A 576,716-nucleotide genomic window follows, 5' to 3' on the forward strand; every position below is an offset into this window, starting at 1 on the left:
GAAAACATTTACCTGTAAAGATATATGTGCTCCGATGTGCATTGCAGCTTTATTTATGGTGGCCAAGACATGGAAACAACCAAAATGTCCTTCGATAGATGAATGGATAAAGAAGTTGTGGTATATATACACAATGGAATACTATTCTGCCATAAGAAAAGATGAAATTGTGCCATTTGTGACAACATGGATGGATCTTGAGATTATTATGCTAAGTGAAGTAAGTCAGACAGAAAAAGTCAAGAGCCATATGACTTCACTCATATGTGGGATATAAAACTGAAAGCAACAAAGGAACAAGACAAAGAAACAAAAACTCATAGACACAGACAAGAGTTTAGTGGTTACCAGAGGGCAAGGGGGAAGGGGAGGTGGTAGATGAGGGAAAAAGGGTCACATATATGTTGATGGATTATAGAAATGTACACTTAAACCTATATAATTTTATTAACCAGTGTCACCCCAATAAATTTAATAAAAAATTTTGAGTTTCAGATAAATAACAAATTTTGATACTTACACTAAAAAAATTCTCTGTTTATCTGAAATTCAAATCTAACTGGGTATCTTGTGTATTCATTTGCTAAATGTGGTGACTCTATTCCCACCAGCCCACAGATTACATGAAGAAAGAGGCAATTTGGCCAATCCACATATTCCCAGGGTCCAGCTCACAGTGGGTGCTCAGGAGTTATTTACTGAACACTCCTAACAAGAGTCTGTGTGGCGATTCCAACTGGGACTGACCAACACCACAGCCCATGCCCTTTATTCTGGATGGTGTGCAGGGCAGTGTCATCCCCCATCAGGCTATGGTGTCACCATCCACATACAGCATGTTAACATCCCCCCACCCCGACAGCAAGCCCAGTCTCCACTGTCAAGAGATTGGGGTCCAGAGCAGATCAGCAAAGGTTCAAGTAAACCATCTTTGAGATACTTAAAACTGGACAGAAAACAAGAGAATTGGTATGTGTGTGGGGGGTCAATCTTAGGAGATGAAACTAGACCATCAGTGTGTGTTGGTGATTTGGGGGAAGAGGAGCTGTGTGTTTGATGGGGGTGTGAGCAGGCAGGGAGGAGACAAGAGGCAGCGGGCATGACCTTGTAGAACAGTACATCCATTAGAGGTACTGTCACCATGGAGACCAGACAAATGGCGAGCCAACCCAGGGAGGCAGGAATGAGGGCTGTAGGGACAGATGTTCAAGGAGGGCCAGAATTAAATACACATAACATTGCTGAGTGAAGACTCAGGGGTTTCAGATAACTTCCCAGATACCCAAGGGAGATGTGCAGTGAGGGGAGGGCAGGAATTGCACCAGGAGACCCTCAGCTGTGATGTGGAAGGCAGAAGGACTGAAGAAAAGTTCGAGACCGTTGTCAGGTGGCCTCTGAGCTAGATGTTCAGGAGACGACATCTCCTGATACACAGAACAATCCGTAGGATAAGTAAGTGCCCTTCCTTGGTTTGGGGGCAGACACAGAGACTCCAGCAGTTACTGCTGGGAGTGGGAACAGCCCCCACACCACAGCCCTGTCAGCCCCTCCCATTTCGAGTTCCCCAGTCGGGGAGCCTGATGACAGAGCCGTGTTGGAAACACCAGCAAATCTGGGACCATCCCATACTGGGTCCGTCTGACCCTCGAATCCCTGTGAAGTAGAGACATGGGAGGGAGCAGGCGCCCCGTGCAGCTGAAGGAGCAGGGGCAGTGCAGTGAACCTCCCCCTGCCCCGTCTTAGCACCAGTCTTCTGATTATGCCACGCGTGGCAGCGCCCTGGGTGCCAACTTGCCAACTTCCTAGGGCCCAACCCCCACCAACCCTTCTTCCTTCTCCAGGCTGGTTGAGCCCACCCGGACAGCTGAGGCTGAAAGTGCTAGATACTCAGTGTCCCGGGCTCCTTGAAACCAGAGGTGGGCATGCACTGTGGGCCTGCCAGCGATGGAGGTCTGCTGGAGGCTTCTGGAAAGAAGGTCCTCCTGATGAAAAGACATGGCAGAGAACCCTCTCCCTCACCTTCTCCTTCTCTCTCTGGATGAAGTGAAGGCCAGAGCCTCGGGGGTGTGGAGTGAAAGGGTGGAGGGGCCTGGGTCGTGGAGGGGCCTGGGTCCTCCAGGACCTCAGCGAGTTGGAGAACCCGCCCTGGGCCAACTTCTGCAGAATGTACCGCCTGTGAGGAGAACAGGCCTGAGCACTGGAGGGGCCGGCAGTGCTCTGGGGGGCTGAATGCCCCAGCCTGCATGGTGCCCTCACCTCACTGCCCACCATGTGCCTGTGTCCAGTCAGGAAAACTGAATCCCCACTCATGGGAGTATTTCAGAGAGAAAGAATTTTGTGCAGACACCAGAGGGCTGAGAGAACAGAGGGGACCACGGCGGGTATCTAGAGCCCAGGAGCTTGGACTCCAGGGCAGGTTTGGGATGGGCCATGCTGCTGAGATACTGCCCTGAGGAACCAAACATAAGAAGAGAGTCCGGGCTCTCTTCCTCTATCCCAGTCCCCCACTCCCCCCTCTGTCCCCCACGCCCCATCCTGCCAAGGGGGCTGGCAACACTAATGGCTGCAAACTCACAGCAGGAGAAGCCTAGGTGGGCCATGTTGCAGGGGATCAAACCCTCGCCACGTGCGTGCCTGGGACGCTCCAGCCGTCGAGGGCAGAATGACAGGCCTTGCCTGAGGTTGTGGGGCACGCACTGCATGTGTAGAAACCTCTTCCTACAGTGTGTGCCTCCAGAGTGGGCCGGGAGCAGGGAGCAGCTACCAATGAAAAACCCCAAATCAGTAAACATGCCCAGAGCAGACCTCTGATACCTCTGCCCCAAGACCTTTCTTTCTCTGGACCCCATGGCTTGCCAAGGTAGGTCCAGGTCCTTAGGGGCCTGCTGCCCTTCCCACTGTGATGCCCTTGCCCTCTCCAGCCTCATCCTGGCCCACCGCCAGCTCTTACCTTAGGGTCCCGCCTGATGGGCTCCTCACACCTACTCCCGGGAGCTGCCTCCACCTTCGCCCAGAGAAGTCCTGCTTTGTCCTTGGACTCCTTCCCGAATGCCACATCCTTGAAGAGGCTCTCTTGGTCCTATGAACCATGAGCAGACTCCTCCATCTTACCCCACCTTCCTGGGTTACCCCTCACTAGGTTTTGGTCCCTCCAAAACCACAGGCTCTGCAAAGCTCCTTCTGACCCCCAGCCCCCACTTTCCCTCTGGCCTGACATCACCTCCTCCGAGAAGCCCTCCCTGATACACCAACCTGGGAACCTCTCGTTACCCTCAGTCCTTCCCCTTGACAATGTGTATTCCCATTTGTAATTGTTTTTTCATTTGTCTTCTTGATCACTGTCTGTCTCCTCCATGTCACTGAGGTGCCCTGAGGGCAGCATCCAAGTAGGTTTGTTCCCACTACATACACAGCTCCTGGTTCAGAGTAGACACCTATCACCCATGCACCTGCCTACCCATCATATTCTAGGTGCCAAGTATATAATATGTGATACATGTGATATGTACGCTACAAATGTATAAATAATAAATGATTGACTCGCTCCCTGGACTCCCAGATCACTTTGCTTGTTAGTCTCTCATTGTATTTTGTCATGATTATAATTATTTGACTAATTGTCCTAGTTCCTACTGAACACACGCCAGCTAGACCAGAAGCTGATCTTCTCTCCGTGTCCACTGTCCGGGGCGGCCCTGGCAGGTGCTGAGTCGCGCCCTGCTGACCTGACCTGGACACTGGGCCCCCTCGGGTTTTTCCCCTTCTGATTCACAGGCAACAGGGGAGGGAGACAAATTACTGAGCTCCTGCCATTCCGGGCACTGAGCAAAGAACCCCACAAACATTACCTCATTGACTCCCAGACTCAGACACATTGGAGCTCCCAGTCACAGATGAGAACACTGGTGGTGAAGGTTTAATTTGCTTGAGGTCTTTCTGACTCCAAAGCAGCCTCCCACCCCAATTTATGCACATGGAAAACTGGAAAACTGGGTTTTCTTAAATTTAAAGAATTATTAAATAGAGCTCTTTAGGAATCATGGCAAGAGTCTTAGGTGCTGACAATCCTGAAGATTCATAATAATGTGTGTTTGTAAAGTTACCTCTCACTCTGAAAGAATGCGCCCTCCACATCCTGTCTGGCCCTTTCCGGAGGCCCTGGCTCTCCTGCTCCCCGCACCCACAGCCTGCAGCTCTCTCAGAAGAACCTACTTCTTCCCATCCTCGGAAATCTGGGAGCTGCCTCTTGGCATCTAAAAGGTACACTTTGTTTGTTATGACTCTGAGCCTGACCTGAGACATCCGACTTCGGGTCCTGTATTCAGGAGGTTCGGCTCCGACCCAGAAGGCCAGGACTGGGACCTGGGCCTGAGGAGCAGCCTCCCGCGGTGAGGGCCTAGGTGCTCGCAGGCCCGCACTTGCGAGCCCTGATGCAGGCTCGCAATTACAAAGGCGCGCCATCTGCCATCTTCAGCTGAAAACAACAGAAAGCTAATGCATGTCAGCCGCTCACTTCTACAGCTCCGGGTAAGTAGGGAAAATGACAGCATTGCAGGAGTGTTTAGGTTTTTCTCTTTCACTAGCAGCCACCACCCCACACCTCCCCCACCGGCCTGCAGCCTTGATTTCACTTGTCACAACAAAACAGCTGTTCTCCTGTCCTCGGAAAACACTGGCCAGGGAGAACTAGCAGGAGACCCCCAGGCCTGAGGGCCATTGCCTTAGTCTGTCACTGGCGAGTGTGCACACGCACACACGTGTGCATGGGGGAGGGGTGAGTGTATTAGGCAGGTTAAATACGTTGCGTATGGATCACGAGAATCTTCACGAGGGATTTAAACCCTGCCGTACGCAACGTGTTAATGGTTCAATTCCTAGGCCATGTTTTTCTGCTGGCCCTGGCGTGTACTTTGAAAAAGCAGTGCAGTGAGTTCGGCTCCCAAGAGAACTCGTATTTTAGGAGATTTTGACCCCAGGCCCCGAGATCCACAAATGGCCAGTGGGAGAAAATTCTTCCTGAAGAAACCCCATTCCAAGAACGCAACCCGGCCTTTGCAGGCCAGCTGCCCAGTGCTGACAAGGCTTGACGTGACCCGGCAGGAGGTGTAATGAGGCTCCACCCAGAGGGGCTGGAAGCTAATGACACGCTGGCAAGTGGACGTAACGTCAGTGGGCAGCTGCCTCGGAGAAGTCCACACAGAGGCAATGTCTGAAAGGAAGAGAGAGCGAGAGCCGGGAGTGGTGTTGCACACGGAACGACAACTCACATTTGTTGTAGAAAAACACGAATTAAAAGAACCAAATAAAATTAGGTAACACCACCGTCTAGTGATGGAACTTGTTAATGTTTTGAAGGACATGCTCCCAGATTGCATAGTCTGTGTGGGTATGTATACCTGCGAGTGTGTCTGAAAGGGCTTTCTTTGTTCTGGAATCTGCTTCTCTTACTTAACAAATTCTTCCATGCCACATTTACATCTACATCCGAGTCCATTGTGTGCATTTGTCCTTATTTCCTCAGCTGATAAGTGGGGGAGATGGACCCCCATTATGCATTTCTGTGGCAGTTCGAACAGCCCACACCCAGGTAGGTACCTGGAGCAAGACCAGACACGTCAGTCCCCACCCTTTCCTGGGGAGGGACTGGCTCCCACTCACGCCTGAAGAGGAGCCTGACTTAATTATTCAAGTGTGAAACTCAACCCTGGCAGACATTTGAAGTTCAGGTTTTCCTGGACTTACGCTATGGTTTAGAGACCTGGGCAGGCTGCTGATGAGGGGAGGGTGACAAGAGGAAGATTTGAGTTCTTTGACCTGACCTTGGGGTCAAGAGGTCATTTAGTCCAAGTGATTCATTTTGCAGATGGACTGAGGTCAAATTCACAGGACTTAGAGAGGAAAAAAGTGACAGAATTTTTTTTATATGAATATAACTCACACAGATTCAATTTTTATTAAAAAAAAATCAATGTTCTGGTGGAAAAATCAACAAAGGACACAAATAGACATTTTCCAAAAGACAAAATGTAAATCTTGCTGACAAAGAAATGAAAATGAAACATCAAAGGGTTTTTTTTGTCAATCAAATTTTTTGGGGAAAGATACTCAGTGCCGGCTGGGTTCAAGGAGCTAGACCTTTCTGTCCACTTCTATTGGACATGATGTCCCCAGAGTAAACTGTGGCCATATGTCCAAATAGCTTTAAATATAGTCATCTCATTTGATACACTGTTTCTACAGGAATTTATCCCAGGAATTTATCTTAATGAATTAATTAAACATAGTCACAAAGATTTACCGTCTAGAATATTCATTGCAGCGTCTTTTTATGATGGTGAAAATTTGGAAAGACATAAATGTCCAACAATAGGGGATCGGTGAAATAAATGGAGCCCAAAGCAGCCACTAAGATTCAAATTTTAGAAAAATTAATGATGTGAAAAGGCTCATGATATAATTTTAAAATTTTCTTACAAAATTGAACACTTTATTAAAGTGGACATTTCTGGGTGCCAGAATTACAGGTAATTTTTATTTTAAATATTTAGCTCTATGTTCCCACACTTTTCAAAATTTCTACAGTGGACATACTTTTAATCTCTTATTTTAGGAAAAGGACACAGAAGGGAGGTTGGATTGTGGAGGGTGGATGCAGGGAGTGAAGGAAGTAAATATTTGCTAGATCCTTTGCTAACTGCCATTCCCCATTAGCTAGTAGCTTGGTCCACACTGTTCTCTGCAGCCCCCAAGCCCCGCAGTGCCAGGCACTGATTTGGTGGCCCTGGGCTCTGGACGCAGGAGTTCAGCCTGTTGGGGGATCCTGCAGGACAAGACAGTGGTGTTGAAGGCCAAGGGCAGCCTGCAGGCCCACTTGCAACTGTTTCAAGTAATAAGGAGACAACTACGTGGATTTTGGTTGGTTTTTGGCACCCAGTGCCTCTGCCACATTTCCACACTTCTCATTCCAGGGACATTCTGAAGCTTTATTCTCCCAGTGTCCTAACTCCCTATCCCCTATTCTGACCTGGGGGAGGTGAGTGGGAAGTACTTCCCACTTCTCTGCTTCCTCCTGACACCGCCCTCCCTTCCGGACAGGCCAGCTTTCAGGTCTTGGGGTCTTTCCACTAGCCTGTTCCCAAGAAGCAGGACACTGAGCCTGGAGCAGGGGGATGGGTGGGGCTCATCAGGCACAAGACAGGGACAGATGAAGAGAAGGTGGCAGCGACGACACAGAAGAGAGGACGGAAGCCCTGCAATGGAGTCCAACACTCCAGAGAGGTACCTAGCCCCACAGACACGTCCGCCAAAGCCCAGGTGACCAGGAGCCAACAACCCCTCTCCGAGTGGGGTGTGGTGACCACTGGGAAGGCTGCATATGGGACGATGGCACCAGTGAGTGGGAAGAGGCTGCAGAAAGGGTGCATCTGCAGTAAGGCGCAAGCAGGCAGCCTGGGCGTTGGCACGTCCACGTGTCCCCCTTTGATGCCACTGCTAGGAAGTGGATAGAGACCACACCGAAAAGAATTAGAGAGGAAATTCAGGAACCAAATTCTCCCGAAGTCTAAATTGCGTTACAAACAAGAGGAAATAAGCACATCTGCCCTATTAGAAGTATGTTCCTCGAAGGAAATCCTGCGGGATTCATTCAGCGGGGACAAAACTCAGGCATGTGGCCACGTTAACCGAAGCTGCTCTGTGCCAGGTCCCTTCCAGGCTCCGAAGGCCTGGCAGTGGGTGAAACACATCCAGTTCTTGCCCCCCATGTAGCTCTGGCGACGTAAATGCAAAATTGGACAGTGTGGTATAGAGTAAGGGTGAGTGTTGGAAAGGAATGTTGTCAGAGAGAGAGGACCTGGAAAGGGGGAGGAAATGTGCCTCTGGGAGGTGGGGAGCCGGTGGTCTGGTCGGCTGGGGGTGGGGAGCTGTCAGGCCACAGGCCAGCAAGCAGCCTGGCCCATCCCAGGGAGGGGAGCTGCCGCTTACCTGGCTTTTGCCTATTTCCAGTGGCGTCCATTTGAAGCCAACTACTGGTTCAGTTCTGGAGGAAGTTCCAGCAAAGGGCCCTTGATTGCCCTCTGGAAGGCTAATTAGTCCCAGAAACAGAGCGTCTGTGGGGCCTGCGGGACAGGGGAGCCGTCAGCCAGCACAAATGGGAGAGACAGCATGGGGCTGCCTTCTAATGGCTTTTTGAAGGTTGCTCGGCATTTGATTGACAAATGCCATATGTCCCAGTGCTCAGGGCTTTGCTTCTCCTCTGAGCGCTCTCTCCCTCACCTCTAAAACAAGTTCCTCTTTGCTTTGATTTCACATATACGACTTTATCAGTCATTGTTCAGTAAAAGCGGGAAATGCACTAGTCTTAACACCCCATCCCACGCAGGGTCACTACCTGCTCCTTCCCCTACGGACTGCTTCCCAGTCCCCCATCCCGGTGGAGGGCAGAGGGTGGTCAGGGAGGAGCCCTCGCCCCTGCAAGGCACTGCCCCCCTGCTGGAGGTGCTGTGAGTACAGGCCCCAGAAATCCCAAGGGCTCCCAGACTCAGGTGGCTGAAAGCCAGAGGATGGAACAGTTGCCTGGGCCTTGAATAGCCAGCGGCAGAGGGCGTGTGCTGGGCTCCAGGCTTAGGAGACCACCAGACCCTGGGCCCTGGGGGCGGCCCCACACCTTCAGCTCCACCATCTCCTGAGCAGGGGCCCCAGCTCCCAGGGAGCACGGAGGAAAGGGCTTTGCCATGCTTCACCCATGTCCTCGAGCTGGAATGGCTGCCCTTTCTTCCTCATCTCATCGTAGCTGACCACAGCCACGACAGCCCTCCGTCCTCATCCACAGTCCCGCTGACCTTTTCTCCGGGCAATTCTGGAAACGTCTAATTGCTTTTATCAGTCTCTCTCCGAGAGACACATTAGAAATCACAAGTCTCATTTCCTCACTTAGCGCTGTGGGCTGGAGAGGCTCTGCTGGGAGGATGGGGCCACTCCCGAAGGGTAACTGGGCGGGTGGCAGTGGGGCAGGAAAATTAGAAGCCGGCAAAGCTGCCAGGGAACACAAGTGACAGGCCATCACCGTGCTCTAATGACCACCTGAACGCTTGCTTCACTTTGTCAAAAACAACATCCTCATCCTGCACAACACTCCAACACCTGTTTGTCCCTATGCGTCCTTCAGATGACGTCTTGACACACTGTCACCGAGGCAGAGTCTATCTGTTCTTCCGGACCCCCATCCTGTGTCTTCCCTAAACAACTTGCTTTCCCCCCATATTAGGGAACCTCGTTTTGTCTGTTGTCATGCACTGTGCACCCCAAACCACCACCACTACCCATTCCACCTGCCCAGTGGAGTAGCAGCGCCCTCAGAAGGCTTATCACTCCGAGGAGCCGTGTGAAACATCAGCAGAGACGATGTTTCATCTGGCCATACCACACTGCGGCACAACGAGGCCCGTCACCATCTGCCATCTGCTGAACCTCTAGAGCCACATGGACAGCGACAGCCACAGGATTGCAGAGGACAGGGACATGGAGAAGCACACGACATTCAGTCTGCTCTGCCACATCAACAGGTGAGTCCACTGGCCAGTCCCTCGATGGCTGAGGCCTCAGCGAGATTCCAGCAGGAAGGCCTGCGTGGGGACTGGTCCTGGGCCATGGCCGGTGGGTTCTCAGCTGCCACCCGACCGTGGTCCCCATCCATTGTCTGAGTCTGGTGTTCTTTCTGCTCATTTTGTGAGGCACTTGATATCCTTCTAATGAACCCCATTTCTACTTGAATTAACCCATGCTGGTTTCTGTTGTTGGCAACCAAGGGCCCTGGCTGCGATGGCAGCTCCTCCCAGGGTGACTGAAAGCATCCATGGCGGCTGGGGGAGGACTTGGCGCCCTGGGAAGAGCATCTAAGTGTAGGCATCCTGCTGCTGCCCTCAGCCGGCTCCCTCCTGTGCTGTGCAGGCTTCCCAGCCCCGGATGCCCTATCGCGGTTTTCCTGCTAGCGGGTATTGTCACATTTACGGTCTTTTCAGGTTACTGACGACTCATGAGTCATGGCTACCGATGGGATCCTCTTTATTTTCTGCACAAAGGTTGCACCCATCACCTGCCCCCACATACCAGTGAGTGTCACTGACAGGGGCCTTCTGGGTCTGAGCAGGGGCCTGAGGCCCTCCCTGGTAACCCGTCTGTACGTCCACCTTCTCTGCGCGGGGACTGCCCATCATGGCCACCACACTAGGGCCCAGAGAACCGCCATCCCCAAACAGGTCCTGTTCACTTCCAGGGGCTGGAAGGAGGGTCCTTTTTTCTGGGGGAAGCTCATAGGGGGCCACACGATGCCACTGAGGAAAGAGGAAACACTGCTTTTTGCTCTTCAACAGTAGAATCACAAATGAACAAGAAGCTAATGATAAAACAAACTTGTAACTATGAAGTGGTGTTTTCCCAGTCTCTAACTGTACTTCTTTTGGTGACAATGTCCTTGGAGGACCTTCATGTTTCCATAGCGTTGTGCCTTTGATTCCCAGGGTCCCCGCAAACACTCCCTGCACAGCCCCGTGCAGAGGGACCCCAGCTCCTGCCCTCAGGACTCAGGTCAGGAAATGGGGTGCCGACGTGCAACCGTGCAGCTGTGGAAATGCTCAGAATCCCGTGTCTGACTCTCCTTCACTGAGGAAGAACAAGGTGTGGGGCCTGGAGCTGCGTGGCCATCCATGGAGCAGCATCCCGAGAAAGCAGAAGGCCCTGGACCCCACGAAGACCCTCCACCCCAATTCTGTGAGGGTGGCACTGGGGCCAGACTGGAAAAACAGTCCAAGTGACCTACTATCTCAATGAGGTTTTGAAGCCACAGGCAGGAGGGTACATCGTGACACACAAGAGATGCTGCAATAGACCACATGAGTTTCAGACATGAAGACACGTTTCTCACCCCCCCCCCCCCCCCCAAACCCTGTAGGAATGCCAAAGCACATATGATGGCGATAAGGTATATGGAAAATAAAGGAAGAATGCCACCACCGAGTTGGCAACGTGGTCTCATTGCCACAGTTGTGATGCAGCATGGCTGTGAGACAGGCTGCCACTCCACAGGGGCTGAGAGAGACCCTGCCTAAGGGTCCCCAACAGGATCTTGGGGACCCCCCGCTGGGAGCAGGGCTGGGCGCGAGGCAGGATGATTCCTGTGGGAAGGGCTTAGTTTTGCGGCAGAGTGAGCAGCTAGCATTTACACTGGCCACTAGATTCTTCCTGGAGGAGGTACTTGTCACCAGGAGCAGGGCCCTTGTCCCTGGGAGGGCCTGCTGGGTGACCCCTTCCAGTTGTGCAGAAATGAGGCAAGTAGGTGCCCTCGGTTCTAAGCCGCGGTGACCAACAGCCCACTTTGCCCAAGACGTGTGATTTTCAGGGCAAACATCAGGAAGTCCGGGCAAGCTGGGACTAGCTGGCCACCTTCTCTGGAGGGAGAAGTGTCCCAGGACTCGCCCTCCCCGGAACCTGACAGAATGGCTACTTTCCCATACCTCGGGCTGCTGGGGAGACTGGGCCACGAGCCTCCTGAGATGGGACCAGCACCCAGAGGCATCCCATTTAGATTTCCTGTTACTAAGACACATCTAATGGACTGAGGTCATTTGTGAGGAAGCACCTTGGGTGTCTCCTGAGACTGGTCACTTGGGAGGGAGGGAGAGAAGGGAGGAGGAAGGGAGGGAGAGGTGAGGACTGGTGCCCTGGGACAGCCGGGGCCTGGGGGCTGCAAGGTGTCCCGGCTCCAGACTCCATGGGGTGGAGTGGAGGTAAGGGCTGTAAACTCAGGGCCCGGGGGCCAGCATAAACAGTCATTATCTAGAAATACAGGAGGCCTCAAGCCTTGCGGGGTGGGGGGTGGGGGGCGAAGCAGTTGGAGGCCCAGCGCCTGCAGACTAACTAACAGAGAAGGACCTGGGAGGGAAAATAGATATTTTCACTACTTTGAACATTTAAAGGTATAGCATATACACATTGTACCAACGTCAGGTTCCTGGTTTTGATGTTGTATATGGTTATCTGAGATGTAACCATCTGGAAAACTGGTGAAGGGTACACAGGATCTCTCTGCACTATTTATGCAACTTCTGGTGGGTCTATAATTACTTCAAAATTCAAAAGCCTTCAAAAACGATAGGGGATAAAAATTTTTTAATAAAAAACTGGCCATGTCCTAAGTCACAAAGGTTAACTCCCACAAATTACAAAAGGGAAAAATAAGTTGGGATATCATTTTGTACCCCAGGCCATTGGAGCAGAACTGCAGGTTGCCCAGGGGCTGGGCTTGGGGGCAGAAGGGCTGTAGGGAATCCACTGCTGCTCCGCTGGCCTTGCAGGGCCCCATGTTGGCTCTCATCCCCAGGCATGATGTGAAAAGGACACTATGACCACCAGTAAAGTGGGGACATTTCCATGAGGGCCCCTCACAGAGGTGACTGTGCCCATTAGAGAAGAGCCATAGCGCTCCAGCCAACATACACATGGACACACACTGAGACACACAGACACACACAGACACACATACACACTCACACACACACAGATACGCATACAGACACACACTCAGACACACACACAGACACACACACACCCCATGCTGCTCAGCCACCTCACCTCCATGGAGCACACTCATTATTTATTGTGGAACCCCCCACTCCAGTGTAGGGGACCAGGGCAGGCCCGAAAGTTACCGACAAAAAGCAAATTTGCATAAATGGCATCAAGAAACACACCCAAAGTGCCACACACAGAATGGACCAGACTTTGTTACTTTGTCGCTTGCACCCTCACTTCCACCCTCACTTTCGTCCTCTGCTTCAGGGACCACGGAGCCTCCAGTGAAACAACATTAAAATACAGAAACTGTGAGTTTCCTCTTTCCTCCTTTCCTCCTTGCTTTAATACAATCTCCAACAAAATCCATCTCCAATCTAAAAGGTTATGGAGAAAAATAATTGGACATATAAAAGATTCAGAAACCTACAATAAGGCGGCTTATGTGAGCAAGTATTTTTCTGTGAAATTGATTTTCTCCAAGAAAAAGAAAACTTTATATTCGCAAAGAGACTAGGGAAGAAATCGCATCTATGAAAAGAGCACCATCTGAAATTTTTAAAGTATTGTTTTTAGAAGTAAAACCTTAATTCCTCCCTTTCTTAGCACCACTGAAGCACAAATAGCATATTGGATATTACAGAAAGTCAAACTAATACCTCCAGAAATGCTCTGAGCACTCAGAAGAAAATATAAAGAGGTGAAAATTATGAATCACAAGGAAGGTAAGAAAAAGGCAAGAACACAGTATGTGTTGACGAATCTACGCAACAGGGATTCCAGAAGGAAATAACGGAGCCGAGGAGAAGAAATAATAGAAGAGAAACGATCAAATACAGAAATCACATAAGCTACATTCCATGACAATAATGCAATAGAACGAAAGATTACCAGCAAAGGGAAACAGAGGGCAACAATGAAACCACTTTCAAGCTAAAAGAGAGTCGCCCAAATCACCCGTGGGGAGGAGAGCAGGGAATACCGCCATCGCAAGGTCGGAGCCACGGCCACGCAGCCGTCAGTGCCGAGGAGTGTTCTCATCAGGACATTGGCAACTTGTATGTGTTTTACAAAATTAAGGGGCAATGAAAATACATATTCCAATGAGGAAGTAGGAAAATAAAGAGCAAAACGACCTGGAGGTAAGAAGGAGGAAGGAGAAGCTCAGAGACTCATGAGTGAGGAAGGAGCAGAGTAAGAGATCCCGGCAGCTTGTCACCTAGCTGTGACAAGGCGGTGGAGGAGACAGAACCCACCGGATGTCCCCAGATAGGAGGCCAGACAGGAGCAAGGAGGTGGTGAGAAGCCTGTGGAAGGGCCCTGTGGGCCCGGGAATAGACCAGGACAAGGAAGGTGTGGCCCTGCGGGGCTCCTGTCTAATGGGAACGCACATCAGTCCCATCTTGGGGTCTTGGGGAACAGCTTCCGAAAGGAAGTCACTTTTGTCCATCTTCACGTGTACTCTTGTTGAGACAAACCCGACTCCTAGGCCACGAGCAAATGGCCATGGTGGGTGGTGGCCATGGTGTCCTTTCTTGGAGGGTACAGGCAGGCTTTTGGGGATACCAGGCCACAGCATGCCTGCCGTGGCCGGTTGGTGGGTTGTCCACAGGCCATCCCTGAGCCCCTCCCCCACTGTGGCTGTGTTACATATGGAGCATGTGAGGGGCATGTAAACCTAGGTGCTCACCTTGGAACACTCCTGTAGTGTGGACAGGTTGGTCTTGAGGCACTGGTGGCCACGAGAAGGGACCTGGAGAGAAATATAGGGCCAACAGGAAGGAAGCTGGCAGTCCAAAGGAGACATACACTAGCACCTGCCAGTGCTGCTTGAGATGAAACGTGTCTCCAGAATCCTAGGGCCTGAGTTTCTGGGCAACGCAGGATATAGGCACTGTGGATCTATCTAATGCGCCAATTTCTAGGTTTGCCCACTGACTTAAGACGTGTGGCCTTAAGACCTATGGTTTTAAGGTCTCGTTTCCATCTCCAGGTTAGTCGTCTTAACAGAGTTAAGCAGGGTGGAGCACAGACTCCCGTTCTTCTCCCAATAGTCAGCGCATCTTGGAGACCCTGTGTGGTCCTCACTGTCCCCCTCCAAGGCCCCGCCAGCTCCCCACACTTCTGGATTCATAGTAGCTAAGACTGCCCAGAATGCAGCTTCAAACATGGTGCCAGAGGACAACTTCCATGGTAAAAACACTGTGAATATTGATACATGTTGTTTCCTTGATCTAATGATTTTTGAAGAGCAAAGTAGGATAATTTTTGCCTGCAGCAGAAGAGGCAAGACTGCTGGTCCTACAGGACCGCCCTGGGCCACTGAGAAGCTATACGCTTTGGGCATCCCCAAGATGGAAATTTGGCTCTAACCTTGTTTTCTGAGGAGCATGTTAAAGGGACTGTTCTGGACATAGTCTTGGGGTTCTTTCACGGCAGGTCTGAAGGTGCTGAGGGACGTTCCCCTCCCCAAGTGAAACTGCCCTCTCCATGCTCTTGATCTCTTCCTCGCCAAAATGCGTGGACACAGTGCCGTGGTCTACCCCCGGGCAGGGCCCACAGCTGTGGACGCCGCCGATTTCTGTGCCCTTGAAGTGCCCTCTCCCTGCAGGGATGTCCCCCCACCTGGGGGTTCTCCCGTATTCTCTCCTCTTCCTCTCAGCCTTTCCTTCCAATGCTCGTGTTCTGAATTCTGAGCCTGGTCTCAGATCCCCTCAGGGGACCCACCCATGCTCACCCCCTCTATGCAGATGACAGCGAGGTCTGCACTTCAGCCTAAATTAGGTTTTGGATTGCAGACCCCTGTGTCCATCTGCCCACTCACTAGCTCCCCTAGGGCGCTCCATCAGTGCCACAGACTCAAAGCGCCCTCGGCAGCTGTAACAAAACAACACAAACATATCATGGTGCGTGTGCTGGAAATCAGAACAGGGCTCGTGTGGCTGAAACCCAGGTGTCACCAGGGCTGCGTTCCCCTTGAAGGCTCTAGGGGAGAGTGGTGCCTGGCCTTCTCCAGCTCCCAGATGCTGTCCACATTCCTTGGCTCAGGGCCCCTTCCTCCCTCTCCAGGGCATCTCTTGGGCCATCCCTCTGTGTCACACACAGACCCCTCGTCTGCTTTTGAGGGCCTTGTACTTACCTCAGGCCCACCTGGGTGATTCGGGGTCACCTCTCTGTCCTAAGGTCAGCTGGGAGCAGCCTTCCTCGCCCTCTGCCAGCAGCCTAACATGTCTGCAGGGCCTGGACATTTCCAGGGCCACTGTTCTGTCGACCAGACCACCTGCCCGAGGCTTGCAGCTGGGTCCCCAGATTTGCCTGCTCAATGACTGTCAACACCATTCTGAGGGACGCCGCCAGGGTCTGACTCTCCCCTGTCCTGTGTCCACCCCATCACTAGAATCTACCTTCCTGATAACCCTCGAATCTGTCCCATCTTTTAAAGGCTGCTAATCCTTCTTTAGCCGACGGCCACCGCTCTCACCCAGCCCTCGATGCTCCTTGTGTGAATACTGCCAACACCCTGATGGTTTTCAGCCTCCAGTTTCACTCCTCAGACCCCCATGTCTTTCCAACCTGGGGAGCTGATTACACTGCTCCCTTGTTTAAACCTTTCAGCAGCACCAAGGCCAACTTTCTTCAGAGGAACACAGGGCTTTTGCGGTCCTGTCCTCGCTTACGTCACCAGTCTCATCTGTGGCACCCTATGCTTCTCCCCCCTCAGATCACTTCCAAACCTGTAATCGAACAATTCTGGATTTCTTTAGATCCAGATGCCCAGGGATCTTCTGTAAGTCTCTCCCACATGAGCCCACTGCCTCGGAGAGAATGTCTTCTCCTTTCCTTAGCCCCATTCCAGTTCTGGCAGTTTCCTACAGGAAGCCCTCCCAGGTTGCGTCTTCCAAGCTGGGCTGGGCTCCTCTCCTGTATCCTCTGCGCACATGTCCGCCACACGCATTGAACTGAACAGTTCTTATCAGCGATGTGCGTGGCCTCCATTAGGCATGTGACGGCACTCGGTATTTGTTTTTGGAATGAGACGTGCTGTGGTTTAGTACATGACCATTTCATGCTAGATGGTGTGCTTAGGCTGTGCCCACTGTTATGACTCTGATGGGAATGACACAGAGGCGTAGTTGCAATGGGGTCTTGCTGTCTGTGGGAGAACACAAAGAACCCTGCTGGCCTGGACAGCTGGGTGGGGTCTGAGGCAGCACCCTGCAGGGCCTTGCCGCCCCCACCCCCCCCGTGGCCGGTACAGGGCTGGGTCATGCCCACCCCCATGCCCTTGCTGGGGTGGGATGGGCAGGAGCTCTCAGTCCTGGAGTGGATGTGGACCTTTCCCGAGGGTGATGGGAGCCTGTGAAATCCCCCCACAGGGCTCCACCAGAGTTTGATTTCATATGTGCTTTTGAGAAAATAGAAAACAACAGACTTCTCACTTCCACAAGGAACCGAGGCAGGAGGCTATGAGGACAGTGTTCTCCAAAACTGAGTTCCATTCCCTGGGCAGGCACAAGACCGTGAAAACCACTTACAGGCACTTACGAATCTCACCGTTTAACAACAGCCCTCAAAGACAGCTTCTGGGTGGGTGGAAAGAGATGCCAGTTCATAAGACTTGATTGCTCAGTACTCCAAGCCCCGGAACTAATATTGAATTTAATTTCTGAAAACAAGGCCCACCAAGATGAAATTCCGCTAATTAACAAAAGCTGATTCTTTTTTCCAGATGCATTCCAATCTATTTTGCACCAAAGCAGACATCAAACGGCAAATGTGGGGAGAGGGGATTGCACGTAAAAAGTTGGCTGAGAGAGAGACCTTCACTCTAAGTTCCCCTTTGGAATTGAAACTCATCTCGATAAATCACTATGGCTCCTGGTCACCAAGAGTCTTCTCCCTTCAGATCTTATGGCCAACAGAAGTAGTGGCCATATGCTCACACCATTTGGTGAAAAAGATACTGAACCCACCAAACAAGCACTGCACATGTGGGTAAACGTTGTTTTATCATGCTACAAGGATAGTCATCTTACTTGTGTAGAAGACACGTCATTTTTCTTCCCCATGAACAAACAATCTCTCGTATTAGACCAGCATTTTTAAAGCTAGGACCCAAACTTAAGCAACTGATGTCCTCCCCATATGTCCCTTGTCACTTGTCATTCCTCAGGTGTCTTGAGTCACAATGGGTGACTAAAACGTGAAACAATAAAGAAAATATTATGAAAGTGACACCTCAAATGTTGTCCGGCAGGAGCATCAAAGAGGTCAGTTATTCGGTAGAATATCCAAGAGCCCCCAAGCCAGCAAAGCTTCCCAGACACCCTAAGAAAGCTCAGGCCTGATCCCTATCGGACAGGCCCATTTCCTGGGTGACCATAATTTCAATTTTAAAACCTAGTTTGAGTTTGGTTAACTCCAATTTCTTGTCAAGTACAGGTGACCCTTGAACAACGCTGGGGTTAGAGGCGCTGCCCCTCCCCCACCCTCCACTCAATCAAAAATCTGCTTAACTTTTGACTGCCCCAAACCTTGAGTTGTCCCTCAGTATCTGTGGGGCATTGGTTCCAGGACGCCCTGTGAATACGAAGTCCGCAGATGTCCCAGTCCCCTGGATAAAGTGACACAAAGCAATGCATACAGTTGGCCCTCCACATCCAACCACAGATTGAAAACAGGACAGGGATTTACTGAAAAAATCCTCATAGAAGTGGACCTGCGCAGTTTAAACCTGTGTTGTTCAAGGGTCAACTGTATCATCTATGGAAGCCCATTACTTTTTAAAGAAATTTAAATTCCGGTACAAGTTTTGTGTATCTGAAGGTTCTGGAGGGCAGGAAATCTGCCTGACACGTCTTGGGAATCTCAGTCCTTAGCAGAGCATGTGTGTCTTGTGGGGACACAGTGATGAGGTGCTCACAGGAGTCACACAACCTTCGAGCGTGAGAATGAGAAGGGAGGTCCAAGGAAGGCTTGGATGACAGAGACGCATGCATGGCACGGCTGCTTACTCCAGGGAGTGGGTGATAATTCTGTCTGCACCTCAACACGAAACAAACATGCCCTTAGGGACGATGAAGATAAAGCGGTAAGGAGACGCTCAGAACTTAAACAAGGACAGAGCTTTCACAAACTTCCCTGATTTCGGTTTAAATTTGGACTATGTTCCTGGTAACAGAGGCACAGATGTAAACATATGACATTACGTTTCAGTGATGAGATTTCACAAAAGATGCCCCCCCCCCCCTTCTGTGGCCAATGTACATACACCATGGCCTCTGTTTTAAAAGCTTCTGTCTCCTCTGGATTTTGAGTCAAGTTGAAAACATTTCTTAGGCAAATACACATTCTTGGAAAGGGGACATCTCAGCTTGGTTGCAACTTCTTTGAGTGTCAGCTTATGCTTCTGTTTTTGGAGCCCGTATGTTATGTTCTAGACCAAGGCTTCTAAGAAGAACAACTAATGGCTGTGAAATTCTTTCAAGTGCAAAAACCATCCCACTGTAAAGCGATCCCACTTACCAGGAAGCAGTGTTGTAAATGCTGTCAGTTCTTGCCCGAAGGGCGGCTTTTGTTGGAACAAGGATATCTTCAGGGAACTGAATCCAAGTTTAGGTTCCTGAAGCCTTTGGGAAAACCTCCAGTTTATGGAACATACAGATCCTGGGCCAGCCCAATTCCCAGTTTATGCAGAAGATGAAAGCTGAGCTTATTTACCTGACCTGAAGCTCACCCGGAAATGAAGAACATTCTGAAGGCCACTTCTACAGCCCACAGAAATATGGCCCATCTCCAGCTAAGTGTGAAGACTGAAGTCCTCCTCTGGGGAAGCTCTGCTGTGTGCGTCAGATGAAAAGGAATAGCAAATAAGACACTGTGAGTGGCCACCTGCCATAGTTCACCCCTGAAAAATGTTGCTAGCCATTTTTTTTTTAAAGAAGTGCAGGACAGGATGTTTATTGCATGACTGTATTCCAGAGCTATGCTCCCCCGGCCTGAAAATGAAAGGGGAGGCTTCTACCACCTCTGGACGTCCAACATCCCCAAACTGACATTCAACAGAAAAATTATGCAGAATCACTCTTGGGGCTAAAGCAGGCACTCAATAGACTAAGACTTCATGGCTTTTACTAGAAAACCAAAAACGACAAAAAAGTCACACAAACTGTGTGACTGGTTATGAAAATGGGAAGCTATTCTCTTAGGCCAGATTGAAAAATTACACGAAATACTCTTTACAGCAGTGAGCAAAGTGTATGTGTATGTTTAGGATTACTGTACAGTAATCACTGAAGTTACAAGGTCTTTATAGAGTTATCCTATTTAATCCTCAGCAACCGAGGTAGGTGGTTCCCCCATATTACAGGTGAGGAAACAGGTTCAAGGAATTTAAGTACCTAGCTGAAGGCTTGGGGATAGCAAGAGAAGGTTCCAGGAGCTCTTCCTCAGTGAGGACATCTTAATTTCAGTTTACGGAATAAGAATACACTGTGGATAAGCAGGGAACACAGATGTTTAGAAGTCAGGCACGATCTTTGGCTCACGCAGGTATTTCCCAAAGGTCTGTAGCATGTTTACAGGATTAAAAAAAAAAAAAAAATTCCACACCTATTTAAGTCAGAAAATGCTTGGGATAAATGGGCTTCTTTTCTGCAGGATTTCTCAGAGTGATCTTTAATATAACATGGGTTACAGAAGGCTAAGGGAAGAATACGTAAGGCATTTTCTTTTTCAGCTCGCTTCTGTTTCTTAGAACATACTTTGGAATAAGCCAGGGTAAAACTTCAAGTCCCTGAAATCAAATCTAGGAAGAAAAATGAGTCTCCTAATTTTGGAACACATCAGTGGTCTTCCCCCCATGTCCCCTCCGGAAGTTTCATACATTTAAATCCCAAAGTGAATGAACTTCGTAAATGAACTTGGGCATCTGAGAAGCCTGCATGACTTGGATCATCATAAACGCAAGCAGGACTGGAAGTCATGAAGGATGAAACTCAGTGACAGGAACTGGGAATGGGCACGTGTGACACTTGGTGGGACTCAGGAACAAAAGGGCCTTGATAAGGTCTTCTCGTACACTTCAGCCAGTTCCTGAATTTCCCAGGGCTTATCATGTAACCCGGGATCACTGGGCACCCTTGGTTACTGTCATTGCCTTTCTCTCCACTTCAGAACACATGAGCAGCTCCTGAGACAATGAGCAGGGAAGGGACCCAAAGCTTTAGCATCACGTGTTAGAGTGGGGTGGAGCCTCAGAGACCACGTGTTAGAGCGGGGTGGGGCCTCAGAGACCGCGTGTTAGAATGGGGTGGAGCCTCAGAGACCACGTGTTAGAGTGGGGTGGGGCCTCAGAGACCACGTGTTAGAGTGGGGTGGGGCCTCAGAGACCACGTGTTAGAGTGGGGATGGAGCCTCAGAGACCACGTGTTAGAGTGGGGTGGGGCCTCAGAGACCACGTGTTAGAGTGGGGTGGGGCCTCAGAGACCACGTGTTAGAGTGGGGTGGGGCCTCAGAGACCACGTGTTAGAGTGGGGTGGAGCCTCAGAGACCACGTGTTAGAGTGGGGTGGGGCCTCAGAGACCACGTGTTAGAGTGGGGTGGGGCCTCAGAGACCACGTGTTAGAGTGGGGATGGAGCCTCAGAGACCACGTGTTAGAGTGGGGTGGGGCCTCAGAGACCACGTGTTAGAGTGGGGTGGGGCCTCAGAGACCACGTGTTAGAGTGGGGTGGGGCCTCAGAGACCACGTGTTAGAGTGGGGTGGAGCCTCAGAGACCACGTGTTAGAGTGGGGTGGGGCCTCAGAGACCACATGTTAGAGTGGGGTGGGGCCTCAGAGACCATTTGCCCAAGCACGGTTCACCGCGCACACAGACGAGCTTACCGGTCAGGCTGCGGCCCAGACTTGACTAAGTGTTCTTGATTTCAGTCCAGAGGGCTTCTCCCCGCACCTGGACTCACTTCAGCTAGAACCTCCCTTTGTTTTAGTCAACAAAATGTACTAGGGGTTCTCAATGCATAAACAGCTTATCGGGAAACTCGTTTATTTCTGTAATCGTCTGGCATGAAAGACTAGAATGTAATTGAAACAGGGTCTTTTTTCATTAAGGATTCTGGAGAACCGCAGAACCAGCTTGGCACACAGTATGTGCTCCATACGTCTCCACTGAATTCATGAGTAATGGGACTCGCTAGTAGGTTACATACTATCGCCAAAAATATTTATTGGTGTTTTTAAAAGCTTGTTTGTGAAGTTCTCTGGGGGTGCTGCAGGGGGCAGGGGGCGGCAGGGACTGTCAGGCAGCTGGGCCTCAGCTCTCCAGTTAAAGACGTGAAACAAAACTCAGCAAGAGAAAAACGGGTTGTTTGGCTCATTTATAATAGTTTCTCTGCTTCCTCGCAGGTGAACAGATATGGGAATTGGTACATGGGGTTTGATAGGAAATGAAAGATTTCCAACAGTTTTTAAATGGATGGATTTCAGGGCAAAGGCCATCTTCTTTTCATAAGAGGTAGTTAATAGCTTACATTGTATCATCAAGCCGCTCATAACCCCCTTTAAAAAACCATCCTCTATTATCACGTTTTAAAAAAAAACAGCTTAACTAGTTTTTGAATAGGTCACGCTCACCAATAAAAAACGGATTCTGTATCATTCTCAACCTCAAACAAAACATTTGAATAGTTTTTTCTGAGCACATGCCACCCAGTATCTCTTGTGACATTAAAAAAATTCACTCAAATACCAACAGATTCAACTTTATAGCACCATTCCAAAATACTAAACTTTCTTCGCACCTTTATTTTAATCTTTTTTTTGTACACATTTAAAGTATGGGCATCCTGTAAATTTCTGAAAAGCCTCATAGGAAAAAAAAAACAACTAATTTTTAGGACAAAGCAATAACTCAGTTTGTAGGCAAGATGATCTCAGGCGAGCTGTGAGTTCTTCATGGGCTTCTGTCGTCTTGATTCTGGGGTGAAAATGGAGAAAGGATGCTAACGTCTTCCTGGATTATTTTAGAGGTTACGTTGCATGTCAGTATGTAAAAACGTGTTGCTCAATGGTCAGACTCTAGGTATCGATTACAACTCAACCATGACAAGAACAGTCTTTTGTAATGCTTTTACTCTTGATTGACAAATGAACTGGGATATTAGATAACTTCAAAGTCTGTATACACCTTTTATTCATACTCTGTAAGAGAGAAATTCGAATAATATTGAATTCTCTCTTACAAATCTCCGTATTTGAAGCTTGGAGCACTAAAATCTGTTCTTAGCAAGCAGTTAAGAGTTCAAGTAGAAATATAATGGGTTTTTAATTCAACATATATTTGGCTGCATTGTTATGTAAGAAGACTGACTAATGTGGGAGTTGATAGATGATGAGGCTGCTTGCAGAAAAAAATGGTTTCCTCGTGACACTAGTAAGTCACGTTTCCCACTCTGATCATACGTGCGTGCTCTGGTCTAACTCTTCCGTGTGCACCTGGGTAACAGGTAGGCGAAAGGACTTGGAGTTTCTGAGTATGCTGTGATCGGTTGGGTGGTGTAAAGAGGTAGAGTCAGGAAGGTGTCCACTAACAGCTTCATTCTGCAGCAGTTTCAAAGAAAGTGATTGTTCCACAGTAACAGTCAATGACCCAGGAAGAAAGAGTTTAAATTAGAAATGCCTAGTATTAAAAAGCTACTGTGTACCAGGTAGGAAGGAATATGAGAATATTAATATGCCCTGAAATAGAAATAATCACTTTGCACTATGTACACCACATACAATATAACATATTCTTTTTAACATTGCACAATATAAATATTATACACGGTGGAGTAAACTAAATGCAAAATAACTTTGAGGCACACAGAAGAAACATGGACTAGATTGAACTCTGATTAAAATGAAGATGGGGTTAGTAAAAGGCAGAGTTTTACAATGTCAGGTCAGTGAGCTCTTGAGGTCTTACCTCGCGAGCTAGCAGCCACCTCCCATATATACTGAAAATTCTCACACCTCAGTGTCATTAGAGTTGATTGCTTCAATCAACTAATCAGCTAAATAATTTGAGAAAATCAAACTGTTGCTCCCCACTCTAAAGTAGGTGACCCTAAAAGTCCCTCCCGACCTCAGGATTTTGTAACGAGGGACTGTTAGTAGTTGGCTGTACTTCCCCCTATATCTTGTAAATAACTTGTTACTATGAAACCGCTTTAAGGAAACTAGAACAGTATTCAAGAACACCCATCACAGTGCTTAACAAGATTTAATGTACATTTATTCTTAACATGTGGAACATATAAAGATTTTATACTGAATAAATGATATTCATTAAGCCAGAGGAAAAGGAGGAATTTACATCAAGTTTTTTTCTTTTTTTTTAAACTACATTATCTTGAAATACAAATGTGGATTCTCGTCACTGAAAAATCTTTGAAGTTGTGTTTCTTCGAGTTGTATTTTTTCTTTTTTTTGACTGTACTGGTAACCTTTTTCTAAATCAATCCATATGCAGCCATTTCCACACCTGATTCATGAAGCAAATTGTGATCAGCTGCTCTCCCGAAATAGAGCATGACTTTATACATACAGAAACTTGTACATTACCCTCTTTTTTTTTTTTTTTTTTTTTTGTATTTTTTCTTTTTTTTTCTTTTTTGGAGATATGGCCCTAATGAAAAAATATATAAAATAAAAATAAAAAATTATTTAAAATCTACCATCACTTCGTAGTTACCACATCATGAAAAAGAAACTAAAAACTTTGTACTAAAAAAAAAAAAAAAAAAAAAAAGAAAAAAGAAAAGAAAAAATGAGGGTATGTTTAATGTACAACTTCTATATACATCACAGCCCATAGGCAGTAAAAAAAATATTTAAAAAATGATTAAAGGAATTGTGAAGAACTGTCATGTGGAAGGTCAAAAGACAGACAGCAGACATGACGGTAGTGGTGAGGAAGCAATTTCCGTTGATCGTTGTCAGGTATGTATTTTCAATCTTAACTTAATAACAAACAAAAAAAAAAAACAAACAAAAAAAAAACATTTTTGCTCCTAGCCTAATGTAACCATTTTCCTGTGGAGAAACCAGTATCATTTCAGTTTGACTACTGACTGACACACCTCCTTGAGCCCCTATACCTACATCTCTAGAAGTTTCTATTGCACAGAGCTTTGGGCGATGGGATACAGTTTTTATTTCATTATCTGAAGAATAACATGCCTAGGAAATTGATAATGTTTCACCTTTTTGCCTCAGTGTGGTGAACTTTTCCCATCTTAGCATGTTTTGCCACATCTTTTTTCTTTAAAGTCAATTCGCTTCCCAAAAAATGCAATACAACATGGAAAAGAACATTAAAAAGAAAATCTGTGAAAAACAAAAAGTGACCTTTGAATGCACTAGACAGCAACTTTGGTTAAAAACAAAACAAAACAAAACAAAAAACCTCAAATAGATGTACTTATACACACAGACAGCAAATATTAATTTCATAACTGTTCGAATTAATTATTTCTTTAATTCCCAATTGGTAAATAGTGAATGGGGCAGAGGAGCAAAGATTTTCTTTTCCTTCTTCCTACGCTGGATAAACAAGAACAGAAAACAGCCAGTTATACGGGAGCCTCTAGTCTTCACTCTCACATGCTGCCTTCTCACGGATGTCATAACTGCCCGATCTGAAACAGTACATCACAGATGACAGATGCGACCAGAGAGTTCAGGACGGCCGATATCGAGATGTCCAGCAACCGACCCTCGTGCAGCAGGAACTCCGAGCGGTTCTCGTCCACCCTGGCCATGGCCAGCAGGGCCTTGGCTGCCCTGCACATCATGTCCACGCTGGGCGGTTCCAGAGGCAGGGGCTGCATGTGCATGAGACTGTGCTGGCTCTGCTGGTACTGGGCCATCGTGACCCCGTCCTCTAGGAAGCTTATCAAGTTTCCAATGCTTCCTTTTTGCACAGCTATTGCCCTTGCTGCCAGCGTGTCCCCTTGGGCAAGGTTCGATAAAAGCGCCATGGACATTTCTCGACAGACTGGGTTTTTGCGATCCCCAACGTACCTAACTAACGTGGCATAGAATTTCTCCTGACGGCTAAACGGAGGCGTGGCCAAGATCAGGTCCACATTATTGTCCTGGATACTGAGTTTACAGAGGGTCTCCAGCACAAGTCTCTGAGGCGACAGGACAGAGTTGGGCCCCACAGTTGGGAAGGGGTCTTGTGCCTCTGCAGACGGGCACACCATCCAGTGCAGCAAGCCATCCAGGATGGGCAAGCAGATGCTTTCCGTGTACGCCGACAAGTCTAGCTGCCCGGAGATGTTGGCTAACGTGACCAACGTGTTATCCCGTAAGACCTCCAGGCAGTCCCACCACCACTCGTCTTTGCTGCAGGCCACCCCTTTGTCCTCGTCTTCCTCTTTCTCATAGGTTTGTGGTGCTCGTTTTCTCTCGGGATGCTCGTGGTGAAGAAGAATGAGCTTCCCCAGGATCAGCACCAAGCCTGGATGTTTGGACATCTCGGCGTCATTGCCAGGCACAAAAGACAAGCTACGCACAATGTTTGACACACAGATGCAGCGCTTTGCCAGGGAGTCTTGCCAGTGCGCGATGGTGCAGAGCGGGGTCTCGTCCCGGCTCCGCGGCTCGTCCTCCAGCAGCCGGATGTTCCGGTGGCTCTTGGCCTGGTGTATGCCGAAGGGAAACTTGCTGCTTTCAGCTTGGGCGCCCGGGTTCGCGTCTTCGGGCAGCGCCCCTGGTCGGGCGGACAGGACATCATCAATGGTTGCAATGATGCTCTTCTCTTGCTGTTCTTCTGAATCCCCTTTTCCTTCTTGCTCTTTCTTTCGGCCTGTGGAGCTTAAAGGGGGAGGAGGACGCCTGCGCGGAGGAATTTCCATCTTGCTCTCGAAGTGAGTCTGGATGTGCTCGGTGGTGTCGCCCCCACCCAGCTGCCAGTGCAGAAGTCCACTGCTGAACTCCTGAACACGCCCCAGCTTGTCAGATCGGTCGACAACAAACAGGTTGTTCTTTTTGACTATCTTGATTGGCAGCTTGTCGAACTTGCTGGCTTGCCTGGGCTTCTCCTTTGGATCTGCAGTGGCGTCAGGAGGGGTCAAGGCCGTGCTGCTCCTCTCCTCGGGATCTGCCTTTCCGCTGTCTTCCTCCTCGTCGTCCTCATCGTCCTCCTCCTCCTCAATACATTCAGCATCTTCGTCCTCTTTCCCAGAATCGTCGGCCAAGGACTGGCTGTCACCTCTCGCCATTGCATTGTGGTCAAGTGCTTTTTGGCTGGGGTCTCCCACTTCATATTCCATAAGAATTCCAAAAATGTCAATCAGGCATTTTCTAAAGTACTCTACTAAAAGTTCGAGAAATCCAGACAACTAGAGAGGAGAAGGAGAACAAAAACAGGTGCAATGTCATAACATCAGGAATGACTGAGAAGGGGAAAAATCCTGGGTGCTCGCAATACGTTTTTACGATGACTTTCACACATTTTCCTTCATTTCTGGCTAGGCCAAGGAAGAGAAACTACATATCAGTTAGAACTAGCTTCCTAAATTTCTCATTATTAACCAAACCAACATTTACCATGTTTCTTATTTGCTGCTTACTTTCCTACTCTATCAATATGAAACCTTACCTGTTATTTTCACATTTTTAAGATTATCACTGAGGGAGTGCTTTGCGGTTCTTCACCTTTTTTCCTGATTTAGATACAATGCATTCGTTATCAGGAGAGCAGGAACGTGGATTTATAGGCTCCTTCACCCAAAGTGAGTCTCTTTTCTCTCACTTATTTGAGACTTTGCCTACTTGGATTGTTACGGTTATTATTATTAAAACTTTATGGTTATTTTTGTCTCAGGTGTCATAGGTCCCTCTAATTTATGTTCTCCATATGTCCTTGGGAGAAGATAATTTCAGCAATGTAGTAGCTCATAAACACAGAAAACTAAAAACAGATAAATTTCGTCCCTGATAAATGGATTAGAATGTTTCATGGAATGCAGTTTTACATATCAGTTATTCACTGTTCTAGCCAAAAGACAAAAGCCCGGATGAGAACCAGTTTTGTTTCTTTTAAGCAAATGTTTGTATCAAGAAAACCAACATGCTCCTTGATTTGCAACTGCTCAGTTCCCTTCCCCACTGCCCTCGCCGGCCCGTCTAGGGAAAAGGATCTGTCCGCAAAAAAGGATTCTTTACTGATAATGTCACACAAATCGACCACACTTTCATACCCTGCTGTCAGGTTCCTGAGTTGGAAACAATTACTCAGTCAAGGGAAACCCAAGGGGCAACCAGAAGTCCTTGTGTTTGGTGCGCAGGGACGATTTTTCAAACGCAGGTTTGCAAACTTCACTTTTGCCTGAGGGCAAGGGACGAGGGACAGCTGCTGGAGCGATTCTGGGTATGACAACGTGTGACCGACAGCAGTTCACCTCACATAAGGATAATTATTCTAGCAAAGGTGGTATACATTTTCCTGATACTTGTTTTCTGTTAAAATAGACTTCATGCCACGTTTATGACCTTATTAACACACTTCCTTTCAACTATAAAACTACCTTTCTAGGATCCAATGAAGACTTAAATGAGAGAAGAAAGAGGATGGGGAGAATTCTGGTCCTATTTCTATAGAAGCAGGAATGACATGTTTGGGTTTGTTTTTTTTTCCACCCAAAGCAGAGAGTTGTTCATACACAGCAAGGAAAACATTTTCACATTTTGGTTCCTAAATATTTCTCTGAAAGTCTGCAGCCCATTTGACTCTCGGGCACTTTTCCTAATCCTCAGCGCCCCCCTCTCTTTTAGCTATTATGCTGGAAGCTACTCTACACCTAGCACTGAACAAAGGAAGGATTTAAGCTTTTTAAAAGTAGTGGGGTTTTAAACGAGGGCTTCAAAATAATCTGAGAGAGGCAGAGATGGGAGGGAATGTACCACGAAGTGAGTTTGGTCGTGAGTTCATGACTATTTCAGCTGAATGACAGGTACATGGAGATTCACTAAATGGTGTTCTCTACTCATATACACAGCTGACCTTTGAACAACACGGGTTTGAATTGTGTAGGCCTACTTATACATGGATTTTTCTCAGTAAATACTGTACTGGTTTGATCTGTGATGGGGAGTCTGTGGATGCGGAGGGCGAACTGTATGATTGAACTACGCCATTTTATGCAGGGGACTGGGCGTCCATGGATTTGGGTATGTCCCGGGGTCCTGGAACCAAGTCTCCACAGATACTGAGGGACAGCTTAAGTTTTTGGGGGACTCAAAAGGAAGTTTTCAACTGCGCGGGCCCCTGCGTTGTTCAAGGGTCAACTGTATATGTGTAGTATATATTTTTTATAACATAAAAAATTTTTTAATGTTAAATTTTTTAACTTTCACATTTTTTTTCAATTAAAAGAAAGATGTGAGGTCCCCTTGGCAAGAAGAGTTATGTTCCATTGCAGCCCACTGCATTTCCAACACTGACTACAGACATAACTTTACGTGACATTTGAATTAATTCCCAGTGGCCTGCTAATATTCATGCTAAGCAGCAATTTAATTTTACTACTATCATCTATTACACACACACACACACACACAACACGTGCACGCGCATAACTGTCTTCTTATGGGAAATATAGGTATGTGTATAATTATACTAAAGACTGAAATGAATTATTATTCTAGACTAAATTCTCGGACAACCATCCATTGATTGATGTTGGTTTATAACAACTACAATGATAAAAAGTGTCATATGTCGAGTGCTGGGCATTAGTTCCAGTATTATGCACTACTTAATTTTCTTACTCTAATTTGGTTCTCAGGGGGATGGGTGCTGGCTTACCTGGGAGAGATTGAACGTAGCGACCGTGCTGTCATCATATAGAAGAATATTAATAGTGTCCAAAGCCCAAGTACTTTCAGCCAAAAGACCTGACTTCAGGGACATCATCACACGCCAAGCCTCTGGAGTAACTGAAAATGGGGAAGGAACAAGGATATACTATGATCTCTATGCATGAAGGAATAGAAAGTAAAAGAACAAGAAAAAAGAAGTGGAGTGTTGAGTTAAATACCGATTTTAAATAAATATTCTGGGGGATAGTTAAACACCATCATTTCCCGATTTTAAGTAAGGTGATAGCTATATTAAGAAACTTTGCTTGTTTAACATCTTTTTGCATTGTTGTTTAAACATGAGCCAAAGTGGTTCCAGAGGTGGGAGTGGTTAAGCACAAAGGGTCCTTTCTTATCTCCAGTTTCTTTCTTTTACCCCCTAGTAGAGCCTGTAATGATGCATCAGAGTTTTGATAACTGAGTCAAACCAAAAAACAGTATTTGTCTTCTTCTGCCTGCTCCATTCACAAATGTCTCAACGTGGCATCTTCGGAAGACTGGCAAGTATGCAGAATATAAGCAAAAATTAATTCCCAAACAGCAGTTCTCAGACACAGAGTCTTGGCTTTCCCATGCCGTCCTCTTCTATTTCTGAGTTCCGCCCCTCAGCACTTGCTGTTGACAAATATTAGCAACTTTGATGGTTCAGATTTTTCAAGAGCATGGCATGAGCCAGGGGATGGGAAACAGAAGGGCTGTACTTTACTATTCCCCATTCCTGTTACTGAAGAAGACAGAGTGATTAGATAAACCATTTGCAAGATTTGCCATCAGATAGGGCTAGAAGACGCCCATGATGTGTTGAAAATTTCGATGGAAGCTGTCTCAGGAAACTGGTGGGAGCTCAGGCTGTGAGCAGACATGTGCAATCAGACCTCACCCCAGCACCAGCCAACACCAGATGCCAACAGTAATCTCGCGTTGGGAGGGGACCGTGGGTTACCACCTTTATTTTAATTTCATCTACTTTTTAAATTTCCTAGGATAGGCATATAATACTTTTATATTAGAAAAAGCAGACTTTCTTTTTAAAATAAGCAACATAAATTTTCCTAGGCTAAAGACAAATACTGGTATAGTGTACTAAAAAATTCTATAAAAATTTAAATATTTATTTAAACATATATGTACACACAAAGACGTATATGTTTTTACAATCTATTTCCATATATAAAATGGTACTCAGTGTCTGTATCTCTTTCTTACCACCAGCACCCCTCTTGAGATAAAACGCCTTACTTTTTTTCCCTCCCTCTCTCTCTCTATCTCCTTAATGTCCAATGATATAAAACATATTTTAATATCTTTAATTTTCTAATCACTGGAAATTATTTCATGTCAAATGATTTTGAGAATTTTGAAAATAATTTTTTATATGATCAAGATCTGTAATTCCATTGCTATATTAAAAGTCCTTCAAAAATAAGCAGAAAAATAATGCAGACAGTCCATATATCTAATCTGTATTCAGAACACCCCAAATAGGATGAACAAGCAACATCAGGATTCAGCTGAGAGAGTTCCTTGGCCCATATCTACCAGTGCTGTACGGGCTACATCAATTCTATAGATCATATCACATCAAATTCCACATATCATATCACACATCTATCTACCAATCATATTCAGGCTTCTCCCTTTTCCCAGGGAAACTCATTGTCCGTATGTACCATGTTTTTCTGAAAATAAGACCTAGCCAGAGAATCAGCTCTAATGTGTCTTTTGGAGCAAAAATTCATATAAGACCCGGTCTTATTTTACTATAAGATACATTATACTTATATCATATCATATCATATCATATCATATCATATCATATCATATCATATCATATTAATGACCTGATCTTATATTATAATGAAATAAGACCGGGTCTTATATTAATTTTTGCTCCAAAAGACGCATTAGAGCTGACTGTCTGGCTAGGTCTTCTTTTCGGGGAAACACGGTATGTTGCTACCAAAGTTACAGACTGGCTTGCCTTCAAATTTTCTCGGGCCACCTCAGCGTTTCCTGAGCCTCCCAGCGAGCGTTACTCATGCACTGCAAAAAGGAAGTGCTTGGTCAAGATCAGATCTTTAAGCCCCACACTAGCCCACAGTCGCTGATCCGCTGGTTTCTCACCTGGAGCTCTACTCTCTCACACTAATACCGCTCACGTGTAAAAACACCACTTAAATTCACGCTCTTCTCTGGCACTGTTTTTAAACTCAGATTAGTGGCTTCCAACTGCTGCTCCTTACAAAAACGTAAGTCATAAGAATTTCATACCTTTGAGATGAACAAGAACTATATCGAAACTAAAATTAAAACGCTAGGTCACAACTGGAATGCATGTCAGGAGCGGAGCCTCGGGAACGCTTACCGATATCTTTTGAGGTAATCTTCCGCCTTTGTTTCAAGACTGGCTGGGACGCTTCCACTGAGCCGGGAGGAAAGGTGATCTCCCTTCTGATGGGCGGCGGCTGGGGGGGCGGGCCCGCGACCTGGGACGTGGGGACGGTGGGCATGACCTTCTGCATCTTCATGGACGGCAGAAAGGGAGACTTGCTTGGCGACATGCGGCTCTCCAGCGAGCGCGGGAAGGAGGCGGGGCTGGGCGCCCGGGAGATGTGGTTCGGCAGGGACGGCGGCGTCTGGTAGGACGCCTGCGGCGGGCGCGTGATGGGCTGCATGGGGGCCGAGGAGGTCATGTAAGGCTGACGTTGGCTGACGTGGGAAGGCCACTGGCTCTCGTGGTTTATCCTTTGATCAGGTACCATCATGTCGTCCGTGCGGTTCAGGCCTGGATACGGGGGCGCCTGAGCAGGGCCGCCGGGGCCCTGCCGGTTCTGGTAGGGGTAAGGCATATCGTTGCGCGTCGCCCACATGCTCTGCTGCGGCCCTTCGCCGGAGGACGGCTGCATGGGGCCGCCCATCATGGGGGGCAGCCCGTGCGGCTGTATCTGCCCCGGGCCCTGCATGCGCTCTCTGTTGTAGGGGTAGGGGTACTGCCCCTGGATGGGCCTCCTGTCGGGCCCCGAGTAGGAGCCCCCGTACTGGTTGTACACCTCCTGCTGCTGGCTGCCGTACTGCACGTTGTACATGTCCCCCTCGTGGCGTTTGGCTGGAGGCCCATACATGCCGTCCATGTGGCGCCTGTAATTCTGAAATTCACGGAAAGACAGATCATACCGATGTGCTGTCACAGGTACAACCACACACGTAAATCATGCAAAATCGTCATCACCTGGAGGATGTTCACTTCAAAATGAGTGTGGGAAGTTCCTCTAACAACTAAGGACTAACAATTCATGAATTCTACTTCGGTATTGTACAATACCAGGCCACGTACCCCAAAGAGGGCTTCCCAGGCTTATTTTCACGTGCTTGAAAGTTTCTGTGGCAAAAAACAAAGCCTCCTCCCCTGGTACTTGCCAGGGCTGCCACACTGGGGGGTAATGGCTTTGGTGACCGCCACACGGGCAGTGGTAATGGGCTTGCAGCTGCACTAGGCTGACCTCAGGGAGTAGCAGGATAAACCTCGGTGGAATGACTGAGCATTCTGAGGGCCAGCCTGAAAGGTTCCTGGATGAAACAGAATTCTTAGGCCTAATTCACAGAAAAGCCCACAAAACATCTGGCTCCTCAGACTGGACCTGTGCTACCGTGACATCCACATCTGTGGCCCTCGCCCCAACTCCCAGCTTGTCCAGGTCAGACTCTCCCGGCCTCTGAGGACAGAGCTGGGCGCAGCCCCTGCCACCACGCTGTGCTCTTCTGGACACCAGGGGCCCAGGCCTGATCAGAAGGGAGTCGCCTGACATCAGTAAGGTACTGATGTGTGACTCAGTGTTCTCCCACTTTCCTTGAAAATTGTTCAAGATCAGTTGGTTTAACAATACGATTTAAAACCCCCTCTATTTTACAAGAGATCTTAGACATGGGAGTTATTTAGAAATAGCATTCCTGTGTCTGAAAAGCCACAGCGTGACGTGCAGTTCTCTGCATAAGTGGTGACTGTGAGGTAAGGTGCGAGCTCAGTATCTCTGAGCTGCCATGGCTGGGAGAACCAGCAAAAGCCTATGGAAACAGCCCAAATGTGCAGTCACTCATATCTGATCTCTGAGAAGCCAATCAGTGTTCACTACTAGTCTAAGACATTTTAAGTTGTTTTTCTACATATCCTCTTTAAAACATAGTGACAAATTTCTGTTCTAAAATGGAGTTTGGTATGATAGTACACACAACAGACATGCATTTAAAATATACTGAACTTGGGCTTGTTATTATTTACAAGGGTGAATGTCCTTAACTTCTCACATTATCTTTGTTTCCAAATCACCTATCAAGCTATTTTTAATTTGCTGACTTCCAAATCCTGTGAATATTTTCTAGCATAAAAAAACACACTGTGGTGGTCGAATAAATGCTAATCATTTTTGTTCTACTTCCTAAAACTCTTCAGAAGTAACACAGTACAAGTTGGGGTTTTAAACAGAAAGCACAGAGGCACGCCCGCTCGCCAACTCACCGGCTGCTGTGGATACAGGCCAGGCTGGTGTCCTGCATATGGCGGCTGTCCTGACGCAGGGCCTTGGCCTGGGTACTGCTGCCCGTAAGGTTCATGCCTAGAACGAGGCATTCAGAGAACACTTCATTGACAAAAGACCTCAGGCCAAGAGAGAAATGAACAGTCTATTTCCTGAAACTCTACACCCTCAACAGCCTTTTCTATTCTTCACCTTACACAACTTCCAGGAGGCACTCTGAGTGCAGTGACACTGTAACTTTGAGCTGAAGGGATGGGAACACCCACTTTGGGAACAGCGCCAATCTCCTGGTTAGTAGGTGTGAGAGGAGTCCCGGCCGGACTGACTGGAACCCTCTGCCTTTGGGGAGAGGCCCCACCCGTCCACGGAAGCGTGCCCAGCGAGTGTCATACAAGACTGTGATGTGACGTATTAATGAAGGCAAGGAACGATGAAAAGAGTCTAAGAATCAAAGCAGTATTTTTAGGAGTACCAAACATGGACAGGTAATAGTGGGAAATGTTCCTGCTGCTCACTTTCTCATTATGAATATAAAGTGTTCAGTTCCAAATTTACCCATGATACTGAGTTGGCTAATTGTATAGATGTAGTGCTCAAAATTTCAAGGTCCTGTGACCCTAAAAGGCTAGAGAAAAGAATAACAGTGATGATTTAAATGTACTCCTATTAGATCTTAAAATGGGAATGAACAATACATTTGCTTTTTCAACTGCACCGAGGAATAATAAATACCATAAAAAATAGCATGCTTAAAAAACAACAGATTTGAAATTTAAAAAAATAAACTGGTTTAGTTAGTATACTGATTTTACAGGAAAGAGAGTACTTGGACTGAATATATTCCTAAACTGGTCAGGAAATGAGAATAAGTAATAAAATAAATGAATTTTTTGAATATAACATGTAAAACAGACACAGGAGAAGTTTTTGCTAATGACACTGATATCTAGAAGGAAGCTGACAGGAGGCAAAAAATATAATTGTCATGCTTAAAATTTAAGCTGAACAAGTAATACTTTCCAGAAGGGAAAACTTAGCAATGAGGTAAACCCTTCTCTCTAATGTGGTAGAATCAAAATGACTTTTAAACCCAGGCCAAGTGATGTTCTAGAAAGCATTCTAGAGAAACAGAAAAGTGTATTTGCTTGGGTTCCTTTAAGAATGTGTGTTTTAGGATGACTGCTCTCCTTCTAATCTCATAAGCCAATACAAAGAAACAAACACACACAGTAGCTTTTCCTGGACCCTCAAAAACAACCCAAATCTAAGTAAAACCCTTGCTTCAGTACACTAAACCTTACACAGAGGTTAACTGGTTAATGGAGATATCACAAATAAATATTCACCACACTTCCTCAGGGTAAGAATTGGAAGTCTGGATTTCTAAATCATTATCAGAAAGTACCACACCCCGTGGGCATGTGATGGCTGTGTAATCCCAAGAACCAGGCTCCTAGAAAAATGCCAGAAACAAAATTTATTTGGCAAAACAGTGATTTTTCAAACTCTTCCCCCTTTGTATTAAACCAGGCACTACTTAACCTTTGCACTATTTAACTGCTTCCTGTGAGCCAGTCAGCGGGCTGATGCCAGGGTGCCATGCTGACCCAGGTGGTCTCTGGGGAGCACGTCCCACCGGAGGGTGAAGGAAATGACCGAAACCTTCCCTATCCTGAGGCATGTCAACGTGGCTACAGCTAGAAAAAGAGCCTTCGATTGCACCTCCATTTTTGTTTTCTTTACAAATAACCAATATTACACCAAAGCTTTGCTCCTGAGCACTTCTCTTTTTGGATGTAAAGAACATACTGGCCAGGAGAAGGGGCTTTGTAGCAAGTTCTGAACTGGGGCAGAGCTGTGGGGTCTTCTCCACGGGAAGAAACCTCCCCAAGCCACCATTTTGGGAAGCAGTTTTCTGTTACCTCTCAGAGACATTTCAGTGACTGTCCCTCTTTCTTATTAAAAATAAACCTGGGTCGGTACTGCAACATGACTTGATGTTTTATTGTCCAGATGTTGTCCTGTGAAGAAGCCCCAGTGAAGCCCATGCTCTGGCTGTTCTGGGAGGTGCTTATAAGGAGCAGAATGTTCTTGTTAAAATGTGCACAGGGAGGAGAGGAAATGTCTCAAGAAACACCTAGAAGAATTTCCACCAACTCATGACAACCCGAGTCCTGTGTGGCCACCACCACACAGACCTTTCCTTAAGGAAGAAGTGCAGGTGGCAGGAGCAGAGGTGGTGCTGGACACCCGAGAGTTCTTGGAAGACGCTAAGACGAGCCACACGTGGAAGCTGCAGGTGTGTCTCAGTGTGGTGACAGAGAGCCTCTGAGTGCTGGGAGGACCGCTGTTACGTGGGACAGTCCTGGCACTTGAGTTCTTAGGGAGAAGACTCGCCATGGCAGCCTGGCCCCAGCATATTTCTAATTGAAGCTTTTGGGTATTTACTTATTAAAAAAACACAGCTGCAGCTGGCTGCCTGGGGACAAGGTCCTTCTTCCCGGTCCTGTTACGGCCGCCCGCTGAAGGCAGCCACCTGACACTCACAGTCCTTATTGACTCCAGCAGGAAAGAAGATACTGTATGTCATCAACTACCAGGGCTCAGAAACATGTTGGGAGGAAAGCACAGTTTCTAGCAAATAGTTTCGTCTTCATCTTAGAAGAACTCACCTTCGATCATAACTGGTTCCATAGGGAAACTGCTGCCGCTGCCCCATGCCCAGACTGGACATGGCTCCGGAGGAACTTTGGTTGTACATGTCCTGCATGCTGCTACCGGCCATCTGTCCTTGCGTCATGAAGGGCTCACTACTCCCAGGCACTGCAACATTTTAAACAACAGACAAAAGGAAGCATTTTCAAAAGCCCAAGGGCCCAAACATCCCCTTCTAGTCATTTCTGTTACCCTTCACATGGCAGACGCATATGTATCGTATCCGTAATATGACTGACAATAACACGAATGAAAGAGTGTCAGGTCTGGAGTCAAGATGGACCCTGTGGGAGCAGAACTCTAAGATGGATCCCAAGAGCCCCGCACCCCACGTTCACGCCTGGTATAAGACCCTCCCTTGCATGTGGGTAGAAACCCTGAGTATGATGGGATATCGCTCCCATATTATGTTCCCTCACATGGCAATGGGATTTCACAGATGTTAACTAGTTACTCATCAGCTGACTGTGAGTGAACCAAAGGAGAGATTATCCAGGTTTGCCCTTTAAATTTGAATCTAAAGGTCAGAGATGGACCAAGTCAGAGATCCCCAACTGCTCGTCCTGAAGAAGCACCCGCCTTGCAGTGGAGAGGGCCATGTATTAGGAAGGGTGGTAGCCTCTCGTGGCTGCGAAGGCCCCCAGATGACAGTCAACAAGACAACAGGACCTCCTCCCACAACCGAAGGAGGCGAATACTGCCAAGAGCCTGAACAGGACCCCAAGCTTCCGAGGAGACGGCGTCCTGACTGACACCTTGATGTCTGCTGAGTGTGCCGGGAGCTCAGACCCACTGGAACTGTGAGATCATGAATTTATATTGTTTTAAGATGCTAAGTTTGTGGTAATTTGTTATGCAGTAAATTGAAGATGAACCCAGTCCTAGATCCCTGGGTAAGTTAGTACACTTCTGAGTTTATTTCCCTGTCTATACAATGAGGTTGGTTAACACCATCTCATGGAATGACGGGGAGGAAGAAATGAAATACACTTACAAAGTCCGTTCCCTTCCCTTACAGGAGAAAAAGTGAAAACCTTAACATAAACACTCATTCCCTGACTCACTCCAAAATCAGGATAAAGAAAATCACTAGGGAGTTAGCAACAGCTCGAGAATGGATGAGATTCAACTATTTCTAGCGGGTCGAGCAGCAGTTAGGTAGAATATGCAAGTGAGCATCAGCTCAGAGCCTGAAGGAAATTGGGTCAAGCCCAGAAACTAGCCTGTAAGCAAATTAAACATTTTAATGCAAATCTTAATTGACACAGTACTACCTCCTTCACCCTATGCAGGTCACTTTTACGTTACATGAGGCAAAGCAGATTACAATTTTGTGAGCTGATCAATGTGTTAGGCTGGGAGAGAGGTGCAAATAATGAAGCCCAGTAATGGGAGAAGGTGCTTTGCGTTGTGATGTGCTTTCACATACTTTATCATTTGATCTCCATCAACCTGCAGTAGAACCAGTTTTGATGTTACTTTTCCATTTTATAGATGTAAAAACAGAGACAGAAATTAAAGGGGGAAAAGTTAAATTGTGTAAGTCCCCAATATACAAAGAGTTCTTAAAAATCAATATGAAATTTGATTGACAACCAAATTAGAAAATGGGCAAACACATAAATGAATATTCACAGAGAAAAGAAAAAGAAATGGGTGATAAGTATAGGAAAAGATGTGTGACCTCACTAATAATTAAAGAAATCCAAGTTAAAGCAATTACAAGGCCTTTTTTTCCTCCCAGTCTGATTGGCAAACATTAAAATGACTGTTCTCAGCATGGGGAGAGCACCCACGCACTCTTAGAATGCTCGTGGTAAGAGTATTAAATGGGCATAAGCTTTGCCAGTACCCGAGCCAGCAGGCTGTGCTTTGGCGATGCCCTACAGAAGCACATCGGTGGGTATTCAGACTGTGATGGCTCCTCCCACATGAGACTGGGCTGTGACCAGCTGTGACCAATGGGGCACTGGCAAATGTGGGGCAGCCCAGGCTTGTAGGCGTGTGTCATCTTGGAGTGCCCCTCCTGGAGACCCATCCAGGGTCATGAGGGGCCCAAGAAGCTCCATAGAAAGGCTCCATGGAGGAGGCCTCCAGGCAACAGCTCCAGCTAAGCTTCCAGTAGGGCCTCCAGATGACATCAGCCATTCAGGTGACATCCCAGCTCCAGCAGAGCTCTGTTAGGCTTCCAGATGAGGGCAGCTGCCTCAGTTAGTGTCCCAGTGACAACACACGGAGTGAAGAACCAGCCTGCACACCGCAGAACCGTGCACAGAACAGCCCAGCAGAGCACACAGGCAGACAGCGGGGCCGAGGGTCCCGTGGCTCCGCAGTCTTAGGCTGGGCATTCAGTCACGGCCCCACTACACGGTGGGTCACAGCGATGGAGCAGCAGTGACAAGGACAAAGAGCAAGGTTTCCACTGATGTCGGTCATTAAATAGAAAGCCAGAGTACCACCAAGTTCCCTGACAAAATAAGATGAACTGAGGAATGGAAAGTTTTATTGTAACAGGGACAGGACTGCGAGAGAATCTGTCTCCTGTCGGTTTTCTGTTTATCTGCTTTAATTTGGTACTAAACATACCAGCATTGTAAGGTGGGTCAGCTGAAATATACGGGAAATGTGAGACGGAACTTCCTTCCGAGCCAGTGTGCCATTCACACGGTTGATGAAAACAAGTTATACAGCTGCCTAGTGCCTAGCAAGGTAATCCACAATCATCCCCCACCCCCCCAAATTTATCTTCGTAATAAGAAAAACTAGGCATAAGGAGACAAAAGACACACAACTCCCGCTATCTCACATAGCATGTAGGGAGAATCCTGGAACGGTTCACAATAACTTTTGAAGCCAGATTCCAAATACTGCTAATTATTTTTCCATGTTATTATTGTCATACTTTCAGAGTCTAAAAATGTGATACAACCACCAACAGCACTAACAAAATGTTCTTTCCAGCACTAAGAAAAATAGCTGCCTCCAACATTCACAAAGCTTTTGAATTTCTGCGTTTACGGATTTATTGCATGTTCTGCAAAATCTCTACTTGGAATAAGCAGCTCTGAAGCTTTTGAAAGGAAAAAGTATAGATTATCTTGCTTTATGTAACAAATAAATCTGAAATGTCACAGTATACGAAATACAGTTTGTGGTTAAATTTGCTTTCTGTTTGCTCCCCGCAAGGTCTGCTTTGCCACCATACTCCCCAGCACCACCCTGTGCCAGCCCGTGCTGTGTAGCTGAGGGCTCGCTTACTGTGCGAGTCACCCTTCCATGGGCTTCATGCACATTAACACAATCAATCCTCATGACAGCTTTTGGGCAGGTCCCATTAGTATCCCCATTTCTAGATAAGGAAACCGAGGCACAGAGATGCTAAGTACTTTCCCCAAGGCCAGAAATTTAACAGATCAGGGAGCTGGGACTCAAATATGTCTCCAACACACAAGTGAATCAGTGTGGGCAGGCAGAGAGAAGAACGCCCTCTGGACTAAGCCTGCGCACAGGTCCCTCTGCGTTTACCTTTTCTCATCCCACCAAAGGGGTCTTTGTTGGGCTCGTAGGGCATCCTGCCCATCACGTCTGGCATGCTGATGCCCTGCTGGTAGGGGGCGCTTGGAGTCATGGAGTTCCGTTTTGGGAACGACGCGTCACTCGCGTCTGAGAATGGGTCGTGCACACTGACTGTACTGCTTCTGAGGAGATGAGAAAAAGAAAGCCAAATGATACAGCAGGAGTTACCTCCAAACACTTATTCAAAAAATACGCCAATCCTGAAATGTGTAAATGTAAAAACTATACAGTGTAAATTACATGAATAAAACTAGTAGTAATCAACATTTAGAAACTTACGAGGGAATACCATTTCTTTATTCTATAAAGTTTGCTCCAGAAAATTAAGATAGACAAATCTGATTTTATATGGCTCACACATGTCTTTTAACATACCTTCCACCTTGCATTGGGGTCATCTGTCCATGAGGGGTGGAGGCTGGAGTAGGTGGCTTCAAGTCACCTGGAACCTCTGCCATTGAATTACTGCCCGTTGATTGGGGGGTCTGTGGACCTTGCAAGGATCCTGAATTAGCTGATAATTGTAAGTACCAAGAGAAAAATGGCGAAAAAACCAGAGGTTATCGAAGTAAGGTCAGCCTTGCTAGTTAGTAATACAAAAAAAGAAAAGACACCATCTAATTAGAAATAGCAACAATATCCATTGCTGGTAATGATGTAGTAAATTAGTTGCTCTTACATTTTTTTATAGAGGTATAATGGACATATAATATTATACTAATTTCGGGAGTACAATGCAATAATTTGGTATTTGTATATACTGTAAAATGATCACCATAAGTCCAGTTAACATTTGTCACCATACATAATTACATCCTTTTTCCTTGTGAGAACTACTCTTACAGTGTTTATAGTGAAAATCAGAAGTTTAGTAAACTATTTGGAAACATACTTCATTTGTGAGCTGTAAAACATATTTATACCTTTTGACTGGGTAATTGCTTTCCTGGGTATTTATCCCAAGAAAATAATCTAATGTAAAGAAAGTTTTAGGCAGAACAATGTTTATTTCAGTGTTGTTTATAATGTCGATAATCTAAATGTCTGAGAATAGGAAAAATAGGATGAAAATTTTGGTATATCAATTTGATGGACGACTGTGTTGTTTTAGAAAAAAATTAGAAAAATTAGTTCTGGTCTTAAGCAATGAGCAGTGTTTAAGTAGAAAAGCAGTGATACAAACTAATAATGAGCCTTATATCATATTTCAATGCTTTCTCAACATCTGGATGTGTTTATGCTCTGTCACTAGTAGTGACTTTTGCAGCTATGAAATCAGATTTGTTATTACAAATACAATATTCGTTTAGAGTTCTTTAATGTCATTATCAGAGTTCTAAGTCTTGGCTTTAATGATAACTACATTATAATAAAAGAGCTCAAATTGAAGCAGATCTTTTCAAAACAAGTGAGATTATTGAAGAAAAAAAAAAAAAAAATCAACCTCCCCTTATAGGAAAAATTAGTATTTTAAGGGTTTCTGCTCTATCACTGATCACAGTCCTTAGCATGTTAGGTGTAATAGATATTGGTTTCATTTATTGATTACTTATTGAATAAATAATGTGCTTACTATATTGTAGGTTCTTTTCTGTGCTGGATTCCACGCAGGAATCTGCCGTATTTATGCAGTTTACAATAAATACTTTCAGAACTGTATCAAATGGCAGAATTATGGGCTGCTTATAAATAATACTATTGTGTATGTTACTCTCTATAGTTCCTGTCCCATGCAGTCCCCAAGGCTCATGACAGTGACCACCATCCACACTGTACTTTAGAGGAACCTGATTTAAACTGATCACCAGAGATTAGAGAGTGTGCTATAAAGGAGTCAGAAATGGCAATGGGTCTATCCCTTCTACTCAGAAAGCCTCAGATAGCTGAACTTGGCCATCTCTCGTGAGATCAGGCCTGCCCAGGTCTGGCCTGGTCGGGAATGGGTGCCGATGACTGGCCAGTGGGACTGTATGACGCCTCCCCTGGTTGCCTAGGATGAACGTGACTCAGGCAAGTTATCAGAAACACCAGCAAGACTTACTTTTAATGTGGGTCTCTTTTCAGAGGTAGATATTAAAAAACAAAAACAAAAACCTTACTAACTCAGGCTTATAAAACCAAATTTTGGTGGAGGCCTAGAAATGCATATTAAAAAAGAAAATGTAATAAAAGAAAAAAGTAGAGCCTTTTATAAATATATAAGGACAATCCTATAGACATGACTGCCCCATAGAGCTGGCAGGGGAAATAACTGGCATTTATCTAGGGCATCTAAGCCAAGGGCCGGCCAGCACAGCGGCCTGCAAGGCTTCCCTGGAAACATGGCTCACAAGGCTGTGATTTCAGAATGACCCTTGTTTACAAGTATTCACATTTACAGCTCATAAAAAAAAAAAAAGAAAAAAAGAAGAAGAAAAACTTCTTCCCTGTTGCCAGAGTTTCTTCCTTTCAGGAAAAAAATGCGACCTCTTAAAGCTCCATTAATAGCGAAGGCTGGCACTCTCTCTAGGATATCCCTACCTTTTGCCAGAAGCTACAAATGTATACTCGAAAGTAAACAATGAAAAGGTTATTGAAGGTTAAGTACATTCACACACTTCAGACTGTACAGCCAGACTCCTAGCTGGGAAGATAATTTACACAGCACGAACCTGGTGCCCTAGTTCTGGCTGGGGTTGTGGGAAGTAGGGTGGGGAGAAGGAAGAATAGCTGATCTGTCCCAGGTCTACAGTGACTAGAGGTCACCCAGAGGGCACCTTTGTTTATAACCCAAGCCCCTTTCTCATTTATCTTCCACTGAGGATTCCCTAGTTGGATCCATGACAGGTTTTGTGACATCACCTGTCAGCTAATAATAGAAGCGCAGTCAGCCACCTGCCAGCAAAGATGGATGGGTTTTTGGTTACAGACTTACTAATTGAATGCGGAGCTTTCTTGCCCCTCCCCTCCCCCACTCTAGTTTACAGGCTGCCCAGGCCACCTGGGGAGGTGATTCCAGAGGCTGTTGATGAAAACTCCACAAACTAAAATTTTAGTTTTATTATAACGAGATCCCCACTGGCACCTGAAAGGTACACCTGTGCCCTGGGATTTGCTCAGGTTTCATTCGGGGGCCTTCTTCTGTTGACTGGAGTAATCTGGATCTCTGTGTGAGAAACCACACAGCCAGTCCACAGTGAAGACCCTGATCTACCTTAAAGGGCTGAGGGCTTACAGCTACCAGGGCCGATAGAATTGAACATCAGATCCATAGGAGACAAATCAAAAGTGGGGTACAGATGGATGACTTGGAATGCTCTTAGAATACAGCCAAACGATCTAAGGATTTAAGTTGGTTCAGAGTGACCATTAACAAAAACAATCTAGAATATTTCATAGGAATATTATAATTTAGTTTGCCTGAATGTGAGGGTAAGAAATAAACTACAATTATGTTCTTATGGGAAAAACTGACTTCAAAGAACACAAATTTTGGTGGAAAATTCGCTTTTAAAAATTTTGTCGTTATGTAACCCCTGAAATGGCAAATTGTTGCGAATAATTTTTTTCCTCTTCCTTGACAATAAAAACATTTCAGACAAAATTTCCTTAATGATAGCTCTGGAATCGGAGAGTACACTGGTTCACGGGCACTGGGCAAACCCTTGGATACGGACTGATGTGCCTCACTACCCCACTGACCCTCCTCGCGTCCATCTGTCTTGCTGAGCAGTATGTCTTGAGCAGTGCACAGAACACGGATGATGAGCAGACCAGCCCCTGTGCACGCTGGGAGATGCCTCCTGGGCCATGCGCTGACTGAACAGCTAAGCTCGGGAAGCTTTCCTCCACTGCCGCTTGCTTCCTAGGACTTCAGCTCCATTTGGGCCACGGAGAAAAATGGATTATCACAAGTGCACCTGCAATCCAAGCTCTTTTGTGCAGTTAAAACGATAATGCTGCCATAAAGACGGCAGTTTAAAAAGGAAAAAGCTGACTGTTAAGAGAACGGGCCTGTGCTTTCTGCGGGATCTGTACCTCAGCGGGATTTCCTGTCCTGAAGCTGACGCACACTGGGAGAGCTATTCTCCACACACAAGTGTAGGCCATTCAGTGACACGAGTTCTTTCCTGGCAAATAAAATACACCTTTAGATCTTTGCAGACGTTGCCACTTTGGTCCCAACACCCCACTGGGTTTTTATTTTGGAAAAATAGTTTCAGAGCTGTTCATAGGCAGCTTGTTTTACTCTGTGAATGTAATGTTGTGGGATTTTTAAAATTAGATTTCACAGTTTTTCAGGCCCACCATAACTGGCAAATGCTTCAGATATTTAAGGGTGGGGTTAGAGAGGAAGATTTCTACTTGTACTTAGAACTGACAGATGTCAATCTGGGTATATTCATGATGAGTGCATGTCGGGCCTAAAAAGTATTTATGTGCGACCCTTGATTAGCGACCTTAGGTGTCAGCATTGCCTTCCAGAGAGCAGCTAAATTAAAACGAGAAACAACTTCTTTCTTTGGCTTATAGATACCATCCTCTATGTGTACACATCTTACCTGTCATAGAGGTATTTCAAATACAGGCAGATGAGTATGTGGGTACAGGCTAACTCTGGAGCCGGAGAGCCTGGAGCAAGCCCAGCTCTTCCACTATCAGTGTGACTGTGGGCAGGTGACTTAGATTTTATGGGCCTTAGTTTTCTTATGGATTTTAAAAGTGTCTGCATCACAGGTCTGATGTGAAGATGAAATGACAAAGCACTTAGAAAAGTGCCTGGCACACTAAGTGCTCAGGAAATATTGGCGATTAGCTACATGATTTTATCCCTCAAGGGGCCCGTGCAATGGGAAGCGGTAGCCCCACCTTATGTGCGGGACAGGTGGGTAAGTGACGACCATCACAGGGCTTGGAAGTGGCCAGAAACAGACAAGAGAACAGCAAAAGTGAACTTGAGTGAGGTCACCACTCAGAACTAAGGATGATGCAAATTTATTCTCATCTCTAGTATTGTCTTTATCAGAATGTAATGACTTAGTAATTTCAAATTTGAAGCACTAACAGTAGAACAAAGACTAGCAGGAGAACTGAAAGAATGGCAGGGCCTCCAGCAGTTGAGTGGAGAGAGACAAGACAGAAGGCAGGATCAAACTTGGTTTTGCTTATGAGAGTTTAGTGACCCGCCCGCCATTATTCCTGAGACTCCTGGTCTCCAGGTCAAAGCTATGGACTCCCCTGTCTCAGAAACATGGCTGTACAGACTTTACCATGACAGCGTGCTGAATTCCCTGAGTGGGCAGGGCACATTAAAAACGAAGTCCCAATTCCATTTGACTAGCATACAAATTTGAGCGACCCCGACAGAGCTGAGCCAACTGCAGCGTGTTCCTTTCCAGGAGTGCAAAAGCACTAGCACAGCTTACTGGGGTACTTATTTTGACAGAGTTAGATGGAATATTTCAAAATACCTTGGAATAAAGGTAGATAGCTCAGAATTCCAAAGTCCATTTTGCCTAAAGAAAATAAAGCTAAAGAGTGGTGTCTTCAAAGTGCTGACCAGAAAGGGTAGCAGGCCCAATTTTATTTCCTCTTTCCCTAGGCACTGCCAACGAGGGGCGGTCCAAGTAAACAGACAACACAAAACACCCCGTCCCGCGTTCTGTGTGCTTGGCTGTGGAGAGGCGTCCACAGAACCCGGCCTGGCTGGTGTGGGTGCCCTGGCTGCAGTGCTCCCACTTACCAGGAGATGGCGGCTGCAGCTTGGGCTGCTTCTTGGTCTCCCCGGTGCTGAAGACTTCCGGCGGGGGCTCCTCCCCGCGCTCGATCTTGCACTCAAAGGCAAACAGGTACTGGATATACTGCTTTTTCAGGGAGCTCGCCGCACTGCTTGAAGTGCCAACGTTGAGGTTGGTTGCCAGTTCACGCCACTTCTTGTTTTTATTAACCTAGCAAAAAAAAAAAAAAAACAAAAAAATGGCAGGATCATTGCTTTGCAGCAAAGTGGCTTGTTTCAAGCCAGGAGACAAAAAAAGCGCTTAATGTCTTGGTTTACTTTTTTTTCATTTGCCTGTTTTAACTAATGCTCATTACTCCCACTCAGTCCTGCAAAGGCAGCATTTACAGTTATAAAACCATTAAGGAGCCTGCTGATAGCTACATAAAAGGCATTGCTCGTCTTGCGACTCTTCTGCCTGGTGCATCTTCTAACGCCTTGCACTCTTCCTGAGCCGGTGCTGCTTAGAGTGGGAGATTTATCTCAGGAAATGTTCACTCTGCCTCACACTCTCCCCATCCCACCTCTAATTAGAAAAAAGAAAAAAAAAAGGCATCTACAAATTAATTTAAAACACAGTAAGAGAACTATTTTTGCAATTGAAGTGTTTGAGTCTTCATATGAAAAGCAATGTTTCCTTCCGACTGCCACCAGCTCCCAGAATGAAGCCTGTAATTCCAGCCACGTCCGTCCTCTCACGTGAGGCTTGCTCGTGCCGTTGGGCAAAGACGACACTCGGCACAAAGGCTAATGAGGCCTCTGTCCAAATGACACGGACGTAAACGCCCAGCACAAGCCACCAGCTGGCCTACCCGGCAGGCCCCTGGGGCTTATGAAGTGGCAGGCGCACAAGGGACCATCCAGGGTTCCCACTTACACGTAGGCTGGAGAGAATACAATTGCAAAAAAGAGAAGAGAAAAACAAATCCTGAAATGTTACGTATGGATTTTAGGCATTATTTGAACCTTTGGATTCCCACTTGGGAACAGAGTTACGAAAGGTTAAACTACAGGAATGAAATGTGAAGACCTGCAAATACTAGGGAATATTTTGCCTTTAGATATGTCCTGTGTTCAAAAGCATGGTAAGGGTTAAGGAGACAAGTGGTTTTTAATGAAATGTTAACTTTTTGGATTCAAACTTTCTCACAAAGCTCTTTCTATCCATTTACTTAATACTAAATGGTGTAGGGTAAGCAAACTACAGAATGCTCACGAAAATGATTGATGCCACTTTGGCACTTAATGCCAGCCTGCAACAAGCACGCCTTGGATTGCTTCAGAAACTACACAGAGCGCTGCCTGGGAAAAATAAGGCTTGGAGTTCAATATGTGTGGTTGCAGCCCCTGCTCCAACCACATCTGATGGTCACCAGTTAGATGGGTATGAATGACGAACGCCAAGTGCCCACCACTGCGAATCGCAGCTACATTCAAGCATTGCTCATTAGCTAAGCTAGCAGAGACTCACTTGCAGACCCAGCGTGGTACTGCACACAGCTGAGAGTCAGAGTAAGGTATCCAAACAATCTTTACAATTCTGTCTGTGATGAGTGGCGCCCAATTGTTTAGTATCCTGGGGATTCTAAAAAAATCTATGTCAGGGTCTAGGTACAGAGGGAAGAGGTCAGGGTCCGGGTGCAGAGGGGAGGGATCAGGATTCCAGGTGCAGTGGGCAGAGGTTAGGGGTCCAGGTGCAGAGGGGAAAAGTCAAGGGTCTAGGTACAGAGGGGGAGAGGTCAGGTATCAGGTATAGAAGGGAAAGGTCAAGGGTCTAGGCAGAGGGGACAGGTCAGGGGCCCAGGTGCAGAGGGAAGTGGTTAGGGACTCAGGAGCAGAGGGGACAGGTTAGGGGTCAGTTGCAGAGGGGAGAGGTCAGGGGTCAGGTGCAGAAGGGAGAGGTTAGGGACCTAGGATCAGAGGGGAGAGATCAGGGGGCAGGTGCTGAGGAGACAGGTCAGGGGTCCAGGTGCAGAGGGGAGAGGTCAGAGGTTCAGGTGCAAAGGGGAGAGGTCAGGGGCCCAGGTGCAGAGGGGAGGCATGCATCTTGATCTCTCCCTTCGCTGACCACCGCTCACACTTGGTCTGCAGTGTTTGATTCATCATCAAATTACGCAAAGTCTTGAATCAGCTCCAATTGTTTCAGTTTAGGTCTCAGGTCCATGGTTGGACGGAGCACCTCAGGGAGGACAGAGCACACAGGCCTCTCCTGCACCCCCAGAGCTGCAGAGCACTGAGACCAGGATGGGCCCTGGGTAATACCTGGGATTAGATGACTTGCCCTTGGGTAGTTAGTGACCTGCACCACCAGGGTGGAATGCAGGGTGCCTCACTGTGTATTAGACCCCCTGGGACCCAGAGTGGCTCCCTTCATTGACCTGGGTGGGAGCCCAGGTGTGAACAGGTTTTCACAGCTTCCAAGTGACTCTAATGCACAGCTAGACCTGAGAACTGCTGGTGGGTGGGAAGAGCACAAGTTTTGGAAGCAGACCTGGCCCTGCCACCTCCCCCGAGAGTCCCTGGGCCACAATACCATTGTACTTCATTTTGTTAGTTTCCTCATCTTTTCTCTGGGGGCAGATGACTCCTGCATGCAGTGAACACCTGCCCTGGTACCCGTTCCCATCCCCATTGCAGCACACGCACACACCAACTGGACTCCATACTCAAGGCAGGGCTAGGACTAGGGTGAGGAAAGCGTGGCCTCGAGGCTACCACATTTAAGGGGCACTCGCTCTGAGAGTCAGGTACCTGCACAGCCCTGAAAACAAGCGCCTCCTGGAACTCTGCGCCCCAGGAGCCAGCTGCCCCACTGTAGTCCCACCCCTGCGAAAAATGAGCACTGACCGCCTTGTTGCACAAGAGGTCAGGGGTCCAGGTGCAGTTTTACAAGTATGACATAGCTTTCTTGATAAATTGCTTGGGACAGAGGTAAACTGTGGATTTGACTTGTATCTGATCCAGACTATTGATTTAGTCATGTGCAAAACACTTCTGGAGTATTCTACAGAATCCTGGCAGACTCCACAGAATTCTACAGCTGTCAGGGACCCTCAAGAAAAATCTAGCCCAAGTGTCTCACTTTACAGATGAGGTCTGAGGTCCATGTAAATGACCTATCAAGGTCATACTGTGAATTGGCTGCAAAGCCAGGATCCCCAGCCCCAGCACTCTGCCCCACCGACATGGACCCCGGTACAGGTGACTTTCTCACAGGCTTAGCTTTTTCTTCGTGAGAAAACAATGAGTCTACATATTCACGGAAACTTGCTGTGAGAGCTCCCTGGTAACACCTCCTTGTTCACGTGCTTATTCCGTCTCACCTGTGCCAAACCGCCAATCTCTTTGACGCAGACATAGAGCCGGAACAGATCCAGGGGTTTCTTGCCCACCGCAGGCAGACTTGTGACAGGGGAGCCTCTCTCTTCCATGAAGGTAAGGTAGCGGTCAACCCACAGCTTTCTCTCTGGCTCATTCCCCAACTCATACACCTTTGTGATCTTTTCTCCAGTGGTGGTGGATGAGCTGGACTTCTAAAGCCCAGAAGGGGCATTTGGAGATGGGGCAGGGGTGGGCAGAGGGAAAGGGAAGAAGGTGAGAAAAAAGTATTGAGCTACCAAGTACAAAAGGAGGAGAAATTTAAAAACTACTGCTATCACACAACAATTAGGAATGAAGGCTACTAGTTCAGGCACAAACTATACATTTCTTAATTAAGAATTTACTTTGACTTTAAATACAGGCCCAAACTCCGTCTTTTATATACTTAAAAAACAAAACCCCACATCTTTTTCACTTTATTGATATAATAAGCGTTGAATCCCAGAAGGCAAGGTTCCAATGACGACTCACGTCATGTTTAAAAATAAAAGGTGTTAGCTCATAAAATGATCACAGTGAACTTAAAATTTCACACGTGGTATTACAGAGCCCAAAAAACTATATGGACCCTACTTTTCCTTGTCAAAATAGTGGCTACTGTGTTTCCTCACTGAAACTCTAAATTGTATGGAGGAACAGCAAATGCACGGTACTTGCTGAAAAGTAAAAGGTAGGTCGTATATCACAGGAACTAGTGGTGTGGGCCCTATGATCATTTGAGAGCTTTATACATTCATGGGCAGCTAAAGCTGTGGCATTTACTCACGATGACCGGCTTTGCCTACTTAAGAGGTCTTGAACTTCTCTGTCATGGTAAGGGGCAATTAGATAATTATGTTAATAGCTTTCTTAGGCAGCCATGCTTTAATGATGACCACGTGCTATTTCATACGCCCGGCCTATCTATGGATAAATACATATGTTCACTTTTATGCACATGGGTTTATGGGCCCATGCGGTTTTTACTGATGCTCTAATTCTTGGTCTTTTATTTTTCTAACTCTATTTCATACTAAAATGTCAAAAGTTGCTGTTTCTGCACATCTGATGCCCACCATCTGGATTATGCGATCTGGGAAGGGAACACTTTTAGTCCTAAACAGCCCAACTGTATGTTTTCCCTTTCTTTTATGTCTCTGTATTTGTGGCAATATTTGTGTACTTGTAGTATTTGCAACTCTGGGGTTATTGTACAAAATCACTTCTGCAGTCCCCATAAAATGTCTTTGGAACAGTAATTTACTTCACTTACTCATGTTTACTTACTAGGTTGTCATCTGCAATGGCTAGCCATTATTTGAGATGGAGTTTTTCTTAACTCTTTTCCATTATATCTAGCTTAATGTAATTTTAAACATATTGCTGAAATTCTGGGGGTTAAACATGATTACCATTGAGGTTTGATGCTACCTTATCGAGCAAGATCTTGATCCCCAATAAAAGTAGGGCCTGAGAAAGGATGCCTGAAAACGAAACCAACGAAGCTGGTGAATGGCAGCGTTCCCTGAAATTAACATGTAATTCTCCCGAGCTGTTTTTGCTGAAATTTTAAGCCTTCAGCTTCAGAATTATTCAGGCATAGAGTCTTTACATCAAATCTATAAAAATGGATGATGCAGTTTATGTAAATTAAAAAAATGTAGAGTGGAAGGATAAAAAAATAGTGTGATCTTTTAGAATAAGTTTTTAACATTTATTTTCCTATTCTTATTATAACCAAGGAATATTTGACTAGGACAAGAAACGGTTCTAACACATTTTACACCATGTTCTCCTACTGATAATAGTTCAGGAGCTTTGTCATCATTAATAGGGTACTTATTACTAAGAAGTTTTGAAATGCTAGTACTGAAATCTTTTTCTTTTGGGGAGGTACTCTAAAAAAGTGGATCCAATGTTTTTTAAAAATGAAAATTTGAAATAAGAACACAAGCAAAAAAGCATTCTTACCTAAAAAAATAATTAAAAAAACCAACCCCCAGCTTACGTTTCATTTATGAAAAAGTTTCAGATTTGATTGAAGGATGAGAGAAATAAAAGCAATCATTCCAATTTAAAATTACTCTGAGTAGCTCTACCAACATCCTGAACCTAAGACTCGACTGCCGTGTCTGGCCCGGTCCTCTCCAAACCCAAACTGGGGAAGGAAGGGCTCTGGAAGACGATGCTCGTGACCAGAGCAGGGAGGGCCTCGAAGTTTGTTACAAAAGGAGTGGGTTCTCCTAACCTGAAACAGGCCTAAAATAATGGTTTACTTAGTTTGACTGTACATATTTTAACTTATCTTTCTCTGTTAAATGAACTTCAGTTTAACTTCTGCATATCTCACTTTGTTCTCTTAAAATGAGAAAAACTTAATGAAGATAATAGTTTTTAATAGAATCATTTTCTTTTTCACAGTTTTTGGAGCTTCAAAAAAGCATTTTTATGGAGCCGTATGCAGGAAAATGCATCTCAATGAAAAGAAAGTGGTCGGGCCTCAGTTTACGTGTTAGGTCCTAGAAAAGGCCCCCACAGTGCCTGCTCCCCTCCTCTAAGCCTCAGTGCAGGCTTTATCTGCCCTTGGGGGCACTTGGCTCCACAGTGGACAGAAGCCTGTGTTTTGCGTGGGGTTACAGCTTCCACAAGGCAGGGAAACACCAACAGTGGGTGTACGCCGAAGGTACTCAGGTACTCGGTAGGTAGATATTTGTTCTATGAACGAATACTTAAATGGACAAAAAAGGTCTGAGAAGTCTAGCACCATCCAAATAAGAATTAACAACTGATTAAAATATCATATAAAAAGGATTTCCATGAGCAAGGTGCTCAGTGGATGTGGACACTGTCTAATAAGACTGACAGCTGAGAGGGGATCGTGCCCACATCTGGCACTTAACATCTGCACTCCCGGTCTGCCTCCAGGTCGGCGTCCTAGCCAACCACCAGTTAGTATTTGGGTGTCTGAACACAGAAACAAGACATGAAGAGAAACAACAGCCTCAGGAAATAAAGAGTATGCACTCTATCACTGATCAGGCTCAATGCAGACCTTTTTTGTTCAGACATTAGCTATGATGTGACCTTTGGATAAAAGTCTTACACACTCTACCCACTGACAATGGGCAAACTAGCCCTGCAGAAAGATGGGGTAACTTTTCCAGGTCACTAGGGCCATCTCGTATTGTTTCCGTGTTGTGAAAATTGTATCCCACTGCAGGAAACTGTCGTGGAGGCAAGAAAAAGGAATGGAGATTGCTGAAAAATTATAGCAAGACATTATTATAGTGCCACAAATGTCTTCCTTGCATGAAATTTAATTAAGTCTATAAGTACGTTTTCCTCAAGTCTTTTAGGCAGATTTACATTTCAGCAGTCTTTACCATATGCCCAGTAATATGTGTGTGTGCAAATGTTGATTTTCAGTTGAGGATATTTTGTGACAACACAGTGCTGGTCCATAGCTGTCAAAGCAAAGAGCATCTTCATTATTTAGTTCCTCTCAGGCCTGCTGGTCGACAGCCTTTGTTAGGGGGACTTTTAAGAGCAATTTTAAGTACAAATTGACCTTCTAGCTCAGAAAGAGCAGTTAAATATTCCTAAATTGTATGTATCTGCAGTGATTTGATAGCAGAGATAATCTAAGGTCCTTCATTACAATCTCCTTTGGTTTCTTTCTTGAATTAGCCTCTCGTTCAAGAGAACGGCTATTTTCTCAATATAGAGCTATCATCTAACCTTTTCCACTACCTGGAACCACAGCTTCTCTTGTCTTTACCAGTGGAGCCAGAGTTTGCTTGTAAATTCTTAAAATGGTCACAGTACAGGAAGAGATAACATATGTAGAAGTATTTAGGAAAAAGAAAAATAACGTGCAATTTTTTAAAGTATAATTGTATAATAATCAGAAAATTAAGTTAACAATTCAGTTTACTTTTTCCTTATATTTAAGTGGAAAGTGGGGTTTATGTAACTACTAAGTTAAAATACAATAAAGATTCATTTTTTTATAATTCAGAAATTATCAAGGTGGAATTTTTAAACATAATATAGTCTACTAGTAGTTTTTGTTTTTAATAAATTATCAGTCTTAATTATTATCTTAAAATTTTAAAGATTTTCAACCTCTAATATTTTTCCCTCTGAGCTAACATACAAATATTTTTGAAGAGTTGTAATTTGAGTTCTACCTGTTAACTTGAGAGTATTACTGATTCAAAAATGCTTTTCTTACGATTAAAATAAAACCAAACCAAACCAGGGTACATTATGGAGAAAGCCCCACAATGCTGGCTGCCTTCTGAGACTCAAAGCAGACAATACAAAGGTATCAGAATTAAGGAGCTGCAGAAATTCTCCCTTCCCATTAGTTCTGCTTAACCCATGCTAGACGCATTTTTCACTTCATCTTGGTTTGTTTCAAAAGTGAAACATATGTCTACAGAGAAGGTACCAGTGAATGTCTGCCCTTTCTTCCTCTGAAAAGGAAAATGCTGGTTAGACTAGAGCTCCACATGAGTTTTACAAACATTTACTGGAACCAGCAACTCTGCAAACTATCTGCTTAAAGCGGTGAATGGATAATTAATAGCAGCCTCCTTTTGGGGTTTTGACTAGATTGCCAGACTCTGCACTTAGAGTCGTCTTCTCTCCAACTTCTTTTCCTGAGCCATGCTCTCCAACACATTGTCTTACAAAAATTAGCGTGTTAATTAAGTCTTCTTGGCAAGTAATTGCATGTTAAGGTTTTTTTTTTCTTTAAAAGATCTTTTGATTCCCTATATGAATGTAAAATAAAGGTTACTACAGTGCCGTTCTTTTTTTAATGGCACGGAATTAATTTCTTTAGTAGGAAAACAAAGGCTCTACAGGCAGAAGAACATAAAGGCTAAAATAATTATCTTATATATACATTATCATTTTTGTTTTTTATGTGTCATATGGAAAGCAACACTTCACTTCATCAAGATTATCAGCAGTCTTGTGCAGGATATAATTTTTCATCTCAACTGATTCTAATGTAGGCATACATTATTAACCTAAAAACAGCATTCCAAATAGTTATAAGCACTAACATTTCCAAACTTTTCTGTTAATTTCTGACAAGTGGATTGAAACAAAGCAGGGCTGATATTATGCTCAACCGTGCCCAGAGTGTAATATTTATATTTTCAGGTAGGCAGTTTTGAAATAAGATGTTTCAGATAAAACAGTCCATGAAAGATTTAGGCCAGAGGCCAAACTTGTCATTTACTCTGCGGCTGCTATTAGTTCCCATGTAAATGGAGAAGTAACTCGTTTTAAATTTCTTAAGTGCACAATGGATTAGACATTTAAACAAAGTCACTGTGTGAAGGAGTTTGGACCCAGTAACACAATCGCATGCTTGGTACAGAGGTGCTTCTTTATATAGCGGTTTCATTACCAGAAATCAACTTCTATGATGCACATAAACGTTACTCATTTTGTTACTAATATAATTATAAAGAAATCCCTTTCATGGATAAATTACTGAAGAAAAAGTCTTATAAAACAAATAAATAAGCAAGCATTAACGTAGAATTAATTATCAAAAAACCCCAAAAAACCAAAAAAAACAAAAAACCAGAGCCACTTACAGGGCTTGATGGAGTCTTTGGCCAGCCTGGGCTGCTAATGCTATCACTTTCATCTCCATGAAATGAGGAGATGCTAGCAGAGCTGGGGGACATTGGGGAGGGGACTGGCAGGTTGCCGGGGGTTGGGGGCTGAGAAATACCCTGAGAGCTGTAGCTATCCTGTGGTAGAGGAATAAAAAAAAAAAAAAATTGACAACGGTAGGGCAAACTTTATTTAAAATAACAAAAAGTACATCCAGTTTAACAGACTAACTTTTATATATATTAGATATATATATAAAGACATGTACAAACACACACACAAACAAACACACACACATATAAAGGTATTAAAACAACATTCTTAATTAGTATAATTTGGTAAGTTGCTGGATGCTGGATAAGGCCACTAAGCCACCATGCTTACTTCAAGCTTACATGGAATGCTAAGCATGGGTTACCCCTTATGAAAGAAAGAAAGAAAAAAAAAAGCTGTTCACCTTATTTATCAAATAAGGCAGGAAAGCAAAATATTAAGTATGTTGTTGTTGCTGAGGCGGCCAAAACAGGAAGCTATAAACTGAAGGCAGAGAAAATGGCTGCAAGTTTCAAAACCAGGCAAGATCCCTTACTTCTCCCCACCCCCAAAGCATTTCTCTTAGGTGGGTCTTGTCCCTCCACCCCTCTCCCACGACCGTGAGTTAATGCCATCAGAACTAGTAACTTTCAGATCCACACCATGAGGGGGGTGGGGAAAGAAAGAAAGACTACAAACATGTGGCACAAAATGAAGGCATGCAGAGAGAAGAAACCAAATGGGAAAAAAAAGTGTCGGCCAACACCAGTGACTAGAGAACAGCATGGCAGCTTTAGCCAGGCAGACCCCACGCTGCGTGCAGAGGAGAAAGGAAATACCTTCGCCTTGCTCTCAGGCTGTGGAGTCCCTTCTTCTTTACCGTCTGCTTTGAGAGGCAGGGGCAATTTGGATTCACCAGGAGACATCATATCTGCAAGACCCATAGATGCTAATCGAAAACAGGAGAAAGAGTTTAGGATTATACATGTGATTCGTCAGGCTGTGCTCCTGCTAACACAAGTTACTGGGTGATGCATGGGGCACTTGAATTTCCCTTGAAGAAAAGAAAAAAGAAATTGTAACTCAGCACACTAATTTCTGAAATCTAAATAGCATGACATTCTGGCACTCCTTCTTTATCTTAAAAAAAAAAGAAAAAGAAAAAAATAATCATTTACTCAAGACCCAAACCACTGAAAGTCAACTTAAAGCAGTTAAATATACAGCAAGCAGTTATAGTATAGTAAGTGACAAGTGGACATAAGCCCAATGTTTAAATTGCTCATCAGGTGTTGAAAGCAAATGCTGGATGTGTATCTTTTTTACCTGGTGACTAGAGGATTTAGTGCTTTCTTAATTTCCTAAATGCACATTACCTATAGTTGGCAAAAATCATTTGATATTTTATATTGTTTCATTTGAAAAATCTTATCTACTGCACGTGGCCTAGTCTATAATAACGAAAGACAATCGTACCACATGGCTTCAAAAACAATAATCAAAAGTAAGTTTTGAAGGAAAAGATTTCTAATTATTTTACAATGGGGCTGGTTTCCTTTCAGCCTGGTGCATTGCGTATGTTTATCAATTCTCAACCACAGCTCAAATGCCCAGGTCAGATACCCACACCAGCTCAAGGGTCAACCTGACAATCCCAGGCAAAACTCACGTTCTATCTCCAGGCTCAGAAACTCGATCAAGTTCATCTAAGCTTCGGAACGAAAACTTCACCAACGAACAACTGACCTATACACATTTACTGCAAATACTAGTAGATACTTTCAAGTTAAAAACATGGGTTTAGATTTCTTTTTAAAGGAAGAGCAAGGCTACAGTAGGGACTCAGTGTAGGTATCAGGGGAATAACAGCTGAATGTCTACGGGGCCCCACTGTGAAAACCACGTGCACAACACTGGGCTGTGAGCACGGCACAAGCAGATGTGCGAGGAGTCGGCGTGAGGAGAGATGGCAGTAGGAAAGGAAGTGGGGAGAGAATTACGAGCCTTAAAAATGAGTGGAGACCAGAAAACATGCCTACTTCCAAATCAAATAAACCTGAGGTTTTATGAATGGGACCCGGTTTACATTCTGCAAATGAAAGTGCTGGCCCAAATGAGGCGTCGGTACAAATGGGGCACAATGTGCTGGAGAAAAAGAGCAGCTTTAGAAAAGGCCCCACAGATTGCCCACTACAAAATGATTATTGCTCATATTCATGTATTACTATGTTTTAGAAAATGATTAGTTTTAATTACAGCAGTGAGAGAGTGAGCAGGGCTCTGGCGAATTTGCTGGCAAGCTTTGTGGTGCTAATTTGCTAATATCGTTAGCATCACTGCAGGTTGAGACCAGAGGTCCTGCCAAAAGAGCCACCCTGCCACGTGCCCATGAGTTTACAACGGCACACTCAATGGCGCGCTCTGAAACGCCTGCATTTTCCACGGCCACAGTGGCTTGTTTTCAAAGCCCATTTGCAGCCCAGTCAGCCCTTGAAGTCATTACCACACACACAAATCATAATTGGGATGTTTTTCTTTTTTTTTTTCCAAATTACTTTCAATACTTAGACTTTAAGAACTGGAACAAAAAGCTTTTTCAAGTGATGCAGCTGCACAGAAAAATCTATTGGGATCAGCTAAAAATGCTGTTATTTTTGTGAATGTGTGAAACCTCAGAAAAGCAGCTGAGAGAGATTACACGAAGAAGACCGCCTTGTTGCTTTCGTGCGGTTTTATCTCTGGGGTCTAGCGAGATATGAACTGGTAAAGCTGTATGTTAAGAAAGACCCTTTTTAGAAGAATAGAAGGGAAAAAAAGCAGGACGAGTGTGGAGAGGGGGGGCTTATTCATGAAAGTCCATACGTCCTCGCTGGTTATTCAGAGTAGGTTCAAAGGAATGACAGCCACACAATTCCAGAGAAAATGGCAAGGTCATGGACACGTGGCTTCCGTTAAGTCCTGCTTCTCCAAAGATTACAACAAATAGTTTTCTCAGCATGTATCATAAATCATGCTTAAATATATTTGAAAAAAAAATAGCAATATCCTTTTTCATGCATCTAATGTGTTAATGTGCACAGAAGTAATTTTTAAGCATAAAGAGCTAGGTCAATATGTGTTATGATAATTAATGATGATAATTTACACTGATTTAAAAATCAGACTTAGACGAATATAAGCAAATATGCTGGTCTGAATATAAGCAAATATGCTGGTCTGAATATAAGCAAATATGCTGGTCTGAAATCCCCCAAACTTCTTCGTTCTCTGTTACATATTTTAAAGAGGGCATTTGGGTTATGCAAATTCAAAAACTGTCAAAAGTTGCATTGCTTTATTATTTTGAGAGATAAATAAGACCAGGACTTAGAGTAATAGTTTTTCTTAGTACTCCTGCCTTACAATGCAAATTTTATTTTACAAAATGGATCATAAGGGCTTTCCTTCCTGTGGCTTTTACTATCCCTTTGGTTGAAATGCTTATTTTTGACTTCGTAGCAGAATTCTCCATGAACCACTGCAAAGAGCCGCATGCCTCCCGGGCAGTGACACTCCAGGGCCACTATTTTCTTCTCCTTTCCCAGAAGGGAAAGACCACCACTCTCTTAAGGACGTGTTAAACCGGGGCACTGATCTTTCTCCTACTGACACCAGAATCAGTGTGTACAGTTCAGGCCGAGAAGGGGCAGTACTGAGACTGACTGTGAGGGCGGGGGTTACTGTAAATACCCGCATGCACTAGCCTCTGGCTTCACCATCGAAATTTAAGAGCTAGAATGATTTCTTAAAGTAAGTGTGGGTCAAGGTCCTAAGGCAGCTATTTCACTGTGGATTTAATATATTCCAAAAGAACATAAAGAACATATGGTGCGAGTGAAACTGAGCTGAAACATTCATTCCTACTCTCCCAACTTCCTTCACTTAGTCTCCTTACAAGGCTGCAGAATCATTCCCAGAAGATGGTAAAACAAGACCAGAAAAGCACAAACAGTTCTTTTCTTTTCATGGTAGATAATATACCATACTCTGCAAAATATTTTATTCCTTGTTTTTGAAAACACAAAAGGGCCTATCTCTGGGTATACATCTGTAGATATTCATGGCTATTTTTATATGTGGCAAATATATAAAGAACACTGTTAACATAACACATACAAGGTAATGAGAAAAGCTCAGGAGAAACACTTCCCTCTGCTTAGAGCAGCAAGGCTTTGAAAGAATCCGGGAAAGTTCCCTATGCTGATGCACCTGGGGGGGGGGGGGGCAGTGCAAGTGAGAGGCACGACCCCATCATTCCATCACAGCCCCCTCCCCACTCAGCCGTCCCAAAGACACGCGCAACCTGAGGAAAACCAGCAAGTTCGCTGAGCATCACTGCTTCACGGAAAGCAACTACTCTCTCTTGTGAGCTGGGCTGACGCTCCCAAGAAACCCAGCTAACGATACCTGTGGTAAAAAACTCAGCGTACATTTTCCCCAGTTTAAGGGAGATGGTTTTCATAGTTTATCAAGTCTTTTGTATTTTTTTGGGGGGAAGGACAGCAATTCACCTAAAATCATTAACTTAATCAAACAAAAAAGCCAACGATGTTTATAAGCCACCTAGACAACCAGTAGCAATAGTGCTCAAGACCCCAAACTTCCTTTGTGAAGGATCCTAAAATCTCAAGACGGAAAACAGCTATCCATCTGGCAGTTTATATTCTAAGCACAGTTTTGCAAATCTTTTTTAAATTTCAAAACAGCAAATTATCTGGTAAATGGCTAATGCCACACAAAGCTGGCAGCACTTCTGCCAGGAGGCTGTTGAGCAAAATACCTCTAACCTGGTGGGTCTCAAGCTTTAGCCTGCACATAAGAATCACCTCAGGAGTCTGTCAGCAATGACGGTTCTTGGGGTACCTCCCTCACCACAGCTCCTGGGGGGCAGTCCCAGGAGTCTGTAGTTTTCATGAGCATTGCAGGCAACTGACAGCTGGCTCTTGATTTCTGAGAACCCTGAAGGAAGCTGTTGATACTGTGGCATTGACAGGACATTGCTGGGCGGGCAGAAAGACTCACAATGGAATCTGACAGTGCCCTGTGTGGAGGAGGCCTGGCCCGGCAGCCTGGGGCTGCTCATTTCCTCCTGTAGGTTATGCTGATGGAAATGCCCCCCACACTGTAGACTTCCGGTGAGGCAAACTTAGCCCTGCATGGTAGGTATGTTTTCTGACATCAGATGTCTTCATTAAGATGATGGTTTATGCTCGGACTGATGAATATTATAAAAGAAAACATAAATAAGTACTATGTAACTAACAATGCAAGTATCACATGGGGTGCATTTAATAAGGTTATACAGGGCTTATAATTTTGCCCATAGTAATACGTAATTCTAATCTTTTAATCCAAATAATTTTTTGAAAAAAGCTCTAAAGGAAAAAAATCCCCACAGCCTACCATCCTACTTCCCTAGCATTTTCAGTGAAGAAATAGTTGTCACATTCATACTCGCACTGACTCCATTTAAATAATTACTTGCTCACTGAAGCTTGTAGCGATTTGTCACTACACAGGAGGACGTTTTCTGGCCCTGTACACCGTCTACAGCACAACTGCTGGAACTCAGTGAAGAGGATGCTGGATGCCAGGGGCATCAGCTGCTAAGTGAGGCTCAGAAAATCCCACTGCCAGTCCGGCCGTCGTTTGTATTATCTTCACTTTTTCCAAAAGTGTCCTTGGATGGAGAAAATGCTTTGCTGTCATCAATGGAAATTGATCTCCATGGGTTCAAACCATGGAGACTGAAGTGATGACGCTCCCAGCCATTTCTGGCCCATCCCCAGAAAAGCTAAGTGGACACCGTCAGGCCCAATCTCTCACTGGGAGCTCACTGTCCCATTCTGGGTTCTTCTGTCATTCCCGTTTCCCTCAGAGACCAGGCCAGTTCTAGCAGAGGCACGTGCGCTCACCAGCAGATACACAGTGAATGCTAAGTCGTCAATATTCCTTGGATGTGCTGCATGATTACTTTCTATCAGGTAGCATTTGACTTAATAAAGCTGAAATAAAATCATATAAATGTGCAGAAAAAATTTTGATAAATGTTTAAATTATTAAAAAGTCAATGTTTCAAAATGCACAATGCAATAAAAAAAATACTACTAGTCTGTACAAAAGGCTGTGAGGATAAATGGCCTTTCATTGAAAAGATTTCCCCAGTATGAAATAACAAATAGCTGAATTATCTGAATAATAATAATAAAAAAAAACCCTCTCTGTGAATCTCCATTAAATTGGTTATCTCTTAGGGACACATAAATCTTCTTATGCAGGGCACGGTGCCATCTATTTGTTGTGGGTTATTTTTGTGGCTCTGGAGTCCAAAGGAAAAAGGGAAAAATGAGTATTGCTAATAGTAGGTGAAAATTTATTGTGTCGTTTCAATGCTCTGAAGTAATTTCATTTCAGCAAGCCAGACGAAACACATAATGTCATCACCCAAACACGCTATTACCTGGGACAGTGCTGGAAAGGGAAGGGGAAGCTTCTAGCTAATAGACTGGCCAAGAGCTTGGCACTTTGCATTGCAAATGTGAAAACACCCACCTCCCTGGATGAACGACCACCTGCTTAACATCAGGACGGACCCTGATTTATTTAAAAACTTTCATTTGCACTAGTAGTTTCTAGTTTTAACTCTTCTACAAACTTTTAAAGAGAAATAATCAGGGAAAGGCACTATGAAATGAGACGCTAGAAACCAGTACTCGGGAGCTCAGACAGGTTGCAAGCCCAGCCTCTAGCTGTCTCTCTTCTGCTGACAAACAATAGCTTTGAGGTGGATTTTCAAAGATGGAGAGGTTAGGAAGGCAGAGAAAAGCAGAGAGAACAAAAAAAAAGTAAGAAAGGGAACAAGCCTCTAACTCCACAATGTTTTTCTAACACATCAAAAAGCATCACAGGACACCCCCTGGCTACTCACAGCTCTGTATTAAGTCAAGGAGAGACGCCTACCCCAAAGTGGCATCTATCACTCCAACAGGGAGGAGAAAGCAACAGGTCGGTTGAATTACTGACCTTTATGTAAAAAACAATTTACATAAAATGTAAGGTAACCCTCAAGTCTTCAAACAGTTGGACTGAGCAAGTTTCCAAGAAACGGAAAAGCAGTCTTTTCCCCCTTTTCACCAAACACTCCAATTGCTTGACTTGCTCTTGTACATTCAGCGCTGCTCGCCTACGAGGAGAAGAGGGAGAGGCGGGGCTGCTCTCAGAAGCCCAGAGCCGCCAAGGTTACCTGCGGAGCTGTTCACCATGTTGGGCGTCATGCTGTAGGGCGGCGCCTGGGTGTTCATGAGCCCCGAGCTGTTGTTCATGGGCTGGCTGTAGGGAGAGCTGGAAGCCATGAGTCCACTCTGATTCATGCCCGGGAAACTGCCTTGCCTGCATGGAGAGAAAGCACACGCATACGGATACTGACCACGCACATTACAGGTTGGCTGGGAGTCATTTCTCACAATGCATTTAGGCAAGGGGTGGGGCCAGTAGTTCTCACATTTTCCTTAAAATAATTTATTTCCTGGAGAGAGAGGCTGAACTCTTATTGCTTGGTAATTACTTAAAATACTTGTACTATGTAAAAATTCCAGATAATGTAAATTCCACAAATAAATTACATGTTTTAAATCATGTCAAGTGTTCCAGGTTATGATTTATATAAAGGAATATAAGCGAGAAAGGTGGAACTTGAAATAAGAACAGGAATTACAAAAGCAAGCAAAATTAATTTCTAATGTTTAAAAAGATCTGACTCTATTAACTTTAGTATCCTCACATCAAAAAAACAGAAGTCAAGAAATGGAAAAAAAAAAAGCAGTGTGGGAATACTTAAAAAAAAAATTCGTTGACTTAAGTGTTCTGATATAATGAATATGGGAGAAAGCATTCCCAAACTCCCTTCAAGCCTATTATACAACCTTCTGAAATTAGGTGCTATGAAAAACATACCAGTTTCCCTATTTAAAATTACACAGTAAACATTAGGCTTCCACGTCTTTTTGTAGGATTTCTTCTGTGACAGGAAGGAAAGGGAACTAGACTGGCTGTAAGTGTCCCTAATAGGCTCCTGCCCTAACAGGCTCACCCCTTCCCCACCGCCGTACAGACTCAGGAACTTAACTTTTGGTGACTTCATATGGTTCGTTTTGTGTCAATACATAGAGACAAACCTCTTCACTCTTGCAAAGCGGCAAAGGGCACGCTTTGATTTGAAGGCGACAACTGTCACACAACGTCATTTCTCTAACGGCAGGTAATGGTGGAGGGGAGGGGAAGATTTAAACAGCAAGGTGGTTTCATTCTCCCAGGAAAATTACGGCAAAGAAAGATGATGGCAGTGTGGCAAAATCTTGAAAGTCGAGCTTGACTACCCCATTGCAGTCAAGCTTGGCTTATGTGCGCAGTACCTTTAAAAAACTTTTCAAAGTCTTGGCTGCTAATGTTTACTCTTAAGAGTAAAGCTAATGGGAAGGGTAAAAATCCAGACACTTTGCTTATCTGTCCAAATTAATTATGATTACAGCCCCCTCCACCGCCACTAAACTATCATTTGGTGGCTCTTAACGGATAATAGTAGAAAATTTTAAAGAGATTCTTTAAGGGATTAACATAAGTCATTAATAAAAATGTAGTATACTATTCTTTTTGTGTAGGCATTTTCTACAACGAATTTTTGCTTGTAGAAAAAGTTCAAACATGGTCTGTTTGAAAAGTCAAAGTATCAAAGGTTTGAGTGTTTTTCTTTTAAGTATTATACAAACCATTCAGGGAAATTCTGTACAAACGAACACTTGATGGCTTGGAAAGAACATTCTAGAAGGCTGAAAGACTAATGGTGTGAGTGTGGCTCTGGGAGAAAGGAGTGCTAGTTCACCCTTGAATGCTCCACTCACTGAGATTCCACTCTGAAAAACGCCAGACTGCTGAATCAGAGCTGTAATACCCACTGCAATTCATTAAGGATGGATCTGAGAGCATCCAATGGTTTCTGATTAACCTCAGATCGTACATCCTTATAAATACATTGCCCAGCAGCTGTACACACATTCCTGTACGGTCAGGGTCGTAACATGAGCCTGTGGATAGTTGGCATTACCTCAGACATTCAGGTTTGTTGAGATGTTTTCATTCAAATGAAAGACTATTTAGTAGCATTTATGGAACTGTTTGAAAAGAGAACAAGTGGCAGCTGTTGGAACCGTTCTCTCAGTTTCTCAGCAGATAAAGCACAGGAAGAGCACCCTTAACTTACGAACAGGCAGTGTTTTCTGGGGACTACTTCCCAGGCAGCCATTGCTTCCAAATCTCAGCCCACCTGACCTGTCCTGCAAGATCCAGACCAGGGGCCACCTCCTCCATGCAACCCATCCCCATGCTCCACCGGGGAGCTCTGCCTTCTGCAGGCTCTGTTTTCATAGCACTCTGCTTTCTTTGGTGTCCTGAAACAATTTAGGTGCATGTTTTGGCTCTTTCAGGTTGTGTGTGGGCGCCTCCTGAGAGGAGTGACTGAACACATGACAGAAACTACAAAATACGTTTTAACTGAATTGATAGAGGACATTTTTATCACTGTACATAGGAATTATGAAAGATGGCCACCTTTTAAAGCTTCTACCAAATTCAGTTTCACATGGAGTATAACTAACATGTGTATGAAATTAACAGTTCTTCAAGCACAGTTGTTTATATAACAAGGTAGAAACAAGAATCAGAATATAAAATCTACCAGGCAGATGGTCAGATGAAGTAACCTCAAAGACCACATCTAACCCTAATCTATGATTTCTCTCCCAAGTCTGCAGTGTCCATCTTCAATCACCATAAGATGACGAACGTACATCTTAAAGAGGTTTTTAAAAATACCCTTAAAATAACAAAAAATATAAAGGATGACAGATTTGTGTGTTGGATGTCCGTTGCTGGTTACAATGGTCCTCAATGAAACTGCATCTATAGTTTTCAAGAGTCTGGTTAAAAAGCGAGGGGTCTTAACTCTGTCACTAGCCCCATTTTCCACTGTCACTAGGATCTGGGAGCAAATCACGCTGGCTTTCTGGGCCTCAGTTTTTATATACAAACATGGAGGGACTGTTAATAATTTTAACATTACTACTTTATGAAGGATCTACAAATATGCCTGGCACGATTTCTAGGCACTTCACACATTTAATTTTTAAATTCCTGGAGGAGGGTAGGTGGAATTATGCTCATGTACAAAATAAATAAATAAATAAATAAATAAATAAAGATCAGAGATTAAATAATTTGCAGAAAGACACAGAGCCAACAAGTGGCAGAAACAGAACTCCCCAAGCCTGCTTTCAGTCCAGTGTCCTATACTGTTTTCTCTAAGGGCCTTCACACTGCTAACACTTGATGAGACAAAGTGTAATGACATACAGCAGTCTACTGTATACCTTTCTATTTGTCTACCAGACTCATCTTTGGGGGGAGAAAGCTGACAGATCAGAACGGCGGTTTCCTCTGAGCTTCCTGGAGGGCACCCTTTGGCGAGATGGACTCAGTGAGAGGTGGTGGAAGTAAATAAAATAGCACCCTGGGCAACTGCTTCTGGAAAGGAGTTCATCCTGTGTGCTGCAGGCCTCTGGGGTATCCAAGTGGGGAAATGAGTCCTCGCAGGAATGCAGGGCACGTGTGGCCATGAGCACAGCCCCTGGCCGCCTGGCTAAAATGGGAGAGAGCTCGTCTTTCATCACCGCAGAAGAAATCCTATTTATTATTACTTTGGAAATTACTGGCAAGACGACTGGTAATTTTGAACAAGCAAGATGGGCTTAATACTAAACAAGAGTTCTCAATGCGCTGTTGAATTTTAGAAATCGAGGCAATTCGTATTGTGGAAGGAGACGTGAGACGGCCGCCTCTGTGATTAAGCCGAGCACTGCCACTTACCCGGGTGCAGCTACCGTAAAAGCATTTCTGTGGCTCACAACAAACAGCTTATTTGGTTGGGCTGCCTACCCTTCCTGGGACCACAGCAACCTCGGAAGCCGGTGCCTTTCCAGAGGCAGCACTCACCAACTGCTAAACCCTTTCTGACCACAGTGACATTTGAAGGCTCCAAATGGAACTTGGAGAGCAAAGAAGTCAATCGCTAGACATTTTCTTTTTTCAAAAGGAAACAAGAGCAGGCAGAACAGAACAAAACACCACCAAGCGAAGATACAAACGGAAATGAGGGAAACATTTTCGATATAAATAAGACCCTACCAAAAGGGAAGTGGTAGCTGGAAGAGCAACGTGCCCTACCTTGACCTCTGGGTTTGTGACTCACTAGGGGTTTCTAGTCGGTCTATGGACTGAGGTCATTTTTGTTACAAATTACTGCTGTCCTGATGCCACACATTCCTAGCCTGCAATGGCTGTGGCAATGAATGCCCTATAACGTCCCGAGAGGGAATTCGATAGACACTTAAAGGGAACGTTTTGTTGCGGTTATGCTGCTAAGGCAGCTCCTGGGCTGCGCCCAGTGCAAATGACTGTGGCAGGCGGTGCCACAAATCACAGGGTGCTGACCTGCGCTTACGGGGGCCGGGGCCCACTGGGGAATGGCCAGGCACCATTCCCTCATGTCAAAGCATCACGTGGGGGGTTGTCATGTAGACACGTGGAGCTGCGGAATAACCAGAAGAACGGTATTTAAATCAGTCTTCGGTGGGGACTAGATGTAAGTGTTTAAGATCAGATCTGGCATTCAGTGACAAAACCCCCGTTATTATAACGAGAGTAATTCAGAAGTGGGGCTGCACATGCATTTCCCTCAAGCGATTCTGGTCCTGCGTTTCAATCCACACACACACACACACACACGCGCGCGCACACACACACACGCACACACGTCATTTTTATAGGTTCTCCTTTAGTCACTTTGGAAATTTCTTAAACATCACACATTCATCTGCCAACAAAGGGCTGGCTTGGGGGGAAAAAAAAAAAACAGAAACAAACACCAGTTTTAAAGTGATAATGTCCAGTGCTCCACTGTGAAGGCAGAAAGCGGAATACATCTTCCCAGTACACTCTGAATTTAGCAGTTTAAATAGCAGTACGAAATCCATTTCTAAATATCTTGTTTTTGAGTCAGCTGCAATAAAATTTAAAACAGTCTGTACATGACGGTGGTACTTTAAAAGAATACTTAGGCCACGTTTTTAGCACTGCCATCGTTTTGTTCTCAACAGTGACAGACAAGGAGTGTGAACTGCACATCTGGAAAATGGATGGGTTTCTGATACAGCTCTTTGGAGAAGAGGACGGACAGACATAAGAAATACTTTGGAAATAGACACCACGTGAGTGAAGCCTCTCTGTGCAAGTCTCAGGGCAGACACACAGAGAGAAGCCCCACCCTGAAGAGCCCCAGCACGTCCACTGAAAATATCATCCACACGTTCCAGATGAACATAAAAATGTGTGCTCTGTTAGAAAACCGTGTATGACTGCCACGTGGATCTTTCTCTACATGGACTGTCACTATAGATGTAGTTTGAGTTATGAAAGCAGAAGAGATTACTTACTCACTAGATATATTAGGCTACCCCTGAGATTTGGGGGCACTTTCCCACTTCAACCCAATAGTTATCAGAACCAGGAACCTTTGAAACGCCCCATTCTGGTAGAGTCGCTTCTTGGAGAACTCCAATCATCTATATAACATTACACAAAACGCCCTACTTTAAATGTTGTATAAACACAAAGTATTTTCACGTGTATGTGTCCAGCAACACTTAGACCTAAGTTACACAGCGACTCTTCGAAAGCAATACCAAGAAGGGCAAATGCAGCTGAGATTATTTTACATCTACTATCTGAAGAGGGAAAAACACTCCCTGTGTCTCCAAAACAACACAGTTAAAACAGAAAAGAAGGCTGCCCCAGCGCTGGCCCATTGTTGGAGTGGTGATTCCATCAGTCGGCCTGCCAACACAAATGCATCAGCAATTCTGGGGGCAAAATCATGTTATAGTTTCAACAAGCTAGTTGCTCTGGGTAGATGTCGATCCTGTGCAACGAAAGTGGCTTCATATCATTAAACCAAAGACAAAGAACATATACATAGCCAATGACTTAAAATTTACAGGTTTCTATAAAAATGCACAGCCACATGCTATTAAAACAAACCAACTACTGCACCCCTTTCAATCAGGGAGACATGTTAGAAATAACTAAAATGAATTAGAAATACCTTCCATTTGGTTGGTGGTTCCAACCATTTGTTCAAGGCAGGTGTTTTAAGGTAAGTGTGGGAGGAGAGGGGGAAGGAGGAGCACAGCAGTTGTCAAACACAAACAAACAAACAAAGTCAAACAACCAGAGCAGCGAGGGTCAAATGACGCCCAGGCTGTGGGTAAAGTGGAAGTGCCTGTGCTGGGGGCTTCTAACTCTGAGGAAGGGATGCCGGCCCCTCCGCCCATCACCGCAGATGAGACGTGAGGGACAGGAAGGGGAGCCGGTCAGGTAAGGAGCAAAGGAGGGGGCCTGTGGGCATCCAGGAGCAGAGGACGGCTGGTGGGAAGAGAGGCAGACTAGTAAGAAATGAGAGTGGGGTGGGGGAACTCCAGGTCTGTGAGGTTTTGTCTGTATCCTAAGAGGAAGAGGTTGAGACGAGATGTTCTTAGGAGAAATGGCATAGAGAGATTTGTGCATTGTTCTCTGACTGTACTGGAGGCTGAGGAATGAAGGTCGGGCGCACAGGTTGTGTGGCTATTCCGACAGTCCAGGTAAGAGACGACAGGGCCCTGGAACCAGGACTTGGTGATGATTGAGACTCTGTGGGGAAAGGAAAGGTGCACCAAGATGGCTCCTGGGTGTCTGTCCAGCTGCACAAGAGGATGGATGGTGGGCCGTCACTGAGAAAACACCGGACAGATATGAGTGTGACTCGGGGCGTGTTACCTGATGTGCCCCTCAGCTCCCAAAAGGCAACGTCACGGAGACAGCTGGAGAGGCCAGTCTAGAAAGCAGAGAGGAGTCCTTTAGCTCACCTTCCCTCCCCATGCAGGAAGGCCTTTACAACACTGAGTCTCTTCTCTAAGGTCTCCCCTCCTTGTGAACATGACTTCTTTCCAACGCAGCCCGGTCCCTTAAAGAAAGCTGATGTGTGTAGACTGCCAGCAACAACGCTACAGCAAAATTTGCCATTTTCTACCTAGAAATTAGTAACACTCCAAACCCTTTGGTAATCGACACATGTAAGTCTTATTTTTTCCCTTTAACAATGGGCAAAGGGGAATGTTATTTTTCAGCAGCGCTGTGACAAAGGCCCTTTCAATAGAGGGGTTGCAGTTCCCTCAGCATGGTCCCGAGAACAGTCTCTTCGTGGATACGTTTAGCGGATCACTCTCCAGAGAACTGCTCCCTGGCCTGTCTTCACCACTGGCCTCTGTAACGTGGTGCTGCTCACAGGGCTTCTCGGTGACTAGAGACATTTCTCCCGGTTGTCTCCACCGTTCTCCAAAAAGCTGTATTTTCACCCCTGCATCTTGGTGAAGCTATTTCCACCACGCACTGAGGAATACTGCATAGTCCATCCAGGGTTTCTTAAGAGCCTACAACACCAGAAACACGTTTTCCTTTCTGTTAACTACTTCTTGCACACTTCTCAGAGGGTCCCAACCTGTGATCAACTCTGCTCCTGGCCTTGTTGCTAAAATGGCACCTGGTGTGCAATTTCAAGATTTAGTACTTGCTTTGCACCTCGATGCAGGTATCCGGTTTGAGCTGTTCCTAAAGCGGCTGACTGCTCGTCACCTTCTCTCTCAAAGCAACCAGGAGAACAAATAGAGCTCAGGGTTTTGAAGTGAAAGATTTCCTTGTGGGGGTATGAAGAGACTGTAGAAAGTGTCTGGCTGCTTGAATTTCAGTAATTGACAATTAAGAATGTTCTCTTCATCTCGAAGGTGGTTTTGGTCTGTTAAGCCCATTGTTCTGTAATTATAAATGATTTACTGGCAATTATACAAAATAAATTCAAAGTTTCCCTTTTGAAGATGCTTCACTCAGAGATTTTGACGTCAGCACTTCCCAGGTGACGCCCAGCACTCCGGCCGCCTCAGGCCAGGGCGCCGACAAAAGCCACGGGGACAACAGTGGGTCCCCAAGCCTGTCTTTTCCCTGCAGGAGGTGACCCCAGAACTTTGTGGGTTCTGGTACACGGAGCTTCCCACTGGCCTCTGCCAAGATGCAAATGTTGCACTTCCTGGTCTGGTGAAAACGATACCCACTGTGCCGCACAGAAGAAAAATGAATAGTCACTGACATCCTTCACAGAAAGAAAAAAGTGTCCCCTTTTAATTGCCTTAAAGATCTTTACTTAAAAAAACATTTATCTTGAGATCATAATGCCATTAAAAAAAGAGCTCCAATAATTTACAAGGAGGGCCATTCCTTGTCAGTGATGGGAGCACCCACCGTTTCCACCAGGACATCCCCTTCCTGGGTACAAGGGACAAGGGAGAGAGTGACCTGACCAGGGAAATGGGTCTCCTTCGAGGTACAGGCACCTCAGACATGGTGAGCAGATCAGCTCAACAAATACTGAGCTAAGTAGCAGCAAATCTAAGTGAGGTTTTGGGAGTAAGATAATTAAGAATGCACAGATCTCTAGGCATTCATAGACGTCTTGTACTTTAACGGACCCGTCTCAGCTGAAAAACAACCCAGAAGAACAGATTTTGGGTCTTGAGATCTCCATCTCATATATTTCGCCACAGGAATATTTTGGAAAACCCTTTAACAAAGAATGTACTAGTCCAGGGTTATAGTGCCAGGAAATATATTAATGTAGTCATTTCTAACTTAAAAAAAAATCCTCCTAAAATTCTTATAGATTTCCTGAGCTAAATGTGGCCTTTGGCCACAGAGTTACTTAATTTAAGCAAAACACTGTTCAAAGTTAGGGTAAAAATGTTGCAGGAAAGTCCTGAAAACTGAGCAAAAACAGTTCTTTATGTCCTCAGTCACCGTGCCCTGAGAAGCAGGAGGGGCAGGATCTAGCAAGTTCTTACCTGGTGAGTATTTCACAATCAAAGGCAACCCAGTAACAGTTAACTTTCAAAGCAAGGAACAAAACTTTTATAGCTGTTTGGTTTGGTGTTTTAATCTATGTAATCGAAGTCGAGTTCAAAATAAGAATGAAGGTCAAGATTAACAGGAACCGTAGGGAGCTGCTGCCGGGTTCCCCGAAAATAAGACCTAGTTGGACCATCAGCTCCAATGCATCTTTTGGAGCAAAAATTAATATAAGACCTGGTATATTATATTATATTAATTATGTTCTATTATATTATATTAGACCCAGTCTTATATTATAGTAAAATAAGACTGGGTCTTATATTAATTTTTGCTCCAAAAGACGCATTAGAGCGGATGGTCCAGCTAGTTCTAATTTTTTGGGAAAACACGGTACCTGCTAAGAGGCCCATGAGCAGTCAGAGAAGCCAGCCCTCACCTGTGATCTTCACATGTGCACCCACGACACTCCCCAAACCCCCAGGCTGGGGGAAACGAAGACGCAGATCACAGCCTCTGCAGCACTAATAAACTGTTCCTGCCGCCTGTGGCCCTGCGCACTGCTGAGGTGACCAAATTTCAGACTGGGAACAGCTCAGCACATCCGGTATTGGCCTGAAAGCCTTGCAGGTTGGCGGTGAGGCCGATGCTACTTACTACCTGCGAGATACGTGATTTCCACAGTTCTGCCATTTAATGACTGGCTGGGCTGCGTTGCTGATATTTTTGTGGTGATGGGTGGCCTATACTGTTGAATCTAGATATGACAGCCCCAGTTTGTCTGGCGTGAGGGTGGGGGTACGTGGCGGCAGAGATATTGAGGGTCGTGAGTTAGACGTGAAGACAAGTGGCCTAGACAAGTCAATAGGGCACTCTCTCCACTGAGGGGAGACTCACCTGGTTAGTAAGAGCCCCAACCCAATCACAGGTATTGTGAGGTATCGTGATAGTAGGGCTCTGAGGCGCAGACCGGAACATGGACTGAAGACACTGTGAGTGAAGAAGGCAGGAGCAGGCATGGTTGGGAACCTGGAATATTTCAGTCTAAGGAGGACACTGACGTCTGAGAAGATGTGAACAGGCAGAAAGTGAGAGGGGCTTCTGGAGGAGAACTGCCATGAGTAAGAGAATGCCAGAGCTGAGCCCCTCCTAATTCTACCCACTGTCCACAGCGCTAGCCCAGCATTTTCCTCATTCAGTGTCCATCCGGAAAGGCACAGCCAACGGCGTCTGAGTTGGCACATTGCTGCCACTCCCTCTCTGCCTGTCTCTAGCACTCTTCAGAAGGAGGAACCCCAGTGCCAGTCCTCAGATGTGTCCTGTCCTTCACCAGAACCACCCAGGGCTTTATGAAAACCACGGGCCTGTGAGCCTCTGCCTCCCATGGTGGGCATGAGGCTGTGTGTATGTTTACAAAATCTCTAGGTAATAGTCAGTCATTTAGGGAACATCACAGACTCTGGCCCACCAAGAGCTGGCTGTACATTTTATACTTTGATCAGTGTTTTACTATTGTTTTCTTATTTGAAGACTAAAAAAATGTACTTTGTGGCTGCCCTAATAATTCTGTAATTCTGAAGACTTGATCAAAACCATAATCTTAAAATACCAACATAACATTAGTTTAAATTCTAAATTTGGAGGAGAAAAAGAGCTAAAAATTAAAGCACGGGATTTAGATGATAATGCAGAGGCTTACATTTAACTGTAGAAATAGGAACACTATTTAAGCCTTTGAAATCTTTCTCTCCACCTTTCAGTAACATGACTTTTCAAATCATAGCTATTATTTTAAAACCTAATTGTCCAAAATCCAAAGGGCTGAATTCTTTCTTAACACAAATCTCTCACATCCCTTCCGGCCCGTGGACCCCACTGTAACTCGACACAGACGTTCTCGTCCCTTCTCTCCAACATTTGAATGCAAGATCTCCATCAATGTATTTCCACCCCAGTGGCTCCTGGCCCATCGGCAGGACTGCGTGACACTGGCTTCAGAGGAAAATAATAGAGAAAAAGTGCTTTGTTGGCAAACAGCAACAGGGAGATGAATTATAAACACATCAGTAAAGAACAGTTGCTGGAGGTGTGTGTGGGGTGCACATGAGGCTATGTACCCAAAGGAAGACAGACCCACTGGGCTTTGTAAGTAGAGCCGGTTTGTTTCAAGCAGAGGAAGACCACCGCTGAAACTCTTACAAAACACCCAGCCACGTCGCGTCAACATCAATAGAGCCGGGTTGCTACTGAACCAGCTACCTAATGGCTAAGACTCCATGGAATGTAACTTGCCCTGTTAGAGTGGCTAAGATTCAAAAATAACGTCGATTAACATCCTCAATCTCCTGTTTTACTAAACACAGAAACATTTTAAAACTAATTTCAGTTATCCTAGTTTTTGGTATGACAGAAAGTATTAAAATCTAAGTGTCCAGACTTGGGGTTGTGATATTCTGCATAAAAATTCCCTTCGAGGCAAGCAAAGGAAGACTTTTCAAACAGACTCACTTTTTTCAAAACTAAGAAGTCAAAGAGTTTTCCTCCTTGTGACGTTCATTTAGTCTAGGGTGAGGTCTTTTGGGGACAGCAAGAGGACAACAGATAGCGCTTGTACGCGCACTGGGCAGGTGCCTGCATTCATCCGGGTACAAATGCCGACTTCTGTTTCTCTCTGCACGGCTCGGAATCCTTACTGTAACAGCTACACCCCAGTCACAAGAACGAATGCAAAATGCTCAAGCAGGCAACCGAAGGATGACAAGGACAGAAATTCAAACCCATCTGTGTGCCATCAATTAAACTGCTGCTTCATCTCAGGTGAGATACGGTTCCAGAAACAAACCACCCCCGCCGTGTGCCAAGTCTAAGTGGGAATGTGTGAAATTTCCTTTTGGGTGAAACAAAGGCTGAGCTGATGGAAAAAAAAAAAACCAGACCACAACCTAAGGAGTAGGATCTCCACTGAGACGCTGGTTAATACTTGGTTTCTAATAGTAGAATTGCCTTTAGACATGAGAGAGAACTAAAGTTAAGAGATATTTTTTGAAAGGGAATTACAGAGATAGCACCGAGCAGCAGGGAGAGCAGTGGGACCGGGAGGCAGGGCCGGGTCTGCTCTGTGACTAAGTGATCCTGAGTGGGCAATGTCACAGGTCGCGGCTTCCTACACCAGCACACCAAGGGGTAGGCACTGGCTGACATCCAAAACCCTCCCAGCTCTGGGACATGACACCAGAGTAGGTGACTTCATTACTGTTACACAGAAGTTTTTATTCCCTCTCAGGCATGAAGGAAAGAAGGCATGCTGAAATAAATTCTATTAATCTACAACTGAAACTACATCCTCTTGGAACCTATTCTTATGAAAATATTATCATCTTAAACATCTGCGCCAGAACATTGGCATGAGCCAGCTCAAGGCATCCAAGACTTGACTGAAGCGGATACAGAGGAGGTGCTGGGGGTGGCAGATCAAGGTATCAAACCTACTCTGGCCTGACAATCTAGGGCTTGCCAGGCCTCCTGTAAGTTCACTGAAGTCACGCATCAGACCTGGAGCTCATCTCCAGGGAAACAGTCTGGATAACTGAAATATTCAAATCCATACATCATGTATATTTAGCAAAGGTGTCAATTATTGACACTTCCAGGTGCCACCCGAAGCACACTACATGACGGAGAGAAATTTATGTCATGTGTGTATGTACACGTGTGTGTTTTAAGCATAAAGGTCACTGGTAATGGCTTTGGTCATGCAAAGCTATCACACACTGTATTTGTAGGCTGGGACTCATGCTGATGCTTCTTTAGGAAGCAGCAGCTAAAGACCTTCCTGAACTTCTGGCTGACTTTGGATCTCTATGCTCAGACGATGTGTCAGAACCCTTCCGACATGAGGCTGTACACCAGACTGAAGACGGAAGTCGTTAGCCATCCCTGAACTAGGCTTTTAGTAAGACCAACCAGTATTTCTAATGCTCTGTTTCTCATCACTTCAAAGGAATATTACAGTCACTAGAAATGCTTTACACACGGCAATGCATTTTCTGAGTAAAAAATCTATTACTGTGTCTGGGGCGGGGTCATGGACAGATATAAATTAATTTCAAATAACTGGATATTATTACTCAGCTAATCTACCTGATACATAAGATTTACTACATTCTATTGTAAACCCTCTTATAATCAAAATAAGGGATTCCTTTGTTGAAAAGGTGAAAAATACGAAACAATTCATCTCTATGTTCCTTAACTTATTCAGTGCAGCGGGTGGGTTTTATCGTTGAAGCGCCACTCTAAAAAAAGGATTTAGTAAAACTGCTTCCAACCAGTTACACCTGTGTGCTTTTTCTATGTATTATCTTAAATTCAACTGGCTGAGAAAGCCTGAACATACTGATCACAATCCTGCATTTTACAGCGAACTTTCTGTTTCTAATTGCACACACACTCTTTCTCACCCACTACTTTCGTCATTGATTTGTGTTTTTCAGATTCGTTCACAGGCTCTAGCCCCTTTGGGATTCTGACCTGAGAAAGAAGTCATTATAACAAATTGCAAACAGTGTTTCTGAAAGGCTTGAACCACTTCTTCCTTTCCAAAAGAGAAAGTGACACTTAGCAAACTGGCTTTGCAAATTGCCAACTTAACCTAAACCTGACAGAGCTATCAATGGGCAAAGAAAACAAAAACAAAAGCAAAAACAGGAGTTTGTTGCAATGAGCTGTTACGTCAAGCAAAAGCATGTTGAAAATCAAACTTCTTAACCCACAGCGTTAAAACATGTACTACACATGTTTTCTCACATTCAAGCTTCTGCTTAAAAAAAAAAAAAAAAAAAAAGGCACAACAGGTTATGTGTATTGCAAAGTGCAAAGGAAGGAAGATTCCAAATAGAAATAAAACTTTCTTTTCTTTCTTTTTTAGAAAGAGCACTGTAGACATGAAAGACAAAATTCAGAGCTCACAGCGTTAGGGCTGCAAAGATGAGCCGTTGCCAAGTGTGCTGTATAAGATTTACATAGAAACGCCAACATCTTTCTTTTTCTTATTTTTAATTAAGGAGGAGGTGTTGTGTTCTAAGGAAGCTATCTGGATGCTGCTGGCTGAAACGCAGATTTGATCTTCTCGTGCTGGTTAGCTAACATTGATTTTCTGCCCCAGTGGAAGAGATTTTACTCTGATGCATGCCATTTAAATTCATTTTACACAGCTGCTTAATGTGGCTTGGCAAGGCCCAGCCAAACCAGCTTTGTGGGTCTAAATAGGACTCCTGAGTTGGGAAAGGACAGATCCTATGGATTAGCAGCTGATGATAAATGCTTTTCTCCCCACCACTATCTTCCTACTGACTCACGAAGTGACCTTGAAGGCAGCACAAGAAAAGAAAAAAGAGGAAAAGCCCATTTTCTCCAAATAAGGATGTTCACCTAATTCTCTATTTGTTATTTCATTTTTAGGGTTATGTTTATAGAATTCTGTATTTGTTGGTCCACATTTAGAACCATGTTTACAGGATTTTAGAACTCTCAATTGCAAAATCATCATTTGCTCTGCTGTCTACACAAATGTACACTGAGTGTAAAACTATTAAAACGCTCTCCGCGTCGTGCGTCCATAACAAGCAGGGAAAGCAGCTCTATGAGCTTAGCCTTTAAACAAACCCAGCTGACTGCTCCCTATTTCACTCTGACCAAGAATGTGCTATGTTTCTGCTGAGACCAGCTACGCAACACGATTCAATCTACACAGGATAATCTGAGTGTCACTGTGTGCAAAACGGTATCACTCCTCATACTTTTGCTTAGTAAATCACGCAACAATCACATACTTTAAGCACATTCACTGACGTACACGGTGACAGCCGGATGTTCCATAGGCTTGTAGGAAAGACGAGAGACACTTTTTTGTTGCTGTATGTAATTCCTGTGCTGTAATTGATAGCAATATGGCAGGCAACACTGTGTTTGTAAAGAAAATTCTGTGTTGGATTATTTGGTTGTAGTTTCCTGGTGACTTCAACGTCCTAAACCTCCTCAGGTGGAGGAAATAATGGAAATCTTTGGCACAGACGTGTGTTCAGTGATGCCGTAATGGAACCCCCGACTCGTCCTGTTAATAACCCAAGTCACGGGTCCTGCAGCGAGCCCCTGCACTCTGACTGCAGGGGTGTGTAGGAACAGGTCACTGGAGTGGCAGGAGTGACAGTAAGTCATAACGGTGCTACACAATACAAGTTCCTGGACAACAAACACAACGACAACAACGGGGGAAAGGACACCATATAGGGGACTTGATTACTGTCACGCAGATAAAAGCTTTTATTCCCTCTCAGGCACGAAGGAAAGAAGGCATGCCGAAAGCCATGCAGAGACGATAGGTCTGGGGGTCAGCATGCAGGCTGCTACCGAACTACCACAGTACAGTACCATTAATAAGACTGAAAAGCAAAACAACAAAACAAACAGAAAACCCGAAACAAACAAAAATAAACAACAAGACAACCCCCTTGGAGATGGATTTCCTCTTAGGTCTTTCACTGTCTTGTTCTGGGTGTTACTTTTGCAGCCAGGTGGCACGTTCATTAACAGTTTAAAAAAACACCCAGGTCCCGCAGCGAGTCAGGGTATGTGGCTACCTACCCGTACTGGTCAGGCTGGTGCATCATGGGAGCCTGAGAGTTGCCATAGTTGGGGTGCTGGGAAGAAAACATGGGGCGTCCGCCAGCCCCAGACTGGCTGGGATAAGCAGGCGACCTAATGTATGGTGGCCTAAAGCAGAACAGAAGAACAACTTCTTTGGATTTGTTCTGTAGACAAGTCTGAATCCCCCTGTCCATTCTGCCGTTTCCACACGTAGGCGTGGAGGGCTACAGAATGTGTCATAATACTCCGTACCACGCAGCTGCCTGGGAGCGGGACTGGGTAACATTCCTTAAACAAAAAGTAATGCTGTGGAACAGGGCAAAGGAGAGAGCAGAGTAAGATTCTCAGATTGAATCTCAGTTCACGGTTCTGAAGAACAGCTCTGACTTTGGTAAAAGCCGAAAAATATACAGTCTCCATTTAAATTCCTGGAGAGCTCAAAAGGGCAGCATGTGAAAGTATGGCTTTGGAATGGTCTCCTGGTTACAAATAGACAATGCAAATGCATGGAGGTGTATTTATATGTTAATTTATATAAAATGATATATAAACTGATTCAGAAAGGGGGCATAGCGAGACTTTTTAATCAAAACCTCTATGGTTCTCCTCTTCCCAGATCACTATCCAAGGCTGCATGTCAAATTCAATCAAGTACTTTCTACTTAAAAAGAAAATAATTTGTGCTCTATGAGTTGCAACAATAGGCAATTCATTTAAACCTAAATTAGAACTTCAATTGGACCAGCCAAACCAGTCCTCACAGACAGGTTTATTAAAACATTCCCTAAAGTCCACTGACGTTCAGTTTAGAGGTATAGTGCTGGGGTTCAGAAGATTCTAAGTAATTGTATTGTGGAAGGGAGGGAGGGGAGGGAGAGAGAGGGAGAGAGTGAGAGGAAGGGAGAGAGGTGGCAGGGAGATGGAGGAAGAGAGGAAGAGAGGGAAAGAGGGAAAGGGGGAGAAGAGGAAGGAAAAGGAGGGGGGAGGGAGGGAGAGAGGGAGGGAGAGATAAGAGAGGGAGATAGAAAGAAGGACTGATTTTCATTTTGATTACTCAAGGGAAATGTTTTATTATTTGGAGAAGACTGAAGGGGTCCCTAAAATTCCCAAAATAGCAGCTTCAGAGGAAAAGTAACAAAGGGACACATTTAAACACACACACACACACACACACACACACACACACACAGAGTTTTTATTTCCCTTTGAAAAAATCAGAATCTTCTCTCTTTAAGATACCATATCTCCATACATATCTTTCAGTGTGCTTTGTTTTAAAACGTATTTTAACGTATGTTAAACATAAAACATACTAACATGTGCTTCTTTGAAAACATATCCACTTTGGTCTCATAAATTTTTAATTCAATATGTTATTTTTATGCAGGTCAAGTATTTACTTTAAGAATTAGTTTTAAAAAAATCAGGATTAAAAACAAGTAATTGAGGATAAAGCCTTCCTCTATCAACTTAAACTTTCTGAAATATTATCTTTGCTTTATTGACCACATTTTGGTTTGGACAGAGAGAGGTATGCCCAGAAAAATAAAACATAAGAATATGAAGTACATAAATCTCAAAATATACATTTAGACAAACACACACAATACACATATGTGCATATAAAAAGTTTCTGTTTTATAAAGATTTTTACGGTGGGATAGTAAAAGGGGAAGTTCTTTCTCAGTGTTTTAGGTTTTAACTAGTTTTTAGGCTACAGAATTTCCTGCCCAAACCTTGCTGTTTCAAATGGAACCACATGGACCCTCCCTATGCCACTGGCCTGGGTTGCTGGCGGCAATGACAACTCACAGCCACTTCAAATAACGTTCCACAACTGACTGGCCCATCACTCACATTCCTTCCTCGATGTCTCAGAGAACATGGTCTGTGATTTACTTTCCTGAACTTTATGGCCAAGCAAAATGACCCTCGACTGCTGTGCACCCACGTGACTCAGGGATGATGCAGCCCCGAGCGGCACATGTGCTCACATGTCCACACACAGACCGCCCGCCCCGACGGCATACCTGCTTTGTGCTGAGTTTGCAGCGGCCTGCATCACTGCGGCAGCTGCCTCCTGTGCCTTACGGTTCACGGTTGGCATCGGTGGCCCCATTCCTGGCCCGCCCTGCTGAGACATGCCAGGAGAACTGGGGGTCATGCTGCTCATATTTCCAGGAAACGGTCTGTTCTGCATCCCAGCCGATGGCATTCGTCCCAGGGGCACAGCACCACATGGCTGGCTTGGCCCTTGTCCATGCATCTGGTTGTTGGCATTGATGCCCATGCCAGGCCCCGGGCCGCTGTAGCTTGCACTGGGCACCCCAGTATACGTTGGGGGTCTGGAGTAGTTACCTAAATAAAAAGCAAACACAAGTTAAAGGCTTTTACTTAATATCTGGACTTGTGAAAACATTCACTGGAAATATGTTTTGTCCACCAATGTGATCAACACACAGTATTAGTCATTATCCTTCTTAACGCTCCCCTGGTGTTGCTGGTGGGGCTGGCAGTCTCCAGTACGCGCTCTGTGCGCTGCGAAGGCAAGAGCCGCCCAGGGCACTACACCTCGGAGGGGCAATCCAGGCTGGGGACGGACACGACTGCAGACAGGCCAGGGGCTGGCTGGCCCTGAGTGCTGCTTCAATACACCCAACACCTCACCCTCACAGTTAACCAAAGTAAGTATTTCAGTCCCCGGCCCTTAGCAAGCACCGCTCTGAGGATGTACCCCGACATCACTACCACTCAACAGTTATGACGATGGCTTCAGAAAGACAGTGTGTGAGACCCCATGCACTTATGGTCGGAATCGGCCTTCCCAGTCCCATAGGAGGCGTCACGCCAGAACTCCACATTAGTCCAGCACAGTCAGTTTTCCCCGGGTGTTGGGAACACGTTTTTTCTGCTCGAGCACCAGATCAAGTGGCTGGTTTGTGCGTGGTGCCATATCTTATGAAATACAGTTCATGCATTAGCATGACACTGAACACAGTGAGATGGTGGCACTTGTGAAGCAGGCATAGCCTGAGACTGAGACGGGAAACCACATCACACCTCCCATCCTGCTCGCACTGGGACACACACGTACGGGGTAGCATGGCCGCTATGATGGCCCAAACTGTTCAATAGTTTTTCTTTCTCATTCTATACCTTTTAATTTGCTTGAGTGTACATAAATTAAAGTAAAGGCATACATAATGCCATTCTAGTCATAATCGCTGCACCCTACTGTGAACAAGACACTGGGTGAAGTGCTTTGCATCAGCAATTTCCTTCCTTTCTCCAATAACCATATGAAATACAGATATGACCATGATTCCATTTACAAATGAAGAAAACCAACAGCTGGTAGGTTAGGATTCAAGCTCAAGCAAACTGACTCCGGAACTCATGTAGTTAACCAATAAAATATGCTGTCTTCTAAGAAATGTTGAAATAAAATAAATGTAGAAAGTCAAGTGTTTGTAGACTGTGGGTGTTTCTTAATCCGTCCTCACTACTTTCTGGAAGAATCTCCTCATCCATGTAACATAAGAGTTCTAGGCACAGGGCATATAGAGTTAAACGCCATCCAATTCCTGCACTCAAGCGCACCATCTGTGTGTGTATGTAGTGTGTGCTTGTGGTATGGAGTGGCAGGGGTAAGACAAGAAAAAATACAAAAGCAAAACAAAAGACGATGCACTGCAAAAAGCAAGAGGACTAAGAGCAAGTCTGCTCAGGGGGGGAAGCAGGGGGTCTCCTGTGCAGGGGCGTCAGTGAAGTTTCCTTGAATAAAGCCACCTTGGGCTGCAGCCTCAGGAGTCCGTGTGGGGCAGGCTCTGGGACCTGGGGGCCTGGAGCTGAGTGAAGCCTCGGCATTTACTGACTGTATGCCCTCAGGTAAGTTGTTTTAATCTTTGTTTCATTCTCTTCTTTGTAAAACAAAGACAATCCTCTCTAATATTGCCTACGTGTAGACTTGTTGGGGTTAAATGATACACGGGTAACATATGCAAAGTATCTCAAACATGGGTGTAAAAGCGGTAGGGGTCTTATTGTGGATGGTAAGGCAGAGGACGGGAGAGAGCTTGTATGGGAGAGGCCATGGTCAAGGGCAGAGGGCCAGAGGGCACAGAGACTCAAGATGAAGTCCCTGATGAGCTCTGTGTGGCTGTGCGGTGGGCACAGAGGGCAGGGGCTGATTCAGCAGGGACTTTCTATCAGGCGTCCAAGCTTGGGGTTCACTCTGGAGATGAGGAGCTTCTCCAGGTTCTCCAGCAGACACTGGATTTAAGTAGTAAGAACAATAAAAGCAGATACTTGCTACGCGCAATGTGCTGAGCTCAGTCCCAGGCTCTTTGTAGTAACTCATTTAACCCTGACACCGAGCCTAAGAGGTCCCTGTCATGAGCATCCCCATTTTAGAGATAAGGAACCTGACGCACAGGATGCTGAGTAGCTTGTCCCAAGGTCACGTGGCTAATAAGTGGAGGAGCCATGGTTAGCATCCGGCAGTCTGTGAGTCCAGTTCAGAGTCCAAGGACACAAGTACTGTGCGGCTTTCTCAAGTGCTTAAGGGAGAACTGCACACTTATAAAACAGTATCATCAGAATCAGAAAGCCAGGCTTTCACAGTCCACACATATAAAGCAGCATCACCTGCAAATCTGCAAGCATTCCACAGACTTTTCAACACTGACTGGGAGCTTACTTTGTTAGGTGCATTACGGGTACTTTCTTACTTGGTTGTCCGTGACCTTCATTATTCATTGCAAATGGTGCAAAAGTCACTATCCACATAGGCCATGGGCCAGCACACTGTCTGTAAAGGGCTGGGCAGTCTCTGTCACAGCTAAATGGCCACTGCGCCTGAACGTGGCCAGAGGCACTACAGACACAACGGGACTGCCCGTGTTCCGATAAAGCTTTATTTACAAACACAGGTGGTGGGCCAATGTGCATAATCTGCTGACCCCTGTGACAGACCAATCTTGGGACAAGCTCATAAAGTGCTCCACCAGCACAGAAAGTGACTAGTTAGAGCCAGCAGCTTCTTTGACCCTGAATACCCTCCGGAAGGCGAAAGAAAGGGAGAGAGGAAGAATACGAGTGAGGCTCTGGCAGTACAAGGAACTGGAAAGTGGAGGGAAAACAAAAGGGAACAGAAGGAAAGAACCAGACAGATATGACACAAACTCTCAGGTGCCACTGAGGCGCACGTGAGTCCCTTTTGCAGCCAGCTCCTCAAACGTAAACCGCTTTTCCACAGAGATACTCTACTTTGCAGAAATAATCAACCTTACATTGTTTCAAGTAAAAGGTAAACAATGCTCACTGTTTATCAATTTTAACATTCTTTATAAAAGTTAAGTTGCTTCTGAATCTCCCTTCCCACGGGACCACACGTAAGGTCCCCGGCTGTCTTCCCATAGCACCATCTTGGTGGAAAGGGCACCTTATGCTTCTCCGGGTTGGGAGGGACACGAGCGGTGGGCAGGTTGCTTGGCCCTGCCTCTGCCCCCGCGTCCTCAATGCCCCAGATGTTAGAGCACGTGTCTCTCTCTGTGAGCCGAATGGACTCCTCCCCTGCCTGACCCCACATGCCCTCAGGCCCAGATTATCTGATGACACCAATGAAACCTAGTGCTTCTTTTTGGCTCTTGCTTTTATTAAAAATAAATAAACTCACAGTTTGAATGCAAATGAAAAGAATCCACATATTCATACTATCTGCAGCTAGTTTCCACCCTCCCCCAACACTCATCTGGTGACTCATTTGGTAAGAAACTATATGCAGTGAAAACATATGTGCTCATTGCTTTCGAAGGAAATGAAATGTCACTTTAATCTTGTTTTAGAAAACAAGCACTTAGACATGGTTATTGCAGACTATGCCCACAATGCAGTTCCACTGGAGAAGAAGGTTCCTGATTTTGTTGAACTCTGTTCATAGCTGGAGGAGAACTGCTTACAGCTGGAACTGGGAAATACTGTCACTCTGGGTGCTTGCAATTTAGGTTTAACTGGCAGTCAGGGGTTGTATTTTAACGAACACAAAGGAAAGAAATGACCGAGGTGTTCAGTTACCCTGCATCCATCCTTCTCATTCGTATTATGTACTAAAAAGAGAAGGGCTGCATTTCAATAGCTTTGCTCAATTCAGCAGCTGATCTTCGTCTCCAGCACTCTGTAATGGGGTGGAGCATGCATTAGAGCACAGCCCCCCACCCCCACCCCACCCCACACACGCGCGTGCGTGCACACACACATGCCATCAGGCAGAAAGGCCCACTGAGTGCGGGGCTTCCAGTCTACCTTTCCTCCATCAGTCGGGCTGACCCAGGAATTGGCACTCAAAAGCACAAGTCAAGGGAATATGTTCTAATTACAGAGGCCTCTATTTGGTAGAAGAAATACAAAGTCCCCTTTCTTCTCCTGGAAACTTTAAAGACGTTCCTCATTAAACTCACATGCCCAGATAAAAATGATTTCTAAAGGCTTTAAATGGCTTAAGAGGCAGCAAAGAATAAAGCACGGGCTCTTGAATGTGGGTGTGAATATTGGTTCTGACACTTGCTAGCAGCATGGCCCTTTCTGAGCATCAGTTTTGCCACCTGTAAAGTAACGATAGTGGGAAATAGGCAGAAAGTGACCAGGACAGTGGCAAGCACAGTTACCTGATAAATGATATCTCCTGTCACCATCAACAATCACAATGTTATCAAAACCCATTGATATAATCTTTCCCCTATAATCTTTTAAAAATGTGTGGAAGGAGTGAAAAATGACTCATGCCCCCAAACCCCCAATTCTCTGCCTACTCGATAACATATCTTTCTCCCCCAAATAAACAAAAACCAAATATATAAGCCAAGCAAAACATGAGAAGAAAAGCCAGGGATGAGAAGTGCAATCTTATTTCCATGTTTCTCTAATAGATTAGTAATTTGTTGGCACTAGCTTTGACACAAAACAGATGGATCCAGCATTAAGCACAAAGGCAGCAGATGCTCGGCCAGCCTACCTCAGCTGGACGGGCCTTGCAGCCAAGTCCAAGAGCCCACAGTTTTCAAGTGGGTTCATCTTGGCACACCAGCTTTGGAAAATTGGTCACCAAATGAATTCAGATTTCAACCCACCAGGAGTTAGATTCAAGCACCAGAGAGAGAAAGCAGGAGCTAGACTCTGTTCAAGTCACCATCATTATTTTAAAAGGATGGCAAGTAATTCTACCCCCGATTCTACAATATTTAAATTTGCTAGTTACAACCAATATTCCAAGCTTACTGCTTTTATTGAACTATTAAATGTTTCCGCTCACATAGGAAATTTTGCTTCAGTCTCAATCATTCAACAATTACTTATGAACAGGAAACATTCTGTATTATTCCTCTATGCTGTGGAGGGTAAAAATGGTGTACAAATCATGGAATAGATACTTTAATCTGGGTGGGAAAAAAATAAATGGATAATTAGCTATATATCATGATAAATATATTTATGAATTAGAGCTAAATAGGCATTTATCTTGTTTAGCTAAAGATGTTCACCTCTTTTTATAGCCACCTACTATATAATATTATTTTAAGGCAGGTTTATTCAGTTAGAATTCATACACAAAAACAACCATATCCAGTCCTATAATCACCAGCACAGTCAAGACATGGGGCATTTCTATTATGACAAAAAGTTACCATTCTGTGGTCAATGTCACTCCCCCCCTGGTAGCCACCGATCTGATTTCTGTTCCTACAGTCCCGCCTTCTCCACAATGTCATATAAATAGAGTCGTACGGTTATAGTCTTTTGTGTCTGGCTCCTTTCACTTAGCATCATGCTTTTGAAATTCATCCACATTGTTGCACATCAGTAGTTTGTTCCCTTTTGTTGCTGAATAGTGTCCCATTCTGTGGACAGTTGGGTTGTTTCCAGTTTTTGACAATTATGAATAAAGCCGCTAACATTTGCACACAAGTCTTTGTGTGGACATATGTTTCATTTCTCTTGGAAAAACCCTAGGAATGAGAGTGCTGGATTGTATAGTAAATGCATGTTTAACTTTAGAAGAAACTCCACCAAAAAATGCATGAGTTCTAATTCCTCTGCACCCTTGACATTGCCAATTAAAAACATCTTAGCCATTTCAATAGGTATGCAGTAGTTATCACGGTGGCTTTAATTCTCATTTTCCTAATGACTAATGATTTTGAGCATTTCTCATGCTTATCTGCAGGTTACCAATTTAAGCAAGATCTTTTCTGTGTTAAAACAAAACTTATATTTCAAAAATCTTCCAACTCTACCTTCCCTACCCAGAGTGATCACACAATGCTGCTCCTTTGTGTGAGGTAAGCTGACTTACCTCAAGTAAAGGTATTAAGTCCTACTATTTGTGGAAATAGAGATCATTTGTTTTTGAGCTGATATATAAGGAACCATTATTTTTCATAGGTCAATATGCATTTCAAAAAGTCTTCAAAATGTAAAATAGTATTACACAAAGCTTGTAAAGGGGGGGGGGGGAGTTCCTATTACCTTACAGTATAACTTTAGCATTTCACTTTTGGTAGTTTTTTTCTACATATGTTACAAAAGTTAACTCCTTTAAAAAGTTAATTATATAGTAATGCAAGCTGAATGAAGAAAACATAAAGAGACAAGAATGATCCTTCGTTTCATTTCCCAAAGACAATTCTTAGCACAGTCGCCATCCAAAATCAAGGCCGGGTCAGGAAAGTGTACCAGTGTCTCTGGAAGACTTTGTCTTCATCATTCCAGGAATCGTTCTTAAGGGCTTCTTACATGCCAGCTATGTGCTAATGACTGGGGACCCTGCTTCCTTACATTCTGGTGACATCAGACAAGCAAATAAATAAATCTAGACAATGTCATGTGGTGCTAAGCACGATGAAGAAAAACACAGCAGGGAGAACTTATACAGAATAGTGAGCGAAGGTGTCCCTGAGGTGACTGAGGAGAGCCACTCTGGGAAGCGAGCTGCGTGCGTGTCAGCTGCCACTCTGGCAGCACAGGCGGATCCTTGGAGAAACAATCATCACCAAAACTGACATCACACACTGGCCCAGGGGACATATGTGCCCAGTCAGATGCCAGGATCTGACTTCAGGGCAGTGAGTGAGGAAGAGGGCACAGGCCCCCAAGGAGCAGGGGTGTAACTGTCTGCTGCATGTGTGACCTTCAGAAAGCCACTTGTCACTCCAAAGTCAGTTTCCTCATCTGCAAAAAGGGTGAAATACAGGATTATCTCAAGTGGTTGCTGTAGGGAAAAACTGATACTAACAGTCACTATTGCTGGACAGGGCTAATGAATTGATAGACTGTGTCAAGGAAGAGACACATAGTGTTCCAATATTAATGAGACAACTTTTTAGTCTGTGAAATTATCTTTTTACTATAAATTGTGTCATGTGCCAACTTTTACTTTCATGATTCAAATTTATTTCTCAAAGTACAAGAAAGCATCGACGTAATAAATGTAAAAAGATATTAACTCAATAGCCAAATTTAGTATAAAATAGTAGCGTCTCTACGGTAAGAAATGAAGGGGTCTCAGTCACCCTTGTCACACTGCGCGGGAGCACCTGTGTCCTCCCGCCCCCATCAGCGTCGCTGGGGGCTGCGCAGCCCCACAGAGACTGCAGGGGAACGGCGCCCCCTGGAGGGAGGCCTCTGATTTGCTTCATCTGATGGCCACCGCCTAACAGAAGTTGAAGGAACCCTTCTGTTAGGACACTACGTAAATTTTGTAAATTGTGATTCCATAGGTCATTTCTTTTCAAACAAACGTTTGAAAAAAGGGCAGAGCTATGAGACCCGGGAGAAGGCTCCCTACTAAGATGTACAGCGAAGCCGCATGTCCACAACCTGTGTGTCTGCACTGCTGGCCAGGCCTGTGTAGAGTTAAAAGTCCACCGGCTGCCGAAATGCAATGATGCGCCTGGTCTTCGGTGAGGGGAGTGAATGCTAGTACCCTTGTGTGCTGCTGACTTTAGTCAGCAATATCAATTAACTATTTAAAATAACTAGCTTCATGCTAGTCAAAATTAAAATTGCTTTATGTTTGTACTTTTTCCTTCCTTTTTAAAATTTTAAGTTGATATGTACTTTAAATTTTCTTTATTTCTTTCCTAATCCCCAGGTTTTGATAAAGTCAGGTTTATCAGTCTGTTAAAAATTCATGCTTAAATCTTATAACTTGAAGGCTAGATTTGAGCGTGAAAAGACTGCATTAACTACCTTTTGCTATAAAATGATCCACTTCAATTTGTTTTTTCTAATATTAGCAAGCTGGAGATTCAGCATATTTCTTTAACAACAAAGCGATACAGAATGTGGAATTAATAACGTTTGCCTAGCACTGTCAACTTAACCATAAAGTAAGGTTAAGGTAATAGGAAACTGTAAACATATCAAGTGTATTGCAACCTATTTTAAGAAAAAGATAAAATGCGTAAGCTGAGGAGGGAGTGAGCTGCAGCAGCCATTGGAAAGCCAAAGCCCAACAGCTTGTCAATCAGCGGCAGGGTGGGGGCTGGGGGGGTGAATCTATGTGGCAGACACACCACACTGGTGCAGAAGAGAGGCCGAATTTAGCTTAATTCAATAATAAGACTCAAGTCCTGGACTTACAAGAGCCGAGACTGAAATCCTGGGTCATGGTGACACTGAGGTTGTCACGGGCCTCTAAGGTACTTCTAGTAGCTAGTCAGTCGCCAATGAGTGACATTTATACATTGTTCCTCTTGAATTGAAACAGCTGTAAGATTATTAATGTGAAATTCACTATTTTAGAACTGCATTCATTTCAATGAGGTATCATTTAAAGTTTGCCTTTGCTGAATTTTTGAGAAACATTATTTTAATGACGGGAGAAGGAAGATTTCAGATGACACCTAATTTATTTTAGAGAGAAAAACCTCTAACTTGTCTGAAAAATACCTTTCACCATGTAATTTAGAAATAAAAGGCTTATCAGACTCACCTACTTAGAAGCTCCTTGTTTCCTAAGAGACGCATTGTACAAATTAAGGCATAAAACCAGGGCTGCGTCAGTGTACAAACTGTGCAGCTCTACGTGGTGCTCCATACACTATCACACAAGTGGTGACAACTGCGGGGAATCTAGGCTCAGATTTAGTGTGAGTTCCTGAAGGTAATACCACTTACTCATAAGCAAACTAAGGCTAGACCTTCATTTTTTACAATTAGTGACGAATATACAAACAATATTTGCAGACAGTATGGCAGACACTGCTCTAGAGTACACAGAAACAAGTAAGACAGGGCTTTTCCTTAAGAAATATAAAGGCTATCAAGATGAAATTGATTTCAGCTCTCATCTTCCCATACAAATTCATTTATTAATAATTAACATGTCAATTACATAATTTCTTTCTTTTATAAAAGCAAGTCCCCATGGCCCTCTCTACTTGCAAATGCTTTGTAAGGGTAGCTATTAAATGTGCTTGCTCGAAGGTAGAAAAGTGCTATTTCATAAAATGTATTGTAATTAAACATTTTTACACATTTAGATTGGCTTTATCCCATTTGTATATTTAATAATTCAGATTTTACAGTACTAATATACATTTCTAAAAATTTCTCTTTCTTAACTTCATAGGAGTTTCTTTTTCTTAATGTCTAGTATTGTTGATTTATTTCTAAAATGTTCCTTGTCCTTGAAGACAAGTAGTTTGTCTTGTTTCCCTAGTGGGTCATGGAATGAATGAACCAGGGAGAAGGGGAGTATCTAAGGCATGGGAAATGACACACCAATGACTATGTGAGTGGCCTCTGACACTCCCCTCAGTGTGAACCCTGGCTCTGCCACTTATTAGCTGTGGGACGGTGGGTAAATTACTTAACCTGCTCATTTGCAAAATGGACATGATGTCACGGGCTTCCCATTAACTAAGAAAATGAGCAAGTTTGCCTGAATTTGAGTGCTGGCACGACCACTGTGTATCCCGGCAAACTTGTTTACCTGTTGCATGCCTCAGTTTCCTCAACAGCACAGTGGAGCCATAACAGTACCTGTCATATAGCACGTTGTGAGGATTAAAGGAGTTACGTGTGAAAAACACTCAGAACAGGACCCAGGTCGCAGTAATATTTAAGTAATGTTCGATGTTATTTTGGAGAAGCTGTTCCTGACAATAAAATGGTTAGCAAAAAGAGATTGTGAAGTATTTTCCCCTGAGATGTCTTCAGAACAAAACTAACCCAGAAGAAAGGCATCTAGTCAGAAACAGAAACAGAAGATGAGACTGATGACGTCTGTGGGTCACTGAACAAGTGATTCTTTCTAGAGATGGTAAAACGTGTAACACAAAGACGCAAACTGAATATTTTACCTATAATTTGAGTAGTTAAAAGAAAGAAGGAAAAAAAATACTTAATTTGGGTCCCTGTTTAAAAGGATCAGCAAAGAGAGAAATGCGAAAGAAAGAACATTTATTGAACTGAACGATACACTTTTAAGCGTAATTTCCTGTCATTTGGTGTTTGTCAAGGAGAGGACAATACAAAGAGGGAAGGTGAACGATTTTGAACGCAGACAGCACCAGGACACTGATTTGAAGCACACAGCTCGTGGGGCCAGTGAAGGAACCCAGGAAGGTACACACCTCACAGTGGAATGTGCTGCAGATGTCACCTGGGAGAAGGAGGGACCTCAGAGCTCAGGTCCGCAAACATTTTCTTTCCAAGTTAGAAAGTGCCAAGTACGGAAATTATCATCCTTATTTTAAACTGTTTCTAATACCAACCTAAACTCAGTATTTATGCCTTAGAAAAACTTCAAAACAAAAATCCTTATCTCTACAACCAAAATGTTATGTGGCAGATCCAGCGGGCTGCACTTACGTCAGAAGCTCCAGAGTTGAAGGAAAATTTAGACTCATAGAACATTAGAATCAGAAGCAAATTCTGAGGTAACATAACCGAATCTTCTCCTCTTCTACAGGAAAAGTAATTCCCTGAGAGTAAGCAACTGTCTAGGGACACAGCAGTTTGGATGAGAACCCTCACGGGTTCAGAACTCTTAAATTAAGAATCTTAACCGTCAGCGATTCCGGAAAACTGAGGGTTTTATTCAAAAAAGAAACCCATTCTATAGAAATACCCTCCCTGTGATTAACTCCTGTAGCGTAAGCGCTTCCCTTGTTGTTTACAAAAGACACATCAGATAGTCAGAGGCTCTTCTCCCCTTGTTATGAGAACAGGGAAGTGTGAAGTTGCAAGGGTGAATTATTTCAGAGCAGAGACAGAGACCAACTTGGAAAATTCCAAGAAGCCCTGTGAGTTTTGATGGTTAAGTCCCAGACCTTCAGGAACCCCCAGTTCTGAGGACAAGCCTCTGACCTTGTCCCCAGTTACATTCTGAGCAAAAGCCCACATTTTTTGTGCCCATCACAACTTATAAACTGTTTTCCAGCTTTCTCTAAAGTTTTCTTCTCTTCATGACAGCCAAAGACCAGTTCTGCCACATGTCACAACTAGCTGGGGCTGACAGGGAACGGGGCAGACTGTTAGTGTCAAGTGGGATTCATTAGTCAATTCCTAGGGCTCACGGGGATTAACAACATGGAAAACCATTTATGACGCGGTATGAAGAGAATTAAGCAAAAGGCAATGTCTACATCCACTCTGACTCCACGCACGGACAGAGGCAGGAAGGGACCGCGTACAAAGTGTCATGTTTGGGTGTTCTAATACAGTTTTCCTAACAACAGAAATAGTAGGAATGTAACATAACAAAGCGGTGCAAGGCAAGGAAATGACACTACTGCTAGTACTGAAGGTGCTTACATTCCTTCAGAAAGAGATCTTTAAAACTAAACAAGGTAACTCAATTTTCAAACTGCAAACCATGATACTATAAAACAGAAGGAAAGCTTTCTTTCCAGGTAAAAAGCTGAGAAGGTGCCTGGGCCTCCTGGTAGAATCGTTTGGCCTTGTAGCTACTTACTCAATGGCTGGAGAGGCTTCAAGAGCTTCAAAAGAGATGGTTTGTGAAACAGATGCAAAGGCCTTTGAGAAATAATAAGGCTTTACCACAGCAGACCTGACTTTGCTGTGGAGACAGTGAACAGTTTACTACAGCTTCCTAGCGGGAATTCATTATTTTCACTTGGAATATTCCTGGTATTTTCAGAGTGAGGAAACTCTGGGAATTGTGCCAGATTATCTCATTCTCTCTAAATTATCCATTAATGTCTAATTTAAATAAACAAAATATAAAGAAGGTGCTAAATTCAAACGCATTATTGCCAAAAGTGACTTAGGAAAAAATATATATGAATACATACATATCAGGTTAAAAACCTTGATAAAAGAAGTCTACATGCATATGACAAAACACACATAGACTTCCAGGAAGGCAGAATGTAATCGGTGCCTTGTGGGCACGGTTCCATTTATTTTTCTACACTTGCCTTATTTTCCTGTTTAAACGACATGTCCATTTCAGGCTGCCCCATCTTCTAAGAGTACAACTCGTAATGACTGGGAAAATTAGAACTACTGTTTACCTGATATAGCATTTTGGAGACAGACTGGGAGGAGATTTGATGGGATGACATCTTTCTGAATAGTGAGCATGGTATTGCAAAGATAATTACAGAGAGGGAGGGGGCAAATTCAGAATTCAACATAATGAAACTCAAGTTTTAAATAAGAAACATTTTGAGGACAAGACTTGTATCTTTTTCTCAACAAGCATTTAGAACTGTATTATAGAAACAAGGATTTACTCCTTTATTAATGCACGTATGAAGAGCACTTACCACAGTGTCTGATGCATGAATGCTTAATGAAGAGTTGCTATAATTATTTTTCCCATCGTTGTGGGCAACTAAAGGACTGTGGGTTTGCATTAACCTCACAAAGCTGTCAGGTAGCAAATAACGGGATATTTAAAGATGTTTATAATACTAACATCTTGAAGGACTAACATTAAAATTTCTACGACCTACTGCAATACATTTTGGAATTTTTTTTTTTTTTACCTTGTGGTCCATACTGGCTCATCTGTGGACCATAAGTCCCACTGGAGTTACTCTGCTGAAAGCTACTGATTCCAGGATGCATCTGGCCTCCAGGAGAAGGATGAGGCGACATGGATGGTCCTGTCTGTTGAGGTCCATATTGAGACATCTGAGGGTTTCTTTGTGTGCCTGCCATAAAACCTACGTGGGAAATAAATGGAAATATATAAATGCAGGTGACAAAAATGGACATGGAACTGTGTGGAAGGCGGGTGGGGAGAAGGTTGATGCTGTGAGATTCCCCTAAAGAAACAGCTAAAGACATCTCAAACCCAGTGGGAGGACTTTGGACAGCCCCTTAAGGCTCCCCAAGTCCTGCCTCTGAACTCTCATTAGAGAGTTCCCGGGAATCCAATGGATCAAGGCCTTGAACTAGGGAAAGGAGAAGAGGAAGAAAAAGTAAGTAACCTTATAGACGAGGTCCCTACAGAAATCAATAGTGAGAGCTAGGCCCTCCTTTACCGCAAAGCCTCCCTTCTTGCCAGGATGGACATGGGGTACACGCCCCCTCAGAGCGTGCTTGCTCACTTCCTGATCTCTGGGACGCATGTTTCTGGTCACTCAAATATCCCACCGCTCTCTCAAGCCCAGGCCCACACCCAGCTTCTCCTGCTCACAACTGTTTGTCTCCCCTCTGATCTCCCGGAACAATGACTGTTCACCTTGACTCCTGAACAGTGCTGCAGACCTATGAGTCCCTGATTCAGACCCTCCCTTACAGGTAGGCTGTAAACAACAGGAGGGTTTGATGTGTATTCTGTTGTTGTGCCCATGGTCTTGCCATCTGTACCAATGACACCACCACTCACCCAAACGCTCACGTCAGAAACGCTGCCACCACGATTCTCTCCTCCCTGCCTTATTTCCTACGTGTGTGATCATAACAGATCACCTTGCAGAGCATCCTGTTGCCTCTAATTCTGAAACGTATCTTGAGCTGCTCCTCTCCTCCACTTTCATGTCTACAAACGCCTCGCCCCGGCCACTGCCTTCTTTTCCCACACACCGCTGTGGTCTAACTCATCTCTCTCTGCCTCACCCTCCATTTTGTTCCTTTTGGTTCACATTTCACAAACTTGCCAGAATTACCTTTCAGGAATAAAAAAAAAGAAATTAGAGCATATCTTTCCCTTGCACAAAACCCTTCCAGGCTTCCCACTGATCCTGGGAATAAAATGCGAACACCTGACCACGGCGTCTGAGGTTGTCTGTGGGGAGGCGCCGCTTCCATCACTGTAACCTCGTTTGCTATGTTTTTCCCTCCTCACTACACTGGTAAGTCCACTGGCATTCTGACAGCTCCTAGCGGATGTCTTCTTTCCTTCAGCAAATCCTTGTCCTCTCTGCTCTCCTCCTCAGATGCTCCTCCACTTCCCAGTTCCTTCTCATCCTCCAGGTCAGGTCTGCCTCCCCTGACCGGCCACCGACTGCCAGGAGCCGGCAGTGGCCCTGCCCCTTGTCATTTCTTACTCATTTTTCTTCACAGCACTTTTCATAACATGTCATCTGATTTTACTTTTGGTTCACTTATCATCTATCTTCCCCACTAAAACACAAGCCTCACGATGGCAAGGGCTCCATCTGTTGCATCCTCAGTGCCCAGCAGACGGTGTGGCACAGGTAGGTATCGAAAACTACTCTGAGATATCAAAATAGAAGTATGTAAAAGGAGCTATGAAATACTCATTTAGACAAATCAAGACACGCATCTAAGAAAAAGCTAACTTCGTTAAACCAGCATAGTAACAAAGGGCAGTTGGAAAACCAGCTCTGAGACCCCAGGAGTTTGGGTTGGTGAGAGGTCCCGTGTGTCAGGTGAAGGCCTCAGTGCACGGAGGGTGCCGAGAGGAGCCGGTTTCTGCCCACTCCAGAGGACAACCCGGAGCAGAAGCTTCCAGAGAGAGTCTACTGAGGCAGCGGGAGGGTAAAAAGACGCCTGGCTCCAAGGTCAGCTCAAATTTAGGGGTTACATGGGACAGGGCAATTACAAAGTGGTTTACATCTCAGTAAGAAAAAAAAAGATCTTTTAACATTGCTTCTGTCTAAAGAGATAGACATAAAAGTACGTAGAGCTGTTCCTTATTATCCTATTTCATTTATTCACAAAGATAAGCCTTAGGAAATTGGGCTCAATTGGCAGCTTCCAGATATAAATCAGCATAGAAAATGTTTGCTTTTTCAAATCTGAAAACAAACAGAAAGTCAGAGCACTAAAATTACTATAAATGAGTGCATCTTAAAATGCTACATGAAATATTTATCTAAGCTTCACTACACAATTCTCAAGAGCTCCATATAGAGTCCTGTTTAATAAAAAGCGTGGTTTCAATTCCATATAGATTATGTGGGTTTTTCTTTTTTTTTCGGAGAATGACTGCTTTCTTCTTCATTAGTTAAGGAAAATACAGGTCCTTTAATTAGCATGAAATTTCACTTCAACCATGAAAGGGCCCATGCCGAAGGATTTAGAACCTCTGATAACACAGTTTGTCCTTAAGTTACTGTTGCCTCTGGGACACTTACTATAGGCTTAAGGTTTGTTCAAACGAGTTCTAAGATTCTTACTTGGGCACGTTACTTCTGACTGTTCACTCAGTCCTTACAAACACACATGTCACGTTCCGCTTGAACCATCTCACTGATCACTGACATCATGCAGAAAGGCAAGTATGCGAAAAGACTCCAAAAGAGGTGGAATGTTAAAAGCTAATCCAAATGAAATGTGTCACAGCATCAAATTCCACATCTCAGGGACAAGGTTGTATGGGGTTTGGAATCTACCTCCGTCTATAGAAGTTAAAATCGGAAAGCTGATTTTTCACCTCATGGCTTTGCAATGGCACCAGTTCCATGAGCTTCCTGAAATCTTGGTTTGTATTTTCAGTCAGGTGCACGCCTTCCCAGATAGCCCCCAAGACAATGAAAGGAGAAGGTGACATAATTCCCCTCTTTTCTGAGCTACAATCATCTAATTGGGAGCAAAAGGCCTAAATTATATTCTTGTTTGTGTTACCAGCTCAGAACCTGACAGGGAAAACAGACATGTAAATAAATACAGTGCAGTGTGTACTGATCAAATTAGCTGTGTGACCTCAGGCAAATCAAAATGTATCTGAGCCTCAGTTTCCACATCTTAAAATGAAAAAAAAAAAAGAAGCTGTAAGTAAGATCAACTGAGATAAGCACAAAAGTTCTGTAACCTGTAAAGTGCTGTATAAGAGATAATGATGACAATTTCCTGGTTTATAAGCCACCATGAATATCTTTTAACTTCTGAATACCTCACACATTCAGATACAGTTTCCAGCTAGAATGAACAAGCTAGTTACTTCTACATTTGTCTTAAATTTAACTATGTAGAATCTTTGTTACCCCAGTGCTCAGGTAACTGTGTATGAATCCCGAAAGGGTAGAACAGTATATCCCCATCTCCTACCACTGAATTCCCCTCACCAAAGGCAAATTGTGTTTCAGTGTATCCGTTCAGAGATATTTTATAATTTGTGTTTGATTCTGTATTTCTCTTTTCACAAGTAAAGTTGAACATTTCATTTAATTGCTGGAGTTGTTTTTATTTCCTTTTCTAGAAAGGATATCATTTGCTGATTGTTCTGTTGGTGACTCTATGTGTTAACTGTGAAGTATTTCGTCTTGCAGATACAGCTCCTATTACCAGACCGTCGAAAGGTCTCTGAAGCTCTTGTATCTGCAGTCCTGTCTTCCAGCCTGATTTACTGGCATAGGCCATACACTGTGTTGGCAGGAAAGTGCTGGGATCTGACTTGCACTTTTGAAAGCTAATTCTACTGTAATATGCAGCATGAAGAAAGGACTGGAGGAGACTAAGGCTAAGTTTAGAAGACCAGTTGACAGGTAGATAAATTGATGCATAGTATATAATCACAATTAAATGCCCACAGTAATCCCACTAAAAAAGCACTTGTTATGAATATAACCATATATTTAAAAGGTTATTGACTATCATAATCTAAACAAACTGATGTAAAGTTAGAAGATAGAAGTTAGTTTAACAAGAAGTATTTCTACTTTTTACCCTAAAGATAAAAACTCTGCATGTCTATTATTGTTTCCTCATCTGTAAAATGAGGAAAGCTGTGTCTACTTCATACGGTCGTTGTGGGGATTAAATGAGGTAAGACATGCAAGAAAGTATAGCAGTGCCTGGCACACAGTAAGTTTTCGATAATTATTAGCTATTACTCTTATTACATATTCAAAAAAGGGAAGCAAATGAGGCAGGATGGCAGAACAGCAAGGGCATGAGGTTCAGCTGTGGCCTTGGCCTTCCGTGTCTGCTGTGCAGAATGCAGCACCTAACTTAACCTTTCTGGCCTCGGTTTCCTCAGCTGTTCAATGGGGAGAAGGAAGACATGCAGTATTTGTACGGGAACTTGTAGCTCTAATTTTCTGTGATTCTGGCATAAACATTTTTTTCTAGAAAAATCAAATTCAGATCTGTAATTTCTATGTATATTTATTTGGAGGTATTCCTTGTGTTGTTTTAACCTTTATTTTGAATGAAATAAATTGAAAATGTTTCCTGAAATGTTTCCAAAATAAAATTTCAATTAAAAAATTTCTATATTTGATTGTATTTCGCTTCTTTAAGAAAATTATTATAAAGTGTCAGCTTGTAACATAGTTTGTGAACAGAAAAACTGACAGCTGAGTGAGTCAAGCTGCTTTTTAAAAAAGGTGTAACATTTTTCTAGTTACAAGCCATCTGAGTTTTGAAAACCAAACTTTCTAGTAAGGGAAATTCAGAAAATATAAAATGAATTTCCTACATATTATAGAAGTATGTTGAACTTCTAGATGTATTATGGAATTATATGCCCCAAGTAAGTATCTAACATGGAAAATTCAAATTTTGGGAAAAAGTACTGATTTAAATGATTATTATTTACATTATATAAAGGACTTACCAAAAAATCCGTATGAAAATATGATTTATATATTTTATCCATAACATAAATCCATAGAAGGTTTATATAAATGGATACACTATTTTTGAGTCCTTCATTACATGTGTATACAGTCACAAACATTTGTACCAACACATTCCAAATGAATCACATTTCTGATATGAAAAATCAGAGCTTCCCTTTAAGAAAAAAAGAGAGCAAAAGCTCATTCTCAGAGAAACTAGGAAACACACACACACACACACAGGCATCTGTGGGAATAACAGGCCATGTGGATCCACGGGTTCTCTTGTACGAAACAGTACATACACTTCCTGTCCTGGCTTACAAGATCGTTCTGACAGTCAGATACGGAAAACATATGCAAAAGTGCTTTTCTAAGCTGGAAAACACCATGGAAATGCTATACAAAGCCATTACTATTGCCTTTTTAGTGATGCCACGAGTCTTTCATTCACGGTGTGAGTTCTGATCTAAGCTATCACACTGGTAACTCAATCCACAATAATGTTACCCAGTCTTCTGCCAGCATGTCCCAGTTTTACTCTGGCTCTACTGGAACTGTGGTAAGAGAGCATGGAAAAAAGGGAAAAGATGTGATCACTATCCTGGAAGAACTAAAATGTATTTGAATAGAAACTAAAACCTATCAACAGGGAACAATGATAAACTAAAACTACAAAGCATTGGACCAGGCACCAGGCACAGCGCTGAGATGGAAACAATGAGCCAATCAATGTCTGCCCTCGTGGAGCTAATATCCAACAAGTAACTACAAGGAGTGTGTGATGAGGACAAGGAAACTAAAGTACAGGTACTAGGAGGATATAAGAGGACCCAATTCAGCCTGCGGACAAGGAAGGTTTCCTTGAAAACGTCCTCCTTAAGCTGAGACCGCAACGATGTGTAGGGATGACCCAGACAACTCCTTTAACTAGACAGCTTCTGAGATCCGACTTAGACACAAGTACGTCTGACTAGCAAAGGAGACGTCACAACCTATACTCTTGGAAGCGAAAGCTCCTGCGTTCACCCAAATCCTGGCAGTCACTGGGGCACCCTTTTACTTGGTTAGCTCTTTTCAATGGTTAGTTTAACATTTTACCCCTTTCTCAAAGGCCTCTTCTAGCCCAGATGCTAAATGCCAACAAACAACAGGAAAATGCAGCATCACTTCTTACAACGTCCTGCATCTACAGCCATGCCCCATCCTTAAGGATTTTCCTCCTTTGAGAAGAGAAAAAAAAGAAAATCTTTTCCTTGTATCCAAGGCCAGCGCCTTCACTTTACGCTATGAATCCCCCGTCCTTTCTCATCTCTCAGGGATGTGTCAATAGTATTTGTTCAAGAACTACTCACTGACTCTCGATTGCTTAACAGAATGAAGTTCAAACTTACTACCCCAGCATAAAGTCTTTTCAAAATTTGGCCCCGCCTATTTCTTCAGCCTCATCATGGCGCACCCACGGCGCTCCCATCGCTCAGACACTCTTACCTCCTTGCAGGCACCAGGTCGCTTTAGACCTGCAAGTCTCCGTGCATTCATTCACTTAACAAAGATTTACTGACTACTTCTCACATTCCGGGCAATGTGCTAGTAGTCATTGATCTAATAACAGTTGACCTTTAATGAGCATATATTATGTGCCAATAGCTTTGTTCATTATTAGCTCATTTAAATTTCAAAACAACTATGAAGACATTGAGGCCCACAGAGGTTAATTTGCTGAGGCAACTTTCAAACATTTTGTTTACCACAATTCATAGTTAAGAACTATATTTTCTATGATGATTCAATGTGTATACGTGAGTATATGTTTATATATTCACATGTGGCATTCATACACGCACACTGCGTGTTTCACAAAACAATTGTGCAATGCACTTTGATATTTTATTTGTTTTGAATTAAAAAACCCACTAGTGGGAGGCACGGTCTGAAAACAGAATGTAAGACTGTCCTCTACTGAAAGTTCACTGCTCCTGTCTTTCCTGGCTCTGCCTCCTGTGACCCCCATGGCAGTCTCCAGCCTTCCGGAAAAGCAGACACCTTCATCTGCTTGGGAATCGCCATGTGTCAGCTGAGGTGCAGCAGGTAACACTGTCACTGCTCACTGGTGTCACGGTCTCTCCACACACCGCGCACAGAGGCTTTAAATATGCTCTCTCTGCACCTGTCTCCTTAGGACCAAGCCAAGTGTCTGGCACAGAATTGGAAACAAACACAGTTTTAATGAATAAGAAAACATCTTCATTCAGATCCCATTTACTTTTACTTTACGGAAACAGTTTAATAAATGTGATGGCCTGGTTCCTTATTTCATACTTTACTCGAGGAATAATTTCCGGGGAAAGGAAAGCAGCTATTTGAGGAAGGAACAACTGACAGCTGACAGCCCAACAGACCAGAAAATACAAGGCGTTGGTGGTATAGTGGTGAGCATAGCGGCCTTGCAACGGACCAGAAATACGGTTATTTCTATCACCCAAGTATCTGCCGCATGCATCTGCTCTGTCCATCTCCACTGGCACTGCAAATTCAAATTCTGGATTCACACTTATCGTCAGGTGACTTCAGCTAGTTAATAGTTAAGCCTAAGTTACCTTTTCTGAAAAATGTGGATGACAACTAAGCCTGCCTCATAAGATTAAATGAGAAAATGGCACGTGAAGCATACAGCTCAGCGCTGCACACAGAGGAGAGGCTCACTAAGTGATAACTGTTAGTATTCATATTATTTTTTCTTATAACCTAACATTTATTTCCTGTCTAAATGACTCCAAGTTTCCAAACTAGCCTGCCTTGCCAGGCTCCCCTATAAACCAGTTACCATGGTAAAGACAGAATGGGCTGCAACTGCCTGGACTGTGTGGTTAATTCCCCGAGGTGACGAAGCTGCAGCTGGGAGCCTCCTGGCAAATGGCACAGTGGCCCTGCCCAGGCGGCACGCAGCCCTGTGTCGCTGTGCTGGGCCTGCCTGCCCCACACCTCTGCCACCACAGCCACTGATAGCTGGTGGGGAGCTTGCCTCGCTCAGTTGACTATCCAGAAACCAGTGCCCTTTTCCAGATAGCTACTTCCAGAAATAACTGGCTGACCACGTTATTTGGCTCCGAAAAGCTAAGCTGGTCAGTTTCAGGCCACACACCCAGCGACTACAGTGCTGATTAGTTCTGAGTGGTGTGAGTCTCACTGTACATCCTTCCTGATCTGGCAGATTCCCTGGAGTTTGCCTATTAAGAAAGAGAGAGGAAGAGAGGGAGGCACAGAGGAAGAGAGGGAGGACGGGAGGGAGAAATCAGGATTCCTGTCAAGTGCATGAACAGACTCTGAATGTAAAAGCAAGCGTCTTGACTTTTGGTTACCACTGGATCACAAGCACCCACAACACCTAGCTTGATCAACATTTGTGCAATGGATGAATCAACCCATTAGGGTTCTTTGTAGGGTTTAAAGGGAGACCAGAGTCTGAAGTAAGATTATTCTCTCTCCAGCTATAAACGCTCAAGTTGCTGGCCCAGGAGAAAGGAGTCCTGCTCTTTGGCTGGGGCCTTGTCACGGAGCCCCGGAGCTCGTGTGGTAAGCCCGTCTTGGCCAGGCTTGTTTCGACCACCTAGTAAGAGGGTAATAACTTGCCTTAAAGTGTATTCCAAATTCACATAGTGTTAATTTAGATATTTAATTATAATTTGATACTTTTTTGAATGCTATTTTCTATGTATCCAATAGCTACAGGCAGGACTGGTGGGGTTGCCAGGACCTCACCTGGAGTCACTGAGTCTGCAGCTAAGGACTGTTTGCTTTAGGATCATTCGCCCATGGATATTTATATCAGTACCAATGGAAAATTCCTAGACAAACAATCTATTCTTACTACACAGCAGTATAAGTCATGTTAAGTCAAGTTAGGGAAAAGACTGCTTCAATCCCTGCTATAGAGACCTATGTTCAACACTAAGCCAATGGTTTTCTTTTCTCATTTTTTTAAAATCCTTTCTTTAAAAATGCAAAATTACTATCTTGGAAAACTGGTCTAAGAGAGAATTAGCATTTCTAAGATATTTATCTGTATTATTATTAAATAAGTGAGGTTTTAGGAACTTTCAAATATTTTCTTCAGCACTGTACTATTTGTAGTTTATTAAGTGGATATTTTTCCTGTTTAAAAAATGCTATATCACTGTCTTATTTATAAAAAAGAGAAAATTCTTATAGAAAAGAAAGATCCAGTGTTACTGTCTAAACCTCAGCAGATAAAAAAAAAAAACATTAAAAGCAGTTGACTTACGTAGTCATTATAAACAAATCACATTTTCTATATAGGAGATGAAATGAATACAGAATATTTTTATGCAGGCGGAGTGAAGAAAAATTGTTTACTGGACAAGACAGAGACAGAGTTTACCTTTATATTTAATTGAAAAGCAAACTTAGGCCTTAAGGGCAATTTGGGGATGATATACAGGAAAACAGAAAGGAAAGCTCCATGGATCCAAATGGGCGATGACAGGTTGTCACAGGTCCAAAACAGTCACTGATGGATTTAAGAACCAGCCAATGAAAACACATCCCTGAGTTGAAAGGTAGTAGAAAACTGATTTAGAAATCAAATAAAGAAGGAAACAAAAACAAGAAATTTCAGAAAATTAAAGTGGAAGGCATTTTAACATGGATCTTAGTCTCCAACTGTATATTGTTTCCCTCTTCACATGAGGCAACCAATTCTGCAACAGAAGCATTAGAAACTTTAACTCCTGTTGAAAAAATAGAGTTAAGCACGAAGCCCAAACCATAGCTCACCTACCCATGAAAGAGAAAACAGCAAAGAAAGAGCTCGAGTGCCCAGGCTAATGCAGGACAGCAAGAGAGCAGAGAAGCAATTACAGAAAAATGTGATTTCTCCATCAGAGGTGCGTCTGCAGCTGGCAGAGCTCCAGCATCGTCAGGACATCAACAAAACACCCAAGCTTCCAGCAGCCACCAAAAAAGCAAAGCACGTGTTTCCTTTGGCACACGGACAATTTATTTCCATGTTGGCATCTGTTAAAAATTCACGGAATAACTGCCTTGTTTCTTCAAGCCGGTTCAGTAAAAGCTGTTCCCCCACGTGTGAAATAATGGTCATGCACAGCACCACCTTAGCTGAGAGTCTCCGGCTGCGGACAGGCAGAGTGATTTCTCATCACAAATAGGTGTCAGGGTCCCATTTGGAGAGAAAAATTGATTTTAAAGAATATTCTGGTTACATTTTAATATCTCCAGTGTTTATTTGCCTGCCTGCTTCTCTTCATGATGTGAACTGCTCTGAGGAAGCAGAAACTAATGACCCGTGCGAGGCTGTAACCCAGGCCCCCCAGAGCTCTCACAGCTGTGCTATCAGGTCAGCTGGCAGAACAGCTCCGTCTCCCTTCCCTGCCACCATGGCTCCCGACATTTGGAGGCACAGACGATGCATCTAAGTTGTCCCCATCCACCCCCACAAAACCCTCTCAGCTACTGCCATCATCTATCATTGGGAAAATGAGAGTCAGGGGAGGGATCAGACTGATTACCCAGATGGTATGTGGGGGCAAAATATCTGGCCTTTCCTTGCACAAATCTTGTGAGTTTTAGCTGCAAAAGCCCGCATCAGTGCTGAGGGCAAAGACAGCCGCATGCCTGTCACCATGTGCTGGGAGAAGCAAGGAAACGCCTTTCTCAGACTTTCAACCCAGGCCGCCCGAGTCACTGGTGCCTGATGCTTATGATTAGTACTTGCCCAGTGCTTTGCAATTTGTAACTTCCGGACACATCTGATTCATGGGACAAATTCATGGGACGCTCTGATCCTCACTTTACATACGAGGAAGCAGAGATTTAATTAATTTAATTGTCCAAGGTCACAAAACTAGTTAGTGGTAAACCTAGATATTTTGGTTCCAAATTTCTTGAAGATTAAAAGGAGGAAAAGCCTGTACTATATGAGACAAGGGAATTTTGAGACCAAACAAGGCCACACGGACCTCGTCCTCACAGAGCTCTCGTTGGGGAAGGGGCTCAACTGTTCATCCCAGCAGTGGGTCCCGAGTACTACGAGATGGGGTGTGCGGGGTGCCCGGCCCATGGGGCCACACCGAGATCATTCATTCATTTATTCACTCAGCAAATACAGACTCAATAGGTGCCAGGCCATTGAGGAAATGAAGGATTAGTAAAGACAGGCAAGGGTCCCCCATGCTGCGGTAGAGATGTGGGTGGCAAAAGGGTTGGAAGAGGTTCAGTGTGACGGCAGACTATGTGAGACAGTGGTGTAGTGACAAGGGAGACCGGAAAGGGAGGCTGGGGTGAGATACGGAAAGGCCTCAGAACCAAGCAAATTAGGACAGCCTTTCTCCAAAGGCAAAGGGAGCTGTTGGAGGCTTTATGAAGGGCATGACATGGTCTTATCAGTCTTCTGGAAAGACCATCTGGATGCAGCATGGAAAACAGACTGTACGAGAACAAAGCTGAGGCAGGAAGAATAGCTGGGAGGTTGCTGAAGGTACGTAGGTGGCCTGGGCTAGGGTAGTGACAGTGGGTACCAAGACAGGGGACGTGTGGAAAACATCACATCAGAATGTGATGACTACTGGGGGCCAGATGGGGGAGAAGAATGCATCAAGCATGTCTCCAGCTTTCCGAATCAGGAAACGGGCAGACAGTGGTCTTTCCCTGAGATACAGATCCATAAGGCACAGGAGAAAACACGCAGGGGAGATCACTCAATGTACAACGTTGAATTTACCTAAGATCCAGACGTTCTCAAATACTTTCACTGAAGAATAATGAGCCAATTACAAATGAGTGTTAACTATTAAAAATACAGTTAAGTTGGCAATTCAAAAAAAAAAAAATACTGCATATAACAAAGCTAACAAAACTATGCTTCTTTTAAAATATTCTAAAATTTAGACCAATGATTCCTCAATGAATATAAATCGACTTTTATTGTATGTGATATTTGTTTTCCCAGCTTTTTGGTGACTAGATGTCTGGATAGTAGAGTTAATAGGAATTTAATGATAACTCTAATACAAGTCTTATACTGTTATTTCCTTCATTACTGACTAGCTTTGGCGTGGTCCACCACCCAGCCCAGAGTTCTGAGGCTGAAGAAATTAGAAACGGCTTCCCAGATATTCTCTCTTGTATATAACCTCCCATTTGAGTTCATTTTCATCTGTCACGGATTATAAAAAAAAGGGATCCTCAATTAAGAGCAGAGGCTAAATTAATTGCATCTGGGGGTGGGGGCAGACTCATTAATGCCTCAGCACATTGATCTACTATACATACACAGCAATACATGAGGAAAGTGATGCGTTTTCTCTTTTGACAATACCCTTATGCTGCAAAGCAGCATCATTTTATATTTAGTATGCTTACAATAGAAATAAAAACACCTTTGTATAAAAGGTAGACTAGGAGAACATTTTTTGACAACCAGTATACCCAATGAAATATTTCACCACCTGCAGATTTACTATCCTACTTAAAACTGAGAGAGCCCAATAGAAAGAGAAACGAAGTAATTTCTGTAGTTTGTGAAAACAGAAAAAAAGCTTACATCCTAATTCTAACTCCTTAACAATTATCTTGGTGGCCTCCTTCATTTTTGTACCACCAAGTTAATCTGTTCTTGACCATTAAGGAGTTAGATCAATTCAGATAGTCAAAATAATTTTTAAAATATCAAAACCAATTTTTCCTGTAAATATCACTATGAAACCGCTAGGAGCATTAAGACGTTTTCACAAATTTTACTTATTTTCATCTAAATATCCCTGGTCATAAAGAGCATGGTTGCGTGGGGCCTGGGGGTAGGCGGAGGTGGCCCCTGGACAATTCATTTAGGGCCAGGCTCCAGGTGTGAGGACTCCAGCTCAGACTGGCACAGTATCTGTCTGCTTGTAGACACACATCTGGGAGGCATGGAGGGCAGAAGGGGTACCGTCAATCTGGTACCAAATGCCAACAGAGTTTTAATAGAGAGAAAACACATTCGCACAGCAAATGACCTACATGGTAAAACCAAAAGAAGACTTAATACGGTAAGCCTTCCTAATGTAATAATAAGAAGTACCGTGTTTCCCTGAAAATAAGACCTAGCCGGACCATCAGCTCTAATGTGTCTTTTGGAGCAAAATTAATGTAAGACCTGGTATTATTTTATACTATATTGTATTAATTATATATTGTTATTGTATTATACTGGGTCTTATGTAAGACCGGTCTTACATTATATTAAAACAAGACCGGGTCTTATATTAATTTTTGCTCCAAAAGACGCATGAGAGCTGATGGTCCGGCTAGGTCTTATTTTCGGGGAAACATGGTATTTTCCTCTTTGGCTGTTCTGTGCTCTAAAACGATTTGAAACTTCTGAATGGGTGTAAAGCTGAATTATTTTGCATCGTCTAGCTTCATCTTTGTTGCGCGTCTATTGTACACGAGGCTGTTGGACACACAGGGACGCAGAGCACAAACGAGATTCGCTCCAGCCCCCACGAGCTCAGTCTAATGTGTAGTGAGACTCTGCACTGATTTTAAGAGGTCACTTTGCCCTTGGCATTAACAACTAAGAGAAAGATTTACCCTAAGCAAACAGAATGCCTAGAAATTTGACAAGGAGGTCTATTCAGACTTTGAAAAGAGGCTAAAAATACAACATTAAAGAGTGGGAATAAAATTACACCAAGGCAGTTAACATTTGGGATTAATAGAAGCAAAAATACGAGAACAATGAAGACATATTCTAGTAGATCGACCCACATTAACACATGGAAGTTTGAAATCTCGTACTTTTGAAGCACAGAAATTCTGATTTACCTTTTGTGTAGTGTGTGCACACGCACACACACACACACACACACACACACACATCTAAATACCTGACCCCACCCCATCTGCTACACACTTTTTCTGGATAATGTCACTATTTATATTTATAAAAACGGAGCTACTGATAAATATCACTGTGAAGCTCACATTCCAAACCTGAGAGCGCTGCCATTCTTCTGATACACAGCTGTCAAGCGCTAAGTTTGGTTTAAATACTTTAGGGGTATAAAACTGCAAAAGTTTGTAATTTTTCTCTGTGTTCTGCATCTACCGAGTAAATACATGACGCGTCTGGCTTGTCTGATTTTGGTCCCACAGTAAAAGCCGATTCGCAATCAGGTACAGTAAGCCTGTATGCTTCCACTACCACTTTGTTTAAACAGGAGAGAGAGAGAAAAGAAGGCTGTTAGGTAGGTGGACAAGAATGAAGGTTGGGGTGGGGTGCTCTTCAATAATTCCGGCACATTTCACCCAGGGTACCCTCTGTACAGACCTGACGGTCACAGAATGGTGCCACGGAAGCGCCTCCAGCTACAGAAGGCATTCCTGGCACACCACGCTCCTGCAGCAGCGTCAGTTCTGTTTGCAATCCGTGTCCAAAAGGGAAAGTTCTTAGTGGCTCTGCCTTCGTGTATCTCAAGGACTAATTAAATCCTCATTACTACCTTCTAATTATTCAAATACTATGGGATTACACTAAGGAAGTCCCTGCTGGCGCGCCAGATGAAAAGGGTTAAATAACCTATGTTGATTTTGAGAATCCAGATCTAGTTCAGACCTTCAGAAAACCACCGGCATTAACATGAATATTTAACTAGACACCACTGTGAAAATTAAAAGGGAATTCAATTAAAAGGTTTTCAAAAAATTAATTCTGACCTCTCTACATCTGCCCAAATAAATAAGCCCTCTTGAAACGTTTTCACCTAATTGTTAATCCAATAAACTAGAAGGGCATTTGTGAGGTTCATTAAGCTTAACATTTTACAGGGGTTAAAAATGGGATCATTTTGATGTTAATAATAATTATACAAATTTATCCACTCAGATGATTATTCCATATTCGCTCCAAGCCCTCTTGGAACAAAATCAACAACAACACATTCATAAGCCGTTTCCTATTGCTCTTTGCAAATTTTAAGATACATGTACCATGTTTCCCCAAAAATAAGACGTAGCCGGACTGTCAGCTCCTGATGGGTCTTTTGGAGCAAAAATTAACATAAGACCTGGTCTTACTTTACTATACGACCAGGTCTTATAATATAATACAATATAATACAATATAATATAATATAATATAATATAATATAATATAATATAATATAATATAATATAATACAATATAATATAATATAATAATATAATACAATATAATACTGGGTCTTAAATTAATTTTTGCTCCAAAAGACACATTAGAGCTAATGGTCCGGCTAGGTCTTATTTTCGGGGAAACACAGTATATTAAAGATTAAGAAATAAGGATGGGGTGGCCAGTTAGCTCAGTTGGTTAGAGTGCAGTGCTCATAACACCAACGTCACAGGTTCGATTCCCGTATGGGCCAGTGAGCTGCACCATCCACAACTGGATGAAACAACAGCTTGACTTGGAGCTGACAGGTCCTGGAAAAACACACTGTTCTCCAATATTTCTCAATAAAAATTTCAAAAAAAAGAAAAAAGAAAGAAAGAAACAAGAGGATAAAACTAATCTAAACTTGTTAGCTACAATTTTCTTGTAAAATTTACTTCAGTATTTTAGGATTTTCTGAACGAACACTTCCAATGCTTAGGTAGCACAATTTATACTACTTGATTTTTTTTTTTTTTTTTTTTTTGGTGAGGTGCTTTAATAGCAATTCTGTATGTCTTTATATGAGGTCTACAGAGAAGGTTTAGTTTAAAATAAAAACCAATGGCAAATGTGTTACAGAATACTAAGCTGAAGTTTTGTCCTTTTTTCTTTTAAAGGTATAAAGAATGAAGAAGTTAAGCCCAAAGAATTTGAACTAATTGTCTTTTTAAGTTAGTAAGAAGTACCAGCATTCATATAAAATGCAAACAGGAGAGTATTAAATCAAGAGTACTCAATCCTCCATATGGGAAAGTAGATGAAAAAATAGAGGAGCCAATACTACGTAAGAATAAAGAGGTCAGTAAATATCTAAAGTGTGTCCTTTCTTTTTGCAACCAAGACGGCTGTTACTTACTTGCACATATACGTTTATAGATGGAAAATATAAAACGACAGAAACTCAGTTATTTCTGACTATATATAATGTGCGGAAATAGATTTGTGACTGATTCCTTTGACAAACTCAATCTAGAACCTCCAGAGAAGGAGGATGTTAAACTGCAGATGGGGATGGGGGTGGGGAAACTGCAGGGCCACGAGCCATCTGGGCCATGCACTGACTCTGTACTCAACCTTGGGAAGAGGAGGTGCCTTTGCAGTTGCCAGTGTGATTCAGATGCTAGGACAGACTCAGGTCTGCAGAATTCTCCTAAACAGAGTGCACAATTTTTCAATAAATGAATTCTTCCTGATTGAGGATACAAGGACCAAGCAGGAAGGAACGATGGCAGAACCAAGTTCAGCTTCTTGGGCCTGGAGGGACCTAGGCTCTAGGTTTGTATGTCAGACCCCCCATGAGGACTCTGGGGAGTACCCAGAAAACTGCATCTCCAAACAGGAGTAGGCTGCATCTCTTGCTTTGTGTAGTTAGTTGTCTCTGGGCAAGTGTGTTTCTAGATTCTTTGACATTAAAGAAAATCTATCTCCTGTGGATACGTTAAAGAAAATGCGTGTATTTGTGGAATCTTTCTTAATCTTATTATTAAAAGAAAATAAATGTAAAAGGAACTAACTATTCAATTTGGTGATTCTAGCATTGAGTAGTACAGAAGCTATGTTCTTGTCTTTAATGGTTCATGGTTTCTGACAAAGAGTGTATATTTTTTAATAAGATGCTAACTCACCAATATATTTTTTTCTCTCTGCTTCTTTCATCACTTCCCTAAATAAGGGGGGAGATAAATCAATTGCAAAGGTATAAATGAAGTTAAATTAATTTCAAAACATGGGAGTCAACACTGGAGAATTTTCTAGCAAGTATTTTCTTAGATCTACTTTGCACTGTAGGCATTGTTGGTACACATCCAATGATGGTAAAAACAAACAAGAAAACCGTTTTTATTATTGTACCAAAGCATTGGAATGACTGTGTCATTTGCCATTAAAACATCTGATCAAATGTCATTAGGACCTAACATTCCTTCCTAGATTTTAACAAATAACAAAGCCATTTAAAAAAATTCTTGCTACCCAACTTTTAAGGAAAGTTGGCAAAGCATCATCTAAAACTCTTTCTGAAATATGAAGTTTTCCTTTTCGGGGGGTTGCCCAACCAACAAAAGGCACACAAAGGATGCATATAATGTCTCTAGCACAGTCTTCCAGAGAAAGTTTGGAAACATGTTAATAAATTCAGGTTTAGCAAATTATAAAATTTATATTTGCTATTTGAAGGGCCTGGTCATTATAACTACACAGATTGTTATGTATCCATTATGTGACCAAAACCACACTACATATAATAAAGATAATCAGAGGGAAAAAAGAACTCATCACCATCGTGGTCTCCACATAGCGACATCATAGGACTACCCTAGGTTTAGCCATGCAAATATCCATCTTCACTTAAGTTAAAAGTTTAATTTAACTATGATTCCTCATGCTTGACATTTGGTTTTCTACATTTTCAAATTTCTTAAACACGTTATCAATTGGAAGGGGATGGGGAAGATGTTGTTGGAAGATCTGGGAGGGGTTTCTCTTGTTAGTTCTTAGTGATAAAGGTTAGACTTGCAGTACTTTCAAATAAGGCACGTCTTATCCTTTAGTGCTTGCAAAAGAAGCAGAATTCTCCCAGTGGGATGAGGTTACAGGGTCATGGTGCGGTTTAAATGAAATAACACACATCTTCAGCTTAGCTCTGGGTCTGGCCTGAGCAGGCTTTCAGTGCAGGATAATTTCTTTAGTCCTTTTTTTCTCTACTCCCCTGACTCAGCAACACATGTAGGTGAAACCCATGGCCAGGAAAGGGAGCTTGGGGAGAATACCCCTTGCATGGCCTAGTGAGCTCTCCACGGACTTCTGTAATGTCTTCCAGACGACCAGCACTGCATGAGGAATTAACACAAAACAAGCAATCTATAATAAAGAGGATGTGAGGTACAAGACTGATTTATAGGAGGTCACAGTGAAAAGTTTAGAGAAACAAATGCACACATCGCACAATTAGTATCGTTAGAAAGCAGTGGTTCTCAAAGTATGGCCCTCAGATCAGCAGCAGCAGCAATACCTGCGAACTCGTCAGAAATGTAGATTTTCAGTGTCCCACCCCAGACCCACCGGCTCAGAAGTCTGGGGTGTGCCCTCGCAATCTCTCTGAACACGCTCTCCCAGCCATTCTTGCGCACCCTAAACTTTGAAAACCATCAGCCATTCCATTATTAAAACATACTGTGGTATCTTGGTATGGGAATGAAAGTATTAACTATACATTAAATTATAATAAAAAAGTTAAACATGTAAAAGTGTTAGGAAATGAAAATTTCATTTTATTTCTCGTAAACATTTCATTTCAACACAAATGATGTGTAGAGCAGGTTAATCGGTCTTTTCACTCGCATTACTTTCTAAATACTGTGGTTCTGAGTTTTTAACACGCAAAATAACTAAAACCTTCTACTTCCAATAGAAGCAAGTAATCATCTGTATAAATCATACAGAAATAATTATAAACATTAGGAGTCAGGAACCTTTAATACCAGCTACCAAGCTACCGACTTCTGTCTTCTGGGCGAGTGTGAGAGAAGGTGGGGAGTGAAGAAAGTGGCATGTTTCGTGGCTGGGATGGGCATTCCCTGACTCTCAGGCACTGAGGAGAGACTTGGCACCGCACTAGATGGTGCACTAGGCTTGTAAACTCTGGTCAACACTAACCTGGATTAAAATTGCTACACCACCACCAACAAACGTACCTTGACTACCAAAAGGGAGGAAGAAGACAGAGGTAAACAAACGAAGGCTGAAGGCAATAATATTTGGAGGTCAACATGCAGAGCGGAGCTGAAGGTCAAAGGGTTTGCAGATGTGGGCCAACCGGAATGTTCAAGGGCTTCAGGAAAAGCCCAAGTTCTTTTTTTCTGGCTCTGGCACTAAATCGCCTCTGAGAATGAAGAAGTCCTAAGAAGAACCTCTACAGTCCTTAGTTTCTTTATTATAAATGGAGGTGACTGGACTCTATGATCTTTCAAGTCCGCTCCAGTTCTAAAATCCTACAATGTTATAACACAAGGTCTGACTATGTGTTTAAATTTTTAATATTAAATATCATGGAACAAATAATTGATCAAAACAGCTAAACATACACACACTCTAACAGTTTACTTCACTAGAACCAATATCCAAATTGAATCATTAAGAATCATTTTTACACAGCTAGATCAAATATCAGACTACAGTCATGTATGAATTATGCTTCATGGTTCTATGTGGACATATATATTCTTTGAGTCTTGAATTGTGCTTTGATAAAACTTCACCCAATCTGTAAGAATGCATCCTTCTTTTCCATATTTGTTGTTACATGTAGGTTCTTGTTTATTTCACTCATCTGATGAGGAAACATAATATCCTTTAAAAAATTACCTATAAGGATATGCACAGGTAAGCAAATTCATACAAGCCTCATAGACTTAACACACAAAGGTATGTAAGATACAGGTTGCAGACTTACCTCTTTCCTGTGGCATTGGTGACTGGCTCAAGGCAGGATGGGAACTAGATTCCGACTGGCTCCCGGGTGGCTGAGGAGGCATCTGACTGCCTGTAAAACACAGGAGGGAAACCTTTTGCATTAATATTGCAGTTGTGCAAAATGAAGACGTAGTTACATGTATTTCATCTTTATTGTCACAAATATGGCCCCTACACAGAAAAAGACATAGCTCAAAAAGCATGATATTTCACCCTTTCTGTGTGTGTGTGTGTGTGTGTGTGTGTAAAACGAAGATGAAACACGCATAAACATATTTAGCAAACGACCTCCAAAAAAGTTCAATTTCTTACTGGATGAGCTCCCAAACTCACAGATAAATCAATTAGTAGCTGAAATCCCCTGACACACACTTCTTTAATGCATTAACAAAATCCAAGACGGATGAACTGAACTCATCCTCCTGAGTTTGAACTAGTCTCGAAGTGGGCAGGCATGCATAGTGACCCACAATTTTTCATTGTTAATATTTGTTCAACGTAGTAATAGCAACTGATGTGTAAAAAAAAATTATAATTAATCAGATTCAACATAAACTTATGAGAAGACATCTATTAAAAACATAAAACATAGGACTATAAAATGTAGTGTATGTTAGCACTAAAGAAATATTATTCCGCATCTCTTTTGATCTTTACTGCTAATAAAGCAATAGCACAGATTTAGCAACTATTTGACTTCCATTTATTTAATGCGTGCTCAATTTGTTCTTTCAAACTATAATGTACGCTCCTTGAAAGAGGAATCGTGTCTTTTACTCCTTTAATCCTTCTAGTAGCACAACAAATGTTTAATAAATCTTGGTTATTTAATGGTCCTTAACCTAATATGAATTAAAGGAAAAGATACTTATTATTTTACTAATTAAAGAGAGACAATGAGTCATGTGAAGGAAGGAGACAGGATTTTGAAATTTAAGAATCATCAGAGGTACTTTGAGATCTCAACTCATTTTCTGGCTCAGACGTTCAGACGCATTTCTAAGACTAAAAATAAAGAATAAAAAAAGGCAGTTGAACTTAGCACAGTCCTAAGGCACACGCTCTCATGGCATGGGGACCAGCTATTTTATCTTCTAACTTCTCCCTTTGCTTAAAATGAGTTAGCAAGACAGAAATATACATACATACACACATACATACATACACACATACACACACACACACACACACACACACACACACACATACACATACATCTCCCTGTGTAGCCCTCTGGTGTAGAGTCCGTGATCATGTCAGAACAAGCTAATAACTGCTTTGACACCACAGGACCTACTCCTCCACAGTTTTGTACATTACATTTGAGTAGAGAAGGAAATTAATGTGCTGAAGATTAGCACCAATTCACCCTGGTGAAGGTCATGATGCAGAGCCCGGTATTACACACCGCACAGCAACCCTTTCGCAGTTCTGCATCTGTGAGGCCAGGCAGCCCCTGCACAGCCCAGCAGGAGCTCGGTCCCCAGAGTCTCTGAGGACTGTCACTCATGCTAATTCTAATAACGGTGACAGCCAGAGAGGCAGGGAGATGATTTTCCATTTAGATAACAGCTAGAAATAGTTGTTAAAATGTAACTATAAAAATTCTCAAATTGTTTTTGAGAGTTTAGGCTTCTCACATTGAGAAAAGAATGGAAAACTTATGTGTTTCTTCTGAGTGCTCCGCGGTTCAACGGCCACTCTTTCTCAGTGAAAGTGAAAACCAAGACCTGAACTGATAGACACTAAAAAACGCTGCACTGCAAAACCACTAGGAGTCATTCCCCAGATTCCAGCCGCGGCTAGGGGATGAAGGGACCAGACAAACAGCACAGGATTGGGTTAACCAGCCTTTTACTCCTCGGTATTTGTAGTAAATGAGCATTACCAGCAACTCATTCAACGTAATGTAAAAAACACTTAACATGCGGGATGAAAACAATCTGAAGGGCAAACACTGGTCCTCGACTTGGCAACAGATACACAAAAGTGGCTGAGTGTCCTCAGGGTCCCATGCTCCCTATGGAACACCCCAAGGCCCCAGTCTACAGTCCATGTAGAAATTTAAAGCACTCTGCAGCCAAATCCTGACTTTTGAAAATGTCCCTGGGGCATCAACTGCACTAAGACAGGAAGTGCTTACATGATAATGATTGTTTCTGCATGACAGGCTGGACTCAGAGGCTCATGACAGTAAAAACAAACAGTAATTCTCCTTACACAGGACACACCACTTACACTATGTACGCCCTAGGCACTGCTCTTACATGCAACATTTCCACTAAAACACAAAGGCTCTGAGAAACCCATCTCGTGAATGCAGAAAACACTGCCACATCCAAGCAGCACTACTAGTTGTTTGGTGCAATTCTAACAGATATCTCGCTAAAGAAATGAGAAAATTCGGTTATTAAATCCATCCCTTAAAGAAACAATCAAGAACCTTTTCATGGTAAAGACAGATTTGCCCAAACTGTTCTCAATTCTCCATGTGCTTTTACCGCCGTCTTTCCAGCGCCAGTTTCAGTTAAGATATAACTTCATCCTCCATAAGTACAGTCATAGCAGGTGATGACTCAGAAAACATTTTGATAAATACAGTACGGAAGACTCATTTGTGGCCAACGTCCATCTAAAGATGACCGTTCAGAGCCCTTTGAACCAAATGAATCAAGTAAAGACCTTCAAAACCATAGACTTTTATATGATTTATGTTTGTCAGAAGTAAAACATTCTAAGCAAAGTTTGGTAATTATTTAAAACTATTGCCATGCATAGTGAACAAACCAACTTTATGAATAGGCTTTAACATTAAAACTGAGTTTTTAAACAAAGCCCATGTTTTCCCCTCATCTATGTTTATAATGACATTAAGCACAACGGAAAAAAAATTACAACTGGAAAAACCTATGTTGGGAGTGAGAATAAATTTTACCACTTTACACCTATGTATTTGTTCTTCAATAACCACTTACTTTTTATTTTTGATGCTCAGCACAAATCTATACTATGATTTTTTACATATAAAAACAACTTAATTTTCATTTGTTTTAGACTTAAAGTTGTAAAACCAGAACAAGGAGTCCCCTGAGATCCCTTAGCCCACCTCCCCTAGTGTTCACATCTTATATAACCACAATATAATTAACATGAAGAACTTACCAGGGTATAATATTATTAACTAAAGATCTTATTTTAATTACACCAAATTTTCCACTTAATGTCTGTTTTTCTGTTCTAGGATCTCACGTGGCTCTTAGTTGTCATCTCTCCTTAGTCTCCTCCAGTCATTAAAGACTCAGTCTTTCTTTCTTCCTATGACCTTGACACTTTTTGAAGAGTGTTCCTCAATTTGGTTCAGTCTGGTATGTTTTCATCACGGTAATGAGGTTATTCATTTTGGGAAGTGCACCACTAAATGTCACGTCCTTCTTGGTTCATTCTGTCTAGGGGGACGTTTCATTTCTGGTGGTTTACCTTCCTTACTTGGTAAAGTTGGTGTCTACCAAGTTCCTCCAATACAGTTACTATTTTGCTCCTTGTAGCTGATTAAGCCTCTTTGGGGAGGTATTTGAGACTGCAAATCCCGTCTCCTCAAACTCGCACCCACTAATCTTTGCATCCCTTAGACAATCTTGTCTGCAACATTTATTACAGTGGTGTTTGCTAACGGTGAGTCTTTACTTCTTTCCTTCCACATTTATTAATGAGAGTCAATTGTGAGGAAGCACTCTCTCTTCTTCCCCATTTGTGTATGTATTTATTAGACTATTTCTGTCTATCTACATGGACTCACTCTAGCAGACACGTTATATGATGACCTCCTGTGAGTCAGTCTTGTGTAATCTCCACTGAGGGCAGAACCTGTGACTTGGTTTCTAATCAAAGAATGTAACAAAAATGATGGAATACCACTCCTACAATTATGTTATATGGCAATATTAAAGGGATTTTGCAAGTCTTCAATCACTGTCTCTGAAATAACCAAAAGGGAGACGATCCTGGGTTGGCCTGAGTTTAAGAGGACTTGGGCCTTTGCTGAGCTGACAGATGCTCCTGATGGCCTCAAACAAGCCAGCTTCCTTGATGTGAACTGAGCCACACAGCAAGGACAGGCAGCCTCCGGCACCTGAAGGCCTCACTCTACAACCACAGAAGTGAATTCTTCCAGTGACCTAAATGAGACCGGATCAAATTCTTCCCTAGCTGAGCCTCCAGATGGGAACAGGGACCATCCAAGACTTTGCAGCCTTGTGAGACCCTGAGCAGAGGACCCAGCTGAGCTGTGCCTGGACTCCTGGCCATGGAACCTGTGAGATAATCAATGGGTGTTGTTTTAAGCTGCTGAATTTTTAGTAATTTCTTGTAAGAAAACGAATCCACTCATGGATATTTATTTTATTCTATGGATTAAAATCTAACGTTGACATTGTTTTGTTGCTCAAATTGTTTCAGTTTTGGCCATTAGAAGCTGCTCCAAATCCTTATATTTTTGGAACCACAGGTTGCTCCAGACTCACCTTCTGTTTTTTTTCAGCCCCAGCCCTATAATCAACCACTTCTAGGAGCTATGGTTTTTCTGTCTACATGGTTTTTGCATTGGAGAATGGTTTAAGATCTGAGCACTAGGTCTGCTCATTATTCCTGGGATGTCATTGCTCTTAGGCCCTCTCCATGAACAGAAAGGAAATATATGTATGCACATTAACCCACACACAAACACATCTGTATTTCCGTAGTAGCGTATGTGTGTGTAACCATGAGCTTATGCAGCTACCCCTAATTCTAGTCCAAAACTAGAGGGTACATTTTGCCTTCTCTCTTTCCTTATTTATAACTTCTTTCTCCACAGGTAAGAAGCCCAATTCTCATTATTTAAATCAATTTTACTTATTTGTTCAATTTTATTATGCACACAAAGTAATTTTGGGACTACTAACCTATAACCTTGTGAAAAACACAGAGTGATTTCTTAGGGTTTGTATTCCGTTTTGAATTCCCTCCACATCCCGACTGGTTTTAATTGTTTTGATATTTTTAGGGCATGTGAAATGCTTCTATGGTTCTAAAGGTGAGAGTTCTACAAAAAGATCTCATCTCTGCTTCGGCTATTCCCAGTTCTCCTTTCCACCCCTTTCCCATCTGCCCTCTATAAACCAATTTCCTTAGATTTTGGCGTATCGTTCCTATATATTTTTTTGCATAAATGAGAAGATACCTGTTTATTCTCTTATATTATCTTGTTTCTTACATAAAGGGTAGCATATCCTAGATACATTTTGGGCTTTCCCCCCACACCTAACAGCATGTCCTAGAAAGTATTCCCTATCAGTTTATAACATTCTCATTTTTAAAATAGGTCTTAGCACTCCTTTGTGTGTGTGTGTTCCAGTTTGTTCACCCACTCTCCTACGGATAGGCATTTCAGTTGTTTCCAACTTTTGCCTGTGTGTATATTTGTATTGTTTGATGTCTATCTTTAGGGTCAATTCCTAAAGTGGGATTGTTGGGTCAAAAGTTATGCATTTCCAAATTTCCCTCCATGAAGCTCTGAAGCAATTTACAGTCTCACTGGCAATGTTTGACCTGTCTCATATGTGAGTAAAGGTATCTGATATTTTTGAGTTTGTATTCCTCTAATTCTGAGTTTGACTACTCTTTCACGTTTGAGGGCTGTTTTTATATCTCTTCTGGTGAACTGTTTGCTCATGTCTTTCCCCAATTTTTCAAATCTGGGTTTTCAGTCCTTTGTTCTGAAATTTTAAAGAATTCTTTATATATTAGGAATGCTAGCCTTCTGCCTGTGGCATAAATTGTGAATATTTTCTCCTAGTTTCTCACTTGTCTTTAGATTTTGTTTATACTATAAAATTTGTAATGGCATTTATAAAAAAAGTAGTCAAATTTATCAGTCTTTATTTTTTTGGCCTCTGTATTTTGAGTCCTAGTTAGAAAGCTCTTCTCTGTACCAAGGTTAAAGAGAAATTCACTCCAGTTTTCTTCAAGAATGTGCATGGCTTCATCTTAATCTACTGGGAATTTATTTTTGTGTGTGGTATGTGATATAGATCTAATTTGATCTTTTACAATGAAAACTTATAAGATCTACTCTTATAGCACATTTTAATGTCTGGTAAGGCTAGCCACCCAAACCTCCACCCCACTTTTTTCAGTGTTTTCTGGCATGTTTGTTCTTTCTATATCAACTTTAGCAGCAAGTTGTCTAACTATATAAAACAGCTTATTGATATTTTCAGTAATTACACTGATAATTCTAAATTAACTGAAGGAGAACTGATGATTGTTGAGTTTTCCTTTTCAAGAATAGGACATGCCTTTCATTTGCACAAATCTTTAGTTTCTTTTGGGTACATAGAAGTTTTGTACATTTTATGTTGTTTATTCCTAAGCATTTAATCTTTGCTATTACAAGTGAGATTTTCTCTACTAGTATGTCTTTTAAGTTTATTGTTTGTGTAGAGGAAGGCTATTGCTTTTCTATATTAATTTTATATCCTGCTGCTACTGCACTGAATTATTTTACAGTTTCAATTAATTTATCATTGACTCTCTGGGGTTTCCCGGGTTTACTACTCCATCGTCTGTAAGTAGAGACAGTATTATTTCTTCTATCACCATTCGTATGCCTCACCGTCCTCTAACTGTACTGGCCAACATCTCTAGAACACTGTTGCATATAGTGGAGCTAGTGATCATCCTTGTCTTGTTTGTATCTCAGTGGAAATGTCTCTACTGATTTTTCCACTACATGTGAGTATGATACTGGCTTTAAAACTAAGGTACATACATTTTACTATGTTGAGAAAGTTCCCTTAATTGCTATTTCTGTGGGTTTTCTTTCTTTCTTTTTTTTTTCATGATTGGGTATTGAACTTTATTAAAGGTGGTAATATTTTTCCTAAAATCCACTTATATATTATATAATATTAATAGTGTTGTTAATATTGAACCAACCTTGCCTTCCTAGAATAAATCTCACTTTGCCATGGTGCATTATTTTCTTAATGTACTGTTGGATTTTATTTTCTACTATTTTCTTCTTAATTTTTACACTATGATAGGTTTTGAGGGAAATTTTTCTAATTAAAAAGAGCTTTTAAGCACTGATAAAGATAATCATCAAACTAAATATTTTAAGTAACAAAACACGGGGATTTTAGTATATAACAGAATTGGGTGTAAATAGGCTAATATGTATAGTTTGGTAAATTAGCACACATCCAGTAAAGTAAAACTTCTAGTAGATGAACAAACATGAATATATTATAGCGTGGCATACTTCATAGAGCAAGATGGGGGGGGGCAGTCAGTATTAACAAGTGCACTTTTATATTTCTTACAGGTAACACAGTCTTAACACTCCCCCATGGTTCTTACTTTACTTCTCTGTTTACTGTTGGTCTCATCTCACTACAATGTAAGTTCCATGAATGCAGAGAATTGTCTGTATTGTTCCCTGTTATATCCCCCAAACCTGACATACAGTAAGCATTCAATAAGTATTTGTTGAATAAACAAATGTGTGGTTGATTAATCTAGAAACCAAGCCCAGACTAACAGTTAACTAAACCTTTATAAGTTACCAGTAATCAAATAGTTTTATCTTATTATTCTAGATGAGGAAATAGGCAAACATTTTTTGTAAATTGCCAGATAGTAAATATTTTAAGCTTTGCAGGCCATATGTTCTCTGTCGCAATTATGCAACTCAGCTGTTGTAGTGCAAAAGCAGCCATAGGCAATACATAAACAAAATAGCATGAATAAAACTTTATTTACAAAGCAGCTGGCGAGCTGGATTTGGCCCAAAGGTGGTAGTTTGTTGACCCCTATTCTAAATGATAATATCAGTAAAGAAACATTCAGGGACACTTGCTCAAAAAGTCAATAAACATCAAATGGTATTTATTAACGATACATAAACCTGACACACTCCCCCATATTTGATAACTATCAGTAACTATTTGGTTTGCTTCCTCTTCAAAGCAGATCTAGTGCTGGATTTCTCAGCATTTAATGCAAGCACAGTGCTAACACTTAAAAGGCAAGTGCATTTAGCAGGTACATTTTTAGTTAATTGATTACTTGTAGTTTATTTTTCTCAACTGTTTGTGGACAGACCGAAACAAACATATCAGAGCTACTGATCTGATGCAATCATGTAAGTTATACTCGCACACTGCTGTGTTGGGGTAGCAGAAAATAAAGATGAGATGAATAGCATTTCCAGATTAACCCTTTATTGAGGCTAAACTTCGCTGGGTTAACTCCTTTCTGAATCACTATAGCATACAACTACAGAAACCCAATAAGAACAAAACACTAACTGAACTACAAGAGCCTCTGGCCAACAAATCATTTATACCCATTTAAATAATATTGTGCTATCTCTACATAGTACTAATAGGGAAAGAAATACGCAGAATTTCAGTTTTCAAAAGTTATAGTGGCCAGGCATAAAGCATTTCTTCCCTTCACACTGTTTCAGCAAAAAATAAAAACCAGCTAACCCAGTATGGATTTAGTCATCCAAGATGAAATAGTGATATAATTAATCAGTATGGCGTATTTCGCGTTTGAATGACAGACACTACCTGATCTCAATTTTACTGCCAGAAATCTATTCTCCCCCTCCAACTTTAGTACATTAGCTGACTTTGGGCAAAAGTGGATAAAGAGAAAGCAACATCTGGAATGTATATTTATTTGTCTCACAAATTCTCATATAGAGATGGTTTTACTTGAATGCAAAAAATGAAGTAAAAACCACTGAGTACTTACTACATAAGTACAAGGCAATGTCCTAAATGATATTCCTCCATTAGTAATTCAAGAGGATTGGCTTCTTAAAGTTAGCATGAAATGACACGTTAAAGCAGAGAAACCTGGACAGTTTTGTTGGCCAATCTTCCTCAGTAGGGATCCTTGGGGTACTTGGCGATCATGAGGTACTTAGTGACAAAGACTTGGGTGTTATTCATAAATTCCTTGAGATTAACAAGAGCAAGACAGGTTTCTTGTTAGAAAAGCAAGGTCTGTGAATTCACGTGAATGAAATTGCTAGCTGTGGCTGCTGTTGAATTTTGAGAAGAAACAAAGAACACTTCTAGTCACTTTGTTAGTAACTCTACTATGATCCAATTCTTTCCCTGTAATGCTGCTACAAAAATCAATATATGTTTCATAGTTTTTAGCAATTAGCAATTGAATTATTCTTCTACTCTTGAAGAATTCTCCATGGTGTCACTAATGTTAGTGAGGAGTTAAAGAAACAACACTGTAGGAGTCACTGCTACCACTTATACACACATCACGACCAAATCAGCTTCCATCTTGCATTTCCCTTTGAATGCATCCAAAACTAAGGCATTGGGTCGCTTCGTTGCAATGTGTCCTCACGCTTTCTTCATGTTGTGGAAATCAGTTCTGTGTCAAATCTTTAAAGTAGAATATGGGTTTCACCTGTCACAGTCTGACTTTACAGATCTTCCAGAAGATATATTTCTTACAAGCTGCCAATCCCACTGGTAAGAGCACTATTAACTTCTTCCCTTGGACTGCATTCAGGGGAGTTATTTCTTTAATTTCTGAAACACGAATTACTGGTTAGGACCTTTCCTTCCATGGTAAGTGACCATGACGAGTGACACATATGACTTTCAGTGGGCTGCATGCTGGACTCCGTATCTGCAGAAATCTTTGAACATCTTACCTAAGACGGTATCCACACCAGAGTGTGGGGAAGACAGTGCAGCTCTGCAATCCAGGCAGCAGGGCTTCACTGGTCATTTTATTTAGTGAACTTTAAATACCAACCTAACACTCAATGGCAACGGTGTAGGTGAAAAACGAGTTTTCAATAACTGATCCATTCGTTGAATATCCAAGTCTTGGGCATTTATTTAGATGAGTTAGAAAGGAAACTTTAATATGCTCCAAAGCAGACATTTAAACTACAGAGTCTGCTCCGGTTCCAGCTTAGTGGTTACAGTTAACACTTTATCTCAAGTGCTTGAATGTGGATTTACAGTACTTACTGTTATGTGCTGTGTTTTAAATAGGCTCTCACTCTTACCAGAGGTGCTGTACTGGGGTATGGAGAGTGGCAGAGGCAGCTGTGAATAGGCTGTCAACACAATTCTTTATTGTGAACTAACCCTACCTCAAATTAGTGCAGTACAAAACGGAAAGTAACGCTCCCCAGAACCTGTACCCTCCAATGGGAACACAGAAGCATAACAACCTGGTCCCCTCCTTGGAGTTAGTCTGAGCCTTGGAACACAAACCCTTCCATGTCCTATGGCTCAAATGTTCATTCAAAATAGCGTTAGATTTTCCAAAAATCTTACCTAAGATAATGCAATTTGTTGATGTGCCACTGGGCCCTAAAATACAGATAAATCACTGCTGCAGTGGCCCATCTGACATGTGTACTGCTGAGCCGTTAAGGGAATGTGGAAACTGCCGAGCTGCCTTGAATGAGACAGAACCTTTACAGGAGGCACAGATCTTCATTCTACACAAACACTTAAACACCTGCTGGATCAATCTTTTTAACTATTCCCCCTACTGCAGTCTGAGGGTCTTGAGTCTCTTTATTAACCTCACTGCTAGAGTCCAAGACAGAGAAGCTGCACAGGTCTATCAGCTGACAAGGGAAAAACCAAAGCGAATATGGGGCATTCTATTTAAGAGTTATGCCTTCATGGGGGTTGTACTATGAATATTTTGGGGTTTTTTTGTTTGCTTTTATTACAAAAACCAACTTATTATAACATTATTTCATCTAGCCCACTGGATTCAACCCAGAATTTTTCCAATTGTCCTCTTTTATTAATTAAATATATTAAAGTTACCAAACGTATTTCACATGGAAGTCAGTCTAACAGTCGGATTACCTGAAACTCATTAAAGACCTTTCGGGTAGATACTTTTCTACAGAGAACTCAAGGCAAGAAACTTAAAAGGCTCTCACAAGGCACTCAGCAAGTCAAGTCAGGGAATATTTAGACTTTACTGCTGAGGTCACTACAAGCTTTGACTGAAAAGATAAACCAGAGTCCAAAAACATTTGTATACGGGAAGATTCTCAGCTTTAAAACATAATGTTCTTGGTGAGGACACTCTAAGCGACCTGGGAGAAGTGGGGAAGGTGGCGCGTCCGCTGCGCTGAGGCCCACCTCCCCTCCTGCCCTACGGCTGCCGGTGGGCGGGCGCGAGCAACACGCCGCACCTGGCTGACCACCCTGTCCCCGCGCCCTTTACTTCAGATGTTCTTTACTCCAATAATTCTGCTGAAGTGAATAAAAACATTTTCTCTGTGAAAAAAAGTTCACTATATAGAAGACGAAACTTTAGGGTAGTTTATAACCTTTTGTTAACTTTAAGTGTGACGGCATGCATAGGAAATAGGTCTTATGACGCAAAGTGTGATTTGGTTGGAAGCAGGAGCCGCTTTCATCTTTGGGAATCTTGACTGTCTCAGGTCTTCCTCATGAATGCTGGAGAGGCACTAAATATATAAACCACCACACTGAAAATCTGCTGTCCATATTCAGCATATCTCATAAACACACACCATGTTCAACAGCTTTAAAGCTCAGGTATACAATCCAGAGCTCTCTGGGGGAGTAACGTGTGTTTGACATAACACAGCTTACCTGCCCTCCACTGGAAGTCTAGCTCCATAGCAATCTGTCCTCTACAAGAGCGGACGGTTCTGAACGTCGCTCAGGCAGAAACTGCAGGATAGCTCCCAGCTAAATCTGTTCTAATCCTTGCTCTGATGTGAGAGGCGGGGAGGGGAAGCCAAATAGAGCAGGCAGTTTATATTTCTCTCACTAGGACAAATTAATAAAAACAAAACCTAATTTCCCCCCACTCTAACCTATTCTTATTCCTCCCTCAATATTTTTCCTCTTTCTAAGATTCCTTTTGTGTTGGAGAAGCTTAATATTTGGCTGCCTTCTGAAGAAATGGGTATAGTGACAGATGAAAGACTTGTATTCACTGTATAATTCAGAATAAGGGAAAAAAATCGACTGCTGTGCATTTAAGATTCTAACAACCTTGCAATTTTGTATAGTCGTTTCCCCCACCCGTTCTTTTGAAGAAATCTGCCTTTATTCTGTTAATAACTAACCACAGTTGCAGCAGCATGGATCCGATTAGCAGTTCTTACAGTACAAAGGGGAGAGGGGAAAAAAGCTGTGAACAGGGTTGCCAATTTGTCCACCTGGGCCCCCAGGAGAAAGATTAGATGAGGTGCCTGCCTGCCCCCTTTTTCCCACTTGATGGCTGCTCCGCACTGCCTAACAGAGACAGGCCTTTTTAAAGCCCAGGCACTTTCATTCCTTTAATAAAAGTTTCACTGGCCTCCATCCTCGCATTACAAATTTCTCATTCTGGGTCCCAACATGTCATGACAACTCTCGGCTGTAAACATGAGCAGTTATGGAAAGCAGGACTCGCTTGGAGTCATTTTGCTTCTATAGTAGAAACACACAGAGAAGTGCTTGTCTGCCCTGCAGGGACGAGGGCATGCTTTCCAGACGAAGTGGTACCCATGGTCCGTTGGTCCACGGGCATTTCTGTGCTGCTTCTGGATGCGAGATAAGGCAGGAAAAGATACACGGTTTGGGAATGAAATACTGGAATGGGAGAAAAATAGCACAGAATATGTAACTTTGGGACCAACACATAAAATACTGGCATTATAGGAAATGCGGTTGCTATATATTTTCTATTTAGATACAGAATAGTCAATTTATGCACTAAAATAATACACTACTTTTAAAGGCTTTAAAAATTCACTTATTTGTAATTACATTAAATATTGAGAGCTTATTTTTGTGATAAAACTTTAGACCTCTAAGTCTTTGGTATAAAACGACTTTTAAAAGTAAAGAGGCAGAAGAAAATATAAAAAGAATAACTAAGAAAAAAAAGCAAAAAGACAGAAAGCTAAAGCATTGTATTATGCCAAAAAATTGAAAGCAGCAGTCCAAGCAAGGGTTCTACCTGAAATCCCTTATGTTCTAAGAGGTCGAGTCAACACTTCCTTACTTTATCATTTTAATTTAAAGGTATCAGGGTGGCCAACGCGGGAGGCTGCAGTGATGCTTTCAGGGTTTCTCTTAGGAGCAGAGAGTGGCCAGGACAGGGCCTGGCTCCCGGCCAAGCGAGGCGCTGGGAGCCAAAGGCAGAGGGGCCAGGTGGGCTGAGCCCTAGTCACAGGAGCCTCTGACGTGCGGGGGGCCACCTGACAGTGCAGGATACAGACTGTGGCAACGTGACAGGAAGAAGGCATTCCGGACCACGGCCTCATATATTCCTTACCAATTCTTTTATATCAGAGTTTAAGTAAATGTTCGGCAAGTATACTTTTGAAATGTATCGTTTTCATGAATACATGTTTTTGTCTTCTTCGACTTGTCAACGTTCATATACCTGGAGCATATTACTCATGTGCTGCTGAAGCACAAATCTCAGTCACTGGCTCATAGCTCATCACCCCATGTGATCTAGCAAGTGCTGACACTGGCTGCTTGGAAAATGGGAGTATTATCTGGGTAATGACAAAACTCTCCGCACGGCCAACCTGTTCTTAATTTACCATTTTCTTTGAAGACAGGGTTAGTTATTAATAAGACATTTATTAAAAATAGCAAAATAATGAAAATATTGGATATTAAACAATTCCAGAATTTTGCACCAATATTTATGTGACACCATTTCTGTGTGTGATGGATTAGACTCAGGCAGGGGCTACACATGAAGAAATGTGGATCAGACTGACAGGATCAGACTAGGACCATTATTTCAGGTTCTGTTTTTAGGGGGAAAGGAAGTAAAATGATCTGTCATAGTAGATTCTCCTTCAGGAGGGAGGGAATTAGAATGATCCCATAAATTGTGAAACAAAATGGCAGAAAGATGGCTCCCAGCCCGCAGAAGAAAAGGTTATATAAGTAATCAATTTTAGAACTTTATTTTCTTGGGTTCTTGTTTATTCCCAGAGAACTGTGAGCTCTTTAATTTGGCCACCATTATGGACTGTCGCTTACTCGCCAGGCATTGTTCTTGGCACCAGGAATGAAAAGGAAGCAATGCTCAGTGTCCTGCAGAGGCTCCTGGGCCAGGTGGAGGGCAGCTGGACTCCCCGGTATGGAGAGATCAGTATGACTTTGCAGAGGGAAAGACACTGGACTTGGGTCTTGAAAAGTAAGCAGGAGTTTGCCAGGCTGGCAAGGGGAGGGATGGGTATTCCAGGCAAAGGGAATTCAGCTCTAGGAGCAAAGATCTGACACAAAGTGATGACTGGTAGTGCTGAAAACAGCGAATACTGAATGAGTTCCCTTTGTCCACTTCTAATGCAAAGCAATGATAAAAAAACACACAAAAAAACAAAAAACTGTACACTCAGGTTCAGTTCTCTAAAAATATCTTTGTCTTTTTTTTATGCACAATTTAAATGATTCTTAGATTCTTAGATTTTGAGTGAAATGAACTTAAAAACACTTGTGGAAACAGGGGATTTATTACTAACTGATTAGGCCTAAGAATATAACAGTTATTTTATCACAGCAATTTTTCCCGTGACATTAAAATTTCAATTGAACCACAACCTATTTATAGAAAGCTAAGAAAATATGGCAATAAATGCTGCCCTAAAAAAGCAAACAAATTAGCCATTTATCCCTAAATTTTTCTATGACCTATACATACATGATCATGACTGGGCACACAAGCTTGCATTTAAAACATGCCCTTGGAACACTTCACGGGAAGTGTTAGCCTGTACTGGACACAGTTGGTCTCGTCCATATCTAGCAATACTTCCTTTGCTTGGCTTCTGGAGTGCCACTCTCCCTGGTTTCCCCCCTACCCCACTGGCTGTCCCTTTTCCTGGTTTCTACATCTTTGAGTGCTCAAGGGTTCAGTCCTCAGAATTCCTCTCAGTATTTCCCAACCTTGGCCAAACATGACAATCACCTGAAGAGCTTCTGAGAAGTCCTGATGGAGTGTCTCAGTGACCAGAGAGGTCAGCAGCGCTGGGGGGACGGAGCGCCAGTCCTTGTTCAGGACGTTTTGCGCAGCCACTGCTGAGAACCACTGACCTTCACTCATTCCGTAGGTCAGTGGTGCCCGGACCAGCAATTTCAGCAGCAACTACCATGTTTCCCCCAAAATAAGGCCTAGCAGGACCATCAGCTCTAATGCGTCGTTTGGAGCAAAAATTAATAAAAGACCTGGGCTTATTTTACTATAATATAAGACCCGGTCTTAGCTAGCATAAGACCGGGTCTTATATTCCAAAAAACATATTAGAGCTGATTATCCAGCTCTAGCTTATTTTCGGGGAAACCTGGTAGGACTTACTGGAAATGTAAACTCTCCAGCCGCACCTTGAGTCAGAAACTGGGTGTGGGGCCCAGCCATCCAGGATTTCCGAAGCCCTGCCGGTGAGTATGATGCCAGCTGGGTACCCTAGGCGATCTCATCTAGAATCCCATAGCTCACCGACTTGCTTCGCCACCCACGATCTTTACTCCGAGTCCACACTCTTCTTATAACCAGCTGCCGATTCAAACTCTCCATTAGGATGCCTGGTAGGCATCTCAAATGTAACATGTTCTAAACCAAACTCTTGATCCCCCCTTCAAGAATGGGCTGCTTCCTTCGTGTTCCACTGTACACAACTACCACTTACCAATTTCTTGGACCAAAACCCTTCCGTCTCCACTACTGCTACCCACACATCCAGCCAGGACCAACCCTCCCCAGGCTACTGCAGGAGCCTCCCAACCCGTCTCCCTGCTTCCTGTCTGGCCCCCACAGTACACTCTCCATTTGGCGCCAGGATGTCCTTTTAGAGCCTAAACTGGATCATACCATTCCCTGCCTTTACTACCTCCCAGTGGCTTCCCATCACACGTAAATTACTAAGTCCTAATCATAACCTACAAAGCTCTATGCACACTGGCCCTTGGTTACCCTCTAATCTAACTGTCCAGTCTGTCCCCATCTCCCGTTCCCCACCATACTCCAGCCCCATTGATGTCCCTGTGTTTCCCCCACCCTGCACACCAAACACATTACTGATTCAGGCCCTTTGTACTTGCATTTGCTCTGCCTGGTTACCTCTCTCCCAGACATTCTCATGGCATGCTTCTGCCCTTCATTCGCTGAGTCTACACTTCGAGTATCAATTTCTAAGAGGCACCTTCCCTAATCACTGCTCTCTAAAGAAGCAACCTGATGTTCTTTTCCCTAACAATAAAATACTTATTTGCTTATTTCCTGTCTTTCCCACTAGAATTTAAATTTCATGAGGACAGGGCCCTTTGTCATTTATGCCTAGTGTATTTTCCTCAGTTCCTAGAAACGAGCATGCAGCATAATATGCATTAAGTACTTTGCTCAATTAATGAACGAAAGAAGAGAACAGTAAATTGAGACAGGATAAAAATGAGCAATAAGGGTAGTTGGCCTTCCGCAGGAAATCACCTGATTTATCCAACAGCAAAAGTACAACATGTTACTTAAAAAAAAAAAAAAATCAGTGAATTAATACATTTGGCAAGCTCAGCAAGGTCATATAGCTGGCATTCAGCTATCTGCGTCTGATGCAGTTTGCAAGTACAAACTCCTATGTCACTTTCTGTTTGGAAGGGAGAATATCAACATTAACAATCCCTGGTTCTATCATTTATAAACATGCATATGTGGATTATTAAAGATTAATGCATTTTAGGATTGGTGTCGGCATTCCGTTTGTCTCATGCCGAAACCAATTCTGTTCTTCATTAGTCAATGACAACCCCTATCACCCTGTTATGGAGAGAAATCAAAGGTACAAGTGTGTAAATTGAGAATAAGCGATGAAACTGATTAGTAAGAGACATAACGGCTATAATCAATCAACACATCATAACCATCCTGGCTCCAGGGTTATCCAAGATAGGGAAATAAACACAACCCTCTCTGTAAAACAGTTTTGTTCCATTCACAACTGCTACTTAGTCCCTTTAGAATATACAGTAACACACATCAGAAGCTTGGGAAATCACCTTTAGGAACATCTTGACTGTAAGTACTATTTATTTGATCACCATTTTCCAAATGATTTTTGAAATTCTTACGTCTATGCTAAAATCTGTTCCCTACAGCTTTTGTACCCTCCATTCCAAGTCGTCCTCTAAAGTGCAGACAGAAAATACAGCAGGCCAATGCCGGTGGCACTGTGACAGTGGGGCGCACTGCAGATTCAAGGAGCGATGCCAGTCTGCTCAGCTCAGGACAGGAAAACACACAGCAAGCAGGGAGTGTGAAGAGCGTCCTCAGTGAACAGTGTAAAAACTATGGGAGAAGGGGGTGTGGACAGCTGCATCAGTAAACACGTCAGTCACTGCTCATCCCACAGAGCAAGAACAAGGCACAAATACTGCCTTGGAGACACAGGCTTTCCTCGATTTTCACATGCAGAAGACCAAAGAAAGAGAATGGAAAATGAGAGGGGTGTTTAATCTGAACTGCATAACTTAACTGTGACTAAGAGGGGGCGCAAAACCAACTGGGATGGGTTATTCTGATAAAATTCTAATGTTTTCTTATTTTTGAATGTGGGGGAAGGAGAAGTGGAAAAGGCTTAGTTGGAAAATTGTTGGAATGGAAGAACTGAAAAGATTTCTGCCTTTGAACAAAAGAAGAAATACTCCTTCCCCAAAGATCAGAATACCGGAACGGGTGTGCAGCAATGGGGAACCTGCCCTCTAGAAACAGCAGGGGAACATTCATAACCAAAGTACGATGTTTCTATAACCAGGATCCTGGTCTGAATTTTAAATGAGGATCGTAAAGGGGGCGGCGCTAATAACTAATAACTAAACCATACAGGGCTGCAATCACATCTCTCTAAAAGACAAAATATATTGTTGCTTTCTTAAGTGTTGCTAAGCATCATTTGGAAAGGATCTGCAATTACTGTTTCATATAACATACAAATATTTTACTTTGTAAGGGAAAAAAAAACTGGCTGAAGTTCTCTTTGGTTTGTAGAACTGCTGAATTGATGTTTTCTGGGCTGCCACGGAGGTATCAATGGCATTTTGTGTTTAAGAATTTTTTTCCTGCTCAGCTGCCAATAAGCAGCATGCATCTTCCTTGCAACAAGCTGTTGCACGATTTCTACTTCACGAGAAGCCAAAAAGGAACACTTGATAGATGTTTTAAAATAAGATTACCAGGTAGGGTGACTGCAGACTTTCAAAAAAAAGATTGTCATTGCATGCAGTGCCATTTTAGAGAATCTACTGATGCTGGCATGGCAGGAAACTGGTTTAGAACCACGTACATGCAGAAACAAATTCATCATTTTACCCTGAGTTTTACTGAGCAAGGAGAAATTAAAAAGTGGAAAATTTAATCATTTAGGATGGGTTAGGCTTGACCCCTAAGAGTTCAAAAAATCCAAGGGGGATGGATTAAAAAAAGAGAGAAATACTGGTTTACACCCTCTGGTGTTCATTTCACAGGTACTAATCTTGACAAATTAGACCAGGAACTATCATTTCCTCTCTCTGAAATCCTTTCTGTTCACTCCAACCTATGACTAACTCCTACCTGCAATTCATTTTTCTCTTTCCCATTACAGCCTCCGTCCAGAATCTGCTTGTCTGAATGTCAAATTAAGCAAGAAAATGAGCTTTTTGACGAGCACATCTTGTTTGTATCTGCAGCTCTATCCGCTCCTATAGAAAGAAGACTCCTTGCTCTCACTCACTAAGGAGAGGCTAAAGTGGGGGAGCGCTTACATAGAACACCCTCAAACATACCACAGTGCTGTCCAGAGAGTTATTTTCCACTAGTTATTTAATTTAGTATGTGCCACCCGTTTTGGAATTCGTTCTCTTGGTGTCTAAGATTTTCCTGAGGGGTACGAGGTCATCATGGCTGGTTGGTATGCTGGATGCGTCGCTCACCGTCCAGGAAGCGACATGCTCAAGCTCCAGAGAATCAGGCTTCACTGTAGAGTGAGGCTTCAGGAATGTGGAAGGGCTATCTCTGGCAAAGCCATTTCTACACGCTTTAAAACCTGTCATCCTTTTCAGAGGACAGAAACTTACTTGCCAGGTATGAGTCTGCGTAAGAAAGGGGCCCAGAGTGCCTGGTGCTGCGGACGGTGGGGGACTCTGGAAAACATTTCTGTCTGGGAGGCAAGTGTGCAGAGCTTCTCATGGGGGACGACGCTCCAGCTGGCTGGAGAGGGAAGGAACAGAGAGCTTCTGGGGGAGGGAGGCCGGAATAGAAAAAGATCGGCGCGATGAGGGCAGCTCTTGAAAGATTAATGAAAGACCTCTCCTCCTCACCCTCCTTCCTGTGGGTTCTCAGCTCCTACACTGCCCTAGCCCTTAGCCTTACTCTCCTTCGTCCAGCACTCAGTCTGGGGAGGGGTGAGGTGGGAGGCGAGACACCTCAAACAGCAAAGCCCATCCAACTTAAAGAGAGGGAGTTTTTCTTTCGTATTTGATGAAACTTTATTTTGGTCCACGATGGCTACACAAATGTCATCGATGAGAATAAACTCTTAGTACTGTGCAGGGTAAAGCACAGCTGTGAAACATGTCTCTTCTCATGGCAACACTAATGTGTCGCGAATACCTAATTTTGTATCTTTGGTCCTAATCTATTGTAATCAACAGTCCTGCTGTCAAATGAAAGTGACCTGACTCCACCTAAAACTGGACTTGGTAGAAATGTCAAATGCTGAAAAACAGAATGGGGAAAATTCTGTTCAGGAATTTACAGTCGCTCTCCTTAGATCTCTGTTAACAAAACGGATAAACTACGCTCAGCAGTCTGAACTTCAAAGTTTTGCTAAACAAAAATCTTTGTCAGGCGATGAACGGTTAATGCGTGCCTGCCCATCAGCGTCCCCCCCGCGTATGTTCACCCTACTTAATATTTAAACACTGTGGCTGCTTACAGCACATGGAGGAAAAAGCTGACAAAAGCCTTTGGCCAATAAAATAAAAATAAAAAAAACCCTTCGGCTTATTTACATTTTTGCTTTGTTAGTAAACTGGAATGGTTGGCTCTGGAGGCAAGACAGTGAAATGAACATCCACTAAATCTCCTGGCCGCAGCGATGCGTTCTGATGTTGTGCTGTGTCAGCTTCCACTGCGTGTTAGGACAAGTCAGGCCCAGGGTGAGACCCACACGGTACATTCAAGACCCAACAGTTTATTCTCCTTAAAACACGGTAAGTCACTCTAGGATGTAACCCAGGAAGCAGCAAAAGTACAATGTGATGAGATAAGTTATTAGAAGTGAAACAAAATGTTTAATATCATACATTTCTGCATCAGCTGCACCTGACATTAGATTTTCTTGATCTAAATGTATATGTATATACATGCACAGTACCAATTAAAAAGATGGAGATATTTCCTTTCTTTCTCTAAATATAAATACATCAATATAAAGGAGGGAGAAGAAAAAACAAGAAAATTTATAATGGCACTCGGGGCAGATGTAGCATATACATTTCTGTTCTCAAATGCTTGTTTACCTTACACAACCAGGGCTGACTTCTTTACCTTCTAACTACAGATACGATGCTGGAGCTCAGTAATGTGCAAATGAAAGGAGAGAATCCATGTGGCTACTTACCATAGAAAAGCTCCGTCCTGCTTTGCAAAAAGGCAGGAAGGAAAAGCCCACTGAGCTAGGGATGTGCCAGGGCCCATGTGCCAGTGTATCACAGTAGTTGTTCCCATGACACTCACAATGTTTGTGAGCAGCATGATAGGAGGGCACATGTGCAGTGGGTGGAGAAACCGTTTGACAGGCAAGACACAGAGTCCGCCGTTCGGGATGCTTTCCTGGGCTTTGTTTATCTAGCTCTGTGAGACTTCTCATTAGCTGTCAATTTCATTTACCAGGGCCGAGATGGAGAAAAATGATTGCTCTTTTTAAACAAACCCTGGGAAAGCAACACTGGGAAGAACCCCCAACAACATTCTGGCTTTACCTCATCCCGGCTATCAGCTACACAACAGCTGCGCATTTAAACAATGACTTACTGGAGAGACAATGATTGAAAGAGCCAATCTGTGACACACGGAGAGGCAGTAGCAAGATACCGTGGGAGGTAATGGGAGAGAAGTGAGGTCAGAAAAAACAAGTTAGTGCTGGGAATGAGAGGAAGGGAGGGAAGAAAAGAAAGCAAAAGGCTATATACAGAAAAATAAAGAGAAATTCCAAACAGATGTTCCTAAAGCAGCAGTCTGAGCATCTTTCCATGGGTGGGAAACCATGCAATTTCTTCCTGACATTTTTATTTCATTGGTATAGACTCAGAAGCGAATGATGGTAAACTGTAAATTACCTTAGGGTTTAATGTACAAATTAACAAAATTTAAACATGAGGACTAGAGATGAAAAAAGGAGGAGGTGACATTATGAAATGGGCCTACTTATTCTCTACGGGAAGGTGTCTTTGCATTTAGTTAAATAAAAAAACCAAAAAAATCAACTTTATAAACATCTCTCAAGTGTGGTTCTACTACCTATGACCAAGTTCACAAAAATACATTAAAAAACAAACAAGCAAAAAAGAGGGCATATAAACTAGGTGGAGGGAAACAGAAGACAAAAAAATTTTTTTCAACGAAAACCTGCATGATTTTAAACAAATCCCCTTAATATAACACCATATAAAATTTTTGATGAACATCTATGAACAAACATTTTGACGAGTATGTTTGAACGTCCCTCGGCTGAGCTGTAGTAGGAACGGAGTGAGAAATAGGTAATACGGGGACTCAAACGATGGACGATGATGACCAAGAGGCCCAGGACGCGGTTCCTTCGTACGGTTCAAGAAAGGGCCCCCTTTGCCCAGGGCAGCCCGAGTTTTGCTCCCATTTACCCCTCGGGCCATGTCCCTGTCCAATGAGCAACCTGCTCAACCTCACGTGCAGCCCTGGCTACAGCCGTGGTCTTGGTTGTTGTTGTCTCAATACAGCAAGAAGTGTGAGGATTCTGAACTACGTCTGGTAGGGAATTTTATGCTAGACGGCCTGCCCAGCAGCACATCACACAGAATCAATTTGCCCACGACCTGAGTGAAGAGAAGATTTAGCTTCCTGTCCTCCCCTTATCTTCTGGTCTCCTCCTAAGCTTCTCAGAACTCAAACTCCAAGAAGAGCAACCTCTGATCTATCTTTCTTCCAAGTTAGAAGAAAAATGGATTCCACTTTGTGAAAATATATTCTGCTTCTACAACTAGCTCTAGCGATCCTACTGAATAACCTCAGTAAACACAGCAAATCATCGCTGCACATTTCACATACAGTAGTCTTCCCTTGTCCGTGGTTTCGCTCTCCACGGTTTCAGTTACCTGTGGTCAACCATGCTTTGAAAATATTAAATGGAAAACTCGACACAGAAACAATTCATAAGTTTTAAATTGTATGCCGTTCTGAGTAGCGTGCTTAAATCTCGTGCTACCATGCTCTGTCCCACCCAGGAAGCAAATCATCCCTTAGTCCTGTGTCTCCACACTGTAGACACTCCCATTAGTCACTTGTAGCTGGTTATCAGATCAACTGTTGCGATAGCACAGTGCTTGTGTTCAAATAACCCTCATTTTACTTAATAATGGACCAAAGTGCAAGGGTAGTGATGCTGGCAATTCATATATGCCTCAGAGAAGCTGGAAAGTGCTTCCTTTAAGTGAAAAGGTACATATGCACAGGAAAAAACATAGTGTACAAAGGGTTTGGTATTGTCTGCAGGCATCCACTGGGGGTTGTGGAACATGTCTCCCGTGGACAAAAGGGGACTGCTGTACACATCTTCTGAACTGCCCAAGGCAGCCGCCGGATTAAGAATCAGAAGACTGCCGTCTGGACAGTGATGACCCAGGACATGTGTCCAGGTCCAGTGTGAACAGTAACAATAACCCTAATCACAACAATAGTTAGTTAACATGCAGTGAATGCTTCCCATGTACCTGCTTCATGTGTATTAACCTTGTAGTCTTTGCAGTAAACCTCTGAGATGTGGTTATTATCTTTACAGATGCAGAGACTGAGGCACAGAGAGGCTCAGAGGCCTGACCAAGGTTACACAGCTAGTAAGTGGCTATGCGATGAGGAGGTGAGATCAGATGACTACAGAAGTCCATACAGCTCAATGCCATTTGTAACACCACTTGGGAGAAAGGTGAACAAACGCCCAAACTGCTTATCAAATTTTCTAAGAGGTTAGCCCTCTTAGAATAACACTAACATTAAGAAACGTTCTATTCACCACGTTTTACATAATTCTATTACTATACAGCTTTCCACTCCACAAAGAGAGTTATGGATTTACCTGAACAGCATGCCTCCAAAACAAGTGGACATTTGCTGTGTAATTTCTTCTCCGTATTCAATTTCACTGAATGGTTTTATCAAGTACCATGTAGACATCCCGTAGGTACAGCAGAGCTGACTTGGAATGGTGAAATGAAAATGTAGGCCCTTGGCAGTTAGCACGTCTGACACAAGCTTAAAAGATACGCTATATGCTTTCAACAGCATTTCCAAGAAAGCGGAACACTTTCTATTAAAAACTCACGTTCCCGAAAAGTCAGCAGAGAGAACCACACTCAGGGCCTCCCTCAGTTACTGTGAAGGATGGGCCTCATTTGTGATGGTGGTAATAGGTCCCGTGGAGCGAAATCCACTGACCACCTTCACCCTGCACAAAACACAACTAAGCACCAGACTCTGGGACCAATTTCATCAGCTGACCTAGCTACCTCCTCTGTAAGATGTGACAGCACGTGGCCAAAGTGAGCTCTTTGGTTGGGTTCTGAGTTCTTTACCACATCAAAATCCAAACAGTGAAACAAAAGTTTCAAAATCCCCATCTGGAATTATAAACACATGTATGAAAATCATTAGATTGTGCACTACCCATATCAGGGATATTAAATGAAAAACTATAATATCTTTATGCCTCAGAAAAGTTTTCATTTAGGTTATTAAGAAAAGTCCTTGTGATCCAATTCAGAAAGGAGTGAATTATTTTTTAACAAATACAATATTTTACATGACTTTCCAATGTTTAGGTAGGTGATGCCTCAAAATCCATCTCAATACCAAAAACTGCCTAAGGAATTCAGAAATATAGAGTAGTCATAGCTTTAAAAATGTTCAAAGCAGGTAAATCCTGTTTTTATTACAACCACTATGAGGACAAATAGTTTTGGAAGAATAGTAACATCAAGATGAGTTAATCACTAAACACCAAATATTTGAAGGTGCTTAGGCCATGAGGGTGGAGCCCTGACGAATGCGATCAGTGCCCTTATAGAAGATCCGGAGAAATCCCTCATCCCTTCCCCCATGTGACGACATAGCAAGAAGATGGCTGTCTGTGAACCAGGAAGTGGGCTCTCCTTGGGCACTGAAACTGCCAGGGCCTAGATCGTAGGCTTAGCCTCCGAAACTGTGAGGCATACATTGCTGTTGTTTATAAGCCAACAATATAAGTTATTACCTTAATCAACATGCATTACAATTATAGCTCTATCCAAAATATGGATGAATTTCAGAAATGCAACATTCTGTCAAGAAAGCAATTGTAGAAGGCCACATACAGCATGTGACTGGGGTGACCATATTTCCTGATTTGCCCAGAATCTTCCTGGATTACACCTGTTGTCCCACTGTAATTATTAACAGCAACCCTTACATGCTCAAAAGTGTCTCAGCTTGGATGATAAATTATACAGTCATTCTAAATATGATGTTTCTATAAAGCTCAAAACTAAATAAAACTAACAATATATACTCTAGGAATGAATGCAATGCATTTCTTTAAACCCGCCCCCCAAAAAAAACAAAAAACAAAAAGAAGGATTAAAAAAAATATTCAGAGAATATCTGAGGCAGAGGGAAGTACAGGGCTGAACATAACGCAAAACACACAGGTAGATGCAATACCAGTGACAACACCCCAGTTAAACGGACGGTGGGCGCATGGGTGAGTCCTCATTTGACAGTTATGTTTCATAATTAGCATGTTACATATGTATATATACTTTATACATATACGTATAAAGTATATAATATATATGTATGGGATGTTTATATACATCTCATATATAAACATTTTTTTTTAAAATATAAAAGGTATAAAATGAAAAAAAGGGGCAGAACTCCATCATGCTTTCAAGATAATAGAAAAAAAAAAACTATCAGAAAATTTATCAGCAATTCAATGTCAATTCTGATAGGTTAGTAAAAAGCACTTTCTGGAATCCACCCATATGATGTTAGCAAAATTTACACAGAAAAAAATTACATCTAGTTTGCTGACAAAGGAAAGCTAGTTGCTTGGTGGGTCTGAATGGATGAAGTTCGATCTAAGAAAGATGAATGAGGATGAGGCAACTGACCAATACAAAATAATAATCCCAAGTACACAATAAAGGAAGCAGAAGGTACAGAAGTAGTATGACTACTGAAACAGCTGAACGCAAGAGTTAATTGGAACATAAAATTCTTGTATCAAAATTAGAAGGTGATGTTTGTATTAGTAACAAGGCCTTGAACGCATGCTGGCAAATTAAGACACTGATAACTATAAATACTAAAAAATATTTAAGAAAATAACTGCCATGGTAGAAATTAAATAGAACCATAAAATCTAAGGCCAACAGTAGTCGACAATCTCTCCTTGGCGGCACTTAACAGAGGATCTTATTTAACAGAATCATCACAAAAAATATGCAAGGGGAAAATAATTTTCTGGAATATGTTAAGGTAAACGTGCAAACTGAAGATATCAGAAGGACTGGTGATTTCATTAACAGGGTTATATTCACAGTTGAGTATTTTTAGGAATTGGAACTTTTGTATGCATTGGTGTTAATTCATAAAGTTATGCTCCTGATACATGGTCCCATAACTAGATTTTTAAACACCAAAAAAAAGGTAATGGAGCGCATGTTGCTACTGGGGTACACTGGATCTGTCTGTACTACAGAGTAAAACTAATGATTAAGAAAGTGAGTACCTGGAATACTTGCAGGAGAAATTGGGCCAGATCGTGACTGGTTGCTTCCTACAGGAGAGCCGACAGGAGAAGGTGATGGGCCCCCAGGGATGCTGGAGAGATGGGGGGATGCGTGTGGGGAGAAAGGTGACTGAGCTGGGTTGCTCTGATCCCCTTGGCTGCTCGTGGACCCGGATGCACTGACCGCTGAGCTCAGAGCTGCTTCCGTTCCCGTGGGGAGGTCATCAATGGAGCCAGACAGGTCCTGTGAAAGAAAGAAATAGCGTGTATTTATAGAGTAACACATGTTTGGACCAATATAAAGAAAGAAATAGCACGTATTTATAGAGTCACACATGATTGGACCAATATAAAGAAAGAAATAGCGTATATTTATAGAGTCACACATGACTGGACCAATACCTGACCAAAAGACGATTTGTAAGTCAGAACAACACCCCCTTCAACAATGATGTTTTTCTGGGTAACACCCAAAATTCAGAGCATGTCCACTTGTTATTAGAAAACTTTAATGAGGTCTCTCATAACGCGAACCCATAAAATCTGATCTATCCCTAAAAAGTGAGTACAGTTGTACTACATGAAACCATCCTACAGCTTAACTTTAAGCTGTCAGCTCCTAGTCCAACAAAGCATTCAGAGCCACAGGAAACAAGTGTAGGTGGTGACTTACCATCTGAATGGAATGTCTGATTCTTATTTTTTAATTCTGTTAAACTTATTGGGGTGACATTTGTTAATAAGACTATTTAGGTTTCAAGTGTACAATCTATAATACGATACATTATCTGTGAACACCACATTGGGTGTTCACCTCCCAAAGTCAAGTGTCTTTCCGTCACCATATACTTGACCCCATTTTACCATCTGTACCTCCCTCCCATCCCCCTTTCCCTTTGGCAACCACCATACTGTTGTCTGTGTCTATGAGTCTGTTTGCTTGTGTCTTATTCATTGGTGGCTCTCTGTTTTATAGCCCATATATGAGTGAAACCATACGGTTCTTAAGGTTTCTGTGTTTGAGAATATCATGCTAAGCGAAGTAAGTCAGAAAAGGAATGCCTGATTCTTAAAGGATCAATTCCGTAAATGAAAACTACAGGCTTTGGATCCGTTTAACTAGAAGTCAACTTTGGAAGACTGCTTGAATTTCAAAGCAGGATATTCTAATACAAAGCAGTCAAAATTTTAAACAAACCTTGTGGTGTAAAATTCTTACATTTTAAGCAATTGCAAAAGTGCTATTATAATAAAATAGTGGTATGCGTATTTTTCATACGATATTGTGAAAAATCTCTTTGGAGTTATGTTGGTAGAAATGAATCCTTATGTTACACCTTACTTTTATAACAATTTTAAGCTAACCAAACAACTTTTAGTGCCACCTAATTTGATCACATCACCCTGCAAGGCAGTTATTAAAATTCCCATTTGACAGGTAAGAAGCTGAGGCTCAGAGAGTCAGTTATTGTCGAAGGTTACCCTACCGAGGACAGATTGCATCTGCTAAAGATGATGAAGGAAAGATGAGAAGAGAAAGGAGGAAACTGTCTTCGGCACACTCATCCGAGTGAGAGGCGGGCAGAGCTGTAGTTTGCTTTTCCTCTGTGTGGTGGCACTGGGCCTGGCAGAGGCCACCACCCAGGTGCTCGGCAAATCAGTGCTGGCCTGCTGTAATGACTCCCAGGTCACTGAGCCTGCAAATCCAGTGCAGGCCGAGAGCCAGGTATGGAATGAGTCCTAAAGGCTGAGTTCCAGTATACAAGGTATTTGTCTTGATAATCTAGGATCAAGTACTGCAGAATGAGATCAGAACTACTACCATCTACAAAGCATCTTTCACCCGAATGGACACCTTCCATTTACTCAATTTTATTAGTGTTTAATTTTACTTCACTGCTTACTACTGGACCTTCTAAGAAAAGGGCTTTGAAAACAAGTGGAGGAAAGACGCTTAGGATTTGAAGAATGAATCTAGAGCAGGAAGTACAAAAGGGGCCAGGTAGAGAGGGCTGGTTACAGAGTACCCCAAAACGTCACAAAGAAAGTTCAGGATTAAAATCCTCGTCTCCTGTCAAGTTGATCTATTAATCATCTGTTATATAATTAAGTTCTTTTTTTTTTAACATCAAAATTTCCAATAACTAAAAAATACATTCTGAAGAATAGTTGATGAAAATCTCACAAAAAGAGGTTTTCGAAAAACAGAAATTTCTTACATTAAAAAGAGTAACATCTTTCTAAATAGAGAGTAATCTTCAATGCCATGTAATTGAGCTTATAATTAACAGTAACAGGGTAGACTGAAAATATCACCCTAAGAAAAGTTATCATTAAATCTCTAAAATGGGGATAAACTGAATCGTATCTTCAGAATTCAGAGAAAAACTACATAAATATTTCCACTCAGGACACATGCCATGCATGATTTTGCACACATTCAGCTGGTAAAATGTTGTATTTAACCTGAAGACCAGAATAGCTAGTAGATTCAGACTTTTGAACTGAACACAATTTGTGAAGCCAGGTAGACACAGGGGAAGGTTATTAAGCAAGTAACATGCTGCATACAATGTAAAAGTATTCACACTTCAGCAATCAAGGCAATTTTCTGAGTTCCTGGAAACAAAACTTAAGCTAATAGACCTGTACACATGCACTCAAACTGATGTCCCTCCCACCCCAGGCTCAATGGCTGGCTTCTCACTGTGCTTAGCCTCAGAGCTGGGGTGGGTGTGGAATAACTCTTAAGTACCCGCCCCCAAGGAATGCCCTTCCTAACCAGATGTAGCCAACTCATAAAGTGCAAAGAGACACACCTGCATGGCTCTTTAAATGAGGGCATTGCAAGCTGTGTGTGGCCTGGGGCTAAAATTGGACCCCACCTGATTCTGTTCCACTCACCACCCAAACATTTTTAAATGACTCAAAAAAAAAAAATCAAAAAAAATCAAGAGTAATATTTTTGATACTTGAAAAATATCTGAAATTTAAAGTTTGGTGTCTGTAATGTTTTACTGGAACGCAGCTACAGCCATAAAGAGATGCATTCTCTAATATCTAATGAATGTGTATCACCAATAAATATAGGGTCAATCAGACAAAAATCAGTTGGAAGGAAATCCTTTATGTGCTTCTTTAGAGAAAAAAAAATTGGTCGATAACTACATATAAAGCCATTATCTTCTATTATACCACATATGGAATTAAACACAGAAAAGACAATATAGATGCGATTTTAAAAAAACCATTATTTGAAGTTAAATAACTTGATGCAAATCTTTCTTCATAAAAAAACAAATTGCTACGTTGAGATTTTTTAAATTCTCTGCATGACCTATAAATTCCTTCCCTGTCCTCCCTTAAAATTCCACGTTATGGTTGAAGAAGTGACACGGATGGGTGTTAAGAGAGCTTCATTCAAGCTGCAAAGGCATGAAAAACATTTCTGTTATTCAACAAGCTGATCAAGGAAGTATCAAGAGAAACATATAAAAACGGTGGCTTTCTTAGTGTTCACATGTCATCAGAATTTCAGTGCTGACTAGACCTCAGTGAAACAGAAGAGTAATAAAAAGATATAATTTCTATATTACTGTTATAGACATGTAACTTTTATATGTAAATTATAGCGAAATATTCTCCCCCTGCAGATGCTTAAGGAAGCCGTATGCATAGCTATCTTAAAACATGTTAATAAAAGAAGTTCAACAGTGGTTTAAACATTCAGCCTAGTTAACAAAGAAGCCCTGTAACTAATACTCCTCTAGAGGACAATTTAGTCAGCAGGGCACCAACTCTATTCTTCTTTTATAAGTACTATCAGATCTATGATGCCTGTAAAGAACAGAGACCTTACTGCATCTCATTCGGACCAAGGCACCTTCAAGCTACAGTGCTTCCATTTATCTTGCTGGAAAGCTGGCAGGTAAGGTAATTGCAGGGAGAACTCTTTTAAGGGGCTGGAGTCCCCCTGCCCACAGCGTTCCTTACATCCTTCCTCTCTATTGATGGAAGGCCGGGTAAGGCAACGGCTTCATGGGCTCATGCATAGTCAATTCAGTATTTTGCCATGACAATTTGATTTGGCAAAATCTCACTATTAAGTTGGGTTTTCAATGTCTGACATCACTCAGAATACTGAATACTTTCCAGCACACCAAAAATAATACATAACTCCTATCAATGGTTCATTTATTGTTAGAAAATCAGTGCCTTAAAAAAAAGAAAAAGGTTGTTTTACTTTAAAACTTAATTTAAATGAAAGTTCCCTGCAAAGACTTTTCTCTGTAACAATTATCCATCCCTCCACCCTCTGACCGTGGAAAATTTTCATTCAACCCAAGTGACAAGTAGAAGAGATTTCAGCACACTTAGAATGAAATGCCACCGGGAGCCATAACAGTGCTATCAGACTCTGACAAGAGAAACACTTATGAATTAACACAGAGCAGAAATATGTTCCTGATTCAATACAATGGGACAGGGTCGGGCAGGGCAGTGACAGAGGAACGTATGTGGGAACACGCCACCAGGAAGGAACACGGAAGAGCTTTTAGAGATCTACATGTACATACTGAGGGTGCCAAAAAAATGTACACAAGTGGACACTTTGGTCAACGTTGCTCAAGCAGTAGTTCGCTGTAATCGGAAGTGTCTGGACGCTGATGGTAACCACTTTGAGCAACTCTTGTCATTGCAGAAGTCAAACGTGACTTGTATTCATCTTTTGTTATCGGTATATATTGAGTATTACAATTGTAATAGTTTTTTCCTTTCTTAAAATGTGTATACATTTTCTGGCACCCTCTGTATATATAAAATAGACACACAACATTAAGTATAAATATTCTCTCATGTCTACATATTGTATGTGATCCGCCCTAAAAATATTTACATTTATATATATGACTTACTACCTCAAAAGACATCTTTGGTTTTGATGGTATTCAATTTGTCTAGTAAGTTAGCTTATTAAACGATAGAACCAGTCACTGCTGGGGATGTCTTACTGCCCCAAAGAACTGGGAATAAGTTAGAAAATTTTACTCCCTTGCTTAATTAAATAAGTGGTTTTTTTAAAAAGCAAATCAACATCAATACAATTAGTTGACGGTATTGGATCAGTCACTGACAGAGAATTGCAAAGCACGGCACACATTGGGGCATCTCTTCCTCAGGAGCGCCCCAAGAGAGCACAAGGATAAACACTGAATTAGAAACAGAGGAGATATTCCAATCAATGAGACCAGTTTAGGTCTCTTGTTTAAGGATTTTAATAGGATACAGTTAATGATTTCTCCCTGTGACTTCCCAGGGGTTTGAAGCTCAGGTTAAAATGCCAGTTCAATGATCTTTAGAAAAATCTCTCAGTTCTCTTCAAAACAGAAATAGTGTCTCTTGTCCTTTTTAGAATAGTAAGTATGACTTTCAGGCATGTAGGTTTTTTTTTCTCTCTCTCCACCTAGACGTAACTTTCTTAAAGGCAGGGATTCCTTGTGCCAGGTGTGGTGCTAAAGAGAGGACAGATTAGACTGGTCACTGGTGAATGGCACTGAATTTATAAGCTCTAGAGTAAAATACAGCTGCAAACACTATAAAAAGCAAGCCAGCGCACGCAAATATTTCTAAATATTTACCACAAACACTCTTACTGAAAACTATTGACTTCGTATTAAAATTTAGCAGTGAATTTTCAGCTCTCTGTTTCCAATTAACATCCCAGAGGCTAAGCATCCAATCTGATTAGATACTTAGCTCTTTAGAAACACATGGTAAAATCACTTCATACCTTCCAACCTTATTTCAGAACTATCATTTTGCACATGTGATATAAATACACCTTGAAACTGATAATAGAATTGAGCCAATAATTTGATTGACATACATACACAAAAGGAAAAACCTCACAATGACTGTTTAATTTCCATGATGTTTGTAGGCTTTTTTTCAGCATGTACGTTATGTGTAGTAAATAGTGTATTTCAAGACACCCACAAAAGTCCCGCTGCTTGCATTTGTCTAGATGACAAATGAGTTAAAAACTTAGACTTCCTGTTTAAATGAATAAAAAACATGCAAACGCACAGAAAGACAGAATCCATGAAGAAAATCTTTCGAAGCCCTAATTTGGCCTTAAAACACCTTCTTTCCAAGATGCTTTATATATAATCATACATATCTTATTTTCTATTTAAACATATGCAAATAACAAATATTTAGCTCTTCATTATAGTTGACAATATACGCAAGGCATAGCCTTAAGATGTATGAGGTCAACTGGAAAAAAAAGTTTCATGTTAATATAAAAATTCATAAGCTCCACAAATGACAATCTCATATCCAAAGCCAGGATGACACAAGGAAAATCAATGAGTCAAACTTCGCTCTAAGTGAGGCGCCAAGAACCATTTTTGGGGAAATGACTTTCACCTGATTCACCTGCATTCTTCCTCGAGCAAACATCCCAGTATGGGTGACTCTCATGTGAAGGGGAAACTTATAGGACAATCAGCTAGATTGATACTTTACAAAAGCAGGATTCAGAGTTAAACATACTATCGCAAGCAAAAGTTATAATAATGGCTACATTCCCTTTGATTTTTAAAAATCAGAACCTAAACTAAAAGCTAGCCTCTAAGGTCCTTGAGTTAAGTCACGTAATATAAAATGTGCTGCCAGTCTAAATTTAGAAGTGGTAAACAATATAAGTATGAAATATGCATCATGTAAGGGAATTCTTTCCCATTGTACAGGCCTCAGGGGGATCCTAAATTACCCCGTTTTTGAACTCTGCCCAGGGAGCCTCTGCTCTTCCAGTGTTCACAACAGTGTGGAGACATTATGTAGGCCAGGAAAAACCACAAACAGACCCTTTACCACAGATGGGCAGTCTTGAGCTTCAAAACGGTTCGGTAAGAAAATTTATAGTTTTCTTTTGGTTGTATGGAATTTGGGATTAACTTTCGTCTGGAACTAACATGACCCTTCTGGGTTGTGCTCCTAGGACCACCCTCACACAACTGCGGCTACCTGTGCTTTAGCGTCTTGTAAGTGCCAGGGATACTGGGCACATCTCCTTACAGGAGGAAACTACAGCTCCCGTTAGCTCCAGTCCCTGGGTCCCACCAGCCCAAATGGTTGTTGACCAATGTCACTGTCCAGTGTAGACAAGACCCTTCCTGACGTCAGGTCAAGGCCTAAGTCAGTGCTGAGAACACCAGCAAGACTCACATGTAACTGCTGGCCCTTTATGGTATTTTAAAGACTATACTTATTAATACAAATTTCAGACTACTGGTGAAATTAAAGCTGTATAATTAAGTGAGAATGTTGAATAATCTGGGGAGAGATATTGGCACTGCGTGTTACCCTTCAGAGGGCATGCCCTGTCAAACAAAGTTTGCAGATGGAGCCGTGGGATGGGTGGGTGGGTGGGTGGGTGGGAGGAGGTGGAAAAGAAGGTGGAGGGCAGTTTTCTCATGTGGGCAACATCTTATATTTAAGTTGGCCTGAAATATGTGACTTTGGACACTTCAATGTCCTTCTTTTGTGGAGTCTCAATGAAGAGACACAAACAGCAAACAGATGACTTCTAATAAAAAGTTCTCTGAGGAGGGTGAATCCGTAAGGGTGTGGAAGACAGAATGGCATGTCTTCAGCCACCACACGTGTCCCCAGGGGCTGCTGTCTGGGCTGGGCCCAGGCTAGGAGCAAGGTGTGCCCTTTGGACAGGTGGAGGGCAGGAGAAAGGAGGCAGGGAGAACAGGTGTGAAGACAGGAAGAACCGTGGGAGGGCTTGCCTCCCAGGGAGCTAGGAAACAGGTGAGTGAGAGCATGAGGCTGAAGCGGCTGCCTGAGGGCAGCTGTGAATGACCTCATACGCCAGGCCAAGGAACACAGGTTCACATCTTTAGGAAGTAGGCAGCCAACAGAAGTTGAAAAAGTTTTAATATTACCAGAGAAGGAAAAAAGAGGCAGTGGGTGCCAAGTAAGAAATGCTAAACATTGTAAAGGAAATAACAACCTCGTTTTCAAGTGTGTATGAACAAAGAATGCTTTAAACATGATTAAAATTACTCTTGATAGGAGTGTGCTTTCCAGATTGCAATTATTTCATGAGTCTACATATGATCCTATCATTTCGGTTACATGTAAGAATTAATGGATAAAATGAGGTGAAGGATACATATGTTACCCTTAAAATAGCACAACAGCGTCTACACACTAATTAGGACTAACATTTCCCGCTAACAGATTCTATTCTTTATCTATTCTACTCCAAAGCCGCCGGTGATGACGCCTGAGACAGGCACTTATCAAGGGGAATACCAGCTAATGACACGCCGGAGGAGGGATACGAGTTTATGGGTTGGTGCTTTACAAATATCAATGCCAGGTACGAAACTATAAGTATGACTGGACCATGTGCTCTGAAAGCAAATTGACAAGCTAACAAGATCTGTAAATATGTGAGATTTAGAGTTTGTCTAAACCTTACCAGTTTTTATTGCTGAAAGCGTATCATAAATCTTTATAATAGAAAAGCAATCAACACCACCTTTTGCATCTTTCGTGGTAAAAAACAAAAAAAAAAAACTGTTTAGCTTAGAAAGTACAATGCTTAGCACGTAAAAATTCTGAGAATAAAACTTAAAAACGAAAAGGCAGGAACCCTCAGGAGACATTTATTTCTTCAGTATGTAGCAATGATTTAAAATAGTAAGACCTATATAGGAACTGCAAATAAATTAGCAACCTCAAAAATACAAAACCATAAAAACATACAACTCACAAATTATACTGAGTCTACACGGAATAAAGGGAAGTTTTATTTGTAGAACAATACTAAAACTTTGTTATTTTGACATTTCCCCCAGTCACATGAACCATCTGAACATACATATTGGTTCTACATCTTTCACTGGAATTTTAAAAACTTTTTATTTTGGAATGACTTTGGATTTACACAAAAGTGGCAAAGACCATACTAATTGTCCCGACAAACCCTATGCCCAGCTTCCTTTAATGTTAACATTTTACATAATGACTATGGCACATTTATCAAAACTATGAAATTGACATCAGTACAATACTATTACTGAAATTACAGACAATTCATATTTTACCTATTTTTTTCAGTAATGCCTTTTTTTGTTCCAGGATCCAACCCAGGATACCATGTTACATTTATTCATGGGTCTCCTTAGTCTCCTCCAATCTGCAATAATTTCTCAAATATTTCCTTGTTTTTCACAACCTTGGCACATGTAGAATGTACTTCAATTTGTGTTGGTGTTTTCTCATCATTAGGCTGGGTTTATAGATTTGGGGGAAGAATACCACAGAAGCGAAGTGTCCTTTACATAGCACCGTATCATGTGATATCAACAGGACTTATTATTGTGTTTCCCTGAAAATAAGACCTAGCCGGACCATCAGCTCTAATGTGTTTTTTGGAGCAAAAATTAATAAAATAAGACCGGGTCTTATATAAGACTAGGTATAATATAATATACCAGGTATTTTATAAGACTGGGTATAATATAATATAATATAATATAATATAATATAATATAATATAATATAATATAATATAATATATATAATATAACATAACATAACATAAGACCGGGTCTTATATTAATTTTTGCTCCAGAAGACACATTAGAGCTGATGCTCCGGCTAAGTCTTATTTTCGGGGAAACATGGTAGAGGTGGTATTAACTTTGGTCACGTGGTTAAGATGGTTTCTGCCAGTTTTCATCACTGTCAAGTTACTTTTTTTCCCTTCCCCTACTCTATTCATGAGAAAGGCAGGGGAATTAAGCTCCACCTCCTAGAGGAGGAATATCAAAGAATTTGTGGAAATTAAAGCCATCTTAAATCCATACAGCAATTAATAAATATTTGGGGGAACATATGGAGCTATGCTGTTTTGCCTGCTGATTTTAGTATTTATCAGTGGATCTTGCCTGCAGCATTACTCTGGTGTTCAAATGTTGATTTTCTATTTCCTTCACCCCTTCTACATTTATTATTTGGAATTCTTCTGTAAGGAAGAGCTGTCCTGCTTCCATTCATTTTTACATGGTCAAGACAATTATTTCCCTTACATTTTTTTTTTTTTTTGGTGCAACTTAAGTTCCTTCATAAGATGATTAGGTGATACCCTTATCAACACTAAATGATAGTGATACTTCCAACTGAGATGCCATGATTATAAAACATTGGAGCAAGATATGTATTTCCCACACAGCTAGTGGTAATATAACTTAATATAGCCACTTCGGACAACAATCTGTAAGCATCTCCTGAAGATGAAGAAGCATTTACCTTATGACCCACAAAGTCCACTCCTAAGTTTGCTGTCTGGCACATGTACATAAAGAGACATATACAAGCACAAAAGCATTGTTTCAGTATTGTAATAGCAAAACATTGGGGACAATCTAATTTTCCAGCAATATAAAATAGACATGTATTCAGAAAATAGGATACTACAGCAGGAAACTGAATGCGCTAGAACTAAAATTAATATGAATCTCATTACCAATGTTGACAGAAAACAAACAAAAACCCTAATGCAGCAGTATGTAGCTAATGCAGGAGAGAAGGCACGAGACAGGAGTGGACCATGGTCATATAAATTAAGAAAGTCTAGAGCAGTAGCAAGAAGCAAAGACAAGAGACAAGGAGAGTGGGAGCAACACTGTGGATTAGCAGGGAGATGGGAAAGAAAAGAGAGTAGAACAACTTCCCGGGCCACACCACCTTCCCCACAGCCAACACGCAACCATGGCACCTACAGCCCAAGCGGCCAGGCCTAACCGGAAATGAACCCTTACACTGTTCACTCCAGGAAGCCTTACTTCCCTGTTAGAGTCTTCTGGTAATATCTGGGTAAGGTCTTCCCTGACACCAGCCACCAAACTGAGCTGCAAAGTCCCTTCCTCCATGATCCCATGTCATATTTATCTACTACAGAACTTCTCGTGTTGAGTGTTAATAAATTGGTGCCATCCGCCACCGTGCAAACTCTGGAGGACGACGCCTTACATTCAAACCCAGCTTTGCCACTTATGAATGGACCGTGGGAAGCAGACACGCCTAACCTTTCTGTTCTTCACTTTCCTCATCTGTAAGATGGGCAACTATTAGTCCCTGCCGAAAAGAGTTGTTGTGAGAGTTCAGTGAGAAATGACAAGTAAAAGGATCAGTACAGCAAGCTCTCAGGTAGGTGTGAGCTATTATGATACCCACCGGGGGGCGGCTGTGGGATAGAGCCCCGTGGGACTGGCGACAGTGCAGAAAGCAGAGGTATCAAGAGGGAGCGCTGAGACAGTGAAGAAGGGATAGCTGAACTCCCCCTGTTTTCCTAACCCCAGTGGATACTCACAAAGGCTCTGCAGGGCCTGTTGGAAACAAGTCAAGGAAGAGATAAGAATTCTGTTAAGACCAGAACCCCAGACAGCAGCAACCAAAAGAGAAAGGAAATTCTGCATGAAAGGGGCAGGCTCCCCCGCTGCATTTTTCAGGTGACCTAGCTGGATCAATCATTCAGAGGCTCTTTAATAAGACGAGGACTGCTGCACTGTTTATGAACACACGTTTTCAACAATATTTCTATCAATGAAATGATAACAGATATTCTAGTACTGGAAAACAGCCAACAGCAGAATGATAAGAAAAACACCCCAAATTACTCACTATTTAAGAATCACAAGTAAAATGTTACCCCAGAGAGACTATTATGCCATAGTAGAAAGAGTGCTGGATGGAAGCTTGGTGCCGTCATTCATCAGCTGTGGACAAGACAATCTAACCCTTTATTCAGTTAGATGTAAAATGGGGATTATAATGCTTATTTTGTCAATGGGGCAATATAATGAATAAAGCAAGTGATATGGAAATGGTGGGAGACATCACTTTTTAAATATAAGATGATATTGTTTCCTGATGCTAAGTTGTGTATTAGACACACACTTCAAATCATGCTTATTTTAAAGAATACGTTAGAAATAGAATAGAATAACAATGAAATAAATACTAAGGCCACATCAATTCAAATCACAATTTGCTTCCTTAAATGCGTATCTCCCTTTATAATACTGCCAAGAAAATATGAAAACAAGAGTTATTTCATTGCTTCAGTATTAAAAAATTTGAAGACAGTTTAAAATTATCTTGTTAAAAATAGAAACAGTTTAATGGCTTCAATATACAAAAAGCTGAAATTTTTATATTTTCATAGAAATCATTTTTAAGACTTCTGAGTTCTTTAGAAAAAAGTAGGGAATGCAGAATTTTTTTACGATTAGCCTGACTAGATTACAGATAGAAATGTTTTCCAGTTTATAGTTAAACACGAAATTCAACACATTCAATACTTCCCAAAAGTCAAACTTAAAAATATGCATTTTTCTTATTTTCAGTTATGATTCACAGACTACTTAGATAAGAGGTTTTCAAAATGAGTTGTTTTTCATCTTTATACAAGGGCAGCTGGTCACTTAACACCTCAAGTGCCAACACTTGAGTGCAGTTTTACATAATAATTTTCTCTAAGAGCGTGTAACCATTTTATAACATATTACTTCAAACACTACTTCTAATAAGGAGGTGGTCATAAACCTCTTCAGGGTTTCCGACAGAAACTTTCAACACCAATAATGATGATGATGGTGATGATGATATCAGTAAGGGCCTGAATTAGGTCTCGATGTCCAGCCTGTTTCACACTGAACCACGCGACCTCTCGACAGAGTCCTGTGTGCCATGCAAGGGTATCCCAGTACCTCACACTTAAAAGGCACTGCCTTGCTGCTCGGAGCATGTTCCCAGGCCCACGAGTAGAATCAAGTTTTCTCCAATGATTGCTTTAGTCCACTATACGGCGGCTCGGAGATGGCATAAACAAATGAGGTACAGGATTCCAGAAAGCAGAAGGGTAAAATTTACATTTCTTGTGCCTTCTGAAACCTTTGAACAGGGAGACCTCAGTAACCTGACTCGCAAGTCCATCACATTGCCGAGTTCCTCTCTATCCCAGTAAGTCTTAAGTTTCAAAATAAATTGGACTTAAACTGGTCATCAATCTGAAATCCCTAGAAAGTGCCGTGAAGCCTCCTTCGGAATTTCTGCGTCTTACTCCCCTCCTCTAATGAAACCTGCTTTTAAACAGCATTCATTAGATGTTCGTTTTATTTTTAACATTGGTATTGGATCGTAACAGCATTCTTTTTGTCACTGGGGGTGGGGTGAGCGGTTACAAAGCCTCTGGGCGCTGGAGCCACACAGCTGATTCCAACCCTAGCTCCCCTTTGACCAACGCTGAGGACTTGGGCAAAGGAGCCCATAAACCTCCATTTCTCATCTGTATGTGTTACGGAGACAATAAAAGTACTGACCTCACAGTGTTGTTGGGAGAATTAAGTGAGTTGCTGTACCTAAATCACTAAGCATGATGTCTCGCACCAGATAAGTGCTCATTAAATAGTTACTGTAATGTAGGTTTACAGCGATAACAGAGCAGATAAAAGCATGAATTCTGGGGCAGGAACAGCCTGAACCCAATTCCTGGCTCCATCACTTCTTTCCCAATCTTAGGCCAGTTACTTACCCTCACTAAGCCACAGATTCACCATCCAAAAATGGGGAAAATATTACTCACACCATGGTAAGGATTAAATAAAATTATGAAGAAGTAGTAAGCATACAATTAGTGTTCACTACAGTTGCTATGTATATAAATGTCTACAGACACACATATCAGACATATAGCTTGATTTCTTAACACTGTTTATAATGTAAAATACATTAGGAGCACAGGATGAAGAATTTGTAAATGTCTTAGAAAACTATCTCTTAAAAAGATTCACTTATAAAGCTGGAGGAGTAAATAGGAGGGCATGAATGCACGTTCCCATTAACAAATATTTACCAGATAATCAGGCAGTGGGCAGCGAGTACAATAATGATTGTTAACACAACTACTTAAGAGCCTCTGGCACTTCTATAGTCAGTGTTACCAATTATAAACAGTATGCCAAAGAGCTTACTGACTGGAAAAGGTCAGCAACCCTTGAAGCCTTTGTTCAGATCTGCTCCATCACGTCCTACTGGCGCGAATGAGGCAAGTGAATTCATACCCCAAAGCCTCATCACCGATAAAATGGATCTGTCTCAAAGAAGCTGAGAGAACAAAATGAGTTTAATAAAGAATCCATTTAATAAATATTACCCAACGTAATTTTGATTTTTATTGTCACAAAGTATGCAGATAAATTTAAAACAAGAACACTAGATGTTAAAAAGGCAAAAAAAAATTAGAAACCACCTAAATGTCAATTTAGTAGTGAGCTATTTAAAAAGATGTAATAATTATTAAAAATAATGTCATTTTTATTGAAAAGATTATTGAGTGAAAATCAGGTAACAGTGCATATCATGATCGCATTTATGTAAAAGAGTATAAAATATTACATGAACATATATATTTACGTGTACATATAAAATACATGCATGTGCATGTATTTTTTTAATGCATAAGAGGTATCAACTGATGCTCAATAAAATTTTAGCAGTGGTTAACTTAGGTGATTGGATTTGGGAGGATTTTCTTTATATACTTGAGCAGTTATTCTAATAAATGCTGAAGACTTTTTGTAAAAGAAATAAAACAAAAGGGCACCTTGGAGATTTTAACAGTCTTTAACACAAAACCATAGCACAACTTAATGAACAGCATACTAACTGTCCACTCTAAGGCAAACATAAATGAACTTTAAAACAAGCCCTTTCAAAAGATGTAGAACACTAATAGTAGTCACGTGAAATCGTAAGTATTTTCAGAACACATGTTAAAACAACGCAAACGTATATGGTAATGAAATGACAAGACAAAGTGGACAAATAAAAAACTATGCTCATATGCATAGTTTTCACATTTTATTAGGCTAAGATTTTTAATAAAATTTTCCTCACAGTTTCCATTAGCAAGTCTGTACATACTTAAGGTGGCTGAGAAAACTTAAAAAATCAGATTTGATGTAAACAGAACAAAGCAACAATATAAATACTGATATTAATAGTATGGCCTTTTGCTATAGCGAGTCCCAGCTCAACAATCCAACCCTCTCAAACTGACGCACACTCAGCCAAGAGAGACACAGGTACTTCTAGCTGTGGATCCTACCGAGCTTCTTCTCCACAGTAGCTGGCATTGTGAACCCAAAGACCCTCAGAAGAAACAGAAGACACATGCCTATCCATTCTTTAAATAGAATCTAATACAAATTGTTACTACCCTGCTTCCCTGAAAATAAGACCTAGCCAGACCATCAGCTCTAACGTGTCTTTTGAAGCAAAAATTAATATAAGACACGGTATCATATTAATATTATACTATATTACACCTTATATTAATTTTTGCTCCAAAAGACTCATTAGAGCTGATGGTCCGGCTAGGTCTTATTTTCGGGGAAACACGGTATGTCACTGTTGCAACACTGAAACAACAGAACCAATTGCTGGAAATACTGAATTCCACCGCTTTAGGTAAATGTAAGCTCCTGTGCGCTAAGTAATTCCATATGGAACACTGCCGTCAAGGGCCTCGTTTTAAGAGTTACATGTTCAACATTATCGATTTTCTTGTACTTCCAAAGAAAATTACAATTTTTAACATAATTCTTTGTGAATTGATGCTTTTAAATTTCCTGTTTCATTTGGATATTGTAGAAGAAAGCAAACAAGCCAGAGTAAACAGGGACTTAAAATATCGAAATGGACTTGAAATAATAACTGGAGGATTATACAATTATAACCTCAGGTAAAGCTGCTGTACGGAGCTCACTTAGCTCCTAGAACGAGTAAACCGGAGATGGCTAGGAGCGCCGTCACACCCGACAGCGTGTAGAGCGCGGTGTGACTCCATGATCTGTCCTCCACAGAATCTACCTGTCCCTTCTGGCCTTTCCACCGCCTGTCCTCATCTGAATTTCCCCCAACTCTGCTAAGTAGATAAGACATTGGAGTAAAGGAAAACACGGATTTGGGCTCTGAGAATAAAAGCAATGTATTTTTAAAGGCATGTATGTAAAGATTGGTGCGAACTACTTATGAATTAAATAAAGGACGAGAAGAGGAAAATGCAAAAGGACAACACGCAGAGCAATCTGTTCTGAGCTGAATGAGGGCCAGTGTGCGGCCTCAAGGCACGGCAGGATTCCTCTGTACAGTGCCAAACTCCACCAGTATTGTTATGGTTAGAAAGGAATTTCTCACAAGAGCTAACAAAGGCAGAAGGTCATAAATAAACCCAGCAGGATTGCCTTGTCAGTTCTCATTATTAGCGCTGCAGGCACCTGCTTTTCTATGGGCTCTTCACAGGTTCATTTAAGTGTAAGAGTTCCTCCTCAAAAATTCACATACTCATAAATAAAAATGGTTCTTCATCTAGCAAAAAAAAAACATACTTGAAAAGTAAGTAAGAAAATAAGTAAGCAAGGAAACCAACGAAAGGGCAGAGGCCCAGCAAACGCAGGGCTCAGGCTTGCCTCTGGGAGAACAGGAATGCCTTAACTCAGGCCTTCGCACCCAGCAGCGATGGCGGGCGGGGTGTCTGCGCTGTCCCTGCAACAAAGGTCTGCAGAATTCTATCGGGGCGGGAAATGAAGCTGAGCTCCTAAACGGATGCTGACATGCGTTATAAACTGAGGACAGCACAGCTGTGTGATCATTACTGCAATTAGGAAGTGACAGTTAGTGTTAACTTTATTTTAGTGAAGATTTTTTAACCAGTAACAACAAAAACAGGTACAATTCTATTAATGATAGGAAGAGATGCTGCGTTTTAGCTATTAAAAAATTAGGAAGGTCTTACTGGGTCTTTAGAGATGGACACTACATTCCACATTAGGCAGATGCACATGGCTGAGCTCTTATCAGTGCCTCTTAATAGAATATAATTAGTTTTATAATACATAAAAATAAGATGCAAATCTCAATTCTTTCTCAATTTTATGTCTCTGTATTCTAAGAGGAGTACAGGATATCAAATTTCCAATTATTCCAATACAGAAATTAATTAAAAGGAGAAAAGAGCTGAGAAACTTGATTTCATTTACAACTACCTTAAAACAAAAATGTACTTTTCTTCAGCAACATGAAAAACATATTTCATGGTGCCATCTATTTCCTTTAAAAAAGAGAAACAAATTAATATTTTAAAGTACTATAGATCAGTATTCTTTAAAACAAATGAGAAACATCAGAAAAAACAGAAAATAAAAATCCTTAGTGATGCCAGAGTCAGAGCGAACTAAATTCTAACATTTTGCCACATTTCTTTCTAGTCTTTTTTTTTTAAATGTAGCAAAACAGCATATCTTTAAAATCATAATATCTACGCAAAAATAAATGGGGCATCAATGGACCTACTTGCCATCCTCTATCAAGAAAATGAACATTTTGCTTCCCAGATGATTTTTAGTTTTATAATTTATACATTTTTGATGTAATTATAAATTTAAAAAATATAATGAGTGTCCACGTTATCCCCCTTAAGAGAACAATGCTGTTCTCACAGGCTAGGATGCTGGAACAGCGTTTTGTGTAGTTACTTAGTCACAGAAACTGGGCTAGCATAGCAGGTGCTGGTGTGTGTGTCTCACAAAAAAAGGTACGTTTGCATAATTCCTTGTCCTGGGATCGCAGCCTTTCATTACCTGCCACTCATGATTATTAGGGTCAAGCTGATGTTGAATTCTTCACAGAGAAAATTCTCCATGTTTGCTTCAGATACTGGCAATTGGTCTATGTTCTCAGCATTCAAGCAGGATTGCCCTTGAATAACATAACATTATGGCATAGGGAACATGAATAAATACTGAAAAGAGGGGAGTTTAAATGTCCAAGAGCGGTAAGAAACTGACGTAGGTCTTATTTTTTACGTTGATGGGGAAAAGTCGGTTTTTCTAGAGAACATTTCTGAAATAGCTAACTAACTGCATCAACTGCAGCCTGTACAAGAAGTCTGCGGAGTTCAATTTGCAATGGGCTGCAAACATCATATTATTACATTTCTTGATTAGTAGCTTTAAATTAGGTAGCCCATGATTGACAATGTTAGGCCATAAAAAGTCCTTAAGAATTTACTAGTGAATATGTCCTCAACAGTAATAAACAGTCAAAACAAAGTTCCCGAAACTGACACATGTAAGACATGAATGGCATATAAAAAATAAAATGAGCTATTTTTAAACCTCAATAGCTAACCTATACTAGGATTAACCAAATTAGATCACACCAACTTTTAGAGTTGTTTAGCAGATGTTAATGGGGCTCCCACCCATATTTCAGGTAGAAACATGCTAGAAGATAAATATTAGAACTTGGGGAGAGCGATAAAATAAATACGTCATGGGAATGTAACGTACAGCATGGTAAGCATAATTAATAATACTTTATTGTATATTTGGAAGTTGCTAACAGAATAGATCTTAACATGTTGCGTACGGATCACGAGAATCTTCACGAGGGATTTAAACCCCGCCGTACACAACATGTTAAAAGACTTCATCATACAAAAAAAGTATGTAAATGTATGGTGCGACTGTTAACTAGACTTATTGTGATCATTTCACAGCATATACAAATATCAAATAATTATGTTGTACACTTGAAATTAATAGGTTATAAGTCGATTATATTATATTTAAATTAAAAAAAATACAAAAAACAAAAAAAATGGGGAGAGCAAAGTTTGACTGTCTTGGAAGAGAAACACGATGAATTGTTAGGAATGGCACAGATGTTTCAGAAGTAAAACAGAGCACAAGAAACATTTAGTACCATCCTGTGCTTTTGGAACGCACAACTGAGGTCCAGAGAGGCTAAATCATTTCTATCAAAGATATGCACAGGTTGTATGGACACGGATTACACGAGAATGCAGTTTTCTAAGTATTTTCTTTAATATTAGCATTGATACTGATAGCCTTATCTGAGAGTTCAAGGAAGGAGGGAGGGAGGGAGGGGGATAGAAGGAGGGAGGGAGGGAGGGAGGGAGGGAGGGAGGGAGGGAGAGAGAGGGAGGGAGAGAGAGAGAGAGAGAGAGAGAGAGAGAGAGAGAGAGAGAGAGAGAGAGAGAAGAGAGAACATATGAGAGCACACATTTATCTACTTAACTGCATTTTCCAACAGTTATCGTTTCACATTATGTATCTAGGCACATGAGTATCTCAAAATCTCGTTTCATTTAGTAAATAAGAACATGACCTTGTAAGTGATAAAACAAGCAACATGCAAATCCATATAGCAGAGATGTCCCACTATGGACAACAGCAGGACAGTTTAGAAGATCTTTTGGCAATTGAAAACAGATCTTCTATTTTCTCATTTCTACCCTTTGGTGTGTCTCACACGGTGTTTTTCCTACTTCTCCAATTTCCTGGATGTATAAATGTGTTCACTCCATCTCCTTGTGGGTGAGTCACAACAGCTGTCACACGCAGGCCTATAAACCAAGAGACCATAAAGTGGCACACCGGAGGACAGCAAACTCCCACAGCCACAGACAGAATACCCGCGTCCTCTTAGCCTGCATCCCGATCCGGGCACCATGCCCACCTCCAACACAGCAAAGGAATTCATGACTAAATTCAGGGGGAATCCAAACAGCAACAAGGAAAATGTATTTTATCACTGAAACTGACAAAGCATCTGATATTTTCATTCTGTCTGCTGACGACCCACAGGATTCACAAGAGCGAAATATAAGAAGCAAATTGTGAAGACCGACTGTTTTGTGAAATCATACTCCATGAAGTACACCATCTGTGATCTAGCACAGTTCTCAACCTACAATGGATCCCCAGTGCAATTTGCTATGATAAATAGTTTATTTTATAGAGTTTTGAGTTTTGAAGTATCTGTAATTGTTTTCGGTCTTAAACATATGGGGTACAGCACACAAACTGAATTTGAATTCCTGGGAACAGTGGAATTAACTGTACCTATGGAAAAGCCGACCATGTGTAATACACAATTACATATAGTAGGACACAAAGACAGAAGAAAAGGGGGAATAAGGAGAGAAAGAAATAAAATGGGAGAAAGTAACAAAAGACAAGAAAATATAAGCATGGCATCACATGCGTAAGGAGTGTTTAGTTCCTGGATGAATGGGTGACTAGGTCAACGGCTACATGTGGGAGACACAGCAGGAAAAGCAGACAAAGTTTTGGGCAGATCGGACACATAGTAAATATTATTAAAGAGCTTAACCTATCACTGCTGAACTAAACAGTATGGAAAACTCAACATACACAAAGGGCAGGAAGCACCTTTGTGAGCAGAAAAAAAGTGGCCTTCTGGGCAGATGCAGCCCCACAGAGCCACGGACTCCTGTGGAAGAAAACTGCAGCCCTTTTTCAGGAATGCGGGGAGCAGGGAGACTCTGCCTTGGCCGAGGGCACCTGGAGGGTCCCAAACCCGTTTGTGTCCTGCGAGGTGAGCACCAGGTGCTCGGTGACAGGGAGCCTCCTGGCACCCCCGGCAGGCACGGCTTACCTGGTAAGGAGGAGAAGTAAAGGCTAGTGGTCAGGAGCTGGCGGTCAGGGCTTTGTGGTGCGACCTTGGTCCACTTCTAATTTCTGCTAATTACTAGCCATTCAGTCTTATACACATAGACTCTCTGAGGCCTCAATTTTTTCAGTAAACAGGTAGAAGTGTTGCTAACTTTATGTTTATAATGCTATAAAAGAAAGGACTTGGAACAGCTCTTGGCAAATAGTGAGAGTCCACTAAATGACAGCTATTATGACCTTTTTATCCAAACCATTTGTTATGTAAGCCTAACAGCTGTCTCATTAAGTAGGAATGGCTAAATGCATTTACACATAAGGAAATAGGTCTCAGAGGGGGAGGCGGTTGGGCCATGATTCCAGTCTAGTCTCTGACTTTCAAAGTCCACACTATGTCCACTACTCTAATGCATGTTTTTCTTCTTGTTACTATACCTACTCCATGCCAAACAAAGGAAAAGACAAAATAAAACCCAGGGTAAAAGAAAAAGTGTAGTCTATCAATGTTTCCAGAAGGTTCCTGGTTTTTCTAGACTGAAAATCATTAATAATCCAAATCTATCTTCTTCTCCAAGCAAAAAATTCTTAATTTTGCTTTGATGGAAAATGAAAATCTTCCCCGATGCTTCCGGGTCCTCCATTGGAACAGAAAATAGCAAACCACCACCACCCATGTGCTAACCTGAGGACTAAATGTGATCCATTCTTCAGAATAAAAGACAACCTTGAATCCAGACATAAGCTACCTGTTAAAGACCGTAATAACATCCTGCAAGCAGGATGGTTTTTTGGCCTAAAAATGTCATTAAAATTATAACTTCCTTCATTTAGATAGTCAGATATTTAATGAAAGATATTTTAAAACTACTATGCATTATTTAATTGTCAGGAGATAATTTGAAATTCTGAGATTATACACAGTCCTCAGAAAACAGTAATTATGTAAGAAAGGATAGTAGAAACAAAGTTAAAAAGAATTGAACTATAACTTCCTTCTTTTCTGTAATTCTTAAAAGGTAACTGTTGAGTAATTCATTTCCAATGCAAAGGAAAGAATACTTTTGTGACATCAATTTTAGAATTTCTTGTAATAACTATATGAAAAAGTAAAAACTGATATTGATGTAAATTCCTTGAATGAGGTTTGCTGTTTTCTTAGTACAAAACTTTTAAACATTTTAAAGTGGAGAGATAATATTGTTTTCTGTAGCGAGACTAAAACATGGCTTACCCTTATTGGCCACTGATTCTTTGAAATATCACTGACTCATTCAGGACACGTTACCCTTGGTGTGGGCTGAGGGATGGATAGAATAATGATGCAGAAGAGGTACAAGAGCACTTCCCGAGTCCGGGGCGGGGGGGGGGGGGGGTTGAACTGTGATTATACAAGTACGTTCATGTGAAGAAGTGTATCAAGCCACACACTTAAAATCTGTGCACTTTGCTGTATTTATGTTATATTTCTACACTATTTACAGTCAAAAAATCAACTTCTAGACAATGACTCCACAGTCATTTATCATGATGCAGCAGAAAAAAAGCAAACGGAAACACAAACCAGCCGTCTCCAGACTCCTTGCAGCCCGCTCTCACCCTGCTAGGACAGCTCAGCACTAACAGGGGCCAAACTCTCCTCAGTGCGCTCCCTGAATCCCCCACTTGCGTTTAGAAAAGCAGGGGTCCAGTTTAAATGGCAGTTCCTCTGGGCAGGTAATGTTTGACCTCTGACCCCACTACCACAATTGTTGCCATTCTCCAGGGACTTGCCTGCAGGGTTCATTTACCAGTTCTGGGTCAAAGACCTACAGGCCCATGAAGTCAAGGGTCCGTGGAAGCAACGCTTGATGCATCTGAAAACAACTGTACCCGAAAGGTACGTTTCATCAATCAGAGATGGTTTTTTAACATAAAGTAAAAGGAATATAAACCACAGTATTGTCATCATTTACATGAACAAATTCACAGGCGTAAACGTATGGAAAGATACATCCCGATTAAAGTACAGAACTAACAATATCCAAAGCTAAAATAGTTCTAGTTTTAAATAAAGGACAATTTATTACCTTTGGTGTATTGTATTTGAGAGCACTTTCCTTTTGTCTCACAGATTTTCCCTTAAGTTTTCATGAATTTGAACTCCCTTTAACCTACATTCCTCTGGACTTGGTCCAACACGGTTACAGTGGATTGGATAGGGACTCAGAGCAGTACATTTCCCCAAATATGATAAAATGCTGCTTTAGTAATCTTTTTTGCTTAAACTACTTTATTCCTTTCACACATACTTAACTAGAACTATTTGCAAGTAACGTCTCTGTTGTTTTACACTGACTTTAGTGGAGTATAAGTAAGTTGGTGCAAAAGCTCTATTCGGGCTTGAAGGTAATCTTTCAGAATTGAATTCAGTTCTTAATAAAGAACAAAAGACATGTAATTCCCTCTAGTGGTGTTCATTTGTACAGAAAAGGAAGGAAAGAGAGAAGATGCCAAAAAGAAAAAAGGGAAGGTGAATGAGAGCTCAAAATGGTAGAGGAGGAAAAGAAGAGGAGACACGAGGAAGACGAGCTTATAGCGAAAGATGGAGACCTGCACTCAGGAGGCAAGGACTCAACACCAGAGGTTAGATCATGCCCGGGTCATAGCTCTACGGTGCATTTCATTCCAACTGCTTGGGTGAGGATGAGGGGACAGTGGGGCGTCACACTCTTCAGGATACTTAGGAGCTTAGGAAGCATTTAGAAGTTGTTCCTATGAATCCAGCCGAGCCCCGTACATTTTCCACTTGACTAACTTTGGACTGGTTCCAAGTACTCATAAATGAGAAGATCTGGATGAGCAAAAATTAAAACAAATGACTTTTTTACTGTGAGCAACAATATACTCAACACACGGAAGAAATGCTAAGAAGAATGTTTCTACATTGTTAGAAAAACACACCAGAGCCTCTAAATGTTTAATTTTCCTCTTTAGTATTATAGATGAACACAGCTAAACAAGCTTTTTGCAGAAATGTTTCAGATTCCCAATGTTTATAAATACGTGAAAATGATTATTATTCTTCAACAGATATATGTAGTTACCTTAAACAGCAAGGTCAATTCCTAGGCTAGCCATACTCGCCTATAACCAGACAGTTACACTGATCTAACTCAAGGAAAACTTCATCAATCAAACAAGGGGCCAATCACAGAGGTTCTACAAGATAAAGTTGAAAATGGGAGAAGGAATCCAGGCCAACGGGTATCAAAGGTAACTCTGTGGAACGTCTACTGTGGACACGGACGTTTCTAGCTATCCCAGTCTGATACTACAAAACATGCAAATTGTGTCACCGTCCTACATTCGGATGCCACACTCACACAGCGACCTCTTCCTGCCTAAGTCTGCCACCAGGGAAACCCCTGCCTTGCCAAGCGGGGTGGTCAGTGAGTCTTCTCCGGAGAGACAGTTCATCCACCTCTCGGTATCCTCCTACTTAAACTGCTTTCCGAGCCTCGCAGGATAGAGAATCAGACCCTGGACCCAAAAACATTTGCAAGGTAATGTCACCCTGTGATGAATCATGAACTAAAACTCTCCTTGGTAACTCCCTGGCCATGTGCAAGTTCTAGCAGGAACTAGTGGTTAGGTTTACCCCTGGTATTAATTCTGTACATAAATAACGACAGGGAGTCTGACTTATTACAAGTATATTTGATAAGAGTTTTTACCTTTTATTTTGTTAACATACACACTTTATAAGTTAATACATTGTTCTTCCATAGACTCAACTGTCACAATAAAAGAGAATTCAATGTACTTTGTACAAGAAAATCACTAATAGCACAACCATCTAAAAAAATCTCTAACAGAAAACAGATCAGTCTCTATGATTAGCACGCTGGTGATGCAGAAAAGCACTGGCTTTTTATTACTAGCCACGTGACCTCTATCAGCTATGTAACCTCTGAGCCGATTTCGGCATTTGTAAAAGTGCATTATACCACCTGCCTCTTAAGGTAGTGTATAAAAGAAAAAGCACATGTAAAGTACTTTTCAAGGTGTCTGGCATTGCATGGTGCTCATAAATGTTAGTTCTCTCCCCATTTCTATCCTTATCCAGTATTTCATGCTGGCATGAAAAAACACGAGGGATGGCTCATTCACCGGTACCAGCAGACAGTCTTGGGCACCTGAGTGTAATCTGTTAAGATTCAAAAACTTAAAAGAAGGAGGAGCCACCGTATCAAATATTCTCTATAGTCTTCAAACTCTAGGGTGAGGGTGGTCCAGCTGGACCCATCTGTCCTCATTCTGAAATGAAACTTACTGCTTTAAAATATACTTTAAAACATTATCAGATTAACAGATGCTTTGTATAAAATGACAAACATCATGGAAGGAACAAGATGAGAATCCTGATCAGACACGGTTATCAGTTTCGCACAGTACCCCTTCGCATAGTTTCTATGAATGTGGCAGAAAAAGCTCTAAAGCCAAGCTCGTATCTATAGTAACTGACAGCAATTAGAAGAAGGAAACAGAAACGGAGCAAGCACAACAGCAACAGAAAGCAAAAGCACCGAATGGTGTGGTTACATACTTGGAAAGAAGTGTCAATTCACCATGATTGCTTTGCAAACATCTGGGTATCTCCAAAAAGTGACAGTACACATGGGCTAGCTTTAGCTCCTTTCATATTTATTGTCTCACTTTTCCCATTGCAAAGTCAGCGTGTATTAGCTGCTGGAAAAATTTACTATGGTGACTCTCTCAAAAATATTTTCCCGCCTACAACTCATTGCTGGTTTGGGAAGACTATAGCATAAACACATAAACACTTCAATTTAATTGTCCTTAATTGAATTGTCTGCAAGGCAACAAACAGATTTTATATGCTATGAAAAAGTGTAAAGGGTTTAACCAGCTATCTTTTCAATTTGGGGACTATCATGTAAGGACTTGGAGAGAGTAGATATTCTGTATGGATGGGTTAGAGTTGTCAGATAAAACATAGGATCCCAGTTAAATCTGTATTTCAGACAAACAACAAATAACTTGTTAGTATTAAGTATGTGCCAGGCAATATTTGGAATATACTTATACTAAAATTTTAGTCATTGTTTCTTTGAAATTCAAATTTAACTGGGTGATCTGTGTTTATTGTTGTTGTTTTGTTTTGTTTTCTGAATCTGAAAACCCTTGGGCAGATGGATGGAAAAGGTCACGGTGACCTGGAGTTCAAACCCTGAGCCCAGTGCCTGGACTCGCCACCACTGTGTGAGGTTAAGCTGCTGACTTACCCCCTAGGCTTTTCCAGGTCATTCTCTATGAAATGGGGACGAGACCTGCCACAGCTGCCTTGCAGGTTGATGTGAGACTCAAATAACAATAATACCACATTAGCTGCAAACACGTGGAGCTTATTACCTGCTGGGTATTATTCTAAGTGCTTTACAGGATGAATTCTCTCAATCTTTACAACTTTTTGAGGTATTTACTATTATTACTCCCATTTAAAATTTTACTATGATATATTCTATTCAAACAGCTAACAATGTAAATTCAAACACAGCCAGGCTCGAGTCTATGCTCTTAATTTACTTCTGTAAAAATAAAACTATGATAAATGTATGTGAAAAGGTACACAAATAGGAGATGTTCTTAGTACTATTAGAATTAGAAGGAATAAGATTAGGTAAAAATAGGTACGATTGTCTCAGTTGGAGCACAGCCTGAGAAGAGCTACAGGAAGAAAAGAGAACCACCCCTCTGCTGTCCAGAGGTTTCCGCAGCAGGGGACGCTGGGGGCTCCACGCTAACATTTTCAAGAAGGCTAAGAATTAAAAGGACCAGCGACTCCATGGGGAAGAGGCTGTAAAATATCATTTATGAGCTAACTAACCATAGATGGAGAAAATTAACCTTGCTGTGGACAAAGAATTTGTTGAGATGGAAAGGAAGGACAGAACTCAGAGAAGCTCAGAAGAGCCAACTGGCAGGGGGTTAAGGGCTGACTCAAAAATGTGTGAAATAAGCTAGTACATGCTTATGACCATCTCAGGACTGTAAACCTGTGCTGAGGCGTGCGGCACGGCGGTGCTACTGAATGGGGTAAGAAAATGAGAGAAATGTGAAAACAAGTATTTCCGTTTTTGCCTTAAAGATATTAAAATGCTTTTAAAAGAAGTTTAAATCTGTATTTGTAACCAGGTTGAAACTTTGTGTGTGTGAATTTGTTTTTAATAAAAAGCATTGTTTAAGACAAATTACTACCGAAGCAACTGAATATTGGAAAATGGTTTTTTTCTTTCAATTTGACCACAGACCTCAGGATTTTCACATTTATTAATCAGAGTATATAATGTATGTGTTTGTATAGAGTATTCGGTACATAATTCTTCACTCCAGATAATTTTCAATCTCAAAAGATACACACATGCATACTGTACCCTATTATAAAGCAAAAATCGAACATTTTCTGCTTTGACATCACAGTTGTTTCTGAATCTAAAGCTGACATGTACGATACATAATTCACCTTAAGAACTGTTTTCATCAACTGATGGGTTGTCTTTACGATGTGCTTATCAGTGTTCTGTTTAGTGTTAGTATCTAGACAAGGAGTTGGCAGCAAAGTTGCTGCTTCACTAATTACATTCTTTTCTGAAAGTTCACCCTGCCTGGGTGTCCAGGTAATTGCAATTAAGTCAGGAATCTGGTAATTAGAAATTCAAGTGCCCTGCCAGGAATAATACACATCCTCTTGATGTGCTGCCCACAAGACCTAATTCACTTGGAAAAGACAGACGCTGATGTGAAGTGGCGGTGTAGATGTTGATTAAGCCACAAGCACTGAAACAAATTTCTCCCCTCATTGTTCGCCCTAAAACCAAATGCATTATATTATCTCATTTAAACTCCTACAAATCATTTGGTGGATATGGAAATGCACAGGCAAAAGCACAATCACTAATATCCAAAAAGGTTGCTTTTTTCCTCACAAAATCTTTCCAAGACAGGGAGGGGACTTCAAGGCCATCAGGTCTAGCCAGGCAGCAGAGTGGGGGTATGAAGAAAAGTTAGGGTCACTTGTATCTTGCTAATCATTAGGTCCCCAGGCTTTCCACAGGGCCTAGCCCACTGAAAGTAATAATTGTTGACTGAACAAGTCTTAGAACCTGTTAACACTCTAATCCCAGAAAACTTTTTGTAACATAGAATAAACATTTCTTTCACTTACCAATGTGACTTATTTCCATTAAATGAATTAGATTCTGTCTTCAATCAAATCTCATATGTTACAGTGTACTACTGAATATTTACAAACAAATTCATTAAATAATGAAGGCTTTAGGAAGGAGAGCAAAAACAAATGCATAACTTTTAAACTATCTCTTTAAAAAGCAGTGACTTAGTTTGGCTGATTCTTTTATCTAAACCATTTTCTAGCTAATGGAGTAATTTCACCAATTTCTTTTATATTGGATACCACATAAATCTATTATATAACAGCTACTATAAATGATAATGTAAAACTTTCATTTATACAATTTACTATTTTCCAAGAACTCACATTTTCTTATTTGATTCTAAAAAGCTAAAAATATACAACTAATCAATATCTTTTTAAAATTTAGTCTTTCTTACGCCAAGAGATACTGTTGACACATAACTTTTTTTTTTTTTTTAACGCAAAACCATGTTTCTAAGCTGCAGCGCCTTTGGTTATAGCTCATTATGTTCAAACATGATGAGACATCCAGGCCAGGTGTCTAGGACCCTGCGACCTCTTTCCCACAAAAGTCACCAGCCCAGTCAAAGCACCTCCTCACACCTGCCTGTCTGATGCTCCTCTCCTGTTCCATGGCACTAAGTCTACTGTCCTTCAAAGCCGTATCACCCCAGATCACACTGCACTTCCTCCTTATGGAGTCTTGTGTCACAGTAACCATTGCACACTTGTCATGTGCTACATGGCCCCATTTCTTCAACTGCACTGGAAACTCAACGAGGGCTGGAACCACGTCTCACTCATCCTGGTGTCCTCACGACCCAGCACAGGGCGGCTGAGACAAGAATGTGTGTGCAATAGCTGTCTGCTCTCAGATCACAAGGCCTGCTCCTATCAAACACCACCACACCATCAAAAAGGGTGGCCTTCAGAGTGGCAGGAAATAAACAGCCTAGCGCAGGGATCACGATAAAGTAGTCTCTAAGAGATAGTTGCAGATAATACCTTAGAAAAAAGCCTGCTGTCATTCAGGCAGGCGTCTGAGCATATCTTAACTTCCTAACCCTACTGGAAGCACAGTGAGGGTTAGGGTAGAGAAAGCCATGGGATCAGATGGGACAGTGACATTGCCGCTTTAGCTTGCATGTAGGTAGGTGCTTGTCCTGCCATTCTACGCCACTGCTTTTCTTAAATGTGGTATAGTTCATCTTGTAGTCACACATTCCCCCCGAAAGTATGAAACCGTAAAATACTCCATTAAACTTCAAAAATTCTACAAAAGAAACAAATTAGTAATTTTCATGCCAACATCAGTAATTCCTCTGTAATTAAAAAAAGTATCCCATCCCGGTTATGGAACATATTGTTGTTATCAACAACCTTTCTAAAATTAATGTTTCTAAACTTTCATTTGATTCTAGAATCAAGTGTGGTAAATATTTATTACGTTTTTAAATTAAAATATTTGTCTATTTTCAAAATGTGGGGAAATTAAAAACATCACGAGGTTTGCTTCACATCTGCCTATTTAAGTTGTTGGCTCAACGGAATTCCTCCACAAAAGGACTCAAAACAAGTACACAGAAATCCTATGTAAAATACATTATTTCTTCTCCAAGTAATTCTGAAAGAATCGGTGTTGGCAAAGATAAATTCAAAATACTGTTATGTGGGTGCATAATTTTAAGAAGTAAAATTGAGTTAAAAAAAAGACAAAAGATAGTTTGGATTTTTTATACACCATATTATATCTGAGGTTAATCCACAGAAATTGTTATATATATATATATATATATATATATATATATACATATACATATATAATTTCTTTTTTTAAGTTTATTGGGGTGACAATTGTTAGTAAAATTACATAGATTTCAGGTGTACAATTCTGTATTACATCATCTATAAATCCCATTGTGTGTTCACCACCCAGAGTCAGTTCTCCTTCCATCACCATATATTTGATCCCCCTGACCCTCATCTCCCACCCCCTATAATTTCTTTAAAAATTGATAGAAAACTGAATTTCATAAGCACAGTTTCTCTTGATATATTCCAAAAATAGTCAAATTTCAATCTCAAAATGATGATTTTAAAAACTGTTAAGAAATTTTTTTTTTTCTTAGCACTTCAAGTCTATAAAACTAACCAGAATTGCCGGAAACTTCATTTTCTATAATTGGCATGCCTGTGAAGATTCCTGAGCTCTTAACCAAACATATCTAGAAGAAGGAAGAAGAAACTGAGATTATGAAACCGTCTCGAGAAGCCCGGGAAGCAGCAACACGGAGCATTCTCCAGCTCCCAGAATGGAACGGACGGCACAGGACGTCTCGTGAGCAATTCCTTCTCCTGCACTAGAGCAAAGCCTCAAGAGCTATGTCACAACATGAGATATAAAACTGCTGTCACGATGGACAGCTGTGCTACAGGTGCTCATCATTTATTTTCAATGTTGTCAGCCAAATACATTCTATTATATCCCACTTTCATTTTTCCAGACTGCTTTTCTATCTTTTTTTTTTTAAAGAAAAAGTTAAGGACACTTTTAATTCATGTAGAGAAAACCTTTTCATCCCTAAAATCTGACAGCAAATGTGAATCAAACGCTGGGAGGCAGAATTCTAAGATGGCCCCCAGGGTTCTCTGGTCTATGCACTCGGCATTATTCCCTCTCCTTGAGTTAAGACTGTGAATGCGACAAATAACACTCCTGCAATTATGTTATATTACAGGGCAGGAGATTGTGAAGATGTAATTAAGGTCTCCAAGCACTGATTTTGAATTAGTAAAAGATTGTCTGGGTGGGCCTGACCTAATCAGGTCACCCCTTAGGAGAGGTCTGAAGCCAATCTCCTGCCAGCACAGTGTTGTGGAGAGGGCTATGTGGCAGGGAATAGCCATGGGTGATGTCCAGCAAGAAAGTGAAATTCTCAGAACTAGAGTCACAAAAAGGTGAATTCTGCCAGCAACCACTGAGCTTCGAAGAGGACACAGCAGTGTGGCAGGAGCTTGTTGAGACCACAGCCCCAACGATACCTGGGTCTCAATCTTGTGAGACACTCAGCAGAGGATCCCGTGACTGGACAGCTGACCCAAGGAAACTGTGAGATAATGAAGAGGTGTGGTTTTAAGGTTCTAAATTTGTGGCAAATTTGTTATTCAGCAGTAGAAAAGGAACACATTAGCAACCTCCATTTCCTTTCAAATCTAACCAGAGGGCATCTGTAAGATTCTTGACTTTTCCTTTTTTCAAATGTTAGTTTTCTGTCTTTATCAAGAGTATTATAATTAAATTTAAGAAAGACAAAAAGACTGCAAGGAGATACTACAGTGAACACTAAGGCTTGAAATTAAAGGTAATTATTTACATTTATGTTTTCTTCTTAAAGCAAAATAATCGAGCAGCTGTTCCCTAGGGTACTTTGTGCAAGTTCTACAGGTGAATTTACATGACAAAGACACAAACAAAAAACAGTACTTTACCAAAACCGTAAAATAAGATACGTAAACTAATGATTATTCTCTAGTATATTGATTAATGACCCATATCTTTTCTAGTGGCACATTATTAGTAGTTACTTGTTATTTCTTAAGGAAATGAACCAGTTGTAAAGAAGACAGCAGAGGGAAGGCAGTATAAATGGTCTCCATGTCCAGAAACGCGCCGACCTGCCCTGGATGCACTCCCAAAGCCCTGGGTCACCTCCCCACACCTGCTGCAGGTGGGTGTGGAGGAGGCAGCTCTCTGGGGAATCCTCCTGCTCCTGCTCCTGCCAGGTGAGGTACATGCTCCCCAACAGCTCACTGTGTTTCCTTCTAGGCACATTTATGCTACACATTGCTCCAGTTTTAAAACCGAATAAAATATGGAACCAAGTGATGTACAAATGTGAAAGGAGGGGTGTTGGAAAAAACCCTCCTACACAAAAGATGACTGAACTGCTAAAACATCACTCAGCATTGGGTGTGGCTGTCTGTGGTAACTGTAAAAGATGGCTGGAGAGGGATGTACATGGAAATGTACACTTGTATGTTTTGTGTTCAAATAAAATGTATAACGTATGTACCCTTTTTAAATGATTTGTTTGAACCACTTAACCACCCACACCTGCATCTAGTATGAGTGCCATCTAGTAAGCAGCCAATTATACTGAGAGAAAGCGATCAGCTCCAACAAAACTTATTTGAGTAGCAGAGTGTAGCCTCTGTCTGCGGTTGACACCCATTCCAACAGGCATGCTTTGTTCTAGACAGATCCATTACCATTCAATAAGCTGGTTGGAAGCTATTCCCTGATAAATTCAGCTATCCTGGAGAGTCACACGGGCTCTGAGAAGCTGGACTGTAGGGAGATAATTCAACAATGTATGAGGGTCATTTTCTTCATTTTCAAAATTACAACTTCTGTTATTCAACCTGTATTCTCACTGCTTCTGCTACAAGACCAAACAGCACAGCTGGGGACAACACTTTCCCACATCATTATGTGGTAAAGTATGATGTGGCTGAAAGCTGACAATGTGTGCAAGGCCTCAAACTTCAGTTTGTAACAGTCCATTTCTGCAAACTACTGTTCTGACTGAATTTTCAAAATAATTACCTATTAGATACACAAAATCAAAACAAAAGCATGACATTAGCATCAAATCATATCAATAACTATGCAGAGAGCCACAGAGTACACTTTTGTGAAATACACATACAAGATTATATATGGCTGTGACAAAAGGAAACAATATGAAACAAAAAATACCACCCTTTCCTTAATTTTCCCCCCATAAAAATACCAATAACTAAGTGTGTGGCATATAAGGACTGTACCACCGATGCCTTAGATCCTGTCACTCAAGAATTGTCTGTACACTCTCTCCCCAATTATATTATTATATTCTCCCAGTATTATAAATATTCATTCTTTTCCTTGCCTTCCTCTGTCTGCATTAATTGATAGATACACAGGCACAGGGAATCTAGATACCTCTAAGCCAACACTCAAAAGATACAAAGCATGAAATCCAGAATTGTTGCGTATTACATTTCCGTATAAACTAAAATTCAGTACAAGAGATAACAAATCACAAATACTGTCACCTCAAATAAAAACAATTCCTTTAACAATTCTTTTTCTTAATATGAGAATCTGTTGTATATTCTCTTTCCGATTAGTATTGACTGAACTCCAAACTGCATTTTTCATTAATATTTAAACTGATAAAGCAAGCTACCTGGATCTAGTTTCGTTGTGCTCATTTCTAGCTGCTGCTTCAGTTTAAGGCACATTTTCCTTTATTTCACTTTTCCACAAGCCATAAAAAAACTCATTTCTAATTCATCCGTTCGTTCAGCTTAACCTCTCTTCTCAGCAATTAAAGCGCTATGCGCATCCCTCATCTATCACACAGCCAGCTAAATAATGCACCGCGTCCCCCGCTCATCTTTTATCATCCCAAATGACAGGTATTAGCATATCTCCCCAGTCAATTACAGTGCAGCAGAATAATCACAGCATAATTGGGCGAAAGCCACTCTAATCACCAACCCTGCAAACTCGCAGAATAAAAACTGAGTGGCAGTTCAGACAGGCCTTGCTCTTGTCCATGACTCCAGCCAACAAGCCTGGCAGATCTCCATTTCCTTCCTTTTCAAACTTATCCTTTTATGGAGGTCAACTTACCCATTCGTTCCATGTTAAAAAAGAAAAAAAGAAAAGAAAAATATACATACATGTACATGGGTGGGAACTATTTACAACACGCATATACATGTTTCACTAATACCTGTGTTTCTAGATGTTTGCACTTACTATTAAATAGCACATAATGAAAAATTCCACTGTTCAGAAAACAAAAAGGCATTTCATGAATCCCTTGTTACTAGAAGTTCTATTTCATGGCTCATTTTAAGGTAAAACAAAATATTAAACTTTTTATAAAGGTTACTCATTTACTATCAAAACTGAAGCCCTTCAAATGTCTACAGGATGAAGATATCTTCTGTATCATAAAGATCAGGATTCCTCTACTTCTTTCAACATTATTCATTTATTACAGGAAATATATTTTTAATGGAATATCTGTTGTTATTCTTATACTGCAGTAGCATACAATATATATTTTTAAATTATGGTGATATTAAGTACAGGTTAACATGTAACAGAAGCTTATACTTTTGTAAGGGATTAAAAAACAATAAGACAAAATAGGAATATAATGTGAAAAACTTAAACGAAGAAATTCCAAACTTAAGATACAATAATTTTTTTTTTTTAAATTCTGAGAAAGGTAAGGAAATTTGTTTGAAATTACTTTTAGAATACTTTTTATGAGTTTATTGACTTTACCATATTTAATGTGTAATGCCCTATGTAGGCCTATATCCAATTCTCATTTAATAGTATGTATTCATTTAATACTCCGTTCTTCACCTTCGCCTCCTCAACGACACAAAAGATCATTCTGAAGTGCAAATTTAATTTGGGGAAGAGTGGAGTGAGGTTAAGAGGAATTTCTTACAAAAACATGTAAGATTTCTTACGAAGCAGACAAATAAGTGCTTTAAACTGTCATGTGTAAGTACAAGAAAATGAAATTTTCCGTAGGATTTCATTTATTCTATCTCGATCACGTGCAGCATGAGTCATACTGTTCCCTGTACTTCCTTCTCCTTCCACACGTTTGTCACTCCTTTTCCAGAGGAAGTCCTCTGGCCTGGAGACAGAAGGCTTCTCCCGCTCAGCCAGAGGAAGCGTCACCACAGCTGGGCAAAGTGAACAGCAAGTCTCGGTGACCTGGCAGGCACACTGCGACACACAACGGCTGCACGGCCGCTTTGGCTATGCCAAATGAATAAATTACATGGCAAAACCCTCTGCTTCGTGATTCAGTAGCAGCCACGAAACCAAGGAAAGTATAAAAATATGCCATTATTGCAACAAAGCAAAGAAGATATGACATTCATTATTTTTATTATTTAGAATTTTGTGAAAATTTCAACCACAACTCTGTCGGACAATTCAGTCCTTCAATAAACACAAAGACTCTAAGGCAATTATACAACATCAAAAAGCCAACTGTCAAAAGACCAGAGAAAAAGCAAAATTTAGACTCAACAAATAGTGTCCCAGACTTTTTCTTGCTTCCAAATCCTGTTATTTTAAAATTACAATATGAAATGTTTTATTTGCATTATTACTTCAGGAACTCTGCATGTATTTTTCTTGGCATATCTTTGCAAATGTACCCACAGGATACATTACTTCAGTTGTAAAATGTTAATTTTATTGCTTATTGGGGAATATCTGCTACAAGTATTTATCAGTGATACATCTGGTATGCAAGTATTAATTCAACAGGTTTTTCTTTTCAGATCTCATTTATAAAAATCATCTCCTAATGTATTCTTTAATTCATATAAATGTTCTAGTTGGCTTTAAGCATCTTGCAACATATTGGCTCTTTCAACACTAGTCAGTTTGACATTCTCAACTGACTTGCAAAAATTGACATGGCTTGGGCAAAAGCCAGATTTCAGGCAGTAGGAGGGGAGGAGGAGGGTTTTCACCATCTGAAGAAACAAAACTGGCTTCAAAATCTGGCATTGGAGAGAACCTAAACCACACGCAATGAGAAGCATCCTTCATCCTCCCTGGAATAATTTCCTTGCTCCTTCCCAACAACTCTTAAGCAGCGTGATGTTTATTAATACGGTTGCAGTAACTCTGTGCTAAGGCATTTTATAGGCGAGCCCAGAAACATGCCGCTAATTATTTGTGCACATCCCAAATGAACAGGTGTTTGAGGGAGGGGATAAGAAGAATATATGCATTTTTATTATTACCAGAAAATTAAGTCCTTGAAAAATAGTGCCAAAATAATGTCCTCAGGAAAAAATGGGGGTCAGTCAAACTCCAGAATATACCAGTAAATAAGCTTTCTTTCAGCATAATTCCTCCTTCCCTTAAAAAGATCATTTGAGATCCACAGCACCTGAGGCCGTGTTTAATTCCTAACATCTTTTTCTACAAAAGAAAACAATATAAGTCTGACAAAAGAAGGCATGAATTGTACTGTATTATGCTCCCCTCCACTCACTTGGCTATATAATTTGGGCAAACATTTCAGGACAAAAATGCACTTACTAGATCTAGCGAGCAACGCCATGCAGTCAGGAAATCCATCTAAAAAGTCTGCCATCCACTATTACCTGACAAAGCATTTGGTCTAGAAGAAACGGAGCTCCTACCACACTAAGAACCACTTGGTCATGATAAAGTATTTCTGACTTTTCATATAATGTCCTGGAAAAATCATTTTTATAGGGGTACGTGGCTTACTGGGCACTTTCATGCCAGTTACCCTCCACAAACACCTTGTGATCACCTAACACTTCAAACTGCACACATACACATTCCAATTGGGATAAACAGCTTTTAAAGAAAAATAGTGTTTTCACTACCGAATATAGATCTAAAATGATGTAGGAGAGCCCAAATACAATGAATTGAACCACATGGAATTTCCAGCATCAGACCATTTGGGGCTGTAAAAATCACAATTCTGTAAATTCACTCTAACGCCTGGCTCCAGTGCTGGGAGGACTAACGACTGGCACTGCTATAGTTCTGTAGAAAGGGCACCTGTCTGGGGTGCAGACACTTGGATATTTATTCTGCTTTGCCACTAAATTGGGCCTAACATAAGTCACATTACCTCCCTTAACCTTCATCATTGTGAAGAAAGAAATTGAAATTAATATGTTGGGTTACTTTTCCTCTTTGAGAAAAATGATTAACAAAAAACTGACCCATGAATCAAAGGGTCTAGAATTAGTCCCAGCAACTCTAAAGGAAATTAGTAAAGGAGACTAAAAATGGTAGAAAATAAAATTCCCATACATTGTCTCTCTTTTGAAAAATTTTGCCTGTCTTTATTTCATGGAAAAACTTGTTTGTGGACAAAAATATTTATACTTTTTCCAAGATGATGAGAATAGCTTAGACTAGTAAACACTAGCAGGAAGAAATCAGAAACATAAATAAGGATAGAATTGAAGGTTTGACCTAATAAATCTATGAAAACCTGTAGCATCTGAGGGCTGCAAACAACCTTAATGATAACAAGAAATCAATTTCCCAACCTTGTATTAGGACTTAAAGTAAATAGGTCTGGTCACTTCCAGTCAAGCCGTCCTAATTACAAAAGAGCAGGAGAGAATTGCTGTTCCATATTTAATCCAAATTCAGAAATTAGGGAAGACCCCAACCACTCCCCAGTAACACTTCCTCACAGCATTCGAGACCTCTCACCAGTAATTCGGCGTCTCTTTCTCTCTTCATGGCATATGCTTTGTGCCTTCACAGTCTCTGTCTTTTCTAAATTTTATATTCATGTATTCTCTAAAGACACAGTTGAAAAAGAAGCTAAAGTAGCCTTTAAAAAGATAATTAAACATGACAAGCAAAACGGCATCAAAATATTACCGGGGAATATAAATAAAACATTCCCCCCAAATCTTTCCTAAATAAGAATAAAGCAGATTTGTTTTAAAGTCAAACATGTAAGTGTTTGAACCACCAGCAGATGGCAGAAGGAGAGACTGGGAAATTCTCTAACAAAAGAAGAAAACTCAACATGGATTCCCAACCACGACTTGAGAACTGCTGTGGATTTTTTTTCTCCTCAAATCTTTATTTCACAGAAAAACAGAAAATTATTTTGCTTTATCAATATACAGTCTATAATTTTAACTGCAATTCAATCACTGAAACAGTAAAGAATAACCTTAGTTTTCTACTTCTCTAAGGATTTCTAATAGATTTTCATTAATAAAAAATTTTAATGCAAACATAAATCCTTTATACTATAAAAAGTAATATGAGTTGATAAGATTATGTACTTGAAAAAGAAAATGTTTGCTGGTTTCATTTCAATGACATTGTTACCTTAAATATAGTTTCACGTAAGTTATATTCACACCCACTTAGAGTTTAGACAAATAAATTCACTAGAACACACATCCTGGTAAGGGGAGTTGAGAAAAACCAGAGTTAATGTAGCTTTACGAGAAAAAAAAAAAAAGTTTCTCAAAAGAAGATGAATCCATGCTTTCACTGATAAAAGGAAAAATATTTTAACAGGTAGAATCTTAGTATGCAAGACTAAACATTCTAAATTTGAAATACTATATTATAGCCCCCAGATAAATCAATGAATGAATGAACCATTACAAGACCCCGCCAGAAAGACCCCTAATTTCATGAGCCTGTTTAAAACCTTTCAACTCTCAAAATCCAATGAGACATGCCAACTCTGTGTATTTTTTATTTTTACTGAACAGAACATCTCTTCTGTTTTGTATTACTTTACTAGAACAGCAAATTCCTTGTTCTCGTGTATCTGCTTTAATCCTCACGTTTTTCTATCAATTGAAAAAATAGGCTGTTCTAATTGTGAGATGTATTACAGTGTTTCCCCGAAAATAAGACCTAGTTGGACAATCAGCTCTAATGCATATTTTGGAGCAAAAATTGATATAAGACCTGGTATTATATTACAATGTTATGTTATATTATGTTTTATATATTATATTATATTATATTATATTATATTATATTATATTACATTACATTACATTACATTATATTCCCGGGGGGAAACACGGTATATTAAAATGTCTTGTGTCATATGAACACTTGGAATCTCTACTTTCTAGGCCAGCTCTGGCCAAGTTCTATTGGAAGTGTCCTATACATACCCTGTGCCTCCATGGTAGCCGCTAGCAGCGAATGATAGACATGAAATCAATGACTTCACCTGCACAACTTGGTTAACAAAGATACTTAACAGTGAGATTAATTGGGCCCAACTGGTTGTCGGTGTCAACCAGAACCATTCAACTACCCAACAAGCATTAACAATGAATGTCTTCCTTCAGCTGGGTTCTGCAGAGCTACAACATAAAATGCCAGGCTAATACATTACCCTAGACAACAGGACATCAGGGAGAAAATCCCAGAATAGGAAAAAACGCAGTAGTAATATGTTATCACAGGTTTTTTGCTCTTAGTAACCACAATTGTTACACCATCTATAGAACTCTAACCAGCAATACTTATTTACTGTGGACCAAGTCAAGTCAACATGGATATAAAAAGATGAGACATGGAGTCCCTAAATGCAAATCTTGCTGGGGGGAGAAACATGCCACATAATGGAGCTGGGCCAGGCCGTATCATGCTGTTTTCCATATACAAAAGAAAAGAGAAACAAGTTGGCAGAAGAGAAATCCCAAATAAGTTGCAAAGCAGCAGGTGCGCTGCATGAACTCAGAGAATGAGCGCGCAGATGTCTGCCATACTGAGGCAAGACATCACGGAGGACGAGGGGTGTGAACTGAGTGTGGAGCGTGGGGTGAACCTGAAATGCAACAAGAGGCCGGGGAAGCGTTTCCAGGAGAGGTCAGGCTCAGAAGGGGGTTAAGGGCTCAGTACAGTTATGAGACTGTGCTCATTGGGGGTGAGAGGACCAGTAGGAATTTTGATGTTATTTTTCACTAAGGTATTTATTCAACCGAGATATGGATAAAAAGTTATACATAAGAGTAAACAAATTTAGTACTTGCTTTAAAACCTTATTTTTAGATATTTTAAGCTTAAACTTTTCTCTAAAATAACAATAAATTTTAGGTGCCTAAACCAAATACTAAACATTATTGCCAAAGAGGATAAAAAGTAATATTAAATATTAAGAGGAAATATTAAATATTTTAATTTAAATGTTAAGAGGAAAAATAATGAGACTAAAGTCCTTAAGTCTAGTCCCACCTCTGCTGGTAATGAGCTACGACCTTGAGAACCAAGGCTCCTTTGGCCTTCAAGCTCCCTCATCTCTGACATGGAGGAAGGCTAGACCAAAGGATCCTGAAGATTTCTTGCAGGGATGAAATTTTAGGACTCTAGGGAAATGTAGTTTCAGGAAAAGGCAGAAAGAGGAAAAATGTAGGAGGGAAGAAACAAAATATATAATGGGTCCTGCAACAGGGTTTTGAAGGAAAGGCCTCACTAAGTTTAATGTGCTGTCCTAGGATTCGGTTTAAAAGATGGGGGTGGAGGGGCCAGGGGTGCACTCTCCTTCCAGGCGAATTTACCTGTTTATAAGGCCTATACCTACCAACTGACTGTGAGCAACGTAAGGGCAGGAGCTGGGATTTAACTTGGTTGTGACTGGAACACAGGGATTCAATAAATATTTAAAGCAGGGATGACTAAATTATAAACCCCAAACAACACTCTGATGATATTCAGCAGCTGTATTTAAGCGCCCCCAAACTAGCTGGGGGATGTGGAATTTCAGTAAATCCTGTTCCACGGCTAATTCAAAGTTAAAAGTCAATTACTACTAAACGAAACTCTTGGTTTCTTGTACTATTTCTCATATTCTCCACAACAAAGAAAGAAGATAAAGAAAATGCTACCATGGCCTAATCTTTTTTTTTTCTTTTCTTTCTCCCCCCCCCCCCCGCCCCCACCGGTTCAAGGCGTTGTTTCTCAGTCTAGTCGTGTAGGACACAGCTCCCTGGCCCATGCTGGTGTTATGAGCCTTGTGCTCCCCCGGCTGAGGCAGCCCCTCGCCGGTCACCGGTCGGTCGCTCACAGCAGCTCATGGCAGCTCTCGCCGGCTGCCGGGCACTCATGCTGACTGCCAGCCACTCACACTGGCCACCAGTCACTCCTGGCAGCCCACAGCAGCCCATGGCAGCACAGTGCCAGGGAGTTCACAATCTTAGCTACAGAGGACACAGCTCACTGGCCCTAGTGGGAATCGAACCGGCGACCTCGACGTTAGGAGCACAGCACTCCACCCACCTGAGCCACCGGGCCGGCTTGTGTCTAATCTTAATAGAAGGGAAATCCTAAACTCCGGAAGATTTCAGAACCTCAACGTTTGATAAACAAGGCCTGTCGAGCCTTCCAATCCACCTAGGGGAGCTGGTGAAACCTACACAATAAGCTACATCAGACTACACACCTTGAGTCCAAAGGCGGTATCCTCCGAGGTCAAGCCTTCAACCTGAAATCATAAGGAAAAAAATGATTTAGGCACTATCAGAGAGCTCCTTTGAGTCTAGCCACAGACACCAGAGCACAGGCATGGCCTGGAACTAAGAGTTCTGAGAAAACTGGCATTCAATTCACGTTAGGTGTCGAGAGAGAGAGATCTGAGAGTCTCTTCAAGAGCAGGGTACAAATCCGGGTCCCTGTTCCGGATTCTAGCTTTATGACTGGGCAAACTTCTATCAAATTAACACATTTGCCATCATGCTGAAGTAGTGGTGTAAGATCCTTAAAATGATCCAGAAAGTTAGGAGAATCATCCTTCTCATTTAGATCAGAAGGTGTTGCATATACATTTTGATCTTTCGCTGACAGACAGCGAAGGGAAAGTTATGCTTCGTAAAGCAGTTTCATCACACTTGTGAAGGAGCTAGTCATTTCTTGTCCTGCTCACATCACAGTGGGTAGTCCTCAGCCTCTGGAATGTTGCAGAGCAAGAGTTCCTGAAAGCAATACTCAGGGAAAGGCAGACAGCGTCTAAGCAATAAGTTGTGAAATGATGGCAAAACTTCAAAATTGCCTGTCAGTCTCATGCATTAGAAGACAGCTCATTAACATGACTTTTTAAAGCTACACAGAACGAGACGTGTATTGATAATTACTATTTTTTAAACATAATTATTCAGTCTGGTATAAAGCTTTTAACTGACTAGTACAAAATGGCTATATGATGGAAAAGAACAAGGAAAGAAGGCAACAGAACAAATACGAATATTTTTTGAGTGTCTGGGGAAGACAGTGGGGGTGGGGCAGTAACAGACTAGCTGGCTTCACTGTTAGTTTTAAAGCTTTTAAAATCAGGCATTTGTAGTAGGTGTTTTAGGTAGAAAGCGCACAGGCCTATCCAATGTATCTTGGTGTGACACAATTGGACTCTTCTCTTGGGAGAAGGAACTACAGAAAGGAAGATCATTTCAGTAAGACTACCATCCAGTATGAAAGTAAAGGGGTGAAAAAACAAATAAGGAACAAATTATATTCTCAACTGCTTTACAGAAAGTGAGGCTCACCCACCACCTGGTTCCTGACAGAGCTGCCTGGCGCACAGCACAGGAGAAACGCATGAGTAAGCACTGAGACAACGAGCAGCCTCACTGGGATGAAAACCATATGCTGCTGATACCAAATGTGACTTTAGGCTAAAAGTGAAATGTCAATCAACTCTAGCACAAAATCATTGTAAAATTCACTGACAGCATTTCTGTTGATACTTTGTTTTCCAAAGCTAATTGTCAGATTTAGAAACAAGATCTTATTATAGACTTTTTAAGAGAAAAAAAACACAACAGTTACTTGCAATTTAAATGTGTGTGAATTTCCTCAAGTCCTGCCTTTCACAACACTAGGTTATTAACCTCCAATATCCTACGTTACAGTCTTTAATCAACATTGCAGGTTTTAGTTCATGGGAAAGCACAAACAACAACTTCCCTGAATCTTAACTACTATGACCACTGTGACATTTACACCTGAATTACACACACAGACCATATCTGCACACCTCAGTGTTAGGTACATTCATTCTTGATGTGATATTTTAATACACATACAGGTATTTTAAAAATGTAACTTTAAATCTGCAAAACCATCTCCACAGTGAGTTCTGCATTCACTTAATGTATTGTAAAAAGATAAAGTAGCACGAAAATTCAATAGCAAGTAGAAATCTGTTTAAAGATACAGCTTTACTGACTTAACAGCTTGAGATGACATCACACCAAGCTTCCCAGAGGAATATGGGGACTTCCCAGGTGGCCATGGCAGTGGCTAAAGACAAAAACAGACCTTGGCAGAGGACGGAGGTGAATTTCAAAAGGTCACCCTCACCTCCACCCCAGATTCTATCTCCAGCAGGGCTCGAAGAGGTGTTTTGAAATTCTTAAGTATTAATCAACTGAATTAAAGTTAACTTAAAAAAATTATGTTTTGTTCAAAAGCACTATGGTTTAAATACATATGCACTCTAGTTCAGTATCCTTTATATTTTGTTTCTGTAAAATTTTAATCTCGATACCTACAGAAAAACAGCTGATTTTACAAACATGAAGTTAACCTCAATTTAATAAAAACGAAAGATCAATGTCACAGAAAGGTTTTCATGTTGGATCTCAGAGCATTTTTACCTAAGTTGGAAGGAATCCCCCTCTAGTGGGAGTAAGGGAGTATTTCAACCTTCACACATAATTTACAGGTAGTAGTCATTCAACTTAACTATCAACAGAAATGTTAGGCTTTTGTTCATTTTGCCCTAAATTTGAATCTTTAAAAAAAAAAGAAAAACAATAAGTATTTTATATTTCACAAGCCAAAAACACCTGTAATTCCTATATACAAATTAGAAGTTGATTTGTATTTACCTGATAGGATTTTAGTTATTAGTCAACCAACACCATCAAATTTGATTTGGCTATAAAGTAGTCACAATTTTAAGTTATAACAAAAAATGTACAACTGGAAAAAATCAGTACATTCTCAGTGGAAAGATGTACTAACACGGTGGGAGGGCAGAATGCTGCCAGGGCGCATTTACCTGAGCCATCACCAAGCCTTTCTGGATATTTACTACCTGCAATGGATGCCCTGTGCTTAGCGCTGTAAGAGAGAAAAGTGATGCGTTTCACTGAGGTATTGACACCTAGGTGAACTGTACCTAAACATTCATTTAGAAAATGAATTCAAATTCAGAAATGAGCGGAGGAGAGTATTAACGGTGTTGTCTGTTCTTTTTAAACTTCAGTTTGGGGAGATTTAAAACTGACAGTTTTATAAAATCATCAAGAAAAAAGATCAGGGGCGGCCGGATGGCTCAGTTTGTTAGAGCACGAGCTCTTAACAACAAGGTTGCTGGTTCAGTGCCCACATGGGATGGTGGGCTGCACCCCACCCTGCAACGAAAGATTGAAAACAGCAACTACACTTGGAGCTGAGCTGCGCCCTCCACAACTAGATTGAAGGACAACGACCTGGACCTGATGGGCCCTGGAGAAACACACTGTTCCCCAAAATTCCCCAATAAAATAAAATAAAAACACAAAAACCAAAAACCAAAACCCTGCGTTTGGACTCTAAGAAGAAAAAGGAAAAAAGGTCACAGGTTTTATGAAACATAAAATTCAGACATAATAAACAATGTTCTCCTTCTCCACACAAACAAAGATAACTGATACCCTGATGAGAGGCAAACCTGACCTCAGCGGTGAGAGGACTTGTCAGGGGTCCTGAGGTATAAGGTGTGAGATGTGTATGTAGGCTAACAAAGCAGAGACTTCCTAAGTCCAACATAAGGACTTAGGAAGTTTCCAGCAAATCACACTTGCTTCAAATGATGCTACAGTCAACACTTTATCACACAAATACTGAAAAGAATTCCATTTGTAGAAAACTTCTAAAATCACTGTAAAATTTCAATCCAAGTAGTTCAACAACAGCTAAGCAATTCACAGTTCTTCCACTCCACTCAAGAACAAAACCCATCATTTGGCTTCTCTCTCTCTCAATTACTCTAATAAGCCCTACCTTGGCCAAAAATAAAACAAACCACTTTAATTTCCAATCATTCCATTAAGAAAATCGGGGAAATGTGAATTAATGCATTTGGAAGTAAAACTGGTTGTACATTTTTCTTTTTTGAATCACTTTCAAAGTCCTTTTTATTTTTACCTCTAAAGCAGAGAATACTAATATCCAGCAGCAAAATTATGTCCCATTTTAATAAAAATTTTTTTTCTAATATCAGGATTATACTGTCACAAAAAGAAAAGTGAGAAATGACGATTTATCATCACATATAAATAATCTTATTCATAATTAAAGGAATGTAAATAAAACTCCCAACATTCTTATGTTTTTCTCACAACACCTTAGTAAAGATTAAAAATTTTGATGATTACAATGTTGAAAAAGGTGTGGGAAATCACTGAAACCATAGCCTTGCACTGATGATGAGAACTTACATTAAAACAAGTGCAAGTTGGCAGTACCCATCACAATGCACTCACACGATTCAGTGTTAACCCAAGTCCACTAATATTCAAGTGCAAAACTAAAAGATTTATAAAACTGTTTACCAGAGTTGTTTGTAACAGTAAAAAGCTGAAACCAAATGTCCATCAACCAAATGTCCATCAACAAGGGAGTGTTCAATAAATGATCGTACAGCCAAGCAATAGAATATTATGCTGCTGCTAACAAGGAGGTAAATCTCTGTGTGTGGATAAGGCGAGATTTCTATGCTATTACATTACATGAAAAGAATCAGAACAGTTACAGAGTAACCTAACATTGGTGTTTTAAGGAAAGTAGGGTAGGGTAGGTATACTTGTACTCAAATGTTTGATATACATAGACCACACTTCTGGAAAGATATTCAAGAAACAAATAAATGATTATCTCAAGGGGGGAAACATTTTTCATTGCATTTACAAAGTAAGAATTTTTTTGGCCAAGTGTATGTGTTTCTTGTTCAATTAAAAGTAATTAGTTAATAAAATAAGCCAACAATAACTTTAAAATATTGCTCAATGTCAACAGTAGTCATTGAAATGAAAGTAAACATCTTATCTTTCAAGGTGGTAAAGATAAAAAACGGAGTAGTCAATGCTTGTGTGTATAATCAGATTCCCAGACAGTTGGCCTGGGTATGTCAGTAAGAACAGCCCCAGAAAACAATTTCCCACTATACATCTGTAGCCCAAATATGTTCATGCCCATTTACTCAGTAATCAATTTGCTAGAGAAAGAAATCTTTGTGACTTAATTTGTCGTCAACTATTTCTACGCTAAGTATTTGTACTACATCATTATTTGAAATAACAGACAGATCAGAAAAATGTACAAAAATAGGGAATGGTTAAATAAAGTATGGTATATTTATATGCTAGATCATTACATAATCATACAAACTCAGTTTTCAGGAAATATTTTATAATATAGGAAAATGCTTATAACATTTCAAATTTTAAAAGTAGAATAAAAAACAGAAATTCAATATTATAAATATTCAAATCTGTTCATTTGTTTCCTCCATGCCTTCTAGAATAAGTGCCATTCTGGAAAGTGTCTTCCCCACTCCAGGATTTCTGAAATACCCATTCATGTTTTCTTTTAACACATTTGATTATACTATTTTTACATTTAAATATTTGATCCATCTATAACTTATTCTGAAATAACAAGAGAAGAGGTGACTCAGTTTTAATTTTCCATTTGAATAACTGTGATGCAGAATAATCCCTCACTTTCTCCGGTAACCAGAAATACCATGTCTTCACCATAATTAAACATTAAAATTATATAAATTTTGCCTCCAATTCCAGGTAGGGATGGAAAAGCAAAATTACCGTGAGGTATTCAACTCAACGGGAGATGGGAGTAAGAGGGAGGAGACTGAGAATAATCAACAAGAACCTGATGGAATTTGCAGTCACAACATTCGTCCACAAGCGAATTACTAAGAATTCAGATGCTCTCGGGAAAAACAGTTTTTGCCTAAATAATTCAAAAGGACTAAAATACTAGTTTCCTTACAAAAACTGCTGTGTCTGCTGTCTGCTTTGGTTGGGCCAAAAAGATCAATATAACAACTAGAAGCAATTCAATGAAGCACTTTCACCTACACTAAGGAGAAGCAGATTCTTAAATAAATTGCTCAAAACCATGTCCCAGTATTTGTGACAACTGAAATTTCAGGACAATCCCCTTCCCAGGTCTCTCCCCCTAGAGCTCACACTGAGATTCAAAGTTTTAATTATAGCAAGCAAGTTGTCTTGTCTTTTTATTATTATTGTTATTTCTTACTGCTAATATTACCATTATCCTACTTTGTTGTCCATTAAAAAAAATAAACGCTTAAAAAAAAACATGTGAAACCTTGCCAGCATTCTTCTCCTACTTACTAATTCTCCTCATTCTCCTTATTAGGACGTACACGCCACATGACAGCTCAAGGACACAGCTTGCTAAAACTGCTCAGCGTTTGGTCAGCTGGTAACAGAACACACAAGGATCTTCTCCGTTAAAGGCTACTGTGCAGAACAACCATTCTCTCAATGAATTTAAAATAACTACAAACTTGTCCCTCTATAAGGCACCAATAAATATTAGTAACAATGATAAATTTCATCTATACAACCAAAAAGCATTTCTGTTAATACCATGTATTTCATTTCAAGACAAACAATGGCTATGTGCTAATTACATACTTCACTACAGTGTTCTGCTCACATTATCTTCTATACTAGGATGTCGTTAGCTGTGTCTTCATATCCTAGGCTATTCGATTTAACACAAAGGTTGTCATCATTGTGGTCACACTCCTCTTTCTAATTATGTTCTCCAGCTGAGTGAGGATAGGCTGACTTAATGACGTGATTCAGAGAGAAGACACCTTGAGGGCAGAACAGTGTGCAAAAATAGCCACCACTCTGCAATATGACTTTATGGCCCCTTCCATCAAAAGATGGGAGTCCACTTCTCTGCTCCTTTCATCTGGGTTGGACATGTGATTCGCTTGGTCAGTAGAATGCAGCAACAGGAATCACGCTGTGCCACTTCCAAGTCTAAGGTTCAAGAGTCAATGCATACTTCTAATTATCCTCTTGAAAGTCAACTGGCCACCATGTGAACAAGCCCAGGCTAGTCGGAGGAAAAGAGACATATGGTTCTGTCACCACGTCACCTTACCCAAGAGCCAGTCAACTCCAAGAAGTCGAGCCACTTGGGTGAACAGAAGATTGAAAAAGGGAGGAGCCTAGCAGAAACCAGAACTACCCCTTCAGTCCCCAGCCAAACTGTCATACTGTAGGGCTGTGAGCTACATACATGGTGGTTGTTCTGAGCACTAAGTGATGGGTTGGTTTGTGGCATAGCAAAAGCTGACTGACACGTTGTACAGCTTTAAATAAAAGAACTGTAGATGTCCTACATTCACCTGCAGAGTTTACCTGCAGGCAAACACACTGATACTAAAGGCAGTTCTGAAAGCACTTATAGTAACTACACAGCCAAGTCCCTCCTCCATCTCCACCCCCTATTTGAAACTTTCCAAGACCATACAGTCTATCTCAGTTCTTTCCTATGGCCCACAGGAAGCTAGTGTGGCTCCTGCTTGCCTCACTGGTCCCTTCCTACTGTGTACAATGTTTCAGCTGCACTGGCTTTCTCTCTGTTCCTCAAAATGACTCACTCTCACCTCAGGACCTTTGCACTTGCTGTCCCATTCTCTTGGAACACTCTGCTACCACACTTCCCTATTACTGCTCTCTTCTCATCACTCACACCTCTGTTTAAAGGTTGCCTCCACACAGCCCCTCTCCCTCTCTTGTATTACTACCTGAAATTTGCTTGTTTATCCCTTTACTAAAATGTAAACTCCACAACAGCAGGGACCAGTCTCATTCACGGTTGTATGTTTCTTACCTAGAATAGTGCCTGGAATAGAGTAGGGGCTCAATAAATAACTGTTGAATGAATAAGTGTGCATGAATGAATGTTGAGGGCTGTTAACACCATAACATATAAATATATGTTTATTAACCCATTTGATACAGCTCATCATGCCACAGGTATAGATGTTACAAGGTGTAAAACACGCTCCACCTGTTGTAACCATGGAAGTCAAAGTCTTATGTACCATTTCGCTGATGACATGCACACATGCATTACATACAAGTGTTTTAAAAAAACAAAACCCAGTTTTGCTATATTTAATGGTGATATATATACATTGGATGCATTTGTCTCTCTAGCCAAGAGTAAAGTTTAAATTCCTTTAAAAAGATTAGGTTTTTTAAAGTTATGGCAATGGAGGAAGTATGTTGCTCAGATAGATCTTTTCTCCCTTTTTTTCTGAATTAAATAATAATGATTCTTTTAGAATGTACTGTACCAAGGAATGACTACAGTAAATATTTTATAAGGAACACATACGGTTCACAATCCTTCCAAAGTAAAGTTTTTAAAAGGCAATTTCAATGATTTGAGTTCTGTATCTCAGCTGCTTGACTGCAGCTCAGCAAGCAGATGTAAGAGGCCCCTTCACAGGCTGCAGGTGCTCGCTGTGCAGGACCCTGGTGGATGTACACTGCACAGAGCACCGCCAGCACTGAGAAGGCTAATCCCATGTCTTCTCGCTCACAGTACCACGCCTATTCCACAGATGGTCTCCTGGAGACAAAGTGGGAGAGGAGCCCTAGTGTAGGCCCGTCGGCTACACATTTGTCCATGTGGGGGCACTCAGAATGCCCTAAAGAAATCACATGTATGCAAGTTCATCATTTGTACACTGCCGGTGTTTATCAAGAAATATGGGGTATGGAACCATGAAAAATATAGACCAATATGTATGGATGGATTTAGGATTTCATTTGTTTTTTCTAACTCAATCATGTATATACAAATAATGTAAATTTGTAAACAAAACTTTTGAAAACAGATCAGACTTTTAATAAAAGCAACGCTTTCATATTTACCTTTAGCTCTTCCTGTAAGTCATATTTTATTAAAGAAAGTATATTATGGTAAAACACTAATTGTTCATTACATCATCACTTCTGTGTGATTGCTTTTTCTTTATTCAAGTTAACATCTGTTTCTTATTAACATTTTCTATACTTATTCATAAGTTCTAAGAGGTTGATGAAGGAAAATATAAAAGTTATAGAAGTCCACGCAGTTCAAAAGCTTAAAACTTTTGAATATTTGGTGGGTGGAATTTTACCTAAAGTTTATAAAAAGTAAGATAATACTATTATCTCATCTTCCATGGCGTCATACACATTGTAAGTTCTGTTATAATTCAATGTTATTTTAAGCAGTACTTCCCTCTATACCCAAGTATCTACTCATTCATATGTAAAATGATATACAAAGTTTATCAAATTTACTATATTTATACTATATTCACAAATTTACTATATTATACTCCAATTAATTCAAATGCTCTAGAAACATAAGCCAGTCATATAAACCTGGTTTTCTAATTTTAATTACATTCCATAAAGAGGAAAATTTCGTATTTTAAAAAGAACTGGAAAAATCTACTAAGGTAATAAAATTTGAAAATTTAGCTCAAGTACTATCTGGCCATATGTACTTAACCCCCTCTCCCAGTCCCACCCACCATTAAGGTCCGCTCAGAAAAGCAAACTGCAAATTGTTATACACCATTGACAGGCTGTGGAGACCCACAGGCAAAGGCTACGTAAAGTTATCACCGTCTAAGGGTAGAAGGTACAACAAAGATGACTTTAACTATTAGATGAGAAGGAAAAGGTGTTTTAAAACAGAAACATTTTTAGATCAACAAATTACACTTCTATTACTGCCCCCAAATGGCTGTTTGCACAGTATTAATTTGATTCCGAGCCATTGATTTCTTTTTCTGCTGCTCTCTCCCCTGTCCACACGTCGCTGGCCCCCCAGCTATCACCAGGGTCTGCACGAAAGAAAAATGACAGATGAAAAACTTCTGTTTTACCCTAAAATACTTCTAACCAAAACATACTGGTTTTATAAACACTGAAATAGCGGTTACAATCAGACTTTTACGACAGTGCACCTTTAAAGCCTTTCAAAGTTTAAATTAAATTGCTTAGGACTATTTTGATTACCAACTGTAACAGGACAACTCAGTAAAAGAGAAAAAGAATATGAGGTCAGTTATATTTAAATTTAACCATAAACCTTTACCTTTTGGCTTAAAACTGATTCTTGTTTTAGATGGGACTTATTTTGAAGAATCTATTTGTTTAAGTAAACTAGTAACTGCAAAACTAAGACGTCCAAGGAAGGCAGCTGCTTGTTACTTCTCATAGTTCTTTAAAGTGCTCGCTTTTCTTCCAAAGCACCTAAACTGACTCCACACCAATCGTGTGGCCTCCTTCGTTTTGTCACATAAACTGTTTAAGATTAGTCTTATCTAATGGCAACAATAACGAAAATTTTAAACCAAGAGTGTAAGTATGTGAGGAAACTGAAGCTAGTACAGGAAGTTCTGGAAGAGGCAAATTAAGAAAAAAGAGTTGATGTTTTCAAGGCAAATAACTGTCAGCATACCACTATTCCATTCTGCCCGTCTTTCTCTCTCCAAAATAAGCATATCTTCTAAAGAAAAAAAAAAAAGAAAAGAAAAAAAAAACTGTACAAGAAAAAGAGGAAGCCTTCAAAAATAAGTACCAGTTGTGTGAAAAAAATTTTGCTACTGAGTTTCTTTTAATGGCATTTTGAGTTTAAAATTGTTCAGTATCAATCTTCTAGAATAAAGGGCCATAAACGCCTTGCCGCTAAAGAATCTCTAGTCTTGTAGAGTCAAAAAATATTGGTAATTCAAGAGATGGGTATTTTAGTATAGAAAATAGGAAGATAATTACACTCATCTGCTCACTTGAGAGCTGGGTGCCTGTGGACACACAAAGCTAAGGTTAGACTGGAAGTAATGAACAGAAACCTGAAACGGCACGACTACGGAACTAAGACTGGCCCCAAGGAGAAGGCAGACGCCACACTTCTTAGTGACACTCATCTGTAACTGCTTTATTAAGAAAAACCACTACCTATCAAGGGGCATGTCTTGACATGAAATAATAAAGTCGCTTTTTAAAATGCTAGTGACATGATTACAGTACCCCCCCTAAAAAATAAATGACCAAGGAGGAACTCTCTGCTTCTACCATAGGAAACAGTATTCTGTGGCAAAAGAAAATAGGAGTAATTTGTTTAAAAACATGGGATTCAAATACGAGAACTGATTTTTAAAACATAATCTATTGCAACAAAATAATGCAACCCCTTTAGTAAGAGTTTGACAGTTTCTGATAAGGTAAAAGTAGTCTCAACACATGATCCAGAAAGACACTTCCAGGGATTTACCACCATGAACGAAATGAAAACATGTTCACATGGAAACCCGCACGAGAAGGTTTATAGAGGCTTTATTCGTAATTGTCAAAAACTGCAAACAACCCAAATGTCTATCAAGTGGTGAATGGATAAACATAATATGGACCACATCCATACGACAGAAAACTAGTCACCAACAAAAAAGGAATTAATTACCGATATAAGCAACTACATGAATGAGTTATTAAGTAAAAGAAACAAGATTCAAGAGGCTATCTACTGTATGATTCCATTTCTTTGACATTCTGTAAAAAGCAAAACTACAAGGAAGGAAAACAGAACAGTGGTTGGCAGGAGCTGGGTATAGAGGGAGGGGCTGGCTATAAAGGGTCAAGGAGAAAGTGCTGGGACTGCTGCTAACGCTGCATCAGAAACGTTCTAAGGTTCCATTAGAACACTATTGTTTACATATTATCCTGTTTTGCATTTCACCACATAGTAATCCATGGTACTCAGAAAATGTGAGCTTTTCTAAATATACAGACTAGAATTAAAACAATATTCCATAGTTTCTCATGTTAAAAATACCTTTGATTTTCATTGCACAGTATACCTTTTGTTCTGTTTTGATAAGGTATTCTAGATCATAAAGTTGAAATTTTCAGTTGATTTCTAGAGATTTCCTGTGTGACTTGGGGATTGCTAGAGTTTTCTATGGGGGCTAGGGGGTTGGGATTTTTTGGTAAGGAAGAACTATAGGTTGTTTTTTGAAGATAGAAAGGGATTACGTGTCTAATGAAAATCTTTGTTATTTAATATAATTGCATATAAATTTGAACTTCAACATGAAAACCAGGAAATCAACATAAAACCAAACTACAGTCAAAACTAAAAGTAGTATGTACACGTTGAGACATGAAAATATTATACAACCTTCAAATCAAAACTACAGCAACATTAAAGTAGTATGTACAAGTTAAGACAAGAAAATATTATACAACCTTCAGATCTGAAGCATGACGCTTACCTCTTCATAACAGTGCCTTCACTTATTGCTCAGAAAGTTTTAAGTCCAATTTTTAAAATTCAGATCTTAAAAAACAAACAAACAAAACTCTTAAAGGATCATATATTTACGTATCTTTGGTAAGTCAGTCCCAATAACTCTAAGAGATGTATGAGGAAATTCAGTTACTGAGCTTATTATACCATGAAACTACTTTATACTTAGAAGGCAGCAGAAAGCTTGAAATACAGTCTCAAGGTTGAAAAACTGGATTTTTGGTCTGATACCTCTAGTCTCAGGATGCACTTTTAACACTTTTACATTAAGTACACTTGATTTTGTTCACAGAAATCCTTTACAGCTTTTTAAACAAAAATGAGGTTTCTGAAATAAACAATGTGCAGCCAAACTTAAAAGAAACTAGGTCCTTGGCAGTAACATTTATGTCATGTTTTACCAAGAGTTTATAAACAACTCTGGCCAAGGATTTCCAGTGGATTAAATTTTTGCCTAGACCAGTGGTTCTCAACCCTGAAAAATTTTGCGTGCATACTCTTCCCCCAACCCAGTGGACATCTGGCAATTTTTAGAGACATTTTTGGTCATCACAGTTGGGGGGTAGGGTGAGGTCTGCTCCTGATATCTAGTGGGCAAATACTACAATGCACAGGATAGCTTCTGTACAACAATGAATTATCGGGCCCAAAATGTCAACGGTACCAAAGCCAAGAAACCCTAGTCTAGATATGGGAAGTCCCAACTACTAATATTCACAAGTGTAAGCACATTAAGACTTGATTCAAATAATTTTATCCACAGAATATAGTGTTTGGGATGAAAGGCAGCTCAACTGCTGAAACAGTTAAACTGGGTATCACTGTGTACTTGGTACAAAGGCTATAGAACCAGGTTCCACAAAGCAGAACTACTGAAGTAAAATGTTGCAAAACAAATTTTTCCTCCAAAAAGAATCTCTTCAGTTCAGTGACAACTCTGCACAGGTGGATAAGTCTACCTTTATGAAATGTGAGCTCAATGCCATATTTTATTTTTAAAACAGGGGGTGGGGAGTTTTACCAATTACTATAATTAATATACAAATTCACTGTTTTAAAAAATAGGGAACTGGGTAAAAGTGGAAAGTAAATAAATCTGAGATCACTAACACCTGTTAACACATGTGTATGCATGTGTTTTCATGTGTGTATCTTATCTACAATCTAAATGCAAAATTAGTCCAATCAGATATTGACTCAAAATCTCATTTGAATCTATTATTTATTTCAAGATTCACTCTGAAAAACCTGGGGGAGTGTAGGACTCTCACTCACTAGGATATTTGGTAGGCAAAGTACAACGTCAGAATTTGCCATAAACCAGGCAAAGGCCCAGAACAAACAGAAACCGTCTTGAAGAGAGTGGGCATAACAGGCAGTCCAAACTGGCATGTCTTATGCTAGACACTTATTTGGGTTACGATTTTAAAATCCAAGACTTTCTGGATAACACTGGCATGGTGACTCTTAAGTAAAGCCTGACGTACCTATAAGTTCAAATGCATTTTCACCAATGGGGTTGGGCGGTGCCCATATAACCGTCGAATATACTGGGAGGATGAGAAGTGAAACTGTTGTTTATTCAATTCATGTTATACTGTTTTCAAATTCCATCAGCTTATGTCAAAGTTTGTTCTGTGTTCTTTTCTAATTACTATGTAAGTGTCATTTCTGAAATACACGGCCTTTGCATCAATTCAGTATTTACAGAGCTAGGGAGTTAAGAGCTCGTCAACCCCAAACTCAATGACCTGAATCAATTTTACCACTATTACACAGATTGTAGCTCAAAACCTAAAAAGAGCTGCCTAACCTTGGCCCACTGACAGTCACCAGTGACAGTTTATCCTAATACTGCATCTGCTCTTTGCACTCACGCTAATGTGAGGAGGAGAGTACAGTAGTGTGCACCTTGGTGTGTGACTCACCCTTTTTAACAAAGCACTCAAACAAATAAGGATTTAACTTAATTTAAAATGGAACTGGTAAGTGTCATAAGGGAGCAGTAACAATCAGGTTAGAAATGTTGCTACTGTAATCTATCGTTTTTATAAAATTCCTCATTTGTATATATGTCACAGTTGAAAATATTACACATATTCATCTATGCAGCTAAAATTATAACATTATAAGGCATAAAGGCAAACAGAAGTACATTAATATTCAGAACTCCTATTCAAGGCCATTTTTCTATATTCCTCAAACCACTCATTTCTTAGATTCTGCCTCTACATCAATACTGATTAACTCAAAACTACATTCCCATAACAGATCCTCTATTCAATTTCCAGGACTCCAAAATAAAGTTGATTTGCGTGAAAGAGAGGAAACAGAACTCCCCTATACTTAATAGTAAGTTATTTACATAAGCAGGATCAACAGAGTAAATAAAGACTTTAAAAATTATATAGCCCACAGAGTACAATAAAAGAAGTTTAAAAACCAACTAGCCACAGTTGATTACTACTAGTTGGATTAAATGTATGTCTTAGTTAATCTATAGTTTTGTGTCTTTACTTTACTTGAAAATGTCAAAGGTGTCTGGATTGCAACACTCTGCTTAAAACTCCTACAGGAGACCAATGAGAATACCCACTGATCCCAAAGTCTTCACGGCAGAGAAAGGCTGAAAAGCAGAAGGCACTATTCCCAAAAGACTCTTTAGCATTTAATTAAGAACAAGAAAGCACGGGCAGGAGGAGAAGAAATTTCACAAGCTTAGACTTTTCTCAGCTGTAAAAAAAAAAAAAAAATGCTGTGAGTTGGTTTTCCCGCCAAGGAAGGTTGATGATGCTGTACTTGGCTCCAAGACGCACTTATTACACAAATGGAAACCTGTCTAAGCAGCCCCAGCCTGAGTCGGTCCTGCTCTGGCAACTCTGCCCAGGAAGCCGCCAAAGGAGGCGGCAGCCCCGCCTCTTAACTGGCCCCGCCCCTCAGCCTCCAGCCCAGATGAGTCCTCCCAAGCTTGGGCTTCAAGCCCCAGCTCACCGCTGCCCGCCACCCCCGCCCCTCACCCACCGATGCAAGGCCCCGCCCAATGTTTGAAGCCTAGGCTGAGCTCTGACCCCGCCCCTCACCCGCCAGCCCCGCCCTGTTATTGTCAACTGGGTTGCGCTCCGGCCCCACCTCCCTCCCTTCGCTCTCTGCCACTTGCATTGCCCAGTATTGGGGGGCCAGCGCTCCGCTCCGACCCCGCCCCTGCGAGCCGCCCCGCCACTCGCCCACAGGCGGCGGCTCCGCCCAGCATTTGGCGGCCCGGGCTCCACTTAGACCCTGCGTCCTTCCTCCCCAGCTTTCTGTTTTCCACCATCAAGCACTCGCTTTAATTACGCAAAATGAGTTGCAGCTCAGCCAGCCCTGGAAGTTGGGCGGTGGTGTTTCTTTTGGGTGAAGGGGTGAAAAGAGATGAACCAAAATAAGTAGGGGGGGAACAACACGCGGATTTTGCCAAGCCAAAGGGAAGAGGAGGTTAGGGGGCAAATGAAGCAATTTCGGGTGGAACTGGGGCTAAAAGTGGCACAGGAAAAACGCTCTTGGCCTTTGTCAATCCAGCGGGTTGTTTCATTTAATGTTAAGCTGTGTCAGCAGAAACTTTACAAAACCATGTTTGACAGGGCATCTGGCACCTCCGGCCTAGGTGCCAATTTTCCGGCTTGCAGAAAGCATCACAGGAGGCGGCCAGGGCTCCCACCCCCGGAAAGAAAGGGCCCGGGTGCCTTCCAGTCCCGGGGAAAATGGCCACGCAGCACCGGGTGCGCGGCCTGGGAGGAAGGGGCAGGCTCGCTAGTCTGGCTGGAAGGACCCCCGGGCCCCCGCCCCGTGCCCCTTCCACGCACACAGCCTGTGGGGGGGCGGGGGGGCGGGGCGAAGGCTGCCTGCCGGGAAACCTGGGGCGGTGGGCGGGGAGCACTGCCTGCCGGGAGCTTTGTTGCACAACCGCGTCCCACGCAGCCCTACCAGCTCCTGCTCCTCCAAGGCGGTTCCTCCATGGCTCCTCCAAGCAGAAACTCCTTCGCGGTTCCCGGGGTTCTAGGCACTGGGGGAGTTTCTGAACTTGCTTAATCATTCACCCCACCATCCCCATTTCACGTTCCTTTTTTATACTTTTTTCCTAAACATTTGTCTGTTTCTAATTGCCAAATCAAATCAATGGATGTGTAAATTGTTAAACGTAAGGTCTTGGTTATTGAAAAAAAAAAAAGCAGAGTTGTGTTAATGTACAGAAAAATGAAAAGTTAATATTAAGGTTGGCGGATAGAAAGGGGTCATCTCTCCTTCAGATATTCAATACTCTCCAAAGCCAGTCTCTGGCAACGAATAAAAATAGATTAACTGTTAGGATGATGAATGATTAACTCAGAAGCTGACAGGCAGGCAAGCAAAGACAGACAAGTAGCAGGAAGCAAGCTAGAGCGAAAGCCACAGAGAGAAGCTGAGTCGGACCAGCCCAAGGAAGAGGGCCAGCCCAAGGAAGAGGGCCATGCAGCGAGGGGTAATGAGCCCCGCACTAGCCAGCAGCTGGCTGTGTCTGAAAGGTCAGCCTTAGTTAGCACGCCTTTGAGGGCAGATGTTATAATTTTGAGGAAATTGTTAAATAGAGTTTTAAATCGCAACTGTGTAATATTTTGAATCAATTTGAGTATGAGAAATGGCTAAAATCAGGCTTCGTTGTTTCTAAGATACCATTTCTCCTTCAGTCCTACCTACTGTGCACAGCACTGACAAAATAACAGAAGAACATGCGAGGTGGCATACACTCCAAGAATTCAAAGATTATAAATCCTTATTCAAAAATTTAAAGTTTGGGTTGATAAAAACATGCTTATGAAATTTATTTTAGATCAAAGACCTTTTTAGGTCCCACTTTACAATTACATTGTTATACAACATTTTCCCAATAAAAAGATGAGCCCATGTGTATTTTATTGCTTAACTTTAAATTACATCCCTTATGAAATGTTGAACTTATATTAGGGTGCAAAAGAATAACATGTACAATGCTATACGCAAGGTTTAAAAACAAGAATAAGGAGAACTATTCAAATCCATTTTGGGTCAATTCTTCATCAGCAAAGGAATGTTTTACTGTTACTTATATTCATCCCACTTATTTTCTGAATAATACTAATTTTCCTAGAAACATACTTTGCTAAATGGTTTTCGATATTTTTCAAGGTTTTTTAAAGCCATAAATAATTGACAGTTTCTCAGAAGCAAATTTGTTATACCGATACGCCTGAACCCGCGATGGGGTTCCGAGTCTACCTTAAACGTGCTCAGAACGCAGTATCCCCCCAAACGCTGGCAACACAGTAACGCTGTAGAGTATTGGTTATTCATCCTCAGGATCACAGGGCTGACTGGGAGCTGCGGCTGGTTGCCACTCACTGCCCACCATCGGGAAAGACTATCACCAAGCGTATCTCTAGCTCCAGAAAAGATTAAAATATAAAATTTGAAATATGGTTTCTACTGAATGCCTATGGTTGTTATACCACTGTGAAGTAAAAAAATTATAAGTGTAAATCAGGGACCATCTGTATATGCACTATTCCCTTTCTCCTCCTGTCCCTCTCACAGCTACTTTTTGCTTTTTAGTCCTCAAAATTGTGTTAACTGGTATGTATGTATGTACGTATGTATGTACATATGTACGTATTTCTGCATGTATGCATGCTTGTTTAAGGGACCTAATGAGATTTTCAGATGGTTCTAGTTCTAATAAGATGGCGGCTGTAATGAGAATAGTCATGATGACAGACACCCCAGGTTTCAACGTGGTGGACTGAATAAAAGCATGGTTATGACCTTAACTAGGACCTAATAAGTTTGGTTTGGGACTGTTTACTTTGACATGTTTGTGGTACACCCAAGGAGGAGATTGCCAGCTGGCAGTGGGAGGCAGAGGTCAGGGTACCCGTACCAAAGACTAAAGAACGTGGAGTCAGGGGCAATTTGATGGTAGTTGAGTTCATGGGAGTGGATGACTGAGCTTATTATAGAAAAGCATGCAGAATGAGATAAGAATAGAGCCTAAAACAGAACCTTCATGAGTTCCAACATGTAAAGGACAAGTTCCTCCCTGCTCTGATGGAAACAGCAGCCACTAAGCTAGAAATGTTAGGATTCTGGAATTGTTTTTTCTCCATATTCAGGAAGAAATCGATTTTAAGAGCTTGGACTCAGGCAACATGACTGAATTTAAAGCCTCCAAGCACTGGAGGCAAGTTTCTTAGCATCTCTGTGCCTCAGCTGCCTCATGTATAAAGTAAGTCCAACGATGAGAGTAGATGGTTGTTAGGAGAATTAAATAGCACTTACAAAGAGTTTGCTTTGCTCATCATCCAATTATTCCCTAAATCAGTTTTGCACATTCACCCCAGCATCCATTCCTGTAACCACTGCCTCGGTTGAGGTCCTTAGCTCTCCTTTTAAACGCTAGAATACTGTGAAACTGGTTTCCGTGACATCGCGCTCTTTCCCACCCATTATCTTTCACCGTGCCCCAGCGTTGTCTTCAGCAAACACAGGTTTGAATACAGTCATGTACCACCTAACAATATTTTGGTCACTGATTGGTAGCAGATATGACAGTGGTCCCATAAGATTACAGTGGATTATAAGCAAAAAGTTTGTTTGCAATGTTGAAAGAAAAGGCTGGCCCCGACTATACCGTTGAATTTGCTGCTAGCTCTGGCTGGTTTAAATAGACAAGCAGGCTCAGCGTGCTGTCTGCCTGCCCGGTGCCTGCCTGCGGCGGGGGCCAAGCCTGGAGATGCGGAGGAAATGAGAGAAGAGGGCGGGCAGGAAGGAGCCCAGGAGCCTGCCCCGCCCACCCGAGCTGGCACACAGGTGCACTCATGCACACTAAGTCACTTCCCTTCCCTCCATTTCTCTTTTATCTTTCTCCTCCCAGACCTGTTCCTGTCTCTCTGCTCTTACTTCCTCTCTCTCCTCCGCCTCCTTTCATTATTTCTCTTTTGTCTCTTTGAGTCTCTAGATCTCTGCTCTTTCTCTCTCCCTTTTTTCTTCTTCCCTTCCTCCTCCAGACTTGTATTCTCCCTCCCCAGGGTGCCTCCCTCCACAGCTCCTCCAAAGCATGAGCATAAGTATACACTTTATCTTTTATACTGTATTTTTTACTGTACCTTTTCTATGTTTAAATGTGTTTAGATACATAAATATTTGCCATCGTGTCCAGTTGCCTACACTAGTCAGTACAGTGACAGGCTGTACGGGTTTCAGCCTAGGAGCAATGAGCTGTGCCATAGAGCCCGGCTGTGTAGTGGGCTAGACCACAGAGGTTTGTGTCAGTGCCTCTGCGATGTTTGCACAACGACGAAATCACCTAAGATGCATTTCTCAGAAGGTATCCCTGTCATTAAGAGATGCATGACTCTTGTCACTCTACTCAAAATCCTTCAGAATATCAAGAGTTGGGTGGAGACTCCTAACCTTGGGATGAGGGGCCCTGGGGACCTGTTTCTGATCTGCCTTTTCGTCTCCTTGCTCTCATTCCTTTAATCACCCTCCTTGGTGACATGTGTGCAGAACCTACCATATTTTTCCAGGCCTTTATTCATACTGAGACCTTCATTTTCCCTACCATTATCCCTTTTGGAGTCCCCCTGCGTCCTTACAGAAAGACTTTCTTGATCTCTTCATCAGAATGTACTGCACTTTGTACACCACTGATTGGAGTGCTATGATTTTATTATTTTACATGTAACCATATACATGTGTATTTTGCTCTTAGATCGCTGAAGGCAAGGTCCTTCGATTGTGTATTTATGTATACGCTCCCACCCATTAAACACCTAGAGCGTATGCTACACATAGTAGGTAATAAATTAAGCAGAAAATTTTTTAAAGTTTTACAAAGAGAAATGCTGGAAATCATTCTCATACTCCACTTTACCAATCCGCAGGTTAGTAAACAGGAGGTAAGGTGGAGACCTGAGTCCGCTTCCTTACAGGTAGATAGTCAATCGTTAAATAGCTGAATTTAGATAAGTACCTCCCAGAAGTGCACAGTTTACCATCACAAGGGGGCATTTGTTAAATTTACCATTTATTTTTGAACATTTTTCCCTACTAAAAAGGTAAAATTCCATTTTAAAAGATGTTTAGACTCTAGACACTTGCCCCATGAAGAAGAACCTGGGGTTATTTACTTTCAACTTCAAAGCATAACTGAGAAGGTGAGGCATTCTGAATGTGAGTTACTAATGGACTGTCCCTTTGTCAAACTCGAGAGCTTTGTTTCCGGTAAATGAGGTCTGGTCTCTGGAGAGAGACCAAAAAACGGATAAGGAGCAAGCATCATCCAGCAGAATGTGAATTTTTATTTTACTAGAATTTTGATTGGAATGACACTCATTCCTAAAATAACACAACCATCTTTCTACTGCTGGATTCTTAAAAAGATGCAAACCAGTTAGAGCTGACCTTGAACACCACGGGTTTGAATTGCGCAGGCCCACTTCTATGCAGATGGTTTGCAATAAACACTGTAGTGTTTTGATCCATGGTGGGGAGTCCATAGATGTGGAGGGCCGACTGTACGATTGAACTACGTCATTTTATACAGAGGACTGGGGTGTCACCGGATTTGGGTATGAACTGGGGTCCTGGAACCAATGCCCCATAGATACTGAGGAATAGGGTTTCCAGGCAGGAATTCCCGCCCATTCTCAGGATTTTTTTTCCCCCGCTTTCCTGTTCCCGAATCCTGAGAAAAGCTGGTCAGGAAATCAGCTCCTTGAACCCAGGTGGTTGGTAGTATCCGCCGTCACTTTGTGGAAATGATTAATTGAGAATAGAAAACAGTTTCTATCTCAGGATTCGGGAACGGGAAAGCAAAAAACTTCCTGAGAATAGGTGAGAATTCCTGCCTGGAAACCCTAATTTGGACGAATTCTAAATCTTTATCTTCATTTTCTCCCCTTGAGCTGCAGGACTGACTGGACCGTTTCAACTACAGTCTCATAAAGATGGCCCTCAAAAACCTTGAATTAGGCAAGTCAAAGGCAGAACTGATTTTCTCTTATCACTCCACTGATGTCAAATCAACTTCTGTATTCTCTTTGTTCAGTTAATGTCAAACCACCAATCTGCCTAGCTCGAAACTTTGGAATTTGCCCATGTCTTTTTATATTGTTCCAATCAGAAATCATACTACTGTCCTCTGTATCGCTGTCATTTCTGCCTTACATTCAGGCTCCCAAGAACTCCTCATTCTTCAAGACACAGTTCAAATTTAATTTCACAAACACCTTCTGTGTACCTATCACGTGCCCACCATCATGTGCCAACACTGGATACTAAAGACGCCTATAGTATCAAATGGCACCTTTTCCTTCCCAATCCAATATCTCAGTCAGGAGAGCTAGCTCCTCAAAATCCTGAATTATAACGAGCCAATTGTTTGTTTTCTACTTTAGCTTGCACGTTCCTAGAAGACAGAGAATGATATATTTTGCTATTTATCCTTTTATTCCTGGCACAATACAGAGACAACACAGTGTTTAGTATACAGAAGATAATCGATAAATTCTGTGGAATAAATTAAATGTAAATTAGGCTTATTACCCTTTAGTTTACAAAGCAGACCTAACTGTTCCACTTGTGATGCCATCTAAAGGTTCTCATTTAACTATAAGCTAATCTTTTCCTCAAATTTGGAATTCAGATGATCACCCTTCTATCAAAAAGCTGTTAAATTCAATGGAGTTATGACATCATCCCACACTGTATTGCACAAGGTAACTGCTAGACATTTAGAAATTCTCATGTGAAGTTTTACACTTATAAAGCCTACTAGCTGTACTGGGTAAGATGGGGGAAGGGGAGTTTATATTCCATAGCAATAATTACGAATAATTTTTAACCTGGTCAGTCAGTACAGAAAGACCATCTGTTCCCATGTAATCTAGCAGGACCCAAGGTACCAGTGACTCACAGCAATACTTCCCCTTAGTTTACAACTCTTGCAGTAACTAATTTACCAACTATACCAATCAGAGCTCGTAGAAAGAATTGAAACTTAAGTTTAGCGAACTTATCCTGGGAGGAAATTTCACGAAAGTACTGAGTGAGTTCACAGAATTGGTTGTGGAAGGCCATGATTGGAAAAGAGGTAAGAAAGACGGGAGATGCGTCACAACAGTAAGAACCTACCCAGAATGTCACCAACAGCATTTCCAGTAATGGACACATAATGCTTCCAATACTGCTGGACTCCTGACTTCTTTGTGCTTTAATCCAGCAAGAGCTTACGGCCGGCCAAGCCTTAGTCACACACTCCCTCCACAGTTTCTAAGATCTGGTCTCCTTGGGATTCAGTAGTGGAAAATACAATGCTGTTTTCACCAAGTTTCATCCTTGGGGGACTGCTCCCCAAAGAAAGCAGGTTTACATACTGAGCCATTAAAAACAAACGAACAAATCCAGCAAATATTCGATACTAGCATCAAAAATATCAAGATGCTCAAAGGTTTTTTGAGTGTATTAGCAATGCACAAAGTCAAAGCATTGATCTCCAGCACGGCACCGAGTATAGGATTCCTCCAGTGCTGGCCTGTGTTACTGAATACACCCAGGTGGCTGGCTGCTTTAATTGATTTGCACTTGTCACTCCTAGTGTGTTCAGGTATGCCACTGAATTCCCTTTGTGCTGATATCCACTTTGGGTATAGTGCAATCAGTTTCTAGTCAGTACAGAAAACAATAAGTTCATGAGATTGTGTGCAACCTTCAATACACGCTCACCCAAAACTCTCGTGTACTATTTACTGTGCATGTTGGCTACCAGGCTCACTTGGAGCAGAAAGCACTGAGATTCTGGGCTTGTGACAGATGCCGTCCTCAGTGATCGTTACGTAACCTGGAAAGTAAGCGCCTTTAGACCGACCAATGAAGCAGATACAAAGCAGTGCAGAGCTCCTAGCATTCACTTGTTATCTTTAGGCTCAACTGAGGCCTCAGTTCAGGGCGCAACAGTTCTGATATTGACTGCTTTTCCTGCTAGCGCTCCACGTGAAATGAATAATGCTGAGTCAATACACTTCAGAAAGCACTGGACCTAAATGTCAGGGAACAGAGTTGCTGGCTCCCAGGATCATCTCGGCAGACAAGTAACTTAAGCTGAGATCACACTTTGGAGGCTCTGACTAGCTCTGCAAGGTTACAGCATGCTGTTGGCAATGTTAGAACAGTAAGACGACTAGTTCCGAAGCTTCAGACCCTATTTAGAAACACAATCTTTTACGGTTTTCTATCACACTTTACTTGGGAACATTTGTTGCTTTCATCGGTATTTTGCAGGGATATTTGTAGACTTGAAAAGAATACTGGATATTAAGAGAGTACTTCTTATTTCATAGATGAGAAAAAATGCAAGCCCAGTAGGTTAAACCATTTGTTTAAGGCCACAAACATAGTTATTTGAGAAAAATCAGATTAAAACTCAGGTCTACTGACGCTAGGTGAGGGCTTTACCTTCCAATGATGTCTTGTATTTACATTTGGTGAGACCTAGCTACAAACTGAAGAATCTTTAGGCGGGAGTTAATCAGTGACCGCCAAGGCCAGTTGTATATGAGGATCCTGTCCACACAGCGTGCCCGCAGTTAGCCTCCAATAAATCTTTCTATGCACCAAAGTGTATTCGCAATTTAAGGACCGTTCCTGGTTTCTACCCGTCTGCTGCGAATGGGGAAGCCCTCATGATCTGCTCCATCTTGCCTCTCCAGTATTCCCCACACTGCCTGTGTGGAGTTCCTCAGCCTGCACTACCTCTCTCTGGGAATCAAGGTATCACCACCAACTGATGACAAAGAGAGCCCTGCCTGGATGGTGCTGGTCCACTTCCACCCAGTACAGAATCCCCGACATTCTTGAAAACTGTTGTTCCTTAAAATTTTACTTCGGGGTACATTTCTTGGAGGCCAGCTCTTAAAACTAAGTGAATTAGCCTCTTTCCAGCCTGGGTCAGGCTGCAACCCTTTCCCCTGGGACCTACTTTATGTAGGATAATTTGAAACCCAGTATCTCCCTGTCTTCACTTCTTAGAACACTACGTCTCTTTCAAATATATTCATATTATATATTGATTCTTACTCTACAGAATGCACCAACAAGAAGAAATGAGGTTACACTGTAACAAGGAAAATAGATTAAATATGAGAAAAGCAGCAAGGGTTGATCAATTAATGAATTTAACTGAAAAAGCTAAAAATGGAGGTTAGGGGGGAAGTCATAGATTTATAGGAACCTTTAAAAAAATCACATGATGTACTACACTGATGTCTGGACCTCATTTCCAGAGATTCTGCTTTAATTGATCTTGAGTGTGTCCTGGGTATGAGGGGTTTTTAAGGCTCCCAAGTAAGTCATGCTAATTTTCAAGAATCATTGCCAAATGTAAAGGAATTTGGTTGGAAAATGTTCTAGACCTTCATTATCCAAAGTAATATAAGCCACCAATATGATGCACATAGATAACTGTAAATTTTCCAAGAGCCATATTAAGAAGAGTTTTAAAAAGAAGTTAAATTAACTTTAATAATATATTTTATTTGAGTCAATATATACATATCTTTTCAGCGTGTAACCAATATAAATATATTATTGAGATAGTTTACATTCATTTTTTTCATACCAATGTGGTTCACCAGACCTACGATTACTGGGAACTTTTACAAAATTAAACCTTTGCACTTGTGTGCAGAGCAGTGAAGAGAAACATCTGGGCACAGAAGGTAGTGCATTCTGAGTGGGAGACTGGCTCCAAGGGCAGCCCAGAGTCTCCTGCGGCTGCGGGGAAATCTTATACTGCAGTGTCCTCAGAATTAGCAGATTTGGGTTATAGGAAATTCAATGCCACATGCCACTCACTGCTCCCCAACCCCCAAATTCCCGACCTCTTGAGAACTGGTACCCTAATGAACAGTATCCTTCAAATACAGCAACGAAGTACTATATATACCCAGTGTTTCTGTCCCCTAGATGGGGAACCAGTGGCACCCCATATGGGCACTGATGGTACAGTGTAAAGGCTCTTTTCTTTCTATATATAGAAGTGAAATTGTGGCTCACAAATGCTTCAGGCCTCAACACAAGTGATGGTGACTCAAAGACATTCTGAGGGGTCACATTTCTCTGTCACAGGGGAATGTAACTGCTACCAGTTCTGCTAGCCAGAGCTTCTAAATCTCTGGAATCATCTCTCAGGCTGGCTGTTCTGCAATAAAATACAAGATCTAGGAATCGAGCTTTACCATAAGCACACGTGCGAGTACTCTACACACCTCTCCATGTGCCTTCCCCTACTGCTCTCTTAACAAAAAGAATTGCCTCTCAGAAAGAGGGACAACCACAGATTAACAAAAAAACCACAAAAAGGAAGTATCACTGATACTCATTTTTATAAGACTACCTGAAGAGCTGAGAGGAAACCTGTTTTTAGAAAGAATATGGAGCTTTAAAGTGAAGCAAACATGGCTTGGATTCTGCCTCCACCATTGGGCAGCTATGGGGCCCTAGACTGGAAAACCTCTTGCAACATTGAGTTTCTAACGTGTGAAATACACAAAATCATACCTTTGTCTGCTGAATTGTTGTGAGCACGATACATAATAAGAAAAAAAAACCACAGCAAAAGGCCAGACCGAAGTAGTGCTCAATAAATAAGACCGATTATTAAATTTTCAAAGTAGGGAACAGAAAGAGATTAAATAAAAGAATATAAGCGGCATCCACAGTGACAATTATTACTGAAAAACCACCATAATCTGTAAGCCACCTGCATTTCCATTTTATCAAAAACACCCACTTCATACGGTGAGCACCTAACAACCCCGAATATGTCAGTCATCCCTCCGGGACTCAGAAATCTGACCCAGAGAGAACCAAGGCCTCGGGAACTTCATTCTCCATTAATCTGGAAGGCGCTTGGATATAAAGGTTTTCTAAGTTGATCAATATTATAAACAAATTAAGACAATTTAAGCTACTTAAGATTAAAAACTTGATTGCATTGTTTATAGATTTTTCATAATCATGAATAGGTCTAATGATATTTTTAAAAGCCCTGAGATGCTCTAGTTGAGAACCATTTATCTGGTTTTTGTAAGACTACTGTCTGACCATCAGGGCCCCACTCTAGTGTCTCTCCCCCGTTCTTTACTGTTCTGTAATTTTTTCACCCTTTTTATTCCTTCAGTGGTTTCCCTTGAAATATTGCCATATATATTTGACTAAACAAAAAAATCTCCCTTTTTGGATAGTGAAAGGACTTTGGTTGTAATCTCCCTCATTTTAGCTTATTCTTGTTGAATAATATTTTACTTCTTTTAATTCTATAAATGAGACTCAATCATTATTTTATATCATGTTGCTTGGCTTTACCTATTTTGTATCTTCTGCTTACTATTCCATCTTGGACATTCTTGCTGGGATACTTTTTCTTTTTCTTGAATTACTTCTTACAGAATTTCCCTTAGAGGAACTGAAGAGGTTTTTCAGTGATTAAACTCCCTCAGTTATTTATCTCGAAATTTTTTCATTTGACCATAATTCTTTAATAGTACGTACAATAATTTTTCTAAATTCCTACTTCTTCTAGATTCCACAATACTACAGAATTAGCTAGTCTTAAAACTACTTCTTCCAAGGTAACCTGCTCTTTTTCTCTGGCTACTTTCAGGACTCTGTCTTTGACGTTCTACAGTTAAGGTAAGTCTAGGCATATATTTCCTATTTAATCTTGGAATGCACTGTTTCCTGGATCTGTCAATTCCTTATTTCCATAAATTCTGAGACGTAACTATACCTTTTGAAATATGCAACACAGGTATCAACCAAGATAGGACAGTAGAGAAAGACAACAGACAAATTTTATGGTACTGCTTACGCATTTAATTTCATTTGTAATAAAAGACAAATTCTCTGAAAACATCCATATTAACACCTCATAAAAATAAATAAAACACAACTACAATTAAACTATGGACCACAATATCTACTGTGATATGGCTGTTCATGAAGCATAGTTCATAAAAGACCACTCTCTGATGACAGATAATTTTTTCCTTAAAGACTTCAAAATGAATTTATATTTCATTTTATTTTATACTTCATCATAAAAGTTCCCACAGCACAAAACAATGCAATGTTTCACACCTATTAAGTTCTCTTTTCAACTTTTCTACTTAGTTCATCTTAACTAATCAAACCACAACCACTACATAATTTGTTCTTAGCTCTGCTGACTAAAGGTATAAAATTCACAGGGAAGGAAATGACTGATATCCCTTTAATACCTTTTCCACAATTAATTAGAGCACAAAGGAACTGCAAAATGCTCAAATAGCTAGCGAATTGTCTTATAATTGTGTTCATTTTTCCAATTCTTTAAATATCAATAATATATACATGCTCAATGATAAGAAAACAAAAATGCTTGAACAAGCCTAGATACCTGCACTACAATCAAAAGGAAACAAGAAACTAGAACAAATGAAATGGAGAATGGTTACCCTGTTCACTTTTGCCCATTTCATACCTTCCCCCCAAAACAAAATTTAGAAAAACACCCATCGTGAAAAAGAGATGGAAACTTGGAGGTATCCTGGCCTCTGGCCCTTCTTCAGGCTGTTGCTAACCAGGGGCAAGTAAACACTGGTTCTGCCCTCTGTTCCTTTGTTCCAAAGGCAAACCACTAAATTCACTAAGAGGGTGGTATTGCTGATCACAATCTACAAATTGACTGCAGAGCCAGAAAGAGTGAAGTAGCAATTTCACAGCGAAGCACAAGAGGTCATACCTACCTCCTTACAGTGAAAGGTTAACCTCTCTGAGGAAAGAGTTTTCACCTTCACGTATGTACAGTATCTCCATTTAGATAATTTACAGAAGTTGTTTTGTTTAAAAACTTACAGGATGCCTTGCTGCATTCGAATACAGTTATTTTTATAGGCAATGAGGCTGAAAGATATAAATGTTTACAAAACTAGAGACAGCAGTCTAGAATCTCTACCTATTCACAGCTACCCAAAGATGCGGGAGGGAAGGGGAGTGGGAGATTGAAAATAGGAGTTAAAACCAGTGAATTCTCAATGTGAGTGTGATCACTTTAGGTCCAAACAGTTCGCTGTATTTTATTTTAGAGATTCCCTTATTTCAGGATTCTGTAATACCCCTTATATGAGAAAGGATAAGAATTATCAAAAGACTGCTTCATAAATTACAAAGAATAGCCCCTCACAGTCTTTTGTAGAACTATGGTAAACAGGCTGGCTACATCATATTCTTTGCTCAAGAGGTAGATCAAAACATAGGCTGTGCAAGCAGATGGCCTGTATCCAAATCCTGGCATCCTCGGTTTTGAGCCAAGAGTTATTTAACCTCTCTGTGCCTCATTTCCCACCTCTGCAAACAGGTATAACAGAAAGAAGTAACAGTATCATACGGCTGCTGTGAAGGATTAAACAAATTAATACACGTGAAGCACACAGAAAAGTATGTTAACTAAGAGTAACATCATTAGCAAATACACATGAATTAAACACCTAAAGTGCTAAAGCATTTTACTTCCTTGTCAACAATGAAGTTTATGAGATGTTTTTGGTGCTGACACAGATAAAGCTTTTATATCTAAGGTAGTGACAAGCAATAAACACTTGTTGAGTGTAACTATATAGACAGACAACCCACTCCAGAAACTATAGCGTCTCCAACTAGTCCTTTCACCTAAGAGAAACCTACTTTCCATATTTCATGCTGTCACCTAATTTAGGGCCAATTTTTCAACTCTCATGTCTGTTTCCTAACTGGCCTCCCTGCCTCTAGTCCTCTCGTTCTGATCACAAAATTAGCTGTTGGAAGAGTTGCTAAGCCCTGGTCGGCCTGTGCACCCCACTTCTCTAGCACTCAGTGGCACCTCACCCCCTACCTGCTCGACCCACTCCTTTCCTGCCTCTCACTCCCCGGATGTACCCTCTCTTTTAGTCAAAACCGAACTGCAGCCATCCCTTGGTACCCATGGGGCATTGCTGTTGGAACTCTCCTCAGACACCAAAATCCACAGATGCTCAAGTCCCTTAAATAAGATGCCGCACAGCAATGTGTGTGTCATGAGTCTTCCAACGATATCTTGCCTGGTTTCCTATCTACAACCAACACCTGTGAACACTACCGCCCCTGCACGTGACAGCCCCTTCAGCTCACTGACAGGCAGGTCTTTTCTCTCACAAACACTGTACGGAGTAAAGAGGAGTGACCGGTATTCACAAATAAGCCTAAAAGCTAAATAAACCTGACTTCATTGTTATACTGTTCATTGAATCACTGACCTTCGTCAAGACCGTCTATATCTAAATTATGTTGTTGTTGTTTTAATTGGAGAATAGTGTTTTTCCAGGGCCCATCAGCTCCAAGTTGTTGTCCCTCAATCTAGTTGTGGAGGGCGCAGTTCAGCTCCAAGTCCAGTCGCTATTTTCAATCTTTAGTTGCGGGGGACACTGCCCACCATCCCATGCGGGAATTGAACCGGCAAACCTTGTTGTTGAGAGCTCAGGCTCTAACCGACTGAGCCATCCAGATGCCCCTCCAGAATCTCAGCGGCAGCTCGTTGTCTTCAATCTAGTTGTGGGGGGCACAGCTCACTGGCACATGTGGGAATCGAACCTGCAGCCCTGTTGTTCAGAGCTCGCGCTCTAACCAACTGAGCCATCCGGCCGCCCTAAGCTATATTCTTAAACACAATGAAGAAACCCAAACATCCTAATACAGGAGGCAGCATAGTTATTACCAGGCACAGGGGTGCCAGAGTCAAACTGGAACCTGTCAGCTCCCAGCACCCACCCATTTACAAACTGTGGGACCTTAGGCAAGTCACTGAAAGAATGACCAGAAAAAGACACCTGCTGTCATCTGGGAGAGGCTCCCAGATGATAGAGAAATGGGCATCCACACTGCTAAGTCAGGAATCCTAGGTAAGATTTCTCACGGTCTCCCACCCAAAAGCTCAGGACATTGCCTAAAACCCTTCCAGCTAATAACAGGGGCTGTAGGAATGAAAACTCAGTCACAGCACCTGTAACGCAGGAACTCAGCTCCCGCTCCCCGCAGAAGAACGCAGGATATGGTGAGGCCAAAAAGGACCACCCACAGAGCCACAGGTAGGGGAGTCATACCACTATATTCTTGCTGGCGGCTGGGTTGGAGACACGAGAAGCAGGAACTGCAATCTGCTGTCCGCTCCTCTGTCAACCAACAAACTCCCCAACACAGCCACGGCAGTTATATTTGTGGCCGACGGCTAACCGGTAACAGCTGATGGCCAACCAGCCACAGCGGATGGCCATCTAATAACCGATCACGTGGAATAACGTTTCCACGTGAGGCCAAGAGCCTGGAAACTGCTCTCTGGGACTCTGTCCCCACACCGTCCTCATCAGGAAATTTTATCTGAGTTAAGTTAAACAGATCAGGCTGCAAATCCAGGTTTGCTCACGGGATTTCTAACCTCCCCAATGGACTAGATGATTGCCCCTGATTCCTGAGCATTCACTCTATTCCCCAACCCCTCCACTGTACCATAGCCGAGTGCCAGCCAGGGATTTATTACAAAAATCAGGGTAGGGAGGGACTAAGCCCAACCTGGCACTGCTACCAAGAAACAAAACAAAAGCAAGCAAGCAAATCACCACCACAAAAACATCATCAAATGTGATTCTGGGGGAGACCCTGGCTCCAGCACCTCCCCTATGCCTGCACACCCCCGGGGTGATGGGGCCTGCCTCTCACTGCAGCCGGCGCCACGCCTCAGCCTCCCCTACTCCTTGTGTACAACACTGTTTCTTTGCCTTTTTAAACATCACTTTTCATCCCTCACTGTAGTCACCTGTGTAGGGCTGGACTTACTGATGCTAATTAGACTGTAAATCAAAACAGGCTCCTGCTTTTCATATGAGCCAGAGCAGAGCCTTTGAACATGGTACCGAGTAACTGGGATGAGCGACTGAGTTTGGATAATCCTTAATAGCATCCAGGTTAAAAAAAAGTAAAGATGACATGTGGTATCTAGAACAATTGAATTCATAGAGACAGAAAGCAGAGTGGCAGGGGTTTAGGGAGGGGGAATGGAGCGTCAGTCCTTAACGGGAAAAGAGTTTCAGTATAAGTAAATTTAAGAAGTCGTGGAGATGGACGGTGGCGATGGTTGCAGGACAATGTGAACGTCCATGATGCTACAGAACTATACAATTTAAAATGGTTAAAAACCAGTTAAGTCATGTGTATTTTACCACAATTAAATAAAAAAAAAAAGAAAAGGAAGTGAGAGGAAAAGAAGAGAGGAAGAGAAGGGAGGATGAAAAGAAAAATAAATATAACTAATATATCTCTTGTTAGTAACACTTATTTCCCAAATTAAAATGTTTTGATAAGCTCTTTGTGTAATTTAAATTTAATTTTTTCTCAACCAGGTCCTCCCTTAACTATTGCTGCAAAAGTTCTCTTGGAACGTCTAATATAGAGATGTTCCAGAAATTCTTCCTTGCAATTCTCTTCTTAAAATAATGTTATTACTCATTACTTATAATCCTCTACTTTCCTTTTACCTTATACTCCAAATCCTAGAGCTCTTCTCTAGAATTTCATTCTAAAACAAATCTATAACACAAGCTAAATGGTTCATTTCAAATTAAACAAACTTCCAAAATGTATTGAAACCATTACTGTGTGCTTTAAAAGGTCAGGCTTTCGGTTCCCTCAAGTCGTTGACTCCAGTCTGGCAGCAATCTTCAATATTTATTTAAAAAATGTAAGAACAGAATAAACATATTCTGGGATTCTTTTTTCTTCATTATGAAAGTAATACAAGTGCAAACACATAAACTTAGAAAACTGGGAAAAATTACTAAAACCTTAAACTTAACATTAAATAAACATTTTCCAACTTCCTAAAAGTTTTAACAACCATTATCTTTAATTATATAAAATTTCCATTTGAGGGAATGTGTGAAAAGTCATTAAAATAAGTCCCTTCTACAAGTCCTTTAGGTACTTTGCAGTTTTTCACCAGTCTAAATAAGACAGCAAGAAACTTGTCTTGTGCACATAGCTCTTCCTGCCCCCAACATTTTGCATTATTTCCTTAGGACAGATTCTCAGAAGTGGAACTAAAGTTAAAGGAGAGAGCATTTCTCTGCTGCGGGAAAACTGTGTGTGTGTGTGAGTCGGTACGTACACATGTGCCCACAATACACAGCATTTTTCTGTAGATAATTTGTAACATTTCCTTTTGTACAATAAATTGGGATTGTTTAAACATGGAAAAAGATAAAAAATTTCTGGTAAAGGGACTTCGTTGTGAATCAAGTCTTCTTTTTCCATTCTGAAATGAAAACATTCAGTTCAGAAATTGTAGCTGTGTGCTAAAAGCCTCTTCATGGAAGAGATAACAGCACAGGCTCCTCTGTAGTTTATTAAAAATATTACATGTTACTGAGTAGTTTCAACAAACTAAAATATTTTTCATTCTGGTTACACATTTCTTTTTTTCTTTTTTTTTAAAGATTTTAAAAAATCTTGAAAAAGATTTTTAAAGGGGAACAGGACTTTATTGGGGAACAGTGTGTACTTCCAGGCCTTTTTTCCAAGTCAAGTTGTTTGTCCTTTCAATCTTAGTTGTGGAGGGCGCAGATCAGCTCCGGGTCCAGTTGCCATTGCTAGTTGCAGGGGGCGAACCGGCAACCTTGTGGTTGAGAAGACACGCTCCAACCAACTGAGCCATCCGGGAGCTCAGCAGCAGCTCAGCTCAAGGTGCCGTGTTCCATCTTAGTTGCAGGGGGCAGAGCCCACCATCCCTTGCGGGACTCGAGGAATTGAACCGGCAACCTTGTGGTTGAGAGCCCACTGGCCCATGTGGGAATCGAACCGGCAGCCTTTGGAGTTAGGGAGCACAGAGCTCCAACCACCTGAGCCACCGGGCCAGCCCTGGTTACACACTTCTTATCTTTCCAGTGTTAAAAGAATTTGCAGAAGTTTCCAAATGATTAATAATTGAAATAAATAAAACCTTTGTGTTTATCAGTAACTAGCTTACTAAGAATACGTATTATCATGGACATATCCAAAGGATGACTGCTTAATCAGAACTGAAACTGGCACTCCTTTGCAATAACACTCATCCCGAATCTGAGCATGCCTTATTAGAAAACAGCAGTTTGGAAAGAGGGCAAGAGGGAAATCTACCATAATTACTGAAGAAACCAACACCCTCCCCCCAAATGCTTTACAATGGTGAGAAAACGTGAGACCATCATTCCACATCTACACAGAATGCTAAATATCAAGCAAATAATTATATGCAAAAGAAAATTAGGACAAAAATCTAAAATTATGTTATTACTCTACAATATGAAAATGCACAGTATTTATTTTCAGTGTGTCTTTGGTTCATAGTATGCAGGACATTTTTCATATACTTTACTGTTCTCATAGCCCTATCACACACAGACACAAAACACATCTCCACTTGTAACTAAGAAAAGTTTCTAGAGGCAAAGCAGCCCAACATTTCCATCTCACGTAACATAGGAACTCTCAAACTATGACTCATTCTGTAAGAACTAAAGAATAAGACCCCAGCTCTGCCTCGCTCTCTAGTCCCCTAGGACCTATCTCCAGGTTTGCCTCACCCATTCCAATGTCAGGGTCTTTCTCTTCGCTATTCCCTTTCTGGAATGCTGTAACCTTGGATCTTTGTATAGCTGGCTCTTTGTCCTTCGGATTTTTAGCTTAAAGGTTTATTTCCTCTGAGAGGTCTTCCTTTACCATGCAACATAAATTAGCCACCTGCTTACTCATGTTCATGTGGTCATATCTAACTGCAAGCACAGCAATCATTACTTTCTGACATTTCTTTGGGTACCTATTTGTGTACCCATCTTCCTCCACTAGAACACAAACTCCCTAAGAGCAGCAACTGAGCTGCTCTTTTCCCATCTGCGTTCCTAGTGCCGCACTTCGCAGCAGGCCGAAAGCACCTGCCGGGAATCCCGACAGGCCTCGGTGCGGCTCAGGAGTATTTGTACGCTCACAAGCAGCCAACAGGAAATATCACAACCAAATACACGTTTCCCTCCACTATCCAAAAGCAGAGCCTACCAGTGAAGCATTTTGTAAACGGAAATAGCGTAAAACGGAGAAGCAATTACGAAATATAAATACGGAAAAAAATTTAGAGCATTCCCAGACCACCAAATAACCTACTGAATCTACCAAGCAACAGAGAACAAAAACAGTACTAACATACAGCAAAAGCAGGGGCCAGAGAAGAAGTAGACACAAAGCACAGAGGCTCAGACCCAGTGGGAGCTCTGGGGGACCATGCTGAGTGGACCTCTGGGGCAGGAGCTTGGCGGGGCCACTCCCGCTGCAGGGCGGTGCTGCCTCTACAAGGCTCCCCGTCAAACAAACACTGAACACTATTTTTACTTTTCACCTGTTTTCGCAGACGCTAAAATCCTCTTTGGATTTCTTCCAGTTAGGGAAAGCAGGTACTAGTGTTGGTCTTTTCTAAAAGTGAGATGGCAGAGGCAAACTTGAGAAAAGCAGCGGGGGAAACCCATATCCTGGTGCCTGCTCGCTCCTTCAACTTGCTGCTTCCAGCATCCGTGTGTATGAAACCAAGGGCAGAAATAAAGGACTGTCCTGACCACCCCAGAGCTACTGTCTCTATTTGCTGATTGAGACAATAATGAAGGTGACAAAGATGGGAACGACAGTAACGAACCTTGATTGTACTCATGTGCCAGGTTCAGACACAGGCTGCTGTGACCTTTACAAAAGCACTACTACAGTACTCTGTAGATGAGGAAATTATAACTCAGAGAAATCAAGAATCCTCTCCAATGTCACACAGCTAGTTAGTTGCATGGTTGGGCTCTACCTGACTGCAATTACATGCTCTTAACTACCATATCCCAGCGATAAATGGGTAACGTGAAGCTTCTCAATGCAGCCCTAATATACCGGTCATTACTTCCTGCATTTGAACAGCACACAGTACCTGCGAGCACAGAATACATGATGCACTCTGTCTACACACAGGTGCGTGCTTTGGGCCCTCCACACTGCGCGTCCTGGGTTGGAAGTTACAGGAATTCTGTGGACACGCCCCATAAGGCTGACAGCATCACTGAAGAGAGGAAAATGCTTGCCCTCTTCCAGCCCCAATTTCTTCCAACTGCTCTGCTGAATAACTTGGAACACATTCTCACACCACTCAAGCTTGCTGCGAGGGCACAGCAATCTTTTCTAAAGAGCCATATTCCACCACAGTTAGAGGTAAAGAATGTTCTTTTCTTCTTTATCAGGCAGAGTAAATACAGCTTGGAGTTATTATTTTGTCACAGAATACAAGATCGGAGAAAATGCAGTGGTGGATTTTTTTATTCTACAGTTAAACACACCAAACTTGTAAGTACCATGTTGCTTCTATCAGTTTCCTGAATCAACAACTGAGAATGAGACAGCAAACCCCTCTCCTCGGGATGAGTCCAGACAGTGTCAGTACAGACTGTGGAGTCAGACAGCTCAGCATTCCCACCATTCCTTGCTCCTGCAACCCCTTGAACGTTTCTCAACTTCTTTCGAAAGAGACAGAGATTGGGAAAGGAAGTGAAAACCAAAAGCTAGATCCAGGTCAACGACACATTCACTCACAAGCACATCCAGAGCTGCTTTCTGTCCATACCCAGAAGCAAAGTGGGAAAAATTACTTTACATCGGACCTGTAATCCATACTCTCTAGTATTCTGTGACCAACTGGATCACCAAGTGACAGTCTCCACGATGACATGGTTGCTTTAAGCATTAAACTGAAAAATGTAGGAATATACCCCAAAATGTTTTCCTACGTGAATTTATTCACACCCATTATGTTAAAATTTATGAAGACTTTGCTAATATTCACATTTTCAGATAAATGATTTCCTGGGATAACGATGTCTTTATGTTTCCAGTTTATTTTGTGTAAACTAAAAGATTTTCTAAATCTTTCAGAAATAGTATACTTAAGAGTCAAATAACTTCATTTTCAATTTTCAATAAGACTCATTAGCTATTAAAATTCATTCCTTTATGTTAATGTAAACAAATGAAAAATTCTAGAAATGATGGGGGGAGGTGCTTCTTGTGTGGTACCATGGAAACAACGGTAAAAAAGAAGTTAAAATACATGTGTTTAACTCTCAGCTCTACTACTTGCCATCTGAACTTTGTAAATAAGAATTTTTTCTTCATCTGTTCCCTGTTACATAGAAGAAAAAAAATGCCTGCCACGTTTGCCTCTTGGTAATTGTAAATATTTAATAAGAAAATAAGGCAAAACATTCTAAAAGCTATAAAATGCTATATGATGATGACGATAATGAATTGTATCTTGATACTAAAGTAAAAGTCATGCCAAAAGTATAATTGCAAGCCCTAGCCATTTACAAAATAGGAAACAGATTAAAGTGTTGGTAGGATTCTTACACTGAACAAGAGAGGAATCTGTAATACAAACATAAACTTGAATGGTTTTGAGGTGCACACCTTGTATTCAATCCTTAAGTTTTGTCAGAGGGAAAAAAATCATGTTTATACAAATAATTAGTGTAATATGCATAGAAAATCACAACTTTTGAGACCAATTTTACACCTATTTTGGTGTTTCCCACAGACTACATCAATTCACATGTGCTTGTAAAAACAACAGATTCAAAATGAACTCCCTGGAGACTGAGATTATTGAAAATGTATCTGTCTTTAGTAACGGTAATCATCCAGTCTACTGGGCCAACTTTACCATATCGCATTCTCTCTATTAATGACATAGTTCTTTTTCCCCCTCCCAACATCCCACGTCATCCTATTTTCACCATGCTTCTTCAGTCACTGTAGTAAATTATCAGGGTTATCCACGAATACGGACACTTCAGGCAGAAGTGTGGATTAAAAAAAAAAAAATCAATCAGGAGGCTGATTTGATTTGGACATTAACGCCATTGTGAAACTACATTTCCCATTCACAAAATTTATCAACACTATGCAGCAAAAATCTAATTTAATATGAGGCACTGACAAGGCTTAAAATTCAGTTGCTGGGGCTGGGGGTGGGTGGGTGGCTGGTTAGCTAAGTAGGTTAGAGCGTGGTGCTAGCAGCACCAAGGTTGCTGGTTTGATCCCTGCATGGGCCACTGTGAGTTGCACCCTTCTTTAAAAATAAATAAATAAATAAATAAATAAATAAATAAATAAATAAATAAATACATTTAAAAATGTTGCTAAAAAAAAAAAAAACCACACACAAACACAAAAATCCTTGGTAAAACTTCCAAAAATCAAAATGCAGCATAACAGTAATAGCCACAGCCTTAACACCCTCTATCTCTAAAATACACCACAATTTACAAAACACTCTTAACACTTTATTTTGACTTGTGTTTTATTTTGAGTCCCCCAAATAATTCTCTGGGGCAGAAACCCCCACTTCACAGAGAACCAGCCGAGGCCCAGAGACGTGCAGCGTGAGGCCCAGCTCACACGGTGAAAGGAGGACAGAGGCAGGACTCAGGCTTTGGCTCCAAGGCTCAGCGCACTTTCACTGTATTATCCTGTCCCTGACCGGGTACCACGAAGGTGGTGGGTTGTTACTGATGGGTTTGCAAGATTGCCTTTCTGAGGCTTTGGGGGAATCTTACAGTCTCAGGAAGACACCACCCCCACCCCCCCCTGCAGGAAAAGACGTCTGCCCAGGGGTGTTGTCTGCCCTGCAGATACTCCTTCTGGCCTCCTCTCCTACCACCTGCAGAGAACAGTATCAGCGTCCAGACTGTGGTGTCACCTACTCCTCATTATCCAAGCTCCTGGACAAAATTAAGGAACATTTTTATGAATATGAGCTATTCCTGTTATTCACACAGGGCCCGAGTATGATGCGTGGTTAAAGGATTTAGTCCCGACTTTGGAAGAGCTTAAAGATTTAGGGGAGCTTAATAAACATTAAGCGTTCCAACTGATATGGGACGCTCTTGGGAGAGAGACCTTCCCGTTGCCCAAGTGAATTCTACCATTTGGGGTTCCAGATTTAGTAATATGTCTTGTGTCATGTGTCGCATGCAATACATGGGGCATACTTATACTAAACAATTATCCATTGCTTATCTGAAATTCAAACTTAACTGGCTGTCCTGTATTTTATCAGGCCACCCTACTTCCACATCAGTGACACAGTAAGAACCCAACACTTGGTTGTCAGCAGATTCTCCAAGGAATCTGGTGACTGCTGAATAGTAGCTGGTATAGCATTAACCATAACTTAATCCTCTAGCACTCTGTCACTAAGCGTGTCTTCACAAGAACTCTGCACTAGCCACGTAAGTAAAAAACTCCAAAAGGCTTCAAAAGGTTAGTTAAGTGGCAGGTTCCAGGACCTGGTGCCAAGTCACTGCTCATTTCCGAGTACAGTGCCCTGAGCGTGGCACAAAGCGGTCATATATCATTCACTAACGTATGTTAGTATCGATGTAACGTAGCTGCTTTATCAGTTACCAGGACTCCGGTAGTCATTTGGGACAATCTTTGTCCTGAAAGTGTCTAATAAGCTGATTCCTTAGTCAGCACACTGTATGTCAGTTTGTACAATAGGGTACAGTCAACAGCTATTACAATCTCTTGCTTTTCCTTAGCCCTTTTTGTACCTTAGAGGCAACCAGAGTTCTTTTTAGTAACGAAAAATTAAAGGAGAAGGAAAATGAAATTAATTTTTCAGGGACTTGTTTGTAAATCATTTCAGCCTATCCTGGGAGATGCTGGGGCTTCCTACTACCTCACTGGTCACCAGGTGCATCTGAAACCCCAAGCCCACAGGAACAGGGCACCGCCACCTCCTCTGGCACTTCGTTGGGGGTCTTTGGAGTTCAGCAGCCTCCTGTGCTCGCAATCCGGCACAGCAGAGGGCTGTCACAGGGAGGCCCACTGCCAAGTCGGTCTACCCTGACTTCTTCTCTGCCCTGGGATCCCCCGGGCATGGCTGGGCAAGGTGAGGACTCAGGCTCAGGGCGAAAGAATCTCTCCAAGCAACTCCCGAGAGAGAGATGAACAGATGGAGAGAGACACAGACGATGAAGCTGTCTTCTGTCTCTTAAAAGCTATGTGGTCTTGGACAGGTTATTAAACTTCACCGACGCTTAAGGGACTGGTCTGAGGATTAGAGACAGAGCACGTAAGGTGACCCAAAACAGGTACCAGGAGTAGTAATCGTTAGAAATAACAGCATGTAGCTATCCTTACTCAATCACTTCACACACCCACACACACAATTTTTTTTTAAAGCTGTTTCTTATTATCCAAGTCTCAGTACTGGGTTTTCACTTGGGAAAAGCCTTTTGTGAATATATTTTTTCTGTTTGTGTGTTTGTTTAAATATCACTTCCTCCTTGGAGGGAGTACATCAATACTGATACCTCAGGAACTCCTCTGTGCACATCCCTAAACAATGAAACGGTGTTCTTTGGAGTCAAAACTGCTGATACTGCATGTTTTAAGGTTTCAAACACACTGGAACATTCTGCATTAAGACTACCTACCACCTACGTATATAATCAGGTCTGTTATTTAAAGAGAATGTGGACCAACATACATGATGAGCAGAGGTCTAGTATTGATGAGAATACAAACAAATGAGCTGTTCAATTCCTTCAAGTCAACTGACTCACGAAAGAAAAAATAATTTGAGTAAGTCTCTACTTCCACTGTCACTGTGTCAAACATTCTCAAATAATACTTTTGGGAAAAGCAAACACAGAAATCCACCTTAAGAAAATATCCCGAAGTGAAAACGTGCATTTCCACACACCAGACAGACTTCACGTTCTCCACAGTTCGTGCTGTCACGGTACAATGCCTTTCGTCAGCCTGGACATTCAGTAAATATTGATTTTATAATTTGAATAAGTTTCATTCAATAATTATATTAGCTAGTCAGTAAATATTTAATACAGTATATATTTTACAAAGAGGTACTACCTGGAATTTGCATTTGATTTTAGAAATTTTAGAATATATTGTCCATATGTTTACCAACAAAAATTCAAAAGTTAATCATTATAAGTGAATAGACTGTTTCAATAAAAAAAAAGACTATTTTGTTTCTAGCTTTTATGAAAGAGCAATGGTTCCTACCTACACTGTCAAAGGGATAACTATTATTTCTACGGCATTCAAAATAATTTGAAAGTTGGGATAATTATATTAAACAGCTTTGGGACTACTTCATGGTGGCTGCTCTGAAGAATCTGTCTTTTAGAGATATTTTTTAAATATTAGGGCCTTAAATATTTTATCCCCATGCATCACGTCCATCTCCAAACTAACATAAAATGAAGTCTCACAAACATCTCACAAAATACCGTAGGAAATAAATGTTTGTGGGCCAGAATTACCACACTGCACATCTAACAGAATACTTATGATGAAAACCTGAAGGTATGAACAGATTAGCCCTATCCTGTGTTACAATAAGAATTACCACCATTGAGTAGATCTAATGCTACCCTATGGCCTCAAATGGTTAAACTTAAAAGATGAAGATACCGCCCTCTACAAGAGGCATTTGAAGACCTATCATTAAGATCTGTCTTTTAATTCACTGAGTATTATTTTCTTAACCATGGATATTTTTTAATCCAAAACATAAACTTGGCCCCAAAAGAATGACACTGAGTTGCTGCTCTGCACCATCTTTTCCGGCTGGCGGCTCACTCAAGTCCTACACCTGGCCAGTAACCTTTGTGTCACTGCATCACCGTGATGCCCGTAAGCCTAATGGGACTCTGCAGCTAGGCCAACTCGCCAAGGTCCAGTGGCCTCTGAGCAGGAAACAGGCCATGTGTGGCCTGCAGGGCCACGACAGCTGCTGTGAGTTTATCAGCACGCAGGCCCAGCAGAAAGGAGCCCGTTCTGAACACCTCCCGCTCCAGAAGTAAGGCCCTCCTGCTAGCCTTCTGCCCTGCTCGCTAGGCTCCTTTCCCGGTAAGGAACACAGAAAATTCACAGAGGCACACCAAATCAAACACACACACTTAGAACAAAGCTGGAGAATCACTGAAAACAAACTAACCATCTTCTATATTCAATGACTGTGAAGATAACACAAAAGTAATTGGCTTTTCATTTTTATTATGATTATGATTTTTTTTGCAATTATGAACAAGTTAGAAAGGGCATTTACATCATGATGAGATGTTAACATGTAACACTTTCTTTTAACATGAGGTATTCCCCTCAAACCTGCAAACTTAGAAATGAGCAAGAGGAACGGGCATTGTACCAAACGGCTTTCCCAAGTGTAGGGTTACCCAAACACACACTCGTATGCTTGTGTTTATATCTATAGAAATTTTAACTATTTATGCAAAAATCCAAAAGCTAAATGTAAACTTAGTGCAATGTACATTTATACTGTATCTTGTATAGTTATTACCGTGTTTCCCTGAAATTAAGACGTGGCCGGACCATCAGCTCTAACGCATCTTTTGGAGCAAAAAATATAAGACCCAGTATTATATTACATTACATTACATTATACCTGGTATTATATTTATCATATTATTATATTATATTATATTATATTATATTATATTATATTATATTATATTATACCCAGTCTTATATTATATTAAAATAAGTCCCAGTCGTATAGTATATTAAAATAAGACCGGGTCTTATATTAATTTTTGCTCCAAAAGACGCATTAGAGCTGATGGTCCAACTAGGTCTTATTTTCAGGGAAACACAGTATATGCTATATACATTATTAAATATACACATATATACAGCATATACACCACATACTATGCATGAACTATTTCTACTCATGTGGAAAGAAAATTAAAATTAAAAATAAGAATCTATGTTCAAGGTTACTGTTCATAACAAGAGATAGAGCTTTGTAACTGTTGACCGTTTTAAATATTGTTTTCTTTGTTATTTAATTAGGATTACAACTTTGTTACATATCTTGACAATTTTCAATATTAAGAATTTAAAAATCTACACTTGAACAAACATGTTGACACTTGAGAAGCACATTAAGGTACCCAATGAAGAGCAGTTTACAAACACTGCATCCAATTCCAATAGAACTTCTGAAGTACCAAACGTGTTTGGGGCAAAAGTCAGAACATTTAGAATAATTACTGTTAATGAAAACATTAAGTTCCAAGTTTTCCCTATTAAAATAGCTTAAACGTCAGTATCCTGACAATGTAGTCATGAAAATGTCCTTTAAATTTTTGAAATTCAAGACAGATCTAAGAAAAACATAAAAATAAACTTTTGCCCTTAACATTTCTAATTCTAAATTGGTGCAATAATGGACAATCTTAGATGAATATATGGATGGATCCCCATTTGCTTATGAAGACCCTAAGATACAGGCCAGCACAGTAAGTTCTGCGGGGCCACACTGCCAGGGTCCAAATTCTGTCCCTGCCGTTTACGCCGGCCATGCGACCCAGTCAGGTGCTGCTCCTCAGAGCCTGAACACAAAAAGGGACTAATGACAGACCCCAAGGGAATGCTGTGAAATTTAAATGAGCTAATACCTGTAAAATGCTTGAGAAAGTGCCTGGCTCCTCAGTACACCCTCAATCAATGTTAGTTAGTTGTTGTTACCATTGCAGTTGTAATTATTAATCATCTTGGCTGTGAAATATGATTGGCCATGAAAAGCCATTTATGGTTCGTAATTGGCTAGTTACGTACCATAAATTGGCTGGTTAGTAAGGGCAATAGAGCAAAAACATAAAATAAAACAGAAAGCTAAGGAAATCTGCCTTGCTGGCTATCCAGTCCGTTGACTCGAATGCAGTAGACTAAGTCCTCCAAGGATGCAGGCCCACTGTACTCCCATTCGCACTGCCCAGGGCCTGGCCAGACAGCACATGCTCTTCAAGTGCTCTCTGAAGCAGAGTTAAATAAATACTTTTTGTATAAGAAATTTTACATTACTCTCTGTAAAGTCAAAAATCCAATTAATTGGCAAGAATTATACCAAAGGGATAAACTACAAGCTTAGATGCCTCTGATTAACTATTAGATGGCTATTTCTCATCACTCCTGCACATGGCAGCTGTGGAAAGGGTTCCCATCACATGGGAAATAACCGCAAAACAAACACTGCTACTTCCCCAGCTATTGCCACCCCCTCTCGTGACTGAGCCCTTTTTCTGTGTGCACTCTAATACGGGAACGGCAAACAGTATCCCGCTGAGATGTGGTTAGCGTTTCCATTTTACAGATGAGGAAACAGGTTTAGACGTGTTAAGTAAATCAGCCTATCAAGTGGGCCAACTGCGATTAAGACCCAACAGTCCACTATCAGTAAAACTTGACTATTTCTTCAGTTTACGCACTGGCTTTGTGTAGACAGCTATGATAGCTTCCTGCACCTTTCAGTCGTTGAAGAGCAACACGCATTTTCTTGTGACTGTCAAAATAGATCATTACCTTTTTTCTTGCTTGGGATCTTCATAACTTAAAAAGACATACTCTTCACTTCACCTTCACCTACAGGATACAGGATGATCCTCTACCAGAACCACCATCACTATGAAGTCCTGCCCCTAGCAGAGCTAAGAAAGACACATAGGAGCACAGAACGGCATGGTGCCCTGACCTGGAGGGTTTGCAGAGCACATGGGATAGAAGATAATGGGTAAGAGAATCAAGAGTAACGATGACAAAATGTGATAAACCATGGCCAAGAAGTGAAATCCAAAGAGAGAGGAAAGAACTGGGAGAAATTGCAACAATTCAGGTCTCCATGTCATAATAGCTGGGAAAGGGAGCGAGAGAACCATAAAGCCAACAGAGCTATGTCAGATCCCTATGGCAACATGGCTTTTATGTGGACATGGGTCCAAGACACTGGTGCAGAATATACACGAGCAAAAAAAGAAGAAATTCTCCCTACTTTTATGGCACATTTCCCTGAGTATCAGAACGCACATGTCTAACTGACATTAATATTGGTTACTGTTCTCTAATGGAGGTGGTGGTTGGGGGTAATGGCTCTAGAACTGGCCAATCAAGGATAAACCGCCTCCAAATGCATAGGAACAGAGAAGTAAAACATCCATCTCCCATTCTATCAGATGGTTCCATATGTGGAAGTGTGTTCAAAATGACTGAAGCACGTTGCAGCAGCCCAGTGAACCAAAGACAGGTCAGTTATGTTGAATGCAGTAACTGACAACACACACACACACGCACACACAGAACCCACCAGAACTGGCGGTTGCAGAGCTCCGGCTGCAGTCCCTGACCACTTGCTAGACACCCATTCACTTTCTGGTAGAAACAAGAGGATGTGCTGCCCACATTTCAACTAGGGAATAGCTGGCCCGAAGACAGCCATGAGAGGACTCCACGGGTGCGTCTGCCATTCTCCCCCCCCTCCCCCCCGCCCCGCTGTTGGCCACAGAGCCCCTAGGTAAGCAGAGCAGGGAGCAAACTGTGCACATCACAAGTGCCATGTGCGAATGGGACGAAGGGAGCACAAAATGTGAGCCGCTCACGTAATGCAACAGACACTCTCCTTTGAGGTTCTACACAAACTGGGCACCTGCAAATTAAGTCACTGGCCCAACAGTTTACATTATTTGACACATTATCAGTTAGTTTTTTATTCTATTCCCTTGCGCTCCCTTCTTACTCTTCACGTTCCCTCTTTAGTGAATCTACAGCTAAATCTTTGGGCAATAATCCCTCCACCTTCAGCCCAAAACTGTGTCCTACAAATCCGGATTTCCCATAGATCAGATTTTCTTAGCGTGGGCAAGAAGGAAACAGATAAAAATATTAGCTGTAACTGTCTTTCTGGGATGGAAGAAAGGCAAGTATTTCCACCCCACCTTTATATTTTTCACAAATTACTTACAATAAGCAGCCAGTTTGTGTTTCAATCATGTTTATAACTTTTACTACTGTTATACTGAGAGTTGTTTCCTTCGAAAGTGGTAGCACTGGCCTTCAAAAAAGCTGGCTACTGTCTTTAATAATAATAGGGATAGCAACACCTAGCATTTACTGATAATTACTGTGTGTCAAGCAATGTTCTAAGTGCATTACATGTTCATCTTAACCTAAGATACAGGTACTATTATCCCATTTGACTGGCAAGGAAACCAAAGCACAAACTAACTAGACAATTAGCCCAGGTGAGTGACAGAGCCAAATGCAAACCCGAGAGCCTTAACCCCCAGTCCTGGCTATGTCTCCTGTTGGTGATGTTTGTCTACAGGAGGTTTGCTTTGAATGATCTCAGAAATTATTAGTCATCTACACTTAGGAAACTTAAAAATCTCTCTATTAAACAGAAATTAGATCTGAAATAAAATTATGTATTTAATAAACATTTGTCATGAACCTGAGAGAGGGGCATTCCTCTCTTAATGAGTGGAAATGCAATGCCGTCCCATACAGGTGTGACTGGCCTGGCTACCCACACCAGCCCTGAAGCCTCCACACCTGAGGGTAGATGAGCAATTCAAATGAAAACGTAACTGAAAGGAAGGGCAGGCGAGCTTCCCTAAATCTCTTCCTCACCAGTGTGAATCTTGACAGATCAAAGACAAAGCCTTCCAAGAAGTAGAAATTTGGCAGAAACTGTTTAAAATTGACAGAAAAAAAACAGGAGGTAAGAATACTAATACTGAAAGTTACCCAGTGCAATGGGACAGCGGATTCAAGGCAAATTGGGCAGGGCACCAATTTCCAAGGATGACTGGGACAGTACCAGGCCACTTGGTCTGAGTTCTCTTGCAGAATTAAGTTTTGCAGCAATGTGCAGATGTTTAAGTTTTATTATCAATATGGTTCATGTTTTCAGGCTATAAAAATATATTTAATTAAACCCAGTATGTGTATAAAAGTTTTAATAATAAAAAAGACAGATATTCAAGGCATGGTAGCTCTTCATATCTATAAAAAGAAAAACACTTTAATGAATAGGAAGCTGAACACTAAAGTAAATTAACAAAAAATAAACAGCCAATGTAATATAAAAACATGAGCTAACTGAGGTCGTTAATGTCAGTTAAATGGCAAATGATCCATTACAACCAATGTTGAATGTGTCAATTAAATATGAGCAGACAGTCTTGCAATTCGAGTTTAAAGATTTACTTTTACTTCTTCCAGATTCATAGCCTTTCGAACATGAACAATTTCTCTGAATTAACAACTTGCCTTTACACTCTATATACAAACTGTACATAAGAAGACCTTAACAATTACGTTTATGAAAGCAGAGGATAGTATTACATTTAGAAAAGGGTCAATCCAAAAAGTATTATCAATTTCAAATCATTTAATTTTTACAGAACGATGACACTATATTTTCACTATTCTTTGCTTCTCTTTTCTTCAAGGACTACTGTCAATAAGATGTGTTATGAAATGCACTTAAGAACTACAGCTGAAAGAATCTTAAAATGTTTAAAGTATGTGGAAGCTTTCTTTCCATAAGAACTGTAAAAAAATAAAGCAGTCTTTAATAATAGCCTACTCTTTTGGAAATGATGTTTTCGCTCGCAAAACATTTCTTTCTGAAATACACTCCGTTTAGCCTGAGCGAAATTTTCTGATTCCTTTCCAGCCCTATATTGAAGCTTCCCCCACAATGGCGTGTTCCTGGCACCTGCGCCATCCATCCACTGCCTCACACCCTGCAACTTCCTCCCACTCAGACAGTGCTGCTTTCCCTGCCTTTACTTTTGTTTTCCAGTAACATCAAATCATTACAGCACATCCCTCAAAAATCCCCAATAAGCCAATAGACACCAAACAGGTCCAAGGAGATCCAAATCCCAATCTGGAAAATAACTGCTTTGGAGCATTTTTCATGTCTCCAGAATGTCCTTTCTTCCACAGTGATGTTCAGGTACCTTCAAAGAGCACTGGGGGACAAAAATCAAAAATCTAAAAATTGTATTTTGAGCAGAGATTTAAATAGGAATGTGAAGAGACCCGAAAGGAAGTTGAAAAGAGAATTTGTTTCCAAGCTAGTACCCTAAGGGGCCCATCGCCCACGGCTCGCTCCTGCTCCTGGAGCTCGGCCACACCACAGCTGTAGCACAACCATGCTACACTTTCTCCTGTCTCTAAGCTTCTGCCCTGACACCCAAGGAAGAGATGACCAGCCGGTCCCCAGCTGCTCCCCACCCTCCTCCCAACTCCAGCCAGTGTCTTGTCTGCAGCCATGTGACAGATGCCTAGTCAAAATTTCACCCTTCCTGAATTCCTGACCCAAAGAAACGGGGGAGAGGCGAGATAGTAAAATGATTATTTTAATAAAATGAAGTTTTGAGGTGATTTGTTAACTGTAACAGTGTTACTAACAATATATGCAGATGGGAAAGCATATGGAGGCATAAGAAACAATTGAGCAGAGAGAAGGCAGGCCAATCAGAAACATCCGAGGGGCATAGGAAATAGGATATCAATAAGGGGCAAAGCAAGATGGCCTTTATAACCCGGAAACTCAGGAATTGGGGATCATCAGATCAAAATCAGGGGAATTAAGTGAAAGTCTGTAAAACCAAAGCATCAGACCACTATCATCCCGATTCCATTAGGAAAGAGAGGTTCTCTGTAGAGAGGGACCAGAAACGCTCAGGGCTCCCAGAGAGGGGACGGCTTGTGAAATGGGGCTAAGTCATAATCAGAGTCATTACTGAACACTGAGAACTTAAATCCCTTTCTCTCTGTAGTTCAGCTCCAGAATGTCAGCAGCCAGGCTTAAACATCACTCGCCATCTTTCCAAGCGGAAGACTATAGGTACCTTCTCTGGAGAAAATAAACTGCTCCAGAGGAAAGATTTTCACATGTTAACCTGAGGAAGTCCCCAACGACAAAGCTGGCAGATAACATCAGGCCCCTGAAGAGATGCCGACCTGTCCACAAGCCCAGCTCACACTGAGAGCTTCCAATCAGCATGTAGTGCTTCACCCTTAAAAGTGAACACTTCTGAATAAAGCCTTTGGCATAACTTTTAGAAAGAGAGAAATTCAGAAGAAACAGAGATAATGCAAGGAATAGAAGAAACACTTAAAAACTAACATTTATTTCAATGAGGAAAAAAGAATATCGCATCCATGAATGAAATATAGAAGGCTATAATGAGGAATGAAATACAAAGAAAAACACTTTGAAATAAAAAAACATAAAGAGAAAAATAATAGTCAGGTTGGAAGATAAAGTCAAAGTAATCTCTTAGACAGAAAACAATAAAGGAATGGAAAAATCAGTAAAAGAAAGATCAATCAATTCAGTATCCAAATGCAACCCACGGGAGTTTCAGAATGAGAAAGCAGAGAGAGAAAAAAAGTATATAAATATTACAAGATAACTGCCCAGAAATAAAGAACAGCACAAACTTAGTGCCCAGCACAATGAAGAACCAAAAACAAAGACCCACAGAAACGCAAACACAGAGTGAAAATCTTAATAGCACCAGGGGTAGAGAAGGGGGAGGAGGTCACATATAAAGAAATGACATCTATTTTTTCAGCAACATGAAAAGTCTGAAGGCAGGAATACTAGAAGTTAGAAGTTATATTTTTTAAAGTCTTAGAGAAAATTATTTCCATCCTATATTACTCTAGCCTAGCCAAACAAACTATTCAAATGTGAAAGTACAAATAAAGGTATTTTTAAAAACACAAGGTCTAAAAAAATTTACTTCCTATTCACACTTTCTCATGAAGGTACAGAAGGATGTGCACAATCAAATGACAAGTGATTTAGGGAACAGCGGATCTATCCATATGTAAGAGGCACAGAGAAGAGTCAGCACAAAAAAAAAATGAAAGGGGGATCCCAGGAGAGGGTTGTATACAGAAATAAAGAACTGCAAAAACTGGGGTAGGAGACATCTAGAAAGTATGTCTATTAGGGGAAAAAAATGTAATTGAAAAAAATTATCTGACAGCTATGACATGAAAAACTACTGTTGAGCTATTGGGCGGTGGTGAAAGAAATAATCAGATTTTTTAAAAAGTCATGAGAAATGAATGAAGCAAACTTTAACTCCCGGCAAAACTAAAAGTTATCCAAGAAAGGAAATGTAATTATAGTATAGTGAAATACTTATATCAGTAGTGAACAAAGTTAAAAAGATTTAGTAATGAAAACAGTAAAATGGTCTTAACCTAAAGTTGAGATGCGATTATATTGGGAGGATGGTGAAGGGTGGGAAAGAGAGGGTATAAAGCAATACAATCCTCATTAAATAATGTCAAACGGAAGAATTTAAAAGATAACACACATTAATGATTGTATGAATGTGTGTGTGGATTTTAAAAAGAAACAGATATAAAAAGGCAGTTTCATTTGATTTTTTAATACCACCTATAAAGTAGGTATACACTTCTAAACTTTGTCTATTTTTAAAAACTTAGATTCCCTGGGTTACAAGTTATCCTAGGAGGAAGGAACATATGTGCCTTTAACCTATTGGTTTTCTAATGCTTGATTCTTATGTCTGACACAAAGGTGGAGACTCTCCATTTCCTGATTGAGTTAACTGGGCCATGAATACCTCCCATTCCCACTTTACTATTACCCTCCCCCTCAAAAACAATCACCGCCCCTGTCCATCCACAGGTGATGTGACTACCTGGGCAATCTTAGAAAAAGACGATGGCGCTTTCCAACAGTCAGGGCAGTGCTGGTACCACACACAAGATTAGACAAGGGGTGCTTACTGGAAGTCCCAAGAAATTAGATACTTTCAGTTTTTCGCTAAGTCACGAATTAAACAGTGTGGTTACACTCAACTGCCAAGACAACAAGAGACCTATACTGAAATGTAAGTATCAAAATAAATACTGAATAGATTTATCATGAAATTGTTTTATCCAGTAAATGAAAATGACTTAAATTCTGAGATCCTTCCTAAAATAATGAAAGAGAGCTAAAAATTATGTATTCCTCTCTGTGTCCTGCAAGCTAAAAATCTCAGTTCCGAGTACATGGAAAACCACGGCTCCCTCTGCGATGTACAGGCTCTGGGGCACAGCGACCCCCCGGCCCTCGCAGGGCCTCCTCCCGGGCCTCAGTGACAGCAGAGATAACTATGTGGCAACATTTCACCTAGTTCCTTCCCCACTAAACCAGACCCCTCCTCCAGGGAAAGCCACGAATCTGATCCGGAGCCCCAGTAATTAGCACACTACCTGACACACAGAAAGGAGCGCAGTAATTCTTTTCCAGATATACTAATCAAATTATACCACTGTGATTACGGGCCTAAGCATTACAAGAAATGCTGCTGGTGGTTTAACAAGAAATACTCAACTTTTACAGATACTTTCTCCACAGTCTTTTAACTTGGATGGTTAAACAAAACAAAACAAAACAAAAAAAGGGAAGGCCACACTGCAATCAACGTTTTTAAAGGAAGAACCAACTGAATAAAAATAATTCATGTTTGTATTTCATGCAAATCTCTACTGTTCCTGGACTATTGCCAAGCTCAAACTCAGGCAGAGCAAGTAGTAATTTCCAACACCCTTAGCAGCCAATGAAACTAGCAGCATGTGCCTTCCCCCAGCCTCCCACACCTGTCACTGGGGTTGGTCATCTCTCCCTGTGGCAGGATATGGCGAGTTTACAGCTGACTCAGTTCGCCTACCAGCATATTCTGTATGAGGGAAACTGGACTCACTGGAACCTCACCTAGAAATGGTAAGTTTCCAACGAGGTATTTCAGCAGTTAGACAGGTATTTTATTATAATATGATACAATATATAATTGTCTTTGCAAAGTTGGGATTCCTGTCAACTGAGAATTTTCAAATGATTGTGTAACCCGATAAATATGGAAACAGCAATCACAGAACTACAAAATAGATAAGTAAAATTCTTCAATCACAATTCAGGTAATATTATCAACAATACTAGTACTTTGAGGAATATTTTGTTTTACAAACCGAGACATAAGCACTGAAGACATCTGAATCTTTCATTCATTAAGCAATTCAACAGTATTAAAAATGGGCTTATTACTTTTAACTGGAAAAATGTAAATACATTATATGTACACTTGAATCAGCTGCCGTCTGGGGAGAACAAGAGAAATGTGGAACAAACAAAATAACAGTTTAACTTTGCTATCATAAGGAAGCCTGAAAAAATATGTAGCTAGAAAAAGTAATATATCACATTTAAATGTATCCTACTAGAAGGTAAAAGTTATGTTTCTACAAAGAAATGGTTCTTTGTACACTAACAAAGCAAACATTAAATTCTCTTTTGAATTATATTAATGAAAATATTTGTACCATGGAACTAAATGGAATTTTAAGTAAAGAGCCATCTATTGAAAAAGTGAAAATAACTTCTTACACAGTGACACACAACAGTGTCTAATGATTTGTATCACACAAGAACAAAGTTACTTTATGGTGATGAGATGGGTTCTGTACCATGTACTGAGACTTCCATACCCTGATGTCTAGCACCGTGCTCAGTGACACTCAGAAGCAGTAACAAACCTTGCTGAAGATACATCCTCTCAACACCAGTGATGAAGAAATCTACACTTTTCCCTACCTTTAAACTCTACTACTCCAATGTCCACTTCTGTCACAGATTGCACTTACTTTCCCCCCTTTAAAAAAATGGACAAAGTACGTAATGTAACAATTTTCATGACACTGAACATCAGGCAATAAGGACAGTGGTGCCTGAGAAACAGGGAAAAACAAGGGGAGCCCGACTTGCCCAGCTGTGAGTTTCCAGCCGCAGTGCAGGCAGGGGAAAGCAGGCAGTGTGGATGTCTTTCCCTAAGTTGAGGAATGGAGCTGGGAGCCCGAGTGTGCCAAGAGGGCTGATGTTCACAGGTAAGAGTAAAGAAAAGGAGAAAGCTACAGAGAGAGAGGTTCTGGATATTAACAGTCTTCCCTCCAGGACTGAGCAGAGTAACGTCCAGCGCATGTGTATGAAGAAACAATATGAGGGTGGGGAAAGAACCACTGGCAAGGACTGTAAAGAATAAGCCTCAGGACAAACCCAGAAGAGTTCCTGTTCCTAAGCAGGGAGGGAAAACTGCATAGAACACTTGGAAGGAACTTGCCTCAAAGGGGGGACAAAATTAGTGCTAAATACCACTCTGGTCCCACCAATCAGAGTTTAAACATAGGACCAAAAAGGATCAAGCTGTTTCCAACTAAGGTAACTGGGTCCCACACCAAAGCTCAAGGACGTTTATACACACGCACACACACATGCAGGCCTATCTTCATCCAGCACTCAACAAGGTAAAGTTCACCATGTCTGGCACCCAATCAAAAATTATCAGAAATACAAAGAAGCATGAAAATATGACCCATAACCAAGAGAAAAGTCAATACATTGAAATACACACAAAAATGACAAAGATGTTCAAATTGGTGGGCAAGAAGACTCAGTTACAACTGTATTCCAACTGGTAAAACGGAAGAGAAAAAAGTGCACATCTTTAAATTAGAGATATGGAAACTATACGAAATAACCCAAATTGTCCTTCTAGAGATGAAAACTATAATGTCTGATATGTGAATACACTGGATGTACTTAATGGCAGATTAAAACAACACACAAGAAAAGACTCCTAAACCTGAAACAGAAAGAAAAAGAAAAAAAAAACCAGAAAAAAAAAGGAAGTCTAATGTATATGTACTTGATGCTACAGAAACCGGGGGTGGGGAAGAGGAAGACAGAATAAAATATTTTGGGGGAAAAAAGTGGCTGCAAAACTTCTAAATATAATGAACTATAAATTCAGATCCAAAACAGTCAATGAACTCCAAGCAAAAGACACACAAAGAAAAACACCATCATACAACCATACATATGACTACAGTCATATTGTAATCAAATAGCCTAAAACCAATAATAGAGAAAATTTTAAGAGGAGCCAGGGGAAAACAATCCTCATTATATAAAAAAACAACAAAAATAAGAAAAACTTATCAGAAACAATGAAAACCAGAAGACAATGGAGCAAATATCTTAAAAGTACTGAAAGAAAAATATTGTTAAACTAAAATTCTATTATTCTGTGAAAATATCTTTCAAACATGAAGCAATCACAAATTTCACAAAAAAGCACAAGTGATTAAAACAATGATAAATTAGACTTCAGCAAAATTAAAGGCTTTTCTTTTGATTCAAAAGACACCTCTAAGAAATTAAAAAGATAAGCCACAAACTATGAGAAAATACCTGCCAATCATATTAAACAACTTGGACCCAGGATATATAAAAAACTCTTAAAACTCAGTAATAAGAAAACAAAATAATCCAATTAAAAAATTAGTGAAAGTTCTGAATAGCTTTTTCACCAAAGAAGGCATACAAATGGTTGACACACATGGGAAAGATGCTCAGCGTCATTGTGACGAGGGAAATGCCAGTGAAACCCAATCACTTCCATAACAATGGCTACAATGAAGAGACAGAAGGCAACTGGTGGTGAGGATGTGGAGAAGAGCACTGCTGGTAGGAACACAAAATGGTACAAAATTGTTAGAAATATACCCCACGTCCTCCTAGTAGTAAGTAGGTAACTACTCAAAAGAAATGAAACCATGACGTCTACAGAAAGACTGACACGTGACTGTGACGGGCAGAACTGTTCCTAATAACTGAAAAGAGAAACAACCCAAAGTCGATAAATAAAATGCCTACTAGGCAATTAAACCTCCGACGACAACAGCGGAGGGGCCCGGGGTGAGACGGAGTGTACGGAGGGAAGGTTAGTATACGCTCTGTGAGGACGCGAGCTGAAGGGCAGGCTTTGGTAAGTGACACCGTGTATCTGAAACCTAAGGCAACAGCTAAAACAATACAACAAAATACGGCAAATACATTCTGTTGTTCCAAGTGATGCTTCCCACTGAGTGAAAACAAACCTGCCGAAATCTAACAAAAGGTAAGCTAAAAGATGGGAGACTGCCACAGGCGCTTTCTCTTGGCTTTTTAATTCTCTGAATTTCATTGACATCAGCATGCGTCTCGTCTCGTGTGAAGAAGATGGCAGAAAGTGGTACTTGGGGTGGGTTTCTATTCTGTGCTGTTTTCAAGGAACGATTTAACCTTTATCTTCTCCAATCTTAGGCAAAATTGCAACACTTCGGTCTCTACCTCCACACAATTAGCCTTTCATGTACATTAACCAAACAAGATTATTTACTATAAAACTATCTGATAACATAATTCAGCGTGTTTTAAAATTCAGTGCAAAAGGAAGAGTCACTAATGCTCCCCTGTGAGAAACTAAGAAGTATGAAAAATGATTCTAGGACTCATATGGCTTTGTTATTACAAGGTTTATGGAGCTAAAGCCCCCAGAAGGGTTTACGTTTCAAAATCCTCAACTGTACTCACTCTGAACTTGTTTAGATAGCACATCTTTATTCAGATTGTTAAAAAAAACACAAAGTGTGCATAGATATCACTGAAATATACCCACAGCAGAAACTCAAAACTACATCACAGTTTTCACTTCACTCCTCCCCATATCCTCTGTTTTTTGTTCTCCTAAAACCCCGGACACTGTCAGTCCTTGAATGAATAAAACGATTTTTTTAAGTCCGGTGCCCTTTGGGAAATCACATCTAAATTAGCCCAGCAAATGTTGTAGAAAAATGCTTCACAAAGAAAAACTTTTGAGATACAGAAAGAATTTCTATTCAGGTCATATAAAAACTAACCAGAACAGGAGAGATATTTGGGGGTTGGAAAAACAACAAAAACGTATAGACCAAAACACACTTATTCATGATAACCATAAATATATATATCTTAGTATTTCCTCTGTTTGTCTATTCATAATCAGAGTAAAAAATGTCACTAAATCACTATGAAGGAATTTTAAATAAATCAGATGTTGTTACTATTGAGATAAACTAGTAAATCAAACTGAACGAAAAATATGGTAGGGGGCTCATTCAAGAAAAATAAATCAGTGGAATGGTTTTAGAGAGTTAAAAATATAAACTAAATGGAATATTCTTTATTCATTTCATGTGCCTTTAGCCTCTATTTAATAATGGGAATTCTGTGGTGCTTAAAACACTAAGTTCCTTTTAAATCAACAATAAAAAAAATTGGTTGCTTTGCATAAAAGTAAAAATATATATGCAGGAAGAAGAGCAACTTAGAAACTCACTAATAAAATAAACCTACATATCCTATTAAAATGCATTTTAAATTTATTTATAGGAAACATTAAATAAAGCATAGAATTTGAGAACCAGAAAGGATGTTAAAGATCATTTAGTTGGAGTTTATTACACGAAGTTAGAAACTACATTTGCTTACATCACCACTGTTCAAAAGAACTTGCTGTGACAAGAGAAACCGTCTATATTCTGTGCTGTCCAATATGATAGCCACTAACCACGTGTAGCTATTTAAATTCATTAAAATGAAACAAAATTTAAAACTCAGTTCCTTAGTCGCATTGCAAGCTCTCAGTAGTCACATACTTGACGGCTACAGAACCGCACAGCACAAAGCCTTACACAACATGTAGTGAGACTGTACAACACACAATGACAGCAATCAGTAAGTCGCTCCTTTCTATGATTTTCCTACCTCCTTCAAAAGAATTAAAATACAAAGAAATTCCTGAAAGTATAAAATGCCTTTTTAATGGAATTTTTTTACCAGAATTCCTAGGCTGACAGTTGGGTGGGTCCTCTGTTAGGGATCATTTGTTTTAAAGAAGTATCTCTGAATTGAAACCTATCCCATTTCTAATTTTTATAGGTTCCTCCAGCTAGATCCAGTTGAACGTGAGGAGACTGCTGTAATGCAAGTGCTCACCTGAATCCCAAAGATTACCTAGGACACACCAAGGGCCGACCTGAAGTAACAGAAAGACAGCCTCCTATTTCAATAAACAACAGGGGTGGGAGAGGCAGCTCTGCTTAGAGTACTGAATTCAAACTCTGGGACCCAAGTTTACATTTACATGCTTACTTGAATATGTTAATCCCGCACTGGTAACTAAAGAAAAGTTCTTCATCAAGATTACACGATCTCATTAAAATATTCTTAATAAAGCAGATTTGCACAATTTTATACTCAGAGAGGCAAAAGTGAGGGCCCTGGGTGAAGTGGGCAGCTCATGTCAGCTGTGGTCCTTGCTGGTGCTGTGACACTGAGAAACCACTGGGCGCCCCTGGCTTCCGACTGCCCCCACCCCACCCACCACCTGCAAACTAAGGTTACCAGCCTGGACACCCCTTACTTCTCGTTTCTGAGTGTTAGTCCATCGCACATTGTTAAGTGCTCAGTAAACATCTGAGAACTGCTGTTGTTGACTACATAGATACTGGTTAACATTCCTTCTAGAATTTCAATCTTCTAATTTTCATTTAGGAATTCTGGAGAAAATGTCTTGTCAAATGAATATAAAGAATTGTTTTAGCCTTTTTATGTACTAGTTTTTAAATCTGAAGTTCAGAATTCTATGAACTAAGGAATGTCCTTCCTAGACTTCTAAGATGGCCCCCAAGACCCCTGGCTCCTGCTGTACATACCGTGTTATAATCCTCTCCCTGTGATTATACCGACAATTAAGTTACATGACATGACAAAGGTCAGGCACTCTGCAGATGAAGTTAAGGTCCCCAATCGGTTGACTCTGAGTTAATCAGAAAAGAGGTTATCCTGGGTGGGCCTGACCTAATCAGGAGAGCTCTTTAAATCAGTCAGAGAGACTCTCAGCTGGCCTTGCAGAAGCAAGCTGCTCTGAGTTCTACTCGTATGGCTGCAACGAAATAAATTTTGCCAACAACCACATGAGCTTGGAAGAAGACTCCAAGCCTCAGATGAGACCCCAGCCCGACTGACAAGCTGAGCAAAGGACTCGGGTATGCCATGCCCAGATTCCTGACCCATGGAAACTATGAAATAAAAATATGGGTGTTGTTTTAAGCCTGTAAGTTAGTGGTAATTTATTACAAAAGCTAACACATTCCCAAGCTCATCCACTGTCTACTGTTTGATATATCTCATTCAGAAATTTTCTCTGGACACAGGTACACACACTTCTCTCAACCACTCTACATTACATAATGCCACATGTTATTATCCCCATTTTAAAGATGAGGAACTTGAGGCTAACTGACATGGAAATAAACTAAGTTCTCCTGTAGGACGGCATTAGTGAGCTCATGTCATCTTCTATCAGTAAGGATGGGAGGCTCATTTCGCTCATGACAAAGTCATAATTTTTTCAAGATTACAAAGTAAAAGCAGAAACAGGAATCTCTGAATTCAAGTATACTTGAATGCAAAGCCCAAAAATCCCACCAATTTTTCAGTTTTTATTCTCTGATAATTACTGTTAATTAGAAATAAATGTCTGAAAACTTCATCAAGAGTGCATTTCAGGATACCTGAAGGTGAAGGAGGGTGGCAGTAACCTCTGTCGTTTGTGTGACTAGCATGGGAAGTCCGCTGGCTAAGGAAACCAGCAGTACAGAGAAACATCAGCACCCAGAGAAAATCAGAGATCTACACTTCCACAGAAAATACAAACTGGGGCAAAACTATTTTTCTCCACTAGAAATCCAGGAGTATGCAGGGAGGATGGTCAAAGCAGAGCTGAGAGAGAGCGAGGTCCTGCATATGACGGGGCACTCGCTCGGGTCACAAACATCGACTGTTGTAATTCAGCTTGAGCAAGACATAAATACATTGCACAATACACAGGGGATAAAAGCAAAATCCACTGAGGCAGCAGAAGGCAAATGGCACCCCGAGTGTTCTATCATGTGAGTACAGAGAGGGAATACAAGAGAGGTACAACAAACAATACAGAGCGGAATGTTGTACCATTAGCTACAAACAGCTGTCTTATACCCCAAAAGGATCTCTTTCCAATGCTGTTTACTAATCACAAACATTTGGCAGTATTTATCAAATAGGATTAAAATAGTTTAGAACAAATTGTTGTTAATATTCCAAAATTTAAAACATCATAGCAGAATTACTAAGCAATCTTGATTAAAATAGTTACACATATTTCAAGTGAAATAGAATATAATTTCAAACTTTTTAAAAATAAAATATTCAAAAGTAATGTTCTAAAAATTGAAAGCTTTTATTCCTAGTAATTAAACATAATATTGTATATAATGTATACATTCTAGAGTTTGCTTATTGATACAGAAAGGGTAAACATTAATTTTCTTTACATTGTCTGAACTGTTTTACCTAGGTTTGTCTTTTACCATAATGAAAAGGCGTTACAGAATGAAAAATAAGCAAGACAAAAGAAAATTAAATTGAACTTATTGTGCCTTCTAAGTTATCAGACAATGTACTTTTTTTAGAAAATCAGAATATAGTACTGAAGTATGTTTTTAAACTTCTATTTTAATAAATGTTCCAGAATCTAAGATTCCCTGGCCAAATAAATCTCACATACATTAAGTCACACATCTGTAGTTAGAGATTAACAGTTATAAAACTAGTGCCATTGGAATAAGGCTGAATAAGGTTAATTAAATTGGCTTATGGGGAACTACATGTAAAGTAATTATTGTATTATTATGAGACCTTAAATTTTTCCCTGACATCTCTTTTCAATAAATGAAGAAAATTCTGGTTCACTATACCTACCATGTGAATTTAGTAGCTTAAACAAAGTTCATTCAGACTACACTCCTTTCTCCAGCTGGCTGTCTTAAAACATACACCAGCACCCAACTCAGGGGGAGAACCTGCGGTGTAAATCCGACATCACAGTACAACCACCCAGCACCCACCCTTGGGCTGGAAAGAGACACAATTTTAGCCTAGACTAACAAATGTGTTCTGAATAAAGATTTGCATTCACACTGAATATTACCTGGATAATTTTGTTGACAAACACAAAATCAACGGAGATATTAATAGCAGGGTATGCTTGTACTCAGTGTCCATTCTTGAAATAATTTATAAATAAATGACACACTCAGGTTCATCTCTAAGTCAACTTGTTTGGAACCTGGAAACGTATTTTCCACAAATACACTAAGTTGAAGTTAAATTTCTCAAAAATTTCAACATATAAATAGAACCAACGTTACCAGAAGCTAAATGTGTTTACAACAGTGCTTTCCTCAGGAGCAAAAGTCACCCAGCTTCGTGCCGGGGCCCATCCCCCACCTGTCTTGAGTCCCCTCACTCGCAGTAGGAAGAGACCTGCTTGCAGGTGCCCCCATTCCTTCACTCCAAGCAACCAGAACAAAATCTCAAGCCGGAGTAACCATTAACAATAAAAATGACCTACCATTTACTGAGGTGCAGGATGAGCACATCTCAACTAATCCTAACAACAATCCTATGCAGAAAGAACTTTTATTCCCCATCTTCAGCAAAACAAACAGGTAAAAAGAAAAGTCACATAAATTGCTCAGGTCACAGAGCTAGAACTGCTGGTACTGAGATTCAAACTGAAATCCAACAAAAGAGCATATACACTGCCTACATCTTAAAGGCAAAATTAAATAAGTCTAACCTGAAAATTCTCAAAACTTAAAGATTACTGAATTTTTTTTGCACGATCCATAATAAACTCCAAATGTACATTTAAATATGACTTTTGGATAATCAAGCTGTTGAACAACAAAAAATTTTTACTGTTCACAAACTCCCCCCAAAGATAATTAGCGACCTATGATTTTACATTAGGTTCCAAAATTTCAAACTTGTATTTAATATAAAAGAAGTGGAAAAGGAGACTATTAAACATTATTGGTTGGTGCAAAAGTAATTGCGATTTTAAAGGTTAAAAATAATTGCAAAAACTGCAATTATTTTTGCACCAACTTAATATATTTCTATTGCAAAAACTTTTTCCCTAAATTGAAATCACTAGGTTTTATTTTAAACTTTATTAACTTTATTCTAAGCTTTCTACAACTATTAACATACATTCGTACATTGAAGTGCAAATTTAGTTGATTCCATTAACCCCTGCAAAACTGGACAAAACAGCGTCGGAATTAGCAACAGTAATTTTTCTTAAATGACACACACTTTCCACACTATTAAGATAAAGTAGAGGGAGATTGAGCAAGAAAGATAGCTGCTTTAGAAAAACAAGCCTCACCTAGACGAACAGAAGCGCCTCTGTGAAGGGTGGAAAACACTGGTCTCATATTCTTAACAGGGACAAGCCAGACAAAATTTAGAAAATAAACTGTGCAGTCACGTTCAATATAAGAATCAGCAAAGTAATGGCAAGGACTGGACTGCTGAATTATGTTATTACTTTGAACCTTAAAAAATATTTAAAAAACAAAAACAAATTCTTGATCACAGCTGCTCTATGTAAAAACACACACACACACACACACACATACACACACACACACAAAACAGGAAATAACTGAATTTCAAACTGCTGATAACTGATGTCTACCACATGGGGAATAAAATACATATGCAGATGTATATGCAATAAAAAAAGTTACTTATGAAATATTCATTTGAAAAGTAATTAAGTCTTCCAATTGAAAAACTAACCTTTCACAACATAAAACTCATCATGTAGTTTCGAAATTAACACATTCTTCTGTCCTCTGGTGCTTATTACAATTCATTTAGCACCTCCTCTACATTGATACTTGGATTTTTCAGATATTTTTCATTTTCTAAAAGCTAAAATAAAACAGAACCAAAGAATGATTCTCCCCAAATATCCAAAACAAAACCTTTACAGACCACGTACACAAGACATAATTACAACCTTAGTAAATTTTCCCAAAATTTTTTATGAAAAATAAAACCTTTTCAAATTAGAGAATCCATACTTCAATTGAGGTTAATTAAGCTGTTTTTAAAAAATGAAACAGATTGAAAATGTATCCTCTGTCTTGCAAAATCAATAATTCCAAACTTGTAATTTTTACGCATAGAAAGACATACAAATACAGGCACACAACATTCTTTGGCCTGAGTACACACATAAGATTATATTATCATAAAAAAAACTTAAAACTACAAATCTCTCAAATAATCCTGTCCTAATTCTCCCTACACAAAGTATCAAATTAGCCTGTCTGTAGTCTCAGCACGTAAGCATGAAGAGATTTTTTTTTTTTTTTTTTTTTTTGGTCAGGGGAAGAAATTAGCAGGATTTTAGGCTTCAATGGCCAAAACAGACTATTAGCTTCCATTTGGCTATTAGTCAAATAAGCAGAGTGGTCTCTAAAGTGTCACCAACAGATAGCAATAAATTCTCAAAATGAGACTCAGTGCCTGCTTTTCTCATGTGGAAGGGAATGAAAAAAGCTGACTCAGCGTATGCAGTACATCCATTCAAGTCACATACTACTGATGTCAGAGAGAGCCGTGACAGCTCATAGTCTTGAGGAGCCAAAGGTCGAGAGATGACTTAATAAGGCATGCAGCTGAGTCCAGGACAAGGCCAAGTTGGGGGGAGGGAGGACTAGGGACAACACTCCCCACAACTGAGGCCAAAATGCAGGATCTTTGTGACTGCTTCCAAGAATAACAGAAGAGATTCTGCAATTGAAACAAAAATTCTTGTGTGCAAGAATTTCTCATTCGAGTGTTATTAAGCAGCTTCTTTCCATACCTGGCCAACACGTCTGCATTCTAAAGAAAAACAGAACAGAAAACCGGTTCAGAATCCTGACTCACGCCATGCCTAGTTTATGCTATAGATTATCTGTCATCTCTCTCAGACCTCTAGCTCATAAGCATATTCAAATATTCTGTTTTTGAGATAAACACGATACAATTTCTGTAAACAAGGAGCATCTCAAATATAGCAAGAGGAAATGTTTTTGAGGAATCTTATTTGTTCGTTTTACACTCTTCCATGGTTTTGATTTAAAGTAGCATTTGATCATTCTTAGTTAAATGCTACTCAGAATTATTTTTTAATGTCTAAGTATCATTCTGAACACTAAAGAAAAGAGCACAACTCAAAAATGCAATGCTTACTTATACAGTATATTTAGGTTTAATATTTTCTTAAATGGGCTTATTCCATATGGATGCTATGCAATCATTTAAAATGGTGATATACAACTATATTTGATAGGAAATTATGTTAAGTTTTCTAAGCAGGTTATAAACAGTACATAGATGATATGACTCTGCTTTTCTAAAATAAATGAATTATCCATGAATATACGCTGAGAAAAAAAACTAAGAAGATAAAGAAAATAGTAATCTCAACTTTATAATGAATCTGTATTACCTATGTGATTAGAATAACCAATAAAGCTATTTTAAAAGAGAGAAAACTTATCACTGGGCAGTAGGTTTCTTTCTTATTTCCAAATCTAACTCTACGTTCCTTAGTCTACGCAAGAATGCAACACAAAATGTAAGTAAAACAAAGACTGATTTTTAAACCACTAAAACAAACAGAATCTATCAAAATAAGTTCTGTCAACTACACGATACTTCTAAAGAAACTGACAGAGGAACTTTTCTGAAAAACCACTTTCTAAAAATAAAAAATAAGAACTAAATTAAGAAACACTGAGGGGTATTTTACACTGGTTTTATTTAGAAATTTTAGAAATAACTGCTTAAAGACAACAAAGGTGAAAAAAGGACCTCTGAATTTACTGCTGAATTGTCATTTACCCTTTTAAACTATTTTTAAAGAATATATATGTATATATTAAATTATTCTATGAAATAAATCAGTGCATCCATTCTTTCTAGCAAAAATAGGGTAGATGGTATAGTGGAGTTGACTTATTTTTTATAAGAAGAAAGAATCGGCAGACTGTTCCTCTCACATGACATTTCTAATTTTATTTCAGAATACATAGTACACAGAAATAGTACGAATTTTCTTTTTAAAATACATTCCTTAACAAATACAACAAAATACATTCCTCAGTCATGTAAGATGAGAGTTTTTCCTTAGTCTCTTGTGCCCATTTATTTCTGGTTGAAGAAACAAGCAGCAAATACTACCTGTGCACAGATTTCACATTCAACAAGAGATAAAAGCTATGCATCCAGTGACCCTGTCCTTCAGCCTAATTCCAAGCATTCCAATAACACTCCTCACCAGGCTTCTCTCAAGAGGTCACTCGAGTGGTGACCCATATACATGGGTAAGTGCAGGTGAAGGGCCAGGCGCATGTGCTGGTGAACAGCTCCACACCTGCGTAACGCAGGGTGACCCAGATGAGGACAGAGGCTTGGGGGTGCAATACTTGCCGACGGGCAACAGCCAGAAAGCCACTGAAGGGCCGGGGCTCATGCTGTACACAGGAAGTCACCTCAGGTCCATGAGTAAGAGCCAGTCACAGTTCTCTAAGTCAGAACTTCATTTCACCACCTCCCACAAAATGTCTTTACTGGTGATTTCTTTCATTTCACTCTGCAAAATATACACCTTCGGTTGTGTGGAATACCATCATATTTTAAAAGTGTAGTTTGGCTTGGAATCTGACAGTGAAAGGAAGCTGATTAAACATAAAAACGACTGTAGTACCTGGTTTCCACTCGACAGCCCTGATGCCGTGTGCACTCACGCCCCCACACACACCCCCGCCACCCTGCGAGCATGCATTCCACTTGTTTACGAGTCTGAGAAGTGAGCAACAGATGTGTGCAAAACGGAGGGACCTGGGGTTTCTGCCTTTCTTTTTTTTATTTTCTAAGAGGTTGATTTCTTTCCTTTTCCGTGAGAACACATAAAACTTCAAATTTAGAAATCAATGTTCCATTTTACAACTATTTATTTATTCCTTTTTAACAACGTAAAAATGTGGCCCACTTTGCAATGGTTTTTCAAAATGGCACCCTGAACTATACAGGAAAATAGAGCTCCGCTCTCCAAACTTTCTGGTGCTCTGTTTCGTAAAATATTCAAAGACTAATTCTGCTTCTTCACTGAACAGAAATCACCCCTCTAAATTCAAGCCTTTAATAAAATAGAGGAGAAGAACATTGTATGCCTAAGATTCTAAAACCCTGTAACTTTGCTAAATCCAAATCCAATTGTAGTTTCCCACTCTTTTTTTTCTGAGAATAATTTGGGGTTCTCCCTCATTTGACAACTGCCCATTAAGTATATAAAAAATAAATGCAAAGACCAGCCATGAAACTACTGCTTTAATTTTTAAGGCTTTAGTAAATAGCTGCTCTATGGAAACTGACTCAAAGGAACGCACACCCAAACTCATTCAAACTAAACACATTTGCTCATAAACATAGTACCTTTAAGGGCAGCACTTTGCCAATAAAACAAAGTTTATGCACATTATTTCTTGCTGGTTGACTAATATAATTACCAAATGAAAATATAATTTTAGCTTACTATAAACTAGGATAAATTATTTTAAGAACAATAATTCCATTATATCAATGCACAAGGGAACTTACTATGAGTCAATAAAGGACATCTGTCTTACAAACAGATGCCACATCACACATGTACAAAGCCTAATTCCCTATCAGAAAACAGAAATTTGTTTTATTTTTAAGCAAAGAAATTTAGGAATTGTACAGGAAAATGAAATACTGATTTTAAAAAATCACAACAATAATGTAGGATGAACACAGTGTTCTCAGTATAACTCAAGAAGTGGACAATCTTCGAAGACAATTCTGAATGAAAATTTAACCAGGAAACACCGGCAGCCACAGACAAGTCAGAAATAGAAGCATGGTGTGCAGACTTCTCACCTGCCAGTGATCGATTAAAGAAGGGCTTGGGTTAAAGGGAAAGAAAAGTCATTTCAACTCAACTCCTTCGAAAAGTAGGCTGTTTCCGTCCTGTGTTGAGAAAACGAAATGCTCTTCATAACAAGCCAAAGTGACCTACCTCTCTTTAAATGCACTTTACGTCAACAAAGAGTTATAACAAGGAGAAAGCATTATTCACACACACACCCCCACCCCACCGCACAGCACCCGCCACTCCCATTCTAAGCTCACAGGTCAGAGCTTCCACAGCAGAAACAAAACCTTCATGGCCGTATGTCTCAAATGTATCTGTTACACCACTTTCCACTTTTAACAGTACTCCCAGATTTCAGTCAACTAAACTACATACAAAGAAAACTATAGCAGGAGAAAGATAAAGCTTTAAATAATATTTATTTATTTATTTATTTATTTATTTATTTATTTATTTATTTACTGGGGAGAGGTGAGGAAGGATCCATATTTTTAAAACTGATGATACATTTAAAAAGAAAAACTAACTCAGTTGATGTAGTCAACAACTAACTCTATAAAAAATTACACTTTCTTCCTAAAGACATCTGTTAAATTTTTACTAACTGCTAAAATTTTATTCAAAATATCTTGATAAAAAGACATCACATCCAACTTTTTAAGAGGTATTAAGAACAAAACCCTATATACACTGTAACAACAAACAACGCAAATTAGTCAAGACCTTTTTCAATAGAATAAAGTAAAGGTCATTTTCTTGCTTTCACCCTTCATGAATAATAGACTAAAAAGCAGAATATTATACTCAACCATTAAAAATAGGAACTCAACTATTCCTATTAATAGAAAAAAGAATTCCATTTGCATAGCATCTTTCCAATGCAAGTCCCACAGACTCATTTAATAACCATCCTATAATCTTATTAACAAAAGTATTATAATTAAACAGTCCTTGGGGTTTTGTGTTTAGTTTGAGGCACATGTAAGTAGTTAATGATTTTACTGAACTGAAAATTCCAGATAACAACCAAGTTGGAAGAAAGGGGCGGGGATTCTTTTTTTTCCTTACCTTGACAAATACTGGGCTTCATTAGTAAACCAACTCCCCGTCACTCCCATCTTCATCATCTTGTATGCTTTGCTTCATTAACTGGACTACAATCGCTCCTTGGTTTTAACAGAGCTTTTTGAATCGAAATTACCCAGATTACTGACTTTTCCAAAAAGAGGGATGAGGAGGGGACTACTATTTCTCAAATGAAGAAAAGAGAAACCTAGATTGTAATTTAAAAGAATGATTATTCAAAAGAAATACTGAAGACATTGGAAGACATTTAAATATCCCACAACAAGATGCGTAAATGTACATGGCAATAAAATATTAATATATTTGCTGAAACACACTTCATAATCTCACAAACTCTGTATTGCTTTATCTTCCTTCAAACCAGGAATGTATCCATCATAATAGCGCACTACACAGACTCAAGCATTGCTTAGTAAAGTGAATTGATAAATTCCCCTTCTCCCATCATAAATAAAGCAAATTAGGTTTATAGACGGAATGAGTAAGAACAACGGGCAATAATAACGCATCCATCTACTTTTGATGCTGAAGTGCATGGAGTGCCACAGAATCAAACAAATATTGAGAAATTATTATTACTCATTCCTAATGGTTTTCCTCCTCTTTAAAGAATGGGGCAGTAAACATTTTAAAAATAAAATGATGTTCCCAGGTGTGGGATAATGACTACGAAAAACATTAGGATTTAACCTTTTGGTATCAGGAAAACTGACTGTACTATGTGAAAATGCAATGTTTCGTGAAATGACTGCAGACAACGAGCAAAAGCTGAATTTTGAAGGTGGTGACAAGTGAATCAGAAATCCTGAAACATATTATTCAAACTACCCAACTACATTATTTCTAACGTAAAATATAGTTCTTACAAAAACTCTAAACATGCAGAGCACTAAAAACAGTGAATGAAGTGACTAGTCTTAGTTGGAAGGGGAAGGCTGGGCCGCGTGCAAATTCCCTAACAGAGCACGATCCAGTTGTCGGGGACCTTGGGAGGAGAGCAGTACGGACTCAACACCAGTCTCTCATGTCCTTCGTCATCTCCATCCTCACCTGGCAAATGAGGAAACAGGCCTTCAAAGGTCAAGTCTGAACATTTCTACGCTGCCCTGACATCGCCACCTATTCTCATGCTCTAAATATGAAACTATCTGAGACTCATGGGAGAAAACATCTCTTGATGCCCTTTACAATTAAACAAAAGGGGAAAATCCTAACTATCAGTAGACACCATCTGTATGCAATCAAGGAACATTATTTACAACACCACAGGCTCAACCATAAGCTATTTCTCAGACATGTCACCTAAGTTATGAGAAAGATGCCAAATGATAAGCCTGAAGACATTTTACACTCTGTATCCTAGCGCTCCAGCTCACACCTGCACGGTGGGGTGGGCAGGCAGAATCCTGGAACTCCACAGGACACACTGCTCCCCGTGGGTCACACCACTCCTTGACCTAGCACCATTGCCAGGAGAACCGACTTCTCACAGCTGAAGCTGACTTTGACATTGGTGTGTAGGCGGGAGAGAGGTGGGAGCAACCAAAAGACACACTTAAGGTAGCTACTCTGTAATAACTACGGATTTCTAGTAAATATAGGTAATCGGAAGGTCAGAGAAATAGGAAGCAGAAAGACACGTAAGCACCTCTGCTTTCTAACGTCTAAAACATTCACTCACTGAACATACAATTATCCTTATTCCTGAAATCTTGGTTTTCAGCCAATGTGCAAACACCCAGAAACTTTACATTTACAATATACATGTACCTTCAATCTCCTGTACACGTGTTTAAACGCTAGTTCAGAATGCATTGCAAATCAATGATTTATATGCCAAGAACTTGAAAGCCTTAATTTAAGCATATTGTTATTTTCAACAAAATCCACTTTGCAGTAAAAACATGACTACACAGGATCCATAATCTAGGTCTGCACTGTCCTATATGGTAGCTATTAGCCAAACATGGCCATGTAAATTTAATTAAAATTTAAAATTCAACTGCTCACACTGGCCATATTTCAAGTGCTACACAGAACATATGGTGAGTGGCTAACATGTTGAACAACACAGATATGGAATATTTTCCTACTGCACACAGCTCGATTGCACAATGCTGACCTAGAATATCTAGAGTCCCTGTAACATACTTTCTGCTACAAATGCTGTAAACAGCAATATTCAGCAACCAAAATTCACTCATATATTTTTCTCTTGGGGAAAGACGCAAAATTCACTTAATGACAATCACACTAAGTGTGTCATTGGAGTGACTCCATCCTCCTGGGTGGCAGGTCACCAGTCACCGGGGGGCCTACTGGTGATGAAGGAAAAAGAACACTGTCCCTAGAGACTAGCTCCAGAGGATTATTTCCCACCTGCTGGCCCAGAACCAGCACCGTCGGAAGCACTTTTTTCCCCAATCTATAACACTTAGTGCCAAATTTTAAATTTGTAAGTGCTCTGCCTGCCAGATACCTAGCTCCAGAATTTGAGCCCTGGCCTCTGCAGGGAGAAGGTACGGGTGTGGGAGCAGCGGAGAAGGCTTATTACAAGTCCAGCAGAAAGTGTGTGTCTGTCCTCCATGAATACAGGAAAAGACCTGGCACCCATTTAAAAAAAGACCGTCTTTTGTATGAGTGACCCGCTGGCGCAGCCTTCCCTCCCCTCCCACAGGTTCTGCTGCGCAGGGAGGCAAAGCCCCTTGCACTGCAGAGGCGGGTGCCCTGCGCTCTTCCCCAGATCCAGGCCCCCAGTGCACATCTTCCCCGAGGTTTGGATCCTTACAAAAGACTACGCCAGTTTTAACTTCCCTAGTACCCAGCATCCCCTCAGTCCTGGATGGACATGGCATGTCAGATACACAGAGGAATGCAGAGGAATGTGAGGAAGGACACGAGGCCCCTACATCCACTCTCTGCTGTTCTAGGAACCATCCTGACGGGATAGGCTCTGGGCTTCTGTGACCAACAGTCTAATTACCTGGAATTTTAGGCCCCTCAAATGGGACCATGTCATTTCTAAGATCCAACATCCGGGAGGAAGGGTATACTTTCTGCCTTGGACCCATGACATTTAGGCTGTTTCTAGGGCCCTTCAGGAGATGGGTATAGGTTCTGCTACCTCTTCTTGATGCTTACCTTGGCTACTCCTTCTGGATATAGGGAAGACGCGAACGAATGCCACTAGAGGCACTGATGAACTGGCTTACAAAGCAGATTTTCTTCTCTAAGAAAACTTAGGTTTAATGAAGATAAAATTATCTCAATGGCAAATTATGTATAACTTTCAATATTACAGAACCTTTATATGTATTATTGCATTGGAAAAGTCATGTATAATCCACAACGAATACTTTTGAAAAACAGCACTGTAACATACATAACAAGACTGTAGTCCTAATTGTTCTGGAAACCCAACCTCTGACCAAGTACCTGTTTGGTTAATGTGTGACGTAGGGTCTGCAGCATGTACTAGCAGCTCTAGATTTATTACACCTAGAAGGATGGCCAAAACCAGAACGGCAAAATGCTCTGCATTTAGTCTTTTTAACTTTTTTTATTTGAGGAACAAGTATGAGATACAAATTTACAAATGATACAAGAGTCAGAATTATACTAAATACTATGCATGCTAGATTCAGGATCCAAATACATGTGATCAGGCTGAACAATGGCCCGAAACAAGTAAGACAGCGCACGGTAAGGGAGAACGTGAAAACTGTACTTGGGTTCGTTCAGGTACAGGATGGATGAGACCTAAGCCTTAGAAGCACTTCCCATCAGTGCTAGAGTGCAATGCAGTTGCTATAAAGCCTAGCCCCTTAGCATCATGACGTCCAGAGCAAATAGGGTGCCAGGCTGACTCAGCCACACCTTTGGACTATTCCGTTTAGTTGTTGATTCACATCTGCAGGTGCTTATACAAAACGAAGTTTATCAAAGAATTAAGAATAGGGTAGTAGAGGGACCTGAAACCACATAATGAGGAAAACAGTTAAAGGAACTATTTAGCTTAGTGAAAACCCAGGGAAAATGAAAACTATCTTCAAATATCTGAACATGAACAGCCATGATACAGAAGAGGGATTCAGATTTATCTCGCATGGTTTAAGACGGCAGAAGTAGAACACAATCCAAGAAAACATTTCAAGTTACAAGAAGGAAGAATTTCCTAACAATTTAAACTACAGGAATAAAATACTGTGATGAAGTAGTGAGTTCCATATCACAGGGCATTCAAAATGGTATGTTAGAAGCAATTCATATATCAGGTAAGGAGGGTCACGTATATGTTACATGAACTTTTGATTCACCATTATTCTAACGACAAAATGATCAAGAATCAACAACTCATATGTATATATAAACAACTGGTCTCAGACCAAACAGATTTAATAAAGTGAGAGACTATTACTTCAGAAGTTACATGAACTAAAACCTTTTCTTTTCAAAATGTCCCATAGTTCCCCACAACTGTGAACAGTCTTTCCTGTAATAGGGCATGTGAGGGTACAGTACAGGAGAGGGGGGCGAAAGAGAAACTTGAAACAAAAGAAACATTTTAAAATAAAGTTGCTGCTGTAATTCAACTCACATACACATACTGCATTTTTGAGTATTTTAAAAGCTTAGTTCTTTAGAACTTTGTCTCCTTTGGAATTGTGCAAGATGGAGCAGATAATGGGTTAAATCCAAAAAACAAAAGAGCAACAGAGCAAATCTGACTGCATGTTTGAAAAAGCCTATAAAATGTTACAAGCAAAACAGGAAAGCCTGTGTTAATAATGCATAAACCAAAAGAGAAAAAAAGCTACCCATTTAATGGAATAATGCTTTTATCCTTGCAGTTAAAATGAAATAAACCATGACTATTAATCTAGTAAGACCATGTAAAAATGTAATTTTTAAACATTTACTAAAAGGGGACAGTTCAGTAACCACTCTGAAAATCAAGGCCTGTGTACAGCAGCGTTTAAACGCTAAATACCAATCTCCTGTGTGGACGCCATTACCCACCCTGTCGCCATAGCAACACTAACAGTATGCCTGACTTCAAAGACAAAGATGTAATTTCAGACTTCCAGCAGCCAGAGGGAGCGGTAAGAATATTCTACCCAGGCGGTGTCAGCTGATGATAAATTATAAAAATATCCAGGAAGGTTATGAGGCAGACTGTACCACATAGTCCGTATTCCTGGGGGAAGACTTACATTAGCCAAACACACTGGGAGACAGCAAAAGTAAAACACAAAGTAAACAAGGAAGAATCTCAATGGAATCCGATTTTTTTTTCTTTTCTAAAATTACGTGGTACAGAGTCCCGCCTTTCTTTTCTCTTGTTCCCAGGAGAAAATAAAAATAGCTTCTACCATCCCCTTTCTCCTTCAACTTAAGAGCAGCTGAAGATGTGCAGGCTGTTCTAAGGGGCAAAACCACCTCTGTGACTGCTCCTCCTCCGTTAGGGAAACTCGGGCATTTGTCAGAAACTGTTTTAAGCACAAGCAACCAGCCAAGGGAGCAAAATGGATCTGTGCCCCTCGGCCACAGGAGAGCAGCTGCCCTAACTCTTGGAGCTTTATGCCAACTACCCAATCTAACCCCAACAATCCCAAGATATTTTTGAAACCTGCTGAAGGGAAAACACTGAAAAACAATTTGCCAATTTACAGGTTTTTGTGTCTTAAAAATGAAACTCATAAATGAATAAAGCTGACATAGTGCTGTTTCATGATTTTGCAGCTGAACAGTTTTTAAAAGCACAAGCCCTATAGTTGGGAGTGCCACAAAATTCTGAGTTAAGTCGTTTTCCTAGAAGTAATGAAATACAAAACGTTGACGTTATAAGCTTTTTGAAGATTTTCTGTGAGGAGGAACTACCAAATTACTACGACTTGCTTTTACTGGAAGGAAGTTGTAAATGACTAGACTGGCAGAGAAATGAACAGAAGTAGTTTTACTATATGTTATTGTTTAATTAGAATATGTTAAATTCTTTTTGTTGAATTCTGTCTTATGATTTGGGACTGAAAAAAGTCCAGTTCCCTTACAACAACAGAGTAAAATACAGCTGCCCCTTTTCAGCAGATCTGAAGAATTCGCTCTTTTCCCCTTCGCCCCAAAGGTCTGAAAGGCCTAAAGAAAACGCAGTTGTGGATTCAAATCCGGGCTGGTGTCAAGATCCTTGCCCCCAACTGAGTCGGTGGCCTTTTGTCCACACCCACTCGCTCCAAAGTATAAGGCACAGCAATCAAAATACTGCCAGATTCTTAAGTTTCTTCCATGGCTAGTTAGTGGTGGGGGAAGGTGGAGGGCTATGGGGGGGGGGGGGGGGGGAGTTGAGGGAATCACATCAGATTTGGCCTTTACCGTTCCTCCCCACTAAAGCTCTGAAAGGGGCTACATGGATTAGGGATGTGCCCATTTTCTCCTGAGTAACACATCTCTAATTTTATAACGCACTCAAGTCAAGAGGTACAAGAATAGAGGGGTGGGGGTGGGGGGGATAAGGGGAAGGTGAGAGGTTTTGGGAACGTACAGAGAGATAGTGGATGGGGGAGGGGGGTTCACACAGTGTGATGGATATAAATGATAAATGTCTAAGTTTTGCTTTGTCTTGTGCACCTGAAACTAATTTAAAAAATAAATAAATAAATAAAAGAATAAAAAAAAGAGGTACAAGAAAAATAAATCACATAAATTTTGCCTCAAGATATAAACTGAAACAGTTATATATAGGGTGCCAAAAAATGTGTACACATTTTAAGAAAGCACTGCTTCAGCAACGCTGACCGAAGTGTCCACTTGTCTACATTTTTTTGGGCAGCCCCTGTCTGGTATTAAGTCATTAATGGAATGTTTGCATTGTAAAATTTCGGCTATCACCTGTCTCACCAATTACTCTTGAGCTCAAATTTTACAACCCAGATTAGCAATCGTGTCCCATAAAAACATACAACAGAAAAATGCCAAATTATGAAACAAATTTGTCACCTATCCCTCAAAACAAAGAAAAATAAGTATGAAAGATACTCTTTACAACGGAACTATGTCCGTACTAAGTGACTTTTCATCCTGCTACATATATTATGCTTACAAAACAATTATTTTAAAAAATTACTGTGAAATGAAAACACTCTCAATAAACTACTCCTTTGGACAGAATTACTGGCTTTATAATTTTGACAGTTAAGCAAGTTATAAATAGCCATTCATGCATTCATTCATTCACATATCAGAATGCCTAATTTAGGCCCTGGATAATCATCCCAGAAAATATGAAAAAAGTTCTTTAACACTATAAAAAACCCGTATTCTGGCATCATTATTCATTATTTTCATAGGAGTATTTTATATTTCCTTTATAGAATATTACTTTTTATAAATAATAGAAGAAAAATAATAGTCTTTCCTTCAGAAATTATGTTTTCATTTTATGTTAATAATTACATAACCTCAATTTCTCCTTCTGCCTTGGTAGTCAGGGAGGCAGCCCTAAATTTAATAGTGATTCATGGCACTGTGTCATCAAGGTTTGCTTGCTTCTCCCTTCGTAAAACATTTTTTCAAAATTTGTATTCCACTTTGAGCAGTCTCAACTTACATAAATGTTTTCCTGTAGGTCAGTTCAAATCCTCTTTAGAAGCACATGGATTATAAATTCTATATGAAATCATAGAAAATGAAAACGTTCTGTCACAATGGGACTCTTTCAGTTAAAAGTGGCCATTGGTATATTTAAAAATAAACAAATTTATTTATAATTCACAGGGATACATGTTGAAACAATACATCATTCAAGCTGTTTTTAAACACTGTTGTAGATGAAGAAATCTATATTCTTAAATTTCATTAAAAATCATTAAATTATAATTTCTAGATCATACCTTATATTAGAAACCCACAGGATTAAAAAAATCAGTTAGGGAGGCTAAAAAATGCATTAAATACATTAAACTTTATATATTTTTATTGTTAATGAGAAACTAGGTTTGTAGGCAAATTCAAAAGTGAAAGACTGGTGATGATGAATATAATACACAAAGGCTATAACAGAATAGTCAATACAAATGTTGGGAAAAGTAAAATGTCTTAATCTATTTACAATTGTAAAGTCATATTCTTTTCCTCTATAATTTGTCCAGATGCGGTTTTACTAGCTAGCCCTGCTTGCTAAATATAGTTGACTTATTAAATAATATTTTTCAAAAGTCCCCTATTTGGGATATATAGTTTAAACATCCATAAATACAACTGTCTAAAAGAGTGACACTAAAAAACCAGGACAAGATACCTCCAAGGAGTTTCCCCTTTCAAAGTGCCACCTGACTCACAACAGCATATTTATTTAACGCCATCTAATCAACTGGGATGAAAAAAAGCAGAATTCAAAGAGGTGTATTTCCCATATGAATATTAATATTTAGGCATGTCCCCCCTTGGCTGGTTTGTTCTCTCTCTCTCTCTCCCCCCCCCTCTGCCGTAAATGGATATCTTATTTTCCCTGATTCACCACCTTCAGTCTCCCACTAAAGAAGTGACATCAGTCACAACTGGTTTTTCTTGGACAACCAATGTGGTTCGCATGGTTATCAGTCTGAGAAATCTGAAAACTCTTTGCAAAATCTAAGGAGTTTATCTAAAGCAGACTTCACTGCAAGCAAAGTAGATTTCTATCCATATCTTTGCTTATGCCTTCTTTTCCTTTTCTCTGTCTTCTTTTAGGTGATTTCACTACTCACTGATAATATCACAAGTTGGAAAGCGCAAGGGAAAAGTAAATTCCAGTCACCGCAGCCATTTAGTTAACTACACAAGTCTGACAATGATGGGAAAGCAGACGAGAGACCAGCATTACATTATTGCAATATCAATATTTTTCAATTGTCTATACTCTACATCTGTAATTTTTCATAACTCGTTACCCATGAGATGAATCCTGTGGGATTTTGCCTCTACATCCCACCTCCACCTTCCCCCAATAATTTAGTCTGTGGTACTGAAACCAAAAATGGCAGCATAGTATTGGGGAAATGGTTTTGAATTACAATGTACGTTAATGAAGTTTTCTCACATTCGTGTTTTTCTGTTATGTGGTAAATAAAAATAAAGAATACAAAATCAAAATGAATGCAGGAGAATCCCAGTGTATTCACACCAGCACACTCTGTCCAAAGAGGTTGGTGGTACTTGGGTTCAAAATAGAGTAACAGCAGAGGAGTCAATGAAGTTTCAGCCAAGAGTCAGCAGCCACAATCCCCGTGGCTCCCGTCTCTGGTCTGGGTCTGCCCGTCCTTAGGAAAGGAAGTCTGGGTCTCGGGAGGTCTGGTGGACGGGCAGCCCTGACAGGCCCTGATAGCTAAATGCAGTTTCAAAGGAGAAGGAGGGCAGACAAGAGGGAAGAACTTGTTGAGCACTTATGTACATGGCAAGTACTACACAAAAGGTTTATATATGTCATATCTCATAATGCAAAGGGGTAACGGGAAGTATACAGGCAGGAAAACTAAAGTGATAGTACACGTGACTGCTCAGTCAACATAACGTGCGTATTTACCGTGTTTCCCCGAAAACAAGACCTAGCTGGACCATCAGCTCTAATGCGTCTTTTGGTGCAAAAATTAATATAAGACCTGGTATTATATTATATTACATTATAGTATATTATATTTTAACCGGGTCTTATATTAATTTTTGCTCCAAAAGACGCATTAGAGCTGATGGTCCAGTTAGGTCTTATTTTCAGGGAAACATGGTACATACAGTTTTCAAAATCTGATACACCCAAAAAGGCCCAAATTATATCAAAGTGGCTACAACTTTAATACCTTGCTTTTGTCCCTATAACAGAAGTGAAAAGTCAGGAAAAAAGTAGCAAAAATAATAAAATCCCTCATGAAGTCACTCAACAAAGCTAACATGATCGCTAGTCTACCCAGTGCTGGGAGGCAGAGCTCTCCTTCCGCTGGAACCACTAGCAAGGATCGTACATGACTAAATGCCACTTGAATGTCTTGTATAAAAGGCTTAACATAAACTTGATACAGCCATCACTGCTCTTCTACTTTCGGATACTCAAGACTTCCACAAAAGGGCAAAACATTTCTGTGAAATTACACATGCTGTAAGTATGAATTTTGCAGATTCTATAGATGGTTCTCTGAAGATTAAATGAGAAAATGTTAAAGTATTTTAAATAACAGGCATCCTGAATACAGCTATGTTCTCTTGATTTCTTTATTGTTGAAATGTGTTATAGGAAGAACATTAATAAGTTAGTGAAATAATTCAAATTTTATTATTTTATTCCTACATCTAATATAAAAATCTTAAACACAAGGGGGCAATCAATAAAGATTGTTAAATGCAATTGAACTTTCTATGTAAAGTGAAATCTTGTGTCTTAATTGAAGACGTCAAAATTTGGGCATTCTAGCGACGGAAAACGTAAGTGTAGTAACTATGAAAAGCAAAAACACTTGGGGAAATTTGAGCACATGTGCACTTATCCAAGGATGATTTGAATCAAAATTGACAAAAAACAGTTCTATTTAAAAGAAGAGAAAGTCTTAGGTTTGACAACTGCAGTTTACGAGGACACTGAGGTGTGTTCAGGGTACGTGCACGCAGGCAGCTGCTCTAATAAAACGAGCACGAGATTAACTCTTAACTCCATGTCCGTTGAATTTTTAGGCACGTTTCCTGCCATTTTTGCATCTGTATTTTCACATCTGGGAATTAGGGCTTAAAAAAACTAAATCAAATTAAATACTGAAAAATACACACATATTAAAAACTCATTAATATTAAACCTTTGCTCTGTACGTAGGCAGTGAAATGACAGTGTTTTAAAAACCTGGGGGGAAAAGAGGGGAGGGGCTTGATTTAAAAAAAAAACAACGAGAGAGTTTGCCTTCAGATTTCATGGTAATCTCCCTGAGGCCCTTCTTTCTCTGCTGGGATTTAAAAGTATCACAGAAACTCATGGCGCTCAAAGGGATAAACCATTTCTACAAAATAAAAGAGAATGTCTTTCAAAAATAGCTAGTTAAAACCAAATTCCCCACCACCTCCCACAGTCACATACACTCAAAAAAAAAGATTAAATTTGTATAATAGACTCACAAACACATAAATTCAAAATAAGTTTCAGAAAAGTAGAAATAATGAGATAAAATTAAATAAGGAATGTTCCTCTAAAATGAATTGGTACAAGAACAAAGTCTAAATCATTCAAAAGTAAACAAACAAAACAATATAAAGTAACGTGTCCCTACCCAAGGAAAGGAACATATTGGGATACCCTATCCTAAAATAAAATAAAATGACCAGACATGAATCCCAATTGAACAATATAGTTTCATTTATTTCTTTAGACGGCATTGTTGTCTCACCTCAAGTTAGAAACACTGGAACTGTTGAGTTTATACAAACTCTGATAACAACAGTCTTCAAATCATCTCCAAGAATTTAAATGAACTGGAAAGTTATGGCTATCATTTTTTCACTAGCAATTCCTGTTTATGTTTTACCTCTTATATAGATAACTATACAAAAAAATATGACTTTAGTAGCAAAAATGTTTTGTTTTCTTTCAGAAGTTTTAGAATTCAAGCAAAGTTATTCACGACTTGCTTTTTAATCTCAAAATCTCCGGGTATTTTTTTCCCCTAAACCAACTGCCCACCACCAGACTCCCTGTTTGTCACCAGCAGGACCACACCTCCTGCTCACTCTGCTTAAAAACTTTAAAAGTATCATTCATCCCTCCCTTCATGTCACCATTTTTTTCCTCTGCATTCTCACTATCATCCTTTTTTAATAATGTGACTCACCCTCATTAGTGAAATAATAATAGCCTCCGAGGTTGTCCCCCTGCCTCCAGTGGAAACAAAGGCATCGTGAAAAGGAAGGCTTTGCATAAAGAAAAGGCCTGGTAGTCCCAGACATCAAAAATAGAAGAATGGGGTGGAATCTGGTGTTGAACATGCAAAACAGATGTCACAAAGTCCTGTCTTTAAAGTCCATGCATTTTACACCTGAGATATTATCTAAGACCCTTACTCTGGCCATATTCATTCTTCTTTTACTAGTAGTTTTCAGTGTTAATTAACTGCAATTTTCATTTATATGAAACAAGACATTTTTAAATGGCGCCCAATTTGCTGTTATATATAATAAATGTTATTATTTTGAAGCCAAATTTTCTCCAGATACAGATAATTACAAAAGAACCACCAAATATTTCAGGGTCATCAGAGGGTGTTAACTGTTTCACTGCACTCAATGGCCCATATCCATGGGAAAAATAAAAACAAATGAAGATTCCTATTTACATCAGAAAATTTTAAGCAAGACAGAGTATTAGTTTCAAGGCACAAGTGTCAGATGGGGCCAGGATACTGCTGTGCTGTCCCATCACTCGGGTCATCAGACTCCCACATTCTAGCTGCTTGGAGAGAAGTTTTCACCTGTGGATCAGGTGTAGCTTGTGCCACTGCCTCAATCACACTATTTTGCGCTTTGACAGAAAGAGGAATAAAAAGTAACAAGTAAGACTTGTTAACATACCACTCTACCAAAATCAAACTAGTGAGCTTCAAAGATTTTTACAAAAAAAAAGAAGACACACAAATGTAGAAACGCAGGGGACATTATCTATGAAACTGGCTTCAGGTCATTATAACAAATGGCACTTTTCATGTCGTATATTTCTACTCGTGGTAAGTCTCTGTTTAAAAAGTGCAGAGTTACTCAGCTACTTGATAATGTACAGATGTGAACCTCCAGTGTTCCTTCCACAGGCGTGAAATTAAAACCGAGTAAAAACTATCTCCACAGGGTTCCCGCTGGTCCAGTGGGAAAAAGTATTAAAGGCAGGATTTCACTGTCCTGCAGCTTCCTTATTCGTCTTTTCTACGTGCCCCCCGAAGCCCCCCTTTAGGAGGTGGTCATAAAGACACCTGGTCTCTGTACAGCTGACCCTTGAACAACATGGGCTTTGAACAGTGCAGGCCCACTTATATGTGACATACGCGTATTTTTCAACAATACACACAGTCCTGTCAATGTATTTTCTCTTCCTTATGATTTTCCGAACATTTTTTCTCTAGTTTACGTCACTGTGATAATACAGTACATAACACATACACAAAACATGTGTCAATCAACTGCTTATGTTATTGGTCAGGCTTCCAGTCCACAGGAGGCTATTAGTTAAGTTTTAGGGGAATCGACAATTACACATGGATTTTTCACTGTGCAGGTGGCCCTAATCCCACGTTGTTCAAAGGTCAACTGTACTTCTCAGCTTTTCACATGACTCTTTCCCCTTCTCCCTAGACTTCCCTACACTCAGATACATAAGGCTCCCAAACGGATCACATGGGGGAGAAGGGGAGCTCTGCAATCTCTGAGATGTTAGAAATAGAGGCAGAGTCCACAGGAAGGCCCGTGGCTATCCCATGGCCTGTACAAAGAGGCTACGTACTCAGTTAGGCAACCCCAAGCCCCTACATATGTTCCAAAGCAAATGGCACCCAAGAATGGGAGGGAGAGCAGCAAGGGCATACATGAGCCATCCACTAAAGATTGCACGGTGGCTGCACTTCTCGCATTCAAGTTCTTCACGAAGGCAGAGAGTTCACTTTCATCGGTGCTTTTTCTTACATACTGACAACGGCCTGTAACCTAACACTTACCGAAGGAGTTACGGCATGCTGTGAGATGGCCGCCTCTGACATGCAGTTTTTCAGAAAAGGACTTGAGGGTCCTGAGACATCCCAGGAATTGCTCGAGACCAGAACTGGAGCAGAGACTTAGTGCGTGTACAATCAGCATCATCGTTATCGTTAGAACAATGCTCCAGGTCAGAATGTACTATTCAGTCAAAACAAAGTCATCAGTCCTTCCATACAACCATGATCAGCTGTTCATTTTCATTTTTGTGAGAAGGAGAAAAAGGCAAGTGATATAAACTACTTCCAACTAATTATGCTTATAATGATCTGATAGTAAATAATACTAGTTAAATATTTATGTCATTCCAGTCTAATAAACAGGTACTATTTAAACCAAGAGAACTCTAGAAAATTAGCTATCAATAAGAGAATGCCAAAATTTATGTATTTAATTGTAGAATCAATGTTCTCACGTGTACTGAACATGGACAGAATGTACACACGCACACATACAGATTCCACTACCAAGGAATATACTCTGGACACTTTAAAAAATTCAACTGATAGCCTGATAATGAAATGAAGTGAAAAGATAAGCACATCACAATCTAACATTGGATAAAATTTAGGTCCTGTAGAAAGAGACAATAATAGTACCTGGAAGCTTCTTTTTTTTTTTTTTTTTAACAGAATGTGTTATGCAGAAAAGTAGTTGAGAAAGCTTAGTCACTTTTTTTGTGGTTTAAAGCTTTTTTCCCCCTCTTTTATTCCAGGCTTAAACAAAGTTCAGTGGGGCATCAAACTGCCTGTTTTAAATTACAGTCTGTATTTTAAAATAGAATGCATGCACGGCATGTTTCTGAAGCTAGGGGGTGGGAGTGTTATTCACGGAAAATTGAAGGCTTGTTGAGTCAATAATCTTCTTTCACACAGTAACAATTTTCAGCTAAAATTTCTTGACCCAAACAAAGGAAAACAAGACCATTCAGTTATTTTACAACAATTTAGAGAAGGCAAAAGAAAAAGATGAGAAAGAGAGAGGCACCTCTAAAATCCCACGCTGTGAGGGAAGAATAGAAGTTTTTGCTCTCACGTAAGAACCTTCTCTACATATATTTATTTCCTCTCCTAAAGTGATAGTTCTTTGTTTTTCGCGATGGTATTTGAAGGCAATGCTAGCATCGTCTCTCCTGCCTCTGTTAAAAATAAACACTGCAGAAAGAAGGATTCTTGTGGTAGCATTCACGATGTTTGTCAACCATTTCCAGCTCTCCAGTAGGAATGCACTTCCTGCGCCCTTATGATTGGTAGTGACTAATTCTGGCATGTGAGTTAGGAGTAATGAATCCCTTGCACATCAGTGAAAGACCTTCCAGAGTGCTGTTTTCTCTCTGGGACAGGGACTGCCAATGTTCAAGTCAGTGGCTGCTCTATCCGTCTGTGTCCTTGAGTTACTACAATGAGCTGAAACCCTTCTGGAAGCTATGTTGTCCATGTAACAAGAACAAAGAATATACTTTTGTTGTTTTAAGCCTCTGAGAAGGTCTCTTTGTTACTGTAGAATAACCTCGCCTAACCTAACTGATACAACTCTAACAGATAGCCTTACAGGCTCCCATGTATACAGGTGACTATGTCACACCCAGCAGCCTATTACAAGTTTGACTACGTGAACCAGCAAATCCCTATAGGATACAATGCCAGGTCACGTTGATGCCTTCACCTAGACCCTTGCTATTTACCAGAAAGTCAGAAATCAGGTACAGAAGAGGTGACACAATTGGAACTCTTGCCAAAGACCCAAGATACAGAAAAATTAAGTATCCCCTCAATCTCCAACACGTGATTTCCAAGCTATTTCAGGTATAATTGAGCACATCACATCTTGGATTCAGATGCTGTGACAGCAGCAAGAATAAATACGCATTCTGGAACTTTTCCTCCCAGAAGCCACTGCTTCACCGCACGCACATCCCTCCCTCTTCACTTGGCTGTTGGGGATATTTCTATTTAAGAATAAAATCAGTGGATTTTTCTTTCCCCCCTAGAGGTGGAAGTTAGCATGTTTCTTTCAGACTTAGATAAAATACAACATTTCAGATAACCTACAAAACAACTTTTAAAGGATTCTGATTATAATTTATTATTACCTTGGTTCATCATAATTTGAATTTACATATATATATATATATATATATGTATATACATACATTTATATATGTAAATACATATAAATACACATATATATAAATTAGACAACATGAGTGGATATTTACTAGTCTCATTGCTTCTGCTTTTCTATTACAATTACTCTCATTTCTGTTTTCTTTTTAATCTTTGTTAATATGGAATCATATTTTATGTGCTTGAATTTATATGAGACATGGAATGTTTGTTCTTTTATTTCACCTGCCATTATTTCATGAATTCTTTTCTCTATTTCTACATAGTCTTCACAGATTTTCTCCTATTTTCACTGGAATAACTTTCATTAGGTTGAAATTCTGCTGGGTTAAATGATGTGAAATTACCATTTATAGGTCAAAAATGGTCAAACAGACTGTTACATCAACACGACAAAATTTTCTTAACTACTCTTCAATGGTTGAATATACTGATTATTTACACATTTTAACCCCAGAATAAATTTGCTTTAAATCTTTTTATGCATTTATTTTAAAATCTGTTTTCTTAGTGTATATTCCCAGATATGGGATTGCTGCCTAAAATGTTTATTCTTCCCTTTATTCCTCTCTGGTGAACTCCTGTGTATATGATGAGATCCAATCCAAATGGTCCTTTACCAGGGAAGACATCCAGTATTCCCCCAGGCTCTCTATGATAAACACTGCATTTTCTGAAGCACTAACTGTTCCACAGATCCTGAAATTTTAAGTTTGCCAATTTGCTTTCTACAGTCTCTGAGCTCCTAAACTGACAGTTAATAGTAAAAATAGTTACCTCCAGACCAATAGAAAAATAAACACAATTAAGCAGTCCGCAAATGTTACTATGAGCTCCTGCTGGTTACATATCTCTTGTTTTATACAACAGATGTGTGCCTTCAATTACCTACAAAGTGAAAACCTGTAAATTAAAATCTATTTCCCACCTAACTTGAGTAAATACCATGTTTCCCCGAAAATAAGATCTAGCTGGACAATCAGCTCTAATGCATCTTTCAGAGCAAAAATTAATATAAGACCTGGAATTCTATTATATTATATTCAGTATTATATTATATTGGTATTATATTATATATTATATTATTATTATATTATATAAGAACCAGTCTTACAGTAAAAGAAGACCGGGTCTTACATTGATTTTTGCTCCAAAAGACACATTAGAGCTGATGGTCCAGCTAGGTCTTATTTTCAGGGAAACACGGTATAATGTAAAGGGCACTGGACGCCTTAGAATGGCCATGCCTGTGTGATCAGAAGGCAGCCCTCTGACTCCCCCAGATACCAGCAAATAGGAGGGACACTGAGGAAAGGCGGAAGGAGGCGTCCTAGCCCAATATGCCAAGCACTGCTGTTTGTAGAAACAGAAACAGCAGGTTAGGATGAGAAAAATACCCCAAGCTTCAGTGGCTTTTTCATTCTAGCATAAAAAATATTAAAATTAGAACTTGCAGGAGCTACAACGCTGACAAATTCCCATGCGAGAATTCCTCACACACGCTGCTCTTCGTGGCTTGTACTGAAAGCCCAGCGCTACTGCTCTCCTCTTTGTGCCCAGAGAGAGACCCTCCCGTCAGAGAGGCTGATGTCCAGGTGTGGTTCTGTGTCTATGTGAACACAGACCTGGGAGCTGCATACCGCCCGGCCTGCAGAGCCACACAGGAGGCTCCACGGCCTCACCTAAGTCAAAAGCTGGGTCAAAACCTTCCAGTCCCACATTTGTTATGGCAAAATGTGTATGCTGACTTTTCTATTAGCCAGGAATATCTGCATTTATCATCCCTAACTTAATGAGCCTCATTTATCAACTATAGATCATAGTTATCCTTCTATTATCAAAACCAATATCCTGCAAATCAGTTATGTTTCAGCCACTCTTCATCTCCAATTTTGTCTAGTGCCTATTTTTTACAGTGCTTCGTCATTAATTTTTTTGGAATTGACAGTCCCATAAAATGGGTTGAAATTCATTTCCCCCATATATTAAATGGAAATCTTCAGAATATTATGTGAAAAAGTTTTTCAGGGTATATGCTTAGTTAAAATGTGTTTTTAAAAACTAAATGAATTTTTTAAAATAACACATTGCCACTAAGCAAGTATCTCAGCTATTATGAATTTAGAATTATCCATTTATTTTAACAGGACTGAAGATCTCAATTTAGAAACTTCGCACACAAACATTGATTTATTTAATATTTAAAAAGAAGTATAGTTTGCTTTTAATTTATTCAAACTTTCCATTTATTTAACCTGCCTTTACCAGGAAGAAATCCAAACTGATGAGATTTTACTGAATATTCATTTACAGAACAACTATCTAAGTGGAAGATTGTTTTGGAAGAGGGAGAAACATTCCTTCCCACTCCCTACTACTTTTTTACTTTGTTCAGGTATTATCCTCTATTTTCAAAATGACTACCAATATCACAAAAATTCTCCGGGGAATAAAATTATATAACTTTACATCTTAAAAAATATTCCATATTGTTAAACAAACATTTGTCACAGACACTATCATTTTCCTAAATTAGGACTTTCAAGTAAGGTCTGTAGGTGTTTCTTTCCAACTTAATCCAAAAAGAATTGATGTCTCCATATAGAATAGACCAGTGACTAAAATTACATTTGAGAATATGGTGAATCCGAGGTAAAAAAGGGAAGTATTATATGGTCCGTTTAAAATTTCTCCAAGATATCAAAATGTGTTTCAGTTTCGAAACTATGCCAGCGATTCACTGTATCTACAGATGCATTACCTGCCAACGGGCCATCCTTCAGAGACTCTCCTGAGCCCTTCACAGGGGTGCTCGCGGTATACAACCCCCGTAACTCCAAAACTCAACACACTCTAACAACATACAGAGAACACAGAGAACAAACAGCTTACGTCTTCAGGTGCACACAGGGATTATTCATGCTTGAACACCGACATAAGGGGACAACAGATTAGATTTCTCTATTATTAATTTACAATTTTTTAAATGTTCAAAATGATTCGAGAAGGATCAATCAACAAAGAGAGCTACATTTTTAACCTTTTAAGGACAATCATTTAAATCATTAAGTGCAACATAAAAATAAAAAAAAGTTTGGAAAGAGTCCATTCTGCAGTCATGCATCTAATTCTTTCCTGGCAGATCTTAACTTTTGCACGAACCTACCAACTAACAGGTTAAGATCATCTTAATTTGTATTTCTAGTTGGCTTGAGAACTTAGTAAAAAGCAAAACCCAATTAATAAACACTTCACCTAGCTTTTTCCAACAGTTTCCAATGGTTCACAGGAACTGTATTACCAAATCTACACACTACAAATGTCCCTATTAACCTATCACCAATATTCATATATGCTTCCAAAGTACATGACCTTTTACCCCCACGCAACATAAATGTTATTAAAGACTAAAAAACCAAACGCACACAGAGTATTCTTTTTCAGTTAAGGCAGATCATTGTATGCTCTGCTGCTAATAAACGACCCCCAAAGAATATTCTTGGTAATAACATTTTCCAATCGTTCTCTTTCTGGCTTCCAATATCCTGTTTAACACCCTCTATTTCAAAGAACAACCAGCATTTACTACCTCTTTCCTTTCACAAAGGGCCAAAAAAACATATGTTTTATCTAAACCTGAATATTTCCTTCTAATTGCAAACTCAACAAAAGTGCCATAGGCACTATTCCACAGGACAGTTAGGCTTTTTTACTAAACTGGTTAAGATCAAAACCTTTTCATGTCAACCACTTTAGATATTTCCTATTTAAGGAAGAAAGGGTTACAAAGAGGTTTTTAATGACCTGATGGGCCTTTTCAAAGGCTATTAGAACATGACTGCTCATATTCTGTATCTTAGGTAAACAGAATAATGGATCTGCTATTTGAAATACAACTGATGGCAGGCCTCTCTGAAGAATAAAACAAATGAGTTTCTAAACTGAAGAATATTTAACAACTCTCAAGATCCCTGGAAGATGAAGCACTATTTGCTTAGAACAAGGAAGAAAAGAAAAAAAAAAATCAAGCCTTTGTCTTGTTTACTTGTTTTTATACATGTTTATAAATATTTTATTAACAACATATCTATGTATGCTATATTTACTGAAATTATTATTACTGTTTCTGTCAATTTATATTTTACAATTAAAAAACATGTATTACTAAGAAGGAATGTCTCTACGCTTTTAGCTTAATTATCCAAAAGTGCCCAATTCTCCTTCCCTTAAAGCTCAAGTTTACCAAGTTAAAATTCAAGTGCAATTTTACTATAAAAGAAAATGTTTGCAAGAAGAAAGCCACACGGCCGATACAGAGAACACACTGGTAATCCATTCATATCTGTAGTGCACAGAGAACAGCCTCTACTGGTGTCAATTCAATACCTTGGAAAAGAGCCTTTAAGAAATTAAAAGAAAATTTTGAAACTGGGGGAAGAATGTATTTAAAAGTTTTTAGATAAATTCTATTAGGAAAATACTTACTCAATAAAACATAATAAATACTCTGAAAAAATTCTAGTCTAATAGGGACCAACACAGCTATAAAAATAACTGCAATAAAAGGGTAAATACTACATGCCACAAGAGATGAAAATAAAAGACTGAACAATAAGTACATTAAATTATATTTCGGGGGCTATCTTAGAATGTAAATTGAGATGTACTCAATGTTTATAAAATAAAGGAGTTAAGTTTATAGCATTTTTTAGACCTTTCCACTGTTTATTTTGTTTAAATGCCAGCTTCATATCATATCAATATTAGAAGTAGGAAAAAAAACACAGAATACGCTCAAATTTTAAGTGATAATATTCCAAGGAGACAGAGTTCTTTAAACTAATTTTTATATCACATGCTATATGCTAAGATTTGTTAACAATGGTAATACGAAGGGTATGTAATACATAAGCTAATGTATGTTAACAGCGGTATGATTAAGAGGTTTAGAAATAAATGGACATTATTTAGGAAGATTTGTTCTGAGATTAGGTCTGAGTGCATTAAGTGAAAAGTAAATGTTACTGGCCATAGGCCCAAGGCAACAAGAGGACAAGTATTAATTTATCAGGCATTTGCTTTACGTGGATGATCTGAAGATGTAAGTCAGCTGGAAAACATAACTGCATTAGGTACTAAAGATCACCAAGAATTTACTGACATACAAACACAGACAAAGATCAGATCAAACAATGGTGAGAGGGCAGTTTACTGAAGGACCAAATTACAGATCTGCATAAGGATGTTGGAAAGGCCCTGACTTCTTGTAATGGAAAGTTAACTGCGGGACAAACGTGTGCTAAAGAAAATATCACACATGTAGAACAGTATTACACAATCTATCTCACAAGCAAAACGGTTAAGAAATAACTACTTGAAAAGGTTCCTCCTTAGAGTCACATATAAAATGGATGAAGACTTACTAATTATACATTAGAATCACTACACCACATTTTAAAAAATGTACAAGTAATGCCCACAATTTCCTTAGTTCCAAATTACAAAACTAGAGATTATAAATATGATGTATTGTCTTTAACCTTAAATAAAAAGAAAATACATCATTGACACTAAAAAGGGAAAAACGCAGCATAAATCTACAAAAGACCCAAGAGCAAATTCAGATGTGAAAACAAATTCAGTTTCACAGTACCTACAGTATCAAATCAGCTAATTTAGAGAGCTGAAATAGTTAATAAAAGTAACACTAAAAATACTTGATATTACAGCCATACAGAATACAAATAAATCTTTCCCCCAAACTAGAATTACCTTAATTGTGTACAACTTACTGATGTAGCATTCACGTAAGTAAAAATGTATTTGTATACTTCATATAGAAACTTTCTACACAAACAAAGCCTGTTGAAAGAAAAGTGGTGCACTACCATTCATTTAAACAAGCCAATTTTCATCTTACAGATTGGGGGCTGGGGAGGTAGGTACACCAGCTCATCTGTGGTTTGTCTCTCGTTCAGTGACTGGTGCTTCTATATACTCACCATAAAACCTGGAAACTTTGCCTTTTTAAAAATACATTATTGAAATGTTATTGAGTCAATCAGCATCTTATTTATCTGTGAGTTACAAAAAACAGAAAGAAAATACCAATTAGGGCATTTCTGTTTTTCAATAGTTTCATAAGAAAATTTATATTATGAGCAAACTTAAATCCTCTGAGAAAGTAGATAAGGTAAAGATTAAGGAAGAAAGTAGCCATTATGTGACATATATACAAATACAACAATTCAGGAAAATTTAAAGTACTGATGAATATATTGACTCACTTCTTAAAACAGATCAACTTAAAAAGCGTCATCCCAGAGCAGAACTCTTCAGTCAGTTTTCTGGAACTTCCACGCTTCATTTCCTCCCTAATTATGCTCGAGTTAGCTGAATGTCCACTACCCACTCCAATGCAGAGCCATGAAAAGAAGCAAAGCCTACTGAGTGACACCCAAGTTCCAATGGCTATGAAGACAGCAGTACAATGCAAACTATTGTGGTAGCTACACAGGAAATCTGTATCATACACAGCAAAATTGCCAACATATATGATAGTATACATCACCAGCCAATGACAAACCTACAAAGTTAGGCTTCTCTTAAAACACTATCTGATGGAAGAAAAGTGGAATTCATTGTCCATATGCTTCCCAGGAGTCAATTTAAATTCCTAAAACCTGAGCCAATTTCCACATATTCAGCAAATGTTCCGTTTATCAATAGTGTTTACATACAGATACATACACACACACACACACACACACACACACACACACACACACACTCTCACTCACTCACTCACTCACCAAAGCAGTCAATTATCTGCTAAAGAAAAAAGCTTACAGCATAAAATACAGACTCCATCACCTTTTTCATTCCTTTAAAAACCAAATAACTAGACAGTAAATACTCCACTGTGACTAAAAACATGACCACAATAAATTTCACCCACCTTCCACCACAGAAATAAAAGCTGTAAAAATTAGTTTCAAAAACATGTGCATCAAATTCAAAAAGATACTGGATCTCCTGTAGCCATCACTTACCTTCTTCTCTAAGGCTACATATAAGTTGAAAATGGGTATAGCATGCATGCCAAATGTCATATGTAACATTCATTACAAATGCTTATTCGCGAGTGTTCAGAAGTAATATAATAAATCTTACTCAATGTGAACATATTTAATATCGTGGTTAGCCTAAACTCCCATCTTAAATAAAATTTCTTAATAGAGATTAAGCAATAACAATAATTCTTCAAATAAAAATATTTTAACAAGAAAATATAAAATTGTGCACAGATGTATTCTTTTAGTTTATAAGGAAAACCTCATTTAAATTAGGTTGCCTGTTAAAAAGGCAAATTAAGCACAGATGAACTATTTATAAGCATCAACATGATACCCTATAATACAAATACAGCCACTACTTTATTCAATATGTATCTCAACCACCATACAGTATTCACTGGTGGAAATACTTATAAGTTGCTTTTTCCAATTTTAAACTGAAATATTTTCTTTTGGGTGAAAAAAGATTGGATGATCTCTCGTTACATAAAGTCCCAGAAGAAATTCAAACTACCACCAGATGGTTTCTCTCATTTATACCCATTGCTGAGTGGGAATTCCTTCATGTTTGACGCACACAGACACCTTCTTTGGTTTGTATCACTACCAGAAAGCATCAGGCTAAACAGAGTGCAACTGGACTACAGAAACACCTTTCTGCAACAAAACCCATCAGCCAAATAAAACCTTCCAACTGGACTCAAGAGACATACCTACAAATGAACTAAATGTACCCAACACTACATAGCTCCTAAGAATGAAACCCTAAAAAAAAATAAATCACAAATATATCTGAAATCTAGAAACTTCTCTCCTAAAGCCTTAATATAATGTAGAAGAAACAAAACAATAGCTTGTGTTTAAAGTCTTTAACTCGTGTCTTACTGGTAAACTTGATGGTCTTTCTTGTTGTATCAGGTTCAAGTCTTCATGGTTAGGTTTTCCAGGAGCCAGAGGAGGTTGAGATCTAGTTCCATAGCCTTCCTGAGACAGGTCCTAAACAAACACAAACACAAAGCACTTCATAAATATCTCAATGAGTTATAAGCTACTACCAAAACCCAGTGAAGGCTTATTACAAACTATTGATTCATGTTACATTTAAGCAGACATATGCAATATATTATAGTTATCTTTTAAAAAATATTTTACCAAAAGCAAAAACAAAGACAAAAAAATAGTGAATTATCAAGAGCAAAAACATACATATAATTAATAATTAAACTTATTATAGAACCATACAACTCAAAGACTGTGTTTGAGCTTTGCAGGAAAAAATGAAGAAGGAGGTCAGCTACAACCAAACTCCTTGTATTTTTTTTCCCAAAATGTCTTTTAAACCAAAGCAAACCAAAAGCTCATTTTATTGTTTAATTCTGATTTGGGTTGAACTGCCTTTAATATTAAGTTGAAAATGTTAAAATAATTAATGAAAACTTTATTATCAACTGACTTTTAATATGCCCTCTCAGTAACCCACAAAACAACATCATTATTAAGCTCACAGTATCCTGGGGTTTCTACAAAACCAATAAACACTATGTATAGAATTCCATATGTTCACGTGGCATAGTTTCCAGAGAACCACAATAAAGAATAAAACAGCAGTGGGGAACAAAACACACCCCAAAAACCTGCTGAGGTACCAAAAACTTATCATTAACATGGCCTTTCTGGCATCCTGTTGAACACTTTTCCAGGATGTATTCTGCATGGTTTCAGTATTGTGCTGAAATAGTGTTATACAAACCAAATACCACACCACTGCAACTTACTGTATACCAGATCTCTAGCTGTTTAACTACGTACGCTCAGCTCCTAACCATTCTAGCGCCATTTACACCCCAAGTCACGCTGTAGGACCGAATGTGAAATACTTATTACAGCATGTCTTAATTGGCACTCAAAGTTGAAGAACAGGTTTCTGATTGGAGAAGAAAAAAGAATGGAAAATATCACTTAAAAATAAAATTCTCTCAGTTTTCCTCTCAGTTTAAGTAAGTGTTAGAATTAAAGAAATATGATATACACGTTCTAGTCCTGCTAAATCCTCAAAATATTACTTTATGAATTAATGTTTATTTAAAAAAATAACGTTTATTAATTGAAACCCTATAAAAAGCATCTGCTGCCCCACCCCTTTCTCACACAGTATACACTTAAAATTACATGGCTTCTGAGGCCAAGAGCCTGGACCAATAGCTAGTACTACAAACTAACAAGCTGTACAAGCTGGATTGAACTAGCCTAGCGTTTGGTGTGACCTACCTTTAACAGGCGCTAAGTAAAGAGCACAGCAACAATCCAGCATTTCCCAAGCAACCCTACACAGAGAGAGAGACAGAGAGAGAGAGAGAGACAGAGACAGAGAGACAGAGAGAGACAGAGACCGAGAGAGACAGAGAGACAGAGAGAGAGGCAGCGCGAATGATATTAACAGTACTGTATAACGCCCAGTCAGTAGTATACTTTTGTAAGAGATTTAAATCCCCGTTGTCCAGGTTTTTATCTTAAAAGAGGTGAGGTCTCAGTGAGCACATTCAGTACTTCAAGGGGCAGCTCTTCAATCTGGTTGCCAGTAGAGGGTAACTATTAGGCTGTAGAGGAGAAAAGCCGAGGCTGAAAGATTACTACCACTCTCACCGCCCCTGCCCCCCACACCGAGTTTCTCCCGGATCCCAGACTTCCACTTGCCACGCGGGCTTCCCGCTGGGTGCCCTGCAGGGTCCTTTAGATTAACAGCAAGGATTGCAAATCAAGTAGGGCACAAGGCCTCCATTCAGGGGCCGTCACCCTGTTACAAAACCCCCACAAAGGTGCAGGACGGCCGCACAATAGGCAAACAAATGAGCAGAGCCGCCTGCTCCTCAAACACGGGCGTGTGCGAGCCCAGTGAGTACAGTTTACGGGCCGGCGGTGCTCAGGTGCTGTTTTGAGTAAACTTCAGTTAAGAAACAGGAACAGGCTCACAGGCCCTGTGCTTATTATTAGCCTTTTACATTTCCTTTTATTTTCTCTTTGCAGCTAAATGACCCGGTTTTTAAAAGAGCTGAAAAAGCCCACCACAACTACAGTGAGTACACATGTCAATCTGGGTGCCGTCCCTCTAAAATAAGCAACACTGGATTAACAGACTACCAAAGCCCTCAGAAAATTTCACTATGACTTTACATTTCACTTTTTAAGGCTTTAAAGGTTCAAAATAGGTAGATTCCACCAAAGTCTCAAACACTATACTATTCCTAACCACAAGAGGCTTTCAATTATTAAATACAGTTGAAAACAAAACCAAAACAAAATTTAGTGAGAATGGCTGAAAAGGGGACTTGTTCTGCCTCAGTTTATGTTTGAATATAAGGATTAATTTAACTGAGAGAACATCCAGAAAAGGTACCAAGTTTTAACCCAAAACAATCATCATCTATAGGTATATTACTTACACTGGGACTATAAAATCTATGCTTGGCAGCTTTAATAAAGTTATAAAAGTTATAACTCATAACAAACCTGAGCTTTTCCCCTTCAGAGCTATATTTACGTTCTGGTATGTACTTATTTTCACCTCAAGAAGAGTAAAGCAGGAATAAAAAATTTAATAGATAATAAGAGGGCAATGTCAGCATCAGAAATATGTTCAACATCACATTTTATAAACAAACAACTAAGCACATCTTTACATTTCTAAATAATCACCGCCATCTTTGGTTATTTACAAGTTTAAGCCAGTGAACACGAGCTTGTACACCAGTTTACACACACAAAGTGTTCCTTCATTCATCTGCCAAATATATACAAAGCCATGACTGTTTAAAAGAATATCATACTGTGATAATACAGGTAACCTCCACTTTTCCAAAGTTCACTTTACGCCACTTCACTTTTACAAAAGACCAACATTTGTACCTGTTTTCACTAAGTAAAAGAAATCTGAAGAGGTCTTTCACTTTTGCCAAAAAAAGTGAAAATAACGTTCAGCGTTTGTTGTGCAGCGAGGCATTACAGAGGCAGCACGTACCCCACACCCCAAGCGAGGAGAGTGGCCCCACCAAGTTCCTGCCCCTCGAGCTGTACTCAGCATCTCAGCATCATCCCCCAGAGCTTGCCTGGCGCCTGTGAGCATCTGTGCTTTATCTTTAGCAAGACATGTCCTAAAGGGATCACTTCTTCACTTTACACTATTTCGGCTTAGGAGAGGTTCCCTGGGAAAACTCCGCTTTTGGACAGCGGGGGAAACCGGTACCGCATTGCAGAAGAACCACACAGGGCAATGTGGTTTACCCCTTCAAGGTTTTTTATCAGTATTAACTTTCTTCATCTCACCCACAAACTTTTAACCATTGATGGATTCTGGTTTTAACCTTCTTTACGTTATGAGTCAAAGGTAAAATGGGAGACGGACACACAAACAACAAAAGTGTGAAAAGAGCTTGGGGAAAGGTGCGTACACGTTTATTTCAGAAGTTTTCACTTGGGTGTTTCTTTTCACAAATGTCAGTAAGGACCACTCCCTTTGCTGGGTATAACCTCTGACAGTGTGAAGCACGACCGCAAGGGAAACCCTGGTGTCCCACATACATGGCAAGGAAGGATACTAAGATCAAAACTGTCGCATGGGTCTAAGTGTGAAGGCCAAGGTCATGAGTGCTTCTGTTTTAGCTTATAATGAAATGTATTCAGTAGTAATGGTAACACGAGACTTGGAAGAAAATATAGAATCAAATGTCAAGGACTCTTTTAAAAAATTAAAAAGGGAAAATATTGCCATGGCATTAGTTCGAAAGATACAATGAGACAAACAACGAAAAGGAAGACTGCCGTGTCCTTCCCAGAACCCCCTCCACAAACATAACTGCTGACAACTGTATGATGCATTACCAAGTGTAGATACGAATTTAAATCCTCTTTCCTTTAAACACAACTGGGACATTTTTCTGTACATGGCATATTTCTGGTCCCTTAACAACATACTGCAGCACTCATTCTATATCTGCATCTAAACATCTACTCTATTCTTTTTTTTATGCTACAGGTATTGCATCATTTGTCAGTGCTGTGACTTAGTCAGTCCCCTAGCGGTGAACGTGCAGGTCATCCCCCGCCTTCCCTGACTTCGTACTACGCTATAACAGACATCCTTGTGCATACAGCTTCATGTGAAATATTTCAGTAACATAAAATCTGCACAAGTGGCATTTCTGCCAAACGGCTGGTACATTTCAAACTTTGATAGAAACTGGTCAAGTGCTCTTAAAGGAAGTGTCAGTGTGCACTCGCAGTCCATCATTTTGGAACCAAGAGTTACTGAAGGTTTACCTTATCATTACAATATGCCTAAGACATTATAAAAAGCAGCAAACCCAGAGCAGAGACGTGGTGGGAGGATTGGTAGACAGTCAGCAAAAATCAGAAACAAACACACACAAAAAACCAAGAATTTAACAAATGGGGCAGTGGCACTAAGAGGTCGGGGACGAAGTCCAGAAACTGGCGAAAACTTATTGTCTTCATATTAGGTGGGTGCAAAAGGTATTTAGGTGGGTGCAAAAGGTTAAAATTGCAAAAACCACAGTTACTTTTGCACCAACCTAACAGTCCTGCAGAGAGCTTCGCATCTGAAACAAAAAGCTCCAGGCAGCCACCCGGGGTTCTGGAGCAGGAACACGTGACGATTCTTGTTATTTAAGAAAGGTTTTTCCAGTAATTAAACGAAGTACAGATGTGCCAGAAAAAGGAAGATGGCTCCTCTTACTGTTGCAACACTCCAGAGTGAGGCGATGGGGATCTGAGTAGCCTTAGAACAACAGCCGGCAATATCAAGGTCAGAATCATTTTCTTGCTCCTTTTCTCTCCCTGCTTTCGAAAGTCCTATCATCAATTCCAACCACTAACAGGGAGCAGAAATGGTCCTGCCAAGCAAGGTATGTGGCAGAGGAGGAGGAGGATGGGATCTCGTCCACAAAGGACACGCCTGATGGCTGCACAGCGTTGCCAGGTCACGGGAAATCATCACTCTGCTCAAGAAACAGCGTGCCACTGCCCGCTCTGTGTTCAGTTTGTAGTTACATACATTTAAAATATCCTTTCCAAAGGAACGCAATATAAAACTATAATAACCACTTCAAGAATGGCACAATCACCCCCTGGCCTCCTCAGAAACGCCCCAGTGGGCATGTCATTAACAAGCACAGGAGGAGGCAGGGCTCGGTGGCAGGTACTGTGCACAGTCCCTCCACACAACCGTGCTGGGACACACCGTAGTCCCATCTTGTTTTTCACCCTGAGGAAACAAAACCTCCAGTAACTCAACTCACACGGCTAGCGTCTGAGCCGATGCTGGTATCTCAGCGTGATGAACCCACCTTCCTTTCTATCCTAACTGTACGTCAGAAGCAACTGGAATTGTCGCACTCCCACTACATGATAAGGATTCAATGTAATTTTAACTTGCTAAAGGAAGTATCTTAGGCTTCCATATACGCTCCTAAATTCCCCTTTCAAAAATTATGAATCTTAAGTATTTTATACATGGGATACTTCCGAAACATTCAATTATAATATCGTGAATCACAAATATTAAAATAAAAAACTCTCACAAAATCGAACACAAGGCCACTCTCCTTACCACTCACTATCAAATCTTTATTTAAAGTCCACAGGCTGATGGAAAGCTAGGCCCATCCCGTCTTCACCGATTATGTTTGTTTACGGCTAGTCCACTGGTTCCTCCTCTGCCTGCCCCTTAAAAGCTGGGTCCGACCCTCTGATCGCCAAAGACTCCACACTGAGCCCAGATGCTGACGATTCCCAAATCTCTACTTCAGGTCCCACACACATGAACTACGTGTTGAAAATCTGTCCCTGGAGGAAGAGTCCCACGCATTCACCATGTTCAGAAATGACTCTGCTCACTGTCCTCCTCAAACCTAATCTCTCTCATCACCTGCTCACAGGGGACACTTTACCAAACCCGTCACTGTCCAGTCCATCCCCTCCCCCTTCCTGTGCCAGCCACTTTTCTTGGTCACTTTCCACCACAGCCTCTTGCCCACGGTGCCCCAGAGCTTGGGCTGGTGCAGACGAGCTCACCAAACTTCCTCCCGCGGCCACGCCAGCTCCACCTTGTTCTCCCCTGGGGCCTATGCGAGTCCTCACCTTCACCCCTCAGCTTCCTGTGGGCCCCACTGGACACAAGTCTGCATGTGCAGGCCTCTCAGTCTCAGTTGTGGTCCCAAGTGGATGTCCTTCCTTCTGCGTCTGAAAAGCATTTGTCTGTCCTCAAACGCCTCCTAGAAATGAACTCTGCCATCACACAAAACAACCACCTCACACCGATGATCGATGATGGACTCCTCTTAAGGAATTTACAATGCTGCATTTTAACTGTTTGTGTATCTCCTGAACTAGATTCTTACTTCCTCTGGGGTTGCTGGTGCCACACACCGACAGGTACTACGTAAGAGCCTGGTGAATGACGGACGCAATGGCTTCTAGGAGCTCACACTTAGAATCAGACACAGCAACACAAAAATAAATGTATGAGGACAAACATAAAACTGAACAAAACTTGGGCTCGTGTCCAAGAATACGTATCATGTTAACAGCTACACCGCCTGGTGCAATGTGCTACAAAACACATTTTGTTGTTTGTTACTGGCAGTCTTAAGGCAAAACGATGACTGCGAAGGAATGCAGTAAAAAAATAAACTGGAAAAGACGGAGGGAAAAGACTATGCAAACATCAGTGGTGCCGTCAAAAAAAGGGAAAATCCAGACATTCTACTGCTCCTCATGAACACACCAGCGATGAAATAGTCCTGTCACAACTAATTGATAAGAAGCTTGATAAAGCCTGTATATCTAACTACCAATTTATAGGAAATGAAAAGGACCGAGGGACACATTAAACCATAGCGAATCAATCAGCAAATCCCAAACTGTGGGGATCTCTACTAGACAAGTGACCTAGATTCTTCAACAGATAAGTTGAAATAGAAAAAACAAAAGGAGAGAGGGACACACGGAGACAGAGGAAAATCCTAGCAACGAAAATTTATAAACCAATTAATTGTAAGACGCGCTTTTTCTGGATCTTGATTCAAACTACCCCATAATGTGAGTTAAACAGAAACATGTCTTCCATTTGAGACTACCAGAAATTTGAACACTGAATAACTGTATGAAAAAATTGTATTTTAAATGGGATAACTATATTATGTTTACGTTTCTTTTTAAAGCCCTTTAGCTTTTAGAGATATACTAAAACATTTACAGATCAAACGATACAATGTCTGGATTTACTTTAAAATAGTGTTGAGGGTGGGAGGTGACAGCAGAGATACACCAAGACTGGTCATATAACTGCTGAAAGCTGAGTGGTGGGGCCACAGGGATCCCCTCTACACGTGTTTATGCTTGAAATGTTTCATTTAAACGAAAAAGAAGTTAATGGTATGAAAGACAAACTCAGGAACCCACTGAGGCTGTGGTGCTGACTCTAGCTTTCACCTCCAAGACTACAAGAAATTCCTATTCAGTCCCCTAACCGTCCACCTCGCCTCCCGCAAGAAAATTCACTAAGCATAGAACATTTAATCTTTCACATATTCTTAACCCTCCCACATTTTATCTTTAACATGTCTGCTTACTGTTTAATCCTAACACTTAGCTGTCTTTAAAAACAAGTCCCCCCAGGGTGGCTGGATGGCTCAGTTGGTTAGAGCACCAGCTCAGAACAAAAAGGTTGCTGGTTCACTTCCTGCATGGCATGGTGGGATGGTGGCATGGTGGGATGGTGGGATGGTAAGCTGCCCCCTCCCCCAACAACCCCCCCCCACCCGCAACTAGATTGAAAACAGCTACTGGACTTTGAGCTGAGCTGCGCCCTCCACAACTAGATTGAAGGACAACGACTTGGAGCTGGTGGGCCCTGGAGAAACACACTGTCCCCACCCCCCAAAAGAGTGTCCCTCCATAATCTTAACTAAATAAACCTTGCCAGTTTCATTCTTTCCCTGGATCCCCAGGGAAACGGGCCCTTACTGTTGACTCAGTGATCCTTTCTCAATCTCATCTCTCCATCAAGCTGTCCTGAGCACAGCTCCAGCCCCAGGCCTCCCTACATCTAACACACCCACCCTTACCTTGGTCCTGCCTCTTAAAGGCCCAGTTTCCTATTTCACTGACTCCAAGAAGCCTTTTCCTGACACAGATCTCTCCAAAGACCATGAACCTTTGAGTCAAACAAACCCAAGCTCAAATTCCAACTTCAAGACTATTCACTAGCTGTGCGACCTTGAACAAATTTTCTGAGTTCAGTTTCCTACTCTAAACCACACTGGATTGAGCTAACACAGGGTACAAACACGCCCTCCTTTCCCCCTCCTGAAGGTGCACCTGGGCACCCAGTGCGCAGAGAACAGGGCTTGATAGGTGTTTTATATCCATCACGATTAGTTTCTGTTTAGGAAAATGCTAAATCACTTTAATTCTTCTTAGTCCATATCATTTCTTTCCCCTATATCTTCCTTTACACTTGCTCCAAAAATGTTTTATATTAGATTTTTTAAAATCATATGGTCAAAGCTCAAATGCTGTTTTACTGCTACTGATTCCACAGGCAGATTCTAAGCGTACAGTTAAAAAGCCATATTTCCTCTAATGCACCATATGTACTGATGAGTTCCAATGCTGGAGTCATAATGTTATTTTCTATCAATTCAAAGGAATAATTATTTCCAGATTTTTTAAAACAATCCTAGAAAAAGGACAGGCTTGCACAAGCTACTTCATGATATATTTTTTTTATTAAAGTTTATTGGGATGACAATTGTTAGTAAAGTTACATAGATCTCAGGTGTACAATTCTGTATCACATCATCTATAAATCCCGTTGTTTATTCACCACCCAGAGGCAGTTCTCCTTCCATCACCATGTATTTGATCCCCCATTACTCTCATCTCCCCCCTCCCCCCCCTTACCCTCTGGTAACCACTAAACTATTGTCTGTGTCTATGAGTTTTTGTTTCTCATTTGTTTGTCTTGTTCTTTTATTGTTTTTGGTTTATATACCACATATCAGTGAAATCATATGGTTCTCTGCTTTTTCTGTCTGACTTATTTCGCTTAGCATTATACTCTCAAGATCCATCCATGTTGTCACAAATGGTCCTATTTCATCTTTTCTTACTGCCAAATAGTATTCCATTGTGTATATATACCACAACTTCTTTATCCATTCATCTATGGAAGGACACTTTGGTTGTTTCCATGTAAATAAAGCTGCAATGAACATCAGAGCAGAGGAATTGCTGGGTAATATGGTAATTTTATTCACAATTTTTTGAGGAACCTCCACACCGCCTTCCATAACGGCTGCACCAGTCTGCATTCCCACCAACAGTGTATGAGGGTTCCTTTTTCTCCACAGCCTCTCCAACACTTGTTACTATTTGTCTTGTTGATGACAGCCATTCTGACTGGGGTGAGGTGATATCTCATTGTGGTTTTTATTTGCATTTCTCTGATGATTAGTGATGTTGAATATTTTTTCATATGTCTATTTGCCATTTGTATGTCTTCTATGGAGAAATGTCTATTCAGGTCATCTGCCCATTTTTTAACTGGGTTGTTTTTTTCTGTTGTTGAGTTGTATGAACTCCTTGTATACTTTGGATATTAGCCCCTTATCAGAGGAGGCCTTGTTTGTAAAAATCTTCTCCCATTAGGTTGGTTGCCTCTTTATTTTGTTGATGGTTTCTTTTGCTGTTCAGAAGCTTTTTAGTTTGATATTGTCTCACTCATTTATTTTAGCTTTTATTTCCCTTGCCCTTTGGGGTCAAATTCATAAAATGCTCTTTGAACCCAAGGTCCCTAAGTTTAGTACCTATATTTTCTTCTATACATTTTATGGTTTCAGGTCTTATGTTTAGGTCTTTGATGGATTTTGAGTTAATTTTGGTACACGGTGACAGACAGCACGTGGCTTTCCAAATCTTCCAGCACCATTTATTAAAGAGGCTGTCTTTTCTCCATTGTATGTTTTTTGCTTCTTTGTCGAAAATTATCTGTCCATATTTACGTGGGTTTATTTCTCGGTTCTCGATTCTATTCCATTGGTCTGTTTTTCTGTGAATACCGTACTGTTTTGATTATTGTTGCCCTGCAGTACAAGCTGAAGTCAAGATGTATGACACCTCCAGTATTGTTCTTTTTCCTTAGGATTGCTTTGGTTATTCGGGGTCTTTTGTGGTTCCATACAAATCTGATGATTTTTTGTTCTATTTCTTTAAAAAATGCCATTGGGATTTTGATGGGGATTGCATTAAATCTGTATATTGCTTTGATAATAGGGCCATTTTAACCATGTTGATTCTTCCGATCCATGAACACGGAATGTCTTTCCATTTCTTTGTGTCTTCTTCAATTTCTTTCAAAAATGTCTTATAGTTTTCAGTATATAAGTCTTTCACATCCTCGGTTAAGTTTATTCCTAGGTATTTTATTCTTTTTATTGCAATTGCAAAAGGAATTTTTTTTTTCTTTTTCTGAGATGTCATTGTTAGTATATAGGAATGCAATGGACTTTTGTACGTTGATTTTGTAGCCACCAACTTTACTGTATTCGTTTATTGTTTCTAGTAGCGTTTTGGTGGAGTCTTTAGGGTTTTCTATATATAGCATCACGTCATCTGCAAAGAGTGATAATTTAACTTCTTCATTCCCAATTTGGATGCCTTTTATTTCTTTCTCTTGCCTGATTGCTCTGGCTAGGACCTCCAACACTATGTTGAAAAGCAGAGCTGATAGGGGACAGCCATTTTCTTACTGATGAGTCTCTTTACTATTGATGGCAGATTCCTCACTATATTGTAGTTTGCCATCAACAAGAATGTCACTATGGCACGGGACTTATGAGTATACATGAGGCTGCAGCAGCACCTACCACTGAAGCAAAGATGAACCAAGAAGGCTGGAGAATAGAGAGGTCACCCCACCAAGAAAGCAGCTGTCACTGTGCTAATCAAGTTAGGATCCCAGAGGCCACTACTTTGGCACTCAAGACTTAAGAAAAGCTTTGGTGTTTTTTTTTCCTCTCCGTTTTCCCAAGCACTTCTCCCTAAACTATCAGATGGCCCAGAAGTGGGAAAGAAAGCCAGCCACATGGTTGCCTAAAATCACATTTCCTGAAATATCAAAGAGAAATATGGAGGTACTCAAGAGCTAAGGACTACAGTAATTAAGATTTTTAATAGATTATTTTAATAAACTCACAAATCTAAATGAGCCACAGTAAATGTTCAGCTTTTTGTAATATACATGCACAGAAACAGAAAAAAAAAGTCCCAGCTCTGTAACTTATTACCTAAAGAATTACTTTCCTCATCCATAAAACCAAGATATAGGGACTTACCTCCCAAAGTTTTATTAATGATTAAAGGAGAGACTACATTTAAGCAACAGCAGTATGCCTGGAACATTTAACTGTTCCATAAGTATCACCTATCATTCTTGATATACTTAAAACCACACTTAAGAATGAGAATCAAAATTGTCATTGAACTGCTGGGACTTTATCTTGTGGCCGTGATGCTGATGATGGCGATGATGATGACAGCGGCAGCTAACAATTATCTAGCACTTACAGTTTGACAGGCACTCTCTTAAGTGCTTTACTCACTGAATAAAGTCTTTTTGTCTAGACATCAACCCCTGGGAATAAGTACATTTTACAGATGAAGAAACTGAGGCACAGAGCTGGAATAACTTGCCCAATGTCACTCAGTTGGCAAGTGGTGGAGTTGGGATGGGAACCAATATATTCTTTCTTCAGAGTCCATGCATATAACTAACTACTTTCCCACTCTCTCTTTCATTGGTCAAGAACTCATCTCTGAACTCTATCCCATAGCTGATAAATTTCACCCTGAGGCTAGGGTCCAGGAATCTAAATTTTTAATAAACTTCCCAGATTTGCTTGTAAAGTTTGAGAACTGTGACTAAAGATAGTGTGGTACTTTTATTAAAGTATGATAATTAAGAGATTGCTACAAGGTGGGGTTTTAGTTACGATGCCATTACCCAGTATCTACAGCGTGAAATGTGACTGTCTCATTAACAAGGTCTAGTTCACCAGGCCCTCCTGGTTGTGAAATAGGTACTTGAGTCTACCTACCCCAGTGAGGTCGGCAATGTCCCTGCTTGTCTTACTGTGGTTACAGCAACAGCTCAGAAAGCTCTGACATGAAATGACACTGGCATCTCACACTCTGGGGGATGACTTACTGCCAAAACCCAACCCCTGCCTCCCCAGACCAGGGAGTTGACCAATCCTGGCACGCGAGCCAGAGACCTGGGCTCTGGGACTGAACCTTAAATTTAGGGCCGAATTCTTAACCTGGAGTGAAAGGGATTTGAAAACTCCCCTGAAATTAAAGCAAATTTTGTGTAATGCGTATATTTTTCTGGGAAGAGGATCTTCAGCTTTCACCAAATTCTCAAAGACGCAAAAACAGCTAATGGTCAAGAACCAACAGGGATAGTGATATAAAAAACGGAATTCACCAGAATTGAGAAGATAATTTCATAAAGATTTAAAAACCAGATTAGCTACAAATAACTGCATTTGATATTATAATCTTTATCTAAATAACTGAAATAAGAATATAAATAGTAAAGAATTTCCAAATACAGGTAGTACCTGCCTGCAATACATATCTGCATTAAAAGCCCAGTTTGCCTAAGTAATTCTAGTGTAAAACGTTCCCTAGACAAGACAGCTTGCATTACTATATACATACTTTCATTAAAGGAATAGCATGAGGGAAAGCAACCTGTTGAAACAGAATTTATGAAACCCATATGCTGTAGAAACAGGTAGACAGTTTGTTTTTGCCAATGAGAGTGAAGTAAGGTGCCAGAAAAATCTTGCCTCAAGCCAATCCTGCCAACCCATCCCTAAAGCTGTACAGGGATCACTTTTTAAAAGTGGTCTGACTTCCCACTTTTGCCTTTGGAGTAAAAGCTATTAATAAAAGAACCGTAGAAAAAGAAGATGGCTAGATTAAACATAGTAACAGAAAAAAATATAACAGAAGACAACAAAAGCTCGCTAGCTATAGAAGATTTTGTTGTTCTGCACTGTATCACCAATGCTTTCAAAATGCAAGAAGCAAAAAGGATCTGTTGATTTTTTTATCATGAGCATATGACTTTAATAACTTTCAAAGAGAGGTTAAAATGATCATCTATTCTATGAAATTAATTCTCTCATTCCCCATTCCAGCCTTCATTTTCAGAGTACAGAATATGAGGGGGAAAAAGATACTTAAAAGAAGTTAGCATCCAACTCCTATCATCTTTACAATCTTCAGTGGAGTAAACAGGCGCTAGGCCACCACAGTCAGGCATTAGCGGAATGACCACTCAGGGCTTTTACTAGTAAATGTAGTAATATCGATGGGTCACACTAAAGAAAGAATGGAAAGCACTGCTTAGTATTCCTATACTCCAGTGGCTCCCAACTCTGGAGTTCATGGCAACTGCCTGTGGAGGTAAATGCAGATGCTCAGGTCCCCCCACCCTCCAGAGAACAGGTTTGGAGTAAGAGAACTAACTAGAGCTATGGCTCCAGGTGACTCTAACACAGATAATCCCCCTTGTTTCTCTTCAGAAAACCACAGTTCTACACTCATCCACTGGCCTTGCCGTACCCTACTTCTCCATCTCTACCCTTCCTTCACCTCCCAAGGCTAATGCAGAGACACAAATCCATTTCTCTCCCCAAAAGTTCAGCACTTTGAGGAAAATCAGCCAGTAAACTGAGGCTGGTTCTGTTATCCTTCCAGGAAAAAACAAAAGGTGTTCACTGCCCACACTAGCAAATTCTGTAAGTAGCACTATGTTTCAAACATCTGCAAATAATCTTCCGGAATACAATATACATAGAGCTTGTTACTCTAAGAATTTTTAAAATGAAACAAATTGATGAAGAAAGAACTTTTATGTGGCATACAAAGTTATGTTTTACTTTACCTTCCATACTTTAACAAATTGAAATGAGCATTTAAAGACAAATGAAGACAGTTGAGAGTAGCAAAAAATGCAGGGGGGAAAAAATTCCCCAATCTCCCTTGTGTCAGAAATTATCAGGGAAGGAGGGCTGTATGAAATAGTATAATGAACCTCGATGACAGTTTTAATTGCATGTTCTGTTCTATCCTCAACTTCATTCCTCCACACCAGCGGGGTGGGGGTCAGGGGAGATCACTGGATCGAAAGGAAAGGAAGTGGAAGGGGCACAGAGAGAGCCATAGGCAGGTGCGAGCCCTGGCTCCCCATAATACGCACTCCTGCAAGGGTGAGGCTTCCTCCTCCACCAGCTGTGTCTGGGCAACCAAAAGCTAGAGAACAAGTCCCAAGTGCACCCACGTGTCACATACGTGGTCCAATTCCAAGCTCCATCTCTAGTGAAGGGGGGGACCTGCAAGGGGGGTTGAAAGTTCACATACTATTACAGCTGTGTTAGAAACACAAGGAAGGGTGTGGAGCTTAGCTAATTTTTAAAGTAAATCCTGCTAACGTGTTTGAAGCTTTTCTTCAACTTTGAATAAAATATATCTTAAACAACGTAAGATTTTCCTCTTCTGTGACCAGCTAACTAGACGTTCTGCACATTTCTAAACATCCCCGATACTCAGCTAAGCAGAAGCCCGACAGGACCTGAGCCGCAGGCGCCCAGGCCCAGGCTGCTCACACGTTCCGCTCCCGGGCTTTCCAGGCTGCTCTTCTCAGGAGTAACCTTCCATCGCCTTCTTAAAGTAAATTAAGTGTTAAAAATATTGTTATTATTACATAATTCCTCACTTTCTGGTTTTGTTTTCCTTTGTAACAGAAAAATTTGTTTTACTATTTTAAACATGAAAATGAATGGCATTATCAAATTATAATCCAATGCAGTTATTCCCAATTATAATCCAAAACATAAAAACAGTAACTATTGAAAGTTTTCCATCAGAGAGTCAAAAATGCTTTATTACTGGAAGAGATCTGTACCAAATCTGAGGATTTTTGTCTTGCTTTTCTCCACTTCTATGCAACAAAAGCAAAGGCCAGGCAGACACAGTTGCAGCTGACTAAATCACCCTGATTTCTACAGCAATTGAAAACAACAACAAAACATTCACGTCAAATGACCTTCCAACATTTTCAAAATGTTTTTCTTCATTCTTCAGTAGTTTTTCTATTTACTTATTTAAGAAGCTTTCTGGAATAACAAGAAGCAAAACACACACACACACACACACGCACACACACACACACACACACACAAAACTGACTATTCTATATGAACTGAAACTGCTAAAGCAGCAAATTAGTGCTGAGCTTTTAATATACTACTCTGCCTCCCAAGGGAGAACTACAGCAGCAGAGAGGAAGGTCGCCACTTTCTGGGACGGGTCCTCCCACCTCTGCCAGCCCCGCCAAGAGCCCACCGTACAGGCAGATCCCGCAGACAGACCCTAGCACCACCTCGGAGCTCCCAGGAGTGGCTCCAACCAAGTCCTAGACGCCGTTAAGTGGTTACTCAAGAAAACAACCAGAAATCAGCCTAGGAGCGGGCCTTGCTCAGACCTGAAAGTGAGTTACAAGTTCTCTCCTTAGATGCTCACGAGCTCTTTAAACTTAAAAGGAAATTCCCCCTAGCGATGGTTCAAAGCCTAAGACAACGGCAAATAGGGTTAACAAGAAGAAAGGAAGAGATTCAAAATTCAAATGTAACCCAGGGCTTCAGTACTAATCTCCTTTAAAACAAAGAATAATCTTTATCAATCTACATTCCAAAAGTTTTTATTATCAAGTTAATTAACAGACTCCAGTGTTAGTATCTGAATGCTAAGTAATTAATAGCAACGAACTATAAATGCCCTTGTCTTTGCTGTTATAACAAATCTTATAAAACAGATGATATGAGCACATCAGTGATTTAACACAGGCCTTCTACAGTTAATTTTCCCCAAAAGCTGCAGAATAAGGAGCGGCTTATAAATTAACATTCTCTCACAGAAATAAGAAGAAACATAGATTAGGATAATTAAATAATAACAGCAATAGAGAACAGTTAATGCCGCAGTGGATCCACACAACTGTGCTTAACGTAACTTCTTTAGTGACTTATTTGGGTGGCACGTTATTAAAAGGGATTTTACCCTTATGCTCCAATGCCACCTCCTTTTCAAATGAGGCTCATTTGCCACATATTTTGTTTACTACATCTTCTTTTGAAATTGCTGACCACAAAGATGTCTAAATAAAGCAGCATTTTAGCAAATATACATTACATACTTGTGCCTACCAACTCATATATTGACACAGACGTCTACTTGGTTCAACTATTGAGGGATCCACTGTTACCAGTGACCTGCCAAGCTACAACTATTTTCCGTTTAAAAAAAAAAAATTAAACAATAACCTTGTATTTCATTTTCAATCACTGAGGAAAAGCAATGTAAGTGACCAATTCCAAGCGTAATTGATACGTTCTTTCTAAATGCCCTTGACTATTTAACCAATCTTTTCTTCTAGTTCAGGGCCATTGAGGCTTGGGCATTATCTCTATTTTCACTAACAGAGCTGGTCCTATCCCTGATCCTTTCTTCTTCTCTTGCCAGCAAACTCCTACTCATCCTTCAAGACCTCCGCTGAGGCACTTTTATCAACACCCCGTCGCAGCTCACAAAGCCACCTCTCCCACTGTCCTGCCCACAGTGACCCTTCTGCTCGACTGGCAGCTCCTTCTGGCCCAACACCAAGTCTTATTAATCACTCGGCTCCCGGCATGTAAAATACTTCCAAGCCCAAAGAGGTTCAATAAGTGGTTTATGCTTCTCTTTTGCTTTTCCTAACTGGTCTGTCTTCTGCGCTTTTCCCAATAAACCTAAGGTTAAGAGAATAAAAAGATAAAGTTATACCTCGAAAAGTATGTATTCGTAATACCCAATATTTCTCTCAGAATCTGAGATAATTCTATCAGCTGGAAAAACAACTATACCTAAAAAGGCAAAGTTTGAAATTCTCTTGCTGCTTTACACTAGGGTTTTTAAAAAGTCCATCCTGATATATATTTATTTTCTCTTTAAATAAATTGCGACTCACGTGAATGGAGTTACCTCCTACAAATCTTCTCTAAGGAAAGAAAGATTTTTCTGGCTATGAAAACAACAGTGTCGTTTCAAGCCATAAAATTCCTGCCAACTGTCACCGTCCTGGAAATGGAGCTGAGTCGGCAGAGGACCACTGTCAATGGGAAGGTATTAACTGACAGTCGTCGGGTTTCCAGACGAGGCAGCTCCCTTCAGGTTACTTGATTCAGGAACACGGCCCTTCACACCTGACAGCTGCAGCCGTTAGGAGGCAGTGGGAGGAAGGCCCTGGAGGAGTGTGAGCCACAGCAGAAAACAGAATCTCGACTCCAGCATCTCACGAGAGTGGATCTGAGCAGAACAGGAATTACAGGTCAAAGGGAAAGGCTACGAGCCTCTAGGCACAAGGAGGAAGGAGAGTAGAAGATAGAGTTTGCTAAGACAGGAACCAGGACACAAACCTGCACAGAATACTTTGTGGCCCAAAAACGATGACATGGAAGGCAAGCGGAAACTAAAATAAAACGAAAAAATAAAAACTTTTGGCACTAAAGGTTTTCCCTATGTACAGAAATATTAAATGTTTAGTAAAACAGTTTGAGGAAGTAAGCTAAGAGTCAAAAACACTTTGGAATGGAAGCAACTTCCTCAAATACCTATTCTTTGCTTTAAACTCCTAAAAAATTAACACTTTCCTAAAGAAGAAAACGTCAGGGTGCTGAGTACATACAACGCTTGGTGAACGTGAAGTGCGTTTTCCTGCCCCTTCTACACCAGGAAAGACCGACCAGGCCTATTCTTACGCTGTAGTTCTGTTTCTTCTGCCCCCTAAAGTGAGCACAGAAGAGAAACGCATGGGAATGAAGCAACGATAAGAATTTATGATACTTAAGGAGACTCTGACTCAACAGTCAAACAAAAAATTACAAATGTCCAACTGTGTACTTCTCTTCTTTCACGAAATCAAATTTGTTATCTAGTCAGTCAATGACCACAGATTCTATATCTAATTCAGAATTCTGTGAGGTCTCTTTAACATTGTTGGGGCTTAAAAAAAAATTATGTATAATCTTTATTAGAAATAAAATAACTCAAAATAAGAACCATTGGAAAATAAATATTAAAATGTACTTAAGTGAGCTGGTTGGGGTTATCATTTGTTAAAACCTGGAGAAGAATTTGGGAAAATACACCAAGTCTTTAAAATGCGCCTGTTCTATCCCCCAGAAATTCAACTTGCATTGTTTATAGAAGGTAACATTTGCTGTGTGGACCCACACATAAAGCACAAACACGTCAGCTATAAAATGTTCAACAAAGCACTGTCTGCGATATCAAAAGAAATTATAAAACCTAAAGAGCCAGCAGTAAATGTTTATCTTCTTCAACACTGTAAAGTCTGTTTACTAAGTGCCAGCAAATGATATATATTTATATATATATATACACACACACACACAGATTTTTCCTATACATCCATATATATCTATGATAAAGTTTAATTTATAAATCAAGCATAGGAAGAGATTAATAACAATAACTAAACATAAAATAGAACAACTGTAACAATGTATAACAATGTACTGCAATGAAAGTTATATAAATGTGCTCTCTCTCTCTTTCTCTCTCTCTCTCACACACACACACACACAGACACACAGACACACACACACACACACACACACAATTTCTTTTTATACTGCACTCACCTTTTCACTCAAAGGAAGCACTTCAGGCCTTCTCTATGTCATATATGGATTGCCAGCATCACTAATCTTACACTTCAGAGCCATTACTAAGTAAAATAAGTATTACCTGAACACAAGCACAGCAATACAGGACAATCAATCTGACCACCAGGATGGCTACTAAGTGACAAAAGGGCAGGTGGCATCTCCAGCATCGAGACGCTGGACAAAGGGATGATTCTCGCCCTGGGCGGGACAGAGAGCGGGATGGTGGGAGATTTCATCACGCTACTTAAACCCAATTTAAAACTTATGAGTTACTTATTTCTGGAATTTTCTATTTAATATTTTCAGACCACAGTTGACCATGGGTTAACTGAAACCACGGAAAGCTAAACTGTGGATAAGGGTGGGCAAAAAGATCTGTAAAAAAATTTTTTTGAGTAAGTCAACAATAATATTCTACTTTATGCCAAGCCTTGACCTTGGTACTGGGGACACAACAACGACAAAACAACATCTTTCCTCTTATAAAGCTTATTCTAATGGGGGAGCCACAGACAATAGAGAACAAAACAAGTATGTAATACGTCACGTAGCGATCGCGGCTACGGAGAAAACTAAAGCACAGTAATGCGACGAGTGCAGGAAGACGGGGTGGGGGGCTGCTATGCTTCACACAGAGTGGTGGGGGAAGGCTTGCCTGATGTGGTATCATTTGAGCAGACTTCCAGGTAGTACGTCTTCCTTGGAAGACTTCCAAGGAAAAAGCCTGCAGATATCTGGGGGAAGAGCATTCCAAGCAGAGGGAACAAGTACAGATAGATCCCTGCGATGAGCGCCTGATGTCTGAGAAACACTGAGGAGGGGTTTGAAGGGGGTTGCACAACTGGTAGAATACAGTAGTCACTGTAAAGCCTGTGGCTGAGGAATGCTGGGAGTGGGCGAGGGCACTGGAGAACCAATTAGGAGCAACTGGAACAGCGCGAGTAAGAGACCAGGATGCCTGACCCAAGGACCAAGCCACAGAACTAGAAAGATGGACTCAGATTCTGAATAGAATTGGGAGTTCAAGTGGCTTTGAAAGAAGAGTCAAGGAAGACCTCAAAGTTTCTTAACAAAGTGTCAGGAAGGACTAAGACGGAGGAAAATATAGAAGAGGTTTGTGGAAGAAAGAGTGAGGATTAAGAAATCTTGCTTTGAATACACTGATTTTCAAAGCCTGCTGAGATATTCATTTAGAGGTGCTGAGTAGGAGCAGGGTATACAGATATACAGAGGGTGCCAAAAAATAAATGTGTACACATTTTAAGAAAGGAAAACACTATATTCAAATTGGAATACTCAATATAGAGGTCAGACAATTAAGTTCACGAACTCATCCTAGAAAAAGTGCTGCATACCTCATTGCTGAATATCATTACAGTCACCTTTGAAGTCCTCCCCTTGGGAAGCTATGCACCGATGCCAGAGCCTAGTCCACCCTTCAAAGCAATTTTGGAACTCTTTTTCTGGAATGGCCATCAGAGCTGTCATATTACCCTTAATGTCCTGAATGTCATCAAAATGTCTTCCTTTCAATATTTCCTTTATCTTTGGGAAAAGAAAGAAGTTATTGGGGGCCAGATCAGGTAAATAGGGAGGGTGTTCCAGTACAGTTATTTGTTTACTGGCTAAAAACTCCCTCATAGACAGTGCTGTGTGAGCTGGTAAATTGCTGCAATGCAGGAGCCATGAATTGCTGGTGAAAAGTTCAGGTCGTCTAACTTTTTCACGCAGCCTTTTCAGCACTTCCAAATAGTAAACTTGGTTAACTGTTTGTCCAGTTGGTACAAATTCATAATGAATAATCCCTCTGATAGCAAAAAAGATGAGCAACATTGTTGCAACAAGTTCCCAAACTTAACTGTCCAACCTCTTATACCGATAACAAAAGATGAATACAAGTCATGTGTATACATTTTTTGCCCCCCCCCGCCCCGTATATATAATGGAGGAGAGAAGTGTAAACTGCAGAAACACACTTGAAAGTTATAAGCCTCAAGACGATATTCAAAGCTATGAGACAGAATGAGATCACACGGGGAAGGTGTGTAAAGACCAGAGAGAAGAGGCTCCAACACTGACCACAGACCAACATTGAAAGGTCAGGGAGATAAAGAAAAACCAGCAAAGGAGAACAAGGAGTGGCCAGCGGGCAGAAGGAAAGGCAGCAGAGTGGTGTCCCAGGAATCAAGCAAGGACGGTGCTTCAAGAAGGAAGATACCAGTTTCTGCATCAAATGCTCCAGAAAGGTGATAAGGAGGAATGACAACTGCCTGTTGGATTTTATAATAGGGAGAACACTGGTGGCTTTAAAAAGAGCTGTTTCAGTAGATTGGCTGAAATAAAGCTGTATGGAGTGAATTCCAGGGGAAACAGTAAATGCTGCCCCTATTTCTAAAGAGAAATAGGCTGGTGGTTTGGGTCAAGAAAGGGAGTTTTTTTGTTTTGTTTTGGGTTTTATTAGGTAAGAGAAATGACAGGCACGTTGACATGCTGGATTCTAATGAGAATGATAGGAAGGGAAATTGACAGAGCAGTGAGAAGGGACTTAGGAAAGCTACGACTGGGGCACGCCTTACACAGGAACACGGAGGTTTCAAGAGTCCACCAGGGGAGGACGACTGTACATGTGTAAGTTCTCCTGACTGCTTGAATTTCTTCAGTGAAATAGGAGGCCCCATCACCAGCTGAAAGTGGAGAGTGTGGGGTTTGAAGACAGGGATGTGAAATAGCCCCAGGGAAAGTTAAGTGACACACAGGGCAAAGGTTATCTGAAGTTAGTGGCCGTGAATTGAAAGGAATAACAGTCTTCCTTCTCTCCTCGTACCCCACTCCGTAGGAGTAGGTGGGGGGACGGATTTCATCAGGGTTGCTTAGGTAGGTGTGTAAGATGGGGAGGGCAGAGGGCAGCACAATGTATTCACGAGTATGCGCGAAGGAAAAAACAGCATATGCAGAGGAGTAATTATAGCAACAGGTTAGGAATTAGCTGGGTGTTTCACTGAGTTTCAAGAACCGTGCCACCATTTTAGATTACTCTGATCAACAGAAACATTTAGATTATCTAATCTGCTATCCTGCTGGAACTGGTAATTTCTTACATTTTATAATTCATTCATGTGGCATCCTTTACCCAATACATTAAAATGTTATATACGTTACATGTTTATTATAATTTAGAAGATGCAAATAAGGCACACACAAAAAGAAAGTTTCAATAGTACAGCTAACATTCTTACTAATTTTTACCATGTGTGTACTTTATTTACAAATTTAGGGTATTTCCACACTTTAGGGTAATTTACCTTTTCTATTAAACAACTCTGTGAATATGTTATTTTAAAAGTTCTATATTTTCATTTTATATATTTACTGCTGTATGGTAAGAAGCCCCATGGGTTCAAATTCCTGCTCCTGATTTTCAGTTGCTCACGCAACAACGTATTTTTTCACTCTCATTTGTACCAGTGGAATTCATGGTTATTACACGCGTGGGTGGCAAGCCTCTGAGTATTTCACAAGTCTTCTAATGTAGACATGTCTGAGCATTTACTTAGGAAAAACACAATATTTTATAAAGTACTTTCTGTCCTTCCTATTACATTTAAAGCATTATACTGACGCTTAAAATTTTGTATATAAAAGGTAACGCATATTATGTATGAATTTTATTTCAAAAAAAATTAGGAAGCATGTAACTTATGTATGTTGATAAGATTTCAAGGGAGCAGTTAGTTGTCCTGAGGGTAAGGAAATGTGAAGAAACTTAGTGGCTATAGTGTAGGAATGCTACACTTTCCCTTAAGCAACCCTCATGAATATATGGGAGAGATGGACCCCACAGATAATCATGTCCCACACTAGTTTTAAAAAATCCCAACGTTCATTTAGATTTAAAAACAAAACAATACAAAATGCTAATTACTCTGAGCCTAGAATCCAATTCCATTTTGCATATAAGAACAAAGTATTCTTAAAATAATTTTATTACATATTGAATTTTCCAGGAATAAAACTATTGTGTATATTGAGGGAAGATTGTACTTTGTTTCTTTCAGTCTCTGACCAAGAGCTGCTCACTGTCTTAAAAGATGTCACCACTGACAACCCTGCTTCCGACATATGAGTTGCTAATATGACACTCCTGTATCAGTCTCATTTTGTAGCTGTCAAGTTCAGTCATTCCACATACTCGTATACATGTAAAAAGTCTTCTAAAGTAGTCATGCTGAGCATTTACTTAAATATTCAGTATTTTACTATATGCTACTTTCCTTTCACTTTTCCGTATACAGTTTGTGCATTATTCTGACTTGTTTGAAATTTTGTGTAGGTAACATATGACCTATGAATTTTGTGTAGGTAACATATTATCTATGAATTTTGTGTAGGTAACATATTACCTACGAATTTTGTGTAGGTAACATATTATCTATGAATTTTGTTTCAAAAGAATAAAGGAGGCATTAGAAAAGTTTCATTATAAAATGGGAATATACTGTCTGTATGTTGTAAATTATCTTTTATATTACATATTTATATAGTTTTAAAGTATATAAGGGATGTCAAGTTAACAACTAGAAAATATCAAGAGAGCATCAATTTCAGCAGTATGCCAGATTAGATGCTCTAAGTGTCTGATTTAAAAATCTAAAATATTGAATAAAATGCCTTTGTAAATGGATCACAGACTTGGCGTGAATGTGAATGAAACAAGAAACATACAGAAAGTAAACCAAGAACATGGAAAGTAAGAGCAGAAGCTGACTTTTACTATGGATTGTAACTTTCCATTCGCTGACTACCCAGGGAGAGGGAAAAGGGGACGTAACATAGGTTTTGCCAAAGGGGAATAAAACCCGAGATAATACCTCTCACATAAATCAGGGACTAAGAAGGGCTATACCAATCATTTAAGAGCATGAAAACCCACTAAAGAGAAAAGAGAAATACTTGTCTTGAACTTAATACTCAGAAGTATGAGGAATTAAAAAATTCTCCTATGAGAATTAGCAACCACAGGCTAACCATCACCGGGCTTTCTGATCAAAATTAACACTTAATGGTGTGGTCTGCTAAACCTCACAGAGAAAATTCCATTTCAAATGGCCCCTGAGGCATGAGCACCTGAATCCTCCAATCACTCTTACCATCATTGTGGGACGACAAAACATTATGTTTATCTTGAAGTAATACACTCATAGCGCCACTTATGGAGGACTCAAACCATGGCAGTCAGTAATGATGCGTAACGAGACACCCAAACGCGGTGGCTTAAAGCCACCAGCATGTGTGATGCTCACAGGTTTTGTGGGTGAGGAATTTGGACAGAGTACAAATGGCAAGGCTTGTCTTCGTGACGTCTCTGCAGCCTTCGCTTCTATGGAAGGCAGCCGACAGTCGCCGGAAAAACTGGCGATACAACCATTTAGAGTCTTCTTCACTCAAAGGGAGGGTCACAGACCCCTCCTTTCAACAGGCGCAGTGCCCTAAATGTTGGGGATATGATTTACCACAACCACAAACAAAAATGTTTAATCTTCAAGCCTTCAGAACTAACTTGCAATTTATAGGAAACAGAGGGACTAGTGAACAAGTGAAGCCACATCAGGAGAAAACAATCGGCCAGAGCCATTTCACAGGACAAATGACTCAGTTTTTAAACAAGCCAAACGCATGAATGGGAATGGGAGGAAGAGAGAACCGCTCTAGATAAAACAAACCAAATCACTGTATTAACCTTTTTTGAATTCTGCTTGAAACAAACTCATTATAAAGGCTTTCTAGGGACAACTAGGGATATCTGAATATGACTAGGTTAGTATATGGAAATAATTATGGTGGCATGTGAATGCTCATTACATCATTCCATTTATCAGCATATTAAGAATTTTTTAATAATAAAACTTTACAAAATAAAACACAAAGTACAGTTCCAGATGACTAGTGCCCATAGGCAATATGGCAAAAGCATATACCAATTATTCTGAGGAATCAGAACATAAACCCAGGCCTCAATAAAACTATCTTCAAAAAACAAAGAAAGAAATGAGAAAATCCTTAGAACTAAAAGAGAACATAAATAATGCATATCAAAATTTGAGAAATTCAGCCAAAGCAGTAATGAAGAGGAAAATTTTTAGTCTTGTAGTTGACTTCATCAGACAAAAACTTTCAACTAAGCTAAGCATTCAATCACTTGATTGAAAATAATTTTTAAAAAAGAACAACAAAATGAACATCAATAAAAGAGAAAGCAAGACACAATCAAAGTATAAATAAAATTGAATTAAACTTAAGGAAAAAAAACGTGGTAGAGAGGACAACGACCAAAGTTGCTTTGGAAAGGTGAACCACTGGGCAAGGTTAATCAAGAATAAAAGAGTGAGAGGTTTTGGGAACGTACAGAGGGATAGTGGATGGGGAGAGGGGGGTTCACACAGTGTGAGGGATATAAATGATAAACGTCTAAGTTTTGCTTTGTCTTGTGCACCTGAAACTAATTAAAAAAAAAAAAAGAATAAAAGAAAAAAGAAAAAAACATCATGAATTAAAATGCCTTACCTCTGGATATTATAGAAATTAAAGTAATAGAGACTACTAAGAACAACTTTATGTTAATAAACTTGAAAAGCCGAAGGAAATGGATAAACTCCTAATATATAAGGATATATAAGCAAAATACCAACTCAAGAAAAAATTGATTACCTGAATATGCCTACACTCACAAAAAAATAATAAGACCAAAGATCAAAAATCAGGAATGGGACAAAAGCTAAACATCAAGGGCTACACAATCTTTTATGGCTTTACAGACACTTCTACCAAATATTTTAAAAATATGTAATTCCAAACTTTAACATAAACTATTCCAGTAAATTTAAAAAGGGATTAGTCTCCAATTCATTTTACAAAACTCCGTAATACAAATACCAAAACCTCATAGGATAGTTACAGTTCAATCTCATTCGTGAACACTGATTCCAGAAACCTAAATCAATGTCAGCAAACTGAACTCAGTGATGTACAAAAAGGTAATACATATCATTAGCTAGGTTATACCAGAATGCATGTTTGGTTTAAAAATCAAACATACATCATTTACCCCAATAACAGATTGAAAGAGAAAAAGTGATCTCAACAGGTATAAAAAGACACATAAGATAAAATTCAGCATCGATTCATGATAAAAGCTCTTAGCAAACTAGAAAAAAAAAGGCAACATCCTTGCGCAACAGTGGACAGCCACAAAAAAAGGGGGAAGGGGTAAACATTATAATTAATGATGAAATGCTGAAAGCCTTCTTTTAAATCAGAGAGAATACAAGCATGGACAGTTCTGTTAAACAGTACATTGGAGAAGCTAGTCTGTAGAAAGGCAATAAAGGGAAGAGAGTGATTTTTTTTTTAAAGCAATTTTTTTTAACTGAGAAAACTTAAGAGAATCTACAAAGGATAGAGTTAATAGAATTAACAAGAACTTAACCGGTCACTAGCTAAAAATATTAACATACAAAGTTCATTTGTATACACCAGTAGCAATGAGAAAATATCATTTTGAAAGCAATTTATACAGCAAGTATGTAAGGTATATAGCAATAATTCTAACAAAAAAAGTACAACAGCTCTTTTTAAAGAATGTTACGAAAGAAATTAAAAACTACCTAAACAAACAAAGAAACAGAGAGGGACGTCATTCAGGAAGAAGAACGATGGATGGTGGAATGGGAATGTGGGAAGAAAAAGGAAACCGGCCATGAGAACAAGCCGACTGAAGCATCCTCACAACACACAGCCAGTGCTGAAACAGAGTTGGGCTAAGTCACTTATTGACAACAAAACGAGTAACCATCCACCTCTCCTGTCTTTCTCTAAGTGGCAGATGCTTCTCTCCCAATGACAACTGGTCCCACTTCAATTCTCCTGTCTCATGGATAAAAATTAAGACAGCTAATCACCAAATGCCCCAGCTTTTTGAGAGCAGCCAATCCAGGATGGAACCTCCACTTTCCTAATCCCTCTTAGAACCATCCAGCTCTCGTCCCAACCCTAGAAACCCCCAGGCCCCACAGCTTCCCACAATGCGCTGAGACCCTCAGGAGTGCATTCTCCTGGCGCGCACAGCCCAAGCTTCTTAAGTCAAACTTGTTTTATTACAAGTGCGTTCCTGGTCTGTGGTCGGTGGGCTTCCACAAGGCAAAAACTGTCCAAATGTGGAATTTCTTTTTGTTCTACTGCTACTCTTATAAGTATCATCCATTTCACAGAAAAAGATATAATGAAAAAAACAGATCCCATTATAACAACAGCAAAAAGGATTAAATTCGTAGGAAAAAGCATGGTAAGAAATGAAACGTATATGAAAAAATAAGCAAACACAAATAGGCAAGAAAACTCTGGGGGGGGAAAAAAAGACTAATGAATTTAATGAAGATACACTAATCCTACCAGATACTGAAAAATAATAAAAACAGTGCTGGTGCATTAACAGGATCCATTAAAAAAACAAAAACAGAATAACCCTACACACTGTACCTAAGGGAATGTAGCAATTAATAAAAATGGCATTTCCAATCAACTGGAAAAGGTAACTTAATAGTTAATTTTATGTGTCACCTTGGAGTGTTTTGTGATGAAATTAACATTTACATCAGTGACTTTAAATAGATTGCTCTCCATAATGTAGGTTTACCTCATCCAACCAGTGAAGGCCTGAAAAGAGCAAAAAGACCAGCCTCGCCAAGCAAGAGGGAATTCTCCAGCAGACTGCCTTTGGACTTCACCTTCACACAGGCTCTCCTGGTTCTCCCTTCTGCCAGCCTTTGGACTAGATCTGGAACACTGGCTCTCCCGAGGCACCAGCATGCCAGCCCACACTGTGGATTTTGGACTTGCCTGCCTCCATAGTTACATTAGCCAGTTCTTTATAATAAATCTTTTTATTTTAATCAATTAGATGTGTAAACATATACTGGATGTGTATACATACGCTATCCTATTGGTTCTGTGTCTCTGGAGAGTCCTAATGAAATAGCCTACACAAGGAATGGTACTTAAACAACCAAAGGGCCATCTAGAAAAAGACAGTGAAATTGGATTATACCTCTCTCCATTGATTAGAATAAGTGAAATGTAAAAAGTGAATCTGTGAAACTACTATAACATGGGAGAGTTCCTTTGTACTTTTAAGTATGAAGGCTCATACTCCCACTGAAAATAAAATCCAAAGATCATAAAAGATTGGTAATTTTGACTACATAACTTTTTTTTTAATTTAAAAGCCTCTCTGCATGACCAAAACAAAAAATGTACCATAATTAATGTCAAAAGACAAATGATGAGATGGGGGCAGGCGGGGGGTTGGGAGGGAGGGTACTAATTCTAATCACAAAGGTCCAGTATCCCTAATATATAAAGAGTTTTTATAAATCAATTTTTAAATGACCAACAACTCAACAAAATTTAAAGACAAAAAGACATGAGTTTACAGTCCAGAAAAAAAGGAAATGTAAACACTTTTAACCATCACTCATAACAAGATAAATGCAAATTAAAACAACATTATGAGGTTGGCAAAAATCCAGAAACTTCTTAAAACTCCGCTGTTGGTACATGTGTAAGGAAACAGGAACTCTCACACATCAATGGCGGAAGTATAAATTAGTACAACCCCTACGAGGAACAATCTGGCAATATTTACCAAAATTATAACTGCATATACACATTGACACAGCAGTGTGACTTCTAGGAATTTAGCCTACACATACGCTTGCACATTTATGAAATGGCACATATTCAAAGTTTATCATGGTGGTATTATCTAAATTGCAAATAACTAAAAATAATCTAAAAGCCCATCAAAATTTATCTGGTTAAATATATAAAAAAATGGAATGATGCTATAAAAAAGAATGAAGGATTGCTTTTGGAGAGATTTATAGAACATATATTTTAGTGAGTGAGGGAGGGGTGACAAAGAACAGAAGAGTACATATAGCATGTTGCAGCGTGCCACCATTTGGGTAAAAATTAATTTATGGTATTTTGCTACTTTGTATAAAGAAACTCCAGAAAGACATACCATAAACAAAGTGGTTACCTGGCAAAGGGTGAGGTGAGTGGTGAATTAGGAAGCACTGCATGGGAGACTTACCTACATCCTCTTTAATTTTGAAACAATAAATGTATTGATTATTCAAAACATCACACATTTTAAAATGTTAAGGACACAAGTGAAGTATCTTACTGGAACCCTAAAATTACCTTTTGTATCCATCACATTGACAAAAGACACAAAGTATTATTTGCTGATGGATTCCCTAATATAAAATCTATGTATGCTTTGTATGCTCTGTCCAAACAAAAGGGAAGTCTGCAGGAAGGAATGTTTTGTCTGTTATGAAAAACTGACTTATTACATTAAACATAGTTGAGCTTCTTTGGTTTTTAAATGTATGTGAAATAAGTATTACAAATTCTTATTAAAATTCAGCTTGATTTTGAAAATATTCTATTGCTTATTTTTACTTCGTTTTGGGATAGATTTGGTGGAATTATTGTGCTTTTGTAGGTGCTAGCTCTATCTAAAATACGAGATCTTGTTTCCTAGGGAAATTTTTTAAATCAATCTGAACAAACCGTTCCTGTCAAAGCAGACCCTCTGATTAGGCAGCCTAAATGTCTCCAACTTCCACTTTTTTGTCCTATAACACGTGTAATGAATTGAGAAAAAACTTAAGACAGTATGAAGAGTATGAAAACAAGACAATATTCCAAACATACTTTGAGGAATATTTGGTTTTCCTCAGAATATACAAAAACAAAAATATTTACGTTAAAGAGTCATGGTTATATAGTATTTCCTGCCATATAATTTTATTGTATTCAAATCAATAAAGTAACAGTAGTATCAATCAAAGCATAAAATAGACCTAAACTAAGCCCATTAAAATGCTATTCATTAAAATATTATACCTGTAGTATGCTTTAAATATTTAAATGTGACGGATATTAAATAACTAATTGCCATGTGGTAGAAGTCATAGTGATTGCTTCATAAAGGAAATAAATTTTGAGCTTGGTCTTAAAGGAAATGACAGGCACGCAGAATCCTTAATCAAACTGGTTTTACAAGCAGATTCATTTTAGCACACCAAAGTAAAATGAGTAATTTCTCTATTGAGTCCTTAAATTTTAAGCACATGACAAAACAGTCTATGTCTACAGAGAAGTTCAATAAGGCTCTGAAGGCCCTTGAAAAGCCTATAACTTTATATATCATAAACCCAGATACCAGTCTCTCACACTTAAAAAGAAATAAGAAAGGGGTTTTTATTTTTCCCACATTTTAATAAAAGACTAAACCAAATAACTCTGAAATAATGTACATTCCTACCTCTATAAATCCCTTTATACAATACCAAAATTTTGAAATCATATATGCAAAAGACAGGATTTAACATGTTTTAACATATTTTAAGTCAAAATGCCCTTTAGAACACTTAATTAAAAGTTATATGGGGAGATTCCAATGAACCCAAGATAATACTTAAGAAATCACCAGAATTTATTAAAATTAAGTTTCATATAGTTATACAGTTTGCTTAGTATCAACAACCTCTTCAAAATGTGTAAGAAGTACCTTAAAAACTAAATAGTCAATGTCACTCTCTTCCCCACACCTACCCCACATAGAAGAGAAAGGAGACAGGAAAAGGTGAAATGGAAAGTTACATTATGATGCTATGACTGGAAGTGCTATCAAAGTTTCATCTGGATTCAAAGTGAGGGACCCTAGCTCACAACGCCTTTTCATATCACTCAGTGACAGTCTCTAAAACAAGATGAAACTGAATCATTTTACCAAATGTATATTTACTATTTTGTACAAGTCATGGAAACTGAAATGTATATCCCAATTACCTCCCAGAGTTACTTAATGAGGCTAATTTAAACTAGAAACTGCTTAATATACTTAAAGTACACGATTCCCTTTAGTATTTTAATATATTGTAATTGAAGTGATTATCTGTTTATAAGCTACTTTAAGAAGAATAACTGCCAAAGGCAACAACGTTTTGATATAGTGGCACTTACCATTAAAACAAAAACAAAAAAAGCTCAAGATAAAAATACCATGAATGTGCCAACTAGCAAAGATTAAATGATCAATAAAACCGTTTTCCTGAATAAGCCTCAAAGTGACAGAGTACTTTCTTGAAAGATGCAGAACACAAATGACAAAGAACATGAAAGGACTGACATTTTCTGCTGTCACTATCCAGGAATGTCAGAAGATATTAAACTAGTCATTCTTCCTACCCTTCAATCTCAAACATCCACCCATAAACAAACAAACGAACGAACAGTTCAGATTAGGTTACAGTCTTGCATTTTCTCTAACTACTTTTTTTCTCAATGAAAACAAGATTTTTAAAATGGAACAGGAGGCCACGTCAAAGCCCATCGGGCCCTTGAGGACAGAAGAGAGACGTGGGCATCAGAGGGGCCTCACCTGCTGCGGCTGGTACCTCTGCTGGGACTGGGACTGCAGGTACTGAGCCTGGGGCGGAAGGTGCGGCGGCGGCGGCTGCTGGTTGTAGTAAGGCTGCTGGCCCTGCTGGCAGTAACCACTCACACCTTGCTGTCCGTACTGAGGGGGCATCTGTCCAAAAGTCAGGCAAAGAAAGAGAGAAAGTCAGAAAGTGCAATCCAGTGAAATCAAACACGGTTTCAATTCAGCAACATGAAGAGGGTTCTTCGCTAAGCAACTGAATTCAATATTTTTAATAATCTCTCCCTTACATAAATCGACATACTGCCTTCTATTCCTATACTATCAATGAAGTCAAAAGATAATTTGACTTTGCTTTAAAAAATAACATTTTATCAGATATCAAATATTGATTAACTGCATAAAAACCCAGTGTGTGTATATGTGTGTGGGGGAGGGGGAGCTCTTAATACTGACATTAAAAAATAGTCTCTGCTAAGAAAGTCAAAGAAGCATTATGCTAATCCATTCTCATGCACCACTCACAATGAAAATGGACTCCAGCAACCCAAGTTCAATAACGAGTATTTTGTAGAACGTTTGTGGTTTGGGTGCATGTACAGGGTGCATGTGAGTTTCAACTAAGGTCAGAACTTCCCAATTACATTTGCAGCACATACCATAGCAGTTATGTTAGCAATTCCACTGACTGCTTTTGCTAAAAAGAAACTACATTGCTTTACAATCAAAAGAAACACCTTTAGAAAATAATACTATGAATATCAAACAATACACGCATCAATATGAGTTCTTGAAGGAAGGATACGCATATGTAATGCAAGGATAGCATGTTACCAGTTGATAAAACAGGTAATGATGCAAAGCGAAGTATACTGCACTGCAAAAACTAGAGATACAAACATAAATATGGCCCAAAATGAGTCTTCTGCATCTCTAATTCACATGAACCTAAAAATCCTAGAAATCATTGTGTAAAGGAAAGTACTTCTTCATGAAGTAAGTACACCATTGATAATTTTTTTTTTTCAAACTAGAAATCTATTGGGGTTTTTTTTTCTAATTGGGAGAGAGATCAGGAGAAGACAAACAAGATATGAGGATGGCAAAAATCACTCGAGAGACGAGAATGGTGGAGTTAATAACACAATATGGTCCGTTTGAGAACGCCAAGAGCTTGAGCCCCATCAGCCCACACACTTAAGAATTCAGTGATCAGTCCAGATACACATTTCAAAAACAAATTCACTATAGAATGCTGAATGAAGAAAAAGAGGGAATGACAAAAAGACAATATTAAATACTCTGCCTCTAAAACCGATTAGCACAGCAATTCATAACACATACAATGAAGGAAAAGGCAAAATGTTATCAAGTTCATATTCCTTTTGACCCAATTGAGATTCTTTTTGAGATCTGTAAGCAATGATCACAAAATACTTGGCTACAATGGCCCACAAATCCCTCTCATCACAGACCTTCAGTTAGTAGAAGAGCAGACAAGTTTGTACCGAAAATCATTTAACAGCTCAGTTGAATTCTTTGCTTGTGTTTATTTTACAGCTTGGTATCTCAGAATGAATGTATGTCCCTGCCATAAGCCAAGCCAAAGAATTTCCATAAAATACAACTCCACATGCTAGAATACCATACACTAACTACCACAACACACATCCTCCCGTTCAACACCCATATGTTAGATTTGATATCTAATACTCTATTTCACACAAGCATCTTTGCAGTTGGATTTGAAGCAGTTAGGATAACACTTTTGCCAGTGTTAAAATGGCTGTAAAGCTCAGTCAACACAGCGGCAACTCCCCTCTGAATTGCACTGTAATATGTTTACTTTCTGGTTTACAGAAACCCTTACACACAATATGGAAGTGTTGTTGGTGGGGGGGCGGGTCGCGCTTTATTTCTAAGCAAAACAACAGGACATATTACAGGCGTCTACTAACACTAGAGGAGTCACCAACGTACTAGAATCTTTATCTATTTCAGCTCTGAAAAGCTCTGGGGCAGGTTGGGGTGCAGGGGAGGCAGACTCAGAGGCAGGGAGGGCGGGGAGAGTACAAGCGAATGTCCAACGGAGCCAAGCAAAAGGTGCAGAACACAGCAAACCTCAGAGGGGGAGCCATCAAACGCCTCTGCTTGGGGGACGTTCTTACCGTCTTCCACAATTAAAAGCCTCTCGCTGTCCTTTCAGATCCGTGCTCTATCCACTGGGTACCCACCTAACAGGCACCTCACACTGTGGCTGACAACGCAGCACAACGGGCCGTCGGGGAGCCCTGGGCTCTCGTGCCCATCATCTGGTCCCCTGTCCTTAATGGGAGCCACGTAGAGAACACTAACTCCAGTTCACCTGAGAGTCTCGGAGCTAGAAACATAAAATCTAAACCCAAATCCTAACGTCCTTCAGTTGTGCACATATGGTCAATAATGATATCTGTCTTACGTCTCCATCTGGACAATGGGGCTACCTTATCTGTTAATCCATATGAATATTATAACCAGCAACGTAATAACCCTACTCGGAATTCTACACAGATGCTACTATTACTTATTAAAAACAAGGTGCTGTTTTAGATCTAAAATATTAATTATTTCTGAAGTTTTACCTTTAAAACCATTAAATACAATACCTCAACTGTCTGGAATCAAAACCTAATTCTTTAATGACCAATATTGTTTTTGTTTTCATCAATTTAGATGCAGGGCTTTCAAAGATCTATTATATGCTTTTCTGAAATCTTAAACCAAATAATCATTATTATGAAACAGAAATCGACAGGCCCCAGAGCCCACTGCTGCATGCTGTCTGCACACATCGGAGCACAGCTCTGCTCTGCGAGCTGTCTTCTCACATGCCATCAGGGCACTCAGCCATTGCTCGTCACCCTGATCTCGACCCTCACTGGAATCTGCTGAGGACTCAGAAACCCACTACATTGCTAAAATTATGAAGGCCCAGGAGACCCATCCATGAGGGAAGCACTTTAATTGCCTTAAGTTTTGTGAAATCAATTTTGGCTACTGAGTCTTTTTGTCGATCTCTTAGCTCTGAACCATATTCAGGGTAAATAAGATAACCAGATCGTTAGATGCAAGTGAAATTTAACCAAGTTATCGAGTACCAGGAACTAAGTGCTGAGCGTTGAGGATACAAAGCCTGTCTAGCTCGCATGCCACCCTCCCCTGACCAGCCTAACTAACGGGGCATAGCCCCACCCACCATTCTCATGCCAGTTCCAATTTTATTTCACCACAGGGGAGATGATCTGATTTAGTTAGTGAACCCCTTAATTATGCGTTCCTGTGTGTATTCTCTGTCCTCACCACTAGACTGTAAGCTCCCACACTCAGGGTCTGCTTCCTGGAAGAGGGCCGCCAGTCAGTACGTGTTTGTTGAATGAATGAATGCTGTTCAACGGATTACTAAACCAAGTTGTTATTCTATAAAATGTTAAAGCAATGAAGGGACACATTACACAGTAGAAATTACTTGTACCATCCTAATCTTGAGTACCGGTGGCTCCATCCAACAAGCGACAGTACCAAACGCCACAGTAACAGCAGCGCCCCCCGGCGAGGACCAGCTAACCTTTGAGGCATCAATGCCCAGCAAATGCCCAGGACCTTTGGTTTGCTTTGAATAAAAAGAATATCACTAAACTAAATGGGAATCTCCAGAAAATTCCTGGGATCAGAGCTTTTCTGCTTATTTCAAAACAAGAACTTATTTCACTCACTTCTAAATAAAGAAGATCTTAAAGTGGAGCGTGAACACGCACAATAGCAAAAAATTTATTCCAATTTTCAAAAAACTGATTGCTTTCAAACATCACTGGAGAGAGAAAGCACTGCTAGAAAGGATTCATTTACATTAAGTATTTATTTGAGGGAACGGCTCTGATACAGGGTTTGAGCAGTGACTTCCGCATCCCTTAAATGTGAAAGGAGCAAGACTCCAGGCCCCATTTCTCACTTCACCTCACCCTGGACTTTTTGCTCATACTTCAAAATTGAAGAAATGATCCAGGTTTAGCTTCTTCCTCTTTTTTATTTCTGAAGAAGTTTTAGAAAGCAGTTTCCCCACTAAGTTTAAAGATGCACTGACTTCTGACCCAGCAATTTCCCTTGTAAATACGTGCGTGTACCCATGAACATTCACGTGCCTCCCAGGAAGCATGTTCGATGTAGTACAGTTGACAAGAGCCAGAAAGAGGACACAATGGAACTCCACACAGTAGGTACGTGGAAAAAACAGATTTCGCTATGGTCATACACTGGAATTCTATACAGTATTAAAGTTGAGGGTGAGTAAGACCCACATATCAAAACCATTCTAATTTTAATAATATAATGCTGAATTTCAAAAGCAAGTAACCAAAGGTTAATGCAGTGTGATACTATTCCTATACATTTTTAATAGACAAAAATAGTAGTACATATTGTTTATGAATGCACTATATAGTAAAAGTATAAAAATACGCTATGAAAGGGAAATCTATGACACTCTCCTGGAAGGGTGAGAGGGAAAAGATGAGGTGGAGCTTCAACCTCGCATTTTTTCCCTTAAAAAAAAAGAGATGAAGCGAGTGTGACAAAATGTTAACCAAACCGACTCGGTGCAGTGACACAACGTCTGTTACCTTTCTCCTGTACTTGTACACACAGGGCGGGAGGGAGCCCAGGGAGGGCTTTGCTCTGCGGCTTTGGTGCGCGGTCCACCTAGGACTGTGTTCCACAGACCCATCCCTGACTACTAGGCCAGGTGCCCTAATCTGCTCCAGAACTTTCGCCTGGGGCAGGACTAAACCAAAGACTTCATTATGGTCTTCTAACTTTCCTGTTGATTGGTAAATCTCTGACAGGAAGGACTTTATGCCAACATTTCACTATGGCTCCTGCAAGGGACACTGATCTGGCAAGTTATTAACTCACAGAAATGAGCTCTATAGTCATAAATGTTTAGGAAGTACACATACTGTAAAGCTAAAACATACTAACACATTCAAGGATCTGTGAAATCCTTAAAAAGCAGCTCATTCACCTTTAAATGTGGGGTTTCTCCAGTTTATCTGATCACAAGCAGTCACCACACCCCCTGGGCTGTCAATTCCATAGAAGCTGGAGCCTTGGCGGTTTAGTTCATTGAACTCAGACTCCCGACCTGTAGTAAACGCTCAACGGTTATTTGCTGACTGAATCTCCTGGAATAAGTATGAGAACCACATGCTATAAATGACACACCACTGACACACAAATGTAAGAGCTTTCCACCTTGAGCTACATCCTGGTCCAGTCCAACGTTCTATGTCCACAAAGGCTCATAAAAACACTTGAAACACTTTGATGTGAGCCTGGAAATTATGAGAATTATTCCATTATGACATATTGAAAATATACCTTAATTTCTATTGTGGATTTGTCACCTCTGGATTATCTAAATCTATTTGCATTACCAGTGTGTCTCTCCTTTTGGAGGCAAACAATGTAAAATCAAAAGAAACACTTTATGCACTGTCCTAAACTTACCACAGCCATCTTGAATAGAGGGGAAACTCCCCATTTCTGAATTCTAACAAACTAATTTTAAGCTATGTAATGGAATGAGCACTTTTCTCCATATCTTCAGCTTTCCAGATTAAAGACCTATTGTTCTTTTCTTACTATGGTAAAATACACGTAACATAAAAGGTACCATATTAACTATTTTTAAGTGTATGGTTTACTGGCATTCAGTAGATTCACACTGTTGTGCAACCATCACCACTCCATCTCCAGAACCTCACCATCCTAAACTGAAACTCCATACCCATTAAACAGCAACTCCCCATTCCTTTCCCCCACCCCAACCCCTTCTGGTAACCACCATTCTGCTGTCTCTATGAATCCAGTTATTCCAGGTACCTCATGTAAGTATAATCATACAATATTTGTCCTTTTGTTTCCGGCTGCTTTCACTTAGCATGCCTTCAAGATGCATTCATGTTATAGCATAAGAATTTAATTTTCTTTTTAAGACTGAAAAATATTACATTGTAAGTATATCCACATTTCTTTTTTAATCTAGTCATCCATTGTGGACACTTGGGTTGTTTTTATCTTTTGGTTATTATGAATAAATCTGCTATGTAAATGGGCATACAAATATCAGTTCAAGTCTACACTTTCACTTCTTTTATATATCAGCCCAGAAATGGAACTGCTGATCATATGGTAGTTCTGTTGAATTTTTTGAGAAACAGCCATACTGTTTTTCACAGTGGTTGTACCATTTTACATTCCTACCAGCAGTTCACAAGGGTTCCAACTTCTCCACACCCCTGACAAGACTTACTATTTTCTGTTTGTTTTTGTAATAGCCATCCTAGTGGGTGTGAAGTGGTATCATACTCATTATGTGTTTCATTTTCATTTCCCTAATGATTAGTGCATCTTTTCACATGCTGATCAGTTCATCTGTTTATCTTACTTGGAAAAATGTATTCAAGTCCTTGGCTCATTTTTTAATAGAGTTGTTTGCTTTTTGTTGTTGAATTGCAGGAGTGCTTTATATATCCTAGATATTAATCCCTATGTGATATATGATTTGCAATTATTTTCTCCTATTCTTTGGGTAGCCTTTTCATCCTCTTGCTAGTGTCCTTTGATGCATAAAAGTTTTTAATTTTGATGTAGTCCAATTTATGTACCTTTTGTTGCCTGTGTATTTGGTTCCACATCCAAGAAATCACTGTTAAATGCAGCGTCATGAAGCTTTACCCTATATTTCCTTCTAAGACTTTTACAGCTTTAGCTCTTATGTTTAGGTCTGTGATTCATTTTGAGTTAATTTTTGTATATAGTATAAGGTAAGGGTCCAACTTCTTTGAAAAGACCTCTTGTTCTTACTCTACAGAATTTTACACATCAGCTTCAAATCCTTTTGTTCTAAGGAGCACAGCTTGGCTTGGTATCTACATTTCCTTCAAGAACTGTATGAAATGTATACACATTCAACACACTGCATAATCTGCTTATGTGAAGTTCAAAAACAGGCAAAACTAATTTACAGTGACAGAAATCACAACAGTGGTCGTGGGATATTGTGACTGACTAGAAAGAGGCATGAGAAAACTTTCTGAGAGTGATGAAAATATTCTGTACATTAATTGGGGTGGTGGTTTCATGGGTATACATACTTCCCAAAATGCATCAAACTGTACACTTAAGATCTGAGCATTTTACTGTATGTAAATTAGAACTTTAAAAATATTAGCAGAATATGTATAGACACTTAATAACAAAGGTAGTAGCTAAATTTTCACATTTTTATATGTTTACATTAAAACCATTCCAGTCTTACTTATGCTTAGATGTCAATTTCCTGTTTGATAAATTATGATTGTTTCTAGATGCTTAACAGGGAGTTTTCATATTTTCACTTTACATAATCTAAAGTATTACACAGAAATCGGGCATATTGAAATAATCATGGTGGGGATATAAATTCAAATATCTAAGGCAAGTCATACTATGCCTGGAAATGATAGCCCTTTAACCCAGAATCCTACTTTTGATAATTGATCTTTAAAAAATATGAAACAAGTATATAAAAGGTTACGTGCAGCAAGAAGTTCACTGCATCCCCATGGTAGCACTGCCACTCAAAAATAAGCAACAGCCTAAATGTCCATCAATAGGGATTGGTAAACAGAAAAAGGGAGGGGTTCAATAAAATAGCCTAGAGCTATTAAAATTAATGAATCTCATTGTGGGTAACATGTATTTAACAGCAAGAAAGTCTGTCTGTGGGTTATTGAGGTAGGGCTTATGGGGTAGCAGATTATAAAACAATATATACAGTATGATGCAATTTTTGAATATGAAAATCTGTTTATGTGTGATATGTGAGTAAAGAATTAATAGCCTAGAAGAATACACACCAAAATGTTATCTATCATTTCTTAAACCAACTCAGTGTTTTTCATGAATCTAGTACAAAATGCAATTTATTTTGGATTATTTATTGATGTCTTTCTAAGCGTTATCAAAAAGTATATTATAACAATTTGTGTTTAACAGCAGAAACCTCCTTAATTTTTATTTGTTTGTTTTTCATCATAAGTTTGAGCCCCTCCAGGTAAATTCTACAAAATGAAAAGGCACAAAAGCATAGGAAAAAAATTGTAAAATCACAACAGCTACACTTTAGTCATTACTGTGGCAAATTCTTCTGGCTTCCAATTTCACAGAAAGATCAAACGCTATTTTTCATGCATAAGAGACAGACTGAAAATTCCCCACAGCCAGGAATTCAGATGCTAAGCCAATGTGTGGTTGAACCAACTGCATGAGGAAATTTTATGATGTCAACATGTCCAGTCAAAAACAATGTGCTGGAATGTAATAAATAAAGTTTACAAGGTCAAGATCCTACAACTGTTCCCCAATCTACAGTCCCTTAAGCTAAGTTCCCAAATGAGACTTCTAAACAATTTAGGGTTTTGTGTGTGTGTGTGTTTTTCCATTCTTGTTTTAAAAAAGAAAAATCTTATCCTTAAGCTTGACTGGGGGGGGGGGGGGGGGGAGGACTACACAATTTCCTGAAATTACTCCTTCACGCTTGAAAAATGAGAAACAACATCAACATATTGAGTGCTTATTATACGCATTGTTACACTAAAGCTAAATTCCTTCAAATTCTGTCCAGCGTCCCTTAAGTAACAGAAAAAAGACAACCAGGGATTGAAGGACTTGGAAAAGCATTTAGGGGTCAAACCGTGTCTTTACTCCAGAACATGCTTGGTGACCAACAACAAGCCAAGCGAGTTACACGGCTCACACTGCTATGGAACCCACTTCTATTTTCATTGATGGCCTTGTTCCTATCAGGTAACTTCCAGGCCACAAATATTGCTATTGTTTTACAGACTGAAAAATAACCAACATATCTGGCTACGCTCTCCTTTAGCTTAAAAAATCTGTAATTCATATCATAAAATAAATTCACGTTTTGATTTGTGAACTGTAGTCGAGAAGTTCTCATTTGTCATCAGTAGTAAGTCCTTTTACATGACAAATTTGTTTTCTAAAACTTCCTTAACAGGTACACACAATATAAGATTGTATAAGCATAAGTAACAGGGACAATAATATACAAATAATCTCGCTCGGATTTCTTTACAATTAATTGCTTACAAAATTTCACTGCTTATTCGAAGTCCAACAGCTCTATATTTAGCAAATCACAGCTTAAGCGAATACTAGGTCAGACCAACGTTCTGAATGGTCGTGGGAACTAAATGGTAGTTCCTCTCATGACCTCAATTTCCAAAACTCAGGGATCCGTCCTGAGCAGCCTTTATTTCTTCCTCATAATCATTATCATTCTATTACCCATGAATTTATTTATACCCTTCTTAAATTAATTTATATTTCTAGTTCATGCTACCTCTTGAGGGTAACAAGTTCTGGAACATTATTATCCATTTTGTAAAGTGGTACAGCCTTTAGTTTTCATAAAATTAACTCCAAGCTTCAAGGAGTGCCCCCTAACGTCAGTACTTAAAATCTGATTAGCAAATGTATGGTCAACCAACGCAAACCAAAGCCTTTATTCTACCAGATCAAATATTCTTTGTCAACTGCTATCTACCCTATAATGTCCCTTGATTATTTTCATTGGCTTATGTAAACTGCTTTCACTCTGTTAGTCTTTATTTTGGAATAGCAACTAAAATAGCATGAATGATTCCAAAGGCACAGCAAGCATGGCTATACACAAAAGTAAGATTACTTTTCTAGTTACTTTGAAAAAGAAACCTCTAGTGCACATTTTGTATTCTCCTCCACCTCCTAACTGCAGCTGTTTTCACCTTTCCGTCCAGGTCAGCCAATTAGGGGAAGTTTTGTTTAAGTATTCATAAAATGCAGGCATTCACTGGCAGTAAAATGCTTCCCTCATTTACAACCAGTGTTGAACTAAAGTCTTACTGTACACAAAATTAACACACAAGTGTATAATTGTAGTTTTATGCTCAAGTGCCCTAATTACGCACTCTAAAACACTTTCTTCCCAAGGATCCACTGAGGGCATTCGATATCACAGCTCTATAAAGGCTGCATTGTGCTTTTTGATAAAACAGAAGTATTACAGGAAAAAAAATGCAGCTTCAGAAAGAAAATATGTGTGTAGTACGCAAGCAAGACGATAAATCTCATTCTGAAAATTTTAGCTAAAAAAAGGAATGTATTTTCAATGTATATAAATTTGGTGGGGGGAGGGTGCCTAAGAACAAAAGATTGTTCATTCACACTGCCTATCCTTGAAGAGAACCAGTATATAAAAACAACTGATCTAAAATATTTCGTAAGTCATCACAGGGGAGAAAATTTCCCTATGAGTCCACATACCTTATTTTATAATAATATAAGCAGGAAAAAAAATTAGCAGTGAAAGAAGCCATGCTTACTTCTAATGTGGCAGCTTTGACATCTAGGCTACCAGCACTTACATTTAAAACAAAACGAAAACTAAGTATTTTCCTTACCAAACAGTCATTTTGAAATTAGAGAACACTAACCAGGAAGTGCACCAAGGTGACTTGTTCTATCTCCGTGGAGGTGACAGTAGGTGCAGAAAAAAATGAAGGGCTCTGAAGACAATCTATAGTAATAAATAGGTCACTTCTGCTAACAGACGCAACATTTTCCTAGAAAAAGCTACTTGAAAATAAAAAACAAATAAAATAAAGGCACAGGCCTATGCTGCTCCAGCCAAGAAACTACTTTCCCAAGAAAAGAGTCACGTGGTGGCATGTATTTAGTAACGAACACACCGCACTGGAAAACAATTTGGAGTCTCCAGCTTTCCTCTTATTGCCCAAACTGCTACAGGTAGTTTTGAATCAGTGAATATAATCGTTGTTTCCATTTTTAAAACAAGTCTTCACAGAAAAGATTACAAAATAAAAATCAAAACAGCACAACAGTACCTCACACATTAGAGCGGCAGGGTTGTCTAATGAGGCTTTAAAATAAATGACAGGCTACAGTATTTGCATGTTTTAAAACACCACCCAGTTGGTGTGCACCTGGCAAGGACACCATTTACTACAGGTAAAAATACTCAGCAAGTACCGCTGATGGGAACTGTGGAAGGCGCTTCTTGCCTAGCAGCCCTTTTGGCCAGAGAATTCTATTTTTATAAAGCACAAAAAGAGGAGCCAAGAGCTTTACCACTTTCCTATATAAACCCAGCTGCCAAAATGGATGTGCCAAAGGGGAATTTCAGAGAATTTTAAAGAGATAACCTTTGCTGAGGCTGCAATGTCAACTTTGTAAGTGCAGGACTGGAACATGTGTGGTGAATGCTAGATTGAAAAGACGGTTCTATTTGAGATAACTATGGAGTGGGGGAAACAGAGAAAACAGGGATTTACCAGAATAAGATCAGAATTTTAAAACAGCCAATGAAGAGACAAGCAATAACTGGTATCTTCTAAGGAGGGGGAACATGATGGTGGAGGTACAGCGGGGGAGAGAGGCCATTTGTGGCAGGCTCTTTCTGCCTCGGGGCTTTTATACCATGTATGTCAACTCCTTGTGTGTGTGTGTGTGTGTGTGTGTGTGTGTGTGTGGTTTTTTTTAAATAGAGCTTTAAAGTTGTTTATTTTTTAATAAAAGAGTCAAAGGGTGGAACTATATGATTGCAGTATTACCAACAATCTACAGCTCACCCTTTGAGGGTGAGGGAACTAGCTGCTTCTATATTCTTTGTGTATCTTTTTTATTCTTGGGGGGGATGATTTAGGGAGGCAGGGAAGGAGGAAGAGAAAAAGGGAGGGAGGGAGGCAGGGAATGATTTTGATTTTGGTAACTGAGTTGATGAAAATGTGAGTAAAAACCCACCAAGCCCCTCAAAAGTGGGAATTTCAAACACTACACTGTGTTAAACACGATCCTTTAAAAATATACAGTCTAAGTGTTCAATCAGGTATTTTTAAGGGAGAAACATGTACTCATTAATCTATCCATCTCTAAATCTAAATGACGTATATGGAGAAAAATAATAGCGATGGTGACACAAAAGGGTCAGACTTCTCCACATACCACAGCCAAGACCCCAACCTGGCTATGAATGTCTTCCTCGGAGACTGAGAATTAAGGACAGCCCGCCCCAGGGGAAGAACAGCGTGGGGACCTTTCCTGGCAGCCTCCCTGAATGGAGGCACTGATACTGGCTCAGACTAGGGAGGCGGCTGCAGGCTTTGTCCTGTTACCCAGGGACAGGACAGGCTTCAAATGAGCATCACTAGCCTTTTTTTTTTTTTTTTTTTGGGGGGGAGGCTGACTTTCAGAATATACTCATAACAAATAATGAAGAGTGGGAATAAAGGACGCCTTTTGCATTAGAAGATGTTTCCACCACTAACCCCATCTCTCTCACAAGGCAGTGATTTCTCCCCTAACCCAAAACGCAAAGGTAAGACTAGAGGAAATATACTCGTATATGCACATCAGTGGTTGGAAAACTAACTCCTCGCATTTTATTCCTTGGATCATACTCTGAGTTGGGGGTGTGGGGTGGGGTAGTGCTCAAAAATATATCCAACACATATCTGGATCAATCAGCTATTGTTTGAAACTGAAAATACACCTCCATTCCCCATCCTCTGAAGGCTAAGCCTAATTACACGTTATTGCGAGTTACTTTATCACGCACTGTTAGGACTGGTAGAGATTTCAGAGATCACTGACTCACCTCTCTCCTTATTGAGATCAAGGGTTAGGAAACCTGCACAATTTAACCCAGCTAGAGTCACAAATAGGACTCAGCTCTCTCTGCACCTGCCCCCCACCCCCGTGCACACCCCACTCTCCCGTGACATCAGGCACTGAGCGTAAGGACCGGCAGCCCCGTGTAAGTGAAGCATGGAGGCGAGGTTATGAATGGACACTCGGGCTGCGACAGGAGCACAGCTGCGACAGGAGCACAGCAGGAGCCCAGTGTGGAGACCTTGCTCTGTTCTAGGAGAGAGTAGTGGTGTGAGAACAGACAGCTGGGGAGCTCGAGAACGTAAGGGAAGCGGCAGGAGTGGGAAGGGGTTGAAAAAACGGAGATAGGTGAGTAAAAACGACAATGGCTGTAAGTGAAAAATGTACACAATTTATTTAAGTTTTAAAAACTAAAATTTAAAAACATAGGTGGTTTAAGTTAATTTAGAAAGTATTACGATATAAAATTTCTACTAACACAGACACCATATAATCAAGGCAAAAGCAGGAAGGGGGGAGTGTCTTCATTTTGAGTCATTTAGCACATAAATTTAACTTACGTGATAAACTTGTGATATTGGGTGATAGTTTAAGAGGAGTTCCATTATGTGGTTGAGGCAGTATGAGGAAAGGAAGCTTTGGATAAAATATCAAAGCCCTTGAAATACAAATATATTTCAAAGCAAATGTTTATATTAAAAAAGAGAAAATGATTTATTTCCCCTAAGAAAATCTGCAGTTTTTTCTTATTTCATCAAACTGAACAACATGTGCCAAATATTCCCAAAAGATGGGTCAGGACCAAATATAGGATGTTGACATTTAAAAATTATTAATAGAAATATACCTGAGGGCGGGCAGAGGAAGATTTACTTCATGTACAATTCTCAGTAAATTAAAAGTGTCATGTCTTTCTTCTGTCTCCTCTACTTATATTAACACATCATTAAAAGTAGAAATTCTAACCTACTCATTATGAAAATTAATAAATGGTCATCAGATCCTAATTATCTATCCATCAAAAGTATACTTTAACACAGACGTAACCTCGGATTGTCCGCTCTAAGCACCCATGCAGGAAGTCACTAGACTTTGGGGAAACACACAAGTCATTTAACTGCTTTGCTACAACATAAAGGAGTATAAAACAATTGTCCCACGGTACAATTCTCCAGCCCAGTGAGACAAATAAGGATAACTGGGCCAAAATATTTCTAGTTAGACCACATTTTAATTCTACTTTAACTATAAGAAAACAATTTCTTACGTACCATTAAAATGAAAAGGCCAGGTTTCAAGCACAGCCCACAATGATTTTCACTTGGATGGATCCTTTAAAAGATGCACTGTACCTTTAGGGAGGCGGGCATGATTTCCAAATACTCATTTGACGGATTTAGTCTCCTTCCAAGAATACTGCTCTCAAGATCGGTGAAGCCCGAGAGCACCAATGAGACAAGAAACCGCGAGGTCAGCAGGGCTCCCCACCTCAAGACAAGTATGAGGAACTGGTGACGGGCGGCCCTATTTTCTAACCAGAGATGCTATATTCAATAATCACGTCAAACCTGCAGCGCTTTGTTACTGCCAGAGAAACGACACAGCAACACTAGTGTCTGGTCATTTGATGGTTCCTAAAACCTCTTTCCAATGTCCTCCACTCCCTGTACTGGTGCGAGCCTAATAAACCTAAAAATCCCACCACCCACTTAGCAGACTACGATCCCTCCATATGTCCAGGATAAACCAAGTGTTAGGGTCCGGGTGCCCCATCCTTCACGGGTCCTCCCACACGGAACTCCCCATCTGCAGAGGGGTGTCCCCGGTGGCTGCCTTCACTGCAGGCTCCTTCTGGGGTTGTGCTCGGAAGCAGCGCTGCTTAGGTGGCCAGGCCACGTTGTGCAGCTGGTAAATCAAGTAACTGTGCCTTCAATTCTCCATCAGGTTGTCCTGCAAACAGACAATATTCTAATTCTACTTTATCTCCACTACAAAAAAGCAAAACAAACAAACAAACAAAAACACCCGGTTCTTACATTTCCATTAGAAGGAAAAAGGGTAGGGAACCAAAGGAACTTACAAGTATTGAAGGTTAATCAGAGCAATGGCTTTCAAATGTTTGACTCCAAATCAAAAGACGAATTATGTTTTATATCACAGCCTTGAATACACATGACACGCTTACTACATGTGACACACTCACATTTTCTTTATGTTCAAATTCTTTCCCTTTTAAAAAAAGTTCTGGTTGCAGCCTCATACTTGGCTTTCATGCTCCCACTAATGAATCACAATGAACAGTTTTAAAACACTGCATTCGAGGATGATTTTTTCAGAGCATCTCAGGGAAAACTGTTTCGAGCGATACTACACCCGAATAAATCGGTGTCCATGGATATTGGTTCCTGAAGTTCCTCTCCCCTCCCTGCAGCTGCCAGCAATACACAGTGCCACTGCCAGAGAAAGAGAAGCACGGCTGGAGCAGCTCAACACGAGACAACTGCAAACGAGAGGCGCACACCCCACAGAGCAGGCAAACAACCCTGAGCAGCCCCCGGAAGAAGTGGGCAGGGCAGTCAACGCAAGAAAGGGCAGAGGTGAAGCTGGGGTCCGTCAGGTCACAGTCCTGAACTGAGAATCAGAGTAAGGCTGTGCCGTGGTGAGCAAGAGGCAAGTGCTGGACGGTGGGCATCAATGTTCCAGTGGCAGAAAAATAATGAAATGAAAAGTATGGAATGAACTGAATTCCAGAGGACACAAAGCAAGGACAATGAGATGGGAGTAAATTTTAAAATGAAAGAGAGTGAAGAGGAAGGGCTAGGACTTCTTTTGATTTTCTGCATAGATCTCAAAAGAAGAGAAGTAACCCATCGCAGGGACAAGGTACCATGTCTGTCCCGTGGTGGGGAGAGCACAGAGGACCCCAAATGTGACACTCCTGACCAGCACGTCCCTGGGGTAACTCTGAGGTTTATATGAAACATTGAGGCAAACAATCGCTGTGGAAGAACCACTTGGGAAAAAAATGATGACTCCTTCTACCTGGGATTTGCAATAACGCTGCTAAGAAGAATGACGACAGCTCGATATAACCGAGAAGTTCAATGCTCAGGGGAAAGGTCGCTTCGGTAGAGGCACTGGGTGACACGCTGGGTGTCTCACGAGAGTTCCCCCGCCAACCAACACAGGGAACAGAAGAAAGTGAAGGCCGCTGTGGTCACTGAGTTTGCATCCTTTAGAAAGCACGCCCCTGAGTTCACACTCGCTCACCTCAGGTTCCCCCGTCCGTCCTCTTATCAGAACCTCACTCTGTTGGCTGCCGCGAGGCCTCGATACGAAATCCCCCAGGCCACCAACTACAGTACAAGGTTCATCAGCTCTGACTCTTCTCCAAAATGAGTTACTACAGTAAAACCAGACAGACCTCATCATCATGATATGTTACCCCTAAAAAATAACATTTATGATAATACCAGCACTTCGCATTTACAGAGCGCGTTTAAACTTTTTAAACTATGTTCATACAAATGATCTCATTTAACTCCAAGACAGTCCTATGAAAAGGGGTAGAATTACTCTTCTTTCACAGAGAAGAACCTCAAAACGTCTTATTTCTGGTCTCCTGATTCACACAAACCACAGAATTTAAAGAGAAAGGTAAGGCAAGACTCCCTTATAGTTGGTATCTGTATCCACGCTTTGTTTTCCCAAGTGGATTTCAATCTTCTCTGAATTTTTCGTTGTATCACATGTATTGATTCAACATTTTATTGAGCAATAAAGTTTCAAGAGGATAATCCCAGGCCCCACAGAATATACAAATATGAGTAAGATACGCAGCTTACAAGCAGAATGGGGAGATAACACGTGTTTACACCTCAGGATAAACAGGGAGATTCTGAGCGGTAACAGAGCAGCACAGCAGAAAAGGGAGCAAATTCCATTGGAGGAGTTGGGGAAACAAGTCCGGGAACATTTGGAAATGCTGTTCAGACCCGAATTCCTGGACCTTGGTCTGGAGGGAGGGCTGGTTCTCATTGGGCAGACAGAGGACAGAGAAGTGGAATCTCAGTTGAGTAACAGAAACCCGGTTGGGAAAGACAGGAACATTTTAAGGGAATGAGAAAAAGTTTGGTCCAGTGTGAGGTAATGCTAGAGAAAAACTCTGACTAATTTCCAAGGCCACACTGTCCACACAGCAGATGCTTAAAAAAATACTGGCTGTATGAATGGTGAACTCTGTATAAATTAGCACATTTTATTTTAAAACACAAACATACGAGTTACCAGTCAAGTTAATGACTTATAGTTAATTCTCAAACACCAGCTGTGGATTGCCGGTAGGAAAATGTTAAGCCCATTAAGAGTTCGCCCGGAACCACACACTGTCAGGACGCAGCCTCCCATTACCACCCATTTTAACCCAGCTCAGCCATCGATAGGGAGGTCGACAGTCTGCTCTCTGAAATCAAATACACACGCTAAAACCATGTAGTCATTTTTAAGGAATATCTACCATTTGGGATTATTGCTATAACTGCTCCCCTTTAATCCACATGAACAAACACTGATCATACCCCCAATGGCTACCACTTAGACTAAAGTTCCCATAATGGGTGACAGAGGCAGTCGAGTGCTGAGGGACAAGGCCCCAGTCCTCAGAGTCTGAAGAGAGAGAGATGACACAACACATGTGCAGACATTAGGCGAAGGAGCTTGAATGTGTTATAGGTGATATTACATATGCATATATATGTACACATGTGAATGGATATGCATGCATACATAGTCATTTATTTCAAAAATAAAACTACTGAAGTTACCCAATGTCTTCACATTTCTTCTGCTACGTTACAAATTTCAAATCTGACACAGCCAAACATTCCAATACCACAGGCAGACCTCAGTGGGTCCCGCCCAGCCTGGTTCTCAGCAGCAGCAAGCAGCCTGCTGAGGGGAGAAGGGCGGCCCCCAGAGGCTGCTCCAGGCCTTACAGCCAGGGAAGGTGGCGGGCGTGTGAGGGGCTGGGGGTGGCAGACGTGCGCCAGTCACAAGTCACCAGGCTGAGCTGTGTAAAGTCCTGCAGGCCCAGGTCACCACACTGTGACAGTGCAGTCGCACAAACACCCGCGACTGCACGTGCAATCCCTTCTGACCTCTGTCAGACCCCAGACCTGTACACACGCGCTTCTAAACCACGGTCTGTACCCTCCTTTTTCTCTGCATTAGAAACATGAGAAAATGACTATACACCCTATTGTTAACTTAAAACTTGTTTGCTACACAGTTAACTAATATTTTCTAAAATAAAAGTTTAATAACCACCACTCACCAAAAACCATCAGTGTTTTTCTCTTACGCAAGTTTTTCACAGCACACTTTTTAAATAATTATAAAATTTTCTTAATCTATATAAAGCATTGTGTTTCACACTTTCAACACTGCAGCAGCTTGTGGGCGACCCTCCGAATGCTCTGGAGTGAGCTTGTCTCTAACACAATCACAGCAGGTCCCCCCTAGTTGTTCCTCGTTCCATCACCAGCATCCTGTTCCTACCTCCGGCCTTCTCCCTCCTATCACATCCCTCTTCCCATCTGACCGTCCTACTAACGACAGTCATTCTTCACTTCGAGGTATCTCCCCCCCACACCTCCAGTAAATCTCTCTTCACCATCACTTTCTCTCCTCTACCTTTCTACCTTGCAGCCTGGTCCTGTCCTCCCAGTAACATTAGCCTGCACTCTCTTACCACCGGGCCCCCACCTCACCTCGCAGCTCAAATACATATGGGGAGGGGGGGGAAGGGGGAGCCCCCAGCAGGACCCCAGCAGGACCAGCTTCTAAACTCTCCTAATGTTGGAAGGTTTCTCAGCTAGTGACAGTTTGCCTCCTGCCGCTGCAGAGGGCTTGAGATCTTTATATTGTTGCTGTTTTTGCTTTGTTTTCCAACCACCATTATGAAAGAGTTGACTCAGTTTTCCTACAAGATGCGCCTGCCACTAGTCTGAAAAACACAGGAAACACACCCCTCTGCACATACGTAACACGCATGTTATCATGTTTCTATCTTAACTCAACAGCAGGAGTTGGTGTCATACTTCATAAAAACAGTAAGAAACAAGCTCTCTATCCCTTAGCAGAAAAACTACCTAAGACTTCTTAAAATTCTTAAGAATTTGCATGTGTTGAATATGACACAAACAAATCAACTAAAACACCTCTTACACTACTTGTTTTGAGGCAGTCAATTCCCAAAACATATTTCCCACTGACGAATCTTTTAAACTGCTCACCTACCTGGCTTCTCCAGCAATCCACAAGGGCTCCACAAACACACGGCTCCCGGAGGGAAAGAGTGCACAGGCTTCGTCCGCTGCACTCAGCTGCCCGAGTGCAGAGCTGTGAGGCACAGCCACAGAAGCGCTGGTAAATCCCAGTGTCTAATGAACAGATACTGTTTCCATAATTTTTATTGCTGTACTCCACAGCTGAACGGCTGTCACGCTACTGCCAAAGTACAGGTTCCATTTGAATGACATATGGCATCAGTCAACCACAGCATTAAACAACACAAGCGGACAGAACAAGAATGCAAAATGCCCACCAGCCCTGGCAGAATCAGGTGGGCTGGCCCGCGTCTCTGTCCGTGCAGGAGGTTCCGCGCGAGAGTGCCGGCTGTGAGCACACCTTGCGGAGCCCCCTGCAGCTGGGCACGGTGCCCTGCAGGCTGGGGCAGTGGGCACAGGCTGCGTGCACTCTGGGGTCAGAGCGTGGGGTGAGGCTCCAGTGCTGCCCGTAAGAGCTGCAAGTCCTTCACCCCTTATAAAATGGTGTTACAGCACCCCTTCCAGCTCACTGAATGTGAGGCTGTTGTGTAAACTTCCTGGTCAACCACTGTGTAAATAATCACATGATAACAACACTTATCTCACCAGGAACAACTTCCGGAAGCACACGGAGGCCAGGACGTACACACAGCAGCAGTGTGGTGGACACCCGTCCACCCTCTGGCTGCCCAGCCTATGAACATGCTCTCAGTATTGGGGTAATTCCTCGAAACCTAGGAGTCTGATAGAAGGCAGTGATATGGTGATTTATAATAAGAAATTTATTTTTGGTCTTTGTCCTCCTAGCTCCTAAAATCCATGAAATTTCTAAGTGATGAGAGGCAGAAGGGTGTCTTTTGTTATGTTAATGAGTAACTTTCTTACCCAAGGATGGGGGCTGGTTGTGAGAACCAACCTCAGGATGACAGGGTTGGAACCTTCTATCCCATCGCCCCCACCCCAACCTCAGGGACAGCAGAGGGCCTGGAGGTTGAATCCACGGCCAATGGCCAGTGATTTAATCAATCATGCCTATGTAGTGAAGCCTCCTTAAAAACTCAAAAAGACGGTGTTTGGAGAGCTGCCAGGTGGGTGAACACGTGGAGATTCAGGGAGAGGCGTGCTCAGAGCGTGGAGGCGCCCCACCCTCCCACACACCTTGCCCTGCGTATCGCTTCCATCTGGCTGCTCCTGAGTTACATCTTTTTATAATAAACTGGTGACTTCCTAAGTACAATATGTCTCTGAGTTCTGTGAGCTGCTCCGGCAAATTAACTAAACCCAAGGAAGAGGTCCTGGAAAACTCCGGATCTATAGCCAATCAGACAACCTGGACTTATGATTGGCAGCTGAAGTCGGGGTGGGCAGGCGTCTCGTAGGACTTGGCCTTACCCTGTGGGAACCGATGGTATTTCCGGGTACATAGTGTCAGAATTGAGTTCAACTTTAGCACCCAACTGGTGTCTGAGAATGCTTAGACACCATGTGGATGTGGAAAAAAAGCACATCCATTGTATCCAGTGTCAGAATTGTACAGGCCAACTCTGCCTCCTAATAGAGGGGCTGAAAATGCAGACCCCTGCTTTCCCAAACTCACCAGCAACCAGGTTTTTGCACGTCAGCCAGGATCAGGCACTGAAATGCACATACGCTGGTCTTTGATTCATTGAGTAACAGAGAAACAGGAGCAGGAGGCTGTTTCCTGGCAGTAACCTGCAACTTCATGTGTGTCTCATGTGTCTTGTGTGTGTTACCAGGACAGGAGTAGGGGCGATGAGGGAGGATGACTGTGGCGTCACAGGCTAAGTGACAGTGGTCGCCTTGCCTGTCCTTGTGACCTGGTTGGGCCACTTCCCCGCAGCGGGGGCTCCCCTGTGCCTGCCCTGCTTGCTGGCCCAGTTCTTCAGCCTCCCTGGCGATTCTGTGAGCTTCCCCACGGCCACCTATACTTCCATTTCTCCTTGGACTGGCTGGACTTGGTTTTCATTGTTTATGACTTATTCTGGCTGTTACAAGCAGTTTCTGAAACGGGAGGAAAAGTAGAGAAACTACAGAACTTCATAATGTGCAGCAAAGCAGAGCAAAACCAGAAGACAGAACGTGATACGCAAACGTCACGATACACATGACGAAGGACAATCACTTGATCAAGTCTGTAGGACCAGAGCAAGAAAAGAACCAAGTCCCTCAGAAAACTTTAGGTGACGGATCAAAAGCCAAGAATGAGCATGGGTATGCGAGAAGGTCCACAGGTCACATGGAACAAGATCTCAGAGGCCCGCAGTTCTAAAGTATGACGTGAAGAGCACACGTTCAGTGGTGGGTACACTCAGTATCAACCAAGAACTTGAATTCAGGGAGGAAAGTGTTAATTAAGTTGAAGTTGACCAAATGTAGATGGGGGCCAGTGGGCAAAGAAGATTTCGCAGAGAAAGTATAATAACATCTGGAGCAAACAAGGAAGGAGAAGGCGGAATGGGTGATTTGCAGGCAGGACATAAGGTTGAAAAGGAAGGCAGGAGTCAGTTCAGAAGGATAACAAGTTTAGATTTTATTTTCAATAGGAATTCATTAAAGAATTGCATGCAGGAGAGTAACATATAAGATTTACATTTTATTTTACCAGGACTACTCTGAAAGCTCCATGTGAAGCAATCATTAAACTAAAACTGATTCTTAACCATTTGGGATGCACAGATCCTTTTGAGAATATAATTACCAGAAAAATGCATGTAAACACACACATGAAATTCTTAATATTTAATTCCAAAGAGTCCTCAGCCTCCCGAAGTCCTGTGAACATGCAGCGGTCTAGAAGCAGGAGCGAAACAACTGGCAAAGACACTAGTGGAAAGGATACAGCAGTTGCCCACACCAGTGATGGCAAAGAACTGAAATAAGGTGACGGCTATGAAGAGAGAGAGAGAGAACAGAAAAGGTTGCAGGAATTAATGCTCAGCTGGACGTGGGGAGTGAGGGAGGAATAGCACGGATGGTTCCCGGGGACGACTTAGGTTACTGAACAGTACCATACTTTTATGGGGGCGAATGACGGACTGGGGGAAAGAAAAGCGAACGGGATACTCAGAAGTGAGTTTCCAAAGACACAGCGGGTGGAGACGCCCAGCTGGCCATCGGAAATCAGTGTCAAGCTGACCAGGCTGCAGTCCAGGGCAGTCACTGGACCAACAGGAGCAGCAGAGGCTCCACGACCCACCGAGACGTGGCAGGGTCGAGAGGATACGAGCCAGGCCAGCGACCACAAGGGGAAGCCAGGACTCAGGTGAAGTCCACAGGCCGCAAGGGGCTCAGGGGCAGGGGCAGAACCCCCACAGTATCTTTTTCCGAACAGAAATACAATGTACTGGTCTGTGCACGGGATTCCTCGGCCCAGGCACATCAGTGCCGTCTACTCTAAAAACATAGAACCCGGATGAATGTCTTTCAATAACTCTGGTCAGTGGCTGGCAGGTACAATGAGGAGATCAACAGCATTAACCAGACATACAATTCTCAACCTTCTCGAAGCCCTGACCTCAAAAAGGAGAGTGTGTACAAATAAAATACTTTGAAGTATGCTTTTTGAATACCCATAGAATTTGGAATATTCAGCAGTACATTTCCGTAACACTACAAATCTAGAAAAGAATTTTCAACCTCTTTTCAGGAAAGCATTTCTTTCAACAGAAGTATTTAGCATGTTATGTAAACATGTTATTCAGAGAAACGTACAACATAGGGGATTTTCATCACATTTACTGCATTTGTTCGCTAAAATGTAGCACTTTTGTAATCACCAACTGAGCTGCAGTAAAACCTCTATAATATTAAACAACAAAACATGGCAGTTAGCCATCCTTCTATTAAGAAAAAGAAAACATTCTCAGTAAGTACGGCTTTCTTTGTGACTTTTTTCCCTAAGAAACTCATTTTAAACACTAGCTCACTGGCAAAAGCATGATACTGTTTAAATTTGGACAGAGTCTGGCATCTTTGTGAGGAGTTGGTGGGAGAAAGACTAACATTTTAAGGTTCTATTATTCTCACACTGAAATGCAGAATATGAAATAAAAATAATAAAAATATTAATCCAGACTATAATTCATCTGGTCATATATCTCCTTTGCACCTCCCTCAGCTTTCATCATTGAGTATCATAAATACAATCAATTTTGAATAAATGTCAGATGGTTCTATACTTTCCTAGGGAATAAAATATAGATGTCATTAACAGGATTAAAAGACGGACATATGCAGAAAGCTTAGGCACTCAGTTAACAATTTGCAAAGCTCTGAAATCTGACCATCTAGTGCGTACTCGCAATCATTTCCTAAGAAACTAGGAACGCTTTCCTTGTACATAATGGATTTTCTGCCACATAACAGACTGTAGTGCAATGGTACTTAATGCCAATTTAATGAAGGAATAAGGGAACAATGAATAAATGGTTAACAGTCTCAAATATTTCTCTAGATACTACTTTTGATCTATACACTCAAATAGGCAATTTGAAGATACACTGCTTTCAAAGTACACTGTAAATTTTAGCAGGTAAAAGGAGATATTACATGTCAATTAAATTCAAATATTTAATTGATCAGTTACTACAAGTAGGGTATTCTACTTTACACCCCAGCGATGATGTCAAGTTATGGCTCCTGCTCTTAAGAACCCTAAAGAAGCAAAGAACCAGTACTCAAATTACCATACGTCAAGATTCAACATGCTATGACCAAGAGGAAATACACATTCTAGAAAGAGACAAGCTCCACAAGGAGAGGAGAGTTTAGCTTTGAGAAGTGGCCAGAGTGTCTGCAGAGATAAGTAGGTAAAGAGATGAGAACTTCCAAACCAAAACTACTGGCACAATAAAAAGTGTGGGGCAGATTTAAGAAGGCAGGGTTTGCGTGAGAGGGGCATGAGAAACAAGGGCAGAGGGGGTGCGAGACGGTGGGAGGTCCCGCGAAAGGGAGAAGTGGCACTGAAAAGGCGATGAGAAGTCGGTGAGAATGACCTAACAAGTGACAGGAGGAGGAGCTGTCCTTTCAGCCTGCCGGTCACCACCCCGACGCTAGGCCCTGAGCCGTGGTGTTTCACCCTCTCAACAACCTGATGACCTAGACAGTACCATCCTTGCTCTACATATGAGGAGACCGAGGCTGCCCAGGTGAGGAATCCCCACATCACGTACCTAACAAATAAACAACTGACCGGGGAAATCTGGAATATCGGAGGCCAGTGCCTACTCTAATGCATTAAAATGAGATAAACTTGAGAAGTTCACCAATACAGGAAATGAGGGCAAAATCAAGTATGCCTCTATGGGATTGCCCCCTCGGGGCTGGGGATACTGCTGTTAAGAGAAATGGGCAGGTAAGATGGAGGAGCAGCTGTTTCTGAGGTCTGAGAAACTCCTCAGCAGACAGTTGCAAAGACAAGCCTGGAGCTGGGAGATAGGTTAGGGCTGGAGACACAGAGGGAGGAGAACCAGCCTTAAAGAGAGCGGAAGCGAACCAAATGCCTGAGACTATCAGTGGAGCGACCTTACAGAGACAACAGGCTTGAAGACCAGGCTTATCCTTCAGGATACAATCAGACAAACACAGCTAAGTTAAGAAAAATCCTCCAAGTGCTTCAGGTTTTACAGTAAAGCTTTGTACAAGATTCCGCTGCCTTTGCTAAATAATTTGCATTGGGTATCATCACTCAATCTGCAAACCAACTGTAAACACACAGACTGGACCAAAGCAGATGGTTTGTAGGTTTCAAATGTATAGTTCTACATCTTCATTGGCGTGTGTTCATATTCTCACTTATCCTGGAAATCTCTTTCTCCCTTTCAAAAATTGGTCTCTCATTTTTACATCAAAGCTCACAAAAATATTCATTTGTAAATTTTTACGTTTAAAATAATAAAAATAGACTAGTATTAGTTACCCTCTTCTCAAAGTATGATAATTTGTTCACAAGAAGAATGTTTCCTAAGAGAAAAGAATAAGTTCAAAGTAAAATTCAACTCAAGATACTGACGTCACTTTGAACTTATAAAATATCTCAGTATCTTGAGTTGAACTATTATTCAATTACAGTGACAAAAAATTATATACAAGTAGCCTAATCCAGAACTTTCTGATCATTAATCTACAAGTTAGTTTTACATGAATACCAAAATTTGTGCCCCGCCCCGTAGGTTCCCTGAGGGCCTCCAATTTGTCAGGCGTTGTGTGAGGTGTCAGGAACAAAGACATGAGAAGCCAAGCTCCCTAGCATCCAATGTGCTTAGAATCCAATAGGGAAAGAAAATTCCAATGGCATTTTTGATAGAAATAAAAATAGTTATCTTGAATTCGTATGGAACTACCAAAGACCCCAAACAGCCAGAACAATCTTGAGAAAGAACAACAAAGCTGGAGGCCTCACCCTTCCTAATTTCAAACTATATTACAAAACTACAGTAATCAAAACAGCATGGTACTGGCATAAAACAGGCACAAAAAAACAGAAAGCCTAGAAATAAACCCACACATATACAGATGGTAAACTAGTTTTTGACAAGGGCACCAAGAATACACAATAGGGAAAGAATAGTCCCTTCAGCAAAGTGTTGGGAAAATTGGACATCCATATGCAAAAGAGTGAAAGTAAACCTGCATCTTATACCATACACAAAAATTAACTCAAAATGGATTAAAGACTTAAATGTAAGACCTAATACCGTAAAACTCCTAGAAGAAAACACAGGGAAAAAACTCCTTGACACTGGTCTTGGCAATGATTTCTTGGATAAGACACCAAAATCAAAGGCAACAAAATAAAAAGTAAACAAGTGGGACTGCATCAAACTAAAGAGCTTGTGTACAGCAAAGGAAACAAATTCAAAAGGCAACCTATCAAATGGGAGAAAATATTTGCAGATAATCATATACGATAAGGGGTTAATATCCAAAACATATAAAAACTTATACAACTCAATAGCAAAAAAAAACAAAACAAATAATCTGATTAAAAAATGGACAGAGGTTCTGAATAGACATTTCTCCAAAGAAGACACACAGGTATGCCATCAGATACATGAAAAGGTGTTCAACATCACTAACCGTCATGTGAATGCAAATCAAAACCACAATGAGATACCATGTATCCCCGAAAATAAGACCTAACTGGAAAATAAACCCTAGCATGATTTTTCGGGATGACACCCCTGAACATAAGCCTGAATGCGTCTTTTGGAGCAAACCTTAATATAAGACCAGGTCTTATTTTCGAAGAAACACGGTATCAGGTTACACCTGTTAGGATAGCTATTATCAAAAAGATAAGAGATAACAAATGTTGGGGAGGATGTGAGAAAAGCGAACCCTGATACACTGTTGGTGGGAATGTAAATTGGTACAGCCACTATGGAAAAGAGTATGGAGGTTCCTCAATGAATTAAAAATAGGACTACCATGTGATCCAGCAATCCTACTCCTGGGTACATATCCGAAGGAAATGAAATCAGGATCTTCAAGAAATATCTGTACCTCCATGTCCCCTGCAGTTTTATTTTCACAATAGTCAGGATATGGAAACAGCCTAAATGTCCTTAAATAGATGGATTAAAAAAAAAAAAAACTATACACACAATCATACACACATACTGGACTATTACTCAGGCATTTAAAAAAAAGAAGGAAATCCTGCCATTTGCAACAACATGAATGAGCCTGGAAGTGAAATAAGCAAGAGAGAGAAAGACAAATACTTTATGATATCACTTAAACGTGGAATCTTAAAAGAAAGCAAAAAGCCAGTTACACAGAAACAGAGAACAGAATAGTGGTTGCCAGGGGTAGGGAGAGGGGGAAATGAGATGTACAAAAGGTACAAACTTGCAGTTACAAGAGGTAGTTCTGAGGATTTAACGTCCATCCAGGTGACTACAGTTCATAATACAGTATTGTTGTGTAGTGAAAGTTGCTGAGAGCCGAGCTTACGCCCTCTCACCGCGCGTGCACACACGCACACACACGCACGCACGCACGCACACACGCACGCACGCACACACACACACACACGCACGCACGCACACACGCACGCACGCGCACACACACACACACACACACAAATTAACTATGTCAGGTTAATTATCTTGAACTTGGTGATCTTTCCACTATATATATATGTATCTCAAACCACCACACTGAACACTTTGAATATATACAATTATATTTGTATATATTCCTCAATGAAGTTGGGAGGGAAAAGAAGGGAAGTACCCCAGTGGAAGAGGGGGAGAAAGGAAACACTAACCGCCCGGTGTATCACTGCCACCCTGGAGCTCAGCCTACAGTTACGGAGAGAAAGGCGGAAGGAGGAAGGAAGGCTCAAGGAAGGCTTTACTAAGCAGAGCAGTCCCGGAGTAAGAGAAGCTGTGCATCACTCAGTGAGAGCGGGCAGGAGGGTGGGAGTCCAGGCAAGAAACAGCACGTACAAAAACAAAGGGCCAAGACACAAGAGGATGTGGAAGGATAACCACACCAGTAGGTTCGCGAAACATCAACAGCACGGCAACTGCAGTTGAGGAGGGGAGCTCAAGTGGCCTTGTTATTTCCTAAATACTTATTTGCCTCTTACTCACGTCTCCTAGAGGGCTGTCTTGCTGAATGGAAATGACCAGTGAACGTTTACGAAGCCGTAAAACCAGACAGACCGGGAACTGACGGGTCAATCAGATCAGCTCTGATTCCATGAAAGGATGAAATGGGGGAAGGAGCATTTATGAAGCACTTAGTACCAGGTCCTAGGCTACCTGCTTTACACATGACATCTCATTTACTAATCACAACTCTCCTCTAATAAGGAGGAAATGATACAGACTGTGTCAGACGCTTAGTCAAGATCATTGACCGTGAGAAGCAGCTGTTGCTTAAATCATGTTATTCCACACAGACTCTGCTCCACCCTCCCCCAGTACAGGACTTGAGAATCATGTCTTCGTACCACACCATATAAGCAGCTATTCATTTATTATTTTTTTAACTCTGAGAACATAGAGAAAAACTAAATTTTCAAGTATACATAAGCCATTCAAACACTAAGACACCATCAGAAAAAAAAGCACACTGGTTCCTCAAGCAGGAAAAAAGAAATGACTGTTCTGGTAACTCCTCATGAGCCCAGTCCCAGGTGGCCTGGAAGGTTCCGGCATCATCACACGTGGGACACTACACCTGCGTGACGATGCTCCCCTCAGCTCAGGTCACACAGGTGAGACAACAGAGACACTGGCTATCCCTGCAGTCACACAGGGTCCCAAAGACCACACGCAAGCAAGAGCATGTAGGAAGAAAAAGATATTCTCACACCAGAATATGGCCTTCCACGTGGCGCCTAAAAATAAATCAATCACAGAAGTCGGATAAAACAGGAATTCAGAAACACAGTGTTGGAGTCAGTCAGATCAGGTTCTAATCTTGGTTCTGCCACTTCATTATGTGACCTTGAGCAACTAACCACTCTAAGTCTTAGTTCCCCATGGAAGTCAGGCCTTCTCCACTGCACCCTCTAGAATGTTCAAGCTTGTCGAAGAGATCTGATTTCCATTCTGTCACAGACCATTTTTTATATCGTCCACCGCATAAGCAAACAAGACCATTCGGTGGGGTTCCCTCGACATCCGATCACTGCCTTCATTTACCAAACATTCATTTAACGCCTCCTACATGTCAGGCTTACGCAAGCTGGGTGCTGAGAAACGCAAAGGGAGAATCAGCCATGCTCCCCAAAAGTTTCATTTCCTGCACCAGACACTACAGTTGTTTGGGCGTATATGTAAGGAACACCAGCTGCACAGTAAAGAAGAAACTATGAAAGCAGTCTTAGTTTCAAGCCTATTAGTACATCTTCATCAATACACAGTCTTTCTTTTCTCAGATAATGACAAGAAATTTTAAAAATCACCAAGGTTCTAGTTACAAAGCTTAATGAGATAAGCACTAAAAGTTCTTTCAGGCACAATGCTAGGAAATCCAAAGGTGCTAGATATAACCAAACAAGAAGAATATCACAAATATAAAACAAGATTCAAACTTTATGATGGTTGCTTGTCAGACGTTATTAGGGAATTTTTTAAAAGACAATCATACTGTTGCAAGATGGTGAAGGTTTAGTAAAATATTCTAACGCTCATTAGGTCTAAAGATCAGTACAATTTTTAAAAAGATTAACATATACATAATGTTCAAAGTGTTCAAGTACAAATAATTAGCAACTCTTTTCCCTATTCGTGGGGATATATGCTAACATGTTAAGTATCGTTTAAAAAGTATTTCTATTTTCCCAGCAAAACCCAGAATCCTCATTTTTCCACCAGAAGTTCTAAGTTACCAAACAGATTTGGTCTTCTAACAGGACTGAATTCAAAGCAAGCTCTTCCAAATACATGGCCACAAAAGCATAAGAAACTTTTTAAACTATAGATATACAAAAGATAGTGAATGAAATTTAACCTAGATAATTTGTTGAATGACAAATATATTGCTCCATGATATCCTAAGCCATGAAGTTAGGATATTTCCAGGTGACCTTGGCCTCTGACACCAGGTTGGATGCATGGCATTCAAGGTCAGGCAGAGTCTATCTAGAAAGAGCCATGAGAACTGCTGGATGGAGCTCCCTGCCAGTCCAATCTCTTAACACAGACCAGAAGTGGGGTTCGGAACTGAGACCTGCTATCACAGTATAAATGTATCTAGGAGAGAGAGAGACAGAGACAGAGACAGAGAGAGAGAGAGAGAGAGAGAGAGAGAGAGAGAGAGGAGAGAGATTTACTGAAATTCCCAGTGAAACAGTAAGCACTCTCCAGTCTCTCCCATTGTCGCCCAACAGAATGCAGAATGATCATTTTCATTAACAAAGGGAGATGAGGAGAGGGCATTTCAGCCACTAACTTTCCAACTTCCTCAAAGTCACTGTAATCCAGGGTGTGAAGAGCACAGGTAGAGTGACAGGAGAAGCAGAGTCCTGAGGCCGCCAGACAGGCAGGATGATGACCCCGGGAAAGGCAGACAACATCCTGACTATCCTCGCCTATCCCACTCCCATTGATCCCTGCTGCGTAGGGCACATTTGCCAGGGAAATCAGTAATAGCTGTAATTATCAACGGCTCTATCTTTTTACTGTAAATATTAAAACATTATTGGAAAAGATATTTAAATATGCATTTTCAACAGTTGTCTCAAGTTCTTAAGTGTGATTTTACTACTTGTTCTCAAAACCAATTCTCCCCCATAGGAATGCATCACTTTTTTTTTTTAAGAAATCTCAATGGGCACATAAAATTTGATATAAAGAAATTCACTCTGTAGCTCACTCTCACCAAATCTGTCTCTTCACATATTATGACATCTGTATGAACTCTTGGTGGCTTACACTTGCATGTCTGTAGAACTAGTACATTAGCGAGAAGAGAAATACCATAAAATTAAGTCTTTGTATGTCCCGACCCCTTAGACAGAGTAGTTAATACGTGTCACTGACACTTTCCTACTTTAATTCTCTATTTTCAGATAAAATAAATCTGTGCAGACTAACAGCTTAAAAATTTATTAATTAGAGTATAAAAATCATTAATACTTATAAGACAGTTGTACTCTTCAAAGTTTTTCTTCAAATGATAGAGATTTTTCATCCAAAATGTACAAATTTCAAATAAATAAATACTATTATTCACTTTTTACAGCCAGATGCTGACGCAAAGGAAGAGAAATGAACTATACCAAAAAAAGATGACAACCTGTGAGAGACACATACAAAATATTTTTTTCAGTTTCTTGTCTTTGTAAGAATTAGCATTAGAGAAAATAGCTAAATTTGTTAAATTTGAGAATTTGGCCACTTCTGACACAAATTTGAATATAGATTTCCAAATCTTTACATTCTTCTTAAAAAAAATACATACCCAGTACATCAATTAAAATGAAGTCAAAAGTTTCAACTGATAACACAGATAATATAACGCATTCAAGGAGAAAAGACTAAATTCATTTTTTAAATCTTAAATGTTTTATAAACCATCAAATGTCTCTTCCCTCAACCACTTAGAATTAGATACCCCAAATAAAACTAGATATCCCAATAATCACTACTTTTCACTAGTCTGTCGCCTTTTATTTTATAATTATTTTGCTCAATTCCTTAGAGATGTTTCAATTCCACGATGATAAAACAGAAAATTCCATATTTAAAAGCTGTCTCTAAATCCCAGTTCTACAGAGACATCATTTATACTGCTGAATGCTTTTGTGTATGAATATCTATTGTTTTGTTTTGTTTCCTTAAAGCCTTTCAGCATTTTTTTCTAAAGTCATTTCTATTTCTTCATCATACAATGTTTAGATCCCTAATATTTATTTGAATGTTACATGATACAAATTCAGTGATCAAACCTAAGAAATACCATTTCCTCCAGGGAGAGAGAAGACTGAGTACATTTTTTTTTAAGTTACAAATAGCCCAAAGAGTAAAGAATGTGTGGAAAACTGACCCAAAGTAATAAATCACATATTCATTCATGGGTCGGTATTGACACAACCAGTCACTCTGCAGCTTGCTACACCAATTCTCTCACATGGAGCTTATTAGGATTGAAATGACCCCCCACCCTCAGCTGTTAGTAGGAAGAAGCCCAGTGACTGTAAAGCACTGTGACAGTCGCACCGGCAGCAGCAATGCTCAACAGCAGTGAACACTAGATCACTGATGCAGCCACGCAGCATGGACATTAATTTCTGAAACAAACATTTGTGTTTTTGTCTACCTGTCTTTTTAGGAAAGATTATTTGATGCGTAGAGCAGCTGTATTTTGGACTCAAATGAGCAGAGTGAGATTTAAGGGGAGGGCATGCGAAGAGGGGACCGAGATCTGCTGCAGTACTTCTGAGATGAAATGCTATTTTTAAAAAAGTCACACTAAAAGTAGACAGATACTTTCTTATTCTTAATCTGAAAAGACACTTACAAGACCTAAAGGAAAAATAAAAGTATTCCAAAGGATTATTTTTAAACTTCAAAATAATACATTCAGATACTTTTCACATATAACCAAAATGGCAGGAAAAAAAAACAGTATTTCTGATAATGATACCATCCAGGAACTTTTTAGCACATTCAGCTAAGGAATCAAACCAATAAATCCAATAAAAGAGCTAGATCGGCTTTCCACAGGAAGCAGGGAGCTCATACCGCCCACCCTGCTTAGGTGAGGAAGCTTACATTCTTCACAGCTACGCCCATGACAGTGGATTCCCAGCAGACACTCTTCCATGCTTTTCCAGTCCCCTGCACAGTGTGGAGTCATCTCTGGGAATCTGCTTCCAGCTGCTATGCATGCACCTGCTGGGCAGGCCCCCGGGCACGGGGCTTGCTGGGATAGCACTAGGTTTCCACCAGTCCCCAGCTGCCAATTGCTCTTCCACAAACTGCTCCATGGAGGCACCTCACACCACCTGAAAACTTGCATTAAGATAATGTCCTTTGTTACTCTTTATTAGGTCCAGAAATGTCACTTGTACATCTTTTGTTGGTCATCAAGGATCAAAGCTGTCCAGCGTGTGCAATAAGTAGCAGAAGAGAGGCCACAGAAAATTCTAATGTAACGTAAACTACAGGCCCTATCACGACAAGGAGGCTGAGAGCGCTTGCGGGACGGTGCGCTGAGGCTTGTGTGAGGAGCGTGCAGCCTCACACACCTCTCCTGGGCTGAGGGCACGCTGTAGCTCGGAGCAGGAAGACAGCAAGTGGGCCGTGATGGGTAAGGATAGGCACACTTACCCATACTTACGTGTGCACACACGTTTTTAAAGGAAAATATTTCTGAAACAAACACCATTATAACAAGTCAGCACTGTGCCAAGCCATGTTGAATGGGGTATTCACATACAGGGAAAGACTGGTCCCAAGTCATTTTCAGATTTCTGTGCAGAAAATAAAATGCACTAAATCATTTACATGAACTGACTTCCACACTGCTTGCTAAATTGTCTCTGTTTTCAAGTTGCAAACAGTATAAACCACTCAGAAGAGATCGCAGAGTGAAGACAGTTCTCGTAGCTGTTAATTACATTTTAATGTCTGTGACAATTCTGTTTATATATTGGACAGACTGTAACCCACAGCTATGTACATATTCACATAAATTACAAAGGTATTTATAAAGTAGAACACATGGGTCAGACCTACAAATGTAGTAAATGTAGCCAAACTGTTTAATTTTATGACTTACATATTTACAACCAAAAGAGAGACTCTGGATAAACATGGCAGATTCAGCGCTTACATCTAATATCATTCCCTCCTAAAAACGAAAACAACAGTACAGTTTGCTTTTCATTTGCTTTTTATTTGTTTGTTTTATTTTTAAAACAAACCCACAAGTACAGGGACAACAGCAACAAAATTTTGGATGCTAGAAACAGATGGACAAGTAGTAACTGCCTTAGCCAACACAGCTGACAAGGCAGAATCTTCAAAAGGCTCAGAATTTGGTGGAACCAGATACCTCTGAGAGGAGAGTGGGGGGGGTGGGCGGGGGGGGGGGGGGGGGACAGGGGAAGGGGGTGGGTGCTGAGGGACGGGAGGATGAGAAGAGGGAGTGAGCTGGAGCCTAAAACAAGAAGGGATGGTTCAAAGCAGACGAAGCAGCACCTCTCCCATTAAGCCAGCACCTCCCTCCAACCCAGAGATTTACTCTCAAAAGGGGGAACACAGGGCTCTCCAGAACCACTGCTACAGAAGGACCGGGGCAGCACCCACTCAATGCTGAGATCCCTCACACGACCCTGTCAACAGCCCTCTCGCCGTGGGAAAGCTGAGGCCAGCCAAATGGAAAGACCTAAATATATACTGGGGTAGGAGCGGGGGGGTGTCCCAAATTCCCCTAAACGCCCCCCCAGGTACCCCACAGTAGGTGTTATGGTCAGCAAGCCCTGCTAAAGCATGCGGATGACCAAGGATTACTGATAGCTGAGGGAAGCCTTCAGCATGAAAACAGAGACCAAAACAAGCAGAAAAAGACAAATTAGAAGACAATGAAATGATGCAAAACCTAGTACAATCATTAATATCTGAAAGAGATGAAAGAACATAATCTTCCCTGCAACAAGAACAGAATTCGATTAAAACCAAATAAAATGAATTAAGGAAAGGAAGAAGGAAGGAGGAGAAAGGAAAGAGGGGGAGATGAGAGGACTAGGAAGAGCCTTGGAAACTAAAACTGTAATAGAATGAAGAGCTCTTTAGAAATGGAGACAAAAAGAAAATGACATAGAAAACAGTAGAAAAGATGAAGTTGGAAGTATAGTAAGTCCAGTATAACATGACAGAAGTTCTAGAAAGCGAGGATCGTAAAATTGAGGAGGGAAGGGACATGAAAGAAATAATTCAAGAGATTTCCCATGATTGAGAGAGTGCTCAGGGCAGTGGATAAAAAGGGCCCTACATGAAACTTAAGGACACTGGGGAAAAAGGTCCCACCTAGAAACATCAGAAAGTGAGTGTAGAGACAGAGTACAAGAATGGCTTCAGACTCCACAACAGCAGCTGCTTTGAAATTCTGAAGGACCTAAAACTTTCATAATGTCATTAGCCAATGTTACCCCAATACATTTTTTTTTTTTTAAATACTGAAGGATGATGATTTCCAGAATTCGATTCCCAATCTTTAAGTCAAGTCTGTGGATAAAATAAAGACATGTGCAGACATGTAAGCTCTTAAAATTTACTTCCTGCACCATTCCTGACAAAGCTACTAGAGGACAGGCTGCACCAAAACAAGAAAGACTCAGAATCCAGGGAACCAAAGATCCAATGCAAAACAGGAAAGAGGCTGGAGTGAAACTCCATGTGACCGTAAAGGTGAGCATCAGACACAGAGGGTATGGAGAGGCCGGAGCAAGCCAGAGGCTGTAGCAGAGATTCCTCTAGAAGATAAAATTGATAACATACTGTTGGATCTGAACATCTTACAACACAAGATGGACAGTTACAACTGATATTAAAAAATCTAAAGTGCAATGAGTGGGAAGTACATGTAGAAAATTAAAGAAAAAACAATTATGAACTCCAAGAAAAACAAAGAACTGCACAGGAAGAGAAAATAGCAGTTTACTACGTGGCTCATCTCTGAATAGTTTCCCCAGCCTCAATAATGTAAATACAGCAGTGGTCAAACCGAAAATCACAACAAATATGTATCAGGTGGATGAGCGGATATGCAGGATTCATGCTTGTGGTGAGGACAGAAGAGAAAGGAGCATTAAAGCGTCATCTTCCAGGGGAAATCAACAGTCAAGCTTAAAACTGAAGGTAGCAATACAAGTACATTATTCAAAAATATGGAGGCATCCTCCAAGAACCAGCTAAGAGAGTTCAAAGTGGTTACCTCTGGGGCAGTGAAAGGGGGGAAACAGGGCAAACCTTATAGAACCATTGACTTTGTAAAACATTTACATCTATAACCTTGATACAAATAAGAACTTTTAAAAAACTACGCTAAAAGATTAAAGACACTAACGGAAAAGAATTACAGTACCATAAGCTAAAAAATTTTTAAAGCCATACCTTATATATTACCATTACTTAGAATCAAGCTAAAAGCCCAAAGGAGGCATTGAGGGTGTATTCACTGCTCAAAGCACACTTCTGAAAGACAAGATAACAATTTGTCAGAGCGCATCCTCGCCTTATCTCCCTCAGAGGACTGCAAGATTATTAATCTTCGCAACACAAAGAAGTGCAAAACTACAATTCCCAGTATACCCTGCAGCCCATTCAATTACTTTAAGTACATGAGGCTTTGCTATGAGGGAGAAGATTAATTTTAAGAAAATATAGAACCAGTTCTCACAAGCCATTTCTAGCCTACTATGTTCTACAGACATAATTTTTCCATTTTCTACTTGAAGAAAAAAAAAAAAGGATACAAAACATATCATCTGTTAAGGGGTGAACACTATTTTTTACTTACTTCAAAGAACAATTTCAAGATGATGGCACAAGTACAAGACTATATTGTAACTATCAATTTGTACTTCCTAATCCCTCCCCCTTTTTCACCCACCACCCAACCCTATTCCCACTGGGCAACCATCAAATATTCTCTGTATCTATGAGTTAGTTTGTTTTATTTTGTTCTATAGATTCCACAAATAAGTGAAATCATATGACATTTGTCTTTCTCTGTCTGACTTACTCCACTCAGCACAATACCCTCTAAGTCCATCCATGTTGTTGCAGATGGCAAGGTTCCATTCTTTTTTATGGTTGAGGAAAACTCCATTGTGTACATGTACCACCTCCTCTTTATCCATCCATCCATCCACAGAAACCCAGGCTGCCTCCTCATCTTGGCCATCAGAACAGTGCTGCCATGAACATATGGATACATTTGTCCCCTCCAAGTAGCGTTTTGGGTTTCTTCAGATAAATACCCAGAAGTGGGATTACTGGGCCCTTCTTTGTCTCTTGTTATAGCCTTTGTTTTAAAGTAATTTTGTCTGGTATACGTATTGCTATCCTAACTTTTTTTGTTTTGTTTCCATTTTCATGAAGCACCTTTTTCCACCCCTTTGCAGTCTACATTCACTGCCTGCTTCCCTTTCTTCATTCACAACCTAAACCACTGCAATTCAAGCTTTACTATCAAATCACAGTAAATACACACACACACACACACACACACATATATATACGTGTGTGTGTGTGTGTGTGTGTGTGTGTCTGGTCACTTTTTAATCCTTATTCCCGATCTCTTTTTGCAGCATACAATATTGCTGGCCACTAGCTACTCCTTTGCAATGGCCCCACACCTCTCTTCCATGACATAATTCTTTTCTGATATTCCTCTTACTGCTCTGCCTTCTTTACTGTACTCTCTTACTGTTTCCTCATTTGCCATTCACTCCTTCACTGCTTGGGGTTCCAAGGTTTGTCCCCAGCCTCCTTCTCTTTTCTACTCCTTAGGTAATGCACATCTTTTCCCATGGCTTCTACCATGGACCCACCATTGTGATCTCAACTTAGTTTACACAGTGTCCAGAACCCACCCCAGAACGATTAAAAAACTCTTTTGGGATGGACTCGCCATGGACACTTGGTTCAAGTTCCCCGGGTGATTCTAAATGGATGCCAGGACGCAGAACCACTGAGCCACACAGTAGCTTTAGAATACTCATACTGTGTGTCCCCGAAAGTAAGACCTGGCCGACCATCAGCTGTAATGCGTCTTTTGGAGCAAAGATTAATATAAGACCCAATCTCATTTTACTATAAGACTGGGTCTTATAAAATAAATACAATATAATATAATATAATATTGGGTCTTACATTAATTTTTGCTCCAAAAGACGCATTAGAGCTGATGGTCCAGCTAGGTCTTATTTTCAGGGAAACACAGTAGAACCTTAAATTTCTACCTTTAACATCCACAGCTCCCCTTCCCTGTATTTCCAACTGCAAACTGAACACTTCCGTTTCCTGAAGACGTCGCCATAAAGCCACCACTAGCTTCCCTCAGACCTGCTCCTGCTCCTGGATTCCTTTATCTCTACACTGACACCGACCAAACGGCCACGCCGCACACTTGAGAAACATCTTCTCCCCGGCCGTCCCTGCTACTCACTGACGAGCCCGTATGCAACCTACTGAATGCACCTGAGGCCAGCTCCCACCCGCACACCGCAGTGGGGCGTCCTCCTCGTCATCCCCTTCTTCCAGGCCCCTTGTCGGCTGCTCTCCACACTGCCAGCAACCACCTTGCTAGAGCACTGATTTCATAGTTCCCTTGGTTTAAAGCTTCCCATAAAAACAGAAAGTGCTCCTATTTACACACGGTAAAGTTCAAGTTCCTTGGAATGATACACAAGACCATTCACTCTCACAACCTTTCTCTAACCTACTTTCCCAATACAAACATCGATCACATTCTCTAACATCTTTAGCCCTGTGAGAATCAGATTACTCTTCATCAACATACAAGGTTAGGGTTATAAGCACTGGATCTGCTGTTTCCACCAGACACACAGACACTCCTGCTATTCTCATTGAAACCCGGTTCACACGTTACCTACGCTTCCCACTATGGCTTTCTTAGCCTCAGTGCCCCCTCACCTGTGATTGCCACAGCCCTCTTCATCTATCTCTAGGACCGTAATCACCACACTATTTAACGTTATTGACACACCTGCTCTCTGGCTCTCTAATTGTTCTCTAAAATACATCTTTTCCAAAACAAGTTTTTGTTACATTAGAGAAACTACAAAATGTTAGTTGCACAAAAGACAAATACTATAGCACAAATGGCGTGCTTAAACAGACCACAGGCTTTTTCTAAAAATACTCACACTGTCATAGGCTAGGAAATAGGAAAAAAAAAAAAGAGGATTTCTTTCTAATTATGACAAGTATACAATGCTATTCCTCAAAAGTTATTGACATCCTGACTAAATATCTTTTGTGGAAATTACTGAAGACTCCATTAAATGGAAGTTAAAACCCTCATTTTGCTAACTGAAGACTGAAGTTCCTTTCTTCTCTTATAACCATCCCTAAGTAAATGAGAGCGTAAAACTACTGTCTTCAGCTTGGTGTGGATGTTACACAATTAACTTGCAGGCAGATCAAAATTTACAGCTCTGGACTCCAGTAATACTATCATTGTATCTTACTACCTTTTTATTGGCATAAATCCCATTTTTTAATGGTCTCCTTATTCCCAACTATTAGAAATTATTGGCAGTTTACACTAACAGACTTCCATCATGTTTCATTTCCAAATCCCATTGTGGCCACTCCAATCAAAACCAAAACAGATCAATTTTTAAGATTAAAAAAAGAGAGACATTAAAAATAAATTATGCAAGCAATCCAAAATCCTTCCGATATTATCTATGATAAGTTCTGAACATCAAGTAAAATTGTAAAGATCTAGTAAATCATTAAGCCAATGCTACACCAACTTCAGAAAATGAAACTTGAGAATACAGCTTTAAAAATGTGTAAGAAAGCCAGTTCTGCACAACAAAATTTAACCATAAGTATAGGTGTTTTTATTCATATTCATCTCACTTATGCAACTAATTTACTGCGCAGGGAGGGGAAATTCTAAACGCTTTCGGGGTTTATCAGAGTCTCAAATTTGCATCAGTGCCGTGCCCCACCTTTTCAGATTAAAGTCCCTCCCTGCGCCTCCCTCCCCCACTGTAAAAATCAGATTCAGACCAAATGGCTGAAACAACTCCTGCTGCATGCACTTATGTAACTAGACAAGAAGGGTGTGAAAGTTTGAATGAAAATATTAGAAGTGACAGCTTTCCACCTTAGTCTTTCTGTGCCCTCTCCAAACGGCACAGACAGATGGTAATTTTCAAGCACATTTAGACCAGGCTTGGAAGGACAACTCAGTGATGAAGAAATAACTGCACATGCAAAAAACCACATGTTTTGCAACCTGCAGTTTTTAATCTAGAAAAGCTTTAGTACCAGTTAACACAAACGGAAAAGCTGCCACACACATGGCTCCATATAAAATGCTGGTGTATAAATTATAAAATAAATTTTTAACAGTTTCCTTTTCACATTTGCACTACACCATGCCAGTAAACACTGGAATGTTTTAGGAAAAAAAAAAAACCTAAAATCTAAAAATTATGTAAGCCACCAAACAAGGAATACCAACTCTTGAGAACCGGAGAACTCTTCCCTGCTCTCAATTGCTTCATAGCCAAAGAATCAGGCGATGGGGGGCAATGCCAATGGCATTGACACCAGTATTGCTCTCCAACGTAATGTCACATCAGGTTTAAGGCCAAAGTTTAAAGGGAAACAGCAAAGGAATAAACTAGATACTTTGATTCATCTGTATTTTAAATGCAAAACTGACCACAACACTGGTTAAAGAACAGAAAGCTATTTGCAGTTTTTTCTCTTCAAACCAAACTAAAAAGAAAATGAAAGCAGTTCCAGAACAGGTGACCAGAATTGTCATGGCTTTTTAGCCCCTCCCTCAAGTCCAGCTCCACCCTGAATTTCCAGTTCAAGTATAATAGAAGTTACAGGAAAGTGCCCTCCTTCACACTGGCAGCCCATGGAGCAAACAAATAACAATGGTCCCAGCAGGAGGGCCTGGCGGAACCCCCACACCAGAAGTTTGGACTCAGACCAAGGCCACACCAGGGCCTCTGCTTCTACCCACTGGGCCACCTGTCTTTTAATTTCAAGTGGCTTATGGCTGGCATTTAAGCTTCCCAGGGGCTACATGCTGCCTCTACTCAGGGACGATGCTAGCTAGGGTTCTGACAGTCTCCTGCAATTGTGGGTAACAGAAAGAGAGGACACGGTTTTGTCCTCAAAAAAGCTAGGTTCGGCTTTTGCCACTTCAAAACTGCATAACCCTGGGAACGTTACTTAACCTAGGCCTCGATTTCCTCATCTAGAAAACGGTAACACTGCCAGTACTGTTTAACAGGACTATTATGAGGTTCAAGTGAGATCACTGATTTAAAAGCACTTAGCAAACCGTACAAATCTTACTAAGCTGATGTGCTAATTGTGACACTTCAAACAAGCCCAGGGCAGAAATAGTTTCCCTCAATCAGAGGTGCCACCACAGGACACTAAAAATTCAACCATAGGCCCTTCTGGGCCATTGCAACCTTGGAGTAAACGGTGAAGTCAAAGACCCCTCTGAACCTCAGAGCAAGTACTCCAAACTCTCAACTGTTCTGTTTAGATACCGCATAAAGCATTTTTTTTTCTATTATAGCTTTTCCTCGAAGTTTCTTCTCCTTACATTTATGCTATAGTTTCAACAAAATGATTTGACACATTTTACAATTAAGCAATGTGTTTTTAAGTAATGGGGGTTATTAGACCTAAGTATTTTTAAAAGCTGACGTTTATTTTTGTGTGAGAACACACACACACACATATGCAATGCAGTAAGGAGGCTATAATATGTACGTGTATATATGTACACACGCAAACAAGTAAACAAGTAGGGGTGTAAAAGGGCCGGCCAAGCATGAGCATCCCATGACGAGGCCCAGTGGCTGGCACGGGAGGGGGGGGGGGGGGCAGCAGCAGCAGCTAGATTCAACTCCAGCTTCTCCACTACAGGCACGGGGCAAAGTTGCCTAATCTCGCTGTGCCTTACTTTCCTCATCTGTACAATGAGATAACAGTATATACCTCATAGAACTGCCATGAAGTGAAATGAGTTAATGTATATAAAATGCTAAAACCAGCATGTGGTACCCAGGGGGGAATCAGAAGTGTTTACATTATTGTCATTCAATGTGTCCTAAAAAATGTACTCTCTGTGACCATCATATTCACATGTACGTATGGTGCCCTGCACCCACACAGGTGCACGTATGTCAGCACACACTCCTTTCCATATGGCACCTGCAGTGAGTTCACGTGGGTCAACACGAGGCAGGCAGCACACAGAGTGTCACCCTGTGTCAGGCACTGTTCTAAGAGCTCCAAACTTTAGAACACATTTAATCCTCACAACATCACAAAGAAATTGACTTGGTCCAGAATGAGAACAGAACCCACTATCTTATCCACTATCTACAACCAGTTTACATGAATACAGTTATAATTACAATACGTGAAAATACCAGGTTACATGACCGAAAGTTTTCCTTATAAATTGGACACTAAAGAACAAACCACTATAGTCATTATTTTCATCTTAGTAGCTTCAACAGTTGTCTTTTCATAAAAGTGCTGCAGCATCTCTAAGGCTCGTGTGAGTAAGAGAGTAACCAGCTGGTTCCTATATTCCAGAGCTCATTTCTCTGCTATAAATCAGATGATATATCCCCATCTCTTATTGTGGGATTGTAAACAGCAGCAGTGTGTACATGGACGCACTCACACTCACACACACGCACACACACACGCACACACAGGCTTAGGGCTCTATTCGGAACAGTGGATGGTGTTGGCGAACCTAAGATTTCATTGTTTTAACCAGTATTCACATAGCTAACTTACTGCTTGGCTTGATTATTGATATCTTCATGTAATTATAAAATGATTATTTTATAACTTTTATCAGAAACACTTCCTAAAATGTGATTATTTTGTCAAAATAGAGAAACTAAAAGTAAAAGTAAATATGTAGTTTGATGAAATGATTATTCACTTGTGAAATAAACACCAATTAAACCAGGACAACAGGTGAAACACACAAAAGTGAAGAATCGGCACTTTACTTTGTGTAACACAATCACACGCTTCTATTTTAACATACACACTCCACAAAACAGCCTGTATCCTACAGAATGTAAACTTGTAGGTACATGTACAGAAAAGTATTTTTGTAGCTAACATTCACTCTCAGTGTAAATTCTGGTTAAATTCCCAGCTTTTGAAAATCAGAAAGCAATTTCCTTATTCACTTCCTTTTAAAGTATCACCCCATCCACAGCCCCTGAAAATTTACTGCTAATTCTAAATAATAAGTTAGATAATATTACAAGCTTGTTCTTCCAAAATTGGACATTATTCTCAATCTCTCTGACCTAGGTTCATACACCCGCCCCTTGGTGTTAAATTAAGCTGATGCTGGTGACGTCATTACAGCTTGGATTCTACCTTTAACACATATTCCATTCCCTATGAGAAGCAGCCACCCCACCCCAACTGCCCGAGCTAGTAGTTTATCACAAAAGCCTTATCAAAAAGCCCAAGTGGGCAAAAACCATCTAGCCGTTAACTAGAAGTTAACAGGACAAAGCAGTAAAAGAAACAGAAGCCCGAGTTACCACCTAACACGTTTTGTTCAATTATTCCGATGATCATGTTTTTGTTTGGATTATTTATGGTAATTATAGCAGTTAATGTGCTATAATATTTTCGCAACAGAAGTGAACTGTCAATAGAATAAAACCTTCCCAAGTCTTTCACTTGTTTCGTCTGTGCCCATCACACTCACAACAACCAGATCCCATCTCGTGAGCTGATTTCCAGAGTCTGCAACAACGCACCTTAACTGGATCATGGAGGAAGCAGCCGTGGTCCTCAATCACAAGAAGATCTAAAGCACAGGGAATAGTCTAGATTTCCTCAGTCCTGAGACAATTTTGTCAATTCTGAGGTCTGCCCCCAACACCTGCCTCGGGCCTGAAGATGCTGGGAGGAATGAATGCTCTGCTATCAGCACAGCAGCTAACACCTGCCTCCCACCCTCCCAAAGGGGCTTGCTAAACCGCCTCAGGTATGGGTGGTAAAAAAATTTCCTGAATTCCACAGAAAATTCCCAAATAAAAATCAATAATGAGTCAAGCCCAAACAAAATAGCCATTTTCAAGTTCATTTTAGCTCACCATGGCAATTGTGTTCAATCCTTAGCCCCCCAAAAAGGAAGGGGAAATAGAGTACACACATTAGCTAGCTTTGGTTCGTAGAAGAAAATTGTTAATGTTATAATTCATAATTCACTGAATAATCAAGCTTTGTGAAAACATTCATAACAACGTTTTCACACACAAAAAAAGATATGGTTTTCCATGGCTTCTACTGGTACATTCTTTGTAAGCATCGTCTCATTTCACCCTCATAAAAACCGACGGAGGATGGTACTAGTCCTGTCAGACCCATCCTCCAGAAGCAGAAACCCTCTCTCAGAGGTTAAGGCTGAGCTTTGGCAGTTCAAAAGCAAACAGGAGAGAGTGTCTGTGTCCTAAGAGTGACACAACACAAGGGGAACAATCTTGCTGGCAAATCAGACATTTCTTTCCCACAAATGGCCTCAATGAAAGAAGGAAAAAGCAGGCTTCTAGCAGGCTCCAGCTGTGCCCTACCTCAACCCGCAGGGTGGCCCAGAGGTAAACCAAGGCCTGGGAAGGAAGCTTGGGCCCTAGATTGACCAAAGGGACCTACCATTAGGGCCCATTCTCATGCCCAGGGTGGAAATAAAGCTCATTCTTAGGTCAATCCTAGGACTCTGAATTTTAAAAAATGACAAGATGGTCTTAAGGAGTGTATGAAAGTATTTCAAATCACTTTCACACAGATGGTCACCTACTCTCACAACACACTGCGATACAGGCTGAGTTAAGGGCTGTAATTCCAGTGTGTTAATTAAGACGTAAAGCACAGGGCTAAGCCTGGAATTCTGAAGTTCTAATTCCTAATCCAGTCGTTAAGCTCTCGGAGATTCTAAAGTACCAGCCTATGCCATGGTCCTGGTAATTCCATCAGGCAAACAGATGGCCTGTGCACAAAGGATGCTCAGCCCCTTCCGCAAGGTAGCATTCTAAGTTGCTCGGCTCTCTCCCTGCAGTCAGCATTATAACGGGACGCTAACGCACATCGCAGCAAGCTCACGAAGGCATGAAGGTTTGGGTTTCCAGCCTAAGCGTATTTGGTAAACCTCTCTTCCTTTGCTCCCCCAATTAACTGGGGGAGGGAAATACATTAAGTATAAAAACTGAACCATAAATGAAAAGAAAGAATCGTGTCTGTGGGAACACGAATGATTGGATCTGAAAGCTCTACAACACAGTAAAGCACAGCTCAGAGGCCCAGGAATGTTTAACTCATTAGCTATTAATAGAGCCAAAGAGTCGATTGTTGTAATTAAATCATAGTTTAATCTTCTGTAAAATCCTGAGTTAGTGTTGACATGTTTCCTTGTGGTCAGTTTTGGAAAAACATCTGCTAATGGTAAAGTTTTGGGCTCAGAGGGGGGAAAATTACATCCTTCTGGTTGGAAAAGGGTCATAGTCTTAGGGGACTAATTTTTATAAAAACATCGTATTAATGAAACCCAATCACTGGCTCTTAAGTTTTTCTTAAGTTGAAAGAGACGTAAACACAGAAACAAACTAAATTTATGAAGGCTACTGCAGAATTGAACAGAGTATTCTGATTCAAAGTCCCTTAGTGTTTATGCCCGAGATAGAGTAGAAATATAACTTTCCCCAATTAGGAAGGAAATATGTCAATAACAAGTACCACTGAAAGTGTCCCTTTTCTAGGTGAACCTAACACTCAGAGATAACAATACCTCTATAATACCTTTAAAAAAACAAGAGACTGATTCCCACTCCATTGGGACCTTTTCACTGCCAATTTTGCTAAAGACCATTTAGCTAGCTATATTCAAGCCTATAATTTTTTAAAAAGCCAAATCAGCTCTGAACCTGTGCTGGGCTTTTTCATGATTTTAGTGTTCTACATGAAGCACTCGATCAATAAATATTCAAATAAATTAACTGAGTAAGAAGTTTACTGTACTTAGTCATTTGAATGCTGAAGTAGTAATTTTAACAATCTTTGCAAAATTCCATGTTACGTTGTGCAGGCACAATTCAAATCCACTCCTGACACCCTACAGCTATAAATTATCTCTAGAGCTTGCAAGTGAAAGATGGGCCAGGTCTGAAACAGCTAACAGTTGGACAGCTCCAACTTAGGGAAGGCAAACCCTACAATAACTCAGCTCCAGAGCCTTCAGAAGGAGTCTAATTCATTGTCCAAAAAACATGGGGGGGAAAATTGCTTCCAAAAAAATTCTTCTACAAAAAGTATATTCTCTATTGCTATTTCTTAAATATACAATTAAATATGGGAATCTCAAAAGCAAACCAGAAAACAGAAGCTGCAAAAAATAACAAGGAACAAGTTGAACCCTACATGACTGGATGGCATTTGGAGAACAAAGAGGGTATGTGTCCCCGTCCAACTCAGAAGTTCTGGATCCCCTTTCCAGGCTTCGTGAAGACCTGGGGACGGCCGCTACTGCTGGAGGGGACTCTGGCACAGAGAGAGCTCAGGTAAGCAGGCTTTCCATAAGCAACAGGAACACTCAAAGGCCAGCACTTGTCCACTCCAACGTGGTAAGAAATAATGTGACCACACTGAACATGGATAAAAGAGTGCCCAATACTGTTAACAAATATTCCTCGAACAAATACACAAAGTTCTAGGGCTCATACAACACCTTGTTGACCAGCTGTCATCTCTGGGTGGAAGGATTGTGGGGAAGCTTTTATGTCTTTACGCTTTTTACATTGTCTGGACATTTAACAGAAAACACCTATCATGTCTCCTATCAGGAAAAAAAAGCCATTTTCCTTTTTAATGTTTTAATACAATATGACTTGAAAGAAGGGACAAAAGTAAGATCAGTATCTATTTTCAACCAGGGGAGGGGAGGAGAAAGGAGGGGAGGGGCAGGGAAGGGAGAGGAGGGAGAGAGGGGAGGAGAGGAAAATGTCGCAATGTTGCAAGGCCTGCAACAAAATTACCTATCTGTGTACGACTTAAAAGGGTATTTATTGTTGGTAAATTTAACTATACAATTATTTCTATCCAGGAGAAATTCTAAAATGATACTAGGCCTAACTTTAATTTTCAGAGAGAAAAAATATTTAAAGGTTTTGTGCATTAAATATTTATCTGTGGAATTATACTAATTATAATGAGCAGTCAGTCTATAATTATTAAAAATGACTACACTTTAAGTTTAGTGTAATGGCTTATCATAGTGTTTAATTTACCCAATTCTACCTTAGATTACTTTTCACCCCTTGAAGCATGTAAATCCCCAGCTGCCTGAGGACAGAAACTTTCTCACACTTTCCTGAGCACTTTGCATAGAACAGTGCTCAAGAAATTGCAGACCAATGGACATTATCTACTTTCTAGACTTTAATTGAGCTCTCATTTTGACTGCAAAGTCATAGAGAACTCAAAGAATAAGATCAAAGAAGTTTCATAATATACAGTATAGATCATAAAACAGGAAGAAATGTTCGCACCAGACTATGTTTATCGTTTTTTTAATCATTTGTTATAAAATGCAAGCAAAATTTAAAAACTCATTTTGTGTTTCAACTGCAGATCAAAGACTAAATGAGATAACTAAATGACATAAAATTCCATTTCCACACAAAAATTAATCCTGAGAGATTTTCTGCACAAAATTGTATTTTACTTAGAGTCCCACTTTTTTTTTTTAATACTTTTTAAAAAGCAGAAGACCAGCCCAAGTTGAATTTATCGGTTTTGATTGTTTTCCTCCTATTGTTGGAAAAGTAACCCTGACTCTTTGACCCTCCAATTTTACTTCTAGGAATTTATCTTATAGAAATACTTTCACAAGGACACAACTATAAGAAAGCATTCTTTGCAACATCATTTGTCACAGTTAAATATTGGAATCAACCAAAATAGTTCTCAATCAGGAATCTGATTAAATAAATGACAACATATCCATACAAAAGAATACTGTGCAGCATTATCTAAATACGGATAATAAAAATACGTAGAAAATGGCTGAGCTATATATTAAGCAAAGAAAGCAAGTTGCAGGAGAATATGTGTAATATCACACCATTTTAAAACTATTTAGAAGTACATATCCCAGACTAGTTATCTCTGAAATTTCAGATGACTTTTTAACCTTTTACTTTCTGCAGTAATTATTTCAACAAATTTTAACATCGTTTACAAGTAGTACTTCATAATCAGGAAGAAGAAAAAAAAGAACTATTCTCTCATCCCCCCACAATGTGAAGTTCATTGTTTCCCTAGAAATAAAGTAAATCCCATTGTAGTCATATGTACCTCATTTATTAAAAAAATAATACCACGGGCAACAAGATTTGGAAACGGCCCTGATTCATGCAACCTACTAGTACCCCCTTGAAGATACGAATACAGAGGACATTATAAATAGGATTGTTTTTATGGATTCCCCATCCTACAAAATTAGAAATTCACAATATGAATTTACAAAATCCACTCATATTTTATAAACAGTTCCTCCAAAAGAAAAGTATTTACACAATTTCTTGTGAGAATTCAGTCTGAATAAGAATGTTGTAGCCTAAAATCACAAGAACTGCTATAATAAAAATATGTAAGTTCATACTGACCAGTAAAAAAGGGTCTCCAATCTAATCATAAAAAATTGTCCCAGCATTCTCAGGATTTCACACCTGTATCCCATCTTCTCTATTTTCCGGGGGGGGGGGGGGGGGGGGGGATTCAAAATGGGAGCACGGTAATTTTGTGCAGTGCAGTGTGTAAACTGGTATAGTTCCTTGCCCATCCACTTAGATACAGGTAAGCAAGACATTCTCTTCCGGTGACAGGCAGCTAGCCCTGGGTTGAGTAACTATGTGCCCAGCGCTACCTGTTCAAAGACAACCGTGAAAAGATGCTTGGAGTTCTGACAGATACCACTTTCTGCCAAAACATCCAGAGTATTACAAAAAAGCCAGCAGTGATGTTTCAGGAAACCTGGTCTCAAAAAGGTGCTCTCATGCATTTTTAATCCTCAAGAGAAAGTGAACAATTGGTCCTTCAATCATCACTGTCAGGGCAATGACACGGTCCCCGATCCTTAGGGTCCACACAAACTGGTACAAGTGGCTTACCAACTACGCTCCTTAAGAGCTTTAAGAAAAAACAAAACTAAACAAAGAACTTACCCCTTCCCAAAACCCACGCAAATATTTGCCTTTTTCTCCTTCCATCAAGTGGTAAGTAAGAGAGGAGGGAGGAAATTAATGTGATTATCTGCTCTTCAGGACAAAAAAACATACAAAGACAGTAAGAGTTTACATAAAGGGGTGTTTCAATTTTGACTCTTCTAAACCACGGAGATGCAGAAGCTTCAATGAATTAAGTAACATTCCGCTATTTAACATCTTTAAGTCTTAGCAGTGGGTCACACATAATGACTGACAAAAGGGTATGACCTGAAAATTATTTTTAAGGAAAATTCTGTAACATCATTCCATCACTTCACCAAACTCCTTACCAGTGTCTAATAACAAAACAAAGCAATGTATCAATAGCTTTTAGGACTTGAATCCTATAGTTTCAGAGCATAAAACAGCATCCGGGAAAGAAGGTAGGGAGAAAAGAGATAAAAATAGTTGTCTAGGTATTGTTAGGAGAGGAGAGGGAAGAACTCTGGAAATAAATAAAACCTAAGCAACAATTCAGAATAAAAATTAGCATGCATAAGGCCAAAGAAATTCTGGACATAATTTAGGGAAAATGCCACCGGACACACAAGACCAAAAATGAAGACTAAATGTCCCCAAGTTGTTGCCATTTAATAAACATGTTTCTCTAGAAACCTGGTGCTCAATCAATTAGTTCAAGTCTATGTATGTACTTAGGCAGTGAAGTTTCTCCCTAGCAGATGGTACACAGACTTCAAAAATAACGGGAAAATTTACTTCAAGTTGTCTCCTTGGTTAGTTTAACAAACATCTTCCCGAAAGCTATGAGAGAGGGGGTTGGCATCAGATTCCACTTGTATTTCATTTAGGATAACAGAGCTAAGACAGGATGGCGGCGAAGACCCTGCCCACAGGGCCGCTCTGCACCCCCCCTAGAGCTAAGCTCCATTCCCAGGCCAGACAAGGCTATAAAAAGCCTGGCCTCTGGCCAGCTGGCAAGACCACACACCGGGTATTTTTAACTTAAGGGGCCTGAGGACCAGGCCAACACCATGGCACCAGAATGTTCGGGGAAGAATAACAACCTCTAGCCAGGCTGGGGGTCTCTATATAAAGCTTTCTCCTGAGTTATCCTAATTACCAATCCCTGTCTTAATAGTGAGGGAGACATAAAAAGATAACATTTGTGAAAGCTGATAAAAGTGGGCCCCGATTTCACTGGGAGAGAGCACGATCCCTTTAAAAGACCATATGTATAGTTACATAAACAGCAACGTGAACACTAAACACTGGCCAAACAAATTGGACTCTTATTTTTTATTCCTGACAGATAAGGCTACAAACTTGACTTTTGTTATAATTACTCTAACAGTTTGCTGTTGTTGTTCTTAGTTTCACACTGGTCTTGGCACTGGGCCACACATGCGGACAGCATGAAGCTGCTCCTCAGATAAAACTCAAACACGGCGAGACCACAAATGAGTGCTAAGCGCTGAAGAATTGTGCCACTCCAGTTAGTGGAATTTTCTGGGTATGTAAGTCCTAACCAGGAAGCTCTTTTAGTTTCACCCCTAGTGTTAAACGTTACATGTAAACACTGGTAAATATGTCTGCCTTAAATGAACACTGTTCCACCTTTTTAGGAGCGCTGCAGGGTCTTCAAAGTCTGTCATGACTCTTACTCCCAATTTTGAAAACAGAAGTGCCCGGTGACAGCAGAAGGGGAAGGCAGGCAGTGGGGCTCCCAGCGCAGTAATCCTCCTTCCCTGCTTTATTTACTGGCTTCCTCGGAAGGCTTCCGGAGCGCAGGGGGGACACTGAGCTCTCTCAGCGTTTGGAAACCCGTTGGTAGAGCGCACAAAATGTCACAGCCAGAAATCTTTCGGACTAAAGGTAAGCTTCAGATGTTTTACCTAACTTGCTCGTTTCTTATCCTGAAAGCAAAGGGCAACCAGAAAAACGTTACCTGCTTATCGATTTGCATGAATAATTTTATTACAGAGTATATGTACACCCAGTGTGTCCTTAAAATTTAAACCACTAGGACCATCTTTGATGTAAATGCCATTAAAATGTCTGCACTCATATTCAATTAACCTCCTTTTTTTTTTTTTCTTTCTTCATATCATTTCTCTCAATTGGACTCTTCTCTCAAATTCCCCTTCCCTGGGGAACTCTCAACCAGACAAGGGCACAGATTTCTCCTCTGGATGGATGGTAGGGAGCCTCAAGGGCCTTCCTACTTCCGACCTCCCCTGCTCTGTCCTAAACACAGCTGGGGAGATCATTTTCCCCTGAGCAGCACTTCCTGAGTTCCATGAGGCTTTTCCTGGCTAATCTAAACAAAGGCCACCCCCGCCTCACGCAGCCTCCTCAGGCCGGGCACCCTGCCAACCAGGGGACACTCCAGTGATGCTGTTCACTGCATTTATTCATGGCTTTATTCTTAGTCTACAAATTCCTTGAGCCACACTGAAAAGTCTAGTGTATTACCAGGTAGCACACTGAAAACCTTGTAAGCAGGCAACAGGTTGGTTAGAAAACCTGCTTTATTAAATGTCTTTGTAGAGAGTTCCAGCGAAGGTGTCTGATTAAATGCTCATGTTCATCTCAATTCCCTCATAGAACCCCATTAAAATAATAGGAAGGGACATTCTTTAAGTATGAACCAGAAGGACAACAAAAACATAAGATGAGATGGTAACAGATAAGAGAGGTCAAAACAATGCTGGAAGAAAAAAAAGTTGATGGACAAGTGATAATTAAAGTTGTAATTTGTTCTAGGTGAGAGGATAAGAAGCAAGCTAATTAAAGCTCAGAACCCCAAGGACTGAGGAATCAGATGGCAGGGGGTTGGGTGAAATGTCTACAAGGAGTAATTCAGAACCCCCCTTCCCAATCCTCACCCCAGTCCCCTGCCAGAAGTCAAAAGAATTACCACCTGGAGAAACTAGCAGTAGAGAGGAGTCAATGGAAAAGAGAAGATTAAATGGAAATATGCATATTTCCATTTGATATATTTCCATAAATATATATTTATATTTTCTTTTTTCTTCCCCCACATTCAGCGTCCAATGCTGATTTCCTCTCTAGATGCGTCACTGGGGGAAGGGTAGGTGTAGATAAAAACATCTGAGGGTCCTCAAACAAAATGACCTAATCCCCTCTCCGCCATCCAAACCCACCTGTGGACACGCCTGTCCAAGTACACAGAGTTTCCATCAGTTCTTAGCTTTGTGTTCAGATGTACCTAACGTATCAATAGAAAAACAAGATTCACCAGACATTTCAAGGAAGCTCCCAACAGGAAAAAATAGTGACGGGTAAGGACAACAGGACTCAAAGGAAACGCAGACAAGGAACACAGCGAGTCTTCAAAAATAAAGATCCTAAAATGGTTTTCAGGGAGATAAACTACTGTATCCATGAAATAAGAGTAAGATGGTATATATAAATATAGGATTTACTCAATCAAAGCCTGTTTGTGAAAAGTGACACTATGAAAACAGAAATAAAAAATTCACCAGCACAGTAGGAAAATAAACTGTTTACCAGGAAATAGAACAAAAAGACAAAGAGATGAAAAACGGATAGAAGAAAAGGCTTAAAAAATAAAGAATTGGTCCAGAATTTCTAATACCCAACCAATAAGAATTCAAGATCATAAGAGCAAAGGAAATCAAGATGAGGAAATTATCAAAGAAATGATACTCCTCCTCCAAAACATTTCCAGAATTGAGTTCCACGCTGGATGGGTCCAGCAAAATGAAAAGAAAAAGGCCAACTCCAGGGTTCATCAATATTTCCAAAATCAGAGAAATATAAAGTTTCTAAAGTCGCCAGAGATGAAAACTAGATGACGTATAAAGCACGAGGCCCAGGGGTCAATGGAAGAGTGGCTTCTGAGAGAAAATTATTTCCCATCTAGAATTCCATACTCAGCCAAACAACAAACAAGTGTGACAGTAGAAATGGCATCTTTCTGACATGCAGGGAAACTTACCTCTCCTGTACCCTTCCTAAGAAGCTACTGGAAAATGTGCCCCACTACAATAATGAAATTCATAAAGACAGAAGACATGGATTCAGAAAATTGAGGTTAAGGCCAAAGTGATTCCAAGAATAACGGTTACGTGAAGTCTTACTGCACACAGGCAGCAGGTCATGAGAGCAACAAGGTCCCGAACGGAGAATGAGACACAGGGATTCCAATTCTGAGCAGGGAGGAACTCAACCTGCTACTGAAAGCCACAGAAATTTGGAAACAAGCAATCTGCAACATGCTTCATCCCAATCAAAATCTGCTGTGGCAGGTGTAACGGAAAGAACTGAAATCATCTGAATGCATTCTAGCTGCAAGGGAGGCTATGGATTTGGGTTCTGAATTCTACATTGTGGAGACAGGACTTTTAAATGTGGACATTCCCCCAAACACAGAAAAGCTATTCAAAAGATTACAGGCATCTATGAATATGAAAAAGGATCACTAGACTCTGACTGATGGGTCCCACCTTATTCAGAGGAACTGTCCAATCCACCAGAGGATGAGGCTACATTTTTCAAAAGTAAAACAATGAGGCAAGTACCAACAAAATGTTGTATATTAAGGAAATATACTCTCGGTTCATGTCTCAACCATAGACAGTTGTTTTACACAGTCCTACTAATGTAAACACTGAATGTTGATTTAATCTTCATTTATGATCTAACGGGACAAGAGAGGGAAAGGGAATTGTGGGGCAGGGCAGTATAAAAGAGTTAACTTTTACATAGTGGAGTTAATAAAAAAATCTAAATTCGAAAAATGGAAAAACAGCCACAAAATCATGTCATTTAGAAATATGGATTTAAGTACCAAAATAAAGCATTAAGAGTTGAAAACGGATGCCCCTAGAGAATAGAATTCCTGGGCAAGAAGAGATGGAGTGGGACTTGGTATTTCTCACAAGAAGCCTTGTAGTACTATTTTTCAAACTGTGTACATATAGTATTGAGGAAACTTTTTTTTTTAACTTTTCAATGCCTGCGTCTCCTCCACCAGACTGTGGGTGGCAAGTCCTTTACCCCAAGTACGAGGCCTGCTGCAGACCCTCTCTAACTCAGGTCATCTGCAGCCAAATGTCCAACCAACATTAAATACCTGCGACTTTTTTACAGCATACAGTCTTTATTTAAAGAAAAAGAGGACAGTCAGAAAGAATAACAATTCCCTAAGAAGACTGTTGGGTCCATCAGACTGAGCCACGGTCCATGCATGAGAACCAAACTAAGCAAAGTAGGACAGCAACGGCAACAAGGAAAAAATTGCTACTAGTGACACGGGCATCCTTTTACATATACTCTTCTACTTAATTCACTGGCTATTGCAACCATACATTGTCCGTAGGGGTGTTTAACTGTGCATATCTGACAAAGCAGTCAACACACATTCCATTTTCCAAATGGCAGGTGAGCCACTAGGGTTCATTGGATTTGCAACCTTCCTTTCTCAGATTTGGATTAGAAAAAGGTCATCAACACAACACAAGAAAAGTCAGCCCTCACCTCTTTACCTCTGAAAGAAATCATTGGATTTGATTCATGTGTGCCTCTGGATTTTCAAGTAACTAATTTTATATAATGCCAATCTTACATCTTGCAATTCATATAAAAACAATGTAATGAATACTAATAAAAATGCTTCAAAAATGAAATAATGGAAGGGGAAATACATGAAGAAAAAGAAAATCTTACTCACATATAATGAATTAAATAGATCTGATTAACAGAAGCAAGCATTCTATTACCTTTTCCTTTTATACTGGAAAAGATATACAGTAAATATATGCAACTTTGTGTAACAAGAAAAAAACGCCCTAAAATATGTTATCGGGGCAATAGTTACAGATAAAACTGGCAATAATTAGAAAAACTGGAAAGAAGTGCAGTTTTTCACATTCCTGTTTATAAAAGCAGAGGTCAGAGACTAACATAAAAGTCAACTAGTAAGCTCATTTAAGGGGGAAAATAAACAATGTTTAGATTTTTATTCAAAATTTGCCTTCTTTATACATTTCCATATCATCATAAACACACCAGAATAGAAGTTCAGAGTATTGATTATATTGTCTGAATATTACTTTAGATTTTTGGCAGGTTCCTATTTCTAAAAGCAAAACCCAGGAGCAAGGCAGAATGCAAAAGTGAGCTGAGTAGTCATTCTTTGGGAATAAATGTAACTGCCACAGAGGTGGTGTAATTGTGTGATGTAGGAGCAGTTTTGCATAATCTCTGAGGCAGAAGAAAATAAGGTTAATAAAAATCACAGGCCATTTTAAAAGGATCTACCTATTAAAACAATGTGCATAGACACGCTGGATCTCTGGCCCCTCTGGATACATGAACAGATTAGCAATTTTCTCCATTCTGGAAGCCTAAGTATAGAGAGACAGTTTCTATTCTTAAAAATCAAACAAGATCCAGCCAGCCTTCAAGCAGAAGCCCTGTTGCTTTCTGAACTGATTCATCAAAGCACTAAAATGGGAAAAGATGAAAGGAAAATTTGGAGACACAAGAAAAAGAAAAAAAGATTCTATGCTTGTGCAAACTTAAAACGTGAAAATTCTACAAAATTCACCAAAAAACCTCTTTAAAGTCCGATTGAACTGAAAAGCACCCCCACTTTCTTCTCCCAGACCCAGGCCTAATGTCAGCTACCCCAGGAAGACATCTCCCTACCCCACGCACCCGCAGTTGTTCTCAGGGTATGTTCCACATACAGCTCTTTACTACAGCTCTCAGCACACCGTCTTCTAAGTACCTACATACCTGTCTTTCCCTGAGTGCACTTTGAGTTTCCTTGCAGTGAACAAACCATTAAAGACCTTAATAGTATTCTCTTAATTCAATAAACCAAAATAACAGCAAATCAAATGAATGTATGAGATAATAGTATTTATCTGAACAAAAAAGACCAATTTTGAAAATCTAGTAGGGATCTGCCATATTTAGAATCAGTCTGTATTCATTCACACATATAAGTCTGACCCTCTGTTCCACTTCCCTCCTTCCTCTCCCGACCCAGGGAAGTGTCCCTCCACGTTGCCATAGCAGCGGGGTAAACATCGATGCCTGCACTCACTACACACTACTCAACTCACCTCTCCGCAGAGCATCTAGGGAACAGAGACCTGGTTATTGTCACTTCTATATTCCCCAATGACTAGGACAACAGAACACACAGCAGACCTTCAATATATGTGTGATGAGATAAACTAGAAGTGAGTAAACTCAACTTACACTATGAGTTGTTTTTCTTTGAAGTGAATCACTTTCAAATAATTTTATTTTAAAAGAAAACTTTGTGCTTACTACCATAAATAGAAAACCCATATCACTTGCCATAAATAGAAGATAACACAAAAATAAATACTATGAAGACAATACAGTGTGATTACATTCCCACGGGATACTGGTGCCTGCCCAAGGCTCTTAGACTAGGCCTGTCCTTTAGAACATGAAGGAGGGCAAGAGGGGTGTGAAGTGTTAGAATGGTGTTAGGGCACACATCCATTCACAGGGAAGACAAGCGGAGGAGGATTCTTACTACAAGGGTCAGTGTTATTTAATGCTGAGTCTACGTGCCACCAAAATGATCTTGTCTAACACCAGCGGACGTGTGGCACCCACTGAGAAACACTGGGCTGGATGGTCTTTAACGCTGCACTACCTAACGGGAAACCAGAATTCTCTCCTACTGCTTGCATGACCTCAGACAAGCTACCTAACCTGTCTCCCCAGAGTAAGTAGTATTGCCTACCTCACAGATTTGGTGAGAATTACATAAAATGATATATGTAAAGCGTTGTTAAGATACCCTGGTGCTTAGCAGAATGTCAGTAACCACCATACTATGTTAAAATACCATAATTCTAATGTAAGACAGTACATTTGCTGTAGAAAACAGTTTGGCAGTTCCTTAACGAGTTAAAACAGAATCACTATATGACCTAGCAATTCCACTCCTAGGTACATGACCAAAAGAACTGAAAACACGTATTCAAACAAATACTTGTACACAAATGTTGATGATAGCACTAATCACATTAGCTAAAAAGTGGAAGCAATCCAAATGTCCATCAACAGATAACTGGACAAACCAAATGTGGTCTATCCACCCAATGGAATAACATTCTGCCAAAAAAAGTAATGGGGCACTGACACACGCTACACAGGGATGAACCGTGGAAACACTGCGCTAAGTGAAAGAAGCCAGCCACAAAAAATCATATTATATGATTCCATTTATATGAAATATCCAGAATAGTTAACTCCATAGAGAAAAGAAGCAGCTTAGTGGTTGCCAAGGGCTGGGGGAAGGAGGAAACATGAAGTGCGTGTCTAATGGGTACAGGGTGTCACTGGGGTAATAATGGAAATGTTTTGGAACCAGACAGATGTGATGCTTGCACAATACTCTGAAAGTACTAACTGTCACTGAATTGTACACTTTAAATTGTTAATTTTATGTTAAATGAATTTCACTTCAATTAAAAAAACTGCTCTGATTCTAGGTGCAATCGACATAGTAAGTAACATTCAATTTTTGACTGCGTAAAAGGTCCAAAGGACTTCCCATGAAACTAATATTCAATGTAAAAATGAGGCCACCTTAATTATAATCAGTCTTATTATTCAAAGACGCAAATAAGTTCTAGTCTCCGGGATGCGAAGCATTCCAGTTTTACCAGAATCGTGAAGTCTGGTACGAGCACGGGCCCAGAGTTAAAGTGCAAAGGATCTGAAATCCTTCTCTGCCACGGGGTGAGCACGTAACCTTGAACAACCTGATGGAGCTCCCTGGCCTCAGTTTCCGCATCCGTAACCTGTGGACCGTCACACCTACTGCAGAAAGCCACCGTAAGGACTGAGTGAGTTAATCCATGGGAGGCAGTAAAATAGTGCCTGACACAGAACAAGCCCTTAATAAACACGAGCTATTATTATTATTCATAAAACAGAGATAAATGAAAGTGTGGCAAGGATTAAGTGAGAATATCCATGTGAAAGTACCTAGTGTAACACCTGGACCACAACTGTTATTATCGTCATCACCCAATGACAATCTCTCATATTTTACAAATAAGAAGATGGGCCCAGAAAGATGGCGATGACAATGGGCAGATGGCAGACAAGGAGGCAAGAGCTGCACCGAGACACTCAATTCCTGCAGCTCCTTGAAGGGAAAATTATTAACAACCCAACTAAAAAATGGGCAGAGGACCTGGAGAGACATTTCTCCAAAGAGGACATACAAATGGCAAATAGACATATGAAAAAATGCTCAACATCACTAATCATCAGAGAAATGCAAATAAAAACCACAATGAGATATCACCTCACCCCAGTCAGAATGGCTGTCATCAACAAGACAAATAGTAACAAGTGTCGGAGAGGCTGTGGAGAAAAAGGAACCCTCATACACTGTTGGTGGGAATGCAGACTGGTGCAGCCGTTATGGAAGGCAGTGTGGAGGTTCCTCAAAAAATTACAAATAGAATTACCATATGACCCAGCAATCCCTCTCCTGGGTATCTACCCAAAAAATCTGAAAACACTTATCCATAAAGACACGTGTGCTCCAATGTTCATTGCAGCTTTGTTTACGGTGGCCAAGACATGGAAACAACCAAAGTGTCCTTCGATAGATGATTGGATAAAGAAGTTGTGGTATATATATCACAATGGAATACTATTCGGCGGTAAGAAAAGATGATATAGGAACATTTGTGAAAACATGGATGGATCTTGAGAGTGTAATGCTGAGCGAAATAAGTCAGACAGAAAAAGCAGAGAACCATATGATTTCACTGATATGTGGTATATAAACCAAAACAACAAAAGAACAAGACAAACAAATGAGAAACAAAAACTCATAGACCATGACAATAGTTTAGTGGTTACCAGAGGGTAAGGGAGGTGGGGGGGTGGGAGATGAGGGTAAGGGGGATCAAATATATGGTGATGGAAGGAGAACTGACTCTGGGTGGTGAACACACAATGGGACTTATACATGATGTAATGCAGAATTGTACAGCTGAAATCTATGTAATTTTACTAACAATTATCACCCCAATAAACTTTCATTTAAAAAAGGGGGGGGGAATTATTATCTATAGTACATCTTCAACTATAATAAAGCACACAGGCACAACTTTTAAAAATTAGATCTAAATTACATTTCTTTACTCCGAGGAATAGCCGTGACCTCTGCATCTGGAAACAAGCTACAGCGCAGTGTAGACATAATTACAACAGTTCCAAGTCTCTGTCTACAATACAGCCTTTCGAAAAGCTAAGCTTTAGAGAGGCGCTTTGATCCCATAAAGCATGTGAAAATAATCTGCTAAGAATGGGTTCAACTTATCAGTTTCACTTACAGAAAACGGAAATGTCACATTTAAGGTTTTCTTTCCTGTAAATAAATAAAAGCAAGTTTTACACAGTTCCAGTATAAGTGTGGATGTAAAATATTTCTGCACTACAGGCTTGAAGCCCATTTCACAGCTCTGTACCACCACCAGGCATGGCAGAGCTCTGTCTACACTGTGAAGGAATTCTCTCCCCTCTGGAAGTAAACCCAACTCCTAAGCCCCTCCCGGAAGTACATGTTTTCTATGAATGCACCCTAGCTATTTGGCAAGTTTTCCTCAGTAAGCACTGTCAATGACGGGTTACGATGCAGAGCTGAGCTCATCACACTTATGCCAAATGCAATTCAGCTGCTGATCTACACTCTTTGCTCACCTCCCCTATGTAGTATATTACACTTACCATAAGTCAGAGGAGCGTCACTGGCCCTGAAGCAGCAGCTGTCTCCAATCTATTCCATGGGGTTAGCACAAGAAAGCAGGGTCACAGGCCCCCACCACAACACACACTGAAATAAGCAACAACAATCTCTCAGGTACCAGGAATCCCTTAGGGATCTAAAAGCAGGGTAACAAGTAAGGTCAAGCGGCTGTCAGCAGGCTTCCTGCCAGATCAGCAGGAGCTGGGCTGTGGAGCCCAACTGGAAACTGTGAGAGCAGTGGTGAAGGAGCGCGCCTCTCAGGCAAGCACAGGTGGCAGACACAGGGCTACAACACCTGACCTTTCTGCACCGGGCGCCACAGTCTTCACTGGCCAGTCCACAGGTGTGCAAATTCTTCCCTCCATTTGTTTGGAAGTGTTTATGGAGTGCCTTGTACTGTTCTAGATGGACGGCAGCAGGGCAAAACCAAGTCCCTACGGTCGAGAACTTACATCCTAATAGGGTGGTGAGTGCCAAGCAGGAAATAAAACAGGGCAAGGAGTCAGGGGAGTGCGATTTTACCTAAGTCAGAGGAGACACCGGAAATTCACATGTGCACAGAAACCTGAAAGTGAGAGAGCAAGCCCTACAAAGACAGGGCCGAGACCTTCCAGGCAGAAGGAGGAACACACACTGAGGTACAGAGGGAGGGGTGGGCAAGGGGGTGGAGAGGTGGGGGTGGAGCCTCAGGGACTCCAAGTGAAGTGGGGAGTCACAGGAGCAGTGCCATGGCCTGACATACACCCTCTAAAGGACGTATCTGGGTGCTCTGCTGAAAACAGACTGGGGGGCAGCAAAAGTCAGGAGTCCACTCTGGTAAGCAAATGGGAGACGGTGGGACCAGGCCCCGGGTGGTGGCCACGGAGGTGGTGACAAGTACTCAGTTTCTGGATATATTCTGAAGAAAGAGACAATGAGATTATCTAGCAGACTGAAAGGTTGAGGGGAAAATGACTGTGGAGTTTGGGCTTCGGCAAGCAGAGGATGGAGCTGCACTTTATTGAGACAAGTAGACTGTAGGCAGAGAAGTTGGCAATAAAAACTTTTCACACAAGAGAAACTTTGGAACTGTCAAGAAAAATTCTGTGTTCTCTACAAAGGTTTATAACCCCAAAGCTCTACTCTACAATTTAGAATCCAGAACTCAATCCACAGCGCCCCTTGCAGCTGGGAGGCGTTCAGATGACTTCAGTCCTCAGTTAGACAGCCAGAGCTGACTTTGACTTGGGAACCCAGCACCCTGCGTGTTGCTTACTCCTCATTCTCCATTCTGTACCTTATAACGCTCACGACCTGCTGTCCATGTGGAGTAGGACGTCCTGGAACTGTCGTTCTGGGAATGCCTCTAAGTGTGCTGTGATACACCTGACGGCAGGACAACGCTGTCACTAGGCTAGTCTTTCCACAGCTCAGCCAGAGACATCAGTAGAGAAGGAAGGCAGTTCCCCCTGGCAGCCCAAGAGACTCGGAGGGGAATCTGGTCTTTCCTCTTCTCTCCAACTATCAAAATTTGAACCAACTACTGAGGAATAAGATCCTCTCACCTCGATGACCCCGATAAATGGCACAGGACTTAGAATTAGGAAGGAGAGAAGGAAAGCCTTATGTATCTGTGTGAGGCCCAGAACACTGAAGAGAACCTCCAAAGACAGAAAACACTTAAGATACCTAGATAATATTGGGATATCTGAAAGTCTCGTGGGAAATTTCAAGGTAATATAGTAAATAAAGGAACGCGAAGTCACCTTTTTGGCTGGCCCTTTGAAGGAAGCGTTCTGAGGTCACACAGCACATAGCCAGCAATTATTCTGACCCTTTCCTTTTCCCCAGTTCTCTCTGGAAGCAATGATGATGTTGATTAGAAAGGAACATGCAATCCTTGTAGCTGGGAAACCGTCCTACTTGGCTGTCTGTTTTCCTGATGTATCTCAGATTGGAGTTCCCCTCCCAGCAGACATTTCTCCACAGCCCTGCTTGGGACCAGTTACTACAACTATCCAGCTAGTTTTTCTCAGTCTCAAGACCAGTATTGTAAAAATTACCTCCACAGTGATAAATTTTTGCATTTTAATTCTAATACTTTCATTTCCTGCTATTGATTATTAGTCTTAACCTTTGTTTCTGAATGTTTAATGTTTTCTAGAACTTGACATGGGTCCGTGCCTTTGACTAACCCTGAAGAGCCAAGTCCTCTCCTTTGGTAGTTATTTTTTTATTTAAAAAGTATTCTCTTAATAATTCAATACCAATAATGGGAGACTAATTTGGTTAATTCTTTAGAATACAGTCTGTTTTGTAGATTAAACCTACTTTTTTTCTAGAAAATGGGAAGCTGGGTAACTCCTGTTGTTTAGACAATTACAAATCTTTGGTTTGGGGCTATGTTGGTAGGCAAGGGATTTTTGTGTTATACATACACAATACCCACACTCAGTTCGCAGCTTCAGAATTTCCAGGAAATTTCTAACACCTGGTTCCATGTGGGGAGTTCCCGGACTGAGCAAGCCCCCCCCAGCACCAGTGAGGCGTCCACACAGCCACCCCGAGAGAAGCAAGGCTACTTCTTTCTTGTGTTTTGCCCCTTGTAATTCCCTTCTTCCCTTCATGCTCCCACCATCTTCTTTCTCTTCTCCCTCTCTGCTAAAGTGTCTTGCTGATTTCATTCACAACCACAGATTCAACTTTTAAAATTACTTTTCAAAATTACAAGGGCAACTGGCCTTAATAAATTTGTTGCATATAAAAATAATCAAACTGCCAAGAAGAACTTTTTACCATAAAGAATTTAACTTTCTTCTACTAACATAAAAGAAAAAAACTTCCTTTACCCTGAGGGAAAAAAACCTGTTTTAAAATACTAAAACAAAGCCATCCAACCCCCAACGTGGAGTTAAAGAGGAGTGAAAGTAATGGCACAGAACATGAATCTGAAAACATTTCTATTCAGTTTATTGTTCAGTTTATCCCAATGTTGTACAGTATACACTTATTTTCAGAACGACTCAGAAAGTAAAAATGTGTAAAATGAGTAAGTAATTACTGGATCTCTCTTTGCTCCCTTTTGTGACTCCAAGTAAAGGTAGTAGCATCTCAACCTGAAGGTTTTCTGCATACTAAAAATGACAGATTACATTGGACATATCTAACACACACTAGAAATTCAAAAGAGGTTATCTAAGAAAACTTTCAGTTTAAAAAAATAATAAAATTAAAAATTAGAAAAAAATTTATTGCACCGATTGCAACAATTTGATAATTTTTGAAGAAGATACAGCTCTTTCCCCTTTAAAAGGAATTTTATAGAATTTGGGCTAGTAGTTGTATTAATACAACTTGTCAAGCATCAACCCATAAATTTCAGAAGACTTTATTTGAAATGACAAGATTCTAAAATCCAAAACTAAAATGAGAAGACATTCACTTACTATTATTTTCAAGGGAAAAGCCAAGCTAGGAGATCTTGGAGTTAAATTGTCTTCGTTGGCAGACGAGCATAGTGAGGTCCAGATTTTTCCACTATCTCACACAGATTAAGCATTAATCAGCAAGGATTAAACTGTCCAAACTCCTGGTGAGGGCACATTTCAACCCTTTAGGGCAGAGGTGAGTTTCTGACTCACTGGGGAGGACCCAGAACCAGCTGCCAGCGGGCGAGAGGCTGCTGGTTAGGAACCTGCTCTCCGGTCCTTATTTACTGGTCTATCTTGTTGACACCTGGTTGTTAACCCCCACTGCTCCACCTGTGGAGCTCAGAAAAAGCCAGAGGGAGGCCTTTACATTCAGATGTCATTGATGTGGGCATCTGTCCCTGCAGTTTTTAAAGCACCCCAGGAGACTCTAACATTCAGCAAAGCTTGACAACCATTGGCCTAAGATACACCACTTGGTTACTTGAACTTTCAATTTATCTTCTGGGATTTTTGTTGTTTTTCAAGGAACACTGAAGGAATATGGTTAGTTGATTTTACTGATATCCACTGTTAGCTTGATTTGAATTGTTTAAATTTTAACTTAAATATCACACTTAATGTTTCTTTGGTGAAAGCAAATAAACCAAATTTATTTCAAATATACTCAAGTAATCCTAATGGTACCTAAAATATATACTTGAGATTTATATGTCAAAAATAAAAATAACAGAAAAGTTTAACAGATATTTTAGATTGAAAGTCCATATAGGTAAAATACATTGAATTCATATGTAAATGAAAAAACAGTATAAGCTACCAGCAGAGAATAGGCACTGTATACTAACATTATCTATAGAATATCTAGAACAATGGAAATGTTCAGATAAAAAAATATATCAAAATAAACTTCATAATATAAAAGTAGCTTTCCAAACTATAGAAGAAATCATCTAATATTTTCTCATTAAACTTTCAAGTATAAAGCCTGTCTTTTCTCATTTTTAGGAAAAAAGATTTTAAACTGTATATGTGTTTAACTTGAAATGTGATCTCTTCTAATACGTCTCTACTAAGAATGTCACACTGAGGCTTCAAAATGTTTAAATCCAACTCTAATGTAAAAAGTATTCCAGAAATTTAAATTTAACGAAGAAGGTAAAAATTACCATATCTACAAATCTTTTCAAAAATATTTTCTTGGTACAAAACTCCATCTACAGGGAACTTTGGCGTCAAAGACAGTAGCATCTGCTACCTAGTTGGAAGCAGAGATGTGAGGTGTAAATGTGTTTTGTTGGTAAACCATAAATATCTTCACGTTCACTGATGAAGAACAACTGAGGAAATCAAGACAAAATGCGGCCAACAAAAGGCCATTATTTACACAAATCTGCATCTGCTGAAAGGACTCCAAACATTTCAGGTGTACAAGCAAAGCAGCTTGGCTGCAAGTCTCTATGTAGAGAACATGCATATATAAAAATGCCGTAAATTAACAGTGAAAGAAATCTCACAGCATTCACTGTTTTACTGGCCAAAATGTTTACCTTCATTTTATTGATTTGTTTGTTTCTATTGTATGTATGTCTATACACAGGTAAAACACACGTTTAACGTATTATTTATACACATATACAGATATATTTCATTACACTCGAATACCACTGTCACACAAATGTTCTGTTTTATATTCTTGTGTGTGAGCGAGTGTGTTGTGTGCACACACTCGGTGCAGGTGGGTGTCTTTGAATGAACATAAACTATCAAAAAATTCTGAATGTGAAAAAGACACTAGACACCCATTTCCTCTCCATTACGATAAGTCACGCTTTCCTTTCTCATCCCATCACACCCAATCACGCTCCTTAAAAATAGGAAGTCTATGCTCTTTTTAGAGAAAACCGAAATTAAGCCCTGACTTTAGATTCACATTTAAGATTCAAAGAGAGTCTAAACAAATATTTCATGTCAAAAAACTCCGGAATTTTTAAGTCTTAATTTAACCAGTCCTCCTCTCCCCATTCATCCTTACTTTTCAGAGACATTGTTCAAACTATATCAAAACATAACTTTAATTATAAAAGTAACAGGTGGGAATCCTCGGACTTGCTTGGTTACCTTAATAACCCCAAAGAAAACATTTATTTTAGCCAAACAATTGTAATGTTTGTCTCCTTTTAGAAACACTTGCTGCCAAAATAAATATTTACATTGAAAAAAGTGTTTTGGCTGTTAAGATGGTACCCAATAAAATGCTTATGTTCTGAAATAAATATTTTACTCAAAAACAAAAAAAAACACAGCAAAATAGACATATCCAAAGGGTGTAGAGAAAAATTAAAGGCACAAATTAAAATATCTATTGATTTTTAAAGTCTTTTTCAAAAGAACCTGTTTTTAATTCAGTTTCATTAAGACTGAAGTGTTAAGTTCAGATGCATCACCTTAACAAAAATAACTAATTTATATTTAATTTTGTCATGCTGTCTTTCAAAACAACAATTATATTCCCTATTCTTGTTGTAAAGGTTTTCACACACAGATGTTGTTAAAAACTAAAGTAGTCATGTTTTCCCATTAATTATATAACAAATGCTCTCATGAACGTAAATCTCTCACTTTGTCCTCTTTCGCTTTCCCTGGTTTTATAGTAATGCCAACAGGCATCAGATTATACAAACATCGGCAACAAGGTAAGAATAGTTAAAATATCAAGCCAATAACCCTTGATAACACAGAAAAAATCTCAAACTACATAATCTGTTTGACACAAATAAATATATCTTTTCTTCTGAAGCCTATTTCTCCTGGGTGTTATTTTGTTTATATGAAAACTCTTTTTTAAAGCAAGTCAGCACAGGTCTATGTGTACATTTATGATCACAAAGGACAAGAAACCTGAAACAAAACATTTGCTCACCCATATCCCTGATCCAGCAAAGGATACCTCGCTGTCTACGTTTTTTAAAATATCCGAAAAACTCAGCAAGAGTCAGATTCTAGTAACCTTAAAGATTACACATCCTCTGTGTAGCTTTGTGTTAGATAAAATCAACCAGTGTGCTTCTGTTAACCATCCCCAGGTTTGAATTCTAGGAGCCTACAGGCAGAACATTCTCCACAGAGGCATAGAAAATTAATTTCCCCTCTCAGCTCAATAAAAACCCAAGCAGACTAGTTTTGGGGGCACCGTGCAAAACTAATCTGTTTAGTCATGTATTTGCCTGATGATGTGGGAGAATCAGCAACTGAAAGACCACAAATCTAGTTCCAGTTAATAAATACCAAAATAATGTACTATTATCACAAAGACCCAGTCATGAATATATTTCAAAAATAAAATTATCACCATACAAATCAAGAATCACCAGGTTAATACTAAAATGAAACACTCAGTGGCCAGTTCCTCCTGACTCTCAGAGACAAAAAGTAAGCAGTGATACTATCCATGTTAAATTTCATATAAGCACTGCAGTTCTTTCTAACAGAACACTCATTTAAAATTCCTATCACAGAAGTGGAATGCCAGCCAGAAATCAAACTGTGACCCCTGAGCCAAAGACAACTTACCACTCAGCTGGTAAGTGGGCAACTCAATTTACAAACTTGAATTCCTGCATTTTAATCCTTTGCAGAAATATATGAGCAATATTAAATGAACTGGATTCAGCTCATTAGAGGTTCACAAACCAAACACAGAAAGCTTTGGAGGCCGTCCAAAGCAAAGTCATGCCTAGGTGGTGATGTCCAGTCAATAAAAAACTCAATGTCATCATCATCTTTCAACTTTTTCCCTGAAGAACATTAGCAGCCATGACTACAACAGTGCTAGACCAGTTACATCAATACTAGGAGAAGACAGACAGGACCAGCAGCCAATCACTGTGCCAGAACGTTATTTATAATTATCCAAAGTTTATAATTATCTAAAATTCACAAGCAAAGCAACTCTCTGAAAATTCCTCACCAAGGAATACAGACTAAAGCTAACAGAATAAATGTGCTCTACCAACCTTCATTTTTTTTGCGTTTCAAAGCTATTAATTGCCTACACCTAACGGATCACATGAACTTGCTGCGCTAAAGGCTGTGTGACCCCTTTAAATGTGACACACATTCAAAAATGCATTCAGTTATGGTTAGCCTTTTAGATTTCACAACAAGATACTACATTTCAAGGCTGTATTATAACTACTGAAAAAGTGAAAAAGCAATAAAGATTATTTAGAACTCTTGATTATGATGAACTCAGTAAGTTTGACATTTTATAGCCAGGGCATTCAGTTTCTAACCAGATACACTATTTCCCTTTCAATCATCAGAAAGATATTTGCCTAATTAGAATCAGGCATTTCTCTTGGTTAGCAGTAAAATACCTAACCTGAAACCTTAATTAAAAATTTGCTAAACTACTTGGTGGGTAATCTTCATCAATTTATCCCTTCAAAGAAATTTAAGAGTTACTCAATTTTAAAAGTTTATGAGAGCCACATGGATTAAATAAAACCAAAAAGCTAAGAACACTGAGGTTACTCTATGTATTTGTAATACGTCCTCTACTTTGAGCCTTAAGCAGGGGAAGGAAATAATGGGGGAACAATTCCTAGGTAATCATTCTTCACGCACCTTTCCCCTCGTTAGATTCCCACTTTGGGATTGCAAACTAAGCCACTGTCAAAAGCTTCTAAGACTCTAACTCATTTAGACAAAAAGATAAAGGAGCATTCAGCAGCTTGCCATGAATAGCACCTTCTAAAACGAGTTTCAAGTTTTACACCAGGAAAATATGGTGGAAAGGAAGGTGCAGAAACATGGAGTGACCAACATCTACTTCTCTCCACTAGTCCTGTTATTTCTCACTACCTTCCTGCCTCTACTCTCTTCCTGTGGCCTGAGTATCATACAGAACTATCAGCCCCCAATGCAATCAGCCATAGAGTAGACTTAGGGTTTCAGCAACTAGCTGTCTGGGCTTTCCTCCCGTCAACTAAGTGCACATGAGCTTTAACACTAAAAAAAGGAAGAGACAGAAAAACAACTCTCACATTACTTTTCAATCCTTTACAAATGATCTCCCTCTCACAATTAGCAGCCTTAACTAAAGATTTTTACTCCAGATAGTAAAATATTGCTGGAAGAAAGAAGTAAAGTTGAAAAAATTAGGAGTGCAATTAAGCATGTGCCGCTGGACTTCTGAGTGGCCATCTTTAATAAACAGGGGTGAGAACGTCCGGCAATAATACAGGCCGTGTAAGGAACCAACAGCACGGAGTCAAAGGCTGAGCTACTTCTCTTTCCCTGCAACCACCTGAAAATAAAAATACCGCCCAAGGAGGAACAAAGATAAATTGGAAAGACAATATTCAGCCTCTAGAAGAAAAGGCTCAGACGCAACTTATTCATGAACTTTCAGTACACAGCGATGCAGCATATAAAGTACGACGAACACATCCTTCTCCTCATCCACGTTACAGAGAAGAAAGTTGTATCCAATTTTTTCACTTGCACATATGATTTTTCGTCAAACACCGGGAAGAATGTCCTGAGAGGCAGCTGGAATGGGTTACTGGCAACACTATGGAAACACCTACAGTAGGCAGTGAACTGTCCAGGGCGTTGCCTGGTGCACCCCCGGGGGTGTAAGGCAGGGTGGGAATTGATAAATAAGCCCTCTGATGTGCCTACTGACTAACTACCCTAACAAGTCCAAATCTAATTTACGCCTTTCCAAAGTCCATGCTTCCTCAGGCCAACATAACAAGGATACACTCTCCAGTATCCAAGAGACTATATAGGTTTACAGGTAGATGGTCGTTTCAGGTAACTCCAACAATTTGATTCTAGAGAAAAATACTGGGTCTTTTTTTTTTTTTTTAAGAACAGGAAGTCTTTTTTGTTTAAGTAAAAACAGAAAATTCATCAAAATCCAAGAAAACAGATACATATCAAATCCTCTTATATGAAATACAGAACCCTTTTTCAAAACATACAAAACAAGTAACATGTTAAGAAATAAAAGCAAAATGCCTTTTTTGGAGACTAAAAACATTTTTTAGGTTGATGCCATCTTCATGAGAAAGACCTTTAAATAACTTAAAACTTCGCCTTAAGAAGTCTATTCACAGCTAAAAAGCTGACACAGTCTGACACCAGAAATGTTAGAAAGCCAAATTCACTTTGTGGCTTAGATCTATATAATTTGCTGCAAAATGATGACACAGTACATCTTTCAAATACGGCTGGTAACACTGGCCTTTTACCAAACAGGTATTTTGTCCACTTTGTTCTAAGAAGTTCACTTTTCCTTCTTTAAAGGGGGTGGGGGGGTGGGGGGGGAATGTACCTGTGATTATTTGAAGAAACTGAAAATTCAAAGAAAACAGAAACACAGTGAAATGCCCCCTCATTTTCTCAACACCAATCTTAAGCAGACAGTAAAAGATCCAACTATGGCCAATGAAAGGAGAGGGATGGGGAGGAGTAAAAGCCGCACCAACCTGCTGCTGTGGGTACTGCATTCCTCCCATGGCCCCTGGGGTCCGACCCTGGATGCCAATTGGATACCGCTGTGGGCCTGGGGGGCCGTAGGAGCCTCCGGGGTACGGGCTGCTCTGCTGAGGCTGAGAATGAGGGCTACTCCCCATCCCATACAACTGAGGCCTCTTCATCACCATGGGATCCATTGGGTTGCCCTGTGAAAGAAGAAACAAAGAAGTAGGCTCATTAAATCATTATTACAAAGGCAGAAAGTTTGTTATGCTGATACATACATTAAAAGCACAACTATCCTGTTGAAAATATTAGAAACAATGATCTAACAAATAAAAACCCAGAAGAACATTAAGAAAAAAAATCTAGGTGGATATAAGACATTTTATTTTTTTACTTTTAGGAAGGTTTTAACAATTAAGAGATATCTGGAGTAAACATAAGATTTTGCATCCTAAGCAGAGAGAAAATACCTACATCTAAAATTCTACTATGCATGCAGAAAAAGCATGACAGGAAGTGTCACCCAGCTCGTTTTAGCTTACTAGTAGTAATAAAAGCAAAGTACACTGAACAGTTAAAAACACTTTCTGACTTCAAAGTATTCTTGGAACAACTACTTGATTTTAGACCTGAGTCTGCAAGTCCTTATCAAACATTAATGCACCTGAGTGCTCATTAGAAAGGGAAAGGATAGATTTTAGATAATACATAGTGTCTGGGGTAAAACTTTTCAAAGATCACTAGTGCGCGTGAATAAGCCAGCACCAGACTATGAGCCACAAGCCACCTCCCCGGTGTAAGTAAGCATCTTACCAAACATGACCAGTTCAAAACTAGACTTTCACTTTTATTTTTGGCTTTAGTGAGTCAGCCCATGGGCCTCAGGGCCAAGGCCATTGGGGAGAGCCAGAAGTGGAGCTTCAGCCGGGGCTTTCATGCCCTGCTACTTGGAAGGGGCAGGGTGGTGGGGAAGTCCCTCACCACAGTGCTAAGAGGCCTGCAGCATTCACGCAACAGCTCAGTCGGGTCCTTGGGTCCTTCCTGCCTTCCTTTGCTCCTTCCTTCCTTCCTGCCTGCCTGCCTGCCTGCCTCCCTCCCTCCCCTCTACCCTCCCTCCCTTTTTCCTCTTTCCTTCTTTTCTTCCCAAACCATTTATCAATGACTGCGTGTGCCGGACTATCCCTGTTCACACTGAGTACATACATGGGGACTCTCAGGAAGGCTGAGGAGTCACAGGACAAACAGGAAGACTCCAGGTTCAAGGTGGGGCGGGACAGAGCGCAGAATACCATAAAGCAGAAGAAACAGCCTAAAGCACAGGCTCGGAGGAGATGAGCTGCCTGGTGTGTATGAGGGAACATAAGCAGTTTAGATCCAAATGAAGCAGGAATTTGCAGGAACAAGCTGAAGCAGGCAGAAGCCAGTACATGGCTGAGCCTTATATGTCATTTTAAAGGCTTCAGATTGTACCTTGGGGATAAACCACTGGGTGCTTTAACAGACAGCTATAGTCAGATCCACCTCTCGACTGGAGCCAGGGTGGGTTGCCACGGCAGGCAGGTGAGCTGAGGTCTTGAACTGATAGCAGTGGTGGAAGGAAGCAAGCACAGATTCAAGTAACAGGATGGAAACACAGCTCGACTTGGAAAATGACTGAGTGACGGAAGACGGGATCAAGGGTGGCGTAACAGACGGTAAGACACCACTGGAGACTGAGCACGCAGGGGCAGAAGCAGACCGACCCTCCCGGGAAGTGGGAGCCTTCAGTATTCTACACATTAAACTTGAGGGTCCTATAAGAAACCCAGGTGCGAGTACCAGAAGGAAGAGACACAATGAGCTTCCAGCTTGGGGAGTCAGGTTTGACCTAGAATAATAAATAGGGACGGCAGCATAGAGAGGATATATGCTCCTGGAGAGCAGTGATTTTTGTTTGTTTGTTTTACTCGCTATTATATCTCCGGGACATAAGTCAAACTGCACATGGCACATAACAAATGTTCAATAAATACTGAATGAATTAATCAATGGGAAGCATGTAAAAACTTTAGAATTTTATCCAGGAAGAATACATGAAAAGAGAACAATGGGTGGAGGACAAAATTCTTGAAAACATCACCATTTAAAGGAGAGGGGGGAAAAAACAGCCCACAAAGAGGCCAAAAGAAGACTGAGAAAGTGCAGTCAGTGTGGTGTTATGAAAGAGAAGGGCGTCATGTGTAGCAACCAAACAGGCATTGCCCAGTGCAGCCCAGGTGTCCAACATGTGTGGATAAAAGCTCGTTATACTTGGTAACTAGGAGGTCACTGCTTGCACTTGGCAAGGGCAGTCTCATCACAGAGATCAGGGTAGACACTGGGGCTCGAATGGGACGCGAGAGAGGGGAGCCATGAGTATTGACCCCAAACCCAAGTTGAGGAAGCGACAAGAACTGCTGGTCCTCAGGGGATCAAATACATGGTGATGGCAGGAGAACTGACTCTGGGTGGTGAGCACACAACGTGAGATATAGATGGTGTTTTACAGAGTTGTACACTGGAAACCTATGTAATTTTACTAACCATTGTCACCCCAATAAATTTAATTTAAAATTTTACTTAGAATAAATCAATGAATAAGAAAAAAAAAAAAGAAGTGCCAGCCCTCCCTCTCACCGACACCCCACCCCAGGATGCAGGCTTTGCCCTTCTTCCTTCTCGGCGTTACTCTGGCGCTCATTTTAATAACCTGATTAATCCACTCACCATACATTTACTAAATATCTACTATGTGCACTGTGCCAGGCCCTGGAGGCATAAAAATAAATGTCCGGGGCTGTCCTGGAGAAGTGAACAACTCACTGGAGAAGACAGGCTGAACGAAGATTTCAGTGGCCTGCAGGAGACGTCCTGCCTGGGCACACAGGCCCTACGAGGGCCTGTGTCTGTGATGGGTGGTAAAGCCTTCCTGTAGGAAATACCTGAGCTCAGTCGGAGGGGTTCATGGGCCTTTGCCAGGAATTGATATCACCTGAATGAAAATATGTGCAGGCCAAACAGTTCTGCTCAAAATTCACAATTTCATGGAATATTAACTGTGTTACTTTCACCAGTCAAGAAAAACTTTGTACTTAACAATGACAGAATTCCTCGAACAATATACTGACGTCACACAACACGTTCTGACTTCACAATTCAACATACAAACATATATATTGATAGATAATACTGTAATGACACTAAAATTGAGGACTAAGAATTAAGTTTCCTCAGAATGATTTAAATTAATTAGAACTTATGACTAAAAGAGCAAATTCTAATTATTTTCTACACTTTGTTTCAAAGATAAAATAAAACTTTCTACGGAAGTGTGAAAATCAAGGTCGAGTTGGTAATTTCAAAATCCGCAGAGTGAATGCATGGCCTACAGAGAGGCTGAGTAAATCTGATTTCAGGCTAAATTTCCAATCCGGGGCCCTGCGGCAGCCCTATCTTCACATTCAATCTGGATAAGCCAGGGCATAGGAAAGGTCTATTTATTTCACTTTAAATAATGCACAACTAAAATTGGCTTAATTAAAGCAGAAATTAAAAATAGGAAAATGATTGGAATGTCTACATTTTAATGTTATGGATAACAGTGCAGCGAATTCATCTTATCAGTGACTAAAATTGTTTTGTAATATCTGTCTCATCACTGCCATAAAGTCTCACAGTCCTACTGAAAAATCAGTTAATTTGCACCCATGTCAAAAGTGTTAGCTTAACCCTGAGATTTCTGAAAATCGAAAGCATGAAATACACAGATTATCTGTACCTCTCAAAATGCATCAAATACCTTCCAGTGAGAATTCAGATATGAAAACAGATACTTATACAGTGCAAATTATTTAACTTTAACCTTCTCTCCTATGGCTTGTTATTAAATATTCATCCAGAATCCAAATTCATCCCGCTGTGTACGCTTGCTATTTTTAACATTAAATATGTACAACTGCAGAATCTCAAACCCTGCTTTTTGCTAGCATCTCCTTAAAGAAACCAAAGACCAAATCAAATCTAAGACTTTCCCCAAAAACCAGAAAGGCCAAGTTGCTTCTCATATGCACATCTGACCCAAAACAATTTTCTATTTTTATCATCTACCCTTGTGTTGATGTATTCCAGAGAATCGCCATGTTCATTGCCCACATGAAATGTATGCTGTATCAAAGACACTGTCCACATAAAGAACAGTCCTCAAATACTTCTCTCAGTGTATCATTCCGAACATGTCTTTCCTTTCTAGATACCATTCCACAACTGCTGTAGTTTGAGCTTCAATTACATAAAACGAAACAAGTACTTTGAAGGCTACACTATGAACCACCCACTTTCAAAGAGCTCTTAACATAACTAGTCTGCCTTAAGTAACTAGGCTTCTGACGCAATTTTATTCCTTGAGTAGTATTCCTTTATTATTTCTTGTAACTTCTCCTTATTTTTTCAAATAAGCTTTTGGATGTATCTGTATTAGATACACAACACATACACACCTATGTATGATGAGTTATACATCACACACACGCGCGGGCACACACACATGCACACACACACACACACACACCCTTTTCCTGGTTCTCCCTTTGGGAAGCGGCCACTGCTGCCTGTATCCTCCAAAATCCTCAGAAGGTTTCCCATCCTTAGGTCTACTAAATAGGGAGGAGTACAATGTATACTTTTTAAATATATATTTGAATATGGATTCTAGACATATTAGGTCGCACAGTTAGGCTGTATTATAGGTTTAAAAGCTTTTCAGAGGCTTGCCTGGGAATTCAACTACCCTTTTAAAGATTATCCAAGTTAAAGAACAACTCATGTATATCCTTAGTATACTTTAGATGGAATACTTGATGCTTTTTATACTTAGATACCCCTTCATTACTACTCTTTCAGAGTATGTCTACACACATATTTATAATAAACGTATCTATGTAATTGTATTTACTCCTAAATATCAACTTAAGAAGATAATTTATTAGTAGTTTCTGTATGAATATATTTCAAAATGTTTTTCAGTCTAATTCCTTAAACCACAAATTGAAGAAAGGCATTACAAAAACCCACAGAAAGAAAAACTATCACATCTTCTTGATCTATAATCGTATCTATATATCTGGATTAAGCAAAAGCTCAGAGAAAGAAACTTTCCCCTGTTGAATCATTATTTGGGAAAATGTCTTTCTTGGCACTAACTAAAGAAACTTTTGAAGTAATAGTTCATTACCTATAAAACGGCAAAAAAAAAAAAAGAAAGAAAGAAACTCAATGTGAACAAATGAGTATTTGAACTAGTTGGTATAAAATAGTGGGACAACCCTTTCTGAAGGACAATCTGACAATAAGCTGTAAACGAAAGCTTTAAAAATTCTCTCTTCCAACTCTAATACTCTCTCTCAAATGGGGCAAGGGTGCTATTCACCCAAACTTACCCACAGCTACGTGGTTTCTAACACTGAAGGGAGACAGCATGGCCTTGGGGAAAAGCATGGGCTTTGAATTCAGAGTGGATGTATCCACCCCCTCGGCCCACCACTTACTACCACAGTGTAACCTGAACACACTGCTTATTTCTTAGTTTTCTAACTCACTAAATGGGAGAAATGATAGGTACCTCACAACTGTGAAAACTGAATTAGTAAGAACTACAAAGGATCTCAGAGCCACTTATCAATTGTTTGAAGAAGAAAACTGCAACTCCCCAAGTAGTCAATGATTATAGAATATGTGAACGAGCCAATCAGCATAGAGGGATACGCAGCAACATGGAAAAGTACATACAAAAAACAGTGTCAACTGTTTAAGAGTGATGTTCATGAATTACAGCTTTGTGAAAAGGAGGCTGAGAATGATCAGAGCCAGCCAGAGTGACCTGTAATTAGCGGCTGTCATATCATGAAGCAATCTATGTTTACTTTTCTGTGATGATGTCTAAATATAACTCTAAAATGCCTCTGGTTTTTTCCCAGGCATGCTGCAAACATTACTATGGCTTTCTGTGGGGTGGGGGTGGATGGGACCCAGCTGTCCCGCCTTCGTCGCCCTCCTCCCTGCACCCAAACTCCCATTTACAGCACAAACAGGCAGGGAAGAGCTTCGAGTCCTTCTGGGGACGTTCCTGCTCCTCGCTCACTCAGATCTTGGTTCAAGATTATAGAGCTTCGCCCTTCACACACCCCAGGGACTCTATCTACATATGGGACCTGCCTGGACTCTCTCCCATGCTTCTTGAAACAGACTTCTGAGTTGCCTTGTATCGTTATTTAACTCATGTACTATGTTTCCCACTTTTCATGTGTCATTTCTCACCTCCCAAGTAAACTAAAATGGCAGTGTCCATGCTTTGCATTATTTTATGTCTCACTTAGCATGTAGCACAAATGCCTCAGATGACTGTGGTGATTCACCTTGGGAATGAGGACTCATCACATAAAGCAAACCATTCTCAAAAGTAAAACGGAAAAATCACTAACCAATTTCTCCATTAATTCTATATATTCATGCAGAGACACATGCAAAGTCAATGATAATATAAAACGCAACAGTCGTAGTCAAGTTCTCCTCCTAATGGCATTAAAATCAGTTTAAGTCAAAAATAGGTACAGGCACCAAAGACTCTCCCCTCATTTGACAAAGAGTGCAGCATGTTCCTCTTCAAGCCAGAAAATAACCCAGATTCTCAGTTACCACTGTCACCACTACCACAGAATGCAATTACCAAAGAAACGTTCTCCTCCCAGACCACGTAGGGGAGGCTGGGAGTTGTGGGGAACCGCCCAGCGGCACAGAACTAGTGCAGAGCTGAGGCTAGAACACAAGTTTCCTGACTCAGGTCCAGTTCCCTCTGCTGTATTGTGCATCTGTAGATAATCATGAGACAGGTAGGAAAAAATGCAACCCAACATCTGAAACCATTGTTTCCTGCTTGTACTAATGACAAAATAGTACTTGTTTATTAAGACTTGTACTAAAACACTGGACCTTCAAATGTGGGTTATCAACACGCTATTAAGGTCTTCTTTTGTCAGCATAGGAGTATTTGCCACATTCTACAATGGTATAGGAAGGAGCAAGTGGAATTCTAAGATAATAGAAAACAACAGAAAAGCCTGTTTGTTGTTAGCTCTAAGAACCATCAATTACTGGTGCCTCCAACCATGATGGCTCTTGCAATGTGGGAGGAGGCAGGCAGGCTGCAGACACCTCACACAGTGACGAGGAGAGAGAACCAGCGCCAATATTTTCATTTGGGTTTTGGTTTTGGTTTTCTTAAGGCAAGTTACAAAGACCCACAGAATGAAATCTGAAGGAAGTGGGCACGGGCTGAGAAAAAAGTTTTTTGTAAAAATGGGATTATAGGCGATTTTTATTTATGCAGTTTTTATCTGAAATAAACATGTTTTGATATACAACTTTAAATGAAGTTTGTTTTTCATATATACATTATTGTTAAACAAGAGTAGAAGAAATATTTTTCCTAACTACATTTTAAATTTTATCCTGAATCTAAAATATCACTGGATTTTTATTTTTCAGAATTATTAAGATTAGCCATAAAATATTAACATGTTACCTATGTATAACGTAACTTCCATAAACTACCAATAAAAAGAAACAATCAAGAGCTGTCATTCTTAACTCTTAAGGATACTCCAAAAATGCACCCATGATGTATATACATCCCAAATTCAGCATATAGAGTCAGAGGTTCATGGAATATTCTCTAGAAAGCCATGTAAAGACCCTCCTGACCTGCACTGGAACTGGTCAAGTACTGACCACTGTCTGTCTGCAAACATTTCCAAAGCACGTTAGTACGTTTTCATTTCATCACAACTCTTAAAGACACCCTGCTAAAGGGTTCAGCACTGAAGCACAGCATCTCAGAACTGAAAAGACCCTCACTGGTTCATACATGATATATGTATTATCTCCTACAAGTGTCTACAACCATGAATGTTATGAATTTCTTCCTGCTATATAACAGAAATCTGTTCCTTGTTATTTACACCCATTTGCTTTACTTTGGTCCTTTTGTGCGTATTTGAAGATAGCTGTGCCTATTTCCGTTTTCTGAGCACAATATGCCAATTCCTAGTCCCCTTACACAAAAGGTATTATGGGGAGGAACTTGCTTCCTTTTTTCCAGATCCTACATTAGCATTAATGCAGCATCCGCTCTCTGCGCTGGTTTGGCAGCCCCATCACACCCATGGTCCATCCCATGCGCTATGAATAAATCCTACCGCCTGTAACACAATTGGTTAGTTGATGCAAGTGGTAAAAGTTTGTCTTTGTTTGTTTCTTTGCTTATTCTCATTTTGTTTATTTCTGGTCACCGTTCTAGCCTGACAGCTAACATACTGACTGCATTTCTTACCTTGGTGTCAACCACCAATTAAATCAGCTTGCCATTTCATTCATGTCTTCATTCCCATTGCTAATAAAAATATTGAAGAGGTCAAGGGAAAGGACAGCGCCTTGGGCTTAGGAGTGGCGCCATTCATGAAGACTGACACACACCGACATGTCAGTATTCCTGGAGGAAGAGCGTCATTAGCCACCTTAGAAAACCCTTTCCCCGACCCTCACACTGCTCCCATTCACTGATGACACTTGTTATGCAACCACGAGTCCACATCTGCCTTTGGGTGACAATCTCTCGACGCTTCAAATTCCTCCATCTTTTCTAATATATGAAATAGATAGTCCGAACTTTAAGAAAACACTCAGAATTCAAAACCAAAAAATACCAGGGAAAGGCAGGGAGTTTAGAGCCAGACAATCCTGGGTGTGAGCCCTGCCTACACTACTCATCAGCCACATAAACTTGGGCTCGCATTTAACACGGCAAAGTTACGTTTACCTGTTGTGTCACTGGGGGATTAAATGAGGTGCCACAGGCTTTATCACATAGTAAGAGAGTCCTAAATCCTTTTTTCCCCTCTTAACAAATTAGTGAATTGAAGTCAGAGCAAAATCACTCAATAATTTAATCTATTTATTTTCTTGTCTCCCCAGCACACCGTTAATTAAAGGTGGAAATTTTGTCTTACTCATCTTTGCATACCTAGCACTTAGGGCAATGCCTGCATGATTAATATTTGCAGAACAGAAAAAGCAATGACTTCCTCAACACCACGTAGCCAGTTAAACAGCAGGGCTCGAACTCGAATATGGGACTCTAAACAGTCAATAGGTACAAGAAGTAAAGAACTTCACTGCAGACAAAGCTTCACTTTTCACAAGTTCACATCAGCCACAGCTTCCATTACTCCTCGTGCCTGCGGGACCCAAACGTGGCTCTCCTGACTGGTTTCTCTCAGCCCCAGAGCTCTAGACCCAGACTGCCACCAAACGGTCCTGCCTGGATGCCCAGCATCCTCCCCCACCTGTTCTGATCTCATTAACCCCCCCCCCCGCCCCCGCCTTCCCCCACCAGCGATGTACAAGTTAGAGTCCAGGGGCGCATTGGGGCCCTCCTCCTCCCTCTCTAGCACCGCCAACACCTCACTGAGCCAGCAGGATTCCCCCATTGCCGCCAACAGGAAATCGCCCCCTCGCACCATACTGGCCTCCACAGGGGCTCTAGAAAAACCACACCCTTTCCCACCACTGGGCCTTCACTAAGCTGCTCCCTCCACATAGAAGGAGCTCTGCTCTCCTTCTGAGTTCACTGCCACCGCACTGCGCTCAGAGCAGCCCTCCCTGAACCCCAGCCTGAGGCAGGGTCCCCTCAGAAAGCCCTGCATGTTTCCTTCACCGCAGTCATGGAAGTCTACACGAATATTCATTTGTGTGACTACTTGATAAATGTCTGTCTCCCCAACGAGACTCTCCCACAGGAATAGGAACAGTGAAGTGAAGAAGACAAATATTAAATCTATTTATAGCGATCACCTAGGTGTCACAGAGCAAGTTCTAAACATGGGGCTGTTTTGGTTCCCCGGTTTTTGCCTGATTTTTATAAATTGCCAAAAACTTATTATTTGCCTAATCCCCCAAATGCAGCAGCTTGTAAGTCAATTCAATGAGTAAATTCCTATCTGCCTGAACTATACTTTAAAATTTAATTTAGTAAATGTAATAATTTTATGAACAAACCAAAGCATATATACCTTTTTTTATTTCAGGAGTAAATTAGATCTAAAAGGAATATCAAAATAGTAATGAAATATATTTCTATTTTCCCTCAGACTTATTATTCTTACCACCACCCCCCAAAAAAAAACTGTAAAACTATTACCACGGCTTTAACAATTTCTAAAATTTACATCTCTAAGTACAGAATACCATTCATATTCATGTGTCACTACTGACAACCTAGCAGTGGGCTCTTAAGAAAGAGAAATAACAAGGTATATTTCCTGTGTAAATACAGATTTAAATCAAGAAGAAAAGCTCTCGTGAGAATAAGTCAAATCTCACCCCCACCACTTTCAGGGGTGTGACACTAAAGAGAGTCACCACCTAAGTTCTCTGCCTCATGGGTAACTCCTCTGTACAGCAAGAACACAGCCACTGTCACTAGCGAGTTGTTACGGAATTGGAGACACTCAAGCTCTTGGCACACGACAGGCTTTCCATAGGGACAGATACTATTATTATTACTACTATTATTATATGGAGGCGTAACTCCAGAACAATCACTGGGAGGCGTGGCTACTCTCCACCCCTCTGTTAACGTGCATGAGGCGACATAGCAAATCCATCCTCACGTTCGTTTTCCCAAAGTCCACAAGGCCTCAGAATCTTTCACCCTGTGGATCACAGGCACCACTGCCAATGACCAGATTTTGCAAATAAGCAGAAACCAATCTACTATCTCTAGTACAACGGGAAGAGCATAAAGTCTGACACTGGGTAGACCTGGGTTCTCACTAGCCAGGAAATGTTGGGTAAATTATTCCACTGCTCTATGCCTCCCTTTTCCCATCTTTCAAGTGACAGCAATACCTCTTCCTCAAAGAGATAATCATTCTAAAGCTGTGTGGTGGGTGATTTGCTGAAGAAACAATCCCAAAGATGTATCAGAGCGGTACCCAAGGACAAACAGAGAAGTCACTGACTTCCCCAGCAATCTCCAGGGCTGCCATCACGCCTCTTTCAAACTATTTTAATTTTTTTAACAACTTTAAAACTGCATCAAAGAAAATGCCAATAAAAATATGCACATTACCAATTGACTTAACCTGTGTCTGGACAAAGAGTGCCTGCCACGGTGACACACAGGCTACGAGCCCCTAATGTAAAAATGCTTGTCAGAGACACGGCCCTCTTCAAGATCTACTTTATCGGAGCCAAATTAAGTGAAAGCATATGCTGTCTCTTACTGTAATGTGATTGTTCAAAGAAAAAAAAAGTCAACGTGACTAATATATAGCCAAATTTTACAGACTGAAAAAGATAGGGCCCCTAAATGCAACATGACAGGCCCAGGCAGGAGGCTACACTGAAGGAAAGAAGATCGCTCCACAGATGCGATTAGGACCGTGCACAAAATTAGAATATGGACGCAGCAAAGGTATACACCTGACAGCGATCACTGTAGTCAGGTGTGGAAGAGGAACCTTGTTCCTAGGAAATACACTCGGACACATGAAGGAGCAAGGGGGCAGGAAGATGCAACCTACTCTCGATGATTCTGAGAAAATACACTGTAGGTAGACAGGTGGGTAAACAGATAAAGCAAATGTAGCAAAATGTTAAAAACTAACATTATCAGTAAAAGCTATATGGGATTTTTCTGTACTATTCTTACACCTTCCCTACAAATTTGAAATGCTTTCAAAATAAAAGCTAAAAAGAGGACAAAAAGGAAAGACAAGGATAACTGAAAATAATCCCTACACCTCATGTCTGCAAGGGGGTCTGCAGCTCCCCAGAACTAAAAACCACCCGTGACCCAATGACCGTGCAGTTGGGTCAAGGGGGCTTCCCGAAAGCTTAAAACCTGAGGGGATGAAGCAGTGTGGGAAGAAAAATAGGGGGAAAGAAACATGGAAACTGGAAGAGTCAAAAAAAAAAACAAGCCTAGGAGAAAGAGCACACGGAAAAAAAGAAGTGTAGGCAATGCACCTGGGGAGGGGAGACAGAGGTTGCAATACTTTTCCTAAAAGTGCTGACGTTGGCAAAATACATACTGAATATACATTTTTAAATATATATTTTTAAGAATCTTAGGAAGCTTCCACTGCACAAAAAACAATTTTTTTAATTAAAAAAAAGATCTTCTGATTAAAACCCTGCTCTGGTGGAGACCCTTTCCCACAAATCATCTTTTCAGACTATCACCCTCAAACCTCAAGATGTAATGAGGCTTCTGGCTCCTCGGGGTTTCTTACTAGGCCCTTTAAAATGTGCCATCTTTTAACCCAAAATGCTCCCTGATTTGTTTTTATAAGTTTCAAAAAGTGCTTTTATAACTGCCACTTCTCACGTGTGACGCTGGCTCCCTCCTCAGCCCCAAGAAAGACTAAAGAGACCTGCTCCCCTCCAGCAGCACCCCAAGAACGGGCGGCCACAGGCTGTCGGTCAGGTTCCAGGTTCTCTGCTTTAAAGTTAAGAAAGCAACTACCCAGATGAAAACACATACGGGATTTTTAAATCTCAGTACAAATAAAAAAGTGAATTATTCCAAAACTGTGGTTGACAAAGCTTCAGTTGAAAGGAGAGGGTTCAGAAGTGACCAATCAGCCAGCGGTTGAAGTGCGTGCTTGCTATGGCACATAAAGCCTAACTTTCCTATCACCCGCCATAGGCCCACAGGAAGCCTCGCCACAGGAGAGTGGCAAGACTCCGGAGTACAAGACTCTGGAGTTAAATCGCCCTGGCCTGCACCCTGGCTTACCACTTACTGTGTGATCGTACACAGATCACACCAATTCTCTGAACTTCACCTTCCTCTGAAAAGGCAGAATAATAATAGCACTGACCTCATAGCATTAGTATAATTAATAAATAGCATACCGTGTTTCCCCCAAAATAAGACCAGTTCTTATATTAATTTTTGCTCCAAAAGACGCATCAGGGCTTATGTTCGGGGATGTCATCCTGAAAAATCCTGCTAGGGCTTATTTTCCGGTTAGGTCTTATTTCCGGGGGAACACGGTAGTAGAGACAAAACCCTCAGAACAGTGCCTGGCACATAGTAAGTGATCAATTAAGTGTTAGGGGTTATTACCACTGGGCAATTTCATTCCCCTGAGCCTCATACTTCCTCACACGTAAAGTGAGGGACTGAGAGATGCACTCTTCAAGTCCCTTCCTGTTCTAGGGTTCTATGATTCTAGGATCATCCCTCTTCCCTGCAAGAACTTCCAACTGTCATGGTAAGTACCAAAAGGAATGTGGACTATTAGAGATATTTTTCCTTTCTGACTCATTCTTTGACCAGAAATCTTAACAATAAACTGCCCTGAAGGTCAAAAGGTAGGGAGACGGCTATAAAGGGGTCTAAAGAATTCAAAACCTACAAGTTCAACATCCAAATAATCAAAGCTCACCTTAGGGTGACGTGCCTGTGGGCCTTATCTTAGCCCACAATGAACCTGGACAGCCCTCTTGCACACCTCCGTGCGGACCACCAAGGCATCTACTGCATCTCCTTCAAGAATGCCCTTGCACCCCAAATGCCTCTGGCTACCTCTAAACTGAAAAAGCTCTTCCTGACCCCACAAAGTACCACTAGATAAAGTATTCTGCCTACTCAGGACTCCCACCATATACTGTGACTCTCTTATTTAGCAGATATTAAACATCATAACCAATTTCAACTCTGCGTATGTTGGTCTCCCTCATCAGTGAGCTCCTTAAATTCTCCTTAATAGGAGGATTCCGCATAACTCTCCTAACAGCCCCAACTTCTCATACAGTGAGTGGACAATTACTGTTGCTATTATTTCAATGAAGGAAACTCAAGTGCACCTTAACTGTTACCTCTCCAAGCCATTCTCTTCTAAATAATATCGTACTGCTATCCTAGATGTGTCAATTAGAAGTAATAAAAACTGTGAAACCTGATTCCGAGTCTGGCTCGTCACAGGCACTTAATAAATGTCTGGAATATGAATGTGAGAACGACATCCAGCTGTGTCTCTTATTCCAAGAGCGACTTCTCCTGGATTCCAATACAATGCTCCACGCAGGCATCTTTCACTTCCAAGCTGTAATGTCACTTTCTAATAATGTCATTTCTGATATTCTTAAAACATTATTTCCCAAACTATGTTTGTAGCTGTTCCTGTAATTAAGAATGGAAAATGTCTATAAAGCAATGCCACTCTTTAAGATTCATAATATATGTTAGCATAAGAAAAGACTAAAATGTGCTTCACAGAAAAAACACCGGTTCAACTTGGTTGTACACGGACCTGTCTGGGCAAGTTTTTAAGTAGGACACAGGAAAACATAAACGAGGATGATATAAACATGTGATAATGCATTCCGTTTCCATCGTTAGCTGGGTCTATGCCGTGTGCGTGCGCGCGTGCAGTACATGACTTCTACCCCAGTTAGTGAGAGGCAACTGCTGAGCTTCCTATAGATTGTTAGATACAGCTGGATAGTAAGAGCAACAGGGTCTGCTGGTCATAGAGCCTCAGCATTTATAGCAAATTATTAATCAAGTTCCACCTGAAACAATTTGTGAAATTGATTTTAATCACTGGGCCTCTCATGTGAAGCTTTGTATAATCAGCATTTCATTTACAAAATTAATTGCCTGATTGATTCTCAGGAGGCAGTTGCTGTCATTACCCTGCTGTCATAACTCCTGAGTAGGGTGTCACAACATGAAAGTCTGATAGTAAGAAAAGCACTTCTATTTTAAAAATAGGTGGGGGGAGAAAATGATAAAGGAGGAAAACCAAAGTTATGTTATCCCCTTCAGCCTGAAAGAAAGTTGAAATTGTTTCATTCTAATTACACTCTATATCAATATCCTTCTGCTAAATTAATTAACATACAAATCTAGGGTTCAGGGCATGAAGGATTTTTACTATATTAAAATAGTAACTAGAAGGTAAAAGCATGAATTCACCACTAGAGTTAAATTTAACCTATGTTACAAAACATGTATCTTAATATATGATATCCAGGTAAAGAGCAGCGCTATGCTAGACTGGCAGACTACTGCTAACCATTTCCATTTCGCATACTCTGACTTTCTTACACTTTCTAATTTAAAAAGAATGACAAGAAATTTTAGGAGTTTATGATTGATACCAAAATATATGTATATTAAGTATACCAAAAACACACATAAGCATACATTCATTCAGTCTTTCAAAAATATTTTAGCATCTATTATTGTGAGATAAACACACTTTTATATTTAATTCATTGCTCACTATTTAATATTTAATAGTCTACTGGTAATTGATAGGTCTTCATCTGAAAATTTGTCATCACAATAAATTAACAAAAATTAGGCTAAATTTCTGTGTTAAAAAAAATTTCTGTGTTAAAAAAAGGGAAAAAAGGTAAGATGAATACAGAACAAGAGAGCAAAGAGGGAATTTTTCCTAAGTTACTGAGTATCATTAAAAGTGAGACCTCATGGGCCGGCCCGGTGGCTCAGGCGGTTAGAGCTCCGTGCTCCTAACTCCGAAGGCTGCCGGTTCGATTCCCACATGGGCCAGTGGGCTCTCAACCACAAGGTTGCCAGTTCAATTCCTCGAGTCCCGCAAGGGATGGTGGGCTCTGCCCCCTGCAACTAAGATTGAACACGGCACCTTGAGCTGAGCTGCCTCCCGGATGGCTCAGTTGTTGGTTGGAGCATGGGCTCTCAACCACAAGGTTGCCAGTTCAATTCCTCGAGTCCCGCAAGGGATGGTGGGCAGCGCCCCCTGCAACTAAAATTGAACACGGCACCTTGAGCTGAGCTGCCGCTGAGCTCCTGGATGGCTCAGTTGGTTGGAGTGCGTCCTCTCAACCACAAGGTTGCCGGTTCAACTCCTGCAAGGGATGGTGGGCTGTGCCCCCTGCAACTAGCAACGGCAACTGGACCTGGAGCTGAGCTGCGCCCTCCACAACTAAGACTGAAAGAACAACAACTTGAAGCTGAACAGAACCCTCCACAACTAAGATTGAAAGGACAACAATTTGACCATTGTTCCCCAATAAAGTCCTGTTCCCCTTCCCCAATAAAAAAAAAAAAAAAATCTTAAAAAAAAAAAAAAAAAAGTGAGACCTCATTACCTGTATCGTCTCATTTTCAAAGAGACTCATTTGCCTTCTCAGAAAGAATGCCCAATTCTGCAAAATCCCCTAAATCTTGCCCCCTCCAAGTTCACACTTGCATTTCCCACATACTCCACATTCTATGAAAGTAGGGTTGACCACACAAAGCCAAGTCATTTTCAAAGGCATAAAGTACCTCCATAGGATAAAGGGCTCACTTAAAACAATCTCTATTCAATGTGTCACTTTGCATTTAAAAGAGGCCTTCTCTGGAGACCAAATGTAATTTACCTTCTTTTCAGTACACTAAATTTTGATTCCTATGTACAGCCAATGAATTCCTTTGAAAAGAACAATCACCTCATAAATTTGTTCTATTATCTTGTGACCAAAGGTATTTTGTTTGCTAGCATTGACACTGGGACACTGTACCCACAGCCATGCTGCCAGCTAACATGACAAATTCATGGGTAGAGGGCGTAACGGCAACATCTGTCCAGCACACGCACCTTGGGATGGGGGTAGCTTTGGAGGGCGGGCCCCTCCGTGACCTGTTGGCCACGTTTTACTCCCCAGCAGAAAAAGAGCAACGGTCTCCAATTTTTACTGGGTTCCCAGGGATGCCCTCGGTGTTGGTAAGGTAATGTCTGCAAAGCGCTGTAAGTTCTGGAAAGAAAGGCATTATGCCTGCCTAGGATCAGCTCCTAAGCTACACACACTGTAACTGTTTTGGAAAATAGGGATCACAAATTCAAAAGCATTATCAATTTAACACCTTCATTACAAAGGAAGCAAATAAAGGGAAGATGAATTCTCTTACACATTGTTCAAAGGGGTTGGAGACTTCACATAAACATTGAATGCTAGCATCACTAACCTGTAACAGGATTCTAACAGTACGTCAGAAACAGTTTAGGGTAGTAATTCTCAGGAGTGAAAATGGTTGAATGCTATATAAATAGGAAGGGGCGTGGCATGAGGATGCAATTGAACATGTATATTCAGAATTTTAATTATCTATTTGGAAAAGGGGGGAAGTATTGTTTTTATAACATACCATGTGAAAGTAGAGCTTGATAAAAATAATCCCAGTTTTTAAGGATTTCCAGGAAAAGTCTAGTATCTGTCTTTTTGAGGGAGGGTGGTGAGCAGGGAGCTGGTCTTTTCTGAGGATATATCTGAATGCTGGAAGACGTGTGAGAAAATTTACATTTATCAAAAGGAGGTATGAGGGGGCCAGCCCGGTGGCTCAAGCGGTTAGAGCTCCATGCTCCTAACTCCGAAGGCTGCCAGTTTGATTCCCACATGGACCAGTGGGCTCTCAACCACAAGGTTGCCAGTTCAATTCCTCGAGTCCCGCAAGGGATGGTGGGCTCCGTCCCCTGCAACTAAGATTGAACACGGCACCTTCAGCTGAGCTACCTCCCGGATGGCTCAGTTGGTTGGAGTGCGTCCTCTCAACCACAAGGTTGCCAGTTCGACTCCCACAAGGGATGGTGGGCTGTGCCCCCTGCAACTAGCAACGGCAACTGGACCTGGAGCTGAGCTGCGCCCTCCACAACTAAGACTGAAAGGACAAAACAACTTGAAACTGAATGGCAACCTCCACAACTAAGACTGAAAGGACAACAACTTGACTTGGAAAAAAGTCCTGGAAGTACACACTGTTTCCCAATTTAAAAAAAAAAAAAAAAAAAAAGGAGGTATGAGTGGGGTGGCCGGATGGCACAGTTGGTTAGAGCGCGAGCTCTCAACAACAAGGTTGCTGGTTCGATTCCCACATGGGATGGTGGGCTGCGTCCCCTGCAACTAAAATTGAAAACAGCAACTAGACTTGGAGCTGGGCTGCGCCCTCCACAACTAGATTGTAGGACAACGACTTGACTTGGAGCTGATGGGCCCTGGAGAAACACACTGTTCCCCAACATTCCCCAAATAAAAAAATGAAAAAAAGGAGGCGTGAATTAGAAAAGATTAAGAAACAAAGATATACAAGTTACCTCAGAGGCCATATCCATTCATTCATTGAACAAATATTATGTGCAAGGCATTATGAAAGATGAGTAGATGGGTTAAGATGGTTCTTGACTTTAAGAAACATACACTATAATAGAGGAAATAAGAGATGTATATAAATAATTCAAGGTATAAATAAGCCACAGGACAGAGGAAAATAAAGTCCTATGAGAGTTCAGCTGAGGGTAATCACTTTTGGTTGAAAGGATTCACGGGGAATTTATCATTTAATGTGGATAATAAAAGATGAAGAAGATACACAGAAATATTGAACCACAAGTAGAACAATAACAGCCACCATTTAATGAGCGCCTATGGTGAGCTGTGCAGTTTGCTGGATGCTTTACAAGTGACATAACCATCCTAACAAAAATCCTGCAAACCACTGTTTTTGCTTGAAGGAAGTCATCTCCTAGATTAGGTAACTTGCCCCAAGGTCACACTACAGTATGATGAGTCAGGATTTTCCTACGTCTGACTGGTGCTTGTTGGAGAAGTCTGTAACTTAACTGCCTTTAGGTTCCCCTCCAAGCCACTCCAATTAATATCCCTTGATATGAACAAACTGTGAATAGAAGACTCTTTTAACCGACTGTGTCTCCGTAAAAGTTTTATTTTGAAGCCCTAACCCTAGTGTGGCTGTATTTGGGTCCATAAGCAGGTAATCAAGGTTAAATGGGGTGATAAGGGTGGGCCCTAATTTGATAGAACTGGTGTCCTTATAAGATGGGAGGCCAGGGTATTTGTTCTCTGGTGTTCTCTCCGCCCTCCCCCTGCCCCAGTGCCCCTGCACACCCAAAGAAAAAGTCATGTGAGCACACAGCAAGGTGTACAAACCAAGAAAAGGGGCCTCATAATGAAACCTTCCTTGCTGTCACTTTGACCTTGGAAATCAGAACTTCAAAACTGTAAGAAATAAATTTCTGTTGTTTAAGCCCCAGTCTACAGTATTTTATTATGGCAATCTGAGCAGATTGGGGGGAGGGGGGAATCAGCACTCTTCTCATTACTCTGTAAAATACAGACTACATATTCTGTGACCACATGTACGCTTCTCAGAGGGCTCCCTGGGAATCCCTTTCCTTTTGTGTAAACCTCTCCTCTTGAGTGTGAGCAAGACCTAGGACTTGTACCCGACCAAGAGAATATAGCAAAGATGAAGGGATTTTGCAGATGTAATTAAATCCCTAACCAGTTGGCTTCAAGTTAATCAAAAAAGAGTCTCCTGAATGGGCCTGACATAATCCAATAAGCCTTTTAAAAGAAGATAGAGACTTTCCCAGAAGTTAGAGACTCCAGGAGAAGAGATCCTCTCTCTGTTGGTGGCACTGAAGAAGCAAACTGCTACGAATTCTACAGCCACAGGAAACGAATTCTGCCCACAGCTGAGGAAGCCTTCCCTAGTCGAGCCCCCAGATGAGAATGCAGCCCCGTGGACGCCCTGATGGCGGCCTCTGAGACATGGGGCGGAGGACACGGTAAGACGTGCCTGGACTCCTGACTCACAGAAACTCTGAGACAGTATATATGTGTTGTTTTAAGCCACCCAATTTGTAATGCAGTGAAAGAAAACTAATCCACAACTTAGTAAAAACAATATACTTTCCACATAGGTCTCCACACTCAAATGTGCAACCAAATTGCTGCTCCGAACGTCTCCCCACATGGGACCTGCTGCTGCTCAAAACAATGTGTTGGTCCGTCAATATTTTCACTGGCAGGAAGCCTGCAAACATGTAGCCCCAGAGGTTATTGGGGGCTCTTTACTTTCCCATTTCTGGGCAAACTCTTACTCACCCTTCAAACCTGGACTCTAGGATCACCTTCCCTGTCAAGTTTGTCTTGAAATCATCAGACAGAATAAAAACTGTCTCTTCTGTGGTCTCAGAGACCTTAGAAGAAAACTCTATTATAAAATTTTGAAGGTATGGCTGCAATTTTCTGTTTGCTTATCTCCTAAACAACAAGACAGGTTACAAAGATAGAGGGATACAACCCTCACGTTATAATAGAGATAGAACAGGGGCAAGAATCCAGCTCTAGTCCACCAGCTAGAGGACCTGAAATGGTGCAAGTTACTCAACTTCTCTAGGCCTCAATGCCTGATTTTTAAAACAAAATAGTTTGCAAGTGGGTTCTCAATTTTTAAACCCGGAACCTAACACAATATCTGTCTGCAGAATAAATAAATATGACAATTAAAATATACTTGAAAAGTCAACCTAAATTCTAACTGAAAGAAACAGAAGTACCAGCAATGATACCGATAATAAAATGGGTACAAAATCATGAATTGAAAATGAAATTGGTGGTTAAATTAATGGCAACTATTTAAGACGGTAGCACGCACATATATACTGACAAGGGATAGCAATGATTTAAAACAGGAGCTGTTCACTTCTCATTGCCCAAAGGCCTATGAGGCAGGGCCCTGTCCCCTGCCAGTGTTCAACTCACTCCTAAATGCCATTCCTTGACTATCAGCCCAGCGGGTTTCCAGTGATTACTTAAATCCTCAAGTGTAGGGCTGCATCTCTCTGCCCTTCTCATGCTATCTGACCATGGTACACACGCTGCCCATCTCCAAACAGCTGGCCCCGCCCAGCGTGCCAAACTTAAGAGACCACGCCACAGCTCGAGCCAGCTCCATTGTCAGGTTGGCCTCAGCTCAAGTGATTTGAGAAGGCTATTACTGAATCAGTTTTGAATGAACCAATAAACTTAAGAGGAAAGGTAGTCATTTTCCCCTCTTCATTTTTAAGTGAGAAATTTTTAAATGCGCTTGACAATGGCTGTACAGAAGCCTCAGGTTTTATACACACTTATCTAAAAGCTGTATCTAACCTAGCAATTCTGTATAATGCAATTGATTCGCCAGTATCATTTTACAATTCTGATTAGGTTTCTCTAAAATCCTGTTTATTAAATTGCTTCCTTTAAGCATGCACAGTTACTAATTTGTTTCCAACTAAATCAGGTATCATATGAAAAGATTCCACTGCAACAGTGAAAAAGCACTCCAGGGATTATGTTTCATTTAGATTTCAAAATTAAAATAGAGCTAAAATTTTACAACTGTAAAATTTCTTTTTAAAAAGAAAGGCAGCTTAATTTAAAAACACAGGTTTCTGGATCAGTCAAATGTCAATACCCCATTATAACATCCTCGTACGAAATGACCGTATCATTCACAAAGCACATGAAGCAAAGACCAAAAGACTCACTGTGGGTCTCATGTGCCGCTTTCTTCCCAGTCAGGAGATCAGTCATGACGTGACACGCTTCGGCGTCCAGAGCCAAACACACTGAGCCTTTATGAGTCAGCTCCATGCACAGAATCGGCAATGTAAAGGAGGCCAAAAATAAGACGGCCAAAGCTTTATTAGAGGAGGTTACTGGTGTTTTACTTTATAAATAACAGCCAGTCAAGTGAGTAAATCAGATATGATGGGGGAAAAAAATCTCCAAAAACTAGTATTTCAGAGATTTGCTCAGCCATGTGAGTTTGATTAACTTTAATTAGTCACACAGATAAAACAAACTCATATGTAGAAACTTTAAGATATTTCTCCCCAAAGTCCAATGAAATAAAAGTCCTTAACACTATTTGTAACCAAAGATTTTAGTGCCTCTAAATGTTTCCTAACTTTTTTCAAGTTTCTTTCCCCTCACCAAGCAGAACCAAGAGCAGAAGAGAGCATGATATCCATTTATGTTTTAAAATCTGATCAACAAGTAACAAATTTGTACAACTGATGAATAAATCCTTATTAATAAACGATACAGATGTTTTTATTTTCAATTTTCATATTTGCATAGAGATTAGAAAAAGAGTTCGTTAACTATGGAGATTTAGTGTAGTTAAAATATTTTTTTTTAAACTTAAAGCTGAAACTGAGAAAAACTAGACATAAAATAGAATGAAAGGGGAAAAGTATGGTTCCAAGGAAATCTGTGTTAGGAGGAACCACACGAGTGTGTGTGTGTGTGTGTGTGTGTGTGTGTGTGTGTGTATCGAGGGGGGAGGACAGAGAGAGAGAGAGAGAGAGAGAGAGAGAGAGAGAGAGAGAGAGAGGAGAGAAGTTAGTTAGTTAGTTCACGGTCAATTTAGGCCCGAGCCCACTCACAAGAACACCACATGACAGACTGCCAAGAACACAATAAACATTCCTTTTTTTTCCAAGAGACTTGAATTACAAAGTTATGGCCTACATTTGACCAGGATGTCCACTTAATACCAGACCTAAGAAAGAATGAAGACCTCGAAGTATTTCAGGTTGTGTATGACGCACTACATGTTCTCCTTTCTGTTCTTCTCATTCTTATTTGTGAGCTAACTTAGACACCATGAAAATAACCTCAGGAAAAAAATCCAGCTGATGCTTTCCAAATAGGAAATACTCTCATCTTCTCTCAATGACTTCTGAAATTTCAATTACTGCATTCAATTATTTGAAATGTCTCCTTCTGCTTCCGCTTTGGGATACAATAGGGTCAAAGCATCAAAGGTAACACATCTTAGCGATGCAGAGGCTATTATCTTTACAACATACTCCATGCAACAAACTTTGCTATGAACAGCACACAGCGACACAGGGAGTCAGAACAGGAAGTGACGCAGGGATCTGCCTAAACACCCTGTGGTGATCCTTCCAGGAAAATCCTCTTGGCCTCAGGAGACCGTGACATTCTCAAATGATTCAGCAGTGCACAGGAGAAACCACATTGTGTTTTTCTGTCAGTTGTCCAATGACTGCTGAGACAATAGTAAGAGAATCTCTGTTCCCCCTGCCTGCCCGACACACGAAATGACCCAGAGGAAAAGAGCAGGACCACTGCGACGTGCCCAAGAGCAGCTTCAATGGGAAAAAGGGCAGTCGGACACACGTGTAGTATGATCTTATCTACGGATGTTTATGTTTATATAATTGTATATGTTCCTATGCAGTATTTTTAAAGAAAAATACATTTAACTTTAATAGTACATACTTCTGGAATGAGGAAACAGTAAAGGGGAATTTAAATATTTAGTGTACGTTTCTGCCAGTGTTTGAACCTTTTATATGAGAATGTATTCATGTACTGCACTTATGTAATTTTTTAAAATCTTCAAAATAACTCATAAATATGGAGAAAAAAATTAAGAAATTGACTGAGTGCCTAGAACATGAAGAAATTCAATTAAATGACAGTAAAAAAAAATTAAGTGACTGTCGCCAGTAAAAAATAAAATAAAAAAGATCACTGGATGGAGAATCAAGCAGCTCGTTTAATATGTACAAACTCTTTTGCTTGTGGGGTTCACAACTGTGGGCGATCCAGTTACTCCCTCTGGATCTGTCTCATCAGACAGCCGTAAAAACCACCCAGCCCCGTGGTAGCTCAGCGCTGCTACTGGAAATCTCGGAGAATAGAGCTGTGTAAATAAAGACAGCTAATGGGGGTGGGGGCACATCTGGTTGGACCCTGGAAAAGTGTATTGTCTATATCATGACTTAAACCAGGAGTTGGCAAACTACGGCCTGTAGGCCACATCGGGCCCACCACAGTGTGCTAAGAACGCTTCTGACATTTTTAAATACTAGATGGGGAAAAAAAGCAAAAGAAGAGGAAGGAGTGTCTCACAGCACGTGAAATTATATGTAACCCTCAGCACCCATAGTATTACGGGCCCACAGCCTCCGTCTTCATTCACGGACTTCCTGTGGCTCCTTTAGTGCTACCTCAGCAGAGCTGAGCAGCTGAAGCAAAGACCATGCCCATGAAGCCTAACATATTTACTACCCGGTCCTTTACAGGAAAAGTTTGCTGCCCTTGACCTATGCTAATGTCTCTGTGGGTTGAAGAATGACCGTATACACTGCAGAGACAGTGCGCAGTACAAAAGCTCCAATCTGGAGCCTAAAACTTGGTGTGAATCCAAGTTGTGCCCTTAACCTGTGCTTCAGCGTCTGCATACGTAAAACAGGGATATTAACCAAATTTCACAAAATTATTGTGAGGACAAGAATAGCACTTTGGGAATTATTAAATTATCTCCCAAATTGTTATAATTAAGTAAACTCAAACAATCCCCATTGAAACTTTGGTTGAAAATGTGATGCGAAAAAGTCTGTGAAATGCATTTTTATGTGAATTGTGCTTTCAGAAGGAAGGCCAAATGGAGAGCAGGAGCCCCTCCAACCCAGCTCTGATGACAGTATGAGAGCCACAGACAGAACCTGCTCTCCCCAGCTGACAGCCACAGTAAGAAGGCAGTGTCCCAACTTCAGAAACCAAAAGTACTTTTTGAAGACTGTAAGCCTTTGTTTTCTAAATGCGTTAAAGTTTTATTTAGATGTCCTGTGTGTGCGTTTATCATTTACTGAAGACCTAGACCGTGTACCCTCACAGCAGTTCACTAACTTCCCATTTTAGTGATAAGGATACAGAAGCTTCACAAGGTTCACGGTTAAGATTTTGGAGCCCAGGGTTGAACCTAATTTAGGGAACGTAATGGAAACAAAGTGGCCATGACATACATTAGCAATGACCTTTCTGACTGGCAAATAATCACAGTACAAGGTTTCAAAGTTGCAAAATGTATGTTTTTCCTACTTTTTCCTTGCATGCAGGTATGCAAAATAAGAAAATAAAAACAAAGATGGCCTTTGGGTAGAAAATTTTTTTTCTGGTAGGTGCTCTAGGAGCAGAGTATTCCTACAGGCAAACCAACCTGTCCACGGACAAAGCATAAACCTGCTACTTTCCTCAATGACGGCCATGGTAATGATAGCGGCCAATACTTAGAAAACACATTCCATACGCTTTACATACACTACCTCATTTAATCATCAAAGCAACCCAGCCATCTTTTATTACCTCCATCTCACCAATAATAAGTGGCAGATGCATATAAATAGTTACAATAAATTATTGGTTAAACAGTTAAACATCAGTGAGTAAAGTACAGAACTTTAGCAAGATGTTTGCGTATGTTAAACTCTTATTCTAATTACATCTCTTTATAAATACTGGCAATTAGTAATACTGCCTAATCTCAAAAATTTACAGTTATAGGAGGAAAAAACCAGGGACACTGAGATAAAAAGGGCCAAATATTTAATACACATAACAAAACGTAACAAGAGACACACAGGAAAAATTTTATATGAAGCCCACGTATGGCAGGATATGGAATTTGAAGCTTATAAACTGATCCATTCAGTGTGAGCAGCTGAGGAGGGACAGGAAGAACGGGATCAAGAAAAGGAAACGGGGAAAAAAAAGAAAAAGACAAAATGAAAGCAAGAAAGAGCATACCACGTGTGAGAGCAAAAGCATTCACTTGAAGGAGTCAGCGGGAGGGGAAATCATAAATAAATGCAAAAACAAAAGCAAAGATAAGTCTAGGTGAACATGAGACAGATATGCACACAGAGGGATGAAGGTGATTGATAGGTAGGTAGGTAGACAGACAGACACACAGCTCAAAGATGAGAGTAAATCAAAAGGAAGGGGAAGGAAAATATTTTGGTTCCTCTTAAAAGGCAAGCAGCAATCTTTGCAAGACCCATCACTCCTCTCTGTGTGAAAACTCACAGAAAATATACATGCATTTCTATTACCTAAATTTATAAATGTGGACTGCATTCTATAAAGAAAATGTTGTCTCTTAAATCTTCATTGAAAGGCTTAATAAATGTACAAAATCACACACTTAAAAAACTCAAACACCTCTGCATACTGGAGTCAGTTCCAATAAGTCAGTCTGATAAAAAGGAAACATGGTTGCTTGGAAGCCATGTAATTAATTTATTATACTCCTTACATATACCTATCGCTACAGTGGTAAGGATAAAAACAGTGGTCTTACACATACACCCACCAGAAACAAGCAGATGGAAAGATACAATCGTAGTATCAGCTGTATTACTGTGACAGGATCGCGAGTTTCTCTATTTTCCACTCTTGTAGTTATGTTAAAGGCGCACGCACACAAATACACACCTGACACGGAATCGTGAACTTCTATGTACACATACACTTGTATTTCTCTTTGTTTATCAGATGCTAAAACTACTTAGAAATATAAAAAAATAACTTACACTTAGCCGCAGAAAAACAAGCCCAATGCATACTCTCCCTTTATTTAAAACTTCTCCCCTCACACTCTGTAGGGAACATCTATTTTCACTCTTCTCTGATCTATGTTTGAAATTAAAAGGCCCAGTGGGCTAGAAGAGCTGTAACCTTCTATTTGTTATTTCTCAATAAATTCTGAGAACCTGAAGAGAAGCTGCAACGTGAAAAGAGAAGGCAGAGTAGTCAGAACTATCAAGTGCCACCTAGTAAACCTCTGGCCATTCCTTAAATTGACTTTTGATATTCTAAAAGTAAAAAAAAGTCCATGATTTAAACACTTCATTATCTGTCAGTTCAAGAAGTATTATGCAAACAATCAAATCCTAAATCCTAAAAGGGGTGTATTATTCAGAAAAGAATGACACATAGTGAATGAATAGAGAAGTATATCGGCATAAAGAAACACTGACATACTTTACACATAATCAAGCTTTCAGAAACACTAAAAATTTATTTTTGCTTCATTTAATGATGTGAAGTAAAATGTTTGCAAACAGAAAGTTTATTTCTTCTAATCCATAGCCTATAGTAATTCTTAATTATTCTTCATCCCAACACTATAATCTAACACTTTCAGGGTGGCTGTGATGTCTCTGACATAGATTTAGGTCCTCTAGTGAAGACACGCTGTGAAAAATCGGGTCGGAGAAGAGGAGAAAGGTGCCGTTTACACATTTATCTGCTCGGCTCACACCTTTGGCAGAACATCACCAGCCAGTTAAACATTCAGTACTGCAATAATTTTGTCTCCATCCTTTTGACAATTTGTTTCACGCCTCATTTGCCATGAAGAGTTAAAACATTTTAGTCAACCTTGAGAAAGCAATTCGATTTTTTTCCACAGCAAAATGCATAACCTATTCCATCCAACTACCAGGCCACTGGTTAAAGTTCAAACTATGACACAGATAGAAATCAAGTGCTTTCCTTCAAATGCTGCAGAAGAAAACACTAACCAGTCATACATTTATTTTCAGTGGGTACGAAACAAAATCAAGTAAAACAGACTTCCACATGCTTGGTTCCAAATTGCTGCCACATTTCCCCTCCTATTAAAAAAAAGTGGACAACACAGATGCCCTCCCTGTTCCTACTATCCTCAGAAGACATGGCTGGAGCCTGGACAGAACATGGCCATTAAACAGAAAGAAAGAATTTCTTACAGTATGGTTGTTTTATTGGTGTTTTCAATCATTTTAATTTTGGATCACCACAAACATTTGTACAGAAACACAGTTTCAAACGTCATGATTATTCAAGATGCTATATTATTTACAGCCTTCCAAAATTTAAGTAGCTCATGTTCTCTACTCACTGAGAGCACTGCATAGTAATTGTATGTTGAAATCGTTTTAAATCTCACAAGATGCAACTAGTCTCTGGAGCAGCACTGTCCAATAAAACTTTCTACACTGATGGGACGTTCTCTTCTGTGCTACATTTGTACTTTTTTTAATAAGTGCTAAAAGCACTTAAGATGTGGCTAGTACACTGCAGGACTGAAGTTTCAATTTTACTTAATTTTACTTAGTTTTAATCGCCACATGTGGCCAGTGGCTACCATACTAGACAGAGCAGCTCTAAAGGGCACATGTAACGCTCAAAAGGCTTTCTGCTGGAAAGGGACCTTTAAGTCACATTATGTGTCCTAATGCTGAGTTTTCGCTTTAGGAAGGGGGAACTATAATGAACACTAAACCAAGTATAAAGATAAGCTTCACATTTTCATTAAAACACACACACACACACACACACACACACACACACACACACAAAAATACACTGTAGTTCAAATCTGCTTCCTAACTGTTGGCGCAGAACGAACATGTACTATTAAAATCTCTGCCACGGAGAAAAGGGGGTCCTAGTGGACACCTTAGAACCATGTCTCCTAGGACACTGGGAAGAAGGTAATGCCTCCCCTTTAGTGTCACCTGCTGGGTAGGGGGTCATACCACCCACTACGTGGCTTCTTGGAGGATTATATTTTCTCTCTTTCTAACCAAATGATATGCCCTCAGTGGGAAGTGGGTATCTTTCTTCATCAACTTTTCGAAAACCCTCATAGAATATCAAATGATATGAATGCAAGCAATAAAAAAAAATGCTATTGTGACAGTTCCCACAATATAAATGCGGTCCGCTGGCCTACCTCTCCTCACGCCAGTCCCTGCAGAGAGGAAATACAACACAGTGTCTGAGGAGGCAATGGAGTGAGAATGCCTGGGTTCATCTTGTGCCTATGCCACTTCCGAGATAAGTGTCTTAGGTGTGTCTAGACCGAGCCTTTGTTTACTCATTTGAACAATGAGTACAATAACAGTCCATAGATAATGAAATGATGGTCCTTAGCACAGTAACCCCCAGTAACTGGTCAATAAAGTGTGTTATATTACTAATTATTCAATATGAAAGATTTCAGTACAATACAAAAACAAGTGATTTCCCTTTGAGATTCCAGGCACCATCAGGGGATCTGACCTATAATTTGCAATGTGTATGTGAGTTGTAATTTAAAGAATGGTTTCATTGTAAACAGACAGTAGAAACATACCTGTATTAAATTAACAATTTTAACATCAAAGAATAACTTATAACAAAGCAAACTGTTACAGAATTGCCAAGTTTTTAGTGGCCAATCCTGAACGCCAGCTCTCAAACACAAGTTTTTGGAGGGGATAATGAGGAAATGTAACAACTTTTACTCCTGCTGACTACCGCCTCAGCCTAAGATTTTTGGCACAGAGTGGCAATAACCCAAGCTAATTCCCCAAATGCAATCATCTGTTTTAAGAAGTCTCTCCAGACATTCAAAGACGTCTCCCTCAGCCCAGCTAACTCACTACCTCGTGTTCACCACCCAGTGTACCAAAGATATCAAGAGCACCCAAAGTCGCTGGTAGTCTGACATATTACAAAACTTATTTTCTGCAAATAGTGTAACGAATCTTTATAAAAATGCGGCTCCTTCCTCTCAGCCTACAAATCTACTGGGATAACCTACACCCTTAACAAAGAAAAAAGGCAGCACGGGCTTTGGAGTTAATGTCAATGAGGTGGACTCCTGGGGCCATCGCTTACTGGCCTTGGTCAAAACAGTGCCTGCCCCTCTCATCCTACGTGTCCTTAGAATCTATCAAACGGGGACAGCGAAACCAGACACACAGGAATGTTACAAGGATTAAATCAGAGAACTCCTATAACACGTGCGGTCCCTCATGGGCAAGCACCGTGTCCTGCCACACGACAGACACTGCATCAGGCATTGGGAGGCAAGAAGAGAAAGGCCCTTCCATGTCACCCGAGCAGCCCCTGGTCCAATGGGAGAAGAAAAACAGCCAACTGACATTTGAGGGAGCACTTAGCACAGCACCTGGGCACAAACAAGGCGCACAGCAAACGTGAGTTCTCTACCCCCCTTCCCTTAAATTAAAAAACTCTTTAAACAAAAAAACCCGTCTGCTTCCAAACATCTCAAAGCCTTTCTCGTTCCCCACTCACTCCTCAGCAGCGTACCTCCTTCCTGAGTGCTCTGCCCAAGGTCGTCAATGACCAAGTAACCAAGCTGTGCTCCCACTTACCTGGCCTCTCCTCAGTGCTCACAACTGTGCATGTGTCTTCCAGAACCCTCTGTCCTCCGTGGCTTCTGTGGAACTCTCCTACATTTTCCATCTCCTTTTCTGGCTCTTTGGCTGGCTCCTTTTTCACTCCTTAAATGTTGGTGCTCCCAAAAACCCAGCACCCCTCTCTTCTCCACACACATGCTCCCAAAGGCAAACTCATGAACCCCACTCTCCACTGATACCTCATGCTGAGAACACACACTTACATACTGGGCCCAAATCACCCTCCTCTTCTCCAGATCCCCACTTCCTATCTGCCCACGAGCAGCTCCATTTAGCTGTTTGGAACACATCTCCAACCGAACATGCCTATTACTAAATATACACAATGATTAAAAAGCAACAGAACACCTTCAAAAAGTTACAGTGCCACATGCCTTCTCCCTGTGGTGACACCCAGACTGCCTGCACCCCGTCCCCTCTCAGATGGGAGGAAACAAAGGCAGCACTAGGGTTGTCATTTGTCCTTGCAATCACTGACAGTGAAAATGCCACATTTGGTGTCTGTCCTGTGACACAAGAGGAGCATGCTGAGCACTGATTTGAAAGATTACAGAAATAAGTGATAGTACCTTTATAAATTGATCTTTATTACATATTCATCTACGCCTCATTACTAAATAACCAATATTTAAAAGTGTTCAATTATTTTGAATTCCCCCGTGCTGTTATCCTACTATAACAGGTACCACCCCTTTGCAGATGGGTGGTTCTGTTACCTCTGGAATTAAATCTCACTGGAAGGTAACCCTTATGAAAGCAGGGGCTGGGTTTTATTCGTTGTATCCACCACACAGTAGGTGCTGAATAGATGTCAATAGCTCTTCCTTGAAGGAGTCAAGTATATACATAAAGAAACACAGTATCTAGCAATGAATTGTTGGCAATCAGCTTAGGTTTCCCACCCACCCCCAACCCACTCTTCTTTCCCAGGATCTGCTGGGGGTATGCAAGGTTTCCCTCAAAATGTCCCGGTAGTGCTATACTCATTGTTTCTCCTACAGATTGGTATCCAAGGCTCTCAAGACACCAGGACATGTATGGCTTGGCTTGCTTTTCACCCGATTCCCTCCCAAGGTCATGAGGCACTGGCCAGCGCAGCTCGTTTCCTCCCTAGGGCTTGGCAGAACTTGCGGCATCTCACCTGTCTGCCTCTTTGAGCCCCTCGCTTCTAACCTGCTGCCCCATAGCTGCTCAGCTAACTTCTCTGCGTTGTATTTATAATGTGGCAAAAAGGAAAGTTACCACGGAGAATCAAATAACTATCATCTGTACTTGAAAAGGGAGGGAATGGCTTTATTCTTCTCCGCCACAGTTAAGTTCATGAGCATTGTGCCAGTTATTTTCTTAGGGCTTTCAGCACTGTTTCAGAATGTTACGATTGCACCGTGGAAAATCTTAGCACTGGATGAATGATACGTTACTACAGACATTCTCTGAAAGGACTAACACAGGCAGAGAGGTCTTAGCTTTCTAGGCAAAAGACACCTTGTGTCACAATGAACAAGACTAAAATGTGACTGATAAGACACCAAAGATGCTCATTCCCTTCATAAGTTTAAAGAACCAAACACAATTAAAGGTCCGTTCTTACAGAAAATAACTTTCCTGTGACATACAGCAACGGCCTTCAAAAAAAAAAAAATTACCAGTTTTGTTTTTTTCTTCCTGAGCATTCTTAAAAACACTGTTAATTCATTTGCCTGAGATGGCTAACATGCATTCAGCGTTAACTTCAGAAACGATAAATCCATGATTACTCCGGTAGTGATTATTACTTAATAAAGCAAAATCAAATATTTTTATAAAATAGGAAACAAGAGAGGAAAGCCTTCATTTAATTCTAAGCTAAAAACAGCGTATGGAGCTATGTCATTTGGAAACATTCTTGGCCTCAGATTTAGGAGCAAGCAGGAGGTGAGGAAAACACAAGTTGAAAACCCAGGAAAGAAATACACAGAAAGCCAGCGCTGTGAGCAATCCCACTGCTCAAACACTCCTGCAGTACTGGTGAAGTGGAACGTAACTTACATCGCTTGTCTACCACAAGCTTATGAGCCAAACTGACTTATTTTTTTTCAAAGCTGTGAGATTTGGTTTTTGACAAATTTTAAAAGAGGAATAATTTGGGTCATAAAAGGGAAATTTCCCAGGATTGTACCTTACCGTTAGACATAATTGGGAGAAGACCACTAAAAGGGTCTCAGGGCCCATCCCAACATCCTTCAGCCCGGCCAGCCACGTTCCTCGGGGTAGTAAAGCAAGAAAGCAAAATGGGGCTTCCCACTGTGGTACCTTCCCAACACCACTGAACCTGGCTCCAGAATGGTCATGTGGCAACAGCAAAGACAGAAATAGTCATGACAATACATCATGACACAACCTGGCCAAAGAATTAGAGGACTTCAGCTTTCACATTTCTTCTTTTAACGATACATTAACATCTTGATTATTTCAAGACATGTTAATTTGGGGGTTTGTCTTACAACTTTCACCACCACAGTAGTTCACTCTGGGGATATAATGAACATTGAATTTTATTTTGTTGGTTTCTTACTTTAAAATGATCTCTTCCAGCTGCCTATATTCTCCACTCTCTCCAATCTTCTAATCCCTAATTGTCACTTGTTCTCTCTTCATACTTTTTGGACTTACCATTTCTGGACTCGTAACACCAAGTGACCGTGAGACATTGTCCAGTCCATTCATCCATTTTCTCATCCCAAACTATTAAGCACATACTATGTGCTGGACACTTTTGTAGATGCTAGCCCATCCTCTCCCCAACCCAGAAACTTCAGTCACAGCCACACTTCACCCCAAACAGAAGAGAATCTATGCTCCTTCAACAGACTATTTCACAGCCTCCCTTCATGACTCAACTCAAACCAACGACCCAGATGGCGGGGCAGAGACTCCCCTAACAGGTCGGTGTAAATGAGTGTTCAGTGACACTGTGAGAAAAATCCAATAGCCACCTCCGTGCCCTTGGAGCACAGATCTTCTCCTCGTTGTCTGGTATGACTATAAAGCCAAAATACACTAAAATCCCCTCAACTATGAGAATGCAATTTTACGTGTCTTAACAATAACCAGTCTGTCTATTGCAATGTTACCTCTAGCTCATCGCTGATTTCTGCAGGAGGCAGAAAGGTGGGTGTACAGGCCATCCACAGCCTGACCGTGCCCGAGTCCCTGAGAGGAGGGCCTTGGGGACCTTGTCTTCCTGCCTGGGCGACTCTAACGTGTAACCAGGCTTGAGAACCACTCCTTTAGTAGGAGACACAGAACATGGGCTTTTGCATCGGACAAACCTGGGTATGGAAGAAAATTCTTAATTCTACCAGTTCTTCTATAAGATAGGGAGACTGCCTTGCAAGACTGTTGAAAGGATCGCAATTAACATGTGCAATGTATATGAAAAAACGTTCAACATCACTAATTAGTAGTGAAATGCAAAGCAAAACCACAATGAGCTACCACTCACACCTCTCAGAATGGCTGTTACCAAAGATACAAATGACAAGTGCAGGAGAGGACGTGGACAAAAGAGGACCCTGGTGCACGGTTGGTGGGACCGTAAATTGGTGCAGCCGCTGTGCAAAATATGAAGGATCCTTAACCTTTTCACTGCATTAATTGATTTCAAGTTTGTTCTCCAAAATGTGTCAAAAATCTACAGAAAATAATTACTACAGTATTTATATTTTAAGTAAATACAGTTAAGATGCTACGTTTTATTAAAATAAATGATTAAAGTATAAAAATTTCCAATTGTTATTCATTCTTGAAAAACACAAAAATATAGAAAAATGTACATCTGCTTTCCTAAACTTCCTTTCTGGAACACTGAGCTCGTGGGATAAAGTCGAACGCTGCAGTCAGCGGCCTGGAAATATCATTCAACTACAGTCGAACAAACGTCACACAGAAAATGTTAAAAAATTAAGAACAGAACTACCATATGATTCAGCAATTCCTCTTATGGGTATTTATCTAATGACTATAAAACACTATCTCGAAAAGATATATGCACCCCTATATTCACAGCAGCATTATTTACAATAGCCAAGATATGGAAACAACCTAACTGTCCATAGATGATTGGATGAAGGAAATGTCACACACACACACACACACACACACACACACACAGCCAAAAAAATGTATATACATTTTAAGAAAGGAAAAATCTGTATTAAAATTGTAATACAATGAATGATACTAGCACTCATTTGATTAACACCATCTTTTGAGCAAATGTCATACTACACATTGCTACAGAATTAACTTCGAAAACTAATACACAGATAACGTCTCTTAAAACGTGTATACGTTTTTTGGCACCCCTGGTGTGTGTGTGTGTGTGTGACGCATAATATATATACACATATGTGTATATATATGGGTGTGTGTGTGTATATATATGGGTGTGTGTGTGTGACACACCCATATATATACACATACACACATATATATACACATATATATACATATATAATGTATACACATACACACATACACACACACACATATATACACACATATATGCATATATAATGGAATACTACTCAGTCATTAAAAAAGATGAAATATTGGGCCGGCCTGGTGGTTTAGGCGGTTAGAGCTCCATGCTCCTAACTCCGAAGGCTGCCGGTTCGATTCCCACGTGGGCCAGTAGGCGTTCAACTACAAGGTTGCCAGTTCAATTCCTCAAGTCCCACAAGGGATGGTGGGCTCTGCCCCCTGCAACTAAGACTGAACATGGCACCTTGAGCTGAGCTGCCTCCTGGATGGCTCAGTTGGTTGGAGTGGAGCACGGGCTCTCAACCACAAGGTTGCCAGTTCAACTCCTCGAGTCCCACAAGGGACGGTGGGCAGCACCCCCTGCAACTAAAATTGAACACAGCACCTTGAGCTGAGCTCCCGCTGAGCTCCCGGATGGCTCAGTTGGTTGGAGCGCGGGCTCTCAACCACAAGGTTGCCAGTTCGACTCCCGCAAGGGATGGTGGGCAGCGCCCCCTGCAACTAGAAATGGCAACTGGACCTAGAGCTGAGCTGCGCCCTCCACAACTAAGATTGAAAGGACAACAACTTGGAAAAAAGTCCTGAAGTACACACTGTTCCCCAATAAAGTCCTGTTCCCCTTCCCCAATAAAATCTTTAAAAACAAAACAAAAAAAAAAGATGAAATATTGCCATTTGCAACAACTGAATTTTGAGAGTATTATGCTAAGTGAAATAAGTCAGACAGAAAAGGATAAAAACCATATCACTTCAACAACATACGGAATATGAAACAAAAAGGAACAAACTAACAAACAAAAACAACCTCATAGATACAAACAACAGAATAGTATTTACCAGAGGGGAAGCGCGCTGGGAGGGGGGCAAAATGGGTAAAGTGGGTCAAATATACGGTAACAAATGGAAACCAGACGTTTGGTGGTGAGCAGTACACAGATATCAAATTATAATGTTGTATACCTGAAATTTATATAATGTTACTAACCAGTGTTACCTCAATAAAAAATTTAATTAAAATAATGACATACCCTTAAAAAAATACATGCAATGTGCCTGGCACACATAGTAGGTGCTCAATAACAGGTGTTATTATTACGGCTATCGCTTTTATTATATCACTATTATTTAGGGCTTTTCTAAAACTCTTTCTCTGAACCTGCATTTCTTTGAGGGGCCAAACATGGAAAGCAATGTGTTTGTAAGAGTTTTACCAATCACTCCTGACTAGAACGAGAGGCCAATCTCATCTGCCCCCACGTAAGTCTTTTACAGGCCACCCTTTAAAAGAAAAAAATCACTCGAAGTTTGGCTCCGGACTGACTAGCACCTTAACATTTCTCCAGCCTCATCTGGACCCAGCTGGCCGCTCTCCCAGGAGGGCCTGTGTGCTCTTGTCCACTGTGACCCTAAGCACATACCTGCCTTGCTCCTCCTCCAACTGCAAAATTACTGTCTGCTCAGGTGAGGGCCACCCCCCTCACCTCCACACTTGCATTAATCTCATTCTGGGGGCCAACTTGTTGCTCTGTCTTCCCCATTGTACATCCAGATGCTGGGAAGACGTTAGTCCTGCCATCAATGCATCACCGTCTGCCACGCCTTATGTCTGCCATGTTAACAGGAATCCGTGCAAGTCCCCACCGGCTGCATGCTCATGACCACTTTTCCCATTTGCTGGTGGTAGTGGTGGTGGTGGTCCTCATATGGAAAAGAAATGTCTTCCTCAAGTCAAGGAATAATTTCCCTTCCCTCTTGGTCTACTGTTTCCATTCAGCCTCCTCCCACACAGACGCCCTCCTCTGCACCCCACAGAAAGAGCAGGTATCTCCAGACCTCCCACAGAGCCCATACCAGACGCTCTGAGCCATCACGTTTCACAAGCTCTAAGTACCCAGGAAAGGCTCAGCTCTGAAAGGCACACAAAAGCACCCATCAACTACTGACTGCCCGAACCATCCCCTCCTTTTGTTAAGAAACTAGTTGGAGTACCACTTCAGACCATTATTCTTATAGGGAACTTTTCTTCTGAATACTGTCATATCAACCAAATCAAGTGTCATGTCTATTATTTATGCTGAATTTTAATTTCAAGTATGTTTACCAACAAAGCAAAGCTTAATATTCTTTAAAAAGTGGTTTTGTCTAATAAAAATCCAAAAACTCACTATTGGATAATCACTTTTGTTAATCACTATAAAACTGAGTAAGAAAGCTCACATGAGTAAAGCTATCTCTGTTAAGTGTAAGTTTATCTGAAAATTTAATAGGGCGAAGACAAGAAACATGCTGACTCTTCCAGGTACAGGTGGTACCAGTCATCTCTCCAACTTGCCAGCGACTTCTACTTTTGAAAGGCTCATCTAAATTAAATGTACTTAAGCCCATGCTTGCCCACAATATTAAAATTAGTTAACTCTCAGGTATTAAAAAATAAACAAAAATTCAAAAAAGATTTCAAAAATTTAGGTTGGAAAGGAAGAGAAACAGTAGAGTCAAAGCTAATTAGAAATGCCCACATTAACAATGTCCTTCTTAGGACATCGTTCCAAAACGCCTACATTTCTCTCTCTCTGTGCTGCGTTTTTCATATCCTTCACATCAGCACATTATCCACAGCCGGAATATTCAACCTCAACAAGGCAGAAAGCTTGCCTGCCTCCCTGTGTTATCTGTCCGCGTTCCATTGGAATCCAATTTCCTTGCATTACCTCTGCCCAGGTCAGGGATGAATGGCTGTCAAATTCCCAGTGGAATTAAAAAAAAAAAAAAGAAAAACCCTTTCTTCCTGAGGCAGCAAGTTTCAATTCACAGAGCACATGGCTAATCTACATATGTGAAGGTCACGGCACTTCAGTCAAAGAGGTTAAGAATGGAACAGCTCACGTAAGGGGTTGTCTTCAACATCTTGGCATGATGCCCAACAAGTAAGATTGTTGAGACGCAATAGACAACTTCTGGCAGCAGCAAGGGGGAAATATTTTGATCATGTGACGCCGCACACACTACCTAGTCTATTTCATGTGTGAAACTTTGAGAGTCCCCTAAAAAACACCACATACGCAAATCAAATCCAGATTTCAGCCTGACTGGGTTAGCCATGCTGGTACACCTCCCTCTTCATAAAACACATTTATATGAAATTTCTAGATGCACTGAGAATAAAACGTCAACATATTGACAATCAGTTGGCTCAAGTATCTTAACAGCTGATTACAACGTCTTTGTATTAGTTTTTCAATGAACCATGAAACTACTTAGACCAGGAAAGGGTACTGAGACTAAAAAAGCAACATTCCTTTATGTTATCTGAATACATACAACTGCCTTAAATAAAATTCACCTTCTTCCTCCATACTTCTCTCTCCTCATTAATAATACGGTGATATGGAAAATTATAGGAGCTTAATGCACAATCAAAGACAAAACACAAAATTGCTTTCTGCAACCTATCTTCACTAATTAAATTAATTACAGAATAAAAGTAAAACACTACTACTTGCAAGCACTCACACTCCTGACAAACATCTCAGTGGTGGAGGAGGGACAAAGTCTTGCCACATGGAACGGATACCAGACGAGAAACCAGGAGTGTGACAAAGCCCAGCTCTGGCTGCTGTGAGCCTGGCACCGGCCTGAGTGTTTTCTCTAGTCAGCCAAATGAAATTAAAGGGAGTTGGCACTAAGACGAGGGAAAGGGAAGATTTTTGAACACAGCAAAATCATAACAAATGTGACTACAATGTTTAAAACTTTCAACAGTTAAAATAATGAGCTACATGTTTAATATATGAAGAAAATTATTAGAAGCAAAGATCCACTTCACCAATTTGAAAGTTGTCTGCCTACCACCAATTTCCTTCAGCTCAAAATTTAGATTGTTTTTGAGGCCAGAGTTACTCAATCCATATTTCTAATTAAATGGGACAGTAAGTCAAATAAAAATATCCCACAAACTATCTTATGTATTTAATCAACAATATTCACTCAGCAATCTAAGAGCATGCCTCTCCAATAAACTATGCCAACACAAGGCTTAACAATTCACCAATATTCTCTGGATATCTTTCTCTCTGGTACAGTACCCCTACACCAAAGGCACTAAATGTTTGTTGATGGCGGTGAAATTCAATGTTCCAATTATCGATCTTTAGAATTTATTTTTCCTTACCAGTTAAAAAAAAAAAATGGCTGTAAAAATATTGGAAAACTGCAAGAGACATTTTAGAAATGTGATCAAAATGTGATCAGTTGCTCCATAACTTACTTTTCCTAAACACTCGGCAAGGTAGACACATCAGGCAACAAAACCTGAAACATCTAGATTAGAAATAAGCTTCAAGTATTAACCTATTTACTCTGAGAGGGAAGACTAATAGGCTGTTAAATCAACTAATACAGAACCACAACTAAATCATTTTAATTTCTGATCCATGAGAAAGTACAGTCCTTTGTTACCGCATGAAAACGTCAGTTTCCTTGCCAGTGTACTGTAGTGTACTAGTAGTTTATAAAGTTACCTCTCACAATAATTGCGTAAGTCAAGTACTCTTTCCCACCCCTTTAGAAATGAGGGAACTACAAACCTCAGAGAGGTGAAGTAACTCGCCTGAGGTCACACAGGTGGTAAATGTCCCATCTTCCAGGTTCCTAACCTGCACACCTTTGGTTCTTGCCCTTATCTGCTTCCAGCCCCACGCCTCTTCACTTGAAATTCTGCTAGTCAGGGCTCGCTGACTAGAGCTGATTTGCACAGAGCCTTCCTACTCCTACCCCCACCCCAATCTAGTCTCTGTGAGATGTCCCTCTAACATCAAAACTTTTCCCACCTAAACTGTTCTCACAATCTTGTGTTCACTTGTTCTTAGTCACTGCGTTATCAACTTGTCAAGGTCCAGGCCCTAGTCAGAGGGACCCGTCAACCAACACAGTACCAGCCACACAGGAGGCTCTCCACAAACATCTGTCTGACGCCCCAGCTCTCGTTACGACGACACAAATCTACAGTCACAAAGCCATGGCATACAGAAGTCTGATCAATATGGTGAAAGTAAATGAGCTGAATTTTGATTTCTTCATGCTAATGATACTACAAAGTAATTTCTTTAGCGGAAAAATCACCATAGGATACCCAAAACAAAATCCAAATTAAGATCAATTTCTCATCAATGTCATAGCACCTAAGAACAATCTCCAAGTACACTGGCCTTCCACATAATACAGTGAAACACCGACTGAACAGATTTCCTTGAAACTGACACTGGAAATGTATAATACACTCATCAGGAAATTTTCAGTTTGAATACATTACTCTTCAGAGTTAGATGATGCACTTTGAGGGGGATAATCTTTCTGTATAGAACTGCAGAACTATAATGCAGCCATTCATTTTAATTTCCACTTACTTAAACACAGGAGCCTATGATAATTCACCAAGGAAAATTATGGATCATATGTTATATTTGCTTTGTATCTTATGCACCAAATGGTACTCAGTAAGAATTTGTTCATAATAGAATTAAATATTGTCCCTGATACTTTTTTATAAATCTCAGTATAAAAATGTAAAAAAAAAAAAATTGTTCTTCTCTATATATTTGAGACATGCCTTTGGCATTCTCAAATTTGACATTCCCTGTTCTGAGTATTTGAGAGCAGCCCCAGTAAATTATGATCTTGCTAAAGCACCAAATATGAATCACACATGCAGTGAAGTGAAGCAGATACAGAAGCAAGTTACTTAACTAATGAGAGACGACAAGTCCACCATCCAGAATTCCAAAAAGGCGCAGTTTCAAATTTTTGAAACTTTGTCCCTTTGCAAAAAGTACTTTCCCTAAAAGCCAGTCTATTTTTTTGCAGATCATCAAAGTGGAAAGGTCTAAGTGTAAGAAAGGAATGATTCTTGGCCAGAGAACACAATTTACTAATTAATATTAAGGATGGAATAGTAAATGGGGCAGCATCTTGTTCCAATGACATCAGTGCAGCACAGGCTCTATTGGTAAACCAAAGCCAAGTCATGGAACTGTTTACAAGAGTCCCAATCAGCACAAAACTACATTTTGTGAGGGAAATTACAGTGGAATTCACGAAGTCTGTGTATTTGCACAGGTCTCAGTTTATATTCACTGAACATGTCTGGGAGCCAGTATAGTTTAATAAGCTGTTCAGTGGTGCATAGCTAATGAGGCACTATTTTTTTAAAAATTCAAAGCAGCAGAGAATTTTGCAGCTGGGAGGGACTAGGGGTCACCTGATTGATGGAGGCAGGGACTTGTCCTCACCCACACCCTGACGTGGGGCAGAGCCAGGTAGAGAACAAGAACCCATGTCCCCCTCACTACACCAGTGGGAAGGGAGCTGGGGAAAGAAGACGGGCCAGTACAGAGGCCACAGGATTTACAGCTATGACCTCAGCAACAACCCTGCCCAGCAGGCAATGCTCCAGATAAGGAAACTGAGCCCCTAACCCATCTCAGAGAAAATGGGTGCTGACGTCTATAAATGAATATAGATCTGACCAATCCCAACCCCAGATCTTTCCATCACATCAAGATGCCTTGTAATAGATTTGTATTCTCTCCTAACTCCTCATAATACTAACAGAATAAACTAATATACAACAAACATACCAGTTCCCTTAGAAATATGTCTGCTTTTTCAGAAAGATACTTGCTCAGCAGTACAGTAGCAATGTTTTACATTTCTGTTTCCAAGGTCATTTATAATTCATTGCATAAAGTGAATTTATTATAAAAAATACAAACTAGAAGCAGAAAATTTAAAGGATACTAAAAAGGGTTTATAGCTTTATATACACGTATGGTCACTGAATCTTAAATTTTGCTTCTTGAAATTTCAGAAATTAGATACCAAATTCTAGACAAAGTTTATAATTACCAATCATTTCAAAATAAGGCTATGAAGCATGGTCAGTGCTTGAATTTCTAAGATGCTCATCACAAAAAGGAACAGGAGATACTAAGAATCTGGAACAGCCTCCACTAATCATCAATGCCTCGCTTTCTGAAAGGTTTATTTCAGGACCCAGAAGCAGTAGCTGAATTTACTCTTCAGCCAGCATACATTATCTAAACAGTTACCAAAAATACTCCAGCAATCTAAGTATCTTCCTAAATCTGAGCAGACTGTTTTTAACTTTTTTTCCAAGAGCCCATGAAATGTAGCAAACTGAGAAGAGGAAAAAGGACCACACTATATAAATTCCAAAGTGATTGTATTTCCCTTCTTTTAGTTATTATTCTCTGTAGTGGATCTATATTTTGCTCTGGCACAAAGCCAGTAATTGATTGGCAGAAATGGAAAAAGAGTCACTATCTCATATCAGCTATATCACAACAATCTACAATGATTTATTTTGCCAAAATCCACTCCCCCACCCAAAACAAAGCAGGCCAACAGACAGCTGACCCACATGGTTGCTATATGTATTTGCATTTTTGTTTAAATGAGCCAGTCCTAAGTCAACAATGTCAAAATACCATGCCCAGGCATAGTGGGAGCAGGCGTTGGCAGTATCCCTCTGCCTGAACTGCATACAAGAGCAGCAGCAATCCCCAAATCCTGGCTGGCGTCTGTGTCTGGCACAAGGCTGATTAAGAAAATGGGTGCTCAATAAATATTTGCCATTGGTCGTTAGGAGTAGATATGTATCTAACACACCTCACAGCATACATAAATGCTGTTTACACCTTAAATAACTGTTGCTGCCCAGTAGAAGTTCTTAAATCACAGTTCATCTTCTCTGTGCCCTCTGTGGAATCCAGCATTAAAGTATGTAAACGATCATGTAAAGATGCAACTATACAGAATAGCATCAGTAGCAGCTAAAACACAATTCCAAGATTTTACACGCAAAAAAAGCCTGTTCATAAGAAAGATTAAGATACTAAGAAGTATCCCTTTGCAGCTGCCTCTAAAATATAATCACAAGGCCAATCATCTTCATTTAGGAATTTTCCCACATACTAAGAATTTTTGCAGTTTTGTAGAGGACTACAAATTAAAGACATGAGGGGGGAAAGCACAAAATTTGGGGCTCAGAACACTATGAAAAAGAACTCAGCATCACGTGGATTGGTTGTTTGCTCTGGGTTGGGGTGGTGGGATGATGCCCCAGAACTTAAAACGCAAATTGAAAAAAATTATTGTCATTGTAAATGATTTTCATTATAGTAGGAAGATAAAACCAATAATTCTAAAAAGAGGCTAAAATGCAAAAGATGAGAGAAATAAGAGAAAAATGATCATGAGAACAGTTCATTTCCATTCCTTATTGTCTAACAAAGTCTCAGGTTTCTCTCAACAAAGTACCCCAAACCTTTAAGCAGAAAGGCTTCAAAAAGTTACTTTTAAACTTTTAATGACAGAACTGACAATGAAACAACTAACCTACACAACACACATTTCCAAATAGACAGAAGCTGGGTGGATTACTCCAATGTTAGAATTGGGAGGAAGTAATAGACTAAAAACAAATAAACAAAAACCACCATAATCTTGGAGGAGGAATTTACTAATAAACTATGAAGTGGCAAGAGTAATGGTTATAAAAATAAGATTATTTTGCTTACAACACACATTAATACCTAACAATTTTTAAGTTTGACATGAAGGAAAAGAAGAAAAAATAAATATTTTTACTTCAGTTTGGGAAGATGAAAAAGTTCTAGAAATAGATGGAGTGATGGCTGCACAACAATGTGAATGTACTTAATGCCACTGAACTGTACACCAAAAAATGGTTAAAATGGTAAATTTTATGTTATGTATATTTACCACAATAAAAAAATACATACATAGTTTCTTTACATATGTAGTCTAGGATTTTCTTCTGGATTTCATCAAATATGGCTTCCCCATCCAGAGACACCTAATAAGGAATGACTGCTTGTGTGGTTCTCAAGTTTCATCTTTCATCAAGGCCCAAACGAGACACTGAGAAGTAGCTCCTATGGAGGATGGTTAGCAGAGACCAAATCTAGTTCAATACTAAAAGACTGGCTTGCTGTGACATCCAGATTCTGCTGCCATCTACCTAAGAATATCTATTGCTAAACCAGATATGCTTGAGACTTTAGGGCTTTAGTCTTTTTCCTAGCAATAAATTAATTTCATCATTAGTTCATCTGTCAAACTCAGCAGGCTTGTAATATTTGTGGCACTGGTCCATTCAGAAGTGAGTTTGAAAACTGCCTACTGGAGCCTATTCAAATAAGTAAATCTAAGGAAATAGGTTTCTTAGAATTACTCCAAGTTAGACTGAAAATGTTTACTGAAAACTTACTGGGGAAACACATATTTTCACTTTGATAAATTCACTCAGTCACTCAACGTGAATTGTTAAGTTATAGTATATATATATATATATATATCAACAATAAGTTGATATATGTATACTATAAGTAATACTATAGAATATGTATATCAACAATTCCATTCATTCTGATGTTAGCATAAGGCAAAATAAGTGGATTTAATGACACCTAAATCGTTTTCTATGAAATTTCTAAGAGAAAAAGTCACTAAAGTATACCAAGTTTTTAGATCAAAATTAATTCATTCAATCACCCAATTAAGCCAAAAGGGGCCACTTAGTCTTTTATAAATAAATAGCCTCCAAACTGGAAAAAGAAATTTTGTATAACAGATCTACATGTATGATACATAAACAGATCCTTGGTGAACGATTAGTTTTGCCTGGTACTTCTCCCCCACACCACAGGGAACCAGGACTTGGGATTACTCCGCGCCTCACACGCATATACAGCAAGTGTGGTTCTAGTTTACATATCCAGAGAATCTGCACAAATCTCCGGATAAGGAAAAAACACCTCTGAAAAGGCATGAGCATGAAAACTACCCCATTCCAAAAAGGCCTATGACATGGATGTGGGCCCTTAAGTATAAACAGCATTGTAAAATGTCATAAAAATTTTGTAACATCCATTTTCAAAATCTAAATACCGCAAAAAAAAATAGTGGAATGAGTTTATTAATACTCATTTTGGGCCTCCATAAATCAGTTGCTTTAAGTAACACACAACAATTCTTTCAAACACAAAATATTTGCCTCGAATTTACAAATCTACACACAGTTCAAAATGAAAGTGACACAAGTTGAGTATTAGTTCCTTTTCCACAAATACCGAGGGATCAAAGCACACAGATCCATTAACTGATCAGTGTCAGTCTAGTGTGGTGAGAAAAGCCCCTGTCATTTAGGACAGTGGGCAAAAAGCTAATACAGTTTCCTATGCCAAAATTTACATCTCCAAATCAGTCTTCCAGTAAGTAGCAAAATTTCACAAACTCCAACAAATTTTAATCAAACCACTCTCTTCCAAGGAGAGGACAGGGTTAAATAAATGAAATGATAATCTTTTCGGTTTGCCTGTCATATTGGTATTTATCCTAGGGAAATAAGTATATTCCTATTACATCAGAAGTCACATTTTTAGATACACCCTGCCCTAAACTACAAAGTAATAAAGTTCATTAGTAAGAAATAGAACTGAAAACTCAACCCCATTCTATTACACCTATCTTTTTAAAAATGTGTCTGTGTCTAATAAAATTACCAAATGAGTTTATATTAGGTTTTCCCCTACATTTCCTACATTTTTAAAAGCGGTCCTCAAACCAGATTAATGCTATTTTTATATGAAAGTGAAGACATTATTCTCTCAATTCTAATGAAGGAACACAATAGTTAGAGAGTAGGTACACACTTCCGATACTGTGACACTAGGAAAAATGGAACAAGTATTAAAAAAAGCTTTCCCAAAACTTCATTCCTAAATATAGATCAAAACCAAAGAAAAGAGAGATTAAGGTTCCTCATTATAGACCCAAGGTAAGAATATGTTTTTCCCTGGAATATACTTATTGATTCCGTGTTAATATAAATGTAAATTTAAGTGATAGCTGTGTTAGAGAGCAGTCACCATTCAAAAAAGAAAACTGTCAAAAGTACACAGAAATCAGGATCTCCAATGAAAACAGTTTTAAACCATGCATAATTTCATGCCAGATAACCTAGGAAAACAGAAAATTGTAGACATTTTTGTTATATTTTCTTTGTTGTTTAAATGATAGGCCTTTTCTATGAACCACAGTTGGCCAATTCCACATCTTCTGACGACAGAGCAGCCAGCCAGCCATACCTCGGCAAATATATAAATTTAGACTACAAAAATTTCTTTATGAGATTTAAAATATCAGATAGGGTAAGATTTCACTGGGAGGGGAAGTCGGAAGTCCATGTTATGCTATAATGTATCTTATACAAATTTTAAGGTAACCAGGAATCAGTCTTTAACTTCCTGCTTTGTAAGCCAGCTAATCACTTTTCTTTTAATGGTAAATAAGGTTCTTTTTTAATTATTGTATTATAGTCTATAAAGCTAAAGTTAAAATAGCATTAACAGAATTCAGCATAAATGTGGACATTATAAAATATTAGTTATATGAGTAGACTTCGGTATTCCTTTTGAAACCATTATATCTGAACACTTTATCTCAAAAAAATGCAAAACTGTATCATAAAATGGCTTATTTCACTTTTCAAAAAGACCCTCCCCTTACAATACATGCATATATGTATTTGTTCCTAATTACAAAAACATTGGCCACCCAATATAAACCATTTCCTAATATCAAAAATGAAACTAAATGTGTTAAAAGCCACACAAAAATTTCATTATTTAACAACGTGATTTAATAGGATTTTATGACCTATAGTTATGAAGTAATTTAATATTTTGTACAAATGACTGTTTCTTAGTACAATTACCATAACAAATACTAAATAACACTAACGCTTCAAAAAGAAAAAATGTAAAGAATACACATTCCACATGTTATACGGTAAGGTACCTAAAAGAAATCTGTGAATCTAGGTCATATGCCTATCATTTTTCTTTCCCCTCAAAAATAAAAAAGCTATTCCCAAGGGTCACACTGAGGACATAATGGATTCACTCATTCCAAGAAAACAAAATGCTTAAAATGATTGGTACCATTAAGAAATAATACTCTAAAGTAACATGGACCTACATCTGCCTCTGTCATCCTTTCATTTCTAGTTTACAAAGATGTGAATTCTAAACTGTCCCTTTAAAAGCAAGCTGACAAAGCAAATCGTTTTAAAATTAATTACATGGATTTATTTACATAAGGTTTCTGTATGTTTTTACTTGTGAGAATCAAAAATAAAAATTGAAATCGCAAATTTTCTATCAATAATAGGAAAATATATATTATCATTAAAAGTAAAACTCCACTAACTAAAGATTTGAAAGCAGTGGACACAAACGTCCTCAGCCTGGGAGTCACATGATTATCTGTTAAATTCAGTCCTTCACTGACTCAGACAAGTCTTTCCTCTAAGATATGATTATTATTAAAATACACCTTCCTAAATAAATGAGCTGAGTAGAAAAATACATTACAAACATTGTTAGTCCTTTCAAACAGATTAAAAATATAAAACCTTTCACAGCATGAAGATGTCTATGAAAAACAAATTATTTGGAAGAAACACACCCAATATAACTTGAATGTAATATAGTTTCCCTAATTCATTGTGTAAACAGTTCAAATAAGGCTCTCACATTAGCTAATCTAACAAAATAACCAAGGGGGAAAAAAGGTTCTTGGGGCATTTCTGTATTCTCCAAATCAGAAGCAAACATAAAATGACTTTCAGTATTTCACAAGACTATCCATTTTTTCCTTTTAACTAATTGTTGTCTGCAAACATTATATAGTTTTCTCTTCATGTTTTTTAAATATAATGTCAATTCTAACTAAAACATCTCATCCATAAACAAAATGGTCAGAATTGTTAAAAACAAATTACTAGAAATACAGCTTTAATCTTGTTATAAAGCTAATTAAATTTCACTGAAAGGTATTGTTGTATAACAGAATCTTGAAATTTTTAATAGTATAACTTTTAAATTTATAATAAACTATGATGACATAATTCAAATTTTTTATAGTTTATCTATAAAAGGTATTTTTATAAAAGCTTAACAAACCCCAAAATTGGTAAAAATCCTTTAATTATCTTCTAACTGCCATATCCTCACTCTACAATTAAGGGCTGTGACACATGCAATGTCCATGTTAGAATTATCAAAGATCTGAATTTTGTCAATGCCGAATACTGGACATCAGTGTAACGTTTTCATGTATTTAATTATCTTACTAATAAATATGATTCACAATAATTTAAGCTTTAAATAACATTCAACCTTACATCTGCTTGTAATAGAGCTCAGTTATTATTTGTGGCAAGAATTTTGTGACTGTACTGCTCAGCACTATTTACATCAGCAGTGCTAAATGCCCAATGGTGAGAGGGGAGCCAATCAGATGGCAGATTAGATGTCAACTCAGAGGCAGCTGTCTGGAGACTATTACAGCCAGTTTACCTCCACAATTCAAATTCCAAACCTTGCAAAGGAGATCAAGTCAGTCTTTAGGCTCAGCCTACGAGCAAGAAGCGGCAAGAGTGCAGGACACTTCCTAATAACGCTGCGGGACTCGGGTGACAGCAAATTAAAGAAAATCCTTATAAATCCTATCCAAAATGATCAATTTTCACTGACCTGCTATTTTCCTGGACTTGCTGAATAAAATGTATGCCAAATCCATGATCAAAATAAGTTCAACGTAACCGGACTGTGTTCCTTTAACATAGCCTAGCTGTTGAAGGTGACTCCTTCCAAGCAGCCCGTAAGCCAAATAATGGATTTCCTGGCTCTTCTTAGGAATGAATCGATATATTTTAGAATATTTCGCCTCACATCGTTGTACACTTGGGTATTATTTTTGCTAGTAAATATTCCAACTCAAAGCCCGCATCGAATTATCTCTGAACGGCTGGGCATAACTACGAAACCCACACTCGGTTACCACAAAGCTAACCTATTTTTCCTGCCTTCACCTTGGAAGCCAAAAGGGAACGTGGTGTGGCTGGAGGTAGGACAAAGTTCCTCGTTCTTTTCCCAGTTAATGCTTATTGTTGGCGCTAACCGAGAAGACGAGGTTAATATTCCTGCCCAGACCGTAGTGGCCGGAGCGCCGGTCTGGTTACAAAAGCCGCCGGACCGTCCCCAGCGCCCACACGGCTGGCTGGCGGCGCAGTCCCCGACTCCGGCACGCGCGGCTCGGGCCTGGGGCGGGGTGGCGAGGCGGGGTGCTCGGCCGCCGGCAGTGCCAGCGCCCGGCCCGGCCCTCGGCCAGACCCCCTCCTCGCCAGGCCCCCGGGCCGCGCACTCGACCACCGTGCGCTCCCCAGCCTCTGAGGGAGGCGTCCGCCACTTAAAATGGCTTTGGGCGCCTCACCCCCACCTCCCCCGGCAGAAGACGCAGGAAAAGTACGCGGAAAGAAAGAAACTAGGGCTCGCGGCGCGCGCCGAGGCCGCGGCGGAAGCAGGCCCGGCCGGCGCGGGGGTTACCTGGGATCTGCCCATGGTGGGACCGGGGGTGCCGGGACTCATCGCCGGGTGGCTCCTTTGTTGCGCGGCCGCCCAGGCCGGGCTGGCGGCGGCGTACTGGGCGCCCATGTCCTTGCCCAAGCCCATGCCCGCGGCCGCCTGCTGGCCGCCCGCCGCCGCCCCCGCCGCCGCCGCCTGGGACTGGGGCTGCGACGGCGGCGGCGGCGGCGCGCTGGGGCTGCTGTAGTCGGGGTAGCTGCCGCCGTAGCTCCTCATCATGGGGCTGGGCGAGGTGAGCAGCTGGTTGAGGGTCGGGGTGGCCCCCGACGGGTGCTGGTTCTGCCCGGCGAAGCGCTGGAAGCCCCCCGCCGCCGCGCCGGCGGCCGCCTTGCTGAGGCTGGCGGCCCCGCCGCCCCCGGGGCCCATCATCATGCCGCCGCCCTGCTGCCGGGGGGAGCTCAGCACCCCGTACCCCGAGGACGAGCCCCCATAGCCGCCGCCGCCGCCGCCTCCTGCTGCTGCTGCTGCTGCCGCCGCCGCGGCCGCCGCCGCCACAGCTCCCGCTCCCGCTCCCGCTCCTCCTCCTCCTCCTCCTCCTCCTCCTCCGCTGCCTCCTCCTCCTCCGCCGCCGCCGCCGCCGCCGCCGCCCGCGCCGGGCCGGCTGTAGCCCGGATAATGGTTGTACTGGCTGTTGGGGTACCCTTCGTGGGAGTTCTGCAGGGGGTCCATGCTGTTGGGGGCTCCGGCGGCGGCTGAGGCGGAGTGCATCATCCCCATCCCGGGGCTTTGTTGTCCGCCATGTTGATCAAAGCAAGGCCCAGCGCGGCCGCCGGGGCCGCCGCTAGCAGGGGCAGCGCTGCCATAGTAATTATTAAACTCCGAGACGGCTGCGGGGCCGCCGCCGCCGACCCCGGGCACGGCCACCGGCGGCTGCTGCGCGCCCAGGGTGCCCAGGCCCGGGTGCTCGTACCGGCCGCACGCCGGCTCCCCCATCTTGGGCGGTGCGTCGTCCTCGTCGCCCGGCTTGCTCAGCAGAGGCTGGCCAGGGGGGTCGGCCTGGCTGCCCGCGGCACTGTCCTTGGCGCCTCCATGTTGCGGCTGCTCCATGTCGGGACCGGGCTGAGCCGCGCCGCCGCCCGCGTTGCCGAGGCTGCTGTTGTTGGAAATGGGATGTTGTTGCTGCTGCTGCTGTTGCTGCTGCTGCTGCTGCTGTTGCTGCTGCTGCTGCTGGAACTGGTTTAGCTGCTGCTGTAATGCGTGGTGGTGGTGGTGGAGGTGGTGGGCATGGTGGTGCTGGTGGTGGGCATGGTGGTGCTGGTGGTGCTGCTGGTGGGGCGGTGCGGAGGGGGCTTCGCCAACGGTTTTCAGTTTGTGGTTGGGGAGCAGCCCCGTCTCCATGGCCGAGCTCGGGCCCGACGAGGAGGAAGAGGAGGACGCCGCGGAGGAGGAGGAGGACAGCGCGGCGGCGCTTCCACCCTCCTTGAGAGCCGCCTCGGATCCGCCGCTCTTGGCGCTGTTAGTGCTGGCGGCAGCGGCCGCCGCGCTCGAGTTATGGGCCATGTTCAGTTCGTGACGGGGGTGCAGGGGGTGGTGGTGCACACTGTTCAGGCTGCCGCCGTCGCCGCCACCGCCGCCGCCGCCGCCCCCCAGCGTGGGTCCGGGTGCCGCCGCCGCCGCGCCGCGCGCCCCCGTCTCCAGGTCCCGGGCCCCGGGCGCCGGCCGCGGCCCGGGGGGCGCCCGCCGCTCGCCGCTGCCCGCCCGCGCCCGCGCCGCCGCTGCCGCTGTTGCCCGCGCGGCCATGATCGCCGCGGCGTGGCGAGGCCGGGCGGGGGGCGGGGGGAGACAATAAAACCCACTTTTTAGTCCGCGGCCCCTCCTGTGCGCATCCACACGCCCCGACGGGGATCGAGTGAGCCCCCTCCCCCTCCACAGGCCCCGCCGGAGCCGAACCGGGAGTCACGCCTTACGGTCTGGGCCTGTTCCCGCTGTGTGATTTCATGGTGAAAGTTTTGAGTTCAGGTTTAAATGAAACTTTTCTCTTTTCCTCTCTAACCCGGATATGGGTAAATACACGACTGGTTGAGCCTATTGGGCCCAGCATGGCATGAGAGGGAGCCGAGCGAGCCCGAGCAACTATTATCCACTTCTCTCTGATTACTCGTGTGCACTCGCAAAACGCGGACTGGACTCGGTGGGCCGCCGCCGCCCGCCGGGCCCTGCGCCCGCCGCCCGCCCGCCCGCCTGGGCGCAACCTCTCGGGCACCCGGCGGGCCCGAGCCCTAGGGCTTGGGCCCGCTCCGCAGGCGTCCGGAGCGCGGCGGCGTGGGGCGGACGAAGGCTGCACTTTCCCCCTCGTGCCTCCGTCTCCTTGCCAACCGGGCGTTCGCGTGTTTGTTTTCACGTCTAAAAGGAACGATACAAAGGTGGAAAACGAGTCTGACGAGCAGACAAAAGAGGGAGAAGGGCTGGGGAACAAAGTTGTCTGTTGGCCTCAAAGGTTACGTATGAGGAGCCGACGGAGAAAGAAAATATTTGGGCAATCGGTGCAAAAGGACTGTCTCTCCCAGGAGTTACGTAATTTTTCAGTGTTAGCCTCTGTGCCTTGATTTCGGGCCATCAGCATAATTCCCACTTCTTCAAACTGCAAAATTAGGAGAGTTTAAGTGATCGGTAGCCGCATTCGAGGAGCACTGTGCCCTGTACACAGCAAGTACTCAATAAATGCTTATGATTGAATGCACCTGCCCCAAAGATAGTGTTGATATAACTATATTTTAAGCGTCCTTATATATGTATGTAGGCTTATCAGTGAAAACTCAAAGTATTCCCAAAGGAGCGTCTTTCTTACAATGCACATGTCCTCTCTAAAAGGAAAGTATGAAGAGTGGTGTGTTATGCTCCAAACAACTTACACATGGAAATTTAACGGTCATAAATAGCAACAGCTAAGGTTTATCCCATAACTTCATAAACCTATATGACGCTTTTCACCATATTTCAGAGGTTAATGTGCTCAATTAACCCCCTTGATATGAGTTCGTTTCTAGGCAATTTGAAACAAAACTAAAAGAAATACATGTTATGTTTAATAAACATAAGATCAAACATAATATAAATTGGTCCTATCTAATCCTAGAGAAGAAATGTTTCATACTTTGGTCTTTAAAAAATACTATCGTTTTATCACTTTATGATGTCTTAAGTGTTTTTATTGTTAATTTATCACCTAGTAACACCTTGAATTGCTTCAATAGCAGGAATTCTTAACCTAAGCAATGGCTCAGTTGTACTAGTGTGGACTCAGTTTTCGTGGAGAGAAAACATTTGAAACCAGAGCTTTGATGAGGTCACCCTAGCTGAAATATATATGATTTTGGTAGAATGTAGTTTTCTAAAATGATTGCATTCTTCAGCTTTTCAAAAAGACTATTTTAGTTTATTTCAAGTGCAGTAGTTATTTTTGTTTGCTTGACCAAGTGTCAATATGTTATGTGACTAAATAGAAAAGGATAGATGGGAAAAACAGGTGACTAATGGGGGGAGGGAATCAAGTGCATACCCAAGGGTCATTATATAGAGTATAGAAACAACAAATTGCAGTTCTATGCAAGCAGCTGGAAAACAGGGTTATATCATCCTGGGTAAGAGAATAACAGAACTGTAAGATGAATTCATGCCAAATCATTCATCAGTTTTTGCCAAGAGAATACTACATCTTTGTCAGTGGGCCTTTCTGACATTTTTCTTCTGGATTTTCTCCCTTTATACATTCAAATACAGTACATACTAATCATATATATATATATATATATATATATATATATATATAACTACATAAGTTGAATTTTTTAAGTTTTTCATATGCAAATATAAATATATGTTTTGTGTATGTGTGTATAGACATATATTCTAAAATCAATTACATATGTATGCATTTAGACATTTATAGTCAAACTAAATATATACATACAATCATAACAGTACATTTTTTCAAACCAATAAAATATATCCAAGTCAATTCACACAAGTGTAGCCATATTTCTGGCTTATTTTTAAAAACTAATTCTAAAAGGGAAAATGAGTCACCAAGTTCAGTTCTGGCCCATTTCTTCAAAATATTTCATATAGAAAAATGAAACCAAAAAAAAAGGTATATAAGTCAAAATCTCTTTTAATTCCATTTGCTTCAGCAAGTCATCTAGAAGATTGGAACCAAGAGGCTATGAAATAGAGGCCCCAGCACAATGAAATCAGTCTGCTATAAAAGGAGACACATGCCAGTTTCTCCTCCCCAATGGCAGATGCCACACCCTAAAGCAGACAGAAGGCACTGCAGTCTGTAAGAGAAGCACAACACAAAGCCGGCAGGACTTGGTTTTGTCTTTTAAACCACAGAGACTGCTAAAATACCTTTTTAAAAGCATCTTGCTGAAGATATATTTATTCAACCTATACTTTTCAAACACACCTCAGGAAAACAAAATCAAAGCCTCTTACAGTTTCATTTAAAAATCCAGGACTTAATAAACAAAACGGCAATTATTGGGGGCCTGTCAGAAAGTGATGAAATAGGTTCACATTTCACAAAAGCACAATTTGAACTATAGATCATGATTTCTACTGTGTGGCTTGCTTCAATAATCATATATGGCAATTCAACATTTATTTTTTAACTTAAGAAAAAGGTAGTAAAAATCACCGCGTTTATTTTTCGTAATGAATTCCTTATTTTTACACCTCTTGACTAAACTTCAAATCATGATGACAACTTTAATAAGTTACTCCAGCCACAAGAAGCCGCAGAGGTGAAGGGCCGGAAGCTGCCGAGTGGCGGTGCCTACAGCGGACCTCCCACCCACAGGTTGCCCCACGCCCTCGTGTGCAGCCAGAGGATTATCCGTTGTTTTAATTACTTTTGGCTACAAAAAGGGTTTGGGGTTTGTTTTGTTTTTTTTTTAATTATATGAAAAATTAATATTCAAATACTGCTGCTTTTTGAAAAGTTTTAGGGCGCTGAATAAAGGACTGTTGGACTTGCCCACTTCAAGAGGACTGAGCCAATTGATAGTTTAAGAATGCCACAGTTCTGTTCTTTTTGCCTCATCAGAGCCCATCGTACTGTTTGTTTTCAGATTAGTCCCCTTTTACTGTTCTGGTTATTTATTCGATAACTGAAACTATCACGATTCACTACCCATCATATTTCTCAGTATTCTTTACATAATTTGGAAGCAATTTAGAATAAAGCCCTGTCAAGGCTTTACAAATAAGAACTATTAAAGAATAAGGCTTTGGATACTTGCTTTCCTTTTAGATTTATGAGAAATGCGATGAATGGAGCTAATGGGATTTCCCTACTGATCTTGGTCAGGCACTTTAAAAAGCACTAAACAATTGTCCTTTTCACCTCTCTGATTTAGACTTTAGCAGTGAATAACTGAGTTAGTGCAAGATACGGGATATACATTTGATTTGAAACAACTATGCATCTTAACAGTAGCCCATAAGTTTGGGATACAAAACAACTAGGATTTGAAAAAGATCTAGGCAACAGTAATTTAAAAAATTGGGGACTGACGATCAGTAGCACTATTGTACTTAGAAAGAATATGATAGTGGGGATAATAAAACTGAATGGGGAAAACTACACTTACAAAAAAAATTATCTACAATCTATGACATGCCCTGAGAATAAAAAAGATAAGTACTACCTTGATCCTGTTCTCAATAGGGGAGATAACCAATTACCCTAAAACAATACAGGCTGCCCTGACACATCATGAAGGACTTGGCCAGTCAAGAAGCAGGCTCGGACTTCCCACCCAACAGCTTTCCCTGCGGCTGTGTCTTGTTGGCTGCCATCAGTGGGCACCTCGCCGTAATCTTCAACCTCAGATGGCTCTAACATGACCCTGGGAACCCACCATCGTTGGAGCTAGACTTCCAGAATCTTAAGTCAAAGTTAACATTAGACTATTACAATTTCTCTCCAAAATCCCTAGAAAGATAGCAACGCCAGTGAAATAAATGAAGAAACACCTTACTACATTTTAGAACATTGTACTTTTTATCTTCTACCAGACTGTCCACATTTTGAATAATGTGTAATAAATATTTTTATTATAGCCTAGTTGAGAAATGTTCTGTAACTTAGACAAATGTGTGTTCAATGGCATTTCTTTCATTTTCTTCCCAGTATTGTCCTCATTCATTTTGCCATCATCGGAATCACTTATTGAGTACCTATTAGTGTATTTCAATATTCTCTCCTATATCATGTCATATAATCACCTGTTCAGCTTCTGTCACTGATAACCTACTGCTTGGATAAAGGCACCTTATAGATAATGCCACTCTAGTTCCACAGAAATACTAAACTTGGAAAGTAAACATATTTGAGGTCATGTGTAATAATACAAAGGGAAGTCATTTGGAGCGCTAGTCACCTCAATTTTCTGGAAGGATTTCAGTGACGTATCTGAGAGTGTTCTGGGTTTTTTCATATGTGATTAATTGCTCCATAGTACACATAAAGTTCTAAAATAAAATTACTTTTCAAGCACAATAAATTGCAAACAACAATAACTCATGTGTCGATGTATTACATTCATGATTTTTATTTCACCCAGCTTATATTCAATTGCTTTATCTCTAATTCATTAAGAGAATCCATGGGCACCTTTACCAGTAAATTATTGACAGCTGTTGATTATTCTAGGAAGGTGCAAAGGACTTGGTTGTAAGCTTGGTTAAATGGCAATTTCATTGAGGAATTTGCTTATCAATTCCTCTAAAAATGCCCAAGTTGTTAAACATCAATAATTTTTTTCTCTCGCAAACTTAAAGCAGATTTCCACATTGTGACATGTAACTATAGGACTTAAGATGTAGTGGGCTGTATCTGCATCTCTGACCCTCAGATGTCTCCTCTAAAGCCGCACTTATCTCCATGGTGCTGGTGACCTGCTTTCCCGTGGATCATGTGTGAAAGGCTCCCCTCCCAAAGCATAACCCGCAGGAGCAGCCGGGAAGGTCGCCTCCCCATTCATCCGTTCTGTCCTGTGCAAGGCTCTGGCCACAACAGTGAGAAATAAAAAGGAACTTTCCACACTGAGTGTACCTGCTAGGCATTAATCCAAGGATCACACTAATAAATGTGCCATTGTGCAGAGATAACATGCTCTGAAGGAAAGATACAGAATTCTGTGAGGGAAATAAACGAAGAAGCCTGACGGAGGCTGGGGCCTGAGGGAAGGCTTCCCTGAGGAAATGTGGCGTGGGCTGAAAAATGAGGAGAAACCAACCAGGGAAAGAAGGGAAAGGGTGTCCCAGGCAGCAGGAGGCCTGACGGGCTGCGGAGCAGGGTGGGGCAGGCAGCCTGGAAAGGCTGTGGAGGTGGGGGGCCACCACCCAGGCCCAGCAGGCCCAGTTCAATCCGGGCTTGTATTCCAAGAGCAGTACAGAGTAACTGCAGCATTTAAGCAGGGGCTGACAGGATCGGATCTGGGTTGTCACAGGAGCCCACTGGCTGCTGGGAAGAGAGGTGGAGCCACAGCCACCGGAATTAGAATGGGGATCAGGTCCCAGGATGCCAGGCTCCGGCCTCAGGCCAAATGAAGTCCTGGCCATCTTCATTTATTGAGGCTCCTGGTATATTATTATATTAAGAAATAATAAAAAAGGGTCATAAAATTAGTTTATTTTAATGTTTACCTTTTTAAAAATGTATTCTACTTCAGAAATACAATTGCAAGTGTGCTTTTCACAGAATAACTCTAAGATTTATTTATCTTTAGTTAATTCATATGCCCTACAGGCTGTGTGGTCTGTAAATAGATCGTAAATTTAAAAACAATATGATGAACATCTTTTCATCTAATCATTGTATCTCTAGGACTAAATGTATAACCTTACTTGGCAATAACACCAAAGTCTAAATTTGAGACTCTTTGAAAATGGCTCTCCTCATTATCTGTCACAAAGAAGCATGGTCCAAGTGAGAAATGAGAGATGGGGGTGAGTGGGGGCAGGAGGGGCCACAAGGATGGAGTCCACCACTTAAGAATGTGTTCACTGCCCAAGGCTCCCAGCCAAGGAGCTGAGTGGGGGCTGCAATAAGTGGGGCCAGAGCCTTACTTGCCACTCATTGAGTCCTGGCACAGGACTGAGTCCGCTGGAAGAGGGGGGTTGTGGGGGCAGAGCCCCAGAAAGTAGTTTACAGGCTCTCTGCCTCACGTGGAGGGGTGCTGGCTCGGGTAGTAGATGGCCATCAGCTGGGGCTGGTTGGCCGTCAGCTGTAGCCATTGAGCCATTAGCCACTAATATAACTGCTGCGGCTACGAAGGAGAGCCGAGGAGAGTGGAGGAGAGTGAAAGAGAGTCGTCGGTGGGTTGCAGACAAAACGGACAGCAGGTCGCACGTCCAGTGAACCCAGCCTCCAGTGAGACCGTAGTGGTATGACTCCCCTACCTATGGCTCCGTGGGTGTTCCTTTTTGGCCTCACCATATCCTGCGTTCTTGTGTGGGGAGCGGGAGCAGAGACCCCGCAGGCCTCCCTGCACGACAGGGGTCTTTTTCTAATTTGCACAAAGCACCATGCATGCTGGCAGTGGCCCTCTCTGGGAGAGATGGCAAAGTGATAACATGCAAGGACTTGGTCATAGATTAGACATGGGGGTGAGGAAATGGAAGGATCAAGGTCTTGCCTCTCCCTTCATTTTCCTTCCACCTTTTCCTGGCCCAAACCAATGTAAGAAGCAGCTGGAAACCAGCTTTTATCTCTATCATCCCATCCTCTCCACCCTATCTGTCCTACCCAGTTTTCTCTACCCCGCTCCCCCCACATTACCACTGCTCCGACAAGCAAACTCTGCTCATAATAGAATCTTAGACCTAAAGATGGCTTAGATGTTTTAAGAAACTGAGGGCAACTCCTCAAATCCATATAGTGTGAATATTTTGTGGCCTGAGAGCCTTCTCTCTTGCCTTTGGGAGATGATCCGTGGAAAACTCTTTGAAACAAATGAACCCAACGAGTCAAGACAACCAACCCATGAGTTACAACTAGCCCCCTTCCAAGGGCGTCCTCTTTGCCCAGCACCAGGGGTGTCATGTTTGTTGTCACTGACCTGACGGAGGCCTCTGTAGGGTCAGTGTGTCTGTCCATCCCCCGGAGTTAGGCAGTGTGGCTGCCCTGTTCCTTGCCATTTGCCACAACGCAGAGTTATCCTTTGCAGTCCTTGGAAGGGGGCGTGGGACGAAAGCAGAAGCCTGGGCTGGAAAATGCCTGGGCTTGGGCAGTGTCCCTATTTGGCAGCAAGACTTGGCTTTTGGCCACCTTTCCACAGGTGCAAAACTTAGGGCAAAGCACCTCATATGTCTGCAGGAGGAAAAGAGAGCCAGGCCTTGGCAGACGGTGCTCTCAGTGTTTGGAGCACCTCACACACCCCTCTTACTCAGTTCCCTATTCAGGGATAGGCCATAGTCTAGAAAAGAGGAAACTACTTCAGGCCGAAGTAGTTGTATTTAATCAATAAACCAAGCCACATGGAGGCTGCTTTGAGTTTTATAACCATTATTACTCAACATTTACTGTGTTTATCCTGTGCCCAGCACTTTGCATACACAGGGCAAAAAAGCAAGCTGCCTAACCCAACATCTGTTCTCCTCACCTCACCTTTAGTAATAGAAGCCCCAATTTTTAATTGGGCACATGACCACCTGTAAAAGAAAAAAAAGTCTACATTTCCCGGATCCCTTGCAGGTAGGTGTGTCCATGTCCATTTGTTTAAAGGGAGCTGCAGTGCTAGCTTCATTACTATCTGGACTTGATTAATGAGAGAGAAAAATAAACTGTTAAAGCTACTGATTTTTTGTTTTTTTTGCTTCGTTTTATTTTAGAGTTTTTCTTTTTTCTTTTTTTTTAAGTAGGAAACAAAATGTAATACTAATTCGTAGAATGCATTATGATTTCTCATATAATTTTCACAACTATTTGAGAGTTCAGTAAACCTCACAAGCCTTGATTTCCTCCTGTATAAAACCCAGAATAATAGCACCTGCATCACTGGGTTTCTGAGGATTAAATGAAATATCCCTGCAAAGCTCTGAGCACAGTGCCAGGCACAAAGTGTTTGATACAATTCTTTATTAAGGACCTTACACCTCTCTCGCTGGCTTATCAATTCCTGGAGGACAATGCCCCTAGCTTCCATCTCTCTTACATCTTCCACAAGGCCTAGAACAATCCTGCACCCACACAGTGGCCTTGATGCACTTAATTGTCAAGAAAACTTGGTGGCTGAACACAAACGTGCAAATAAAATGACATGTGTTTTCAAATCGTTTCAATGCAGAGAATTGATGATGATGTAGCTTAAGCAACCATCACTTTTTATGTGGCTACTCACTTAAAATAAAGACAGGATTCCTAATTTCTTCTTTTATTGGCTTCAAAGGTCTAGGAAATTTTTCTTAAAAGGTCCATTCTACCTACCGTGTTTCCCCAAAACTAAGATGTATCCAGACCATCAACTCTAATGCATCTTTTGGAGCAAAAATTAATATAAGATCCGGTCATCATATTATATTATGTAAGACCCGGTCTTACATTATAGTAAAATAAGACCGAGTCTTATATTAATTTTTGCTCCAAAAGATGTATTAGAGCTGATGGTCCGGCTCGGTCTTATTTTCAGGGAAACATGGTATTAGGGTAAATAAGTTCTGAGGGCTACTTCTCTCAGAAGCTGTCTGATTTCCCATTTTCCACTCTAGGTAAGACTTTCATGGTTCTTGTTGGCTAAAGGAACATCGTGTGGGCATGGGATTTGTAACTGAAGAGAGTTGTGGAGTTGCTTTGAACCTATTTAAAGCTGGGGCACATCGCAGTAAGTCTTGGTCTGTACTAGTAGAGCATGGCACTTGTTTATAAACAATGTGATTATTAGAGCTGATTCTGTAAAATTGGTTTCCCACTGACCCCAACAGAAACAATGCAAATATTCACCCTTTTCCAAAGCATAGTAAAAACTCCTGTGGTTCTTGAAACTAGACCAAGAATACACGTGGAAAAGCCCATGGATTATTTTAAGTGAACTTATTTTTTAAAATCTCATTAACTTTTCACATATGCTGTTTATTTTTTACATCCTGCACAGGCTGAAAAATTAAAATAGACCAGGCCACTGTGTTTCATTTCGGGACATCATTATAAGGATGACATACACAAACTCTGGGGAGTTCAGAGAAAAACAAAGATGACTAAGGGGGATTTTTAAGATGACTTATGAGAAAAGATTTTTAAAGCTCTGTACTATATGTTCCTTAGCTAAGCAACGCAGGAGGCGAGCCGGAAAACTGCTTGCCACCACATGAGAAGGGTGTCACCTCCTGGGGCCTCCTGATCTATAAAAGCTGGAGTGACATCCAGTTCAACATTTATGGGCTGTGTAAGTTTTCACAATTTTCTTAACTTTATTGTGTAGCAGGATGTATGTGTAACACTAAGTATCTACCATAAATGATTTTTTTATTGGGAAGAATTAAATGAGAGAGTATATGTAAAACATATAACATATTGCCTGGGATTAAATAGGTAAGGTGTGTGTGTGTGTGTGTGTTTTAGTTTCTAAATGGAATAGATGTCAGGTATACTCCACTTAACCCCAAACAGTTCTTCTGCTACCTAATTAAAAATTTCCTATTAAAGATTTATGGATTTATTCCTTTCTCTAAAGGCTTTGAGCCCTGTCAAAATGCAAGCATGCTTCTAATGAGTAATACCTTAAGCTTTTATCAGTCATTTACACCTTATTATGAATATATTTTGCATCCCTTCCTGCAGACCTATTTTGATGCAGAAGAAGAGGAGATGAAGAAGAGGATACGTGCACCAGAGACAAGATGAGCTGACGCAGGAATGACTGCAGTGAATGGGCAGGCTGCGGTGCTGGGACAAGCTCTGTTCTCTGCACAATATCCCTGCGGAAACAGCCCTATGTAGGAATGGTGAGAGTGTGGAAAGGAAAACACACCTAAATATTGAAAAATACTTTTCTTTCCATCCAAACATTTCAGGCGTGTAGATCCTCACTCCATTTCCTAAAGGCTTGGATCTCAGGATTTGTCATTGCTGTGTTACAGCTGACCCTCGGTAGCTCAAGCTAGGCACTGACCTGGGAGAGGGGAAGTAGGGGAATGCAGACTGGGGGTGCTTTTCCAGGCCAAGTTCATCTCATGATCCTGTGGCTGGGGAGGACAGTGGATGATGTGGAGCATCATTTACTTTGGAGGTGGTAATGAAGTGCAGTGAATCTTCCTCACGATCCAAGAATGCTGGTACTAAGACTGGAGGGAAGGAAGAGGTCAAGGGAACCGGTGGCCTCCAGGACCCCCCACCCTACTCATGGGACCATGTGGGTCCCTTTAGATGCATGACAAAGATGGGTGGGTGCATGGAGTTGAGAATTGGCCTCATCAAGGGTAGGTGCATTGGAGACCAAAGAAGGAAGAAAGAAACTAGAAGGGAAGGGGGGAGGGAGAAGAAGAGGGAGGGAGGGGAGGAGAATAACAGACTTCTAGACACAGATAGATACACTGTTACTAGAAACATCACTAGTCTGGAAAAAACAATGTTGCAAGTTGTAATTTATCCTTTGATACATTTATCATTAACTAGGCTAAACCATCTTACTAATGTGAGGTAATTCATGGGAGTCTTAAAATTTTAGGTTCAAGGTTAAAACTGGCTAACCTTCCATGGATAAATTCCCTGGACAGTTGATCCACCTGCCTCCGTTTTATTTCATAATCCCTACCATATTCTGATCTCTAACCTGACCACTGGAGAAGTTTCATCTATGATTTCTAGTGAACTTTTTCCTTCTAGGAAAACCCTCTTGTCTTTTCTTGGCTTTCTGTTTCAATCAATTAGGAAATACATATATTGAAAACTGAAGCATGGTGTTCCGTGACTCTCATTCTACTCCTGCTTATGAAAGCTGTGGTGGGAGGTCAATTTTGATCAGCTAAGGTCTTGTAAATGCCAAGTAAGAATGACAAGACAGAGGGGTGTGGGCAGGGTAGGAGTTTCAATGGCATATGACAGAGTCTTTGACCCGAGAGAAGCACACACTGGCAGAGACTTCAACTTCCTTATCTACAAAAAGAGGCACATGGACCCGCGGCTCTGGTGGACACGCTGCTCTAATGGCTATTTTTCTCTTCCTCTGACTTCTCTGAGACCATTCCAGCCCGCAGCTTCTTCTGTGCTTTCTCTTTTCCTTCACCAGTTTCTCTTCCTCCTAGCCATCAGCCCCTGTGGCCAGCCAGCTCAGTGTGGTGACCCTGCGGACAGCCCTGCCCTGGTCAAGATGGCATCCTTTCTGCCCTGATATATGTTTGCCTGTTCCTCTCTGTGCCTTTGTGCAAATCACTCCCCTGAATGTCCAGCTACTTCCTCCAGTGTCTGGCTCACCACTTGTCTGCGCTGATAAACCCCATTTCTAACTCCTTGCCACACCGGGTTCTCTTATACCTCTCTGCCCTCACACTGGCTACTTTCTATGCTCTTTCCCACTGCTTGGTCAAAAGCGACTATCTTTCAAAAGTCAGCTCAACTGTCACTCCCTTTATGACGCCTTCCTGATCACAGTTCCCACACACCTAGTGGAATAGTCACCTCTGAGCTATGACACCAACTCGTGGCCATCACTGTTTTAGCCCTTATTATATTGTATGTATCTGAGTGCTCCAGGAAGGCACCCTGCATTTTGTATATCCAGGGCCAACGTAAGACCTGGTCCCCCATTAGCATTTGTTGAATAAATGAATGACCTCTGCAAGCCGAGTGATAATAAGGCATGGGACCAATATGGCTGAAACATTCGAGCTTCTCAGACCCTCCCTGAGCAGCCCCGAAGTCCCTATGCGTGAGAATGTATCCTTAGTAATCGATCCATTGTTTTAAGGACGTTAAGCCAAATTCTTCTCATGTCAAGACATTGGCAGTGATTTCAGAAGATCACCTGTGAGAACCATATTACAGCAAGACAAGAGCCAGCCACTCTGCTTACCTGCAGGCACTTCACGGTGGCTGGTGCAGGAATGAGAAAGTGAGACAACCTCCCACCTGCAAAATAACATTCTGCTCTTGGGGCTAAAGGACATCTGACAGCATGAGATTCTCAGGATCCCTACTTAGCAAACGGGGAATTTTGCCTTGGACATCATGAAAGCAAAGTTCTCCGGTCCACGTACCAAGAATCAAAGATCTAGAAACAGCGATCGTGATGCTCCAGTGACCTTCAGCCAGCAGTGTGGGGGAAGATGTCTGTTACAACATGGGCAGAAGAGGACCTTTGTGGAGAGGAGCGTACACAGAACTTTTGACTAGTATGAAGAAAGACTTCGTGACCACTATAGACTTAGGATTGTTTAAAAGGTGCTACAACTGAAATATACTATTGCAAAATCTTTTTCACTAGACTTCCAAAGAGTTCAAGATTATTAAAATTATCAGATATAGATATTCAATATTTCTTTGTACTACCAAAAAAATTATTTGCATGATTGATCTAAAACTAGGTTAATTATAGCTGAGTTGAGACGTATTTTCCAGATACGCTGGTTCAGCTTCTAATTTTTTTATATTCAAGGATAAGATGCCAGCTTTATATGACATGCAATCTCAGTATTATATTATTCTGTCAGGATATGATTTAATTTATTTCTTTTGTTTTAAAAAGGTTTACATTGAAAAGTTTTAAATTGAAAAGTTTTCCCCCAAAACAGAGTTCATTTGGCTTCTGTCAGCTAAAGGAAAAGTGGAAGCAAGACATCCTGTGTATACCTTTCTATATAGTTTTGACTTTTGGATTGTAAATATATGTTCAAAAATAAATAACACTAAATCTGAAAAAAGTCCATTCATTTTCCCCAGCAGGTGTAGACCCCTCTGGCTCAAGGAGCAGTCATCAGCTAATTGGGTGGAGTAGATTCCAAAAGCTCTGGCCAGCTGCTATTGACTGGACATCCATTCCCCTTTGCTGCTGGTTTTCCAGGTATGTGCTGTGCCTCGTAGCTGAGATCACACTTTGTGTTGCCCACTTGGTTCCTGGGATTGGGTACCAGCCCTGAATCCTGCCTGTCACTCTGTCCTTCTGGACCAGCCAGGAGTTCGGATGTGCTCCTACCACTATGGCAGTTTTATCCTTCCCCCCTCCCTTGGCACTGCAGTCTGGTCCCTCAACTCTTGGCTCATTGCTTACAATGGTATTTGATGCTGCCTGCCTGCCTGCCTGGACCACCAGTACTAGAGTAACTGCAAAAACAGTGACAGCCAACAGTAAATGAGGGCTTGCTGTGTGACAGGGCAGGGTGCATAGAGATTCTATGAGGTAGGAACATAAGGGTAGGATGCTGAAAAAATGTAAAGTAAAATGACTTGCTTAAACTCATGCAACCAGTAAATAGAGAATCTGGGATTGAACTCAGGTATGTCTGACTCTAAACTGGGGGTAGGGGGTAGGGGTCTCAAGCTAGTCCACTTTTTAGGCAAGTCCTGTGGCCAGTGGCCATGCTCGCCAGATCCAAGGTGAAGCCTGAACTGCCGTGCCCCCTCCTCATTTCCCAGGCTCAATTTGGTTCTGTCGTTTCTGCCCAACTCAATCGATGGGTCAAACTCCAAGGTCAGACACTGCCAGGCTATTATTCTACACTACTATAGTTACTGCTTCACCCAAACCACACATAGCTATCATTTCCTTAGTTCTCCTAGCTTGGGACTACCAATAATTGGGAATGGGAAATGCTAAATTTATAAAGAAATATATTTACATTTGGTAATAATTTATTAGGTTTTATTCTTCCTTTCCTCATTCTTTCCCCTCCTTCCTTTTTTTCTTCCTTCTTTTTTCTTTCCTTCTATAAGAAAAACTAAAAATTCTTCTAAGGTCTTATAAAAACTGTAACATCTAGAAAATAGATGTTTATATTCTATTGAAAGTCCACTGTGAGAAACGGTCTTACACATTTTGTTATACTGGCAATCTTTTGTTCTATACAGAATTTGTTTTAATAAAGTGTATTCTAAAGGCTTTCTGAAGGAAGCAGGGATAATGAGGGAAATGTTTGGACAATATACTGGGTGAAGTTTTGATGTGATATTTGTGGGGAATATTTTCTATTTTCCCTCCACTTTAGAATTAGATTTTTAAAAACCCTCAAATTAAATAAATTTCAGTACATACATATTGGCAAATCATTTAGAGAAAAACATTATTTGTGCCTCAATAATTTAGAACTAATGATCCTTTGAATAGGGACAAAGCTTAAAGTAAATGTATTCATTGAAAGAGTAATGGAGGATTAAAAATCAGGCACAGACACTCTCCCTACATGCCCAATGGTCTCCCTCAAACACACGTATAAGCTCTCACACCCCCAGATAGACACAGAAACAAATATCATTAGAAAATTGAGAACATAAACATTTAAACAGTATCAGTCCATCAAATTCAAAGATACTTGAACTTAACAGTAACTAGTAAATATAAGGATTGAGGAGAAGAGACGGGAATGGGAAATATTTTTCTATGTAGAAGTATAAAACAACTAATATAGTTGTTTAAGCATAAACCAACTAATATATGTGTTTATTATACAACATAGGACCTTTCCTCATTGACACTATTTGTTGTTCTATTTATTGCATTTACTTAAAGAAATTTTAAAACATTAAAAATATCCATGCTTTCGACTAACTTAGGTTCATTTCCATCATTTAGTCTGAATTGGTGACGTTTCACTATAATGAATTTTAGAGTCAAATAAGCAATGATTTAGAACTTTGTGTGACCTCTCCCCCTGCTTAACATAGACAATTGAGAATAAAATGACTTCTGAACTATACGGTAACATGATACCCTAATCCAGTTTTCATTAAACTTTCTTTTTAACATTGAAATTATTTTATACTATTTCCAAAAGCAAAATTATTTTATATTCATTGTACAAAGTCCAAACAATAAAAGTAAGGCTTTAATAGAAAATTAAAATCATCTGTAATCCCACTCAATGGAGTATATTTATTTAAATGTAGATTTCATTTGGGTGTAAATCAAGACTTCTTCTATAACTTCTGGTTCCAGCAACATGGGGACTGAGGCAGGCACCCTCCTGCAATAAACACATAGATATTTTGGATAAAATATAATAAAATAAAATAAATTGCTAATACACAAATATATTGTGTTTTTAAAAGTAGATAATTAAGCTAAGAAGGAGAAAAGGGACATTCTCTTGGAGCTAGAGCAATAAGCTTGAGCTGATGGAACCAGCACCTAGAGAATGGGAGTTGGGGTATAAACCTCACATGGAAACATGGAAATAAAAGATGCCATTGGGTCCACTCAAGATGCATATCTAGAAGTAAGAAGTTGAATTAAGGGAAAACTCTTGCAAAGTTTCTTAGTCCATAAAAATGGAACTCCAGAAAGGAAAGAAAGCAAAGAATCTTGCAATATTCAAGGCTTTGAGTATGAAGGAAAAAGAAACATCTCTTCTGAGAAATTAAAACCCCAAGCCTGAGGGTGGAATCAAATTTTACACTAGCCTTATAGCACAAGAAGTCTCAGCTGATACACTAACAAAAAATTGGGGCAAGAAAAAGCAAATTTGGTGAAGGACCCAGGAAACTCTGGGACCCTTGCAAAACCAAATGAAAACCCACACTACAGGGCAAATCCATAATCTCGGGTACACAGAGCTCCCATAGGAAAGACCACCACTGCTTAAGATGAGCTCACAATAAAAATTTGCAAACCATTCAAGAAAATGAGGATGAATCAAAGGATTCAATAATCAACAAAATTAGTACCCAAAGAACTATAGATAATTGAACACTCTGAAAGAGACTATAAACATTACTATGTGTACAATGATTAAAGAGGTAAAAGAAGGAATTGAAATAATAATAGAACAAAAGGAAAATATGAGCATTGAATAAGCAGATTTGAAATAGGACCAAATTTGACTTCTGGAAATAAAAGATTGATTTATTCAAATTAAAAACTCAGTGAATAGTTAAATTATCACGTAAAATAGTCACCTGAAAACAGGTATGAATAAATCACCCATAATGCAAAGCAAAAATAACAAGATGTGAATATGAAAGAGAGGTCATGAGATGTGGAAGACAGAATGAGAAGTTCCAATATACTTCCAAGGGGCATTCCAGAAAGAAAGTTGTAGACATTCAAAGAGATAATGGGGGAAGTACAACGCTGCTACAATTCACATATTGTATGATTGTTTTATATGGAAAACCCAAAATTATCCACAGAGAAATTATTAGAATTAATAAAAGAATTTAGCAAGATAGATGCAAATCCATAAACATTTTTCTGGAAATTTGCATTGTTTTCATCTACATTTTCAATCATATTAGCATAAAGTTAATGAAAAGCATTTATTTACCTTTTTAATCCCTGTTAAAACATCTGAATTTGACACTTTTATCAATTTAATATTTATTTGTGCCTTTTCTCTTTTCCTTGACAAGTTTGACCAGAGTTTATCTATTTTGTTACTTTTCAAAGAACAATATTTTACCTTCCTTGAGCCTCTCCATATTTAATATGATTTCTGTTTAATTTACCTATTGTTTATATAATTGTTATTTAATTGGTTTCTGCTCTTATCTTTATAGTGTTTTTTATTCTACTTCCTTTGTGGTTTTTCTGTTATTATTTCTTTTACTTTCAAATTTAGAAACATAACTACTTAATTTTCAGCCTTTAAATATTAAGGCTATAAATTTCTCTCAGAATACCATTTTGCTGCACCCCACAATATATCTTTTATATAACAAGTGAGATGGGAGATCAGAACATATACATGTAAAAACAAACACTGATAATTGATTAGAATTTATACCACTTCATCACATCATATACAAAAATCAACACTAGTTAAATTAATGAGCCATATGTGAAACACAGAATTATAAAAAATTTTAGAAGTCAATATGGAGTACTTTTATGATATCAGAAATATAAACCTTTTCTTAAACAAGAAATCAAAATTGAAAACCACAGAGGAAATATTGACAAATTTGGCTACATTAAAATTGACAATGTCCATTCATCAAAAGATACCATAATGAGAAAGAAATGACCAGCCACAAACTAGGAGGAGATATTTGCTAAATATATAATTGTCAAGGGATTAGTACCCTGAATATGTAAAAAAAATTTACAAATCAATAAGAAAAAGGCAAACCAATAAAAACCGGGGGGGAGGGGTCAAAAGAATTACACATGCATTTTATAGAGAAGAAAACATAAATGGTCAATAAGCATATAAAATGTCACTCAATCTCAATGCCAATCATAGAAATACAAATTAATTCTACTATGACTTAGCATCACATATCCACAAAATTGTCACATATTAAGTTTGAAACTATCATGCATTGACAGGGGTGTAGAGCAAGGCAATCTCCCATATGGTATTGAAGGGAGTGTAAATTAGTACTATCACTTTTGAAACCAATTTTGCTTTATGTAGATGCCTGTACTCTATGACCTAGCAATTCCACTCCTAGGTATAAATTCTATAGAAATCATCCTGTTCCAGGAAGCATTTATGAAAGTGCTTAAAGCAGCACTATGCCCACTGGTAACAACGAGAAACCAACCAAAGTTCATGGACAGTAAGTGGAATGAATAAAATGTGGGTGATGGAATACTACAGAATACTGAGCAAGGGTAAATTACAGCTATACTCAATGACATAGTAGAATCTCGAACATAATTTTGAGTAGAAAAAACGAATTGAAGAACATATATAGCATTAGTCCTATATAGCATATATAGCACAGATACATTTTAAAACACGCATAGCAATGTATTTTCTTTGTGAAACTACAAAGAAATGGTGAATGCAAGTGGATTGGGGGCCCACACAGGGGAACCTAAAAGCAAAGGTGTTGCTCTTTTTGTTCTTTTCCTACGTTCAATGGTGAGTACATAAGTGTTGTAGTATTATTCTTGCTTTGTTTTGTTTTCCATTATTCTTTACACTGTATACTTGTATTTTTAAGGTGTTGTTTTGTGTCTGCTCAGGCCTTATTAAAAACAATTTAAAAGATAAAATGCTAAAGAATGACACTTTCCCAGGACTGAAAAAGGACATCTGTCCTCAGACTCTAGCACACCTTAGGCCTTGCAGGTTAAAAACAAATGCAAACCTAGACAGACGAGTGAAACTACAGAGCACAAAAGATGGAGGAAAGACAGGGAGAACAGACACATCATCCTCAAAGGAAAAAGTACGTTTCTCTGCATCAATGGCAAATTCCAGAAGTGAAATAACAAGTCTAAGTGCTAAAAGGGGAGAAAATCCCAAATAGAGTTTTTTACCCAGCCAAGCTTCATTCCAGAGCAAGAGCTGAATAATGACCCCATCAGAGTTTACCATTAACAGACCTTCACTGGAAGAACTACTAAAAGATGTACTTGATTAAGAAGGAAAATGGGCCCAGAAAAAAGACTTGGGGAACAAGGAGCATAGGTAAGAAAAGAAATCGGCAAATATTTTGGTAAAACTGAAAAACAAGGGTGGATCATTGTTTAGTGGGACCTAAATCTTTCACAATTTGGGGAACCCTTTCTAAGGAAAGTATTAATAGAAAATTAGGAACAAAAGTTTACATTTCCTTAGAATAAGAATAGGAATAACAACAAATAAAAATTTAAATTGTAGCTAAATGCTACAAAACCTCACAAAATGCAGGAATACAATATACTCTTTTAATTATAATTTCACCTCCTCTATAGTACATTTTATTCCCTACATTTTTTTGGCTGCATACTCTTTGCTCACCTCTTGATGTGAAAATGAATTTTAAATATCATCCTCTATAAAGAAATATAAAGATAAAACATTCTTCTAACATATGTGGTCAAAATTTGTTCTTTTTTAAAATCCGTCCGAGTTTAGAAAAGTTTATTTAGCTTCACATTCGTTATCGGCATTGGGGGGAGTCTTCAGATAACCTCAGTCCTTTGATCTCACTGTCACAGCCAGCTGATCAAGGTCGGCTGGGTTTCACCACACCCAGTATCCCTCCCACCCCCTACCTTGCCCGGGCAGTTCTCAGCAGCGGCGAGTGCCAAGTCACATGGCCCTCAAGCTGAGAGTGGAGCTGTGTCTCAGATTCTTCTCTTTGAGGAAGATGCTGACTCTCCAAGGGGTCCTCGCAGAGCAGGTTGTCACTGGGGACTATTGCCCAAGGCCCATGCCCTTTCCTACGGCCCCAAGACCACCGCCAGGGTGAGAAAAACGACCTAGCAGGGTTTCATTCCTCCAATTCTCCTGGGGCTGCTGCTTCCTCCTGATTTCAGAGCCTTGGAGGGATCCATCAAGTTAAAGGCCCTGAAGCTGAAACATTAGCTTCCCGGTAAATCAGCCATAAGCAGAGGCTATAGAAAACAGTATTAACAAAACAGCAATAATAGTAATAATTGTTAGAGGAGCAATTACTTCCCTCTCATACTCATATGTTCATAGAAAGGAAAAAAGTTCCACTTCAAGCTCTGCAAGTGAGCTATAAAAACACTCTTAACTTCTTTCTGTCCCCTTAACCATTCCCCCTAAAGGCAGAAGGATTGGAAAGTTTAGGAGAAAGACCTCAACATGCTTGGCTCGGCCCTTTCAGATCCGCCTGCCCCCGGAGAAGGAACATTCTGGTCTGCCTGTGTCCAGGTGGTGAGCGACCAGCCTGATTAGGGAGACCTGCTGTTGCCTCACCCGTGCCATCGGGGGAGAAATCTATCTAATTCGGAAATAAAGTATCAGCAAGCCCATCTGGCCACAGATCTAAAATCACTTTCTCCAATCAACTTTCTCTGAAATAAAGCTAATATTGTATTTTGATTTTCAATCTCATTCCTGCCTCTCTCCCCCCTTTTTTCCTCCATTTGGGTTCTGAATTTCAGAGAAAAAGAGAAATGCTATGTATAGGACACCCTACAATCCTAATAACAAAGGCTAATTTGAGGAGAGTTTTAAAAACAAGTGAAACTAATAAACTAGACAATATACGTGAGAAAAGAGAGAATAGCTACTGATTAACTTTTAGTCCTTCTTAAATGTGGCATATTCAAAATTTAAGGTTAACCTCTCCATGAAATAGAATATCTTCCAAAACACTGGAGGGGAAAAAGGAGAACAAATTCAATTAATCCAATAGGAAGCAGAAACAAAAAACCTAATAGCAAGAAAAAATATGGAAATAAAAAACATAAAACTGTATAAATAAATCCAATTATTAGCAATACTAATAAATGTAAACATTAAATTCCCCTGTTAAAAAATAGAGATTACATGAATATAAATATAAATTCTTTCTGTATGCCCTCTGACAAATAATGATACATATTAAAAGAATTATTAAATCCTCCAATCATGACGGGTATTTTTAACACACATCTTGCAGAAACTGGTATAGAAAGCCTACAAATAATTAATTATGTTGAACAACATAATCAAAAAGCTCATTCTAATGGATATATACAGAATCCCGCCCCCAATAATTAGGGAAAACAGATAATTACCAGAGAGTGACCACCATCCAGTCACAACAAATACCAAAGTATTCATTTCATATCACAATGCAATATAGTCAGAAATTTTAAAACCAACAAGATAACTTAGAAATTCTATCAATTTAGAAACTAAAAAGCACTTCAAGATGGATGGATGGATGGATGGATGGATGGATGGATGGATACATAAATAAGATACATAAAGTATATGCAAGGGCAATGAGATAGATAAATAATAGATGATAGGATCATACTATAAAAATAATTTCATGAACTGCTTTTGTCATTTAATAATAGATTGTGCATCTCTTTTCATGTTAATAATTATAGATCCATATCAACATTTTAACAATTGTATAGTATCTCACTGACTGAATTTATTTGTACCATAATTTATTTGTTGTTGAACCATTTATGAGTCAACATTTTGGTTACGTGGCAGAAACTGCAGGTTGACCCCTAACATTCCTTCTTCTCTTCTTCCTTAGTAACAAGATTGTTTTTAGCTGGGCAGGTGCCTTTTGGAATAAAGGCTTATTACCCAGTTTCCTTTGCAGTTAACTGTGGCCATGTGACCAAACTGAAATGTTATGTTCAACTTATAGGAACTATCCTTAAAAAGATCTACTATTGATGAAACCCAGGTAACTTTACTAACCATTGTCACCCCAATAAAGTAATTTAAAAAAAGAAAGAAGGAAGAAGAGCTGTGCTTTTCTCCTCCTTATCTTCCTGCTGTCTAGAGTATGGATGAGATGCTTGGAGATCAAATAACTCTCTCGGACCACTAGGTAAAATCTTCATATTGAAGGGATTATAGACAAAATAGAGGGAACCTGGGTTACTGTTGATCACGGAGTTACAATATTAGCCATGGATTGCTTATCTTGGGACTTTATTACATGGCAGGAAAATAAATTCCTACTTTATTTAAGCTATTATTATTTGGGATTTTCCTAAATAACACATATTTTCCCAAATATTTGGGGAAAATAATGATCAGCTGTTATAAGCATTTCTTTATGCATATATTTTCCTATGTTGTCTAATAAAATGTATAAATCATGGGATATATCCTTTTAAAGACTTTTGAGATGTATTGCCAAATTTCACTCTATGAGATTGTACAACATTATACTTCCACCAGCAGTGTATAAAAATGCTCCATTTTTGCATATCCATTCCAACACTAGATATCATTCTTTTCAATCTTTGCCAATCAGATAGACTTTTTTGATTACTAGGATGGTAAAACAGTTTTAAAAAATTTGTTTGCCATTTGTGTTTATTCTTTTTTTATGCTGCTTTTTAAAAGTTCCTTGCCCATTTTTCTATCAAGGCATTCTTTTTCTGATTGTTAAAAAGACTGTATGTCGAATATTTAACTCTTTGCCCTACATATTATAAATATTTTCTTCAGTCAGTTTATTATTGTTAAACTTTGTTTATAGTATCTCTATGAAGAATTTTAAAACTTTATCAGGATTTCTCTTCTTTATTTTCAGTCTTTAGCATCATTTTTTGAAAGTCCTGTCTTCTTATAAATTATGGAACTATTTGCTTATAATATGTACCAATACTTTTATATGTTGTTTTGTTTTTATTTGACTTACTTTGAAATTGTTAATCCATCTGGTATTTATTTTGTTATATAGTAGGGATCCAAATTTTTATTTTTCCAAGGGGTTAATCAAATACTTCAACCTTTATTGAATAAATCATCCCTTATCCCCTGATACAAAGTGCTGCCTCTAGAAAGAATTAAGTTCTCCTTGTGTACATGGATCATTTTAGAACTCTCAGTTATGTTCTGTTGATCTACATATCTGTTACATTACCAATGCCACAGCTTTAATTATTTTACCTTTTAAATATTGGTATAATATCTAATATGATATATCCTCCCTAATACATTTTTTAAATTTTTCTTAAGATGAATTTTTTAGAATGCTTCTTCTTAATATTTTAATAAAATAATAAACATGTAGATCTATAACAATTGGGGCTTTTATTTGAATTTCATTATAGTTTTAGGTTGACTTGCAAATATTTGATACTTTTTCATTATTAACTCATCAATATGGTATTGATGACCCATCAATATGATACTTCTTTTAATTTTTAAACTAAGGCACTTTGATGTTTTTCTGAGATAGTATCATACCCTTTGAAATTAACGAGATCATGAAGCCTCTTGTAAATGTTATCATTTTGGTGAGCGTGAGAAAGTCATAAAAGCAACCTTTGCCTCCAATGTGCTTATATTCCACTAGAGATAATTAAAACTGCAGTGAATTGACATGAAGTTGTGTAAAACAGAAATAAAACTCTCTGTAAGTTCTTATTGTAAATATGGTGCTCTGTACTTCCATTCGGCAAGGCTGGCTGGGATGACAAATGACAACAAGAGCAGAATGGGACTGATCTGGGATGGTAAAGGAGAAGGTGAAAGTCACTGTAGATGGCACAGGCAGCATGTGGGCTGCAGAAAGCAGATTACGAGGCAGATTCGTGTGTGTTCCAGGCTGGCAAAGATAATATGAATATACAATAATTTTTTTAAAGGGAAGTTAGGGGGAAAAGAACCAATTATTAGAAGACCTTTCAACATGGATCAGCAATATGGATTTTACGTGAGCAAAAATTTGGACCTATTATAGTTTCTGAAAATGGATCTGAAAAGTCAGAATGGTACTTATGGAAGATAATTGCTGCAATGAGCACACGAGTTTGGATAAAAGGTAATTAATAGTCTGCTTAGGGAATTGGTACAATAATTTATTGTGGAATTTATTTACTCAGTAATTTTTACAGAATATTACTCACTATGTGCCTAGCATTGTGTCAGCTTTAAAACAACTTTGCAGCCCGAAATCTATTTTTATAAGGCCTTCACGACAGATGTCTAATGACACCACTTACAAAGAGGGAGACATTCCCCAGGTACTTCTGTACTTTGTTCAACAGAAATTTAACTGCCCAAGTGGATGTGTGATTGATGTTATTAAATGATTAATGCAGCAAACTCTCTACTTTCTCCTCTGCAGCAGAAATCTCCATTTAACCCCTTGGGATATGTAAGTGCCTCGTTTCTTAAGAAACTACAGTGAGATTAGGGAGAAGGGAGGGCTGCAGTTAGGAAAAGGGCAGTTTAATCCATCCTCCTCCCTATTGAAAAGCAGCTTCAACCAAGGTACTGCCTACTAAAATAAACTTCAACCTAAAAGGAGTTTGCAAAAAAAAAAATTAATCAAATGAGAAAGTAAGAGGAGTAAATAAAACAGCTATTAGAAAAACCTATTTGTCTCCTGTTGTTTCTTTTTTTTTTTCAGTGCATTGAGTCCAATAACAGAAAATCTCACTGAAGTATTTCTAAGTGTATCACAGGTGCTTTTCAGTCTGCAAAAGCCATTTTCCTGTAGCATGAATATTTTTTTGTCTACATATAACTGACGTCTGCATGATGTGAAGCAAAATACTTTTGCTTCTGGTTGTTCCTGCTAGAATTGGAAGAGTTATATGAATTGGATGTCTCCTACAAAAGACAACTTAAAATACTTGCTTAATGTTGTGCCTTAATTCCTCTCTACTTTTCCTTACTTGTAATTAATAGCTGCTGCGTGAGACAGTTTGAGAGGAAATGACAAAGTGCCACATATAAGCATAGGTTCTTTATAAAACCACGTTTAAGTTTTGTTTTCCAGCACACTTCCCCCTCAGACCTGGGTTGCACATGTCCCTAAGTGGCTTCTTCTGACCTGGGGAGCACCTTTATCTCTTTAGTCAACTATTAAAGGAGAGTCTCCCCAGCAGGGGTGTCATGAGGGAGAAAGAGAAAAAGGGACTGGTGTAATATACCTACTCTTGTTCCTGTTCTTGGAAAAAGCCTACATGTTGTGGCTCCCAGAAGATTTAGGGAAAATTAAAACAAAATATCTAATATAGGTAAAAATGACTTGCATTAGCTATACATTTTTATAAGAAAAATATGTGTTCATGGCACAAGGAAACAAAAATAAAACAGAATGACGACGATGACAAAACCAAAACGAAAGAAAGAAAATAAATGATCCAGGACAGAATATGTACAAAGCAAAAATACTTCTTACTCTCCCACTTCCCAGTGTTGTTTCCAGGGCATATACATAAAATATTTATTTATTTTAGACAAATAGGACTATCTTGCATAGATTCTCCAACTTGCTTGTTTTTTGCACAAAACAATTTATCTGGATTTCTTTGTAGCAGCACATATAGGTCTATTTCCTTGTTTTAAAAATCTGCATGCAAGCACAGATGTGCTGTAACATACAAGAGAACCAGATCCTAACTCATGGGCCTTCAGGTGGTTTTTGGCTACTTACAAATAATGTGGTAACGATTATTCTCGTTCATTCGTGTAAAAAAACTATAGGATAAATTTCTAAATTGAATTGGAAGATCAAAGGATGTATTTAAACTTAAAAGTAACATTTATATGTTAAAGTTTAAATACATTCTGACAAATTGCTCTCTAAAAGTTTGTATCAATTTATACTCCTACTGATGGTACCTGAAACTGCAAATTTCCCACACCCACAACAAATACTTTCATTCCTGGAAACATGAAAGAGGAAAATTCACTTCTCAATTTTAGAAGTTTTCATTTCTTCAATTATAACTGAGCTTGAACTTTGTGTATGTTTATCAATCATTTTTCCCTGCAAACAAATTGTTTGATGTCTTTAAAACTTGTTTACCTTTTTATTGATATGAAAGAACAGTTGGATATTAGGACATTAACACCTTGTTATACATATTAAAGATGTTTTCCAAAAAAGTATAATAAACATTCTATTTTAAAAAGATATTCCCAGTTTTAGCAGTAGACCCCTTATCCAGGGTGAATTTGATTTAAAATAATTTCTATTTAAATCTCTCACTAGAGAATCTGAATTTAATCAATTTTCCAAAGATAGTGCATTCTTCTATTTGATTTCACCTTAAGATAGTTGTTTGATATAACTTTAATACATAGCCATTATCTCAAAGATACATTTATGTTTCAGAAAGAAGAAAAAATTAGGAAAGAACAATGAAAAGTCAAAGAATAATGATGACCATCTTCATGTCTCATGAAAACTTTAGAACAAAATATATTAAGAATGTAAGTCATAGAACATTCATGAGGATCTCAAGCCTTGCTCAGAACTATATCCTCAATTACTTTGCCAAATTTTAAAAATAATTTCTATTGCAATTCTCTCTTTGGAGTGTATCTTCATAAGATGAATCCTGGTGTCTGGGGACGAGGGGAAGAATGCAAGGACAAGGGATGTTCAATGGGGGTGTAGGGTGGAAGGTAACCCCTCGTGACGCCACCACAAACCTTTAGTACATCTTTAAGGATATTGGTCTGATTATATTTCTTGTGGAAGCCAGTGAATAGAAAGAGTTTACATCAAGTTTGCAGAAACAGCACAACAGAGAACAGACACCTCAGTAACATATACCAACAAAAAAGAAAAAAAAAAAAAGGAGAAAAAGAAAGCTACTGGGTCTCTGAAATACTTCTCATGACACAGTGTCCTGTCTATCTGGAATAGCAACCAGAATTCACTACAAATATGCTCAGAGATGAAATTCTCCCAAAGCCGACCTTTATGGATGATACATTAAAGAAATTACATGAACATAATCCTCAATAAAATTTTAGGTTCTAAGGGAGTCTAAAGTTAAAATTATCATGTTTTCTAAGTCAATTAACAATTTTTTTTTTTTGCAAAAAATATTATAAATTCTTAAGTCTACTTAATTTTCAGTCAGATTTTAAAGGAAAAATGTTTTTCTATCTACATTGTCTCTGCTCCACTACCAGACTGTTCTTAAATCAATTAAACAGCAAATCTGTTATAACATGTATCTAATATTTAATATCAGTGGGAAAATACTGTCTTCAAGCTCTTCAGTCCTTTATGTCAGTAGTTTTCCTCTGTAAGGCTGTACTCACTGAGCTTACTTGAATGAAATCTATATGCTGTGAAAGATAGTGAAATCACTTGGCAAGAAATCTCTGATTCCAGCAGTGTTTATTCATTTGCAAATTGGTAAGTGATCTGCACACTAGTTAAGGATGTTATAAATTCATCTTTGATTTATATCACCAAGAGGGAGAAATTAGATGATGAGAGAATATATGCGAAAGCACTTTGTAAAGTACCAACAAAATACACATAGTCCTTTAGTATTAAGTCAGACAGAAGCTAACAAAATAGCCTCAGGAATAGCCATGAGGCAAAGGAAAATTGTTTCCTTACGAAACCAGAATTATAAATAATGATAAATAATTAGGGACAAATACCTTAAAAACTCCTTTTCTTGTGTATATTGAAATGATGAAATAGTTAAAAAGATTCAACTTGTGTTTTAATATATTTTGTATTATTCAGACTTTATTGATACTATGGTCATTTTCATTTTCCTAGCAGCTATTATTTTGTTTTTAATTTCTAATTTTACTGAATTATGATCAAAGAATATGTTCTATATGAAGCCAATTTTTGTTGTTGTTATTTACTGAGATTTCCTTTGTGGAACTCATAGAATGGCTTTATTTTTCTCAAAGTAGATATATACTTGTTTTTGTTTTACCTGTTTGGGTGTTCTTCAATTTTCAGACTCTTGTATTCCATTATAGAAAATTCTTATTTCCTTCTTGAATATTCCCCATTTCCCATTTTCTACTCTCACCCCATGTATTTCTGAGACATATTAGATGTATGTTGGACCTTCTCATTCTATTTCCACATCTCTGAACTACTCTTTCATCTTGTCCATCTCTTTCTCTCTGTGCTTCAGTCTACGTAATTTTCTGTATGCATGTTATGCATGTCTTCCAGTTTGCTAATTTTCGCTTTGTATGTGTCTAAAATGCTATTTAACCTATGCGGTGAGATTTTAATGACTATAATTTTCAGTTCTAGACCTTTCATTTGTTTTTTATTCAAATTTGCCTATTCTTTATTTCCATGGTATGCAATTGTTTCATTATGTTTTCAAATCTTCTTTAAAATCTCTTCATTCATTTTATTTACAGTGGTACCTTGGTTTTCGAACATAATCCTTTCCAGAAGACCGTTTGAGTTCTGAAATGTTCGAAAACCAAGGTGCAGTTTCCCCATAGGAAGTAATGCAAAATGGATTAATCTGTTCCAGATCTTTAAAATCAACCCCTAAAACTGCAAGTTTAGCATGAATTTTACTATCTAATGATACCATAGATCCATAAAATTTATGGCAATCGTAAACTGAAATGTTCGTCAACAAAGACGTTCGAAAACCGATTTTGTTGTTTTCTGCACTTGTTTTGGTACTAATTTTCTTTATTTTTTTCTCTGATGACTCTCCATTTGGTAGTGTTCCTCATGTAGTTTATAACATTTTGTTGCTGTTTGTTTGTTGTGACTTCGTCTTCAATGGGTTCAGTTTTTTCAGAGAGAGGCTTTGTTATGGACTGAATTGTGTCCTCCCTCCCCCAAAATGCATACGTTGAAGTTCTAACCCCCATTGTGACTTTTAAAGAAGTAATTAACATTAAATGAGCTCATAAGGGTGGGGCCCTAATCCACTATGACTAGAGTCCTTAGGAGAAGTGGAAGAAACACCAGAGATGCATGCACACAGAGAAAAGGCCATGTGAAGAGGCAACAAGAGGGAGGCCATCTGCAAGACAGGGAGAGAGGCCTCAGGAGAGAACAAACCTGCCAACACTTTGATCTTGGACTTTAAGTCTCCAAACTACAAGAAAACAAATTCCGTTACTTAAATTCTGTTACTTTAGCTAACCAGTTTGTGGTATTTTGTTATGGCAGCCCTAGTAGACTATTACAGTTTCTGACCCCTGGGTTGTGAAAATGACCTCACAGAATGTTTTTGCATTTGTTTGTATAAGATTCCTATGGATTTCAAGGCTCTGGACCTATTATTATGCTAACTTACTGCCTTAGAGAGTTCTTCCAAGAAAATGGACTTAGGGTTAAATTTCTAAGCAAATAGTGTAAATTTAGACATCTCAATATGTGGCCTAGGCTGGTGGCAATTTCTCTAAGATGACATCCCTTCCCTGGCCTGGGACCACTCTAGGGCTCAACAATAGCAAACGTCCTTGTGCTTCTTCTACAGACCAATAATTGAAGATTTTCTAGCTCTCCTGAGGCTCTAGGCTTTCTGCGGGGCACTGGGTTTGGCTTCCCTATCCAGTGAGTCTAAGAACTCCTGTCCCTGACTCTGCCTTCTCCCATGCCCATCCTCATCTCCAAAGGCCTTTCTCCAGGGCTAATGACCCCACGGGTCCCTGGAGCCTCAGCTCACACTTACGGCTTTGGCTTTGGTTTCTTGCTTTGTTTCTGACATCTGGGGAGTTTGTTGTTTCATTTTGTCCATCACTTCCAGGAATTTTAGTAGGAAGGGAGTCTTTCCAAATCATATTTGTCCACCATTTTCACTTTCTAACTGTGTGTACCAGAAGGTATAGATTTTTTTTTTCTAACATGTTAGAAGTAAATTTGACTTCACAGAGTAGAATTATGTGAGTTAGTAGAAAGTAAATTCATCACAACTATTTTTTAAAAGGTTATATTGTGGGTAGGAGAATAAATTAATTGTAGAATAAATAACTTTCAATAATGTGATGAAACCACCATCAGGGACCTTATTTCCAGACTTGATATCAATGTGATATATATATATATATACTTGTGGTTTCAGAGATAATGTAAAAAAAATTGTATATATAAATTAGATGCTGAAAAGCAAGAAAAGGTCTTCATCTTTGTGCTTGTATTATAAAGTCACTGATACCTTCATTGACCTTTAATGCACTGCTATGGACTGAATTGTGTTCCCCAAAATTCATATGTGGAAGCTCTAACCCAATGTGATGGCATTTGGAGAGAGGGCTTTGGGGGATAATTAGGCTTAGAGGATTCAAGAGTTTAGGGCCCTCTTGGTGGGATTAGCAATTTTATATGAAGAGGAAGAGACACAGCGCTCTCTCAGCCATTTGAGGGCAATGCAAACCAGGCAGAGGGCTCTCACCAGGAACCAAATCAGCCAGTACCTGGATCTTTGACTCCCCAGCCTCCAAAACTGAGAAGTAAATGTTTGTTGCATAAGCCATTCAATCTGCAGTATTTTGTCAATAGCTGCCTGAGCAGACTAATGTATGTACGTACTGTCCATCCAGCTATAATTTGATTTCCTACCATCTGTTTTTCAGGTTTATGCTGTCCCTGCCTCCTTACCAGATAAGTAATAAATGATAGTTTATGATAACCCAAATTTAGAATATTTAACATGCAGTCAAGTTTTTGAAATTCATTTTCCCTATTTAAAGCTCTCCTGACTCAAATGTTCTCCCTCTCATTCAGCTATCTGAGGTTTGATTAAGATGAACGCATTCAGGAGCCCACAAGACCAGACTGCAGGCTGGGGAGTGTCAGATGATCTTACCAGTATGGAACCTCCAATCGGCAGCATTTCCTGGGCACTGAATGGGTAACGTGTGCTTGCTGGGAGACCCCGCAGTGTTCTGCGCTCCCTTAACAACTTGGTTTGTAGGAGGATGCAGGAGGAGAAGCATAATGCTCTCTCTTACTAAGGCACCGTGAATTCAAGTAATGAAGTCTACTGCATAGGAAGAATATTTCCACATTTTCTCATAGCCTTCTAATAACTATGACCACAAGGAAGGGAGCAATTGAAGGAGGCTATGAACGAAGCTCCAGTAGGAACCAGGAAGCTTTCTGCCTTTGCAGCCTGTTCCATTACAGCTTCAGCCTTACCCATAATTCCAGTTGTCTTTAAAAGAGTCCTTGAAACTTTAAATTGGCTCATTCCCTTCATTCCCATTGGCAAAGCAAGTGGTTTGGGTATTGTTATCCCAATGCCATTTAATTTCCTGAAATTATGACGAAGCAAGGCATACTGTATTTGTGCAAATTTCTTTTTATGGGGCCTTCTCCAGGGTGGTCCTGAATCACTAGCCTGGGCATCTCTTGGGGGCTTCTCCACTGCAGCATGTTGGGCCCCACCCCAAAGTGACCAAATCAGAATCTGCAGTTTATCGAGACCCCCTGGGGACACATATGCACGTTCGAGTTTGAGAGGCACTTGTTTAGAGTATTGTGCTCTCCGCCTGATAGAGAGTTAGACCTCAAGAACAAGATAAAGGTTTTCTCATAAACCTACCTAACGTGGCATTTTGATAGTCTATGAACAATTAGGAATCATAGTAGGGTCTCTTTTTCCACATATAAGAAAACCTAATATTTAAGTCTATAAATGAATCAGAGAAATTGTTTCCATTTTGATTTAGTATGAATGCGATCTTGCTCACAACTCCTAAATTGAAAGCAAAGAACTGTTTCCTTTCAGGTTAATGGGTTTCCCCTCATCAAGCTGTCCTTCTTTCATGTAATCTAGACTTGCCTCCACTTATTTATTTTTTTTCATAACTGTTCTTCTTTTTAATAGGATTATTCATCCTTCCAATTTTAACAGCAATTAGACTCACCTCACGGTGCGTCATGCCGACTCAATCTGCGACTGTCAGAGTAGGGGGATCTTAGTCTTGTCTCAGTAACAAACCTTGACAACCAAAGCAAAGCAGCAGGCAAAATTCATGACAAGAATTAACAATAAAGGATCACAGGTGACACGAACTCCTTGAACATGATGGTTGCCTCAGTCTCTTCCATCCCCATGGAAATAGCAGTTCACTGATGACACTGTGACACAGTCCTACACTGGATTTTTCAGAAAAGTTTTTAGAGAAGACTCTTTAAAAGCGTTAGAAACATTAACATTCTCTTTCCAATTCTAATCTATTTAATTTTATTGGAAAACATTTACATAGCTCATCAGCAGACTCTCTAGTATTGAGTAATATTTAGCATGCTGTAATCATGGGAAGGAGAGATTTAGATTAAATGCTGCTTTTTATTACTATTCAATCATCATAAGTTGTTCCACTTTTTATCTTTTTAGTCAACAGATTTCAAAGGTGGGAAAATATCTTCATTTACAGACATACCTATATTTATCTCCTATTATATTTTCCATTAGTGTCTACATGAGATTTATTCCTGGTGATTCCCAACAAAGTAAATGTGAATCTCCTAACACCAGATGCTAATAATAAAGACAAATGCACCCTATCTCTTAGAGATGTTATGAGAATAAATTAGATAATATTTACAGGGGAATTTGACCTCACTAGAGATAGTATATAAATGAAATGTAAAAAAAAAAAAAAAAAAAAAAAAAAAAGATTTAAAGAACAAAAAATTTCACTCAATTGTAGCCAGATTGACTTGACAGCACCAAATTATGTTCTGAGTAAAGAAAACAGGCCTACTAATAATAGTGAGTCTGCAGCCCATGGATAAATGCCAAACACTGACAATTAATTCCAGGTCTGGGCTAAAACCTCGGGCATCAGTTTGGATATGTGCAAAGTGAACGCTTTGTCTTTTTCTACATGTCTACATTTATTATACTTTGAATACTGATGAAGCTTTGCATAGGCTGGAGTAAATTATCAAAATTATTTTAAACCTTTTTCTACATTTAGTAACATACAAGGTTTGTTAATAAAGTAAACAGAATTTTTGCCATAGGTAACACATACACCTCCACACAAACTCTTTTTACATTTATATTATCCAGAACCAAAAAGGAGCTTTTAGCAGGACAATGGACAAAGAGGGAATCCTTGTTATTACATATCAAAAGGCAAAGTTGTCCTCACAGGTGTGGGGAAACCAGCATATTTTTTAAATGGGATTATTTGTGGGACACAGGAAAGTCACCCAATCCCATATATTTTTCAATATCCAGGCACATTGCCCCAGAGTCTACCGTTTAAAAATCTTCTGAGTTAAGGGAAGTGGCTGCATATTCTTGGAAAAGGCAAGATTAAAAATTGTAGGATGATGAAGACATTCAACAATGTAATAAACCAACACTTACTGCATACCTACTATGTGCCAGGCACACTTCTAAGTGCTTTACCAGAACTATCTCATTTAATTCCCAGTTTAACCCTATGAAATAGGTACTATTATTATCCCAATGTTACAGATGTGGAAAAGGGCATAGAATGTAGCCAAGATTACACAGGCTACAAATGGCCTATCTGGACTCCCACCCTGACAGTCTGACTCTAGTGTCCATACTCAAAACCAACATGTTTTCCTGTAAGTGTAGAACTTAGCACCATACAATATATTACTGTTAAAAAATGAGACAAACAGTACTTTGCAACCTTTGATACAACGAAAACTGTGAAAACTGAAAATTTTTAGATTGTGTTTGAGCAATTGTTGTATATTTCTAGAAATGCAAAGATTTTAATATTAGGGCAGCCTCCACTTTTCCATTTCAGAGGACTCGTGAACAGCAAGCATTCATTGTACAATCTTACTGTGTTACAATTGCTCACCAAGAACAAAGCATTAGGGAGGGACAATCAAGATGGCACAGTATAGGTAAACGCTGTGTTTACCTTCTCTCACAACCGCATCAAAATTACAACTAATCTACAAAACAACCATTATTGACAATCGCCTAACATCAAGCTGAACTGAAGCCTTTCAACTAAGGACTTGCAGAAAAAGCCATCTCCAGACTGGTAGGAAGGGCAGAGACGCGGAACGGGCTGGTCCCACACCTGTGTGTGACCATTAAAGATCCGGAGGACTATTCTGAACATGGGGGTCCCCCCATCCCCTAAAGGAGTGAGAGGTCTCAGCCCCACCCCAGCCCAGGGTTCCAGTGCTGAGGAGAGAAGTCCCCATAATTTTTGGTTGTGGAAACCAGCGGAGATTGTGACTGAGTAAGACAGAGCGCAGTGGCACTCACAGGGGCTCCTCTGAAAGGGACTGCACTGTGGACTTACCCACCAATGGAACCACTGTCTCTGAGGTCCAGTGCTGGGGCAACAGCTGGAAAGGCAGCAGGGACAAATGGGGAATTGAGTTGTCTGGCTTGGGATGGGGGCTGGAGAGGTGGCTTTCTCCTGGACAGGGGAGGTGGTGGAGGCCATTGTTTCCTTCCCGGTGCATGAATGCAGGCGGCCACCATTTCTGAGTCTCTGCTGTTTGTTCACCACACCCTGGCCCAGCGCAACTTTGGGGCACACCCAGGCTGCTTTCAGTGGCTGCTTGCCTTGGCTCAAGCTGCACTTTCCTAGGGTCTCTCAAAGGTTCGCAGAACCCAGACAAGTAGTATCTGGCTTGAGCATGTCCTGTACCTCTGGCTGAGCAGCCCTAAGCCGGCACTAGCAACAGCCGGCCTTGGTCTCTCAAGGCACTTCCAAGCACAGCACAGGTGGCAGACATCTATGAATTTCTTTCTGGCTCCCTCTAGGTGACCCTGGGTGGGGCACAGGCTGTGGCTGAAGTAGACGTACAGCGGAACCCCTCCATGGTGGTCCTGGGGCTGGAACCCCCAGCGGCCAGCTTCAAAACAAGCGAGAGCATCACCTAGCTGTCTCCAAGTATGACACACCCAAAAGGCAGATTGGGAAGGCACCAGAGCCCTGCTGAGGCAGATCCTGCTCCATAGGATCCGCCCCTGCCCAACAACCCTTCCACTGTAGTTAAGGCCAGTCCTTACAACCAGTGAGCCCAAGGGTCAGTCCCTCACGTTGATGTGCAATTATCAACCAAGGCTCAACTACAAGAGGAGGGCACACACAACCCACACAAGCGACATACCTGGAACGTGTGGCTCAGGTGACCAGAAAGACTGTGCTACTAAACCCACAGCACACCTACTACATAAGGCCACTCTACTAAGACTGGAAGACATAGCAGCCCTACCTAATACATAGAAACAAACACAGGGAGGCAGCCAAAATGGGGAGACAAAGAAACATGTCCCAAATGAAAAAACAGAACAAAGCTCCAGAAAAAGAACTAAGCGAATGGTGATAAGCAATCTATCAGATGCAGAGTTCCAAACAGTGGTTCTCAGAATGTTCAATGATGTCATAAAAATGGAGATGGAAACCATGAAAGAGAAACAGTCAGAAATAAAGTATACAATAATGGAAACAAAGAATATATTACAGGAAATCAACAGTAGATTAGATGAAGCAGAGGATCCAACCAGCAATGCAGAAGATAAGGTAGCAGAAAACACCCAACCAGAACAGAAAAAAAAAAAAAAAAAGAATCCAAAAATTTGAGAAGAGTTTAAGGGGCCTCTGGGACAACACCAAGCATACCAACATTCACATTGTAGGGGTACCAGAAGGAGAAGAGAAAGAACAAGGAATTGAAAATCCATTTGAAGAAATAATGACAGAAAACTTCCCTAACCTGGTGAAGGAAATGGACATACAAGCCCAGGAAGCATAGAGAGTCCCAAATAAGATAAACCCAAAGAGCCCACATCAAGACACATCATAATTAAAATGTCAAAGGTTAAATACAGAGATAATCTTAAAATCAGCAAGAGAAAGGCAGTTAGTTAGTTACCTACAAGGGAGCCCCCATAAGACCGTCAGATGATTTCTCAACAGAAACTTCGCAGGCAAGAAGGGAGTGGCAGGAAATATTCCAAGTGATGAGAAGCAACAACATACAACCAAGATTGCTCTACCCAGCAAGGCTGTTATTTGGAATTGAAGGACAGATAAGCAGCTTCCCAAACAAGAAAAAGCTGAAGGAGTTCATCACCACCAAACCAGTATTACAAGGACCCTTAGAGGGACTTCTTTAAGATGGGAGGGGGGTTAAGGACGGGTGAAAAAGAAAGGGATTAAGAAGAACAAATTTGTTGTTATACAGTAGTCATGGGGATGTAGGTTATAGCATAAGGAATATAGTCAACAATATTGTAATAACTAGGTATGGTGCCAGATAGGTACTAGATCTGTCAGGGTGAGAGATGGGAATGGGGTTGGGGTCAGGGTGAAAAAGGTGACAGTATTAAGAAATACAAATTGATAGTTAATACAGTGGGGAATATAATCAACAGTGTTGTAAAGATCATGTAAGATGCCAGATGGGCACTGGACTTATCAGAGGGATCACGTCATACACTGTGTCGATGCCTGACCAGTGCACTGTACACCTGAAGAGCTGAAGGAGAATAATACTGAATGTCAACTATAACTAAATATATAGGTATCTATAGTCATGGGATGTAGAGTACAACATGGGGAAGATAGTTGATGGTATTGTAACAGCTATGTAAGATGTCAGAGGGGTAGTAGGATGAGGGGTGGGTTATCACTTCATGAGAGGTTTAAATGTCTAACTATTATGTTGCTTTGTGCACCTGAAACTAATTAAAAAAAAAGTAAAAAATGAAAAAAAAAAAAAGAAGAATGAAGCACTAGGTAACATGCTAAAAGCTCTCTTGTGGAGCCAACAGCTGATTTTTGGGTGGAAATGAGAAATGTGGCAAGGGAACAAATTTAGAGATGGAAATATCAAAAGACCTTACATAGTACTCATATACTGCGAGTAACAACTACCTACTACATCATTACTAACTTCTGTAGTAAGAGGCTACTACGGATCTTAGAATGTAGAATAGACTCTTGAGACATACCATGTAAAAAGGGCCTTAAAAACTGTCCTCTAATGGCAGTGCTATACGTGTTTTTTGTTTTGTTTTATCCCATAAAGCATATGGTTTTTAGAAAGAAATAAAGTGATAGCCCAGTCTCCCTGCTCCTAACAGAACACTGTAATATGGTTAAGTACAAACCTTTCCATAGCAACAGACATTGTGTACAGACACGAGCCCTATGTATCTCCCTTGAAGAAGCTTTAAGGTTATAACAGACAAATTTGAAATAAAGCCCATGATCCCGTCACCCTGAAGCCTGCTTCCCCAAGGAGCTCAAGAAAGGATACATTGACAAATGACTCACCATGGCTCCCTATAGCTCATGTCTTTGCCTTCTGTTTTCTTCAAATGGCACTTCAGCCTTAATAGTTACAAAGGTTTCAAGAGAGAGGACTAGCCCCACCTGAAAAAGAAAGGCCAAAAATCCAATACAATCATGGTTTTCTAGAAGTTCAGCACTGGGCTTATTGAATAGCATTGGGGGTAGTGGTTTTCTACTTTGAGACCAGACACATTCATTCCTGCCACCCTATGCTGTTTTATGTAGTGCTTTTCCACTCTATGAATATTATGTGGACACTGGCTACCTGGTTAGCTGTAATGCTAAATAGGCATTTTTACATAGGGGGAAAGGTAACTTTGGGGATGATATCTTGAAATGTTTTCATAAGCTCATATAAAAAACATGATATTAGGCAATTAGAAGTAGTGGCTAAAGCAGGGGCAAACTGGGCTTCTGTGTATGTAAACTGTTATTAGATTCCAAAAACACTTGCCCATGCAGAGTGGATGCCTCCCTTTGCTCACCCTAATTAGGTAGGAGGCACTGCCTGAGGCCGGAGAGTCATCTCACTATTGTCTCCGTGTGGGGAGAAGTGAACGCTCTGTGCAGCTACTGTTGTGCTTTGTTTTTAACATGCGGAACTAGGCTTGCAGACGCTATTGATTATGCTTAGGAGAGAGGAAGTTAATGATATGTTGTGAGTACATGTACTATATTTCATCCCTATTCAGGTTTTAAACAGCACCCTCCTTCAAATAGTCTACTCTAAAGGTTGCATGCTGAAAAGTGAAACAGATGGTCCAGTTTTATATTTCTTTTCCTTGAGAATTTCTTATGCTGCTCAGGGATCTTGGTCTTCTGGGATCTCAAATTATATTTCAGCCCATCATATGTCTATCAGTGTTGATACTAAGATGGTATGTAAGAATTATTCAAAATCCACATGGCCGCAGTCTTTGCTGGTTCTTAGTATGCTATGTGCTGTTCATTTTAATTGAAAATATTCTAAAAGCCAGATTGATGTGTTTTCTATCCCCCTAAAATAGAAACAGGTTCTGGGCTCATAATTGAGCACTCATAAGCCCCTTCTTCTTATTAACATGCCCTCTCTAATTTGTGCCTCTGTTTGCACAATATAAATGGCCTTTAACAGCCCTTCATTCATACAATGGTCTCACTAACCCAAAGAAAATTAGTAGCAGGCAAAAGCCTATTTTTACTGACACAGAGACAAAAATGCTAATTACCTTAAAATATTCTCAAGTGTATATCTCTGGCATCCTTCCAGGCAAGGCTCAAAAGTTTTTTTCCCCCTGTTATTTACTATTTATAGGGGAAGTTGTTTTTGTTTTACATTCAGGCCTATACCTAAGTTTATATTTATAATTTCAAATCCTTTATTTTGAGTCCAGAGTACTGAGACAGGTTAGTTATTAACAAGTTGTTAGGCAGACAGGAAAGCTCCCTGGTGAAATAAGCAAAAGGCAACCATATCCTGAAACTCCAGGTTCTGGAATGTCTCCTTCACTCCAGGACAAAGATATGAGAATGCACCTTGAGGTTAATAAATTATCTCATAAATCCCTTTTGGCTGGACAAAGGAGCAGATCTGATAGATAGGAATGGGTTCGTGAATCCCTTTAGGGTGGGCAAACAGGACAAACCTGATGGATGAATTCCATTGGAAGGTGCCAGCCCCTTTCCCCAAGCAGGCAAGGGAAGGTGTAAAAGTAAGAACTTTTGCCTCAGTCACTGGGCACCCCCATTCGGGACCCCCTCCTGCTCGGAAACTCTGACCCTTTACTTTCAATAAATTATCCTTTTTAAAAAACACTCCACACCTCTCCTTGGTACGTGTTTCCATTCTTCTGTCCCACAAAACACAATCCCGGCACTCACAAAGAAAATATCCTATATCATTTGGGGGCTCGTCCGGGATTGAAGGAGAGGTAAATATTATCTGTACCTTTCTACTTGCCCACCTACGGGCCTTCATCAGTTTTTGTCTCTTTCTCCTGTCACACAAATACTGGGCCTCCGTCAGCCATTTAAAAGCGACTAGCATGGCCGCTGACCTTGAGCCACAGAGGTAAACGCTTTGCAGAAGGGTTCTGGTTGATCCCCTCTGGCACTGAGCAGGAACAATGTCGGCCACAGTCCAACTGCCTTTTCTCTTGCTTTCTCTCTCGGGTGGAGTAAAGTCCAAAGACAGCGTGCAGTTGAAGTGAATGGCCTTTGGCAGCAGTTGCGGGACTCTGATCATAGCTACTCTTGGTGTGTCCCAGAGGCTTCCTGGGTCTTCCCCCAGCCCGACTGCCCGTAAGGGTGCCAGTAGGATGACTCTTTTGTCTCTGCTATTCTTTCATCCCGTCACTGTCTCTTCTCAGCTTTTGAGACACTGGTCTGGGGTCTCTTCCCTGCGAGACCTCTGTAACACTCCCTGCCGACCTCAAGACATCGTAAGGTAAGAACATGAACCTCTGCCTCTATAGGACATCTCTTGTCGCTCAGGATAAGATTTACTGGCATTTAACACTCCCTCTCATATCATCCCCTCTGTTCTTCCTCAATCTCACTGTACTCCTCTGGGGACCAGGTGCAGCTTCTCTGCTGCCGGGCTCTGCCCCTAGTTCAGCGCCGCTGCAGCAACAGCCGGGAGAGCGAGGGGCCGCAAGAGTGCAGCTGCTCCGGAGCACTGCCCACCGGCCAGCCCACCGCAGCCACTGCCAGGCCATCTCAGCCCCCACCAGGCAAAGTTTTTAAGGAGGACCTATATATTCTGGACTCACTTTTCCTTAAGGAAACAGCCTTGTCCGAAGTCTTTCGGGGCTTCAGATATCTCTTTTTGTCCCCCCTCACGTATTGGGCTTGAGGGCCTCCTTCCACTCCCTCTTCCCTAGGCCATATGCCTTCCCTACAAGCTTTAAGTATGTACTCCCTCCTTTGCTACCTTCATTCAGAGGGCCGCCATTATTTGGATCATGCCGTCAATTTTCAGGATGCCCAGAGTCGAGCCATACATCCCCCCACTTTAAAGCACCTCGTGATCGACCACAGCCTTTATTGGCCTGTGGGCCAGCGCCAGACATTCAGTTGGGGACACACACACACACACACACACACACACACACACGAATTTGGGTAGGCGCACACTAGAGGCATGGGCTGGGCTACCCAGATAAACGCGAATAATCCTGGTGGGCCATGTCTCCCCACCCACCTCAGAACTGGTCGCTTGGTGTCCATGGCCCAGGTTTTCTAGGGATGCCCTAGAACAAGTTGTGGGAGATGAATTGCAAAGGTATGCCTTTTTGTTCTTCCTCCCTTTCAGATGGGCGATCAGCCCTCACGTGACTTCACCCCCCTGAATTGCATCTGGAAACATTGGGACAAATTTGACCCTCAGACTTTGAAGAAGCAGTGCCTCGTTTTCTTTTGTTCAGAGGTTTGGCCTAACTACTCATTGAAGATGGGGAGACTTGGCCTTCTGAGGGAAGTATTAATTACAATACTATCATACAGCTAGACCTGTTTTGCAGACAGGAGGGCAAATGGTCAGAAGTTCCGTATGTTCAGGCTTTTTTTGCCCTGAGGGACAACCCAGATCTCTGTAAGAAATGTAGAGTTGACCCGGCTCTTTTGGCTGTGATCTCTTGCCTCCTTCCTCCTAAGGAGACCCCTTCTAAGGAGACCCCTCCTAAAAGGACTCCTCCAAAGCAATCTCCTGCGGGATTCTCCTCTCCTGAGGAGGTCCCTTCAACAAACACCCAGTCAAGGGATTGTCCTAAAACTTTATATCCTGCTCTTCCTCCGGAGCCAGTTCCTGCCCCAGCTCCTTCTAATTGTCCACCATACCAGGACCTCCTGTACAGAAGCGCCCCCAGTATAGAGTAAATCTCCTTCCCTTACAAGAGATGCCAGGAGGAGAATTTAGGCCTGCCAGGGTTCAAGTCCCTTTTTCCTTACAAGATCTCAGCTGTCTGAGAAAAAAAGGGAGATCTAGGGAAGTTTTCAGATGACCCTGACAAATACATAGAAGCTTTCCAAACTTTAACCCAGGTCTCTGAGCTCTCTTGGAGAGATATTATGTTAAAATACCGAATCAGACTCTCACAGTTCTGAAAGGCAAGCAGCCTTGCAAGCTGCTGAAAAGTTTGGAGATGATCAGTTCCTAGCGTATCATGAGGAACAGGCAGGACGGGATTCCACTCGGGAACTCTTCCCTACAGGGAAGCCGGCAGTACCCACTGATGTTCCACAGTGGGGTCCTGATACAGCCATGGGACGTTGGCAGAGAAGACACTTTCTGGCATGCGTTTTAGAGGGACTGAGGAGAACAAGGGCCAAATCCATCAATTATTCAAAACTATACTGTTAGCTAGAATTCGGAAGAAAATCCCTCAGCTTTTTTAGAAAGGCTCAGGGAGGCCTTAATTAAACATACTCCGATAGGGCCAGACACCCCTGCAGGGGAAATTCTTTTAAAAGGCAAACTTATAACTCAGGCTACCCCAGATAGCCACAGAAAATTACAAAAATTGGCTATTGGTCCTGAAGTCACCTTGGACCAACTATTCAAGGTGGCTGACACCGTCTTTTACAATCGGGACCAAGAGGAAGCCCAGGACAAGGAGAGGGAAATAAGAAAAAAGATAGAAATACTAGTGGTTGCCTTACAGGGCACCCGGGGAAAGGGAAGGTCCGACTGACACCAATGTGGACAGTCCGGTCACTGGCAAAGGGAATGCCCACGGCAACCGGAGCCGACTCGGAGACCTCCGCAGCCCTGTCCCATCTTGAAGGGGATCCGTGGGAGTCAGACTGTCCCTGGAGGCCTCCACCCCCGAGGCCAGTCTCATTCAGTCAGATTCCCACTCAGGACTGATGGGGCCCGGGGCTTCTACCAGTGGCTCCCTTGTCCCATCTAACCATTGGGACCCCTGAGCCCTGGATAATCCTAGAAGTAGAATGAAAGCCTATTGATTTTCTTCTAGACACAGGAGCCGCATTCTCTGTCCTCCTCTCCAATCAAGGGATGCTCTCCAATCGACATGTTACAGTCTGCAGAGTCACAGGCAAGCCAATTACTAAATATTTTTCCCAGCCCTTAGGCTGCATATGGGGTGACCTAATGTTTTCTCACTCATTCTTAATCAGGCCAGAAAGTCCTACTCCTCTATTAGGAAGAGACATTATGACAGCGATGGGAGCTATTGTTCTCCTCGCCCCTGGAAGTATTCCTAGCTGCCTCCCAGTAGTAGAAACCAACATCAACTCTGATGTTTAGGCATCGGCAAGGGACAATTGGTTTTGACTTAATGGCCACTCCAGTCCACATTCACCTTTATTTCCTTGCCAGAAACAATACCCTCTGAAACCCGAGGCACAGAAAGGACTAATCTGTATCATTAACAGTCTCAAATGACAAGGTCTCCTTAGAGAATGCGACAGCCCTTGCAACACCCCCATCTTAGGTGGTCCCAAACCAAATGGAGAAGGGAGATTAGTTCAAGACCTCTGGGCCATCAATGAGGCAGCTATTCCTCTACACCCTATGGTTCCAAATCCTTACACTCTCCTAGCCCAAATACCTGAAATAGTCAAATGGTTCACGGTGTTAGATTTAAAAGATGCCTTTTTCTGTATTCCCGTGCACCCTGACTCACAATATCTCTTTGCCTTTGAGGACCCTGAAAGCCAGATTTCACAGCTCACCTGGACCATCCTCCCTCAGGGGTTTAGAGATAGCCCGCACCTCTTTGGACAGGCCCTCTCTAAGGGCCTGTCAGAGTTTTCCTATAACAGCTGTACTCTTTTACAATATGTTGATGATTTTTTATCGTGTGCTCCATCTGAAGACCTCATCAGCCAAGGCACTACTGCCCTTTTAAATTTTCTAGCTGCTAAGGGTTACAAGTTTCCAAAGCCAAGGCCCAAAGGTGTCAGACTTCTGTCAAACACCTTGGGCTAATTATCTCTGAAGGGACTAAGGCCCTAGGGGAGGACAGAATTTGTCCCATCTCCATGTATCCCCTACCTAAGACCCTGAAACAATTAGGGGGCTTCCTGGGCATCAGGGCTACTGCTGTCTATGGATCCCAGGATACGGAGAAATGGCCCGCCCCCTTTACCACCTAATTAAGATACTCAAACTGCAAATACTCATCTGCTACTTTGGAGCTCAGAGGCAGAACAAGCGTTTAGCCTTTTAAAACAAGCACTATTAAGTGCCCCAGCCGTAAGCCTTCCTACAGGAAAATCCTTTCATTTACATACAACAGAAAGAAAGGGAATGGCTTTAGGAGTCCTAACGCAACCCAGAGGACCCTCACAGCAACCAGAGGTTATTTAAGTAAAGAACTAGACCTGTAGCACGGGGCTGGCCCGCTTGCCTCCGGGCCATAGCTGCGGCTGCCCTCCTGGTTTCTGAAGCCACCAAGCTGACAATGGCACAGGACTTAATCATCTCTGCCCCCCATAACATTCAAGGACTTTTTAATACTGACAATAGTCACTGGCTCACAGATAGCCGCCTACTGCTGTATCAAGCTCTTTTACTGCAAGGTCTAGTGGCTCAAATACGGACCTGTTCTTCTCTCCATCCAGCCACATTCCTCCCTGAGGCGGGAGAAGAGCTGATACATAACTGCCAGCAAGTTTTACTACAAACCTATGCTGCTAGACCAGACTCACAAGACACACCCCTAGACAATCCATCACGTTTTACTGATGGGAGCTCTTTTGTAGAAAATGGCATACGAAAGGCTGGATATCTAGTTCCTTTACAGAATATCTTAGAAAATACAAGCCTTCCCTCTGGGGCCAGCGCACAACTGGCTGAGCTAATAGCTCTCACCCAAACACTAGAGCTTAGCAAAGGAAAAAGAGGCATAACTCTGGCTAATCAATATGTTAATTTGACTAGCTGCCCCAACCAGTAATCTTTCAGGCGGTAACAGTTTAAACTGTAGCTCTACCACCTCTGTGAGTCCTAGTGCACATGTCAAATTGCCGGCTAGATGGTTTCTCATTTGTGGGAAGACAACCTCCCAGCTTACAGCCCCGGAGGACCCTGCTCTCGGGAGATTAACTGTCTTCTTACCCCAAAAGCCTCATGAGGTTAAACATCACAATAAACTTACTTTGGACTCCAGGTGTAACAGCGATATACATTTATTCAGTCCCGCTGTTTATGCACCCTTATCTCTTTTTGTAGTACCTGCTATAACCATTGCTTTAAACGTAAAGATTAGTCAAATAGCTTTCTCAATAACAAAGGCCCTCAACACTACCTCGCAGGCTATCCATGCCATGGGACAAGAGTTAGGACCGGTCAGAGAAACAGTTCTCAAAAACAGAGTTGCCATAGATGATCTACTTCTCAAACATAAGAAAGGATGTAAAAAGTTTACAGGGTTATGCTGTTTCAATCTCTGATAATTCACAGTTAATTAAAGACAAACTTCAACAAATTTATAATATAGTTTCCAATATTAAACTAAAAACAAGATTCTTCAGCCTAGATTTTTCCTTCCTTACTTCCTGGCTTCCCAGTTTAGCGGGACTTACGGAAACTTTTCTCATTTTTCTTTTATCCATTATTATAGGTATTACCTCATGCTGTTGCCTACAATGCGTCTCAGCTTACAGACTACCCACTGGTTGGCTGTGACGGCCTACAAGACAACAACATCCTCATCTGGACTTGTTCACCGACCGGGGACCCTTAGATAGGCCTCTGGACAAGCCCTAGCTGCTGGTCTCTTTCTACACCCCTCCTCAGCCTGAAGTAGCCAGAGTGGTCATAGCGCCGAGTCCCTAATGGCAGTTAGGGTTATGTCTTCAGAACGGGGATTGAAATGGGTTAGTTAGCATGTTGCTAGGTAGACAGAGAGGTCCCTGGTGAAATAAGCAAAAGGCAACCATATCCTGAAACTCCAGGTTCTGGAATGTCTCCTTCACTCCAGAAAAAAGATATGAGAATGCACCTTGAGGTTAATAAATTATCTCATAAATCCCTTTTGGCTGGACAAAGGAGCAGATCTGATAGATAGGAATGGGTTCATGAATCCCTTCAGGATGGGCAAACAGGACAAACCTGATAGATGAATTCCGTTAGAAGGTGCCAGATCCTTTCCCCAAGCAGGTAAGTGAAGGTATGAAAGTAAGAATTTTTGCCTCAGTCAGAGGGTACTCCCATTCAGGACCCCTCCCGCTCGGGAGCAATGACCCTTTGCTTTCAATAAACTATCCTCTTTTTTAAAAAAACTCCTCACCTCTCCTTGGTCCGTGTTTCCATTCTTCGGTCTCACAAGACACGATCCCAGCACTCACAAAGAAAATATCCTACATCAGTACTGGTGATAGGTAGCATTAGTTTGCTTTCTAGTTACTTGTGCGTACTCTTGAGATCATGGTCCATTTTGACTAATTATGGTTTTGCTATTTTTGTTAAGGCACTCAAGGACACTTGCAGAAAAAAAGTAATGCCTAAAAATGTGAACTTATTTTATTTAGACATATTAATTACAATGAAATATTAATTTTCCCCTCAGAATCCCTTTTAATTTTTCTCTGATAACTAAATTTGTTTGTCCAAGTTTATATTCTGAAGTACTCCCTTTCAAAAATGGTTTTAAAACTGAAACCTCTGATGTATAAAATAATAAAGAAACAAAATTCAATGCAAATTACTAACTTATGACGTCAATTGTGCTGACAATATTTACATAAAGATGAGCTTTTTATCATTTATGCAACAAATATTTATTGAGGATGCATTATTTCCAGAGTATTTTGCTAGGCCTGGCTTATAAAAAAATAAATAACGTAAAAGGGCTCATCTTCTTGAGGGAGTTTCAAAATCAAGTTTGGAGAAAGTGTCCACTGATGGATAAATGGATAAAGAAAATGTGATACACACACACACACACACACACACACACACAATGGAGTATTATTCAGCCATAAAAAGAAGGAAATCTTGCCATTTGTGACAACATGGATGGCCATTGAGGGCATTATGCTAAGTGAAATGAGTCAGACAGAGAAACACAAATACTTTACCATCTCACTTATATGTGGAATCTCAAAAGGAAAAAAAAAGGGGCTCATAGGTATAGATATCAGATTGGTGGTTGACAGAGGTGGAGGGATGGGAGTGGGATAGGTAAAATGAGTGAAGGGGGTCAAAAATACAAACTTCTAGTTATAAAATAAATAAGTCATGGGACTGTAATGTACAGTGTGGTGACTATAGTTAATAATACTTTATTGCATTTTGGAAAGTTGCTAAGAGAATGGATCTTAAAAGATGTCATCATAAGAAAAACAAAAAACTTTGTACCTATGTATGATGATGGATGTTAACTAGACTTATTGTGGTGACCATTTTGCAATATATACAAATACCAATTCATTATGTTGCCCATTGCAAACTAATATGTTACATGTCAATTATACCTCAATAAAAAAATGTTAAATCAAGTTTGGAGAAAAAAACGTATTCACACTAAAAGTTAAATAACAGTATAGAAGTTTAGAAACAGTGGAAGACAACAGAATATAAGAGGCCACAAGTCAGTGTAAGGTAAAGTGGTAATTAATGGTAAAAAAACAAGTGGTGTCCAACTCAATAATAAGGCAATCAACCCAGTTTTTAAAAATAGGCAAAAGATTTGAATGGACATTTCAACAAAGAAGATATACTAAAGGCTAATAAGCACATGAAAAGATGCTCAACATCATTAGTCATTAGGGAAATGCAAATCAAACAGCAATGAGGTACCACTACACACCCACTAGGATGGCTATAATAAAAAAGATGGACAATATCAAGTGGTGGCGAGGATGTTGAGAAACTGGAACCCCCAGTTTCTGCTGATGGAAATATAAAATGATATAGCCACTCCGGATAACTGATTGACATTTTTGTAAAAAGTAAAACATAAACTTATCATGAAACCCAACTATTCACTCCTACGAATCTACTCAAGAGAAATGAAAACATGTGTCCAAACAGAGATATCCTTGTATATATGTAAATGTTCATAGCAGCATTATTCATGATAGCCCCAAACTCAATACAACACAAATGTCTGTCAACTGCTAAATGGATAAACTAAATGTGGTCCACTCATGCAATAGAATACTAGTCAGCAATAAAAAGGAACCAAGTGCTGATATGTGTTATAACATGGATGAATCTCAAAAACATACACTAAATGAAAGAAGCCAGATGCGAGACCACATTTGCACGATTCCATTTATATGAAATGTCCAGAAAAGGCAATTTTATAGAGACAGTAAGCACATCAGTGATTTCTTGGGGCTGGAGATAAAAGTGACTAACTGCAAATGGGCATGAGGGAACTTTTTGAGATCATGGAAATGCTCTAAAACTGGCTTCTACTGATGGCTGCACAACTGTATACATTTACTAAAAATCAATAAGATGTATACTGACAATGAGTGGATTTTACGATATTTAAAGTATACTGCAGTAAAGCTGTTAAATAAAAAAAAACAGTGTCACGTATTTTCATAGGAATGGGTCAAAGTAGTCACCTGAACTTTTCAATGCTGACATGTAATTCGAACATATATCTATATCAACAGATGTGAATAATTCTTCACAGTCTGTAATGTCCCTTCCAATTTTCAAATTTATTTGTTCTTCACACCAAGCCTGTGAAGTGGGGTGAGCAAGTATTGTGTAATATATAACAAGCACTTTTCTTTTTCCTTTTAGCTTTGTTCTGAGGAAACCTTAAATACTGTATATAGGTCATATAATTTAAAAATCCAACTTGGATAATATAATCTGAATAAACTGGATAACAAGCATTATCGTTGCTCCAAGTACCCAATGCTTTTGCAAAGCCAAGTACCCTCCAGTTGCCAAACTTTACCAGACAACAGGTAAATCCCCAGCTGGAGACTCATTACAGGTGGCTATTGACAGACTTAGCTAAGCGACCTCACCTACAGACCTGCCCTTTGTCTCCCTGCCTCACTGAAGCCTGCCGTGGTTACTCACTGCAATGCATGCATTTACAAATACTGAAATGCAAATACTTGTATAGACAATGAGGCACACAACGACTAACATTATAGGAGCTAATACTCCCCAGCAGAAACAAAGCCGCCAAAAAGCCGAAGATGGAAACTAGTGTATTAATTTGGTGCATAGCAAATCCTTCTCTAGTATTTCTCTAGAAAGCTCAAAAGGAACTTAAACAGACAATTCCAACTTAGCCTGAAGAAAAGAAGGACGTTTAAAGAAATATGACTTATAAAAGTGTCCAATTATGTAATTTGAAAATGTATGTGGCATATGCACAAATACACTTAGACTAGTTAAAAATCACATGAACCTCCCTTATTTTGATAATACATACACAAGACAGGCCAAACTCACTGTCCTTTGCATCCAGCCCGAGATTTAATGCCTGGGTCTATGAGAAAGTCAGCCTCTGGGAAAATCTCTTCCCTACCTTCTGCTCACAGCATTAGGTATGAAAAGAGCTCTCAGAGGTGGAAGGTCATTTTTCCACAGCAAAGTTTTAGCCTTCCCGTCTCTGCCTTATAGTCGCTAATTTGTCTCCGTATATGCTTATGCGACATGCTTCCCAAAGAAGCATGAATGCTCTGTGTACCTTAGTATCCTTTGTCTCCCTGTATGATCTCCGGAAATCATTTAGCAGGGCACAGGTGTTGCTTAAGGATGCTTCTGTGATCTTTGATCTAACACAAGCCGTACTTCTTAACTATGACTGAAATATGAATCAGACTGGGTTACTATAAACAAATGTAGAAATATTCAAATGATTTCAGTTAATTTTGATATTTCCAATTTGTAAGAATTTCATATTAATTTATACAATACAATACATAGAATATTGGGAAAAGCATGTGACTCAGGCAAGAGAACTGTGTTCTGGAATGCACCCCTGTAATCTTGGTGAAGTCCCTCAACTTCCAGGACCTCAGTGTTCTCAACTGAAAAGAAAAAAGAAAATCAGGGTTTTTGAATGAAATAATCTCTAAAGTCCTAATCATAATTTGACAATCATTTCTTGAGATGCTACTGTTATTCTACAGGATAGAAATATGTATCTAAATATTGTATTTTGGCCTAACATGCCCTTTGGCTTTTTCTGTGCTGTTATGATAAAAAATAAAAAATAAACCTTAAAATTTGAAACTCAGACACAGAATCCATTTGTGCTATCATAAAATGCCACAAAAGTTACAGCTTGAGAGTAAGAACGATTTTTTAAAAAGGAACCAGATATTAACTGAATGATATTTCACAAACACACACATAAACACATATACATACAGTTGCAAGGAATGTCTTCTCAAACTCTGCCTATTATTTATTTTCTTTTTAGTAAGTCTTACACTACTACACTGGCTTTCACACTTCCTAGAGCCCCAGTGAACTCTCAAAGGTGCTTTTGTGGCCCTTGCGAGGGTTGAAAGAACAAAATCTGGTCTTCCACTGCCCCCTTAACACCTCTGTTTTTATCTGTTTTATTTATTTGACTTCTATTTAATATTTTGTCTGGAAAAGAGTCCTTGGACAAATGCAGTCTGAAAAGCACGGCACTGTATAATATAAAAGATTTTGCTTAAATACTGCACTTTAAAAAAGTATTTTGTTATTATACATACCACTTCAAATATGTCATCTTACAAGTTGTTCCAGCAAAAACCAAAGGTTAGAAAATAATTTTCCATTTATAGCCTTCCCTAAGGCTATAAATGACAGTGCTATATTTAATTTTAGAGTCCTTGTACAAATCATCAAATACTTTAATAACTATACAAATATTAATATTTGATTCAAGGGAATCTCCCAAGTTACGGCATAATCAGAACTCTGGATGGATAGGTTGCTAAATGGGAAAATCCTGTTTGGACAGTGGTAAGAGAAGGGAGAGTGTTTAATGAAACAAGTTTGATAGTCTTATCATCATAAAATTGATTGATATTTGGTGCAATTTACTCTTTGCCAGACAGAATTTTGAGAAAAGGAACAATCAGTAACTTAGATTAATCCTCTATATTTCCTCTACCGTGAAATTCTTCTAACTCTTATTCTGTGAATGGCCCCTTGCTCTGCTGGTTGTAACAAATTCTTTTTTGCACCACAATGTAAGGAATTAAAAGTTGGATTTTAGTTTTATTTTTTTAAGGACTGAGTCAATGTTGATTTGTAAGGGTGTAAGTCTAAGAGTACCCCACTCTGAATATCATTGACTTTCTAAATTCACTCAGAGAACATAACAAAAGAGTAAACACAAAGCATAATCTTTGTGTCATTTTCCCTAGGACTTTGAATCTATTTACCACCAGATAGGTCTATGTTACTGAGAGACTTGGTGAAATAAAGGATAAATTAATTCAGCCAAAGGATTTTCTCATTTCAGTACCTTAAAAGTCTGTCTTTTCCCCCATAGTAATAGATGGATTTAAATTCCTCTGTCAAATGCTTCGGGGACCACTGAGATAAAGTGTGATAAAAATGACCACTATATTGGAATAAAATAGAAAGGGGTCCTTTCCTCTATGCAGGACACCCACTAGTAAATAACAGGAGGTGGGAAAGCAGCTGGTGTCGCCATGAAGATCCCTGGAGGATGTCCTGGAGAGTCACGTGGGAGGGATGGAGTCATTTCTCTGCTTTTTTTCAAACCCCATGGAGCTGACAGCACGATATCCTCATCAATTTGGGCTGTGCTCTCTTGGGTCTGACTTCCAGTAGGTTTAGATCACCGTACAAAGCAGAGTGAGAAAGATTTCCTTTATCTTTGATAAGTAGTTCACTTTCTCTTTTTGTTTTCTTCCCGCAAGACAGCCTCTGTTTTTTCTAAGTTCCACTCTAATGAAAAGGCAGGCATTAATAAAATCAACAAGCTCATTCCAGAGCGGGCTGAGCCTTCTACAGGTTACACACTCCCACCATCTTTTGTTGTTGTTGGGAACCTGATTTGAGTGGGCAGATCTTACAGAACAGGATTTTGGTGTGATGGTGGGGCCATCCCAGGGGTTTGAAGCGAAGCCACTGTAAGCTACCTTCCTTCTGTTGCTCTAAGCTCCCTTCCTGTCTCGACCCTAGGGAAAGTCAGCACAACCTGGAAAATTACACCAAATGGCATCTCTGCAGCCGGATTCAAAAGCACGTTAGTTGCTATAGCCGCAGGAGATTCGCAGGTAGACAGGCTCAGAGAACAAACAGGAATTGCTGACTATCCCCAACACTATAATTTTAAAAGGCATCTTAGAAAGAAACAACTATTTTGCCGGAAATGTAAAAACATTACAGAGCTAGGACAAAATGATTCCACATACAGATAAGGGAAAGAGAGAACAGTAAGAATTAATTGCTTTCTTTGAATCAACTTAGATTTGTGCAGAATGTTCATTTTGACTATATTGTATCACTTTAATCCTAATGACTATTCAAGTTGGTGGCAGAGCTCTGAAGCATTACTTCTCTTTGCCTAGGAGCTGAGGGGGTGGCGGTAAGGGGATGAGGGGAGTGAAGAAGAGGCATGGGAAGTCTACGGCCCAGAATTTCTATTGACCTCTTTCCTCCTTCATGTCCTAGCCAGAAATACTAGGCTGGGATGCTGTGTGCATCAAGACTTGCACAACAAAGGCAGGTCACCACCGCATAGCTCTGGTGGCAAGCTTGCAGGATTGCTCCAGAGACTCTGGCAGATGCCACAGAGGAGAAAGTTCCACAAACAAACCCTGGATCCCTCCACCCAGGTCTCGTTACACCTGGTTTCTCAAGAGCAGATTGCTTAGCCAACCTTAATAATCCCAGAGGAACGCCAGGGCGGGAGGCTGGAGTCCAACTACCTTCGCCCTAATTTATCGGGAGCTTTAAAAGTAGAAAATAAAACTTTGAACTGAATGTTTCTGAAGCTTTATGATTCAGGTGTGCTACGTGCCTTCAGGGGCACCAAAGATCACTGAAGTTAAAGTGACACCCACAAAAAAAAAAGCAACACACACACACAAAAAAAAATTCTGTGAGCTGCAGAACAGAAAAGCGTGTCTAGACCCGACCCAGCTGGTTCTCCTACCATGTTAACTTGGCAGGAGGAGCACAAGTCCTGGCCCTGCCCTCTCCTTTTCTGATGGGTAGGATTTCCCCTACTTACAAGCCCTTTAATCCTGCCTCCTCTCCAGCCTTCCAGAGTCTAGAAGAAAGTGACCTTGTGGAGAAGGGAGTAGAAAAAAGAGGGAGAGAGTACTAGAAGGAAGTGAAAATGGCTCGTGAGAAATGGTTGCAGAGAAAAATACAGTATCTCTCCATATCCTTGGGGGATGGTTCCAGGCCTCCGTGGATAGAGAAATCTGAGGACGTTAAGTCACTTATATAAGATGGTGTAGTATTTGCATATAACCTATGCACATCTTCCACAAACTTTAAATCATATCTAGATTACTTAGAATAATACCTAACACAATGTAAATGCTGTGTAGATAGTTGTTATGCTGTTTTGTTTGGGGAATAATGACAAGAAAAAAAAGTCTGCACAAGTTCAGTACAGACAAAACCAGCAGAGGCCTAACTACACAGCAGCAAAAACAAAATAGTTGTTTTTAATGGGAGGTTGGCTGAATCCTCCAGTGCGCACTCTCAGATGTACGGAGGGCTGGAGGGCAGACTGTATTAGGCCAAGGGTGAAGTCACTTCTAATTTATATACTACTGAAGCTTAGTGTTTAAGTAGCTAGGTGGGCAATAGCTAGTCTGCATGACTGTATCCAAACAGCATGGCCTGCTAAGCCCTTTTTCTTAGGAGGCAGATATTAATAGCAACCCATTCAGCTGTGTGAGAACGCAGTGAGTTCATGTCTGCGGAAGTGCCTAGCATGATGCCCTGTCATAGTAAGATGATAAATTTAATTTTGAAACTAAGAACCCACTGTTATTTAAGAGAAAGCGATTTAGCGATATTTCACGTTTGATGTAGGCCTTTTAGTTACCTGGAACGCCAGGCCCAAATGGGAAAAGCAGTTTTTGGCCCAGCCAGAAGGGAGGCGGACATCTCTCCCTCGCCCTGGGAAGTCCAAGCTTCCAGGCTTTTGCAGAGGTCCACCTGTCTCATCTCCCTAGGGAAGGCCTGGAGCAGGCACTGCCTTTCCATCATTCCTTCTGGGCTGGATTCGCCGACCAGCACTTCCCTTCGGAAGAAGGGGCAACTATTAGCAACTCGTACTACCTCACGTGTCTGAGTGTGAGAATGTGTGCGTGTGTGTTAGAACGTGTGTGTCTGAGTGTGTCTTGTGTGAGTTAGTGTCATGCGGGAGACCCTGCTCGCTGTGCCATTTGTCATGCAGGCAGGCCTGCGAGGTCTCTACTCCCGCTCCCCACACAAGAACGCAGGATATGGTGAGGCCAAAAAGGAACACCCACGGAGCCATAGGTAGGGGAGTCATACCACTATATTCTCTCTGGCGGCACTATACTCTCACTGGAGGCTGGATCCACACTGTCCGCAAACCGCCATCCACACTTGCCAGCCCAGCCGCCATCTTCTCGCTAGCCCCCATTCTTCCTCTCTTTGCTAGCACAGCCACAGCAGTTATATTAGTGGCCAATGGCTCACTGGTTACAGCTGACGGCCAACTAGCCACAGCTGATGGCCATGCAATCACAGTTGATGGCCATTTACTACCTGAGCCAGCACCTGTCTATGTGAGGCTGAGAGCCTGGAAACTACTTTCTGGGGCTCTGCCCCCACAGTTAATGTGTAGTGAGTGTGACTGTGAGAGAGAGAGAGAGAGAGAGAGAGAGAGAGAGAGAGAGAGAGAGTGTGTGTGTTGGGGGTGGGGTAGGGGTGGAGCTGGGAAATTGCCTAATTCCTTAGAGGTCCTTATTAGCCATGCACACACAGTCAGTGCACAGTATGGAGGCCTGGCACGTGCCGGTGAGATGCGGGTGCTTTCACAGACCGGTCCCGAGTATCGCCCGGCCCTGCTCAGGCCAGTCATCCTCCCGCAAGCCCACAGAACTGGTTTCACTCCTCCCAAGCCCCTCCCCGGCCTGCAGAGCAGTCACGTGGGGGGAGGGCTGAGGTGCAGGCCAGCGGCCCCACCCGGCCCCGCCCTCTCGTGCCCCGCCCCGCCCCTCCCAGCCCCGCCGCTTCCCAGGCCCGTGGCCCCGCCCCGCCCCGCCCCCCGCAGGCCCGCCTCTTTCCAGAGGAAGCGTCTAGAACGCAAGGCCCCGGTTCGCGGACGCCGGCTACGTCTCCCCTGGGGTGTGTGGTGTGTAAACAGCATTGTTGTCAATCATGTCGCGTCTGTGAGTTTTAGCAGCCTCACGGTGGATTCTCTGGTAAAAGGAGAATCTTTTTAGTAGGAGCTCACTCACCCGTCCTTTATACCTGTATTAGTTTCTGAGTTCAGTAACCTCTTCCAGCTTCGCTCTCAGTTTCTGTCTTCACTCCTCCTTTTGGATGATTCTTTCCGCCCTTGGAATCCTACTTTTCCCACACGCTGGAATTGCTGAGATCATGTGGTCAGGTGGTAGAATTCACCAGTTTTTAAAACAAAAGCTTTTAACCCAAAGATTTTGGTGGATGGGTAACTGAAAGGATGAGAACCTCCCCAAACTTTCCAGCCTTCAGGACAGAATGCTGGTCCTTGCAAATTGCCTTTGATTCTTGCTCAGCTGGGGTCCTCACCCGGGTGTCCCCCCTTGGGACAGGTCGCCCTTATTTCTCCTGCAGGAGACAGCTATATTTCACCAGGGATGAAGTGATTTATGTGCACAATTTAAAGAGTGTGTTGGTGCTCTGAGGAATGCAAAATGCAGCCTGACTTGACGGTACAATATACTTAGGGGAAAATGTGGAATGCACTGAATGTTTTCTTTTCTTTTAAAGCTAGTTTAAATCTATTTCAGTTATGAGACTGTTTAACCATGTGCTAATGTGTAATTCTGCCTCTGACACAGTCGGCCGGGACTGACCAGCCATGCCAAGCCTGAAAGCAGGGCTTAGTCACCGAGGGGTTTTCTGAGCCATAGATTTCCGCCTAAATTGAAAATACGATAAAATGACTACTACACTTTTTACAGAGTCAATGCCTTTCTTTATCCCCTTCTTTTAAATATATATATTTTAATGTGTGCGGAGGTGGGCATATGTTTTAATATTTTCCCCAGTGGAGAGGGTGGATTTTAAACAAAACTGAGTAATGATAAGAAAATATTCTTACTAAAAATCATTTCTGTTTTTGCAGAAATTAAATAATTCTGGTTTGGAAATCTTGTTTTTGCCAAGGACAATGATTTTAAATATTTAAAAAAGTTACTCCAAAAGTCCATGATTACACCTTCAATTAATTGCATTTTTAGAGATACACTTAATTTATATTTTTTATTTCATGATCTGTGTACTATTTTATTGTGAAACATTTCATGCAAACAAAAATACCTACAGAGAATTATATATCAAACATCTGTACTATTCATCCCAGTGAATTTAAAGCTGCCCCTCTCCCCACGTGTCCCCTTTCCTAATCTCATTTCCTTTTTTCACATTCCAGAGATAACATTTACCCTGCATTTAATGTTTATCATTCCCATGTGTTAAAATATTTCCTCCACATATGTATATACACATAAACAATATATTATGGTAGTTTGCATGTTTTAAACCTTTATATAAGTAGTATCATACTGTATCTACATTTCTGTAATTTGTAGATACATCACTCCACATGATGTTTCTATGATATGCCGCCTGCATTACAGTACCTCTGCTTCTTTTTAACTGCTGCCCAGATATCCACTGTCTAGATATCCATCCTTCTGTTGGATGTAGGTTGTTGATACTTTTTCTCTATTGTAAACAATGTTGCTCTGTACCTTCTAGTGTATGTTTTCTTGTGCACATGTGAAGACTTCACCCAGTAGTGGAAATATTTCAGGATTTTAATACGATCTGTGACTTTATTGGATACTGCCTATTTGCTCTCCAGAGTCACCAGTTGTACAGTTTCACTGTAGAAATATGAGAAAATACGGATTATAGATGAGAAAAAAAAGGAAATATCATTCCCCATCTCTCTAGCCATAGAAATCTACTTATAACATAAAAATAATGTTTTTAGTATATAAATTTAAACCTTCAGGTGTGTTCTTCTATACAGACACACACACACATACACACACACATATTGTTTAGGAACATAACAGTTGGGATGTATGTCATGCAAACCAACTTTACTAAATACATATAATTTTCATCATTTTTACCTATTGAGATTCCTCCCCCTAAAACCAATTTGTATGAGTTTCTGTAGTTTTAGGTCCTCATCAACATTTGCTATTGACTACAAATTTTCGCTAATCTGATGGGATGTGAAATGGTACCTCAGTTTTTAATTTGCATTTTCCTGATTATTTATGGGGTTGAATTTATGAGACCATTCTTTGTTTTCCCCCTTTTAGTGAAATGTCTGTTCATTTCTTTTATCCATTTAAAAAATTGGTTTGTTTGTCTTAAAAGCCTTTCTTTTCAAGACAGAAGCTGGCATGACAGATTCTTACTGCAACCTCTAGTTACTCAATGGCTCGGCATTGCAAGTAAATGGCCCATGGAGAATGAAGCTGAAAATACAGGAACGCTTTACTAAAAGTGATTACTTGGAAATTTGGAATTCAAAGGTAGAAATGAAGCATACAGCTTCATGCTGAATAGCAAAATATACCAATACTTATAAAATTTCCCAAGAAATGTAACAGAAATAGCAGCAGTGCTATATTTAAGTGAGAGAGAGAGGAGTTGAATTCCGTGTCCTATTTCCCACCTGTCCTATTTCTGGGCGTTGAAATCTAAGGAGGATGGTTATAGGAATGAGCTCCAAGTACTTCTGCCTTTGTACCTGTCCTTTAGACATTGAGTGGACTTCAGTCATTAGAGCTTCAAGTCACTCCATTTTCACCAGTACTAAGCACAGAAAATCAATAGTGGATCATTTAATAATGCTCCAAAGACTTGAAAAGAGCCTAAGAGAGGTTTAAACCCAAATAGAAGAACTTCAGAGTAAGATGTTCCTGTATTTGTTATTTTCCTTTGCCTTAAAAAGACCTATTTGTAGCCATGTACCCCTGTTGCTAAAATGGAATTCCACCTAGGCTGTTAATCCAGATTTTTCAGATAGGACAGAAGATAAGGTGTGTCGGCTGATTCATGTGGCAGTATAAGAAAATTGGAGAAGAAAATAAGTATGATTAATCACTTTGCTGCACACAAATGTTAAGATTTGTAAAGTACAAATCACTTTACAGTGATTTATAGCATTTTCTGTTTCTTATTTAAATTACTATGGAAAATAGAACTATTCTTATAGTTGGGGTAAAATGTGCAGTTTCCTACACTGTCTCTCATTATCTTCAAGTCTTGGATGCTATTTCTAAGATTGCAAATGTAAGATATGGAAAAAGAAGCTATTGTGTTTCATTACTATTGGGTCCATTCAGATAATGTTTCCTTTAAAAATGACTTTACACTATACCTTGATTGGGATCGGTGTATAGGTTCATCAAAAAGAATAGAATTGTATATGTAAAATATGTGCATTTTATAATATGTAAATTATACCTAACAAAAAAAAAAGAATTGAAATGACTTTTCAGAATCAACCTTCTGGCTGGAGTGACAGAGATCATATCAGCTGGTAATATTCAAAGAATTCTTGGGACCCTCCTGGAGTCCGTGAAGGGTCTTCAGGACTAGCCCAGGATGTCATGTCTGGTGGTCTCGGTGTCTGGGTGGAAATTTTTGTCATCGCTTTGAGAAGAGACAAAAGATTAGAGGCTATTTTTTAGCTGCCTTGACTTAACAATAAAAACTACGAGCAAAATTTTCCACTGATACTGTCCCCATAGCCAGCTTGAATTAAATTGGAAGAGATACAATTCTATCCCACTTTCTCTTGACTCTAGCCAAGGTAAGGGATGCCAACTATCTGGAAAATTGTGGGAAGAGGAAATGTAGAAAGCGATCATGTTTGAAATTTATACCAGTTCACTTTGCATCCAACCCTTTGCCTTAGTGAGAAACAAGGAACAAATAGGTAAAAGTAGGTGAATGGTTTAGAGTTTTGCAGGTGACCTCCCCTCCTCCTTCCGATTCTCCCCTTTGCCTCCTTCTCCTCCTCATTCTCCTTCTCTTCAGAATTATGGCAAACTACAGTGGGTGGAGGAAGCTCCTGGACTGGAGACTTTTCGAATTGGAAACATCCCAAGGGACTTGTACCATTTGCAGTTTTTCATCCAGGTGTTTGCACACCAACACGTTGAAGAACCCATAGTCTAGTGTACCATTTTGCCTTCAGAATGAGAGTTTATATTGTATGTCAACTGTAATTAAATATATGGGCAGAGGGTGTCAAAAAAATGTATACACATTTTAAGAAAGGAAAACTATTAAAATCGTAACACTCAACATATACCGATAACAAAAGTTGAATACAAGTCATGTCTGACTTCTGCAATTACAAGAGGTGCTCCAAGTGGTTACCATCAGTGTCCAGACACTTCTGATTACGGCGAACTACTGCTTGAGCAACGTTGACAAAAGTGTCCACTTGTATACATTTTTTTGGCACCCCCTGTATGCATGTAGTCACTGGAGGTGGAGTACAGATAAGGAAGATAGTGGTATTGTGTTAGGTTGGTACAAAAGTAATTGTAGTTTTTGCAATTATTCTTAACCTTTTAAACCGCAATTACTTTTGCACCAACCTAATGACAGTTATATAAGTTGTCAGAGGGCTAGTATCTTCGGGAAAGGGGGGTTATCACTTTGTGATTGGTGTAAATGTCTGTTATGTTGCTTTGTACCCCTGAAACTAATAAGAAAATAGGAAAAAAAAATACAATTAGAAAAAAGATTTTATTAGTGAAATTATTACTTGTAAATATTTCAGGGAAATAAGACTCTTCTAAAATATATGCACTACCCTCTATCAAGTGTTAAAAAAATCATTAAAATCACATAATCCTTCCTTCCCTCTAATATCAATCGTTTCTTTTGCTAATTAAATTCATTTTCTCTCTCAGCAAAACTCAGCAGTTAGAATGCTAATGCCAATTCCAGTAACTGAAGACAAACTGTTATAAAATCATCTTCCATAGTTCTTACTTCCTACTTATTCTTGCTAGATCTGTTTCTCTGTACCTTTTAATTTGTTGAGGGGGCAGTTGTCTTGTGTTGCCTGTTTGTGTAGAGTTATTCTTGGATTTGAATAGTTTATCATTTTTCTTTCCTTTTTTTTGTTTTGTTTTGTTTCACAGTATAGAAAAACCATGTGACAGTATGTTGAAGCCCCTTTGTACCTGTTTTTAATTCCAGTCTTCTCCTTTTCCCTGCAAAGGTAGCCACTATTCTGAAATCAGTGACCATCTTTACTATCCTTGTTTTTATGTATATATTTTCATATATATCTGTTCATTAACAATATTTCATGTTGATTCATGTTTTAAAATATACGCTTATATTTGTATAATGTATGTATCACTCAACATTATGTTTTTAGGTTTTCTGTTTAATATTTATTTAATTTTTGTACTTGTGATTTTTTTCTATCCCTACTCATTTCCTGTCTACTGGATTGTCAGTATCTCAAGTTCTTGTTTTTCTAATTTCCGTCCTTTCTTCTCTTTTAGTTTGTAAATTATGTTTCTACTCCTTTACTATTTATTCTCATAAATTCGTAACAGAATGTAAAATTAATCAATATTTCTATTCTCCGCTGAACTAACACAAGACCTTCACACTCTTAAACTCAGATCTTCCTTTGCAGTTCCCATGTTATTGACTGGTACCATCGAGTTACCTTATTATTAAAATCCTTTCAAATTAGTCATCAATATTTATAGTAAATCATTATTTAATTTTGACATTATGTTTAACAATTTCTTTATTCATCCTTGTTTTGCTCTTCATTGCTTCCTTCCAGAATCTATTGTTTTTCTTACTGAAGTAAACCTTATAGTAGATCTTTCAGGAGAGGTCATTGAGTGGCAAACTCAATCTTTGTTGGTTTGAAATGTCTAGTTCACTCTCTGTTTGGAATAAAAATTTAGCTGGGTATAGAATTCTGGGGTAAGAATTATTTTTCCTTAGCAGCGTAAAGATGCCATTGATTTCCCACAGACGTCTATAATGACTAATGACAAGTTTGATGATGGTCTAATTGGATATTTTTTGTTTTTGTTTTTAGGCATCTGCTTTGGTTACTTTTAAGGTTTTCCTCCTTGTTGACATTCTGAAGTTTCACCATAGTGTATTAAATTGTGAATTTAAAAAATTATACTGCTAAGGTGTTTGCATACTTCTGAAATCTGAAGACTCATTTTATGTTTACCTTAGTTCTGGAAAACTCAGGTATTATTCTTAAATATGGTCTCTTTCCTTATTTCTCTGCTCTTTGTTCTGTCTGGAATTTCTACTTGATGTGTAACTTGAATCTTCTTGATCTATGTTCCATAGCACTCAAGTTCAATTTCATAGTTTTTCTGTCCTGCATTCTGAGACATTTCCTCCAATCTATCTTCTGGTATATGGATTCTTTCTTCACTTTTGTCTTATTTATTCATTACCCTGCTCATTGAGTTTTTAATTTCAGTAACTATGTTTTTCATTTACAGAGACTCAATTTGGTTCTGTTTCAAGGTTGTTTACTCTGTTTTCATATATATTTTTTATTATGGTTTCTATGCTTTTGTTGAGATCTTTAGTCATGTTTTAGTTATCATAGTCTCTTTTGGAGTGTTTTTTTTATACGCAGTTTTCTAAGTGCTGATTCTTCCTACTGCTGTATTTGTTGATACACCTCACCATAGTTTATTCCTTCATGGACCTTGTAAGTTTTGACTGTGAACTTATATTCCTTCCTTCCTTCCTTCCTTCCTTCCTTCCTTCCTGCCTGCCTGCCTGCCTGCCTGCCTGCCTTCCTTCCTTCCTTCTTTGTTTGGGAATGTAAGTGTTCTCAAGGAGTGAATGCACATTTATACTGCTACGGCTCTAGAGGTTTCAACTGTTCTTGCTTGATTTTTTATTTAATTTAATGTCTCAATTTAGGATTCTTAAGTCAGGCAAGCAGTGTAAGTTCAGACCCCATACACACATGTATCTCAGGTCTGGAGTTTCCATTTCTCAAAGATGTTTTTCTTCCTTCCAAGTTCCCAGGCATACCATCTATCACTTAGGGATGCAACCAAACCATGCTATAATGGTTTTATTTTTCTAAAATAACAAGAATGTTGGAAGTAGGCAGAGCAGGGAAGAAATACTATCATTCATGTCCTATTCCTCAATTTCCCTATATCTTCCTTCTCTTTGATCTTCAAGGAATAGCTTTTCTCCTTCTGCCTATTTCTGGTGGCAAGTTGACCATTCCACTTTCAGCCTCATAGCCACTGTCCAGATAGGAAAGGGAGAAGGAAGCAACAGGGAGGAAGGGATGGATGGCCCCCAGATCAGGAAGACCAAACTTTCCCAGAAATCCCAGCGTAAGTCTTGTTGTTTAGAACTGTATCCCATGGTCACCCTCAGTTGCAAGGGAGATGAGCTGTACAGCTTCTGCTTAACACCTTGACTTTGATACTTTTCTTCATTTGTGCCACTGGAGAGTTCCTTCCCCTTCTCTCAAACTTGGTTGCTAAAATACATTTTTAGTGGTTTTAAGTAATCTATAATTTCTATGCATACTGAACAGTGGTGAACAGAGTCAATATTAGTGGGGCTGCTGAAGCTGCCCCCCTTTTTTCCCTCTGAGACCTTTTGGAAGTTCAGAATTAGCACAGGCTCTGTTCTATTTCTCCAGCTTCAAATATCCACATTGGGGGTCCTCCCCAGAAAAGCATTGCACTTGATTTGGAAAGCAGTTCTAAGACCTGTAGCTGGGAATGCAGTGCTCAAAGTATGGAGGAGAGGGAGGGGAAGACTGGCTCAGCTATTCCTTAGCCTTTAATTAATTACCCTGATTATTTGCTCCACTGTTCACTTAAGCTCTCTATACCTCCTGAGCTTAGGGAAGAATGTCTCCCATCTCCATAGCAGCCTTCACCAGTGCGTGTTTCAGTTTGTGATTTCCTTTGGCTTATCTATCAGTAGGAGTCCATCTGCTTTCTTGTCTTTCCTAAATTTGTCAAATTTTCTAATTGGCTGTTGGCACTCTTTCTTGTTTAAGCACTATTATGGAAGCATCAGTTTTTGTGTGTCATGATTTCAGTGGGATTTGGGGAAGGAGGCTAAGTAAATGTTTATACGCATTTGCAGCCTTGAACCAGAAGCTCCAGATATGTGGTCATGCATCCTATTTGCTCAGTACTATACTTGGCACTAAGAAAGACAAGAGAATACAGTATAACATCTAATCCTTAGTGCCAATGGTGTACTGCAGCCAGCCTGCTCCAACTCCAAGAGCCAATTGTTAAAATTTCAGCAATTCTATGAGCTGGTTGACTTTGCTTTGGTATCTCGAAATCGACTGTGGTAGGAGTGTTCATACCACTGAAATCAGCACACATTAAAATTCAGCCCCCTCCACACCTTGAGAGCTGGTTGCTAAACATTTACTAGCACACCAGTAGTCTTTACCCTTGTTCAACTTGAGATAAGATATATACTGAAGAAAAAGTAGAAGTCCAAGTTTGATAGCCATCAAGTGCTAAACAGAATAGTACAGACACTCCAACTGCTAAGGAATTCAGATGGCAGAAATCGGTGTTGACTGTGATAGTCAAGGAAGCCTGGCAAGGCAGCAGCAGTGCAAACAGGGCATTACTGCTCTGGGTAGGGGTAAGGGTGGACTCTGAGGCCGGAGTTTGAATTCTAGCTCTTTCACATACTTCTGCATGACCTGGGAGAATTGCTCAATCTCTCTAGTAAGCATAATGGCAGTCACCATTATGGAATCCTTAGGATGGGTAAGCACTGTGGTAGATGCTTTCTGTAGGTGAAGTTAATCCTTAGTTTCATTATCTGCAAAATGTTGCTTACCTGAAAAGGTTATTCTGAGTAGTCAGTGAGATAATTCATGTAAAGAGCATGGCATGGTAAATTTTCCATAAAATTGTTTTTTTACTGGCAAATTTCTTATAGAAGGTAAGCAGTTACTATTATACACGCAGAGTTTTTTCTACTGGGCCATGAAAGGTGGTGAGATCTGGTTATGTGAAGGGGCTAGCAGAGGGCATTTCAGCCCAAGGAGAGGTGAGTACCAAAGCATAGAGGAAAGGCAAATAGGAGTCTGCACGCTGGTTCTGATTTTAGCCTGAGGGAAGCGAAGTGTACTTTGGGGAGTAGGTACAACAATTAAGTGAATTAAATGGGGACAGATTGTGGCAAGGCCTTTGTTCTAAGTAGAGAACTTTATATTTCATGTATGGGAACTAGGGAGCCATTGTAAGTTCTGGAAAGGGCAGAGAAATGAGTAAAACAAGATTTTAGGAATAGGATTCTGGCAGACAGGTTCTTATGCAAAATGAGTTCCAGGTGGTTAGAAGGGGCAGAATCAGAGGCATGAGGTGGCAGAAATGGGTGAGGAACAGAAGATCAGGTCTGAGAGAGAGTTCAGAAGAGGGATTCATACAACAAAGAATTTTGTAAAAAGACAAAAAGAATCTGATTATTGTATAAATGAATAAGCTAGAAATATGTAGTCACAATATTTGTAAGAGCAAGCTGAACCAGAAATTAAGAAAATAGGAAGGATTCTTTTTTATCCCCTCCCTCCAAAAAAACCTAACTGAAAAGAGTGTATATATATATATATATATATATATTTTATTCAGTGGAAAGCTTTTTTTCCTTTTCCTTTTTCTTGTTTTTACATTGCATGTGGTTTGGGGTACTTTCTTTTAATTAAATTAAATTAATGTAGATAAACTTTTTGAGTTTGTTTAACTTTATAACTGAATATTATGGCATCTGTAGTTAATCCTATTTTCCTAAGTATCCATAAAATGATGTTAAATAATGGTTTTACATGGTTTGGGACTATATTTTTTTCTTAACTTCTGCTGAGGGTGGAAACAGGGGGCCAGGATGTGCTGCCGTGTAGATGCCGGGGGCATGTTAGTGAGTGTTAGTGAGCGTCTGTGGGCAGGACCGCACAGAAGACTGAGTCTCTTGCGTGGATGCCCCACACAGAGCACCCGGACCCTGCCTCACTCTTGTCCTTGTGTGACAGCCAACAGGGACACTGGAAGGCTGTGTGTGTGGCACCACATCAGCCGTACTTCTGCCTCATCATTCTGGTAACAGCCAGCTTTGGTAAAGGCCTCCAGTGACCTTCATGTGGCTAAACCCAATGGAGATATTTGGTCCTCCTCTTTCTGGAGTACTGAGAAGCCGTGCCGCTTAATCATGCCACCTTTTGGAAAAAACACATTTCTTTTGGCTTCAGAGACACCATAATTCTCTTCTCTGGCTGGTCCTTTTTACTAAGAGTAAGTTTGTCACCCACATGTTAAAGTTTGGAGCTTCGCAACACTTAGTCTTACAAATCCCCCCCCCCCCCCACCGCCACCCTTTTACTCTTTTTTTTTTTTTTTTTTTTAAACACAGCCAACCATTCTTTTTCTTTTTTTTTTTGGGGGGGGGGAGAAGGGGAACAGCACTTTATTGGGGAACAGTGTGTACTTCCAGGACTTTTTCCAAGTCAAGTTGTTGTCCTTTCAATCTTAGTTGTGGAGGGCACAGCTCAGCTCCAGGTCCAGTTGCCGTTGTTAGTTGCAGGGGGCGCAGCCCACCATCCCTTGCGGGACTCAAGGAGTTGAACCAGCAACCTTGTGGTTGAGAGCCCACTGGCCCACGTGGGAATCGAACCGGCAGCCTTTGGTGTTAGGCGCATGGAGTTCCAACCATCTGAGCCACTGGGCCGGCCCCCTTTGACTCTTTGCTCTCGACCTAGCAATCTCACAGCTAGTGTTACATGCCAGTGACTACTAAGTTTATATCTCCAACCTGAGCTTTCCTTTGAGTTCCAGACCTGCAGCCCACTGCCTGCGCACCAGCACTTGGCTATCTCAAAGGTGCCTCAGATTCAACAAGTTCCAAACTAACCTCATGATCTTTTCCCTCAAGGATTGTCCTCCTTTAGTTTTGCCCATTTCATCATAAGTTATCAGAGTCCATCTGAAGCCTCGCCAGAAACGTAGGCGTCATCCCCGCTACCCCCATTTCTCCATCCCTTTCTCCTACCAAAGATCCAACTCTATCACCAAGCCCTGATAATGTTGCCCGCTAAATAGCTTTTGGATATATGTACATATTTGTGTTCCAGTGTTTACCATTGTCCAGTTGACTATCATCCCTTACTTGGATCAATGTAATAACTGCCTGACTTGTTTTCCAGAATCTACTTTGGTTTCTTTTCAGTCTACTTTCTGATCAGTATTACTCATCTTTTCAAAACACAAATTTGGTCATGTTCCCTCAGGCCCCATTAAACTCTTTGTATCTGTCAGAATAAGTTAGGTAATACTGTAGTAACAAAACAACCCCAGAAATCTCGTAAGCTTTCAACATCAGCACTTTATTGCTGGTTCACAGCATGTCTGTAGCTTTCCTCCATGGAAATTTCACTTCGAAATGCCCGCTGATGAAGCAGCCTCTATGCAGAACATTGCTGGACATGGCAGCAGTGACCACAACGGAAGAGAAAGTGTGACCCACATGCTGGCTCTTAAAGCTTCTGCCTGGAAGGGACACACATCACTGCTGCCCACATTTTAGTGGCCAAAGTAGGTGACAAAACTCTCTCCTGAGTTCAGTAGGGAGGGGTGCCTCGTCTTCCCACAGGGAGGAAATTGGAGCAAGTGAAGCCAGAATATTGATGACCAGGCATACAATTTACCACCCCTTCAGTGACTTCCTGTTGTTTTGAGGATAAAATCCAAAACCCTTGCCAGGCCTACAAGTGTTCTGTCGATGTTCGCCCTGCTGAACTCTCCACCTTGACCTCTCACCTTTCTATCCTGCAGTCTCTATACGCTAACTGCACTATTCTCGTTCTTTTAACTTGCCTTACACACACTCCTTTCAGGATTCTTGAACATGCTGATCCCTCTGTCTAGTTTTTGTCTGTCCTCCTCTGCCCCTTTGATTCCACTATTTCTTCCTGTCTCAGCTCAGTCATCACTTCTTCACAGGAACCTTCCTTGGACCCCCAGACCCGCTCAGGGTCCTTTGTCATATGCTTGCATAGAATGGTGTTCTTTTCCTTCAGAGCACTTATCTGAGCTTTTAATTCCCAATCCATTCGTGTGATTAGAGGATCAGTATCTGTTTTCCCTGCCTTGACCCTGAGATCCATGAGAACAAGAACCATCTCTCGTTCTGCTCATCATTTATGGACAGCACACTGCACAATGCTCTAAATAGAGCTGATCTGCAGTGACAGTTGATTGAATAAATGAAGGAGAAGGAGGTTGAAATGCTTAGAAGAACCAAAAGGAGAAATAAGTATATTTAAGTTGGGGAACTCAAATGGAACAAGTGAAAAAGCGATACGTGTATGAAGGGCTTCCATGGAGTAGATTTATTTTTTTATTCCTTCAGAGATTCTATCTAGGACCAAAGTTTATAAGTTAGAGGAAATGAATCAAATTTCAGTTCACTGTAAGAATAAACTTTCTTATACAGTGAGCATCAATATTAGAAGTGTTATGTTCATTGTATTTGTTCAAGCAAAGATGACCAGATGACCAGGTGTGGAAAATGTCAGCAGACATTCTAGACAGCAGTGGTAGTGGAAGAGAGGATATGTTTGATCCCTTCAAACCCCAAATTGGCACAATTCTATTAGAAAACTTAGAGATAGTAAACAAGGAGACAAATAGGTATAAGGTATCAATTACAAGGCAATATAATTGCATTTATAGAGTGGCACAGCCAATAGATGCCATCTTGACTTGATATTTTTAAGACTTGTCGTAGAGGTTCTTTAGGTAGGTCACCCCCAATCTATGCCATCATCTATAATTTCTTAAATCAATCCATCATAGATGTGTCTCTTTTGGAGGGCCAGTGGAGTAGGCAAAGTAGTTTATAAACATGACCAGCCTTAGAAAACTAAAAGCTCCAGCTCTGTAGCATTCCGTGTTAAATAGTGCTTACATAGTGGTATACATACCTAACATGAAAGCATAAATGTTATTTTCATTTTCTAATGCTATATAGCACATACGTGTGTGTGTACACTTCCCTCTTACATTTTTATCAAAGTAACAGATGCATGGCTTATTTTACATAGTAACAAAATAGTATGGATGAGGTCATAATATAATGTTATACATTCGATAGATGTAAATCAACATTATGATAATTACTATGAAACAACGTTTTTCAGAAGAAGAGTTACACTGCATTCAGATCGTTCAATGAGGTTGCTTGAAGCAGGAGCACGTAGATGAGTCCCTAAAAACTGGGGTAGATTTTTATAGATGGATGGACAGGAAGAAATGCAGTGAACATGACCACCTTACATTCTAGATCTTCTGAGAGTTTTGATTTCAGATAAGACCATAGTTCTGCATGTATGGTCATAATTGTTAGAGTGGGTGCCCCGCATTTTCGTTTGAAATACGGTCAGTGTGGACGTGAACAGGTGTATGGAAGTGACATAGGAGATGGCTCAGCAATGAGTCAAGTGCATTGGTGTTTAATCAGAGCACCGAATGGGGGTGGGTGGGGCATCAGGTATGGACATCTTCCGTCATGCAATCGCCAACTGTCTCTATGTTTTACTGTCCTTTATTTAACAGGAGTCTCACTTTAATTAAGAAAATCTAATGTCTGGCATCTACATAGTGGAATTACAACGCCAGTGAAATGGGACTGTAGGCATGATAGAAGGGTACTGATTCCTGTTATCCTCATTATACTAGAAAATTCCATGCACTTAACTGTATTCATAAATACTAAGTTTTCTTCTCAGTAGTATGTCTAATCTCATTTAGGCCTCCCTTTTAGAATTTCACAGATTTCTATAGTCCTCCTAAGTCTGCAGTATTATCACTACATCCATATCAAATTAAAATTAAAATCTGAAAAAAAAAATGTAGCTTCTTTTCTTGTCTCCTGTCACTACTGTTCCTTTTAGTTGACTCAGCTGTCAACTGCAGCCCAGAGCAGCTCTGAACACATGGTCATATAATTCATTACGGTTCAGACGGGGCCTCTCTCTCAGCCATTAACACATTCATTTAAGCATGTTTCTGAAAAACATTTAAAAACCACCTTGTTGCATTGGTCTGTGCTCATAAAAAGATCAAACTGGAGCTCATAAACATAGCTAATATCTTAATAGATCAATATGCTTATAAAGTGTATTTAGTTTTGGTTTTGATTTTGTACTCCCCCCAAATTGTCTTTGAGTTGGTGAGAATGGCAGCCTCCCCAAAGCGGAAGGGAAATGAGAAGCTCGGGTGTTTAGGTGAATGATTTTGCATTCTGGATTTGGATGAATTATAAAACTCAGTGATTTTCCCAGGGACCTCTCCAATTTGACCATGAAATCACATGATATTAAGAAAATGCTATAGCAATTGTGCTAGTTGAAATGATGGACAACATAACTGGTTGAAGACAACATTTTAATGTGAATTCACAGTAAAGTTTGACCTAAACAAAGAATGTTTTTGCTTCTGTATAGATGAATCACAGACGACAGTCTATGCAATACATTTTGATTTATTATTATTTTACAACTTTTTTTTTTTTAGCTTGGTTAATCAAATCATTGATTCAAAACATTTATTGAGTACCTGCGTTGTGCAAGACAGTATTTACCATGTTACGCAATCTTCTCATTTTATAATTTATTCTTTCTCATTCTCTTCCTCCTCACCCCCTTCCTTTTTTCTTTCTCCAGAGCCTCTTAATTTTCCTGCTTATATTTGTCTTGATTTTTTTTCTTTACTTTTTTTTATTATACGGATGTGAAAATTTCCCATAAAATTTATTTTTTTCCCCTGTTTTGTCCCTCTTGGAAAGAATTATCCTTCAACTGGAAAAGTGGAAAATATCCACCAATTTTAAACATAAAAATAATTATGCAAATATATGTTGTTTCTTCAGTTGTTAAGAAATAGTGAATTTAGTCATTTATTTAGTATGTGTTCTTCCTTTTCAGGGAATTTCTGTCCACTTTGAGAACCACCTGTCTTGCATTCCATACTCAGTGGACTAACAAATTCAAAGCAGCTTAGTTAAGAGTGAAATAATTTCAGCAACTGTGAAAATCTTCAAGAAAGTGTGGCCAACATTCTCTGTGTTTACATTGGTACTGGTCTTAATGGAATGCTGTTAACTCAACCTAAAGCTATGCTTTTTAAAACAATTCAAGTTCAAGGGCATCCTGTTTATAACCAACCATGTTCCAGGCCTATTGCAAAGTATTTGCAATAACAATGCAAACTGGCATGTAAGTTAGAGCTCACCCTGGGCAGCTTAAATGTACACGATTAGCCTGGGCTTTGCTTATGTCATGGCATTGAGAAGTACAACCTCCTGATCAAGTGCAATTCACATTGCACAATTCTAGTAATTGATGTCCATGGATACACCATTACATTATTATTAAATCCAATTGCTTTGCAATTAACCCAATATGACACCTATACAAATGATTCAAATAAAGAGCTTCATGTTTCACAGGAGACAATCAATAAAGTGAAATCACAGCTATTGACAATGCCAGCAATTTGCCTTGTTACTATAGTGCTACATCAGGGGTGTCAAAACTTTTTTCAGTGTTTTTCACCAAGGGCCATATGCGGTAAAATACACAAACAGCCGGGCCACTCACTCGAGGTGAAGTACGGATTGCCTCACCTGGTTTATTTAAGTAAACTAAATATATTTTTGGAATTTGCTGCGGGCCAATTAACAATGGATTGCGCACCGCAGTTGGCCCGCGGGCCGCAGTTTGGACACCCCTGTTCTACATTTTTCTCAAGTCGAGGCTGCTATTCCCTAACTCTCAGCTGTCGGCTGTGCCCACCCCTCACAAAAACATAACATTCCAACACATTTGGCCATTCCTAACCCATCCTAGCTGCGTCATGAAAATTACGACCAATCTGGGATGTACTAAATCATAAACTTCCCTTCTCTGCTCCCAAAATGGAATTAGGGCTTTTTTCCCCAGGAAAGACTCCTTCATGATGAAAAAGAAAATAGTTGCATTTGTTGATAGATAAAGGAAGTTCTTAGAAATAAAACCAAATTCTTGCTCTTCCCCGTGCACAAATCTTTCACAATTAAGAGGTGTGAAAGCAAAACCGGATCATAATAGTATCTTTCCCAGCTACTGTTGTTCTGTAGCTTTATTAACTCCATTTTCATTAAGTAAAAGAACCGCACAGTTGTAACCCTGATCAAAACCAACCTTTTGTAAAAATGTTACAATCCTTTTATTAGATCACCTTCTTTTGGCAGATTTTGCCTGTGTGTTTGTCTTCCAGACAACTCGGTGGAAACAATCAGCTCTCCATTGAGAGCAGGGACTGTGTACTTTGTTCAGAGATCTGATAGACTTGTGTGCAGGCATTCAATAGGTGTTTGTTGACAGCCTATTTGAGTACTGCCTTGTTAAAACCTCATAACTCCTTATTTTAAGTAGACCTCATGGAGCATTTAGGACAGGTGCCCACCACAAATGTATCTTTTCCATGTCTGTTATATACTTGTTTCCAAACAGACACTGGTCAAGCCATTCTCATCTCCTGAAGCCATTCTCATTTCCTGAAATGGGGAGACTAGAACATTAAGTATGTAAAATGTCTTTCTTTTTAAACATACAGTGTGGATGATTGAAAACAATGACTTAATACTCTCAGCAGAGTCTGTTGTCCAGTGAATAATACTGTATATACAAAAAGGTGAGGAAATTGTTCAGTTTGAAATTTCTCCCTAGCCAGGGAGGAAACCATGGGGGTGAATCATGGTTTTCGTGATGACTGTCCTGGGGAAGCTAAATTGGGAAGCCACAGGTTAAAAAAGGAGCAGGAAGTGAACCCTCAACAGGAATGCAGTGATCATAAGCTCCCAGAAGGCTCCAGACGCCCCCTTCCGCAACTTACACCAGGGCAAAGCCTGCAGGAGAGCTCGTGGATGTTCACCCTCCCCCGCCCCCACCCCCAGAGAGAAACTCTGAAAGCAGAGGAAACCCAACACAACATGTAAAGTTACCCATGCACTGAGAAAAGAAACAAGACTTCTCGTTGGGGGAAGGGAGATCAATGGCTGCCTGAAAAGAGGAACACCACTGCAGGCACTCACTCACGCGAAAGAAATTCATTTAAGAGCAATTGGATTAGAGATGGAGATTTACATGGATGACTCTAAGGAAGAGGAGCGTGTAAGAGACAGTAAGGATGTACATCAGTCGTTTGCTACAAAACTGTAAAAAGCACTGGGGACGTAAGATACAGTGTTAAATGGAAAAATGGGCCCCTAAATTGTAATTAAACCATGATTGCAGTTATGTAAATATGTGTGCTATGGACAAAGAATGGGAAGACAGAAAAACTCACATAGTTACTTAAGGTAGTGTGTTTCTTTTTTCCATTGTTTGAATTGTGTGGGTGTAGATGTGAGGGCAGGGAAGGGGAGAGACTAGATACAGAGCCTACTAGTAAGAAGGCTACACAAGGGATCAGGAAAATGCCAGCTGTGAGCTTAACCTCTCTGAGCATCCGAGTCCTTACACAGAAAGTGGGAGTAACAACACCTACCCTGCACTAATGGGGTAGTGAAAACACTTTGTGTACTTAAAGTATTTTAGGAGACTGTGAGGAATTTAGATCAGAGTGCGATGTAGACCAGAGACTTCAAAGTCCAGAACTCAAAAAGTTATCTTGCGTCTCTTTTTCCAGCTGTCACTGTGGGAGCTGGACAGCATGTGCTACCTCATTTAATTGCACAATGTAGACATTACAAACACCTACTGGGCTCCAACTAATTGTTTTACCAACCAGGTTTCCCAGTCCCATGTATAGAATAATTTCCATTTGAAATGATTTGAAATGTCCCCTTTGTCATATATCTGAGTTGATTTCTGAACTCTACTGTTTTACTGCTCACCATTTTGTTTTGATTTTTGTGTAGCTTTATAATACTTGTAATGTGGTAAGCCAAGATTTTGTAGTTTTTCTTTTTCTTTCTTAATAGGTTACAGGGTAGAGTGGGAGCTATTAAGGAAGATAACCAAGCTTGGGCGCGAGGAAGTAAGTAACCAGCCCAAGAGTGCTGTCTTCGGGGACACTTTGAATCAGAGAAAGCTTAGTTCAAATCCTGGTTTATTACTTACCACCGGGGTGACCCAACCGATGTGACTTAATCTCTCTAACCTCTTTCCTCATCTGTAAGTGAGGCTAGCAACACCTGCCTCAAAGGGTTGTGTGGATTAAATGACTAAGTGAACGGGTTTCCCTAGCACTGTGCCATGCCTGGCACACAGCTGTTTCTGTTCTTCCCTTCCGTTGTGTGCACTCCCAGTGGTGAGGACGTGGCTTCCCTTCTCAGGTTTCCTTGCATCTGCACAAAAGGGAAGAAGAGCCAGGAACTGTCAGCCACCACTACTCAGCATTCTGAGGACTTGTCTCACTGTGCAGAGACATATGATACCTGTGTAGTGAGGAAACAGGGTTTAAGTTGTACATATGTATTTGCTGCTCCCTGAAGGTGGTGAGGCAGGAGATAGGCGTGTCCTATAATTCATAGAATGCACTGTCATTATGCAGCCAAGAACTTGGGACGTCAACCAGATAGAGACAGCAGGCAGTACCTTCCCGTCAGACCTTGAGGGGACTGGAACAGGAGAAGGGGAACTGCCCCAGGAGATGCGAACAGGGGAGGGAACAGGTGAACAAGAAGGGGTCTCTCTTTTCTGCTCTGACAAGTTTGGATTTTAAGTGATTTCAGGGCAGAGAGCACATCTATTACCTCCTTTTTTGTAGTTTCTACAAGATTATTGAAACTATTTACAATATTTGATGATTAGAGTGAAGAAATGTCACATAGGGCCTCAGAGTAACCCTTTCTCCAAGAGTGGCCAGGATGAGTTTTGGAGGAAGCCTCTGTCTTCTCTCCCTGGGATGCGATGGATGGAGTCTGATCATAATTAATTTGAACAGAGACCTGATGTGATGTGATAGACTCTTGGCCATTCAACTGAAGTAGAACCAGCCAGCCAGCTTGGACAAAAATCATCTCAGTTCTCCCTCACCATTGGCTTTAGAACAAGTCAAATCCAATTAAAAAGTATTTATTGAGTGATTTTGTGCCTAGAGCTATAAAAGGTATACAAAAGAAGGACCATGTCTGACATTTACCGTCTGAGTTGGACAGACAGGAAATACAATAACATAATAATAGGAACCATCTGTTGAGCCCCTGACTTAGGGCATACACTGAGCTGTGTGCCCAATGTGCATTATCTCTAATTCATGAATTCTTTCCACAAATGTTTCTTGAGTGCCTATTATGTGCCAGGCAATCTAGTTGCTGGGAATACCACAGGCCACAAGGGACAGAAAGCCCCTGCCTTTGGGGCACCTACATTTTAATGCGTATAAGCAAGTGAGGATAATATCGTTTCAGGCCATGATACATGCTATGAAGACTAGCAAAGCAGGGTGAAGGCACTGAGAGGGATTCGGGTGAATGTCGGGGAAGATAGGACCTAGAGAGACAGAGGGAGCTATGCACAGCCCAGAGGACAAGTGTCGAAGGTGAGATGAGCGTGGTATACTCAAGGCCCAGTGTGGCTGGGAGGGGGAGAAGGAGGAAGATGGGCAAAAGAGTAGAGACAGGCAAATGGCTAAGCCACACAGGGCCTTGTGGGAAATGATAAGCATTTCAGGTTTCATTCTGAGGACACTGGGAGGTTCTCAGGAAATATTGCGCAGCACTAAGTACATTCATATTGTGTAACCATCACACCATCCATCTCGAGGATATTTTTTATCTTGCAAAACTGAAGCTCTGTACCCATGCAATCACATCGTGTAACAACATTAATATTCAACATAACAATAATATTAAACAATAACTCTGTATTCCTCTCTCCTTCCAGCTTCGGAAAACCGTCCTTCTACTTTCTGTCTCTGTGAGTTTGACGACTCCATATGAACACAGTGTTTGTCTTTTTGTAACTGGCTTATTGCACTTAGCATAATGTCTTTAAGGTACATCCATGTTGTGGCATGTGGCAGAATTTCCTTTTTTAAGGCTGAATAATACTCCATTGTGTGTATGCACTACATTTTATTTGTCTGTTCTTCTGTTGATGGGCATATGTGTTGCTCCCACCTTAGCATTATTATGAATAACGCTGTGAACATTGCTGTAAAAATATCGGTTTGAATCCCTGCTTTCCATCTTTTGGGTATGTACCAGACATGGAATTGCTGGGTCATATGGTAATTCTATTTTGAATGTTTCGAGGAACTGCCATACCATTTTCCACAGCAGCTTCACCATTTTATATTCCTAGTAGCTTTGCACAGGGTTCCAGTTTCTCCACATCCTTGCCAATACTTCTTTTCTTTATTCTCTCTCTCTCTCTCTCTCTCTCTCTCTCTCTCTCTCTCTCTCTCTCTCTCTCTCTCTCTCTCTCGCTTAATAATAGCCATCCTAAGGGTGTGAAGTGGTATTTCATTGTGGTTTAAGACCATGCATTTTTCATGCCACCATGCTGTCTCTCAGAAAGGATTCCAAGATTGCCAGCATGTATCCAATCCTACCATTCCATTTGTGGGTGGAAATAGTGACAATACTAGGTAAGGACCCAAGCTCAGTTATTTTCCCTGGATTAACAGTGAGCTGAAAAAGACACATCCTGAATATCCCCTAAGACATCCAGACACCTAAAGAACAATACAAAATTTGGCACCGTATACTGAATCAATCTTTAAAAGTTTTGCTCAAGAACCCTAAAATAGTTTAGAAAACTATGCTCTTCCTTGCACATTTAAAAGTTGGTATTTATAATTTTATCATAAATTTAAATAGTTACAAAATATAACTTCTAGCATATTATAAATATTGACATTTTTAAATAAAATTGTTAAATCACTACTTAGTTACATCAAATAGTTACATCACTATTTTAAATGTATCCAAATGGAATCTAAATCTGTAACAGTTTGTTACTAACCATCATTCATTTCAGAAATACACAAACGAGCTCATCTTAACAGGCAGAAATTGCATATTGTCTGTTTTCTCTTTGAAATTTTATTTCCATTACTTCCCCTTCAGAATTTTATGTGAACATAAGATATTTATTATTGAACATCTTTTACTGTGTATCCCATCATACTTTTATCATATCATATCATATACATATCAAACATGTATAAAAATGAAAATTTATACACGTAAAAGCCTGGTGACCATAGGCTTTAAGTGTTTTCTAGATTGAGTTATCATTACTAATATTACACGATTGAAACAACCTGAATGAATAGAAAATTTTGATAAATGCTAACATAAAAAATAAAGTTTTATTGGAAGTTTATTTCTTAATAAAGTAGATGATGCTATCCCTTTTTCAAACATTATATTATTGTAGATAAGTATTATTTATTGCTAGAATGACAAAGTGTTTAGCATCCATTCAATTTCTATTTTCCATGTTTTTAGAGATGAAAAATACTTGCTCTTATAAATAAGAAGACGGGAATGGAAAGAGTTTTGCTATATAAATGTCCTTCAATTTTGGGACCTCCTTCTGACTTAATTTGCCCCAAATCACGTGGTAATCCATTATTAAATACTAGTTTCAGTGCTCTGTCAGCTGACAACTTTACTGTTTCCTTCTTCAATTTCTTTGAAAGCAAGATATTAGGAACCACCTGACTTGCAAAGGATTTGTTTCCCAATCTGTTATGGGTCAAGTTTTATCCCCTCCAAATTCATATGTTGCTGTCCGAAGCCCTAGTACCCCCAAATGTGCCCTTATTTGAAAATTATGTCATTGCAGATATAGTTAGTGAAGATGAGGTCATTAGGGTGGACCCTGATTCACTATGACTGGTGTCCTCATAAAAAGGAAATTTGGACACCGAGATAGACATGCACAGAGGGAAGAGGATGTGAAGACACTGGGAAAAGACAGCCGTGGACAAGCCAAAGAGAGAGACTTGGAAAGAGAGCCTTCCCTCACAGCCCTCCAAAGGAACGAATTCTGCCCGCACCTTGAATTTGGGCATCTAGCCTCCGGAATTGTGAGATAATACATTTCTATTGTTTAAGCCACTCATTTGTGGTACTTTCTTATGGCAACTCTAGCAGATTAGCACACAATTCTTAGAGCCATGCACCTCCCCAACACTTACCCCACGATTTTCAATTTTTCCTGTATGTGGTGCCCAGGAGGGTTTTTAAACCTCAGAACAGCAATTCACCCCAATAATACCGGGAATGAGAGGGGGCACCTTTCTTTTGTAAAGGGAGGGAAGAGCAGTTCAAAAGGGGGCAGGGGGGCTTAGTAAAAAGCAGGTATTAAATATAAAGATTTGCATGTTACTTTCTTTCAAAATATCCTTGTTCAAGTCTCCTTTGGAAAGTCTTAGCCCCAGAGGAATAGGGTACCTATTCTGAAGACGACGGTGCAAACTGTAGAAAACCTACTGAAATTTAGGGATGTGGAGAAACCTTTGTAGGCTGGAGGTTTTGATGACATTTTCACGGAGGATCTGACAGCTGCCTTGTGTGTCAAATTTTGATCTGTGACAAGGAGAAGGAAAGGCATTGCAGCCAGGACGGAGGCAACTTGGGAATGGACCTCCAACTAAACTGAAGAGTTAGTAGAGTAGGACCAGCCCACAGAAGACCTGCACTTGCCCCCGAAGCTTGTATGAGGCACCAGAGATTTTTGTGTGAGCAAGTGACATGAAGAAAGGCAGCTTAAAGAGTTTCACGGGGCGTCAATACAGAGAATGAGAGGTTGTGTGCAGGCCTAGGAAGCAGGAAGCAATCCAGGGGTGTGGTGGTTAACGCATGGGTCTGTGTAATCCGCTGGAAATGGAGAGGTTGCTGTTGTTGGTTGTGATGGAAATTGAAATCGCGTGCATATGTTATGGTTAAATTGTATGCTTACTGCTGGATATTTTCATTTCAGATGGGCTGCGCATCTAACTGCCTGCCCAGAACTAACTCCCTGCCTTTCTTCTCCTTTGCCGCCGCCTTCTGTGTCGCTAGAATACTTAAAGTCTAGAAAGACTGTACGCCTTTCAGTTTGTCAAGTAGAGGTACAATAGGGGCAACATTTCTCTAAGGCTCGGCTGATCCCTTCATTGTAAAGACAAAATGAGTAAATGTAGGGGAAACACTTGGTTAACTGTAAAGTACCCTGCAAATGTAAAGATATGACTATTCATTACTCGTTAGTGTTATTGTTGCACACTACTCTTTCTTAGAGGGAGTGAAGAGGTTTTCTGAGCCCCTCATTTCACATCAGCCTTGAGTAACTGAAATCCAGGTAACAGAGGATCTATTGTGCGTTGCCTGAGAATTTCACTGGCTTGCATCCCTTTCCAAATTGGGAAGGAGCTACAGAGCCCCTCTGGGGAGAAGAGCCACTCTTCACACTTCTTCCGGGTCCTCTGAGCTGTCTGGCCTTGTGCCCAAACACCCTCAAGGGACTGTTCATTTTCTGTCAGAATCATGAGCCTTGCTGATTAGCAACAGAAACAAAGCTTTCCTATACCCCCAAAACTGGAGAAATAGGTGGTCACTGTCTCTAGTCACATTCATCTGAGCGACTCTCGATTTGTGACCCTGTGACCCTTGTGGTGTTCTGAACCCCTCAGAGGACCCTCATGACTGTCAAGGTAGAGACATGACCTACTGGCCATGTGGCCGCCGGCTCTGCTAGGACGGATGGAAAGGAGATTATCAATAATATTTGAGTGAGTTTTCTTATCTATAATCCACTCTGCCATCTCTTATTCATGTGTAAGTAAGTACCTTTAGTTACATGGCTGCAGCAAAAACATATCCAATGGTAGAAAGACCATGTGGAAGCATCAACTGATCCCCTCGGCACTGATGTCTGCTCCCATTTAATAGATGGGGAAAATAAGCCATGCGGTGAGATTATAATAGTCCCAATCATTTCTCGTGTATTTACCAGGTGCCAGGTTCAGGGCCAAGCACTTTAGATATTAACTCGTTTTCTCCACCAATTTGTGGAGTGGGAAGATTAACATCTACATTTTACAGGTGAGAAAATGGAAACTTGGAGAGGTAAGTAACTTTCCCAAGGTCACAAAATGAGTTAAGTGGCTGTGTCAGTCAGCGTGGGTTAAACTAGGCTTTGTAACAAACAGCCCCCTGAATCTTAGCAACTTATAGCAACAAAGGTTTATTCCTCAATCACGCTACATGTCTATGGAGGGGCACTGGAGGCTCTGCTCCTACTCAGTCTGGGATTTGGGCAGATAGAGCAGCCACTACCTGGGAATGGCTGACAGATAAAGTGCTCACTGGTGACACATGTTCTTTCTGTTCATTTTGTTGGCCAAACACAGCCACATGGCCAGTCCTAACTTTCTGTGGGTAAGGAAGTACAATCTTACCATCTGTGAGGAAGAAGATTTGTAGGCAGCTCTAATGACCCCAGTGTGACAGAGGGATGATCTGACACGGAAGCCCCCATGAGAGCTTCTACTCCCTGAGTACCTCCTGGGGCCTGGGAGTGGTACCAAGCGTTTTGCAGATATTAGCTCCAGTTCTCACATCAACCCTGTTAGGTAGATACTATTATTATCTTCATTTCATAGATGAAATAATTGAGCCCTGAAGGGTCTTGAGCCAGATGTGACAGGGAATTAAAAAAATGGCACCTTGTACAGCCCTCAGGTCAGCCTGACTCCCGAGACTGTCTTCTTTCCATTTGCCATGAGGATTTCCAGTGCCAGAGGTCACTTCAGTATTGGAAGAAAAGAACCACATATGTTTTAAAAGGATTAAAACATGTTTAATGAAAAAGGTAATCGTTGCTCATTGTTAAAATTTAGACAATACTTACAGGTTTGGAGGAGAAAGTAAAAATATGACTAATAATTAAAACTTCTAGAGAGAACCACTGCTAACATTCTAGCTAGATATGTCCTTCCAGACATGCTGACTTATAATTTGCTTCTTCACATAACAATATATTATGAACATCTTTCTAATAAATATACTTCATTTTTAGTGGCGGCATAGTATTCTATTGACTGCTCCAATTGAGTCAGAACTCCTTAGTGATGAACATTTATCTTGTTTTCAATGTATCACTATTCTGTTGTTTTGAGTTCCATTTCTTGCTTAATAGTGATATATCTTTTCCTATTTTTTATAACTCATTCATGCCTTCACAGATGAAAAACATTGTAATGGTGAAAAATCTTTAATCCAAACATTAGTTCCATTTTTACCTTTTTTCTCTCCCTTTTCCATAGAGAACCCCCCCCTTAAATACTATTAAAATATTTTTGTTCTCAGAATCATAAGCCAGTTTATTGTTTCATAGAATTTTTCTGAAATCCCTCTATAAATTGCTCTCCTTATTTTTCTTCTCTTGACTTTTTTTGGTATATCCATTCCATACTCCTTGTTTTATTTTATATTTGCATGACCATATTCTAGAACTATTAAATACACTGTTTTGTGCGTTTGCTGGCTGTCACCTGTGTGGTGAGCCTTCTCACTGCCTCCCACCTTGGCCTCCTACCTTTCTTTTCTGTGCCCCCAAGTACCCCTGCCAGACCCCCCACATTCCCATCCATTGCACATTCCCTCTTTTGATCACGCTGTTTTCACAATCTGGAATGGCCTTTGCTTTCATCTATGGTTGGTCTTCAGAATCCAGCTCAAACGGCTGCTCTCTCAAGAAACCTCTCAACCCTCAGCCAAAATTAATTGTTCTTTCCTCCCTCCTTCGCAGCGCTTTACTATTACCTCTGATATGCACTCATTTAGAAAAACATTTATTCAGCGCCTATGGTGTGGAGTGCTGGGACAGATACAAAGAACAAGCCTCGATATCCACTCTCTAGGAATCTAAGCCCCCTGGGGAGTTAGAGACGTAAACACCCAACTTCAATCCAGTGTGGCAAACGCGGAAATGCAGGTAGGTGTGAGGCGCCATGCGAACAACACGGCCCGGACAGCAGTGGTTCACTTGTATTTGATGCATGTTTTCCCTTAATAAAAAGTCAAGATCCTGAGGTTAAGACCCATTTTTAAATTCGCCTTTTGATCCCGGCCGCCTGTGGCGCGGTACTTCGTGGATAGTAAGCACCCATCCCGCTTCATTATCTTACTGACAAATGTCGCAGGTGTGCGCTTGGTTAGGGACCAGTGGGTGGACACCAGGCACGGGTCCAAACCCATTACCCATATTTCCCGGAGCCAGTCCACTTTTCACATCTTTCTTTCTCCCCTGAAATGGATGCACATTCCTCTCCAGATTTAGAATAGAAGTAATGACTATTTCACGAAAGCCTGGAAAATATGACTTTTCCAGAAATGGTTTAGGTCGGTTAAAGATCTTCAGGTTCCTGGCAACTGCAGGACGGGCTGTGCCTTAACTGGACGCGTTTCCTCCGAGGCCCGACGGGGACTTTCGCAGGGGCCTGGCTAGCGGCACACCTCGCCCGCAGGCCGGGTGCGAGATCCCGGAGCAGGGCCTCCCCAGCGGCGCGCGCCCTCGGAGCCAGCCGGGCTGCTCTAGCTCCTGTCGCGGCCGCCGCGCCGCCCCGACCCCGTCCGCGCCCGGCTCCGGCCCGGGATTTGCGGCCCGCCCACCGCCGCGCTCGCGGAGCAGGGAGCTGGCGCCGCGGAGGCCGCCGCGGCCCGGGGCGTGGGGGCCGCGCCGCGCACGCGCGCCTGCTGGGGTGGCGGGTCCCGGCGCCCCAGCTCCCCGCGTCTGGAACCCTCGCGCCGCCTCCCCGCCCGGAACCGCCCGGGCCCCGGACCCCGCGCCGGCAGGGGCTCTTTCCCCCGCCCGTGTCCTCTCCCCGCGGTCGGGAAGGAACATTCCTGGCCCTCCCCGCCTGTTCCCGCTCCTCCCCCGCCGCGTGTTTTCCGCCCCAGTAAAGATCGTGCCACACAAATAAGCCTCGTTTGCCCTTTGCCGAACGGGCGGGAGGGCATGGAGCGCGGAGCGCGAGCGGGCCATTTTCAGGGAGCGTCTCCGGAGCCGCTAAAAGTCCCGTTTTCTCTCCAAAGTGGAAGGTGTGGGGGGCGGGGGCAGGCCAGGGGCCGCTTCCAACTGCTACACACGCTCGAATAGTTGTCAGTAAAATCAAACTGACGTCAGCCCCGGGGAAAAAGATAGGTCTCTTTTGTTCTCCTGGTCCCCCCGCACCCCCCGCCCTGCGACTCTCCTGCGATCAAAGGCAAAAAACATTTTTTGGATGTGGGGGGAAAGACAAAAAAGGAAAATAAATTACAATGCAAAGAGATATCTTCCATTAGAGCTCCTGCCCGGGCGCTGGGAATGTTTAATGAATGCATCAAGCCTTTTGATCACCCTCGCTCGGTTGGGTTCAGTAGTGCCGGAAGGTTAGTTGCATATCCTGTGGCTGATCTGAAATTCGATCAGCAGAGGGGGCAAAGAAAAGAAAAGCATTTTAATGGGAATCAATAGAGGATCATAGGTCCTGGAAGGAAATACATGTTGATTAAAAATGCCACAAGATTAAAAAATGTTCACGACTGGTTTAAAAAAAGAAAAAAGGAGAAAAAGTGTGTGTGTGTGGGAGAGAGAGAGAGAGAGAGAGAGAGAGAGAGAGAGAGAGAGAGAGAGAGAGAGAGAGAGAGAGAGAGAGAGAGAGAGAGAGAGGAGGGGGGGAACCCTTAGCAATCTATTTTCTGTGTGTGTTGCTGCCAGAGAGGCAGTCAGCAGACCAACAGTTTGTGTAATGCTTCAAGCTACAGCGGGCAAATTTAAAGCTGTATGCTCAGAACAACATAATAAATACTTACTGAAAATGCATTTCTATTTCTAATTGGGGCTCTCTCACGCATTATACAAAACACCTAGGGCTGCAGTAGAGAGGCACAAGGGGACAAATAAGATGTACTATGACTCAAGTTCTTAAAACTAAACTCTCGGTCTTTTAACACTTGAGAACAAAAACATACACACCTACTTTTAAAACAACCAAACATTAAACTGACAGCTTTTAAAGATACCACAAACTTAGATTGTCTGAAACTTTAAAAAAGATGTGATATAAAAAAACAACAACAAGCTGATACCTGTGCGTGTGAGGGGAAGGGGTAGGGTGGTGAGGTAGTAGTAGGTAGCATATTGATTGGGTTACAGAGTGGAAAGTTATTGCCGTGTGGGTAGAGAAAGTGATCAACAAAGTGATAAAAACGGTTGAGAGTTATATGGCTGGATACCTACTACAGTGGGAAAGGGCAAAGGCCTTTTAAAACCCACTCTTTAACCCCAAAACACAAGTATACACCTTGTCTGCAGGGCCTTTCGAAGAGGAATCGATAGCATTCAAATGTTTACACATCTAACAAAGTTCCTTCATTATCATGAGGGAACTCAAATAGCAAGGGTGGTAGTACCTTCCTTTCAATAGCCTTTTAGAGGCGCCTCAGTGGGCCCCTGTATTCTAGTCCTCACCGTTACCCCTGTCTTCAATATCCTCACCTTTCCTTTCAACCTGTCCGAAGAATATAGAGAAGAGCAAGGAGGTTTTTCAGGGCAATTTACCTTGGACATTCCCGATATTTAATTTCAGTCGTTTGGATAAAGCAGGATCTGTCCCAATTGAGATTTCCTTGTTCAACACAACTCCTCTCCCTTCAATGTTTTCTGGCTCTGCTAGATTATAAAATCCTCGGAAAAGGGGATTTATCTGTCTCGTTCGTATTTCCAACAGTGTTCCTGGGAACAAAACCTTGCACCTAGGAAGTAGAGAGAGATGACAGATAATAGTGGCACATCACACATTGATGATGCTCTGAAATCCATTGAGAGAGGAAAACTATTGCTGGGTAATTTCAGACAAGTGAATTTCCTTTTCTGAGTTTCAGGTTCCTCATCTGTAAGATGAGGGATGCTTATACCTACCTACCAGGGCTTTTGTGAACGGAGTAATGTATGTAAAGCACATTGTGTGATATTCGGGGATATTTAGAAAGTTTTTCATTTTCCAAAGATGCTCCCACCCAGGAGCCATGCCTCCTTTCTTCACACTCTTGTGTAGTCCCTGCCTGGAATCTAGGCTGCAGCTGCAGTGATACTCTATGACTTTCAAAGCCAGATCGTAAGAATCTTGCTCCTTCTATACCTGCGTCTCACGGAATGCTCCCCCTTGGGACACTCTCTCAGGATCCAGCTGCATTCTTCGAGAAGCATGTAGAGGCCAGGTTACCTGTAGTGTACAGCTTGAAAGTATGCAATTGCTCCTAGCAAACTGTTAGGTCCTGGCATAGCAATAAGTATTGAATCATCTGTTGTTAAATGAAAATATTATTTATTTTTTATAACATGCACTTAAGAGGGGGGAAGCTATCTAGGGTTTGAGCTGGACTTTGCTCATAAGGAAATTTTTCTTCTTCAGCTTCTTTCTGGTGTAGTTCTTCTGCCTTTCCCAGGATTTTCACATTGTTAAAGTCCAGGAGGATAAATTTCTACCAGTTTGGGAGCCATGAACAGGAGCAGATCTGGTGTCTTTATTTATTTTGGTATCTATAATACTGAACCATCACTTTTGACTATACAGTCTTCCGTGTGTAATACAGTCAGTGCCCTTGGTCACTGGTTGAGAGTAAACAATGGTTTTCATGTGTAAGGAATGGAGCTTGGGCGTGGCCCCCTTTTCTCTGAAACTGGCTACATCTACCATGTGCTTCATTTCCCAGGGCTAGAGCGGTTACCAGAGGCTCCTTTTCCATCATGTGAATTCTACAGCAGGGGATGAGGGAGGGGAAGAGGAGGTGTGGGCAGGAAATCAATTGAGGCTCACAAATAAGTAACATACAGCTTAATTTGTACTTACAATGTTTTTTGTGATTTTTCTTACATTTACTACAAAAAGGTTAAATAGATTTTTTTTTTTTAATGAAAAGCTTTTCTGGTCTAGTTGACATATATACTCATAATGAGGCCGAGGAAAAACATTTTTCAGGAACCAGTGGGTCAGCTACTACTCTTCACAGCTCTTTGCAGATCCTTTAAAAACTGTGTTCTGCATGTGACAGTTACCACAACCTGCTAGAATGGAAATTACTCTCCGGAATGCACCAGTTGGGAAGTGTAATATCTTCTTATAAGCTGCTGGCCAAAGCTGTATCCTACCCCTGGCTGCCATCTCTGGCTTGGTTGGCATCATCTTCACAGTGGCTTACCTTCATTTCCATCAGATGGGCGGGGCCCCACTGAGTGTCTTTGGGGTTGAGCCTGGCTCTTGAAATGTGGCCCTTGTCATAAGCTTGGAAAGGGTGTATCATTCGTTAAGTTCTTCATTCATTCATTCAACACACCTGAATTATCTGTCTACTGTGGGCGAAACACTGTGTTAGGGCCTGGGTTCTAATTGAGCAAGACTCAATTGCAACCTTCCACCAGCTTCCAGCCTGGTTGGACAGACCCCGTAGGTCAGTAGGTCTTAATCAGATACATGCTGATAGTCAAACAGGAGTGTTTCTGAAAACTCCAAGAATAGCAATCAGGGAATGAAGAAGGAAGAAGCCTCAGAGTGTCTGACCTAAGAAAATGTCAGGGAAAAAAATCAGGTGAAGGCTGGGGCAGAGAGAAATGCATTTAAAAAGGAGACTGGAAACTCAACTATTGGAGATACTATTCCATGGAGGTTACTAATTTTGCCCTGGGGTCTGTAAAGACATCTAGACATGTAGATGTTTAAGCTAGTCCTGACATTTAAAAAAATAAAATAAAATTGAACAGTGATTAAGATAAGACATCATCACTGTTACCTTTGAAACTATGGACTGTTTTTTCAGGCTAAATGGGCCCACTTTCACTTATGTCTCTCAGCAATGGCTTGTCTTGAATGTGACTGACCCTCCTAAACAGAGTTTCATCTGAATTAATGGTTGTAGTTGCCATTTTGGAAAAGTGATTTTTTTCTTCTACTCTTATGGTTATTATACGTCAATGTCACTGTTGATGTTGATTATGTTCTATAACATTAGTTGCTGTCTTTTGTACCTACAAACACTCTGAGGTGTTTTGCAATGATCACCATCCATCTCCAACAACTCCCTGTTCTGTCTTTCCTCCATCCCCTGGAATATCCCATTTTACTCTGTCTCTATGAATTTGACTGCTCACGTAGTCATTTTAAATTTTAAGTTTTTTGGCAGAATGGCTGTTAGACTTGAAATGGTGCTAGAAAAGGATTTTACAAGATGAATTGCTGAAATTTTAAAAAATATATTTAAGTGTTCTGCACACAGATTTTTAATTTTCCATGAATATGAATTTATGGCTGGCTATATCAACGTGTTTCAAGTCATCATCCGTGGGTCAAAACTTTTAGCAGGATGAAGACTATTGAACAATTAGAATGGCATAACGGTACTACAAATTCAGTCATGAGATTTTATCCCTTTTAATTTGACTGGATCTTCCTTCTATTTGTAAAATTAAGTGTCCACCAGCTAAAACAACTTTACTCAACATTCCTCAGCACAACTTTGTTATTAGCTCCATTAATGTATGAAAGAAGATGATTAATATTATGATGTATTTTTTATAATCTCTCATTTTATACATTTCTGAAGATAATAAAAATAACATTTTATCTCACTCACAAATATCTGAGAAATTACACTTTGTACTCTAATGTATAAAATGTTCTTAATTTACACAGTAAAAGTGACTCTGGGAAATAAAGATCAGAAGCTATAGCTCACATTGTCCCAATCCTTTGTAAAAAATATATTACACAGTAAGATTACAGGCATACACTTAGATTATAAATTATTTTATTGCCAGGTTATCCATGTGAAAATTTAATTAATAAAAATTATACATTGCAATAAAAATCATCTCCATAATGGCAAAATTTAGGCTTTTACAGCTTTCTGCTTTCAATATGATGTCATCTTTGCCAGAATGATTTGAAAAAGGCCTTTACTCTTAGAACTCATTTCTTTATAGGAATTCCAGTGCTTAGGTTGCAATAAAGACAGGAGAACCTCATTAATTTTCACTTTGCTAATCCATAAACCCTATAATTTCCACAAAAATTCCTCAGCAATATCATTTTACTTCACAGGAAACATTTTATGGCTGGGACCTCCAGGCAATCTCAAATCACTAAGAATTCATTACTTTTGCCAAATATACTACAGGCCATTCACTAGCTGACTATCCTAAAGTATTATGACTCAACTACATTTATCTAAATAAACTAGTAAAGCAGATATCATGATTACAAATTCAGATATTAAAAAAATCACATAATTCCACACGTAAAAATATATATTGTATGGTAGATTGTTACTATAATGGCACCCAAATGAATTATACTTCCTTGTATTCATGTCCCTTTGCACCTTTGATCAAGACATGCAGTACATTTTTCCATCCTTTGACTATGGGTTGGCCTTGTGATTTGATTTGACCAATAGAATACGGCAGAAGTGACATTGGCTGTCTTCTGAGCTAGGCTTCTAGAGGCTTTGGAGCCTCCACTTTTACTCTCATGACTCTGAGACTACCATACTGTGACTAAGCCCAAGATGGAAGACCTTCTGCTGAGAAAGGCCAGGTGAGACCACCCAACCTGCAAGCTGAGCGTAGCCCAGGAAAGACTGGCAGAAGAACTCCCAAGCCAACCCACAAAGTCATGAGAAATAATTAATTGTGGCTGTTTGAAACCACTAAGTTTGGGAGTGCTTTGTTGTGCAGTAATATGTAACTGATACAAACATTGGTATCTGGCAGTGGGTGAAATTGTAGCAAACCCCTAAAACACGTGGCATTGGCTTTGGGACAGGGTGGCAGGTGGAGGCTGAAAGAGCAGCAAGGAATTTGTTAGCAGAAGCTGGCAGAGCAGTGAGGAAGTTGTCACTGGAGGCTGGAAAGGAGTGACCCCTGTTGCATAAGGGACACAATGACACACAGTAACTGGGAAGATAAACAGTGTGCCTAATGAACTTATGAACTTGGCTGGGGCAAAATGTGCCCATTGGCTTTCTCTCTCTTTTTTCAACCTGGGATAAGAGATAAATGGACCAAATAATGAAATGTTTAGTTTATAATTAGAATTTGCAGGGGATGGAGGAGAGCCAGCTTAGAATATAAAAGTATTTCACATTTCTAGTATTTCTAGTCAGCAAAATATTCTCAAAATAAGAAGTGGCCTCAAGGTAAACATTGAATCAAGAGTGTGGCCATAAGATCTTTGCTAAGACTTTGGAAGAATTTAAGGAGGTGACTAAGTAACCCTCTCAGCCAGACAAAATGGCTTCTAAAAATCCTAAGGCTATTACCTCATAGCAACTTGATGCCTCTAAAGAGTTATGTCTTGAAAGGAATTATGGAAGTGCCTTTTGTGCTTAGAGAGAAACACACTTAAATTCATGGGAAATCCAGTTTTCTGAGTCATTGTATTCATGAAAGCACTGTCAGATTGGACTGAAAGGGGGAGAGAGAGACTTCAAAACGAAACAGATGGCTCTGGGCTCCCAACCCTCTACGGGCAGAAAGAAGACTAAGAAACTTTTTGGCTGCAAACATGGGCCATTTCTTGTGATAAAGGGGAAGTGGTGTTTCAAATGCTGAGGGAACCACTTCTAGGGAGCACAACTGGTCCCCAATAAAGGAGCGTTCCCTGTGTCCAGAAGAGGAGGTCAGAAACATGTGCCCAGCTGCATTTCAGAATTGTTGTGGACCAGTGACAGTTCTGTGCCTCTTCCCTCCTCCCCCTTTTAAATGGGATTATCCGTCTCAGTTATCTTATCCTATCTTTCTATTGTGTATTAGGTATGTGGGGCAGAAAGTTGTCCTTTTAGGTCACAGATCTCTAGATGAAGAGGAGCCACAACAAAGCTGCTCTTCAGTAGCATCTTGTGTCTGGACTTGATCTGCAGGAGATCACGGGCTCTGAGCTGATGCTGGGATTGGATGAGACTTTGGGGATTTCGCATGGGTGGGAGATGTTAGTCACTGGGGCCGAAGGGAAGGCTGTGATGCAAAAGTGTGCACAATAATGGTCTCTAGTGAATCATGTCTTGTGTTCGTGCCTCTTTGCCTGTGACTTGGCTCCTCCTCCCATCAGGAGGAGGAGCTCCATGAATCTAGACTGGCCTGAAGACTTTCTCTGACCCCTGGAATGTAGCAGACCCGACATGTTACAACTTCAGAGGCTAGGGCTTCAGAGGCTTGGACAGCTGAGATCACCCTGCTGTGAAAAAGTCCAGCGTAAAGACCATGACAGAAAGAGAGAGAGAGGCTCAGCTATCTCAGTCATCTCAGCTGAGCCCTGGTTCCAGCTGGTCCACCAATGAATATGGTTGTATGAGTCGGCCCAAGTGAGAGCACCAAGATCTGCTTGGCCAACCCACAGAATCATGAAAAATCATAAATTGTTGTTGTTTTGAGCCACTAGGTTTTAGGGTGATTTGGTGGACAGCAGTAGATAACTGATAATTAGAATTTAGTTTGGTGTGACTAAAGGATTTCCTTAATGATTTTGCTTGCTTGTACGGTAGTAGTAAAGCTCCTCTCTGTGTGGGTTGGGTGGCAGTGTCATTTCCTTGACTGCTGAAAGTTAAAACTGGGAGACCTTAAGAAGAAGGTCAAAGAAACACAGAGTGCTACCAGGTCCAGTTCAGCTGCCTGGGAGCTGCTATGTTCATCTCAGAGGCCTACTAAATTAAGCAAAGGTTTTACAGTTAAATTTACCTGAAGCAAATTCTAGCTCTAGCACTTACTAATTTTGTTAAATTAATCAATTTTAGTTTTTTATGTTCACAGCAAAGTTGAACAGAAAGCACTGAGATTTCCCATATACACTGGGGCCCTACACAGGCAGAGCCTCCTCTGCTTTCCACACCTTTCACTAAAGCGGTACATTTGTTACAATTGATGAACCTACAATCGGTGATAATAAGGTGCGATCGACAATGCACCTTATTATCACCCAAAGTCCATAGTTTACATTGGGGTTCACTCTTGGTGTACATTCTATGGGTTTTGACAAATGTATAATATATAGATCTACCATTATAGCATGATACAGAGTTACCACTCCACTGGCAACCACTAATCTTTTTGCCATCTCCATAGTTTTGCTTCTTCCGGAATGTCATATAATTGGAAACATATAGTGTGTAACCTTTTCAGATTGGTCTCTTTCACTGAGCAATATGCATTTCTTGTCATGGCTAGATGACTCCTTCTTTTTAGTTATGAATAATATTCCATTGTCTGTATGTACCATGGTTTATTTACCTGTTCACCTACTGAAGAACATCATGGTTGCTTCCAAATTTTGGCAGTTAAGAATAAAGCTGCTATAAACATCTGTGTGGGTGGGTTTTTATGAGGCTATGTTTTCACTTCACTTGGATAAATGCAAGGAGCATGATTGCTAGATGGTATGATAAGAGTATGTGTAATTTTATTAGAAATTGCCAAACTATTTTCCAAAATGGCCATATCATTTTTGCATTTCTATCAGCATGAGCTCCACGTTCTCACCAGAATTTCATGTTGTCAGGTTTGGATTGGGCCATTCTAATAGGTGTGTAATGGTATCTAATTTTTGTTTTAATTTGCCTTTCCCTGATGACATATTATGTGGAACATTTTTTCATATACTGACTTGGCATCTGTATATCTTTTTTGGTGAGGTGTTTGCCCATTTTTTAAAAATTGGGTTGTTCATTTTCTTATTGTTGAGCTTTAAGTGTTGTTTGTATATTTTGGATCAGCCGATTATCAGATGTGTCTTTTGCAAATATTTTCTCCCAGTCTGTGGCTTGTTATCGCATTCTCTTGAGATTGTCTTTTACAGAGAAGAAAATTTTAATTTAATGAAGTTCAACTTATCAGTTATTTCTTTCATGGATCCTGCCTTTGGTGTTTACATAAAAACTCATTGCAATACCAAGGTCATCTAGGTTTTCTCCCATGTTGTCTTATAATAGTTTTATAGTTTTGCATTTTACATTTAAGGTCTATGATCTATTTTGAGTTAATTTTTGTGAAGGGTGTAAAGATGGTGTCTAGATTCTTTTGCTCAGTTGTTCCAGTACAATTCATTAAAATGATTGTTTTTGCTCCATTATATTCCTTTGCTCCTTTGTCAAAGATCAGTTGACTATATTTATGTGGGTTCATTTCTAGACTGTCTATTCTGTTCCATCAATCTATTTGTCTCTTGTTTCACCAATATCACACTATATCGATTACTGTAGCTTTACAGTAAGTCTTGAAGTCAAATAATGTCAGTCCTCCAACTTTGTTCTTTTCTTTCAATATTGTGTTGGCTATTTTGGATCTTTTGCCTCTCCATATAAATTTTAATATCCACAAATTAAATTCCTGGGATTTTGATTGAGATTGCTTTGAATCTGTAGATCAAGTTGGAAAGAACTGATATCTTGACGATATTGAGTCTTTCATCCATGAACATGGACTATCTCTCCATTTATTTAGTTCTTTTTTTTATTTTATTCATCAGATTTTTGTAGTTTTCCTCATATAAATCTTATACAATTTTGTTTGATTTATACCTAAATATTTTATTTTTTGAATGCTAATTAAACGATATTGTGTTTTTAATTTTAAAATTCACTTGTTCATTGTTGGTACATAGGGAAGCAATTGGTTTTTGCATATTGACCTTATACTCTGCAACTTTGCTACAATTGTTTTTTAATTCCAGGAGTTTTTTAAAAAATTAGTTCTTTAGGATTTTCTACGTAAATGATCATGTCATCTGTGAACAAAGATAATTTTATTTCTTTCTTCCCAATCTGTATCCCTTTTATTCACCTTTTCTTGTCTTATTGCATTGTCTAGTACTTATAGTATGATGTTGAAAAGCAGTGGTGATGGGGACATTCTTGCCTTGTCTTGATCTTTGTGGGAAAGCTTTGAATTTTTCACCATTCAGTATAATGTTAGCTGTTATGTTATTTTATAGACATTCTTCATCAAGTTAAGGAAGTTCCCCTCTCTTCCTAGATTACTGAAAGTTTTTTTTTTTTTTTTTTTTTCAGGAATGGGTGTTGGATTTTGTCATATCCATCTATTAAAATGATCATGTGATTTTTCTTTTTTAGCTGGTTGATGTGATGAACTACATTAATTGATTTTCAAGTGTTGAACCAGGCTTACATACTTGGGATAAAGCCCACTTGTTTGTGGTGTATAATTCTTTTTATATATTGTTGGATTTGATTTGATAATATTTTGCTGAGGAGTTTTACATGTATGTTCATGAGAGATATTGGTCTGTTTTTTTCTTTTCTTGTAATATCCCTGTTTGATTTTGGTATTAGGGTAATATTGGACCCATAGAAAGAGTTAGAAAGGATTACTTCTGCTTCTTTCTTTGGGAAGAGATTGTAGAGAAATGGTATAATTTATTCCTTCAATGTTTGGTAGAATTCAGTGGAGAGGCAATCTTGGCCTGGTGCTTTCTCTTTTGGAAAGTCATTAATTACTGATTCAATTTCTTTAGTAGAGATAAGCCTGTTTAGATTGTCTGTTTCTTCTTGTGGGAGTTTTGACAGATTGTGTCTTTTAGGAAATTGGTAATGTCATCTAGGTTATCAAATTTTGGGGCATAGAGTGTTCATAACATTCCTCTATTACCTTTTTAATGTCCATGGAATCTGTACTGATGTTGTTGCTTTCATTTCTGATATTAGTAATTTATATCTCCTCTCTTTTTTTTTCTTAGCCTGGCTAGAAGCTTATTAATTTTATTGATCTTTTCAAAGAACCATTTTTTTGATTTGCTATTGTTTTCTGTTGACTTTCTGTTTTCAATTTCATTGATTTCTGCTCTAATTCTTATTATTTCTTTTCTTTTGCTTACTTTGGATTTAATTTGTTCTTCTTTTTCTAGTTTCCTTAGGTGGAAGCTTAGATTATTGACTTTAAGTTTTTCTTTTTTTTCTAGCATATGCTTTCAATGCTATAAATTTCCCTCTAAGCAGTGCCTTCACTTCATCCCACAGATTTTGATAAGTTGTGTTTTCATTTTCATTTAGGTAAAAAAAATAAATAAATAAAATATATATATATATATATATATATATATATATATATATATATATATATTAAGATTTTATTGGGGAAGGGGAACAGGACTTTATTGGAGAACAGTGTGCACTTCCAGGACTTTTTCTCCAAGTCAAGTTGCTGTCCTTTCAATCTTAGTTGTGGAGGGTTCTGTTCAGCTTCAAGTTGTTGTTCTTTCAGTCTTAGTTGTGGAGGGCGCAGCTCAGCTCCAGGTCCAGTTGCTGTTTTCTAGTTGCAGGGGGCACAGCCCACCATCCCTCCGTGTACAATCTTAGTTGCAGGGGGCAGAGCCCACCATCCCTTGCGGGACTCTAGGAATTGAACTGCCAACCTTGTGGTTGAGAGCCCACTGGCCCATGTGGGAATCGAACCAGCAGCCTTCGGAGTTAAGAGCACAGAGCTCCAACCGCCTGAGCCACCGGGCTGGCCCCGGTAAAAATATTTTAAAACTTCTCTTAATACTTCTTTTTTGACCCATGTGTTATTTAGGAGTGTGTTGCGTAATCTCCATGTAGTTTGGAATTTTCCATCTATGAGAATCTTTCTTTTATTGATTTCTAGTTTGATTACATGTGGTCTGAGAGCATTCATTGTATGATTTTTATTATTTAAAATTTTTAGGGTGTGTTTTATGGTTCAGTATGTGGTCTATCTTGATGACTGTTCCAAGTGAGCTTGAGAAGAATATGCACTCTGCTGTTGTTTGATAAAGTAGTCTATAGATGTCAATTATAGCCAGTTGATTTAAGGTGCAGTGGAGATCTACTATGTCCTTCTTGATTTTCTGCCTGCTGGTTCTATGCATTTCTGATAAAGAGGTGTTAATGTCTCCAACTATAGTAGTGGATTTATCTATTTCTTCTCGCAGTTCTATCAGTTTTCCTTCACATATTTTGATGCTCTGTTGTTAGACACATACACATTAAGAATTGTTATGTCTTCTTGGAGAATTGACTTTTTCTTGTTATGTATTGCCCTTCTTTATCCCTGATAAATTTCCTTGCTCTGAAATCTGCTCTGTCTGGAATTAATATAGCCACTCCTATTTTCTTTTGATTTGTGTTAGCATGGTATATCTTTCTCTGTCTGTTTACCTTTAAGCTATATGTGTCTTTATATTTAAAGTGGGTTTTTTTTGGACAACATATAATTAGGTCTTATTTTTTTATCCATTCTGACAATTTCTGTCTTTTAAATAGTATATTGACATTTGACATAGTTACAAACACTTGGATTAATATTTATCATCTTTATTAATGTTTTCTATTTGTTGCCCTTGTTCTTTGTTTCTGTTTTTGACTTCCACACTTTTTATGTGTTTTGTGGTTTTAATTGAGCATTTTATGTGATTACATTTTCTCTCCCTTCTAAGTATAACAATTACACTTTTTAAAAACTTTTTTAAGTGATTTCCTTAGAGTTTGTTGTATGCATTTACCACAATCCAGATCTATTTTCAAATAACACTATACCACTTCATGGGTAGTACAAATACCTTAAATAAAGTATTCCCAATTCTTCCCTCTTATCTCTTGTATCATTGCTGCCATTGATTTCACTTATTCATAACCATACATAATCTAGTACATTTTTGCTATTATTTTGAACAAACCGTTATCTGTCAGATCAATTAAGAATAAGGAAAACAGAATTTTTTAAAAGCCTCTATTCATTCATTACCCAGCACTCTTCCATTGTTTATGTAGACATGAGTTTCTGATCTATATAATTTTCCTTTTCTTTGAAGAACTTCTTTTAACATTTCTTCAAGGCAGGGCTGCCGGCAACAAATTTCCTCAATTTTTGATTGTCTGAGACAGTCTATATTTCTCCTTCACTTTTGAAGGATAATTTCACAGAGTATAGAATTCTAGATTGGTTCAATTATTTTCTTAACATTTTAAATATTTCATTCCACTTCATTCTTGTGCACATGGTTTCTGAGAAGTTGGATATGATACTTATCTTTGCTTCTCTGTAGGTAAAGTGTTTTCTTCCTTGGTTTCATTCAAGGTTTTTATTTATCTTTGACTTTACAAACTTTGAATATGATATGCCTAGAAATAGGTGTTTTTTGTTTTTTTAAAATTTTATTGGGGAACAGTGTGTACTTTCAGGATTTTTTTTCCAACTCAAGTTGTTGTCCTTTCAATCGTAGTTGTGGAGGGCACAGCTCAGCTCCAGGTCCAGTTGCCATTGTTAGTTGCAGAGGGCGCAGCCCACCATCCCTTGCAGAGTCGAGGAGTCGACCGGCAACCTTGTGGTTGAGAGGACATGCTTCAACCAACTGAGCCATCCGGGAGCTCAGCAGCAGCTCAGCTCAAGGTGCTGTGTTCAATCTTAGTTGCAGGGGGTGCAGCTCACCATCCCTTGAGGGAGTCAAGGAGTCTAACAGGCAAGCTTGTGGTTGAGAGCCCACTGGCCCATGTGGGAATCGAACTGGCAGCCTTCGGCGTTAGGAGCATGGAGCTCTAACTTCCTGAGCCACCGGGCCGGCCCTATAGGCTTCTGTTTTGTGGTTGGGGGCAAGAGCTGGGGGAGCACTTATTCTGCTTGGTGTTGAGATTCATGGATTATGTGGTTTGGTGCCTGACATTAATTTTGGGAAATTTGTAATAATTATTGCTTCAAATATGGCTTCTGTTTCTTTTTCTCTTCTGTGGGGACAGAGCCAGGAGTGCAGTTTCCAGGCTCTCGCCCTCACGTGGAAAGGTGCTCACTCGGGTAGTAAATGGCCATCAACTGTGATTGGATGGCAATCAGCTGTGGCTAGTTGGCTGTCAGCTTTAACCAGTGAGCCATTGGCCACTAATATAACTGCCATGGCTATGCTAGCAAAAAATGGGGGCTGGCAAGAAGCTGGTGGCTGAACTGGCAAGCACGGATTGCAGCTAGCAAGTGAGGTTGGTTGGCAGAGAGAGGCGGACAGCCGGTTGCTGATCCTGTGGCTCCTGCTTCCTGTGTGTCCAACCCAGCCTCCAGTGAGACCATAGTGGTGTGACTCCCCTATCTATGGCTCCGTGGGTGTTCCTTTTTGACCTCATCATGTCCTGCGTTCTTATGTGGGGAGCGGGAGTTGAGACCCTGCAGGCCGCCCCGCATGACACCCATTATGCGTATGTTACACTTTTGTAGTTGTCCCATAGTTTTTGGATATTCTCTTCTGTTTTAATTCTGTGTTTTTTCTCTTTGCTTTCCAGTTTTTGTTATTATACCCTCAAGCCATGTGCAGTGATTAATGAGCCCATCAAAGGCATTCTTCATTTCTGTTACAGTGTTTTTGATACCTAGCATTTCTTTTTTATTCTTTCTTAGAATTTTCATTTCTCTGCTTATATCATCTGTTCTTTCATGTTATATACATTTTTCATTAAATCCCTTAGCATATTTATCATAGTTTAAAAAAATTTTTGGTGTGGTAATTCTAACATTCCTGCCATATCTGAGTCTGGCTCTGATGCTTGTTCAAACTCTCTAAACTGTGTTTTTGCCTTTTAGTATGTCTCATAATTTTTTGTTGGTCTTGAAAGTTGGACATAATATATTGGGTAAAAGGAATGTAGTAAATAGGCATTTAGAAATGAGGTTGTAGGGTGTGTGGGGAAGGGAAGTGTTCTATATGTCTCATTTCTTTTTGGTGAGCCTGTGCCTCTTGACTATGAACTTCACCAGTACACCTCAGTTTTTTCCCCCCTTAAATGAGACACAATAGCTAGAGATATGTGGAGTGGGCTATTTCCCTTTTCCCAGTTAGGCTCTGATAAAACCCTGATTGATTAGGTTCTGGTAAAATAGTTTCTCCTGAGGGCAGGCCTTGTTAAGCACGGAGTTGTCTGGTGTGTTTCAAAATGATTCCTTTCCCCCTTCCTCTGCTGGCAGCAGGGGGATTTTTCTCTTATATTCACCATGAGGATCTGGTTGAGCTCTCGGAGGAGAACTCACACAGTGTGGGTTGACCCTTATGACTGGCTCCCCCTAGAGTTATTAACTGTGAGATTTGTCCACACTGAGCCTTCAGCAATTCCTCAATTACAGATCAGGTTTTCCTACTCTGGCTCTGTTTCCTGTGGTGGTTTCTGCTCATGGATGTTGCCTGAGGTATGTTGTGATTCTATTTTCTTGTATGTCTCTCTAATTTTGGGGACAGTGGTTTACCATGTGATCTCATTTCTTTGGTGGACCTAAGAAGAACTGTCAATTTTTCAGTTTGTTCAGCTTTTTATTTGTTAGAACAGAGTGGTGACTTTAAGTTCCTTCTACGTTGGACCGAAAACTGGAATTCCTCCTTATTATAATAACTTTTTGACCCTTGATAAATAATTATTCTGGACCTCAGTGTCCTCATCTGTAAATGAAGGTTATATAATCCTTATGTGGCGTGGTTGTCATGTGAATTAAATCAGATAACACATGTAAATCTCCTGGTAGAGGTGCTTGATAAGTGGCAGCTGGAGCTGGGGTAACTTCTCTGAAGCGCAGCAGTTCATTTGGGCGGGCCTACAGCACGGGACGCTTGGCCCATGCTCTCTTCTCAATGCCCTTTCACCGTCATTGTCATGCTCCACACTTTTCTGGGTTGTTGGGGTGGGGGAAGGCATGTCCCTCCTACAACAAGAGTGACTTACCAACCTATTCTTTGTGGCATCAACTTCTGCTAAACCACCATCATGAGCCAATCATCCCATGTGGGCAGGAAGGCAGGAGCGCCCTCCCGTTGGACCAAAGGCTTCAGGTTAACTATGAATCTAAGCAGCGGAGGAACAAATAGTGACAAGGCAGCAGCAAACCATGGAACAATTTATGGAGCGTGGAAAAGACTCCTGAGTTTCCTGTTGGTATTTAAGCCACATTCTAAGGCTCAGAGAACAATCACTGTCAGCTGCATTATCTTTGAATACAAAGGACAACAAAATATAATACAGCCTGCTGTTCAGTCCACCATTCTTGTTGGTAACATTTTCAATTTTTTATTTTTCTCACTACTTGACAATATCATGATTTCTTCCTCCAGGGGATGAAACTACAGGCCCCTGCCTATTTCCCTGCTTGGCTATTATTTGAGGTTCTATTATAAGCCTCTGGCAGACTGCAGACACATAAACCTTTTCTTTTTTAAGGCTACATGCATGGTACTCGGTTTCCATTTATCTTTCTTCCACTCAGGTCACGGATGGTGCTGGGGACAGACCCTAATATCTCACTAATCTTGAGAATTAGGTTGAGGTTTCAGAGCTCGTGATTGTAGAGTCAAATCATGCAGACATGGCAAAGCTGTCCCTGCCAAGTGCCCCAATTATCTGAATTAAAAACATGGTGCCTGATTCCAAGCTGTGGGCTCATTCCAAAAGCTGCTATGTGTTCTGGCATCATTTAAGTCTTAGGTCATCACAGTTTAAAATACAGTTTTGCCTTCTCCCGTTAACACCTAATAATAAGACCCTATGTCGTTTTGGAAAAGCACTGTCAATATTATGGTATTTTTTATTTGGAAAAAGAAAAAAAGAAAAAAGAAAACTGACTATTTCCTCCTAAACAAGCTGGGGGCAAGTAGTGTTCAGGGAGCAGACTTAGTGTTCAGATTAATATTACATGATTTTTAAGTGAAAGTATCTTTCAAGATAAAGATGCATTTAAAAAATTGAGGTTGTGTATTTAGCTGTGGTTTGTTGTTTGCATTGCAACTTTAATGACCTCTGCAGTGTGTGATTTTGTGCTTATCAGAGAGAGCATGGGTTAACAAAGGTTGAAAAGACTATGGTAGTTTTCAGTTTTACTACAAATTCACCGCTCATTTAAAGCAATGGTTACTGTCCCGGTCTTCTTTGAGAGAGAAGCCAAGGAGCAGGCAGAAAAACACAGCACACTGGAAAACTCTGCTCTATAAATTGATTTGACCAACTTTCTGGATCTGAAAGGAATTGGAAGGGAGCTCTGGTGCTGTAGAGACACAGGGCAGTCTGGGGCACCCGAGCTGGGGACGTTTTGTGCTGCCTCTCTATCCACCGTGCCCTGTAGGTCGGCTTTTGTTTTAAGTAGTCACTGAGTGGGTGAGGGGTGGCCCTCGCTGGTGTTGCAGCCCGTGGTGCTCCTAAGTGGCAGTGACAGCTCATTCAGCTGTAGTGTGACCTTTGGGGGGACGTCTGCCACCGGCCCACTTGAGAGCATCTCAGACTTTCAGGCCATAGGCTCCTCGCCTATAAAACAAGGGAATTGGATGATTGTAAGGTCTCTTTCTATTCTGAAATGCGATGACTCTATGAAATTAAGAACATTTGACCTAATAAGTGGGACTGAAAACCTTCTGGGTGTGTGCATGAGACAGGAATGGATTGTATTGCAGATAATACGATAAGACACTCCTTTTAGTTATAGTCCTGCCTTTTCTCTCCATCTTGAAGGGTTTCTTACTCCGTGCTACTACATGCTCTGTTCTGAGTAGATTCAGAAACTTTAATGGAAGAAATGACTAACGTGAATAACCAAAACAGGACAAGGCCATGTCTAATTCTCTGTGGAACAGTGCTATAGAGCAGAATTGAGAGCAAAAGGTAACATCTTTCACATTTTTGTGCAGATTTCACCTTGTCAATGAGGCCCAGGCTGACCACCTTCTTAGTCTTTCATCTTAACCCGCTACTGCTCCCCCTAACCTTTCTCATCACCCTAACCCTGCTCTCCTTTCTTTTGGGCATGTTGGCCTTTGCAGTGAGGGTGTGGGGTGACCTATAAAAGGCGAGGATGCCTTACCTGATAGGTGCATGAGTGTCCTTTCCAGGCATTGCTTGGCACATTTGTTGTTTGTTTTTGTTTTTAAGGAGGCGCAGTTCAGAGTGGCCCATGTGGGGATCGAACCGGCAGCCTTGGTGTTATCAGCAACACATTCTAACAAACTGAGCTAACCGGCCACCCCCTAAAGAGGCCATTTTGATGGTAACTGAACTTTTTACTTTGGACAGTAAGACATCACTGTTGACTTAATCTTGTGGCTTCCTTTCAATCCAGAGTGAGCCTTTGTTAGAGATGGTTCCTAACACCCAGTTACTGAACAGTAACAGCTGTTCACAGTGCATCGTGAGGGTCCTGCAGAGTAAAGTGAGGTTGGCGCTGAAGTAATCTGAGAGATTGTCTAATCTGGTGTTTGTTCCCCAATGGTGGCTGCATGTTAGGATTCCCTGGGGAGCTTTTAAAAAATACTAGGGTTTTGACCTCCGCCCCTCCCCCCAAATTCTAACTTAATTGGTCTGGGAAGGAGGGGCCCTGGCCCCACCGTTGGTTTACAAGTTCCCCAGATGATTCTAATATGCAGCCAGGGTTAAAACCCCCAACTTTATTTACCTCCCTCATTTTATTCATGAGGAAACCCAGGCCCAGAGAAATCAAGCGACTTGTCTAGAAGTGACAGGCTGTTATTCCCTTCAGAAATACATCAGAGGAGCTGCAAAGAATTTCTCTGGGTTGACAATTTTCGGTTGGCCTGATTCTGTGGTGAATTAAATTAAAGTAGGCTAGATAATTAAGTCATAGATACAGACCAAATACTGCATTAGAGAAGTGGAAAGGACCTAGCTGGCTGGTGGGAAGACTGGTGCTAAAGGCTACAGAGGTCTGTACCATAGGGAGGCAGCATATCATGGAGACCACAAATTCATAATGCGAAGCCTACCAACGGACCACTAATAAAAGGGTTCAAAATGATTGACACTGCAGGGTCACAAAAGGGACTTGTCCTGGCTTTGTTGTTCTGTGGAAAGACTTAGTTGCAGAGCCCATTGTCTTGCCATGCTCTGCTCTGGGTGTCCCAGTACTGTCAGCCTGCGGGTGCTTTTTCCCCTTCACAAGAGACCCGTCTGAGTTTGGTCTTTCACTCAGGGCCGTGCCATTGCACTAAAGAAGCCAAGTCTTCTTTATTCTGCTGGGTGCTCGCAATCATGCCAGGAAAAAGGACTGGACAGTATACCTTTGCGACCAATCTGCTGTTCTCAGACAGACACATCGTGGAAGAACCAGTTGTCACTGACACTTAGGATGACGACTGAAGCTCCAACAGACCCCTCTAATCTAGTCAGTGATGGTTAAAAAAATAGACTCCAGGTGACTTGCAAAATTAAAGGCTAAAGACCCTAGAGAATTCAGAGGGTCAGGGAGGCTTACTCCCAACGTTCTTTCCTTCTAGAGCTAATGGGACACCAAGAGTGGCTCCGTCTTAAAGCCAGGCAGACGTGGAGCTGGGCATCTTTGTTCCAGTATCTTTGTTATCATTCTCTGCTTTTGCCGCTCCTGGGTCCTTTGGCTTCTCTGTGGGAAGGGACTGTGGTATCCCTGTTGAAGGTAGCTGCCCTAAAAGAGAGCTGTGGTCAGTGGTTAGCACCATCAATATTTCACACCACCTGGAGGACAATGAATGTGGAAAAGATAAACAAGAGGTTGTTTCTTGGGTAGAGGGATTCACTGAAGAAACATTTATCAAGTTCTTAACTTTACACTGTGCTAATCTTGAGGAGAGGGCAGTGATTGATTTAGATGTAACCAGAAAAAAAAAAAAATCAAAAGCAATGAGCAGGACAGGAGAGAATACCGTGTTTCCCCCAAAATAAGACCTACCCAGAAAATAAGACCCAGTTAAGATCACAAGGCCAGAAGGACGCATTTAGTACATTATGACGATGTTCCAGAAGAGATGATATGACTGTATTTGAATAAATGTAGATTGTTATACATGAAAAAATAAGACATCCCCTGAAAATACACCCTAATGTGTCTTTTGGAGCAAAAATTAATATAAGACCCGGTCTTATTTTTGGGGAAACATAGTAAATATCTTTCTCCTTTTCTGCTTGTGGATATAATTATTGGGGGAAAGGAAGCCCTGTCTAAGAATTTGATCTGGCCCAAAGAACACCTGAACTACAACTTCATAGTTACATATTTTTTTTGTGAAGAGGGAAAATTAGGGAAAGGTGACTACCATTTCTATAGGAGAATTCTAGGATAGAGCATCCCTGTTTTCATAGAGCTTATAGCCTAATGGAAGGCTGCTATCAACCTCCAAAAATCACATGGATTTGAGCTTGAGTTGCATTTCTAGCGTTGGAAGGTGAGACTGCAAATAAAATTACTAGTATTTTGTGACTGGTGAAATGTGGGAAGAGAAGAGAGAGGTGGAGTTAAGGATGCCTGACGTTCCAAGTCTGATTGACACCAGGACCCTTTATCCCCTAATGAATTTGGTAGTCCCATTGGATGGCAGTAGTTCCCACTGTTATACCTGGCCTGCAGAGAAAAGGCACCACGGAGCTTTTCAACGATGCCAGGGCTCCCTCATCAACTCATGTCTCACAGCCTTGATGGAGGGAGGGCCCTGAACCCTCCTGGCAGGCATAGTTAGGGAGGGGAGAATAGGTCTTGAATAATGAGTCCATTCTATAATTCTGGTCCTCTCAGTCTCCGGATATCTTCCTTTAAAATTTGCCATGGAAGTTTTGGCATTTCAACGTCATTCAGTATACGCCACTTTTGTTTCTGTTTCAGGAGACCAAGAAACAAACTTTTAGAGTCACTACCAGCTGCTCGAGTTAACACATTGAATCCAGAATCTCTGCTCAGTGCACCCATATCAACACATTTGGCTCAATCTGATATATTCCTTCCACCTAATCAATACCCTTAGGAATCGTTCCTATAAATGTTTCTCAGATGGTGTTGGTGAAATACGTATAATAATGACGTGGTTTTAACATAAGCGATCCTACAAGATTGTGAATTCAATTTGCTCTGTGATTCAGCCTTGCTTAGGATTCGATTTCCTCCCCCACCCCCAAAATCTTGGCTATAGGAAACTAATGCTCCTTTTGGGCAATCCTAGAAGCTTGGTGGTCTTTCTTCAGGCCTCAAACTGGGAATTAGAGTCCCAAATTCATTATTTTCTTTTGCTAAGTTCTCTAGTACTCTCAAAAGCGGCCAACTCCATTACACTTTATTTTCACTAAAATCTATTATACTAGCAATTGCTTGATCACACAGAGCCGTGCCATCTAGACACTTGATTACAGATGTTAAAGGGGACAATTTAGTGAACATTTTGCTGTTGTAGGCCACAGGCTACCAGTGTCCTCTTCATCACTGGTGACAGGATCATCAATGCCCTTAAATCTAATCATCTCAGAGAACCAATTCTACATGAACCAGTTCCAAGTCAAAGACTACTTCTTTAAGGTTCTGTTTCCCCAGAACCAGTTCCAGTACCAATATCTACATCAAACAGGCTTTGATCAGAGAAGCAGAACCATTGGGAGTGACCTGCAGACGGGATTTCTCAGAGCAATTGGACCAGAGGGAGGAGTCTGTAGAAGGCTGTTGCCTCTGTGTCTAGTGGGGACCAGAAGTTGGGAAGGAAAATCGGATATGAGCAGGGAGAACTGAGGACAAACTGGATCCCGTGAAGAGGAAATTAACCAACAGGGACAAACTGTAACCTACATCTGTCTCTCACCGCCTCCAACCTTGAAGACACAGGTGACCTGCAGAAGCCAGGTCTTTTTTCATGGAGCCACACATGTGCTTGGCCCTGGACTCAAAGAAGTTAAAGGAGGAGATCCCACAAGAGGAGGGGCTATGTGTCCAAGGGTGCCCCATACCTACACATGGAGCCACCAGTTCCTGGGCCCTCCACCAACTTCTATCAGAGCATAAGCCTGCTGTTTCACGTCTGCCCTACAAATTTCATGCAGATTTCTCTGAGCGGCCAGCCCTCACCTGGAAGCATGCAGGTTAGGAAATTCTGGGACTTGTAGTTCAACTTTACTATGTTGTCACATTGCAAAACACCCATAGGAGAGAAGTTTGTTAGGGTGTGAGCTTTGCAATATGCTTGAGTGCGTGGGAGGCGAGGAAGCAGGCAGCAATTACAGCATATTCAGCGTGTACAGACACAGAAGAGAGAACTGGAGGGAAGTGCTTCCCAAACTTGCCCAAGCACACCATTCCCACGCCTTGTCTCACACCTGCTAAGTGGATATCCAGGGAAAAGTGCCTGGGAATCTGTATAATTTAAAAGGGCCCTGGTAGCTCTTAGGGCTGACAAAATTTTGCAAACCTTGTTATTAAGAAGGGCATGGATAAAAGGAAGGTTTTACATTTTTATTCATTAATTTATTGTATTTATGAAGATCAGAGGGTAGTGCAGCTTTGTAGGCAGTGGAAGAGACTGGAGTAGGACAGACGAAGGTGTGAGACGGGATACTTGTTGAGGCTGGGGGTTCAGCTTTGGGATGGAGGAATAACATCTGTTTTGCTAAAACAGAAGAAAAAAGCAAAAGAGGGGAGATATATTGAACTGTTGAGGTGAAGGCGGAAGAAGTGAAGGAGATTGATACAGGAAGGCCTCAAATTCCTCAGTAAAGTGGGGAGCAAATAAGTCTGATGGGGGTGACGTGGGTGGTGAACAGGATTCCGACCAGAGGGATAAGACTGGAGTCACCTAGGAACTGGTGAAAATGGAGAAGCCAGAAGCTGAGCATGCCCTTGTGAGCGGAGGTGGACCCAACCTGGGTGGTTTCTCATAGTCTGTGGTGGGCTCAAATTGGTTCAAAAATCTATGGAATGTCCTGGATAGTGGGTACAATTTTAGGAGGTTGATTTCCTAGCCTTAACTTACATATTGTATTGTTCTAACATAGGTTTCATTAACTTTTCACACAAGCCTAATTTCTTTGCTATATTCTTTACCCTTTGGCATTTACTAAATACAAAAGGGTAGACAGTTGGGGATATCCTCATGCTATTATCTTGGCAGCATTGATGGAGTTCAACCAAGTTGGATTTTGGAATTTGGGTTTAGAAAGCCATTACATTTTTCTGGCTGTTTCTAGAGGCATGGCCTTTAGAGGCCAATTGGCATAGTAGTTAGAGAAGTGGACCCTGGGGTGTGATCAGCTGGGTGCAAATCTCAACTCTGATATGGCCGGCGGGCTTACCTTGGGTAAGCTTTCACCCTAAGTGTCTCTATCCTCATCTGTCAGTGCGGTGTAATACCACCTATGTCAGAGGGAAATTGCTGTCAGATAATTTGGGAATGGTCAAGGGAGACTTAGGAAATAGTTGAGTCTGGATCTGATTTTAAAACATCCATTTGGGATCTCATAAAGAAGTTACCTGGGGGATTTGGCATCTTTTATCTGACTTTCCAATATCCAGCATTCTTCTTGGGCAGGACGGTTTTAATCATACAGGTTCTCCTTCTCCCGATCTTTTGCTGCCTTGGTTTCTCTCCTGTTATTTTCCATCACACCGGGCAGAACAGGGAGCCACTTAGCACAATCATCTTCTGCCGCCGGAAGCACTACCTGGAAGAGCGCCTCTCTCCTCTTGGCCGCTGTGACACCAGGCCCTGACTGCTCTCACTCCTGCCTGTTCAGGCCTCTTCAGTGTTTAAACTTTCCAAAAAAAATGGATGTGGGAACAGGCACCGCACAGGTGACTTGGGCGAGGTCTCCTGAGTCTGGAGAATACAGCGCCCTTTAGAGGGCGAGAGCTGTGGCGGTCTCCTTGTTACCGCTTACTCCTACCCTGGGTTTGTCGCGGCAACATCAGTCTCTTTGACAGGAAACAAAGGCAGGGCAATGGTGGAGGAGGGTAGAGAGAAGATGAGAGGATAATTTATCTTAGCATTCTTGCTTCTCAAAGCCAAGAGCCTGTTCCTGTGCTCCTAGGAAGACAGAGAGGATAGCAGTGACAAATCCTGGCTGCTCATATGTGTGGAACCACATGGATATTCACACCACAGCTCACCTGTGTGATGGCGATAAGAGGATTTTATTAGTTTGGAATTAATTTGGAATTAATGGTTTGTCTTAGTGATGAGTCATCTTCCTTTTTTCCTGGAGGACAGGGAGGCTGTGAGGAATGTTTTATGCATTGTAAGGAGGCTAACGTCTGCTGAATTGAAGAAGAAAAACCTAGAAACCCAGTGGTTGTAAGAGTTCCCTTCTCCCAGAGGCTGGTAACATCCACGTGTGGAGTATTTTTGATTAGATCTGCTGTTTTGCCCATGGCAGTTATCCATAAAAACACGCTTTTCCTATATACATCATTCGAGCCTTCGAAACACGATGCAGTTGCTTCTTTCTTTCTTTCTTTCATCAAAGCCAAACAGGATGGTGTTTTTCCTTAGTAAAACCCCCCTCCTTTTTGGCTCCATGCCTGGCTCTTCCCAAGGTGCTTGGAAAGAAAAGAAGAAAAAAAAATCAGAATCATTTCCTTTTGTTCTTGACTGATTCATGGGTGGAGGGAGAAAGGGGTGGTTTTTGGTTTGAAAGAGAATGGTGTTCAGTTTTAAAAAATGGTGTTCATTAACCCTCTTTGGGTGATACTGCCCTTTAGTTGCAGGTTCTTTTTTCTTTTTCTTTTTTATCCATGCATCTTTGAATGCCCAGCACCAGCAGAGTGCTGGGCACATAGTAGGTGTCTGGTAAGTTAGAAGACAGAATGCTGAGGTACCAGATCCTATGTTGTACATAGGGATACTCACAAGTAAGCCAAGTACCTATTAATATACATGTAAATTAAACACAGCCTTTGTGGCTCTACTTCTCTACTGCAAAGCTTTATTCATGGTGTGCTGTGGCATAAATCAGTCTTGACTTGGCACCACCCTAAACAAGAGTTATGTAAGAGCAAGAAAATCAAACCCATGCTTTCTTAATGATAGCATTGGTTTGAAAGTAGTTATTGAGCTATAGCATCTCCTTATTTGTCTTTCTGTCCATCCGTATATCCATGTGTCCAATCTAGTCAAGAGTTCAGGTATATAGGCAGAAATATGGGGTCTCTAATGCAACACATAAGAATCTGAGTTGGCATGAATCTTTGTGGTTGGGGTCCATTTCCAGCACCAGGTAGAACCAAACCAGAGCCCAGGGAATAAGACCTTTCAGCAAGATAGCTTTGCTAATATCATTATGTGCAAAAAGGGATAAGCTTTCACAAGGCTATTTTATGAAATTGGGAAAATAAAAGTTAAAAAAAAAAAAGGCTGGAAAAAGTGAGTACCATCTTACACACTTCTTAAGAGGAAAATTCATCCTGTGCTCCCCCCCAGTGCAGACCTGCTGCCTTAGAGGAAAAGCCCGTTAAAAGAACGGATTTGTGTGTGGAACAAGGTCATGCACTTATTGGCTTTTCTGCTGCACAGCATCAATATAGCAGACAAGGAGAATCCGTTTGCTTTCACTGTAGCCTTGGATGGTGTGCAAGCCTGCAGCCCATATATATTCTCTAATGCTGCCAGTGCCAAAGTACAGACGAACCCAGAGGCAGGGGGTTCAAGATGAGAGGAGAATAGCCAAGTGTTTGTTGTCAGAAATAAACATGTTACCTGGAAATATCATTACACTCTGAGCCATCGGTGATGGTGGCGGATGGGCCTCCTGGCCCAAGTGTCTCTGAAGCTTCCATAGACAGACCACTTCCCGACTGTTTCTCTAATTCTCCCTTCTCTTCTGCACCAATCTGTACAACCACTGTAGCCTGACTAATATTATTAATCGTCTTTGTGCTGCTCCTGCTACAACTATTACGAACACGGTAACACTTCATTTATCCACCATCATCAGGGATGAGCTGTTCCACATAACCACGTTTTCCAGCTGACTGAACTCCACTTCTCTGAGCACCCAAATTTAGTTTGTTTTTGTCATTTTTAAATAGCAATCTTTCTAAAATGTTTTAAAGACCTGTTTTCTTCAATAGCTCCCACGAGCATGATGTAAGCTTATCTCAGTGATGTTGGGGGCATTTTTATACATATCGGTTTTGCTGTGCTACACAATGGGGCTGCCCCCAAGGCCCTTTTAGCGTACTGTGCACCCTAGCACTGCGCAGTTATACTGGATGGCTCAAGCCGCTGCTCATTCTGAGTTAGTGCAAATTGCTTTTCTCTGTCTCAACTTCCTCGTCTGTAAGAGCAAGAGAGAACAATGCCTACCTTGTTGGGCTGCTGTGAGAATGAAATGAAATAATGTATGTGAATCTTAGCACGGAATGGGGCACGCGGAACGTGTTCAGTAAATGTTACCCATTCTTTTTATTTTATTTTTTTAATTTTAGTTGAGTTACAATATTATATTAGTTTCAGGTGTACAACATAGTGATTAGATGTTTATATACCTTTGGAAGCGCTCACCCCAATAAATTTAGTACCCATCTGATACCACATATAGTTATTACAATATTATTGACTACATTCCCTAGGCTGTACTTTACATCCCCGTGACTATTTTTGTACCTGGCAATTTGTATTTCTGAATTCCTGTCAACTTTTCTACCTGTCCCCCTGGCTCCCCTCCCGTCTTAGCCATTCTTACTTTAAGTGAGGGGTTATAATAGTCATAACCACTACAATAAAGATGGAATTGGCACATGTGCATAGGACAGTTGAAAGACTTCCCAGTATTTTCTCCGACACATGCCGTTTACTCCTTACCCGGTAGTGCTGCCTGGCTGAGCATGACAGGTATAAACCCATGGAAGCCTGGGACTGGAACAGCCTTTCTCAGCTCGCTTCTCCCTCCAGAACCTTGTCCCAAACACTGATCCCTTGTCTTTTGCCAGTGCAAGCTGATGTTGCTCAGAAAAGCTTCCTTCCTCTTTTGTCCCAACTTGCATCTGACCCAACCTGCATTAGCATCTCCTCATCCCCGTACGCTCAGGTTGCTGTGTGGCAATTTCCCCAATAGCTGGGTTGTCTGTCAGGTGTTCTTAGAAGTGAATGTGACCTCCAACCCCTGGGCTTAATCAAGTCAGTGCATTGAAAAGCCCATCTTTCTGGACATGTCGGTCTGGGATGGATAGAATGGGAGAGACGAGGACAGATTTGTAATTAGCTCATATGGGAGGGGAAGGCAGAGTCTAGCATGTATGAAGGGCTCCATAGGAGTGGAAGTGGAGTGGGCGCTATGGCTCTGAGGGACGAGCCATCTCCATCCATGTGTGGAGACTCCCCGGGACGAGGCAGTTGGTGGCACTGCTGCTGAGTTGGTGGACAGAGCCGTGGAGGAACTGCACCTCCACTGTGTGGGCAGCAGCGGGCCATTCTCGGCAGTGCCCACTCTTAAGCCCCTGGAAATCATCGTGGGCTTTCTTCGGCCCTGCACTCGCCACCATGCCCCTCCTTGGCCCTCTTGGAGGTGTCTGCCTCCATTCACTGAAGGTCCACTCCTCGTTCCCGAGCCATATCCCTGAACTGACTATTTTGTTTGGTACACACTTGGTGGTTAAAGCTGACTCTATATCCAGAAGTGAAGCCCGGTTTCTTAACTTCCAAGTAGACTCTGCGTTTAGTCATCTTGAGAGCATCTTTCCATTCCATTTGGTCTGCCACCAGCCGGGAGCACTGGTCTGGCTTGGTTCCCAGCATGCTCCCTGGGCTCCTCCCACGAACTGCCCTTTCTTTGCTGAGAGATGCCCTTGTTCCCCAGAGCTGAGGAGTGACACACAGCAGCCCAGTGCCTGAGTTTTGCATGATTCCTCTCAGAGGTGGCCTTCCTGGGCTGTATTGCTACTGCTTTGCAATAGGAAAATAACTAAGAGAATAACAATTTTAACTAACAATAAGAGAAGGGCTTTCTTTCATGTACTATCTTACATAACAAATGTTGTTTCTGAAAAGTCTAATTGAAATGGTGTAAATAGAATCATGTTTAAAGGGAGCAAGGCCAGTTGTTTGCAAACTTATTCAGGTGGCAGCCTACCCGGAAGTCTCGCTCCATGCTCCTTCCAATAGAAACCCATGATAAGGAGGCATATCCATCAAATCATGTGAGCCAGGACCACTTTCTCAACAGGAGGTATGACTGTGCCATGTAAGTACAATATAAAATCACCAGCATAAAACCCTTGGCAAACACCAGGCCGTCAAAAGTGACGTGATGGCTTCTTTCTGAGAGTTTTCTTTAATAGCTGTTTAGTACTTGCTTATTTGTTGTCAGCTCTCCCTTCAGAGCAGGTTAATGGCACAAGCACTAGGTGTTTAAGAAAAACGTATGGGAGACAAAATTAGAATGGTTAAAATATCCACTAGCCTGTTTTCCTATGCATTGGCAATTTTGCCATTAATTTTTTTTTTTTTTTTTCAGTTTTAGTGGCCAGTTTTGTTCAATTTATGGACAGTGCTGTGTGGCACCTTGATTTACAAATTTCTGCTGTAAGAGGACTCACTGCAAAGAATTTTTTGTAAACTGAAGACTAATTTTGAAATGCAAATCATAACCTCTGGTTTTTCAGTTTTGTGAGTTTGAATGTGTGTGTGTGTGTGTGTTCGTGTGTGTATTCTTCCCCCTTAATTCATAACATCAGTGAGGAGTTCCTTTATAAAATAACCTTGAACCTCTGATATGTAGTTCAATTTATTTGATTATAGTAGAATACCAATTTAAGAGACATCTTAAACTACAGTACAATGTGTTTCCCAGAAAGCTACTCAAATTAGCACCATCTGGGGTGTTTTCTGAAAAAAGCAGATTTGTAGGGCATACCTGAGGTCTGCTGACTGAGAATCTTTGGGAGGGAGTCTAGGAATCTGCCTTTTAAGCAATAGTTTGTGTGATTCTTATCCCCCCTGAAGTTTGAGAACCACTGGTATGGTATTTGAGAGGGCAGTCTCTGAAGTCAAATTCTGCCTCTACCACTGAATTGGCCTGTGGCAAATTACTTCAGCCTTACTTTTCCTCTTCTGTAAAATGGGGACAAGTAGGCACATCTACCTTGTAGGATTGCTATGAGGATTACATATCATAAAATATGAGAATCACAGATGCAGACTGTGTGGCTCAAAACAAGGGCTTAATAAGTGATAGATGTTGCTATGGCCTAGACTGTAATTCTTAATAATAATGATTTAAGTAAGACATCTTTCGATTATGCAGACATGTGGGTGCTAACGTGTAATTTACAGTACTTACTGCACAATGTATACTGCAAGCACATATGCTATTAGCGTGGGTACAGGTGTCAAGGCTACGATAAGATGGCTCTTGGAGGAACCATTTGGTTGGGATGTTCTATGTTGGTCCACAATGTCTAACTAGGTTTTTATAGGTTTATGAGAATAAGGTTCCTAGGAGTTGGGTTGAGTTCACACTGTGGAGAGCCCTGCTGGCAAAGGGCTACAGTATGCTTGATCTCGTGATCTTTGGTTCTGTAAAAAGAAATTTCCGTGAAAGGGAGCTGCAAAGGGAGAAGAAAGTAAAGTGTTTGGGGGTAAGTAGCTGGCAGCTAACGGTGATAGATAGTCATGATATCCCTTCCTTCCTGTCAAATCTCTATATCCCCTCACCCTTTTTAATACGATGCAATTTTACAGAAAAGGGTAAGCTTTTCCCTCTTAAAATCTTCCCTTTGTAATTTTCTTAGGTATTCATTGATTTAATCTTCACAGGGATCATGTAGTTACTGGCTTTTTAAAAGGGAAATTTATCCTTGATTCTAAATATTTTGTTCATATTTAGACTGAATGCTTGCCACAGCTACCACCTCTGCATGCATGATGTGATTTTTACATTTACTTCCCCTCAAAACCACGTCATTTTCTGCAACTTCTCCTAAGGCAGTAACTATATTTTGATATAGTTGGTAACTGTATTTTGATACTACTTACCAACCGCCAAATAGATGGCCCTAACAAATGATTACTGAAAATAGAAACTAAGAATGGGCAAGGCTTTCTTTCACTTTCAGGCTCTTTAGCTCAGTTGTATCCAATCTTTTTTCTTTTGATTCTGTGACTGTCTATTAAAAAGAGCATAAAATGTACATTCATGTGATACACACACGTGTGCATACATAATTCTATTGTGCATATCATGAAACATATGTAAAATACAAACTAGGAAACACAAAATAAATTATACTTTAATTATTTAGTAAACAGTATTTTAAACATAAATTTATTTGATCTTATTTTAATGGTTGTGGTGGTTAATTTTATGTGTCAACTTGATGGGGACATGGAATGCCCAAATATCTAGTTAAACATTATTTTGAGTATATTTGTAAGGGTGTTTCTGGATGAAATGAAATTTGGATTGGTTGGAGAGGTTGATAAAAGGGTGTACAAACTTAAGATAAGTAAGGTCTGAGGATATACTATATAACTTGGTAACTATAATTGATAATGTATTGTAGAATTGAAATTTGCTAAGGTAATAGAACCTAAATGGCCTCACTCCCCCGCCCCAAAAAGGTAAATATGTGAGGTAATGGATGTGTTAACTCAATGGAGTGGGGGGAATCCTTTCACAATGTATACGTGTATCAAATCATCACATTGTACACATTAAATATCTTACAATTTTGTCAATTATACTTCAATAAAGCAGGAAAAAACAAAAACCAAAAAAATAAATAAAAAATTGAATTGGTAGACTGAATAAGGCAGATTTCTCTTCCCAATATGTGTGTATGGGGGGGCTCATGAAAATTGTTGGAGGCCTAAATAGAGCAAAAAGTGGGGCAAGAGAGAATTCGCTCTCTGTCTGACTGATTGATTGCATTCCTAGGTAGGAGGGATGTAAATCATTAGGGGTCAGAGGGTAGACTATGGTACTAGCCTCCAAAGTGGCCCCCAGTGATACATGCCTCCTGGTATTCAAGCTTGTTCCACCTCCTCCCGTTTACATCAGGATTGGTTTATGTGACCAACAGACCAAGGTAGAAGTGATGGTGTGTGACCTTGAGGTTAGGCCATAGAAGATTTTGCCACTTTGGCCTATTCTCTTGGATCATTCAGCTTGGTGGAAGCCGGCTGCTATGTCACGGTGGACTCGAGTTGCCTAATAGAGAGGTCCACAGGGTGAGGAATTGAGACCTTGTTCCAACAGCCAGCACCACTTGCTAGTCATGGGAGTGAGCCATTCCGGAAGTGGCTCTCCCAAGCCCTAATCAAGCCTTCAGATGACTGTAGACCTGGTCAATATCTTGACTACAACCTCTGGTAAGACCCTAAGCCAGAATCACCCGGATAAGCTGCACCAAATTTCTGACCAATAGAACTGTGTGAGATGCTAAATATTTATTATAGTTTCATGTCTCTACAGTTTGGGGTGATTTGTTACACAGCAATAAACAACTAATACAGATTTGAATATTTTTGTGGACTGCTTTTCAGATATGATGAACTTTTCATTGTTTTTGTCTTTTGACTAACAATATTGATCCTACAATTTGGGGAAGTGTTGATTCTGCCATTTTTATCTTGTTCATTTGTGCTTGTGTTATTGGTATTGTCTTCAATCTGAGGATTCTTTGTCGAAATCTTTTAAGCCACTTGCCTGTATTGTGTTACACCCATACTGTAACGTGTTACAATACACTGAGGGAGTGAAAGAGTGAGGACCCACGGTCAACACTGCTATATTTTAGGATGCCCCTTCTTCCCTCACTGTTCCTTCCATTCCACATGTTAACTTGCTCTGACATAGGATTCAATGAGAACACCAATGTCAACCTCTACATTAAATACAAATAGATTAACTTATTTCAGTTTTTTTGCATGTGTGTGTGACAAAAAACATAAACAAAAGTCCTGATACTTTCTTCTACAACCCAAGGCTCATCTTGGATTCAATCCACTTTGGAGATCACTGTTTTAGAACAGGGGTTGGCAGACTACTGCCTGTTTTTGTAAATGCAGTGTTATTAGAACACAACCACCCTCACTCGTTTATGTATTATCTTTGGCTGCTTTCGCGACAGTGGCAGAGTTGAGCAATTGCAACAGAGATGGTGTGATCTTCAAAGCCTAAACCGTTTACTATCTGGCCCTTTACAGCAAAAGGTTGTCACCTTTGCTTTAGAAAATGGCTGGAGCTTGAGGGGTCCCAGATGTCTAGCACAGAGATTGCACTCAATTCATTGGTTCATGCAGACAGGGGCAACATGAAGTATAAAAGTCACCCATGGACTTCTGAGAGCTTGTATTTCTATGTCTGCCCCTGGCAGGATAATTCTGGCTGGGGCTCAGGATCTGGCTTTGATTCTCCCAAACAGACTGTCTCCTAGAATTCAGTTACAACTTGAACTTTAAAGGAACCAACAGCGATCTGGCAGTGCATGCAACTGGGAGTATCTGTACCATAGCATCTTAATTACTATGTTTGATAGGAAGCATAGTAGCCTTTCTTTCTACCTGTGTTTGTCCTAAACCATCACCCAAGGCTTCTGCTCCTTTTTTTTGGTCTCAGAGCCTTTGTCCTTGCTTCTCCTTGTCGTTTGATGGTTCTTCTCTCAGATCTCGGTGTGGTTGGTGCCTTCTCATCTGAACTCAGCTCACATGCCATCTCTCGAGAGGGACCTATTCTGAACATTCAACCTAAGGTGGCCCCACTGGCACCCTATTACTCTCTGTGTTATTGTCCAGTATTAATTTTTTCATTGTACTTATCAAAATATCTGAAATTATTATATTTATGCCTCCTTATTGTTGCCTGGACAACAAACTATGAGATCGAAAGAAGCAGAAGAGGAGGGACCATGTCTGCCTTCTTCATAACTGTATCTCCAGGGCTTAGAACACTAAAAGTTTGACTATTTGAGAATGAACAGGAGGGATGCCTGGTCGTATTTTGTTTCTGGTTGTAGAATTGGTGTTGCATCATGGCTCACAAATCATACAATTGGCTGGTTAAGGGTTCAGGCCCAAATAAAACATGTTGCATTTCTTTTTTGCTCTGGATTCAGCAGCAGTGTCAATCAGACCAGTGTTTGCTCCATGAGATGATTTTTTTTAGAAGAAAATGATAATGACAGTATATTTGATCATTTCTGCAATTCCTATTTGTTTCTTTTTAATGCTACCTCTTCTTTCTCCTTCCCCAACCTCTTTTCTTACGTGTTCTTTTGTTATAGTTTATAAATAATCTTTTACATCTTTGGCAGGAATATTTGCTTTATGTACTCTCAGATTATTCTATTGTCTATATCTTTTGGAGAACAGATTTTTCCATTTGCTGCCCCTGCTCACTATCCCATGGTGACATGTTTCTCCATGTTTGTCGTCTTTTAATGTGAGCTCATTCTTAGCAGGGATTGTTCCCTGGTGCTCTCATCTAGATAGTCTTGTTTTCCATTGCCCTGTTGGGGCCTAGAGGGTTTCAGTAGTTCTGCAACAGGTTTTTTATTCCCCAGTTTTCAATTGTGGAAAGGTACACAGTACATAAAAGTTACTATTTTAACCACATCTATAGTTCAGTTGTGTTAAGTATATTGACATTGTTGTTTAACTCAGAACTTTTTCATCTTATGGAACCGAAACTCTATGCCCATTAAACAACGACTCCCCATTTCATCCCCATCCCCAACCCCTGGCAACCCCCACTCTATTTTCTGTTTCTATGAGTTTGGCTACTCTAGGTACCTCATACGAGTGGAGTCATACAGTATTTATCTTTTCGTGATTGGCTTATTTCACTTATCATAATGTCCTCTAGGTTCATCCCTATTGTAACCTGTCAGATTTTTCTTCCTTTGTAAGGCTGATTAATATTCCTTGTACTTACATACCACATTTTATTTTATTCATTTATCTGTTGATGAACATTTGGTTGCTTCCATGTTTTGGCTATTGTGAATAATGCTGCCATGACTGTAGGTGTGCAAATATCTATTTGAGATCCTATTTTCGATTCTTTAAGATAAATACAAGGAAGTAGAATTGCTGTTCTGATGTGCCTATAAATTTCTCAGTCACATAGTACAGATCTATACAGAAGGCATCCCAGTTCCAACTTCCTATGGCTGCCCTAAACTGATGGCATCTTCCTTGCTGAGTATCTAAATTCAGTGTCACAGTCCAGGCAAAGCTTCATGGCTCACAGTTTCATACAGGAGCCTAGTTTCTTCTCCCTGCCTTGCATGGGCCCGAGGTTTTGTCTGTTGTCCCTGTGTAGGCGTTAAGACTCAAGTCCCCAGCCTACTAGTATGTTTCTGTTTATAATAGCGCGGTCATCTGTTTGGCTTCAGCTCCCACTCACTCCTTTTCTTTGAGTTGGTCTTCATTTCTGACATCTGGGGATTTCCTTTCCTTGCTTATGAGTTCGGTTGTGCGTTAAAAAGAGAGTTTATGCAGCATTTTCATGTGTTTGGAGTGTGTGTGTGTGTGTGCGTGTGTGAGTCCTTTCAGGTCAGCTTGGCCTGCGGTGCCAATAGATATTTATTTATTCATTTAATATTTTTGAACATTTATGGCTTGCAAAATGATAAGCCTAAAATGACTAAATAGTAAATCTTCTGAACTCCTGCAACTAGGGAAGAAGTTTAATCATAATACACAAAATGGCAAGATAGAGATGTTGCTGTTAAATTGGGGCAGTGGAATCCATTTAGTTTGGACCCAAATGGAAGGATTTTCTTCCTGCCAAAGCTGCAGAATCGGCTCCTCCTCAGGCTGCACTGTTGTGGAGAAGACAGGAGCAGAGCACAGGGATGGTAGACCAGGACTCTGAGCACGGGGGGTCCAGAGCAGGCCTGGAGCACCACACACCGGTCAGGCAGGGAGCCATCTTGCATCAGTAATGACAGGCTATCATTTTTGTGATGTGAACTGAAGGATGGCCCAGGTGTGTAGAGGTGGCATTGTTAATCAGTATTTAAATATACATGTAACAAGCACAGCAGCAAAGACTGAGAATTTTCTGCAAATAGGAATAAGGGCAATGAGACAAGGAAGGTCTACCCCTGAATGACTTGACATTGGAAAGGAAATGCAGTGGACACGCAGTCGAGGATTAGTAGAATTTGGAACATGCAAGGAAAGGGAAATGTGGACCAGACCAGAAGAGATCCTTTTATTACTGCTATTATTATTATTATCGACGTTACCTATATTGGTTAAAGGTTTTGAACAATTTCTTATTGAGCAGTGATTAGAAGTTTCTACCACAGCATCATTATGGAGCATTTCTAGCTAGTATATAATATTGTGTATAATGTTGCCAAAATTATCTGAACAGTAAAATATATATGATACTAATTTTATTCACCAACAATTTATGTTTTTGTGCCACTTATAACATTCTGAATTTAAAAAGCACTTTTAGGTATTGCACTAGGTAGATACTTGAACTAAGAGGGTCTTATCCAACTTTGCAAGCTAGTTTTGCTGCTCAGAGTATACAAAGCCAGGAAAGAAACCATTCCATAGAACATTATTTAATAAGCTTGCTTCCATTGAATTACTAATAATTAGTGTATATACTAACAGTAATTCACCCAGCAACCCGGTGAGGTAAATATCGTCATCCTCCTTTTTTCAGCCGAGGAAACTGAAACGTAGAGAGATTATGTAATTTGCTCAAGATCATACCAGTGAATGGAGAAGGGGATTTGGTCATAGAAAAACAAGTAGGATTTTTTTTCTTAAGAGGTTTTATCATGAATGGGTGTGGAATTTTTTCAAATGCTTTTTCTGACTTGATTGATATGATTACATGACTTTCTTTAGGTTGTTAATATTGTCGATTACATTGATTGCTATTTGAACATTCAACTGGCCTGGCATCCCCAGGACAAACCCCACTTGGTCATGCTATATAAAGTTTTATATGTATTGCTGAATTTCTGTTAGCTAATATTTTGTTAAGGATTTTTACAACTATATTCATGAAGAATATTGGTCTGAAATTTTCTTTTTTTGTACTCTCTTTTTCTTGTTTGGGTGTTAAGGTAACATTAGTTTCATAAAATAAACTGACAAATGTTCTGTCTTCTATTTTTTAAAGAGATTATGTGAAATTTTAAAGAGATTATGTGAAGGTTGCTTCCAAGTTGCAGGTCTGGGATAAATGAGGCAAAAAGAGAACCCAGGGTCCACTGTGTGGACCCTCAAGTACCAAGTTCCCTAGTTGGCCTGACTCCTTCTTTCCACTTTTCAGAATCTTCTGTTTGATACATGGATATATGCATATATATAATAAATAATAAATATATGAATAATATATAAAATAACAAATATATTAATAATATAAATATAATAACTATATAAATAATATATAAACATAAATATATTAATAATGTAAATGTAATAAATATATTAATAATAAATGTATATTTACTAAGATTATGTATATATTGTTGCCCAGGGTTTTTAGTTGTAATTAGAAGGAGGAATAGGAAAAGTATATCTACTCTATCTTCCTGGTAGATGATTAAAAAAAAAAAATTAAACTGTGTAATTTTCTCTGATTATTAAAATACTATAAGCTTATTAAAGTCCTGATAACACAGAAAGGCTGAGAGTGGAAGTAATAATTGGGCTGGAATTTGGTAAAGGAAAAAAACACAGGCAGGCAGGGGTCTGGGATGAGCAAAGCTTCTCTTCATTTCACTACAACTTTAGACACTCCGTCCACGTTTTTCCTTGTAACTAAATTTTTCAATTAAAAAGAAAAAGTACAGAAGGACTTTCCTGTAAGAAAACCTGAGACTTATAGAATTGGAGTGACAAAGTGAGTAAAGCAGCAGGTGACTCTGAGTTTACTCTGAATCACACAATGCTTCTCAGGAACTCACGTGCTTTGTAAAATCAACTCGTCATATTTTCACTTGATATCGACTTTGGGTTCTTGGCACAAATGTAATTCACATAAATAATGACAGTAAAGCCTCATTTAGGAAGTACTTTGCTACACTTGATTGTTGATCAAATCATTTCCCACATATACTCCCTGATATATGCCTTGAATAACACAACCTATGAAGCAAATATTCTTGCATTCTGACACCAGTGTCATAATAGGGTTCTACTGCATTATTAGTAAAGAACATTTTCAGTGAGATCTCTAGCCTTGGATGCAAACGGCAATCAGGCATTAATGTTTTCTCACTAGCATCATCATACTGAGTGTTACTGTAAAGGCATTCTCATATCACACAACATTGGGGCCAAAATGAGTTTTTCCTAAAAGAGGCCTACTTCCTGAGGTAGCCCCAGCCATTTCACACCATTTCCCTCAGGCCTCTGTTTCAGCCGACATTTTCCTATCTTGTTTTATCTTTCTGCAAGAAATAACTACAACGTGAATGACAATTTTAACTGTATTGTAAAGTGGTTATTTAAAAACCAGAATACACATTTTTGATAGGCAAGTTGAAGTGGGGAAGAGCAGATAGCCCAGTCACCAAAGGATAAAAATCTATACTCATCTTAAAAGCAAAACAGCACAGAATTTCTTGTCTATTTTTCTATAAAAGAAAACCATTGTACTTCCGTTCCTGGCCATGCCAACAGTGACGGCCCCCCCACCCCCACCCCCCACCATTTTTTCCAAGCATTGATTGTTGACTTCCCCTGACACCCCATCACAACCCATTAGTACTGAAAACTGACAAGCCCAGCTGCAACAGCGAAAAGGCAAGTTTGAAAGAAAATACGGAAAGCACAGGCAAAGCGTGGCCCTTAGGACCCACGTCAGCTCCAGATGAAACAGCTCCCACTCCTTGCCCCACGGCACCTTGGTGCAATCAGCCAAGTCAGCAAATTTTCTTTAATCCCGACGCCGAGGTCTGGAGGAATCGAGGAGGAGGATCGTTTTTATTTTCACTTTCATTTTCAAAGGAATTTGGGTTGAGGAATATGAAAACAGAGTTGGCTGAAGTGCTTCTGCTGATAATGCTAATATGTATTATGTCTCCTTTCAGGCGCAAGCATTTCAGACGTTAGTGGCTCAGCAGCACTGAGCTTCTGAAGGCCACACTTGAAACCCTGGCACTTCTTAAATGATGAGTTTTCTTCTTCTTTTTTTTTTTATACTCAGCAGAGTTATACGGTGTGTGTGTCCCCAGAGCTATGGTAATGGTAAGAGCAAGCATTCTGGTGATTGTACAGTTGATTGCCCAGGGGAAAAAAATGACAACTCCACATTTCCAATAGACCTTGTATTTGCAGAGATGGAAGTTCAAGCAAGGGCAGCCAACTTGTCAAAATTTTAAGAGCCAAGACCACACAAGTTGAATCTAACTTTAGTTAAAAGGCTGGATGCAAGTTTTGTAGAGTCAAAGCCCAAGAGATGATGGGGGGGTAGCTGAACAAATAGCGGCCATCATCTGTCTAGGTGAAAAACCTGGCTTCAAATGATCCTTGAGTCAAGAATAGGTAAGAACAAAGAGCCAAAGAAAGAAGCAGCATTGAGCAGGAGTTCACGTGTCCTCGTCCCCTGTGGAGCATGGAAAGGATGCCGGGACCAAGCGTGGGCAGTAGCGATTATGATCCGCCTCAGGAATAGGCACCTGAAAGCACATGATTTAGCACCATTCTTGCCAGGTGTGGACAGCTCTAGGAAGGAGAACAAGAACAGGTCCCTCAAGTGAGTTTTATGGCCCCCTGCACCACTGAGCCTGGAGGTACTTGGGGTATCCACTTCCCCCTTCACCACCGACCATGTTTTGTGTCTTATCAAGCTGCTGATGTCTTTCTTGCTGGTCCAGAACCCCTAGGAGAGGTCTAGGAAGTCTAGAGTGTCAGCCACCTCTGGTCCTGTGGTTCTGACATTACTGCGCACCTGCCACCCCAACAGCTGGTGGCCTAGGAACGCTCCCTGGTTTCCCACCAGCCTGCCATACCCTCTTCCTCTAGCAAAGATGCAGCCTGTGGCAGAGAGAGGTCCTCAGGGAAATTCTAGTGATCCCAGGCTTATGGGCTTCCTTTACTAAGCTCCCTCCCCCTCCCCCACCTTGTTTCATGTGACAGGGTGGATGCTGGGCCCCTGTTAGAGGGAGCTCTTCAGTGAGGACCACGCAGGTATCAAGCCTGACTGGGATGCAGAGCCACGGCTGACATCCAACCTGTGAAACCTGGAGATTGACCTTTGGCTCAGCCTTTAGCTCTGAACCAGCCATTTCGTCTGTGGGAGGCTGAGGAGACCTGGCCTTGCCCTGTCTTGGGTCCTTCAGTTACGGCCTTGCCCCTTACAATAAAAACCCTCAGTGCCTCCACACCCGGTTCTTGTCCCAACCCCAGCATGTGCAGGGCTCACCCTTTCTCTGCCTAGTTCCACGCTAGCTCCCAGAGTTGGGCACCTGGGTTCTGTCTGTCCTGTGCGGTCACAGTCCCCTTACAGTGCCAGGTGATTTTTCATTATGCAGTAAAACACTTCCTGGCACACACAGTTTTCATTACAGCGATAGTAGAATCTCTTGATTTGTTTTCATCATGTCATGCCCCACAAAGCTTGAAGGGACTCAACTCCATATGGATCACTCTAAAGCTCTTTTGTGATCTTGAGCATTGGCCCCACCTCCCAACTGCCTTCCAGGGGCCCTGGACCCCGCTCATCAGCTCCCCACCATCCCTTCACGTTCCCCACTGTGTGTGTCTGGCCTTCCGGTTATCATACGCTGCCATTATAATAATAACGAGAGCTGCAACTATTGAGCACCTACCACATGCTGGACACTGCAAGTTGCTTTACACAGGCTACTAAGTCCTGAAAGTATCACTGTGAGGAGATCGCTGTGGAAAGGTCCAGGACTGTGCTAGACCATGCCCAGTGTGTGGCCGAGTCCCCAGACCTCGGCTGTCATCTGAACATAAGGCCTTTTTGCTCCTCCCCTCAGGAGAATGCCTCATCTCCTCGACACCATTTAAAATCTACCTATAATCAGACTCATTTCCCCCCTAAAAACCTCCCTGAATACTTTAGCATTTCATTTTCCATAAACACTATTTAATGCCTATTGCTTTATTATTGAGAGTATGACGTATAGCTTTTGTCTTCATCTGATAGTAAGGTATATCTTAGGTTTGATTTGTGGCTTATGAGACAAAATAGTGGCCGGTAAAATTTTCAAAGGGTCATATTACCTATAATTTTTAGTGGATTTCAAAATATGTTTGCACATGACCAGAGGATATGGAAATATATAATTATGTTGAATTTTACACATCAAAAATCACCTAAACCTGTGGTTAATTATGTATATGAATTATTTGTATGTAAATATGTACTTATATGTAATAAGAATATATATCTATATTGATATATAGTTGTCTCTCCCTATATATTTGCCCACTTGTATTTGTATACTTGTCTTCTCTCCACTCCTACACCCTTGACTGTAAATTACCTGAAGACTGAGCCCATTTATAATTTGAACTAGAGGTACAATGAAGTGAGATTTCAGCTTGCACAGGAGAGGTATCCATGACAAAGCAGACATCAGCCTGGACACTTTTGAGGCTGGTTTATGTATTTACTGTGCATAATCAGGTATTTTGATTTGATTTGTGAAATAACTGTTTTTGCAAAGTTGTAAGTAAGTACAATCTTATTTAAAATGCACTGAAAGGAAAGACAAATGGCTAATTAACATGAAAAATGTTCAAATTTATGAGTATCAAAGAAATGTAAATTAAAAGAACACTGAGACTTTTTTTTTCTTTTTTTAAATCTTTTTCTTTTAAATTTATTGGGGTGACAATTGTTAGTAAAATTACATAGATTTCAGGTGTACAATTCTGTATTACATCATCTATAAATCCCATTGTGTGTTCACCACCCAAAGTCAGTTCTGCTTCCATTACCATATGTTTGATCCCCCTTCCCTCATCTCCCACCCCCCACCCCCCTTACCCTCTGGTAACCACTAAACTATTGTCTGTGTCTATGAGTTTTTGTTTCTCATTTGTTTGTCTTGTCCTTTTGTTGTTTTTGGATTATATACCACATATCAGTGAAATCATATGGTTCTCTGATTTTTCTGTCTGACTTATTTCGCTTAGCATTATACTCTCAAGATCCATCCATGTTGTCACAAATGTTCCTATATCATCTTTTCTTACCGCTGAATAGTATTCCATTGTGTATATATACCACAACTTCTTTATCCATTCATCTATCGAAGGACATTTTGGTTGTTTCCATGTCTTGGGCACCGTAAACAAAGCTGCAATGAACATTGGCGCACACGTGTCTTTATGTATAAATGTTTTCAGATTTTTTGGGTAGATACCCAGAAGAGGGATTGCTGGGTCATATGAATGAAACTGGACTGCTATCTGTCACCATGTGCCAAAATTAATTCAAACTGGATCAAAGACTTAAGCATAAGACCTGACACAATAAACTGCATAGAAGAAAACATAGGTACTAAACTTATGGACCTTGGGTTCAAAGAGTATTTTATGAATGAGACTTTTTTTAATCTATCAAATTGGCAAATTTAAGTGTTACACTCAGTTTGAGAGGATGAACATTTGACAATATGTACACGTATATATATATTTTAAAATGTTCATATCTATTGTCTTAGTAATCCTATTTCTAGGACTTTATCCTAAGGGAATATTGAAATATTTATGATGTAACATTATGTATAGTAGGTGCAAATTAAAACAACAAAATATCCATAATAGCAGAGTAAGGAAATTATGGTAAATCGCTATGGTATATATAACACATAGACATACATAATAGAATATTATTTACATATTTTATATATTTAATAAGCATTATATATTTGAATATTTTATAGACATTATATATATAAGGACATGGGAAAGTGTGTATAATATAGTAAATGAAAAAAAGGCAAGTTCTAACCCTGTATATTACATTAGTCCCATAATCTTATAAAGAAATATGTTTATAAGAATGTATAGAAAAAACACTAGAAATAAATGTATCAAAATGTTAAATGTTGTTTGTAGTGGGTTAATGTTGATTTTTACTCTTTTGTGTGTGTATGTGTTTCCAAAGTTGTATAAGAGTAAGCCTATTTGTAAGAATCCCAAATACAACAATACAACAATAATGGCCTTCAGGCAACATGTCAAAATGAGTAGATGTAGAAACTTGTCTTCTATTCTACACATACAGGAATTAGGGACAACTTATAAACAAAAGTTATAACTGCATAGCTGTGCTAACGGCGGGGAGGCAAACCTCCCAGGACCAGCAGAAATCAGAGTCCCGAAGCAGTGAGGTTGGCTGAGGCTGAAGCCTGTGTGCGGTGGGCATGAAGGAAGTGAATTCGGGATGGAAGATTTCAAGGTGGGAGGGGAACAGAGCTTGAGTGAGTGTTGAATCTTGCTTGAGGCCCCTGTCATGAAGCCAGAGCTGGGAGTGTGCTTCCATGCCTGCAACTGGAAGCTGAAAAAATTCCCACCAGTCCATCTGGAGTTTCAGCAGGTAACAAGCTGCTCACTTGTGGCAGAGGGCGGAAGCAAGGGACATACATGACGGGGAGGTGGACCAAGTGCTGTCCTGGCTTGGGGTCAGGAACCGTGAAGACCTAGCAGGGTGAGGCTGTGCTTCTGAGCTGCAGACCTCCTAGGAGTTAGCTGAGGGATTCCAACACCATGGGGAGGGAAAAGCCTCCTCTACTAGTTTGGACTGATTTTAGCAGCAAGTACTTGTGGGCTAAACCATACAGACATTTACTATCTTTCTTAATAGGAAGAACTGGAGGCAGGCTGACTCAGGTTGGCGTAGTAGCTCAACAGTGCCAGTACGGATCCAAGCTCTCGCTTTCTCCTTCCTGGTGAGTTTGCTGCTTAATGGGTGTATGACAGCTGTCCACACAGAATCTACATGATTTCTTATTAGGCAGAACTGGGTCACATGACCTCCCCTTGGCTCCAGGGGAGGTTGGGAAATCTGATGTGTGGCAAAGGGAAAATTGGACTTAGACCAATCAGATCTATTGGCTAGACACACTGCTATTCAAGACAAAATTGGGTGTCATTAGCAAAGAAGGAGAGAGGGAATGACTGTTAGGTAGGCAACTCCCATGCAGTATGAACTCTTAAACAAAATCGGAAGAACTCACACCTGGGAAACTATAAATAATAGAGGAACATGAAAATTACTTTAAAATAAATAAATTACAACCTTTAATAAAACTACAAAACATGAATTAAGCACACAATTATATCAAGAATAGATGGATATAAATAAAAATGAGTCAAAAATCTTGGAAGTAAAAAAATATAGTCATTGAAATAAAAAAGCAACCCGTATACATGAACTAGTGAACTGGATATAGTTGAAGAAAGAGAGGTGGAAGCCATAACTTTGCAAGTCACCTGGAAAACAGCATCAAGAGATAAAGAAAGGTAAAATATGGAAATTTAAGAGAGACATGGAGGGTAAGTTGGGAAATTATGTTGTTACTAACAGGTATTCTTAAAAGACATGACAAGAATGGAGGAGAAGCAGTATTTGAAAATATAATGGCTAAGATTTTTCTAGAATTAAAGGTTGACATAAATTCTGGAATGAAAGGGCATCTTAATTGTTAAGCAGAGCAAAAAATCCCACCACCAACAAAAGACTAACATCTAGATAGATCTTAGTGAAATTACAGAATGGCAAGAATAAAGAAATAAATTAAAAGATATCAGAGAGAAATACGGATTACTTATAAATGAACAGCTATGGCACTGATAGCAGATTTTTCATCAGCAACATGAGATACCAAATGATGGAATAATACCTTAAAAGTGCTGAGGGAGAACAACTGCCGAGCTAGATTTCTACATCTGGCTAAATCCTCTTTTCAGAATTGGTGTAAAATACAAAAAACCAAAAATCAAACCAAAATAAAAACCCCACAAAAAACAGAAAAAAAGGCAAAAATAAGTAAAACAAAATAGAAAAGCTAAAACTATGAAACTATATAAAACTAGAATAAAACATAGCATAAAATTGTGTTGACCATATGAAAGACAAACGTTTCTCAGATGGCATACAAATAAGCATGAACATAAAATTTTAAAAAATTGATAAATAGAACTTTATCAAAATTAAAAACTTTTGCTCTCCAAAAGATACCATTAAGAAAAAGAAAAGCTGGAGGATGAAAGAAAATATTTGCTACACATATTTCCAACAAAGGGCTCGTATCCAGAATATATAAAGAACCCTTATAATTCAACAATAAAAGAGACAAAAAACGCAATACAAAATAGAAAAAAATGATTTGAACAAATACTATTCAAAAGAAGATACATGAATGGCCAATAAACACATGAAAAGGTGCTTAATATGATTAACCATTAGGGAAATACAAAAATTAAACACAATGAGAAACCACGATTTACTCACAGAAGAGCTAAAATGACAATAGTGACAATACCAAGTGTTGGTTATTTAACCAATAGAAATTAAAACAGATGTCCACACTAATATTTATATACAGAATATTTATATTTATATAATATAATATTTATATACTAATTATATACAGAAATGTTCATAGCAGATTTAATCACAATAGCCAAAACCTGGAAATAACCCCAAATATCCATCAGATGGCAAATAGATAAACAATATGTGGCATATCCAGTATGTGGAATATTACTCAGCAGTAACAAGGAACAAATTACTGACACAGCAACATGGATAAATCTTTAAATCATGCTAAATGAAAGAAGTCAGATACAAAAGAGTTTGTACTATATTTTTCCATTTATAGACACTGTAAATTTATCTATAGTAACAGAGTAGATCTGTGGGTGGCTGGGGCAGACGGAGGTATGGACTGCAAAGGGATGGACAAAAATCTTTTGGGGGTGATGGAAATGTCTGTATCTTGATTGTAGTAGGGGTGTTACGAGTCTTTACATCTAATGAAACCCATCTAAATGGATGCAGTTTTTTATATGTAAATAATTCCTAAATAAATGTGATAAGGAAGAAAATGACATTTTCAGACATACAAATATAAAGAGAGTTTAAATTTGAAATCTTGATAAACATGTAAAATACTTTGGATGAAAGAAAACGAACCCAAAAGGCAAGAATATATTGTAAAAAATGTAATGCTTCAATTAAAAAAAAGGGCTTTGAGGGTCTCACAATCATAGGTGAATCTGTGTAACAAGACCAACTAGTGAAACTCAATCTTTCTAACTTAAAACATTTTTTTTATAAAATTTTCAAATGCATAAAAATAGAAATATTGGTATAAAGAACTTCCAAATAATCTAAAAAAATCCATACTTTTATGCATTAAGCTTGCAGAATTAAGCAATACCTGTACTTGTTAATCATTAAATAGCATTCTTTGTTTTAGAAAGGTTATTTCCTTTGTGCTCTCTCAAAATGATGAAGAAAAATCATTTTGCTTGTTTATAATATTTAAGAAATGTGAATGATAATTAAAAGATCAAGAATACAAAATGGTATTATGCTCAAGACCTGAAATCATATTATAAATATAATTGCAAAAGACTTCCATATTGCATACAACCTTCAAGTAAAGATTTCTTGGACATTGATTTCATAAACTTCTACGTAGAGGAGCTCAAATTCTTTGTTTATTGAGCAAGTACTATTTGCCAGGCACTGAAAACAGTAGACTTAGGGAATGACAAATTTGGATAAGGCTTGGTCTTAACCCTAGAGGAGCCTATAGTTCTCCGAGAACTCTACTCCATCACCTTAGATTTCCTGCCATATTGATAGGGAGATGGGAGATGGGAGCCGTATTCATGGCTCCTCTTCTTTTATTCAAATTTAAGCAGAGGTTGTGGCTATCTCTGAGTTGGCAAACACTTAGGACACGCACATGCTCCCTTGGACTACTCCCCTTTTCTCAATTTGCTCCTAAACCCCAATTTCCCAAAACGTGTTTTTAATTTTATTTTAAGAGAGTCAGAGGAGGGAAAAGTAAACAGTATTCTATCATTCCTGGCGCACACACTGTCTTACCCCTGCAAATTTATGAATAAATGCACAGCACCTCTTGGGTGAGCAATGGTTGTCCTTATGGCAATTTGTAATGAAATAATGTCATAAATCATGAGGTAGTGGCCAGCACCCCAAATAAAATATCTGTGGCTTCAAACTACAAACATCTCATGTGTTAAGACGTGTCCTATTTATTCCAATCACAGAAAGAACTATAAGGAAACCAGGAGAAAAAAAGTTTTTATCACCTCTAGTCTGCCACATTCCCTATCAATTGGTAATAAACACACCTAAGTTACTTCATTACGATGTGATAGATTGTAACAGCAACTCTGAAGGTCCATTATATAAATCACTTAAATAGAGATTCAGACAATTTGAAAAATTCCCATTAATTACCAGAAAGTGAGTAACAATAACTTCAACAAAGTTCAGTTTACCCTGCTCTTGTGAATATAGACACTTTAAAATGCAGATTATGTCCCAAAGGAGCAGAGTAGCTCATTAGTCATGTTGCATCTTTTTATTTCTTTATTTTGATGGAATGGGAATTGTTGAACTAATAGGTTATAATTGATCTTTTACAGTGTATTTAGCTCAACATATTGCCTGAGATTGTTGATAGTCTGTCCATATTTTCAGATACGCCCAGAGTTGATCACATAATGAACACTACTGGGGTGCTGAGTACTGCAAAGGGGATGCAAAATATTTAGTCCCTAGTCTGGAAGGCGAGGGGAGGACCCCCCACTCTTTCCAGTGTATGGAATATCTTTAAACAGAAACCAGGAATGGTACATAGTGTAGCCTCAATACTGGTAAGAGATTTACAAGTATGTGATCCCATTTGTTGAAAAAACTGTCCCTTCCCCATTGAATAGTCTTGGCACCCTTATTGAAAAATGAGTTGACCTTATATGTGAGTGCTTATTTTGGGGCTCTCTTCTATTCCATTGTTCTCTATATTTGTCCTTATGCCAGCGTCACACTTTTAAGTACTGTAACTTTGTAGTAAGTTTTGAAATCAGGAAGTGTGAATCCTCCAACTTTGTTCTTTTTTAGGATTGTTTTGGCTATTCTGCGTCCCTTGAAATTCCATATGAATTTTAGGATAAGTATTTCTATTTCTGAATAAAACACTGTTGGGGTTTTTCTCTAGATTGTATTGACTATATACATCACTTTGGGTGGATGAATATCTTAGCATCTGTACATCTGAGCAATTTTAAGTCTTCCAATCCATGAACATGGGACATCTTTCCATTACCCTATGTCTTTAAACATTTCTTTCATCAGTGCTTTATAGATTTCGGTGTACAAGTCTTTTGTCTCTTAAGAATTCTATAAGAAATAAAGTAAAATTCCTAAGTATTTTATTCTTTTTTAAGCGATTGTTTGCTGTCATGGTTTTAATTTCATGTATACATAATATATTTGTCTGAATGCCCTCTCCATCCTTAAAAAAAAAACAAAAAACGAAAAACAAATCTCTTCTTATGCCTTGGATGCAATATCTTTCTTATTTCTCTGGGAATGTGAATATTAGTTATGTTTTTAAAAGTTTTCTCTCCCTGCCTTTAAGCTGCTACCTCCTGTTTATTTTGGTCTCCATCTTCTGTATTGGAGAATTTACCTGCATGTCTTATGGTCCTAGCTTGTCTGATCATGATTAAAAGTAAGGGCCAGAAAGCTGCTTGGGTGGGGTTTGTCAGTTCTGAACTTCACTCTAGGATGATCGAAGTGAGCTGTTTATTAGGGAACCTGGGATCAAGAGTCTAGGCCTTTCCTTGTGAGGTGGTCAGACTCCTCAGAGAGAACGTTGCTAGTCTCTTGCCTGGAGAGTGGAGGTTTTGCTTCGGGTTCCTGGGGGCTGAGTGGGAGAAGAGCGCTGGCACTCCCAGCTTGCAACGCTGAGTCTGTACTTTCTCACTTAATCCTTGTGGTTTTAATACAGTATGCATGTCCTAACCTGTGCTACTCATCGCCAGTCGAGACTGTTTTTTCTACGCAGACAATATGCCTCTAGTGGCCACCAGAATGGGTGAGGGGCTGCTGCTCATCCCTCTGGACTGAGGCAGGGGATCTACGGCTCTAACTGCTTCTCTAATTGTCCAGGTCTGTGGATTTCAGTCACTTTTCCTTCCCTCGCCAGTTCTAGATGTCTCTGTGTCATCAAATTTTGAGACTTTTAAGGTGTCTGCAGTGTAAATCTAACTGTTTCTCAGCTTTCCACACTAATGGTTTAGTATTTGGCTTTTTCAGGTCTGCTAGGGCAATTCTTTCTCGTAGCTCTGCTCTCCCACAGTTTTCTTGTTCTCCCTCCTTATGGTTTTTTGGCTTTAAAGAAAAACAGCACACAAGCACACAACCTCTTGGCCTTCTGGTTTCAGGATTTGCCAAAGGGTCGACTAACATGGGCTACTGGCTCCTTTCTCCAAAATCAACCCTGGAGAAACTAGAGGAGAACATAGAATTTAGGATCTAAACAACAATGACTAAAACTACAAAGTAAAAACAAAATGCAAACAAAAGAAAACCTTGAGGAGAGTATGGGTATGTATGGCCTCTGAAGCTGGAATGGGGCATGGGCTGGCAAGTCAGGGGGAATGCATGTGGATTTGGGACAATCCCTGTCAGTCTCTTAACTGAAAATCAGCCCAGACAATAGATCCAGGTGTTAGTTAGGGCAGGGCCTGACCTCTGCTGGATGAGGACTTGATGAACACCTGTGTGGATTGACCTCAGGCATTGGCCATGGACCACATAATTCTCCATACCATCAGGACTGGTGGGTTACACTGCAGATGCCTTACAACCTTGGCTCCACTTTAGAATCACCAGCAGCAAAACAAACCCGTCTCCCAGACCTCACCCCAGACCAGTGAACCAATTAGAATCCCTGGGTATGGGAACAAGGCTTTGGGGTCTTCTAAAGCTCCCCAGGTGATTCCACAGTGTGGCTGGTTGAGAGACACTGACTCAGGAAAGTCACATTCTCCCCAGGCTGCCCCCTCCTGATGTTTACAAGTGAAGTCCTAACCTGAAGTTTTGTCCAGGCAGTGGCAAGAAGCAGGTGATTGGAGTGACTCTTTGATGCCTGGGGTTGTTTCCTGGGACTATATCTACTTTCATTCAGATGGGGGCCTGCCTTTGGCCACTACCGCTCCCTGCCCCTTCCCTACAAATCCCCCCGCTAAGTAGCTGATTTTTCCAGGAAACATGGACTCAGAAGTTGGAATGACTAAATACCTGAGGAAAAGAACACCTCAAAAAACTGGGCCACATAGAATCATCTGATGTAGAATTATTGGAACAGATAGACTATCCAAACCTGTAGAGAATTTTTATAAAAGTTTATTTGAGCTAAAATGACCAAATACGTGTATGCTGGAGAGCAAGATCTCAAATGCTCCAGAGAATAACAGTTTTGCAGTTTCTTTTATGCATTTGAAATTAAGGATGGAACTTAAGGAAGATGACATGAAGGTGGGAGATTGGATTACAGGATAGTTAAGATTATGTGCTCTCTGGAGGGTGGTCCTGCTTTAGAAGAAGGGGTCTGAATGGTGTGTTAACCTAGTACACAAAAACAATGGACAGGGCTAGCTGAAGGCAAAGATAACCTTTTACTAGGACGTTATAGGCCTGAGGTGTGACTATCCACCATGACCTGCCCAGGTAGGAATTTACAGTCAGATCACCCCGTCGGGTTACTTTCCATAGAACCCCTTTTTTCACCCACATATCGAAGTTTAAAATAGACAGGATATATTAATATACAGTTTACTTAAAGCAATAAGGGGAGATTATTTTATTGTCAACTTTTCTGTGACTTTTTGTTTTAAGCATGTCAATATAGGCAACAGGTGGTTGGACCTCAGATTTTTAAATTCAGCGAGATTCTGTCTTCTACATTCAGTAATTTAACTCATTTAGATGTAATGCAATTGCTATTATAAGATTATTTCTGTCTTCTATTTTCCAGTTTTTCCATATATATTTCTTTTCCTATTTTCCATTGAATAGATTGGAATTTCTTCTGCACCTTAATAATTTTACATTCTATTTTTGTTCTTTTGCTGTTTGCTTTTAATTTACTATCATACTCTTATTTAATTATCCCTATTGGTTCCTTAAACTAATCAACTTCTATATTCTTTTTTTTAAAAAAAATATTTTTGACCCCCTTTAATTTTTTTCTTTTTTTAAGAGTTTATAGGGGAAGGGGAACAGGACTTTATTGGGGAACAATGTGTACTTCCAGGCCTTTTTTTCCAAGTCAAGTTGTTGTCCTTTCAGTTTTAGTTGTGGAGGGCGCAGCTCAGCTCCAGGTCCAGTTGCTGTTTCTAGTTGCAGGGGGCACAGCCCACCATCCCTTGTGGGAGTTGAACCGGCAACCTTGTGGTTGAGAGGATGCGCTCCAACCAACTGAGCCATCCGGGAGACATCTCAGCTCAAGGTGCCGTGTTCAATCTTAGTTGCAGGGGTGGAGCCCACCATCCCTTGTGGGACTCAAGGAGTTGAACCGACAACCTTGTGGTTGAGAGCCCATGGGCGCATGTGGGAATCCAACTGGCAGCCTTCGGAGTTAGGAGCACAGAGCTCTAACCGCCTGAGCCACCGGGCCAGCCCCAACTTCTATATTCTTGTTCTAAAAGACTACTCATGAAAACATTAGCTAGGATTTTCTTTTCTTTCTTTTCTTTTCTTTTTTTCTTTTCTTTTCTTTTGTAATGGGTATACTTTCTTTTTCTTTCATTTAGCATAGCCTTTATTTAATTAAAACAATTTAAGACAACAGTAAACTTTGGTTATCTTCCCTCTCCATACTTTTTGCAGCCTCTCTTGGTCTTATTTTTTTTAATATTTGAGTTCTTTCTCTAAAAATGTGTTCAATATGGATGTTTTTGTGGCAAACCTTTGTAGTAGTGTATTTCTAAGAATACTTTTACTGTACCTTTACATATGATTGGCAATTCAGATATTAATAATATAACACACAGTGAACTGTTGAACAGCATGGGTTTAAACTGCATGAGTCCACTTATGCGTGGATTTTTTCCCCCATAAATACATACCATACTGTAAATATATAATGTCTTTCTTAGAATTTTCTTAATAACATTTTCTTTTTTTCTAGCTTACTTTATTGTAATAATACAGTATATAATACATATAACATGTAAAATTGGTCAATCAACTGTTCATGTTATTGGTAAGGCTTCAGATCAGCAATATGCTATTAGTAGTTAAGTTTTTTGGGGAGTCAAAAGTTATATGAGAATTTTCAAATGTGTGGGGGTCAGCAACCCTAACCTGGGATTCCAGTTCAAGGATCAACTGTAATAGGTTCAAAGTTCTTTTCTTTCAATACTTTAAAAGTGTTACTCCATTACATTCTTCAACTCAGCGCTGCTGTTTAGATATCTGATGTCAGTCCGATTCCGGTTCCTCTGTGTGTGATCTTTTGAGTGTTATGCCCGTAGATAATACAACTGAATTGATTTGTAGTGATCGCATCTTTCATCTTGGGATTTTCCTTTCCAGTGTGATTCTCCTCTTTAGGGCAAGCCATAGTCCTTAGATATGTCCCTTTGTGCTCTCTTTTTGACTGTCATAGGGCTCTGCTCTCAGTAAAAGCTCTGGCAGACCTAGTTACATACCGATCTCTAAATGATGAATAAGACTCAGTAAATTTAGGCAATAAATAAACCTGAAGCTAGAATGATAAACACTAATGGTAGGACCCCAACTGCAAGCTGGAGAAGTCTGCAGATGATTCTTTAGATACGAGTTGTTCTGATATTCTCTCAGACCCAGCTATGTAGCAGCCCAGTTTATGTAGAGCTTATTACATGCCTAGGACTGCATGTACTTTACATACATGAGTTCATGTGCACCTTGCAACCTTGGTATAGATATTAGCTCCTTTTAATAGATGGCAAAACTGAAGACCAGAGTGGTTAAGTGTCTTGTCCAAAGTCACACACCTAGGAAAGTGGCAAAGCCAGGATTCAAACCCAGTCTGGCTCCAGGGTCTGTGCTCCCAGCCACTGCACACTATTCCGTCCCTCCTGCCAAGGACCAGTAGGGCACTGATGCTAGAGCCAGAGAGCATGACAAGGGTCTAGAAAAATTGCTGAGTGCCAGGCAAGGTGCTGAGTACTTTATATGAAGTTTTCACCTTTTTAGGACTCCAAATTAATTCCTTACTTTGAAAAATTTCAGACATTTATAAAAGTTGCAATGAAGAATTTCTGCGTACTCTTTACAACACAGCCACTAAATGCTAACATGTTACCAACGTTCTCTCTCTCTCTCTCTTTCTCTCTCTCTCTCTATTTATGTATATCTCTATATATCTCACACACACATATTTTCTTCTGAAAACTTGATAATAAGCTGCAGATATGATGCCCCTTTATCTCTAAATACTTCAGTGTGTATTTCCTAAAACAAGATCATTCTCTTCCACAACAGCACAATGACCCAAATCAGAAAATTAGCATTGGTGTGTTATTATCTATACTACATATCTCACTCCGCATTATCAATTACCCAACTAACATCCTATTTTTGCCCCGGGGTTCAATTCAGGATCGCACATGACATGTAGTTACCACGCCTCTTCAGTTTCCTTCATCTGCAAGAGTTCCTCATCCTTTCTTTTCTTTCACGACTGCATTAATTTTCAGCTGCTGCTATAACAATTTAGCACGAAATTAGTGACTTTATCCACACAAGTTATCGTATAGTTGTATAGGTCAGAAGTCTGATATGGTCTCACTAGGCTAAAACCAAGGTGTTAGCAGGGCTGCCTTCCTTTCTGTAGTCTTTCAGGGAGAATCTATTTCCTGTCCTTTTCTAGCTTCCAGAGACCATCCGTGTTCCCTGGGGTGTGGCCCCCCCACCCCATCTTCAAAGCCAGCCATGGCCAGTTGGGTTGAGTCCCTCTCAAATGGACACATCTCTCTGATGCTCTTTTCACCCTCACATCTCTGACCACAACTGGGAAAGGCAGGTTTCTGCGTTAAGACCTCATGTGATTAGATTGGGCCCACCCAGATAATCCAGGATAATCTCACATCTGGAAAGACCCCTTTGCCATGCAAGGAAACCTATTCACAGGTCTCAGGTATTTGGGGTGGGGAAGAGCATTATTCTGCCCACTAGTATAACTTTGACATTTTGAAGAATACAAGCCAGTTATTTTGTAGATGATCTCTTGATTAGAGTTCGTCTAGTATTTCCACATGATCAGACTCGGGTTATGCAGTTTTGGTAGGATGGTTTGCTGTTGTGTTCTTTTCAATCCTGTTTATCAGGAAGCATGAGATGTGGGTCTGTCCCATTACTACTGATGTTACAGCCGTTGGTCCCTTGACTAGGGTGGTGCCTGCCTGTTTCTTCTCTGTAAAGTTACTATTGTTTTACTTTGTATTTAATTTTTTTCACTTTAATTTAATAGATACCTCCTTATGAGATTCTTTGAGACTATGTAAATATCCTGTTTCTTATCATACTTTCAGCCACTAATTTGAGCATCTGCTGATGATTCTTTGCTTGCGATTATTATAACTGTGGTGGTTACCAAATGATTCCATTTTCTCATTTACTCTTCACAATCATGTGATGAGTATTGTGATTGTCCTTATATCACAGATGGGGAAACAGGCTTACATAAATTACATAATCTCCCAAGGTCCCACAGGTGATAAGGGTAAAACGTAAGGTGGGACCACCATATGGAAGAGTCTCAGGGCCCTCTACTGATTCTCTTGCACAGCAAGCTGGTTGGCAAGACACACATTAGCTGTTTTTAGAAAAAGAAAATCAGATGGTTCAATGGACTTCATTTAATGTAATGCTGCATAAAGTTTCATGCATTTATTTTTGGGGAAAACCCTCACAAGGACCAGGTCTAGGAATGGAATAGTAGAAACAAAATCATAGTAAAAATTGCCGACTCTGAGGAGGGTCTTTCTTGTGGAAAAACAAGTGGCGCTCCAGCCAAGCCCCAGCTCATGGATCCTCACATCGCTGACCTTAGGGTCCCCAGGCAGGGCTGGATTCTAGAGGAGCCGTGTTAGAAAGCAGCCCTTCTGCTGCTTTTGGTAACGAAACCTCTCTGGAAGCGGGCCAACACCGGCTGGTTAGATCGGGTTTCCCACTCTAGTGGGCTGATTCCCCAAAGGCCCAGTGAATTTGTATTAACCTTTGGCTCCCTTTGCCCACTGAGCTCCCTTAGCTCCTCTCAGCCAATCAAAGACATGACATGCCAAAAGTCACTTGGAGGCGTTTCCGGGACAATAACCTAAGGCCCAAGCGAGCCTGATTCTGGCTAATGCCGCACTGAGGTGCCCCCAAGGCAGGCTGACTTATTAGTGGAGAAGGGTTGAGAGGCACTGAGTCTGCCATAGAAGGGGTCCCTGCAGGACTGGCCCCGAGCACCCTCCAGGCCCTTGTAAGAAAAAGAAATTTATTACTTCTGCTTTCTCCTGGTTGTGTTCTCCCGACTCTGACCTTAATCAGTAACGCATCACACAAACAGGGATAATTGGAAACAGGTGATTCTGGGATGGTGCCCGGAGAGTTCCCACTGTTGGGCTGGGGGTTTTCTGTTTCTCACACGAGGCTGGGAATTAGGAGTTCAGGACTCTCTCCTCACTAATTCTGTGCAGTGGGTTAAGTCTTCTTACCGGCTTTAACTTTCCCACCAGGGAACAGTATTTTATTTCCTTGTAGAAATGTAGCAGTGCATTAGGACTAATATGTTTGTGATGTTCTCTGAGGGGCTACTGTGTAAACCCAGCAGCGCTGTGTCTGCAGAGCAGATGGCTCTGTGGTAACAATGTAGCCTCATGCTGAAGACACCATGATGTCTACTTATGATTGTATACTGGTCAATCCTGGGTGTCCAGATGCTGGAAGAGAAAACTGGTTGGATGATACCTGACCTTGGTTGTAACAAACACAGTGGAGCACAAGGTGTGTGATTTGTTTCTAGTTGCCTTTTTACAAGTGATTTCCAAAGATGAAGCAGGTATGCCCAGAGGTAACAAGAAACCTAAGGTGAACACAGGACATGGGGCAAGCAAGGGCTGGGTATAATTTCCAGAGAACACTCAGGAAGAGTTTGAGTGCTTTGGACTCTAGTGTATTCAAAGTTCTCCAGAAGGATCACTCTCTTAATTTTCTAGAGAAGCAGATGGCACAGGTTTTCTTAATAAGTACTTCATTATCTTGTGAGATCTTTGCAGGCAGAGTTTGTACCTTCGCATCAGCCGGGCTGGGCTCAGCTGGGCTCAGCTCACCGTAAGTGTTCAATAAACATTTGTTGAATGAATATCCAAGAGATCACAATTACCCCATTAGATACGTTCTTATTTATCAACCTCATTGTCTCGTCTTGCAAATCACATTCTTATTTTCTTCTTGGAAATTGAGTCCAGCGACTCACTGTCACTCAGTGTCTAGGGTGGTTCAATTATGGCTTCTCTGCCCACAGTCTGTCCTGCTGTAGATGGCCAAGTGCCATTAGAACATGCCACCTGTCCTAGCCTTGGGTGATCAGGTGGGAGCAGTAGACTCCTAGCTCCATGCTATCTTAGGTCTTGTATGGCTTGGCTCTTTTCCTATAATTTGCGATTATGAAAATGAGAGAGACTGCTGCTGGTGTGAAGGCCACGTGGTCTTAGGGTCTGGAGGGGCTGTCTTGGGGCCCTCGCAGGCTGATACATGCCAGAAGCTGGACTGCAGGGAGGGGAGAATGGAGCTGGCCAGCAGACCGGCAGTGGACGAAAGGCTGTGTGGCCCCCAAGAGGTGGAGCAAGTGGCCCAGTTCCCATGGACACCATAAGCCAATTGTACGTGGTGTCTTGGCTTCTGAGTGGCATTTCTGTGTCCTTACTGTAAATTCTTCTCTCTTTTACTTGAGCTTACTTCAGTGAAAATCACTCTTGAGCACACTCTTACCATAGCCTATTATCTCTTTCTAAAGCATAAATAAATGCTCATGCTAGCCCCTATAATTTTAAAAAAAACACTATGTAAGTTCATGGCCACTGGTTTGAATTTAAGTAGTCACTTTCTTAAACATTCAGGTATCCTTTATTCCTTTAGGGTCTCCAGCATGCTCATTCCTTGTCTCTAATTGGGTATCTTTAACAAACCACGATGCTGCTAATGAAAGTCTGACAAATGCTGTTTAGAGTGAGAAGAGTGCCTCCAAATGCCAACACAGTTATGCCTTAGTTATCTCACTGTTGTAGTCAGCTCTGGCTGTGAGAGCAAAGGCCAGATGCTGGTGGCTTAAACAACAAACATTGATTTCTCACAGTTCTGGAGGCTGCAAGTCCAAGATCAAGGTGCTGGAGAAAGCTCTCTTCCTGGCTGATGGCTGCCTTCTTAGTGTGTGCACCTGGCAGAAAGAGAAAACGCTCTGGTCTCTTTCTCTTCTTATAAGGACTCTAACCCAACATGGGGACTCCACCCTCATGACCTCATCTAAATCTGATTTCCTCGCCAAGGCCTTATCTCTGAATCCATTACATTGGCAGTTAGGACTTCAACATGAATTTGGGGGCAGGCGGGCATAAACATGTAGTCCTTAACAATTACCCATTACTATGGTTTTTTAAAAAATGGTTTTTGTGTGTTTGAAAATAATACTTATTTTCTAATTTGAGGATTCAGGTATACATGCATTACCTGAATCCTCAAATTAGAAAATAAGTATCTTCTGTATCCTGACTATTTTTTATTCTGGTCAATCTACCAAACATTCAGAGACATATGCTCCCACAATGTTTGTGAGTCTGTTTCTCATCATAATTCTAATAGTGCTGTATATTGTGAGCTGTATTATTAAGTAAATATAGTTTAAAATTATAATATCTTCCTGGTGACCTTTTCCTTTATCACTATACTATGATAACCATCTTTTCCCCTGCTATGTATTTTGACTTACAGTTTGTTTTGTCTCATTTTATGTAGCTATACCAGCTCTCATTTGGATTGTATTTTTCTGGTATATCTTTTATCTATTCTTATATTTCTAACCTTTCTGTAATACTATGTTTTAAACATATCTCTTACAAAAACATGTAGCCAAATTTTGATTTTTAAAAAGTAATCTGAGAATTTTTCTTTTGCTCAGTAGATATACATCTCTTATGACTATAGATTTCCTTCTGCTTTTTATTTATCCTGTTTTTTCTGTGCTTTAACTTTCCCATCTTTTACTTTATTGGTTAATTTAGTTTTCTTTATTTTCTTCCTCCCTACACTTCAATTTCTTTGGAAGCTATGCAGCCTATTGCCGTTCGTTTACTGGTTACCCTAAAAGTGTAATATGGTACTTCATACTCACGTTGAGTTAAGCTTTGTATTTATACGCTTCCTGACAAATAATACCTGACTAATACCTTAGACTGTTTTAACTTCCACTATCCCTTTCATATTTCATAATATTTATGTCCAACATTTTAGTTTAGTTATGTTCACCCCATATGTCATTATTATCATTGCTTTAAAGTAGTCCAAGCTTCTTTATAAATACCTGCATATTTACTCATTTCTTTGCTCAAAGTTATTGCATTTCAACCTTGCTTCTATATTCAAATTTGTTTTCCTTGCTGAAGCAATACTTTAGTTGCAGTTTTTTCAAGTGAAGTTTTACTAATTAAAAAACTGTCTTAGTTTGCCTTAAAATATCTTTATTTGTTCTCATTCTTTAATTATAATTTAGTTGTGCTTAGAATGCTAAGACAACATTTTTTCTGTTAGTACTTTGGAAATTTTTTGCCATTGTTTTCTGGGTTCTATTATTACAGTTGAGAAGTCTATTGTCATCTTAAATGCTGTTCCTTTGTGGGTAATCTGTATTTTCTCCATGCTTCATATAATTTGTCTTTACTGTTTTGCAGTTTTTCTCTACAGTGTGTTAGATGTGGATTTAACTTTTATTTATTATGTTTGATATTTGAAGTTATTCCTGAGTTATGGAATTCCTGTCTTTTTTAAATTTGGAAGTATTGCCTCTTCACTTTTGTATTGTCTTTCTGTGAACTCCCTTTTAGAAATTTTTTGGATATTTTCATTTTATCCTTAGTGTTTCTCAAATTAAAATATTTTCCATTTCTTTATGTCTCTGTTTCATTATGGGCAATTTTCAAAGAAATATCTTCCAACTCACCAATGCCCTTCTTCAGCTGTGTCTAATTTGCTAACTCATCTATCCATTGAATTTTAAATCAGAATGACTGTATTTTTCATTTCTAGAAGCTCTACTTCAATAGTTTTTCAAATGTCTATTATTTTAAGTAGTTTCTTATTCTTATGTCTTTTTTCTCCCCATTTCTGGGTAAATATTTTAAATATACTCATTTATAGAGTATCTAATTGTTCTATCATCTAAAGTTCTTGAAGGGATTAATTATGGTGTGTGTGTGTGTGTGTGTGTGTGTGTGTGTGTGAGTGTGCTGAACTTTTAGCCCATAGTGGATTATTTCCTCATGCATTTTTAAATTCTAGGTTATGCACATGTCTTTGATGGAGTTATCTTTGTGAATTTCTGGCCTGAGTTTTGGATGCATCCCGCATAATAGTTTTGAGTTTGCTTCTGTCAGATAACTAAGGAATATTAGCATTTTAGAAACATTTGTACCGTAATTTCTTAGCATAAATGTTTCTGGATCATGTGAGCTTGTAAATTTAAGCCAAACATTGGAGTGAAAGCAGGTCCATCGCTGAAAATTTTCAGGATAGTTTTTTCCCAGACAAAGCTCTGGTCAATAATTAAAATCTTCCTTGATGTTTCTCTGGGCCAGTGGATGAAATTTTTCCTTTCCTAGCCCATCTTTTCATTGAGAATGTAGTCCTTTGAAGTCTTGACTTCATTCAGGGGTCTCATTGTCTATGCCTGTGAGACATTACAGCTCAGGACTCTAGGTGCAACTTCTTCTTCAACATCGATGATCTTGACTTTCTGATTTCAGTTCATTTTCAGTCCTTTACTTTATTATCTGTTTATGCATTTACAGGATTTTTGCTATACCTCATGAAAGCATGTTTTTAGTGCCAGGGGTTTCAGGTTGTTTATTACATCTTATATCTAGACAGAATTATTACTATTGTTTCTCATATGTCAGCTTTGAGCCCATCTCACAGTGTCATTTAGGCTAGAGAAAAACAATTTGGCAAATAAAGTGCAAAATTATATTATTGTCAGTCAACCCTGTACAAATTACTATGTTATTAGAATTGAAAACCCCCAAATTAGTTATTTATGTTTGACTTTAGAATGTGTTCTGGTACTACTGCTATTGTGTGAGTGGAGTAACAATGTGGAGATGTCATGATAAAATAGTGATTTCAATAAAACATAGTCAAGACATATAGCCAGTATATAACTTGAAACTTGTATGTATACCGTGTTTCCCTGAAAATAAGATCTAGCTGGACAATCAGCTCTAATGCGTCTTTTGGAGCAAAAATTAATATAAGACCTGATATTATATTATATTATATTATATTATATTATATTATATTATATTATATTAGACCTGGTCTTATTTTACTATAAGACCAGGTCTAATGTATTAATTTTTGCTCCAAAAGACACATTAGAGCTGATTGTCCAGCTAGGTCTTATTTTTTGGGAAACACGGTACCATAGATACAAATATATTTAAAAATTGTCAGTTATTTTGAGATTTGTATTACTTTCCTGTGGCATTACTTTCCTGTGGCATTTTCCCAAAGTGTGTTCCTTAGTATGCTGGTTCCTCAACATATTTTACCAAAAAACTTTCCATTGGCAAATAAATTTGGAAAATTCTACTTCTTATACTTCTACTTGGTGAGTTAAAGCATGCCAGCATACAAAACTCACTGAGGAGTCTTGAGGCAAAGAAATCAATTTTTTTTTAACCCAGTGTGTTCCAAATCTATTTGACCAAATAAAATATTCTTTATTGTTTTCAGTAACATTGTTTTAGTACTTTATTCTGTAAAACACAACTTAGGAAATGCTGTTCTATTGGGCATATGCTTTTATCAAGATACTCTTTAAATGTTTACTTAATTTCCAAAATAAGATATATTTCATAAACTCTTAGCCATGGGAAAGGTGAAATACTGTCATTTATGACAACAAGGATGGATCTTGAGAATATCATGCTAAGTGAAATAACTCAGACAGAAAAAGTCAAGAACCGTATGATTTCACTCATGAGGGATCTAAACCTGACAGCAACAAATGAACAGGATAAACAAACAAACAAATAAACAAAAACTCATAGACATCGACAATAGTATGATAATTACCAGAGGGAAAGTGGAAAGAAGAAGGTAGAAAAGGGGGTCAGAAGGAGATTTGACTTTGGGTGATGAACACACAAAGCAATATACAGATAATGTATTATAGAGTTGTATACTTGAAACCTATCCTATATGATTTTATTAGCCAATGTCACCCCAATAAATTTAATTAAAAAAGAAAAACACTGAAAGAAAAATTAAATTGATATATGAAATTAAATAGCAAAATTTCCCCCAAAGAAAATGTAATCACTTTGTTATTTATGAAGGCACTTAAGTTTATTAAACAAGTGATCATTTGTTTAATAAACAATATGTATACATATATAAAATACATATATAGAGCTGTAAGGAACTTCCAGGGAGGCTACTTAAGGAGAGCCGACTCAGTTGAGAGAGATCCCTTTTAGTTTTTCCACGTGGACATGATGGCTGTCGTGGCAACAGCCATTTTGGACCATGTGATGACACTGAGGATGAAAGTTACAAGCTAGAATGAAAAAGGAGAGAGACAGTGTTTATTGGTTCTTCTGTAGCACTGGGTTAAGCAATGTGAATAGTATCATCCTAGATCTTTTTGTTCTTAATGCTTAACCCCAAAAAATAATTTTGGAAGTGGAACAACTTTGGCCTGGACGTACTGGAGGTTGGGAGTATTGGGTCCTTTATGAAGACAGTATTTTTTGAGGGGAGGGATCCAGATAAAAAAACATGTCAATGGGTCTTAGTTAAGTGAGAAACAAGATAAAGACTTAGGAAGTAAGTCACAAATTAGACTCTCCTTCTCTTTCTCCAGAAAGTTAAAGAGAGTAACTAAGAAAGACTGGAAAATATAGGCAATAAAGTATCACATGTAGTCTCGGCCCTGGTCCATTGCTTCTCCCACACCATTAACGACTAGAATGGAAGGGACAGGGTGTTCTTAGCTCTATTTTAGCCAGAACATGTAGTAAGTACCAATAGATGATATCATTAATTGTGCTTACATTCACAAAAATACAACTGGCTTTAACCTTTTCTTAAAAAATTACAGTCCGTCTGACTCAGTCTTTAAAGGGCAGAAGAATTTCAAGTTGAAGCTTTTCTCTGTGTGTCTTTATGTCTGAGCCTCTCAGTATATCTTTGTCTATATCTATGTGACTTTTGTCCCAGTGATGTGGTTGGTTGGGCACATCTCTGTGAATGTGTGTGACTGTGTGTGGGAGAGAGAAAGAGAGAGAGACAAACACACACACACGGAGAAGACTCAGTGTATCAGTCGGTTGCTTTTTCCCCTCCCTCCTATCCCTCCTCTCTTTCTGGCTCTTCATTTCCGTCTCGTTCTTTCTTCCATTTGATCTCTCTATCTGGCCCCATGAAAGCATTGAGCCACACCGTGTGTTTTCCTTAATTATGCTCTTGGTTCTTTTCTCCTGATTCTGGGTCAGTAATCCTTAGTAGAAGAAATGTTCCTCACTCAGTGGCCGACCCCTACAGAGAAGGGACACTGTTGTGATGCAAATGGCAGTTTGTCCACATTTGTCTTGGACAGAAGGACTTTGACAGGGTGCTGACTGGCGCCCAGTTCAGTGGCTTACCTGGTTGCTGCTGCCTCTACACTCCGCTGCTGTGACTACCAGTAGTAAAATCTCATCTTCATTTGAAAATGGCTCCCCTCTGTGTCCTTAAACTTTGTTTCGCGTGGTCGCTCCTTATCAGTTTTCAGTAAGGTATTGGTTATTAGGATCTTCAGTCATAATCCTGTCCCCCCAAAAGCTTTCTTTCATCAGCGAGTGCTATGAGATTTGAGTAAGTGCATGAAGCATAGGTGTGAGTCTTGGGCCCGGCTGTGCTCCCAAATATTTCCCCAGATTCCCTGTCTTTACAGAGCTAAGCACCTCCAGGACCAGGGAGATGGAAGCAGGGAGAAGTGTGCATAATTCCTGAGCCGAGAGGCGGCCGGCCGGAGTAATAAAGCTGTCTGTAAGGAAGTTATCTTTCATATACAATTGCCTCCCCTAAGCTCTTAAGCACATTAACTGCACCTGTAATTATACGCACCTCAGAAAATGCATAAAAGCTGCCTTCCTTGCCAGACCAAAAAAAATGCAGTCTCCTTCATAGCCTCATTGCCTGCTATACCTTAACGCTAGAGGGGGGAAGAAAAGGAAAAAGGAATGAAAGAAAAGAGAAGAGGTAATTGCCCATTAGAGAGTTGCTCATAAGTGAACTTTGTCTCCCGTTTACAGCATTAATTTTGCTCTGCGTGAACTGTACTTGACACCGCTCCGAGGGCGCCAGAGCTCGCTGCTGTTGCTCTTCTGCGCAGCTGTTTGCTGCCGATTTGCATTTCAGACAGTTGTACACTGACACAACAACAACAACAAAATTCGCTTGGACTCCCAGGAAGAGCTTTACACCAGAGTGGGGAAACACATGTGATTTGTGCTGGGACTCTATCCTCTGTTTCCCACTGACCTACTTTCCTGCATTTGACTATTTGGCAGCAGCATAAAACCCCTGTTAAGATCTTCCTTTACGCCATGCTGACCTCCTCCTCCTGCTCTGGTAGCCCTCTCTCAGGTGTTTTTTTGGGCTAGAGGGAAAAGACAAATTCCCTGACCCTGGGCTCCTCAGGCATAATCCCTTGAAATAGGTTTTCCTACCTAAAATGATAGGGCATAGCCATAGATACAATTCTGGCCCAGTAGCCAGATACACTTCTCACATTAGGGGAAAGTATAATAGGCAGTGACTTACCGTCACCTAGTTTCAAAACCGACTTTAATATAAACCATTCCTTGTGCAGTGTCAGTAGAATTAATTGGCTGGTAATCCACAGGGGACATTGAGATCGCCTACAGTTTATTTTATGAGTCCTCCTGGATCAATTTCATGTTTGAATGACTACTCCTATCATATATTTACATACACAGTTGTCCTTTGTATTCAGAGATGACTTGGTTGCCTTTTTACTCCCCAGGCATATTCTTTCTGGAAAAGAAAGGCGGAAGTATTACCTGAAGCCATTTTGGAAATTAGTAAAAATTTATCCAGCACCTAATCTGCAAATACACGGAGAATAGTTATGAAAAGAATCCAAAAGACATAAAAAGGCAAAGTGTCTGCCCTCAAGAATCTTATAATCTCCCTGGGGCAAGAAACACACACAAATGAGACAGACTGGGAGCAATTGCAGAGCGTGATAATAAGTGCGTAATAATGAAGCTGACATTGAAAGAGAGTCCTGGTGGGCTGCCTGGCGGGGGTGGTGACTGGGGAAAGTGAAGTAAGCCTCCCAGAGGGGCCAGCTCTTGAAGACGAGGTAGATTTTTTGTCTCGTATTGATTTTTCACAGGGATATACTATTAATTTTAGAGAATTTGTAGCCCTTGCACCTCTCTTGCCTTTGGGAGTTCTTTTTTTGTTTTGTTTTTGTTTCTTGTTACTCCCCATTCCTGGACCTCTCTTCAGCTGATCTGGGAAGTGGGTGAAAGGAGAACTACAGGGCATTGAGGGCATCAAGTGTATGAAGACTGTGCATTTAATACTGTAATTTAAAGGACTCTGAAGTTAATACCGTGATTCCCTGAAAATAAGACCAGGTCTTATATTAATTTTTGCTCCAAAAGACACATTAGGGCTTATGTTCAGAGGATGTCATCTAGAAAAATCATGTTCGGGCTTATTTTCCAGTTAGGTCTTATTTTCAGGGAAACACGGTACTTGCTGAAGAATGAAAAAGATCTAAAGGCAAGAGGAGGCAGGAGGCCGGTGCAGGCTGGGAGCTGCTGGGCAGTGGGAAGCCTTCCAATCGCAATAGGGAAATGCGATTTAGAGGACGTTTTGCTGCTGGTATAGCATGTGAGGCTCCCTTTGGGGACTCTTCTCGAGTCATCAGTAAAAGTGTGGCTTTGCAAGGATTTTCGGAGTCCGGTTTATGTTTCTTTGTGGTGTATGTGGCAGAGTGCCAGGTTAGCGCTGGAGAGAAGGGAGGCTGATCCTGTAGAGAGAAGGGGGCCCAGCTTCTGTAGAAGGAAAGGCAATTTTATTTGTATTTGAGCAGAGAAAAGGGAATGAAATAAATTCCTGAAAGTTTTGATGACGGGACAGATCTCCTGTTACATTTGGCTATGTCGTTAGCTGTTGGGGACATGAACATGTTTGTAGGCTATTCATTCACTCGTTCGTCATATATTTATTGAGGGCCTTCTGTGGGACAGGCCCTGTTCTAGGCTCTGGTAGTGCAAGGCGAGTCAAACGGACGACACCCCTGTTCTGGTAGATTTCACCTTCTAGCGGAGGAAGGTGTTTCAGTGTTGGAGTCGGAGGCGGTGTTTTTCTGCTTTGTCAGATCTCGAGATCATTCAAATATGACTCATACCTCATGCCTGTGCTTGACAAAGTTTAGTTAATCAGGGTTGGAACGAACAGAATCCTGGGCCACGGTTCTGAAAATGTAGGTCCGTGGATGGGTGTTGGTCTTTCTGCCTCAAAGTCACCTGCGATGTCTCTTAAAAATGCAGACTCCTGGTCCCCCACTCAGCAGAGCCTGATTCAGAAGGTCTGGTATAGGTCTGCAAATGTGTATTTAAAAAAAAAAAAATTTCCCAAATGATTCTTTGTTGTAAATTCAGTTTTGATTATATACACAGTTCTGTAGCCTAGATTTGCTCCCATCCTGCTCTTAGGCCCAGCCCCTTTCTCTCTGAGTTTGGTGTACATATACCCAGGCCTATTTCTATGACCTTACATATATAGATTTGTACTGATAGCAAACATATAGTAGTATTGGTTTGTAAGGTCATTGTTTTCTATAAATGGGAACATTCTTTCCACGTGGTCAGTTGCTCAGGTTTTCCTTTTCCTGTTTCTCTTTTAAAGATAACGTCCAAGCATTTGAGTGGAGACGTGGCCCATCCTATCCCAGAGCTGCTGGGAAGACTCAGGATCTTTGGAACCAACGTCTTTGCCTCGTCTGCCATGAGGGCAGCAGTTTGCCCTTGATATTCACAGTGACCTTGGTGGTGGGGGCGTCCTCACCTGGCTGGCTCGACTTCCTCACTTAAGATGCTTTCAGCTGCATCCTCCATCCAGCCTGCTGTGGGCCACCTCCTCTCGCTGCTGGGGCTCCAGGGATGGCACTTTCTCTCTCATCCCAAGGCCTCTCATCTAAACTCCCAAATGGCCAAATTCTCCCTGACACTGAACAGGGGAAGTTAAGGAAGACAGACAATTCTCTTGAAAACAGCCTATTCTTTAAGGTTATTTTCTTGCTGAAAAATCCCATTTGTGCATGTCAAAAGCTGACGTCTTCCTTTTGGCATTCTCTTGGCATTCTAACCATTCTCTAGGCAGACAGATGCCGCCAATGGAGCAGGCTAGGGGCTATCTGCTTGGAAGGGTGAAAAGAAAAGAGCACAATTCATTTAAAAAATATTACTTGTGTCCATCTCATAAACAGGTTGTCCAGTCACTTTTCACTGGGTTGTGTGATGAACAGTCAAAAGTCAGCAATAATGTTCACTACATTTTTTACCTCTTTTGCAAATGGACGTTTTCAAAGGCAGTTCTTGGCCAAAGATTTGGAGAGACTATCCTCCCCTAGCCAGACCCTACATTAATTAATCTGTTCTTTTATAGTTTGATGAGGAAATGATTCAGAAACTCATGACACTGACATCAGTCCAAAATCCTTCACAACAGCTCCCTTTTATTTTATACCTAAAATATGGAGTGGTTGTGGTGGACATTCCATAAGTGATGCTCAGTGAGTCACATCTTTGAATAATCTCCTCTCCTTGGTGTTTGTAGAAACTGTGACTTGCTTCTGGCCAGTAAAATATGGCAAAGGTAATAGGATGTCACTCTCATGGTTATGTATAACAACATGGCAAAGATAAGCAGATTTTGCAATTAAAGCCCCAAATCAGTTGATTTTGAGTTAAAAAGATTATCCTGTGTGGGCCTGACTTAATCAGGTGAAAGCCCTTAAAAGAGGCACTGGGACCCTCCCTGAGTTCAGAGATTCTTTTTCTGACCTTAAGGGAGCAAGTGGTTATGAGTTGTACAGATTGGAAACTAATTGTCCCAGCCATCTAGCGGTGCTTAGAAGTGAGTCTTTCCCCAGTTGAGCCTCTGATGAAATGCAGCCCAGTTGCCTTTGTGAGATCCTGAGCAGAGGACCCAGCTATGTCTCGGCATACTCCTGACATATAGAAATTGTGGGACAATAAACACGTTGTGTGAAGCCACCAAGTTTATGTTAATTTGTTACGCAGCAGTAGAAAATTAATATAGTAATAATCATTTACCACCCATGCTGGTTTCTCAGCCCTTTGTCCATGAGGTTTCTCCCTGCCACCTTCCCATCCTTCCTTCCATCCTTTCTTTCCTTTCTTTTCAAAAGTCTGAACACTGATGATGTCCCTCCCTGGGATGGTGGCAAAGGATACGAAGCTTCATCAAGTTCTGTGGATGGAACCTGGTGTTGGGGTCAGATGAATTCACTTAAAAAATAATAGAATTTATTTTTTAGAGTAGTTTTAGGTTCACAGCAAAATTAGGGAGAAAGTACAGGGTTTCCATATACCACTCCTTCCCACCCCACTCCCAGCCATCCCTGCTGTCAACAGCCTACAACACAGGGTACATTTGTCACAGTCCATGAACCTATAGTGACACATCATTGTCATCTGAAATCCATAATTTACATTACGGTTCACTCTTGGTGTTGTTCATTCTATGGGTTGTGTGGGTTTTGAAAATTGTATAATGACATGACATGTATCCACCATTATAGTATCATATATAATTGTGTCACTGCCCTAAATATCCTCTGTACTTTTCTGTTCATCCCTCCCTCACCCCAACTGCTAGCAACCACTGATTTTTTTTTCTGTCTTCACAGTTTTACATTGACCATAAGTAATATGATTGGAATCATACAGTAGTAACCTTTTCAGATTGGCTTCTTTCACTTAGTAATATGCATTTAAGTTTTTTCCTTGACTTTTCATGGCTTGATAGTTCATTCTGTTTCAGTAGTCAATGATATTCCATTGTCTGCATGGACCACAGTTGATTTATCCATCACTTACTGAAGGACATCTTGGTTGCTTCCGAGTTTTGGCAATTATGAATTGCTAGATCGTATGGTAAGAGTATGTTCAGTTTTATAAAAAACTGCCAAACTGTCCTCCGAATTGGCTGGACCATTCTGCCTTCTTCCAGCAATGAATGAGAGTTCCTGGTTGTTCATTTTCTCACCAGCACTTGGTATTGTCAGTATTCCAGATTGTGGCCATTCTAATAGGTGTATACTGGTATCTCATTGTTTAATTTGCATTTCCCTAATGACGTATTACATTGAACATCTTTACTCCCCCTTTTATATCTGAGATGATCACCAGTGATGAAATCCATTTGTGACTTTTCCTTTCTCCTATGGAGCTCTAGAGGTGGGCTTTCTTTATTCTCCAGTGAAAATATTACAAAGTAGCGAGTACACAGTTCTGTTACAAGAAAGCAAGATGTTAAAAATTTGTGGAAGATCTTCACATCTTATTTCTATTTTTTATTGTAATTGATATAGATTTTCTTTGGGAAATGGAATGGTGTAGGCCTTGTAGTTCCAAATGAAGGAAGGATTCACAAATGGACAGACAGGCTCTCAGGACAAGGGTCTCCTTTCACACGGGTGAGCCATGGAGATGGCCCCTTATAAAATCGCTTTGGTCACAGCTTTTGTTTTCTAGTGGACATGAGGGAACTGTCAGGATATTAGGCTTTGTCGTCATCTTCTGCTCCATCTCTTCTTGCCCATCTATTTTCTTGGTGTCCATGCCCAGAAGCAGGGTCAAATGAGGTAACTGCTCATTCAGTTAGTGTCGGAAATCAGCTAAGTTCTCCCTCGGCCGACAGAAACACCATCTGGACAACTGGATTGGTTAACTTGGTTGGGGTGTTAAAGAACTATGGCAAGAAATTACATCCATTCCCTTTACAAGAGAAATATTCTTCCTCTAGTTTACAGTTTCACAATTTAGAAGTTACAAAGTGTTCAGAACTCTGGCAATGGTACAATTTAGTAGGCTGTACCATTTCATAGTCTTGTCATAAAATAACAGTGGCTAAGCTTTGTGACAAATGGCCTAACTCATGCTGCAAATGACAGTCTTGTTACTGGAGACATGAACAATGGAAGATGGCTGGCCTTGGCTTTTCTCACTTTTCTTTCTCTAAGCTTGGCAAGAGACAGTATAATTGTAGGTGGTCATATCTGAAAAAAATGTCTGCAGTAAGGACACAGCTCACCTATTTACAATTAGAGCCCTAATGTCTTGCATGTTGTAAGTAGACACCGTGTAACACTCTTAGGTCACATGAGTGCTTAGGCACACATTTTTCTTGTCCGTGAACATGTTTCTGTTTCAGAAGAGGCAGTTAAGCATGGCAGATGGAACAAATGTGTTTATAGCCGCTTCCTGAAAATTGCATTAAAATGATAATAACAGCATTGAAAAGGCCTGGACCACAAGGACAAAAAAAAAAAACAGGGGAGGATGCTCCCACATTTTGGAGGCTGTATGTCAGATGGATAGTAGTTACTGATTGTGCAGATGCGAGAAAAGTAAAACCTAAGCTGGCCAAGGAAGAAACCTAGACACAGGTTATACTGAACCATGGACTCGAAGCCTCAGCAACTGTTGTTACCAACAACTTCCTGGAGATGCAGGTGGGGGTAAGACCAGGACTGGTGGAAAGTGTTGCTCTGAAGCAGTTAGAACCCTCCCACCCTGGTCCCTTCTCCTACAGGGAAACTGTCTGCCTCTCACTCCTGAGCAGGAGGCCAGAGTTTATGGTCTGAAGAGGCAAAGCGGAGATCTTGGACTTAGGGACCCGAGGCTCACCTGATGGCAGGGGCCACAGTGCAAATTGTGAATCTAGTAGAAATCTACATACTGACCATCCCATCGTCTGTGGCTCCTCTCCCCCACTGCTGAGGCGCCATCTGGTCAGGAGTCTCCCAGGCTGCTGTCCAGCCCGCACCTGTTGGCCTGAGAGTGGGGGACCCAGGCGTTGGGATCAGGGAGATCTGTCTCTCTGTCTCCCCTCTTAGCTGTGCATCTCCCTAGCTCTATGACTTTTTTACTTAATATCTCTTAACACTTATCTGAAATTATAGGTAAGAAGAGTTTTCATCTTAAAGGGTTGTGAGGACTGAAGTTGGTGATGAGATCAAAACTCTAAGGCGAGATGCAACCACTTCTGAAAGCCTCTTGGTTTTGGGGTGACTATAGAGACATGTTTTCAGTACTCCCGTCAATTATCTATTATGTGATTCTAAAATTCAGTCCAATAGATTACATACTAAATAATTAAGAGGGCTTTTCTAACTTCCTCTTACAGCTCTGGTGACCATATTTAAAATGTTAGCTACAGGACAAACCTGGTAAGATGATTCCTTTTTAATTAGTTTCAAGTCAGCTTAATAGCCCTTTTCTTTAACTCCTCTTTTTTCATCTCTTCTCAAGTGTGCATCAATTTCACATCCCAAATACTTTCAAAGACATAGGTTTGATTGGAAAACATCCACAGTGATTCCAAACACATATACTGCTTGACTGCAAGTGCTCTTCAGGCATCAGTCTCTCATAGGCCTGTGACATCTCACTTCTACTGAATGAACATCAGTTATACCTATATCTTGAGGAATGTCAATCTAAATTAAAATATGCCAAGTTTCTTAACAGCATCAATAGATTTCCTGATTAACGTATGAATACTGTCAATCTGTTAATATAGTTCTCCTGTTATTTTAGAAATGAGTTATGCAACATTTCTTTTATTTACTCCAGCAATTTCAGAACTAAAGTGCTTCTTAGTGTATTCCAAACTTCCTTTCAAAAGTAAAAAAAAAATGAATAACATGAATTGATTTGTCAAAATGGCTGAAGACGTTTTGGCTTCTAGAATTCCTTTTTCAAACCAGTCAGTTGCACTTCATTTCATGCATGGTCCTTTCTGTAATACCTCTTGTGTAGATTGCTTTCTATCCTTACTGAAGTCTTGTGGTGAGGCAGGTTCCTGACAGTGGTCCAAGGAGCCTGTAGAGAGTAGCTTTTGTGATCCTTAGTCATAGCGTTCTTGACAAAGTTGCTACAAATGTCTCCTTCCTCCTTCTGAATGGACCCTAGTGCACAGAATTGGATTAACCATAATCTTTGCTTCATGCCACAGTCTCATTATTAATCCATGCATGGATGTTATTATTCATTGTAATATAATGGGTACCTAAGAATCCACCACCCAACCCAATAAATAGAACATTGGTACTATCTTATGTCAACTTATGTGCTCTTCTGCCATCTTTGCCTCTACATTTCTCAGTCTTCTGGGCCAATTCCCCCTCCGCCCCCCCCCCCCCCCATCACTCAGGTTCCAAGATTCATCCATGTTGCAGCATGTAGCTGTAATTCATTTTTACTGCTAGGTATTATTCTACTCTGTGGCTATACTGCAATCTATGTATCCAATTTCCTATTGGTGGCACAATCTGTGTCTTTACTGTGGGCAACTCTTGGCAAAATTGTGAAGTAGGATGGAGTTTGGCTTTAATACTTTTAGTATGTTTTTCTACCCTTCTTTATCCTCTTCTCACAAGTTCATCTAAGCACCCTGCCTGGTACATAGTAAAGTGCAACAAATGTTCATTGAATGAATATTGTGACAGACAAGACTGAGGGCAACTCCAGTCAAATGGAAGTAACTGCCCTGAGCTTTTGCAGCCTTGTCTTGGCTTAGAGGGAAGAGCGGGAGATCAGTGACCAGTGTCTGCATGGAAGGGGGCGGAGGGCTCAGTAGCTCTGGAACCCCTTCTGACCACCCCAGGTTAGTGTATAACCTCCCTCATGGACATTTACAAACCAGCTGGAGTCATGGACATGGGTCAAAAAACAAAGGAATAAAACTGCCATTGTGGAATTTCAGGATTCAGGCAGGTTAGAGGAAGGTCGATTTTTTTTGGGGGGTGGTAGTTGGGTATTAGGTAGCATTGGTAAGATTTCTGGTGCTCTTAAACCACACTGTCTCCCCACATACTTTAAAGGTTGATCCTGGTCTTTAGTCTATATTAAATAACTTAATCGAAAAGCATGTACATTTCTCAGGAAAATAACTGTGCAAAGGATGTTATTTTTCATCCCTGTGGTTAAATGCAGATTTTCTGTTTAAAAGTAAATCTTTCACTTGTAAAGACTGAATATGATGACACTTAGAATAATGTGTTTTTAAGTTGTCTAGTTGTTTAAATACAAAGTGCTAAAAATTAATGTTTTTCTTGGCTATGGCCCCAAAGTCCTTTCCCTAAAATTTTTACACTTTATAGATGTTTTGTTCTGGCTCATGTTGATAGCATCAATGGCTTCAGTGACACCATTCCAGCTGTAGCCTCCTCGCTTGTAAATGGTATTATCACACAACGTTAGAGCTGGAATAAACTTCAAACGTCATCTGTTTCAGACCCATGGACCCCCTGCGTGGAATCACCTAAAGAAACTGCATAAAATGCAGATTCCTGGGCTCTATCCGTGATCTAATAAATCAGGGTATTGGGTGGAAGCGCAGGGATCCGCATTTTATAGTCTCCCAGGTGCTTGGGAGCCATATGAGCATTTGAGAAACACTGACATGGTATAAATTTCATTCTGTAGTGGAGATAACTGTAAACAGACGTTAGTGACTTTTTAAGGGTTTAGAATTAGCAGATTCGTGGCTGGGCAGTCACTTGAAATGAGATTATGGCAAAAAAAATGATACATTTATTTTTTAATGGGATTTAAAATGGCTTATTGTCAAATAACCCCCAAGTCGCGTAGGCTGCAAATGTGCCTAAAACACCTGTTATCACAGGTTAATCTTTTCTTGTTACCTTGAGTATCCTAAAATATGCAAATATTTGATGTTATGGTAGATCCCTTAAAACAAAAAAAATCCTGAGGTCTTCTGCTATTACTGTGTAATGATTCTTTTTAGAATTCTTTTGGGAACAAGGGAAATAGTCACTGTTTTTATTCAACTTCTGCCAAGATCTACGAGTCCCTTTTCCAAAGATATTTACATCTTGGGGCGGCCGAATGGCTCAGTTGGTTAGAGCATGAACTCTTAACAACAAGGTTGCCAGTTCTAGTCCCCCGTGGGCTGGTGGGCTGCACCCCCTGCAACTAAGATTGAAAACAGTGACTGGACTTAGAGCTGAGCTGTGCCCTCCACAACTAGATTGAAGGACAACAACTTGATTTGGAGCTGATGGGCCCTGGAAAAACACACTGTTCCCCAACATTCCCCAATAAAAAATAAAAATTAAAAACAAAACAAAAACAATAACAAAAAAACCCCCCACAAAGTTATTTGTACCTTGCAACACGGGAGAACAGTAACGTCTGCAAATTTCCTTCTTAAAAGTTCCTCTTTGCTTAGAAAGTGGACTTCCTTGTTGTTTTATGATTCAGTTGAAGAATAGGGATTTACTTCTTCCTAAACTCCTATCTCTCTCTCCCAAGGGAGGTGATAAAAGAGACTAGAACCTTCCACCCCACCCCCACGTAGATACATGCCTGGCTAAGTCCATGGAAAACCTCTCTGTATCTGCCTCCCAAGACTAAGTAAGCCATGCCCACCAAAGTTTCCACGATGGCTCAGGTATTTAAAAACACTAACCAGAACTTCATCTTTTGGCAGTGTGGGTTGACTTTTCTTGGAATTGTATTGATTAAAGAAAAAGTGAAGTGGAAGTCTTTGGTCCAGGTCTCTTCAGGCCTTGACACTTTTGCTGTCATTTAGTTACAGAGGCAAAAGCTTGGAAGTCAAGCCTAATTGGGGCTATTTCTAAGACACTTGGGATTGGTATCATAGTAGTATTGCAGCATGAATTAATTTCATTGGTGTAATTTGGTAAGCACTTGGCCTCCTTAAAATTACCCTAAAAGTATGTGGGTCTGTCATAGTTTTCAGGAAAACACCATCAACAGTAATCATAAAGGAAACCTGGGCTGGCCCATGAGCCAACTGAGTTTACCTGTATTACTGGTCATTATCCTGCTGCTATTCTGGTTTTCAGGAAGGAAAGTTCTTGGTTTCAACATTTAGAAATAAACTCTAAACTATTCATATAGCTTAGAAATTTAAAATCACAAATGATTTAAAATCTAAAATGATTTATACACCTTAGTAATTCTTTTCCGGAAATAGTGTGTGTGTCTTCTTTCACACATGTTGTGCGTATCACTAATTTGCTCCTTTTTATTCATGAGTAGTAGTTTATTTTTGAATGTCCCACAATTTGTCTTATCAATAGTTGATGGACATTTGAGTTGTTTCCAATTTTAGCGACAATGAATACAGCTGGAATAAACATTTAACTGTAGGCGTTTGTGTGGCCATTTCATTTCTATTGGGGTAAAAATCTAATAGTACTGCTGGATCACTGCTAAATCCATATTTGACTTTTAAAGAAATTTTGAAACAGTTTTCCAAATGAGCTGTACTGTTTTGTATTCTTACCAGTAGTGTGTGAGAATTTTAGTTGCTATTTGAAATGGTTTCTGACAGAAGCACAGGAAGGATGGATGTTAGTTTTCATGGGAAAAATGTGCTCACTGAACTCACCCCTAAACTTGGGGTGACTTACTGTTGGAACCATGAGTGGTGGTCATGGCTGGTGCTCAGTATCTTCTCATACAGTCTCTGAAAGAAGTAGCTCCAGTCTAGTCAAACCTTCACGGCCCCACAAAGTCTGTCTGACTGTCTGTCACTCCTCTTGGACTGCGAGCTGTCTAAGGATTGGTGGGGCCAGGAATTATTCATCTTTGTTGTCTCACGTCCCAGCATGTCTGGCACATAATAAGTCTCTGGAAGTGCTGGTTGGAGTGAACAGCAAATGTACAGTGGTGGGATGGTGTAAGGGAGGGAATGCTCAGGTGGGGGTCCTCACTCCTTCACTTGTTCTCGGTGCTGGAGAAGCACCGTGGTTATGAACGTCATGGAAACATGCAGCACATGGGGAACAAAGCTGAAGAACAGTGAAGGATAGAATGGTGGTGGGAAGAGTCCATTAAGGGAGAGTATGTAGACCATTGAAACCATAAAAATCAAGCATATTGTGACCAAAAAAATTAAGAGGTACCAGAGATTTATTTGTTACAACATACTTTAATTGCCTCATCCCAGGTGTGCCTCCCCTCATATTTTCCCCTGGATGTATTTGGGAGGGAAAGTAGAGGGTTGGGAATTTTTAGATGCTCCGTACCTGATTTTCCCTCAGGCTGAAATCAAGTAAGGCTCGCTGATGCTGGTGTGTTGGTAAACCCTGTCCATGACAATCTTTCCTTGTCTTTAAACTATTCCCTGTCCCCTTTCTTTTCTATTTGTTGTTGTGCTTTAGAGATGGTGAAAGTACCATATTCAATTGCACGAAGTGGTGGGCAGAGGTCACTCATTCTTAACAAAGTCAGCAAGACCCCGGACTCTCCTGTTGATGTTCATTTTAGCAGGCAAAACCACATTCTTTCTGTTTCCTTCCTTGCTTCCCTCACCTCCACTTTTATCCCTGAGAGGAAGTTCATGGCCTCTCTGAGTCTGTATCACCTTAGCTTAATTAGCACTAATGCAACTATTCACGGCTGTGCGTGGGGTGTTCCTGAGTGCAGAGGGATTCTGCCTGTGCCTAGGAACAGTTACTTCACTTCAGGTGTGTCATTCTTGGTGCTGTGAAATGCGTTTCCTGCTCCTGCTGTACCAGGAACAGCCACGCTCCGCTGCCACTACAGGAGAACTCAGGTAAGACATTTGCTTATTGGTCATTTAAAATGTAAGTAAATCTTATTTGGCATTGATGTACATGGCCACAATGCACAGTTACAGGAAGAAAGTTTTCTAGCAAGCTGAAACAGTCCCAGAAAGATGTGGGCTGCCTTCGAGCCGAGGGGTGCCATCCCTGAGAGAGCTCAGGCAAGGCCCAGGGGTTGTGGGGTGCGCCTA

At 40.6% G+C, this 576,716-nt stretch overlaps 1 protein-coding gene and 3 long non-coding RNA genes across 17 annotated transcripts; 2 read left to right on the plus strand and 2 right to left on the minus strand.

Annotated features, from left to right (window-relative positions):
- Positions 1-22,349: 22,349 nt before the first annotated feature.
- Positions 22,350-420,825, minus strand: ARID1B (AT-rich interaction domain 1B). Of its 11 annotated transcripts, XM_074333739.2 has the most exons (22): positions 418,898-420,825; positions 369,921-370,115; positions 300,613-300,762; positions 269,113-269,223; positions 179,426-179,467; positions 138,591-138,834; positions 112,473-112,562; positions 92,824-93,003; positions 79,837-80,164; positions 77,804-77,932; positions 62,370-62,515; positions 55,927-56,036; positions 55,033-55,191; positions 49,378-49,587; positions 46,022-46,226; positions 40,675-40,813; positions 40,249-40,421; positions 36,681-36,831; positions 33,990-34,086; positions 31,842-32,622; positions 29,424-29,554; positions 22,350-26,955 (listed from the first exon to the last, which is right to left on the minus strand). In XM_074333739.2, exons 1-22 carry the CDS (start codon positions 420,674-420,676, stop codon positions 25,231-25,233), a joined length of 7,275 nt encoding a protein of 2,424 aa, XP_074189840.2. In that variant the 5' UTR covers positions 420,677-420,825; the 3' UTR covers positions 22,350-25,230. The 11 variants fall into 11 exon arrangements, with proteins under 11 accessions (XP_074189840.2, XP_074189842.2, XP_088651467.1 ...); XM_074333741.2 differs by lacking the exon at positions 300,613-300,762; XM_088795341.1 differs by lacking the exon at positions 179,426-179,467.
- Positions 229,566-235,588, plus strand: LOC141571921 (uncharacterized). Its single transcript, XR_012496964.2, has 2 exons — positions 229,566-230,221; positions 235,292-235,588. It is a non-coding gene; the product is annotated as an uncharacterized LOC141571921 (long non-coding RNA).
- Positions 420,826-421,296: 471 nt separating the features above from the next.
- Positions 421,297-435,629, plus strand: LOC141571728 (uncharacterized). Of its 4 annotated transcripts, none has more exons than XR_012496807.2 (3): positions 421,297-430,326; positions 430,722-430,885; positions 433,818-435,629. It is a non-coding gene; the product is annotated as an uncharacterized LOC141571728 (long non-coding RNA). The 4 variants fall into 4 exon arrangements; XR_012496808.2 differs by having other exon boundaries at positions 433,821-435,629; XR_012496806.2 differs by lacking the exon at positions 433,818-435,629 and having other exon boundaries at positions 421,297-429,765; positions 430,206-430,326; positions 430,722-431,834.
- Positions 435,630-435,648: 19 nt separating this feature from the next.
- Positions 435,649-475,774, minus strand: LOC109456798 (uncharacterized). Its single transcript, XR_002138921.3, has 3 exons — positions 474,791-475,774; positions 457,415-457,513; positions 435,649-436,054 (listed from the first exon to the last, which is right to left on the minus strand). It is a non-coding gene; the product is annotated as an uncharacterized LOC109456798 (long non-coding RNA).
- Positions 475,775-576,716: the final 100,942 nt, after the last annotated feature.

This window comes from Rhinolophus sinicus, chromosome 2 (genome assembly GCF_057876585.1).
Source record: "Rhinolophus sinicus isolate RSI-liver-muscle chromosome 2, RSI-T2T, whole genome shotgun sequence".
Lineage (NCBI taxonomy): Eukaryota > Metazoa > Chordata > Mammalia > Chiroptera > Rhinolophidae > Rhinolophus > Rhinolophus sinicus.

Bases quoted from the DNA above. Each gene is read 5' to 3' on its own strand.
- ARID1B (XM_074333739.2), bottom strand. From the start codon at position 420,676: ATGGCCGCGCGGGCAACAGCGGCAGCGGCGGCGCGGGCGCGGGCGGGC. The intron at 112,563-138,590 runs GTACTCACTTTC...TGTGTTTTACAG, and splicing joins TTCTCCTGCAAGTATTCCAG to GCAGTCAGATGCCTCCTCAG. The intron at 34,087-36,680 runs GTGAGTTCTTCT...GCCTCGTTCTAG, and splicing joins GGAACCAGTTATGATCGAAG to GCATGAACCTTACGGGCAGC.